Raw genomic sequence first — 469,193 nt, 5'->3', positions numbered from 1 at the left:
CACCTACAATCATCTCACGCCTGCACCGAATTTCCAAGAGAACTCAACAGGATTATCATGACCTCCCCGCACACCCCGCCCTCCCCACCCCTCCGCCAGCTAAAAGTCACTTTCTCTTTTTTCTCTCTAGCTATCTCTTCTTGTGCATGTGTGTGTGTGAGCGAGCGAATGCATGAGTGGATGCAGTTGCAACAATTTCGGGAGAAGGCGTATTGATCAATAAACAATTGATTTTTCTGCTTTTAAACATGCAAGAAAACCTCTCACTGTCTGTTTATTTGAAAAATAAAACCCCAAGGGGTTAAACCCTAATAACAAAACACACTTGCTGCAGTCAGGTGGGGAGTTGAACAGTGGCAACTACCCACATCACACCACATGGCCGTAACAATGCCAATAGTCAACAAACTGCGTGAAGCTGTGATTTTATTTGTGTGGGAAATATCACCAATAATCAATGCAAGGTACTGAAAACCTGGTGACAAATAATTAAAAAGCACCTTGGTCAAATCTTTTCCTCAGTTAATTAGCCTCCATCACATTCAACAACAGCATCTTGCATTTATATTGCCCCCTTAATACAGTAAAATGGCCCAAAGTGTTTCACAGGCATGTTATCAGACAAAACTTTACACTGTGCCACATAAGAGGATATTAAGACAGGTGACCAAAAGTCTGGTCAAAGAGGTAGGTTTTAAGGAGCATCTTAAAGGAAGAGGCAGACAGGTTCACTGCCACATCTTAATTCTCCATCATTGGATTTGTCTTAATCTGTCATCCCATTGGCAAATTTCATTGGCAGTAACAAGAGAAGTAGCAGGTGCACTTGATTTGTAATTAGGAATATAGGAAATAGGAGCAGGAGTAGGCCATTCAGCCCCTCGAGCCTGCTCCATCATTCAACCAGATCATGGCAGATCTTTGACCTCATGCCATTTTCCTGCATTATCCTCATATCCCTTGATATCTTTCATATCTATCGATCTCTGCCTTGAACATACTCAATGACTGAGCCTGCACAGTCCTCTGGGATAGAGAATTCCATAGATCCACAAGCATCTGAGTGAAGAAATTCTATTTAGTTAACAATAAAGCTTTATGAAATTCAAAATAAAATACAGTAACTCAGCAGCACAGTGAGTTAGCAGGTCAGTTTATTATGTAACCTGACTTCAAAAGCAGTCTAGATTGAGGAGTCGGTATTTCTCTTGCCAACTCCAAGGGTTCTATGTAAGTTTGAGGCAAAAGATAGGAGACCGCAATAAAAAATTGACCAGGAATTTCTAGGTGCTGTGGATGGGATGGAAAGCAGACTGAATGGATCCAGTGATACGTGATGGGAGAGACAGCAGATTCATGTGGCAATGATGGGATTGAGGACCATAGAGGCAGTGAAAATTAGCAATTGGGTGTAACTGGAGCAGATGGAGGGTTCAAGATGAGCTTTGCACAGGGTGACAGTAGATTTGAAGGGTGAGGAAGAATATCTGAGAAAAGGGAACAATTAACACCCACTTATCAGGTCATTGCTGGATGTTGTCTAGGTCTTCTCCTTAGCCTAACAACCCAATGACTCCAAAGGCTATGCCCGATTAAGTAAATGTTCAAATCAGTTGTCAAGAATTAAAGGTAAATTTGCAAACAAGCTTTGCAATGAACATGGCCTTGCCCCTAACAGTGGGGGTGACAACAGTATTCCCCTTCAAAGCTTTGTGTATTTCAAGGCTCATTAGATGATATTGCAGACAATAGTAAAAATAATTGGGAAATTGAGTAGAACATGCATTGGTTTAATTGCCTTTAAATTAATGACTCATTACAAATGATGGGTGGTGCAGTGGTTAGCACCGCAGCCTCACAGCTCCAGCGATCTGGGTTCAGTTCTGGGTACTGCCTGTGCGGAGTTTGCAAGTTCTCCCTGTGACTGTGTGGGTTTCTGCTGGGTGCTCCAGTTTCCTGCCAAAGACTTGCAGGTTGATAGGTAAATTGGCCATTGTAAATTTCCCCTAATGTAGGTAGTTGGTAGGAGAATGGTGGGGATGTGGTAGGGAACATGGGATTAATGTAGGATTAGTATAAATGGGTGGTTGTTGGTTAGCACAGAGTTGGTGGGCCGAAGGGCCTGTCTCAGTGCTGTATCTCTAAATAAATAAATACAAATGTTCAAACTGCATTGCCACCTTGCATTTACATATCAAATGACGTTCCTGTCAGTAAGTGGTGCAGAGATAAGAATAGAGGGAAATCTAATGGAAACCCCCTCACCATTATTCACGTGCAGTGGTGCGGTTGGCTGTTTTCATAAGAAGATGGGACAGAGAAAAGTTTGGTGGCTGATTTTAGGGGCTGGAACTTGGTCCCTAAAGGCCACTCAGCCTCATTCTCCTTGATTCTCTGCTCCAGAACTATACCACTGGCCTCCATGGCAACGCCTCTACCAATCAGAGTTCACTTGCCAACCAATCAGTACTCTTTTCACATATAATATAAAGTTGTTGTTTTCCCTTACATTGGTGTTCGTGCGGATTGCCCTGATGAGTGCAAGATGAAAAGCTTCGACAACAGTGGCGCAGTGGTTAGCACCGCCGCCTCACAGCTCCAGCAACCCGGGTTCAATTCTGGGTACTGCCTGTGTGGAGTTTGCAAGTTCTACCTGTGGCTGTGTGGGTTTCCTCCGGGTGCTCCGGTTTCCTCCCTCATGCCAAAGACTTGCAGATTGATAGGTAAATTGGCCATTATAAATTGCCCCTAGTATAGGTAGGTGGTAGGGAATTATAGGGACAGGTGGGGATGTGGTAGGAATATGGGATTAGTGTAGGATTAGTATAAATGGGTGGTTGATGGTCGGCACAGACTCGGTGGGCCGAAGGGCCTGTTTCAGTGCTGTATCTCTAAATCAAAAAAATCAAACATGTCTCTATTTTCAGCAATACTCAAGTTCTGTACTACCAAATGACTAAATAAATATATAGTAATTTTCTACTGAATAACTGGAGTTTTCTGTTTATGGATGGCCATCTGAATATAAAAATACTTTTTTTTAATGCACAGAATTGTTAGTTTTTAATTTTTAGCCATGGCAAGCATAGCTACACAGCTTTATCTGGGAAATGATCAATAGTTGCTACTATGCTGGAAAATCTAATGCATAGTTCTCACCTTCACATAAATATCTGTGGTTTTTATTTCATTGTGTGGCATTGTCACCAGCTTTTATTGTTGCTGCAACTTGCCGTGCTACAATGGTAGGACAGGAGTTCACAACCTTATATCCACAAAGTTAGCCTGTAGTTCAAGACAGTATATAGTATATGGGAGTATATGGCCAACACTCCCTGAAATATAGCTCTCAGCAGACATCCTGCTGCATACAAAAGTGGAATACTACGGATACTGGAAATCTGAAATAAAAGTAGAAATTGCTGGAAACACTCAGCAGGTCTGACAGCACCTGGTTCTGATGAAAGGTGACAGACCTGAAATGTTAACTCTGTTTCTCTCTCCAGACCTGCTGAGTGTATCTTGCTGCATGTCTTTCCGTTGCTCCTTCCATAGCCTACCAGCTCAGGAATGTTGCTGGAGCCAGGGCATATATGGGTCAACATACTCAGGTAGGCATTGGAAATATATCCATTGACAAGAGGTTGGCGAGTAGCGATGTGAAATGGTAACAGCTTTTAAACTGGTTTTGTTGTAACAAGTTACTATGGATGTAATATGAGGTAAACTGACACTTGCCAAATATATATCTACAACAATATATTAATCTTGTGTCTTCCTATCAAATATTTCCATTATAGATTCTTACATCCACATTTATAATGGAACCCTACTACATAAATTTGCCACGCTGTAATTACAACCTCTCTTTCCCGCACAAGAGTGGTACAACAGCACCACTTCTGGTAGGGGGCATAATTGCAGTGTGACAGTTGACATGTGTAGTTTCCATTATAAGTAGGGACATAGGGATTGATAATGGAAATATGAAAAAAGAGGAATAAATGTATGACTTTGAAATGGGAACTGAACTACATTGGTAGCTCCTGGTCCTATTATCCCCTCTAACCTCACTTGTTCTTGACTCCCCATGAGTAACTGCTTGGGAGATCAACTAGTGGTAATAATAAATAAGGAACTTTTCCAAGGAAAGTATAATCAAAATTGACAACAAGCATAAGCAGAATTCACTCTTTGTTTAACCTTACTTCGCAAGTGTCCTGGAATTAAAATATTGGAGTTGGTGTTTTGTAATGCCTCACTGTTTTATTTCCTGAAATCAGTTACTTAGAATTACAAAGAAGATACAATATAGAAACATGCCATTCGATCCTGATGTTTATACTCCACATGAGCCTCCTCCCACTCCTTTCCAATTAACCCTATCAGTATAACCTTCTGTTTCTTTCTCCCTCATGTGTTTATCTGGCTTCCTCTTAAATGTTTACTATGCTGTTCACTTTAACTACTTCTTGTGGTAGCACATTCCACGTTCTCATCACTCTCTGGGTAAACAGGTTTCTCATGAATTCCTTCATGGAATTATTAGTCACCATCTTATATTTATGTTCCTTAGTTATGGTCTTCCCCACAAGTATAAACACCTTCTCTACATCTACCCTATTCAATACTTTCATTATCCTAAAGATCTCTGTCAAGCCACCCCTCAGCCTTTTCTTTTCTAGAGTAAATTCATGGAAATCCTTGTTGTTGCTTAACAAAATAGGATATTTTATGACTTAGTTTCTATCGAGTATGATATTTCGCTCACAGACTAAATAAACAATGTTACCATACCAAAAGTCACACAGAGTATTTCCATTACTTAACTTTGTACTTACTGCTGTTAATGTGTAAATCATTTTAAATAATGTAACTTCTTAAAGTACAAATCTGTCGTACAGTAATTTTCTTTTGTACAAGTTATTTATAAATTAGCTTATTTAGACCAGAAAATTGTCTAATTCAGAAAAGCGACCTTATACTTTCAATGCCAAACAATAGCCTGAAAGAAAGAACATCTCATCCAAAAGACAATACCTCCAACAGTGCACTGCTTCCTCAGCACTGAACTGGGGTGCCGGTCTGGATTTTGTGCTGAAGTCCTTGAGGTGTTATGACCAAGGTGGGATTAACGCACTGTTAGTTCAGTCCCACTACTCCACAGGTCACAACATATCAAGAAAGTTTTCCACCTACCAAAGAATAGCCAAATTAGACACTCTATTTGTCCCCCAGAATAAAGCACACCAAACTAGGTTTCTTTAAACAATGACAACATTAATTATTTATTAGAAAAGAAATAATAAGTCTTAACTACTAACGAGATAAATCTATATATTTGAAAAATTCCTTATTTCCTTAACCCTCATGCACACACATGTAGATTTTTAAAAATGGTTAACTGAGGAAAAAGGATTTTTTGGTTGACGGCTGTTTCCCAGGAATAAATAGGAAAAGAATAAAATGATTGGGTTTATCAAGTTCTGGTAGGATGTTTTTGGTATGGTGAGGTGTCCCAGAGTCGAATAGTTGGATGCCACTCTAAGTCTCTCCAGGCAAGGTTGTTGAACAGTCTGTGATGGGTAGGTGTTCAAGGCAATTTGTCTGCAGCAGGCGTCACGGAGGTCTTTCAGCAAAGGTGTAGCAACAGGTCTGCTTGGGTTTTGAAACAGCAGCCTAGCGGTAGAAACTTTCTTGAGCTTTCAGGATCTCCCAAAACACAGGAGGCAGCAGGAACCACACTGGATGTAAGGATTCTTCAAAGACTGGAGGCAATTGGAATCTGCTACCTTTGACATATAGAGGCTTCTTCTCTGAAAAGCAGTCTTCCTCTGCAGAGAGAAGTAACTCTTTTTTTCCTGGATCTTTTTTTACTCTCTCCAGGCAGATCACAGCCACATTTCAAATGCAGGATTTCTTTTCAAGAGATGCAAGTCTTCCTTTACAGAGAGACATCTTTTTTTCCAGTCTCCAGGTAGGTCACAGCCAGATTTCAACTGCCTTCTCCTTGTCCAACTCACTGGTCTTTTCAAAATCCAAAGTGAAATTAACTTCAACAATCAAGTCACATGACAATCATAAATCTTGACCTGTCATTCCACTGCTGAGTTGTTTGGAAACAGGTGCCTTGCAGTCTGTGTAATTCACTCAGTTCAAACACCAAATTTCAGCAATCAACGTCCACAGAGAAAAATCCTTTCCTCAGTTTTTAGAACACACAGAATTCTAAGCTTTCAATACAAAAACAAAACTCTTGTAACAGAAGTCACAGAGACATTACGGCACAGGAAGAAGCCATTCAGCCCATCGAGTCCATGCCAGCTTTCTGCAGAGCAATCCAATCAGTTCCATTCCCCGCTCGATCCCCTTAGCCCTGCAAGTTTATTTCCCTCAAGTGCTCACCCATTTTCCTTTTGTAATCATTCATCATCTCCGCTTTCACAATCCCCATAAGCAGCAATTTCCAGGTCATTACCACTCGCTGCATAAAAAAGTTCTTCCTCACATGCCCCCTGCATCTCTTGCCCAAAACTGTAAATCTCTGTCCCCTTGTCCTTGTCCCATCAACTAATAGGAACAGCTTTTCTTTGTCTATTTGATCCAAACCTGTCAAAATCTTGTACACCTCTATCAAATCTCCCTTGCTCCATGGAGAACAACCCCAGTTTCTCCAACCGAAACTTGTAGCTAAAATCCCTCATCCCAGAACCATTCTGGTAAATCTTCTCTGCACCTTCTTTCCATTCTTCCTAAATTGTGTTGACCAGAACTGGATGCAATACTCTAAATGTGGCCTAACCAGAGCTTTATAAAGGTTCAGCACAACCCCTGCTTTTGTACTCAATACCCCTATTTATGAAGCCCAAGATCCCATGTGCTTTGCTAATTACTCTCTTAATGTGTCCTGCCCCTTCAAAGATCCACGCACATGAACCCCCAGGTCTCACCGTCCATGTACACACTTTAGCCTATATTTCCTCACCCTATCCCTTCTATCAAAATGCATCACCTCACACTTCTCTGTATTAAATTCCACCTGTCACTTGTCTGCCCATTCTGCTAGCCTATGTCCTATTGCACTTTGGGACTGGAACCCACAACTTTCCTGACTCAGAGGCAAGAGTGGTACCCACTGAGCCACTGCTGATACAATGTTCAAATAATATGTTCAGAATAAATTGTCACCACAGGAGATCCTGTTTATTCTGAACATATTTTTATTACCAAACATCAGGGCTGAGTGAAAATAAATGGGGAATATGAGTGATAAACCCATTCATCAGATGTATTTTCTACAGTGAGTAGTCCCACGATCTGTAAAGGGAAATGCAGATTGGTTCATATGGACAGGCAAATACCTGAACTCCTGAGAGTGTCATTTATTTTTAGACTTCAAAAAAAAACACTGAAAATGTGGAAATATAAAATAAAAACAAAGAATGCTGGAAATACACAACAGGTCTGTCTGCACCTGTACAGAGAAAAGGCGGGTTAATGTCTTGGATACAGTCTGTCAGAATCTGTTCTGATGCATAGTCCCTGTATGGAATGTTCACTTGTATTTTCTTTTTTCAGATACCAAAGGACCAGATTGACTTCTGTTTTTAGCTGATTTCAATTTCCAATAAGTTTCTTAAATTTCAGTTGTTTAATTGGAATCACTTCAAGAGTTCAACATTGTTTTATCTGCAGAGTGATAAGTCCTTTGTTATTATCATAGTTGTAGATTTTTTGACCATTTGTTTATGGGAAGCCCGGGTATGTATGAGCTATCTTAAAATGTGCTTTTAAGTTAAAGTTTTAAGGGGATTAAATTCACAGGACAGCAGAGTTTGTAGGTATGTATTAGTATTCAGACAGCGTATCTGAAGCCAGCATCCTGGAGACAACAAAAGATAATTTGATGTTCTTGTGACCATTTAAACTCATCGCTATTGAATTCATCTGAACTAAGCAGAGCCCATAACTAAATTAGGCTGGTGGACTCACTGCTCTGAAGGATCGGGATACTCAGTTTTGACACTGGAGTAAGTTTTTTTTAATGAAACCAGGCACCAAAAGGTCAGGCAGTGAAATGATACAAGAAGGGCATAAAAGGACAGGAGACTGCAGGCTGAAAGGTTCTCCTCTGGATTGTGCGACAGGATGCAGTGTGATTATTTCATTTAAGTTAGGTAAAACATAGCTATTTGAGAGGAGTGAAGCATGTTTGCGTTGTATAATTGTACAAATGTAAAATTGTACTGAATGAAGAAGTGACTGAGCACATACATTGCTCTGTACATTTTACTTTACGGTGGAGTACAGCAGCTTACGATTCAAACCGAGTGTTGCCTCATTTTAGCTCAGCCTGCTTTCAGGGAGAAACACACTTGCAAAAGACACTAGTATCCAGCAAGTATCGTAAGGGAACACTATTGTTCCATACCTGGGCTATGCTTTGATACAAGTAGGTGTGAGGCAGTGTGAGTCAGCTCCTATAAACATAAAGACTACTTATGGGAGGAGAGAAAAGTCTGAGGCAAATTAAAACATTCTCCAGCTTCTCTTATTGTTAAATCAAGAGCAGCTTTGATAGACACTGAGGACAGGGTACTAGAAGAGCAATGGGGCACAAAACTTTAAAAAAGGAGATAATTAAAATAGAAATTAAAAATGGGTATTAAAAGAAATATTGGGCTGGACTTTATATTCCCGTGGGCGAAAACAATGAAAGAGCCACCGCGATCCTAAGCGCGGCAGCTCATTTAAGTAGCCAGGGCGGACTGCACCCCCCCCTCCACCGATGGCATGGAGGGGGCGGGATGTCCTTCCCCGGCAATGGGTGTCAGCTGCCTGTGTGCAGGTGTTGACGCCATTTTTAAAGAGCTTCAAGCCCTACAGTTTAATTTAAATATTTAAAGAAATAGTTAATAAAAAAATTAAATACATTTATTTTGCCCCTCTCCTACCCCCCCCAATAACCATAAAATTATTTACTTGCCCTCTCCAAAACACTTACCTTGACCACCTGACCTTTCACCCCCCCCCAAAAGTGCATAAATATTAATCTAAAACCGTTCCCACCATCCCCTACACCAATGATGTTTCTTTGACCCTGTTCCACCCTACCTCCCCATACCACCCCCAGCACTGAGAAATTTACCTCCTCTCCCCTCCCAACCAGTAGTCCACCTCTTTTCCCCAGACGGGATCCGAAGGCGCGGGAATGCTGGCCAGCAGCATGACAATCGCACAGGAACAGACGGCGGGAACTTGAGTCTAATTAACTCATTGATTTTAATTTATTTAAATATTTAAATGGTGGTCCCAATGCCAAGCGGTGGGGGTGGGGGGGGAGGTGGGGAGCACCATGAAGCCTCGCCGCTGCCAGCAATGTCGGGCCAGGCCCTCCTGGTGATGGGGTGCATGGAAGCCCTATCTCGGAAGCATTTTCTGGCCCCCCCCCCCCCCGGCCACAACCCCTGACATCGGTGGGGGGGGGGGGGGGGGTGGTCTGTAAAATTCAGCCCATTGTTTTCTGTACCAGATTAGTGAGTTTCTTAACAAGCAAGATTCTGGAAAGAATTGTATTATCAGTGTCTAGCCTATTTTGTGTGCCCACTTTATTTTTCCCTCAAAGTTTATAATCTCCAGTAAAACTTTTAGGGTATAACTTCACAACTTGCCACTAAAGTTTACTTACACAGAAACTTACTAAATAAATACGCCTATGGTTCTTACAAAGTTATTTCTTATCTACTCAAGCACACTGACCGCCAAGTGTACTATGTTTCTTGCAAAAATGGCCTTCATTGTGTTGCCATCTAGGAAAGGTATTCCAGCAAATTCTTAGCTGATATTTTCGTACACAACTGTTTCATTTTACTTCCATTGCTGTTCTGGATTTAAAACATTCCTTTCTACTTGCAAATAAAGCCCATTGTACTGGAATTATTGAGCAGGAATCTGTCAATGCTGTGTGAAAATGTTTCAAATTTTTTTGCATTGAATGTCAACAATGTCTTCTCTTACTGTTTCCTTTTCTCAGCTTTGGCTTTGACTCTTACCTCTGAATAAGATGGTCGTGGATTCGAAGCCCAATCCGGAGACTTGACCACATAATACAGGTTGACACATTAGTACTGATATGGGAAGGCGGTAGTGTAGTGGTACTGTCACTGGACTGGTAGCCCAGAGGCCCAGGCTAATGCTCTGGGGACGTGGGTTCGAATCCCACATCAGCAGATGGTGAAATTTAAATTCAATTAATAAAATCTGGAATTAAAAAGCTAGTCTAGTGTGACCATGAAGCCATTGTCGATGGTTGTAAAAACCCATCTGGTTCACTAATGTCCTTTAGGGAAGGAAATCTGCTGTCCTTACCTGGTCTGGCCTACATGTGACTCCAGATCCACAGCAATGTGGTTGACTCTTAAAATGCCCTCTGAAATGGCCACTCAGTTCAAGGGAAATTAGGGATGGGCAATAAATGTTGGCCTAGCCAGCGACGCCCACATCCCATGAATGAATTTTTAAAAAACTGAAGCAGTCCTGCACTGTCGGAGGTGCCATCTTTTGGATAAGACTTTAAACTGAATCCCCGTCTGCCCTCTCAGCTGGACAAAAATATCCCACAACACTTTTCAAACGCAGCAATGCTCTCCCTGGTGTCCTGCCCAATATTTAACACTCAACCAACATCACTAGCATCTCTGGTCATTATCTCATTGTTGTTTGTGGGAGATTGCTGTGTACAAATTGGCAACTGCGCTTCCTTACATTGCAATGGTAACTAACTTCAAACGTACATCATTGGCTGTAAAATGCCTTGAAACACCTGAGGTTATGAAAGGCGCTATATAAATTCAAGTTCATATTTCATAGAGCAAAAATACATGAAAGAGCAATGATTGAGGAGCCAATTATACTGCTGGTTTCAGTCAAAGACTCCCCACCAAGCAGATGAGTTAATATTTCTGGCTCCTGCATCACACTAGCCCAGGAATAATGGAGTTCTTTATTTGCATTCTTTCACCCATTAATGAAATTCTGCTCATGAGCCTCTGAACACTGGTTACATTTTAAATTTATTGGAAAGTCAATGGGAGTGATGATTCTCTGGAAACAATATAAAAAATTAGCATAAACTAAAGTCCAGTGGGCCATCTGGGAACACTTTAAACCTAGCTATGTATCAGCTGCAGTTATACTGTACCTAATGTGAAAGCTACTTTGCGGAAGTGGCCTCACAGCCCTTGCAAAGCATTGTCTGCAGTCAGTTCTTCGCCAAATTTCCTTTGTACTAATCCACTGACCTAAAAATGCTGGAAATACTCGGCAGGTCAGGCAGCTGTTGAGAAAGAAAAACAAAGTTAACGTTTCCGGTCAATGAACTTTCATCAGAGGTTATCAGCCTGAAACATAACCTCTGTTTCTCTTTCCAGATGCTGCCAGACCTGCTGAGTATTTCCAGCATTTTCTGTTTTTATTTCAGATTTCCAGCTTCCACAGTTTTTTGCTTTTGTATTCGTCGCCAACTGTGAAACAGCCCTGACAACCAATTTTACCTGCAGCACCTGTGGAAGAGTCTGTCACTCTAGTATTGGTCTTTATAGCCACTCCAGGCGCTGCTGCACAAACCACTGACCACCTCCAGGCACTTACCCATTGTTTCCCGAGACAAGGAGGCCGAAGAAGAAGAAGATTAGTATGGCTAGCCGGCTGGGTAGTTTCACACCTGCAATTCAACACATAGTGAAATACTGATTAAACCCAAGTGCTTGTCTCTGAGCAGAAACGGAAAATTGGATGGAGAATCACTCTGAGCTACTCCCGATCACATTACAAAAAGTCAGTGCTGGAACAACAGTGTCAGAACTTTGAAAACAAGTCACATACATTGGTCCCACAGGTAAGATAGGCCAAAACAGAGAAACAGGAGAACACAAAGAAAATTACAGCCAGCAGGTGAATGGTGGTGCTTAAAGTAGCCAAGAGTTAGGGAAGGGACAATCATCCAGGGATCCCACTCCTGATCTCTATTCACTGACCATTCTGCAAAGTGTGCCGATGTTGACCTGTGTGTGAGGTCAGGCTTATGCTTCACTGTCATGCCCACCACAGAACAATCTTCCTACAGTCACTGTTTGGCCAAGGTAACAGAAGGGCTCTTGCAACCCATATAACTGAACTCATGTGCACTACGTTTAGGACAGAGCAAAGCAATGCAGAGTTTTTTTTTTAAACTAAAGCTAAATAAATATTTTTAAGTTAAAGAAGAAAACAGTGAATCTCTACAATAGTGAAATAGGGTGATAGAGGTTTGGAACTCTCTCCCACAAACAGCAGTTGAAGCTAGAACAGTTGTTAATTTTAAATCTGAGATAGATAGATTTTTATTAAGCAAAGATATTAAGGGATATGGGCCAAAGGCAGGTATATGGAGTTAGGCCGCGGATCAGCCATGATCTCATTGAATGGCAGGACAGGCTCAAGGGGCTGAATGGCCTACTCCTGTTCCTATCTTCCTATGTTCCTATGTGGTGAAGTTATCAAATCTGTGCATTTTTTTAGTACCTTTGAGTAAATATGGTTGAGGTAAAGTCGAGGGCAGATAACTAACGAGTATTACACTGGCATTATAATGGCGAAGTTTTTGATTACATCTCAGTAGAACAAAGAACAAAGAACAGTACAGCACAAGAACAGGCCATTCGGCCCTCCAAGCCTGCGCCGATCTTGATGCCTGCCTAAACTAAAACCTTCTGCACTTCCGGGGACCGTATCCCTCTATTCCCATCCTCCCTGTATTTGTCAAGATGCCTCTTAAACGTTGCTATCGTACCTGTTTCCACTATCTCCCCTGGCAACAAGTTCCAGGCACTCACCACCCTCTGTGTAAAGAACTTGCCACGCACATCCCCTTTAAACTTTGCCCCTCGCACCTTAAATCTATGTCCCCTAGTAACTGACTCTTCCACCCTGGGAAAAAGCTTCTGACTATCCACTCTGTCCATGCCGCTCATAACTTTGTAAACCTCTATCATGTCGCCCCTCCACCTCCGTCGTTCCAGTGAAAACAATCCGAGTTTATCTAACCTCTCCTCATAGCTAATGCCCTCCAGACCAGGCAACATCCTGGTAAACCTCTTCTGTACCCTCTCCAAAGCCTCCACGTCCTTCTGGTAGTGTGGCGACCAGAATTGCACGCAATATTCTAAGCGCGGCCTAAGGTTCTGTACAGCTGCAGCATGACTTGCCAATTTTTATACTCTATGCCCCGACTGATGAAGGCAAGTATGCCATATGCCTTCTTGACTATCTTATCCACCTGCGTTGCCACTTTCAGTGACCTGTGGACCTGTACGCCCAGATCTCTCTGCCTGTCAATACTCCCAAGGGTTCTGCCATTTACTGTATACCTCCCACCTGCATTAGACCTTCCAAAATGCATTACCTCACATTTGTCCGGATTAAACTCCATCTGCCATTTCTCCGCCCAAGTCTCCAACCGATCTATATCCTGCTGTAACCTCTGACAATCCTCATCATTATCCGCAACTCCACCAACCTTCGTGTTGTCCGCAAACTTACTAATCAGACCAGCTACATTTTCCTCCAAATCATTTATATATACTACAAACAGCAAAGGTCCCAGCACTGATCCCTGCGGAACACCACTAGTCACATCCCTCCATTCAGAAAAGCACCCTTCCACTGCTACCCTCTGTCTTCTATGACTGAGCCAGTTCTGTATCCATCTTGCCAGCTCACCTCTGATCCCGTGTGACTTCACCTTTTGTATCAGTCTGCCATGAGGGACCTTGTCAAAGGCTTTACTGAAGTCCATATAGACAACATCCACTGCCCTTCCTTCATCAATCATCTTCGTCACTGCCTCAAAAAACTCGATCAAGTCAAAGAAGTCAAAGATCAAGATCAGTCTCTTGGTTAAACAATGTACTGTATCTCTATTATTTGTGAAATGACTTTTTTGTGTTTTTCTATAACAAGAACATTGAATAAATTACTACTAGTAAGGCATCACTCTTGCCCAACACTGACTTTTCTCTTTTTTCTAAACACTGACAATGCAATTTGCCTGATCGTTGACCTTTGTAATGTATTAGAAATCTTTGTGAAGCCCTGACTTTTATTTGTAATTCTGTGGGTTGTGTAATTTAGAATTCTCAGTGGTAGCTCTCCTGTTTCTGAGTCAGAAGTCCACGAGTTCAAGACCAACTTCAGAGACTTGAGCACAATATCCGTGCTGACACTTCAGTGCAGTACTGAGGGAAATGCTGCACTGCAGGCAGTGCCATCTTTCAGATGAAATGTTAGACCTTGTTTTATCTCTCAGGTGGACGTAAAAAATCCGACAGAATTATTCATAGAAGAGCAGGTGGGTTATAGCATTCTGAACATTATTTATCACTCAACCAACCAATAGATAATCTGCTCATTTATTTCATTGCTGCCTGCGGGAGCTTGCAAGACGCAATATAACTACTCTGCTTTGTACTTCAAAAGCACTTTATTGCTTTACAGCAGCTGGTGTGCTTCCAGAGTAAACAATCAGTGCTTATATGCTTTTGTTATTATGAGATAACCAGGATAAGGTTACAAAATCTGTTAAAAATGTTCATTGTAGACCAGTCTATTGGCTCAGTAGAATTCTATACACTGGATCTACAATGGGCTATGCACAGGAATGGTAGACTGTAGGTTCCTTTCCCTCGCCACCATATATAAAATGTATGGCTTCAGCATTTTGTCAAAGGGAATGTGCCAAATAAGATCAGACAATGTTCCAAAGGTAGAGATTAAAAGAAAAGTTGTGCAAGTATATAGCACCTTTTCAAACGTAGGACATCCCAAAGTGTTTTATAGCCAATGAAGTACTTTTGAATTATAACCATTGTTATAATTTCAGAAACACAGCAGCCAACTTGCACACAGCAAAGTTTCACAAACAACAATGTGATAATGGCCAGATAATCTGTTCTTTATTGTTGTTGGTTGAAGGATATTTAATTCACTCATGGGATGTGGGTGTCGCTGGTAAGGCCAGCACTTACTGCCCATTCCCAATAGCTTTCAGAAGATGTTGCTGAGCTGGTTTGTTCAACTACTGCAGTCTGTGTGGTGAAGGTACTTCCACAGTGCAAGACCCGGACAACATTCAAGCTTGGGCTGATATGTGGCAAGTAACATTTGTGCCACACAAGTGCCAGGCAATGCCCAAATCCAATAAGAAAAAGTCTAACAACCTCCCTTTGACGTTCAATTGCATTACCATTGCTGAATAACCCACCATCAACATTCTGGGATTCACCATAGACCAGAAACCTAAGTGACCAGCCACATATATACTGTGGCTTCAAGAGCAGGTCTGAGGCTGGGTATTCTGTGGTGAGTGACTCACCTCCTGAATCCCCAAAGCCTTCCTACCATCTGCAAGGCACAAGTCAGGAGTGTGATGGAATACTTTCCACTTCCCTGGATGAGTGCAGCTCCAGCAACGCTCAAAGCTCGACACCATCCTGGACAAAGTAGCCTGCTTGATTAGCACCCCATCCACCACCTTCAACATTCGCTCCATGTATACCATCTACAAAATGCACTGCAGCAACTCACCAAGGCTACTTCAACAACACCTTCTAAACCCGTGGCCTCTACCATCTAGAATGACAAGAGCAGCAGGCTCATGGGAACACCACCACTTCCAAGTGACCCTCCAAGTCAGACACCAACATGACTTGGAAATATATTGCCACTTCTTATTGCTGAGTCAAAATCCTAGAACTCCACACCTAACACCACAGAATACCCAGCCTCAAAACTGCTCTTGAAGCCACAGTATATATGTGGCTGGTCACTTAGGTTTCTGGTCCATGGTGAATCCCAGAATGTTGATGGTGGGTTATTCAGCAATGGTAATGCTGTTGAATGTCAAAGGGAGGTTGTTAGACTTTTTCTTATTGGATTTGGGCATTGCCTGGCACTTATGTGGCACAAATGTTACTTGCCACATATCAGCCCAAGCTTGAATGTTGTCCAGGCCTTGCTGCATGTAGGCACAGACTGCTTTGTTGTCTGAGGAGTTTTGAATGGTACTGAACACTGCAATCATCGGCGAACCTCCCCACTTCTAACCTTATGATGGAGAGGTGGTCATTGATGAAACAGCTGAAGATGTTTGGACCTTGCACACTGCCTGAGGAAGACCTGCGGCTGAAATGATTGATCTCTAACAACCACAACCATCTTCCTTTGTGCTAGGTATGATGCCAGCCAGTAGAGAGAGTTTTCCCATTGACTACAATTTTCTTTAATACCACATTCAGTCAAATGCTGTCTTGATGTCACTCTCACCACCTCCAGAATTCAGTTCTTTCATCCATGCTTAGAAGAAAGCTTTAATGAGGTTTGGAGCCATGTGACCTGACAGAACTCAAGCTGAGCATCGGTGGGCAAGTTATTGGTAGTAAGCCCTGCTTGACAGCGCTGTCAACAATACTTTTCATCGCTTTGCTGATGATTAAGAGTAGACTGAAGGGGCAGTAATTGGCTAGATTGGACTTGACCTGCTTTTTGGGGTCAGGATATACTTGGGCAATTTTCCACTTTGTCAGGTAGAGCCAGTGTTCCAGCTATATTGGAATAGGCGTATCTGGTTTTGGAGTGCAAGTCTTCAGCACTACAGCTGGGATGTTGTCAGGGTCCATATCCTTTGCAATATTCGGTGAACTCAGATCTTTCTTGATATCACATGGAGTGAATTGGTTGAAGACTGGCTACTGTGATGATGTGGACCTGAGGTTGAGGCCGAGACGGATCTTTCAGCTGAAGATGGGCGAAAACGCATTAGCCTTGTCTTTTGCACTCGCATGCTGGGCTCTGCCATCATTGATAATTATTGGCCTAGGGAGAAATAGTGCCATGGGATCTTTTACTTTCAGCTGAGAGGGCTTACAAGATCTCAGTCTAATTCAAATGGCAGCATCTCCAACAGTGCAGCACTCCCTCATGAGTGTCAACCTGTGCTTAAGATCCTGCAGTGGGGTTTGAACCCATAACCTTCTGACTCAAATGTGAGAATGTGATCAGCTGAGCCACGGCTGACACCTATTAATAGTTGATAATCAACAGGTAAAGTACCCAGGCCATTCTCATATGCCTCTGAGTGTTCAAATACCTAGGAGCCAAATGTTTGCCTTCTTCACAAGAGGACAGTGTGGCATAGCAAGGTCTAAGGTGAGCATGGAAAGAAAACATTAAATAACTTAAGCAACAAAAAAAAATCATGTGTATTGTACTTTACTTTCTGAAATGTTGATTGAGGTTTATAAAAATGATTAATAGCTTGACTTTATTTTCTCCATATTACGTGTTCAAACTGTCCTTCTAAAATATGCCAACTTTTATAGCTTTGGGAATAGTGCATTTTTGGCTCAAAATTAATCTTTGTATATTAGAGCCAACCTACTAACCAGACATGTTACACAACATTCTGTTAAATAAGAATGGAATTGCTCATAACCCAACACTAACCTTTCCATTCCTGCATTTTCTGTTTTTAATTTCAATTTGCAATATACTTTTACCTTACAAGAATAACTTGACAGTATTTGAGGCTGGGCTGATCAGTGGCAAGTGACATTCAGAATGGCCAAGTGCAAGGTACCTGCATATTGGAAGTAAGAATAGGAGGCCTCTGTACTCCATGGATAGGACAGAACTTACTGAGAAGATACTGAACAAGGCTGAATTGTGCCAATTGATGCACTATGTCCAAACAGTGTAAAGTGGTAATAGAGAAATCAAATATCAGATCAGTTACTTTCTTAACCCCACAGGTCACACTGAGGCTATACAATCCCTTCAGGTCACACATGGAATATTACAAACAGATCAAGGCACTCCGACATAAAGTGATGTAGATAACTTGGAAATAGGGGGAAAAAAGAAACCTAAGTTTGCAGATGACACTAAACTGGAAGGGACTGCAAAGATTGGGGACAAGGCTGATCAAATACAAAAGGGCCTGTATAGATTGAGGAGCTGATGAGTGGCAGATGTCATTATAATTTGGACAAATTCAAAGTCTATAACATTGGGAAAGGATACCGATCACAGGCAATGGAAGCTCAATCGTATTATCATGCAGGACACAACACAGGAAGAGGACTTGGAGGCAGTGCGTGGTGGGGGTGGGGGGTGGTGTATTGGTGGAAAGATTGATAAGAAAGGAAAAGAGAAAAGGAAGAAATTAATAAATGAAGAGATTCACATTCATGAAGGGCAAATTTAGGACTGATATACGAAATTATTTCTTTACAAAGCAGTTGACGAACAGCTATAACAGGAAGGGGATTGAGGCCAAGGCCAAATTCATGTAATAAACACATAGATGGTTTAATGGCTAAATGATAGGGTTGGTTATTTTGGAAGGATGAGAGCAAATGGGTTGAAAGACCTTCTTCATCTGAACCTATCTTGTGACAAGGTGCAATATTTATAATGCAGAAAAGCTATATGTGTAGGGAACACAAATGTATTTAGATTCAACTCTGAAGCTCTGATACAACTTGTATCAAGGAAACCCTAATTATGTTCAGAACCATCTGTATTGCCCAGCACGTCATCATATCACCAGTTACTGATATGAAATTCGCATTAATGAAAAAAACAATTTCCAAGAACTGAACGTGACCATTACAAACCCTTCAGCTTAGTAACATGGATACAAAGCCTCTTCTCAAGTCCTGTTAATAAATAATCATAGCTGGTTTGCCTACTCATTGGGAGCTGCTAATTCTTAGCTGCTAGCAATGATGAATATATTGGTAAATTATTCTTCCCCTGTTCAAATATGTTTTCATTTTGAGATGGCAATTAGCACTCAAAGAGGTAATTATTTCTATTATGTTGAATATTAATAACCCTGTATAGAATAGCCAGCAAAGCTTAGTTTACAAACGAATGAAGCACCGACTGACTGTACAAGTGGCTCAAAAGTTAAATGAATTACAGAGATCCAATACATTTGGTGATTTAATTTTTCACTTGATCCCATTGGTTGTCATGTTTATAGCAAATGATGAGTAAAACTTGGTGTCGTACTTTGGAAATATGAAAATGCTGACATAAGATTTATAAACAGCATTTATCATCACAGAAAAGTTATATTTTCCTATGTTGTAATAGTGTTGCTGTTCTGTGCTGCAGCAATGTAGCAGCTAGTGAGCTCAATGTATCAGCCAGTCAGCGGATGTGTGCACCTTGCAATACTGTACGTGGTGCTGCTATTGTAATTTTTGATATGAACTGGAGAATAAAAGAGCACTGAGGATAAAAATTAGCCCCAGGCGGCAGTGTAAAACTGACAATAGCCAATCAACAGTATTAAATGGGCTACTGATTTGCTATTGCCCATGACAGATTTCTAGCCCACCATGCCCAAGCTGGAGTTTAATATTGGGAGGAAGGCTGACAACAGTTTTACAGGTATAGCAATGATGCGGCGTGAGATTTTGGCAGATTGAAATAAACCATCACTTTGAGTTCAGTCGCCTGATGTAAAGTACATTAGGTCATTACAGAATTAATATCAATGCTGGGATTCAATAGCCCAGTGTTATTGAAAATGACTACCAACTATAAGCCAAATGACAGAGATTTCTAGTTCCAAGCCAACTGCAACCCAGAACCAGCTAAAATGGAGTATTCTCTAGAGCCACCTTGTGACCAATACATGTATTGTAGGGCATCAGGCATCTGGTAACTGTATGGTATTCACCTTGGGAAATTCCATCCATAAGCATGTAATCTGGTGTTTAGGAAAAGTTAATTTAAATAGCTGGAAGGCCATGTGCTGTGCATGCCCAACAGGGAGCACAAAAGCAGAAATTTACCCCATATGCCTGTCTTGCCAAAATTCAAGCTCAGATCTGCGGCAGAGTACTCTGCAGAGATCCCAAACACATTTGTAAGCTGTATTATTGATGTGTTAGAAAAATAAAAGATTTATGGCACAGAATGAGGCCATTCAGCCCAATATGTCTGTGCCAGCTGAAAAAAGACCAATTTTCCAGCTCTTGGTCCACAGCCCTGTAGATTACAGCACAGCAGGTTCTATCCAAATATCTTTTTAAATGTGATGAGGGATTCTGCCTCTAGTACCCTTTCAGTCAGTGAGTTCCAGACCACCACCACCCTCTGGGTGAAAACCCCAGCCTATCCAATCTTTCCTCATAGCGAAAATTTTCTATTCCTGACATCATCCTTGAAATCTCCTCTGCATCCTCTCTGGTGCGAGCACATCCTTCCAGCACTTTACACAGTACTCAAATTGTGGCCCAACTAGTGCTTTATACAGTTCTAGCATAACCTCCCTGCTCTTACATTCTATGTCTCAGCTAATAAAGGAAAGTGTTCCTTATGGCTTCTTAAACACCATATCTACCTGTCCTGCTACCTTCAGGGGTCAGTGGACATGCATCCCAAGGTCCCTCTGTTCCTCTACATTTTTCAGTATCTTACTATTGTGTATTCCCTTGCCTTGTTTGCCCTCCCCGAATGTATTACCTGGCACTTCTCTGGAATGAATTCCATTTGCCACTTTTCTGCCCACCTGACCATCTTCCTGCAGGCAACAGCTCTCTTCATCACTATCAACCACGCGTCTATTTTTTTGTATCATCTGCAAAATTCTTAACCATGTCCCCTACATTTAAATATAAATCACTGATATATATATCACTAACAGCAAGGGCCTCAGTACAATGCCCTGCAGGATGCTACTGGAAACAGCCTTCCAGTCACAAAAACACCTGCCAACCATTACACTTTGCTTCCTGCCCCTGAGCCAATTTTGGATCCAACTTGCCACTTTTCCTTTGATTCCATGGGCTTATAGGCTTTAACTTTACTGAATCATCTGTCATATGGCATCTTGTCAAAAGCCTTGCTTAAATCCATGTAGGCTACAACAAATGTGCTATTGCTGATCAATCCCCCTTGTTACCTCCTCAAAAAATTCAATCAAGTTAGTCAGACATGCTCTTCCCTTAACAAATCCATGCTGACTGTCCTTGATTAATACATACCTTTCTAAATTTTGATTTATACTGTCACTAAATTTGTTTTACAATAATTTGCCCACCAAAGGTTAGGCTGACTGACCTGTTATCCCTTCCTTTTTAAACAACAGTACAATGTTAGCAGTCCTCTAGTTCTCCAGAATGTAGACATGTAGCCAGAGAGATTTTGAAAATGATGGTCAGAGCCTGAGTTATTTCCTCCCTTCCTTCTGTCAGCAGCCTGGGATACATTTCATCCAGGCCTGGTAGTTTATCCACTTTCAAAGATGGTAAAACCCTTTAAATCCGTTCTTGGGATATGAGCGTTGCTGGCAAGGCCAGCATTTATTGGCCATCCCTAATTGCCCTCGAGTAGGTGGTGGTGAGCTGCCTTCTTGAACTGTTGCAGTCCACGTGGTGTAGGTACAAGGACGATGCTGTTAGGGAGGGAGCAGCTTTTAGGGAGCTCCAGGACTTTGGCCCAGCGGTAGTGAAGGAACGGCAATATAGTTCCAAGTCAGGATGGTGTGTGATTTGGAGGGGAACCTGCAGGTAGTGGTGTTCCCATTCACCCTTGTCCTTCTAGGAGGTAAAGGTTGCAAGTTTGGAAGAGGCTGTCAAAGGATCCTCGGCAAGTTGCTGCAGTGCATCTTGTAGCTGGTACACACTGCTGCCATTGTGCGCCAGGGAGGGAGTGCTGATTAAGCGGACTGCTTTGTCTTGGTGTTGAACGTCTTGAGTGTTGTTGGAGCTGCACTCATCCAGGCAAATGATGAGTATTCCATCACTCATGACTTGTGCCTTATAGATGGGGACAGATTTTGGGTAGTCAGGAGGCAAGTTACTCGCCACAGAATACTTAGCCTCTGACCTGCTCTTGTAGCCACAGTATTAATATGGCTGGTCCAGTTGGGTTTCTGGTCAATGGTAACCCCCCAGGATGTTGATGGTTGGGGATTCAGTGATAGTAATGATGTTGAATGTTAAGGGGAGATGGTCATTGCCTGGCACTTGTGTGGTGCAAATGTTACTTCCCACTTAGCAGCCCAAATCTGAATGTTGTCCATGTCTTGCTGCATGCGGGCCAGACTGTTTCAAATTGCAAATGGTACTGATCAATGTGCAATCATTAGTGAATATCTCCACTCCTCGCTTTATATTGGAGGGAAGGTCATTGATGAAGCAGCTGAAGATGGTTGGGCCCAGGATACTACCTGGAGGAACTTCTGCAGCAGTGTTCTGGGGCTCAGATGATTTTCCTCCAACAACCACAGCCATCTATCTTTATATTAGGTATGATTCCAACCAGTGGAAAGTTTACCCCCTTATCCCATTGACTTCAGTTTTGCTAGGGCTCCTTGATGCCGAACTCAGTCAAATGCTGTCTTAATGTCAAGGGCAGTCACTCTCACCTCACCTCTGGAATTTAGCTCTTTTGTCCACGATTGGACCAAGGATGTAGGTGTGTGCCCCTGTCAGAACCAAACTGAGCATCTGTGAATAGGTTATTACAGTAAGTGCCAATTGATAGCACTGTTGACGACACCTCCCATCACTTCGCTGATGATTGAGAGCAGACTGAAGGGGTAGTAATTGGCCTGATTGGATTTGTCCTTTTTTTTTGTGGACAGGACATAACAGAACAATTTCCCACATTGTCTAGTATATGCCAGTGTTGTAGCTACACTGGAACAGCTTGATTTATCCTTGTCCTTTTCTATAAGTATGCTAAATCTAACAATACATATTTAGATACAAACATTATCACGAAAATGCTCTCCCACTGATGTCCCTCCCACCTGCCCAGCTTCATTGCCTAAAACTAAGTACGGAACTGCCCCTTTCTCTTATTGGGCTTGCTACGTACTGGAAAAATAAAGTTCTCCTGAATGGATTTTTAAGTGTTCTGCACCGTCTATACCTTTTATGCTGATTTCATCCCAGTTAACATTAGGGTAGTAGAAATTCCCTATTACTGCCCTATTGTTTCTGCACTTCTCAGCAATTTTACAGCATATTTGCTCTTCTATCTCCCTCTGTTTAGGGGTCTACAGTATACTTCCAGGAGTGTGATTACCCCTTGTTAGTTTCTCAGTTCAACCTATATGGCCTCATTTGATGATCCTTCTAGCATATCATCCCTCCTCACAGCTGTGATTGTTTCTTTAACCAGTATGCTACAGCACATCCAGTAGATAGTATATACACTGTCGCCATGGTATGTCAATGATCGAAGGAGCAGATGTATAAACCAGTGGTGGGGTGCCAATCAAGCAGACAGCTTTGCCTGGATAGTTGAGCTTCTCAAGTTTTGTTGGAGTTTCCATCACACACCGGACTTGTGCTTTGTAAGTGGCGGAGAAGCTTTGGGGAGTCAGGAGGTGAGCCATTCACTGCAGAGTACCCAGCCTTTGACCTGCTCAAGTACCAAAGGCATTTAATGACGAGTTGAGTTCAGTTTCTGGGCAGTGGTGAGCTTCATACCATTATGGGCAAATACAAAGCAGAAGTCTGACATTTTCTCAAGCGGCGAAAAAATAAAATGATTGGACTAATAGTTATGATCAATAATTTGATTTTAATGGGGCTCTCTTACTTGCTGGCTGGGCTGGTTCTGCCTTCCATGAGCATTTACTTATTATCTTTTGCTGAAGGGCATAGGAAATTGCCCTGAATTGCATCTTAATTAAAACCCCATAAATGTGTCGACCATGATAGAAGATCAAAAGCCCTGTGGTGAACATATCTGCATAAAGATAAAGGGAAGAGGAGACAAACATCACATCACCAGAGAGGCATCATCACCCAGAACTCTTACGGTTAGCCTTCAGTTACTGAAGAAGGGTTAGAGGAGTGAGCTTGAAGCACAGTAACAAGAAACTCTTCTGATTGCCTCAAACCTCTCTACTTTATTTTTCTTCTGCTTTTCTCTGTCTCTATTTGCATGTGCGTATCACATATGCATGCTAGCACGGGGCACCGCTTGTAGTCGTAGGCGTTAACTGAATTAGAGTTTGTTATAATAAATTTCACTTTTTTTCTTTAAACCTGAGAAAACCTAGTTATGCTCATTTCTTTGCCTTATAATTGGAAAGTGGTGAACAAGGATTCACCAAGGGGGAGCTCAAAACACAGTGTATTTAAAAATTAAACCCCTATTACAATAAGATCAGGTGAAGGCTGAGAAAGACCCCTAGACACCTTTCTTACCTGGTTGTAACAAAAATTTGGGTGCTCGCATCCAGAATTTTACCCACAAACGAGAGAAATTGTTCTCAATAAAAAAGAGCAAGATTAATACAGGTTTTCTTATGGTTGTGTGTGATTGAATACTAACATGTCTGCAACTGAGGCGACTAGCTCTCCAAGCCAAGGTGAAGTAACTTGGGTTAAGTTAAAAGCACTGTCTATGGAGGAGTGAAGAAAACGGCTGAACAGCGTTGGATCACTGTACATGGCAAGGCTAGGAAGTCTGAACACCTAACACTAGTGGCCAACCATTTTTCCCTTGAATCTGAAGCAGAAGCAGTGTTAGAAGTCGACCCAGACAGGATACTGCTAGCAAAGATACAACTGGAACAAAAGAAACTTGAATTAGAAGACAGGGAAAGAGAAAGGGAGAGACAGGAAAAAGAGAGGCAGGAGAGAGAGAAAGACAGAGCCTTCCAGAAGGAACGGGAAGAGAAAAAAAGAGCCTTCGAGAAGGAACGTGAAGAAACAGAAAGACAGGAGAGAAAGAATATTCCACAAAGAATGTGAAGCGAGAGTTGAGGCGGCTTGAGTTAACTAGGGGCGACAGAGTAACCCCAGTGAAAGCATGGCCAATATGTTGGAGCAGAACACAAGGCTGGGTACAAAATTGTTAAAACTCGCTCAATTAATTCCAAAATTCAATGAGGAAGATGTGGAAGCATTTTTTGTGTCTTTTGAAAAACTGGCAAGGCAGCTAAAATGGCCAGCTGAGACCTGGTCTCTTAATACAAAGCAAGCTGACTGGAAAAGTCCATGAGGTTTATTCCTTGCTGCCAGATGAGAGTTCATTAAATTATGAACTGACCAAAAATGCCATCCTCGGGGCATATGAATAAGTAACCAAAGCCGACCACCAAAAGTTTAGAATCCTCAAGAAGCAAGCTAATCAAACTTACCTGGCTGAGGGCTTTAAAAATACAGCTCAGCTATGAGACTCGCAGAGAAGTAATTCTGTTAGAGGAATTTAAAAACTCTCTCCCACTCTCAATAAAGACCAACTTAGAGCAGTAGTGGGTTCAGGGATCCCAGCTAGTGGCCGTTCTGACCAATGAGTTTGCATTACTTTATAAGTTGTTTTCTCGGGGAGAACCTTTCCTAATCACCCCCACAAATCCGAAAAGGACAAAGGGTGGGAAGGTGATCTCTGCCCAGGCAGTCCTGTGGGGAGAAAGGAAAGCAGGAGACACAGGGGGCCTTCCTCCAGCCAAAAAGGAAGGTGATGTGAGCAAGGGTGAGTCCCGGAGACCTGTGTACTTCCATTATAATAAGGCAGGGCATTTAAAAGCTGACTGTTGGAAACTGAAGGGAAAACCAGTAGGGTTAATCAGGGCACACCCGCTCAGTGAAGACAGGATCCTGATGGAAAGCCCAGCAGAACTAGCTGTGGCTTTAATGGCAGTAAGAGTGCAACCCAGGAAACTTACTATGGCCAGTGCAGGAAGAGTTAATAGGATTCCTGAAAGTTATCAGGGTTTTGTGTCTGAAGGGAAAGTAACCCCATGCCCCTTGAGTGGGGCAAGCAAGCCCAGAGTGATTCTCAGGGACATAGGGGCCACTAGATGGGAAAAACTGGGAAAAGGCCTGACCTTTCCCCCCCAAAGAGTGCAGTGAACACCAAAATGGTGGTAAATGGTATTGGAGGGTAATGTATGACTGTACCTGCACACCGGATGCACCTGGAGTACGACCTAGTTTCAGGACCAGTGACCGTAGGGATTGTCTCTAGTTTGCCTGTAGATGGGGTTGTCCTGCTCCTAGGTAATGATCTGGCAGGGTGAAGGTGGTAGCCCCACAATAGTGAAAGACCGCAGGAGATCAGAGAGACAGGGCCGTAGCAGGAGACGGTTCCCAGCAGTTTCCCTGAATGTGTAGTGGATCAAGCCATGATCAAACCAGCTCCCCCAGAGGAGACTGCATTGGCAATGCAGGCACATGATCACGAAGTCTGCCTGTCTGAAACTTTCTTTGGAAAGTTAGGAGACGCAGGGAATGAATTAAATGGATTTTCCCTAGCTGAGGCTCAGCCAGCCAACGCAGTATTGCGAGAGTTAGCACAGGCTGCCCAGGAAGTGAAGCAGAGCGAGTCCCTGATTGCTACTATTTAAAGAATGAGGTACTGATGAGGAAATGGAGTTCTCCTCACAGACCCGAGAGCAAGGAGCGGACAGTAGTTCACCAGTTCATGGTGCCACAGAGGTACCGGGGAAATATTAAGAAGGCACAAGAAAATAGAGTTCTGAAGAAAGGTCACTGACCTGAAATGTTAACTCTGCTTCTCTCCACAGATGCTGCCAGTCCTGCTGAGTATTTCCAGTATTTCTTGTTTTTATTTCAGATTTCCAGCATCCGCAGTATTTTGCTTTTATTTTACAAGAGAATAGAGTGGCTGTATACAAAAGACCAAAGCCCACATAAGACAGCAGTTTGACTCGCCAAAACTGCACAAAGATGTGGTGGAGTACTGCAGGAATTGCCACATGTGCCAGGTTGAGGGGAAACACCAACCTAAAGTGAAACCTGCACCCCTAAGTCCTGAACTGGTGTTAGAAGGACCCTCCAGCCGAAAGCTGGTGAATCGTAAAAGACCCCTGCCGCTAACAAAAGGGGACAGGCAGGCACATGGCTGGCAAATGTTTGGAAAGAAAAGGGGAAAAAGTGACCAAGAGGGCAGGTTAAGGGCAGTCCAGGAGGAATCCCGGATGTAAACCCCTACTGTCTGTCAACTCCGAAAAATTTGAAAAGTTAGACCCCAAATCCTCCTATGCAAATGCAGATTCTAGAAGCACCCCACTAGAGTTGCTAACAGTATTTACAGGACCTGCAGAGACAGAGAGACACGTCTCGGGGGCACAGAAACCGTGAGGGTGATGCCTCACCTAGTCAAAGTGCCACAGGAGACTGCAGTCAAGTCTGCACAAATACCTGCAGGTAGGAGTGTCTCAGAGAACAAAGGGAAGATTAACAAAGAATCCTCCCCCACAGTCAGAGGAAAAGGGAACCCCCCCCCCCCCCCCAATTCCCTGAAGCCAAAAGCTTTTGCATGACTCACCAAAGCACTGAAAGTGTGTTCAGGATAGACCTGCCCACTACTAACTCTCCTGGAAAAAACATTACCTCAAAAGGAACAAAACCCTGGGCAGTCATGGTAATGGGCAAACTGAAGAAAAGCTTCCCCAAAGAACCACATGGCTACTAGGATGCCCAAAAAGGGGAAGTTAAAGCAGCACTGGCAACCAGAAAAGACAATTTTAATAAACTTTAAGATTGATGAATGAATGGAAATGAATGAGAGAAGTGCATGATTTTTCTTTCTGTATCTTATATTTCTCTCAAACCTTTTAATGAAATGCGTCGTTTCTTTTCAAATCGCATTTCATTCCCCTGGGTGTGGAGGTGTCATGCAAGCCCTCACCTGCCAAGAATGAGGTACTCATATTTCGCCACATGAACATTAATTTTTAAACTGTTATTGGAGTAAAGAAAGAACTTGTTTAAAAAAAAAACAGACCCTTGACTGGAAAGACATTTGCATAGTAACCGACGGTCCTTGGAAAGGACAAAGGGGCTACACTCCCTGCTCCAATTTAATCCACAAGGGATTTTTGATTACCAGATGTTAAGGTGGAGAGGCTAGCATGCCAGGTTAACGGTTAAGATGGCCGAATACACAAACAGACATGGTCAAACCAGTTTAGACTAACTGGCTGTTGGAGTTTTTAATTTGAACTTGCCCCAGAGTTTTAAAACACAGAAAGCTGTTTGCTCCTGGATTGAAACGACCTCTCTCCTCTCTGCTCATCTCTTTCGCACCAGCTGTGGAATCCACTGAAGGCACAGGAACCCCAAGAGAGAAAAGTCTCCTACAGTGAACAAGGTTTAAGAATAATACTGGGCCCCAACAAAAAGCAAGAACCACCTACAGTAAGAACTACCTACAAAAGGACTACAGTGAGCTCGAAGCACAGTAACAAGAAGCTCTTCTGACTGCCTCAAACCTCTCTACTTTATTTTTCTTCTGCTCTTTTCTGTCTCTATTTGCATGTGCTTATTGCATATGCATACTAGCGTGGGGCGTGGTGTGTATTCGTAGGTGTTAACCGAATTAGAGTTTAAGTCCTAATAAATTTCACTGTTCTTTAAACCTGAGAAAATTTGGTTGTACTCATTTCTTTGCCTTGTAATTGGAAAGTGGTGAACAAGGATTCACCATGGGGGAGCTCAAAACACAGTTTGAAGGCTGAGAGAAACCCCTCGACACCTTTCTCACCTGGTCGTAACTCCATCTCTTTTAGTGCTTCCAGCGATCACCACAATCAATGTCAAGGACATTTGCTGATGGTTACTTTTGTCTCCAACTCCACCCTATTACACCTACGAAGAAAACCTCTACATCTCAGGAAAGACGGTAGTTCTTTCAAGTAGAGAATCCATGCACCAGGAGTCTCTTCTCATTTGTTAGCAAAGTGATCCAGTGGTGCATTGCCAGCATATTTTCTATTCCAACCCTGTTTCAGCCAGGCAAAACAATGATTAAACCACCAACAGTGTGTGTTTGTAACCTAAAAGGCACATATGCACACATGTACAATGGAGCCTGTTATCCTGGCAAACGATAGGACATCATTTTTAAGTGGGTTGAAATATATTGGGTGGCACAGTGGCGCAGTGGTTAGCACTGCAGCCTCACAGCTCCAGGGACCCGGGTTCGATTCTGGGTACTGCCTGTGTGGAGTTTGCAAGTTCTCCCTGTGTCTGCGTGGGTTTTCTCCGGGTGCTCCGGTTTCCTCCCACAAGCCAAAAGACTTGCAGGTTGATAGGTAAATTGGCCATTATAAATTGTCACTAGTATAGGTAGGTGGTAGGGAAATATAGGGACAGGTGGGGATGTTTGGTAGGAATATGGGATTAGTGTAGGATTAGTATAAATGGGTGGTTGATGGTCGGCACAGACTCGGTGGGCCGAAGGGCCTGTTTCAGTGCGGTATCTCTAATCTAATCATCATACTGGTACAACACATTACAAACTGAAAAAAAAAAGCTTATAAACCAGTAATGGTTTAAATTCAAAATTTTACATAATTTACAAATACAGTACAGAAATATTTCAAAGATGCCTGATGCCTATTTAAAAATGTTACTTTATTAAAACAAAAGATAGCAAATGTCAGAAGAGTTTCTAAAACCTCTAATAGTGTACACTTTATAAAAGTGAAATAGATGAGGAAAGATGAAGAACTTCCTAAAATTCCAATCTGGCATCATGTTGCACAATAATTTTGTTTGCGTTTTTTTTTTTAAATCGCAAGCGTACGAGATCCTTCATTTTAACTCCTGTTCTCTCTGGTCTCCTTCGGCTGCGCTGGAAGTGTTGGCAAATAACCTTCTACTATTTTTCAAATTAGTGCTGCTCCGGGTTAGCTGCTAAGAAACCCATGAGAGCAGCCATGGAGTTCCTCTCGCTCTCAACTTTCCTTCACCTGTGTGGGGAGACACTGACACTCTGCTTTGCAACCCATACACAGGCAGCAGCACAACTGAGATCACCAATTCATTCCTGGCTCCTGCTGCAGACTTCCACGACACCATTCACAGCACAGCATTGGCACAGGGCTAGGGGTAGGTTACTCTGCCTGCTCTCTCAGAACACTATGCATTGCAAGGCGATCTAGAGGGTAATGTCAAAACAGTATATCTTATTTTAAGAAGAGCAGCAGTATCAGTTCAACGGATTAAATATATTCTGTTTCTCTTGACTTCTTAAACTTGCATTGAAGAAAAACTCTTGGAACACAGAGACCTTCTTTCTTATTAACAGTTTCACGGAACACATATTCATTGACCAGCACCTCATACCCAGCAGCCGTCAGGAGTTGTGCCACGTACTCTAGAGTGAAAATATAAAAAATGAACAAAGGTTTTTGAATGTGGACAGAAATGAACTTCCAGAGTGATGAGAATTTCTTACAGGCATTACGACCTAACTCCAGCATAGAATGATTTGTAATTCCTGAGATCATTGACATATCTATTATTGTATGCATCTCCCTATAATATATATTTGCTACATGTGACAGATGCATTTCAATTTAGCACAGAGATGATCGTCCAACCTACCAGAATGGTAGCCTCTTATCATCGGAAAGTTTAATTTCCAGTCAATCACAGCAAGGCCACCATTTTAGGAAACTGCCCTGCAATCACATGGTTTTTCTGATAGACTAGCCAGACCTCTTGTAATTTTTTTGAGAAAATTCACAACTTTATCTCAGTACAAATGGAAATGGAATATAGTTCAGAAAATATACTTCCTGATTAAGCCTCAAAACAACAACTCTTACTGGGGGTGAATGCACCCTGTGGTAATCTGTTTTAGTGTTGTTGGTTAAGGATAAAAATTGGCCAGGACACCAGTAAGAATTCACTCCCTCTTTTTTACCATAGGGTCTTTTACTTGCACCTGAGAGAGCAGATGGAGCTCCAGTTTAACATCTCAGCTGGCCAGATAGTCAGGGCTGCAGTGGTGGCATCACAACTAACTTCAACCATGCTGGGAAGAAGATCGTGATATCATGTAGAAGCCCTGCTACTGACTGCCATTTGTTGAAACCTGAGTGAGAGGGAGAGAGGTAGAGACAAGGGGGTGAGGGGGAAGAGTGGGGGGGGGGGGGGGGAAAGAGAGGGAAGTGGGGGGTGAGAGCATTAAAGGTCAGCTTAGCAACAAGATGAAAATAATGCTGTCAGCTATTGTGTTCAAGGTCAACCAAGGTTGCAGCAACAGAAATGTTGCTGAGGTATGCCAGACAGACAGATTATCGTCAGCGTGGATGAACATGTCCTGAAGTTTACTCAGAATTAAGCAAGGGATTACCATATAAGACAAAGTGCAGGTGCAGGAAAAGGAACAATCAGGAGAGAGAGAAGGAAAATATTCTCGCTTGTTAAGGAAAATTAGTGTACAAGTATTTCCTTTTAATAGGTGGTACAAGATGAATGCCTATCTATGTTCAATTGTGTTCTGCTTGCTTGTAAATTGCTTTTTATGCTGGAGTAAAGAATAATTGTAAAAGAACAAAGAATGACTGTTACTACTCAAGCAAGTTTTTCATAACATCCGAATTCATGGCTTTTTGAAAATTGGGCCGTATCAACAATGGACTATGCTGCAAGATGCAGGATAAAGAACACAGACGTGCGTGAGTAGTATTCAATTTGTTAAGGGAGTAAAGCAGATATTAAGTTGCAGGATGTATAAACATGACAGTGGCTGGGGAACTACTGTACTAGTCATACAGTCCTGAACCTCTATAGGCATATTGAAAGAGGAGATTATTGTAAGGGAGAGAATATTAGAGACTGATCACCTCCAACAAAGGCAGAGTCCAAGGAGAGTGCCAAACATAGAACACCTGCAAAAATAATAAAATTAGATAACTATGATAAAGGAGTGCTATTGTGGACAGTGTAGGCCAAAAGTTATGCCTAGCAGCATTGTAAGGACCTTTAAAGGAGAAAACATCAATGACCTTTATGGAGAACTTATAACGACATGCAATAATCATAATGTAAATTTAAAAAATCTAAAAATAAAACAGGCCAACCTGTGTGATGGCAATGGTGCAAATGGCAGATAACAAAAAAAAACCCTGGGTTGAACATTTGATGTGTAACAAAAGGGTTAGGAAAAAGAAAAACAAGTTGAAAAGCCCACAGCAAAAGTAGGGAAATAAAATGCTGTGAGAAAGAAATAGGATAAGTGGTTGAGCATGTTCTGTTTTTATTTTGAAAGGGAAATGTTTCCAAGAGTGTGTGAATGTTTCTTCGGCTCATGACCAAGGAATATCATAAAGTTTGGCACTTTGTATTCATGTCTCAATACAGGGATCTATATTTCTAAGATGCGTGATAGTGCCAATATAGTTGATTGAATAAGTTAATTTCAATTTAAGATTGTGCACCCAATTTGGGGAAATTTTTGAATTACATTGTTAAGTTAAAGATGTCAGTGTAGATTTACTTTGACTAAAATTTACTTATCCAACTCTAAAAAGCACCAAATAGCTTGTTTTACAAAAGATGAGCTTCAACCTTGCAGTTACATTTGCTATGGTATCTGGTAGAAAATCAATTTGAATTCTTTAATCCAATTAAAACAAAATGTTTTGGAGTTTTAAAAAATGCTACTGCTTTATGCAGTTTAAATTAAAGATGCGTGGTCTTATTTGAACATTTACAGAGCACTGTATCTGCCGATGACACAAAGATAAGAGATGACAAAAGCAGCGTAGATGGAAGCATAAAATTACAAACAGATATTAATAGATTAAGCGAATGGGCAAAATGTGGCAAATGGATTTCAATGTAGACAAATGTGAGGTCATTCACATTGGACCTAAAGGATAGAACAGAGTACTTTCCAAATGTTGAAAAGCAAGAAACAGTGGATGTCCAAAGAGACCTGGGGGGTCCATGTATACAGATCGTTAATAATGTGACTAATCAATTGGCCAAAGGAACAGCAATAAAAGGGGTTCCCTAGGAACCACTTACCTCACAACCACCGGCATTCAGTGCGAGAGAGTCCGGTCATAACTGATTTGAAAACCTATCAGGATACTGATCCCAATGTGGTAATGGAAAAAGAAGTTATATACCACAGGATCTGTGCCCTCCTTCACACTGAGTAAGTACTCACTTGTCCTATCTGAAAAAGTTTTGCACCGCAAGGATGGTCCCAACTTGATGTGGACCACTCCTCTGTCTCAGAAAAAAATGCTTCTGGAGATACATCAAATTGGGGGACATGCCTCCATTTCTCAGGTTATGGATATGTTACACAGTTGTTATTCGCGGCCAATATGTGCCAGGATATTCAGCATCACCTAGCCTTGTGTCTCATTTGTGCTTAAATGAATCCGGCCTCAGCCAAGCTAACAGTTTCAAAAGGTACCTCCCACCTGTATAACGGTTCATGGGAAACATTGCAGATTGATTATGCAGGCCCATTACGCACAACAAAAGCAGGGGAGGGGGGGAGGGGGTTGTTATCAGTTTATCATTGTTGTTATTGATATGTTTATCCGGCAGATCTGACCTTTCCCAGCCTATAAAAACGATGTGGCTACCACAGCTAAGATTTTGCGGCAGCGCATTTTTAATCAGATGGGGTTTTCTGATAAAAGAGAGGAAGTGATAATGGCTTACATTTTACAGCAAAAGTGATGCAACACCTGTTCCCCCTAGTTGTTGTGGAACAACATTTCCACAATTCCTACCACCTGCAGTCTAATGGGAGAGTGGACACTTTAATCTAAAGACAGGACTAAAGAAAACTGTCATATATGGAATCAATGATCTGATTGAGACCAACTACTGATTGGGTTACTGCTTTGCCAGGTGTTTTGATGGCCATCCATGTCACACCAGTGAGCTCTACGGGTCATGGCCCGTTTGCATCAGTTGGCCTGTCATGAGTTCAAACTGCACATCCAATAGGGGTCCCACTCTCAACTGTGACAAGCAGGCACATGAGCAGCTTCTCCAGAAATTTCTAGAGTCTAATCTGCTCCTTGCAGTGGAGAAGATGGGTGCTACCCTCTTAACGTCACTGAGGATACTCACCATATTTGTTGTATCACCCACTTAAATTGGTGATCCAAGTGATGCTAAACAAAAAGCGTATTTTTGGTGGATGTGGGTCCTGGGAGACTTACTGGGAAGCTTCATATGAAATCGTGAACAGGCACAGAAAATAATCAAAAAAGCTAATGGAATGCTGGCCAGAACATCTCTACAGGACTAGAATACAAGGGAGTAGAAGTTATGCCACAGCTATACGAAGCCCTATTTAGACCACACCTGAAGTAGCGTGATCAGTTCCATGCATCACATCTTAGGAGCAAGTGTAACGTAGATTTACCAGAAGGATACCTGGACTCCAAGAGTTAAAATTATGAGGTGAGAATACACTAAATGGGTAGTATTTCCTGAAATTTAGAAGGTTAAGCAGTGATTTGATTGAAGTTTTCAAGATATTAAGGGGAACAGATAGAATAAAGAGAAATTATATCAGCTATTTGGAAAGTTTAGGATTGAGGTCGCAGTCTAAAAATTAGAGCTAGACCATTCAGGAGTGAAATTAGGAAACACTCTTACATGCAAAGGGTAGCAGAAGTTTAGAACACTCTTCTGCAAAAGGCATCTGACATCAGGTTAATTGTTAATTTTAAATCTGAGATTGATAGATTTTTGGTCAACTAAAGGTATGGGATAAAAGTAGGTATATGGAGTTAGGTCAGAGATCAGCATAATCTCATTGAAAAGCAGAACAGGCTCAAGGAGCTAAATAGCCAACTCCTGTTCCTATGTAAGCCTGAAGCCTGCTATTGTGATTGACTCCTCCGCAAACCCCTAAGATTTTGACAAGTAAGAAGTAATCAGAAGTTGTAAATTTGTTTGAGAGAAGGAGCATTAAATTAGTCTATGATGGAATTAAGGAAAACGATTCAGTCCCTTTTCGACCATCACACGCTGCAGGAATTCTTTTGTTTTCAATCAATGTCTCTTCAAAAAAAAAATTATGTAAATGCTTGGGAGCACACAAGCTGTGGGAAGCTTCACCCTCCTTTTTCATTTTGTCTATGTGTGAAAGATATTGTTTCAGTGAAAACAAATGTTTTCTTCAGTTATATTCAAAAATTTTTGTCACTTGGAAAGACCTCAAGAAAAGGAAAGATGACCAAATTTACTGGAAGCACGTTATTCTATTTTATCTGTTCTGTATTATGTTCAGTTAATAAAACATTGGTATGAATTAAATTGGAATTATTGAAATAACACGTACTCCCAGTAAATTTGGTCATCTTTCCTTTTCTTGAGGTCTTTCCAAATGACTAAGAATTTTGAATATAACTAAAGAAAACATTAAAATAAAAGCAAAATATTGCAAATGCTAGAAATCTGAAATAAAAACAAGAAATGCTGGAAATACTCAGCAAGTCTGGCAGCATCTGTGGAGAGAAAAGCAGAATTAACGTTTCAGGTTGGTGGCCTTTCATCGGAACTGGCAAAGGTTAGAAATGTAATAGGTTTTAAGCAAGTAAAGCGGGGTAGGGGTGGAGGGGAGGGGGGGGGGGAAAGAGAACAAAAGGGAAGGTGTATGATAGGACAGAGGGCTGGAGAGATTATCTGACAAGGTGGTCATGGGGCAAAGGCAAAAAGAGTGTGCTATGGTGTGGTGAAAGACAAAGCATTAGTGCAGAGAAAGGGTTAATGACAGAATAATGAACAGCCCTAGCCAAAAGCACAAAGATGAAAAACCCAGTTTAAGGCAGGCACATGGTTAAAAAAAGATAAAATAATAAGAAAGGGCCAGTCATGCTCTGAAATTCCATTAATATTCATTATAGGCCCACCGACTCTCACAGCTACCTCGAATAAACTTCCTCACACCCTGCTTCCTGTAAGGACTCCACTCCATTCTCCCAATTTCTTCATCTCCATGCATCTGTTGATGATGCAGCCTTCCACAACAGCGCTTTTGATATGTCTATATGCTATCGAGCAGTAAGATAACGATCTGAAGTAAGGTATTTGGATTGCCCTACAGAATTGTTTCACAGATGGCTTACAGTTCTGAGGAAGGGTCACTGACTTGAAACATTGGCTCTGCTTCTCTCTCCACAGATGCTGCCAGACCTGCTGGGTGTTTCCAGCATTTCTTGTTTTTGTTTCACATTTCCAGCATCTGCCATATTTTGCTTTCATTTTTGTGACTTAAAGTTATGCTGGTGCTGCTAATGATTTCTGCTGTTTTTAACTGATCTTTAATTCGTGAGAATGGATAAAAATTTGGTAACATTTTTGTGCCCTTGTGGCTCATGTTTAGAGAATTCAAAGTAAAGAAGCAGCTAAAATTTAATTCTGAATTTAATTGCATCAGAAAATTGTGCAAATCTTAAAGCTACAAAGATGGTGGGGTGGGGGTAGGAAAATAAAATGGCATTTGTTCTTTCTCAATTGGGAAAGTTTTCTTAAATTTACGTGAAGTGACACAATGGCGCCTGAATTTTTCACTCCATCTTCTTAGAAACTTAGTTCATGTAATCTCAAAAGTTATCTCTTGGAGACCAGGAATCATTCTGGTAAACCTAGTGTCATGCAGGCCCCCACCTGCCAAGGATGAGGCATATTAATTTCGCCACATGGACATTAAATTTCAAATTGTTGCTGGGAAGAAGAAGGCCTGTTACAAGGACTGCCAGACCTTGGCTGGAAAGAGACATTTACATACTAACAGACATTGAAGGCCAGGGAGCGCATTCCATTCCCTGCTAAGATGATACAATACACAGAGCCAAGACGTGGTCAGACCAGTTAGTCACATGACGAACCTGCTTAGCAATCTGGGGCTTTCTGAATTGTACAGTTTGAACTGAGAGCCTGCAGAAAGCAGAATTCTCCTGGACTGAAGACCACCTCCTGTCTGTCTGCTCCCATCTCTTTCTCTCAAGCCTCTGAATCCACTGAAGTCACACGAACCCCAAGAGAGAAAAGTCTCCTGCAGCGAACAAGATTTAAGAAGAATACTGGGCCCCAATGAAAAGCAAGATCTACCTACAATCAGTCCACAGTGAGCTCGAAGAACCATAACAACAACTCTTCAGATATTGCCTCAAACTTTTCCACTTTATTTTTCTTCTGCTCTTTTCTGTCTCTATTTGCATGTGTGTATCTGGTATGCATGCTAGCGTGGGGTGCGCTGTGTATCCATGGGCATTAACCGAATTAGAATTTAAGCTTAGTAAATTTCAACTTTCCTTCTTTAAACCTAAGAAAGCCAGTTTGTGCTGGTTTCTTTGCCATATAATTGGAAAACGGTGAACAAGGATTCACCGAGGGGGAGCTAAAAACATGATGTGTTTAAAATTAAACCCTGTTACAGTAAGACCAGGTGAAGGCTGAAAGGCAACCCTAGACCTCTTTCTCACCTAGCAACAGTGGAGGAATTGAGAAAGGTGGTGGTGAGGTAGAGCTGGGTGTCATCAGCTTTCATGTGAAAACTTAAGTGTTTTTGGAGAATATCGCCAAAGGGTGACATATGGATGAGAAATAGGAGGGGGCCAAGAATAGATCCTTGACGACACCAAAGGTCATGGCGTGGGAGTGGGAAGAGAAGGAGTTGCAAGTGATTCTCTGGCTACGATTAGTTAGATGAGAATGGAACAAGGCAAGTGCAGTCCCACACAGCTTGATGACATTGGAGAGGCATTGGGAGAAGGATGGTGTGGTCAAAAGTGTCAAAGACTGCAGACAGGTTGAGAAGAATGAGGAGGGATTGTTTACCTTTGTCACAGTCAGGTAGGATGTCATTTGCGACTTTGATAAGAGTCGTTTCAACTCTGAGAAGAGGGACGGACTAATATAGCCTACAAAAGCAAGAGAAGGTACTGTGTGACAACTACAGTTGCTTTTATGATTGTTGTATTAACGAGATGCGCCATACCGGATCCACTGAAGACACATGAACCCCAAGAGAGAAAAGTCTCCTACAGCGAACAAGGTTTAAGAAGAATACTGGGCCCCAATGAAAAGCAAGATCTACCTACAATCAGTCTACAGTGAGCTCAAAGAACCGTAACAACTCTTCTGATATTGCCTCAAACTTTTCCACTTTATTTTTCTTCTGCTCTTTTCTGTCTCTATTTGCACGTGTGTATCGCGTATGCAGGCTAGCGTGGGGCTTCCCTGCCTTCAATGTCTGTTAGTATGTAAATGTTTTTATGTCTGTCTTCAACTGAAAAGAACCCAAATCGGTGATACTGCAGTTACACCATCATAATGTGACCCCACTCCAAGTGAAGCTGCCCTTGGCGAATGAGGGGATTCAAGCAATCTCACACTGTCTATCACCTTTATCACTTAGTGTGAAATCCATAAACTACAGAAAAAGAACCTCGCAAAAACATCGCAAGTGCATGCTACAAGATAATGTTATTACGGTGCTTCTATATTTTTAAAGTTTTTTTTTTTGAGGACTCGTATTCTAAAATTATGGACATTTCTTTATTTCGGGAAAACTGAAAAGGATTCCATGGATGTTTTTTCCACTGGGGTCAATGAAAGGACATTGAGAGGACTTGGTTTGTAAACAACCCTTACTGGAAGTCGCCTGTCTTCAGATAAATACCCAGCAGGGGCTTTTTGACTCAGAGATGTTTACAGTGAAGTGATAGGTCAAGATTTATAGGGGTCAGGAGGCCTGACTCTTGAGATATTGTTTTTGGTTTCGCTTTGGACAGTGTGCTGGAGTGTAAACTGTTTTGAAGGCAGTTGGAGAGAACCAGCCAAGAGAGCAGTCACCATCAGCATCCTCTTCCATCTCTTTGAAAAGCCTGCCAGCTTTTCCATCTCTGAGAACTTCCAGAGAATCAAATGTAAGAAATAGAGAAACTAATGCTGCATTCCTCCTGAAAGACCTGCTAGAAACCCGCTGCTGTATTTCTCCCGAAAAACCTGTCAAACTGATCTTCAATATCGCCTGAAAAGAAACGTTCTAGAAAGATCCCAGTGACAGCCATCTATGCATATTTGGGACGCCAAACCTAAAAGGGACAGCTGACATCTTTCCATATTTTCTCTTTTTTCTTCAAGAATTAGCATGTATTTGGCCAAAGTATTCTTTTTTTGTCTTTTTTTTGTAACAGAGCTCGAAAGAAAAAAATCTCTATTTTCGGTGTGTGTGAGTGTGAGAAAGAGAGAGAGAGAGAGAGAGAGAGAGAGAGAGAGAGATGCCAAGGTAAAAGGGAACGTTCATATTTCACTGTGTGTTAATGTTTTGCTTCGTTACTGGTTAAGCCTGGGTTTATAATAAACTGATAATTTTGTTATTTATTAAAGAAACCTGGTTGGTGTATTTTATTCTGGGATAGAAATAAAGTTTATGATTGACCGTATCGGTAACTGGGTCAATATTTAAATATATGTTGTGACCTATGGAGAAATGGAACTAGAAGAAACAGTGCACTCCCCTTGCCTCAATCCTAACAATAATAAGCAAATACAACAAGCAATCAAGAAACTAGGAAATCATGAATGGTGGGAGGTGGCCATTTGTATGGAATTATACCCGTGGAATAGCTTATTTCAGATGGGATTTGTCATAGCATAAGTGAAAGCACTAATAATTCAGATCATTGCGTTATACTGTTTAAGGAGGTCATTAAGAGATTATAGAAAATATAAAGGAACAGTAAAGAGAGAGCAAGGTCACAGAGAAGAAGCCAGGATCATTAATGTAAAGAAGGGCATAAATACTTTGTTAACAGGTAGCTCACCAAGAAAAAATAACTAAGGCATGTTGACACACAAGCTTGGGTGGGAGTGGGGGAAGAGAGAGAGAGCGAGAGAGAGTGAGTGAGTGTGTCTGAGAGTTAAAGCTCGGCCTAGCAACAAGAGGAAATTAGTGCTGCCAGCTGCTGCGTTCAATGTTGACCAAGGTTGCAGCAACAGAAAAGGTGCTGAGGCACATCAGATTATCAGTGCTAATAAGTACTCAAGTTTACTCAGAATTAAGGGATGACCATATAAGGAAATATGAAGTAAAATGAAGAATCAAGAGTGAGAATTAGCTTTCTAAAGAAAAACAGCGTTGAACTATAAGTATTTTCTTTTTATAGGTGATAGTAGATGAATGCTTGCATACGTTCAATTGTGCTCTAATTGTTCTGCTCGTAAATTGATTTTATGCTGAAGTAAAGAATTGTAAATTATAAATAATATTGTAAGAGAAACAAGAATGATTGTAACCACTCACTGACCTTGTTACTAGCCAAGCAAATTTTTAATAACACCATCCTGCAATACCTGCTGCAAGTATGTCTGGTGACAATAGATCAAGCTGGATGTAATGCTTGGGACTAAATAGCATGCCAAGGCTCACTGTCCAGGTTCCCAGATGAAGAGCCGCCTATACCAGAGGCCTGCTGGTACTTGAATGACATTACCCACAGTTAGAGTTACAACTTAAATAAGAAAAACTGTTCAAGAAATGTCCAAGTACAGCTTCACATGAGCACGTATTTTGTAAGTAAGTACTGTACTACTTACAGCTATTGTAACCAGTTTCTTGAAAGCAAAATAAATGTTTTAAATAACAAATCTCACCATCAGAAAAGAAGAAGGACCTTGTTCCATCTTGCCGAACATAAAAATTTGGTCCAAGTTTATGGCCAGTTTTAAATCGGAGCATGGTGTGATCATATAGTCCGTAATCTCTAAATAAGATGCATCCACCAGGTTTCAAAACCTGTCAGACACACAAGAATCAATGTCACAGTTAGTAGGTCTTTCACAATGTTGCACTGCCAAATGAGCAAAGTGGGCCTACAGGAGTAATTCTCCTGTATTAGTTTAGTGGGTCACATTCTCAGTGAATTAACAAAAGGTAGCATAACAAACCCATAAGATACAGACTGCTTAAACCTTTATAAGTAAAACTATAGAAACAAAGCGCTCAATTGTCTTTTCTAATTTTAATTTTTATCCATCTACAGGAAAAGATAACTTTTGCTATATCTTAACAGTAGTGCTCCCCTATGGGGTTCTTCAACGTCCAATTAACAAAAAATACCACAGATATCATGTTGAATTGTGTTTAAATTATAAAATGTACAACCAAGAAAAAGTAACATAACCAGTTCAATAGATACATAATTTAATTTCAAATTCACCACTTTGACAGAAAATGATTGCCAAATCCTTTTGAATGTTCCCAATTTACGCCACTATGAACACAATGGCAGCTTGCATACCATTAAATACTAACTTTATAGATATTTTCTAAGGCCAGCTGCATCTTGTCAGGATGAATGGCAGAGAGTACGAAAATCAGTGTTACAACATCCACAGAGTCCGTTGGCACATTGTCCAGCAAATTGTCTTTTGTCAGGTCACATTGAAAGGCCTTACATCGTTCAGCTTTATACAAGCGGTTTTGCTTTAAAAAAGAAACAAACATAAGAGTGGACAAGAAGGAATCTGTTCAAGATGCTCCCATCAATAGCACTCTGTCAGATACAATTAAAAAATAATTACAATTATTCTTTACAATTAAACTATGATTAGTTTTAACATGTTATTTTTAAGCTGTTTCCATTGATGTCTAAAACAGCTGATGGATTATGAGGAATTTGAAGAAGTTGCTAAGCTTGGCAATGCAAGTATTTGATATCACTAAATAGTAACCGTGCATGTTCTGGTTCATTGCTGTTTGTGGGACCTTGCTGTGTGCAAACTGGCTGCCATGTTTCCTTCATTATAACAGTAACTGCTTTTTAAAAGTACTTCATTGGCTGTAAAGAGCTTTTGGACATCCTGACGTCATGAAAGGTGCTATATAAATGCAAGTTGTTTGTTTTCCTTTTTATCTTTCAAGGTTGTTACAAGCACATTTATCTGCCACCTGGTCTGGCCTACATGTGACTCCAGACCCACAGCAATGTGGTTGACTCTTAACTGCCCTCTGAAATGACCTAGCAGGCCCCTCAGTTCAAGGGTAATTAGGGATGGGCAATAAATGCTGGCCTCACCAGCGATGCCCACATCCCACATTCAGAATCTGGCTGTATCATCTGTTTTCTGTGCAAATGGTGTTTACTACTAAGAGTATCTCTACTGTAATATCTCCCACCTTGAAAAACATCAGCACAAAAGGTGTAAAGAAAAACAAAAAAAATGAACAAAAACAATTAATTGCTGCGTATACCTTCACAAATTCTACAGCTCTGGGAGAGAAGTCACAAGCATAAATGAAGACATTCAGATCGTCCTCTAAAAGAGGGAATAAACAGTTCCCAACTCCACAGCCAGCTTCCAAGACAACCAACTTTTGATTCTCAAACTGCAAGGAGACAAAAACAAACAATAATAAGAAAAAATTGTATTTTTATAGCTCCTTTAATGTAGTAAATTGATCCATGGTGGTTCACATAAGAAATAGTGGACATTCCAACAGTAGTGGAAGACATAACCAGGAGCCTGGTTGAAAAGACAGGTTAGGGAAAACAGGCAGAATGGTGAAGGGGCTTCGTAAAGAAATTCCAGACAGTAAAGCCGAAGGGTCCATTGCTGACGGATGAGCTGCAAGGGGAGATGCACTGGAGACCAAAACCAAAAGACACAAGATGGGATACAAGGTTGGAAGGAAGGGCGGGGCATGGCTGAGAAGGCATTTTAAAAGTAATTTTGAATTCAGTGCGTTGGGTACAGGGAGCTTGTGGTGGTCAGCAAGGACAGGGATGACGAGCAAGTGGAACTCAGTGCAGGACAGGAAATGGGCAATGGAATTGTGAATGAGTTGTGCTTTGTTAGGATGGAGCACTAAGGAGTCAAGTCTTTCAGTCACAAAAACATGGACAAGGTTTTCAGTGGCAGTAGGGGCAGAGGGAGGTAATGCTCTAGAAGTTGAAGTAAGCAGAATTGGTGAATACTGTACGAAGCCTGAAGTTTAACGAAGTGGTAGAGCAGTGAGCTTGTGCACCTTTGCAGACAGTGAGTGGTTGGGAGGGTGATAGAGTTGCAGCCGAGGGTGTGTTTGTAACAGAAGCCCCATAAGGAGGATTAATTTTTCCCTAATGTACAAATATAGCGTCACTTATGGCACAGGAGGCCCTTCAGCCCATTGAGTCCATGCCAGCTTTCCACCGAGCTATCCAGTCAGTCCCACTCTCTGCTCGATCCCCACAGCCCTGCAAGTCTTCCTTCAAGTGACCATCCAACTTTCTCAAAGTCATTGATGGTCTCCACTTCCACCACCCTGGTGGGTAGCGAATTCCAGGTCATTACCATGGCTACATAAAACAAATTCTCATATTCCCCCTGCATCTCTTGCCCAAAACTTTCAATCTGTGTTCCCTAGTCCTTGTACCATTTGTTAATGGGAACAGTTTTTCCTTGTCTAACTTATCTTTGTCTGTCATAATTTTGTCCAATTCTATTAAATCTCCCCTCAATCTCCTTTGTTTGAAGGAGAACAAATCCAGCTTTTCCAACCTAACCTTGAAACTAAAAGCCTCCATTCCTGCAACCATTCTGGCAAATTTCCTTGGAACCATTCTGGTAAATCAATTGGAGAAAATACAGGCTCATTTACTCATAATTACTTGGTAGGCACTCTGGTACAAGATGCTGATGGAATTAATCGTGGTAGAGAGGTAAAGTTGGGAGTTGTAGCATATATATTGAAAATGACCCATGCCTGTGGATCACGTCTCTGGATGCAGTATAAACAAGGAAAAGGCGGTGGGAGGCAAGAATGGGACCTCAGAACATGGGGATGACTATGGGCAGGGGTGAGGCGAGAAGGCAGAAGGCATGAGAGAGGAAGCACTAGAGGGTCTGACATCCTTGAAAGTGGATAAATCACCAGGGCCAGATGAACTGCATCCCAGGTTGTTAAAGGAAGCCAGGGAGGAAATAGCAGATGTGTTGAGGATCATCTTCAAATCCTCGCTAGATACAGGAGAGGTACCAGATGATTGGAGGTCTGTGAACGTTGTACCATTGTTTAAAAAGGGTGCGAAGGATAGGCCAAATAATTATAGGGCAGTCAGTCTGACCTTGGTGGTGGGTAAATTGTTAGAATCCATTCTGAGGGACAGGATAAACTGCCACTTAGAAAGGCACGGATTAATCAGGGATAGTCAGCGTGGATTTGTTAAGGGACGGTCATGTCTTACTAATTTAATTGAGTTTTTTGAGAAAGTAACAAGAAGGATTGATAAGGGTAGTGCAGTGGATGTGGTCTACATGGATTTTAGTCAGGCATATGACAAGGTCCCGCATGGCAGACTGGTCAGTAAAATGAAAGCCCATGGAATACAGGGGAATGTGGCAGGTTGGATCCAAAATTGGCTCAGGGCCAGGAAACAAAGGGTAGTCGTCGACGGATATTGTTGTGAATGGAAAGTTGTTTCTAGTGGTGTTCCACAGGGCTCAGTGTTGGGTCCCTTGCTGTTTGTGGCATATATTAATGATTTGGACTTAAATGTGAGAGGCATGATTGGGAAATGTGCTGATGACACAAAAATTGGCTGTGTAGTTGATAGTGAAGAGGATAGCCATCGACTCCAGAAAGATATCAATGGTTTGGTTGAGCAGGCGGAAAAGTGGCAAATGGAATTCAATCCAGAAAATTGTGAGGTAATGCATTTGGGGAGGGCAAATAAAGCGAGGGAATACACAATAAATGGGAGGATATTGAGAGGGGTAGAAGAAGTGAGACACCTTAGAGTGAATGACCACAGGTCCCTGAAGGTGGCAGGACAGGTAGGTAGAGTGAAGAAGGCATATGGAATGCTTTCCTTTATTGGCTGAGGTATAGAATTCAAAAGCAAGGATGTAATGCCAGAACTGTATAAAATGCTGGTTAGGCCACAGTTGGGGTATTGCATGCAGTTCTGGTCACATTACAGAAAGGACATAATTACTCTGGAGCGAGTAGAGGAGATTTACAAGAATGTTGCCAGGGCTCGAAAATTGCAGCTATGAGGAAAGATTGCATAAGCTAGGGTTGTTTTTCTTAGAACAGAGGAGGTGGGAGGGTGACTTAATAGAAGTGTACAAAATTATGAGGGGCCTAGATAGACAGGAAGGACCGGTTTCCCCTAGCGGAAAGGTCAATTATCAGGGGGCACAGATTTAAGGTGATTGGTAGAAAGATTAGAGGGGACATGAGGAAAAACCTTTTCAACCAGAGGGTGGTGGGTGTCTGGAATTCACTGCTAGGAACTTTGGTGGAGGCAGAAACCCTCAATTCTATTAAAAGGTACGTGAAGTGCCACAACTGGCAAGGCTATGGACCAGGTGCTGGAAGGTGGGATTAGATTGGGTGGCTACTTTTTCTTTCGGCCAGCACAAACACGACGGGCTGAATGGTCTCCTTCTGTGCCATAATTTTTCTATGGTTCTAAGAAGTCATTGCTGGAGATGAGCTGGCTACAATGGGACAGACAGGAATGGTACCAAGTGGGAACAGCTTCTTGGAGGTGATAAAAGTGAGATATATGGAATGACTGGCCAGATTTACATCCTAAGTTTTTTTTAAAAACCATTGTGTTCTCTGCAGGTTTTCACTGGACTTGCCCATTGCTGAAATAGCAGCTAGGTAACTCACCATGAGTCTGGGTTTTCTTTATTCAAGATCAGTCTTGGAGTCTTTTAAGATGTATCTAGACAGATACATGAATGGGCAGGAAGAAAAGAGATACAGAACCTTAGAAAATAGGCGACATGTTTAGAGAGAGGATCTGGATCGGCGCAGGCTTGGAGGGCCGAAGGGCCTGTTCCTGTGCTGTAATTATCTTTGTTCTTTGTTCTTATCACTTACTTCTCTACATGCTTTCAGTTCTTCAAACTCCCTGGTTGTCCAATGTCTATCTTTGAAGAAGTTGGTGCTGTTCCTTTTGTAAAATAAATCCCAATTCTTTTGTGCATCTCTTTCGAGCTTCTGTTGTTTAAAATCCGACACTAAACTCTGGTCTTTTATGAGCTTTTCTGCTTCTTCAGGGGTTAGGATCCTTCCCCTGTCCCCTCTGACTTGAAAAGGCGCTTCTGATCTGGAGGGTGTTACAGTTATTACCTTATTACTTAAAGTGCAACTGTTTACCCCTTCTGTTCGGTATGTTTGAGTAGCATAACAATCATTTGCTTCCATATTATCTTCCATTATGTTTGCAATATCCCAGATGGCCTTAATGCAAGAGAAAAACAAGCTTCAGATTGCAGTTTAAAACTCAAAACAGTATAATGTAATCAAAGGATTCCTCTATGCAGGTTAGCACTGCATTTAAGGACAACATAGTAGATTTTTTTTTAAGTTGGTGAATATATAAAATGAAATCTTTGTGGTGCAAATGCTGTACATCGTTTTACCACGGGCATCTCAGAGTGTTTATCATTTTATCGGACAAGTTTGTATCTCAGAAAGAGCCAGTTGTCGCTCGAAATGACGGAGCCAGTTATCAGTCCACGTATCACAAGCATGTCAGTTATCAGCATGTGTACCTCAAGAGAGTGCCAGTTATCAGTCCCTATAGATAGGTGTACATCTGAGAGCGCCAGTTACCAGATCGTGCATCACTGAGAGCGCTAGTTACTAGTCCATGCATAGAATCATAGATTGATTACAGCACAAAAGGAGGCTATTCAGCCCATCATGTCCATGCTGTCTCTCTGCACAAGCAACTCAACTGTACCCACTCCTCCACCCTTTCCCCATAACCCTGCAAATTTTCTCTCATCAGGTCTTTATTCTTTGTGAAAGCTACAATTGAATCTGCCTCTGTCACTCTCAGGCAGTGCTTTCCAGATCCCAACCACTCACAGCATTAAAAAAAGTTTTTCCTTGTGTCACCTTTGGTTGTTTTGATCACCTTAAATGGTTATCCTCTGGTTCTCAACCCTTCCACCAATGGGAACAGTTTCCCCCTATCTACTCTGTCTGGAACCCTTGTGGTTTTGAACACCTCCATTAAATTTCCTCTCAACATTCTTTTCTCTAAGAAGAGCAACCTCAGCTTCTCCAATCTCTCCACATAACTGAAGTCTGTCATCCCTGGAAATCATTCTCGTAAATCTTTTCTGCGCTCTCACTAAAGACTTCTTCACATCCTTCCCAAAACGTCGTGCCCAGAGTTGGACACAATATTCCAGTTGAGGCCACACCAGTGTTTTATAAAAGGCTCACCATAACTTCCTTACTTTTGTACTCTATGCCTTTATTTATAAAGTCCAGGATCCCTTAACCACTTTCTCAAACTGCTCTGCCACTTTCTATGATTGTGCACACATATCCCCAGGCCTCTCTGTTCCTTCAAAATTATACCCTTTATTTGATATTGTCACTCCTTGCTCTTCCTATCAAAATGCATCACTTCATACTTCCCTGCATTAAATATTATCCATGTGTCCACCTATTCCATCAACCCATGTCCTCTTGAAATCTATCACTATTCATTCCACAATACTAAGTTTTGTATCATTTGCAAATTTTTAAATTGTGCCTTGTACATCCAAGTCTAGGTCATAAATATATATCAAGAAAAGCAGTGGTCCTAGTACCGACCCCTGGGGAACCCCACTGTTTACCCTCCTCCAGTCCAAAAAACACTGCTCTCTGTTTCCTGTCACTCAGCCAACTTCATACCTACACAGTAACTGTTCCTTTTATTCCATGGACTTCAACTTTGCTGTCAAGTCTATTCTGTGGCACTTTATCAAACGCCTTTTGGAAGTCCACGTACACCTCAGTAACTCTCTCTGTTACCAGTTCTGATGAAGGGTCACTGACCCGAAACGTTAACTCGGTTTCCCTCTCCACAGATGCGGCCAAACCTGTAGAGTAGTTCCAGCATTTCTTGTTTTTATTTATGGCTCCTTCTTTGTTCTGCCAGAAACGTACTAATCAAGAAAATTCTCCTGAACAGACTTCAGAGACTCTTGTCCCTTTCTGCCTTTTACACTATTATCCCCAGTTTATATTAAAGTCCCCCATTATTACCATTCTATATCTAATTTCCCCGTATCTCGTAAAACATCAATTTGTACTTCAGAATGGGTCAGTTACCATCTACCGGGCGGCTGGGCCTCGAGCCGTTTTACTATTTAAAGGCCCTGTACAAATGCAGATCGTTGTTGTTATCACACGCTACCTGAACGACTCACTCGCGCCGCGACAACAGACATCGAAAGAAAACACGACAAAATCCGTCCGCAGAAAAACAAAACAAAACAACCATAAAAATTAAAACCCCGAGCCGGAACATTCCTTACTTAACATTTGCCCCACCTCCCGAGGAAAAAAAAAACCAAGGAACTGTCCGCGTGCGCGCCCGAGGCTGCGCGCTCAAGCTCGAGTCGGCAACGGATATGCGCGTACCCGCCAGCTCCGAGGCTGGGCTCGCGCGCGGCATGTTTACGGTTTGAATTTAACCGCTGCCGCGCGCTCGGTCGGTCGCGTTTTTGTTTCACGAAAAACATCTCGCAGGAAAATCAACCGCTTGGTTGATGATTGAAGTGTTCGGCGATGAATGGCACCGCGCAGCCGGCGCTGGGCAAGGAAGAGCACGTGCTGAAACTGGGCGAGAGCTTCGAGAAACGGCCGAAGAGCTCGTTCCACACCATCCGCTGTGAGTGGAGGGGGAGATTGGAGAGCAGTCTGCGGCCTAGGAGCCTGAGGCTCTGCGACGCCTGGGCCTAGGCTGGAGCCGCATCCACCACCATGATATGGGAGGGAAGGGGAGGGGGTGGGTGGTAGAGAAGAAAGAGCTTCAGTACTAAAAGTAAAGCGAACCAAGCGGCGTTGAGACCCTTGGTGATGATGGTTGGCCCAGCCCGAATGGTGGGCCTGATAGTTGCCCCGTGACCGTTGAAGTGCTGCCCATCCCATCGCCTTCCTTCCGTTGCCCCGGTTACGCGCGAGACTCCCCCGCCCGGGAACACGTTGGGAGCGTTGCCTCCTCCCACTCCTAGTAGCCCACAAGGTGGCCGTAAGATAGTGTTCAAAGGGTTAAATTATGAGCCCCCCGGGTATATACATGGCTTGTATCCCTTTGAGTTTAGACGGTTGAGACATGATCGAAGGTCGGACTTGCACTTATAGAATAAAAACAGAAAGTGCTGGAAATACTCAGCAGGTCCTGCAGCATCTGTGGAGAGAGAAACAGAGTTAACATTTCAGGTCTGTGCCCTTTCACCAGAAATGGCAGAGGTTAGAAAATAGGTTTTAAGCAAGTGAAGAAAGAGGCTGTTTGTTGGGAAGAGAACAAAAGAGAAGATCTGTGACAAAAACAAGAAATGCTGGATTCACTCAGCAGGTCTGGCAGCATCTGTGGAAAGAGAAGCAGAGTTAACGTTTCGGGTCAGTGACCCTTCTTCGGAACTGGAAGATCTGTGATTGGGCAGGAGAGATTAAATAACAAAGCTGTCCTGGGGCAAAGGCAAAGAATGTGTTAATGCTTGTGGTGAAAGACAAAGCATTAGTCCATAGAATCATAGAAAGTTTAAGGCACAGAAAGAGGCCACTTGACCATCGTGTCTGTGCTGGACGAAAAATGATCCACCTATTCTAATCCCACCTTCCAGCATTTGATCTGTAGCCCTGCAGATTATGGCAGTTGAGGTTCCTATCCAGACTCCTTTTGAATGAATTGAGGGTTTCTGCCTCAACTACCCTTTCAGGCAGTGAGTTCCAGATCCTCACCACCCTCTGAGTGAAAACGTTTTTCCTCATCTCCCCTCTAATTTTTCTACCAATTACTTTAAATCTATGCCCCCTTGTCACTGACCCTTCACCTCCACTCTCTCCAGACCCCTCAAAATGTTGTACATTTCAATCAGATCTCCCCTCAGTCTTCTCTGTTCCAAGGAGCACAACCCAGCCTATCCAATCTTTCCTCATAGCTGCATTTTCCAGTCCAGAGAGAGTATTAATGGCAGAATAATGAGCAGCTCTGTTCACATGAAAAAACAGGCACATAGTTTTAAAAAAAATAAAAATATAAAAAAAGCCAGTCATGCTCTGAAATTGTTGAACTCAAGCTTGAGTCCGTGAGGCTGTAGAGTGCTTAATCGAAAGATCAGGTGCTGTGCCTCGAGCTTGCGTTGATGTCCACTGGAATACTGCAGCAGGCCAAGGACAGAAATGTGCACTTGAGAGCAGTGGGTGGGTGTGGGGGTGGCGGTGGTGTTGAAATGGCAAGCAGCTGGAAGCTCAGGTCATGCTTTTGGACTGAGCGGAGGTGTTCTGCAAAGCGGTCACCCAATCTGCATTTGGTCTCCCCAATGTAGAGACGACCGCATTGTGAGCAGTGAATATAGTATTCTAAATTGAAGGAAGTACAAGTAAATCGCTGCTTCACCTGGAAGGAGTGTTTGGGGCCTTGGATGGTGAGGAGAGAGGTGTTAAAAGGACAAGTATTACACCTCTTGCGATTATATGGGAAGGTGTCGGGGGTGATGGAGGAGTGGACCAGGGTGTCGCGGAGGGAACAATTCCTTCGGAATGCAGACAGGAGGGGAAGGGAAGATGTGTTTGGCACTTGTATAGTGTTTTCACTGCCTTGGGATGCCCCAAAGCAGCCGATAAGTGTTGGAAACATGGCAGTCAATTTTGCACACTGCAAGGTCCCACGAATCACAACGTAATAATGTCCAGATCATCTACTTTTTTGTGATGTCAGTTGAGGGATAGATATTGAGCGAACTCCCTGCTCTTCAGAAATAATGCCGGGGACCTTCCACATCCACCTGAGAAGGCAGACGGGGCCACAGTTTCAAGTCTCATCTGAAAGACAGCATCTCTGACCATGCAGCACTCCCTCGGTACTGCACTGCAGTGTTAGTCCAGATGTTGTGCTCAAGTCTCTAGTGGATTGAACCCATAACCTTCTGATGCAGAAGCATGAGTGTAACGACTGAACCAAGGCTGATGTGTTGTTTTGATTGATGTATTTAAAATGAATAAGGGACTTGATAGGGTAGATACAAGGGGGCGCAATCTTAAAATTAGTGGTAGGACATTTTGGAGTGAAATAAGGAAGTACATTTTCATTAAAAGGGTTGTGGAAATCTGGAACACTGTTTCCCCAAAAAGTATGAATTGAAATTTTCAAGACAAGGATTGATAGATTTTTTTGTTGGATGGGGGTATCTAGGGATATGGAACATAGGTAGGTAAATGGAGTTGAGATACAGATCAGCCATGATCTTTTAGAATGGTATCGTAGGCTCAAGGGGCTGAATGGTCTCCTCCTGCTTTATGTATGCACTGTTCTAAATATCTGCACCCCGAGTAGAGGAACCTTGCAGTAGCTCTCCCTCATGACTGGGACCATTCTCGTGATCTTAATTACAGGGAGTGTTCTGGAGTGGTTATATTTCAGAGTGATCTGTCAGTGCCTTCCACCTCACTGAAAACAAACCACAGTGCAGTCTGGATTTGTGGTTTGCAGTGGAGTTGTTTTGGGATGCCTAGCTTATTTTGCCTATTTTCTCCCTTCCTCTCCTATCCTGAGACATTCACTACTTGTTGAACTATAACTCCAAAGGTATTGTGCATCCTCTAGATCCTAAGTCAACCAGAGTTCTTCCCAATTGCTGTCCAATGACCCTTGATAAACAAATGTATGTTTGTGCAGAATGTTGGGCAAGGACAGGGCAGGGCTAGGTATGTTTGCGATACTATCCTGGTCAAATCACTCATGGATGCTCACTGCCCATATTCAGGCACAAAGAAGTAGGAAGAGTACAAATGTTACAAAAACACAGTTCAGGGATGGTCGATCAAAGCTTATTTCCCTAGTATTCTAACTGTCCCTTCATTTCATCCAACTGCTCTGACCAAAATTATTCCACCCCAAGTGTGCCTTGTTCTGCCAATCCCTCCTGACTGATTACTCCATACGAACATAATCATGTGAGTAAGTAGCAGAGTTCCTCTGCACGACATGTTGTCACAACTGACTGCATTTGTAATTATAATTTCCTGAAAATGGGTTTATTCCCATGAAACTCCACATCCTTAACTCACCTTGAAGACTTGAAGTGATTCAATAGTTGATGGATCCTTAAACTGTCCCAACTGTTTAATGCAAGGATATACAAAAGTACTAGTTTGAGATTTTCATCATTTTAGTTGCACCAGTTGCAATATTTTCTATAGAAGTTTAAACAGAAGTACAATCAAATTGGTTCAGGCAAGTGTTTACACCAGTTTTTCTGAAAAGAAATAGTAGCACAAAATAAGCAACCAGCTATAAAACAAGTGACGTGATTTTATTGGATAAATGCAGCCATATTTGATCCGGTAAAATGTCCATGCCTTTTTTCGTATCTGATCTGTGCATCTCTTTTCCTTCAGATGATTTTAAACCAGCATCCATCGATACCTCTTGTGAGGGTGAGCTACAGGTTGGCAAAGGTGACCAAGTCACCATAACTTTGCCACACATCCCAGTAAGTTTGCAATGTTCTCATACAATTTTTGTTCTTGTCAAATCAAAACTGTTTCCATATCAACTATGGTTTGTTCAGCAAAACCAATGTATCAGAACTTGAATAGCTCTCCGACAATCCCTCCAGCGCCTAATCCTCCCTGCTGCCATTTGTCTATACACACTTTAGGATGCTACATAAATAACTGCTAAATTCAGCATACTCAGCATCAAAAAGGATATTGTCAAGTGAGGTGTCCAAGGCAACGTTCATTTTAGTCCTAATGTATTAAATATCCTCTGAAAATAAAATTTCCCAAATTACAGGGGAAGAAATGAATGTGGAAGTGTGCTGGATTCTTGCTTTGGCTAATTAATTCAGTAGAATCCCTTTACTACCTGAAGTTGTAATGAGGCTTCCTCTAGAATTTTTTGATAGGTTATTTGGATGAAATTTGCCTCCCAAGTGGATGTCATAAAATATCCAGAGGTGTTTTTTATGGAGGAGGTGGATGCCGACCAGGAAAACAGAAATTTATGAAAGGTGAACAAAGTATGTTTGGCACTATGCTTTGGAATTGCCTCCCTAACCCTCTGCATCTCTCCTTTTAAGATCTTCCTTAAAACCCATCTTTTTGACCAAGGTATGGGTCACCCCTCCTAATACCTCCTGTGAAACATCTTGGGATATTTTCCATATTAAAAATGCTGTATAAATGCAAATACAAAGAAATGTGCAGGCTGGAGACAGTTACAGAGATAATGAGGGGAAAAGCCATGGAAGTATTTGTAAGTAAGGATGTGGATTTTGGACAACAAGGAGCCGATGGAGACTGGCAATAACAGGGTGATGAGAAAGCAGGACAGGATGTGGGCGCCAGAGTCCTAAACAGGTTGAAGTTGTGAAGAGTGAAGCTTGGTAGGTCAGTGAAGAGGTTTCTGGAGAACCTACTGATAGATGTCTCAACAGTGGTGGATAGGTAAAGCAGAAACAGACGATATCGATGGAGGTGGAATAATGTGGTCAGAGTGATCAGATGAATGGTTTAAAGCTTAGTTCTGGCCCAAAAAGGACACAAAGTTTCAGCCTGCTTTTAACTGCCAAGGAGCACAATGGAACCAACCAGTAAAAGTATGTGAATTTTTGATGAGAGCCAACTAGGATGCCTTTGTTTGTGTGATCTTCAGTTGCGGAGGTTCTGACATTGGACAAGCAATCTGACAGCAGTGACATGGGCATGAAGTCATGGATAGTGGTGAAGAGGGAGAGCTGACATTCACAGAATGTATGTGGAAACTGATCTCTTGCCCATGGATGATGCCACGAGATACTCTGGAGGCGATTGTGTTGTGTAGGAAGGAAAGAAAGAAAGACTCGCATTTATATTGTGCTTTTCATGGCTTCGGGACATCTCAAAGAGCTTTACAGCCAATTAAGTAGTTTTTGAAGTATGGTCGCTGTTACAATGTAAGAAATTGCCAGTTTGCACACAGCAAGGATCCACAAACAGCAATGTGATCATGACCAGATAACTTGTTTATAGGTGTTGCTTGAGGGATAAATATTAGCCAGGACACCTGTGAGAACTGGCCTTCTTTTCAAAATAGTGCCATAAGTTCTTTTACATCCACCTAAGAGGGCAGATGCCTCCTCCAAAAGACAGCACCTCTACAGTACTGCACTCCCTCAGTACTACACTGGAGTGTTGGCCTAGATTATATGCTTCAGTGAAGAAGCCATTGCTAGAGATGTGCTGTGTATATTGAAATAGATACTAGCAATAATGCAGGGAATGGGCTAGGGCAGTGGTACTTAATAAGCAGCTAGAAGGCAACTTGTGGGCTATGTCACTTTCACCTGTGGCCCATGGTAACCTTCCCCTGTGTACCTCTAAGCATTTATTTACTCAGCTGTGAGATGCCACCAAAGCTGGGATTCAGCATAATTCTTGCTAAAGGTAGTGTGTTGTTAGGAAGCTCGGGAATCACAGTTTCATGGAGCAACTTAAAGGGCTTTAACAAAACTATAGGGTGAGTATTTTATTGGAAACCATCAGATCCATTATTTAGTATGGGAAAATACCTAGCCTCCACTTAGCAACTGTCCAGGCTGGTATATTTGAAATTGAGAACTTAACATATGGGCAACTGTGGTCACATCACATCTTGAAGCAACATGCTGAAGCATTAGTGAAAGTGACTCTTGAGAATGAGCAAGTTACACTGGATGATCAGTGCAATTGTGTAGCAAAAATAATTGGAAGAGCGGGAAGAAAGGGGATATTTATATATGGCTGTATTATAAGTTTCTGATTCGTTACTTGTCAACTCCAAATATGTTCAATCTAGTTATAATCCCATTAACTGTTGCATTTGGTATTAGTTAGTGCTTTTCAGATAAGCTCAGTAGCATAGTGTACACCATCTACAGAATGCACTGCAGCAACTCGCCAAAGCTCCTTTGACAGCAGCTTCCAAACCCTCAAATTCTACCACCTAGAAGGCCACAGGCAGCAGACGCAAGATCCCCCCCAAGCCACACACCATCCTGACTTGGAACTATATTGCTGTTCCTTCACTGTTGCTGGGTCAAAAACCTGGAATGCCCTTCCCAACAGCATTGTGGGTGTACCTATACCATGTGGACTGCAGCATTTCGAGAAGGCGGCTCGCCACTACCTTCTCAAGGGTAATTAGGGATGGGCATTAAATGTTGGCCTTGCCAGCGATGCTAGCATCCCAAGAACGAATTTAAGAAAATTGAAGTAAATATTCTGCTTTCTGCATTCTGCTATTTGCACTGCTACTTAACTTTGCATTACAGAAATGACCTCAAAAATGCCTTTGTTAGTCATCCATAGTCCTTATGTACAGATATTTCATTTCACTGTATTTAAATATTCAAAAGATAGATATTTTTTGAATCAGTACAGTATACTCTTTATTTGGATTAAGGAACATGGAATTTTTTTTTTGCACTAAATTCCCACTTTTCTCTGTTATGGGCATTGCTTAATTGAAATGATTGGATAATTCAACAATTGTCAGAAAACAACATGAAATTATCGTAAGTAGATTAGTACACTTACTCAAATCAACTTTTAATGCACAAAGTTTTTATCTTAATATGCCTTTACCCTTCCATATAACATGCATTTACTGAAGGAGGAATTATCCAGGAGCTTTGTTACAAAATAGTAGAAAATTTGGGTACTGCAGTGGTATTATTTTGTCAATTTGAACTCTGACACGAGGCAAAGTAAAGCAAAACTACAATAATATCTGGTTTCTTGGTCACCAGGGCTCCACTCCACCAATGACTGTGTTCAAAGGAAATAAAAGACCATATCAGAAGGATTGTGTACTTATCATCAACCATGATACTGGGGAGTTCGTGCTTGAAAAACTCAGTAGCAGTATACAGGTGAAGAAAACCAGGTGAGAATACATACTTGTCTTTAAATTTATTTGAATAATAACAATTATTTGTGTGACTGATAATGTAGCATTTCTGTCAATACTGTACATAGCCTTGTTCCTTTTCTGATTTTACACTTGTATATAATTTTACAGTCCAACTAAATATAGCAATAATATAACAATGCATTGGTATTTATGGAATCTTAAAATTTTATCACACAGAAGGTCATTGAACCCATCATACCCATGCCAGCTCTCAAAGAGCTATCCCATTCCTCTACTCTGGCCCCATACCCTTTTTAATATTCTGTTAACATCGCCCTTTTGTTCTTTTAGTACTTACAGGCCCAATGGGCTGAATGATCACCTCCTGAACTATAAAATACTCAATTTCCAAGATATCTGCATTTCTTAAGAAGACCTGCAGGGTACCAGGCAGATTACCATACTTGATTTTTTTTTTAATCGGAATGCCAAGAAGCACTTGATACTCACCAGCCAGTTTTATAGTGGCATGTTAAGTTATCCAGTTGTGTTCTGCAGGTGCCAAGTCTCCCACACTATCTCTTTTTAAGCCCAGACTGAGTATAGAAAGCAGTTCAATGGACCGTGTGTCTGTAGTGAGTGTTGTCTCCTCTTTTGGTGATGTAAGTTGAAGGCTTTGTTGGAAACAGTTTGAAATGAATTCAAACTGGGCCTTCTAAGTGAGAGTCTACTGCTTTGGTATTGCAGTTAAGCTGTTTTCAGATTATTAAAAATGGAGACTTGAATTGTAAATGTGCAGTTCATAAGAATGATTTATAAGTGTCTTGAGTCTTGACAATGTTACACACTTCACACTACAAATCCTTCTTTTTTCTACCCGTTGATAATGTGGTTGCATCACGGAGTGTTTTACAGGAATGGTGCTAGAAATGCATTAAAATGACTGCTAATAGGAGGCAAGTTTTTCCCATTGTGGGTCACTACTATTGAGTGACTCCTGGAAAATGTGATTATGAATATTGGGTGAGGACACGAACAGGCTTGGTTTTGAGGCTTCCCACAATTAAATAGACTCCTTTCACTCAGTGCCTGTGCTCCGACTTGAAGAATGGCCACTTTGAGTGCAGATGGTGTCCGTGGAGCTATCCCCCTTCCAGGGTTGTTATCTTCAGGAGAACAAGCAAGAAAATGGGCATGATAAATAAGAAATGGGAACACCTTTTCCCACTAAGATCTACTTGTTCTTCTAAAGTTTTACAGAATAGTTTGGATAAATTAATTGTCTCTTCTACTAAAACTGTTTTAAAGTTGGTAATGTTAAAGGATTTCTTATTGCTATCAAGTGATTGATGTCTGAACACACCTTAATGTCCAATTACTAATGATTGTTTTAGAGCTGAAGGGAGCAGTAAAATCCAGGCTCAATTGGAGTCGCAGGCGGTGCGAAGATCTCAGCCTTCCTCACAGTTTAGAGCCCCGAATAAGCCATGTGCCGGACCAAAAACATCTCCTTCAAAGGACAACCCATCACCTGAACCACAACTTGATGACATAAAAAGAGGTATACAAACAAAAGATGTGTAGATGGGAACATGGACACTTTTAGGAGCAAGTAGAACCATTTGATGCAATAAACCCCCACAGCTTCTTTCAAAGTTTTACCATTTAGTGTATATTTCCTATCTTATTCCTCCTCCCAAAATGTATGACCATGTTTTTTTACAATTTATCTATATGCCCTGCCTACTAACCTGTTTGTCCTTTTGAAGTTATTTAGAGTTCTCAAAGCTACTTAAAGCTCCCTAGTTCTGTGCTATCTGCAGAGTCCAGAGTCCAGCTCATTCGTGTTTGATGAATTGAATTTGTTAAAGAAGTGACCAATTTGGATAGATAAAGGAATGCAGTAAATATGTTGATGAAATTTCAGAAGGCAGTTGATAAGGTATCTCATAAGTGACTTGTTACAAAAATTCAAGTCTGATATGGGGAATTGTAGCAGCATAGATGGGAAGTTGGTGGACTAACAGGAAAGAGGATGAGGGTAAATGGATGTTCTTTGGATTAGAGAAGCCTTAGAAGTTATGTTCCTCATAGGTCAGTGCAAGGAAAGGGTTTGTCAAGTAGCAGGGACTGTTAAAGACTTCAGGGTGGCTTGGACAGGCTGGAGGAATGGACAGGCAATTGGCATATTTAAATTATGGTGCATTTTTAGAGTATATTATGCATACATAGGGAAAATTATAAAAGGTATGCAGAAACAAAGATGTAGAGCTTTAAATACATAATTCCTTGAAAGTATCAATGTAGGAAAATAAAGTTATAAAAAGGTCAGTAATATTTCGGGTTTTATAAATTGGGGCATAGAAGTAATAATAAACATGTACAAGGGAATCGTTAAACTACATTTACAGCGATCTGTGTAAATTTTTGGTGCTCCGTTATGTAGAAGACATTGAAGTCATAGAGGCATCCAGCATAGATCAACCAGGATGATACAAAGAATGAGAAGTTATAGTGATGGGCAGATACTTCAGCTACAGGGACAGGTTTTGCTAGAACAGAGAGGATGAAAAAGAGATTTTAGTATTTTTAATTATGAAGAATTTTGAGTATTTACTCTAGTTGGGGGTCATCATTTTAAAATTTACAAAATGAGGAGAGACTTTACAAAACTATCTTCGTACAGAGTTGTTAAAGCTTGAAATACTTTACCACAGGAAGTAGCTGAGGCGGAGATAATTGAATCTTTTAAGAGGAAGTTGAGTGAGTTACCTGTCTCCTGGGAAAGAGAACAGGACAGTTAGGTTATTTCTAGATTGCTCATGGCAAAGAGCAGGTATAGACATGATGGGCTGGTGCACTCTGATCTCAGTAGTCTTTATGCGCACATGCACTGTCGCTGAGCCCCTGTGATATTTTTCTTGGGGGATCATTTAAATGGAGGAGGTGGAACGGCTGCCCTCGATGATGTAGAGAAGGTGGCCACTCCGGCAACAGCGTCTGGTGCCATTTTTAAAGGGCTTCAGGCCCTTCGAACTCATTTAAATTTTTAAAGGTCCAGTGTCAAAGAAAACCGCAGAATACTTTTAATTTTACTATGATTCCCCTCTCCCACCCCCCACCCCACCCTCAATGAGTCTTCATTTAATAATTTGACATATCCGCCAAAAAAACAGCTTTTCATATTCTGAACTCCCCCACCCCTCCCCCCCCGACTTTAGCACCTTTGACCCTCAAACCCTTCCCATCATCCCCACAACCAATAACAACAGTTCTCCTCGCTTCCCCCCCCACCCCGCCCTGAGAATTACACTCCTCGCCCCACCCCACCCCACCAGTGTCTTGCCTCAGTTCCCCAAATGGGGTTCTGAAGGCGCGGGACATCCGGCCACTGGCTGGAATATCGTCGTGGGTAGACTGCTGGTCCAGGTAAGTTATCTAACATTCATTGTATTCATTATAATACACAAATGAAGGCTCCGCTGCTGTGCAGTGGGAGGGCAGCACTGAGGCCTCGCCATCGCCGGTAAAATCTGGTGGAGCCTTCCCAGCATCGGGGATCATGGCGGGCCTCTCCTGGAAGAATTTTCGGGGGGCTCCTCGCCAGGATCCCCCACATCAGAGGGCCTGTAAAATTCAGCCCGATGAGTCTCTTTCTGTTCCTGTAAACTTTGATGGTTTGACCACTGTATTTGGTGGGATACTACCATTTACATCTCTCTAGTTCAAAAAGCATCTATTATCCACTACTGTTTCTGTCCTTTAGCAAACTTGCTATTCCTTTTTTCACTTTTCCTAATAATGTAAATTTCTGAGGCATAGGAGCAAAGGAACAGGAGTAGACTGTTCAGCCCCTCGGTCCTATTCCACGTTTCAACTAGTTCGTGGCAGATCTCTATCTTAACTCCATTTGCCCACCTTGGTTCCACATCACTTAATACCCTTGCCCATCAGAAACCTTACAATAGAAGTTTTGAAATTTTCAATTGACCTAACTCCAACAGCTCTTTGGGAGGGATAGTTCCAGATTTCTACTACTCTTTATGTGAATCTGGTATTACTTTGTTTGCACTACAATGCAATCTTTTACGATCAGTAATATCCTTCTCAAAGAATGATAAGCATGGAGTCTAACCACTTCTTTATACAAAACCTAGCTTTTTTTTTACTTGTATTATTTCTCCTTGCTTGTGCAACTCAGTAGTTTGTTTTGCCTTTTTTGCCATCTTTTACCACAACCATGCACTACTTGATTTTACTATTTCCACCAAAACCTCAAATCTCTTCTGTATTCTCCAACACGATTCCATTTAATACACATTTTAGTTTCTTTGTACATGCTAATTTTTATAATTGTCAGTGTTCAACATCTTTTTGCCCAGTTTCCCAAAAGACGCAACTCTTTCTAAATTTACTTGTACTGGTCTTCGTTATGCTTCCATCACTTTAGTGTCATCTATAAATGAAGTCTTGATTTTGATTCAATTGTGGAGCTTCGTGTGTCTGATTACAATTCCTCTATTAGTAGAAGTAATGAATCCCTTTATTTTCAACAAGAAGGTAATGAAATAGATCTGCATGCTAGAATCTGAATTTGTTTTCACAAAGGGAGTTCATTATTTTTTTCCTCCCACTGATAGCTGTAACTACCACAGGCAATTTTTTAGGAAGTACGGCTTTGTTCTATTTACACAATACGCGATCAGAATTACACAGCGATGATAAGGTTACTGTCCAAGTATTTCAGCAGCATGGTGCTTTATGGTGTGAGGCATTAAAGGGAAAAGAGTGCAAATTTTAAATTAACTTGATCATTAATATAGTTTTAAATTGTTGCCTTTATTTTCTTTTACTGTATTCCATCCTTCCCTACTGGAAAATTTGAATTTTATTGCAAAAACAAGGGGGCGAAGGATTGTAAGAGAATCACAGTTTTCACACAAAATCTGAGAAAGATTGAGCTATATTTCTTTAAAGAAAACCATTGAATTTACAGCTGTTATCCTAGGTTAATAGTTTTTTCCCCTTCCTTCTAGAACTGAGAGCTGAAGTTGATATTATTGAACAGATGAGCAGCAGCAGTAGTTCCTCAGATTCAGGAAGTTCTTCTGGCAGTGATGACAGCTCTAGCAGTGATATGGAAAACGAAGCTCAACCCTCCTCTACACCACCACAGATGCAACCCCAACAGCAACCCTGTTCCCAATCCCAACCCCAGGCCCAACAACAGCAGCAGCCACAACAGCAGTACAGCAACAGAAATGCTGCTACAAATGGCACCAGCAGACCAGGAAGCAATCAGCTTATGAGCACACTGAGTAAGTATGCAATGCCTATCTGCATTCTTTATTACTTGCAGTTGTGCAAAATACCAAATTTATGTTCCATTTTCCTTCTGCGCAATACATCTTTGCAATTAGTTGCAAGGCATGAATTATTCAATACCAACTAAAAGCTTCCAGTGTGAAAGTGAGCATGTTTGTTTATGGCAAGGATGCCCCAAACCTGTTGGTTATTGCTCAGAGCATTACCCCTGTCTGCTGTGATTACATAGTTTTCAACAATGTCTTGAAGGGCTACAGGTATTCTCAATTCCTATCCAAAGGCAACTTTTTCACTCCTGTTTGAGAATATCAACAGTGAAAGTGAACTTGTAGTGAGGTGAGAGTGGTTGACCTTGACATTAAAGCAGTACTTGAACGAGTTGTTGAGTAATCAGTTCAGCCATGAACTTATTGCATGGCAGAGCAGGCTCGAAGGGCCGAGTGGCCTATTCCTGCTCCTGATTCGTATGTTTGTATGAGTATAGCCTCAAGGAGCCCTAGCAAAACTGGAGTCAATGGGAATTGGGGAGAACTCTCCACTGGTTGGAGTCGTACCTAGCGCAAAGGAAGATGTTTGTGGTTGTTGGAGGTCAGTCATCTCAGCTCCAAGATATCACTGCAGGAGTTCCTCAGGGTAATGTTCTAGACCCAACCATCTTCAGCTCCTTCATCAATCCTTCAACGATAAGGCCAGAAGTGGGGATGTTCCCTGATGATTGCACAATGTTCATACCATTCGCGACTCCTCAGATACTGAAGCAGTCCGTGTAGAAATGCAGCAAGACCTGGACAATATCCAGGCTTGGTCTGATAAATGGCAAGTGACATTTGCGCCACACAAGTGCCAACCAATGACTATCTCAAAGAGAGAATCTAACTATCTCCCCTTGATATTCAAAGGCATTACAATTGCTGAATTCCTCCACTATCAACATCCTGGGGGTTACCATTGACCAGAAACTGAACTGGAGTAGCCTTATAAATACCGTGACTACAAGAGCAGGTCAGAGGCTAGGAATCCTGTGGCGAATAACTCACCTCCTGATTCCCCAAAGCCTGTCCACCATCTACAAGGCACAAGTCAGGAGTGTGATGGAATTCACTCCACTTGCCTGGATGGGTACAGCTCCAACAGCACTCAAGAAGCTCGACCATCCAGGACAAAGCAGTCTGCTTGATTGGCACCCCATCACCGTCGCACAGTGACAGCAGTGTGTACCATCTACAAGATGCACTGCAGCAATGCACCAAGGCTGCTTAGACAGCACCTTCCAAACCTGCGAGCTCTACCACCTAGAAGGACAAGAGCAGCAGATGCATGGGAACACCACCTCCTGCAAGTTCCCCTCCAAGCCACACACCATCCTGCCTTGGGACTATATTGCCATTCCTTCGCTGTCACCAGGTCAAAATCCTGGAACTCCCTTCCTAACAGCACTGTGGGTGTACCTACCCCACATGGACTGCAGCAGTTCAAGAACACGACTCACGACCTTCTCAAGGGAAATTAGGGATGGGCAATAAATGCTGGCTTAGCCAGCGACGCCCACATCCCATGAACGAATAAAAGAAATGCCTTTTGTTCTCACTTTTTTGCTTCTGACGTCCCCCTTCCTGCGTCTTATAAAAATTCCACTGAACCCATTTACACCAAGTATTTTTTCTGCATAAAAATTAGCTATACATTTAGACATGTATATTTATTATTTTTGTTTTACTTAGTTAAAGGGAAACTTGGATGGTTGACTTAAGGTGGACTGAATGGCCCTCCTCATCTGTAATCATCATGGGGCTGACTTTTACCAGCCCCTTGACGCCATGTGTCACGGCGGGGGCAGAGGGCAGTAAAATTCTGAGGGGAGAGGCTGCCTTGATCCCCGACGTTGAGAAGGGCCCGCTGCATATTACATGTGGCGGAGGGACCTCGTGCGGCACGCCCCCCCCCCCACCCCGCCACTCAATGGCGGCACCCTAATTATCATATGCAAAACGGTACTTCCCTCTCCTGATAATGCAGCCCGCCGCCTCTTGCTCCACACTTCCACATTTTACGTTGAATGGGCGGCCGTCACGTGTCGTCCCGTTCACGAATAGAAAAGCCGACGGGTCATCAGAAGCAGAAGTACTCAACAGTGAAGGTAAGTCCAGATATACAGGGGTCTCACTCTGTATACTGGAAGGGAAGAGGGGAGGGGATTACAGGGGTCTCATTCTGCATACTGCAAGGGAGGGGGGAACGATAGGGGTTTCATCTGCAGACGTGTAGGGAGCCACTGTGATTCTGCCCTTCGTAATGGTTGTCAGCTCTGTGCCATTGATTGCCTCTGTCAGTGAAGGAGCAATGACACTCGAGTCACCCTGTATGTGGGGAGAGTGCCAGAACAGTAGGCGTGTGAAGCTTATATGTCTGATGGGCCAATCGTTGCAGCTTGTACAATCTTTATGTGGTGGTGCGGTGCCGTTCCTAGTGGGAGCTAAGGTGGGCAATGCCATGCCATGCCACATAGCTGCTGCATGAAAGCACCTGATGTACCACAACATCAATCACTGCCCTGTCAGGACCCTTCGAAGAATTGAAGGAACCGAGTTGAATTGCAATTTGGAGATGGGGATGGTTCACCCTATATTCATTAATGCGCTTCTTGAGAGGATCCATATGCGTCGCAGGTAAAACCAACTGGCAGTTGCAGCCCACATAGAGGTCCCCAGTCGTGAGCAGCAGCACCCAGGGTGAGCTCGCCACTACAGATCGCTGCGCATCGACAGGTCCTGCATGACACACCTGCAGATGTCAGAGTGCCAGTGTCCGAGGCGACTGCAGATGTCAAGAGAGGCAGTGACACATCTCTGTGTCCTGCTGAATGCTGATTTGCAGCCCAGGGGCTTCGGGGGACATCCTATGCTTGTGGCCCTCAAAGTGACAGCGGCTCTTAATTTCTACGCCTCTGCATCATTTCAGGGGCTCACCGGAGACCTTTGTGGGGTCACACAGTCAGCATTGCACCGCTGCATCAGGGAGGTCACCGATGCCCTGTACCGGAGGGATGGTGACTATATCCGTTTCACGACAGACCCTGAAAGCCAGGCCCAGAGGGCCACCGGTTTCGGCTCCATCTTGGGATTCCCACAGGTGCAAGGGGTCATAGATTGCACCCATGCGGCCATCAAGGCTCCCACCAGGCGACCAGCTGAATATGTAAACCGTAAGGGCTTCCACTGAATCAATGTGCAGCTCGTATGTGATCACCAGCAATGATTCATGCAAATCTGTGCCCGCTTTCCAGGCGGCTGCCATGATGTCTTCATCCTGCGCCAGTCCCAGCTGCCGTTGCTGTTCACTGAAATGCCTCAGATGGAGGGGTGGCTTCTTGGAGACGAGGGCTATCCCTTGCATACATGGCTCCTGACACCAGTGAGACACCCCACCTCAGGCACTGCTGCAGAAGAGCAATACAAGGCCAGCCACAGAGCTACAAGAGCTGCCATTGAACAGGCGATCGGCATGCTGAAAATGAGATTCCGCTGCCTGGATAGATCGGGTGGTGCCCTGCAGCATGAACCGGAAAGGATAGCATGCATCGTTGCAGTCTGCTGTGCTCTGCAGAACTACACACTCAATAGGGGGGAGGCCTTGCAGGATGAGAAGAGACATGAGAAGGACTCATCCTCGGACGATGAGGATGCTGAGGACTTACTGCAGAAAAGGCACATATGAGGACAGAGAGCATCCAAGCACCGCATGCAAGGTGAGCAGTGAGCTAGGGATGGACGGCAGCGCCTCATTGATCAAAGGTTCTCCACGCCATAGGAACCACTGTGGGCACTGCAAGCCACACAGCACCCTTGTTCACCTGTTGTGCAGCAGTCTGCATCTGCAACATCTTTGCGTCCAGCATTACTGGCTGCAGAAGATTGAGCCATTGTCCATGTTACTGCACCGGTGGAGACACACAAGTGACACTGGCATGGCAATGATGTTATTCCATACATTGGCAGTTCTGAAAGGCCAGTGTTGTAATGGGAGGAGCCACGATCGGTACATGCTGGCACACTTCATTCACACAGTAAAAGCAACGCACGTTTGTGAAGATAATTTTGATTTCGGCTTTCTACATTGTTGTGTCACCATGCAGACCCATTTGTGTCACAGTGCTTTTTGGAATTGCTGGCGGGTGCTCCTATGCAGTCGGTGCCACTTCTGCGCTAGCAGCCTGACTGTAGGAAGGCTGCTGATATGATTGCCCTTTGACTGTGGATGACTTTGGCGGTCGTACCCTGTGCACACGAGGACTAGAGGGCCCCAGCTGGCTGGGGGAGTGATCATTCATCCTCTTAGGCATTGGACCCTTTAATGGCGGATGGCCCCATGGCTACTCACCTCCCCTGCCACCTCCAGCCAGGCTGCCTTGGTCAGGCGACAGGGCCTCTTCTTACCATCGCTGGGGAAAAGGACCTCCCGCCCTGCCCCTACAGCCTGGAGGAGAGAGACCAGGGAGGCTTTGCTGAACTGTGGGGCCACCCTAGAGAACCCTTCTGCCATCGGTTTTTGGTGTGGTCCTTTAAATGCAAAGGTGACTCCACCTTGTACCTGCTCTAACTTCTGGATGCAAGGTTTGTCTTTTTGAAAACCAATGCAGGTCTAGTGAGGAAATCTGTGCTGTTGTCATAATTTGTGAACTTATTCACAGACCTGAAAGTTAACTCTGCTTCTCTCCACAGAAGCTGCCTGACCTGCTGAGTTTCTCCAGCACTTTCTGCTTTGCTGCCAGATTGACAGCAGCCCCACTCTTCAACAGTGAGGTAAGTATTTCTTTGGCAGCTGTCAGGAAGCAGGTGCAGGGGCCCTTTAAGAAGGGCCCCAGCACCTGCTACACAGCTGACAAAAGGTTCCTCACTGCGCCAGATGTCCCGCCTCTTCCCGCGTAATATTGGGGGGGGGCACATCGCAGTGATGCTAATGAGCCCCCATGCGTAATATCACAGTGGCTCGGCATTGGCCGCTCAGTGCGGGCTTGCCGCCAAGTTCAAAGGGTGCCGCCGCGGAGCGTGGCTTGCTAATAAAATCCAGCCCATGATCTTGTGGAAAGCCCCTAGGACAACATTTTATTGGCACTATATCAGTTTTGTCAGATTTGTAAGTGGTAGTCCCAGGATATTCAATGGATGGGCTGCAGAGCAATTCTGGCACACTACAACCAGTAAATTTCTGAGGTTGTGGCGTGGTGGGAAGATATCCTGAGGAATTTGCCCCAGCTTTCATCATAAATTGATCAATAACATATCCTATAAAGAAGTGCATATTTCTAAACCTACCCAGAACACATCAGTGGAGATGTGTATAAAAATATTAATAAATACATGTCATTTCTTAAAAGTTAGGGAAAAGTATCAAAAAGGGTTTTGTTAGTTTTTAATTGATGGAAAGTTTGCAGTCTTTCCAGTGGAATCATGCAGGAGGCACAGAAATGGTATGAGAAGATGGCAGCCATCTTTGCAGCAGCAAAATAAATGCAGCTTTGACTGCAATCACTTAAAAAATTACTTCAGTTTTTATTCAATTTTTCCAATAGTTATTACAATAAAATCTAGTTTTAATGATAACAGAAGCCAAAAACAGCAGACATCTAGTCCAGTGTTAAGGTCAGCCTGATAGTGGCCTATCCCTCCATCTCGCCTGTTGGTATTATTAATTTCCAGCAGCTGGATTGATAGCATGCTGCAGGTTCTGTAACAGCTCCTCTGTGTTCGACTCTCAGCTGCAGTCAATATCTTGGTTGGGTTCAGAACTTAACCCAGTACTTCTGCGTCTGCATACCTAAATTTATCGCAGAAGGGCTGCACCACCTTTTTGTCCACCTCGGTTAGGGTGAGAGGTCCTGATCACTCGTTCAAGTTTACGGACATGTTGCGGCTGCATTGCGGACAAACTGGGCTCAGGCTGTGCGAACTGGCATATGAGCAACATTGTGGCAGATTGAGATACTCCCGACTTCTGATGGGCACTGCAGTCAACCTCAATCCTTACTGGTTGCACTGAGCTGTTTTTTCACTGCTCCACCCTCCCACTATAAATAAGGGCGCAAAGGGCATTACTCTCAGGCAGTGATATTAGTTGGTGTTGTAGGGAGGGCAGTATCAGCTGGAATTTTATTTTTGACCGATGCCTTGAAAACTTCTAGCCAACCCCGAACGCTCTGGTTGAGAACCTTGTCCTGTAACAAGCATGAACAATAGGACACTGACAGTTTGTGATGGGTACATTAGATTCTAACTAATTCTTAGGTAGCATTGTCCATTAAATGCATAAGATAATGAATAGTCAGTTATCTTAAGCTTCTCTTGTAATTATGTAATTGCTTATTACGGGAGTACCCCTGTGAATCTCTTGTAGAAGATTTGGCCTTCTGCTGTCCCGGGCTCCTCTCTCCATTTACAAAACCCTCCCAGGCACTCCATGACTTGACAGGTGGCCTCTGGGCTGCCTGATCTTCCTAGGCCCAAATCCAGTGAACTGTCTTCTAGATGTCCATTTCAGGTGGGCAGCTGGCTGTCAGGATCCTAATAAGGCCTGGCTAGTAAAATGGACCTGGTCTCCTACTGCAGATGGCCCAGCCAGGACTTAATATTCCCCCTATAGAAGAAGATTGGTTACAAAGTGAAAATAGATGTGAATAGCAATATAAAGGTTGCTGCTGTATATAATACCATGAATCTTTATTTTCAGGAAATGACTTGCAATTGAGTGAATCGGGAAGTGACAGTGATGACTGAAGTTTTAAGAAAATGGACCACTACCTCCATGATGACCTAACACGGAGATGACATTGGTGTAAAAGTTTGCTGATGCATTAGCTACATTAGTGATTTTCTGTAAAAACTCATTTATTGTGTGTCATTACTGTAGATTTAATATCAGATGTGTGTTGGGTGATTGATACTGTGCATTTTATTTTAAAAATATATTTAACTGCTTTTTTAAAGTTAAACTAGAAAAAGTTGGTTTACTTGTATATTTTGTCAGGCTTCTAATTAATTTTCTGAAGGCTTATTGATAGGCACTCGAGGGAAATGAACTTGCAGGGCAACGGGGATAGAGCGGGGGCATGGGACTGACTGGATTGCTCTACAGAGAGCTGGCATGCAGTTGATGGGCTGAATGGCTTCCTACTGTGCTGTAATGACTGAGTGATCAAATATATTTTAAATGGACCGAATGTCAGGCTTACGTATTCAGAATTGAACTGAAAGCCAAGTAGAAATAGACTTCGATCATGTATAAAGGCAATGTTTACTTTGCATATTAATGTGAATCATACAGCAAGTTTATATATCAGAACAGATTCACACAATATAGAAATCAAACACTTCTCTAGGAGAGCTAGTGACCTGCAAATACTGAGGTGTTAGTGCAGTGACCGATATTGAGGTGGGTGGTTTGATGGTTAATGGTATGAATCTTTAGCGGATATCAACCTGAATTCTGTCACTTAAGTCTTTAGTAAGCACTACAGATGTGCGCTGAAGACTCTTTATGTATCAACAGCAGGATTGTTCCCTAAATTTTTGAATTTTCTTTTTGAAACAAGGTGCTAGACTGGGTTTTAATTTCCAAAAAAGCATTTTGGGGCACAGTGACTTGAACATACAAAAACAATGTGAATGAATTACATCTTAAACAGCAATAGCATTTTTTCTTTAAAAGAAAAACATGTTTGAGACTGGATGCTATGTTTTCTGAGTCCCCCCATAATGCAATGTTAGTGTTTCCATAGAAAATGGGCATTTCTTACTGTTTAAGCAGTTCAGTGAAAAATGCTGTAATCGATGTCCAGAATTTTTTTTCTGAATTTCTCTCATTTGATTCATGATATTTTTGACTTTTGTGTGTATAAAATATAGAACACTATATTGATTATGTCTGGTGCAATTCTGTCTTCTCCCTACTCAAAGTCACTGCACATCATTCCTAGCCCTAATGAAGAGGCTAGTGATCTGCTCCCAGACCTCTGTCAGTAGCATTCAGTATCAAGTCATTGGAAGATGTGTGATTGCAGCTTAGGGTGACTCTTCTTTCTACTTTTGCATAACTTACTTCCTAGCAACTCATCTAACGTAAGGACCTCATCATGTAGGGTTTATGATTTGTATCTACATTTGTCTGTGGAATGTTACTCAGAATTTCCAATTGAAGCAGAAATTAGGTGCTATTGTGCTGCTGTAACAGTCTCCATTGCCTTCCAAACTATGGCAACTAAGCCATTAAATATGGAAGGATGATTTCCATGTCAAAATAAAGCATGCAGCAAGATCTTTGTACATTTAGGGAATTAATATTTAATGTGTTCTAACAGGATTGATGTGTAAGACTGTAAGCCAGATACTAAATGCATCAACCTGTCAAACCAAGAAGCTGTGAATTGAATAGTATACATGTTAATGTGAAATGTCACTTGATCCTTTAATAATTTGCTATACTCTGCTAAACAGTAAATTGAGAAATAAAATGACTATTTGAGAGGTATAACCTGATTTCCCCATAACGGAAGAGGTTGGGAGCAGGTTTCTTGTTTCTCTCCATTCACTTTTCTTTCTTTTCCCCTCTTTATCTTTCCTCTCTTTTTACATCTTTTTGTCCCTTTATACCTATTTACAGTGATGGTTTCATAGCCATTTTTCTGGTAACTTATTCCACAATTCTATTACTCTTTGAGGGGAAAATTTTGCCTCACTTCCTCTGTGTCCCAGGCATTTGCAGTCTTCCTTTTTCCAAAGAAATTAAACACAACTTCATTTATCAACACATTTATTTTAACCAGTGTCTCTGTACTGTCTCAAGGGTGGTAATATACTTCTTAGAGGACTATAGAGGACTGTGGACAGTATGGCTGATGGCTCTGATCAACATCTTAAGATTTACACATCCTTCTAGCCATGTAACCCGGCACCATCTTTGCCACAGTAACACGCTGGCCAGATGGATACATAAATTTATCCAGTTACTCCAGATCTCTTTCATGATCACAGAACTGTTACAGCACAGAAGGAGGCGATTCCATCCATCGTATCTGCGCTGGCTCTCTGAAAGAGCAGTTTACCTAGTGCCACTCCCCCGCCTTCTCGCCGTATTCATCCTTTTCCCTCTTGAATGCTTCAGTTGAACCTGCCTACACCACACTCACGGGTAATGCATTCCAGATCCTAACCACTCACTGTGTGAAAAAATTTTTCCTCATGTCGCCCTTGCTTTTTTTGCCAATTACCTTAAATGGGTGTCCTCTTGTTTTCGATCCTTCCATCAATGGGAACAGTTTTTCCCTATCTGTTCTGTCCAGATCATGATTTTGAAGGCCTCTATCAAATCTCATCTCAACCTTCTCTTCAACGAAAACAGTCCCAATCAGCATGCTGTAATGTTCCATTTTAATGTTTACATTCCTTATCCCTCTACTGCCTTTTTGTGTGTCAGTGTAGCTTGATACAGCAGCTTGATGTATGTATTTTGTTCATCACAAATGTATAGCTAGTACCAATGATCAATGTTAAAGAACTTCAGATACTCAGGACAAGTATTATTTTTTCAAAATGAGATCAAATGAGCTAAAAAGGATTCTTCGTCCAAGTCTATCCTGTTTCTTAGTGCTACCTATCATAGTGGGGGTTACAATAAAAAGGAGGAAATGCTTGTGTAAGTTTGAAAACTTAATGATTTAATAGGTCTATATTGCTAATCCCAAGTTAGAACTTAGAAAAAATACAGCACAGAAGGAGGCCATTCATCTCATTGTGTCTGCGCCTGCCGAATCAGCTATCCACCCAAACTAATCCCACCTTCTAGCACCTCGTCCATAGCCCTGCAGGTTACAGCACCTTAGGTGCATGTCCAGGTACCTGTTAAAAGAATTGAGGGTCTCTGCCTCCACCGATTCTGGCGGTGAATTCCAGACACCCACCACCCTCTCGGTGAAAAAGTTCCTCCTCATGTCTCCTCTAATCCTTCTACCAATCACCTTAAATCTGTGTCCCCTGGTAACCGACATCCCTGCTAGGGAAAACAGGTCCTTTCTGTCTACTCTATCTAGGCCCCTCATAATTTTGTACACCTCAATCAAGTCACCCCTCCGCCTTCTCAATTCTAGGGAAAACAACACCAGCCTATCCAATCTTTCCTCATAGCTGCAACCCGCAAGCCCTGGCAACATTCTTGTAAATCTCCTCTGCACACTCTCCAGAGCAATTATGTCCTTTCTGTAATGTGACCAAAACTGCACGCAGTACTCCAGCTGTGGCCTAACCAGCGCTCTATACAGCTCCAGCATCGCATCCCTGCTTTTGTACTCTATACCTCGGCCAATAAAGAAAAGCAATCCATATGCCTTCTTCGCCACTCTATCTACCTGTCAGAGGTCTAAGAGCAGATCACAAACCACCTTCAGGGACCTGTGGACATGCACTTCAAAGTCTCTCATTTCTTCTACCCCTTTCAATATCCTCCCATTTATTGTACATGCCCTCGCTTTATTTGTCCTGCCCTAATGCATCACCTAACACTTCTCAGGATTGAATTCCATTTCCCACTTTTCCGCCCTCTCAACCAAACTATTGATATCATTCCAGAGTCCTCGAATCTCCTCCTCACTATTAACTACACAGCCAATTTTTGTGTCATCAGCAAATTTCCCAATCATGCCTCCCACATTTAAGTCCAAATCATTCATATATACCACAAACATCAAGGGATCCAACACTGAACCCTGTGGAACACCACTGGAAACCGCTTTCCATTCACAAAAACATCCGTCAACTACTACCCTTTGTTTCCTGTCACTGAGCCAATTCTGGATCCAACCTGCCACATTCCCCTGTATCCCGTGGGCTTTCATTTTATTGACCAGTCTGCCATGCGGGACCTTGTCAAATGCCTTACTAAAATCCATGTAAACCACATCCACTGCACTACCCTCATCAATCCTTGTTACTTCCTCAAAAAACTCAATCAAGTTAGTAAGACATGACCTTCCCTCAACAAATCCACGTTAACTATCCCTGATTAATCCGTGCCTTTCTAAGTGACAGTTTATCCTGTCCCTCAGAATAGATTGTAACAATTTACCCGCCACTGAGGTGAGACTGACTGGCCTATAATTACCTAGCTTATCCCTCACAACCTTTTTAAACAATGGTACAAGGTTCGCAGACCTCCAATCATCTGGTACCTCGCCTGTATCTCATGAGGATTTGAAGATGATCCTCAGTGCATCCGCTATTTCCTCCCTGGCTTCATTTAGTAGTCTGGGATGCAAAACATCCAGTCCTGGCGATTTATCCACTTTCAGGGATGCCAGACTCTCAAGCACTTCCTCTCTCATTATGCTTATCTTATCTAATAGTTCACACTCCTCTTTAACTACAGTGTCTGCATCAACTCTCTCCTTTGTGAAGACAGAGACAAAAAAACTCATTAAGAACCCTGCCCACATCTTCTGCATCCACGCATAAGTTCCTCTGTACATCTGATAGTCCCTACCCTTTCCTTAATTATCCTTTTACTCTTAATGTACTGATAAAGGATAGTCATGTGTCCTGGCTCTTAGACCCTCTTTGGGCTGAAGGTAAACTCAGGAGCTGTCCTTCAGTAAATTTTGTTTCAACTTTTAATATTCAAATCTGCAAATAAACTCCATCATTGTTTCGGAAAGTTGCATAAATCTAAAATGGATATTTGGTTCGCCTCTTTGAATAAGATTGCGTTTTGTATCCAGAATATACACTCAGTGGTAATGATGGTTGAGTTTATGCCACTCAGTTGAGACTTGTGATCTTTTTTCACCTATTTAAGTAAGCAGATGGAAAAAAGATTACGGTAAGTGTACAAATTTTAATCATCTGATGCAGTAGCTCACGACATTTGTTGTTAGTAAAATATATCACTTATTTTAGTAGTTTGGGGTGCAAAACATCTTGTCCTGACGATTTATCCACTTTCAGGAATGTCAGACTGTCAAGCACTTCCTCTCTCATTATGCTTATCTTATCTAATATTCCACACTCCTCTTTAACTACAATGTCTGCATCAATCTCACTTTGAAGAGCTGGAACCTGTCATAGCCGCTACGCGCATTGCACTGTTGAACTACAAGAAAGCCCCCAGCGAGTTAACATCCGTAGCACTTAAAGCAGCCAGATGCGCTGCACAAAGAACAGCCAGGCGCTGCGCAAATGACTACTGGCAACACCTATGCAATCGTATTCAGCTGGCTTCTGACACTGGAAACATCAGAGGAATGTATGTTGGCATTAAGAGAGCTTTTGGGCCAACCATCAGGAAGATCGCCTCCCTCAAGTCTAAATCAGGGGACACGATCACTGACCAACAAGCAAATGGACCGCTGGGTGGAGCACTACCTAGAACTCTACTCCAGGGAAAATGTTGTCACTGAGACCACCCTCAATTCTGCCAGTCATGAATGAGCTGGACGAACAGCCAACAAAATCGGAACTCAGTGATGCCATTGATTCTCTAGCCAGTGGAAAAGCCCCTGGGAAGGACGGCAATACCCCTGAAATAATCAAGAGTGCCAAGCCTGCTATACTCTCAGCACTCCATGAACTACTTTGCCTGTGCTGGGATGAGGGAGCAGTACCACAGGACATGCAAGATGCCAATATCATCACCCTTTATAAGAACAAGGGTGATCGCAGTGACTGCAACAACGACCGTGGAATCTTCCTGCTCAGCATAGTGGGTAAAGTCTTCGCTCGAGTCGTTTTAAACAGGCTCCAGAAGCTGGCTGAGCGCGTCTACCCTGAGGCACAGTGTGGCTTTCGAGCAGAGAGATCCACCATTGACATGCTGTTCTCCCTTCACCAGCTACAGGAGAAATGCTGCGAACAACAGATGCCCCTCTATATAAAAGCAAAATACTGCGGATGCTGGAAATCTGAAACAAAAACAAGAAATGCTGGATTCACTCAGCAGGTCTGGCAGCATCTGTAGAAAGAGAAGCAGAGTTAACGTTTCGGATGCCCCTCTATGTTGCTTTCATAGATCTCACCAAAGCCTTTGACCTCGTCAGCAGACGTGGTCTCTTCAAACTACTAGCAAAGATCGGATGCCCACCAAAGCTACTAAGTATCATCACCTCATTCCATGACAATATGAAAGGCACAATTCAGCATAGCGGTGCCTCATCAGACCCCTTTCATATCCTGAGTGGCGTGAAACAGGGCTGTGTTCTCGCACCTACACTGTTTGGGATCTCCCTGCTGCTCTCACATGCGTTTAAGTCTTCAGAAGAAGGAACTTTCCTCCACACAAGATCAGATGGCAGGTTGTTCAACCTTGCCCGTCTAGGAGCAAAGACCAAAATACGGAAGGTCCTCATCAGGGAACTCCTCTTTGCTGACGATGATGCAGTAACATCCCACACAGAAGAGTGTCTGCAGAGACTCATCGACAGGACTGCGGCTGCCTGCAACGAATTTGGCCTAACCATCAGCCTCAAGAAAATGAACATCATGGGACAGGATGTCAGAAATGCTCCATCCATCAATATCGGCGACCACGCTCTGGAAGTGGTTCAAGAGTTCACCTACCTAGGCTCAACTATCACTAGTAACCTGTCTCTCGATGCAGAAATCAACAAGTGCATGGGAAAGGCGTCCACTGCTATGTCCAGACTGGCCAAGAGAGTGTGGGAAAATGGCGCGTTGACACGGAACACAAAAGTCCGTGTGTATCAAACCTGTGTCCTCAGTACTCAACACAGCGAAGCCTGGACAACGTATGTCAGCCAAGAGCGACATCTCAATTCATTCCATCTTCTGTGCCTCCGGAGAATCCTTGGCATCAGGTGGCAGGACCATATCTCCAAAGCAGAAGTCCTCGTGGCGGCCAACATCCCCAGCATATACACCCTACTGAGCCAGCGGCTTGAGATGGCTTGGCCATGTGAGCCGCATGGAGGATGGCAGGATCCGCAAGGACACATTGTACAGTGAGCTCGTCAGTGGTATCAGACCCACCGGCCGTCCATGTCTCCGCTTTAAAGACGTCTGCAAACGCGACATGAAGTCCTGTGACATTGATCACAAGTCATGGGAGTCAGTTGTAAGTGATCGCCAGAGCTGGCGGACAGCCATAAAGGTGGGGCTAAAGAGTGGCAGGTCGAATAGACTTCGCTGTTAGCAGGAAAAAAGACAGAAGCGCAAGGGGAGAACCAACTGTGTAACAGCCCCGACAACCAATTTTATCTGCAGCACCTGTGGAAGAGTCTGTCACTCTAGAATTGGCCTTTATAGCCACTACAGGCGCTGCTTCACAAACCACTGACCACCTCCAAGCACTTACCCATTGTCTCTCGAGACAAGGAGGCCAAAGAAGAAGATCACTGAGTAAATTGAATAGCATACATAACTATATAACAGGTTGGCACTCTGGTTGGTGAGGAACTGGAATTACACATAGGCCAGATTGGGTGGCACGCTTCCTGTTGGGGAGACTGGCATAGGGAACCATGGGATACTTGGCGTAATTTACGTCCCTGTAACTTGAAAAAGCTTGCCTGCTAGACACACGAATTAGATGAATATCTAATCAGAAGGTAATGTGGCTAGGAGGGAGATGCCTGAATCCTATGAATAGGGTAATCAAGAGGTTGACAAGGTGAGTAATATAAACCAAGGCAGGGTGAGATTCGGGAAGGCAATAGATGGGAGATGATGTAATGAAGAAACAGTTTATTAAGTAAACCTCCTGTAAAACTGTATAAAATGACTACTGGAACAATGTATGAGCAGAACCCCAACAATCATTCGTGAGAGTAGCACTTCTTGCATGCTCGTAAATAAAGATCGCTCGTTTGTATAAGACAGCCGACTCTCGAGGCGTTTTTGAGTACCGGGGCATGCCCTCACCCTTACACTTCCCAACGATTTTCATGGATATCAGCTTTTTATATTTTAAACAATTCCTTCTCAAGTTGTAATGGTGGGATTTGGATTATTAGGTCAGTGACAACCACATTTCTTATGTCACAACATTGCAGTTTTAAGATTTTAATTGGCTGTAAAGCGTCCCGGAATGGCTTGAGGTTGTGAAGGTGCTATAGAAATCCAAGGTTTTTTAACTTTAAACAAAAAGTAAACGGCAAATTTAAGAAAAGTAACCCAGGGTAACAGCGAGTGATTTGCCCATGGAATGGACGTTCAGGGGAAGCAAAACCGCAGCTGCAATCGGATGCGGAAACGAAAGGATCTGAGACTGCTGATGGAGAAGCCTTTGCAACATTACTGGTGCTGAAAGCTCTCTGGCGCGCGGAGCTGCAGTGGGGCGCGCGCCGCTTGCCTCCTGCCTCCGCCCACTCACCGCGGCGGCCATCCGGATTGGTCAGCGTGCTGTATGCGGTGTCGGCTTGGAGGAGTGCCTGGACGCCGGAGTGAGGGAGAGCGCGGCAGTGGTTGTTCACAGTCAGCTGAGCTGCACCAGTGCGCCACAAGGGGAGAGAGAAAAAAAAAACACAAAGCGGCGCGTGCCATGGGCTGCGTTCTCCACTAGGCCGATGCGGCGGGAGCGATCGTGGCTGAGATAACGGACGACACGCACCCGCACCGGAGAGTCGGCGGCCATGGAATTCCAGCAGTTCGTCGACATCGCGGACAAATGGTGCTACAACACTCCGTTCGAGCTGATCGCCACCGAGGAGGCCGAGAGCCGCCTGGATTTCTACGCGGACCCCGGCGTCTCCTTCTACGTCCTGTGCCCCGACAGCGACTTCAGGGATAATTTCGTGAGTGAAGGAACGGGCGAACGGGCCTGGGGGATTTCCCCACCCGTGTTTGACCCTGCTCGGCCTTGCTGCGTCACGGTGGTCGCTCGCTATGGCCACCCGAGCTGCAGTCGTCGGTTGTCCGGGGTCTGGGGCCCGCCACCACCTGTACCCCCCCGCCACTCCGCATCAATTTAACGCGCCTTCCGGATGGAAACAGCCACTTCTTGCCCGAGTCCTCCAGATAATGGCAGAATCCCACCCAGGGCGTCTCCACCCATTGAGTCTAACACCTTCCGTTTGCCCAAACAATAACTCCTTTCGCCCCCGCCCTGTTAATGAGAGAAACCCACCCAGGGGATCTCCAATTCATGCCCACAACGGAGAAGGGGGAGGTTCAGCTCATTGCCCTTGCTCCTCGGCATTGCTGCGAAGCAAAAGATCCAAGCGGCGGACTTCACTGCATTTTTCTTGTCAGTAATGTCACTTTGTAAATTTCTGATAAGTGAATGCGGTCATCTGTTTATTGAATTACATGTTCGAGGTTTATATCTGAGGGACCGGGGGCTGAGTCCACTTTGAGAGTACAGGCGCAGTTATATAATGCTGCAGCTGATGTCCCTCCCTAAGCTCCCGCTTTGCGCGTTTCCAGTATGCAGAGCAGGTTGTTTAGACAGATTTTCTACCAAACCTTGTTTGGAAAGTTATAAAATCTTTAAAAAAATTATAATGTTCACAGCTAATTATTTTTATGTTACAAGTTTCTCATGTCAAACGTAGCAGCCAACTGGAGAACTGATTTGAAAATCTGAATTCTTGTCCAATTCCTATTTCCTCCTCCTTCCTCTTGCCAGTGTTGAAAGAGCTGATTTTTTTTCCTCCTGGAAAACTGAGAATCCTATACAATATTCTGTTGCGGTATAATTGTTGCCCACATCAAATTATTTAATTACCATGTCCTTGTTGGTATGACAAATTAGATGACTTGCCTCATCGGTGTATTGCCTCCATAAGCATACTCGTCGCAAGTAGGCATTTGTTATTTAGGGCTATTTGTTGCTTCTAACATTTCTGTAGGAAACCTTTTGGGGGGGAGGGGAAAAAAGAATTTTGATCTTGAAGACATATAGCTCTGAAGTTTTAATGTCATTATTTTACATGACATTAGAAGGAGTTTTTGTCCTTAATAAAACAAAAAAGGTGCATGAAAGATTTCCCCCACCTCCTCCATCCCTTACGGTCCAGCAAGGAACTGAGCTGTACACATCAATAATATCCCAGGTTTAGATTTTGGTAGGGCAGCAGTAGAGCGTTCTGAAGTTGGCGTCTGCACCTCCTTGATTAGGGAGGGGTTCCCTATTCCTGTTGGAAAGTGAACATGGGGGATGTTGAGCTAAGCTTTAATACCCTCCACGGCTGGACAGCCCATCAGTGCTCACTGAGTTCAAGTAAAGAATGGCACTTGGATAAGATGTCTGAGGACACCTGGAGCATTGTTCCCCAGGAAAAGTCAGTGGGGAGAAATGGTGTATAAATTTGATCACAAAGATGTGAACAGTCACAAAAGGACTTGTAGTAAAACAATGTTTTTAAATATCTAACCTTGCTTGCCATTTGTTCAGTTTTGGTGATTGGCTATAAAGTCATAGGATTGGTCTGTACCTGAAGAAGGATAACATTTGTTTAATTTTGTTCTTCAAAGAGCTATCTATTGTCTTTTTAAATATTTTAATTTTTAAATGTTTATCCATGTCACTTTTTAAAAGTTGTAATTATAGATTCTGATTCCTTCACTCTTTATAATAGGCCATTCCATGTTCGTACAATCCTCTGCATAAAAAATATTTTGCTAATCCCTCCCACCATCCTGATTTCTGGCAACCATGTGCATAGTTCATGATGAAATATTAGGTTGCACTAGAATATGGAATTTTCATTATTCACATAAGGTAATATTTACTATCTACATCTTAGGATGCAGCAAACTATTGATGCCACTGTAGAAAACATACTGGAGATGTATTGAGAGCAAATTAGCTAAAGAATACTTTTTTTGAAGGAATTGTATGTTATAACTATGCCTAAATGAAGTCATTGGTATAGATGCTGTGATGATTTTCTTAACAGCAGGACTTTTCCCTCCAGTAAATTTAAAAAAAATCAAGATCACCAAATGATATTGGGGTAGCCTAGCTCTCTCTGTTCTTGCTTACAGATAAGGGGTGTTACACGCAGTGTTGCTGTAATTTTTTTTAAAATTCTGATTAGATCTGGCTGTACATTATGGTTTTGAAGAAAATCCCTACTCCTGTTAACCATTAATGTTTAACAGAACACTATGCTAGACTTTGAAATACAAAATCAGTGATTGACAGGTTTAAATTTACTGCGGATTGTTTGCTTGGTCAATTCTCTCATAAAAATGTACCTCCTTATTTTTGTTTCCTTCTGTTGTGTTCCTGTTTGTGCAGAGGTGGAAGATTGCATAGGCACATGTTTGAACCTTAGATTTCTGGGAGGTGGGCTGTTGGCATTTGCCTATTAGACTTGTAGAATAATTGAAGTACTGCATTGTCTGAGCTGAGCTTCAACTTCAAATCATCTCCATCCCCAAGACCACTTGCATCCACTGTTGCAATGTCTGTTGTTTCAGCACCACTGCTGCTTGAAACAGTTGTATGTCTTTGTCATCTCCAGACTTGACAACTCCAGTGCTTTCGTTGGCCTCCATCTTCTAACTTTGTAAATTTGCAGTAACCCTAAGTCCCAAATGCTCATGGACCTACATTAGCTCCCTGACCCTCAGTACCTCAACTTTAAAATCATCTTCACATCCCTCCACGTCCTCACCCCATCATACCTTTGCTCCCACTTCCGTCCCTATAACTCCTCCAAATTTTCTGTTCCTCTGACTCTTGCTGCCCTCGTGTCCCTATAATTGGTGGCAGATACTTTGGTTGTCTTGGTCCTACTCTACAGTATCCCCTCCCTAAACTTCCCTACACTGTTCTCCTTAAAAATCCTTCTCAAAATCCATTTCTTCGACCAAGATTTTGGTCAACACTACTAATTTTCCTTTCCTGGCTCGGTGACTGTCTTTCATAAGCTGTCTGTAAAGCACCTCAGGGTATTTTACGTTGAAGTAAATGTAAATGGCTGGTTTGTTTCTTTGTGTTAGAAACAGCTTTAATGTTTGCATAGATGAGCCCACAGAAGACAGTGCAGTAAGATATCAAGTTCTTTATTTGGTTTCTCTCCTTTCTCTCTCATTTCTCTCCTTGGTCAAGCCCTAGAAAGCAGAATCAAAATTCTGTTCTGAATCGGGATTCTCACTAGTTCTCTCAGTGATGCGGGAGAGGGACAAGTATCATTAATTAGTTCTGTCCATTCAGTGGAAGCACCTGCTACCTGCTGAAGTCCTCAGTGAGTCATTCAAACTGAAGGAAAACAACTGACTGACAAAGCTTTATTGAATATGTTTAGAGAAAACATCCGAGTGGGATTAATGGCTTTTATTTTATTCGTTCATGGGATGTGGACATCGCTGGCTAGGACAGCATTTATTGCCCCATCCCTAATTGCCCTTGAGAAGCTGGTGGTGAGCTGCCTTCTTGAACTGCTGCAGTCCATGTGGGGTAGGTACACCCACAGTGCTGTTAGGAAGGGAGTTCCAGAATTTTGACCCAGTAACAGTGAAGGAACGGTGATATAGTTCCAAGTCAGGATGGTGTGTGGCTTGGAGGGGAACTTGCGGGTGGTGGTTGCCCCATGTATCTCCTGCCCTTGTCCTTTTTAGATGGTAGAGGTCGTGGGTTTGGAAGGTGCTGTCTAAGGAGCCTTGGTGCATTGCTGCAGTGCATCTTGCACACACTGCCACTGTGTGTCAGTGGTGGAAGGAGTGAATGTTTGTGCATGGCGTGCCAGTCAAGCAGGCTGCTTTGTCCTGGATGGTGTCGGGTTTCTTGAGTGTTGTTGAAGCTGCACCCATCCAGGCAAGTGGAGAGTATTCCATCACACTCCTGACTTGTGCCTTGTAGATGGTGGACAGCTTTGAGGAGTCAGGAGGGGAGTTACTCGCCGCAAGATTCCGAGCCTCTGCCATGCTATTGTAGCCACAGTATTAATATGGCTACTCCAGTTCAGTTTCTGGTCTTTGTTTAAAGAGCCTAGTTGTAATACAAATGTTCTTACTTGCTCTAGTTATCTGTTCCATTTATACAATGACTGAAGGGCACTTCAACAGCATACACTTGATGCTTACTACCACGAAGGGTAGGTAGTTAGTTTGATCTTAGAGTAGGTTAAAGGTTCGGCACAACATCGTGGGCCGAAGGGCCTGTCCTGTGCTGTACTGTTCTGTGTTCTAACATCATGCCACACCGTGCAGTGGGGAACTGAAACCTGTGTGTGTATTGGTAATGGGAGTTGCTGAAAAGATTGAGCCAAGGCCCATGTAGCACAGCTGTATGGGTCACAGAATCATACAGCAAAAATTAATCATCCAAAAATTTGTTGGCAAGTGCAAAGGTGATCGTGGAAGGGGGCCATTAGTTCCACTGTGTTGATGCCAACTCCAGAATTAATCCCATAGCTCTGTATCTTCCTCTGCTTTAAATATTTATCCAATTTTCCATTTAAAGGTGGAATTATCTGGCTCAACCCCCCACCCCACCCAATGGCAAAATGTTTCTGTTGAGTGTTTATGGTGGCACTCTGTCTAGGTCAATGTTGTCCAATAGGATTTTGATGCTCGCCAAACTTGTGGCAATCAGGTCACCATATTTGCCACATGATACAAAATCACAGAATTGTTACAGTGCAGAAGGAGGCCAGTCGGCCCATTGTGTCCGCAATAGCTCTCCAAAAGAGCAGTGCACTTGGTGCTATTCCTCTGCTTTCTCCCCATAACCCTGCACGTTCTTCCTTTTCATATAACAGTCTAATTCCCTTTTGAATGCTTCAATTGAACTTATATGTTTTATATTTATATATATATATAATATTAATAAAACAAATGTGCATTATTTTGAAAAGAGGTTTGAAGTTTTAAATTGTCAGCAATCAAGGCTGATCGTCACTGCCAGAGCCAGGAGAACAGCTTCAAAAGGGTTTTGCAATCCAGCAGTTTCGCAAAGCAAGCTTGACGTATACACTCTCAAAGGGTGGTGACAATCTGTTAACTGAAATGTTCACTTTCTAACAGTGTGCTTCAGTTTATTTCAAAGAAAACACATTTCTTCAAGTGTAAACTTTGTGTTTTATCAGAATTGATAGATTAGGAAACTTGGGAAGGAAGAAGAATCGAGAGATCTCTACATATTCGCTTACGTTCTCTGACTGTTGCTTGCTTACGCTCTGTCGCTGACCATTTCCGAACACAGAGGCCGGACATTTAATAGACCTTTGGCTCATGGCCAACCTCCTGTAATCTCTCCTTTTACGTCAATAGTGCCCTATTCCTTTCAATCGCTCGTTTTCAACAGATCAATTAAGATGAAGGCTTGAACACATTTGGATGTTGCTGCACTGTTAAAAGTGCACATTTCAACCCTCATCGGTAGCCATTCAGTGCTGTCCGTCACTCATGCGCCTTAGCTGTTTTGCAAAAACTGCCAACTACCAGATAAACATCCCCTGCGACGGCTGGCCCTGCTTTCACCGAGCGGTCCCACTGATCTAAAAGTATCATTTAGAGGCACCCAGAGAACAGGAACAGAAGGTAACAAACAGCAAACTATTTTTCTTGTTTCATTAAGCAAGTGGCCCTTCAGCTTCCAGGTTTCTGGAAACCCAACAACTGAACTACATTCTGATAAACATAGTCATGGTCTGACCGATATGTGACTCCTGTCTAACAGTAATGTGGTTGATGCTTCCTTGCTCAATTCGGGACAGATGACGAATAGCGGACTAGCCAGTGATGCCCTTACTCATACTGCAACTTTAACACAACTCCGTATCATGTGAAGAGCATCAATTTGCCATACGTCTGGCCGATTTGCCACCTGTGGCGAGCTTATAGGACAACACTGGTCTAGGTCCATATTTGTTATATTTTCCATGTCCAGTCTGACCAATGAAGATATAAAACAACACTAAAGTAGCTTAATCTCCCATTTTAAATACGCAAGTCTGGTTTTATGGGCCCTTTCTCTCTCGTCACCTGGGATTGGTGATTCTAGAAAGATCAGAAGAAATTTGATTGATGTGATCATTTTCTGCTCTTGGAAAGAATTGTGTGTGGGTGAGGAGAAAAGTGATAATTTGTCCATCTGTTGTAGGTGTTTACTAGTTCAAGGCACTGAGTATCTGCAAATGCTGAGTATAACCTGGCAATGCTTTAACATTAATGGTGCACAAACCAGGAACTGAGCGACTAGATTCTGATCCCGGAACTTAAAAAAAGCCTTTGAAAGGTGGCTAGGCAAGCTCTCTCTTCTGAATGAGAAGGTGATGTAATGAAATTTGAATTTTGGGTGCATTGTTGTGGCAAATGATAATCGCCACAACCCTTCTCAGTTTCAGGAACATACTGGATGGTACAAGTAACACTAAGGAAAGACTTTGATTTGTTCAACACTCTCTGTTGATGACTTCTAAATGGGGTGATTGAACTACATCTGTGTGCCTAGTCCAATTATCCATGACCCTCTAACTTGCTGCATCCTGGTTCATCTCCATGTGTGCAATGCCATAGGAGATTGAGTAGTAAAACAAAATCATACTTTCATCACAATGACATACTGGAGAATGGGGAAAGAGATCACTTGACAAAGAAGGTTGATCTTCTGTTTTCTAACATATTTAATATTATGTCTCTGTATTGTTGAATAATATGATGCAACATTTTCTACACTCCAAATTATATATTAAATGCACCCACCCACTCTACCTTGATGGCTCTTTTGCTCCTGTGGCAGATGCACAAAGCTGGATTTTTTGTTTTAATCTGGGGAATGAAATTTGCGATATGCTCTTCAAAATACTGCTACTTTTTGATGAGAAAGCATATCATTATCCACAACTTGCCATTGAATGTGTCTATTGTAAATAGGATGCATTCCAAGTGTCCTTTCACTATTCTGTAATTACTTAGAATCACCTCCCGCAAAGTCTCTGAATTATTGGATTTTACTTCATTTATAAACTGTAGGCCTGATTTTCAGATTTAAGTTTCCACTTCTGCTTTTATACTTTAATTCTGATTTGCAAATAGTTTAAATCTATGCACAATCCAGGACAAGTTTACTCTGCAAGAATGAACTGTGAAAGGCCCATAAATCTATTACAGGATTGAGCTTAAAAGAAAGAAGGTGCAGAGTTTAAACTGAAATACTTGATGGTAATGAATATGCAAAACAAACTGCCCAGGAAAAGAAAAATTAAAGAGAGAATGTAATCGTATTCTGGGAGTGCTTGATTTGAGAGACTAAGTTTTTGTGGTCACCGTATTGGTCCTGAGGATCTTCCTGGCTGTGAACTTCATGTTTAGTGTATTCAGAGCTTTGGAAGCTGGACAGTGTATTCTTTGCTAATTAATATTCTGACCAGATGGATTACAATGTTTGTTGGGTCGATATGCGCAGGGAAGTTAGTAAGGTTGAATAGTTCATTAATGTGTTGCTGGCATTGAGCTCATAGAATCTTAGAAAGTTAATGGCACAGAAAGAAACCACTTGGCCCATTGTGCTGGGTGAAAAATGATCCACCCAGTCTAATCCCACCTTCCAGCATTTGGTCCATAGCCCTGCATATTATGGCACTTGAGGTGCATATCCAGACTCCTTTTGAATGAGTTGAGGGTTACTGCCTCAACTACCCTTTCAGGTAGTGAGTCTCAGACCCCACCACCCTCTTGGTGAAAAAATGTTTCCTCATCTCCCCTCTAATCTTTCTACAAATCACTTTAAATCTATGTCCCCTAGTCACTGAACTCTCTGCTAAGGTAAATAGGCCCTTCACCTCCACTCTATGCAGGCCCCTCACAATTTTGTACATTTCAGTCAGATCTCCTCTCAGCCTTCTCTGTTCTGGTGAGACATGAGTGAACCAACAAGACATATATAAGCAAATAGTAGAGGACTAGTGAGCTCTATGTAGTAGGTAGGACTGAGGGTGTGGCTGAGGAGAATGAGGGTAAAAGAGTAGAGTGCTCGGGGAACAGATCAGATCATCTGAACTTTGACAGTGGGTGGAACTGAAATAGAGGGAAGGGGTTTGCTGTAATTGACACTGACTGTGGCTTAGTCTGAGCAACTAATACATTTGCAGAATAAATGGGCAACAAAACCCAATTCAGTAATTTGAGCTGGGACCTCATATTCCAGTTGAGCCTCAGGCTTCCAACACTGGAATAATTTGTTCCAGGAAAATGTCCAGGAATTTACAACACCTCTAAGTGAGAATAACTCTTTTATTCTGGATTATTTAAATTTTTATGGGACAGTAAATCAACACGAATTTACAATTTTTAGATCAGTACAATTTGGTGCTTCCTGGTGTTTGTCAGTTTGGGATTGGTGGCTTCCAAAACAAAATTGAGCAATTTGATTTGTTTCTCACTTGATTTCTCTTTCCCCCCCCCCCCCCCTCCACCCGCCAGCTAAATTGGACAGTTTTATCTGTTCACGTTTAGTCAGTTGGATATTTGATCTATATTCTTGGTCCTGTCCCAGTGTTCATGCAACACTGGGACACCCTACTACCCCCCCATGATTTCCTGAAAGAAATACTGCTAGGCCCCTTTCCAGTTCTGGCAGACTTCCCAGTGCTCTGAAATCCCAGTGTTACCCCATGCTGGTAACTCAGTCTCCCAGCTAATAACTACATGGCGTAACTCCTATTCAGATCAAACCTGCAACTCATCGTGAGCCATACCATGGGAAATTTGTTAATTTATATTTATTCAACTGTGCTATTCATTTACCTTGAGGAAATCGGTATCTATTTTCTATGAATCATGCACAAAACACACAACCTGAGATCCCCAAAGCTGACACATTCAGAAATCTACCAATGAACTAAAATGCATGTTTCCCTGCCATGGTGTTACTAAACCAAAGTGTTGCTGAATTCCAAAACATACTCTTTGGTGCTGCTAAATACAAAGTGCCAAGTGCCAATCTCCAACCTAATTATCTTGCTGGGTATACTGCACATTAAAAGAAATGTGATAAAATATAATACATTGATAAAGGGACATCAAGGCCTTGGAGAGGGTGCAGAAGAGCTTTATTTGAATAGTATCAGGGATGAGGAACTTCATATATGTGTGGAGACTGGAAAAACTGGTAGTGTTCTCAGAGCAGAAAAGGTTAAGAAATTTGGCAGAGGTGTTCAAAATCATGAACAGTTTTGATACAGTAAATCAGGAGAAACTGTTTCCGATGACACAACGGTTGGTATAACATAGAACAGCACAGTACAGGCCTTTCGGCCCACGATGTTGTGCCGAACCTTTAACCTACTCTAATATCAAACTAACTCGAGGGCCTCCTTATCTTTAACCTACTCTAATATCAAACTAACTACCTACCCTTCAATCTACTATCATCCATGTACCTATCCAAGAGTCGCTTAAATACCCCTAATGTATCTGCTTCTACTACCACCGCTGGCAGCGCATTCCACGCACCCACCACTCTCTGTGTAAAGAACCTACCTCTGACATCTCCCCGAAACCTTCCTCCAATCACCTTAAAATTATGCCCCCTGGTGATAGCCCTTTCCACCCTGGGAAAAAGTCTCTGGCTATCCACTCTATCTATGCCTCTCATTATCTTGTACCCCTCTATCAAGTCACCTCTCATCCTTCTTCGCTCCAATGAGAAAAGCCCTAGCTCCCTCAATCTTTCTTCGTAGGACATGCCCTCCAGTCCAGGCAGCATTCTGGTAAATCTCCTCTGCACCCTCTCTAAAGCTTCCACATCCTTCCTATAATGAGGCGACCAGAACTGAACGCACTATTCCAAGTGTGGTCGAACCAGGGCCTTGTAGAGCTGCAGCATAACCTCTCGGCTCTTAAACTCAGTCTCCCTGTTAATGAAAGCCAACACGCCATACGCCTTCTTAACAACCCTATCAACTTGGGTGACAACTTTGAGCGATCTATGGACATGGACCCCAAGATCTCTCTGTTCCTCCACACTACCAAGAATCCTGTCTTTAAGCCTGTATTCCGCATTCAAATTCGACCTTCCAAAAGGTGATTGGCAAAATAACATGAGGAAATATTTTTTTCACAGTGAGTTTTTGTAATCTGCAATACAATGCCTGAAAGAATTGTGAAAGTAGATTTATTAGTAACATTCAGAAGATAATTGGATAAATGCTTGGAAGGAAAAAAGTTACAGGGCAATGGGGAAACATCAGGGGAGTGGGATTAATTGGATTTCCCGATAAAAGTCTCAGCACAGGCACAATGGGCCAAATGGCCACCTCCTGTTCTACATCATTCTATGATTGAGTGACCAGATAATCTGTTTTTGATGGTGTTGTCTTAAATATTGGCCAAGACAACCCCCTGCTCCTCTTTGACTAGTGTCAGGTGAAGGTAAAAAAAATCCCATGAGACAGCAGAGAGAGCTTGGGGTTACAGTCTCATCAGAAAGATGGCACCCGTGACAGTGCAACACTGCCTCAGTACAACCCAAGTGTTAGCCTTCATTATATGTGCACGCTTCTGGAGCGGGGCTTGAACTAACGACTTTCAATTTCAGAGGTGTGAGTGCTACCACTGAGCCTATTATAAAATACTATTTTTTCCAGCTTGGCATTAGCAATGCCATAGGAGATGTGAAAAAATATGAATGTTGTATGTAATAAATGGGATTTTGTAGAGGGAAACATTGAAAGTAATAAATCTGCTAGGTCCTTTCAGCACCCAGGCAATGTGGCAAAGCTATTTCTTTTAATTGCCAAGAATATATAGCCAGAACAGGAGTATACAGGTCTTTGGAGATTATGCTGGGCTCTGCAATTCACTGATGCCACACTTATGGGACCATGTTCAATTCTGCTAATATATCAACAAAATGTAAACATTGAGGAAGCTGCAAAGAGGGTGCAATCTGAGAAAAGATCACAGGAACCTGAGGGGGAAACTAATCACAGTAATTCCAGGTCATGGAGCCTGACCCCAATGTTTCCAGACTCTGGTTCCCTCCTTGTACTTGCACACCCCAGCCTCAATCTTTTTTGCCCCACATCTCGGCATCTCTCAAAACGTTGATTGCAAAAGGATATTTATTTGAAATTTTCCATTTGATTTAAATACTTTCAATAACACTTATAATGAAATGTCCCATTCTCCTTAGTGAGAGCACTAGTACATTTACCATTATATTTACGATATTCATCAGACTGTTGAAATGAGCTTTGAAAAGTTAGCTACACCTGTTGAATCGTCTTATTGATTTACATAGGAAGAGGAGTAGGTCATTTAGCCCCTTAAGCCTGTTCTGCCATTCAATGAGATCATGGCTGATCTGCAATATAACTGCCTATACTTGAAGATAGGTGCGGCGGCTGGCAGACCTGGGCGGAAGCTGATCCGGAGCGGGAGCTGTAAAAGAGAGTGCAGGGCTCGAGGCCCACACTTACCTGAAGACAGGAGCGGCGGCTGGCGAACCTGCTCTCTCTCGGCGCGCGCTGAGACTCAAAAAAAAACTTAGTGACATCATGGGAAATCTGATTGGTTGGGTGAGTAGCAGCTGTTAGTGCATTTAAATAGCTTTAAAAAAGGGGAATGTTTTTTTCTGTTGGAAAAAAAAAGCCTCTAGTGATACGGTGAGTGCTACTAAAATGTTTTTTTTTAATTCAGTGTAACTTATTAGGGACTTTAGATTGTAGTGGGTAGAACAAGGCCCCTAGTGTGATTAGTATTTTTTAATTAAGGGTGTAACTAATTAATCTAAGGGTAAGTCATGGCAGGAGAGCTCAGCCCTGTGATATGCTCCTCCTGCGCTATGTGGGAAATCAGGGCGCTTCCGGTGTCTCTGACGACCATGTGTGCAGGAAGTGTATCCATTTGCAGTTGCTGGCTACCCGCATTACGGAGCTGGAGCTGTGGGTGGATTCACTGGAGCATCCGCGATGCTGAAAACATAGTGGATAGCACGTTTAGCAAGGTGGTCACACCATAGGTAATGGCTGCACAGGCAGAAAAGGGATGGATGACCAGGTGGAGTAGTAGGCGCAGGCAGGTAGTGCAGGAGTCCACTGTGGCCATCCCCATCTCAAACAGATATACTGCTTTAGATACAGTTTGGGGGGATGACCTCCCAGGGGAAAGCAACAACAGCCAAGTTCGTGGCACCATGGAGGGCTCTGCTGCACAACAGGGGAGGAAAAGGGGTGTAAGAGCTATAGCGATGGGGGATTTTATCGTAAAGTGTGCAGATAGGCGTTTCTGTGGCCGCAAACAAGACTCCAGGATGGTATGTTGCCTCCCTGGTGTTAGGGTCAAGGATGTCATGGAGCGGCTGCAGGACATTCTGAAGGGGGAGGGTGAGCAGTCAGAGGTCGTGATGTACATTGGTACCAATGACCTAGGTAGAAAGAGGGATGCGGTCCTGCAACAAGAATTTAGGGAACTAGGTAGCAGATTAAAAAGCAGGACCTCAAAGGTTGTAATCTCTGGATTACTCCCTGTGCCATGTGCTAGCGAGTATAGGAATAGGAGGATAGAGCAGATTTATGTGTGGCTGAGGAGATGGTGCAGGATGGAGTGCTTTAGGTTCCTGGATCACTGGGTCTGTTTCTGGCAAAGGTGGGACCTGTACAAGTTGGACGGGTTGAACCGGAACGGGGCCAACATCCTTGCTGGGAGGTTTGCTAGTGCTGTTGGGAGCTGGTTTAAATTAATTTGGCAGGGGGATGCGATACAGAGTGGAGGTACAATAGGGGATTGAGGCACAGCCAAATATAGAGAAACTGAGTCAGTCTGGAAGGCAGAGCAAATATAGACCTGTTAAGGCACAAGTGAAAGATGCAAGGCTGGACTGCATTTACTTTAATGCAAGGAGTCTTGCTAATAAGGCAGATGAATTGAGGGCTTTGATTAGCACATGGGATTATGATATTGCTAACACAGAGACATGGCTGAGGGAGGGGCAGCACTGGCAACTCAATATTCCAGGGTATAGAATCTTCAGGCATGCTAGGGGAGGGGATAAAAGAGGAGGTGGCATTGCACTGTTGATCAAGGAGTCAATTACTGCAGTAAGGAGGGATGATATCTTAGAAGGTTCCTCAAATGAGGCCATATGGGTAGAACTTAAAAACAAAAAGGGGGCAATCACTTGGCTGGGTATGTACTACAGGCCTCCAAACAGTCAGGGAGAGATAGAGGAGCAGATATGTAGGCAAATCTCAGAGCTGTAAAAATAATAGGGTAATAATAGTAGGGGATTTCAACTTCCCCAATATCAACTGGGATAGTCTTAGTGCAAAAGGCTTAAAGGGGGAGGAATTCATAAAATGCATACAGGAGAGCTTTTTGAGCCAGTACGTAGAAAGTCCTACAAGAGAAGGGGCAGTACTGGACCTAATCCTAGGGAATGAAGCTGGACAAGTGGTAGAAGTATCAGTGGGGGAGCATTTATTTCGGGGATAGTGACCATAATTCTGTAAGATTTAAGGTAGTTCTGGAAAAGGACAAAGACAGGCCAGAAATAAAGGTACTGAATTGGACGACGGCCAATTTCAATTTGATAAAACAGGAATAAAAACAAGAAATGCTGGAACCACTCAGCAGGTCTGGCAGCATCTGTGAAAAGAGAAGCAGAGTTAACGTTTCGGGTCAGTGACCCTTCTTCGGAACTGACAAATATTAGAAAAGTCACAGGTTATAAGCAAGTGAGGTGGGGGCGGGGCAAGAGATAACAAAGGAGATCTAGATTGGACCAGGCCACATAGCTGACCAAAAGGTCACGGAGCAAAGGCAAACAATATGTTAATGGTGTGTTGAAAGACAAAGCATTAGTACAGATTAGGTGTTAATACACTGAATATTGAACAGCAGCAAGTGCAAACCTGAAAAAAAAACAGTGGGTAAGCAAACTGAACAAACTAAGATGAAATGAAATAAATGCAAACAAAGATTGCAAAAAATGTAAAAACAAGGAAGAAAAAATAACTAAAAATGAAAGTAAAATGGGGGGCTGTCATGCTCTGAAATTATTGAACTCAATGTTCAGTCCGGCAGGCTGTAGTGTGCCTAATTGGTAGATGAGATGCTGTTCCTCGAGCTTGCGTTGATGTTCACTGGAACACTGCAGCAATCCCAGGAGAGAGATGTGAGCATGAGAGCAGGGGGGAGTGTTGAAATGGCAAGCAACCGGAAGCTCGGTCCTGCTTGCGGACTGAGCGGAGATGTTCCGCAAAGCGGTCTCCCAGTCTGCGCTTGGTCTCCCCAATGTAGAGGAGACCACACTGTGAGCAGCGAATACAGTATACTACATTGAAAGAAGTACAAGTAAATCGCTGCTTCACCTGAAAGGAGTGTTTGGGGCCTGGGATAGTGAGGAGAGAGGAGGTAAATGGGCAGGTATTACACCTGCGATTGCAGGGGAAGGTGCCATGGGACGGGGATGAGGTGGTGGGGGAAATGGAGGAGTGGACCAGGGTATCGTGGAGGGAACGATCCCTTCGGAATGCTGACAGGGGAAGGGAGGGGAAGATGCGACTGGTAGTGGCATCACGCTGGAGGTGGCGGAAATGGCGGAGGATGATTCTTTGGATATGGAGGCTGATGGGGTGAAAAGTGAGGACAAGGGGAACCCTGTCACGGTTCTGGGAGGGAGGGGTAAGGGTAGAGGTGCGGGGAATGGGCCGGACACAGTTGAGGGCCCTTTCAACCGCAGTGGGGGGAAATCCTCGGTTGAGGAAAAAGGAGGTCATATCAGAAGCACCGTCATGGAAGGTAGCATCATCAGAGCAGATGCGTCGGAGACGGAGAAACTGGGAGAATGGAATGGAGTCCTTACAGGAGGCAGGGTGTGAAGAAGTGTAGTCGAGGTAGCTGTGGGAGTCGGTGGGCTTATAACGGATATTAGTAGACAACCTATCCCCAGAGATGGAGACAGAGAAGTCGAGGAAGGGAAGTGTCCGAGATGGACCATGTAAAGGTGAGAGAAGGGTGGAAATTGGAAGCAAAGTTGATAAAGTTTTCCAGTTTGGGGCGGGAGCAGGAAACGGCACTGATACAGTCATCAATGTACCGGAAAAAGAGTTGAGGGGGCCTGAGTAGGACTGGAACAAAGAATGCTCGACATATCCCACAAAAAGACAGGCATAACTAGGACCCATGTGGGTACCCATAGCGACAACTTTTACTTGAAGGAAGTGCATGGAGTTGAAGGAGAAGTTGTTCAATGTGAGAACAAGTTCAGCCAGGCGGAGGAGGGTGGTGGTGGATGGGGACTGGTTGGGCCTCTGTTCCAGGAAGAAGTGGAGAGCCCTCAAACCATCCTGGTGGGGGATGGAGGTGTAGAGCAATTGGACGTCCATAGTGAAGAGGAGGCGGTTGGGACCAGGAAACTGGAAATTGTCAAAATGACGTAGGGCGTCAGAAGAGTCACGGATGTCGGTGGGAAGAGACTGAACCAGCGGAGAAAAGATAGAGTCTAGATAGGAAGAAATAAGTTCAGTGGGGCAGGAGCCGGCTGACACAATGGGTCTGCTGGGACAGTCCTGTTTGTGGATTTTGGGAAGGAGGTAGAAGCGGGCTGTCCGGGGTTGTGGGACTATGAGGTTGGAAGCTGTAGAGGGAAGATCTCCAGAGGAGACGAGGTTAGTGACAGTCCTTTGGACGGTGGCTTGATGTTCGGTGGTGGGGTCATGGTCCAGAGGGAGGTAGGAAGAAGTGTCCGTGAGTTGGCGTTGAGCTTCTGCAAGGTAGATAAAACAGGATGTGGCCAAAGTCGACTGGGAGCAGCTACTTGTAGGAAAGTCTACATCAGGCCAGTGGGAGTCATTCAAAGAGGAAATAGTGAGGGTTCAGAGCCAACATGTACCCATTAAGGTGAAGGGTAGGACCATCAAGTCCAGGGAACCCTGGATGTCAAGGGATAAAGAGTATTGGATCAGGAATAAAAGGAGGCTTATGGCAGATTTGGAGTGCTGAAAACAGCAGAGGCAGTAAAGGAGGATAGAAAGTGGGGGGGGGGGGGGTGGTATTTAAAAAGTAATTAGGAGAGCGAAGAGGGGACATGAAAAAACATTGGCGGGCAAGATAAAGGAAAATCCTAAGGCGTTTTATATGTAAAGGGCAAGAGGATCACCAGGGAAAGAGTAGGGCCCATTAGGGACCAAAGTGGCAATCTGTGTGTGGAGCCAGAGGACATAGGTGAGGTTTTAAATGATTACTTTTCATCTGTATTCACTGTGGTGAACGATGATATAGGTGTAGAGATCAGGTAGGGGGATTGTGATATACTTGAACATATTAACATTGAGAGGGAGGAAGTATTAGATGTTTTAGTGGGCTTAAAATTGGATAAATCCCCAGGCCCAGATGAGATGTATCCCAGGCTGTTATGTGAGGCAAGGGAGGTGATAGCTGGGGCTCTAACACAAATTTTCAGATCCTGTCTGGCCATGGGAGAGGTGCCAGAGGACTGGAGGACAGAGAATGTGGTACCATTATTCAAGAAGGGTAGCAGGGATAGTCCAGGTAATTACAGGCCGGTGAGTCTAACATCAGTGGTTGGGAAACTATTGGAATAAAAATAGGGCGGCGCAGTGGTTAGCACTACAGCCTCACAGCTCCAGCAACCTGGGTTCAGTTCTGGGTACTGTCTGTGCGGAGTTTGCAAGTTCTCCCTGTGACCACGTGGGTTTCCGCCGGGTGCTCCGGTTTCCTCCCACAGCCAAAGACTTGCAGGTTGATAGGTAAATTGGCCATTGTAAATTGCCCCTAGTGTAGGTAGGAGAATGGTGGGGATGTGGTAGGGAATATGGGATTAATGGAGGAGTAGTATAAATGGGTGGTTGTTGGTGGGCCGAAGGGCCTGTTTCAGTGCTGTATCTATAAATAAAAAAATAAATTGAGGGACAGAATTAATCTCCATTTAGAGAGGCAGGGATAGTCAGCATGGCTTTGTCAGGGAGCGATCGTGTCTAACTAACTTGATTTGAATTTTTTGAGGAGGTGACTAAATGTGTAGATGAGGGTAAAGCAGTTGATGTAGTCTACATGGACTTCAGTAAGGCTTTTGATTAGGTCCTGCATGGGAGACTGGTTCAGGTGGTAAGAGCTCATGGGATCCAGGGCAATTTGGCAAATTGGATCCAAAATTGGCTTAGTGGCAGGAGGCAGAGGGGATGGTCGAGGGTTGTTATTGCGAGTGGAAGCCTGTGACCAGTGGTGTACCACAGGAATCGGTGCCAGGACCCTTGCTGTTTGTAGTGTACATTAATGATTTAGCCATGAATGTAGGAGGTATGATAAGTAAGTTTGCAGATGACACGAAAATTGGTGGTGTCGCAATTAGTGAGAAAAGTCTTAGATTACAGGACGATATAGATGGGCGGAGCTGTGGCAAATGGAATTTAATCCTGAGAAGTCTGAGGTGATGCATTTTGGGAGGACTAACAAGGCAAGGGAATATACAATGGATGGTAGGACCCAAGGAAGTACAGAAGGTCAGAGGGACCTTGGTGTACTTGTCCATAGATCGCTGAAGGCAGCAGCACAGATAGATAAGGTGGTTAGGAAGGCATACGGGATACTTGCCTTTATTAGCTGAGGCATAGAATACAAGAGCAGGGAGGTTATGATGAAGCTGTATAAAACGCTAGTTAGGCCACAGTTGGAGTATTGTGTATAGTTCTGGGCACCACACTATAGGAAAGATGTGATTGCACTGGAGAGAGCGCAGAGGAGATTCACCGGGATGTTGCCTGGGCTGGAGCATTTCAGCTATGAAGAGAGACTGGATAGGCTAGGCTTGTTTTCCTTAGAACAGAGAAGGATGAGGGGGGACATGATTGAGGTATACAAAATTATGAGGGGCATTGATGGGTTAGATAGGAAGAGACTTTTTCCCTTAGTGGAGGGGTCAGTAACCAGGAGGCCTAGATTTAAGGTAAGGGGCAGGAGTTTAGAGGGTATTTGAGGAAAAAAAATTTCACCCAGAGGATGGTTGGAATCTGGAATACACTGCCTGAAGGGGTGGTAGAGGCAGGAACCCTCACAACATTTCATAAGTACGTAGACAAGCACTTGGTCAAGTGCAGGAAAATGGGACTAGAATAGTTAGGTGTTTGATGGCCGGCACGGACACAATGGGCTGAAGGGCCTGTTTCTATGCTGTATAACTCTATGACTATACCGGCCATTGCCCCATATCAACAACTTACAACAACTACTTATATTTAGAAGGTGCTTTTAACGTAAGAAAACATCCCAAGGTGCTTCACTGGAGCATTATAAAACAGAATATGACAGCAAGCCACATGAGGTATTAGGTCAGATGACCAAAAGCTCGGTCAAAGAGGTAGGTTGTAAGGTGTGTCTTAAAGGAGGAAAGTGAGATAGAAGGGCAGACAGCTGTAGAGAGGGTATTCCAGAGCTTAGGACTAGACAACTGAAAGCACAGTCACTAATAGTTAATTATCCCTTAATGTCTTTGGATAAGCAAAAGCTATCAATCAATCTCAGATTTAAAATTAACAATTGATCTAGCATAAATTGCCATTTGTGGAGGAGAGTTCCAAACTTCTACCACCCTTTGCATGTAGAATTGTTTCCTAATTTCATGCCTGAAAGGTCTAGCTCTTAAGTTTTAGACTACGTCCCCTAGTGCTGGGCTCTCCAACCAGCAGAAATAGTTTCCCCCTCCCTCTTTACTCTGTCCGTTCCCCTTAATATCTTGAAAGCATCGATCAAATCACACCTTAATCTAAATTCCAGGAAATACAACTTTAGTTTGTGTGTAATCGCCTCATAATTTAACCCTTGGAGTCCAGATATCATTCTGGTTGGCTGCACTCCCACCAAGCCCAATATATTCTTCCGAAGATGTGGTGCCCAGAATTGCTCACAGTACTGCAGGGCTTTGTATAGCTCAAGCATGACGTCCACCCCCTTGTATTTTGTTCCTTGCGATATGAGGCCAGAATTCCTTTAACCTTGTTTGATTATTTTCTGTACATGTTGATGGCATTTGAATCTGTTTACCAGGGCCCTCAAGTCTCTCTGACCTCCTTTTTAGGTCCAAAGTAGTTGACCTCACGTTTGCTTCTATCGAAATTGTTTGCCACAGTTTTGCCCATTCACTTAATCTATCAATATCTCTTCATAATTTTAAGCTTAGGTCTCGGGTAGAAAGAATTAGTATTTACCAACCGAGGCAATTGATAGTTTTGCTTTGCAAACAAGTAGCTCGCTGAAACCATTAGTAGGTAGCAGTTACAAGTTCAGAGGAGGTTCACTCGACTGATTCCTGGGATGAAGGAGTTATCTTGGGAAAGGTTGGGCCTGTATCCATTGGAGTTTAGAAGAATGAGAAGTGATCTTATTGAAACCTAAGATCCTGAGGGGACTTGACAAGGTGGATGCTGAAAGGATGTTTCCCTTGAGGGAGAGACTAGAACTAGGGGACACTGTTTAAAAATTAAGGGTCTCCCATTTAAGATGGAGATGAGAAATGTTTTTCTTCTGAGGGTCGTTAGTCTGTGGAATTCTGTTACCCCAGAGAGCAGTGGAGGCAGGATCGAGTATTTTTCAGGCTGCGTTGGATAGATTCTTGATTGACTAGGGAGTCAAAGGTTATAGCAGGTAGACAGGAAAGTAAAGTTGAGGCCACAATCCGATCAGCCATGATCTTATCAAATGGCGGAACAGGCCTAAATGGCCTACTCCTGCTGCTAATTCATATGTTCGTATGTAAACTGAATAGTTGAAAATCTTGAATTATGTTGTGCCTTTTTAAAAATAGATTTCCATTTAGTTGGTGCCTTTCACAACCAGAGGATGTTCCAAAGCTCATTGCAGGCAAGGAAGTACTTTTTAAAGTGTAGATACTGTTGTAATGTAGGAAACACAGCAGCCAATTTGAGCAGTGCAAGCTTCTACAAACAGCAATTTGATAATGACCAGATAATATGTTTTTCTAATGTTGATTGAGGGATAAACATTGGCCAGGAAACCAGGGATAACTTCCCTGCTCTTTGAAACATCTACTTTAGAGAGCAGACAGGGCCTTGGTTTAACATCTTATCTGAAAGGCAGCATCTCCAGCAGTGCAGTGCTCTTTGCTGGCCAGGGAAAATGGAGACTATGCTATTTATGATATGGAAATCACGCAGGTCAGTAAACAGAGGATCTTGTTCAATGCTGTCCGTAGCGGAGCTGTTTGGAGTAATTTTACATGCTTTTAGAACTCTGCCCTGTTGAACTGATCATGATTGTTTGTGCTTCAACCTGGCCTGTTCACTTAAGTTCACAAATTTCCACTTCCAGATTTAGCACTGCTTTGTTATAGTCCTATTAGTATGTGAAGGAAGGATGTTGGATTTTCTGGCCTGAGCGTGATCCTAACTCAGCAATTGTCCAGAGAAACTGAACAGTCATTAGCTTCAAAGTGAGCCGGTGGCTGGAGAAGAAGATGGAATCATGGCAAGGGTGGTCCGCCTGAGCCAGTAGCTGGGGAGGAAAATGGAATCATGGCGAGGGTGTAGGGTTTGTGGTGGCTGCCAAAGTTGGTGACTTCAGCTTTATCAGTGTTTAACTGAACAAAATTACAGCTTACTCACAACCGGATATTGGGCAAGCAGTCTGACAGCAGAGGTCATGGAAAGGTAAATCTAGATCTCATCATACATGTGGAAGCTGACCAGGATATAGTATGTAGACAAAGAGGAAGAACGGGGTGTGACTTAAAGGCCTGCAAACCGACCTGAACCCGACATGTGTTGGGTTTGGGTCGGGTCAGGTTGCACTTACGGGTCTGGCGTTCGGGCCAGGTCGAACACGCTCTATCTCAGGTAAGTGGCTCCAATGTAATTTAATTTAAAGGCAATTTTGTTAGTTATTTTAAGCTTGTGCGGATCAGCAACAAAGTGAAAAATGGAAGGGAAGTTAACTGATGGTCGGGTCGGACAAGGGAAGAAATGGAAGGACTCGGGTCAGGGTTTTTTTTCTTTGCAGACTCGAGCAGGTCTTTAGTGTGACTGCACAAAGCTGCCTCTGTGGGTGAGAATAGGGGTAGTAGTAAGGGTAGAGTTAAGGTTGTTCAAGACACTATAACTTCATAAGTGTTTACCGAAAGCTAGATCCTTGTGAAGTGACCATTTGCTATCTACCAACCTGTAAAGCATACAGTGAGTGCTATAGAAATGTAAGTTGTTGTTGGAGTTCAGTTGTCTCCTTGTTTAATGTAATTTCACTGTGTAACCAGCCTCTGGGTTAAATGCATCTCAACTTTATAAAACTTGTCGTGCTTTATTTCTGGCTCAGTTCTAGAAATTGATAGGCAGCTCAATTTTACTTGGCTGATTATGTAATACTGCCATTTCTAGTGCATAGTTTGCTGAGCCTCCGTGAATTCACTATTGCAAGGGGCCACCTAGAATGTTTGTATTGCTTTAAGTAAATACCAAACTTTTACTGATATTTTGATCTCCCTCCAGCAGCACTAAACTCATTCTCTCTGACCCAAAGTAACAGTTAGTCGAACGGATCAGGGAAGTCAATGGAACGGAAAGTTGGGTGGGGTGTATCGCAGGTGGTTGATTTACTGCTGCCTGGTTTGCATCCTAATCAAAACTGAATCTTACGCCCACAGCTCTGTATTGAGATAGTAATGCAATCTGAAAGATTATAGATTTAAAAGAAAAAGTAGCCAAGGTTCTGAATGAAGCTGCAAACAATCTCTTGATTCATTTGGGTAAAACACTGCATATGTGGGAGCAAACCATACCAACCACTTGGTACATTCCAGGTGAGATGTTGGCTGGTTCAGTGATCAGGAGATACAATAAGCCCTGTAAGTGATCCTTGCTGGAAATCTATATATTGGGTGAGGACAAGAGAAGGCTCTACAAAGACCCTTTCTGCAGTCAAATAGCTCACTGACTGACTTTCTGAGCTCATGAAGAATGCCTACTTAGAGGAGGTGCTGGATGGCTGCAAGTACCACTTGAACCCTACACAAGCATGAATCATTGTTTCTGAAGTTAAACAATGATAGATTGAGGAAGGGAAGAAGTGTATGCTCATTTCAGGGGTTTTGTTCATCTGAAGTGCTAGTGTCTGTGCAGCTATAGTGAGTAATTTTAAAACCTGTGAAATTATTGAGTTTTCAGAAAATTCCATAAAATTTACCAATTTCCAAATTTCTTAAATAATCCTTACACTTAGTTGTCTAGCACCCCCGTCCCCAGAAAGAACCTCATTAAGTATGCTTTCCAAACTCTTGAAATGACTCCTCTTCTGAAAACAGGATCCATTTTGTTCTCATTCAGTCCACCTGCCATGCACCAAGGTGTGCTCGTAGTGCCAAGCAGTGGACTGCAATCAAGCTTGGGCATGTTTTTTGTTCAGTCTTTCCTTTCTCCATAACTTGTAGAAGTTGCAGCAGTCTAATAAGACAGACTATGGGATTTTCTTGGTCAATACTACAGCACATTTACCCACTGAACTATGGTTTGAAAGACTTGAGTATTTTTCTCTTTTACAGCCCTTCTCCAGTAATAGGTCTTCAACAGCTGAAAGACCAGGGTTAAAAAAAGTAATCTTACCTCTGCCATTATGTAGGTAAGAGTGGGGAAGAAGGAGGGGAAGAGAAAGAGAGGGAAAAAAACTCCCCTAGAAATACAAAGTATCTTTTGGAACAGGATTCCAAATGGCTATAGCCTCTAATTGATAGTAATCATTCTGGCTTCTAATTAGCCTGATTATCGATTAAGATTAATTGATTTCAAGAATGCAGAGCAACTTCACCTTGTAGCCTTAAAATGACATGCACCTGCACTTCAGCAATAAAATAATGTATTGTGCATTCCATAGTTTTAATAGCTGATGTCCTTTATAAAATAGGGCATCCACTGATTATTGTGACTCGTGCAGCAGGGGACCTTCAGCGATTTTTTTTTTTTTAAAAGCACCTGTTACAATTGCAGTTTGTTCCAAATGGAGAAACTTTTTTTTAAAGAAAGGAATGCATTTCATCCTGTGCTGTGATATGGAGCCCAAAACTTACAGGGGCAATACACTGACTCCTGATGCACCATAGGAATTTACAAGCAGCTGCAATTACCTGGATTCCCCCATTGAGGACTTGAGCAGTGGCCTTAACAGAACAGTCCAGGCTAGCAGTTAAACATTACTCACGTTCCAGATTATACGTGAGCCACATCGTGCGGAGATCCACTCGTTATTTAAAAGCTTCTGTGTAGGCAGGGTAACTAGAAATGAGATGAACGTCAATGGTTATATGAAAGACTGCAGAGAAGTACATAGCTGACATTCATAAAATTCATGCTTTCAACTATCAGCTGTTAGTTTAGCATGTTTTATTGGAATTATTCGTGGTACTGTAATCTTGCATGGTCATTGGACTAAATATTCCTGACACCTTCTTTAAAAAGATGTAACTCTGGGTTGGGTTATATTATTAAACGGTTACACTGTTCACTAACATGATGCATGCTTTTCCCTCCTATCTCCTGTTCAGCATGTGTGGAGTGAAAGCGAAGACTGTCTACCGTTCCTACAGTTGGTGCAAGAATACATCTTATCATGTGGAAAGAAGACTCTCTCTGAAGTGCTGGAAAAGGTCTTTAAATCATTCAAACCTGTAAGTGCTAAATGTTACGTTTTTTTGTAAAGTATCGAATTAACTACTTGAACCAAATGCTGCATTTTATTCATCTTTTAAGTATATGTACAGACAGAAATATATTTAAAGTTTTCAGCTCCGTACCCTAATAATTGTTTAAAAGGAAATTTATTGTATTCAGGCCAATATCTCCCCTTTTCCCATCCTTGCTGTTATCAACAGTTGTTTATCAGAACCGAAGCAGTTCTTACTATAATTGATGAACTGTTGATGTTTAGAGGGGGATCCTAGATGCTGCAGTGGATTAGACAACAGCCTTTCAGCTGTGGTACTGGGGTTCAAATCCAATCCAGAAACAGAATTATCGTTTCAGGTAGTGTTAACTCTGTTTTTCTCTCTCCACAGAATCTGCCTGACCTGCTAAGTATTTGCAACATTTTCTGCTTTTATTAGTCCCTCATGAGCATGGGCCCACGCTCAGCTGTCTCTACTTCAGCACTGAACTACTGATCTCACTCTGATCACAGTATGGTTGGTTTTGGAAATGGAAAAAATGTCAGTGGTACAATGCTAGATATTTTTGAGACTCAGGCATGTTGTTGGGGCAGAAAAGGAAGAATGTTATTTTGCAATGAACCTGACTTAGTGCTCAATAATGTGAATGACTGAAATGGACATTGGTCCATTTCCTACCACTAATATTCCTCCTCAGCAATTCCTGACTGCTTTTCTTGTCTCCTGGTGTCTTGCCATTCCTCGATCTTTTTGTTGGGGATTGTCTCTGTAATAAAAGTCACCTGTGTTCTCTATTTCCCCTTGTTCTCACCATCTTTCTTTGTATTCCTGGCATTGTTGTCTAGCTGCTGGCAAAGCTAGTACTGCTGTAGTATGGTGCAAGAACCCCTACCTGGTTAAGATTTAATGAAAACTGCCTGACTCCTTTTCTAATCTCCTCCATGACTACAGTCCTGCTATCAAATACACAGCCATTTTTCGGACTCACTGTTATAGCTTCCAATCTTGTCTCTAAACATTTTCACTATCTCTTTGTAGCTCCTCATAGGATCCACAAGCAGAACTGTCTCAACAGAGGAGATTCACCAGGATGTTGCCTGGGCTGGAGCATTTCAACTATGAAGAGAGACTGGATAGGCTAGGGTTGTTTTCCTTAGAGCAGAGAAGGCTGAGCGGGGACCTGATTGAGGTATGCAAAATTATGAGGGGGGTAGTTGGGAAGAAACTTTTTCCCTTAGCAGAGGTGTCAATACCAGGGGGCATAGATTTATGGCAAGGGGCAGGAGGTTTAGATGGGATTTGAAGAAATAATTTTTCACCCAGAGCGTGGTTGGAATCTGGAACACACTGCCTGAAGGGGTGGTAGAGGCAGGAACCCTCACAACATTTAAGAAGTATTTAGCTGAGCACTTGAAACGCTGTAGCATACAAGGCTACAGGCCAAGTGCTGGAAAATGGGATTAGAATAGATAAGTGCTTGATGGCTAGCACAGACACGATGGGCCGAAGGGCCTGTTTCTGTGCTGCAAAACTCTGACTTATGGCCCATGGTTTCAGTTTGCTTCTGTCCCACAAAATTTGTTGTCTATCCTCTCTCATCTCTACTTACCTACCTGCTCATGGTCTCTACCAGTTTGATTATTTTAGGTGCTATGAATCCAATCTTTTAACCACGGGCATCCAGTGCTTCGCTGTCCTCTCCTTTCCCCAGGACAATCCCTGGGCCTCTGCTTCTTCCTTGAGTAGCATTCCTACCAGTCCATATTTACTATCAGCCTCTTCCATTTGGCTAAACCTGTTTACACCCTCAACAATTTCTCTCTGAATTCCATTGACTTTCTCCTGATAAAATGTTAATAACGTGTGCATGGTTCCCAGCTATACTTGTCTTTCCACTCACTGCACCACCTCAACCTCCCCCCCATGATCTCTTCCTCCATTACATAAATTGTAAAATTCAGGAATGCTGTCCATCAGGTAAATGGGATAGGATTAAAATTTATTGGTAAAATTAGGATACAGCACAGCAGTTGAGAGCAAGATGAAGGCTTTGGTTCTGGGTATGTTGATATTTGTTGTCGTGATGTAGTGGATGCTAACTTAAAATTATTTGGTGGAGGAATGGGGGAGCTATCAGTTTTTGGGGAGGAGCAGGAAAGAAACATCTTTTGCTGTATTACAAGCAGGTTTGATTTCGCCTGAAATGCATGATAGTGGAAAATTCCCCCCTCTCCATCCCTCCCCTCCCCTTGTATTTATAATTGTCTAGGTAATTGAAATTGTGCAGTGAACCTTGATGTATTGCCGAAAAACACTTGTAGCATGCTTATTATACTTTTTACAATAAATGCAACATTACACTTTTCAGCAATTATAAATAGGCTTAGGAATCTACATCAGGTTTATCTTTGAAATTATGAATGCTGTTTATTTTTAGGAGAGTAAGGGAGAAGTGGGAGGACGGTGGCATTGGCGCAATTGCTGTGAAATGCCCTAAGATGTCAGCAGTTCCAGTACGAGGCATGCCATTTTGTTAAATATTTCATATTTAACAGACCTAACTTGTTTGTCACAGCTCAGTTTTGTTTTTAGAAAACTATTTCTATTGTGTTGCATCATTCCTCATGAGGAATGATTTTGAAATGGATTGCTTTTTCATTAGCCATTCACCCCCAGATCTGGTTGGACCACATAAAGCACTATCAGGTCATGCGGTCATCGGCCAAAGTTGCTCACTATTCCAGGATTATCTTGGAATGTATAGATAACCACCCCCCCAGCTTTTTTCTACTGCGAACTTTCTTAAATTCCCCTCCTGTCTCCTCCACCCCCAACTCCAGCAGCAAGTGCAAGGAACTGATGGACTTCCTTTGGATAGTCTAAACCCAAGAGACAATCAGCTGCCTCCACTATTTTCTTCCCTTCCCCTAGCCTACTGAGCCAAATTTCCTCTAAACCTCCCCCTGCCCTGGCCTAGAATTCACATTGTTTTCTAGATTGTCTCCTATCTTCCCTCCTAGCTCATCTTGTACTGCTTCCGTGACACTATTCCCGCTAAACTGCTGACCATTCAACTTCCTTTCCTGGCTCCCATGTTATCTGATGATAACAGTTCGCTATCCTCAGGTTCTGTCAAATCTACTGTCATCACCCCTCTACTTAAAAACCAACCCTTGGCCTCTCCGTCCTTGCAAGCTGCAGCCCCATCTCCAACTTCGCTTTCCAAAATCCTTGACTCTGTTGCCACCTCCCAAATTCATGCCCATCTTTCCCAGAACCCAAGTTTGAATCCCTCCAATCAGGTTTCTGACTCTGTCACAGTACCAAAATTGTTCTTATCAAATTCAAAAATAGCATCCTATGTAACTGTACATAACATCAAAGAGAAAAATACAATATTTCAGTCACATCATTAGAGCAGAAGGTAGACAGATAGTTATAGGAAGGAAAGATCAAAGCGCAGGAGAGGGAAGCAGAGGAAAGAATGGATGACCGATATAATGGACTGGATGCAGTTGACCTATGCGGAATGTGTAAGGGCAGCACAGGACAAAGGTTGAAATCCATGGCAGTCAACCTTCTGGAAAGATAATGACACCAACGACCAAACTGTGACAAAGGTAAACTGTGTCTCCTCATCCTTCTCTACCTGTCTGCAGTCTGACATGGTTGACCACACCATGCTCCTTTTTGCTGTCGTGCAGATGAGTGGGACTACGCTCGTCTGGTTCCATTGTTATCTATATAATAGTAGCCTGTAATGGGTTTTCCTCTCCCTCCTGCGACGTTACCTTTGGTGTTCCCCAAAGATCTATCCTAGGCCCCCTCATATTTCTCATCTACATGCTGCCCCTCAGCAACATCATCTGAAAGCACAGCATCAATTTTCACTTGTGCATTGACAACACCCAGCTCTACCTCATCACGACCTCTCTTGATTCCTCCACTGTCTCTAAATCATCACTGCTTGTCCGACATCCGTTATTGGATGAGCAGAAATGTTCTCCAGTTAAGTATTGCGTAGACTGAAGCCATTGTCTTTCAACCCCATTACAAATTCCATTCCCTAGTCACCAACTCCATCCCTCTCCCTGGCTACTGTCTGACTAAAACCTTGGTGTCATATTTGACCCAGAGATGTGTTTTCACCACACATCTGTGTCATCACTACTAAGCTGACCTGTTTCCATCTCCATGCCCAACTCTGCACCTCTACCTTTCTTTCCTCCTTTAGGATGCTTCTTAAAACCTGCCTCTGACCAAACGTTTGGTAATTTGACTTAGTATCTCCTTATGTGGCTCAGTGTCAAATTTTGTTTTATAATGCTGCTGTGAAGCACCTTGGGACATTTTATTATGTTAATCATGCTGTATCAATACAAGTTATTGTTGCGAAAAGGTTAGTGGTAGCTCCAACTGTCTGGAAAAGTGTTCCCTAATACTAGGAACTTGTTTCAGGAAATTCAAACTCAGCTGCCCAGCTCCAGAGAACGAATTGAATGAAGAACGATCAAATGTAAACATTTTTAAACAAAAAGCATGTACAACAACACTGACTGTTGACTTCTGCATGAGTCGAAAAATACAAAAAATCCACAAAGTCAAGGAGGACCAAGCAGGTAGTGCAGGAGTCCCCTGAATGCATCTCACTTCCCAATCAGTGTTCAGTTCTAGTGAGAGTGATGGTTCCTCTGGAGAGTGCAACCAGAGCCAAGTCCATGGCACCACGGCTGGCTCAGCTGTACAAGAGGGTGCGGAAGGAAGATTGGAAAAGCAATAGTGATGGGGAATTGTATAGTTAGGGGAACAGACGGGCGTTTCAGAAGCAACAGATGCGAATCCAGGATGGTATATTGCCTCACTGGTAACAAGGGCAAGGATGTCACTGATGGGTATTACAATGTAGGTAGAAAGATGAATGAGTAGTAGTAGGGTCCAATATAGTTATGGGAGTAGATACTGTTCTCTGCACTCTAGAGCATGAGTCCTGAAGGCTGAGTTGCCTTCCCAGTGCCAAGATTAAGGACATCTCTTTGGGGCTGGAGAGGAACTTGGAGAAGGATCCAGTTGTCATGATCCAATGACATAGGTAGGACTAAGAAAGAGGTTGTGCTGAGGGAGTATGAGCAGCTCGTGGCTAAATTAAAAAGCAGAACCACTACGTAATGATCTCTGGATTACTACCTGAGTCACGAACAAACTGGCATAGGGTAAATAAGATTGAGAGTTGAATATGTGGCTCAAAGATTGGTGTGGGAGAAATGCATTTTGATTCATGGGGCATTGGCACCTGTACTGGGGAAAAAGGGAGCTGTACTGTTGGGATGGTCTTCACCTGAACCGTGCTGGCACCAGTGACTGGGCGAATCATATAACTAGGGCTGTAGAGAGGGCTTTAAACTAAATAGCGGGGGAGAGGGTTCAGGCGAGGAGAAATTTAGGAAGTTAACAAGAAAGGACAAGCCAATTGTGCAGAGTAGTGGTATAGGTAATGATAACCAGAGTGTGACAGGAAGAGACAGAGCATACAAACATTAGAGTGCACTGGCAAATAAGGTCAGAGTAGGGAAAAATGGTAAACAGACAGCATTAAAGGCTCTTTATCTGAATGCACGCAGCATTCGTAACAAGGTGGATGAATTAATAGCACAAATAGAAATAAATGGGTATGATATAGCCATTACAGAGATGTGGTTGCAAGGTGACCAAGGCTGGGAACTAGATATTCAAGAGTATTTGACATTTCGGAAGGATAGGGAGAAAGGACAAGGAGGTGGGGTAGCTCTGACAATAAAGGACAGTACAGCAGTGAGAAATGATCTTTGCTCGGAAGATCAAGATGTAGAATCAGTTTGGGTGGAGATAAGAAATAACAAAGGAAAGAAATCACTGGTGGGAGTAGTTTATAGGCTCCCTAACAATACCGACATTGTAGGACAGAATATAAATCAAGAAATTACGGGGGCTTGTAGGAAAGATACTGCAATAATAGTGGGCGATTTTAATCTTCATTTAGATTGGACTAATCAAATTGGCAAAGGTAGTCTGGAGGATGAGTTCATAAGAGTGTATTGGGGCCGTTTCTTAGAACAATGTGTTCTGGAACCAACCCAAGGGCAGGCTATTTTAGATCTGGTAATTTGTAATGAGACATGATTAATAAATGACTTCATAGTAATGGATCCAATAGGCAAGTGCGATCATAACATGATAGAATTTCGCACGCAGTATGAGGGTGAGAAGTTTGTGTCTGAATCTAGCGTCTTAAACTTAAATAAAGGCAATCACAAGGGTATGTAGACAGAGTTGACTCAAGTGGACTGGGAAAATAAGTTAAAAGGTAAGATGGTAGAGAAGCAGGAAACTATAGGCCAGTTAGCCTGACATCTGTCATTTGGAAAATGCTAGGATCCATTATTAAGGAAGTAGTAGCAGGACATTTTGAAAATCATAATGCAATGAGGCAAAGTCAGCATGGTTTTATGAAAGGGAAATTGTGGATATACCAAGCAGGGTAGATAAAGGGGAACCAGTAGATGTAGTGTATTTGAATTTCCAAAAGGCTTTTGATGAGATGCCACATAAAACATTACTGCACAAGATAAGAGCTCATGGTGTTGGGGATAATATATTAGCGTGGTTAGAGGATTGGCTAATTAACAGGAAACCGGGAGTCAGGGTAAATGTGACATTTTCAGATTGGCAAACTGGAATGCCACAGGCCGGGGCCTCAACTATTTACGATCTATATTAATTACTTGGATGAAGGGATCATGTGTATTGTAGCCAAATTTGTGGACGATTCAAAGATAGGTAGGAAAGCAAGTTGTGGGGAGATCCCGAAGTGTCTTATTATGCCGGTGTATTTTGTTGAATGATTTTCTTTAATTCACTGACTGGAGATCTGAATTTATATATTTTTTTTTAAAAAGACGTCTTAAAAAGAAAAGCTGCCAGCAAAGTCATCCTTTCAGCTTAAGATGATCACCTAATTTGCGACACTGCATCCTACACTGCTGTGAGGAGAGAGATGAAATGTCTAAGTCCCCAGCAAGAACCAAGACCCAGGAAGTTTAAAGGAACTACCTGTTCTCTTAGCCAGCAGAGAAATACTGCTAACTGCTATGTTTGAATGGCTGAGTGACTGTCATGTGACAAGTCCCTCCCATCTGTGGTTTTAAGCTGTTTTATTTCTCTGCAGCAGGGGAGAAGCAGGCTTTAAGTGGGAGTCCATGTGTCTCTGTCTCTTCTCTCCTCCACTCACCGCAGTTCCAGCTTGAAAGCTTTCAAATCCTGCTTGTTGACTAACCACCTTCACATACTCCGGCTACAATCTGAAACCCCGTTGGAGGAAATCATCCGCATAACTATCTCCAAGGCTCACCAAGCCAGTCATCTACCTCTTCAAACTAAATGCTTCAGAAAGACTGAACTCAGCTAGAAGCCAGCTGAAACACCAATCTCCACAGATTATATACCTTTTTTACTATGGACTCTAACTCGGCCAATCTATCTTCTCCACTCTGTGACCTATCTGTGTGTGTGTGTAAACCTGTAGAGTGTGTGTGAGAAAGTTGGCGCGTTGTTTATTATTATTAGTTCAGTTTAGGTATGATAAAGTTGACCTCTTTCTTTGTTGAACTCAATAAAATCTGTACAATTGGTTCTTATTATGGCCATAGTAAGTAAGTAATCAAATACCTACTGAATTGGCCAGTACTTTAAGAAGGAATTAAACCTGTTGTGGTCTAACGAGGAGAGGCAAAAGAGGAATGCCCTTCAACCCCTCCTCACTTGACCATAACAGTCAGCAAAGAGGTTAAGTGAATGGGCAAAAATTTGGCAGATGGAGTATAATGTGGGAAAATGTGAGGTTGTCCACTTTGGTAGGAAGAATAGAAAATCAGAATATTATTTACATGGAGAGAGACTGCAGAATGCTGGGGTCAGAGGGATCTGGGTGTCTTTGTACATGAATCACAAAAGGTTAGCATGCAAGTACAAGTAATTAGGAAGGCAAATGGAATGTTGGCACTTATTGCAAGGGAGTTGGAGTACAAAATTGGGGAAGTCTTGCTACAATTGTACAGGGCATTGGTGAGACTGTACCTCGAGTACTGCATACAGTTTTGGTTTCTTGACTTAAGGAGGGACGTGCTCGCATTGGAAGATGTTCAGAGAAGATTTACTAGGTTGATTCCTGGGATGAAGGGGTTGTCTTATGAGGAAAGGTTGAGCAGGTTGGGCCTATATTCATTGGAGTTTAGAATAATTCGAAGTGACCTTAGAAACACATAAGATTCTGAAGGGTTTTAACAGGGTAGATGCTGAGAGGATGTTTTCCTTCATGGAATCTAGAACTAGGGGCACAGTTTCAAAGTAAGGGCTCTCCCTTTTAAGATTGAGATGAGGAGGAATCTCCTCTCAGAGGGTTGGTAATCTTTGGAATTCCCCTCTCCAGAGAGCAGTGGAGCTGGATCATTGAATGTATTCAAGGTTGAATTAGACAGAGTTTTGATCTACAAGGGAGTCTAGGGTTATGGGGACCGACAGGAAAGTGGAGTTAAGGCCACAGTCCGATCAGCCATGATATTGAATGGCGGAACAGACTCGAGGGGCTGAATTGCCTACTCCTGCTCCTATTTATGTTCTTATGAGGTCCTGCAGGCAAACTTTTAAGGAGCTGAGGAAGAAGCGGGACCTTTAATGTGGTAGTCTCAGGATTACTTGCAGTGCCACTCGTTAATGTAGAATTTAGAAATAGGATAGAGCAGATTAATGTGTGGTGTGAGAGGTGGTGCAGGAGGGAGAGCTTCAGATTTCTGGGAGATTGGGACCAGTTCTGGGAGAGAGAGGACCTGTACAGGTCGGACAGGTTGTACCTGAGTGGAGCCGGGACCAGTGTCCTTGTGGGGTGGTTTGCTAGTGCTGTTGGAGAGAGTTTAACCTAACGTGGCAGGGGGATGGGAACCATGTGGCAACATTAGAGAGGAAAAACAGTGTGCACAAAGAATTGGGGGAGACAGATCGTACTGGAGTAAGAAATTGTAAGGCACTAAGTGGAGCCAGAGTAAGAGTGAATGCAATAGGTTTACAGTGCATGTATGTGAATGCACAGAGAGGTTTTTAAAAAAAAAAAATAGGTTGGTGAGCTGCAGGCGCAGGTAGCCACGTGGGAGTATAATGTTGTGGCAGCAACGGAGACTTGGCTCAAAAAAGAGCAGGACTGGGTACTAAATAATCCTGGATACAAGGTGGTCAGGAAAGATGGGAAGAGGGATGGCAGTATTAAGGATAATACAGTGCTGGGGAGAGAGGACATCCTAGGACGATGAAGGACAGAAACAATTTGGTTAAAGGTACTATTATACTACTGGGTGTATTCTATAGGCCTCCAACGAGTGGGTAAGAAATAGAGTAACAAATTTGAAAACAAATCAGAGGTGCAAAAACCATAGAGTTGTTATAATGGGGGACTTTAATTATTCTAATATAGACTGGGATAGTAATGGTGTAAAGGGTAGAGAGGAGGAAGAGTTCCTAAAGTGCATTCAGGAGAATTTTCTACATCAATGTTTCCAGTCTAATGAGGAAGGAGGTATTGCTGGATCTGGTTCTAGGAAATGAGGTGGATCAAGTGTCAGTAGTGGGAATATTTAGTAGACAGTGATCATAGTATCATAAGGTTTAGGTTAGCTATGGAAAAGAATAAAGAACAATCCAGAATAAAAATAATTAATTGGGGGAGGGCCAATTTTAATGGGGTGAGAATGGATTTGACCCAGATAAATTGGAATCAAAGATTACAGGCAGAACAGTGTTTGAACAATGGGCTGCCTTTAAAGAGGAGATAGTTCAGGTACAGTCAAGGTGCGTTCCCACAACTGGGGAAGGTAGGATAAACAAAGCCAGAGCTCCCTGGTTGATTACAAGAAATAGAGTAAGATGAATCAGAAAAGGGTGTGTATGACGCATGTTGGGTTGATAATACAAGTGAGAACTAGGCAGAATATAGAAGGTTCAGAGGGGAAGTGAAAATGAAATAAGAGCAGCAAAGAGAGAGTATGAGAAGATATTGGTAGCCAACATAAATAGGAATCCAAAAGGCATATAAATAGTAAAATTGTAAAAGGAGGAGAAGGGCTGATTAGGGACCAAAAAGGGGATTTACACATGGAGGCAGAGGGCATGGCTGAAGTAGTAAATGAGTACTTTGCATCTGTACCAAAAAAATGCAGCTGCCAAAGTCATAGTGAAAGAGTTGAGACACTGTATGGGTTAAAAATTGTTAGCAGAGGCATTAGAAAGGTTGGCTGTACTTAAGAGTTGATAAATCACCAGGACCAGATCAGATGCATAAGAGGATAAGGGTGGAAAGTAAGGGTGGGAACTAAGGAGGCACTGACAATAATCTTCCAATCCTCCTTAAATACAAGGGTCGTGCCAGAGGACTGGAGAATTGCAAATGTTATACCCCTGATCAAAAATGGGTGTAAGGATAAACCCAGTAACTACAGGCCTGTCAGCTCAGCCTTGGTGACAAAGCTTTAAGAAATGATAATCCAGGACAAAATTAACAGTCTCTTGGACAAATTTGGATTAATTGAGGAAAGCCAGCATGGATTTGTTAGGGGCAAATTGTGTTTAACTAATTTGATTGAATTTTTTGATGAAGTAAGAGTGTTGATGTGGTATACATGCACTTCCAGAAAGCATTTGATAAGATGCCACATAACAGGCTTTTCAGCAAAGTTGAAGTCCGTGGAATAAAAGGGACATTGGCGGTATGGATATGAAGTTGGCTAAGTAACAGGAAACAGTAGTGGTGAATGTTGCCTTTTGAACTGGAGAAAGTATATAGTGGGGTTCTCCGGCAATCAATATTAGGACCACTGCTTTTCTTGATCTATATTAATATAGACTTGGGTGTGCAGGGCACAATTTCAAAATTTGCAGCTGACACAAAACTTGGAAGTATTGTGAACTATGAGGAGGTAATGATAGACTTCAAAAGGACATAGGCAGGTGGAATGAGCAGACATGTGGCAGATGTAATTTAATACGGAGAAGTGTGAAGTAGTGCATTTTGGTAGGAAGAATGAGGAAAGGCAATATAACATAAGGGATACAATTCTAATATGGATGCAGGAGCAGAGAGACTTATGGATATATGTGCACAAATCATTGAAGGTGGCAGAGCAGGTTGAGAAAGCAGTTAATAAGGCATACAGGATCCTGGGCTTTATAAATAGAAGAATAGAGTACAAAAGCAAGAAAGTTATGGTGAATCTTTACAAAACACTGGTGCAGCCTCAACTGGAATATTGTGTCCAATTCTGGGCACCACACTTCAGAAAGGATGTGAAGGCATTGTAGAGGGTGCAGAAAAAATTTTCTAGAATGGTTCTGGAGATGAGAGACTTCAGTTACGAGGATAGATTAGCAAAGCTGGAGCTGTTGTCTTTAGAGAAGATCAGGTTGAGTGGAGATTTGATAAAAATGTTCAAAATCCTGAGGGGTCTGGGCAAAGCAGATTGACGGAAGGATCAAGAACCAGAGGACACTGACTTAAGGTGATTGGCAAAAGAACCAGAGGTGACATGAGGAAAACTTTTACGCAGTCAGTGGTTAGGATCTGGAATGCACTGCCTGAGTGCATGGTGGAGGCAGATTCAATCGTGGCTTTCAAAAGGAAATTGGATAATTATCTAAAGAAAGCAAATTTGCAGGGCTACAGTGAAAAGGCAGGTGAGTGGTGCTAGCTGAGTAGCTCTTACAAAGAGCAGGCACTGACACGATGGGCCGAATGGTTACAGCAAAGAAGGTGGCCATTCTAAGTATTTTTAGTAATTGATGTATAATTTTCCAGCAATCTGAAAACAAAATAATAGATGAGGTGTTAATTGTATATTAATTGTGCTAAATTATATGCAGGTGATGCGCATTAGCCAGGGATTCACTTGTGCTCCTGTAAAGAGGAACAGACTGAAACTTTGGTTGGGTTAGAATGTGATGTGTATCTCTAAATAAAAGCTTGTAAAAGTGTGTAAAGATTGCTCTATTTCTACCCTTCATCACCTGACTATCTGTGCTATAACAGGTAAGAAGTGGAGAAAGAAAAGCAATAGTTGTATAATTCAAGTCACAGTTCAATCCAGTTTGATTAATTGTGTCTAAAGAACACTATGTGCTTTGGAATTAGAAGAAAGGAGCATGAATGCATGCCACAATAGAAAGTTAAAATCTGATCTGGTAAATCATAATTAGAATGCATAACTGAGGCACAAATTGTAACTGGAGTATGTTTCTAAAATAGCCAACTTATTAGAGATGTGAGGTTAAAGAAAATCATTACAGTTCCAGTTGCACTGTGCATTAGGTAAGCTTGATCATATCCTTACCATCCTGTCCAAGAACTGAATGGAACAGCTATTCAAAGTCGCTCTTGATAAAATTAAACTCTCTTATATGGGCACCTACATCAATAAAGCGCGAAAGAATAAATCCTTAGCTAATATTTTTCAAAAAGAGGATTTTATAAAATGTACTTAGCCTGATGGTTGTGACTTTCCAATTGTTAAATGAAATCTTGTTTTTATCTTAAGATACGCGTGTTTTTAGCTCCCTCATGAAATATTTGATCTAAACAAGATCACAGCTCCTCTGCTGGTTCAGTGTAGTGAGCCCAGGAAAGCCTACGTTTCACCACTTGGTCAGGACTTTATCAAGACGTCTGGCAAAAGCAACACTGAGAACCTCGACTCACCTTGTCTGTGGGAGGCTCTCATTAGGCAATTAACTGGACAGTGGCGGGCCTTCCACGGGATCAAGGACCCTGGCCACAGACATTCCACCCTCAGAGCTGCCAGCCAATCAGAAGCCTCTTTCACTGAGCAGCACCACCACCACAGAGATGGTGGCTGCTGCTTGTGGAGCAGCTACCCGAGGCCCAGGAGGGGCCCTGGACCCAGGCTGCATGTAGGTCAGGGCGGGGGAGGGTCTCGCGGGGTGGAGGTAGGGGGGGAAGTAGGGGTTTAGGTGGGCTGGTAGCTAGGGCAGGGCGGTAGCTGTCAACGCTATCTCCACCCCTCATCCAGGCACTGTGCCTTTGCCTTTTAGCGAGGGGACCACCCTCCTTTCCCCCCCCCCCCCCCCCCCCCACCACACCAGAGCCAGTAAGCAGCTCGCAAAGTTTTTCCTGCTGTGCTTCCCATGCGGCAATGTGGCCAACTGCCACGCGCCTGATTGCGGCGGCAAGATGAGGCCCTTAATTGGGCATTAATTGCCCAGCTAAGGGCTTCAATTGGTGGCAGGGCAGGAAGGCCATTCACAGGCCTTCCCGCCCTGGACATTTTGCCGGAGGCAGGAGGATGGAAGGTTCCCCCCCCACCATCCCACTTGTTCGTTTTCCCTCCTCACCACGGGGGCGAGGATAAAATTCCCAATGCCTTGACTTGCTGTGCTGAGCAAGTTGATCTCAGTTGAACTTAGGAACAGAAGCCCTAGTTAATTTTCTCTCGACCCTCCTCCCCCAGTTTGGGCATGATCTTAACAAAAATTTTTTTTTTTTTAAGTTTTGGCATTTGATCCACTGTGATGGGGTTTTGTAATATGTCATTGTATCTTAAGTTGCTAAATAGCATACCTATTACAGTACTGTTGATGAGGAATCATGGAAAAGGGATACAGTGAAGGATTTATGCACATGTTAATGTAATGGGAAGGTCCGCATCATTTTAATTATTTGAGGGTTTAATAACTGGTTCAGGCGTGTTCTGGTCTGATAGGCTAAATGCTGAGATTCAGATTTGTTACATTATGTCAATATAATTTTAATGGTCACTTTTTGTTCCAAATGAGCAGTAGTGCTGAGAATACGCAGGTGGTTGTCACGGTGATGGGTAGGCCACTGAACACCAGGGTTAGTTTGCCTTTTATTTGGTTTCAGCTGTGTAGTGTGAGCATGCTTTGTTTGTGGTGCTGACACTGCAGAAAGCTTAGCAATTATGATGTGAGTTGCTACAGTTACAGCTAACTCTTGGTAGTGCCAAGAGCAGGTGCCTAGCTGCAGTTTTCCCTTCCCACCGGCGACCACTGGTTTGTGGAGAAAATCGTTCTTGTTCAGTAGGTTTTCTTGAGTAAATGGAATAAATTTCATATCTCATAATATCCATGTAGGTGTTCTCATCAAATATATCACACTCCACATACGTATGTATATTGCCTAAAGGTTAGGTGTATATCGCATGCTTTAATAAGTGCCCCTTTTGATAACTGCTCTAACCCTGGTGTTCAGTGGCCTACCCATCACCGTGACAACCACCTGCGTATTCTCATACAACCTTCAGCACTACTGCTCATTAGGCTCCATAACTCCTACCTTTTTTTTATATTGTATGTGTTTTGAGGTTGGTAGGGGCTCAACGTTTGCTCAGTTTTCTCCTTTGTTTAGTTAATTTTTGATGGTTGCGTTGACTAACTCAGCTTTTTGTTAATGCAGTTGCTGGGTCTTCCCGACGTAGATGATGATGCATTTGAAGATTACAATGCCGACGTCGAAGAGGAAGAGCCTGAAGCAGACAGTCAGCATATGAGCGTCAGTCAACAGTAAACATGCAAAGAAAAGTCAGCTTATGCGGAGTTATTTTATTGATGGATGACCCACATTCACTTTTCCCTCCCCGATACCTGAATAGTCCTTATTTGCATCAAGATTGAAACAGCATTCCTAAACCTTTATCTGGTTTGTTCTGTATGTCACTTAACTTCATCGTCAAATTGCAAACTGTAAGGAGGTGTGAAATTTTTGGTATCGGTATATGTACTAAACTCTTCTTTGAGGGCAAAAATCCATTGTTTGGACAGGCCTGTATTGGATATGTAAGGCTGCTTTAATTTTAGGGTTATTTTTGATTGGGCTTTTATTTTAAAAAAAGATGTTTTTTAAAAAACTGATTGTAAGGTGCATTTCAATTAATATGGCTTTTGTCCTACAAAAATCTTCCCACATTGCTATAAGGATTGTTCACTGGGGAACTTGCTAGTAGGTTGGTACATAGAATTACATAGATACTACAGTACAGAAATAGGCCATTTGGCCCAACTGGCCTGTGTCGATGTTTATGCTCCACACAAGCCTCCTTCCACTTCTTCTAACCGTACCTGCATAGCCTTCCATTTATTTAGGCATAATTTGTATTTCAAATACCTATCTTGATTAAATATTTTAAAGGATATTGATTGTGGATGTTAAACTAAAGACGCTCAACAGTGAAATTGTTCTTAAGCAACCAGTTATGATGAGACTGGAGAGTAGCTGTTTTTAGTACAGGTTTCACTTTTTAAGTTCTTTCAGGTAGTTTTACAGTGATTACTTCACTTAAGATATCCTTGAAGACACTAATTAAATGCAACACTGAATTAGAACTGACATCTGCTTGCATCAACTTGTTACATTGTAAAATCAAAAGAATGTGCTGTTGTGTAAAAGCTTGAGGGCATTAAATACTGTTTTCTGCTACTGTATGTACTGCGGATACTGTGTACTGTATTGCATTAATTATTGCTTGGCTTTTAATGCACTACAGTCTGTTGACTACTTTATTTCCTATGCATATTAGACAAAACATTTCCAGCGATAACATTCCCTGTTGTAGATCAGAAAAGCACAGACTTTGGCTCTCTGTTAATGTGCTACTAGAAGGAGCTAAACTTGCTTTTAGTGGGGGCAAAAAATTATTATGGAAGAATTTTAAAAGATGTAATACTCATTGAATAATTGGTGGGTTATTCAATATGTTGTAAGTGGTAAATTGTACTGTACCTGGCCTGTGGATCTCTTGTATTATATCTGTGTGTATACTGTAAAATAGAATGCCTCGTGGAATTGTCGGACATTTGAGGTTGCAGAAAATCTTAATGTTTTAAAATGCCCTTCTAATGAGCTGATGATTTGAAGCAGGTTGGAGCATTCCTTTGCCTGCAGTTGGAGAGTCTGTTTCTTTGTTGACTTGGGTAAGTTAAGCTAATGAACAAGAGTGTAAATGTAAATATTCTATTCTACAGTATATGTACTGTACAGATAATCAAAGTAAAAGCTTGGTCTGTACTTTGTGTGAACAGTACCCAGTGTTTTAAAACTTTACGTGACAGTTGAGCATCGATTTTGTTCATCCTGAAGGAGGGAGGAAGCATCCTGTTCACAGCTGTTGAATTGCCCCTCTCTTTTAAATGCATGGCTGGTTGATACACGAGGTATTATTTTAATTTTGGTGGTTTATAAAAATTACTTTATAGTTAATGTGTCATGGTCTGTTACAACATACAACATTTCATTTATAGATACCTCATTTTGTTGACCTAGCAGTCTTGATTTGAAAATGGTTTGAAAACAAATTTGACGGACAGATTTATCAACTATAAATTAACCTCACTGTTTGAAATTATATTGAATTTAATAAATGATAGTATTACAGAAATTGGTTATCTCTCCTTTTGGATTGATTTTAAGGCATTACTTTGGTGCATTTAGACTGAATGTGTAAAGCAAATCTGTATTTTGTTTTCAATAGTTATGAAAGGTAACTTGGATAGGTAAACAAAAGGAGACTGTACTTTAACTTGCTCAACACTAAACATGCTGAAAATAAATTATTTAACCATTGCTATCTCCGTACCCTTAATATGTAAAGTTTTAATTCAAATGTGACATCTCAAGGGAACAGCTGCAAAACTAGCAAAACTTAATGAGGGATTTACTTTCAGGGCATCTGTTCTAATTTTGTGTGACCTGAAGAAATCTGTTTGCCATAATGAATTGGCAACCCAAAGAAACTGATCTAGAAACAATTTAACTGAGTGCGTGTACATTAGAGACATAGACTTTGTCCAGCCCATCTGACGAGCTGTTCTGTAGTGATCTTACTTTTTTTCCAAGTACAGAAGAATGTCTCTAACCATGCACCTTAATTTTACTCACCTGATGTTCCATGGTGTACTCTATATCTATCTGTATGACCCTATTCCATTCCTAGCCAGATAGTCAGTTTTTTTAAGAGGTATAAATGGATCAATAATTGATGGTGTGAACTGCTTTTGCTCCCAAGCTGTTCCATATAGTTGCCATGAAGGCTGATGAATTTCCATCTAATGTTTCATTTTGCTAATTTTAATTTAAATACAAAAATAAATAACTTTCCTACCTCTTCCCCCCCCCCCCCCCCCCCCCCACAAACCACACACGCACACAGTTTCCCTGCTGTGAAGCCACTGGCATGCGATTGAGTCCATAGTTAGCTGCTGGTCTTCAGTGCGTTGTTTAAAATATTTCCCTCCACACTGACTTTTCCTTCCAAATAGTTATTGGGAAGAGATGGCAGTAAAAGTCAAATTCTTACCCCTGTGGAGACCTGCTGTTTCTGGTCTCCTTTACTCCAGACTGCTTTAGTGCTATAGCTAATGGCGAGGATTCACTTCCATTCCGGAGTAGTTCTATTTTAATGGGAGTGCAGACTCTGGACCAACTAAGGAGCCAATCTGGATCTGTTGCCAGAAAAATGTTTGAGCAGACAGAACATTACGAAGGACTAGTTGACCTGAATTGTCAAATCTTCATGAAATAATAAGTAGGGAGTACCCATCAGTACCAAACAAGGATGACTGGCAAAAGTTGGGAGGTACCAAGGTAAGGAAACTGGATATTAACAAACCAGCTAAATGTTCACAGCTGAAATACCAAAAATTAAGAACTTTGAAGTTAAAAAGTATCTCGCGCAACTATTCACTCTCATTATGTGGGTGTCAATGGAAGGGTGGGCATTTGTTGTCGCTGAAATGGTAATGGTTGGCCTGCTTCTTGATATAACTGAGCGGCTTGCTTGGTCACTTCAGAGGTCAGTTAAGAGTCAACCACCTTGGCGTGGGTCTGGAGTCGTACATAGGCCAGACAGAATAAGGAGAGCAGGTTTCCTTCCTTAGGGGGCATTAGTGAACCAGTTGGGTTTTTTACAACAACCCAACAGCTTCATGATCACTTCTACCGATCGCTTTTGATTTCCAAATTTATTACATTGAATTCAAATTTTTAGATTCAATGGGATTTGAACTTGCTTTCTCTAGGTTAATCAGTCCTCCAGTAAAAACATACTGCTGTACCTGTGAATGTTTTGTCGTTAATAAGGGGAGGGGGAAGTTTGGCACAGATGTCTTGCATGCGAGGATCCCCTTTAACATGCGGCTTGGCAACAGGAAAGGCCATATGGCATTGCTCTTTGAGATGACGTTGCCACAACATAATGCACTGATTTTTTTTCTGCCCCTGACAAAACAATGGCACTGCAACACTGGCGAGGATGCAAGGATGGACATGTTTTTGTCTGCTCTTGTCAATCTTGCAAATGATTATGCGTTCTCCTTGAAGAACACAGAATTTCATGGCTGTTATGGGCAAATTTGGGAGGGAGTCTTTTTAATCAAAAAGGGAATCTAAGGTACAAATAGATTGTAAAATAAATTCAAAGATTCTATAAGTAGTAGCCAACTTGAAGCAGTTTGTCTAAGTGATGATTTTTCATGAGTCTGGTCAATGAATTGGTCATTTAACACATGGGATCTTGTAGTTACTCTGCATGCAATCTTGCAATTCTGGACCTTTCTCTAAATAATTTGGCTTCTGTATTTCAGATTTATCCCTTGGTGAATCCTGGCTCCCTATGGCTTTAGAAATCTTTGATCTCTAGATCTAAATGGTATTAACAGTATTGTTGCAAGTTTAGTCTTAATGTTGAACTTTGTATTTGATTTATTGGTTCAAGAGTTGGAGGTGAGAGGTCAGGTGGGTTATGATTGGAGTACTGTGTACAGTTTTGGTCTCCTTATCCAACGAAGGATATATTTGCCTTGGAGGGAGTGCAATGAAAATTCACTGCACTGATTCCTAGAATGAGGGGATGGCCTATGAGGAGAGATTGCGTAGACTGGAACTATATTTTTTGGAATTTAGAAGAATGAGGGGTGATCTCATTGAAATATATAAAATTCTTAAACGGGGCTTAATATGCTAGTTACTGGAAGGATGTTTCCCCTGTTCCCCTGGCTGTGTAGTCTAGAACGAGGTGTCACAATCTCCGTATAAGGGGTCGGCCATTAAGGACCAAGATGAAGAGACGTTTCTTCAATCAAAGGGTTGTGGATCTTTGGAATTCCCGACCCCAAAGGGCTTTGGATGCTCAGTTGTTGAACACATTCAAGAGAGCCAATAGATTTTTGGATACTAAGGGATATGGGGATCATGCAGGAAGGTAGAACTTAAGTTTTAAAAAATCAGCCATGATCAAAATGAACGGCAGAGCAGGCTCAAAGAGCTGAATGGCTTACTCCTCAAGTTTGTATGTTAAAGGTGCTGACTGGATGCATGTTACTGATGACACTTGCAGCAACCAGTTGCACCATTTATCTGCACGTTGACCTTTCCAAAATGCAAATTAGCTGCTGCTTTAAGACGTTTCTATTCTACCACTGTTAATATTTTAGTAATACATTACCCTCACTTTACAACAATGAAAGGCTTCAAATCCACCGAAAGTTCCACATTTCTCCACTGGAGGGCACCTAAGGGTCTTTTTAAACATTGGGAGTTATTTTAGCCAAAAAAAGACACTAACTGGATTCTGTGCTGTTTTAAACACATGTATTTAGCACACAATTTTGGCCTTAATTGCTGATTACCAAAATATGAGGTTGCCTGGAGGTGCTAAACAAGATACGTGTAAGTGTCGTACTCAAGTGGTGATTAGGCACAATTTTCATGGAGCAATATACGTGGGCTCCTCGTACCCCTTTCCACTGAATGTGTAGAATATGCTGGCTGACATACAGTGGTACTTTGCAGGATGGCTCAGGGACTGAGGAAGAGGACGCACAGGTTCGCAGACACAAAATTAGAGGTCATGGTGGAGGAAGGATAGCCTGTACCCACATGGGGCAAGGAGATCACCTCACTCTCCTGCCCCTTTCTCCTATAGCATTTGGTGCTATTCTGCCTGGCCCCATGCCCCCCTCCTATTCCTCGCCCAGACCAAGGGGCTCCTCGCAAGCTGCCCATGACCAAAAACATCCATTCCGCTGGTGACTTCTAGGTGTCAACAAGATGGAGTAGCACAGCACTTGCAGGAAACGTCCTCAGAGAATATGGGGAATACTGTGGTTAGAATGCTCGTGAAGAGATCCTGCACAGCTCCAGCAGCAAGTGAAGATGAAAAGGTGAGTATCCTTTTCAGAAGTGCTAGAAATCTCCAATGACCTGTTTACTCCAAAACAGCTGGTCGCTGTTAGAAGAGGGCATTAAGACAAGCACTAGCCACCAAAATGCTGTGCAGCCTTCTAATGAGTGCTAGCAGGTGTTTTAATGAACAATCATTTCCTTAGCCTCCAGGCAGCCATTCCAAGCAGATGCTTCAACTTCTTTACCAGGATGGCATCTTGTGTTAAATGCGGGCTAGTCCGCGTTGCAGCTTAAGAGCCCATCTTGGCTACCTTGGAGCTTATTCGTGCCTGAATGTCGTGCTGGAAATCGCCCCCATAAAGTTTTGCTATTGTTACAATCAGGTGAGGAGGGTTGAACGGTTCCCCTCTTTTCCCTCTCCGTGTTTAACTGCAACAGGTTTACTTTTCTTTTGAAAAGGATATACTTGCCAATTCAGTGAGTGTTTAATGGTTTATGCACTGTGACCATAAAATAACCAATTGGACAGGTTTTCTTAAGTTTAACAAAGAAACAGATTAGCTTTATTATACTTAAACTGATCTAAGTAAAAATAATGAAATATGCTCTGACTTTCACACACATGCACACAAATAGGTTACAGCATGGAAAGGTTGGATTGGTCATATTAGAGTTGAGGAATTAAAAGGGGTATACAGTCAATGGAGGTTAGTGACTCAGCTGGTTTTAGGCTGAACTTGGTGATCGTGCAACTTTCCCTTGGTGGTCCTGATGCTTCTGGTTAAAGATGTAGATGGTTGATTTGGTTGTTCTCCTGGAGACAGCACTGCAGGGTTGATTTCCTTCAAGGAGTCTCCGCAGTAGGGGCACCTCTGGATGGTCATGGTCAGCAAACAGGGTTCGAAGCTTGCAAGATGGGGTGGAGAGAGGGAGGGAGGAGGGACTCCACTCAGGTCTACTCTCATCAGAGTCTCAGCTCCTTGTCTCTTTACTGCAGAGAAAGCAGAAGCTTAAGCACATGAATGGTGGGTCTGCCACATGACCATTACTCAGATTCAAGCATGGTCGTTACCAGTGTATTTCCCCCTTGCAACTTAATTAATCCATGTCTGGGAATTCCCTTCTCACAGCTAGAGTCCCATTGTCCACGTGATTAGGTTTAGTGGTTCGTCTCCACCAGCTGAATACCTCCGTGATTTCCTTGATGTCTTACTAATGGGAACAGGATATGTGGTTCACTCGAATTCCCTAGGTCGTTGTCCTTGATGGGTCTTTGCAGACGTCTCTCCATCTCAATAAATCGGAATGTGGAAGGTACAGTGATGCAAATTGGGGTAGCCAGCTTTAGCTGTGAGCATCAAGTCACCTTTAGTCTCTTTTTTTAAAAAAAGTTCAATTTGTGTTTCCAGCCGGTGGATTAAAAATCATCAGACATAAAGCATGTTTTCATGACACTATTTTATTGCCAGCTGAAGGGGGAGGAAATTTTCAGTTCAACAGTATCCTTACTGCTCAATATTCAGAGACTGGATTTACCAACCTTTCTCGATTGCCCTGGAATATCTAGGATTAAAATTAATCTCTTGCTTGCTTGCTGTGAGCAACCTGGGAGAAATATAAAGCGAATAAAAAAACAAAAGCCCTTTTTTTTCATTTTCTTTGAACACTTTTGTTTATCAGTTCTAAAAATATTGGATGCAGTGGGGAAAAAAGGCTGCTTGATTGGGCAGGGCAGTTTGAGGCAGGAGGTCATCTGATGAAACTCCAGGAATGTCCAACCAGAGTTCATAACCCTATTCCCCTTGTGTGTGGAGCTGATAAATATCATTTGATAAGAGTGGAGCAGATTGCTAACCTACTGAAATCTGTTTGTTTCTAAGAATGGTATGAGCTCAGGAGGTCCCTAAACAGTTTAAAGTCGATGAAGTACGTTTGAAATGCAGTCATCGTTGTAATGTAGGGAAGTGCAGAAACCAAGTTGCTCTCAGCAAGGTCCCACAAATATCCAGATCATCTGTTTTAGTGATGCTGGTTGAGAGATAAATATTGGCCAGGACACCGGGGAGAACTCCCCTGCTATTCTTTGAAATAATTCCTTGGAATCTTATACATCCACCTGAGAAGACAGGCAAGGCTTTGGTTTAACTTCTCATCTGAAGGAGCTGATACGGGTTGGAGATTGCATTCCTTTTGAGACATCATCTCTTTACACACTGGTTCTTACTGAGGTTCAGGTAAGTGACGCTCCTACACTAGTTTCAATTGTGTGATTGAGGTAGGTTCTGAATAAGTTGGCCCCAATTCTATTAATATTAAAAAGAGAACTTATACTTAGCACACAATTAGTGTTAGTTCCAAAGCTCAGAGCAAGTCAATCTTCAGTTTGAATGGACTCAGAATAGGACTTAAGCCATAAAAATCCTTTCTAAAAGGGGTGTGCTGTCCTACAAGGCATTTTACCCCCTACGTATAGAGAGGACTGTACAACAAAAGGATCAATAAAAATCAATGCCATAGCATACCTGATAGGTCTGCAACAAAATCTTTTTATTGTCCTAGTAAAATGTAAGAATACAATCTGCAAGCTCCATTTATAAAAATTCAGACGCCGTTCTCTATCTGTTCATTTCTCCTGACATTTAATCTGTTGTCCGACCCTCTGCTCCTTCAAGCACACCTTTTTAATTTATATGCCTGTAGAATATTTCGTATTCCCAAATTAAACACCACAGTTATGTCTGTCAGTCCTCTTGTCACAGTTACTTTGCTGTGTCATTAATGCACTTCATGACTATATCAGCATGCTACTTATATCAATGTAATCAACAGGCACAAGATTGCTCTATAAACCATGAGTGGTTATGAACATACCCATCAAAAAGCAGCCCTTTGAAATTATGGCTGCATTTCAATTGGTAAAGTGCTCTGAAAAAGGTTTACAATTTACATTTTCTATTCATAGGGCCACAGAAATCTTAATTTCCCCCGAAGAATTTAATAAATTGAAATTGAAACATATATATTTGAATGGTAGTTCTACACAGTCTGGTAACAATGCAAGGCTTTATCCAGGTTGCTTATCCACTCTACTGTTTCTGTTCTCATGATTCAGGTGATCTTTCCAATCAGATGACCCTTTTAAAGACGTCCCAGCAACGTTGTCCTGATCATTTACCTATAGGGTGAAAACCTGCTTTGGGTAAATCTGGCCTTTGACTAGTGTTTCCAACCCTGGTTGGACATATTCCTGGAAGTTTCATCACATGACCTCCTGCCTCCAAATCTCCCGTCCCCGCACTCTCTTCATTGGTTGCCCAACATGTCTTTTCTCATGGTGTACAACCTTCCTACGCCTTTGGAAATTGAATGGACTCTTGATTACTCGATGGGATGATTCTTGACTGTCAGTCAAACATCTTTTTTTTCCCCCATGTCCAATATTTTTATCACTAGTAAACAAAAATGTTCAAAGAAAACATTTTCGAATCACTAATTTTTAATGCCCCATGATTTTTCTCCCTGCTTGCTCGCAGCAGAGTCCTGGACATTAGACTTTTAATTCCAAGGCAATCCTGTAGGATTGACAACCCTACCCTTGGCTACATTTTTATTTTCAACAGTCTTTCCCAGTCCTGTGGCCACTACCAGCAAGGAAGACAAGAATTGCAAGGCCAAAGGAACACCATCACTATCCATTTCTCTTTAGTCTTGCACCATCCTGACTTAGATGTTCACTGCAGTTCCTTCACCATCACTTGATCAATATCCTGGAATTCCTTCCCTAGCACCATGGTGGAAGCACTATCACCACAAGGGCTGAAAAGGTTCAAAGTGAAGGTCCACCACCACCACCACTATAGGGGGGCTTGGGATGGGGAAACAAAACTTTTGCAACATCACCTACATCCTGAGAATAAAATTCTAAAAATCTGCTTTATTCTGGATATATAGCCCCTGCTTTCTTTGAAATTTGCTTTAGTTTATCATCTCTAATAAACAAAATTACTGTAATTCTTATGCAATTAGAGCAACACCAGTTGTTAGTATAAGCTTATGGAATGTGAAAACTACAGACAGTACTGTTTACTCAATCTGTATAGTGTAGACAGTGGATGGCAATTTACTTCTGTTAAAAATGTCACATACACTGATTAAAAGCCTTCTGTGTTGGAGCTTGAAAAGTCTTAAGAATAGAGGGCACAAAATGACAGCTGGGAGTCCTCTTTTGTAGGATGTCAATACTGTTCAGTGCAGCTGTCTTTACATACTCTGGCTGACACAAAAGTGCTTGCTTTGACTGGGAAATTAAAGAAAAGGACACTATTCTCTTTCTAAAAATTATCACCATTCTCCGGATGTCAATGTAGTGCTGTTGCTGCCAATCACATGGTCTCCATTATTTCTCTTTTGCACGTTTACTCGTCTATGTTTCATAGGGTTGCACACAGGGAGTCAAGACCCGAGTGCAGTCTTCAAATGAAGCAGAGGATAATTGGACCAGGGCACACCAACATAATTCAATACTTATTTTAAAAGTCATGCATTCTACCCTTATTTTGATGATTTTCCATTGTAAATTTCTCTGTCCACATTAATAACAGCAACCATCTTTGTAAACTTGTCACATTGTAATTACACCCTCTTACCAGTGGTGGTGCTGCAATGCCTCCTGTCAATGGTGAAGCTACAGAGCCTCTACTGGCAGTTGCATGTACTTACAGCCATGAAAAGTGTAGATTGGCAGTTTCCTTTTTAAATGGGGAAAAGGAATTTATGATGGAAAAATTTGTGCAGACCTAAGATTTTGAATATATTGTCAACTTTAATGAAACAGCTGTATACATACAGCATACTAGATGGTCAACTGTGACAAGGCAATAAATCAATCAAACCTTTTTCTAAAAAAAAATCTTACATTACTTACATGGAGACCAGACCAGGTAAGGATAGCAGATTTTCTTCTCTAAAGGACATTAGTGAATCAGATGGGTTTTTACGACAATCGAAGATATTTCATGGCACCATTAGTGCGACTAGTTTTCAATTCCAGATTTTTAAAAAATTATTTGATTGAATTGAAATTCCAGCAGCTGCCATGGTGGGATTTGAATACATGTCCCCAGGGTATTAGCCTGGGCCTCTGGATTACTAGTTCTGTGCCATTACCACTACATCACCATCTCCCCAGTGAGCACATTGCTGATGAGTGCAGCCATCCATTGAACAGCATGGGGAGTGCACAGAGTACATTAAAATGAGCTGGCAGCACCAAGTTCATGTGCTGCCTGCATTCCACTCAACAGGCTTGGGTGAATTGAGCATTGCGATCCACACACCGGTTTTTGGGAGCTACCCAATCTATAGCCCATTATCTTTCTCCAATTCAAAGGCCTAAATCATATCCCTTCAATCTTTTTATCAATTAAAGTAAGTTCAAGTCTACGAGAAGCACAGTTTTTATGGGTGAGGTGGGATAGATTCAGAATGGATCCAGCAGCTCAAAACTGGGCATCATATGGGCCATCAGAATTGTATTCCACCACAGTCTGTAATCTCATGACCTGCATGTTCCCCACTCAACATTACTATCAAACTCAGGGACCAGTCTTGTTCAATGAGGATTGTGGAAGAACAGACAGGAGCAGCACCTGATCCACCTAAATACGAGGTGCCAATCTAGTGAAGCCATAACACAGGACATGCATGCTATAGACAAAGTTCAGCAAGTCCACAATCAGTGGATTAGATTAAAGCTCTGCTGTCCCGCCACATCCAGTCATGATTGGTCGTTGACAATTAAACAACTAACTGGAGGAGGAGCCTCCATGAACATCCCCATCATCAATGATAAAGGAGTCCAGGAGATGAGTGTAAAAGACAAGGCTATAGTGTTTGCAAGAATCTTCAGCCAAAGTGCCAAGTGGATGTTGCATCTCGGCCTCCTTCTAAAGTCCCCACCATCACAGCTGCCAATCTTCACCCAATTCAAGTTACTCCACGTGACATCAAGAAACGGCTGAGCACACTGGATACAGCAAAGACTATGGACTCCGACAACAGCCCAGTTGTAGTGCTGAAAACTTGTGCTCCAGAACTAGCTGTGCCCCTAGACAAACTATTCCAGCACAGCTACAACACTGGCATCTACCTGACAATATGGAAAATTGGCCAGGTATATCCTGTCCACGAAATGCAGGTCTAATCCAGTCCAGCATTGGACTCTCCATCAGTCAACTCTCAAACATCAGCAAAGTGATGGAAGGTGTTGTCAACAGTGCTATCAGTGGCACTTACTAACCAATAACCTTCTCACTGTGGTTTAGTTTGGGTTCCATCAGTACTATTCAGCTCCAGTCCTCATTACAGCCTTGGCCCAAACATAGACAAAAGAACTGAATTTCAGAGGTGAGTTGAGAGTGACTACCCTTGACATCAAGCCAGCACTTGATCGCGTGACATCAAGGAGCGCTGGTAAAATTGAAGTCAACGGGAATCAGGAGGGAAAAAATTCCACTGGCTGGCGTCATACCGAGCACAAAGGAAGATGCTGTTGGAGGCCAATCATCTCACCCCAGGACATTGCTGAAGGAGTTTATCAGGATAGTGTCCTAGGTCCAACCACCTTCACCTTCTTTATCAATGACCTTCCCTCCATCATAAGATCAGAAGTGGAGATGTTCGCTGATGATTGTACAGTGATCAGTTCCATTCTCAACTCCTTAGATAATGAAGCAGTCTGTGCCTGCATGCAGTAACACCTGGAGAGCTTTCAGGCTTGGGCTGGTAAGTAGCAAGTAACATTTGCATCATACAAGTGCCAAATAATTAGGGATGGGCAACAAACGCTGGTCACGCCTGCGATTGCCACGTCTTGTGAATGAATAAAAAAAGAAAAATGGTTAATTGGCACTGTAAGGGTACGGTAGCATATTGGTATTCTTACTGGACTCGGAGTCCAAAGGCCTGGAAGGTGAGTTCAAATCCCACCATGACAGTTTATGAACTTGAATTCCATTAATTAAATAATTTTTAAAAATCATTAATGATGACCATGAAACTATCAGATTGTTGTAAAACACTAACTAGTTCACTAATGTCCTTTAGGGCAGGAAACCTGTTGTCCTTACAGTATGGTCTATATGTGACTTCAGAACCACAGAAATGTGGTTGACTCCTAACTGCTTTCTTAAATGGCTGAGCAAGCCGCTCAATCAAACCGCTACAAAAGGTTACAATAAGAATAAAAGCAGATGGACAATATAGCATTGACTAGGCATCACATTCAGACACGATAAAGGCACACCCATCCCAGTCAACCCTGCAAAGTCCTCCTCAGCCATATCTGGGAACTTGTGCCAAAGTAGAAGAACTATCCCATGGACTAGTCAATCAACAGCCTGACATAGTCATACAACATCATATCTTTCCGATGACCTCCTAGACTCCTTCATCACCATCCCTGGGTACATCCTGTCACATAGGCAAGACAGACCCACCATTAGTAGCAGCACAGTGGCCTTGGAAGTCCTCAACCTCTAGACCCCATGAAATTTCATAGTTACATGTGCAAGGAAACCTGCTGGTTACCACCTACCAACCTCCTTCAGCTGATGAATCAGTGCTCCTCCATGTTGAACACCATTTGAAAGAAGCACTGATGGTAGCATGGGCACAGAATGTACTCTAGTTGGGTGGCTTCTACATCTATCACAAAAAGTGGCTCTGAGGCACCACTACTGAACAAGCTAGTGGAGTCCTGAAGGACATAGCTGCCAGACTGGGCTTGCGGCAGGTGGTGAGAGAATCAAGGTGAGGGAAAAATCTACGTGAACTTGTCCTCACCAATCTACACATCGTAGATATCTGTGACAGTATTGTGACAACTGCACAGTCCTTGTGGAGATGAAGTCCCTTCTTCACACTGAGAAAATCCTCTCTCGTATTGTGTTTACCGTGCTAAACAGGATTGACTCAGAACAGATCTAGCAGCTCAAAACTAGGCGTCCATGAGGTGCTGTGGGGCATCAGAAATGAAAACAACAACTTGCACCTTTAACAAAATTCCCCAAGGCATTTAACAAGAGCAATGTCAATAAAAAGAAATGGACACTTGACCAAAAGCTTGGTCAAAGTGGTAGGTTTTATGGAGCAGGTAATGAAGCAGAAAGGTTTAAGGTAGGAGTTCTAGAGATTAGAGTCAAGGCAGCTGAAAGCACAGTCGCCAGTGGTGGAGTGATTAAAATTGGGGATGCACAAGCTGCCAGAATTGAAGGAACACAGAGATGGTTTGTAGGGCTGGGGGAGGTTACAGAGATGAGGAGTGCTGAGGCCATGGATGGATTTGAAAAGAAGGCTGAGGATTTTAAAATTGAGGCTTGTGGACCAGGAGCCATTATAGGTCAGCAAGAACAGCAATGATTGGTGAACAAGAATTGGCAGGAGTAAAGATACGGCAGCAGAATTTAGGATGCACACAAGTTAATTTAGGGTGGATGATGGGAGGCCGGCTAGGACTGCATTAGAATAGTCTAGTTTAAAGGTAACAAAGGCATGGGTGAGGGTTTCAGCAGCACATGAGCTGAGGCAGGATTGCAGTTAGTCAATGTTATGGAGGTAGAAGTAGGCTGTTTTGCTGATGAATCGGATATGTGGCTGGAAGTGCATCTCGGCATCAAACACAACACTAAGGTTGTGAATGGTCTGGCTCAGCTTCAGACAATTGCCAGGGAGAGGGATGGAAATGGTGGTCAGGGAATGCTGTTTGTGGTGGGGACCAAAGACAATGGCTTCATCATTTAGATGGAGGATTTGTATTTATCATCATCAGCAGAATTATATTCCACACAATCTGTAACCTCATGGCCAGGCATATTCCTCACTCTACCATTACCATCAAGCCAGGTGACCAACCATGATTCAATGAGGAGTGTAAAAGGGCAAGCCAGAAGCAGCACCTGGCATAACTGAAAATGAGTTGCCAACCTGGTGAAGCTACAACACAAGACTATGTGCATGCTAAACAGTGGAAACAGTGTGCTATAGATAGAGCCAAGCAATCCCACAACCAAAGGATCAGATCAAAGTGCTGCAGTTTGGCAACATCCAGTTGTGAACAGTGGTGGACAATTGAACAACTAATGGGAGGAGGAGGCTCCATGAACATCCCCATTCTCAACAATGGTGAAGCCCTGCACATGAGTCCAAAAGACAAGGCTGAAATGCTTGCAACCACCAGCCAAAAGTGCCTAGTGGATGATCCATCTCAGCCTCCTCCAAAGGTCCCCACCATCACAGATTCCAGTCTTCACCCAATTCAATTCACTCAATCTGATATCAAGAAATGACTGAGTGCACTGGATATAGCAAAGAGTAGAGGTCCCGGCAATATACTAACTATAATGATGAAGGCTTGTGCTCCAGAACTAGCTGCATCCCTAGTCAGGCTCTTCCAGTACAGCTACAACACTGACATTTGCCTGACAAGGTGAAAAATTGACCAGGTATGTCTTGCCAACCAAAAGCAAGACAAATTCAATTTGGCCAATTACCACCCCATAAACCTACTCAATCATCACCAAAGTGATGGAAGGTGTTGCAAACAGTGCTATCAGGCAACATTTACTCACCAATACCCTGCTCCTGGATGCCCAGTTTGGGTTTCATCAGGATTATTTGGCTCCAGAGCTCATCATACCTTTGGTCCAAACATGGACAAAAGAGCTGAATTCCAGAGGTGAGTTGACATCAAGGCAGCTTTTGATCGAGTGTGGCATCAAAGAACCCAAGTACAATTGAAGTCAATGGGAATCAGGGGGAAAATTCTCTACTGGCTGGAGTCATACCGAGTACAAAGGAAGGTGGTTGTGATTGTTGGAGGCCAATCGTCTCAGCCTGAGGACACTGCTGTAGGAGTTCTTCAGGGCAGTTTCCTAGGCCTAACTATCTTCACCTGCTTCATAAATGACCTTCCCTCCATCATAAGTGGCAATGCTCGGTGATGATTGCACAGTGATCAGTTCCACTAGTAACTCCTCAGATAATGCACTGCAGCAAGTCGCCAAGACTTCTTTGACAGCATGCCCCGAACCTGTGACCTCTACCACCTAGAATGACAAGGGCAGCAAGCATGCGGGATGTTCTCTCCAAAAAACACACCGTCTTGTCTTGAAAATAGATCGTTGTTCCTTCACTGTTCTGGAAAATCCTGGAACTCACTACCTAACAGCACTGTGGGAATATCTTCAATACTTGGACTGTAGTGGTTCAAAAAGGCAGCTCACCACCACATTCTCAAGGACAATTAGGAATGGGCAATAAATGCTAGCCTTGCCAGCGACACCCAGACCCCATGAATGAATAAAATATTGTCTATTGTATCCTGCACTAATCTTTTCAAGATAGATATCATTAGGAAGTATGGCGAATACATTGTTCCTCCACATTACAGTAGATAAACAAAGCTTCATCTTTGGTCAAGTCTCCAATTTTTCACAATTGATTGCCAAAAAGTGAAATGTTTTGGAAATGGGAACTGGATGATACAATGAATTTGATATTGTTCCTTCACTTCCTGGATCTTGGCTGAAATTTAGCCAGACTGATGGGATGAAAGTCACCTTGAGCAGCTGACTATAAGGATCTTATGTGTAAAGAATTCAGACAGTTCCAATCATGTTGCCATTGGGCATGGACTTACAGCACACTCTTGGCACTAGTTGGCAATGTCATTGAGAATGGTCAGTATTGGAAATGGCAAAAATTCTATACTGGTAGGAGGCACTTTTCTGTGGTTTGGGCCAAGCCACATTTTTGAAGCAGATAAAAAGTATCTCTATGCTTCACTTAGCATTGCTGTGCTATATCTGTCCTGGAGATGCTTCATGCTGACACTGTGCTACCTGAAATGAACAATATTCCATTTCTCAGCACTAATATACTTTTACCTAGCTCGATAAGTACAAAAATGGGATGTAATTATTTAAAGTAACATCATTGATGTACAAGGATATTTTTGATCCTTCCCGACACAATTCACTTAAGTTGTGTCAGACTGGGTGAGCAAAGCCATTGTCAAATACAAAATAATCATTTAAAACAGCAGGAGAGTGGAAAGCACCGGGGTGGTGTTTATATCATTGGTTTGATTAACACCAGGGTTGGGGCCAATCATGACTCATGGCCCTCCTGCCTTGAGCGCTATGGCTTTGGAAGGATGAATGAGAATGGACAGAGACTGCTGGAGTTGTGTACCTATCACAACATCTGCATCACCAATTCGTTCTTTCATACTAAACCCTGTCACCAGGTGTCATGGAGACACCCAAGATCACGTTGTTGGCACCAGCTGGACCTCATCGTCACAAGGCGAGCCTCTACAAACAGTGTCCAAATCACACACAGCTTCCATAGTGCAGACTGCGACACCGAGCACTCCCTGGTGTGCAGCAAAGCTAGACTCAAACCAAAGATGCTACATCACTCCAAGCAGAAGGGCCGCCTGCGTATCAACACTAACAGAATTTCTTATCCACAGCTGTTACATAAGTTTCTAAATTCACTTGAAAAAGCCCTTCAAAACACTCCTGCAGTGGATGCAGAGATGATGTGGGCCCACATCAGAGACGCCATCTATGACTCAGCAATGACTACCTTTGGCAAATGTGAGAAGCAGAATGCAGATTGGTTTCAATCTCACTTTGAAGAGCTGGAACCTGTCATAGCCGCTAAGCGCACTGCACTGTTGAACTACAAGAAAGCCCCCAGCGAGTTAACATCCGTAGCACTTAAAGTAGCCAGAGGCACTGCACAAAGAACAGCCAGGCGCTGCGCAAATGACTACTGGCGACACCTACATAATCGTATTCAGCTGGCCTCCAACACCGGAAACATCAGAGGAATGTATGATGGCAGTAAGAGAGCTTTTGGGCCAACCATCAAGAAGATCGCCCCCCCCTCAAGTGTAAATCAGGGGAAACGATCACTGACTAACGCAAGCAAATGGACCGCTGGGTGGAGCACTACCTAGAACTGTACCCCAGAGAAAATATTACCGATACCACCCTCAATGCAGCCCAGTCTCTGCCAGTCATGGATGAGCTGGACAAACAGCCAACAAAATCGGAACTCAGTGATGCCATTGATTCCCTAGCCAGTGGAAAAGCCCATGGAAAGGCCTGCATTACCCCTGAAATAATCAAGAGTGCCAAGCCTGCTATACTCTCAGCACTTCATGAATTGCTTTGCCTGTGCTGGGATGAGGGAGCAGTACCACAGGACATGCGCGATGCCAATAGCATCACCCTCTACAAGAACAAGGGTGACCGCGGTGACTGCAACAACTACCTGCTCAGCATAGTGGGGAAAGTCTTCGCTTGAGTCGTTTTAAACAGACTCCAGAAGCTGGCTGAGCGTGTCTACCCTGAGGCACAGTGCGGCTTTCGAGCAGATATACCCACCATTGACATGCTGTTCTCACTTCGCCAGATACAGGAGAAATGCTGTAAACAACAGATGCCCCTCTACATTGCTTTCATTGATCTCACCAAAGCCTTTCACCTCGTCAGCAGACGTGGTCTCTTCAGACTACTAGCAAAGATCGGATGTCCACCAAAGCTACTAAGTATCATCACCTCATTCCATGACAATATGAAAGGTACAATTCAGCATAGCGGCGCCTCATCAGACCCCTTTCCTATCCTGAGTGGCGTGAAACAGGGCTGTGTTCTCGTACCTACACTGTTTGGGATCTTCTTCTCCCTGCTGCTCTCACATGCATTCAAGTCTTCAGAAGAAGGAACTTTCCTCCACACAAGATCAAATGGCAGGTTGCTCAACCTTGCCCATCTTAGAGCGAGGACCAAAGTACAGAAAGTCCTCATCAGGGAACTCCTCTTTGTTGATGATGCTGCATTAACATCCCACACAGAAGAGTGTCTGCAGAGACTCATCGATAGGATTGCGGCTGCCTGCAACGAATTTGGCCTAACCATCAGCCCCAAGAAAACGAACATCAAGGGACAGGATGTCAGAAATGCTCCATCCATCAATATCGGCGACCACGCTCTGGAAGTGGTTCAAGAGTTCACCTACCTAGGCTCAACTATTACAAGTAACCTTTCTCTCGATGCAGAAATCAACAAGTGCATGGGAAAGGCGTCTGCTGCTATGTCCAGACTGGCCAAGAGGGTGTGGAAAAATGGCGCACTGACATGGAACACAAAAGTCCAATTGTTTCAAGCCTGTGTCCTCAGTACCTTGCTCTACCTAGACCTAGACAACGTATGTCAGCCAAGAGCGATGTCTCAACTCATTCCATCTTCTCTGCCTCCGGAGAATCCTTGGCATCAGGTGACAGGACCGTATCTCCAACACAGAAGTCCTCGAGGCGGTCAACATCCTCAGCATATACACCCTACTGAGCCAGCGGCGCTTGAAATGGCTTGGCCATGTGAACCACATGGAAGATGGCAGGATCCCCAAGGACGCACTGTACAGCGAGCTCGTCACTGGTATCAGACCCACCGGCCGTCCATGTCCCTGCTTTAAAGACGTCTGCAAACGCGACATGAAGTTCTGTGACATTGATCGCAAGTCGTGGGAGTCAGTTGCCCGTGATCGACAGAGCTGGCGGACAGCCATAAAGACGGGGCTAAAGAGTGGCGAGTCGAAGAGATTTAGCTGTTGGCAGGAAAAAAGACAGAGGCGCAAGGAGAGAGCCAACTGTGTAACAGCCCCGACAACCAATTTTATCTGCAGCACCTGTGGAAGAGTCTGTCACTCTAGAATTGGCCTTTAAAGCCACTTCAGGCACTGCTTTACAAACCACTGACCACCTCTAGGCGCTTACCCATTGTCTCTCGAGACAAGGAGGCCTAAGAAGAAGATTGACACTTGAGGCCTGGAATATAGGACAAATTTGATAAGTGGCTTACCAAACCTGAATCTCTATTATGTCGCAAATAGAAAATGCAAGCAGAAAAGGTTCAATGCCCTTTTTTGTATCTCTGGAAGTGACCCAACCAGCTCAAAGTTGTGCAATGTAGCACACAGCATCCATAAGCTACCTAATGTTATTCATTGATTGTTAATGTGGTCTGGATGGATGAGTTTGGTAGTGTCTCGCAGATCACTTCAAAGACTAAAATGAAGGGACTCTCCTCTTTCTCATTTTCCAGGTAAGAATGGTATTGGTATTTCTTTGTTAGTCTAGAAGATGCCCGGGCTGTCAAGTAATCCTTCCATAGAATTGATAGAGTAATTCCACTATAGTAGCTTTAGCTAGTTAGATTCTTGCCTCTCTACATGTTTTGTCAAGGACATTAAGCTGTGAAGGCTGCAAAGGTGTCCAGGTCAGACTCCTGCAAATAATAACACTGTAAAAAAAAAATCATTAATTCTGCACTGCAGAGCTGCCAGCTGATTGAATCTCTGCAGTACGTTAGCCAACCTACTGTTTACATAGTTGGTATGCTGAAGATCATATGATTTATTTCAGCGATTGCAGCAAAAAAAAGGACTGTTTATTGAACCTTAAAATGCCCTTTACCTTCCTATGAAACCAATCAGGTGATCTGATGAAGTAATGAAGTGATACAGAACCAAGAGACTGAAATTACTGCTACTCAGGGTCAGATATGAAGTTTTACTCCTCTCCTTCAGGAAACTGGGACCATCTGGATTCAGGAAATGATTCCAAGATAATTGAATGTGTGTTCTTTTTGTTTAAGAAATTTCTAAGTAGCCTCATGAGAATATATCAAACCTACATGTTTTATTAATTTCAAATTTAGTGCGAGTAATTAGGAACCTTTTGGTTTTTTATTCCAGCACCTTGTGTCATCACTAAGCAATCCAGCCACACCATAGCATAATTTGAATGCAGAAAGAACCTCACAGTGCTTTGAGATGTCTGCTGGTCATGAAAAGTGCTATATAAATGCAAGTCTTTCTTTCTTTCTTTCTCTGTACAATCCCAACAATGCACAATAGTCAATACCTGAAAGGGTCACTCTCTGCTTGAGCACAAAAATTTAGGCTTACATTGCAGTGCAGTACTGAGCAAGTGCTGCACTGTCAGAGGTGCTGGCATTCGGATGAAATGTTAAATCGAGGTCTCATTTACCCTCTTAGCTGACATTAAAAAAATCCTACAGCACTTTTCCCAATAGTCTTCCCAGTATAATGATAGAGTCTCCTTGTGAAGTGAACGAGATATTCATGTCTTCAATCTCTGACTGCAAACTGATGAGGTGAGCTTTGATATAAATCATTCAGCTATTTTAATATATAGTAAGGTGGACATATAGAGCAAAAGTTGTATTCAGATTCACTTAACTCAATCAGTAAACTTTTTGTAATGAACTAAAACAATGAAGATGCTACACTACCCCACTTCGGTGGATTGACTTACTTAATGTAAACAGAATAATTCCTCTGCATTCTGTCCTCAGAACAAGGCAAAATCTCATATGCTGCAGTCTCCTGCTTTTTCCTGAGCCTGTCTTTTGTTGTCAAACTTTTCAGCATATTATTACTTTCAAAAATCTAGCTCGCTCTCTCTCTCCAGATTTTACCTCCCTATTCACAGAGATCAAAGAATATTCCAACACAATGACGGTGAGCCGTTCTTCTGATTACCTAGAGAAGCAAACAAATTGCTTATGGTTTAGTCTTTGGAGAAAACAATTTCCAATTAGCTGAGGAAATTTACTACAATGGTATCAGGTATACAGGAATTCAGTTATCTGGAGAAACTAGAGAATCTATGATTGTTCTTCTTAGAGCAGAGAAGGCCAAGGGGAGACTTAATAGAGATGTTGAAAATCATAAAGGGTTTTGATAGAGTAAATAAGAAGAACTTTGCCAAGAACCAGGGGTGAGATGACGGGAAGTTTTTTTACACAGCAAATTGTTGTGATCTGGAATGCACTGCCTGAAGCAGAGTCAATAATACCATTCACAAGGGAATTGGATAAATACTTGAAGGAGTATGTTAAAAGGCAGAGGAATGGAACTGATTTGGTATCTCTTTCAAAGAGCCTATGTAGGCATGATGAGCTGAATGGCCTCCTTCTGCCCTGTACCATTCTATGGTTCTATGATTCATATTAATTGTCACAGCTCCCACCCCCTACCCAAACCTCAAGAGAATTTACTTTTGATTTAAAAATAGTAAAATGTATTTCATATCTTCAAATCCTTTCTGTAGAAAAAATGCTCGGAGCATCCTGAAATGCGATAGTGATTCAAGATCAGAATATGTGGCACATGTATATCCTTTGAGTCAGAAGGGCAAATCCCCGCTGAAGAAAAGTGAGGAAGTTACAGGAGGGAGAGGGGTTGGAAGAGAAGACTGAAGCTATTTTAACAATGGTCACCAGCTGCCAACCATGAGATGTGTCTCACACAATTGGTGGCCACACAAGATAAACCTGCCAAATTTTCAAGATCAGTAACCAGATTTTTTTTTAACCAGGTCCTACTGTAAAAAAAAGCATCAATAAATGCGTTGATCTGGCAGTGGCCAGGTCTTTTACAGTGATATCATGATGCAATTCTTTTTACAGTGATGTAATGATGTCATTATTCTGTGTCTCCTTACTGAGCAACATGTTATGGGCATGTAGGTTTGAGGTATAATGCACTTGCAGGGTACAGGAAGAATACTCTCCCATATTGCAACAGTAAATGTGGGAGAATGGGGTGGTTAGTTTGCTCTCTCAAGACCCAGGCTGTGATGTCAAGTCTGCATAATATAAACCACTATATCTTTTCCTCTAAATACCTTCTGAATGAAAAAGCAAAATATTGTGGATGTGGAAATCTGACATAAAAGCAGAAAATGCTGGAATTACTCAACAGGTCTGGCAGCAGCATCTGTGGAGAGAGAAATAGAATTAACATTGGTCGATGACCTTTCATCAGAACTAGAAAAATGTTAGAGATGTAACAGGTTTAAAGCTAGCATAGAGGCAGGGAAAGGGGGAGAGGAGGGAAAGAGCAAAAGGGAAAGTCTATGATAGGGTGGATCATAAAGTGACAAAAAGAATGATGGTGCGAGGCAAAAGAGAGTGGTAATGGGACAAGTAAAGAATCAAAAGATATGTCTAGAGACAGTATTAATGAGAAAATGCAGTATTATTATCACAGTTGCCATCCAAAAACAAACAAAAAAGGGAGCAGATTTTTAATCTGAAATTGTTGAATTCATTGTTGAGTTCAGAAGACTGAAAAATGCCTAATTGAAAGATAAAGTGCCGTGCCTCAAGCCTACATTGAGCTTCTTTGGAACAATGTAGGAAACCGAGGATAGAGAGGCCAGAGTGGGTCTGAGTGAAACAGGTTGTCAGGTCTCTGTCTGCCTGTCAGGTATCTCTCTCCCTTGCATCTGTCTTTCTCTTGTTCTGTTACTATTGCTATGCTGTGCATGGATTAAGGACTGTTAACAGGCAGAAAGCAGAGAGTAGGAATAAATGGGTCATTCTCGCATTGGCAGGCTGTGACCAGTGGGCTACCGCAGGGATCAGTGCTTGGGCCCCAGCTGTTCACAATATATATCAATGATTTGGATGTGGGGATCAAATGTAATGATGGGATTGAAGGCCGGTAAATCCTCAGGGCCTGATGGTATGCATCAGGAAGTGGCCCTAGAAATAGTGGTCATCTTCCAAGATTCTGTAGACTCTGGAACAGTTCCTACTGATTGGAGGGTAGCTAATGTAACCCCACTATTTAAAAAGGGAGGTAGAGAGAAAGCAGGGAATTATAGACCAGTCAGCCTGACGTCAGTAGTGGGGAATATTCTAGAGTCCATTATCAAAGATTTTATAGCAGAGCACTTAGAGAACAGTGATAGAATCGGGCAGAGTCAGCATGGATTTACAAAAGGGAAATCATGCTTGACAAATCTACTAGAATTTTTCGAGGATGTAACTAGTAGAGATGATGAGGGACAGCCAGTGGATGTGGTTTATTTAGACTTCCAGAAGGCTTTCGACAAAGTCCCGCATAAGAGATTAGCATGTAAAACTAAAGCGCCTGGGATTGGGGATAGTGTATTGCGATAGATAGAAAATTGGTTGGTGGACAGGAAACAAAGAGTAGGGATAAATGGGTCTTTTCCCGAACGACTAGTGGGGTACCGCAGGGATCGGTGCTAGGACCCCAGCTATTCACAACATACATTAATGATTTAGATGAGGGAACTAAATGTAATAGCTCCAAATTTGCAGATGACACAAAACTGGGTGGGAGGGTGAGTTGTGAGGAGGATGCAGAGAGGCTTCAGGGTGATTTGGACAAGTTGCGTGAGTGGGCTAATGCATGGCAGATGCAGTATAATGTGGATAATTTTTTTTATTATTCATTCATGGGATGTGGGCGTTGCTGGCCAGGCCAGCATTTTGCCCATCCCTAATTGCCCTTCAGAAGGTGGTGGTGAGCAGCTTTCTTGAACCGCTGCAGTCCATGTGGGGTACGTACACCCACTGTGCTGTTAGGAAGGGAGTTCCAGGATTTTGATCCAGCGACAGTGAAGGAACTGCGATATAGTTCCAAGTTAGGATGGTGTGTGACTTGGAGGGGAACTTGCAGGTGGTGGTGTTCCCATGCATTTGCTGCCCTTGTAGAGGTTGCGGGTTTGGAAGGTGCTGTCTAAGGAACCTTGGTGCGTTGCTGGAGTGCATCTTGTAGATGGTACACACTGCTGCCACTGTTCGTCGGTGGTGGAGGGAGTGAATGTTTGTAGATGGGGTGCCAATCAAGCGGGCTGCTTTGCCCTGGATGGTGTCGAGCTTCTTGAGTGTTGTTGGAGCTGTACCCATCCAGGCAAGTGGAGACTATTCCATCACACTCCTGACTTGTGCCTTGTAGATGGTGGACAGGTTTGGGGAGTCAGGAGGTGAGTTACTCGCCATAGGATTCCTAGCCTCTGACCTGCTCTTGTAGCCACGGTATTTATATGGGCTACTCCAGTTCAGTTTCTGGTCAATGGTAGCCCCTAGGTTGTTGATAGTGGGGATTCAGCAATGCTAATGCCTTTGAATGTCAAGGGGAGATAGTTAGATTCTCTCTTGTTGGAGATGGTCATTGCCTGGCACTTGTGTGACGCGAATGTTACTTGCCACTTATCAGCCCAAGACTGGATATTGTCCAAGTCTTGCTGCATTTCTACACGGACTGCTTCAGTATCTGAGGAGTCACAAATGGTGCTGAACATTGTGCAATGTGAGGTTATCCACTTTGGTAGAAAAAACAGGAAGGCAGATTATTATCTGAATGGCTATAAACTGAGAGAGGGGAATATGCAGCGAGACCTGGGTGTTCTCCTACACCAGTCGCTGAAGGTAAGCATGCAGGTGCCACAAGTGGTAATAAAGGCAAATGGTGCGTTGGCCTTCATAGCGAGAGGATTTGAGTACAGAAGCAGGGATGTCTTGCTGCAATTATACAGGGCCTTGGTGAGGCCACACCTGGAATATTGTGTGCAGTTTTGGTCTCCTTATCTGAGGAAGGATGTTCTTGCTATAGAGGGAGTGCAGCGAAGGTTTACCAGACTGATTCCTGGGATGGCGGGACTGACGTATGAGGAGAGATTGAATTGGTTAGGATTATATTTGCTGGAGTTCAGAAGAGTGAGGGGGGTTCTCATAGAAACCTATAAAATTCTAACAGGACTTGACAGGGTGGATGCAGGAAGGATGTTCCCGATGGTGGGGGAGTCCAAAACCAGGGGTCATAGTCTAAGGATACAGGGTAAACCTTTCAGGGCTGAGATGAGGAGAAATTTATTCACCCAGAGAGTCGTGAGCCTGTGGAATTCGCTATCATAGAAAGCAGTTGAGGCCAAAACATTGTATGTTTTCAAAAAGGAGTTAGATATTGCTCTTGGGTCTAAAGGGATCAAAGGGTATGGGGCGAAAGCCGGAACAGGCTACTGAGTTGGATGATCAGTTATGATCATAATGAATGGTGGAGCAGGCTCGAAGGGCCGAATGGCCTATTCCTGCTCCTATTTTCTATGTTTCTATGTCTATGTAATATTTCCAAGTTCGCAGATGACACAAAACTAGGTTGGAATATGTATTGTGAGGAAGATGCAAAGTGGCTTCAAGGGGATTTGGACAGACTTAGTGAGTGGGCAAGAACATGGCGGATGGAATATTATGTGGAGAAATGTGAGGTTATCCAATTTGGTAGGAGGAATAGATGTGCAGAGTATTTCTTAAATGGTGAGAGATTAGAAAGTGTAGATGTACAAAGGGACCTGGGTGTCCTTGTCAATAAGTCACTGAAAGCTAGCATGCAGGTGCAACAAGCAATTAAGAAGGCTAATGATATGTTAGCTTTTATTGCAAGAGGATTTGAGTACAGGAGTAGCGAAGTCTTGCTTCAATTGTACAGGACCTTGGTTAGACTGCACCTGGAGTATTGTGTACAGTTTAGGTCCCCTTACCTTAAGAAGGATATTATTGCCATAGAGGGAGTGCAACGAAGGTTCACCAGACTTGTTCCCTGGATGGTGGAACTGTCCTATGAAGAGAGATTGGGCCTGTATTCTCTAGAATTTCGAAGAATGAGAGGTGATCTCATTGAAACCTACAAAATACTTAGAGGGATAAACAGGGTAGATGCAGCTAAGATGTTTCCCCGGGTTGGGGAGTCTAGAATCAGGGGACACAATTTCAAAATAAGGGGAAGTTTATGAGGAGAAATTTCTTTATTCAGAGCGTTGTGAATCTTTGGAATTCTCTACCCCAGAGGGCTGTGGAAGTTCAGTCATTGAGTATGTTTAAAGCAGAGATTGACAGATTTCTAAATACAAATGACATAAGGGGATATGAGGATAATGTGGGAAAAAGGCATTGAAGTGGAAGATCAGCCATGATTGTAGTGAATGGTGGGGCAGGCTTGATGGGCTGAATGGCCTACTCCTGCCCCTATGTTCCTATCGGGTGTCTGAAACTTTACTTTCTGTTTGTAATCTTCTGTCCATCCCTCCATCTTTCCAATTCTGCCTTATGTTGTACTTATGTTTTGTCTGTCAGTTGTGGCTCAGTTGGTAGCCCTTGTACCTCTGATTGAAAGGTTGTGGGTGCATGTCCCACTCCAGGACTTGAGCAGAAAAGTCTCGGCTGTACTCTAGTGGAGTGTTGTAAGAGTACTGCATTGTCAGAGATGCTGCTTTTTGGGTGAGATGTTAAACCAAGGTTCCATCTGCTATCTCCACTGAATGTGTAAAAGATCCCACGGCACTATTTTGAAGAAGAGCAAGGGAGTTAGCCCCGGTGTTCTGGCCAATATTTATCCCTCAATCAATGTACAGAAAGCAGGTTAACTAGCCATTTTACTATTGTTGTTTGTGCAAGCTTGCTTTATGCAAATTGGCTGCCATGTTTCCTACATTACTACATTGACAACACTTCAAAATTACTACATCGATTGTAAAGCACTTTGTGATGACCTGAGGTTGTGAAAGGTGCTATATAAATGCAAGACTTTTTTAGTACTGAGATGGTGGTGTGTGTCCATCTCGGTACCTAACTCGGCTTATGACAGTCTCTGAGATTTCTTCTGCCAGATTTATCTGAACATTTCTCAGGATATCTCTCCTTGGTATGGATGCTGAGTAAATTATTTGTACCTCTACTTGTTTACTTTTTTATCTGATGTTCTTCTCAATGGCTGTTTACCTGCATTATTGTTGTTATAATGTTAATCTATCTATCACAGTCCCTGTGTCATTAATAGGATGTGATTTATGTTGTTTTATGTTGTGAAATCTCTGCACTGTAGCATGTCTTATTGTTACTATTGCTATATGATCTCTCCCTGTATTGTTGCATTTTTCCCAGTATTGTTGCCTGGATTTCTCTCGCTTACTGTTAGTATTGCAATATGATTTCTGCCTGTTTGTTGCACGTTTCTTTCATTGTTACTGTTTGATTGTTCCCTATATTGTTGTATGTCTCCTCTTTCATTGTTACTGTGCTCTCTGCCCCTATAATATTCCATGTCTTTCTCTTGTGTGTTGCTACAGTGTGATTTCCTTCTGTATTATTCCATGCCTCTCTCTCTCAATGTCAATGTGTGAACTTAATGTTGTTGCAGCTCGCTCTCATTGTTACTGTGACCTCCTTTTATTGTTCCATCTCTCACTGTTACTCTGGAATCCCTCTATTATTCCATATCTGTCTCTCTGATTGTTACTGTGTGATCTCTCGCTATATTGTTGCCTGTCAGAGGCACTCTGTTACTCTGTATACCGTTACATGTCTCGCTGTTCCATTATCACTGTAATTGTTTTCTATATTGTTGCACGTCTCTCATTGTGATATCTCTATGCATCGTTTCATTCTTTCGCTTGTTACTGTCCGATCTCGCTGTATTTTTGAATGACTTTATTATGTGATCTTGCTGTACGTTGTTCCACCTCTTTGTTAGTATGTTCTCGCCCCATATTGTTGCATGTCTCATTGTTAGTGAGACCTCGCCCTGTGCTCCATGCCTTTCTCTCTCCCCCTGTTACTGTGTGATCTCTGTGTATTGTTCCATGTCTCCCTCCCTCATTGTTACTGTGTGATCTCTTCCTGCTGTTTGTGACGTACCCTGACGCGAGAAGCGGGCTGGGGGGCAGTCAGTCATTGAGTGAGTCTCACTGGATGTTGTGACTGCCTCTTGGTGTCAGTCTGCTCGTCCTCTTGACTTTAATGATGTGTGCGAGTCGGCGTTTCCGTGTCTCCCTGCCGAGGAGAGAGCGAGGGGCTCCCCGAGCCTGAGAAAGAGGGATAGTTAAACAAAAAACAAAAAAAGGCAGCAGCTCACTTTTGTTCTGAATGCCATGCTCTTGGTTTAGTACTGCGATGGCGGAGAGAGCTGGGCAGCAGCAGCAGTCCCGAGGAACAGCGGCAGCAGCTGAATCGGGAGCCGGGCCAACACAACACTCACCCTGGCTACAGAACCCCCGTAACCGGGGCACCTTCTGAACCTTCTCCGCGCCCACCCCCCACCCCACCAGGAAAGGGGTGGGGGTACTGAATCCGCTGAGGCTGACTGTGTCTCTTTGTTGGGATCTTTCTATTCTTTACACACATACAGTTCTGTGCTCCTTTATCAATATCCACCAGCCATGGACAGCTATTGAGAGAACTCGCTGGTTGCATACACTGTGGACAAAGGGGATTCAAGAGAAAAATTGGGAACATTTTGGGAAAAAAGGGACCCAGACGTGGAAAGTGGATCAGAAGTTTGCTGGAGAACAGGGAGCGACTCCAAAGGATCATTCGAACCTCTTCCTTCACCTCCTTCTGCTCCGTCTCCCCCATGGGGGCTAAGCAGAGCAGCCCGGCTACGAATGGTCGGACCCGGGCTTACTCGGGCTCGGATCTGCCCTCCAACACGGCCAGCAGCAACGGGAGCAACCGCTCGGTCGCCGGTTCGAGTGGCTCGGGCCAGGGCTCCGGGGCTGGGGTGGCCACAGCGCTGGCAAGCGGCCGTTTCCACTACGTCCCGCCGCCTCCCGCTGGTCCCAGGTCGATGGCGACGAGCAGCCGGAACCAGTCGCTCAACATTCCCAACAGCGGAGGCACATACAGTTCGCAGGAGGAATCGGAGGGCAGCACCCCGGAGGAGAGCACGGGGGAGCGGCCAGGAGGCCACGGAGCCCCTCGGTTACTCATCGGATCCCTTCCCGCTCACCTGTCGCCTCACTTGTTCGGAGGTAAGAGACACTTTGGGCTTTGAAACATGAAGCGAGAGACTGAGAGGAAGGGGCGAGAGGCACCGCTAATGCAGTAAACAGGTAGAGGGGGAAGGAGCTAGGGATTGGAGCCAGTCAATGAGTCTCAGAGTCCTAAAGCTGTGATATGAGTCAGAGTTGCCATTGATAAGACACCTGGAAACAGCTCGGGTCAATTTCACCCCATGTAATTGACACGCGGGCCCAACTTTGACCGGGAGCCCAACCTACCACTGAACACCGTCTCCCAGCCAACGTTACATTCATAGTTGATCTCTCGCTCCTTTCTTTAAATGCAGCATCTGTCTCAATGACAGTAGAAGTTCCACAGGGTAGTGAGGACCCCCCCCCCCCCCCCGCCCGCTCTCCCTCCCTCCCCATTTCATCAGCACTGCCTGCTACCTGCCCACTAAATATATGGTGTTTTAAGTGTGAGCTGTTCTCCTCTCGTTCCGTGTACTGGAGCAGAGGATTCTTGACATTGGAGAGATCTGGGGGTTTTTTTTTTTTGGCTCTGCTCCATCCTGAGACCCTTGAAATGACATTCAGTCCCCCAGCACCATGTCCCGCAGAGATCTGATCATTCCCATCGATTTCAAAGGCAGAGAATCATCCCTCACCAGAGACTGAGCCCGATTACACATCTGTTTTTATTCTGTAACACGTCCTGCTTATTTGCATCCATGTTTTCAAAACATATCTTTATCCGCTTTGGTTGACTGTTAACAGGTTACGGAGGGAGACTCTCAGGAACAGAAAGCAACACATGAAGATTTTCATTAGCAATGTATGCAGGTGTGGCCAATGAACTCTGCACATTGTGTTTGCTCGATCGAGTATTGCGCGCGATTAGATTATAAAGCAACGCCACAGCCTTGTTCCATATTGTGTAATAACGTCACCCAAACCTAGATTAATGAACCCGCAATATAAACGCGGTGCGATGCGATTATTGAGTTCGACATCATAAAGAAGTGCACACTGCCAAACGCTCCTGAGATTTGTATAGAGCGCTGACTCTGATGTGCCTGTTGACAAATCTTCAACTCTGCTGCCTCATAAACTTGTTTCTATCTGCCCTTGTTACTCAGAGGCGTGTTGTATAATCGGTTAATCTTTCATTGCTGTAATCTAGCCCTTGCGGGGGGGAGGGGGGGGGGAAACAAACTGCAGACTGTTCTCTGGAAGGATTGCCTGTTTTGAGAGTTGACTTATTTTGAACACCTTCCATGGGTGAAATCGAGGGTTTATTTTTAATGAAGTCACTTGTTGGCTCATTGCCTTCTGACTGACCTTTACCCTCCGGTATGTGTCATTATTCTTCACTGAGGGTGAGATTTCTACACTTTTAAGGATCGAGATTTTAACTCACTCAAAAACTCATCCACCCGCACTGAGTTAAAATCGGGCCCCTTTTCCCCTTTCCCACAGGTCTCTGGGCCATTCCCAGCGAAAGTGCAGGAGGGTAACATTTCCAGCCCAAAGTTCAGGGTAGCATGCTCAGCCCAGAATGGAGGGTAACATGCCCAGGCAACTTGCTTCTGGCTCTTGCCTGTGTCGAGCTGAGAAACTGGCTGCTGGGAGATGTGTTTCTACGTCTATTGTTATGCTTTCTGTGGGGAATTGCATGACCTCTGATTAACACCTCCTCACAGTGGAATATCCAAGATCAATTAAACAATATTATGAATTATTTCAGGCACCACTCTGTGTCCTGAGGAGATGGTAGTTCTTGAATGTATTCTGCTCATTACATAGCTTTCCACTGAAGTGTCTGAAGTATTTTTACTTTTATTGTCTTACCATGTGATATAGTCAGTGGTTAGGATGAGTTCCTGGTTTACACATCCACATGTAAGAAGGGTGAATGAGAAATAATACTTTTAAGACCTGCTTATGCGCACACTACTGAAACTATATCAATTCTGTGATTGTCACAAAATACTTTTTCTTTGCGTTTCCCTCTGAATTTCCCCCCATCCCCATTGTTCTCTCTGGTGAGTGTGATGCATCTTGTGTTACTGTCACACTCTCCTTTTATCACAAGTTAGGAAGTGGGTAAGGGATGCTAGGCTGGACTTGCTTCTGCCAGACTTTTCTCCCTACCCTTCTGCAGGGAGTCTCCACTCAGCTCCTCCTACATCCCCCCCCCCGCCATCCCCCTCCTCCCAATGTGGCAGGTGGCTGCATTGAGAACTCCAACATTGAGAGGATTTGAAAGTGCTCCCTGCCACTATGTGCTGCTACACGCTGATGCCCTAACACACTGTGCCAGTGTGCACCAAACATTCAGATCTCTTCACACCCTTTTTTGTGCTATATGTGAGGGACTAATTTTTACACTTAAATAATTTAATTTACTTCCAATTTCTAAATAGAGGTCTTTAAATACAATAGTGTAGTGGTTATGTTACTGGACTAGTAAGAGCCCTGGACCAATAATCCAGAGAACTTGAACCAAACCCCATCATGGCAGTTTGAATATTTGACTTCAGTTTAAAAACAAATGTGGAAGTAAAAAACTGAAATTAGTAAAAGTGATCATTAAGTTCCTTATCCTCCCTTCGTTGAGCCAGGTCTCTGTTATTGCTTATCATTGTTGCAAAAACCCAATTGGCTCACTAATGCCCTTTAAGAAAGAAAATCTGCCATCCTCACCTGGTCTGGCCGCGATGTGACTCCAGGGCCACACCAATGTAGTTGATTCTTAACTGCCCTCTGAAATGACCTAGCCAGTCGCTTATTCTGGGAAATAAATGACGACTTTGCCAGTGACGCTCACATCTTGAGAATTAATTTAAAGAAAAGTCATTCAAATTTCCAAGTTAGATTAAAAAAAGAAAATGATCAGTTTTGTGCTTTACCTCATGTTGAAAACTGATACAAGGACTGATGTCCTTGTATCAGGCTGGTCATTATCCTGCAAGTTCTATATATTTGCTTGGGTTTTAATATATACAGCTGCAGCTGTTTGTCTATTCTCTAACTTCATAATTTATTTGCAAAGATTTTTTTTTAACAGATTTCACTTCTTTGTTTTGCTAATGTAAAGGGTTGCCTGCTCAAAAGACAGGAATGGATTTATTCAGCTATTACATGCCCAGCAGTCCCCTCATGGGAGAGGCTATCAGTACAATCCAATATTTCAACCAGTTCAGCTGCTCTCTCTAGAGATCAGAAAGGAATTATGAACACATTAGTTTCTTAGTTGGACTGACTTTGAGAATCAAACTATTTTGGGAACTGGTCTAAGGGCAGGGGAATTCCACCACTCTGTTCTAAACTAGGGGACTGTTTGATGAGGAAATTACAGCTCTACAAGTGATGAGAACTTAGTTTTTAAAAAGAGCAACGTCTGCACAAAGACAGTCTTCTTGCAAAGTCTTTCTATTTGGAAGAACTGTAATAGTTTCCACCATTTCATCATTTTCAAGTATGAAATGATACACTTTGATTTGCTTTATTTCCAGTGCATCACACATTCTTAAACTAACAAAAATAAACTTTGTAGAGCACTTTGAGTGAAGGTACACTTTAATAAAGTGCAAAATGTTTTTCTCTTATCAGAGTTACTATAATAGATATAAACTAACCTGAAGTTCAAAAATGTGATAATAAAACACAGTGCTATATAGTGTCTTCAGCTTTTTAACCCTCACTTTCCAAAATCAGAATTTTTTGTGATGATTAGAACCCAAGTTCCTAGTACTGCTGGGTGAGCTTGAGCTGATGATACAGAAAGCTATTGCTTATGTAAAAAAAAACACTCTAGCAACTTTAATGTAATTGTCCTACCAAATAAGAGGATTCTAATTTGAGTTAGATGACTTTTACATTTTGTCTGTGCATTACAGTATTTCAGATAATTTTCAGATTTGTAACTATCTTGTGACATGGTACTGTCTATTAATATATATGGTGACTAATTCTCAATACAAGAATCTATTGTGGTTCTCTACATATTCTCTAATAGTTGTTTTACAGCTGTTGAAAATGATAAGCAACCCCTTGTGTACTAACACATGCCCTGTGGCAATGGGATAGGGGGTCAGTCATGAGTTGTTGCCAGCTTTCAGTTGGCCTGTCTGCTGGTAAACACTGAAATGAGGCTGGCGCTTCAAAAGGGAATTGCTTATGTTTTGCTATACTTAAGTATTTACAGGCGGCTTGCTTTTCCCCCCAGTATTCATTCTCAGGATTTGAGCATTGCTGGCAAAACTGGCATTTATTGCCCATCCCCAGTTGTCCTCAGAAAGGGCGTGCTGGTATATAAATATCATTGGTAGTGGCATGGTTATAGAGTAATGAATAGTGCAAGGGAACAGAAAGGGAGAATATTGGGACTGTGATATAATGACAATAACAGAGACCTGGCTCAAAGAAGGGATGATAGGGAACAATGTTCCTGATAATAAAGTATCCAGGAAAGATTGTGAAGGAAAATATGGAGGGGAGAGGTGGCAATATTAGTGAAATAAACTATTGCAGCACTGGAGAGGAATGATGTAATTGAGAAGCCAAAGACAGAATCTATTTGGTTAGAATTAAGGAAAAATAGAGGAGTTATTGTATCAAAAACAAGAAATGCTGGATTCACTCAGCAGGTCTGGCAGCATCTGTGGAAAGAGAAGCAGAGTTAACGTTTCGGGTCAGTGACCCTTCTTCGGAACTGACAAATATTAGAAAAGTCACAGATTATAAACAAGTGAGGTGGGGGTTGGGCAAGAGATAACAAAGGAGAAGGTGCAGATTGGACCAGGCCACATAGCTGACCAAAAGGTCACGGAGCAAAGGCAAACAATATGTTAATGGTGTGTTGAAAGACAAAGCATTAGTACAGATTAGGTGTGAATATACTGAATATTGAACAGCAGCAAGTGCAAACCTGAAGAAAAACAACCTGAAAAAAATAGTGGGTAAGCAAACTGAACAAACTAAGATGAAATGAAATAAATGCAAAAAAAGATTGTAAAAACTGTAAAAAGGAATATTAAAAAAAAAGGAAGAAAAAATAACTAAAAATGACTAAAAATGAAGGTAAAGTGGGGGGCTGTCATGCTCTGAAATTATTGAACTCAATGTTCAGTCCGGCAGGCTGTAGTGTGCCTAATCGGTAGATGAGATGCTGTTCCTCGAGCTTGCGTTGATGTTCACTGGAACACTGCAGCAATCCCAGGACAGAGATGTGAGCATGAGAGCAGGGGGGAGTGTTGAAATGGCAAGCAACCGGAAGCTCAGGGTCCTGCTTGCGGACTGAGCGGAGTTATTGTATCACTGGGTATATACTATAGGACACCAAATAGTTGGAAAGAGATTGTAGGGCAATTTTCAGGAAAATTACAGAACAATACAAAAACTACACAGTACTGAGAATGCGTTCTCTAGCCAGCGGAAAAGCCCCTGGGAAGGACAGCATTATCCCTGAAATAATCAAGAGTGCCAAGCCTGCTATACTCTCAGCACTACATGAACTGCTATGCCTGTGCTGGGACGAGGGAGCAGTACCTCAGGACATGCGCGATGCCAATATCATCACCCTCTATAAAAACAAAGGTGACCGCGGTGACTGCAACAACTACCGTGGAATCTCCCTGCTCAGCATAGTGGGGAAAGTCTTTGCTTGAGTCGCTCTAAACAGGCTCCAGAAGCTAGCCGAGCGCGTCTACCCGGAGGCACAGTGTGGCTTTCATGCAGAGAGATCGACCGTTGACATGCTGTTCTCCCTTCGTCAGATACAGGAGAAATGCCGCGAACAACAGATGCCCCTTTACATTGCTTTCATTGATCTCACCAAAGCCTTTGACCTCGTCAGCAGACGTGGTCTCTTCAGACTACTAGAAAAGATTGGATGTCCACCAAAGCTACTAAGTATCATCACCTCATTCCATGACAATATGAAAGGCACAATTCAACATGGCGGCTCCTCATCAGACCCCTTTCCTATCCTGAGTGGCGTGAAACAGGGCTGTGTTCTCGCACCCACACTTTTTGGGATCTTCTTCTCCCTGCTGCTTTCACATGCGTTCAGTCTTCTGAAGAAGGAATTTTCCTCCACACAAGATCAGGAGGCGGGTTGTTCAACTTTGCCCGTCTAAGAGCGAAGTCCAAAGTACAGAAAGTCCCCATCAGGGAACTCCTCTTTGCTGATGATGCTGCTTTAACATCTCACACTGAAGAGTGCCTGCAGAGTCTCATCAACAGGTTTGCGGCTGCCTGCAATGAATTTGGCCTAACCATCAGCCTCAAGGAAATGAACATCATGGGGCAGGACGTCAGAAATGCTCCATCCATCAATATTGGCGACCACGCTCTGGAAGTGGTTCAAGAGTTCACCTACCTAGGCTCAACTATCACCAGTAACCTGTCTCTAAATGCAGAAATCAACAAGCGCATGGGAAAGGCTTCCACTGCTATGTCCAGACTGGCCAAGAGAGTTGTGGGAAAATGGCGCACTGACACGGAACACAAAAGTCCGAGTGTATCAAGCCTGTGTCCTCAGTACCTTGCTCTATGGCAGCGAGGCCTGGACAACGTATGTCAGCCAAGAGCGATGTCTCAACTCATTCCATCTTCGCTGCCTCCGGAGAATACTTGGCATCAGGTGGCAGGATCGTATCTCCAACACAGAAGGCCTCCTTATCTCGAGAGACAATGGGTAAGTGCCTGGAGGTGGTCAGTGATGTATGGAGCAGCGCCTGGAGTGGCTATAAAGGCCAATTCTAGAGTGACAGGCTCTTCCACAGGTGCTGCAGAAAAATTTGTTTGTCGGGGCTGTTACACAGTTGGCGCTCCCCTTGCGCTTTTGTCTTTTTTCCTGCCAACCGCTAAGTCTCTTCGACGCGCCACACTTTAGCCCCGCCTTTATGACTGCCCGCCAGCTCTGGCGAACGCTGGCAACTGACTCCCACGACTTGTGATCAATGTCACAGGACTTCATGTCGCGTTTGCAGACGTCTTTGGAGCGAAGACATGGACGGCCGGTGGGTCTGATACTAGTGGCGAGCTCACAGTACAATGTGTCTTTGGGGATCCTGCCATCTTCCATGCGGCTCACATGGCCAAGCCATCTCAAGCGCTGCTGACTCAGTAGTGTGTATAAGCTGGGGATGTTGGCCGCCTCGAGGACTTCTGTGTTGGAGATACGGTCCTGCCACCTGATGCCAAGTATTCTCTGGAGACAAGTTCAAGTCCTACTCCAGGACTTAAGCACAAAAATTAAGGTTGACACTCCAGTGCAAATCTAAGGGAGCATTGTTAGATGTATTTTGGATGAGAAATTAAACTGAGGTCCCATATGCCCTTTCAGGTGGATGTAAAAGAATCCTTGGCAATATTTTAAAGAAGAGCCAGGGGAGTTATCTCTGGTGTCAAGGTCAATATCAATCAACATCACAAAAAAAAATTATTAGGTCATTACCACATTGCTGTTTGTGAAAGTTTGCTGTGTGCAAATTGGCTGCCACATTTCCTACATTACAACAGTGACTAGACTTCAAAAGTACTTAATTGGCTGTAAGGTGCTTTGGCACATCCAGTGGTCATGAAAGGTGCTATATGAATGCAAGTCTTTCTGTTCTTTTTAAACTGGTATATAACAGTGTAATTGGCAAAGAGGGGGAGGAATTCCTAAAATGTGTACAAGATAACTTTCTTGATCACTCTTTGCAGCCCAATGAGGAAGGAAACTGTGCGGAATCTAGTTCTGTGGATTGAAGTGGGGCGAATGGAGCATGCTTCTTTGGGAGAGCATTTGAGGAACAGGGATCATAGTATCATCAGGTTTAGAATATTTATGGAAAAGGACACAATACAATCAAGCTTAAAACACTGAACTGGAGGAGGGCTCATTTTAGTGAGTTCGAAAGGGATTTGACTGAGATACATTGGAATCAATAATTAGTAAGCAAACAATGGGAGGCCTTCAAAGAGGGCTTGAATACAGAGTAGGCACGTTCCTATGATGGGAAACGGAAGGGCATTCAAAGCTAGAGTTTGCTGGATGGCTAAAAATATTGAGGTTAAAATGAGATAGAAAAGGAGGTTTATAACATGTGTAAGGTTCATAATGTAGTAGAGAACCAAGCTGAATATAGAAAGTACACAGGCGATCTAAAAGAAGGGAATCTGAGGAGCAAAGAAAGAGTATGAGAATAGATTCGCAGCTAACATAAAAGGGAACCTAAAAGTCTTTTATAAACATATACATAGTAAAAAGGTAATCAAAAGAAGGGTAGGGGTGATTTAACAACCAAAAAGGAGATCATATTGTGGAAGCAGAGGGCATGACTAAATGAGCACTTTGCATTTGTCTTCACTAGAGAAGAGGATGCAACATAGTGTAAAGGAAGAGGCAGTAGTGATACTGGATAGGACAACAATAAAGAATATGTACTGAAAAGGTTGGCAATCCTCAAAGTAAAAAGGTCACCTGGTCCAGCATGGAAGCACCTCAAGTTACTGAGGGAAGCAAGGGTGTGAATTGCAGAGGCTCTGGACACAATCTTCCAGTTCTCCTTGGATTTGGAGGTGTAGTGCCGGAGGATTGCAAATTTTACACCCCTGTTTAGAAAAAGGGAGATAGATAAACTCGATAACGACAGACCAGTCAACCTACTTTGGTGATGGGAAATGTTTAAGAGACGATAATTTGGGGCAAAATTAATTGACATTTGGAAAGGTATGGGTTAATAAATGAAAATCAGGGTTCATTTGTTAAAGGCAAATTGTGTTTGACTAACTTGATTTCTTTGATAAAGTAATGGAGAGGGTTACTGAGGGTCTTGTGGTTGAGGGTGCCTATTTAGACTATCAAACAGGTGTTTGACAAAGTAACACATAATAGACTTGTTAACAAAGTTATAATCCATGGGGTTAAAGTGACAGTGCCAGCATGGAGATTCAATTGACTAATGGACAGAAAGCAGAGAGAAGTGGCGAATTGTTGTTTTTCAGACTGGAGGTAAGTATACAGTGGTGATCCCTAGGGGTTGGTAATGGGAGCAATGCTCTGTTTGAGATATATAAATATTAATGATCTGGTTTTGGATGTACAAGACATAATTTCAAAGTTTTCAGATGATACGAAACTTGGAAATGTAGTAAACAATGAGGAGGATAACAACAAATTTCAGGAGAACATAGACTGGTAAAATGGGCAGAGGAAATTTAATGCAGGTAAGCATGAAGTGATGCATTTTGGTGGGAAGAATGAAGAGAGGCAAAATGAGCTAAACAATCTTAAAGGGGATGCAGGAACAGAGAAACCTGGGTTGCAGCTACACAAATTTTTGAAGGTGGTAGAACAAGTTGAGAAAGCTGTTTAAAAAAGCATGTGGAATCTATAGTTTTACTAATAGAGGCATAGAGTACAAAAGCAAGGAAGTTATGCTAAATCTTTACACATCACTGGTTAGGCTTCAGCTGGAGCATTGTGTTCAATTCTGGGCACCACACCTTAGGAAGGATGTCATGTCTTTAGAGAGGGAGTGGAAGAGATTCACTGGAATGGAACCACAGATGAGGTACTTTAGTTATGTGGAATGACTGGAGTACTGGGATTGTTTTCCTTGGAGCAGAGAAGGAGATTTAATAGAGGTGTTCAAAATAATGAATGGTTTTGTTAATAAATAAGGAAAAACTGTTTCCAGTGGCAAAAGGGTTGGGTTCCAGAGGATACAGATTTAAAGTGATTGGCAAAAGAACCAGAGGCAACATGAGGAAATTTTTTTTTTTACATGGTGAGTTATGATCTGGAATGCATTGTTTGAAAGGGAAGTGGAAGCAGATTCAGGAGTAACATTCAAAAGGGAATTGGATAAAAACTTGAAGGGATAAACATTACAGGCCTATGGGGAAAGAACAAGGGAGTGGAATTAATTGAATAGCACTGTCAAAGAGTTGGCACAGGCGCGATAGACCAATATCCTTCTTCTATGCTGCATCATTCTATAATTCCATGATTGGTTTAAAATAACACAGGAAGTTTTCATTAATAGATTGAGCACGTGATACTTCCTGCCCAGGTCAAGTGTTCCAACCACTACTAATTCTGCAGCACATTGGTCATTTGTTTTTATTATGATTAATTTTCTTTTACTTTCCCAAAGACGTGAATGTTGATAGGCTGTGCAATCACAGTGGCGTCACTGCCACGCTCAGTTCTGTCCTCTGTTATGTCCAGATGTCTTCACTTGCAACAGGGGTCAACTGCATTGTGATCAGGGTTTGGGGCCCTGATTAATTTGCCCCTACTTCCTTTATTCTTTCCCCAAAGCTGTTAACTGGTAAAACACCTATCATTATTCCACCCATGGTCAACCAACTTGGCATGGGTCATTGAAACATAGTAACAGGAGCAGACCATTCAGCCCCTCGAATCTGTTTCACCAATCAATTAGATCATGGCTGATTCATATTTTAACTCCATTCGCCCACCTTGGTTCCATATTCCTTAATGCCCTTGCCTAACAAAAATCTATCAATCTCAGTTTTGAAATTTTCAACATCTTTTTGAGGGTGAGTTGTTTGGATTTCCCCAACTCTTTGCATGCAGAAGTGCTTTCTGACATCACCCTTGGGGTTAGGCCCCCCCCTGTTCTGGATTATCTACCCTATCAAATCCTTTAATCATCATAAAGAGCTCAATTAGATCACCCCATTCATTGTCTATATTCAAGGGAATACAAGGCCTGGCCTATGCAACTTGTCCTCATAATTTATCTCTTTTAGCCCAGTGTCATTCTGATGAATTTGCACTGCACCCGCTCTCAGGAGTCGCCTGAGGCGTGGTGCCCAGAATTAACTGCCGTCATTCACATGGGGTGTAACCAAAGCTTTTTAGCAAGGATTTTAATAAATACACTTAAATGGCAAAACTTTCCTAACCAAATCACTTAAGCCCCGATTAAAAATAATTTTTAACGCATGCTGTTTGTACTGTGCACTAGTGAGTTGACCAGATAGGCAAGGCATGGAAATGAACTGCTTAGTATTTCCAGCTCTGCGAACAACATGGGAGTGTTGTGCTGTGTTTTGGATTTGACATTTAGTAGTTAGACATATTTGAAACGGACAGTATGGCAGCGGCTGTCTTGGGAGTAACTTGCTTAGCGACATTGAGTGACTCAGTTAACTACAACAGGACTGATTACACTGCGGGCAGGAAACAAAACGCCTGCCTCCTTGCAGCAATGAAAACATGATCGAAGATATGTTCTCTCAGTGTTTTCTGTCGTGACTTGAGGTTTTTCCCTAGATCGTTTTTGCGCATGTCTGAGTCCATGCCCTTCACTAGTTTCAGTTTGGCTGGGTGCAGTCGTCTGGCAGGTGTTTTGCATGTTCATAGGTTCGATGCACGCCTTTGTTTTCTGGGCAATGTAGCACAAAGCATTCTTAAAACCCGGCTGCCTTGTATAGCTGTGTGCTGCGTGTTTAGTAAACTTAATGCATCTTGTCAGTTGTCCCAGACACTATTAATCTGTGGTATAGTGGAATATATAACCCTATGCAATACACGATAATTAAAATTTTAAATGAGTGTTTCCATAAAAGTGCATTACACTGTTCGATACTGTTTTAATATATAAAACTTCAAAACGCTGTTAAAATTGCTTCAAAGTCTGAATATTAAGAAGAATATTTATCTTGTTATGGATGGTAGTGTTTTATAACAAATGTAAGATAGTGGCTGGGCAATATTCAGTCAACTATTGGGCTGAAAATATACAATTTTTCCAAGGTTTCTTCAAGTCTGATTAAGGCCAGAGAGAAACGGCCAACTGTACAAACAGTAGCTCGAGAGTTTCAATTGATAGTAAAGAGCAGAATATCCTGGATTGTGTCCTCATACATTTTTCTAATTTGAATTTTATCCTCCAGTTTCCCCCCTCCCGAAAACATTGATTTATGATGCAGGTCCTCACTGTTAACAAATTTCAGGTCTGCACTAGCTTTTCCCACCAATTCAACATCATTGATTTCTTCTTTAAGTGGATCTCATGATCCTTATGATCAGGAGTTTCCCCTTAGCGGTCCAATACTCTGGCATGACCTATGGAGGGTAGCAATTCAACCCCTTGTGTGTGCTGGATACTGTAAACCTGCATGTGCCTTTCTCTTACCTTCCAAAATAAGCACATGAGATGAGGTCGATCATGCACATGTAATTATAAGAATAAAGAATAAGTTTTCAGCAAAATTCAATTCAATATCTATTGCTCCTCATAACATCAAAAGCAACAAATTGTGCAAACGTGATCATTGAACTGACTGGCAGTAACCTTAGGAAGGGAGATCTCATCCTCTGTGACTATTTCCCAGACTGACCTTGTTTCAGCTCAACAGAAAGGCAAAGACTTGACCTCTGATCTTCCACAGCTCTCCATGTCAGAGGATTGGCCAGTTGAGGTGACAATCGAACTTGCTACCAACCTCCTAATGTGTGTCCCCAGGCAGTTAACCCCTGTTGTGCTCGAATGAATGAATGAATCTAACCCAGCTTTGTTTGTGTGAATGACCCTAGAATGTATTAAGGAACCTCACTGTCTCAACTCACACAGTATATGGGGAACACCTAGCTATACTGGGTTAAACTTATTTTCCCAGAGAGCTTGTGTTGAGTGTGCATTTGGCCTCTTATTTACTAAATTGAACTTGATAGTAGCTTGATGTAAGTTATCCAAGATCCTGCTGGGCCAAAACCCTCAAATGTGAACATTCACATTCTTTATATATGAGCTGATAGAGAGTGATAGGTTATTCAACTCTAGGGTCATCGCAACAAAGTCCAATAATGTCTTCAAGTGATATCCACATGCGTGCGAAGATCACAGGAATTGCTTACTCGTGATAATGGGTGGGAACCCTGCTGACTTTTGGTTCTGAGTTGGGGTGGGTTTAGAGAAGAGTGTGTAGTGCTGAGGTGATTGTAGCATGCAAATGTCACCCAAACAATCACCTCAACTGTTGTTCTAACCATTGAATCTGCAGTGTTCCTTGTCTGCATGGTCCCCAGTGGACCGAATTTAACACCTCAATTTTTTGTTTAGCTTTTTGTTAAGCTTTATTTAAGCAATGTGTGTTTTTTTGGGTTTTCATGGTACTATTCCAAGTACAGCAGAAGAGTTCATCTGATAAACTGGCCAATATTCATCCCTCAACCAACATCACTGAAACAAATAATCTGGTCATTAATCTCATTGCGGTGTGTGAGAACTCGCTGTGGTCAAATTAGCAACTGTATTTCCTATATTACAATCTTCTTTCTTTTGGGCCTCCTTATCTCGAGAGACAATGGATACGCGCCTGGAGGTGGTCAGTGGTTTGTGAAGCAGCGCCTGGAGTGGCTATAAAGGCCAATTCTGGAGTGACAGGCTCTTCCACAGGTGCTGCAGAGAAATTTGTTTGTTGGGGCTGTTGCACAGTTGGCTCTCCCCTTGCGCCTCTGTCTTTTTTCCTGCCAACTACTAAGTCTCTTCGACTCGCCACAATTTAGCCCTGTCTTTATGACTGCCCGCCAGCTCTGGCGAATGCTGGCAACTGACTCCCACGACTTGTGATCAATGTCACACGATTTCATGTCGCGTTTGCAGACGTCTTTATAACGGAGACATGGACGGCCGGTGGGTCTGATACCAGTGGCGAGCTCACTGTACAATGTGTCTTTGGGGATCCTGCCATCTTACAATATTACAATGGTGACTACATTTCCAAAGAAAAATTCATTTGTTGTAAAGTGTCTTGGATTGTCCTATGGTCATGAAAGATGCTGTAGAAATTCAAGTTATTTCTTTCGATTTAATTGTGTGCTGTCAAGTTTGTAAATAGTGAATGCATTATGGAGATTCATGGGATGGCATTCATAATCCCACAAGAGGCATATCTGAAAACTTAGGGGAACAAACACATGATTAAATCATGCTCTTGATTGGCATGTATATCCCATGGGCTTCTTAACATGTTCTGTTTATGCTATGCTTCTAATAATTTAATAATTAGTAGGAATGTAGTGGTTGTGTTTCTGTGATGAACCAATGTTGGGGTTTAATGGTGTAACTATATATTCCTCTGTTATGCATGGGATGCAACTGAAGGCACTGCTTTTGAGTTTATTTTTGTGGTTTTAGAATGCTTATACACCTTTGGTATTCATTGTACGATGTCAGTTTAGAATGCTTGTGCTCTGAATATTCTTAATGTAATATGTGTTTGGACTGCTTACACTCTGAACATTCTTTTAGTTTGTTGTTGAGCCCATCTCTTTGACCTTGGCGGTAGAATCATCTGACTTTGTAAGGGATCTGGATTCAGTAGTGTGAGCACTTGGAGCTGGCTCAGGAGCACACCTCTCAGAATTCAAACTAAATAGCTACAGTGTAGATGTGGTTTCAGTATACAGATATGCAATGTGGATTTAGAACTTCTGTCATTCAAAATGTAATCTCTGAATCAAATTTTCATAGGAAAAATAGCTAAATTGATGCCATCTCCATGAACTATAAAAACTATCATTGAAATGACATGAAGTACAGAACAAAATGAATTTGGGTATAACCAAAAATAAAAATACCAGTTAATGCAATATTGTGTATGCTCCAATACTGTCTACAGACTTTCATGCCCTATGCACACATGTAATCAACTGATGGGCCATTCAGTAGGTATTGTATGTTGCACAGTAATTTACACTCTATACTATGATTGTATTTTGTGCTGCATTTGAAGCCACTCATATGGATAATGATGTTTGCAAATTGTCTCATTCATTCCATTCTTAATCATACAAAATAATCAACAAATCCAAACTGAAATGTATAAAGGTTTGAAGCATTATTTTGTAAGTCAGCAACAACCTGTAGCTATATTGTGGGGACATATTGGTAAAACGATGAAGGAGCTATTTTAGAAAACCTTTGTTGTGTTTTTATCCTGACTCAATTGAGGCCACGACTTGTGATCAATGTCACAGGACTTCATGTCGCGTTTGCAGACATCTTTAAAGCAGAGACATGGACGGCCGGTGGGTCTGATACCAGTGACGAGCTCGCTATACAATGTGTCTTTTCGCCAGAGCTGGCGGGCAGCCATAAAGGCGGGGCTAAAGTGTGGCGAGTCGAAGAGACTTAGCAGTTGGCAGGAAAAAAGACAGAAGCGCAAGGGGAGAGCCAACTGTGTAACAGCCCCGACAAACAAATTTTTCTGCAGCAGCCTGTCACTCTAGAATTGGCCTGTATAGCCACTCCAGGCACTGCGCCATACACCACTGACCACCTCCAGGCACTTACCCATTGTCTCTCGAGATAAGGAGGCCAAAGAGAGAAGAGAGAATTGAGGCCAGTTGTCTACTTGACAGGTTTTAATTCCAAACCATCTGACGCTTCTCTCGTGATCTGGTCCATTGGCGTCCCATATTGCCCTTGCACTCTATGTACTTCCAGTGAACTTGGAGCATTAACATTGGATCGCAGGGTGTGATACCTGTATCCATTGAAGTGTAACTACATCTCTGTGGAAGGTATAAATATGACTGTGTGTGCTTTTTGAAGTGTTTATTTCACCACTGACAGAATAACTTCATTCAGTTGAATGGTGGTTTACCCATGCTAGTTATAACCACTGGGGAATGTAGGAACAGGAATAGACTATTCAGCCCCTTAAACCTGTTTGACCATTCAGTTAGATCATGGTTGATCTGTAGCTCATCCTTTGATACTCTTACCTAACAAAAATCTATCGATCTCTATCTTGATGTTTTCAATTTTCTCAGCATCCACAGCCTTTTGGGGAAAGAATTCCAGTTTTCCACTACACTTTGTATGAAGAAGTACTTCCTGATTACACTCCAGTATAGCCTAACTCTAACTTTAAGATAATGCTTCTGGTTCTGAATTCTCTGACCAGAGGAAATAGTTTCTCTGTTTCTAGTCTTTTGAATCCCTGAATTATTGTAAAATCCTCGATTCGATCACCCCTTCAAATGTTTAAACTCAAGGGAATGCACACAAAGTTTATGCAACATATTCTCATAATCTAACCCTTTTATGGCCGGGTATCATTCTGGCGAATCTGTGCTGTACCCTGTAGGTCAATGTATCTTTCCTGAAGTTTGATGTCCAGAATTGAAGCATCACTTCCCCTGTTTTGAATTCTAATTCTCTTTTGAAGTAAAGCCCAATATTTCATGAGCCTTTTTTGAATATTTTTTGTACCTGTGAGCTAGCTTTTAGTGATTTGTGTACATGGATATCCAAATTTCATTGCTCATCCAACATTAAGAAAATATTCTAATTTGTCTTCCTCTGATCCAAAGTGGATGTCCTCACACTTCTCTGCATTGAACTTCATCTGTCACAAGTTTGTCCACCCACTTAACCTGTCAAACCTCCTCCTCCCATCAGCCAACTTATTGTGCCTCCTAACTTAGTGCCAACTGCAAACTTGGATATACAAATCTTTATTCCTTCATCTAAGACAATAAATATGGTGAAAAGCTAAGGCCCCAGTACAGATTCCTAGGGAACACCACTTGGCACATCCCACCAATCAGGGAATATTCCCTTTATCTTTACTCTCTGTCTCCTACTTCCCATCCAATTACCAATAATCAGGTTGAAAGATAATCTCCAATTTTGTCTACTTTAATTTTTGCTACTAAACTTGGTGCAGAAATTTATCAAATGTCTTCAGTCTGGACCAAATTCATGGCATCATGGAGCAAAGAACTGCACAGAAGAACACAACGAAGTGTAGAAATGCAGCTGTCCCAGGAGATTCAATAGTCAAGAGGTAGACAAGTGTTTCTGCAACTGCCGACATGATGGTGTGTTGCCTGAGCGGGAAGGGGAACAGCCAGAATTTGTAGCCCAATAAGGTTGGTGAACAGCAGACTCAAATTACCACATAGGATTATGATATAGAGGCAATAACAGAGATCTGGCTCAAAGAAGGGGAGAGTAGGGAGCTTAATATTCCCGGCTACAAAGTATTCAGGAAATATAGGGAAGGAGAAAAAAGGAGGGAAATGGTAGTATTGATCAAAAGTACTGTTACAGGATTGAAGAGGGATAATGTACTTGAGGCTTTAAAGACAGAATCTGGTTAGAAATAAAGAACAATAGAAGAGCTATTACATTCTTGAGTCTATACTATATAGGCCACCAAATAGTGGGAAGGAGATAGAGGAGCAAATTTCAGAAAGCTGCAAGAACTATAGAATAATGATAATGGGAGACATCAATTATTTTCATTTAGACTGGGATAGTAGCAGTGTAAAGGATAAAGAGGGAAAGGAACACCTGAAATTTCTAGCCCAAAGAGAAAGGAAGCAGTGCTGGATCTAATTCTGAGGCATGAAGTCAGACAAGTGGATCAATTTCAGTGGGGGGGGGGGGGCATTTGGGAAACAGTGATCACAATATCATTAGGTTTAGAATAGTTTTGGAAAAGGACAACAATCACACATGAAGGTACTCATTTGGAGGAGGGCTAATTTCAGTAAGTTGAATGGGGATCTAGCCCTAGTGGATTTGAATCAAAGATTAACAGCTAAAACAGTAATGATCAATGGGAGACCTTCAAAGAGGAGACAGTTTGGGTACAAATGTATTCTAATGAGTGGGAAAAGAAGGGCATCCAAAGCGTGTGCTCCCTGGATGATTAAAGATGGAGATGAAATGAAGCTGAAAAAGAATGTTTATGATAAATGTCAGGTTCATAGAGGACAATGCTGAATATACAGAATACAGAAGAGAACTGAAAAAGGAAATGAGAGGCAAAGAATAGATTAATGGCTAACATAAAAGGGAATGCAAAAGTCTTTTATAAACATATAAATAGTAAATGCTAGTTAAAAGAAAGCTGGGGTCGATTAGGAACCAAAAAGATATTCTTGTGGAGGCAGAGGGCATGGCTGAGGTACTAAATGAGTACTTTGCATTTGTCTTACTGGAGAAAAGGATGCTGCCAATGTAGCAACAAAGAAGGTAGCAGTAGAAGAATTAGATAAGGAAGAGATAAGATTGCGAATGTTAAAGCTCTGTTCAAAAATCGGGAGAGGAATAAACCCAGCACCTACAGGCCATTCAGCCTAATGGTCGTGGGGAAACTTTGAGAGACACTAATCCAAGACAAAATTAATTGTCACTTGGAAAACATACGAACATATGAATTAGTAGGCCACTAGGCCCTTCGAGCCTGCTCCGCCATTCAACAAGATCATGGCTGATCTGATTGTAACCTCAAGTCCACATTCCCTCCTACCCCCAATAACCTTTCACCCCCTTGCTTATCAAGAATCTATCTACCTCTGCCTTAAAAATATTCAAAGACTCTGCTTCCACTGCCTTTTGAGGGAGTTCCAAAGACTCATGGCCCTCTGAGAGAAAAAATTTCACCTCACCTCTGGCTTAAATGGGCGACCCCATTTTTAAACAGTGACCCCTAGTTCTATATTCTCCCATAAGAGGAAGTATCCTTTTCACATCCACCCTGTCAAGACCCCTCAGGATCTTATGTGTTTCAATCAAGTCATCTCTTACTCTTCTAAACTCCAGTGGATACAAGCCTAGCCTGACCAACCTTTCCTCAAAAGACAACCCGCTCATTCCAGGTATTAGTCTAGTAAACTTTCTCTGAACTGCCTCCAATGCATTTACATCAAAGAACAAAGAACAAAGAAGAATACAGCACAGGAACAGGCCGTTTGTTCCAAGCCTGCGCCAATCTTGATGGCTGTCTAAACTAAAACCTTCTGCACTTCTGGGGTCCATATCTCTCTATTCCCATCCTATTCATGTATTTGTCAAGATGTCTCTTAAATCCTTCCTTAAATAAGGAGACCAATACTGTACGCAGTACTCCAGATGTGGTCTCACCAATGCCCTGTATTACTGAAGCATAACCTCCCTACTTTTGTATTCCATTCCCCTCGCAATAAACAATAATGTTCTCTTAGCTTTCCTAATTACTTGCTGTACCCGCATACTAACCTTGTGTGATTCATGCACTAGGACACCCAGATCCCTCTGCATCTCAGGGCTCTGCAATCTCTCACCATTTAGATAATATGCTTCTTTTTTATTCTTCCTGCCAAAATGGACAATTTCACATTTTCCCACATTATACTCCATTTGCCAGGTCTTTCCCCACTCACTTAACCTACCTATATCCCTTTGTAGTCTCCTTATGTCCTCTTCACAAGTTACTTTCCTACCTATCTTTGTGTCATTAGCAAATTTAGCAACCATACCTTCAGTCCCTTCATCCAAGTCATTTATATAAATTGTTAAAAGTTGAGGCCCCAGCAGTGATCCCCGTGGCACACCATTCATTACATCTTGCCAACCAGAAAATGAAAAATATGGGTTAATAAATGACAGCCAGCAGGAACTTGTTAAAAGAAAATCGTGTTTGACTAACTTGAGTTCTTTGAAGTAACGCAAAGGGTTGATGTTGTTTATACGGGCTTTCAAAAGACTTTTGATAAATTACCACATAATAGAATTATTAGCAAAACAGAAGCCTTGGGATAAAAGGGGGCACTGGCAGCATGGAAATGAAATTGAACGAAGGACAGAAAGCGTAGCGTAGTGATGAACGATTGTTTTTTCAGACTGAAATACACAGTGATATTCCCCAGGGGTCGATATTGGGACCACTGATGTGTTTGATATATCTATTAATGACCTAGATTTGGGTATACAGAGCATAATTGCAAAGTTTGTAGATGACACAAAACTTATTAAAGTAATAAACAATGAGGTGGATAGTAACAGACTTTAGGAGGACATAGAGCACAAAATGGGCAGACACATGGCAGATTAAATTTAATGCAGAGAAGTGTAAATTGATGCATATTGGTAGGGAGAATGAGAAGAAGCAACAGAAATTAAATGGTACAATTTTAAAGGTGGGGGGGGGGGGTGCAGGAACAGAGAAACCTGGGAACATACATGCACAAATCTTTAAAGATGGCAGGACAAGTCGAGAAGGCTGTTAAAAAGGCATACTGGATGCTGACTTTTAGAGTACAAAAGCAAGAAAGTTATGCTAAACCTTTCCAAATCACTTGCTGGGCCTCGGTTGGAGTATTGTGTCCAATCTTCCATGCGGCGGCTCACTAAAATGGCTGGGAGGGGGCAGCCCTCCCCACCCAAACACGTGGAGAGACAGGCTGTCTATTGCTGGCAATGGTGTCAGCTGCCTGTGTGCAGGCGCTGACCCCATTTTTAAAGGGCAGCCAGCCGTGCCGGCACAGTTACATTTTTAAGGAAGAAACCTCCCCAAAATTAAATAAATAAATTTATAACGCCCCTTTCCCAACCCCCCCCAATAACAATTACAATAACTATTTTCCCTTTCCCCCCAAAACATTTAAGTGTTACATCTGACCTTTCCCCCACAAACTGTACAAAGTTCAAAGGTCAACCCTTCCCACAATTCCCTACACCCATTACGTTTATTTGTCCCCGTGCCCCCCACTGCACTGAAAATCGTACCTTCTTCCCCCTCCCCACCAGTGTGACACCACGTTTCCCCGGACGGGATTTGAAGGTGTGGGAGAGCTGGCCGCCGTGCCTAAGATCACGCCCGGCCCTCAAGATTGCAAGTAAGTCTACTTAACTGTATTCATTTTACTGATTTGATTATTTTAATTGTGGTCCCATCACCCAGCGGTAGGGGTGGGGCTGCCTCGGAGCCTTGCCAAAGCCGTGAGGATCGGGCCGGACCCTCACGGCGTCGAGGTCCGTGGCAAGCCTCATCTGGAGTCATCACGAGGCCGTGACCCCCGCCACGGAACCCGACACCTGGGGGAGAACAAAATCCAGCCCTTTGTGGTCAAATCTGTCCACGGCCTCACCCATCCTTATTTCTCTATAATCCTCCAGCCCTACCTCCCACTGCGAAATCTATATTCCTCCAACTCTAGCCTCTTGTGAACCCTTGATTTCCTTAGCCCTACCATTGGCAGCCATGCCTTCAGTTGTCTAGGCCCTAAGCTCTGGAATTTTCTCCTTAACCTGTCCAACTTTCTCACTTTCTATCCTCCTTTAAGAATCCACTTGAAACTACACCATTGACATAGCTTTTGGTCACCTGTCCTAATGCCGTCTCCTTTGGCTCCATTTCGATTTTTGTCTGTTTATGCTCCAATGAAGTGCCTTGCAATGTTTTACGATGTTAATGGCGCTATATAAATGCAAGTTGTTGTTGATTATAATTTGGCGTGTGTTGACAGCCATTCATTGCATCTCATAAGCAGCCATTCTTCATGTATCAACAGGGGATTGTTGGCAGGCCATTTGACCATGTGGTGCATTGCAACCAGACCTGAGTCAGTCTGTGCACATGTACTTTCTAACAAAGGTTGCTGGATTGCAATTGTAAACAGTAACCCAGTCAGATCTGTTCCTCCCCACTTTTCCCTTCCTCTCTGTCCTTTTCCCTCCACTCTCCTCCTGCCCATTTTCCTGCCCCCTCTCCCCTCCTCCTCCCCTAACTAAAGATAATTTTCAGCAGAAATGGATGTGCATTTTAAAACACCAGTGTGTACACAACAATGCTTTGTATTGTGTTGCTAGATGGGGCCCCACTGAGGAAACCTTTCACTTTGGAGAGAGTTGAGGGAATGGAACTCCTTAAAAGACTGCTATGTTCATGTTGAACCCACTTTGAGTTGACAAGTAAATGTTGTATACAAGTGCAAACAAAGGTGACTGCTGTCATTGGCTGTTTTGCACTCTCTTCATTGAATTCGTCAGCAATGTTGGTGACATTATGATTGAACATGCAGATAGACCAGCCAAGCGTCGTGTGCTGTAGATAAGATCTATGGCAGCGATTACTGTCTACAGAAGCTCTTCTGTGTGTCTATGTGCAGACATGTAGAACATGTCATCATACCTTTTTAAGAAAAAGATCTCTTAGATCTGGGCAGGAATTTTTAAGCTGCTCTCTTTTGCTAGGTATATATTAGGATAAACAGGAGAATCTTAACGCACTGTAAAAGAAGTCTGATTTTGTGAGTGTGTTTTGCATTGTTTTGAGGCTCAGTTAATAGAGTTAAACTCGCAACAGGTGAGGGCATTCATACAAGTCTATTGGTATGTTTTAATTCTTGCCATCATTGATATTGTTTCACCTACAGACCTTTGCACTTTAGATTTACTGGGCTGGAATTTTAATGAGAAAAAGTATTGCAAGCAATGTTACATTTTAACAAGAACTTGCTTTTCATAATCAACGTTTTACCTCATTAACCCCTTTTGCAGACAGTGGAACTTAATTGATTTTGAGAGAAGCAATTAAAAGAATAAAGAAAGCATTACATTTTCCAGTATTATGGATAATACATTACCCGTACACAGCTGACAAGAGAAATACATTTTTCTTCCTAAATTTCTATTTCTCCGTCTGTCCTTGAACCTCCTTTTGGCTGTCTGGTTCAATGGCATGAAAAATCAAGTGTCTCTAGGATCCCACCAGCACTGTTCAGACACCAGCTGACTAGGTGCGAACCTTTGGCTCAATGGTCGCATTCCTTCAATTGAGTCAGGAGATGTAGGGTTTGACTCCCACTCCAGACAGTCCTGGTGAGTGGAGGCTGGAGCTCCAGCTCTGAATTCTCAGTTAATATCCAACAAGATTCTCCTGTCTGGTGGGTGTATGAGGTATCTCCACCCTTCATCGTATGGGTTCTCGGAGCCCTTAAGCCCTTCTGTTTAGGACTAACTGCCCTATCTGCTTTGATAAAGATGGTAACTGCCATGAAAGGAGCATTCACATTGCAGCCTGTCAGATGTGTTAGCTAGCCTGTGAATCCTTCCACTACTTTACACTGTTCTCCAAGGAAACAGTGTGAAGGTTTGAAAACAACAATAATGCCACCCTGTCAGATAGTTAATCAATCAGTGAATCCTTCCACTATTTCACACTATTCTCTTTTGTAGATAGAAAAACAACAACCATCTGACTAATAGAAGGTGAAAATGACCCCAGTTTTTTTTTCTGTTCCTCTGGAAAACCCTTCTGGCCTTGGTGCTACTCTCTTTTCGTGCTGCTGAGACTGTGAACTCAATGTACTTGCCCTATATCTCTTTATTCGCTGCTGAATGTTTGGTATTACTCTTTTTAAAGCCCAATACTTTTTCCTATGGGCACTCTGTATTGTACCCTAACTAATAAAGTAAGTGTGCAATCTAATGACACAATATGAGAAGAAAGAGCAGCACCAACCTTTTCTTCCCAACCTTGCAGGCAAATAGAACACCTTGAGATTCCATATGCTCTGCCCACCAGCTGAGCTTTGAATTGGCCCAGCAGAGATGAGCTTGTCTGAGTCACCAGTAGTGCTGGACTCAATGTTTTACCTTTCTGATGGGCAGTCTAGTGCTGAGTAGGCTGACTGAGCAGCATCAGCTGACCTGGGGAATGCAGATCCTGTCAATCATGCTTGGAAAGCAAGCTGTGGGCTTTCACTAGACTACGATGCAAATGTTATGACAAGCAGTGGATCAGGCAAGACCTTTTCCATTTTCTGCTCATTCCTTGTAGTGTTGACTACAGTTGGGCTTCCCCCCTTCCTTTTAGAACAATTGCAAGCTCCTAGATACCTTTGTGATTGAGAATGTCAGCTGGTAGCTTCACTGTCTTAACCATTATTTCCAAGGCCATTCCAGTTACGGATCTTCCACCCTTCTTGTCAGGTGAGTGGGATTGACAACTGACTGTCAAATCCGCTCCTTTTAGAATAGTAGTATTGATCGCTGTGTATAAAGCAAAGTACAAACTGCCGTGGTCTGGTTTGGGCTGTCTCTCTGTGTTTCTAATATTGTTAGCTCATATCAGGAGCAACTAATTAAAACTCTTAGCAATCTCCCCTAATGTACTGCAGCCTTTAATTCCACTCAGGGTGTTATTTACCAAACCAAAGTTGACCCAACTAAAATTACTGTTGAAAATCTGATAAAGTTGTAGTGCTTTAATTGGTTTTTAATTAATTAAACAGCATCAGATGATTTAATTATTGTGAAGACTGATTTCAGTAAAGATCAGCTCTTTGCATAAATACAGAAAATGCTGGAAGTACTTAGCAAAGAGGGGGAAGGCGGCGGGGTGGGGAGAGGAGGGCGTAAAATGGAGTGGGATGCTTTTGGGTCCCTTCCCGACCCGCTCCCGCCTCTGCCTCCACTTTACACAAGGCGGTGGCGGTGAACAATGGCCCGCCCACCCCAGGCCAATCAAGGCCCTCAAGTTAATGGCCACTTAAGGGACTCCGCCCGCCGCCACGGGGATTTTACCCCTGGCTGATGGGCGGCCCACGCCCGAGAAAAGCCGCCTGTTAAAAGTAGGCGACTTTCTGACGGCCTGGGGGATGTCCTCCTGATCAGGCACCCTGTACTGATGGAGGGCTGTACCCGATGCCCCAACTACCTCCAATGCCCAATACGCCCCCTATCCCCCTACCACCCTTGTCTCACCAGGGCCCGATTGATTCCCCCTGGCGAGGCCCCAAAAACTTACCCGTTTTCCAGGGCTCCCCGACATCTTCTGTCTTCAGCTAGGTTGCAGTCCCAGCAGTGGCCACCGCTCCCGGTGGCGCTGCTAGGACAGAGAGCTGCTGGCCTGCTGATTGGCTGGCAGCTCCATTAGGCGGGACTTCCTGCCTCAACAAATTGGCAGTCCTGCCTCAGACCAGTTAAGGGCCTGGGAACCGCAAAATGCAGTCTGGATCCCCAGGCCAGGCGGAGGCGGAATCACCACTGACTTTTCGGTCAGTTGTCAGCTCCCGTCTGCCGAGGGTAAAATTCTGGCCAACATTTCAGGTCTGTGACCTTTCTCCAGGGCTTGGTGTTAGGACCCCTGCTTTTCTTGATATACATTAATGACCCAGACTAGGGCACAATTTCAAAATTTGCAGATGGCACAAAACTTTGAAGTGTTCTGAGCAGTTAGGAGGATAGTGATAAACCTCAAGAGGGCATAGGCTGATGCAATGGGTGGACAAGTGGCAGATGAAAATTAATATAGAGAAGTGTAAAGTGATTCATTTTGGTAGGAAGAATAAGGAGAGGCAATATAAAATAAAGGGAGCAATTTCAAAGGGGATGCAGGAATATATGTGCGCACATCATTGAAAGTTGCAGGGCAGGTTGAGAAAATGGCTATAAAGCATGAGGGATCCTAGGCTTTTTAAACAGAGACATAGAGTACAAGAACAAGGAAGTTATGGTAAACCCGTATAGAACACCTCAACTGGAGTATTTTATCCAGTTCTTGACATCATATTTTAGAAAGGATGTTAAGGCATTAGAGCGGGTGCTGAAAAGATTCACTAGAATGGTTGCAGGGATAAGGAACTTCAGTTATGTGGATAATTTGGAGAAGTTGGGGCTGTTCTCCTTGGAGAAGAGAAGATTAGGAGTAGATGTGATGGAGGTGTTGAAAATCATAGGGAGAAACTATTTCCTTTGGCAGAAGGATCCCGAACCAGAGGACACTGATTTAAGGTGATTGGCAAAAGAAGCAACAGCGACATGAAAAACCTTTTTATACAGCGAGTGTTTAAGATCTGGAATGCACTGCCTGACTGTGGTGGAGGCAGATTAAATAGAGGCCTTCAAAAGAGAACTGGATAATTATCTGAAGAGAAAAAATTTGCAGGGCTATGGGGAAAAGGTGGGGGAATGGGACTAGGTATGTTGCTGTTGTAGAGAGCTGGCACAGACACGATTGGCTAAATGGCCTCATCTGTGTTGTAACCATTCTATGATTCTTTCAGCAGAACTGAGAAAAGTTAGAAATGTAATAGGTTTTGAGCGTGAAAATGTGTGTGGGTGGGGCGGTGGGTAGAGGGTGGGAAGTAGAACAAAAGGGAAGCCTATGATGAGGTGGAAGGCAGGAGAGATTATCCAATGAAGTTCAACGCAGGGTCAAGGAACAGCACCCCATCTTTCGATCGGGTACTTTAAAGCCTTCTGGATTCAACACTGAGTTCAACAATTTTAGACTGTAACCTTTGTGCCCATTTTGTCCCCTTTCACCTTGCTCATTTTGATATTTTTCTCTCTTTTTTCCCCCATTTTTAGCTTTTGGATGGCAATTATTCACGATCCTGCCATTCACACCTTCCCTAGGCATGCATTTGCTTCTTTACTTGTTCCATTACCACTCCCTTTGGCCTTACATCATGAACTTTTTTGTCATTTCAATTCTCCTACCCTCCACCCTATCACAGACCTTCCCTTTTGTTCTTTTTCCCACCCTGCCCCAACCCTTTCACTTGCCCAAAACCTATTACATTTCTAACTTTTCTCAGCCCTGGTGAGAGGTCACAGACCTGAAACGTTAACTCTGTTTCTCTCTCCACAGATGCTGCCAGACCTGCTGAGTATTTCCAGCATTTCCTGTTTTGATTTTCCAATTTCCAGCATCCACAGCATTTTGCTTTTGTATCAGTATTTTGCATAATTGTGTTCCCAGGTTTTAATGTGTTGCATTTAAGTAAACAAATCTTTTTCTTTCAAAGTGGTGATTATTCAATAATGTATAATTTGGGCAATTAGGTAGAATTCATATTATACAGAACTGCATAAAAAGATCGTCATGGTTGATTTAAAAACCTAGGGGCCATAAATATAAGATTATCATTAATAAATTCAAGAAGGAAATCAGGAGAAACTCCTTAGCATTAAATGTGGTTTCAAATTTGAAACTTGCTAGCAAATGGAATAGTTCAGGCAAATAGCATAGATGCATTTATGGAGAAGCTAGCTAAGTATATAAGGGAGAAAGGTATAGAGGGATATGTTGATAGGGTTAAATGAAGTATGGTGGGAGGAGGCTTCTGGGAGCAGAAACACCAGCACAGACCTGTTGGGCCAAATAACCTGTTTCTGAACTGAAAGTTTAATGTAGTTCTAGTTTTTTTTTTAATGGCTAATGGCTAGCACCAATGTGAGCTGACTGCTTGAAAGATCACTCAAAGCACAGGTTCAATGCGGGGAAGAGCTTCTGTCCCACCACCCAATAGTGCAGTGCATTAGTGAACTAGTAAGCTACATCACACCCGGAACTCTCCTGCTCATATATTCTCCTTCCTGTCTCAGTATCTCACTCACTTAAATAATAAATATTTCCATTTTTCTGTTATCTCATCATGTCAAGAAGTCTCAAAGCTCTACACACAATTATTTATTTTATGAAGTGCAGCAGACTGTTATTGGAGTAAATCAGCTCCCCTTTACCAGGAAAAATATGCACTTTGTTACTGCAAATTATATTTACACTAACCCACTGTTACTGCTGTCACAACATATGGTAATGTCAGTAGAACAATTCCTTCTACTACAGACTGGATCAGTTAGGTACTGGAACTGAATATTCTATATAATATTCAGATGAGCAAAGAGAATAAACAACTCCTTGACATTTTATAAAATTGGGGACAGCAGCAGAAAGGAAATGTAATGTCCTGGATATAATTTGCTGGGAATTTTTGTTCCAACTGAAATGCATAGTGGGATTTGTCTGTTTTTGGGAGCCAATGAATGTTCAACTTACGTAGAATGTAGAGCACAGAACCTGGTCATTTGTCTCAACCAGTTAGGTATGTAACGTTTATGTTTATGCTCTACTCAAGCCTCCTCCCATCCTTCCTCATCCAACTGTATCAGCATAACCCTCTATTCCCTTTTCACTTGTATGCTTATCTTGCTTCCCTTTAAATGAATCTATATTGTTTGCTTCAACTACTCCTTGGTAGCAAGTTCCACATTCACACCACTCTCTGCATTAAAAAAATTCTTTTGAGTTCCCTATTTGATTTCTTGGTGACTATCTTATATTGCTGGCCTCTAGTTTTGCTCTTCCCCACAAATAAAACACGATCTCTGTGTCTACTCTCATCAAAATCTTTCATAATTTTAAACACCTCTCTTAGGTCACCTCTCAGCCTTCTCTTTTCAAGGGAAAAGCAATCCTGCCTGTTCATCCTCTCCTGATAGGTACAACCTCACATAAAAGTATGCTAACTGCATCCAAAAAAATGAAACATCAACTTGAATTTGTATAGCACCTTTAATAGAGAAAAATGTTTCAGACACATCACAGAGTCATAAGGAAAAATAGGCACAAAGCCAAAGAAGGAAGGATTAGAAGGAGTGACTGAAAGCTTGGTCAAAGAGGTAGATTTTAAAGAAGGTCTTAAGTTAAGATGCAAGTGAAGGGATGGGGGAAATTCCAGAGACTGGAACCTAGGTGGCTGAAGGTACCGCGTGTGATGGGAGGGTGGATGTACAAGACATTGGAGTCAGAGGAATGAAGAGTTTGGGAGAATGGGAGGGAAGGATTTGTTGGCTGGACGAGCCTGTAATGAGAAGATTTTTATGTTGTCTGATGCAACATAAATGAAATGCGTGGAGTCCAGGTTGTTGAAGATCTCAAACAGGTTTATTAAACAACTAACAAGTATATACAGTGGAGAGCTAACTATTTACAGGACTTGCCTCTTGGTGTTACAGTTAGAGTGACTCTGGCTCTGAGTCACATGACTGTGTCCTTGCTCATTGGCATACTAAGTTCTTAAAGATACATTACTCTTAAACAGAGGCTATAGAGATGGGAGGGGTGAGAGATCATGAAAGGATTAAAATATGAGTTTTCAATTTGATGTACTGGGGACAGGGATCCAACGAAGGCCATAGAGAGGGGTGAGCAAGACTTGCAGGTGGGATGGAGTCCAACCAGCAGATGTTTGGATGAGCTGAAGTTTGCAGAGAGTGGAAGATGGGATGTCCACCAGGCTGACATCCTTTTGGTGGTTGATTCCAGCATTACTGTTCATGAGACAGACTTTATAAGGAATCCTTAATCTGGGACCATGTCCTCTTGAATTTATTTTATGGAGTTGAGAACGAAGATGTGCAAAAATGAGGGGCTTTTTTTGTAATTGCATTGGAGATTCTTCTGCAACTTGCCCTTTATTCAAAAAGCGAAGGAGACAGAAAGCAGGAAACTACAGGCGAGTCAGCTTAACATCTGTCTTAGGGAAAATGTTAGAAGCTATTATTAAAGACATTATAGCAGGGCATTTAGAAAAATTCAAGGTAATCAGGCACAGTCAACATGGTTTTGTGAAAGGGAAATCATGTTTGACCAATTTATTGGAGTTCTTTGAGGGAGTTACATGTGCTGCGGATAAAGGGGAACCGGTGGATGTATTGTACTTAGATTTCCAGAAGGCATTTTATAAGGTGCCACATCAGAGGTTATTGCAGAAAATAAAAGCTCACGGTGTAGTGGGTGACATATTGGCATGGATAGAAGATTAGCTAGATAACAGGAAACAGAGAGTAGGCATAAATGGGTCATTTTCTGGTTGCAAAATGTAATGAGTGTTGTGCCACGGGGATCTGTGCTGGGGCCTCAACTTTTAACAATTTATATAAATGACTTAGATAAAAGGACCGAAGGTATGGTTGCTAAATTTGCTGATGACACAAAGATAGGTAGGAAGGTAAGTTGTGAAGAGGACATGAGTGGGCTACAAAGGGATATAGACAGATTAAGTGAGTGGGCAAAGACCTGGCAAATGGAGTATAATGTGGGAAAGTGCCATTTTGGCAGGAAGAATAAAAAAGAAGCATATTATCTAAATGGTGAGAGATTGCAGAGCACTGAGATACAGAGTGATCTGGGTGTCCTAGTGCATGAATCGCAAAAGGTTATTATGCAGGTGCAGAGCGTAATTAGGAAAGCTAAGAGAATATTATTGTTTATTGTGAAGGGAATTGAATACAAAAGTAGGGAGGTTATGCTTCAGCTACACAGGGCATTGGTGAGTCCACAACTGGAGTACTGTGTACAGTAGTGGTCTCCTTATTTAAGGAATGATGTAAATACGTTGGAGGCAGTACAGAGAAGGTTTACTAGACTAATACCTGGAATGGGCAGCCTGTCTTACGAGGAAAGATTGGACAGGCTAGGCTTGTATCCGCTGGAATTTAGAAGAGTAAAAGGCGGCTTGATTGAAACATACAAGATCCTGAGGGATCTTGAGAGGCTGGATGTGGAAAGGATGTTTCCCCGTATGGGAGAATCTAGAACTAGGGGTCACTGTTTAAAAATAAGGGGTCGCCCATTTAAGACAGAGACGAGGAGAAATTTTTTCTCTCAGAGGGTCATGAATCTTTGGAATTCTCTTCCTCAAAAGGCGGTGGAAGCAGAGTCTTTGAATATTTTAAGGCAGAGGTAGATAGATTTTTGATAAGCAAGGAGGCGGAAGGTTATCGGGAGTAAAAAAGCAAAGAAACAGAGAAAAATAGGAGCAGGAGTAGGCCATTCGGCTCTTCGAGCCTGCTCTGCCATTCATTATGATCATGGCTGATCGTCCAACTCAGTAACCTGTTCCCGCTTTCGCCCCATACCCTTTTATCCCTTTCACTCCAAGAGCTATACCTAACTCCTTCTTGAAAACATACAATGTTTTGGCCTCAACTGCTTTCTGTCGTAGTGAATTCCACAGGCTCATCACTCTCTGGGTGAAGAAATTTCTCTCATCTCAGTCCTGAAAGGTTTACCCCGTATCCTTAGACTAGGACCCATGGTTCTGGACTCCCCCACCATCGGGAACATCCTTCCTGCATCTACCCTGTCAAGTCCTGTCAGAATTTTATAAGTTTCTATGAGATCCCCCCTCGTTCTTCTGAACCCCAGCGAATATAAACCTAACCGACTCAATCTCTCCTCATACATCAGTCCCGCCATCCCAGGAATCAGTCTGATAAACTTTCGCTGCTCTCCCTCTATAGCAAGAACATCCTTCCTCAGATAAGGAGACCAAAACTGCACACAGTATTCCAGGTGTGGCCTCACCAAGGCCCTGTATAGTTGCAGCAAGACATCCCTGCTCCTGTACTCGAATCCTCTCGCTATGAAGGCCAACATACCATTTGCATTTTTTACCACCTGTTGCACCTGCATGCTTACCTTCAGCGATTGGTGTATGAGAAATGTAGGTGGAAATGTGGAGTATTCAGTTTAGCCATGATCTTATTGAATGGTGGAGCAGGCTCAAGGGGCTGAGTGGACAACACCTGCTCCTAATTCGTATGTTCATAAGTATGTTTGTATGGTAAAGAGACCCAGGCTGAGAAAACCTGATTCATGGCAGGTTCTTTAGGATGACAGCTTTGTTTTTCTCTCCAGTCTCTCCCACAACTTCTTCTCCCGAAGGCAGCGACTCGTGCCAGGGTATTTTCTAAATTTTTAAACTTAAAGGGTTGTCACAGACACTGATCCCGCCTTGATTGGGCTCCACAAACATGAGTCACTGGATGCAACAGAGTCAGGAACATAAAAGCTGTCCAATTTTTAATCTCCTTTTTACCATGGGATACTAAATTAGAAGGTTGTGGTTTCAAGTTCCACTCTAAAGACGTAAGCACCTAATCCAGGCTGACACTTCAGCACAGCATTCTGCTGCTGCACTGTCAGAGGTGCTGTCTGTTGGATGAGCCGTTAAACAGAGGCCTCATCTTCCCTCTCAGGTGGGTGTAAAATATTCCTGGCTTATATTTATCCATCAACCAATATCACTAAAACGGATGATCGAGTCACTTATCTCTGCTGTTTGTGGGACCTTGCTGTGTGAAAATTGGCTGCCATCTTTCCTACACTACAACAGTGATTACACTTCAAAAGTACACTTCATTGGCTGTAAAGTACTTTGGGATGTCCTGAGGTCATGAAGGCACTACATAAATTCAAGTTCTTTCTTTTTATCTTTCTTTACTGAGTCCAGTTGTAGCATGCAAGCCACTGGCCTGACTAAGATTAGTTTAAAACAGACCAGCAATCACCCCGGTACTGTTGTATTATATGCCCCTCCCTATCTTCGTACCCGCCTCCTTCTTTACAACCCTCTGATCTTTGTGCACCTCCAATTTTGGCCTCCTGATTTTCTTTGCTCCACCATTAGCTTTCCTTCAGCTACCTAGGTCCTAAACTCTGGAATTTCCTTCCAAACCTTGCCGTCACTCCCTCCTCCTTGTAAGATGCACATTAAAACCCAGCTCTCTGAGCAACCTTTCAGTCCCATGTCCTAATATCTTTTTATGTGGCTCAGTGTGAAGCTTTATTTGATAGTCACTCCTGTGAATCACCTTGAGACATTTTACAACATTAAAAGATCTGTAGAATTGCAAGTTGTGTTGTTCTGATTCTATATGTCTCGGTATCTCTGCGAGCACTTTTCCGCTTGGGGTAAAACTAGATTTTTAAAAGAGTTGGATTAATGGAGTTCTATGCCAAGAATATGGATAGTAATATAGACCATTGGTGCCCTAGTTGGGTTGGATTGAGTGGCTGAAGAATGAGACTGTTAATCCATTGAGCACCTCATCCTTCTCTGCTGATCAATGAGTGCTGTTCATCCCCTGATGAAGATGGAAGCAAATACATCATTGTACTTACACTTGAAAACATATAGAAATATTCTACTTAACAGTGCAGCCGTTTCACTCCAGGCTGGTCACACAAGGAGATGAGGCATTGGACCAGTCTTGAGAAGGAATCCTCAGGCAAACATGAGAAGGATTCTTAGAATGTGGTTCAAGTATAGCATTTTGCACATATTTCAATATTTTATGAATTGAAATAATATTCTTGCATGTGACCAAATCCAAATGAAATGATGAAAACAGGTTTCATAGAATTATAGAATACAGCGCAGAGGAGGCCATTCAGACCATCGTGCTTGTGCTGGCCCTTTGAAAGAGCTATCCAGTTGAACCCATTCCACCATTCTTTCCCCTTAGCCCTGCCAATTTTTCCCTTTCAAGTATTTATCCAATTCCCTTTTGAAATTTATTGTTAAATCTGCTTTCACCAGCCCTTCAGGCAGTGCATTCCAGATCGTACCAACTAGCTGCATAAAATAAATTCACCTCATCTTCCATCTCATTCTTTGGCTAATTATCTTAAATCTGTGTCCTCTGGTTACCGACCCTTCTACTAGTTTTTTTCCCTAACTACTCTATCAAAACAATTTTGGATACCTGTACTGAATCTCTCCTTAGCCTTCTCTGCTGTAAGGATAACAGTCCCAGCTTCTCTAGTGTCTCCACATAGCTTGGTATCATTCCATTAAATCTCCTCTGCACCCTCTCTAAGGCCTAGACATCCTATCATGTCAGAATTAATTGATCATGTGTGCAGTTCTCGTGGATTGATGCTGTGTTTCTGGTTCACTGGTTAATTAGGCTGAGCACAGTTACTGGGGGGAATTTGCCACGCTGCCATACCACCCAAGGGTTACGAGTCAGCTTTCCTGACTACGAAGAACATTCAGCGAGCGAGTACAGAGCCTTATCCATTGCGTGAGTGGACAGAAGTTACCCTCAATGCACCAAGAGTAAGGTGAGGGTCTGTTGCATGAGTGCCCTTTGATGTGCATGGTAGAGCATGTCATGGGACTGAGATAGCGACTGCACAGAATGTCTAGGGTATCAAGCCCAGAGGACTGAGAAAAAGGAAAACTTGCTTTTATATATCTTTCATGACCTCAGGACTTTACAATCAATTAAGTACTTTTGAAGTGTGGTCATTATTGTAGTGTAGGAAACCAGGCAGCTAATTTGTGCACAGCAAGCTCCCACAAGTAGCAATGTGATAATGATCAGAAAATCTGTTTTACTGATGATGATTGAGGGATAGATAGATATTAGCCAGGACATTGGGGCAAATTCCCCTGTCCCTCTTTGAAATAATGCTCTGGGATTTTTTGCATCCACTTGAGAAGAGTTGGGACCTCAGTTTAATGTCTTGTCTGAAGGACTGCTCCTCCGACTGTGTAGTACTTCCTCAGCATTGCAGTTGAAAGTCATTATAAATTTTTATGCACAAATCTCTAGAGTGGGTCTCAAACCCACAAATGTCTGACACTCTAGTTACGAAAAGCTAAAAGGTTCATTTAGTCAATGACAGTGCAGCCTGTGCCAATCTGCTTTATTTAACTACTTGTTAAATATTTTCGCTCACATTTTAGTTGAAATCAACAAGTGCTTACTAAGTGATGATTCTGATGTTTTCCAGCATTGAGACAGCTCATGAAACATTGAGTTAGTTTAACCAATGTGGTGGTGGGGCAAAGTGACATGTGGTACCACTTCCAATAACACATGACTCCATGAGCAACCAGACAGAGCACCAACTTACATTTTTATGTGGATTGACTTGCAACCTGCTCTTGGCTGTTTGACTAAAGTGTGCAGGGACCATAGATCATGTGTGCTCTGCCAGTGGCCTCTCATTGTACCCAAAGTACTCAAGTGCATTGACTTCCTGATGGGGCAGCAGGGATTGAGAACTTCCAGCTTTCTATGTGGGGATCTATGAATCAGCCACTGTAGAGCTGAGAGTTTAATTCTGTTACAAAGTAGTTGCTCTTGTTACACTGTGATATTAGCACTCAGCTTGTGCCCATAGCAGCATAAATGTAGCACGAAGATTGCAGTATAGAGCAGCTGACTCAATCTGCTCTGGCTGTGCAGCTTCTACTCAAGTTGGTAGTGGAGTGATATTGGCACCAGTGAATGGCTGGACTGCCCCAGAATCAATTGTATGCCATGATGTGCATTAGAGGTAACTTAAAACTACCTACTGGTGCCAAACCTTCAGGAATGGGAAGTGGCTCCTATGATTTATAACGCAATATATTTATAGAAAGATTTTATCTGATTCTCGCAAGCATCAGTCAAAACTCACATCCATGCCTTTGTTACCACTAGACTGAACTATTACAATGCTCCTGTCCCATTCTCCACTGTCCACAAACTTCAGCTCATCCAAAACTCTCCTGCCAATATCCCAACCCACACTAAGTCCTGCTCACCCATCAATCACCCCATGTCCTTACTGGCCTACATTGGCTCTCAGTCCCTCAATGTCTCTAATTTAAAAGTCTTATCCTTATGTTCAAATCCCTTCATGGCCTCACCCCTCCCCATCTCTGAAACTTCCTCCAGCCTTACAACCATCCCCCAAATTCTCTGTTCCTCCAATTTCAGCCTCTTTGTACATCCCTCTTTCTTTGCCCCACCATTGCTGGCCAAAACTTCACAGCTGCTGAGGTTCCACATTCTATAATTCCTTCCCTAAAACTCCTTTGCCTCTCCACCTGCCTTTTCTCCTTTAAAACCCATCTCTTTGGTCCCCCCACCCCCGCACCCCCCCACCCCCTCCTCCGTCCCTCCATCTTTGGCTTAATGTTTATTATTTATGTGATGCACTGAGACATTTTTCTACATGAAGGGAGCTACATAACTCCATGTTATTGGTTATTCTCATTTTCATTCAGGATGTTGATTAAGATTCACGATGGTAATAATTCCACATGGACTTCGGTATGAAGCAGTTGTGTTAGGCCTACACTGTATTCACATCAATATACACCAACATTCCTGTCATATTACTGCATAACTGTCGATAGTTATAATTCCATAACTTTGAATGTTATCTAGCAAGATACACAAGTAAGAGGATCTGTAGAAACTGTATGAAGTTTAAAGCCTACTGTGTGAATTCTTTTCATGGTTTTTCTCTCTGGTTTGGTGTGGGGCTCTGTTGGTTCAGTCATGCAGTGCGTGATGATAAATATTGTTGACAATCAGCATAATAGTTATTTGAGGTGCTTGTGGCACACACTCACAGCTGGAGGTCACCTGGCAAAACTCGACGATAGTACTGATGCATTGTGAGGGTAAAATGGATAAAGCAAGTGACATTATGATAGGAACACGAGTAGGCCTTTCAGCCCCATGAACCTATTCCACTACACAATCAGGTCATGGCTAATCTGTACTATCAATTTCATTTACCTGGCATTGCTCTTGATACCTGACTAATTAAAAATCTATCAATGTCACTATTCAACATTTTAGTTGACCCTGCATCCATAGGCTTTTGGAGGAGAAAGTTCCAGATTTCCACTGCCCTTTCTGTGAAAATAATGCTTCCTGGTTTCACTCCTAAATGGCCTAGCTCTAAATTTAAGATCACGTCCCCTTGTTCTTGACTCCTCCAACAGAGGAAATAGTTTCTTTGAATCTAACGTATCATGTTAAATACCTCGATTAGATTACCCCTCAATCTTCTATATTCAGGGAATACAAGCCATGCATATGCAACCCTTCCTCATAATTTAACATTTTTAACCCTGGTATCATTCTGGTGAACCTGCGCTGTATCCATTCCAAGGCCAATCTATCCTTCCTGAGGTACAATGCCCAGAACTGCAGTACTCAAGACACGCTTTGGCCAAGGCTCCGTACAACTGAAGCATCATTTCCTCACTTTTATATTCCAGCTCCCTTGAGGTAAAAGCCAACATTCCATTTGCATTTTTGTTTATGCTGTCCTGTATTTTATTTAGTGAGGCATCCCCTACGCACCACACTGATCAGCAGATTTATCTTCTACGCAAGACATTGTGTGAGCAAGGCAAATAGCCTTGCAGTATCCTTTGCAGTGAATTTTAGAATAACTGGATGCCTGAAAGCATTACAAGCCAGTCATTGAGATAGCATCATGCACAGCTCAAAAGCAACACTGAACTTTCAAATTTTTGTCACACCATCAGAAGGTGAATGAACTATGAGTCAGTGGTAAAATGCATGAAAGAGGCTGGAAAATCTTGTGAAGTCCCTCTGCATTCTCTCACCCAACCCAATAGCCGATCGTTGAATTATGTTGCTGCAGGGGAGGCGGTGGTGTAGTGGCATTATCATTGGACTAGTACCCAGAGATCCAGGGTATTGCTCTGGGGACATGAGTTCAAATCCCACCATAGCAGAAGGGGGAATTTGAATTCAATTAATAAATCTGGAATTAAAAGCTAGTCTAATGATGGCCATGAAACCATTGTCAATTGTTGTAAAACCCATCTGGTTCACTAATGTCCTTTAGGGAAGGAAATCTGCTGTCCTTACCTGGTCTGGCCTACATGTGACTCCAGACCCACAGCAATGTGGTTGACTCTTACATGCCCTCTAAAATGGGCAAGCCACTCAGTTGTACCTAACCGCTACAAAGTCAATAAAAAGGACCCCAAATGGACTGCAGCGGTTCAAGAAGGCAGCTTACCACCACCTTCTCAAGGGCAATTAGGGATGGGCAATAAATGCTGGCCTGGCCAGCGACGCCCACATCCCATGAATGAATTTTTTAAAAATGAATGCCTCCCTTCCACAAATCTGAATCATTTTCCTTTGTAAATTGTACCTGTTATTTTCAGGGGAGGAGCCAAATGGTTGCTGCATTAACTTGCCTGTTGTAATGTACAGTGCAGAGTACTATGTGTTACACTGATGAAGACTCAAACTGGGAGGTAACCTAGACCTGCAGGACATTAAATAAGCAGGAAACCATGGCAAACCATGTCTAAATTCTCAACAGGTGCTCCAATTGGTGAGAGGCACCTGCCTAAATTGAGATCTCATTTTATACCCAGGTGGCAAGTTCAAAATCTACCCCTGTATTTGCTTCTGTGCTGGAAACAGTGGCAGTGTAATCCATTTGATCCCTTAAATACCACAATCTGCTCGGAGATATCATACTCGTGAGCTACAAAGATCACTGGAAGAAACCGCCTATTCTTAAAGTCCTCAGTGTGATAGCGATTGCTCAATGGGTAGCATTCTTGCCTCTGAGACACAAGGTTGTGGACTCGAGTCCCGATCTAGAGATTTGAACACATAATCTAGGTTGACACTCCAGTGCAGTACTGAGGGATGCTGCACTGTCAGAGGTGCTATCTTTCAGATGAGATGTTTAAACCAAGGCTCCATCTTCCCTCTCAGGTGGTTGTAAAAGATTCCATGATGCTATTTGAAGATGAGTTTTCCCTGGTGTCCTGGTCAATATTTATCTATCAATCAACGTCACTAAAACAGATTATCTGATCATTATGTGAAGGACCATGCTGTGCACAAATTATCTGCTGTCTTTCCAACATTCCAACAATAACTACATCTCAAACTACTTTGAGATGTTCCTGAGGTAGTGAAAGCCACTATATAAATGCAAGTCTGTCATTTTCCTTGACAGACACTAGAGAGAATACATACTTGTATCTCAGGATGGCAGTACACAATAGAACAGATATGTTTGGCATAGAAATATAGGTTTGGTCCACTAACTACAAATGTTGTCAAGTATCGAGTGTTGCTGCCAATGCTGATTTTGATACTTCGACATTAAACATTTTACTTGTTGCAGATGCAAAATCTGTTGACTATAGCTAATTGTTTAATTTTTTTTTGAGTAATGCATTTTTTCTGCTGGTACTTTGTAGCATTCGTCCATCAACAGTATTACTTTCAGAATTTGGCGGCTAAAAATCATGGCTATCGCTTTTTTTTTGTTTTGATTTTTTTCTGATGATTAAATGAAGAGATCAGTCTTGGTCATGCTACCTCTCAATCTTAATGGGACACTCACTACCTGACAACTGAGGTTCCTCGTACACCTGAATTAGTCGCTGACAGGGAAGCAGGGAAGAGTAAAGGATGAAAACGTGAGGATAGGGGGAGCATTTCTATTAAAAGTGAACTAATGGTTAGATGGTTAGTTTTACTGGAGGTAGAAGTTATTGTGCCTAACCTTGTGTTAATATGCTGCTGTTGATCTTGCAAAGGCTATGCTTCATCTTACCGAACTCTGCATCTTTGAATATGGTGGTGTCACAGAGCTTGGTTCAAATGATCCTCAAGGATTTGACCCTTCCCACAGTTGTAAGACTGGAGGAGGCACCAGAGATGGGGAGGCATGAGGACATGGAGTGATTCGAAAACAGGGATGAGAATTTTAAAAGTGAGGCGTTGCCCAACCTGGAGCCAATGTACGTGTGACATAATCACTAAGTTTATCTGCATATTTGCTGTACGACATAGTATGTTTTTTATTTGTTTGTAAGATGTGGCTGTCACTGGCAAGGCCAGCATTTGTTGCCCATCTCTAATTGCGATTGAGAAGGTGGTGGTCAGCTGCCTTCTTGAACTGCTGCAGTTCATGTGATGCAGGGTACATCCACAGTGCTGCGAAGGAAAGAGTTCCAGGTTTTTGACCCAGCAACAGTGAAGGAAATGCGATATAGTTCCAATTCAGGATGGTGTGTGGCTTGGAGGGGAACTTGCAGGTGGCGGTGTTCTCATGCGTCTGCTAACCTCGCTCTTCAAGATGGTAGAGGTTGCGGGTTTGGAAGGTGCTGTCAAAGGAGCCTTGGTGAGTTGCTGCAGTGCATCTTGTAGATGGTACACACTGCTGTCATGGTGTGCCAGTGGTAGAGAGAGTGAATATTTAAGGTGCTGACCATTGATTATAGAGAAAACTAATGCATTCATGATTTTTAAAACAAGATTTGAAAACAAATCCAATGGCAGATGTCATTTGCCTATCAGCTTAGAAACCCCATCGACTATAGTGTCCTTGCGCACTTAGCTGTGTCAGGAGACATATAAAGTGCTTTATGTAGTGGCAGCAGCAGAGATTAATTGGAACAACTTCTCCTTGGATTTTTTTTTAAATAGGTTTTAATTAACTGACTATTTGCATGAGTATTGATGTCTGATGCATCTGGTTTGATTCACTAACAGAGACAGACAGAACTCAAATAGAAATGATAGATACGCTGGTATCAGTAAAAGTTACCACAAAGCTGTTGGTTTATTGTAAAAACCCAACTGGTTCGCTCATGTGCTTTAGGGAAAGGAAACATACTGCCGTTATCTGCTCTGGGCTCCGTGTGACTCCAGTCCTCCACCAATGCGGCTGACTCTTAACTGTCCTCTGAAGTGGTCTAGCAGACCATATATCAAACCACTACAGATATTAACACCTTCACTACATGAACTACAACAGTCCAGAAGGAGGTCCACCACCACCACCTTCTCAAGGGTAACTAGCAATGGGCAATAAATACTGGCCTTGCCAGTGACATCCACAATATGAATGAATTTAAAAATGCCATACAATTTAATGCTCAGAGCTTGGGCAATGTAACCTGATGGGTTTTAGTTTTGATATAGCACCAGTCAGAAAGACATAGCTAGTCTATATGAAAATTGGGTGATTTTCTGCCTGAAGCAGATGGCAAACCCACAAGCCAATTGATGCACTGTATCTTGCTATAAACCTTAAAAAGGTTCTCAGGTTGGAGATAATTATCAAAAGAAGCATTAGAATGGATTACCTATGGCCAGCTGCCAGATTATTTGCTAAAGCAAATAGCTCGGGCAGAAAAAGATGGAAGTATAGAACAGGTAGGAGTTAATCTTCACTCTTCTAGCTAGTGTTTTCAAAAGTAATTTTAAAAAAGGCAAGCTGTTAAATACAGCAAAAGCTGAACTGTTGAAACAACAGGAAACAACAGGTGCAATTGTTGACAAATTAATGAAATCCCTTTTAAGTCAGAAAGCAACCAGTCGACTCAAAAACCGTTAAGCTGCTGCCTAGGTTACTCAAAATACCACAAATATCACTAATCAAATCCAACTTTGGAATGAATATCAAAATTATCTTTTAGATCATATTCTTCACTGTCTCTCACTATTTCCACTACTAATTTAATGACATCAGTCAACTTAAAGTTTGACATAATAAGGCTGTCAGGCTGCTAAGTTTGCACAGTTCGATTGAGCTTCAGTAGTCTTGGTCACAACTGAAGATCCTATCAGTTAAGTGGATGAACCGTCAATTATCATTTTCCGATCTGCTGACTTTCATCTGCATTCCCCCACCCCCCCCACCTCCCCCAAACACCACCCATCCCCTTTTAAATTTATACTTCATGGTGTGTTTTAAAGTCAAAAAGAACAAAGAACAGTACAGCACAGGAACAGGCCATCGACCCTCCAAGCCTGCGCCGATCTTGATGCCTGCCTAAACTAAAACCTTCTGCACTTCCGGGGTCCGTATCCCTTTATTCCCATCCTATTCATGTATTTGTCAAGATGCCTCTTAAACATCTCTATGGTACCTGCTTCCACTACCTCCCCTGGCAACAAGTTCCAGGCACTCACCACCCTCTGTGTAAAGAACTTGCCTCTCATATCCCCTCTAAACTTTGCCCCTCTCACCTTAAACCTATGTCCCCTAGTAACTGACTCTTCCACCCTGGGAAAAAGCTTCTGACTATCCACTCTGTCCATGCCGCTTATAACTTTGTAAACCTATATCATGTCGCCCCTCCACCTCCGTCATTCCAGTGAAAACAATCCGAGTTTATCCAACCTCTCCTCATAGCTAATGCCCTCCAGACCAGGCAACATCCTGGTAAACCTCTTCTGTACCCTCTCCAAAGCCTCCACGTCCTTCTGGTAGTGTGGCGACCAGAATTGCACGCAATATTCTAAGTGTGGACTAACTAAAGTTCTGTACAGCTGCAGCATGACTTGCCTATTTTTATACTCTATGCCCGACCGATGAAGGCAAGCATGCCGTATGCCTTCTTGACTACCTTATCCACCTGCGTTGCCACTTTCAGTGACCTGTGGACCTGTACGCCCAGATCTCTCTGCCTGTCAATACTCCTAAGGGTTCTGCCATTTACTGTATACTTCCCACCTGCATTAGACCTTCCAAAATGCATTACCTCACATTTGTCCGAATTAAACTCCATCTGCCATTTCTCCACCCAAGTCTCCAACCAATCTATATCCTGCTGTATCCTCTGACAATCCTCATCACTGTCCGCAACTCCACCAACCTTTGTGTCATCCGCAAACTTACTAATCAGACCAGCTACATTTTCCTCCAAATCATTTATATATACTACAAACAGCAAAGGTCCCAGCACTGATCCCTGCGGAACACCACTAGTCACATACCTCCATTCAGAAAAGCACCCTTCCACTGCTACCCTCTGTCTTCTATGACAGAGCCAGTTCTGTATCCATCTTGCCAGCTCCCCTCTGATCCCATGTGACTTCACCCTTTGTATCAGTCTGCCATGAGGGACCTTGTCAAAGGCCTTACTAAAGTCCATATAGATAACATCCACTGCCCTTCCTTCATCAATCATCTTCGTCACTTCCTCAAAAATCTCAATCAAATTAGTAAGACACGACCTCCCCTTCACAAAACCATGCTGTCTCTCGCTAATAAGTCCATTTGTTTCCAAATGGGAGTAAATCCTGTCCCGAATAATCCTCTCTAATAGTTTCCCTACCACTGACGTAAGGCTCACCGGCCTATAATTTCCTGGATTATCCTTGCTACCCTTCTTAAACAAAGGAACAACATTGGCTATTCTCCAGTCCTCTGGGACCTCACCTGCAGCCAATGAGGATGCAAAGATTTCTGTCAAGGCCCCAGCAATTTCTTCCCTTGCCTCCCTCAGTATTCTGGGGTAGATCCCATCAGGCCCTGGGGACTTATCTACCTTAATGCTTTGCAAGACACCCAACACCTCCTCCTTTTTGATAATGAGATGACTGAGACTATCTACACTCCCTTCCCTTGGCTCATCATCCACCAAGTCCTTCTCCTTGGTGAATACTGATGCAAAGTACTCATTTAGTACCTCACCCATTTCCTCTGGCTCCACACATAGATTCCCTTCTCTGTCCTTGAGTAGGCCAACCCTTTCCCTGGTTACCCTCTTGCTCTTTATATACATATAAAAAGCCTTGGGATTTTCCTTAATCCTATTTGCCAATGACTTCTCATAACCCCTTTTAGCCCTCCTGACTCCTTGCTTATGTTCCTTCCTACTGTCTTTATATTCCTCAAGGGATTCGTCTGTTCCTAGCCTTCCAGCCCTTACGAATGCTTCCTTTTTCTTTTTGACGAGGCTCATAATATCCCGCGTTATCCAAGGTTCCTGAAACTTGCCAAACCTATCCTTCTTCCTTACAGGAGCATGCTGGTCCTGGATTCTATTCACCTGATGTTTGAAAGACTCCCACATGTCAGATGTTGATTTACCCTCAAACAGCCACCCCCAATCTAAATTCTTCAGTTCCTGCCTAATATTGTTATAATTAGCCTTCCCCCAATTTAGCACCTTTACCCGAGGACTACTCTTATCCTTATCCACAAGTACCTTAAAACTTATGGAATTATGGTCACTGTTCCCGAAATGCTCCCCTACTGAAACTTCGACCACCTGGCCGGGCTCATTCCCCAATACCTGGTCCAGTACGGCCCCATGCCTAGTTGGACTATCTACGTATTGTTTTAAGAAGCCCTCCTGGATGCTCCTTACAAATTCTGCCGCATCCAAGCCCCTAGCACTAAGTGAGTCCCAGTCAATATAGGGGAAGTTAAAATCACCCACCACTACAACCCTGTTACCTTTATATCTTTCCAAAATCTGTCTCCATATCTGCTCCTCTACCTCCCGCTGGCTGTTGGGAGGCCTGTAGTAAACCCCCAACATCGTGACTGCACCCTTCCTATTCCTGAGCCCCACCCATATTGCCTCGCTGCATGACTCCTCCAAGGTGTCCTCCCGTTGTACAGCTGTGATATTCTCCTTAACCAGTAATGAAACTCCCCCACCCCTTTTACATCCCCCTCTATCCCGCCTGAAGCTTCTAAATCCTGGAACATTTAGCTGCCAATCCTGTCCTTCCCTCAACCAAGTCTCTGTAATAGCAACAACATCATAGTTCCAAGTACTAATCCAAGCTCTAAGTTCATCTGCCTTACCTGTTATACTTCTTGCATTGAAACAAATGCAGTTCAGACCACCAGTCCCGCTGTTCTCCGCAACATCTCCCTGCCTGCTCTTCCTCTTAGTCTTACTGGCCTTATTTACTAGTTCCCCTTCATTTATTTCACTTGCTGTCCTACTGCTCTGGTTCCCACCCCCCTGCCACACTAGTTTAAACCCTCCCGAGTGACACTAGTAAACCTCGCAGCCTGGATATTTGTGCCCCTCCAGTTTAGATGCAACCCGTCCTTCTTGTACAGGTGCCATCTGTCCCTGAAGAGATCCCAATGGTCCAGATATCTGAAACCCTCCCTTCTACACCAGCTGTTCAGCCACGTGTTTAGCTGCACTATCTTCCTATTTCTAGCCTCACTGGCACGTGGCACAGGGAGTAATCCCGAGATTACAACCCTAGAGGTCCTGTCTTTTAACTTTCTACCTAACTCCCTAAACTCCCCCTGCAGGACCTCATCACCCTTCCTGCCTATGTCGTTGGTACCGATGTGTACCACAACCTCTGGCTGTTCACCCTCCCCCTTCAGAATGCCCCCTGTCCGTTCAGAGACATCCTTGACCCTGGCACCAGGGAGGCAACATACCATCCTGGAGTCTCATTCACGTCCGCAGAAGCGCCTAGCTGTGCCCCTGACTATAGAGTCCCCTATAAATATTGCTCTTCTGCGCTTTGTCCCTCCCTGCTGAACAACAGTGCCAGCCGTGGTGCCACTGCTCTGACTGCTGCTGTTTTCCCCTGATAGGCCATCCCCCCCAACAGTATCCAAAACGGTATACTTGTTAGAGAGGGGGATAGCCACAGGGGATTCCTGCACTGACTGCCTGCCCCTTCTAGCGGTCACCCATCTATCTGCTTGCACCTTGGGTGTAACCACTTCTCTAAAACTCCTGTCTATGACGCTCTCTTAAAAAGTAGATGGCTATGTTGTAACTGGAAGAATTTCTTGGGACATTATCTGAATCCATAAGATAACCATCACCTTTGGGTGATTGCACTGCTACTCCTTCCCCCTTCCCAAGCTGCAGTACATATTTTATGTAAACTGCTACAATCTTGATAAACTTACTGCACTTGATAAAGACTGCAGAGGTTGGGGTGAGAGATTGTGTGCTTTGGCCTATGCGTATGGGAATCTCGAATAACAGCAATACAAATTAGTGTTTTTTTTAATGCCTTTATCAGGAAGATAAAGCTTTCATAAAGTTGAGTATTTTATTCTCTGCCTTTTTTGTGGGTGAACTGGAATCTTAAAGTGTTGAGAACATTTTAATTAGGGACTGATTCCATTAAGGTGCACGTTTAGAGCTAATGCACTTCACCTAAAAAAAACATTATGTGAAAATAACTCAACAACAAAACATACCTAATGTGTCACCTCCAGACTCGACTATTCCAATGCTCTGCTGGCCGGCTTCCTATCTTCCACCGTCCATAAACTTCAGCTCATCCAAAACTCTGCTTTTCGTATCTTAAGTTGAATCAAGTCCCCTTTACTCATCATTCCTGTGCTTGCTGACCTATGTTGACTCCTGGTCCACCAACACCTCAACTTTGGAATTCTCATCCTCGTTTTCAAATCCCTCCATGGCCTCGCTCTGCCCTATCTCTGTAACCTCGTCCCACCCTCCTAGAACTCTGCGTTCCTCCAACACTGGCCTCTTGCGCATCCCCCACTTCCTTTACCCCTCGCTGTTGGCCATAGATTCAGCTGTCTTGGTCCTAAGCTCTGGAACTCACACCCCAAACCTCTTCATCTCTCCACCTCTCCCTTCTTTAAGACACTCTTTAAAACCTACTTCTCTGACTACCTGTCCGAAAGTTTCCTTCTTTGGCTCAGTGACAAAGTTTGTCTGATTACACTCCTGGAAGTGCCTTGGGTTGATTTCTTATGTTAAAAGCACTATATCAATGCAAGTTGTTGTTGTGCACCACATATTCATGAAAGGCGAGCAATTTAAAGTCCACTGTTCCCTTATCCCGTGCTCCTTCCTTAAATCAGTGCTGATTTTACTTTATGGAGCAGGGGATTACTGAACTCAATTATTTAAGGAAGAGCCAGAGTTCCAGATCAAGGTGTGCATTGCAAAGGCACTGCAGGTCAGTTTTCACTGTTAACTGATCAGTCAGTGTAATATGATTATCTGTGAAGCAAGTGGCCCTCTTCTCTGGTTATAATCCCAGCAGCTGTTAAAACAGAAGTTTTCAACATTCTCCATCTCTTCCACCAGTGCTTTTAACATGGTTTGCTCAGAGATTCCTAATATTTCACAAATGGAAAGATTTTATAACCCACAAGTACTTCCATTTCCTGCCCATGTTTTTTTCCACCCAGCCTCTAAAGGGTCATTTCTCTGCCATGCTTCCCCCTCCTCCCTTTCCATCTGAGGATTGCAATGTGTTTGAAAGTTTCAGATAATTTGTGCCTGAATTAAGGAATCGCTTGATAGCTCATCTCAATATGAATAATCCACATAGCTATTAAATGGATAATCCACATAGCTATTATGTGGTAGTGTCAGCCTTGGCTCAATGTTCATCCTCTTGCCTCTGGATCAGGATGTTGTGGTTGGAGACTCGAGGGAGTACTGCACTGTTGGTGATGCTATCTTTTTGGGTGTGACATTATACCTCTGTAGTGGGTGTAAAAGATCACACGGCACTATTCGAAGAAGAGCAGGGGAATTCATCCCAGAGTCCCAGGTGACATTTATCCCACAACAAGCACTTAAGAGATGATTTAGTCATTTACTTCATTGTGTTTGTGACATCTTGCTGTGTGTAAATTGACTGCTGCGTTTCCACATTGCAACAGTTTAAAAGTACTTAATCAGCTGTAAAGTGCTTTGGGATGAACTAAGTTCATGAAAGACACTTTATAAGTGCAATTTCTTTCTTTCTAATCCAAATGAAAGATGCTGAGTTACTAACGTCAATGCTGGTAGTTTTGGAATGAGCTTTGGAGTAAAGCTGATATCTGTGTGAACAGACACACCCAGGGGTCAACTTGTTAGCACAGCTGCTCTTGGGCAAGTTGAATCATGGGTGCCTCAGTCATGGCAAAGGAGGAGGAGATTGAAAAGGACTGAGAGATCAAGGGAGAGAATGAAAGATCACCCTCAGAGAGACTTGCTGTCAATTAATGAATGAAAGCTTGCCACATTTTACTATTGATGTTATCAATGTAAGTTTTGTTTTTATTCAGTGCCTGTTTCGCACAATAGTACAGCAGCTGATTTAAATTCTCCTGCAGTCTTAGTGGTGGGGTTACTTGGATGAAAGTGTTTCCACGTTTTCCAATTGGTATCATTCCACTGTGGTGTTTATTATTATTATTACACTGTTTAAGTAAGACTCCTTCACCCTGCTGAAAACACCCTTCCCATGACAGCGAGCATTATTTTTCCTGTTACTTGCTATATACAATGATAACTGCTTGTGAGTTGCAGTTTGGTTGGCTCTGCCTGCCTTTTTGTATCATTCCCAAGTGGCCTTTAATCATGTGTATCTGTGCAGTGAAGGTTGGTATGCTGTTGACCACAGAAAGCATCATTGCTATGACCATCTTTGCCCACACATACCCACCGTCCAGCAGCGCCATTGGAACAGGATGCAACATGTGGCTGATTTTTTTTTCTCCCTCCTCTTCCCTCTCATCTCCTTCTCTCCCCTCCTCTCATCCTCTCCTGAATGTTCAAGGTGGTGATGGCGTGCCAATCAAACGGGCTGCTTTGTCCTGGATGGTGTCGAGCTTGAGAGTCGCTGTAGCTGCACTGATCCGGGCAAGTGGAGAGTATTCCATCATACTCCTGATTTGTGCCTTGTAGATGGTGGACAGGCTTTGGGGAGTCAGGAGGTGAGTTATTTGTTGCAGAATTCCCAGTTTAGTTTCTGGTCATTGATAACTCCCCAGGATGTTGATAGTGGGGGATTCAGCGATGGTAATGCCATTGAACATCAAGGGGAAATGGTTAGATTTTCTCTTGTTTGAGATGGTCACTACCTGGTACTTGTACAGCACAAATGCAACTTGCTACTTATCAGCTCAAGACTGAACGTTTTTCAGGTCTTGCTGCATGTGGGCATGGACTGCTTCAGTATCTGAGGAGTCTCGAATGGTACTGAACACAGTGCAATCATCAGCGAACATCCCCACTTCTGACCTTATGAATGAGGGAAGGTCATTGATGAAGCAGCTGAAGATGTCTGGGCCAAGGACACTACCCTGAAGAACTCCTGCAGTGATGTTCTGGGACTGAGATGATTGGCTTCCAACAACCACAACCATCTGCCTTTGTGCTAGGTATAACTCCAGCCAGTGGAGAGTTTTCCCCCAATTCCCATTGACTTCAATTTTGTCAGGGCTCCTTGATACCACACTCGGTCAAATGCTGCCTTGACGTCAAGGGTAGTCACTCTCACCTCACCTTTTGAATTCAGCTCTCTAGTCCATGTTTGGACCAAGGCTATAGTGAGGTCTGTAACTGGATTGCTCCGACTGAACCCAAACTCAGTATCGGTGAGCAGGTTATTGCTGAATAAGTGCCGCTTGATAGCATTGCCAACAGCATCTTCCATCACTTTGCTAATGACTGAGAGTAGACTGATGGGCCAGTCATTGACTGGATTGGATTTGTCCTGCTTTTTGCTGACAGGACATACCTGGGCAATGTTCCACATTGTCGGGTAGATGTCAGTGTTGTAGCTGTACTGGAGCAGCTTGGCTAGGGGCACGGCAAGTTCTGGAACACAAGTCTTCAGTACTACAGCAGAATATTGTCAGGGCCCATAGCCTTGGCTGGATCCAATGTGTTCAAATGCTCCTGACATCGTGTGGAGTGAACTGAATTTGCTGGAGACTGGCATCTGTGATGATGGGGACCTCATGGGGTGCTGGATGTTTATATGTGTTACGGTGTTTATATATGAGTGTTGTTGTGAGTGGGTGTGTGAGCTTTTGTGCTCTGAGATCGCACACTCCAGTGAACCCTTATACCTGGGCCTGCACCAGTGTTTGCTGAACCCTAGGGCCCCCAACTGCACACCACCACCTCCCCTTGCACCCCTGACCCCACCAAAACAAAAATACTCGTAGGCCCCTAAACCCCATCTCAGTGCTGCCAACTATGGGCTCCTTTCCCAGTGCTCTCAAATCCCAGGGTTACCTCATGCTGATAATTCAGTCTCCCAGCTAATACTATATGGCATAGCACCCCTATTTATAACAAAGCTGCAACTCATTGTGAGCCATACTATGGGAGATTTGTTCATTTATATTTATTCAGTTGTGGTATTTATTTATGTTAAGGAAATCTGTATCGATTTCCGACGAACAATTCACAAAACACAAATCAAATTTTTATAGAAAACATAGCTGCCAAATCCAGGGGTCTACTAATAAGCTAAAATGCACGTTCCACTGCCACTGTTATTAACCCCCAGTGTTGCTGAATTCCAAAACACTCTCTCTATCCAGTGCTTCTAAACACAAGACGCTAATTTTCAACCTATTTGTCTTCTTGTGTATACTGGATGTTAAATGAAGTAAGACAGAAATAAAATACATTGATAATAACCAAGGCACTCCTTTATGGTTTTCATAGAATAATGGGCAGAGTCACAGAATTTAATCCCCAAAACACCAGTAAAAATCTCAACAATGCTGTGCAATAAAACTGGAATTTGACTTATTCACTCACTGTAAGTAAGTGCCTGAATGCATTGTGCAGTACATGGTATAAAAATTCAATGTTAGAATGTGGAAAAATGAGACAGCCAATTTGCATGCAGCAACTTCCCACGAACTGCAAAGATGTTCCCCAGGGTCAGTATTCGGACCACTGCTCTTTTTGATATGTATTAATGATCTGGACTTGGGTATCCAGGCATGATCTCAAAGTTCTCAAATGATACGAAACTTTTGAAAGGTAGTAAATAAAGTGGCAAATAGTAACAGACTTCAGGAAAACACAGACTGATGAAATGGGCATACACATGGCAGGTAAAATTTAACATACGCAAATGTGAAGTGATACATTTTGGTAGGAAGACTGTGAGGCAATATGAAATAAATGGTACAATTTTAAAGTGGGTGCAAGAACAGAGAGTCACGGGTGTGTATGTACATAAATCCTTAAAGGTTGTAAGACAAGTTGAGAAGTCTGTATATAAGAAAAGCATAATATGGGATCCTTGGTTTTATTAATACAGGAATAGAGTACAAAAGCAAGGATGCTATGCTAAATCTTTATAAAACATTGGTTAGGCCTCAACTGGAATATTGTATTCAATTCTGGGCCCCATACTTTAGGAGGGACCTCAAGGCCTTGAAGAGGGTGCAGAAAACTTGAATGGTGCCAGGGATACAAGACTTCAGACTGGAGAAGCTAGGATTGCTTCCCTTGGATAGAGAAGGTTAAAAGGGGGTTTGATAGAGGTGTTCAAAAGCATGGATAGTTTTGATATAGTAAATAAGGATAAACTGTTTAGTGGCAGAAGGGTTGGTAGCCAGAGATTTAAGGTGGTTGACAAAAGAACCAGAGGAAACATGTTTTTACACAGCAAGTTGTTGTGATCTGGAATGCACTGCCTGAAAGAATGGTGGAAGCAGATTCAGTAGTAACATTCAAAAGAATTAGATAATTACTTAAGAGAAAAATATTACAAGGTGATGTGGAAAGAGTTGGATAGCTCTATAATAGAGCTGGCACAGGCACGATGGACCAAAAGGCCTCCTTCTGTGTTGTGTCATTCTAAATGGAATGGAGCCAGGTTTTCTGAGGTTCTTTGTACAACAGTGGCAGTCTTTCCATCACCTCAGTTCTCGAACTACGAGCTGACCTATAATTACAGCTGCAGGCTCAGTTCACACAAGGCACCTACAATATTTTTCTCATGCAGTGGCCTGGGAACTGCGTTGGTTATTCGAAGGTGTAAATGGTTGTGTGACAAAGAGAGAAGATAGGAGGGTGTGACAAGAGGCAAAAAAGTGTGAAAACTAAAGGAAACAAGGTTCAACAATTCGGAAAAAATTAAACAGATACTGTAACAAATATTCTTTTTCTCAAATTCAGTTCCAAGTGATCTGGACAGGATTATGGGCATTCTTTAAAAAAAAAAGCATGCTGTGCAAATTGCAGCTCATGTATATTGTTGCCAGTCAGGAAAACTTTACCATATGGTATTTTAAAAATGTAGTTAATCACGTTGCTCAATAACATAACCAGTTGCCAATAAACTGTAGTAAGTCATCCAAAAACAGCTATGTTCCAAAAGGCAGTCTAGCTGTGATTTTCTACTATAGTTTTAAAACCAGAAGATGGTATATTTACAATCTCTAAATCTGGAGCAAAAAGAAATAATTTATATGGTGCCTTTCATGACCTCAGGATGTTCCAAAGCATTTCTCAGCCAATTAAGTACTTTTAAAAGTGTAGTCATTGTTATAATGTAGGAAATTCACAGCTAAGTTGTACACAGCAAGCTCCCACAAACAGCAATGTGATATTGACCAGATAATCCATTTTAGTGGTGTTGTTTGAGTACTAAATATTGGCCAGGATACTGGGGAGGACTCCCCTTCTCTACTTTGAAGACTGCCATGGAATCTGTTACAACCACCTGAGTGGGCAAATGGGACCTCAGTTTAATATCTCACCTGAAAGATGGCATCTTTCACAATGCAGCACTCCCTCAGTACTGCACTTTTGTCAGCTTAGATTATGTCCCTGGTGGGATTTGTACCCACAATCTTCTGATGTAGAGGTGAGAGTGACACCATTGAGCCACGACAGACACAGTCATTGTAAGTATAGAATAGATAGAATAGATGATAAACGAACCTTCTCCATATTCTACCTCTGTGGCAGCATCTTTAGCCTGAAGGATAAGCAGATGCTCAAGCCATTTATCAGTGCTGATCTTTAACTGGCACATTGGTGGTAGCGTAACAGCGAACTGGGCTGCCCTTTGTTCCCCATTTTTAAAAAATCATCCATTTATTTGTCCTCCCTTTTGAGATGCACTGGCTTTTGCTCACCTGGAATTGAATTCAGCATCTACGCTAAGAATCAGATGGGAGTGGAGGCAGGGGGAAGTAAAATGTAAGTAATGCCTGCCATGCTAGGCCCCCACCTGCCAAGAATGAGGCACATTAATTTTGTCATGAACATTGATTTTAAACTGTTACTGAAGAAAGGACTTGTTAAACAGATCAACTGTGGCTGGAAAAGATATTTGCATATTAACAGATGGTGATTGGAATGACAAAGGACCATTCCCTGACACATTCAACGCTCAATGGACCTTGATCACCAGGTATTGTGTGTAAGAGCAGCATTCCAGAGACTGCTAAGGTGATACAATCCAAGACATTGTCAGACCATTTAGTCACATGACTAACCTGCTTGTCAACCTGGGGTTTTCTGAATTGGACAAACAGTTTGAACTGAGAAATTCTTTTTGCTCCTGGACTGACAAGATCTCTCCTGTCTGCTCCCATCTCTTTCTCACAAGCCTCTGAATCCACTGAAGATGCAAGAACCCCAAAAGAGATAATTCTCCTACAGCGAACAAGGTTTAAGAAGAATATTGGGCCCCAACGAAAAGCACGATCTACCTACAATCAAGGACTCTACAGTGAGCTCAAAGAACTGTAACGAAAACTCCTCAGATATAGCCTCAAACTTTTCCACTTTATTTTTCTTCTGCTCTTTTCTGTCTCTATTTGCAGGCTCGCGTGGACGCGTCGTGTATCTGTACGCATCAACCGAATTAGAGTTTAAGTTCAAGTTTAATAAATTTCAACTTTTCTTCTTTAAATCTAAGAAAGCCTGTTTGTGCTGGTTTCTTTGTCATAATTGGAAAGCATTGAACAAGGATTCACCAAGGGGGAGCTAAAAACATGGTGTGTTTAAAATTAAACTCTGTCACGGTAAGACCAGGTGAAGGCTGAAAGGCAACCCTAGACCTCTTCCTTACCTGGTCGTAACAATGCCAAATGAGTGTATGTAATTGGGTGGGATGGGTGGGGGTGGAAGAATGATGGTTATGATACCAAATGTACATTTAATTGGGAGCAGTTTAATATAGGTTGATTGCATACATAGTTGAAATAGTAACAATTGTTGCTTGTCCCAATTACAGATCCATGGACACACCTCTCACTTCAACCAGACAGATGGTTTGACTTTGCAAAGGCTTCAGTTGTTAAAATGGCTTTTCCAGTTTGGCCTGCTCTCCCCTCCCAAACCCCCCACCCCACCCAATCCCCACCCCCAGTAAAGTATGAAGATGCCCCAGCAGTTGAAGCATTTTACTTTTAATCCATCTGTAAGGAATAAGCAACAACAACTTGCATTTATATAGTACCTTTAACAGAGTAAAATGTCCTAAGGAACTTCACAGGAGTGCTATGGAACAAAATTTGACACTGAGCCTCATAAGGAGATATTGGGGCAGATGTTGAAGATGTAGACCTGGCATTGTGCAATGAGATAGGATTAATTGATAACCTCATAGAGAAGGTGCCCCTAGGTAGCAGTGATCATAATATTTACATTCATTTTGAGGGAGAGAAGAGTGGGTCCAAGACTAGTACTTTAAACTTAAATATGGATAATTATGAGGGCATGAAAGCAGAGTTAGCAAAAGTGAATTGGCAAATTAGGTTAAGGGATAGGTCAATACAGATGCAGTGGCAGACATTAAAAAGGATATTTCAGAATACACAGAATAGATACGTTCCAACGAGAAAGAAAAATTCCAAGAGAAGGACCCACTATCCATAGTTAACTAAAAAAGTTAAAGATAGCATTAAAGTTAAGGAAAAAGCATATAATTGCAGAAAGGTAGGTGGCAGGTCAGAAGATTGGACAGAATTTAAAAAAACAGCAAAGAATGACTAAAAGATTGATAAGGAGGGAAAAATTAGAGTATGAGAGAAAGCTTACTAAAAATATAATAACAGATAGTAAGAGTTTCTATAGATATTTCAAACAGAAATGAGTTAAAGTGAGCATTGGTCCTATAGAAAGTGAGTCTGGGGAACTAATAAGGGAAAATAAGGAGATGGCAGATGAATTGAACAGGTATTTTGCAATCGTCTCCACTACAGAGGATGCAAGTAACATCCCAGAAATAGCTGTAAATTAGGAAATGGAAGGAAGGAAAGAACTCAAGAAAATTACAATCACCAAGGAAGTGGTACTGAGTAAGTTGTTGGAACTGCGGGCTGACAAGTCCTCGGGTCCTGATGGACTTCTTCCTAGGGTCCTAAAAGAAGTGGCTAGTGAGATAGTTGATGCGATGGTTTTAATTTTCCAAAATTTCCTAGATTTGGGGGAAGCTTCCATTCGATTGGAAATAGCGAATGTAACACCTTTATTCAAAAAGGGAGGGAGACAGAAAGCAGGAAACTACAGGCCAGTTAGCTTAATATCTGTCTTGGGGAAAATGTTAGAAGCTATTATTAAAGATATTATAGCCAGGCACTTAGAAAAATTAATCAAGCAGAGTTAACATGCTTTTGTGAAAGATAAATCATGTTTAACCAATTTATTGGAGTTCTTTGAAGAAGTAACATGTGCTATGGATAAAGGGGAACCTGTGGATGAACTGTACTTAGATTTCCAGAAGGCATTTGATAAGGTGCCACATCAACGGTTATTGCAGAAAATAAAAGCTCATGGTGTAGGGGGTAACATATTGGCATGGATAGAAGATTGATAGCTAACAGGAAACAGACAGTAAGCATAAATGGGTCATTTTCTAGTTGGCAAGATGTAATGAGTGGTGTGCCGCAGGGGTCAGTGCTGGGGCCTCAACTTTTAACAATTTATATAAATGACTTGGATGAAGGGACTGAGGTATGGTTGCTAAATTTTCTGATGACACAAAGATAGGTAGGAAAGTAGTGAAGAGGACATAAGGAGGCTACAAAGTGATATAGATGGACTAAGTGAGTGGCAAAGACCTGGCAAATGGAGTATAATGTGGAAAAATGTGAAATTGTCCATTTTATCAGGAAGAATAAAAAAGAAGCATATGACCTAATGGTGAGAGATTGCAGAGCTCTGAGATGCAGAGGGATCTGGATGTCCTAGTGCATGAATCGCAAAAGGTGAGTATGCAGGTTCAACAAGTAATTATGAAAGCTAATAGAATGTTATTGTTTATTGCGAGGGGAATTGAATACAAAAGTAGGGAGTTTATGCTTCAGTTATACAGGTCGTTGGTGAGACCACATCTGGAATACTGCATACAGTATTGGTCTCCTTATTTAAGGAAGGATGTAAATGCTTTGGAAGCAGTTCAGAGAAGGTTTACTAGACTAATACCTGGAATGGGTGGGTTGTCTTATGAGGAAAGGTTGGACAGGCTATACTTGTATCTGCTGGAGTTTAGAAGAGTAAGAGGCAACTTCATTGAAACATATAAGATCCTGAGGGATCTTGACAGGGTGGAGGTGAAAAGGATGTTTCCCTTTGTGGGAGAATCTAGTTTTAGTTTTAGTTTTAGAGATACAGCACTGAAACAGGCCCTTCGGCCCACCGAGTCTGTGCCGACCATCAACCACCCATTCATACTAATCCTACACTAATCCCATATTCCTACCACATCCCCACCTGTCCCTATATTTCCCTACCATCTACCTATACTAGGGGCAATTTATAATGGCCAATTTACCTACCAACCTGCAAGTCTTTTGGCTTGTGGGAGGAAACCGGAGCACCCGGAGAAAACCCACGCAGACACAGGGAGAACTTGCAAACTCCACACAGGCAGTACCCAGAATTGAACCCGGGTCACTGGAGCTGTGAGGCTGCGGTGCTAACCACAGCGCCACTAGAACTAGGGGTCACTATTTAAAAATGTGGGGTTGCCCATTTAGGACAGAGATGGTTGTGGTTGTTGGCAGCCAATCATCTCAGCCCCAAGAGATTGCTGCAAGAGTTCCTCAGGGTAGTGTCCTAGGTCCAACCATCTTCAGCTGCTTCATCAATGACCTTCCCTCCACCATAAGGTCAGAAGTGGGGATGTTCGCTGATGATAGTACGATGTTCAGTACCATTCACAACTCCTCAAATACTGAAGCAGTCCATGTCATGTGCAGCAAGACCTGGACAATATTCAGGCTTGGGCTGATGTGTGGCAAGTACCATTTGTACCACACATGTGCCAGGCAATGACCATCTCCAACAACAGAGAGTCTAACCATCTCCCCTTGACATTCATTACCATCGCTGAATCACCCCACTATCAACATCCTGGGGATTTTACCATTGACCAGAAACTGAACTGGACAAGCCATATAAATACTGTGGCTACAGAAGCAGGTTAGAGGCTGGGAATTATGCGTCGAGTAATCCACCTCCTGACTCTCCAAAGCCTGTCCACCATCTACAAAGCACAAGCCAGGAGTGTGATGGAATACTCTCCTCTTGCCTGGATGAGTGTGGCTCCAACAACACTCAGGATGCTCGATGCCATCCAGGGCAAAGCAGCCCGTTTGATTAGCATCCCATCCATCACCTTAAACATTCACCCCCTCCACCACCGATGCATAGTGGCAGCAGTGTGTAACCACTGCAGCAACTCACCATGCCTCCTTCGACACCTTCCAAACCTGCGACCTCTTCCACCTAGAAGGACAAGGGCAGCAGATGCATGAGAACACCACCGCTTACAAGTTCCCCTCCAAGTCACACACCATCCTGACTTGGAAATATATTGCCATTCTTTCATTGTCTCTGGATCAAAATCCTGGAACTCCTTCCCTAACAGCACTGTGGGAGTACCCACACCAGCTGGACTGAAGCAGTTCAAGAAGACAGCTCACCACTAACTTCTCAAGAGCAATTAGGGATGGACAACAAATACTGGCCTTGCCATTGACACCTACATTCCCTGAAACGGATAAAAAAAATGTAAGTTTGAAGGAGCATCTTAAAGGAGGAAAGAGAGGTAGAGAGGTGGAGAGGTTTAGGGAGGGATTGCTGGAGCTTATGACTTAGGCAACTGACACTTATTACTGACGGCTCCCCTTATGCAAGTGTCTTCTGGAGTCAAGTTGACCTAAGATGAGATCCTGGTGATGGGAGATTGGCAACCATTTTAACCTCTGTGGTAGAGTCGAGAATCCTGTACCAATGGTGGATGGGTCTGCAGTATTCCAGTATTTACGACTGATTAGGCAGTTTGAGTCTCTGATGGGACTTTCAGGATAGACCTACCAATCGGGATTGGGGTGGTCAATGTTCTCCTCGGCTCCAGGTCACCCTGCAGACCAATGCCATAGCCTACTTGGGTAATCTTAATTCATCAAGGAATGGTTAGCTTATTAGTGTTCTGTGCTGTGTGGCAGTATGTTTTTAACTGTTTTAGCACCTGAAGAACCTCTACACACACTTTGGTTGGTGAGGAGAGGGGGTCAATTTTGACTTTCCCAATCTGCACTTAAGCTCTCTAGGCTTGGACATGGGTGCGTCCTTCATATCGAGCAGAAGGAAATCTGCATTCTGTGTGTTTCTCAGTAGAATGATTTGAAAACTTTTGAACACGCTGATGGATGTCCGCACATGTTAGACACATAGATCCCCAAAAAATAAAGTTTGTGGGCTGAGGGTATATGCTTTAATTAGAAGGGATTCTACAGTTATAATTCCAATATGGATAGGAATGGATATAAATGTCACCATCTATACAGACCACTAATTACCACGTAGAAGTGGAAGAATTGGTGTGTTTGACTTCCATAACCTCACCTGTCTCTGTCCCTGCCTCAGCTCAGCTGTTACTGACATTCTCATCCATGCCCTTGTCACCTCCAGACTCTTTATTAATACTCTCCTGATTCATACTCAGCTTATCTGAAACTCTGCTGCGCATATCCTTTTCTGCACTGACCTGCTCACCCGTGAGTCACCTCTGTCCTTGCTGTCCCACATTAACTCCTGGGTCCCCAATGACTCCAATTTGAAATTCTCATTGTTGTATTTAATTTCCTTCATGGTCTTGTCCCTCCCTATTTCTGTAACATTGCTCCCCCCTTGCGCTCTCCATTCCTCTAACTCTGGCCCCTTGTGCTTTCCCCCACTTTGCTCCACTATTGGTGGCCGTGTCTTCAGTAACCTAGGCTTCATGCAGTGGTATTCCTCCCTAAGCTCCTCCGCCACCCTTTCTGCCTTTATAACCTCACTTAAAATGCACCTCTTTGACTAAGCTTTTGGTCATTCTTCTTAATATCTCTTTTTTTCATTTTGGGATTTATTTTTGTCTGATTACACCTCTGTGAAGTGTATTGAGATGCTTTTCTATGAAGAAAGGTGCTATACAAATGCAAGCTGATGTAATAAATTGTGTGATCAGTTGCTTTTTGGAGAATTTTCAAAGATCCAAATAATTTTGAAAGAATCGCCCTCTCTTTCTGCCTTAATAAAAATAACATTAGATTCCCCTCTCCTCCTTTCACTGATCCTTCCACAAAGGGACCAGACTGCAGATTGTGGTCAGAGGTCACTGCTTCTCCTTTATATATCTTAAAAGAGGTGCCTAGCTATAAAGAAAAAAGAAAGACTTGCATTTAAACCGCGCCTTTCACAACCTCAAAAGTGTTTTACAGCCAATGAAGTACTTCTGAAATGTAGTCACTGTTGTAATGTGGGCAACAGATTTGCACACAACAAGGTCCAAAAACAGTAGTGAGATCATGATAATCTGTTTTTTGTGATGTTAATTGAGGGATAAATATTGGCCAGGACATTTGGGAAAACTCCCCTGCTCTTCTTCAAAATAGTGGGATCTCTTATGCCCACCTGAGAGGCAGTGGGACATCAATTTAATGTGTCATCTGAAAGACGGTACTTCCAACCCTACAACACTCCCTCAGTACTGCAGTGGAGCAACTGCCTAGCTTTTGAACACGAGTCTCTGGATGGGAATGACACCACCGAGCCATAGCTGACACTTTAAGATGGGTCACTGAGCATAGCACAGAGTAGCCTCCTATGAACAGAATAGACTTTTGGTTCCTTCTTTAATCCCCCTTCTGGTAAGCCTCGATGACTTGTGTTGCTGGAATCTGAGCTTGTGATCCAGGTTCTGGTCTTGACAATCTACTGCCTGAACTGCATGACTGTCCTGAAAAGAGGACTTTCAATGAAATGCATAAGAAGAAAAATACTAAAGGAAAGTAGTTTATGCCACACAAAAATACAAAAAGCTGAAAGGGTAATTTAAAAATTTCTGTCAATCCAGCCCCTAGAGTGAGGAAAAATTAGTAAGCTTAAACCACCTACCCCAGAGGGAACACTATTAAGGGGAGTACCGTCACCACATGGATGACAGCATTTCAAGAAGGCGACCCACCATCACCTTCACAAAGCATCTAAAGATAGGCATAAAATCCCACAGATTATCTGGTCATTATTGCATTGCTGTGTGGGATCTTGCTGTGTATAAAATAGGCTGCTGCGTTTCCCTACATTACAATGGTGACTACACTTCAAAAGTACTTCATTGGCTGTAAAGCACTTTGGGACATCTTGAGATCGCAAAAGACACCATATAAAGGAAAGTCCTTATTTTTCTTTCCTTTTATTCTTGGTTGGCCTAGCCATTAACACCCCCATCCTAATATTGAAGAGAAACTTTGGTCTGTAATTCAATGTTTTGAACTTACCCACTCCATCTCTGCAAATATAGGCCTGCCTGCATCTGAGCTGCAACCGGTCTGCAGTGTGTTACCTCATAAAGGTAGCACTTTGGCCATTAAACAGTCACTATGCTTGTGTGGGGTGGCACCCAGTTAAAGGTATGGGCATCTCAATGATCTTTTGCCAACTATGTTTTTATGGAAATAGTAGTAACCTCAGTTTGTGAAGTTAATTGGCTGACTATGGCTGAAAGATTCAAACCTTCTGCCTTCTTGTTTCATTGTCTGTTTGAGCAATAGCACAAATTTCTTGTTTAAAAAACAGTGAACTGTGTCAACCACAACAGTATCGTAATCAACATCCTCTCAACGGATTTATTGCATGTACAATACAGCAAAGCCTGCACTTAACAGCAGCTAGTTTGCAGTCCTTACCATCTCCTTCTCTTCCAGTCTTCTGATTGGTTAGTGTGCATCAGAAAGGCAGCTCCTTTAGATATGCAGGGTCTAAGTAGCAAAGTAGGGCAGTAGCTGCACCTACCCCTCATAATTTTTTTATTTTCATTGTTGTTTTGGGGAATCACAAGTGATTTGCTGATGAAACGTTTTAATATGTTAAAGGCACCATATAAATGGCAGTTGTGGCTGTAGAATTAATTATATATTGGGTTGATCAAGTCTATTGGTGTGACTGATTCAGCCATATTACAGATAACTTTCAATAAGATATTTGGCCCATAGATAGATCTCTGCTCCCTATTAGTCAGTCTGGAATAGATTAATATTGTGTCTGCACTTGTGCATTTCAATGCTTTTGCGTTATAAATTCCTACGTTCCTCCTTATAATGGAAATTGCCTACGTAAATGTGTCAGGTTGTAACCATGTACTCAACCCCCTAGTTTACATGAGCAATTTCCATTGTAATTATGGACATAAATATTCATTATAGAAATACAAAGGTAATTGCAGAATTAATCAGCTTCAAAATGGGGACTGAATTCCATCTCTGCTCCCAGTCTGATTAACTGTTGAAGAGTGCACTTTATTTTGATTCCCCACTGGATGGCGATGAGTAATATATTAGAAAATGCAGGCAGATGTAAGATTTCCAGCAACTCTTTCCATTGTAAATGGTTATATTCACATTAATAATGGGTACTACCCTTGTAAACCTGTCACATTGTAAATTAACTCACACTCCACCCCTGCCCCTCTTTTACTGGACACACTGCAGCACCACCTCTGGCAGCAGGTTGTAATTGCAGTGTGATATGTTTACATAGGCAATTTAAATTTTAAATGTGGACCATAACTACTTATAATGCAAGTGTGAAAACACAAACAGAAGGACCTTAAATTGGGAACAAAATCATGTTTGTATGTGCTATACTCCTGGCTTTGACCCAAAAATCAGACCTGGTCTTGACTCCCCATATGCAACACCATGAAAGATCATCTTGTAATTAAAAGTTCCTTGCCTGCCAAATAGTGAACATCTTTTTATTTTTAGTTAATTATTTTAATGACTGCTCCTGACATAAACAAAAAGTATACTTTTCCTTCAACTCTAACTACTAAGTCCACAGTTTCACCTGACATTCACACAAGTTTGCCTCATGACGAGGAATGTGTGGTTAGGAGTTGGAAAGCTGCTTCACATTTCTTTTTCTGCTGTCTAGAATGGGGATGTCACAATTAGTTGCTGACCACTTACATGTGATAGGCAGTGTCAAGCTCTTAGGGTAATCTGTTTTCTGATGATTGGCTGCCCAAGAAGGCCATTCAGCCCATCGTGCTTTTGAAACAAAAATAGAAAATTCTGGAAAGCTGCAGCAGGTCAACTTGAGTGCACAGAGAGAGCTGACCAACTTCACTTCTGAGGACCCATCACAACTGAAATCCTGAAGAAGGGTCCACACCTGAAACATGAAATCTGCTGTCTGCACCAGTTCACTGTTACAAAGGATGAATCAAAATTATTGTGTAATCTGCCCCATCACCAAACCAGATAAAAAAAAACAAACCTTGCTAAGGAATGTCTTCAGCTAGTGAGTAATGACCCCCAAACATACAGATTGTGCAAGACTTTTCATGCAAGTGCTATGCAACTTGGAATGTAGCAGGAACTCTGTATTGTACAATGAGCTGAGATACACAAACCTTGAACACCTCAATTAAAATTTGAAAAGGGAATAAAATCCTGTCTTTTTACAATGTAATCTTGCTTTTTTGTAAATTCCCAGACCTGGGAAATTGTCTGATATACTTTCATCATGATTTAGGGTTTCAAAGTCCTGTGCTGTAGAGAATTGAGGCATGAGTCTATGCCCATGGTAGCCCATGTAGTGGACTCCTGATCTCAACTGTCTTCAGGGGCAGCTGGCTAATGATAGGGTAGAAAGTTCACCAGGAGACAGGGAGAGATGAGAACTTGGCATTTTAAAAATTCTTTCAGGGGTTGTGAGTGTCTCTGTCAAGGTCAAAATTTGTTGCCCAAACCCCATTGCCCTTGAGAAGGTGGTGGTGAGCTGCCTGCTTGAACTTCTGCAGTCCATCTGCTGTAGGTACACCCACAGTGCAGTTAGGAAGAGAGTTACAGGTTTTTGACCCAGCGTCAGTGAAGTAACAGCGATATATTTTCAAGTCAGGATGGTGTATCATTCCTAGGTGAGGCCTTTGTATCTCTCATGTTCCAGGAACAGGTGTAGATCATTCAGCCTCTTCAACCCTTTCCACCATTCAGTTAGATCGAGGCTGATCTGTATCTTAACTCCATTTAGCTACCTTTGCTCCAAACCCTTTCGTACCCTTGTCCAATAAAAATATTATTGATCTCAGTCTTGAAAATTTCAAGTGATCCAGCATCTACTGCCTCTTGGAGGAGAGAGTTCCAAATTTCTACTACCTTTGTGTGAAGAAGTACTTCCTGATTTCACTCTTGAATGGCCTAGCTCTAATTTTAAAATTACATCCTTTTGTTCTTGATACCCCCACCAGAGGAAATAGCTTCTCTACATCTGTCCTATCAAATCAATTTACCATTTTAAACTACTCAATTAGATGACCCTTCAATCTTCTATACTCCAAGGAACACAAGCCAAGTTTTTACAACCTGTCCTCATAGTTTAACTCTTTAAACTCTGGTATCATTCTGGTGAAACGATGCTGCACCCCTTCCAAGGCAGATATATCCTTCCTCAGAATGGAGTGCAGTACTCCAGATGAGATCTGATCTGATAGCATATAATGTAGTAAATATGAGCAGAAAATGCAGAGAGATGCAAAAAGATGAGAAGATAAAGGGCTTTTGTCTCACTGGGAGGGAAAGATATGTGATTTCTGATGGGTGCAGAGCAAGATGTGCCGTAATAAACTGCAGAAACCAGCACAGCCGTGGGACCTCAAGCTTGTTTTTGTTTAATTGAACTTTCTCATCTAAGAGCTTGTTGGCTTCTGCAGTCTGATGATGAGCACTCCTGCAACTTGTAGTTTCGGTTGGAGGCCTAATCTAGCCTGTTTAAACCAGTTCTGTGATTCGTCCCGAGGGTGTTGACTTGTCTGTTTGGGAAGCTGAAAGTCACACCTTGAATTACTATAAATACATTTCAGAAATTTGAATACAACTAAAGCCCAATCACCTGAACTTAATACTGCACAGGAATTTTAAATATCTTTAGAAATGTTCCCTTGGTAGTTTATGGATGAATTGAGCCACACAGACTATGAAAGGCCCAGGCTTAGACAATGGCCTATGCTAAATTAGCTAATCTGAGGTGGCAGGAAGTGAGGTACTCCAGTGCTCCTGAGCTAGAAAAAGGCAGGTGTGGATGGGGGAAATCAGCCAGTGTTCCCACTCCTGATTGCTATTCAATGGGTTCTGATGGGAAGTGCATCTGTTTTGATATCAGTAGCAAACAGGGTTACATACTGAGCAGAAGAAAAGGCCTTCAAGGCCCATTTGCACTTGCTCCATTTTGTTTTTGGATGTCTTGGCAATGAAGCCCCCCCATGGTCCAATATTCTGATGATGTCTAGGGGAAGAGGTGATGATGGGTGGAAGGGGAGCCTGGAATATGTCCTGCCATTTTGTCTACAATTTGGAAAGAAAACCTGTACCAATGGAAACTTTAGCCAACTATCAACGGACTACTATAATGGACGGACCTACACCATTTGAGGGAGTCAAAGAGTTTCAAGTGATCCGAGTGAAAGTAGTTGTTGGTCCTTCAATGCGAAACAAGTGGAAACTTAAGCGCTGTAAAGCCCCTCAATTTAATAGTTAAATGACTTTTAAGTTTTATTTTCCTATGAATTGGAAGTTTTTATTAGATTTCAACCTCAACACCACAGTCTGCTTTAAATTCTACTGCTCATGGAAATTTTCAGTAAGCATGATTGTCAGTCATGGCTCAGCAGAAAGCATTCTTGTCTCTGAGTCAGAAGGTCACAGGTTCATAGGCACGTAAGGTCAGGAGTAGGCATTTAGCTCCTTGAGCCTGTTCTGCAATTTAATGAGATCATGACTGATCTGTGACCTAACTCCACATGTCCCTTAATACCTTTGGTTAACAAAATCTATCAATCTCTGATTTAAAATTAACATTTGCCATTTGCAGAAAAAAATCCAAACTTCTACCACCCTTTGCATGTCGATGCTTTTCCTGACTTCCACATGAAAGACATGGGTCTAATTTTTAGGCTGTCCCCTAGAGACTTAGCACATAATCTAGGCTGATGCTGCACTATTGGAGCTGCCATATTTCTTATGAGATGTTAAATGGAGGCCGCACCTACGGTAATATTCGAAGGAGATTTGGGGAGATTTCCCCAGTGTCCTGGCCAATATTTATCCCTCAATTGACATCACAAAAATAGATTATGTGGTCAATAAGATCAACTCTCATTCTTCTAAACTCCAATGAGTATAGGCCCAATCTGCTCAACCTTTCCTCATGAGACAATCCCTAGCATCATCCCAGGAGTCAGCCGAGTGAACCTTGTCTGAACTGCTTCAAATGAAAGCAAGTATATCCCTCCTTAAAGCCAAAACTGTACACAGTACTCTAGGTGCAGTCTCAACAATGCCCCGTATAGTTGTAGCAAGACTTCCCTACTTATATACTCCATGCCCGTTGCAGTTTATGCCAACATTCCATTTGCCTTTCTAATTACTTGCTGTACCTGCATGCTAACCTTTTGTGAGTCATGTACAAGGACACCCAGATCCCTCTGTACCACAGCATTCCCAGTCTCTCTCCATGTAAATAATATTCTGCTTTTTTATTCTTCCTGCCAAAGTGGACAACTTCACATTTTCCCACATCATACTCCATCTGCCAAATTTTTGCCCACTCACTTAACCTATCTATAATCTCTTTGCAGACAATTTGTGCCTTCCTTGCAAATTACTTTCCTACCTATCTTTGTATCGTCCTCAAATTTGGCTACAATACACTCAGTGCCTTCATCCAAGTCATTAATACAGATTGTAAATAGTTGAGGCCCAGCACTGATCCCTGTGGCACTCCACTAGTTACAGTTTGCCAACCTGAAAATGCCTCATTTAACCCAACTCTCTGTTTCCTGTTAGTTAGCCAATCCTCTATTCATGCTAATATATCACCCCCAACACCATGAGCACTTATCTTATGTAGTAACCTTTTATGTAACACCTAATCGTTTTTAGGTGATTATTTCACAATTTGTGCACAGTGGTTTTGGAATGGATGGGGAAATGGGGCAAGATGATTCATGAGGCAGTTTGCTATTGTCAAGATTGCATCTAATAATTTAAAATCGAATGCCAGCTGTCAAATGCTCCTACTATCTGTAATGGTGATGAGCTATGAATTTGATCTGTGGGTCTATGGAGTTGAAACCATATTTGTTGAATATTTTTGAAAGAATCGTTTGTACATTTTTGTTTTATCCTGCATTACCAATGACTGCACTTCAAAAGTAATTCATTGGCTGTCAAGGGCTTTGGGACGTCCTGAGGATGTGAAAGGTGCTATATAAATGCAGGTTCTTTTTTCTCCCTATCTTTTTCTTTTCTTTTATCAGGACCTCGAGATCCGATGACAGTAAATGGGTGATGGTATAAAACGAAGCTCAACTCTGTTGAGATGCTTTGTCTGTTTTCATACTGCTGTTAGAAACATACAGAGCTACAATGGGCCCCAACCTCTGAGCTAAAGAGGATGTTAAGAAGTGGGAGGGCAGAGGCGGTGGTGGGGGGTGGGGGTGGAGGGTACGGCGCGGGGTGGGGAAACAAATCAGCAAAAGTTTTCACTCCCAATCACTCTCCTGCTAAATGTGAACAAATGTCAAGGGAGGATTTGGCTTCCCTGTGAAGCCACACATGGTCAAATGGCTTGTTGATGCTCAAGCAGGAAGAGTGTAGACTTGAGCTGCTGGTTCCCAGGATCCAACACCCAATATGTCTACAAGAGAAGACAGGGAAGTTGGGGGGTGGGGGGCGGCGGGGGGAAGCAATATCTTGCATTGTAAACACAGAGTGCCTTACTATGTATGAGACAATCAGGACCAGACAGAATTCATTGAAGTACTTAAAGGAATGAGGGAAACTGGCTAAAATGTTTTGCAGCTAATTAGTCCTTCAGAAGCCTAAACACTCAGAAGGAAGATGCTGGGAACTATTGACCTGTTAGCCTGGGTTTCTTATAATTGGTTCAAGAGCATCCAACAAAAGTAAATGCAAATTATTCCAAATAGATCATCGATAGCAAATGTATTTGCATTGTTTGGGGTATTAGCAGTGCTATATATTTTATTGTTTAGAAGGTGTTTTTGTTGAAGTTCCATTATTAGGTGATGGAAGAGGAAATTATAAACAGCTTTTTTAATGTGTGTATATATAACAAAGCAAAGAGCCAGGGTCAATTTGTGTAGTTACACTGGACAGCAGTGAGTAGCAGAAATATTATACGGGGTTTGTCCTAGTACCTGTGATGTTCACGTTTTGATTGCACAATGTTTTAGCACAGAAATAGGCCATTTGGCCCATTAAGTCTGTCTTTGGTGTCTTTTCTCCACATGAGCTTCCACTCTCCTGCTCCATCTCCAGACCCTTCAATATTTGTTCAAGCAGCTAATTCCTTTATGAAAGAATCCACAGGTTGTAGCAGAAAATTCCAATCTCTGTGTAAACAAACTGTTTCTAATCCCAACAATCAATGATTGGTTGATTAACTTTGACCACTACACATGGTACATGTCCATTTAAAATAAGTACTTTTTTGTAGTTGATCTCTCTTTTACATGTCCAGAATGTCCAAGCTTTGAGCTTACTTATTGCTTTTATTTGGAAGAATGTGAAGGATTCAGTTACCTGAAGCAATGCCGCAGTAAATATCATTTGTGTCTCCCAGCAACAAGTAAAAATTTCCAACTGGAAACTGATGCTAAGACTGAAAATGTTCTCCTGAGGGATTCTTCTCTTTCACAGCTGGTATATTGGAGTAAACTCCTCGACTTGCACGCTCGTCATCTGTCATGTTATTCTATTATAGAAGCATTTTCCTAAATACTTGTATTTCTATAGTTCCTTGTCACATTAAATTGTCCACAGATACTTCATGTGGTGAATTATGTTTAATTTGCAGTGATTGTAGATATATCACAAGAGCTAATCTGTGTTTTTATTATTATTCATCCTTGGAATGTGGGTGTTGTTGGCAAGGCTGGCATTTATTGCCCCATTCCTGATTGCCCTGAGAAGTTGGTGGTGGGCCTTATTCTTCAGCTGCTGCAGTGTAGCCATTTGATACAACTGAGTGGCTTGCAAGAGGGCAGTTAAGTTGTGGGGGACTGGAGTCACACATAGGTCAAACCAGGTAAGGATGGCAGGTTTCCTTCCCTAAAGGTCATTAGTGAACCATTTGGGTTGTTACAATCTGACAGCCTCATGGTCACTTTTACCTGCATCAACTTTTTATTGTATAAGAAAAACAGAAAATACTGTAAACATTCAGCAGGTATGGTAGCATCTATGGAGAGAGAAATAGAGTTCACGTTTCAGGTCGATGACCTTTCATCAGTATTTACAACATTTTCTGTTTTTATTTCGGATTTCCAGCATCCACAGTATTTTGCTTTTGTACCAGTTTTTTATTTGCAAATTATTTAAAACTGCATTAAAATTCTCAAAATGCCCTATTGGGATTTGAACTCATGCTCTCTCAATTAGTTATCCCAGGCCTCTGGATTATTAGTCCAATAATAAATCACTACACTAGTGTACCTCAATGACCAATGAATCATTTTATTTTGGTAGTATTTTGTTGAGGGAGACTGGGATACTGACAATTCCTGCTCTTTTTTAAGAGCTTTCGAATCTTTTGCATCCACTTGATCCATGAGAGTAGGCCGAACCCTTGGGTGAGGGGCATTTCTGTGCTGCCTACCTAACCTGTATTATTCCAAAAAGGGACTTTCATTTCTGTACAGAAAGAACAGAAGTATTAGTGTCCACGGAAACTGAACTTGACACATTTTCTGTGGCGGTTTAGTTGGTGATTTATTGAAACATCTGACACATGACTGGTCTGTCCATGTGATCTCCTGGACTAGTTCTGAATGTCTTGAGGGGGGGTCGGAGCAGAATTTCCCAGGAAATTTTATGGAGTGGGTGGATAATTAGGAAGTGTCAGGTTGTGATGCTGCAGCTATAATGCTGTGGGGCAGTCTTGATGGACCAGCTGAACATTAACTAGGAGGAATTCGACTGTGAAATTGTGCAGGAAATATTGTACAAACCTGCCATTGTACACTGCGTGCAATCGTGAACTTTCTATTCCCTGTCTTGAAATATTGCCGTACTTCATTTTGAGGATTGTAGTGCTCAGCAGTATCATTCTGTTATAGGATTAGCTTCCGTACAATATGCCTGCCTGTAAAAACAAGTGATACGGTCACATAATTATTAAATCTAGAATATAACGGCAATATGTGGCTGCTCAATGATCTTTTGGATCAGGACAAAATCCAAGTGCACAGAGCCCAGAGGAAGTGCTCTCATTTCGATCAGATCAGCAGTGATCGATATTGCACAACTTCTGTTTTACACATTGCTTTTGAATGTCAGATGTTTCCTCCTCTGGGCTCATGCCCCTCCTTCTGTTTTCAGTAGCTTTCACGCATGACACTACACGACTCCATTTCACGGGTAAGACAAGAAACTCATTGGGTCTTCATGAGTTCCCGGGCATGTGAATGGCATTCCGTTCTCTTTGCTAGAAGACAGTAAAGTCACCAACCCTCCATGAATTAAAGGCTAATTTCAAATACACTGTTGCAACCTACCCTGGAGAAAAATCAGTGACATTAAAAAAAGTTGTGTTTTAAACCCATTTGCTTTGAAAGCTTTTGTTTACTACTTACAAAATTATTGGACGTGGGGAAGAAATCAGTCTGACTGTCAAAAATCATCCCATGGGGTAACAAAGAAACTTTTTGGTTCCTGGTTGGTATGTGAGGATGTTGGGCAGCTACTGGCGGGAGAGTGGAGGCAAATCAATAGGAGGTGGGTAGTCATGTGATGTCAGTTCTGGGAATATGATCAACCAGAGTTGGCAACCCTACAAGAGGAACAATGCTCGTATTTGACTGCACCTCAATATAAACATTCCCCCTTATGTAAGACTTTGAGTATATGCACCCTCTGTTCATTATTGCATGAGTCACTTATTGTGCCTTCGTTTAATGATCTGGACACAAGGAGACAAAATTCTCTGCCTTTTCCTTGCCAGACTGTAAAACTGAACATGATCAGTGTTTACTGCTGCATGAACCTTAATATAAAACACAAGGGTCACTAGAATAAGTAAGCTATTCAACACTAAACAAATACACAAATGAAAGACTGGCCAGTTTCTCCTATGGCTGGGTCCCAGTTCATGTTGGCACCATCCTGTACAGGTGTTAGCCTTGGCTCAGTGGGTAGTACTTTCACCTCTAAATCAGAAGGTTATGGGTTTAAATCCTACTCCAGAAACTTGAGTGTGTAATCTGGGCTGACACTCCCAATGCAACACTAAGGGAGTGCTGCAGTCTGAGAGATGATGTCTTTCAGATGAGATGTTAAACCAAGGTCATGCCTGCTCTCTTGGGTGGATGTAAAAGATTCCATGGCACTATCCAAAGGACAGCAGTGCATGTTTTGCCCAGTGTCATGGCCAATATTTATTCTTCAACCAATATCACTAAAAAAACAAAATGATCTTATTGCTGTTAGTGGGATTTTGCAGTGCAAAAATTGGTTGCTATATTTCATACATTACAACAGTGACTACAATTCAAAAGTATTTAATTTGCTGTAAAGTGCTTTTGGATGTCCTGAGGTCATGAATGGTGTCATATAAAGTGGCTCAGCTTGCATTTATGAGAAAGTGTTTGGTCCATGCAGTCCCGTACTACACTAGAATAAGTTCACACTTTACTTGGAGCACTCAAATCTTTTGGAATAGAATCTTGTTGCACAAACATGACTTGTATTCCTTTGAGTTTAGAGGTTGAGTGATTAAAATGATGAAAGGAGTTGATGGGGTGGATGCAGAGAAACGATTTCCTCTGGTGGTGAAATCCAGAACAAGGGGGCATCATCTTAAAATTGGAGCTCAGCCATTAAGGAGTGAAATCAGGAAGTAATTTTTCACACAAAAGGATGGAAATCTGGAACACCCTCTCTTAAAAGGCAGTGGTGCTGGGATAATTTAAAATTTCAAGACTGAGATCAATAGAGTTTTGTTGGGCAAGGGTATTAAGATATATGGAGCAAAGGTGGGCAAATGGAGTTGAGATATCGATCAGCTGTGATCTAACTGGCATAACAGACTTGAGGGGCTGAGTGGCATACTCCTGTTCCTATGCTCAGCTCATCACAGCCTGAACTACTTTAATTTCTGCTCCTTAAGTTTGCCACCAGCCACCTCTCTGGTCAGTGTTGGCTCAGCACCAGAAATTCCCCGGAGCAGTCTTCAATTGTCATAACAACTTGCATTTAACGTAGTGAAACATCCCAAGGTACTTCACAGGAGTGCTATCAAACAAAATTTCACACTGAGCCAAATAAGGAGATATTGGGGCAGGTGAGCAAAAGCTAGGTCAAAGAGGTAGGTTTTAAGGAGCATCTCAAAGGGGAGAGGTTTAGGGAGGGAATTCCAGAGCTTTGAATATAGAAATCTGAAGGCATGGTCACCAATAGTGGAGCGATGAAAATCGGGATTGCCCAAGAACCCCAGAATTGGAAGAATGTAGACATCCTGGAGGGTTGTAGGACTGAAGGAGGTTTCAGAGATAGGGAGTGGTGAGGGCATTGAGGGATTTGAAGACGACGAAGTGAATTTTAAAATTGAGATGTCGCCGGGCCTACATAAGAACACAAGAAATAGGAGCAGGAGTAGGCCATTCAGCCCCTCAAACCTGCCCCGCCATTCAATAAGATCATGGATGATCTGTCCCAGGTCTCAACTCCTCTTTCAGGCCTGCTCCACATACCCCTTGACTCCCCGAGATTTCAAAAATCTATCTACTTCCTCCTTAAATACATTTAGTGACCTAGCCTCCACAACTCTCTGAGGTAGAGAATTCCAGAGATTCACCACCATCTGAGAGAAGAAGTTCCTTCGCATCTCAGTTTTAAATGTGTGCCCCCATATTCTGTAATTATGTCCCCTAGTTCGAGATTCCCCCACCAGTGGAAACATATTCTCAACATTCACCCAGTCAAGCCCCCTTAGGATCATATGTTTCAATAAGATCACCTCTCATTCTTCTAAAGTCTAATGAATAAAGGTCTAACCTGTTTAGCCGTTCTTGATAAGACAACCCCTTCATCCCAGGAATCAGACTAGTGAACCTTTTCTGAACTGCCTCCAATGCTAGTATATCCTTCCTTAAATACGGGGACCAAAATTGTACGCAGTACTCCAGGTGTGGCCTCACCAACACCCTGTACAGTTGTAACAAGACTTCCCTATTTTTAAACTAACCCCCTATAAAGCAATAAAGGCCAAAATTCCATTTGCTTTCCTAATTACTTGCTGTACCTGCATGCTAACTTTTTGTGTTTCATGTACAAGAACACCCAGATCCCTCTGTACTGCAGTATTTTGTAGTCTTTGTCCATCTAAATAATAATCTGCCTTTTTATTCTTCCTACCAAAGTGGACGACCTCACACTTTCTCATGTTGAACTCCGTCTGCCAAGTTTTTGCCCACTCAATTAACCTATCTATATCTCTTTGCAGATTCTTTGTGGTCCTCATACAACATGCCTTCCCACCTATTTTTGTATCATAGCAAATTTGGATGCACTACACTCTGTGCCTTCCTCCAAGCCATTGATATAGATAGTAAATAGTTGAGGCCCTAGGACCAAATCTTGTGGCACCCCGCTAGTTACGGCTTTCCGACCTGAAAATGATCCATTGATTCCAACTCTCTGTCTTCTGTGTGTTAGCCAATCCTCAATCCATGCCAACACATTACCCCCAATACCCTGAGCTCTTATTTTGTGCAATAACCTTTTATGTGGCACCTTATCGAACGCCTTCTGAAAATCCAAATACACTACATCTACCGGTTCCCCTTTATCCACTCTGCTTGTTATATCCTCAAAGAACTCTAACAAATTTATCAAACATGATTTCCCTTTCATAAAACCATGTTGACTCTGTTTGATTGCATTATGTTTTTCTAAATGTCCTGCTATTTCTTCCTTCATAATCAACACTAGCATTTCCCCAATGACAGATGTTAAGCTAACTGGTCTATAGTTTCCTGCTTTCTGTTTCCCTCCTTTCTTGAATAGGGGCATCACATTAGCGGTTTTCCAATCCGCTGGTACCCTTCCAGAATCCAGTGAGTTTTGGTATATTACGACCAATGCCTCCACTATCTCTGCAGCCACTTCTTTTAAAACCCTTGGATGCAGGCCATCAGGTCCTGGCGACCTGCTTGCCTTTAGTCCCATCAGCTTGTCCAGCACCTTTTCCCTTGTGATAGAGATTGTTACAAGTGCCTCCCTCCCATTTACACCTTGCTCATCTATTATTGTTGGGATGTTTATAGTGTCCTCCACCGTGAAGACCGATGCAAAATAGTGGTTTAAATTATCTGCCATTTCCCTGTTCCCTGTTATTAATTTCCCAGTCTCATCCTCTAAGGGTTCCACACTTACTTTCGCTACTCTCTTCCTTTTTATATACCCGTAGAAGCTCTTACTGTTTGTTTTTAAAGTTCTTGCCAATTTACTCTCATAATCAATTTTCTCCCTCTTTATTAGCTTTTTAGTCATCCGCTGCTGGTTTCTAAATAATTCCCAATCCTCGGGCCTACCACTAGCTTTTGCCGATTTGTACGCCTTTGTTTTTGATTTGATACTCTCCTTAACTTCCTTTGTTATCCACGGGTCGTTCATCGTTCTCATCGAGTCCTTCCTTCTGACCGGAATAAATGTTTGCGGAGTGTTATGAAATATCTGCTTAAAAGTCTGCCACTGCTCCTCTACTGACTTCCCCTGTAGTCTATTTTTCCAGCCCACTTTAGACAACTCTTTCTTCATACCTCTGTAATTGTCCTTGTTTAAGTTGAAGACACTGGGTTGAGACCAGAGTTGCTCACCCACAAACTGAAATTCTACCAGGTTATGATTGCTTCCCCCTAGAGGATCCTTAACGACGAGATCTGTTATTAATCCTACCTCATTACCAAATCTAAAATAGCCTGTTCCCGGGTAGGTTCTGCAACGTATTTGTTCTATGAAACAATCCCTGATGCACTCTACAAATTCGTCTTCCATGCTACCCTTGCCAATTTGATTTGTCCAGTCTATATGCAGGTTAAAATCACCCATGATAATTGCAGTGCCCTTCTTACACGCCTCCATTATTTCCTGATAAATATTTTGTCCTACAGAGAGGCAACTCTTTGGGGGCCTATAGACCACTCCCACCCTTGATTTCTTTCCCTTGCTATTCCTTATTTCCACCCAAACTGATTCTACGTCACGATCTAGTACACCTATATCATTACTCACAACTGCACTGATCTCTTCCTTTAATAACAAAGTTACCCCACCTCCTTATCCTTTCTGCCTCTTCTTCCGGAACTTAGTATATCCTTGAACATTGAATTTCCAGTCCTGGTCATCTGCAACCACGTCTCTGTGATAGCTATCAAATCATATTCATTTGTTTCTCTCTGTGCAGTCAGCTCATCTATCTTGTTACAATTGCTATGTGCATTCAGATAAAGAATTGGCCTGGTGCCAATGTAGGTTAGTGAGCACAGGTTTGCTGGGTGAACAGGACTTGAAGCAAGTTAGACCCATAGGCACCAGTGTTTTGGATGTTACCTGAATATTTTTACTCATTGCAGACTTGTGTATTACAAGATTACACCTTTCAAGTTGCTCCAAGCGATTTATTCCTTTAATTAAAAGTAATTGACATTGGGGAATTTGTGAGGAGAGCTTTATTGTGTTCAATTTGGTTGTCTTTGCTGGCTGATGTTATGATGGACTCCAGTGTGGGTCATCTGTATCTAACATTCACACAAGAGGATTAATGACCCGTAATGTGATCAACGGCACTTTGTTTGAATCAGTCTTTTTTGCAAGTCTGGATAGACGAGAATTGCAATACATTGACCAGAATTAGTCTGCAGAGGCTACATAATAGGTCTGTTTAAGAGGCAAATTCATTTTTGAATCAAATTGGTTTTGTTGGGGGATGCTGCATGTGATGGACAAAAGATTGTGGTGCAGGACAGCTGAAATTTTCTGGACAGCTGCCATTTTTCCACAACACTAAATATAAAACTGGATCTGGGCTTTGCGCTCCTGTGACAGAATCGAAGACCATTGTCAAACACTCTTTAATGATCAGCTGCACATTGCTTTATTGACTTAAATGACTTCTTACAAAATTGCACCCAAAAACTTTGTATGCTTTGTGCTCCTGATTTCCATCCTCTCATTCTCTGTTCTGGACAAGAGAACAAATTGTTTTCCCTCCCAAATTTTAAATATTTGAATGGAGATTAACATTTGGAAACCCTTTACTTTTCTCAATTTAATTTGTTTGCTGTTTTGAAAGGAGGCAGGGCATTTGTTTGTGTCTGAAATCAATAGTTTCTGTAGGTAAGGGTAATTAAAGGATTTGAAGCCAAGGCAGGCAAGTGAAGCTGAGGTGCATATCAGCCATGATCTAATTGAATGGCAGAACAGGCTCAAGGGGCTGAATGGCCTACTCCTGTTCCCATGTTCCTAATCTTATTGATCTTATTGTGCAGTGAAAGTAAGTTGCTGCAATCTTATTTCCATGTCTCAAGGGTCCCCCCAAAAATTGTACCAATGGAAATGTTTGACTTCAGCCCTGGATGAGGGTTCTCCTTTCTTCTAAGATTATAGTCTACTCTTTTTCTGCACAAATGTACATGAGGAAGCTAATCAAAAACAAACATTTGTTAGCACTTCCATTATAGGAAATTCAATACCCCAAGGGTACAAAGGATAGGTTAGTTGATGTTGACCTATAATGGAGTCAATCAATGTGTTACGTATCTATCTTTAAAAAAAAACTGGTGTTGCTTTTCAGCCAACTTATTGGCTAATATTCATCACATGACAGGTGTTCTTTCCAGCAATCTCATTAGCCAAGAGTAAGCATGTGATCATTTAGTGAGTGTTTCAGTCCAGGAATCTGACTCTTATACAATTCAAAGTCCTGGCTCAGTGCCAGAAATTCCCTGGAGCAATCTTCAATTGTCATAACAACTTGCATTCAACGCAGCGAAACATCCCAAGGTACTTCACAGGAGTGTTATCAAACAAAATTTCACACTGAGCCGCATAAGGAGATATTGGGGCAGGTGAGCAAAAGCTAGGTCAAAGAGGTAGGTTTTAAGGAGCATTTCAAAGGGGAGAGAAAGGAGGGAGGTTTAGAGAGGGAATTCCAGAGCTTTGAATCTAGAAAGCTGAAGGCATGGTCGCCAATGAGGAATGTGGAAATTTCTTTTGAGTGCAGTGACCTTTATGTGATTATGTAGCTTTAACATGACCATTCTGTGTTTTGTGTCTGATCAACAAGGTCTAGTTTAGTGTCAGGAAAGACAGGATAGGCTGGTTCTGGGGCCTGCATATTTAATAAATCCAAAGATCATTGTCGGCTGCATGTAAAAGTCTGTAAAATAGTATGGCTATGGGGAAAGAGCGGGGAATGGGTTTAATTGGATAACTCTTTCAAAGAGCCGCCACAGGGATGATGGGCTGAATGGTCTCCTTCTCCGTGATAAAATTCTGATAATAAACATCAGTGTTTAATGTTCCAAGTTCTCCTCCCCTCTCCTACCTGTTAGGAATCCCTACAAGTTGGACCTTCACTGTTTCAGAGGAACCAACTGTTGTAACTGCATCATCGCTGGTCTCTTTTTTTATTCATTTCATGGGATGTGGGCATCGCTGGCAAGGCCAGCATTTTTTATGCATCCCTAATTGCCCTTGATAAGGTGGTGAACCGCTGCAGTCCATCTGGGGTTTGGGTGCTCCCACAGTGCTGTTAGGGGGAATTTCCAGGATTTTGATCCAGCGACAGTGAAGGAATGGCAATATATGTCCACGTCAGAATACTGTGTGGCATGGTGGGCTACTTGCAGATGGTGGTGCTTCCATGCACCTGCTGCCCTTGTCCTTCTAGGTGGAAGACGTCGCAGGTTTGGAAGATGTTGCTGTGGTGAGTGAGTTGCTGCAGTACATGTTGTATATGGTAGACACACTGGTGCCATTGTGTGTCAGTGTAGAAGGGAGTGAATATTTAAGGTTATGGATGGGGTGCCGACCAAGCGGGCTGCTTTGTCCTAGATGGTGTTGAGCTTCCTGAGTGTTGTTAGAGCCGCATTCATCCAGGCAAGTGGAGAATATTCTATCACACTCGAGACTTGTGCCTTGTAGATGGTGGATAGTCTTTGGGGAGTCAGGAGGTGAGTTACTTGCCTCAGAATTCCCAGCCTCTGACCTGCTCTTGTAGCCACAGTATTTATGTGGCTGCACCAGTTTATTTTCTGGTCAACGGTAACCCTAGGATTTTGATAGTGGGGGATTCAGTGATGGTAATACCGTTGAATGTCAAGGGGAGTTGGTTAGATCCTCTCTTGATGGAGATGATCATTGCCTGGCACTTGTGTGGTGTGAATGTTACTTGCCACTATCAGCCCAAGCCTGAATGTTGTCCAGGTCTTGCTGCATGTAGGCATGAACTGCTTCAGTATCTGAGGAGTCTCAAATGATACTGAACACTGTGCAATTATCAGTGAACATCCCACTTCTTACCTTATGATGGAGGGAAGGACATTGATGAAGCAGCTGAAAATGGTTGGGCCTAGGACAGTAACCTGAGGAACTCCTGCAGCAATGTCCTGGAGCTGACATGATTGACCTCCAACAACCACAACCATCTTCCTTTGTGCTAGTTATTACTCCAACCAATGGAGTCTGACTCCCATTAACTTCAATTTGGCTAGGGCTCCTTGATGCCACACTCGGTCAAATGCTGCCTTGATGTCAAGGGCAGTCAATCTCACCTCACTCTTGAGTTCAGCTATTTTATCCATGTTTGGACCAAGGCTGTTATAAGGTCAGGAGCTGAGTGACCCTGGCAGAACCCAAACTAAGAATCAGTGAGCAGGTCGTTGTTGTTTAAATGGCGTTGATAGCACTGTCGATGACACCTTCCATCACTTTGCTGATGATCGAGAGCAGACTGATGGGGCGGTAATTGGCCGGAATCGATTTGTCCTGTTTTTTATTGACAGGACATACCTGGACAATTTTCCACATTGTCGAGTAGATGCCAGTGTTGTAGGTGCCAATGTACTGGAGCAGCTTGGCTGGGGCGCGGCTAGTTCTGCAGCACAAGTCTTCAGTACTACAGCTGGCATGTTGTCAGGGCCCATAGCCTTTTCAGTATCCAGTGCCTTCAGCCATTTCTTGATATCACATGGAGTGAATCGAATTAACTGAAGACTGGCACCTGTGATTCTGGGGACCTCAGGAGGAGGCTGAGATGGATCATCCACTTGACACTTCTTGCTGAAGATGGTTACAAATCCTTCAGCCTTTTCTTTTGCACTGATGTGCTGGGCTCCTCCATCATTTAATATGGGGATATTTGTGGAGACTCCTCTTCTGGTTAGTTGTTTAATTGTCCACCACCATTCATAACTGGATGTGGCAGGACAGCAGAACTTTGATCTGATCCGTTGGCTGTGGGATCGCTTAGCTATATCTATTACATGCTGCTTCCGCTGTTTGACATACAAGCAGTCCTGTCCTGTAGCTTCACTAGGTTGACGCTCCATTTTTAGATATGCCTGGTGCTGCTCTTGGCATGCTCCTCTGCACTCTTTATTGAACCAGTCCGGTTTCATAACTTTTCAATTTGTTAGTAATGGTACAGCGGGGAATATGCTGGGTCATGAGGTTACAGATTATGGTTGAATATAATTCTGCTGCTGCTGCTGATGGTCCAGAGCGCCTCATGGATGCCCAATTTTGAGTTGCCAGAGCTGTTTTGAATCTGTCCTATTTAGCATGGTGGTCGTGCCACACAACACGATGGTGGGTATCCTCCGTGTGAAGATGCCAGATCAGTTTCACAAGGATTGTACGGCGTTCACTCCTACCAATACTGTCATGGACAGATGCATCTGCAACAGCTAGATTGGTGAAGACAATGTCCAGTTAGTTTTTCCCTCGTTGGTTCCCTCACCACCTGCTATGTTCTTTAGGACTCAGCCAGCTCTCTCAATAGAGGTGCTACCAAGCCACTTCTGGTGATGGACATGACATCCCCCACCCAGAGAACATTCTGTGTCCTTGCCACCCTCATTGCTTCTTCCGGTTGGTGTTCAACATGGACGAATACTGATTCACCAGCTGAGGGGAGGGCGGTAGGTAATCAGCAGGAGATTTCCTTACCCATGTTTGACCTGATGCCATGAGAATTCATGGGGTCTGGAATCAATGTTGAGGATTCCCAGGGTAACTCCCTCCCAACTCTATATCACTGTGCTGCCACCTCTGGTGAGTTTGTCCTGTCGGTGAGACAGGGCGTACCCAGGAATAGTGATGGTGATGTCTGGGACATTGGATGTAAGGTATGTTTCCATGAGTATGACTATGTCAGGCTGTTGCTTGACTAGTTTGTGGGACAGCTCTTCCATTTTGCCACAAGCCCCCCAGATGTTAATAAAGAGGGCTTTGCAGGGTTGACAGGGCTGGGTTTACTGTTGTTGTTTCCAGTGCCGAGGTCGATGCCTGGTGGTCCGTCCGGTTTCATAACTTTTCAACTTTTGTGTAGTGGTTTTATATAACTGAGTGGCTTGCCAGGCCATTTCAGAGGGCAGTTAAGAGTCAACCACATTGCTTTGGGTCTGGAGTCACATGGAGGCCAGACCAGGTAAGGATGGCAAATTTCCTTCCCTAAAGGACACTTTTGATCCAGATGGATTTTTATGACAATCGATGATAGTTTCATGGTGACCATTTCTGAGACTAGATTTCAATTCCAGATTTTTTATTAATTAATTGAATTCATTAAATAATTGAATGTTAAATTTCACCAGCTGCCGTGGTAGGATTTGAACCCATGACCCCAGAATATTAGCCCGGGTCTCTGTTATGGAACCCTCAATCAAGGGGAGTAGTGCTTCCTATCCACTCAATCTAGACCCCTCATAATTTTATACCCTTCAATTGTGTCTCCCCTCACATTATACCCACAACTACAATTGTTTGCTGTACTACTGGGCCAAACCATCCCTCGTGCAGCTCTGTGCATACACCTTGTTTCATCTGGGCTCTATCTATAGTCCTGAGCTTTGGACTGTTGCTGAAGCTGGGAGACTGACACATAACAGATGCTAGGATTATGATTCCCTTAACACACGTGAGTAACCATTGACGTAGTGCTTGTCATGTGTATAGAACTGTGCATGTTGACATTTAACACTGTGAAGCAAGAGATATTTGAAAGCAGTCACTGGTTATGTTTGTGATAGAAGGGGCCAATACTAACTTGATCTGACTGGCACTTCTGATGGTTTTACTGGCTGCTTTAAGTTGTGTTTTTTTGTTATACGGATGTACATCCCCTGGAATTCACTTCTCACTTGATTATATTTAAAAGCTGTGCAGCGATGAGAGCTATTAGTGAGAGGGGTAGTCACATCCTAGCACTTTCTTTGTTGTGGAAAGCCTTTCTTAACGATTCACATCGCTGTGCCTTTTAAATTCTAATCCTGACCCCGGCTGTTTGCCAGTTGGCTCTGTCGCATTCATATTAATATCCCACACATCCAACTTGTTTTTCATCCAGTGACGGTCATTGCTTTTTGTACCTCAATAAAAACTGCGTCACTGTGGGCTGGTGTTGCGATGCAGATGGCATGCCAGATCACAAAGGTCTGCATGGATTGTAGTTCACTCAATCACTTATGTCAAAAAGCTCGGCTCAATCTCCACAAGTGCTAGCTGTTGGAGAATGTTTAATGCTACAGCTGCTTCATTGCAAATACATCCAAATTGTTTCTCTAAAATTATTTTCCCCACTCTTTACTTTCTTGGGCCTTCCTGTGTCCCTGGGAGTGGATGTCCATCACTACTACTCTGATACTGACCTCATTTTTCCTCTGCCTTCCCTCTCTGAAGGATCAAGCTAGATTATGGGCTCAAAACCTGGAGTGGGGCTTCAACCAACTACATTTTTACTTCGAGGTGCGAGTGTTGCCAACTGACACATAGGGACATGCTCAATTCAATACCCACCAGATTGAAGTGGTACAAGATTGCCTTTAATTGAGTATTAATTGGGGGTAAATTGTGAGAGATCAGAAGGAACTTCTCTTCTATGTTTGGATAGTCTAGCTAGGAGAAATTCCTGAGTTTTTGGTAAGTTTAACATTAGTTTATTACATATTAACTATATACAGCTTTTCACAAGTCTATCTGATGCCATGCTACTACTACCTCTTCAAGTCTCTCTCACATGTGATCTCTTACATCATCATAGTAGGAAGTATTACTCACACTGTCCCACATTGTTGGGGTGAAGTAGCCGGAGCTTTACTCGACATCTAGATGTTATCAAGTTGAAATTTGACATGCAAAGCATGTCAGTGGAGGCCAGGGGAAGCTTTAGTGTGTTGTGCTGTAGTCCAGATACATTTCATGCCTAGCAGATCCTCATGGCAGCTATTGCACCAGCGATGGCTAAGAGCACAAGAGTGGACAACTTGATTTCAGGCCCTTGGCAATGCCATGCTGAATCCAGTTGCTCAGATATGCACAAAAGTGGATTTAATTCCAACTTTCCCTGCTTTCTTACTTGGTACCATCGTTATGGCAGGATGCTTGAGATAGAGTATGGGGCTCGCATAGGGTTGCTAACTTTGGTTGGTCTATTCCTGGACATTTTCTCTCATGACCTCCTGTCTCCACCCAACCCCTGACTCCAGCTATTGATCACCTAACACATCCAACCTCATGGTGCCCCGCCTTCCACTGCCAATTGGAAAGCAAAAAGACTCTTCATCATCTGATAAGATGAATCTCAGGTGTCACAAAACAGTCCTTTTTCCCATCTCCAGTATTTTTATAAAAGTGGGGTTCATAGAAGGTAAAAAAAATAATCTTTTTTTAATGCCCCAGGGATTTGCTGCTGGTTTATTTACAGTTGTCTCTGTTGTCAATTTAGTGCAGAGGGGATGGAAGCTAGGGCAGTTGCATGCTCCTCTTGCAGGATGTGGGAGGTAAGGGTCACCACTTGTGTCCCTGCTGACTTCACCTGTGAGAAGTGCACCCAACTCAAGCTCCTCGCAGACCGCGTTAGGGAACTGGAGCTGGAGCTGGATGAACTTCGGATCATTCAGGATGCAGAGGGGGTGATAGCGAGTAGTTATAGGGAAGTAGTGACACCTAAGTTACAGGATAAAGGTAGCTGGGTGACCGTCAGGGGAGGGAAAGGGAATAGGCGCACAGTGCAGGGATCCCCTGTGGCCGTTCCCCTCAATAATACGTATACCGTTTTGGATACGGTTGCGGGGGGGGGACCTACCAGAGGAAAGCCACAGTGACCAGGTCTCTGGCACTGAGCCTGGCTCACTGGCTCAGAAGGGAAGGGGGGAGAATAGGAGAGCGATAGTGATAGGAGATTCAATGGTTAGAGGAACAGACAGGAGATTCTGTGGTCGCGAACGAGACTCCCGGATGGTATGTTGCCTCCCGGGTGCCAGGGTCAGGGATGTCTCGGATCGAGTCTATAGGATTCTTAAGGGGGAGGGGGAGCAGCCAGAGGTCATGGTACATATCGGTACCAATGACATAGCTAGGAAAAGGGATGAGGACCTGAAAAGCGAATATAGGGAGTTAGGTTGGAAGCTGAAAGGCATGACGAGCAGAGTAGTAATCTCAGGATTGTTACCGGTGCCACGTGTTAGTGAGGCTAGAAACAGGGAGCGAGTGCAGCTGAACACGTGGCTACAGAACTGGTGTAGGAGGGAGGGATTCAGATATGTGGATCATTGGGGTACCTTCTGGGGAAGGTGGGACCTGTACAAGAAGGATGGGTTGCATCTGAACTGGAGGGGCACCAATATCCTGGGCGGGAGGTTTGCTAGAGCTCTTCGGGAGGGTTTAAACTAGTTTGGCAGGGGGATGGGAACCGGAGCCATGGATCAGTGGATGGGGTAGCTGTTTAACAGGCAGATACAGAGTGCAGAGAGTCTGTGAGGAAGGTTAGTCAGTTGACAGGGCAAAGTTGCAGCCAGTATGATGGGTTGAAGTGTGTCTATTTTAACGCAAGAAGTGTCAGGAATAAGGGTGATGAACTTAGAGCATGGATCAGTACTTGGAGCGACGATGTTGTGGCCATTACGGAGACGTGGCTATCTCAGGGGCAGGAATGGATGTTGGATGTTCCGGGGTTTAGATGTTTCAAAAGGAATAGGGAGGGAGGTAAAAGAGGTGGGGGAGTGGCACTGTTAATCAGGGATAGTATCACAGCTGCAGAAAGGGAGGTTGTCGAGGAGGGTTTGTCTACTGAGTCATTATGGGTGGAAGTCAGAAACAGAAAAGGGGCAGTCACTTTGTTGGGAGTTTTCTATAGACCCCCCAATAGCAACAGAGACATGGAGGAACAGATTGGGAGGCAGATTTTGGAAAGGTGCAGAAGTAACAGAGTTGTTGTCATGGATGACTTCAACTTCCCTAATATTGATTGGAACCTCCTTAGTGCAAATAGTTTGGATGGAGGAGTTTTTGTCAGGTGTGTCCAGGAAGATTTCCTGACTCAATATGTAGATAGGCCGATTAGAGGAGAGACTATGTTGGACTTGGTGCTTGGCAACGAACCAGGCCAGGTGGCAGATCTCTCGGTGGGAGAGCATTTCAGTGATCGTGATCACAACTCCCTGACCTTTACTATAGTCATGGAGAGGGACAAGAGCAGACGGGATGGGAAAATATTTAATTGGGGGAGGGGGAATTACAATGCTATTAGGCAGGAACTGGGGAGCATAAATTGGGAACAGATGTTCTCAGGGAAATGCACGACAGAAATGTGGAGGTTGTTTAGGGAGCACTTGCTGCGACTGCTGGATAGGTTTGTCCCGATGAGGCAGGGAAGGGATGGTAGGGTGAAGGAACCTTGGATGACAAGAGATGTGGAACAGCTAGTCAAGAGGAAGAAGGAAGCTTACTTAAGGTTGAGGAAGCAAGGATCAGACAGGGCTCTAGAGGGTTACAAGGTAGCCAGGAAGGAACTGAAGAATGGACTTAGGAAAGCTAGAAGGGGACATGAAAAAGTCTTGGCGGGTAGGATTAAGGAAAATCCCAAGGCGTCCTACACTTATGTGAGGAACAAGAGGATGGCCAGAGTGAGGGTAGGGCCGATCAGGGATAGTGGAGGGAACTTGTGCCTGGAGTCGGAGGAGGTAGGGGAGGTCCTAAATGAATACTTTGCTTCAGTATTCACTAGTGAGAGGGACCTGGTCGTTTGTGAGGACAGCGTGGAACAGGCTGATATGCTCGAACAGGTTGAGGTTAAGAGGGAGGATGTGCTGGAAATTTTGAATGATATGAGGACAGATAAGTCCCCGGGGCCAGACGGGATATACCCAAGGATATTACGGGAAGCGAGGGAAGAGATTGCTGCGCCTTTGGCGATGATCTTTGCGTCTTCACTGTCCACTGGAGTAGTACCGGATGATTGGAGGATGGCAAATGTTGTTCCCTTGTTCAAGAAAGGGAATAGGGATAACCCTGGGAATTACGTCGGTAGTGGGCAAATTATTGGAGAGGATTCTGAGAGACAGGATTTATGATTATTTGGAAAGGCATGGTTTGATTAGAGACAGTCAACATGGCTTTGTGAGGGGCAGGTCATGCCTCACAAGCCTTATTGAATTCTTTGAAGATGTGACAAAACACATTGATGAAGGAAGAGCAGTGGATGTGGTGTATATGGATTTTAGCAAGGCGTTTGATAAGGTTCCCCGTGGTAGGCTCATTCAGAAAGTAAGGAGGCATGGGATTCAGGGAAAGCTGGCTGTCTGGATACAAAATTGGCTGGCCCATAGAAGTCAGAGTGTGGTAGTAGATGGAAAGTATTCAGCATGGAGCTCGGTGACCAGTGGTGTTCCACAAGGATCTGTTCTGGGACCTCTGCTCTTTGTGATTTTTATAAATGACTTGGATGAGGATGTGGAAGGCTGGGTTAGCAAGTTTGCCGATGACACAAAGGTTGCTGGAGTTGTGGATAGTGTGGAAGGCTGTTCTAGGTTGCAACGGGACATTGACAGGATGCAGAGTTGGGCTGAGAAGTGGCAGATGGAGTTCAACCTGGAAAAGTGTGAAGTGATTCATTTTGGAAGGTCGAATTTGAATGCAGAATACAGGCTTAAAGACAGGATTCTTGGTAGTGTGGAGGAACAGAGGGATCTTGGGGGTCCATGTCCATAGATCGCTCAAAGTTGCCACCCAAGTTGATAGGGTTGTTAAGAAGGCGTATGGTGTGTTGGCTTTCATTAACAGGGGGATTGAGTTTAAGAGCTGCGAGGTTATGCTGCAGCTCTATAAGGCCCTGGTTCAACCACACTTGGAATATTGTGTTCAGTTCTGGTCGCCTCATTATAGGAAGGATGTGGAAGCTTTAGAGAGGGTGCAGAGGAGATTTACCAGGATGCTGCCTGGACTGGAGGGCATGTCCTACGAAGAAAGATTGAGGGAGCTAGGACGTTTCTCTTTGGAGCGTAGAAGGATGAGAGGTGACTTGATAGAGGGGTACAAGATGATGAGAGGAATAGATAGAGTGGATAGTCAGAGACTTTTTCCCAGGGTGGAAAGGGCTATCACCAGGGGGCATAATTTTAAGGTGATTGGAGGAAGGTTTCGGGGAGATGTCAGAGGTAGGTTCTTTACACAGAGAGAGGTGGGTGCGTGGAATGCGCTGCCAGCGGTGGTAGTAGAAGCAGGTACATTAGGGGTATTTAAGCGACTCTTGGATAGGTACATGGATGATAGTAGAATGAAGGGTAGGTAGTTAGTTTGATATTAGAGTAGGTTAAATGTTCGGCACAACATTGTGGGCCGAAGGGCCTGTACTGTGCTGTACTGTTCTATATTCTATGTTCTAGTGGTGTCCTGGAGATTATCCTTAATCCCTAGAGACTCCAAATCAAGCCTGGAGAGTTGGCAACACTAGGCTTACAACATCAACTTGTGACACTGCTTTAATGTCTAACATGCTGCACCACCAAGTACCTTTTGTAATTCTGCAGTCTACATTGAGAAGGAGTCATACAATAAAATTGGTGTCTGTACCTACTATGAAATTTCCAATGTGACATAATTTACGGGGCTGGAGGAAATTCAATACCCCTGCAGTCCACATACCCTGAACTGCATCGCAGGATTGCCCGATGCCATTCACCTCCTGCAGAAACAGAAATCCACATTAATAATCCATTTAAAAAAATCAAATCTTTTATTCAAACTGTACATTTCATGACATGCCAACTTTGGGGTGTGGCTCACGCAAGAGTTTGATCTACACGTGTCAGATATTTTTTAGATTAGATTTGAGATACAGCACTGAAACAGGCCCTTCGGCCCACCGAGTCTGTGCCGACCATCAACCACCCATTTATACTAATCCTACACTAATCCCATATTCCTACCATACATCCCCACCTGTCCCTGTATTTCCCTACCACCTACCTATACTAGTGACAATTTATAATGGCAAATTTACATACCAACCTGCAAGTCTTTTGGCTTGTGGGAGGAAACCGGAGCACCCGGAGAAAACCCACGCAGACACAGGGAGAACTTGCAAACTCCACACAGGCAACTCCACATATGTTAAGGGTTTTACACAGCGAAAGTTCTGATGTACTTGCAAAATTTATCTCAAAACCGGTATGTTGCATACTGAGTAATCAATTCCACTTCTAAAGCCAATCTGGTGCATCAGACATCCTATATCTTTGATTACTTTCTGAAGAGCAAACTCTGTCACCAGGGCTGAAAGAGTTACAATATGAAGACAGGTTACGTAGACTAGGCTTGTATTCCCTTGAGTCTGGAAGATTAAAGGGTTACCTAATTGAGGTCTATCAATGAAGTTGATAGGGTCGGTAGAGAGAAACTATTTCTTCTGGTGGGCGAGTCCAGGAGAAGGGGGCAAAATCTTAAAATTAGAGCTAGGCCGTTGAGGGGTGAAATCAGGCTGCACTTCTCACAAGGGGTCGCGGAATTCTGGAATTTTCTCCCCCAAAAATCTTAACCTCCTGTCCCACCGCCCCCAATTAAGTCATTGAAAAATTCAAAAATTCAGATTGATAGTTTTTTTTTGTTAGGGCATTAGGGGTTACAGAACCAAAGCAGGGGATGGGGTTAAGATACAGATCAGTCATGATCTAATAAATGACGGATCATGCTTGAGGGGCTGAATGGCCTAATGCTGCTCCCATCAGTCAGTTTTTGTACTTGTGGTGTATGCATGAGATGGTCGATGGCTAAGTGCTAACTTTTTTGACACGTAATGCTCCATTTCTAGTGTTTTCTTATTTCTAGGTTTGGTTTTAGATGCAGAGCAAATACCTGACCTTGATGTGACCCCGACCCCAACCCTGAACTCAACCTGAATTTGTTTCCTTGTCCAAAACTGTGCTTCAATAAAATAAAAATGGTCCTGGGATCTGGAACTCACTGGATTGAGTAACCTTCCCTTATTCTCACAGTCTTGTGGGGGAGAGGGGAGTAACAGCAGTGGGCAAAACATTTTCTGATGCACAAGGTGTTAGTGTTGGCTCAGTGGGAGAACTCTTGTCTCTGAGTCAGAGGGTTGTAGTTTCAAGCTCTACTCTGGAGACTTACACACATAATCTAGACAGAAACTTCAGTGTGGTACTGAGGGAGTGCTGCACTGTCAGAATTGCTCTTTTTTGGATGAGACGTTAAACTGAGGCCCCAGTTAAAGACCTGCTCGGGTCTGCAATTGAAACCCGACCCGAGCCTGGCAGAACCACATCCGATCCGAGCCCGACCCAGCCCGAATCCTTTGTTTTTTTCCCCCCGTGCCCAACCCGACCCGACCACCGGAATTAAGTTGATTATGTTAAAGAGGTTGTACTCTACCTTGGATGGAAGCGCTCACTGCAGACTAGTGCGGAGTTCGGATATACTTTTCCCGCCTTGATGTACTGGCTGTCACTGCGTCTGACCTGGCCTGACCCGAGCCCGAATGCCAGACTCAGACAGGTGGCCCAACCCGGCCCAATCCCGACACATGTCATCGGGCCCGGTTGGGTTCGGGTTGGGTGGCCATGCTCTAGCCCCAGCTGCCCTCTTAGATAAACGTAAAAAATCCCTTGCTACTGTTCTGAAGAAAAGGCAGAGGGGTTCTTCCCAGTCCCTTGACAAATATTTATCTCTCAACCAATATCACTAAAACAGATTATCTGGTCATTCATCTCATTGTTGTTTGTGGAGCTTGCTGTGTACAAATTGGCTTCTGTGTTTTCTACATTACAACAGTGACTTCACTACTAAAGTACTTCACTGACAGTAAGGTGCTTTGGATGTCCTGAGGTCATGAAAGGTGCTCTATGAATACAAGTTCTTTGTTTCATGACAATCAAAACCCTTCTGATTCCAGGGTCAGGTGCTCCACAGGTACAAGGCAGTACTAGGCGCTGTAAGTTCTACATCACATAATACTCATGCAATCCTAAGTGAATGGAAAGCATGTTGTTGCACATTGCATTGTAAACAAGAGTGGCAGGCTGTGTGTAACGTTGGTGACAGGAAGTGTGAGCTGCATGGCCATCTGTCACTTCCAACCATTTGGTTTTCAGTTTTGGGTTAGTTTTGTTCATGGGAGGATCGCGCGTCAGGCTAGGTATAAATCTCCTTGGCAACGGGAGTACAAACTGATGAAATTTAAGTGGGTGAAACCTGTCAGATCCCAGAGCATCACTGACAGTGACTGTAGAGAGGTTGTCAGCTCAGACAGTCCAGGCATCCTTGAATAATGAGAATGGGTGATGAAAGAAAGAACTTGCATTTATATAGTACCATTCACAACCTCTGTCTTTAGAACCATTGAAGTATTTTTGAACTATAGCCACTATTGTGCTGTAGGAAATGCGGCAATTAATAAGTGCGCAGCAACAAATAGCAATGAGATAATGAACAGAAAATCTGTTCTAGTGATGGTTTAAGGATAAATGTTGGACAGGACACTGGGGGAACTCCCCTTCTGTTCTTTGTAATAGTGAGATCAGTGCAGCACTCCCTGAGTGACTCTTTAACTGCCGGGAGGTAAAATTTGGCCCTTTGAGGAGAGGTAGGCAAGATATGTCAGAGGAAAGAAAAGTGCATTTATGTGTGTGTATGTGTAAAGCCTCTAAAGGAACAACTTGCATCTGTTTGTCAAAGTAATAGTATTCATGAGCAAGTAAAGCATGACTGAGGGTTGGATTTCAGAGTCCTTTTTAACACTGTGGCAAGAGCAGCTGTTTGCAAATTAAATATGACAGCCTTGGTGGGAATGTGAACTCGCTACATTAATTCAGTACATTGTCACACATACATGGACCCATCATCCATGAAGGAAACCTCCTACTGATTACCACATACCGCCCTCCCTCAGCTGATGAATCAGTGTTCCTCCATGTTGAACACCACTTGGAAGAGGCACTGAGGGTGGCAAGGACACGGAATGTATTCTTGCTGGGGGACATCACTGCCCATCACCAAGAATGGCTCGATAGCACCACTACTGACTAAGCTGGCTCAATCCTGAAGGAAAAATCTGCCAGACTGGGCCTGCGGCAGTTGGTGAGTGAACCAACAAGAGGGAAAAACCTACTTGATCTCGCCCTCTCCAAACTACATGTTGCAGATGCGTGGTAGGAGTGATCACTGCACAGTTCTTGTGGAAACGAAGTTCCATCTTCACGCTGAGGCGCCCCTCCATTGTATTATGCGGTACTACCACCATGTTAAATGGGATAGATTCAGTACAGATCTGGCAGCTCAAAACTGGGCATCCATGAAGCTCTGTAGGCCATCATCAGCAGCAGAATTGTATTCAACCACAATCTGTAACCCCATGGCATGGCCTGGCATATCCCTCACTCTACCATTACCGTCAAGCCAGGGGATCAACCCTGGTTAAATGAGGAGTGCAGGAGAGAAAGCCGGGAGCAGTAACAGGCATACTTAAAAATGAGATGCCAACTTAGTGAAGCTACAACACAGGACTACACTGGGGCGGCACAGCGGCGCAGTGGTTAGCACCGCAGCCTCACAGCTCCAGCGACACAGGTTCAATTCTGGGTACTGCCTGTGTGGAGTTTGCAAGTTCTCCCTGTGTCTGCGTGGGTTTCCTCCGGGTACTCCGGTTTCCTCTCACAGCCAAAAGACTTGCAGGTTGATAGGTAAATTGGCCATTATAAATTTCCCCTAGTTTAGGTAGGTGGTAGGGGAATATAGGGACAGGTGAGGATGTGGTAGGAATATGGGATTAGTGTAGGATTAGTATAAATGGGTGGTTAATGGTCGGCACAGACTCGGTGGGCCGAAGGGCCTGTTTCAGTGCTGTATCTCTAAATCTAAAAATCTAAATCTACATGTATGCTAAACAGCAGAAGCAGCATGCAATAGACAGAGCTAAGTGATCCCACAACCGACGGACCTTTGCCATCCTGGGACATCCAGTCATAAGTAGTGGACAATTAAACAACTAACCAGAGGAGGAGTCTCCACAAACATCCCCATCCTCAGTAATGGAGGAGCCCAACATGTCAGTGCAGAAGACAAGGCTGAAGCATTTGCAACCATATTTAGTCAGCAGTGCTCAGTGCAGGATCATCTCGGCCTTCTCCTGAGGTCACCCACATCACAGATGCCAGTCTTCAGCTAATTCGATTTACTCCATGTGATATCAAGAAATGGCTGAAGGCACTGGATACTGAAAAGGCTATGGGCCCTGACAACATCCCAGCTCTAGTACTGAAGACTTGTGCTCCAGAACTAGCCGCACCCCTAGCCAAGCTGTTCCAGTATAACTACAACACTGGCATTTACCCGATAATGTAGAAAATTGCCCAGGTATGTCCTGCCCACAAAAAGCAGGACAAATCCATGCCAGCCAATTACTGCCCAATGAGTCTACTCTTAACCATCAGCAAAGTGATAGAAGGTGTCATTGACAGTCCTATCAAGCGCCACTTACTCAGCAATATCTTGCTCTGTGATGCTCAGTTTGGGTTCCACCAGGGGCACTCAGTTCCAGACCTCATTACAGCCTTGGTCCAAACATGGACAAAAGAGCTGAATTTCAGTGATGAGGTGAGAGTGACTGCGTTTGGCATCAAGGAGCCCTAGCAAAATTGAAGTCAATGGGAATCAGGAGGAAAGCTCTCCCCTACTTGGAGTCATACCTAGCACAAAAGAAGATGTTTGTGGTTGTTGGAGGCCAATCATCACAGTCCTAGGACATTACAGCAGGAGTTCCTCAGGGTAGTGTCCTAGGCCCAACCATCTTCAGCTGATTCATCAATGACTTTCTCTCCATCATAAGGTCTAAAGTGGTGATGTTCAGTGATGATTGCACAATGTTCAGTACCATTTGAAACTGCTCAGATACAGAAGCAGTCCGTGGCCGCATGCAGCAAGACCTGGGCAACATTCAAGCTTGGGCTGATAAGTGGCAAGTAGCATTTGTGCTACACAAGTGCCAGGCAATGACTATCACCAACAGGAAAGAATCTAACCATCTCCCCTTGACATTCAACGGCATTATCATTGCTGAATCCCCCACTATCAACATCCTGGGGGATTGCCACTGACCAGAAACTTAACTGGACAAGCTATATAAATACTCTGGCTGCAAAATCAGGCCAGAGACTCGGGATTCTGTGACCAGTAACTCACCTCCTGAGTCCCCAAAGCTTGTCCATCATATACAAGGCACAAGTCAGAAGCATTATGGAATACTCCTCACTTGCCTGAATGATTGCAACTACAACAACATTCAAGAAGCTCAACACCATCCAGGACAAAGCAGCCCGCTTGATCAGCACCCCAAGCATCAGCTTCAACATTCACTCCCTCAAGCACCGGCACATTGTGGCCGCAGTGTCTACCATCTACAAGGTGCACAACGGCAACTCGCCAAGCCTCCTTCATCAGCACCTTCCAAACCTGTGATGTCTACCACCTGGAAGGACAAGGGTAGCTGATGCAGGTGAACACCACCATCTGCAAGATCCCCTCCAAGCCACACACCATCCTGACTTGGAACTATATCGCTGTTCCTTCACTGTTTCTGGGTCAAAATCCTGAAACTCCCTAACAGCACTGTGGGTGTACCTACCCCACATGGACTGCAGTGGTTCAAGGCAGCTCACCACCTTCTCAAGGGCAATTAGGAATGGGCAATAAATGCTGGCCTTGCCAGCGATGCCCACATCCCATGAAAGAATTAAAAAAAATAAGAATGCATATTTCCCTTAGGAAGTACGTGTTATTTGTTCTGCGTTAATCCTATGTTTCTTTTAAACTTAACCTTATTTAAAGAAAAGTAAATACATTGAAGCAGCCCATGGCAATGTTTCCAGGAATGATTGTACACCTGTGCTTGGTGATGCTAATGCTACAAGAAGGAATCAATTCAAGTGCTGGAAATATTAATAGAATGCCAGGTTATCACCAAAACTTTCCAATTGGAAATGTGACAATATTTGCAGGCTGTCCTCAGGAGTGTGTTAATATTTGTAGGAGGGCCCCGGGAGTGTGTCATATTTGCAGGCCGTCCCCGGGAGTGTGTCAGTATTTGCAGGCGGTCCCCGGGAGTGTGTCAGTGTTTACAGGTGGTCCCCGGGAGTGTGCCAGTATTTACAGGCCGTTCCTGACAGGGTGTCAGTATTTGCAGGTGGTCCCCGGGAGTGTGTCAGTATTTGCAGTCAGACCCCGGAAGTGTGTCAGTATTTGCAGGCGGTCCCCGAGAGTGTGTCAGTATTTGCAGTCAGACCCCGGAAGTGTGTCAGTATTTGCAGTCAGTCCCCGGAAGTGTGTCAGTATTTGCAGGCGGTCCCCGGGAGTGTGTCAGCATTTGCAGGCGGTCCCCAGGAGTGTGTCAGTATTTGCAGTCAGACCCCGGAAGTGTGTCAGTATTTGTAAGCGATCCCCGGGAGTGTGTCAGTATTTGCAGGCGGTCCCCGGGTGTGTGTCAGTATTTGCAAGCGATGCCCGGGAGTGTGTCAGTATTTGCAAGCGATGCCCGGGAGTGTGTCAGTATTTGCAGGCGGTCCCCGGGTGTGTGTCAGTATTTGCAAGCGATGCCCGGGAGTGTGTCAGTATTTGCAGGCCATCCCCGCGAGTGTGTCAGTATTTGCAGGCGGTCCCCGGGAGTGTGTCAGCATTTGCAGGCGGTCCCCGGGAGTGTGTCAGTATTTGCAGGCGGTCCCCAGGAGTGTGTCAGTATTTGTAAGCGATCCCCGGGAGTGTGTCAGTATTTGCAGTCAGTCCCCGGAAGTGTGTCAGTATTTGTAAGCGATCCCCGGGAGTGTGTCAGTATTTGCAGGCGGTCCCCGGGTATGTGTCAGTATTTGCAGGCGGTCCCCGGGAGTGTGTCAGCATTTGCAGGCGGTCCCCGGGAGTGTGTCAGTATTTGCAGGCGGTCCCCAGGAGTGTGTCAGTATTTGTAAGCGATCCCCGGGAGTGTGTCAGTATTTGCAGTCAGTCCCCGGAAGTGTGTCAGTATTTGTAAGCGATCCCCGGGAGTGTGTCAGTATTTGCAGGCGGTCCCCGGGTGTGTGTCAGTATTTGCAAGCGATCCCCGGGAGTGTGTCAGTATTTGCAGGCGGTCTCCGGATGTGTGTCAGTATTTGCAAGCGATGCCCGGGAGTGTGTCAGTATTTGCAGGCCATCCCCGCGAGTGTGTCAGCATTTGCAGGCGGTCCCCGGGAGTGTGTCAGTATTTGCAGGCGGTCCCCGGGAGTGTGTCAGTATTTGCAGGCGGTCCCCGGGAGTGTGTCAGTATTTGCAGGCAGTCCCCGGGAGTGTGTCAGCATTTGCAGGCGGTCCCCAGGAGTGTGTTAGTATTTGCAGGCGGTCCCCGGGAGTGTGTCAGTATTTGCAGGCAGTCCCCGCGAGTGTGTCAGCATTTGCAGGCGGTCCCCAGGAGTGTGTTAGTTTTTGCAGGTGGTCCCTGGGCGTGTGTCAGTATTTAAAGGAAGTTCCATGGAGTGAGTCAATATTTGAGGAGAGTGCTTGGGTGAATGTTGATATTTACAAGGAATCCCTGCGGGTGAGTCAGTAGTTAAAGAAAGTTTCCTGGAGTGAGTCAGTATTTGAGGTGGACGCTTGGGTATATATTGATATTCACAGGGAATCCCCAGGAGTGTGTTAGTATTTAAAGGAAGTTCCAGGGAGTGAGTCAGTCTTTGCAGTGGGTGCTTGGGTGAATGCTGATATTTACAGGGAATCCTTGGAAGTGTGTCATTATTTTCAGCAAGATAGTGGGAGTGAGCCAGTGTTTGCAGGAGGTCTCTGCAGGTTGATATTTGCACAGTGTCCCCAGGCGTGTGTTAATATTTACAACGGGTTCTCAAGAGTATGTTGCTATTTGCAGAGTCCCTGGAGTGTGTCAGAATTTATCAAGCATCCCTATTGTTGATATAGGAGCAGGAGACTATACACAATGCCACCTCACTGCAAAGTCATGATGACTTTGGCACTTGTCCAGAATCACTTAGACTAGGCTTTTACTGTGGTGGTGTGTAGAAGATTTTTATCTTACGATGAATAAAGAATACCTTACAAGATAATCAACATGCTCTCTAACAGTTTAAGATTTTTTTTAAACAGTGTAATGAAATGCAAGTTCAATTCTATTCACAGCATTCTCCATTTTCTTGTATCTTTGGCCCTCAACATCACTTTAATAAAATTGACTGTTGCTTACAAATGTTTTCTCACAGTGAATATTTGAGGGTCATAGTTTTGTACTCAGTAACTAGAAGCTCATTAAAAAAAGAAAGAATAAATCCTGATTTGTTTCCTTGCTGACTTCTTCCTGCCAGAGAAAGGAAGAAATGGTTTGGTTAGAAGCTTTACAAATATTGTTGATACTTTCATATTTATGAAAAACACATTTCATACATAGCAAATGGTTCTGCTGTTTAGGGTCTTTTCCTATCTGACAATTGCTAGTAGGAACTGGGTTAAATGGATGATAAACTCTTAATTTTGCTGATAAGAGTAAAGTACTAAACCATCCCAGATATTCGGACTTCTCACCGTGAAACAAAGACTCCTGTCGCAAGTCCTTCTATTCCTATCTACTGTTTTCATTTAAAATTTAGGCAAGATATTGATACTTTCCTGCCCATTCCCCTCAGTAACAATGATGTAAGCTGGCCAAGTGGGATGGGAGGTGTAGTATAAGGGTCTGAATGGGTTAATCTTGGGATTGTGTAAAGAATCCCTCCTACTATGATGATGTAAGAGATCACATGTGAGAGAGTCTTGAAGTTAGATGCAGTGTGGCTTTGGAGGAGTCACACAGACTAGTTTAAAGATGTACATAGTTGTACTGTAATAAATGTTCTAACAACTCCTGACTAAAGAATCTCTCTGCTAGACTAACTAAGGTGGCAGCGTACCAAACAGCCATTCAACAGGAGGCAACTGGCTGTGAGAAAACACGAGAAGTGTTCCTCCAGTCCTTCTGCTCATTGATGCCCACTGAGGTCACAATCTCACCGTGTGATGTATTGCAAGAATTGATGGGAGCCACTGCTGATCAACGCACCACTGCTTAATATTTTACCAGTTTTGCTTTTTCATTTCTCTAGTGTGAAATGTCAGTGTAGCAGCCTGAGTATCCATGGAGCAAATTACCTCTCTCTCCTCTTTTGCCCGACAGTGCTGACTGCCCCTAGTTTTCCTCACAATGTTTACAAACTCTGTACAGAGCAGTGCAGTGGCTACATTGCACTTAAGTGACCATCAGATAATGGTTCTGACACCAGCTCTCATGTTCCCTTTTGCTCTCAGTTCTCTTTCGCTCTCATTCCCTCACACTGTCTCCCTGTCTCTGTTTATTGTTTCGTCGTTCTCTCGCCTGTTCCTGGTTCTCTTTGTTTTGCTTATTTGCTCTCTTACCTGTGCATGCTCTCTATTGTGCTTATTCTCCTTTTTACGCACACATACACCCACACGTACACCTTAATCAGCTAAAGATATTAGTAATCCAAATCTCAATACTGTTTTATTAATTGAATACTATAAAACAAATATTGGATGTAGGAAGTGGCCTGTGGTATAAATAGAATTTCTCTCAGATCCATTGAAAACAACAATAAAAAAAATCTGTCTCATCACTCCTGGGTCTTGATGTCAGGTTACAAGTTATTTTTCATGCTCACTCTATCCTTTGGGACGTCCTTTATCGTTCCCTGGTCTCTGTTGTGGTCCGTATTTTTTTCCAACTCGCTTGTTTGATTAGTTGTGTTTATGTGTGCTTAACTTTTTCAAAAAGATCTTTGTTCCTTACTGATTTCTGTAATTTCTTTGAGATGGAAACGAGGCCTTGCAGCATTCCATGAAAAGTCCGTCAGAATCTGATCATGCGACAGAGCACGATTGTACACCTCTTTAACATTTTGCTTCATACCGTCCATTTTAAAAACACATTTTCAGGTTCTGTTGAGAGGTGGATGTGTTTCAGAGGGCTGGTTAGTACTTATTTTCAGAAGGTAGAACATACTAGCTTGTTTAACATTTGTGATGGGGAAATTTTTGGAATCTGACTAGATAGTTAGATGAAGAAAAAATAATTAGAAGCGACCAACACGGATTTCAGAAAGGAAGATTGTGCTTGACAAAACCAGATTGAGTTCCTTGAGAAGGGGACAGATATGAATGATGTGGGAAATGCAGTGAATGTGGTGTATATGAACTTTCACTACCACAATGGAGATCTTTGGAGAACGTCAGTGACTGCATTTCAAAAGTATTTAATTGCACTTTAGGGGATCCAGAGGTCATGAAGAGCACTATATAAATGGAAGTTCTATGTTTACGCTAAAATGAGCTCAGGTGTGAACCCATAAGACGTCTGCATCATCTTGTTGGTAATTGGCTTATACGTATCAGAAAAAAAGCAAGGTTATGTTAATTAAGAACACAATCCAAAGTTGGTATCTGACAGAAAGAGCACAGATGTGAGCTGCTGCCCGAGTTGTTTTTAGTTTGCTAGTTATAAAAGTTTGCAGGAGAAAGAAAATGGAGCAAGTGATGACTACTGATGTTTGGACTATGATGTTTGGAGCTTGGAGAGGTGGACGTTGCTACTGCAGTGGGCAACCGTGAGAGCACCTCAAGATGGAGGAGGAACTCCTCCGCAAGATGGCCTGTACCCGCGGCTGCGGCCTTTGCAGTCATGAGGGTCCATGCTGGACTGCTTTGCGGGATGTGCTTCTGGCCCCCTGGCCTGCTGCCGGGAGACTGCCACCATTCCATCTATGGGCTCCAGCCAAACTGGCAGGCCCGTCTGCCATCTTGAAAATCCAGACAATGTGTGAAGAATGCCTTCAATTGGCACTTTAATTGGTCTAGTCGACTACCTGCCATTGGTGTAAATAGGCTGGTGACGGGAAAATGACAGCAGACTGCTGGTGGCAAGGAATTGCAAGTTCCGATGAAGGGTCCCTGACCCGAAACGTTAACTCTGCTTCTCTTTCCACAGATGCTGCCAGACCTGCTGAGTGGTTCCAGCATTTCTTTTATTTTATTTTATTCTTTTATTATTTATTATTTTTATTTTATTATTGCAAGCACAACTGCCTCCAACCCCCCCTCCACCTTGGGATTAAAATTCAACCCAAAGTGTCTGAAAGATTAAGTGATCCATTAAGACTGCAGCGCTATGTCTGTATTCTGCATTTGGTAAGAAAATCGGAGCTTAAATATGGAATTACCCAGCTATCAATGGTAGTGTTCTGTTGGGCACAGAGCTGTGATTTTCTTTTTGGAACTGGGTCAAATATTAAAGGACCGATCAGCCTACGCTCAATCATCAGCAAAGTGATAGAAGCTATTGTCAACAGTGATATCAAGTGACACTTGCTTGCCCAATAGCCTGCCCACTGATGCTTAATTTGGATTCTGACAGGACCATTTGGCTCCAGACCTCCTTATAGCCTTGGTCCAAAGATGGACAAAAGAGCTGAATTCCAGAGGTGAGGTGAGAGTGATTGCCCTTGACATCACCACAACCATTGATTGAATGTGGGGATCAGGGGGAAACCTCTCCACTGGCTGGAGTCATACCTTGCACAAAGGTAGATGTTTGTGGTTGTTGGAGGCCAATCATCTCAGCCCAGGACATAGCTGCAGGAATTCCTCAGGGCAGTGTCCTAGGCCCAGCTACCTGCTTCATCAATGACCTTTCCTCCATCATAAGGTCAGAAATGAGGATGTTCACTATTGCACAATGTTCAATTTCATTTGCAACTCCTCAGATAATGAAGCAGTCTGTGCCTGCATGCAGCAGGTCCTGGACGGCATTCAGGCTTGGGCTGATAAGTGGCAAGTAACTTTTTCACCCCATGAGTGCCAGGTAATAACCATCTCCAACAAGTGAGAGTCTTCCCCTTGTCATTCAATGGCATTGCCATAATCAAATACCCCACCATCAATGTCCTGTGGGCCCTCCATTGACCAGCAAGTGAACTGGGCCAGCCAGTTAGATACTGCAGCTATAAGAGTGAGCAGAAGGGTAGATGTTCTGCAGTGGGTAATCAACCTGCTGACACCCCAGAGCCTTTCTACCAGCTAGAGGGCACAAATTGGGAGTGTGGTGGTGTGCTCTTCACTTGCCCCACTGAACACTCGAGGCTCAGCGCCATCCAGGAGGGAGTGGCCTGCTTGAGCAGCACCCCGTTCACCACCTTAAAAATTCACTCCCTCTATCACCAGCACAATGTGACTGCAGTGTATATCATCTACAAGATGCTTTGCAGCAACTCACCAAGGCTTCTTTGACCACACCTCTCAAACATGTGACCTCTACCACCTAGTTGAACAAGGCCAACAGATGCATGGGAATATCACCACCTCCAAGTTCCCCTACAAGTCTCACATCATGCTGACTTTTGAAGTATATCGACGTTCCTTCATTGTCGCTGAGTCAAGATCCTGTAACTCCCTGCTTAACAACACTGTGAGAATACTTTCACTCCAGGAACATAAGGGGTTCAGGAAGGTGGGTCAGCACCATCCCAAGGGATGGGAAATAAATGCTAGCATTGCCAGCGCAACCACGTTATGTGAATAAATTTTTTAAAACTTGATATAATCGAGCAAGTGCATAGAAAATGTAAGGTTTCTAGAATCAAGAACAAACGTATTGGTTTTGAGGCCTGAGGAGGATATATCAGCCTGATTCATTCATATAGAATCCCTTATGAGTTTTTTGTTCTCTTTAGTGGTGAGATCACCATGTATCAACTTGCTAGGATGTCCCTATGGGTAAAATTTAAAAAAAAATGATCAGCATTATGTTGACTTGTGTTTTTTAACTAAATGATTGCAAAGTTGCCCTGACTTTCCTCCCCTTTGGCTTCTCCCTTCCTGAAGATCAGGATTTGGACTGACCATGGTCCCATACGTGCTGAAGGACTCCTTCTCAGCCATTCTTCATGGTGTACCTGGACAGGAGGTGTCATCAGCCTTACCCTCTCCTCGTGTACCATTTGCATCTCGCTGGGAATGGGAAGTATATTAACACTCCCTGGATTGTTGAGACAAGTTGTCATACTTCCCACTGCTCTGCTGACTAAGACCAGCCCCCCAACCATAAATGAACAGAAAAGAAAGTACTTGAATTTATGCAACACCTTTCATCGCCTCAGGTTGTCCAAAGCACCTTACAGCCAATGAAACACTTTTTGAAGTGCAGACACTGGTGTAATGTAGGAAACACAGAAGCCAATTTTTGCCCACAGCAAGGTCCAACAAACAGCAATATGATAATGACCAGATAATCTGTTTTATTGAGTTGGATAAAGGACAAATATTGCCCAAGGGACTGGAGAGAACTCACCTTCAAACAGGAACTTTAATCCAACATAGAGGGGGCTTTGGTTTAACACCTCATTCGAAAGATGGCACCTGACATTGCAGCATTTTCTCAGAACAACAGTGGGAATGCCAGCCTGGATTATGGGCTCAAGTCTTTGGAGTCAGATTTGAACTCATGACCTTTTAACTCTGAGGCAAGATACCAACAGCTGACATCTCACAAGAAACCTTCTTGGTGTATGGCTCAGTTCCTTACCAAGATGTGCATTTACCTACTGAGTCAGAAGGAAAACATTTCTAAACTGTATAGTACTTGATACCCCCCCACTGTTGCGTATGTTTGACAAGATAAGATACCAGTGTGGGAATCTAGTATTGGGGTGAATGGGATGTTGGGTATGGATCCTTGCTAGCTATTTCATATTAGAAGCAGAGTGTAATAGTTATAATTCATGCTCTTCTCCCTCCTTCCCCCTCCCCTGCCAACATCACTTTAGAGAACGCTCCTTAATTTCAATTGGTGACATCTCATTGGTTGGAGGAGGAGGAGGTCCAGTAATCTAAAAGCTTGCCGTGGGGCGTCTGGACTTTATTTCAGTGGCTTTTACTGTAGGAGAAATTTTAAACAGGAGAGTTTTTGCTAAATTCATCTGTTTTCTGATGTCAGACATGCTCTCTCTTCTCTTCTCTTCTTTGGCCTCCTTGTCTCGAGAGACAATGGGTAAGCGCCTGGAGGTGGTCAGTGGTTTGTGAAACAGTGCCTGGAGTGGCTATAAAGGCCAATTCTAGAGTGACAGACTCTTCCACAGGTGCTGCAGGTAAAATTGGTTGTCAGGGCTGTTTCGCAGTTGGCTCTCCCCTTGCGCTTTTGTCTTTTTTCCTGCCAATTGCTAAGCCTCTTCCACTCGCCAAACTTTAGCCCCACCTTTATGGCTGCCCGCCAGCTCTGGCGATCATTGGCAACCGACTCCCATGACTTGTGATCAATGTCACAGGACTTCATGTCGCGTTTGCAGACATCTTTAAAGCGGAGACATGGACAGCCGGTGGGTCTGATACCAGTTACGAGCTCACTGTACAATGTGTCCTTGGGGATCCTGCCATCTTCCATGTGGCTCACATGGCCAAGCCATCTCAAGCACCGCTGGCTCAGTAGGGTGTTTATGCTGGGGATGTTGGCTGCCTCAAGGACGTCTGTGTTGGAGATACGGTCCTGCCACCTGATGCCAAGGATTCTCTGGAGGCAGCAAAGATGGAATGAATTGAGACGGCGCTCTTGGCTGACATATGTTGTCCAGGCTGCCGTAGAGCAAGGTACTGAGGACACGGGCTTGATACACTCGGACTTTTGTGTTCCGTGTCAGTGCACCAGTGTGTCAGACGTGCTAGTATTAAATTAAGCATTGAAATTAAAGGCGATTAAGGAGAAAGAATTGAAAGGGTGGTGGTGAATAATGAATGAAAGAGAAATGTAATATTTTATTCAGTTAGACAGTTACGAAAGAGAGAATATTAAGCAAAGACCATTGACTGAGGAGTGAAATAAAAAAGACTTTGGGCATGTTATAGCTTCAACCAAATCTACTTTGAACAAAGGTGTGTGAGACATCAGGTCATCTTTAAACCCCATTAAAGTTTCATGTCAACCTAATAGAAATCAGAAGAAAATCACAAGTTCAACAAGGAAACTACTGAATAAATTATGTTGTGTAACTATAGTGTTCGGAGTATGGTAGGCCAGTGATTTTTGTGCCGGACTAGCAATTGAAGGGATGTGTTCAAATCCCACATTGGCAAGTTGTGAAATTGAAATTTATTAATTTGTGGGCTGGCACTACTTAAAATGACCATGAAAGCTGCTGAATTCTTATTAAAAAAACTGCTTCACTAATGTTGTTAAGGAAGGGAAACCGCCATTCTTCCCAGCTCTGGGCCTACATGTGGCTCCAGTCCCACACTTTGTGGTTGATTCCTAATGCATTCAAGGCAATTTGGGTTTGGCTATAAATGTGACCTTGCCAGAATGTGTATATAAAAGTAGCCAACGATTAGGAGAATAGGTTTAGGGAATTCCATTTCATATATTTCTCAGTGTTTAAAGTCCATCTTTTTCTTCTTTTACCTTGAATTATGATTTATTTTGATTCTGACTGTGCCTTAGTTGGTGACTTTTTTTGATTCGTTTATCTGGGTGTTGCTGGCAAGGCCAGTATTTAATGCCTCTCCCTTTCCAACTAAATGGCTTGCAAGGCCATTTCAAGCGGTAGTTAAGAGTCAACCGCATTGCTGTGAATCTGGAGTCAGATATAGTCGCAGACTGCAAAAAGATGGCAGATTTCCTTCCCTCTAGGACATTAGTGAACCAGCTGGGTTTTTATGAAAATCTGGTAGTTTCGTGGTCACCAATGCTAACACTAGCTTTTCATTCTAGATTTATTTAGTAAACTGAATTTAAATTCCCCTGCTGGTGTGATGGGATTTGAACTCACATCTTAGAATCAGTAGTCCAGCAACATAAACACTATGCTACCATACCCTTTGAAGGCCAACCTATGGTGTCATACTAGCTTTCATTACATTGCTTAATTTCATGTAAAAGCATTTAGAGTTTTCTTATTTATTTAGACAATGCCCAGGCAGGGTGTGCTGTTGATGATCTTCTCCCAGTCACCGAATAACCTACTCCAAGTTGGTAGGCCAAATAATCTTGAACTTGATTTGATTTTACCATTCAGAGCTCCTTGATCCAGGCAGTTATTTTTCCCCTATGTCCATTCCCAGAATAATAGAATACTAGAATGCATTATGGTGCATTGTATAGGAAGAGGCTAATGGGACACCTGTGCCCATTTTAGAGGTTTTCCCCTGGGGATTTCAAAAGCACAGAAGGTGATTGCAGTTAGTATCTATCACCAAGGAATAGACCTTCTCAAAACCATAATCCGATGCAAAAGGCTTCCAGTTTTGTGACCTCTCCAATATATTGTATATTGCGGGATTACATTAGTGAAGTATATTGGAGTAGTAAGCATTGTGCGTGGCATTTAGTTGACCCTTGTGTTACTGATGGGAGCTTTTGTATCAGTCATTGGTAAACCCAGCCACACCTACCACCACCAAGCTGACCAGTGCTCAACGAGCAAAGTGGTGAAGAAGATTGAGACTAAATTAGTCTTTGAAGTGAAATATATTGGTCAAAAGGCATTTGAGTAGTACCAGTCTGAGCTTGTAATGGGACCTCAGAATAGACATGTGATATCACAGAAATACGGCAGTAACTCATCTGCAAATAACAAATATAAAATGCTTTTAACACAGCACTGAACTTCCATGACTGTCCTTGTTGTGCTGTCTGCTGAGTGACTGGTTGATCATTAGTCATTACTTCTGGTCACTTCCTTGATACGAATGCCAATCAATGGAAACCACTATCTCCTGCAGATCCATCTGTATTGGTCAGCCTTCAGCTGTCTAGGCTCTGGAATTCCCCCCCTTAACCTCTCCATTTCTCTGCCTCTCTTTCCTCCTTTAAGCCACTCCTTAAAACCTACCTCTTTGACCAAGTTGTTAGTCATCAGTCCTAATATCTCCTTACGTGGCTTGGTGTCAAATTTTCTTTGATAATACTCTTGTGAAATGCCTTGGGATGTTGTACTATGTTAAAGGCACTATATAAATACACATTGTTATTGCAGTGCTAAATTCAAAGCAAGTGGAACTTTACCAAGGCTGTGTTTGTTTTATTTTTATTTTTATGGTTGAGGATTAGACTTGAAAAGCTGCTTTGAATACATACACGGGATGGGTACTGCACAATCCCAGTGATGTGTGTAATGCAGTCATTCATGGCAGAATGGATAGACACATCACAGTGACTGTCACTCGGAGGCGGTTACCATGTTGTGTGAGAGACTATGAATGACTAGAAGATTAATCAGAGCCTTGTCACGATGTGGCTTCAGCCCTACTTGCTTTGCTGAGGAGATGAAATTGATAATAATTGAAGGTATCTGCCCATTGACCTAATGCAAGAGATAGAAAGCAGATTTCCACCAGATCTTGTTTAAATTCAAAGGATGAATACTTTGACCATGTTTGATATAATTCCTGATCCATAGTTTCTTTGCATCTTCTGCAGTTATTTATTTTCTTACCCTATTTTAATTGAGTCTCATTCTATAAACATTTTTTAAGCTCAATGAGGGTTTGTAAGACACTAAAATGGCAGGCAGGAAGCACGAGCACACTTCTGACCGGGAAGGTGGCGCCCTCCATATCAGTACAGGACAAATAAGTGGCATCCTTTACCCACACCTGAAGGAGGCATTGGGCCATTAGCATATGCAAGTATGGTGCCTAATGCTTGCCTCAGGTCCCTGATCCAACATTGGTTTGTCCTGAGCAGCCATGTGGAACTCAAAACATCACTAAGTAAAAGATAAAAGGTAAGTGCTTGCTATAATCACCACTACTTCCAGTCCTGACAGCCTTGGTCTTAACTTCTGATCACCCTCTCCGAACCCACAACAATATATATGAGATCAACCATCTTCCTCTCTGTCCTCCCGATCACAAACTCTGAGACTACCCCAACTCCCATGATCCGATCCAACCATTTACCTGTGCAGTTGCCCAAACTTGGGGCATTTATCTATGGGGTCTCTTACTGCAGCACATTATTGATGAAGTCCAAGGCCTAAACTCCAGGCTGCTCAAGCCTCACCTTTAAGCACGGGATAATAACACTGCAGGGTGGGTGGAAGGATTGTGAATTTAAGCACCTTTAATTATTGCATTCATATTTGCTGAATTTGATTCACAACGTATGAATCATATCGCTTAGAGTTTCAATATTAGATTGCATTGTATGTTTTTTTTTCTTGTTTTTAGCGGTTTGGAGTAATTTTCTTTTATTCATGCACTTTCAGCTGAGGTCTGTGCAGAAAATAGAATTTTCTAATTATTAGCTCCCTATCGTGTCCACATGAGGTTGAATTTCCATAAATGTTTAGGGGAAGGAGTATTGGCAGCCTTGTCTCAAAGTTTGTAGGTGACGCCAAAATAGCAGGAACTGTTAATATGTGGTGGAAGAGAGGTTTTAGACTGTTTTGGGAGGTGGGCAGAAGATTGACTGATGCAGTTTAATCTGGATAAATGTAAAGCCATGGATTAAGTGAGATGAAGGAGCAGAGGGATTATATGGTTATGAGAAAATATTGGCAAATAAGAAAGGGATCTGGGACTCAAAAGCGATGGATCCCTCCAGCCAATGTCTGCCTAGTGTCAGGAAAATAAATGGGATGCTATGTTGTATAAAAAGAGGAATAGAGCCTAGATTGAAGGACATTGTTTAGCGCATTGGTCAGGCCACAATTAGAATATTGTGTGCTGTTTCGGACCTCTCACTACAAGGAAGGATGTAGCTGAGTTGGAAAAAGGTATAGAGGAGAGGTACTGGAGTAATTAGATGACTAGGGAGTACAACATATGAGGATAGACTCCCATTGGAGAGGCAATTGAAATTTTCAGATTAATAAAGTATAGGGATGTAGAAGATCAGTTGGGGATATTTGATTTGGTGCAAAACAGCAGAAAAAGGAGAATTTAATATAAATTGAAGTGAGTTGGAATCAGGCAGGGAGTAAGAAAGCATTATTTCTCCAAAAGGACAGATGGTTTTTAAAGCACCTTACCGAAGAATACTGTAGAGGCATCTAGTTCGGATCTTTAAGGACTCTACTTTCTTACATCCCTACTGAATTGGCCAGTATCATGGAGAAACACATGATGGGTTACAACTGTGAGGAAGGCAGTCTACATGGACAGTTGATTCTTTTCATCCTCAAGATCCTCCTATATTTACAATTGCCTCAGCATTTGCTTTAATTCCAGCCTGAGAAAAGCACCTTGAGTGCAGTGTAGTCTAGTGAGGGTGGAGGAAGGGGTGACCTCTGCACTTTGAACAGTTGGCAGGGGAGAGGTCAAATCATCAATGTAAGTGTTTTGGTGGGGGGGGAGAGGGCAACTATTTTACGTAAGTGTTTTTTTGGGGGGAGGGGCGACATTTTATTTGTAGTGCACAGGGGGGGGGGGGGCGGTGGTATGGGTTTAAATATTCAAATTTAGTGGCAGGTCTGGCAGCCCTTTAAAAATGGCGCCAGCACCTGCGTAGAGGCAGCTGACGTCGTTGCTGTCTCCACAGAGTCTGTCCCCGCCACGTGATTGTGGGGGTGGGTGCGGCCGGACCGGCATATTATCATGAGCTACCACCCGCTGAATGGCAGTGTGCGGCCCGCACATGCGGACTGCCATTTGCGGGAACGTTAAATCCAGCCCCTAGAATGAACTGGGTTTTGGACCTCCATCTTCCATTTGCTAATGCTGTATTGTCGTTTCCTGATGAAAGGGAACTGAGGACATTCTTCACGCATGGGATCCATGTAGAAATTCATCTCACCATGAAGACCAGTTTGTCAGTCTGCTCACAGTGCACTCTCGGTAATTTGTGCAGATTGACCTTAATGAGTTAACCACTCATCCTCACTAAACCACAGCATCCTACTCCAACATCGCATCTACAATGACCAGCTCTGGGGTCTGCCATCATTGCATTCCACACTGACCTATCTAATTGTAATCCAGCATCTCCAGCAGTTGCTTCTCTCCCTGGCTCTGTGCTGTTAAATTCATATACCTCCAAGTAATGATCTTTGGCCCCCTTCTTCTTCCTTGTTTACATGCTGCCGACATGATTTGTAGATATGGGTTCAGCTTCCAGTTTAAGGCTGAATCAGAGTTTTTTCAACATTTTGTCTCCCATACAGCCCCAAACTGAGCTTCTGACCCCATATTTGCTCCATCACAAAGAACTCCTATGTATAATAAAAGCAAAATACTGCGGATGCTTGAAATCTGAAATAAAAACAAGAAATGCTGGAACCACTCAGCAGGTCTGGCAGCATCTGTGAAAAGAGAAGCAGAGTTAACGTTTTGGGTCAATGACCCTTCTTCGGAACAAAGAACTCCTACTTCTGTTTCCATAGCTTATTTGCTGTTGAAACGTACATGCATGATTTTGTCACTTCCAATCGCAGCAACTCTTCCATTGCTCCCCTGGTTGGCCTCTCATCCTCTACCTTCCACAATTTTAAGCTTGTCTAAAACTCTGCTGCCCGTGTCCTGCTGTCACCGACCTACATTGGCTGTCAGACCCACAATGCCTCCAATTTAAAAATTAATATTCCCATCCTTGTGTTTAAATCCCTTCAAGCTTTGCTCTTTCATATGGGGTGGCACAGTGGCGCAGTGGTTAGCACTGCAGCCTCACAGCTCCAGGGACCCGGGTTCGAATATGGGTACTGCCTGTGCGGAGTTTGCAAGTTCTCCCTGTGACCGTGTGGGTTTTCGTCGGGTGCTCTGGTTTCCTCCCACAGCCAAAGACTTGCAGGTTGATAGGTAAATTGGCCATTGTAAATTGCCCCTAGTGTAGGTAGGTGATAGGGAATATGGGATTACTGCAGGGTTAGTATAAATGGGTGGTTGTTGGTCAGTACAGACTCGGTGGGCCGAAAGGCCTGTTTCAGTGCTGTATCTCTAAATAAATAAAATGAAATCTCTGTGACCTTCCTTACTTTCCTCCAAACTCCCTGTTCCATTGACTGGCCTCTTCTGCATCCCCTCTCACTTTATCTCACACCTGGTTGTCTAGGTCCCTTGCTCTGAAATTCTCTCCTGAAACCCATTTGTCTCTTTCCCCTCCCTCTCTTCTGTCAAGGCCCTCCTCTCATTTTAATGAAGCTTTTGCTCATACCTTCTAATATATCCTGCTTTGGCCCACTGTCCCATTTTTATTTTCAGATTACACTCCTGTGCAGCGCCTTGGGATAGTTTTTGAGTTTAAAGGCACTATATAAATGCAAGTTGTTCAATGATCTGGAATGCACATCATGAATTTGATGTTACTGACTTTAAACAACGACCATGCTGAATATTCCAAAAGATAAAACAGGAATTGATGGCTTGCATTTCTTATGCTTTTGGGTTTTGTATCTTGGAACTGAAAAGAAAGGGCTCTAATCTTCTCAAAGGATTTTTCTCATAAAAAATTAACTTGCAGATTTATCATTAACAATGCATTGACGAGGGAATAAGCTCTGTGGTGTTAAACACATTGGTGGTTTGCTCGAGCTGATATTGTTCTTATGGATGTCAGTTCCTGGAAAGAGTATGGGGTAATGAATAGTTAAAATAGTGAACTTTTGCCTGCAGTTAGCAGCTGCTGTCAGCTGTCCAGGAGAAGCACTTGAGCAATTACTGCAAGACTCTACAGGATGCTGAAAAGCTGATTCTGATGTCGATAATGCGTTATCTGCTAGCCAAATTGATCAGGAGAACTGAGGACAGAGGACGAGGGCTGGAAAATAAAGGATGTTATTTTAATTATGATAGAAATTCAGCCAGGCCTATGAAGATTATCACCAATTTCACCGAGTGGTTTACTCCTGAGAAAACTGAATTCCGCATATGGACAGAAGTTGGCTTGTGTGAAATCTGGAAATAGATTGAAAAGGCTAACAACAAAATGGGTGAGAATTGTTTCAGGAAGAATGGTAAATTTGTGCTTGATTTTTAATTCCCTCATGGCTTGACCTGACCCTGTCAAAACTTTGATTAGATTAGATTAGAGATACAGCACTGAAACAGGCCCTTCGGCCCACCGAGTCTGTGCCGAACATCAACCACCCATTTATACTAATCCTACACTAATCCCATATTCCTACCAAACATCCCCACCTGTCCCTATATTTCCCTACCACCTACCTACACTAGTGACAATTTATAATGGCCAATTTACCTATCAACCTGCAAGTCTTTTGGCTTGTGGGAGGAAACCGGAGCACCCGGAGAAAACCCACGCAGACACAGGGAGAACTTGCAAACTCCACACAGGCAGTACCCGGAATCGAACCCGGGTCCCTGGAGCTGTGAGGCTGCGGTGCTAACCACTGCGCCACTGTGCCGCCCTTGAGTGGGGAATGTTTGGTTTAAGTGCTGACTCGCCACCTGAATCTTTTATGTGTTTTTGTTAGAGGTTCGGTTTGTTTTGCCAAGGTGACAACAGAAGAGAAACAGGGTTGTTTTGAAAATGGACTTGCTTGAATCAGCCATCCCAGTTTTTGCCTTCAGCCCTGGGGTGGTGGTTGTAGGGCTGAAGGATGTTACAGAGACAGGGAGTGGTGAGGCCATGGAGAGATTTGAACACAAGGATGAGAATATAGAATCAATGTGTTACCAGGCCGAGAGCCAATTTAGGTCAATGAGCACAGGGGTGATATAGAATATGATCAGCAGAATTTTGGATGTGCTGAAGTTAATGGAGTGTGAAAGGTGGGAAGCTGGCCAGGAGGGCATTGGAATAGTAATCTAGTAAGGCACTTTTCAGCCAATTGATAGGTGATGCTGCATCCACTAAAACAATTACTGCCTTAGCCTCAATGGGTGCCACTTAATCTTTGTCTAGATATGATCTGAAGCAAAACCCCCAACATAACCAATCATTTGGAACACGCAAGTTATTTTAATATTTTCATGTGAAATTTAAAATTTTCATCCTGTGTTCAGATCCCTCCTGAGTCTCGCTCCTCCCTGTGTAACCTCTTCCAGCCCTACAACCCTCTGAGATCTCTGCCCTCCCTAATTCTGGCCTCTTGTGCAACCCTGATTTCCTTCGCCCATCAGTCGTGCCTTCAGCTGTCTCAGCCGTGAGCTCTGGAATTCCCTCCTTAAACTTCTCCACCTCTCTCTCCTTAAGCCGATCCTTAAATCCTATCTCTTCAGCCAAGCATTTGGTTACCTGTCCTAAATCTCTTTATGTGTCTGATAATGCTTGTATGAAGCACCTTCGGACATTTTAGTACATTAAAAATGCTAGTTAAATGCATGTTATTTTTAATTGTACCATGTAAAAGGCTTGTGTGGTTGTTATGTGAAGGCTGATGGAATAGCAAGCACATCTGTTCCATTTGTGCGAGAGACCTGTATGACTCACTCACAGCAGTGTCATTTGTCAATTATAAAGAAAGAATAAACTTACATTTATACAGCACCTTTCATGCTCTCAGGACGTCTCAACGTGAATCATAGCCAATGGAGCACTTTTTCAAATGAAATCACTGTTGTAATGCAGGGAAACATGGTAAACAATTTGTAAACAAACAGCAATGAGTTAAATGAGAAGTGAGATGTATTTGGCAGTGTTGGTTGAGCAATAAATATTGGCCAGGATGTCTGGAATGATTCTCCTGCTCTTCTGCAAAAAAGTACCATGGGATATCTTGCATCCACCGGAAAAGGTAAAAGCGATCTTGGTTTAATGCTCATCCGAAAGACAGACCCTCCGAGATTGCAGTATACCCTCAGTGCTGCACTGTAGTGTAAACCTGAATTATGTGCTCAAGTTTGTCAAGTTGAACTTGAACTCACAACCTTATGGCTCAGGCAAGAGTGCTACCACTGAACGAAGAACCAGCTTGTTTCACTAGATAGTAATTGGAGGCAGGAGGCTTGCCTGATTTCCCCTTTCCAAATTGAATACTATAGGAGAGGTTGGGGAAGAAGACTCAAATCTACCTTCCCAATACCAACAACAGTTTCAGTAAACAACATGCGTGTGAAGTATATTAGAGGAATGGAAAATCTATCAATCCTCATTCAGATACAAATCTGTTCTGCTCTGCTGTTTCTCTTCTGTTGTTGCCTTGGCAAAATGACAAAGCTCTCTTGTACCGAAAAATGCATATAATAAATTACAGCATACTCGTCAATTGTCCATTGGCATCACACGCAGGGAATCGAGATCATTGTGTTGGTGGGGTTAAAGGGCAGGGGAGAATAATTGAATTGTGGTATGCAAATATAATTCAAACCCCATTTTAAAGTCATATATTCTCCCTTTTTTTATACTTCTATTCAAAATTCCTGTGCCCATATTTATAATGCCAATTGCCTATGTAAATGTGTCACCCTCCTGCTAGTGATGGCATTTCAGCCTTTCTATTACAGTATGCTAACTTTACAAAGGCAGTTTCCATTATAAATGTTGTCATAGGTATTTATAATGGGAACAAAGGATGGAAGATTTTTAATTTATTCATGAGAAATACTGGATTCATTGAAGTAAAATTGGAATTTCTTAAATCATTTGATTTAACAAGTGATGTTCATCTGTTAACTGTATGCATTGTATCACAGTTGTGTATGCATTCATGTAGCCAAATTTTGATAACTGATTTGGATTACAAGCAGATGCAAGCAGATACTTGTCAATACTCTTTAGTTTGTGAATAAATATTTGGTTGAAAAGAAGGCAACAAACCTCTTGAGTCTAAGGGGCATTGTCTGATGTAAAGTTAAGGTTTGGAAAGCCTTGTTTTGTTTGCACAAGGAAGACCTTTCAGAGACCATGCCACTTCAATCATGCTGCCCTGTACTTGTGACTCATTGGGCTGAATTTTACACCACCCCAGTGGGTAAAATAGTGGTGTGGGGGCAGATGGGGCCGGCGTAAAATTGAGTGGGAGGCTCCGGGAGGCCTTCCCGCCCCACTCCCGCCTCCGGCCAAATGTACGGTGGTCGGCGGTGGGGGGGGGGAGGGTGGGATGGGGGTGGGGTGGTAACGGCCCGCCCCAGGCCAATCGAGGCCCTTAAGTGGCTACTCATGGCCACTTTAGGGCATTCTCCCGCCTTCACGGGTATTTTACCCGTGGCAAGCGGGCGTGCTGGGAACATGAAAGGCTGCCTAGCGATAGCTCCAGGCCTTTTCGCGCGCTGTGGGTGGGGCTGGAGGGGTGTCATGGCAGTCAGGCACAGGGTGCCCGATTGAGGGCCGCTCCTGCCTCCCAACCCACCCCCGGGACCCGACACCCCTCCTACCCCCAAATGACTACCCTTGCCTCGCCGCCATGACCAACCATCCCTCCTGCGAGGCAAGCCCAACTTACCTGAGGTCCTGGCTCCATGGCGTCAGCTGGGCTGCAGTCCCAGCAGTGCCCACTGCTCCCAGTGGCACTGCTGGGTCTAAGAGCTGCCGGTCCGCTGATTGGCTGGCAGCTCACTGAGGCGGGACCTCCTCCCTCAAGCGGGTGGAAGTCCCACCTCAGGCCAATTAAAGCCCAGGGACCAGTAAAATGCAGGTCGGATCCCCGGGCTCCCGTCCGCCTATGGTAAAATCCAGCCCATTTTCTTTTAGTGCAGTTTATTGATAAATTGGGGCTGCTTTGCTAAGTGTTTTCATCGTGAAGGTGTTAAACAATCTACTACACCACTAAAATGTGGGACAGTTATTGATGGAGATGTCCAAGGTATTTGACTTCATTGGCTGCATGGCCTCTTGTCCCCCTCCGACTCCCTTCACCTCACAATTGGCAGCCATGGAATCAACTGCCTAGGCCGTAAACTGTGAAATTCCCTCCCTAAATCTCTTTGCCTCTCTACCTCTCTCTCCTCCTTTAAGACACTGCATAAAACCTACCCATTTGGTCACCTGTCCTAATGCCTCCATCTTCAGCTCAGTGCCAATTATCTTTGGAAATACTCAGCAGATTAGGCAGCATCAGTGGAGAGTAAAACAGAGTTAATGGCCAGAATTTTACAGCACCCAAACGAGTGGGCTGATGGCAGGGAGGGGCGCATAAAATTGAGTGGGAGGCTGGGGTGCCCTTCCCGACCCCCTCCCACTCCCACTGCAATTTTATGCAGGACGGTAGTGATTAGCCAGCTCCAGGCTAATCAAGGCTCTTAAGTGGCCAATTAATTATCACTTAAGCACCTCCTCCCACCACCGTGGGTATTTTACACTCGACGGCCAAATGGCAGAAGCCTCAAGAACCCCACCTGACCTTCTTGTGGGCTGTGGGGAGGGGGGAGGGGGGTGGTGGGTGGGCCCTCCTGATCGGGCACCCCATGCCCCACAGAGAGCTGCCCATAAAGTTCTAACCGCCCCCAACACACAACACTTCCCCTGCCCCCCTAACCGACCCCCCTTGCCTCGCTGGGGCCTGGCCGATTGTCCCCGCCGCGACCATAAAAACCTACCTGTCTTCCGGGGCCATCCTTCACCTTGCTTGCGATAGCTGAGTGCAGCCCCAGCAGTGGCCACTGCTCCCGGTGGCGCCGCTGGGACTAAGAGCTGCCAGCTGCTGCTTGGCTGGCAGTTCCATTAGGCGGGTCTTCCTGCCTCAAGGAAGTGGAAGTTTCGCCCAAGACCAATTAAGGGCCTGGGGTGCAAAAAATCCCAGCCTGGCCTGGTGAAGGTGGGCTCGCCACCAACTTTTTGGCTGGTGGGCGGGGCCTCCCGCCCAACGGAAAATTCCGGCCAAAGTTTCAAGCCTGTGACACAGGCCTGAAACATTAACTCTGCTTTTCTCTCCACAGATGCTGCCTGACCTCCTGAGTATTTCCAACATTTTCTGTTTTTGTTTCAGATTTCCAGCATCCGCAGTATTTTGCTTTTGTGGCAAATATTTTTGTCTGATTATGCACCCGTGTAGCACCTTGGGAGGTTTTATTACATGAAACGTGCAATATAAATACATATTGCTGTTGTGTTATTGTTTACTGCAGCAAGCTATTCAACAGACTTTGAATTATTTTTTGAATCATAGAAAAGTGTACATTCAGGTGAGAGTAGGGCCTGCTAATAGTGCAACACTAGCCCAGGGTTTGCTGAAAAAATATTATGATTTAAAAAATTATTAATGACTGCCAGTCAACCTCTTAACAATTATTGGTATGAATTCTCACTTCCTCAGGTTGTGAATCGTTGAAATATTTATAAAAGTCAAATTCAAAACGTTTACATTTTTTTCTTACTCTACCTTTCTGTCCCTACTGTCTCTCGATCGAATCTTTCTTTCCCTCATTGTTTCTCGTTTTGTACCCGATTTGACATTGAGTTCACCCACTCGAATTCACCCTCCTCCTCAGTCCTTCTGTTTATTTCTCCATCCTTTAATCTCATTGGTTAAGGAGATACACTGCTTATCCCATTATTTCCAGGTGTCCTGTTTCCCTCGTCGTGCCTTTATCAGCTCGTGTTTCTGGCAACGATGTGGGCAAAACCTATACATGCAGGAACAAGGCTAATTAACAGGACATGCTCCAGCACAGTCTGGGCCTCTCTTTTGAAAACAGTTCAATTGCCCAAGTGCTTTTGCTAAGTGATTTGATGAACGTAGTTGTCCAAATTACGAAATGGCAAAGCTCTCCATTCATGAGGGAACAAATTACTTGTGGGTTATAGCCCGTCTCTAATTGGGGAGAATGCACTCCTACTGTGTCCTATTCACTAGCATTTATGCCAAAAGAGGTGCATTTTAATGAGAGCCTCAGGAAAAGCAGTTACCAAAACTTTGTGGTGTCACTCCATCATCATAATGATAAGTGTTTGTTTCAATATATGCTTCTCTGACTGTGGTTAGAAAATAAAATTGCCATGCATGTGTAGTTCTGTTGGTAATTTACAACTTTTGAGTGGTCTATTAGGGCAGCAGTGGTTTATTGCCTCCAAGTTGCAGAGCTCATTCTCTGTTCTCTGAATCTCTCAATTACTCCTTTTTTAAAAATTAAGTTTATTTTGCAAAGCACTACTAATGTGGTACAAGCCGGCTTGTGCTGCCTTGAGCAATGGGTTACCTTTGCTCGTATGAAAGTCATACAGGCAGCTGTGCCTCAGGTTTGTCTGTGCTTTAGTGTGTCACAATTGCCTATGGACCAATATAAGAGTGTGCTGATGCATCAAATAAAAGTTTTCTATGTTGATCTAAATTTGTATCGAGTTTAATTTTTTTCTCTTTAAACCAGGTTTCAAGTGTCCTGTGTGCTCAAAGTTTGTTTCTACGGATGAAATGGATTTGCACCTTGTCATGTGTCTGACCAAACCAAGGGTGACCTACAATGGTAAGGAGCGTCATTCTACTGAATATGCTGAGCCTCGATTTGTACAGGCCATTGTAATCTTATATGGGCCACCAAAGTGCCACTTTGAGCTGACACCATCACCTATGCATGCCACAGTGAGCAGTTGTGTAGCTCATTTTGACACTGTGACACAACTTAACCTTTGATGCTCTTGTGCGGCTTTCTCGCTAGTGGAGAAACCTTGTTTGTTTTCTCCTCTGGAGTTTTGTGGACTCGGATGAGCAGCTATTAATTGCTCCTGTTTTGTGTACAAGTAGTCCAGATATACATCAGGTGAAGCAAGGACACCAATCTTGTGTGTACGGTTATCAACAAGGTATTGTGTGGAAGGTCCAGTTGGCCAGTCAGGATGGATTAAAATGCTGCTGGTTCGGAACAAATTATTCAGAAAGTACCACATATTAACAAGGTTGTGATGCTGATTCAGCTAGTGGTGATTTTTTTGGGCTCCCTGAAATAATAGGATGGTATGGACAGAGAATGACTATTGCATGTGCATATATGCCATCTGCCAGCCAGCTGTAGGTCAGAAGATAATAGCAGTTAAAACCGCTGAAATATAGGGCAATACCATCGCAGAGTATGTTTTGTTCAAATCTAAATATAGATTTGCACTGATGAAAGAATTAATCCTACCCTGAGAGAAGCTGCAATTTATTTAAGCAGTTTGTTTGGTTGTTGTTTCTGTAACGATCAAAGAACTCTCCGTTCTTAGATTCCCGTTAACTGACTTGCTGCATCAGTTGTAGTTTTGTTAATTGATAAAAGATGGTTATGCTGGGTGTTTTTTCATTCTATTTTCTTCTGAGATATTTCTTCCTTCAGCAATTAGCTAGTGCCTCTGTGGTGTTGTCCTTTGGTCAGGGAATCCCAGCGCTTGAATATCTCACTGGGTGCTATCAAAACTGGTATTTGGTCAGGCTGGTATGGATATGCTTGAGTTGTGCAGCAAGTTTGGATGGTTTCTCCTCTTGCAGGATGAGATTGTGCAGTGGGAGCCCAATGTATGTCTCCATTGAGACTAGGAATGGAGTAGTATCTAGTAGTTTAGAAGCCATTCCTCCAGTACAGGAGTGACTGATGTTTACTGGGAGGTGCTTTTCTAAAGGGATTATAGGAACTGAGTGTGCGAGGCCTAGAAAAAGTTCCCAGTTCCTTCAGTATAGCCAAATAAAGCATTGCATCAAGGTACCTTTCTGTTGGATTTGGTTGCATTTGTTTAATGGAAGGAATGGAAATGCTTACTGTATCAAATAGTACATGCAATGGTACTTGCTGAGTAGCTGGGTGCTAGCTGATCTTCCCTGGCATTGCTCGTGAATAGAAGTAAATCTGATCTGTAACCATTTCTCTGCTTTCTTCACAATCTATCTTATTGTTTGCCTTCCATTCTTTAAGTGTGCGGTGTCTTTTTCTGACATTTGTTGTCTTATTTATCTCTTTTTCAGACTCTCTCATTCTCTCTCCCTCATTCGTGCTCGATATAGTTAGAGTTAGTACAACAGCTGTCAGTATTGCTGCAAAGGTTTTTTTGGTAAATGTGCACACAAATATTGCTTTACCTGGTCTTATTCACAAATGTTTTCTCTACTGAGTCGTTTATTGAGCCCCTTGTTAAATCTGCTTTCTCATGTTCTTGGATTCTCTCTATTATGTTAATAAATTGCTACATATTTTTCCAGTTGTGTTTTTCAATTGCTGTTTTAATAGCAACAAACTTGCATTTTATGGGTTTATCACCATTTCGAGCTTTCTCCCATCAAATTCCCCTCTCAACTTGTTACTGTACCCATGATACCACACTCTAATCTAATAGTGTTGCGATGACATAAAGGAAATGGAAAATTGGACAGTGGAAGGTCTAACCCCCATAAACAATATCCAATAATGCAACATTCAGACAACTAGATTTAGAACCTCTTTTTAGACGTAGAGCTTAACTTCTGCTCCCCCTGCCTGGCAGACATCAGGAAGGGGTCTGTTTAAAATGGAGCAGGGGTCTTACTGACTCCTTTCCCAGCCTAATCTGGCTGACCACTTTTAAATTACACCCAACCCAAGATGGCAGTGTCCTATATAAAAATGCAGATTGGGATCCAGTGAGGTAACCCAGGCCTGATTCACCATATTAGCCTGTGGTCTGAATGAGGGAGCTTTCCCAGCAGATCAAAAAGGGCCAGAGGTAAGTTTAATTTTTCATTTAAGTTTGCTTTTGGGCCAGGAGGGACAGGGGTTCTCCTCTAGGCCCCACAAGAACCCTTGGGCCTTCCCTGCCCTGGGCTACTCCCTTTTCCCTTTCCCTTCCCCTCATTGGGATTTCCCAGCAGGAGCAATTGCCTTGTAAGGGGTCAGGCCCCTGGGTTGTTTGGTCGGGAGGGCAGCAAGCACCATGCAAATGAGGCCCAGCTGTTAAAATGTGTTGAGCTTGTTGTATGATCATTTTAAGAGTGATGTCTCTTTAAGAACTCAGTATGCTAATGGGCTAAGTAACAGGATGTAGTCATGTGACTAGAAGCCATAGTCACTCTGCAACTGTAACACCCTAGACAAAGGTTCTGTATATAGTTTGCTCTGCATTGTATATATTAGTTTAACTGTTAATAAATCCTCTGGAGATCTTCAACAAACAGAAATCCACGTACCTCGTTGCATCAGATAACACAAAGGACCCATGACAGAGCCTGCTTGCTGTCACTTGCATTGAAGGGACCACTCAACCCTCACTCCCCACCACCAGGAGTTAAAATTGAGCCTTTTTTTTAAACAAAGTGATGTTTGTTGATAAGCTACTTCATGAAATGGATGAAATTAATCCTGGCATAAATCAAGGTTATTGGCCAATCAGCTCCCACAGCAATGCTAAAAGGTGGTCATTTTTCTTTGAATATGCTCCTGAATAACAATTTTATCTGTTGTCTGTTGGAAAAGGCTTTGAAAAATGTTTTTTCCTCTGTTTTTTGATTCCATTTAAATGATGTCAACAAAGAAAGCACTTGTCAGATTCAGAAAGCAAACCGTTGTCACAACTGATGCAACATCAGCTGCTTTCCAATCTTAATTATATTTAAAAAGCCAGCGTTTGTTTAGCTGTTCGTGAATTGTCTTTTTACAGTGCAGTGTTTCAGTACAAGCAGTGTTCTCGGGAGATTTGTATCTAGAAGCAAATGTGGTTATAATATCCATTATCAATAGGGCCTTTGAATGTGTTAGTGCCAAGGTGCTGTAAGAACAAGCTCACTTTAGCCAATACGCTCCTGTTTTGTGCAATATGTTTCTGCTGCGCTACTCTGAATGCTCAACTTCACATTGCTCTCACCAGGGATAGATGGGTTATCAACATTGCTCTCCCTATGTTGCATGGTTCAAAATTGCCCAACCCAGACAGGCCATATTCAATGCTCGTTGGTTTTCCTGGTTCCAGCAAACAAAGGACGAGAATTTTGAATCGCCACTGGTGTGTTTTTTGCTGATAGAAAATGCTGGAAATACTCAGCAGCTCTGGCAGCATCTGTGGAGAGAGAAACAGAGTTAACGTTTCAGGACTGTGACCTTTCAAGATTTTAACTGATGATGTCTTACCTGGGGATCAAGTGTGCTTCACCCATCATCCTCATCCATGGCTTGTCAGCAGGATAGCAGGGTGTGTGCCCCACAAGCTTTTTAAAATGGCTTTCGAAAGACATGGTGGCAATTTGTTCTAATTATATGTTCATTTCAATACTTGGGGATTCTGAGTTTTGCCATTCTGTTAGATAGGAGCTGATCTTTACCTCAATCCCACTTATCCGCCTTTGCTCCATATCTCCTGTGCCCTTACCTAACAAAAATCTATCTCGTTCTTGAACATTACGATTGATCACCAGCATCAGCAGCCTTTTGGGGGAGAGAATTCCAGATTTCCACTGGCCTTTGTCTGAAGAAGTGCTGTCTTATTTCATCCTACATGATGTAGGTCAAATTATAACCTCTTGTCCTGGATTGCCCCACCAGAATAAATGATTTCTCTGTATCTACTTTATCAAATCCCTTTGAAATTTTAAGCACGCAACCTTCTAAAGTCAAGGGAATACAAGACAAGTTGATGCAATCTGTCTTCATAAGTTAACACTTTAAGTCCTGAAACTCTTTGAGGTATCCTGTGCTTATGAAAGGCACAATATTCTTTCTTTGGGTGAGCTAATGTGTCCTGAATGACATCTCTCATCTGCATTTATTTTGTGGGATCCCAACTCACATGCTTGGGTACTTAGTTGGCCAAAAAGTATACATATATACTTCATTGAAATCCTAGTAACACCAGTAAGTACCAGTTATCTTCTCTGAACATATGTGCTAATGGAAAAGGCAGACTCTTTGCTGAAAGCTTCTTTCTGCCCATGAAATGTAAGTTTGGATGTTGTGCTGCACTGTGTGCTCTCCATTGGTTGCCACTGAATGTTCTTTCACCGTGCACAAATGTTTCAGATTTCACTGAACTGACGCCCAGAGGCAAAAAGAGAAAAAAGTGAATGCTGGAAATCTGGAAGGTTTAATATAAATGGGTGCAAAGAACAGAAGAGTGAACAACTAATGATGAATTTACAAAATCAGTGGCTAGGACATTGTCCTGTTTTGGCAGCCCAATTATATTAAGGACATTTAATCCATAAAGAGCACATTGTGGATTTACCAGGATGATAACAGGGATGGGAAACTATGGTTATAAGGAGAAAGTTGAGATACTAGGACTATTTCCACCAAAGCAAGAAAGGCTAAGAGGTTTAATCGAGATTTTTAAAGTTGTGATCAATTATAATGGAGTAAAGAACATGCAAAGTCTATATCCTCTGGTTGGGGTGTCAGTGATGAGGATCATCAATTTAAAATTGTCCCTAAGGAAAGGAAGAGAGAGATTTGGAGAAATTTCTTTATGCAATGGATTGTTGAAGCATCAAATGCTTTGCCACAGGGAGTAATTGAGGCAGAGACCATTGCATCTTTTAAAGGAAATAAATGAAGCGAAGGAAATACAGGACTCTGGGGAGAGAGCAGGGCAGCAAGATTGGTTTGAGATTGGTCTAGCAAAAAGTCAGCACAGACTCAATGGATCGAATGTACGTTTGTAAACTTCAAGGGGTCTAAAAGTAAAAGAAAAAGAAATGCACAGCAAGTTGGTCAGAATCTGTTAAGAGAAGAATGGGTTTGAGTTTGGTTCTAGCCTTTCATCAGCAAACTTGGAAAGAAAGACCTGGTTCACTGTGATGCTATGGGATCACTTTGCAATTTACCCAACAGTGCAATGTATTTAAAATTGATTTTGATAATTAACTCTATTATATTCTTACTTACCTGATCATGAGATATAAAGAATTACATAGAATATACAGCGTGAAAACAGGCCATTTGGTCCAACCAGTCCATGCAGGTTTATGTTCTATTTGAATTTCCTCCCATCCTTCCTGTCTAATTCTATGTCATAACCCTTTATTCTCTTCTCCCTGATATGCTTATCTAGTCTCCCCTTAACTGCTTCTATACTATTTGCCTCAACTACTCCACATAGTAGCGAGTTCCACATTCTTACCATTCTCTGGGTCAAGATATTTCTTCCGAATTCCCTATTTCATTTCTTGGTGACTATCCTATATCGATGGCCTCTAGTTTTGCTCTTCCCCTTCAAGTGGAAACACTCTGTCTCTGTAGCCAGTATATCAAAACCTTTCATAATTTTAAAGACTTTTTTTATGTCACCCCCTCAGCCTTCTCTTTTCAAGAGAAAAGTGACCCAACCCACTCATCCTTTCCTGATGGGTATAACCTCACAGCTCTGGTATCATCCTTCGTAAATCTTTCTTACACCCTCTCCAGTGCCTCGATAGCCTTTTTATAAAATGAAACTGAAGTGATAAATCTCAGTCAAGACCATGGAGAGGTTGCAGAAAGGATACATTAAATAAGATGCTGGGGGTATTTAGAATTTAGTAAGCCAAAGGAGAACCTTGCAGTTCTTGCCTCTAGAATTTGAGGAGTGTTAAAAAGAGGATTTGATTGAGGTTAAATGTTAAAATCAACTCAGCGAGCTGAACAAAAATACATAATTTACCCTCAACATCCTACCCGATTGCTCTTCAAATGCAGTTATTTGCATATATACCTCTATTACATATTTTTGGATCAGTTTTTAAATAAAACAAATGTAAGATTAATAGAGTGCAGTCGTACCAAACATAAACCATTTGACAGGGTAATTTGCAGGTTTTGGTCTCAACACATAACTAAATTCAAATGCTCTGTAGAAGCTTTCTCTTGTGTAGAAGAATTCATCAACTGCAGTCACTATTATAACAATTTGGAAGCAAGTCAAAACACAGTTTACATTACCATAGCAACTTCACCCTTATAGCAAGAATATATCAATGTAAAAGTGGAGTACTATACTTCACCCATTTATAAAGAATGTACCTGACAGAAGGTTAACTAAAATGGGCTCAACTGAAGTGACAGAAATATAGGGCACACGTGAAAATCAAAGGAAAAAATGGAGGAAATGAGATAAATAAGATCTAAGGTGGAACAGAGGAAAGTGGTAAATCTCAGGTGGAAGCCACGATGTATGTTTGCTGTGCGGCATTTAATAAAGAACGGGCAAAAAGATGCAGAAATTGCTGGCTGACCAACAAGGTTAAACAAAGGGTTAGAGAGGCTTTAGAGAGGAAGATAGAAGAACTTAAAAAGACAGAAGTAAAGTGATTAATGAAGGCAGTTGGGTAATATTAGATTTGATAAGTGCATTAACAAAACTCAGACTATCACGTCGCTTTTGAGAACCAACCAGCAGGGAGCAGAACAAGAGACCAAGGCATTCAGAAATAGGAGTGCCATGTTTTTGTAATGAGCAGTACCTGTGTACTTTCATCCTAATTGTATTGATTTCCCTCACAACATCAGCAAATCCTTACATATTAACAGAAAAGTTCATTTGCAAGATGTTTAGGAATGAGAAGTGCCATTCGGCCCATTCTGAAATACCCTACTGCCTCTCCATTTGAGAACACCGTCGTTTTGTAAATGCATTCAATGCTTTTTACTCCCACCTCTCTTCAGCAGGTCCATCCAAGTGTTGACCTTTCTCTGAATGAAGACTTTCCGATGTCAGTCCTAAAGTTGTTTTTTTACTAATTTGAACTTGTTTCCGTTTGTCCTTTTCCCACTATTTAAAGTAATATTGTGGATTTATATTTTCGACATCGCTCACCTTTATGCTATTAAACAAAATTTGACATGGAGCCACATAAGGAGCTATTAGCATAGATGACTTAAAGCTTGGCCCAAGAGGCAGGTTTTAAGGAAGTTCGGTAGTTTTGGGTATTGATTGGACATGTTGAGTGTTAAGTCTCAGTCCTAGGTCTTTCTCATTTTCATACTTGGTTAATTCAACACCATTATGGAATACCTGTATAAACAGCAATTATGGTCTTAAAGATGCAGGCCAGTTTAAACATATATCTACTGTGGCAAAGTGCAATACATGGTATAACACTGCTGTTCTTCGAAAACAAGGTGTCCTCAAACTCCAAAAGAAGGCCTACTAGTGTTCTTTTTCCTGTTTTCCAAGCCAGGAAATCACACTAAGCAGATTCTGTCACCCAACTGATGCAACTCCCATTCTGACAAGCATACCTGTGTTATTTTTGGGTGTGTAAGATTTTTGGCACTAGCTCTGCGCTCTTGTAACTTGCTTACCAATAGTGTGCTGTAGTCAATCACATGGTGTTTGCTATGTTATTGTTTGGGTTAGCATCAATAAACGATGATATTAAAGAGATAGTTCATCTCTTGTGAACTGTAAAGGTCATTGGAGCAAGGGATTGGTTAGCCTAGCAACTGAGGGCCAATGCTTTTGTTTGTAAACAATGAGATCTAAGGGGAAAGACAATAATATGACCTTTAGCAACGAAATATAAACTCTTTTCTTTCCTTTGTATGTGAAAATAATTTCTGATTTTCTGCAATCTCCTAATCCTTCAGAATAGTGAATTTGCATTCACATCCCAAAGCACAATTACGTACCTTGTGAAGTGTACTGTAGGAAATGTGGCAGCCAGTTTGCACTCAGCAAGGACCCACAGCCATGTCATAATGACTAGATAATCAGTTTTAGTGATATTGATTGAGGGATAAATAATTGTCCAGGACACTGGGTAGAACTCGCCTGTTCTTTGATTTCTTCTCAAGATTTTATATGTCTACCTGAAATAGGGTGGTCAACCCTCCAGAATTGTCCTGAAGTCTGCTCGTTGTAGAAGCTGCCTAATTTTCATCTCCTGATCAGATCCACGGTCAGATTGCTGCTCAGGCAGTGAAAGTGAAGAATTACCCCTCTGCTTTGTCATTGTCGTGTAGGAGTGCCATACTTGTGTGTACCCACATTTGTCCATTCCCTCTCACTCTTGCACACATCCCCTGCCTTATACTCTGGGAGGGGAATTTTATAGAGGCATTGGGGGTCTCAACCGCCGGCTGGAGAGCTGGCAAGAGACCCGTGCAGCCTCCTCCTGGGAAGGTCTGCCGTTTTATGAACCAATCAGGCAATTAACAGGCCACTGGTGGGCCTTTCACAGAATCAGGACACTGGGGGCTGGAAGTCCTGCCCACTGACAGCTGACAGCCAAATCAGAGGAGGGGGCCCAGGATCGTGGAGTGACCCAGGCAAAGGTGAGTGATGGCAGGAGAGGTTTTGTGAGGCGGGAGTCACTTGGAGGAGGTGTAGGGGGTCAGCAGCAAGATCGGGGTAGCTCTTAGCTGGCTCCCCCTTCCCAATGCCAGGTCCCTCGATCAGGAACTGAGTGCCTTTGAATGAGGGTCGCCACCTGGGAGACCACAAGCAAACCCGCACAGGTTTGCAAGCTGTGCTCCCTGTGTGGCGACAGGCCCACCCACCGCTGGGTTAATACCAGTGGCGATGGGAAGAGGCCCTTAATTGGGCATTAATTACCCACTTAAGGGCCTCAATTGGCAGTGGGGTGCAAAGGTCGTCCATGGGCCTTCCCACCACATACTTAATCAGGGTGGAGGGGTCCCCATCCATCACCATCCCGCCCAATTAAATGCCCTCCCCGTCTCCAAATTCTCCACAATGAGAGCATAAAATCCAGCTCTCTGTTTTCCTATAGTGTTCCTTTCTCCTTTCTGCCCCTCCTTTGGAATGAAAATGCTATCTAGGTTTGAAAATCTGCCAAATGTAAGATTAAACCCTCACTGCCCTGCCCACTCCTCCTGTTACCCCTGTTTTCCTTGCTATTCAGTTTTGGGATTAAATCACACAGATGCTGGGACTTTTCTTTCCATCAGGCTGATGAAGATTCAGTAACCTTTAATTGCCCAATCACATGTTAGATTGACCTGGATTTTGCAGTGGTAATGACGTCAAAGCTGCCATTTTTCCACTGAAACTGCCAGCAACCTCTGGAGTCCACACATATGCAAAATAATGCAGAAATCCAGATGTTACTATCAGTGATTCTTCGCTTCTGCAGAGGGTGCAATGTTGAGGTTCAACCAGACTACAATCAATGAGAAATCTTTGAACTGATGAGAGCTTCCATTCTCACACTGTTAGTCTCGTAAAAACCCTTGAAAAGTTACACCTTGTTGAATGAGCTGTAACTGGGTTTTTAACAGCCTACTAACTTCATAATTACTGCTAAACACCCTTACTGGCCTTGGAAAACTAATTTTTTATTTGTGGAATGTAAAATTTCTCTAATATGATAAAAATTCCACATTTTAATTTTTTTAAGTATCTATTTCAGCTTCTTTCTTAATGCAATCATAACCATTTACTTGGTAATTTTAAATTAAAAGTAAAGGGATTTAGTGCTTTTAACTTCATGTTTTGTTTGTGAGAATACTTTAGTGTGATTAGCTGCTTACTCTGCTTGCTGACATCACTGCTACTGCATACCTGGAAATCCCCTTGATGTGACGCCAGAGTTAAACCGCCATTGGGATAGGGGAAATCCTCGTCACAGAGATTGTTAGATTCTTGTGGGCAGCTTGCTTCGAGATCAGCAGCAGAGTACCATTGTTTTGCTGCTGACTGCAAAACCTGGGTCATTATTCCCTGGTCCCTTTTCGTGGTGCACGCTCACAGATCCAGGCATGACACAAAGAAAACTCCAGTGGCGGAGAGCTTTGGGAATCTTAAGTATTAGTGGACAATATCTCTGATTACTGTTAGGATGAATGTGGGCAAACATACTCAGCCAAAACCAAAACACTTAGGGCGTAGCCAGCTGAAGGCATGACTGTCACTAGTGGAGTGATGAAAATCTGGGTGTGCAAAAAGCCAGAATTGGAGGAGCGCAAAGGTATCAGAGTTGTAGGGCTGGAGGAGGTTACTGGTTCTTTGTATTCGGGATTAAATACCCCAATGAACTTGAAGAAGATGTCAAAGAACAAAGAACAGTACAGGACAGGAACAGGCCATTCGGCCCTCCAAGCCTGCGCCGATCTTGATGCCTGCCTAAACTAAAACCTTCTGCACTTCCGGGGCCCATATCCCTCTATTCCCTTCCTATTCATGTATTTGTCAAGATGTCTCTTAAACGTCGCTATCGTATCTGCTTCCACCACCTCCCCTGGCAGCAAGTTCCAGGTACTCACCACCCTCTGTGTAAAAAACCTGCCTCGCACATTCCCTCTAAACTTTGCCCCTCGCACCTTAAACCTATGTCCCCTAGTAACTGACTCTTCCACCCTGGGAAAAAGCTTCTGACTATCCACTCTGTCCATGCCGTTCATAACTTTGTAAACCTCTATCATGTCGCCCCTCCACCTCCGTCATTCCAGTGAAAACAATCCAAGTTTTTCCAACCTCTCCTCATAGCTAATGCCCTCCAGACCAGGCAACATCCTGGTAAACCTCCTCTGTACCCTCTCCAAAGCCTCCACGTCCTTCTGGTAGTGTGGCGACCAGGATTGCACGCAATATTCTAAGTGTGGCCTAACTAAGGTTCTGTACAGCTGCAGAATGACTTGCCAATTTTTATACACTATGCCCCAACCGATGAAGGCAAGCATGCCGTATGCCTTCTTGACTACCTTATCCACCTGCGTTGCCACTTTCAGTGACCTGTGGACCTGTACGCCCAGATCTCTCTGCCTGTCTATACTCCTAAGGGTTCTGCCATTTACTGTATACTTCCCACCTGCATTAGACCTTCCAAAATGCATTACCTCACATTTGTCCGGATTAAACTCCATCTGCCATTTCTCCGCCCAAGTCTCCAACCGATCTATATCCTGCTGTATCCTCTGACAATCCTCATCATTATCCGCATCTCCACCAACTTTTGTGTCGTCCGCAAACTTACTAATCAGACCAGCTACATTTTCCTCCAAATCATTTATATATACTACAAACAGCAAAGGTCCCAGCACTGATCCCTGCGGAACACCACAAGTCACATCCCTCCATTCAGAAAAACACCCATCCACTGATACCCTCTGTCTTCTATGACCGAGCCAGTCCTGTATCCATCTTGCCAGCTCACCTCTGATCCCGTGTGACTTCACCTTTTGTACCAGTCTGCCATGCGGGACCTTGTCAAAGGCCTTACTAAAGTCCATATAGATAACATCCACTGCCCTTCCTTCATCAATCATCTTCGTCACTTCCTCAAAAATCTCAATCAAATTAGTAAGACACGACCTCCCCTTCACAAAACCATGCTGTCTCTCGCTAATAAGTTCGTTTGTTTCCAAATGGGAGTAAATCCTGTCCTGAATAATCCTCTCTAATAGTTTCCCTACCACTGACGTAAGGCTCACCGGCCTATAATTTCCTGGATTATCCTTGCCACCCTTCTTAAACAAAGGAACAACATTGGCTATTCTCCAGTCCTCTGGGACCTCACCTGTAGCCAATGAGGATGCAAAGATTTCTGTCACGGTCCCAGCAATTTCCTCCCTTGCCTCCCTCAGTATTCTAGGGTAGATCCCATCAGGCCCTGGGGACTTATCTACCTTAATGCTTTGCAAGACACCCAACACCACCTCCTTTTTGATAATGAGGAAGAATCTGAAGAAATGTTGACTTAACCCGTTTTATATTTTCAGTACTGTTGCTTTTAATTTGGGTTACTGGCCTTTGGCAGAAATTGTACTGCAGGGTGGTTTTGCACAGTTCTGGTGAATTGAGTATTAAAATATCATTGGCCCACTAGAAATCCAATGCTGTCTGATGGATTTATATCCTGGAGCCTTTGCTTTTTTATCTTCAGAGGTCATGGAGGAAGTGTCATCTTATTTTCTTGGAAGTTTTGCCTCTGACTATCCAGCTCCCCCAGACCTTAGAAATTCGGTTGATTGGGAATATAAATTGTATGCGCACTGTTTGAAAGTTTGGGTTTAATGCATTGAATATCTTTCTGATATTTGTGATGCCATATAATAATCAAGAATATTCCTTGCATTTATATAGCGCATTTCGCAACCTCAGGATCTTCCAAAGCGCTTTACAGCCAATGATGTACTTTTGAAGTGTCGCCACTGTTTCAATGTAGGAAATGTGGCAGCCGATTTGCACACAGCAAGGTCACATGAACAGTAATGAGATAAATGTCCAGATCATCTGCTTTTAGTACATCCATGTGCAATGATACCTTTGTTTGCAGCATTCTCTTGCTGCCATAATCAATAGTCAAGTTTATTGGCCCTCAGATTAAGGAGGTAGCAATTGGGTTGCGTTGCGAGTGTAAAGTGAGTGCAAAGTGTATCAATTTAGCACTGATTCTGCTTGTGCCCAAACAGACTTTTCTCTGCAGTGAAGTTTTAAGTGCAGACTCTGGAATGGGACTTAAACTCCAGCCCAATGTTGGGTTTCGTGGTGCGGGGGGTGGGGGGGCAGGGGGAGGGGGGGTGTCGAGAATCGGAGTGGCAGCGGCCTGCCACAGAACCCGACGGAGGATTGCTGGGCCCAATCTTCCCAGCGGCGACCCCTCCGCCGCTCTGCGACAGGACCCGAGTTAGCATATTTAAATTACATTTTTGCATTAATTAAAATGTAATCCACAGCGATCTTGCCCTCAGTTCCCGATCTTCAGTGCGATGTGCAGCACTCACGCGCCTTCACTTTCCCAACCAGGGAAAGCTGGTGCCACCGAGGTGGTGAAAGGCTCGACTCTGCATTCTGTTGTGCTGTTTGCGGGGCTGACAACATTTTAAAAATGTGCCAGCACTTGCTCCTTCATGAGGTGATGCTGTGAATGACGTCGCTGAGGCCGCCCCTGCCATAAGATTGGGGGGCGGGGGCGGCCTTAGCATATGCTAAGTAGCTGCCGGACGGAAGATCGGGCAGCCGCCATTTTCTTCACCAGCCACCGCTCCTGGCGACGGGAGAACAAGATCTAGCCCAAGAGGTGGGAGCGCCACAACTGAGCCAAGGCTAGTACCTTTCTTGTGGATATTAATGTAGGAATAGACTGTCAAAAGTGGTAAATTCATGACCTCAATGCCGCATATGAAATCTATCTTGGTGGTCCTTTATAGCACCTGGTGAATGGCGGGTGTTCCCAGTCTAACCGATGGCTTCCAGTTAATGAAATTTCTGGTATGCAAATCAGATTCATGTAAGGCTAAAGAAGGTTAAAGGACTGAATTCAGGCATGTTATTTTATTATGCAGAACAGGAGGTTTAATAGGCATTACCTGCTGTGTCAAACAGAGCTTTCATCTCCAGTGTTTTTAAGTACAGAGGGATGTTTATTTTGGTTCTGTCATTAACAATATAATAAAGGCTTCCTACCTCAGTGATAGGTTTACACAATAGCAGACTCATCCCCATTACTAATTTGATAATCTAGTAACTAAGCTTCACTGACCACCTCCAGGCGCGTATCCATTGTCTCTCGAGATAAGGAGGCCCAAAAGAAGAAGAAGAAAGCTTGAAAGAACTGTAGCTTCACAAAAGCAGATCAGCTCCAAGTGATTCAGAAAGCATTCGAGTATTTTTGACAGGAACAACTTATCCATTTGAAACACAACTCAGTTACAACAGTTTTGTGCCAATGTCAGGGAAGTGCATCGACACCTTGTACTTCAGGTCAGGTCATTCTTCCTCACGTTCAATATAAGGCATGTTCATGCTGTGTGGGCAGAAATTTGGGTGAAGAGAAATTTAGAAATGCAAAGAGAAAGGTCAGGGCATCGGAGCAGGATAGTGATGTGGGTGAAACCCAACAGAATGGGACAGGAAGGGACAGAGAGTTTAACAAAAATTGTACATTGGCAAATAAGGTCATTGCAGGGAATAGAGGTAAAAAAAATGAAATTGAAGTTCCTTTATCTGAATGCACGAAGCACCTGTAATAAGATAGATGAACTAGTGGCACGAATAGAGGTAAATGATCTAGATCTAATTGCCATTACCGAGACATGTTTACATGGAGATCAAGGTTGGGAAATAAATATTCCAGGGTACACAATATTTCGGAGAGACAGACAGAATGGCAAAGGAGGAGGGGTAACCCTGACAGTAAAGGATGGCTTAAGGACATTAATAAGACGGGATCTGGCCTCAGAAGATCATGATGTAGAATCAGTTTGGGTGGAAATTAGGAATAGCAGGACTCAAAAAACACTGGTGGGAGTAGTTTACAGGTCCCCTAACAGTAGTTATATTATTGGATAGAACATTAAATGGGAAATTATTGAAGCATGTGAAATAGGTAATGTATTAATTGTGGGAGATATCGTAACAGTTTCTTGGAGCAATACTTTGTAGAACTGACTAGGGATAAAGCTATCTTAGATCTCGTATTGTGTAATGAAGCATTGGTGAAAAAGCAATGTAATAGTTAAAGATCCACTGAGAAATAGTGATCATAATACCATTGAATTTTATGTTAAGTTTGAAAGTGACACATTTCAATCACAAACAAGAATCTTAAACTTAAACAAAGCCAATTACGAAGGTATGAGGGGAGAACTGGATAAGGTTAATTGCGTAAATAGATTGGAAGGTATGGCGGTAAATGAACAGTGGAAAACATTCAAAGAAACAATTCAAAGGGTTCAACAAAAGTACATTCCGTTCAAAAACAAAAACTCGTCCACGAAGACCCATCCATGACTCACTCAGGAAGTTAAGGAGAGTATTAGACTAACAGAAGAGGCTTACAATGTTGCAAAAAATAGCAAGTCTGAGGATTTGGAGTGTTTTAGAAACCAGCAAAGGGCCACCAAAATGTTGATAAAAAGGGAAAAAATTGAATGAGCGTAAACTAACCAGCAATATAAAAATAAATTGTAAGAACTTTGATAAGTACAGAAAAAAGAGAGTAGCTAAAGTAGACATTGGTCCCTTAGAGGCAGAGACAGGAAAAATTATCATGGAGAATGAGGAAATGGCAGAGGCATTGAACAAATATTTTGTATCTCTTCACAGTAGAAGACACAAGTTCCATACCAGAAATAGGCTGTAACCTAGGGGCTAAAAAGAGTGAGGAAATTAAGGATATTGATATCAGTCAAGAAAAAGTATTGGAGAAACTTGAGGGACTAAAATTTGACAAGTCCCCGGGACCCAATGGGCTACATCCTAGGGTTCTAAAAGAGATAGCTGCAGGGATAGTTGATGCGCTGGCTATAATTTTCCAGAATTCCTTAGATTCAGGAATGGTCCCGTCAGATTGGAAGTTACGCCGCTTTTCAAGAAAGGAGGTAGAGAGAAAACAGAGAACTACAGGCCAGTTAGCCTAACATCAGTTGTTGGGAAGATGCTGGAAACTATTATTAAAGAAGTCTTAACATTGCACTTGGAAAAGTATAGTATGATCAGAACAAGTCAGCATGGTTTTACTAATGGGAGATCCTGTTTGACAAATTTATTAGAGTTTTTTGAGGATGTAACTAGTAGGGTAGATAAAGGAGAACCACTAGATGTAGTATACCTGTATTTTCAAAAGGCATTCGATAAGGTGCCATATAAAAGATTAATAAGCGGGATAAGGGCTCATGGTTTTGGGGGTAATACATTAGCGTGGATAGAAGATTGGTTAACAGACAGGAAGCAGAGAGTGGGCATAAATGGGGCATTTTCAAGTTGGCAGGCAGTGAATAGTGGGTGCCACAAGGATCAGTGCTGGGGCCTCAGCTATTTACATTCTATATTAATGACTTGGACGAAGAAACAGAGAGTAATGTAACTAAGTTTGCTGATGATACAAAGCACAGTGGAAAGGTAAGCTGCAGGGAGGATGTAGAGAGGCTGCAAAGAGATATAGACAGGTTAAGTAAGTGGGCAATAAGATGGTAAATGGAATATAATGTAGGGAAGTGTGAAGTTGTCCACTTTGGTCGTAAAAATAGAAAAGCAGAATATTTTTTAAAAGGTGTGAAACTGGTAAATGTTGATGTTCAGAGAGACTTGGGGGTACTCATACAAGGAACAGACAAAGTTAACATGCAGGTGCAACAGGCTATTCGGAAGGCAAATGGCATGTTGGCCTTTATTGCAAAGGGATTGGAGTACAGGAATAAAGAAGTCCTACTAAAATTGTACAGGGCTTTGCTGAGACCGCACCTGGAATACTGTGTGCAGTCTTGGTCTCCACATTTAAGAAAGGATATACTTGCACTGCAGGCAGTGCAGTGAAGATTTACTAAATTGGTTCCTGGAATGAGGGGGTTGTCCTATGATGAGGCTGAGTAAATTGGGCCTGTATTCTCTGGAGTTTAGAAGAATGAGAGGCGATCTAGTTGAGACATAGAAGATTCTGAAAGGGCTTGATAGGGTAGATGCTGAGAGATTGTTCCTACTGGTCGGGGAATTGAGAACACGGAGATACAGACTCAGGATAAGGAGTCAATCATTCAGGACTGAGATGAGGAGAAATTATTACACTCAAAAGGTTGTGAATCTTTGGAATTCTCTACCCCAGAGGGTTGTGGATGCTCCATCATTGAATACATTTATGGCTGGGATAGATAGATTTTTGGTCTCGCAGGGAATCAAGGGATATGGGGAGCGGGCAGAAAGTGGAATTGAAGCCCAAGATCAGCCATGATCGTATTTAATGGCGGAGCAGGCTCGATGGGCCATATGGTCTACTCCTATTTCTAGTGTTCTTGTGTTCATAATGGAGCACTTACCTTCCGGGCGAGCAGCAGAGAGGAACGGACCCGCGGGAAGTACACGGAGTTGGGAGCTGATAAGTACAGCCCGAGGATCGCGGCCCAGAGCACTTACCTTCCGGGAGAGCAGCGGAGAGGAACGGACCTGTGGGAAGAACACGGAGCAAGGAGCTGATAAATGCAGCCAAGGATTGTGGCCTAGAGCACTTGCCTTCCAGGAGAAAAGTGGAGAGGAGTCCAGGCGCGCTGGAGTTTGAAACAAAGTGAACAGTGGCATCACGGGAAAGCTACAAGGTGATTGGTTGGTGAGAAACTGCTGTTAGGGAGTATCAGCAAATAGCTGAGTTAGTGCACTGCTGTTAGGGTGCCTGTGTAAATAGCTTAATAATAAGGAACAAGTAAGTAGCTGGTATTTTTTTGAGTAAGGTTTATTTTAACTAGTGAACTGTATTGATTTTTAGTAAGATATATTAGTACTAGTTAGGTTTTATTAATAATTCTAAGCTGTTGTAATATTGGTAAGCTTTTTTTTAGCAGTAACTAAGGGTCAGCTAATAAATAAAGGAATGGCAGGGGTGCTTCAACCTCGAGAGTGCACCTCCTGTGCTATGTGGGAGATCCAGGATGCTTCCTGGATCCTGGAGAACCATTTGTGCGGAAAGGATGGTCAACTGAAACAGGGCTTTGGAACTTGAGCAGCAGTTGGCGACACTGGGGTGCATTCATGAGGATGAGAGCTACGTGGATAGCACATTTATAGTTGTGGTCACCCCAAAGCTTAAGAGTATGCAGGGACAGAGGGAATGAGTGACCACCAGGCAGTTAAAAAGAATGAGGCAGGTAGTGCAGGAGACCCCTGAGTGCATCTCACTCTCCAGCAGGTATTCAGTTCTGAATACTGAGGAAAGTGATACTTCACCTGGGGAGTGCAGCCAGAGCCAAGTCCATGGCACCACGAGTGGTTCAGCTGCTCAGGGGGGTGCAGGAAAGACTGGAAGGGCCATAGTGATAGGTGATTCAATAGTCAGGGGAACAGACAGGCGTTTCTGTGGCTGTAGACGTGAATCCAGGATGGTGTGTTGCCTCCCTGGTGCCAGGATCAAGGGTGTCACTGAGCGGCTGCAGAGCACCCTGAAGGGGGAAGGTGAACAGCCAGCAGTCATGGTCCACATCGGAACCAATGACATAGGTAGCAAGAGGGATGTGGTCTTGCAGTCAGAATTTAGGGAGCTAGGGAAGAAATTAGCAGGACCTCAAAAGTAGTAATCTCCGGATTACTCCCGGTGCCACGCATGTGAGTATAGAAATAGAAGGATAAGACAGATGAATGCGTGGCTGGAAAGATGGTGCAGGAGGGAGGGCTTCAGATTCTTGGGACATTGGGACCGGCTCTGGGGAAGATGGGACCTGTACAGGCCGGACGGGTTACACCTGAACAGAGCTGGGATTGAGTTCCTTGGGGGACGTTTTGCTAGTGCTGTTGGGAGGGTTTAAACTAGTTTGGCGGGGGGATGGGGACCTAAGGATAGACTCAGTTGGGACAAAATCAGAAATGAAAATGGAAGGCATAAAATTAATGGATGAGTCTGGAAGACAGAGGAAACAAGGGTTAGAAAATAAAAAAGAGTTTGGCAGTGCTCAAGGGTATCTATTTCAATGCAAGGAGTATAGCAAGTAAAGCTAAGGGCACAGATAGGCACGTGGCAGTATGATATCATTGCTATTATAGAAACATGGCTTAAGGAGGGACAGGAATGGCAGCTCACCGTTCCTGGTTACAGAGTTTTTAGATGCAATCAGGAGGGAGAGAAGAAAGGAGGGAGAGTGGCAATTTTGGTTAAGGAAACTATTACAGCTGTGAGGAGGGATGATATGTTGGAAGGTTCATCAAATGAGGCCATATGGATTGTGCTAAAGAACAAAAAAGGGGCAATCACACTGCTGGGAGTGTACTATAGACACCCAAACAGTCAAAGGGAGATAGAAGAGCAGATATGTAGGCAAATCTCTGAGAAGTGCAAGAACAATAGGGCAGTAATAGTAGGGGATTTTAACTACCCCAATATTAATTGGGATAGTTTTAGTGTGAAAGGAATTGAGGGAGCAGAATTCTTGAGGTGCATCCAGAAGAACTTTTTTGCCCAGTATGTAGCAAGTCCAACAAGAGAGGGTGGAGTTTTAGACTTAGTTTTAGGAAATGAAGATGGGCAGGTGGAAGGGGTAGCAGTGGGAGAGCATTTTAGTGGTAGTAATCATAATTCAGTCATTTTTAACATAATTATGGAAAAGAACAGAGATAGAACGAGTTAGAGTTCTTAATTGGGGCAAGGCCAATTATATTAAATTGTGGAGGGCTTTAGCGAAAGTGGACTGGAAACAGCTACTTGAAGGTAAATCAGTGTCAGAACAGTGGGTGGCATTCAAATGGGAGATTCAAGGCGTTCAGAGTAAACATGTTCCTACAAAGAAAAAGGGTGAGACAGCCAGATCTAGAGCACCATTGATGTCAAAGAGCCTACAGGGTAAGATAAGGCAGAAAAGGCAAAAATGTTGGACACCGAGAACTCAATATTATAGAAAGCCGAGCGGAGTATCAAAAGTGGAGGGGTGAAATCAAAAAGGAAATTAGGAAGGAAAAGAGAGGGCATGAAAGAATATTGGCAAGCAAAATCAAGGTGAAGCGAAAGATACTTTATCAATACATTAAGAGTAAGAGGATAACTAAGGAGAGAGTAGGGCCCAGAAAAGACCAAAAAGGTAACCTATGTGTAGGGGCGGAAGATATTGGTATGATTTTTAATGAATACTTTGCGTCTGTCTTCACAAAAGAGGGAGATGTTGCAGATATTGTAGTTAAGGAGGAAGAGTGTGAAGTATTGGATGTGATAAACACAGAGAGAGAGGAAGTATTAATGGGATTAGCTTCCTTGAAAGTTGATAAATCACCAGGGCCAGATGAAATGTATCCTAGGCTGTTAAAAGAAGCAAGAGAGGAAATAGCAGAGGGTCTGACCATCAATTTCCAGTCCTCACTGCATACAGGTGTGGTGCCAGAGGATTGGAAACTGCTAATGTTGTACCTCTGTTTAAAAAGGGAGCGAAGGATAGACAAAATAATTACAGGCCAGTCAGTAGTGGGTAAATTATTGGAATTTATTCTGAGAGACAGGATAAACTGTCACTTAGAAAGGCACAGGTTAATCAAGGATAGTCAGCATGGATTTGTTAAGGGAAGATCTTGTTTGTCCAACTTGATCGAATTTTTTGAAGAAGTAACAAGGACGATAGATGAGGGTAGTGCAGTTGATGTGGTCCATATGGATTTTAGATAGACTTTTGACAAGGTCCCACATGGCAGACTGGTTAAAAAAATAAAATCCCATGGGATCCAGGAAATGCAACAAGGTGGATACAAAATTGGCTCAGTGGCAGGAAACAAAGAGTAGTTGACGACGGGTGTTTTAACGACTGGAGGGCTGTTTCCAGTGGTGTTCCGCAGGTCTCAGTACTGGGTCCCCTGCTTTTTGTTGTGTATATTAACGATTTGGACGTATGTAGGGGGCATGATCAAGAAATTTGCAGACGACACAAAGATTGGCCATGTGGTAGATAGCGAGGAGGATAGCTGTAGGCTGCAGGAAGATATTGTTGTCTGGTCAAATGGGCAGAAAAGTGGCAAATGGAATTCAACTCATTACAGAAAGGATGTAACTGCACTAGAGAGGGTACAGAGGAGATTTACGAGGATATTGCCAGGACTGGAAAAATGCAGCTATGAGGAAAGATTGGATAGGCTGGGATTGTTCTCCTTGGAACAGAGAATGCTGAGGAGAGATCTGATTGAAATGTACAGAGCTTTGAGGGGGCTGAATAGAGTGGAGGTGAAGGGTCTATTCACTTTAGCAGAGAGATCAGTGGCAAGGGGGCATAGATTTAAAGTGATTGGTAGAAAAATTAGAGGAGAGATGAGGAAAAACTTTTTCACCCAGAGGGTGGTGGGAGTCTGGAACTCACTGCCTGAAAGGGCAGTTGAGGCAGAGACTCTCAACTCATTCAAAAGGAGTCTGGATATGCACCTCAAGTAACGTAATCTGCAGGACTACGGACCAAATGCTGGAAGGTGGGATTAGAATATGTGGATTGTTTTTTGGCTGGCACAGACATGATGGGCCAAATGGCCTCTTTTTGTGCCTTAAACATTCTATGATTTTTCTATGATAATTGTTTTATTTATTTCTTTAGAGATACAGCACTGAAACAGGCCATTTGGCCCACCGAGTCTGTGCCAACCAACAACCACTAATCCTTCATTAATCTCATATTCCCTACCACATCCCCACCATTCTCCTACCACCTACCTACACTAGGGGCAATTTACAATGGCCAATTTACCTATCAGCCTGCAAGTCTTTGGTTGTGGGAGGAAACTGGAGCACCCGGCGGAAACCCACACGGTCACAGGGAGAACTTGCAAACTCGGCACAGGCAGTACCCAGAACTGAACCCGGGTCACTGGAGCTGTGAGGCTGCGGTGCTAACCACTGCACTGCCCCATAGCTGTTGGTGAATACAGGACTGAATCCTTGTGATCCTATTGACATTAATGCATGGAGTGTCAGCATGACCCAGCAGTAACACTCTCACCTCTGGTTCAAGGGTTGGAGCACATAATCTAGGTTGAAAATTCAGTGCAGCGCTGAGGGAGTGCTGCACTGTCAGAGGTACTGTCGTTCAAATTATATTAAACTGCCCATTCAAGTGGATGGAAATGATCCCATGGCACCATTTCAAAAAACACCAGGGGAGTTCTTCCCGGTGTCCTGGCCAATATTTATCCCTCAACCAATACCATTAAAACAGATAATCTGGTCACTATCTCATTGATGCTTGTGGAACCTTGCTGTGTGCAAATTTGCTGCCGTGTTAACAACAGTGACAACGTTTCAAAAATATTTCATTCGCTGTAAAACGCTTTGGGACATCCTGACGTCATGAAAGGCGCAATGTAAATGCACATTTATCTTTCTAAAAGCCAACAATTCCAGAGCCAGCTCTTCTGGAGTAACAAAAATAATTGTGTCACTGTCTATTAATTATTCCTGTGAAAGTCGAAGTCTGTTATATACCGAAATCAAGTAGGGTTGCCCCATGGCTGGCTGATGTCAGTCTACAAATTGGAAAGTCTTTTTTTAAAGTGAAGGTCAGTTTTGTTTCTATTCATTCCTGTGCCTTACAATGTTAAGAAATTAAGTAAGATTTTCACCTGTAGTAAGATATACCTCAGAACTCCGGCAATGATTCCACCCTATCTGCTTTAAACTGAGGGGAAGGTTATGCCCTCAGCCTTGAATTGATTGCAGGTTGTTCTTCAGTTCTCCATTTCAATTGATACTTTTAAATGTGATATTATTGACCACAAGAGATGATGCAATGAAGTGACTTTTTGTATTGACATTACCTGCTAATAAAATGGAAGCACGGCATTATTGAAATTAATGTAGTAGTCCATCTGTTGCCACGAATCTGTTCCTAACATCGCTACTGAACTGTGCAGAATACTGATCAAGTGACCTTTACTATGGTGCAGATGCTTTGCCGCATTTCACCTAACCATCACTGGTGGAATGACGTCCTTTGCACAGTTTTATTGCTTATTAAATCTTGACTGCTATTTAAATTGTCTACATGGTAGATTGGGTTGGTAATAATCAAAATAGTTTCACAAAACAACAATAGCTGAGGAATTCAGTTTGAATCTTTCAACTGTTTTGCTCTTTTTTTTTTTGCAGCCTATTCATATATAATACAGAGGTTTTGAATGGTATTATGGCCCGGATTTTGCTGTCATAATGTTCGCCATCATTACTCCACTGAAGCAGACAGCAACTTCAGAAGTTCAGACATGCACAGAATAATATGGAAATCCAGAAGTTGTTGTCAGTGAGTGTACACTCCTCCATCGGGTGCTCTGCAGAGGTTCCCACAAAGTGCAATCTCCCCGGCAATCATGATTTGGCAAGAACTTCCACTTCTACTCTATTACTTTCACTGTAAAAACTCTTGAAAAAGTTGCACATTGTTGAATAAGGTGAAACTGGGTTTGTAATGGCTTACTGTTATGATCTCAGTGAGACCTTTAATGTTGAAAATGAGATATGAACCCCCAAACTAATTTAAAGAATTACATGACAGGATTTCACATTTCCAGACTTCTATTATAACAATTAACTCAAAAAAAATGCCAATTAACTGAATAGTACTTTATAAGTAGCTGTTGCCCCATATTACAAAGGTATTTTCTTTACTTATTAAAATTCTTGACAACCTCACGCCACACTTAGATGTTACATAGTCCTTTTTATTGGTGAAATCCTTTGAAATCTTAGTCTGCATGCATTTCCGGTCTGAAATAAGCCTTCTTGCTATATCATGCTTTTGTGGCAACCTTTTCCATTCTATATGCCAATGTACATGTTTATAATGGAAATGGTTTACGTAAGCTTACTTACAAACTCCTCCCAGTAACAATGGGTTGAATTTCCCAGACCTTTTCAAAAATCAATATCTTCTTCGCCTACTTCCAACCTGGATGTCTGCGATTCCCGATGATCTTGCTGGTCTTCTACTTCTCCACAAGCTTCAACTTTCAAATCAGGTTCAGGTCTTTGCAGTTTCGCTGTATCAGGCTTCCGAGAGCAGATGTTCCACACCCCTTCCCCACCTCTCTCTCTTTTTCTTTCGAGGCTTCCACCACTGGTTGTCTTCCTTCCAGCCTGCTCTAAAGGCTGCAACTGCTGGGTTCCCTTCTTACAGGCTGTCTGCCTTCAGAAAGTCTGTTAAATTTATCTGGACTCAAAAGTCAATCACTTATTGTCCTGTTCCAATATGCATTGTCAGAAGTCTGGTTTCACAGAGCCACCTGGGCCTTCCATTGGTCTCAGATGTTAACAGCTGCTTGGTACTTTTGCATCTTCAGAATCACTGACTCCTTGTTTTTTATCCGAAAGTCTGGGAGGGCGAAACCCATTGTTCTAAAGGTGTTACTCCTGCAGTCTCCTTTTTTTTCAAAAAAAGTCTTTGATCTGTCTTGTCCTTTAGCAGAGTGGATGTGAGGTCACCTGACCTTCTGAATTCCATCTTAAACTTTAAAAAAAAACACAATTTTTAAACCATAATCATGTTACAAGGTCCACCATTCACAATACGTACTAACTTCATAATTACTGCTAAACACCCTTTCTGGCCCTGAAAAGCTAATTTTATATTTGTAGAATGTCAAATTTCTCCACTATGATAAAAGAAATTCCATATATTTTTAAAAAACATCAAATTTATTATTTTTTTAATCTGTTTATTTTAGCTGCTATCTTAATACAGTCAAACATATATTTCACTATCTGAAAATGTAAGTTAAAAATAAAGGATTTAATGCTTTTAACTTCAATTTGATTGGTTGCCTACATGCTTGCTGACATCACTGTTTCTGCATGCCAAGGCATCCCCTTGACTTGGCGCAAGATTTAAACTGCTGGCGGGCAAGGCGAAACTCCCTGCACAGAGATGGCTAGATCTTTGTGAATAGTTTTCTTCAATATCAATGGCGAACGTCCTTACTTCACCACTGGCTGCAAAATCTGGGTGTATGTATTTAATTGCTGTTTTTGTAAGTGTAAATAATTATTTTTTATGTTTATCCCGGTTATACACAAAAATTTACATATAAAAAAATTTCCTTTTTTCAAAGCAAATCCACCTTGAAAAAGTGCCTTTTAATCAGTCTAAATCCCTAGTGACTTTTCAAGCTCAACACTCTATGCAGGATCTATCCCAGGGGTGAGAACTCAGTGACTGCACATTGCAGGAACCAACGTTTCCTGGGCAATATAAGAATAAATGTTGAGATTACCTTCAGCAGACGATATTGATGTGCAATCGATGAATCCTGACCTTTGGAATAGATCTGGTATAGTCTGAGCAAAGGGCTAAGGACACAACTCTGGAGGGTGATGTCCATCAAAAGGACCTGGAAGAAACAGGCCTTCCTGGGTCTTGGGATAACCATACAATCATACCTTGTTCTTCATTTGATTATGCATGCTACTGTTACCTTATCGCTTTAAAATACCTAAACCCAAGACCAGTACTGGGATTTTTGAGTACCTTGAAATAAAGTTCAGAGCATATATATATATATATATATATATATATAAAATCTACATATACTTAAGCACTGTCATCAGTCAATAGTAACCACATGACCAATTCCTTTACATCTCTTTAGTAATCTGATTGCTTTAAAAAGCATTCAAACAGCTTTAACTGGATTTTAAAAAAGATAAAGAGCTAAAAAGGCGATTGCGATAAAGAATGAACCCGTTATCCAAAAGCAGAAAATGAAATGCAGAATAACAGTATGATTAAATTGGGATAAATGTCATCCATAAATGGAAGTACATGATTCAAATTTTTGTCATTTGCAGCAAAAGACAAAGAAACTAAGATGTGGCGCGAGGTTTGAGAATGATGTGAGGCTGAAACTGCAATTTGCTGTGAGAATATGTGACCAAGTGATAAAGATTAGGAAGAGCAGCAGGGAAATATTAATGGTCAAAACAGCCATGACCCAGCTTTGCACAGTTTAGGCTCTTCATCAGAACTACCTGACTGCAGTATACTATGCATTGTAATCCATCGCCCACACCTTACAGATGACCTAACTCACCCCCTGGATGTCAGGGGTCATGACGAGGGGGGGAGGGGGGGGGGGCAGGAAAATGCCTCTAGCAGAGGCCTGCCATGGGCCTCGACACTGGGAAGGCCCAGCCCGATATCGCCGCTCCCGCCGTCTGATCCGGAGTGATATTGCTGCTGGTTACTGGCATTCCCGAGCCTTCGGATACCCGTCTGGGGATCTGAGGTGCGACACTGGTGGGGAGGGGGGAGCAGGTAAGTTTTTCAATGTGGTGGGGGGGAGCGGGGTCAGATTAATTTCATTAGTCTAGGGAGGGGTGGGAAGGGGTAAAGTTTAAAGTTGATGAACTTTGGTGGGGAAGGTCGTCAACACAAAGTAACTGTTTTGTGGGGGGGGGTGGGTAGAGGGCAGGTAATTACTCTATGCTTATTGGGGGTGGGGTGGGAGAGGGTCAGGATCACTTTATTTAATTTTTTACAGTCAGCATTCCTTTCAATATGTAAATTGCAATGTAGGGCTCGAAGCCCTTTATAAATAACGGCGCCTGCGCAGTGGTGCCTGATGCCATTGCCGGGGACGGACAGCCCGTTCCCTCCACTTCATCGGGGTGGGCGGTCCCCCTGGTCATTTAAATGAACCGCCACGCTGAATACCGCGGCAGCTCCGCGACATGGGGGTCCTCAAGGGCAGACAGCCATTGTTTACATCGACTGCGAATATGTAAAATACCGCCCATTGTGTACAAATTATCCCCCATTCCCACTCCTTCTCCATTTGTCTCTCCTGAAATTGACGACCTTTGTTGGGATCTTAGTTCCTTTAGTCTCCTGGCTAGCCTCTCAATTTCTACCCTCTGTAAACCTGAGATCATCCAAAACTCTGCTACCCATGTCCTAACTCACACCAAGTCCTGTTTACTCTTCACCTCTGTGGTCGCTGACCTACATGTCTCCTGGTTAAGCGATGCCTCCATTTTAGAATTCTCATCCTTGTTTCCAAATCCCTCCGTGATCTCTCTGCTCCCTTTCTGTGTAATCCCCTCCAGGCCTACAACTGTTCAAGATATCTATGTTTCTCCAATTCTGGCCCCTTGAGCAACCCCTGATTTTAATTACTCTACCATTGGCAGCTGTGCCTTCAGCTGCCAAAGTCCTAAGCACTGGAATTTCCTCTTTAAACCTTACCATCTCTCTTCCTCTTTTTTCTCCTTTAAGTTCCCCTTAAAAATGGTCACCAGACCCAATATCATCTTATGCGATTCACTGTCAAATTTTATTCAGTAACGCTCCTGTGAAGCACCTTGGGACATTTTGCTACAATAAAGGTGCAATATAAATAAAACTTTGTTGTTGGTGTTGGTGTTGACTGCTCTGAGACATCTCAGCTCTATGAGGGTATGTTAGCCTTGCAGTTATGGTACTGGACTAGCAACCCAGAGGCCATGTTGCGAAATCACACCATTCAATAAATCTGATGAGTTGTGGTCTAGCAGCAGCAAATGATCACGAAAGCTGTCGGATTGTCATAAAACCCAAAGGTTCACTAATGCCCTTTAGGGAAGCTACTATCCTTACCCAGTCTGGGCTAACATGTTGACCTGATGCTCTCAGGGCAACTAGAAATGGGCATCAAATACTTGTTTGCCACATCCTAATAAAGAAATAAAAAGAATGGGCCATTTTCATCTTTGAACCTTTCCCTAGCCCAGCTGTCCCAGCTGAGATTAACTAACTGAGCACAGACCAAAAATCAAACAAGGTGGATCCCCCAAGTGGTGTGGAACTGTAAGCTGCAGAGACAGACTTAATACCCGTTGATGACAGAATTTGTTTTGACAGCAATGCTCCTCATGATGGAACAGTCTGCCAAAACTCACTGTCTCAAAACAGCGACTACTTGGTTGAGGCACCTGTTCCCATGGAAACATACACCAGCAGCAGTTGATGTCTTCAGCGCACTTTGGGTGTGCCTACAGCACGAGGACTACAGCGGTTCAAGAAGGCAGCTCACCACCGCCTTCTCAAGGGAAATTAGAGATGGGCAATAAATGCTGGTTATGCCAACGATGCCCACATCCCATGAACGACTAGGAGAAAAGGAGCAATTGGAAGATACATGGTCTTAGATCCTCAATAAATATATTAGTAGAGGTGCACTCCATTCTGGGGAGATCAAACACAAATTGGGTGGCTCTCAGTCATTTTTTTCTTGTCCGGTTTGTTTTCTGTATGTGTGTCTAGCTCCATATCTGATGCACCTCCAGTCATCTTAATTGAGTTATCAAGGCCCAATTTTCCATACTTGTTATGCTACCCACCATATACAACGCATAAGCATTCTCCCCACTCATCACCAGCTTCACTTTGCAATTGTGCAGAAACCTGCACACTGCTTGGACACTCTTGCAGTTGTTGTCCCCCATTTAGCTAGCTTGATGCTTCATCTATTGAATGTTAGACTACCCAGTCAACACTTTTATCTATTTGTTGTATTTCTATATGGTTTGCTCAGTTTCTTGGAAGTTCTTATTTCTTCACCATTAACTCTAGCTGTTACTTTATCATGTTGTTTCAATCTATATTCCCTGACATTTAGATTCAAGAGGATATAAAAGATCCCATGACACTGTTTCGAAAAAGAGCAGGAGAGCTCTGTCCAATATTTATCTCTCAGCCAACATCAGTAAAACAGATTACCTGATCATCATCACATTGCTGTTTGTTAGAACTTGTTGTGCGCAAATTGACTTCCACGTTTCCCCATTTTACAGCAATGATTGCACTTCCAAAGTACTTCATTGGCTGTAAAGTGCTTTGGGACCTCCTGAGGTCATAAAAGGCACTATAGAAATGCAAGTAACTTTTCTTTTTGATATCCCTTCTCAAAAAACTTGATACATACCAGAATAACAGCAGATAATTTAAAAATTTCCTCATGTTTGTCATTCTGAACATGAACATGACATATTTTAACATGAAACCGGTTACTAAGCAACTTATCTTCCCACTTTCTACTTGTACTTAAACTTTTAATCTAAAGTGACCTTGATCATGTTCTAAAAAAATCAGGCTGATCCTGTTTAAAGCAGATTGCTTTTAAGCATAGCGAGTGTACTTTCAATTCTCTCAGCTACAAATTGTAACTACAGTGAAATGATTTTCCCGTGCCTGCTGTGCACAGTGGTATGTCACATCTCAAGGACTTGGCGGAGAATGAATAATTGTTTGGGTGTTTATGCATTTAGTTTTTCAGTGTGGTGAGTAAAATTCAATTCAGCTATTTATTGAATGAATTGCCATATTATTTGGGGTGGGGGGAAGAGGGAAGGAACAGATCAAAGTCATCGTTAGCAGGTCCGTGAGACAAGTAGGGACATTAAATAATTCAGTCTTCCTCTTTGAATGGTTGGATGCTTGTTAAATGATGCACACCCTGTACCATAATTAATGGAGTTGGTTCTGTCACCTAATGAAAATATAAGCAAAAATCACTGGTTTATTCTTCAGAAACAGATGGACCTAACCTTTCATCCTTTTTACCCCTTTTCCCAAAACAAAAATAATATTGTACAAGTGACTAAACTTAATCAATCTTTCAGATAACAATTGACGCATTAACTTTTTAGAAACAATTATTTCTCATTTTTTAACTGTTGCAATGAAATATTAAGGGTGAATATTTTCAGGAGGACAGTTACACTTATGGTGTAACTTCATTTCTTTTATAAATGGGCATTCATGGACTTTTGCATGGCTGTCTATTGGGCACACAGAGCTGTAGACTTTCTTTTCAAGGACAACGAGTATAACTGATCTCTGAAGATCTTGTCTCTTGACACTAACATGGGTTGCATGCTTGTAACTGAAGTAAAACACAAAAATCGACCTACATCAGGTGAGGAAGGGAATTGCAGTTGGGTTGATATGATTTTAGGCTACCTTGTATGCAAGGCCTTGCATACTTTATAATGATAAAGAATTTGCATTTTATATGGTACCTTTCATAACCTCATGAAGTCCCAAAGTTCTCTACAGTCAATGAAGTACTTTTGAAGTGTAGTCATCGTTTTAATGTAAAAAAGAAATGTGCAGCCAATTCGCACATGGTGAGATCCAACAAACAGCAATGAGATAAATGACCAGATAATATAGTGATGTTGTTGATGGATAAATGTTTTCCAGGACACCAGGGAGAACTCCCCTTCTCTTTTTTGAATAGTGATATGGCGTCTTTAACATCCACCTGCGAAGGCAGATAGGGCCTTGGTTTAAAGTATGATCCGAAAGATGGCACCTCTGACAGTGCAGCACTCCCTCAGTATTGGCATTGAAGTGTGTTTTTTTGGGTGGGTTTTTGCCTCTCCCAGGATTCCTATGGTGGGGTGGCAGGGTGTGAGAGTTTATGTGGGGTTTGGGGAGGAGCTTAGGAAGTGTCTGGCAATGATGCTGTAGCCATCATGAATGTAAGGCAGGCTTGATGGACCAGCATGTCTTTTCCTGCCGGTCATTTTCATATGTTTGTAATTTTGATTTTTTTTTCTGTGTTAAATAGGTTTTATTCCAAGGTTATTTCTAAAAAAAACTTTTCATTTCATTCCGGTTTATTGGCATTGTGGATTCTTGTTCAACAAGACAAAGGATAGAAGCATTGTACCTGTAGTTCACAACTATCTTTAAGTGATGAAGTTATAGTAATGATATGAAATGCAGCTGACTACACTAGGTGATGTAAAATATCATACAGAATGCAGTTATACATCACAACAGTGGGATCTTGCTATGTGAAAGGTGGATGCTATTTGCTCTCTTAAGTCATTGCATTTCAAAGTAATTAATTGTAAGTAGAGCACCCTGAGGGCATTTCAGCTGCTAAGGCGCTAAGCTCTAGTATTCCTGCCCTAACCCTCTCTGCCTCTCTCACTGCCTTTAAGGCACTTCTTAATACCTATTACTTAAATCAAGCATTTTGTCGCCAGTCTTAATACCTCATGGAACTTGGCGTCAGATATTTTCTGATGTTTCTGTGAAATGCCTTGGGATATTTTACTATGTTAAGGGCATTGTTACTTTTGTTATATCTGAGAATGTGATGAGATGGTATATAAATCTCTTTTATTGTTGAGCTGAATATTTCCTTGTGACTCGGTGATGGACCCAGTGATGTTTCAACTGCAATATTTTTAGGGCTGCCTCTTATATTTAAAAAAAATTACTGCTGGTTTGGTTCCTCTAGGCTCATTTATTAGATTTAGATCTGACTGCCAAGTAATATGCTCCAACTTACAGCTTCATTTCACATAATCGTAGAATCTTACAACAAAGGAAGAGGCCTTTCAGCCCATCATGCCTGTGTCGGCTCTTTACAAAAGCAAGTCCCACTTGCCCGCTCTTTCCCCATAGCCCTGAAAGCTTTTGCTGGTTAAAAATTTGCAGCTTGAAATTCGCCTTTAGTGATGTGTCCATCAATTTCATTTATTTTTGCCACTTGTTGCTATCTGTTTTAGTGAGTCATTCATTGGTGCTATGTATCTGGTCTTGGCTTTACTCTCTCACTGCCAGCTGCAAATGAACATGGAATGTTATTTAGTGGGTAGCATACTGTCAAGTTTCAGCATGTTTCACCATACCATCACTTGGTGTGATATATGTTAAAATTACTATCACTGTTAAGGTTTTTGATAAAGTAGCATATGATAAACTTGCTAGCAAAACAGAAGCCCATGAAATTTAAAGGGCAAATGACAGTGTGGGTATAAAATTGACAGAAAGACAAAAAACAGAGAATAGTGGGATAAACGGTTGTTTTTCAGGTATACAGTTGCGCCCCTCAGGGGTTGCTCTTTGTGATATATATTACTCACCTGGATTTGGCTATGTCGGGAATAGTTTGCAAAACTCAGAAATGTAGTAAACTCCCAAGAGAATATTAACAAGCAGGTGGACATAGACTGATGAAATGAGCAGATAAGTGACAGATGTAATTTAACACCAAGATGTGTGATGCATTTTGATGGAGGAATGAGGAGAGGCAATATAATATAACATTTTAAAGGGCTGCAGGAAGAGAGAGAACTGGAGGTGGCAGGATAAGTTGAGAAAGCTGTTAAAAAAGGCAAATGGAAACCTTGGCTTTATGAACAGAAGCTTAGAGTATAAAAGCAAGGAAGTTATGCTAAAACTTAATAAATTGTTGGTTAGGCCTCAGCTGGAGTATTGTATCCAATTCTGGGCAGAACATAAGGAAGGATGGCAAGGCTTTAAGGAGGGCACAGAGGAGATTTATTAGAATGGTACAAGGATGAGGAACTTCAATTCTGTGGAGAGACTGCTGAAGCTGTAGTTGATCTCCAGAGAGCAGAGAAGATTAAAGGGACATTGAATAGAGATGTTCAAAATCATGGAAGGTTTTGATAGAGTAAGTAAGGAGAAACTGTTTGCAGTGGGAAAAGGGTTGGTAACCAAATGACACAGATGCAGCGACTGGGGTATAGGGCAAGTCCAGTGCCATCAACTGCATCTACAAGTGCCATCTCAACAAGAAGGAGGTCACCACTCATGGCAGAGTTGGCAACCCTATTCGTGCCTTCATCTGAAGGTGCTGACTTCTACTGCTTCATAGGTCCAGTGGCAGGCACATGACCACTCTTCCTTTGTGGTAATGGACTTCAAGTGTCAGCAGGCTATTTGACCTTAGGCACCATCATCTCTGAGCCCACACCCGCTCACACACATTGTCCACTTGCATGCACTTTGCAGTAGGGATTGCTGCAGTAGAACCCAGGCTAGCTTTTACCATTTCTTGCCCAGGAAATGTGGAGGCCATTTGTAATGTCTGAGCTGTAACCAGGATATGGTCAGCACAGGCTTGGCATTGAGCCTGTGACTTACTGGTCTGTAGTGCACTCCACAAGGATCAGTGCTGGGCCTCAACTATTTGCAATCTATAAAAAATGACTTAGGCGGAGAGACTGTGAGTAACTGATCTAGGTTTGCTGACAGTACAAAGCTAGTGGGAATGTAAGCTGTGAGGAGGACACAAAGAGATATAGATAGGTTAAGTGAATGGGTAACCAGCAGATGGAGTATAATATGGGGAAGTATGAGGTTATTCATTTTCATCGTAAGAGCAGAAAAGTAGAATTTTTTTTAACCACATGAAACTTCAAAATGTTGATGTTCAGAGGACTTGGGTGTACTTGTACGAGGAACACGAAGATAACATGCAGATACAGTAAGCAATTAGGAAGGCAAGTGTCTTGTTGGCCTTTATTGCAAGGGGATAGGAATACAAGAATAAGGAAGTCTTGCTAAAATTGTATAGGACTTTGGTGAGACTACACCTGGAGTACTGTGTGCAGTTTTCATCTCCATATTTAAGGAAGGATATACTTGCACTAGAGGTGATACAGCGAAGGCTCACTTGATTGGTTCCTGGGATAAGAGGGTGGTCCTATGATAAGAAGCTGAGTAAATTGAGCCTATACTGTCTGGAGTTTAGAAGAATGAAAGATGATCTCATTGAAACATATAAGATTCTGAAGGGGCTTAACAGGGTAGACACTGAGGCTGTTTTCCACTGGCTGGGGAATTTAGAACAGGGGGGCATAGTCTCAGGAAGGGGGACTGATCATTTAGGACTGAGATGAGGGGAAATGTCTTCACTTAGAGTGTTGTGAATCTTTGGAATTCTCTACACCAGAAGAATTGGGGATGCTCCATTGTTGAGTATACTTAAGGCTGAGATAGACAGATTTTTCGTCTCTTAGGAAATCAAGGGATAGGGGAAGTAGGTGGGAAAGTTGAGGCAGAAGATCAGCCATGATAGTATTGAATGGCGGAGTAGCCTTGAGGGGCCATATGGTCTACTCCTCCTCTTATGTTCTTATATTTTTATGTACATCTCAGTACTACACCAGGCAGATTTGTAACTATTTCAGCTGTGCCCAGTCAAATTGCAAATTAATAAATTAAAAAAATAAACAGAGAGCAGCTTGGTTTCAACCGTTAGTTGTTTCCTGTTGTGAGCATTGTCAGGGCGATAGCAATTCATTGTGGCTCAAATTCTTCATTCCTCATGAACATCTTCTGCCTGATTGGTTGACAAGTTTTGATAATGTCTATGTGGAAATAACCACAGATTTAGACATCTTAATATAGATGGAAATTGTGGTCGGGGAGCTTGAGGTGTAAGGAGAGAAACAATCAATCTGCTGCATAATCAAACCGTTCTCCTCGCTGCTGTGACTATCAGAATTTTCAGTTCACAATGAATCCTTTGTCACACACCACCCCCCACCTCACTCGATTAGTCCAATGCTGTCTTGGCTGGCCTCCCATTATTCACCCTATGTAAACTTCAGTTCATCCAAAACTCTGCTGCCAATTCCAGTCCCTCCAAGCCCTGCCCCCGCACCAACCCTCCCCCCCCCCCCACCACTGTCCTCACCGACCTACATTGGCTCCCAGTCCCCCAGTGCCTCTAATTGAACACAACATTTCATCATCCTTGTGTTTAAATTCCCCGTCACAGCTATGCCACTCCTTTTCTCTGTAAACTATTTCAGCCCTCCAGCCCCACCCCCTTAGAACCTTCCTCGTACTCCATCCTCTTCTGGTTCCCACATCTCCAACCCTTCACCCCCATAATTGGTGACTGTCCCTTCAGCAATCTTAACCTCATGCAGTAGAAATTCCTCTCCAAACCCCTCCACCTTCCTCTCCTCCTTTAAGACCCTCCTTAAATCTCATCTCTTTGACCGAGCTTTGACCCTCCTAATATCTCCTCCTTTAGCTCAGTGTCTCTTTTTCCCTTATGCCTTCTGTGAAGCTTCTGGGGACATCTTACTATGTTTGAAGTGCCATATAAACATGCCTTGCTGCTGCTAATTAAGATGCATGTAGTCTGTAGGCAAGCTTCAACCATAGATATTGCATTTTCAAGATTTGAAGTAGCGTCATGGGAATAGGAGTAGGCCTTTCATCCCCTCGAGCCTGTTCTACCATTTGATTAGATCACGATTGATCTGTATCTTAACTCCATCTAGTCGCCTTGCTTCCATATCCCTTAATACCCTTGCCTACCAGAAACCTATCAATCTCAATTTTGAAATTTTCAATTGACCTAACTTCAACAGCTTTTTGGAAGAGAAAGTTCCAGATTTCTACAGCTATTTCTGTGAAAAATTGTTTCCTCACATCATCAGTGAATAGCCTAGCTCTGCTTTTAAGGTTCTGCCCCCTTGTTCTGGACTACCCTACCAGAGGAAATAGTTTCTCTCTATCTATTCCTTTGATTATCCTAGTGGTGGGCAAGTTTGGTTCTTGAAAGGGTGCACTGTGTGGGCCCAACTCTAGATCCATTAATAAAGTTATTGTTTTAATAAAGACAGCTATCTCAATTAAACAGTGCATAAAAGTATATTATTTACTTATTGGCTTGAAGTTTCTTGAACTGTTCATCTGACCTTTCAAATATTTTCAGAAGCATAAATCTACAGCTACCTGGAAAAATCTGGTTTGTAAGTTGCACTTCAGCAGTTTTTTTGTAACCTTGGTTTTGTGACTTGTTCACACTGGCCCATAAATCAGAAGTATTTTATGGCTGTTTAAGAGTCACACAGCATTTGTAACAATGTGACTAATGCATTGGGATTTTATCAGAGATTTTGCATTTCCAAAGTGTTTAAAAAAAACTATATGTATACAGGAACTAATTAGTCGTAGCAATCTCACCTCTGAGTCAGATGATTGTTGGTTTAAGTCCCACTCCAATGGAGTGAACACCTTCTGCGACTGATGGACACTGCAGGGGCTGGAGTGCATCATCGATGCCGAGAATGGCATTTTAATTTGAGTTTTGTTTGATTTATCTGTTTTAATAAAGTTATTTATTTAAAATGTGTATAAAGTAGGCCGGAGGAATAAAGGCCCCCTCAGCAAAATAAAAGGAGTCTGGGGTATAAAGGCCACCTTATATTAAAAAAGGTTAGAAAAAAAAGGCGTGAACACAAAATCCAGGCTGACGCTTCAGTGCAGTAATGAGGGGATGCTATACTGCTCGAGGTGCAGTCTTTTGGGTAAGATGTTAAACCAAAGCCTCGTCTGCCTTCTCTGATGGACATAAAACATCACATGGCACTATTTGAAGGAGAGGTGTGGAGTTCTCCCCAGTGTCCTGGATGGTATTTACACCTAGACCAACACCTAAAACAGATTATCTGGTCATTATCACATTGCTGTTGTGGGATCTTGCTGTGTGCAACTTTTCCTACATTACAACAGTGACTACATTCCAGAAGTGTGTCATTGGTTGTCAAGTGCTTTAGGATGTCCTGAGAGCATGTAAGATGCTATAGAAATACAAGGTCTTTCTTCTAATCTATTTCATATATTTGTCACAAAATAAACTGATATGTAAAGAACTTGAAGTTCAGAGGCTGCAGCAATGAATTTCCACAACCATTGATTTGTTTGCAAGTCAGTTTTCTACTAAAGTGAGTTGCAATGGCTTAAACATCTTGAACTACAAGTGACAAACAACAGTTCATACGTTGCAGCATAAAGGAGAAGTATGTGAAATAGTACAGAAAGAGGAAGCCAGTCTGAACATAGACATTTAAAGAGTGTGTCTGCATCTTCAGCATTTACTAGCTGTACTTTCTTGTGCTTCTAAACAGTATTTCTATCCTCGGTTGTCCTTCATTACACTTGCAAAATCTTCATTAAAGTATAAGCTGACGCCCCAGCACATTCAAATGTCAGTTACCAGGAGAGTGATGTAGTTGTGCCCTTTCAAGCTATTCATTGGCACTTTTCTTTAAAAGCAAAACTGTAGACGAGAAAAGTATCGAGTAACTTGCGTTGTGTCGAGTAATCGCGTTGAGTAGGGACAGAATGGCACTTTGCTGAGGGCTGTGGTCATTAAACAGGTTGTTATGATGGAAGGGGAAGGGTGAGGATGGGAGGTATTTTGTAAAAGGCCCTCACACAGGGCAAGTTTTGTAAACCAAACATATTTGGGAGTTGTGTGTTGAGCGAGCAGATCATTTCAGGAGAGCTCAGGGAAAGGGAGGGGGAGCCATACAGAGGCAATCTTGATTAAAATGAAAATACTCAATGAGTTATGTAATTCACTATACCTATGTAGCTGGTGCCAATGTGTGTGAAGCTTTTGATTGCATGACATGAATGTCCTGATGTGGTAACCAATTTTACCATTTTTGGTAGAATTTGAAACGTATACAAAGGCTGTGAGGGTGAAAGAAAGAAAGAACTTGCATTTCTATAGTCCCAAAGTATTTTACAGCCAATGAAGTACTTTTGAAGTGTTGTATGATATTAGAAAAGATTGGATGTCCACCAAAGCTTCTAAGTATCATCACCTCATTCCATGACAATATGAAAGGCACAATTCAGCATAGCGGCGCCTCCTCAGACTCCTTTCCTATCCTGAGCGGCGTGAAACAGGGCTGTGTTCTCGAGCCCACACTGTTTGGGATCTTCTTCTCCCTGTTGCTCTCACATGAGTTCAAGTCTTCAGACGAAGGAATTTTCCTCCACACAAGATCAGGTGGCAGGTTGTTCAACCTTGCCCGCTTAAGAGCGAAGACCAAAGTATGGAAAGTTCTCATCAGGGAACTCCTCTTTGCTGACGATGTTGCATTAACATCTCACACTGAAGAGTGTCTGCAGAGCCTCATTGACAGGTTTGCGGCTGCCTGCAACGAATTTGGGCTAACCATCAGCCTCAAGAAAACAAACATCATGGGACAGGACGTCAGAAATGCTCCATCCATCAATATCGGCGACCACGCTCTGGAAGTGGTTCAAGAGTTCACCTACCTAGGCTCAACTATCACCAGTAACCTGTCTCTCGATGCAGAAATCAACAAGCGCATGGGAAAGGCTTCCACTGCTATGTCCAGACTGGCCAAGAGAGTGTGGGAAAATGGCGCACTGACACGGAACACAAAAGTCCGAGTGTATCAAGCCTGTGTCCTCGGTACCTTGCTCTATGGCAGCGAGGCCTGGACAACGTATGTCAGCCAAGAGCGACGTTTCAATTCATTCCATCTTCGCTGCCTCCGGAGAATCCTTGAATCCTTGGCATCAGGTGGTAGGACCGTACCTCCAACACAGAAGTCCTCGAGGCGGCCAACATCCCCAGCTTATACACCCTACTGAGCCAGCGGCGCTTGAGATGGCTTGGCCATGTGAGTCACATGGAAGATGGCAGGATCCCCAAGGACACATTGTACAGCGAGCTCGCCACTGGTATCAGACCCACTGGCCGTCCATGTCTCCGCTTTAAAGACATCTGCAAACGCGACATGAAGTCCTGTGACATTGATCGCAAGTCGTGGGAGTCAGTTGCCAGTGATCGCCAGAGCTATTGGGCAGCCATAAAGGCGTGGCTAAAGTGTGGCGAGTCGAAGAGACTTAGCAGTTGGCAGGAAAAAAGACAGAAGCGCAAGGGGAGAGCCAACTGTGTAACAGCCCCGACAACCAATTTTATCTGCAGCACCTGTGGAAGAGTCTGTCACTCTAGAATTGGCCTTTATAGCCACTCCAGGCACTGCTCCACAAACCACTGACCACCTCCAGGCGCTTACCCATTGTCACTCAAGACAAGGAAGCCGAAGAAGAAGAGGAAGACTGTTGTAATATATGAAACATGGAAGCCAATTTGCACAGCAAGATACCACATATAGCAATGAGATTAATGACCAGAGAGTCTGTTTTAGGTGTTGGTTGAGGGATAAATGCTGGCCAGGACACCAGTGAGAACTCCCTTGCTGCTCTTCGAAATAATGCTATATGATCTTTTATGCCCACGTGAGAGGACAGACGAAGCCTTGGTTTAATGTCTCATCTGAAAGACCCACCTCTGACAGTCCAGCAGTCTCTCAATACTGTGCTGGAATGCTAGCCTGGATTATGGGCCTTTGGAGCAGGGCTTGAAAGGTGGGAAGGAGACAGTTAAGCAAAGGTAGCCGAATGTACAATGGGCTGCTTGGAACTGAAATGAGCAAAGCGTGTCAGAAACAGCGGCAGTCTGGACCAAACCTGTGATGAACCTGCATTTTTCGGCTTCATCAAGATGACTCAGCAGGAACTGACCTCCACAATATGCAAAACCCGTTCTCTCAAGCGCAGACATAAGCTGATGTCATTGTTCTGTAGAGGTGAAATATTATGTGCAGTAACTTGCAGAGTGAATGGGGCAAGGACTTGGTTGGGATCCTATAAAATGGACATTCTGAGATTTTAGGTGTCAGCCATGGTTCAGTTGGTAGAACTCTTGTCCCTTAGTCAGAAGGTTGTGGGCTTAAGTGTCACTTTAGAGACAGGATTCCACAAAGCTATGATCCTCCCTTCCATCTAGGAAATCCCCTCTCCTCAATGTGCTTCCAAACTCTTGCTCCAGTCACTGATGCTTCTCTACTAAGTATAGTTGGCAACCTTCCAGGATTGTCTTGGAAATTCCAGGAATTAAAGATTAATCTTTTGGATACTGTTGTGAGCAACTCCGAGGTTGTGAAAGGTGCAATATAAAAATAAATCTTTTTTTAAAAAAGCCCCTATAAATGTTTTATGCAATGATCAAAGCTTTCGAACACAATTACCTTGTTCCATGGGCAAAAGTTGCAACTACTGTTGTACCAAGGCTGTTGCCTCATGCCTGGTAACATGTAATGAGCTCTCAGTTTTATCTGTCAGCTCAAGCGCAGCATACAGTACAAACCAATGTCATTCACCTGCACAGTCATCAATTACCTAATGAAATTACCTAATGATAAATTGGGAGGATGCAGCTAAAATTTCAACCAGGAACAGCTAGGTCGCCAAAAAGGCAGCTGGGTGCACACTATGCTACATTTGCATTATATATACATTGGAATATACATTGCTTAAATAGAATACCAGTGCCCCTCTACAATGTCAGCAATCCCCGTTATTTGAAGTCAGTATCATTTCCTCCGGTGATTAGTTTGAATGTAGCTAATAAATTGAATGAAATGGTCATTCTAACCTGCGGGCATCCATTATACATGATACTTAGTCCCTGCATCCCATTGAGTGAGGCCTTCCTGATGTCTCACATTTTCTATTGCTGAATTGCCTCCTCCCAATGTGCTTCCAGACTCTTGCTCCAGTCACTTATGCATCTCTACTAAATAGGGTTGGAAACCTTCCAGGATTGTCTTGGAAGTTCCAGGAATTAAAGATTAATCTCCTGGACACTGCTGCGAGCAACACTGAGAGAAAAATCATATGAACATTAAAATTGTGGCTTTTTCCCATTTAAATGGCCACTTTCATTTATCAGTTATAAAAATATTGGTGATGGGGGATAAAAAGACTGTTTGACCAGGTAAGGCAGTTGGAGATGGGAGATTATAGGGAGAAGACTCTGGGAATCCATCCAACCAGCTGACAACCTAATATTAAAGCGTAAGGAAAGCATAGGAAGATCCCCTTCGGTTCAAAGCTCTCCATCAGTGTGTACCAAAAAAAAATGCAAGCACATTTGTTATCTATTTGGAGAGTAGCCTTGTAGAACCCATTATTCAGCGGTCAATCACTCCTCCCCTCCAGTACGTTGCATGGCATCCAATACCGGGAGGGATTGGGGGCAACCCAAAAGAGCTCCAACGTTGACCAGTGGTTTAGTCCTTCCAAGCCTTCTGATCCAGAAAGACATGACCAGCCTGTGCAGCTGCATACTTGACCAGAAGAGAGTCATCGACATTCAGACAGCTCTGGATTTGGAAATAGGTTTCGAATATTCAATAAACATGGTTAAAATGGAGGCACACCAGGGCCTCGGTTAACTTCACCACAACACAGCAGGGCCCTGAGTAAAGAGATAATCTGTTTATGTCTAGTTGGTGATTTGTCAACAAGCTCTCTGAGTAAACCACAGTTTTCTTGGACAACCTCAAAACCAGTAATTCTGGAATTGTCGCCCATCAGCTACAACTGAGCCACCGCTAACCTCTTTAATGCGAAAGATGCTAAATAAGTGCAAATATTTTAAAGTTTCTTTCTCTGTATCTTTCATGAAGCTGTTAGGGCTCTCTTATTTTGTGATCAGGTCTTGCAAGATGGACCCTTTCTATTGAGACTTGCATGAAGCGCACCTTAATTTTCAACATTCAGTTGTGAAGCATTCTGATTGAAAGGGGGAGGTGCTGCTGGCTGCAGTGCCAGAACATTGAGTTCTCCGCTGGGGAAACCCAGATTTGAAGCACATTTTTTGTTGGTATTTGTGCTTTGGTTTTCTAAGGTGAAGGGTCAGGGAGCTGGGGATGGAGATCAGAAGGAACTGGGGACTGAAGCACGGCACTGGGGGAAGCGCAAGGCTAGTGGCAAGATTTCATCTCTGGACAAACCACCTGAAGGAGGAAAATAAAAGGGAAACCAGCCCAGGTGGCAAGCTTCTTTTTCTGTATATTTGATTTTGGGATGTAGATGACATCACGTCTCTAGTTGCCCTGAGTCAATCATGTAGAGTAGGATTGGAGTCACATGTAGGCCAGACCAGGTAGGGATTGCAAATTCCCCCACTTGAAAGACATTAGTCAACTACATAGCAGACTGCTCACAAAAGTAAAATCATGGAATCTAAGGCAAAGTGGCAAGAAAGCAAAGGTTGATGGTGTTTTTGTGACTGGAAGACTGTTTCCAGTGGGGTTCCGTAGGGCTCAGTACTCGGTCTCTTGATTTTTGTGGTATATAATGAATGATTTGGACTTGAATTTAGGGGGTATGATTTAAAAAGTGTCGATAAAAAAATCGGATGTGTGTTTGATAATGAAGAAGAATTATAGAATCATAGAATCGTTACAGCACAGAAGGCGGCCATTTAACTCATCGTGTCTGCGGTGGCTCTCCTAAGGAGCAATTCACGTACTACCACTACTCCGCCCCCTCCCCACATCCACCTTTTCAGATATTTAGAATGTTTAGAATAATTTACAGCACAGAAGGAGGCCACTCTGCCCGTCATGTCTGCACTGGCTGAAAACTGAGCCACCCATCCTAGTCTCATTTTCCAGCACTTAGTCCATATCCCTGGATGTTACAGGATATCCTTTTTTTTATTTGTTCATGGGATGTGGGCATCGCTGGCTAGGCCAACATTTATTGCCCATCCCTTATTGCCCTTGAACTGAGTGACTTACTAGGCCATTTCAGAGGGCATTTAAGAGTCAACCGCATTGCTGTGGGTCTGGAGTCACATGTAGGCCAGACTCGGTAAGGACAGCAGATTTCTTTCTAGGTAAGGACAGCAGATTTCCTTCCCAAGAGGACATTAGTGAACCAGATGGGTTTTTAACAATGGTTTCATGGTCACCATTAGACTAATTCCAGATTTATTAATTGAATTCAAATTTCACCATCTGCTGTGGTGGGATTTGAACTCATGTCCCCAGAGCACTAGCCTGGGCCTCTGGAATACTAGTCCAGTGACATTACCACTATGCCACTGCCTCCCCAGACACCTAAAATGAGTTGAGTGTTTCTGCCTCTACTACCCTTTCAGGAAGTGAGTTCCAGACCCTCACCACCCTCTGGGTGAAAAAACATAGCCTCCTCTGTTCCAAGAAAAACAACCCCAGCCTATCCAATCTTCCCTCATAGATGCAATTTTCCAGTCCTGTCAACATCCTTGTAAACCTCCTCTGTATCTTCTAGTGCAGTTACACTTTCTATAATGAGGTGACCAGAACTGCATGCAGTACTCAAGAAGAATGCCGTAGACTGCAGAAAGGTATCAATCAGCGAAAGTAGCAAATGGAGCACTACAGGAAAGAAGTGGTCTTACGAGAGAGGGTACAGGGGAAATTTACAAGGATGTTACCTGGACTGGAGAATTTTAATTATGAATAAAGATTGGATAGGCTAAGGTTGTTTTCTTTGGAAGAGAACGGACTGAGGCAAGGCCTAATTGAAGTGCATAAAATTATGAGGGTCTAGATCGAGTGGATAGCAAGGGCCCTATCCACCTTGGTTGAAGGGTCTATAACCAAGGGACATAGATTTAAGGTAAGAGTTGGGAGGTTTAGAGGGGATTCAAGGGGAAAAGTTTTCACCCAGAGGGTGGTGAGGATCTGGAACTCACTGCCTGAAAGGGTGATGGAGGCAGAAACCCTCATAGCATTTAAAAAGTACTTGGATATGCACTTGAAGTGCTCTAACCGACAAGGCGACAGACCAAGAGCTGGAAAGTGGGATTAGGCTGGAGGGCTGCTCAATGGCCAGCACAAAAACGATGGGCCGAACAGCCTCCTTCCATGCTGTAAATTTCTATGATGCTATGATAACCAGTTTAGGCTTTTACAACAGTTGGGTAGCTTAATGAGGTCTCCCGATGTGCTGATGGCAAAAAGGCCCTTGAGCTGAAGCATCTCACCCTATCGCATTGTAGTGGAGAAGTTGATACAGGAGTTTAATTGTGTGGGTGATGGGAATAGGGGTGGTTAGAATTTACAACTGAAAATTTCAATAAACATTCTGGGCTATTTCAGGAACTCTGTGCCTGTCTGCAGTCAGAAGTATAGTTGATTACATTTGTTTATGCAGACAGTACGCACACATCATGTAATACTGTGCATTTGTAATTCTAACAATCTGACTTGGTTCTTACACTAAGTGAGGCTGTGGAGCAGGCTCTGTGGTGAGATAAATCTCCTCACTGGAGGATGGAAAACCTAAGTCATCATAAGGGCAGTGAGTAAAGTCATAACCCCAAGAGGTTTACGCTACTATTTATTGTGGTATAGCTTTGCATTCACATTGTGGTGCAAAGCTATTGCATTGGTTTATGCAGCAGCCATTTTGAACTGTTTGTATATGCTGATGAGATTACCCTGTCTTTGACCTCACTAAGACACTCAACATCTATCTGTATTTTGATTCTGTGCAGCATAAAGATATTCAGAGAAATATCTTCATGCAGTCGGAGCAAAGACTGCCATAGGGACCAGTTGAAGCAGAGATCATTACATCTTTCAAGGGAAATTTGGATAACTATGCATAATGAATGGATAATATCAGAACTGAGAGGTTATACTTACCAGGAAAGGCTGAACATTCTGCAACTCTGTTCTGCCAGAAAGAGAAAACCGAGGGGTCTAATGGAGGTTTTTGGAATTATGAAGGGTTTGTTAGGGTAGACGTAAAGAGGATGTTTTCACCTTTGGGGGAGGCTGCAACATGAAGCCACAAATATAAGATAGTGACCAATAAATCCAGTATGGTAATTCAGGAGAAACACTTTCACCCAGAGAGTGATTACAATGTGGAATTTAGGATATGCTGATAGATTAGATGAAGAGGCATGGGAAGAGGCTTGTGGGAGCCTAAACGCCAGCATAGATCAGTTAGGCCGAATGGTCTGTTTCTGTGCTGTAAATTCTAAGTGTTTCCTTATCCTATATTACTGTGATTAAGCACCATTGGACTGAATTGAATGCTTTCCAGGTCAGGGATAGACTTGTTTAAAGGATTACTTTATGTTACAGTGTTGAAAGAATTATATAGTACAATAAAATTCATAGCAGGTTTGGACCATGACCTCAATGGGATAGATTAGAGTCATGCAGAATGTGATTTGCATTTTACTACCACATACAGATAGTGGTTTACAACCATGATTTTACCACTTATGGGTTTATTTTTTTAATTAAGTTGGCCATGAAACAGGTTTGTTTTCTTTTAAAAAGGTGCTCTAGTGTTGGATTTAGATCACAACCAAGTCTGCTGCATTGGAGTCCAAGTTACCAGATTCCATCTGCTGGCCTGAGGATGGATCGGACTGGTCCTTTTCAGGAGAGGAGGAATTTTAGTGCTGATCAGATTAAAATGAATGCTGAGGAATGGAATATTTCTTTTTCCTATTAGTATCGTTTGGAGCCAGCCTAGGGCAGATGTAATAGAGCCTCAAGGTATTGTTTAGTCTTCAACCTTCTCCTGTACATTACTCACAACTAACGCATCTTCTATGTGATTGATAGCAACAACAACTTGCATTTATATAGCAATTTAACATCATGAAACATTCCAAGGTGTTTCACAGGACAGTAATCAGACAAAATATGACACTGCGTCACTTCAGGCAATATTGGGACTGGTCACGAGAAGCTTGGTCAAAAGGTTAGGTTTTAAGGAGCTTCTTTAGAGGAGAAAGAGAGGTTTGGGGGGAAAATTCCAGAGTTTAGGTTCTAGGCACCTGAAGGCACAGCTGCCAATGGTAGGGCAAAGGAAGTGGGGCTGGATAAGAGGTCAGAGATTTAAGGTGTTTGGCAAACAACCAGAGGCGACATGAGGAAAAACTCTTTATTGCGAGTGGTTAGAATTTGAAAAACACTGCCTGATAGGGTGATGGATGCGATTCAATAGTAGCTTTAAAAAGTGAATGGAATAAATAGTTGAAGGAGGAGAAAGAGGAGGGGAGTGGGAGTGCAGATTGTTCTTTGAAAGAACCCAACGCAGACTCAATCAGTCAAGTGATGGCCTCCTGTACTGTACTATTCTATGATTCTCTGAATTTAAAAATGATTAGTTGAGAACAGGACATGGTTAACTGCCAGAAGTGATAGTAGAGTGAGGCAAAAGGAAACATGAAAGAAATTAAAGAAATATCAGATTCAGAGAGTGTGTGAAGACTTATATCAGATTAGTTAACTTGGAAAAATGAAGTAGAAAGTATGAAAACCTGACAAAGCGGAGCAGGTTCCAGTAGCCCAGGAGTCTGGTGGAAGGAAACAGCAAGTCAGTACCCATTAGTGATGTACCAATGGGGGAATACTCAACCCAAGCATCCTCCTCCATCCCCACTCATGCTGGTGCACCGGCTCCACTTTACCAGCACTTACTGTCAGAGAGCAAATGGGAACCCCACAACGCACTGTGGAGGAGCTGACCATGGCATTGCTAAGCTAATGTGTGGAACATAGGTTCAAAGTTTTCTTTCCTTCCTCTGTATTTGATCACTTTTAGGCTTTATGCAAGCTGTTTGGCAGAAATACCAAGATTTTAAATGGAACTTTCCAGGACCTCAGTAATGGTTTCCCTAGGGACCTTTGTGCCTATCACCAAGACTTCAAGTATTGCAGCAACATTGTAAAGGCTTCCCACAGACCAAGTGACCATTACTATCATTAATTGATATTTGTTTTGGTAATTTTGGGATGTGGTTGATACTGGCAACGCAACATTTATTGCCCATCCTCAGTTGCCTTTGAGAAGATGTTGGTGGGCCTTCTTCTTGAACCCATGCAGTCTGCATGGTGAAGGTGCTCCCACAGGGCTGCTAGGTGGGAACTGCCAGGATTTTGGCCAGCAACTATGAAGGAATGGTGATGCATGCCTAAGTCAGGATGGTGTGTGACCAGGAGGGAAAGATATAGGTGATTGTTGTTCTCATTAACTTGCAGCCCTTGTTCTTCAGGTGGTGGAGGTTGCGGGTTTGGGGTAGTGCTATTGAAGAAGCCTTGGCGAGTTACTTCAGTGCATGTTGTAAGCAGTACACACTGGAGCCACAGTGCGTGGTGCAGAAAGGAGTGGATGTTTAAGCCAGTAGGGGTGCCAACCAAGCTGAATACCTTGCCTTGGGCTATTAATAACCCACATGATAGCAATGGAAATCAGTCCCCTTTTGCTTCTCTAAACACTTGGATGATTAGCATCACTTTTAAGCCTTTGAGAATCATTGTAGTGAAAGAATTTTCCAAACACTAGTATAAACCAAACACCTTTTACAGGAGTCAAGACACTTAAAAAGACTTCACCTCTCTACCACCTTCAGGTGAGCCTTAGTTCAAACAAGGATCTACATAAAGGAATCAATAAAGTAGCGTTTAGTTTGAAACCAGCTAAGAAACACATGCACTATTAATATAATAGAGTTTCCAAAGCCAATATGCAATATGCCCACTACTTCAGCCACTTCATTCTCCTATGTAAGTTGGAGCAGCGCATTGTGATCTTGTTTTTGACAATCCCACTTTGGAAGGATTTTTTTTTAAATGTCACCTCTTTGTGACCATAATGTGCTTTCCAGAAAGGAAGGAAAGGTAGGGCGGCAGTTTGGTGGTAATGTGCCATTGCCTGTGTGTCCTGCAGAGATAAGGATGCTGGTTGCAGTTCTGGGTCAAGTGCTGAGTTGGATAAAGGGGATGGAGAGGGAGGGGCCAGGTGGTCTGCTGGGAGAAATTAAAAGAAAAAAAAGAGAGAATTTATATTTATATAGCCTCTTTCACAACCGCAGGATGTCCTAAAATGTTTTACAGCTATTGAAGTACTTGTAATGTGGGAAAAGACAGCTAATTAGCATACAGCAAAGTCCCACTAACAAAAATGCAATATTGAGCAGATAATTTTTTTTTTGTGATGTTAGTTGACGGATAAATATTGATCAGGAAGGACACCAGGGAGAACGCCCCTGCTCTTCAAAATAGCACCATGGGATCTTTTACTTCGGGGTGGGGGGAGGTTTATGGAGGGAATTCCAGAGGACCAATTAGGACCAATATTCCTTTTAAAATTTAGTTGTTGTGAACAGTCAGTTTTTATCAGTGTGTGGTCCTTCAAATTTTTTTGCATGACTGCGCACACATTATTTATTAAAGAACAAGGCCTGCGCGGTATCTTTCACACTGCTGGTGGCTGCGCACCCACGGATCTTAGCAAGAACATTGTTTATGGCCTAGGCAGCTGAAACCAATACCAAAATGCACTGCTCAAAGCTACATAGGAGTTGGCTGCAGTAGTGGTCACTACATTGATTTTGGAAACTCTTACATTAATATTGTGGGTCTGTTCCCTGGTTGGTTTTGAACTAACCACTGCTGTAGTGATGCCATAATTACATGTTGTAATATGGGCACTGCACAAGAAACCTCAAATAAAACCATATAAGAACAAATTAATCTTATGATGCACTGTACTTAAAATTTCAAATTGGATTATTACATTAGAAAGTTTATTCTGTTGAATGCAGAATTTTGGATTTCCCAAAAATTAATAGTTCTTTCATCATTTTCATTTCTTTTAAAGCCTTTTCTTTAGAAAAACAACTATTTTTTTCATTAAAATGAAAGCAAAATACTGCGGATGCTGGAAATCTGAAATAAAAACAAGAAATGCTGGAACCACTCAGTTCCGATGAAGGGTCACTGACCCGAAACGTTAACTCTGCTTCTCTTTCCACAGATGCTGCCAGACCTGCTGAGTGGTTCCAGCATTTCTTGTTTTTATTTTATTTTTTCCATTTTCCTCCCCTCATGTTCTCTTCCTCTCCACCCTATCTCAATTCTCCATAAGATAATAGGCAAATGACTTCCGTTGACAGCTTGCATCAGGCTTGGTTCACTTGATAGTCTTCTCATTTGTGAGCCAAAAGATTGGGGGTTCAAGTTCCTTCTCTAGGCCAACACTACATTGCAATAAATGATGGAGTGCTGCATTGTCAGAGGTGTTGTCTTTCGGAAGAAATGTTAAACCAAGGCTACGTCCATCATTGTGTGGTGGTATTTCGAAGAGCAGGGAGTTCTCCCTGGTGTTTTGATCAATATTTATCCCTCAGCTAACATCACTTAAAAAAAAAACAGATTATCTGGTCAGTACCACATTGTTGTTTGTGGGACTTTGCTGTGTGCTAATGTGATATTATTCAGTACTACAACAACTTGCAATTATGTAGATTTAAAGTAGTAAAATCTTCCAGGGCACGTTACAGGAGTGTTATCAAACAAAGTTTAACACTGAGCCACATAGGCAATATTAGGGCAGATTTTCTTCCTTTATGACATTCCTTTGACCAAGCTTTTTTTCCAACAAAGACATCTGAGATGAAGGTTTACACATAAGGTTTGCTTGTTTTAGCTGAACTATTTGCCCTGAGCAAACACTCTCTCTTTTAATTTGTTGATTAGGCAAATTCATCTGGTGGGCATTAGATTACAAGTCAGAACAGGATATAAGGATGATGGTGTAGCTCACTGCTGCGTACAGTTCTGGACATCAAACTTAGTCACCTTTGCCTGAAAGACTATATAGTTACACTGGAAGGAGTTCAGAGTGACAAGTGACAAGGATATATCCAAGCCTTGGGGGACTAAGTTTCTGAACAAACACACGGCCACCATAGGATAATAAATTATGAAGCAGATGATCAGATAAAGTCATAGATAAGGAAGAGGGTTGAAGGTAATGGAGCCATCAGTATATCTGTTTGATTCACATTGAGACTAGGAAGAGAGTATAGAGATGAAGCTGGTTGCGAGGGAAGAGTCCACTGAGGGGAGAGGCCATGCTTGGACTGTGGAAGGAATTGGCTCTTGATGGGCTGAATGGCCTTTTCTCACACCAATTTTAAAATTTTATAATCCCACCTCATTTTGGCAGTCTTTTTAACAAGAAGATAACCTTGACTCCTAACCTTTTGACTGCTTCTCTCTTTTCAAGTCGCAGTTGTCTATTTTGAGCCAAACTCGGTTTTTAATTTTCTTCTTTTTTTATATGCAAAGCTTACAGGAAATGAACTGAAAGAGAGAAGAGAGAGTGTATCTTCCTGCTCCATTCTACTTAACACAAAGCAGAAATGAGAAGTCTTAGAAGTGAATGTTCACAGTCTAGTTCCCCTTTCATTTCTGCTCAACACAGTGTGCAATAAAAGTGACCAGATTGAAGAGGGTCGCTGCATAGAATGGCCTTCTGGTAGATGCCCCTTTCCTTTATGGCAGTGCCAAAGCTTTAATGAAATTGAGCACTGCCTCTGCAGACCTTGAGTCCCACCTAGGTTGGATGTATTCTGAGAGGTTTCATGAGAAGACTTCCCATCTCCCACACCCCTAGCCTTACATGCCCACCATTGGTCGCCCGTCACATCCATTCTTATGGTGCTCTACCTTCCTACACCAATTGAGAAGTGAAAATTGAGATTACCCAATGAGACCCCCGCTTAGTTTTCCAAACGCAAGGAAATACAAGCCAAGTTTATATAATCTATCCTCATAATTTAACCCTCTAAACCCCAGGTTCATTCTGGTGAATCTGCACTGCATTCACTCCATGGCCAATTGATGTCAAATTGTACCATGCAGGGAGACTTCTCCCAATCAGTATCTTGGCAACACATCTCCTAATGTCTGTCCCAGGCCATTACTTTCAGTAGATCAGTGGGAAATACTTGGAGCTAAGAGGACTTGTATGACCCAGAACGTAGTCAGTACAGTCACTAACCTGAGAAAGAGCCCAGGTTTGACTCCACTACCCTCCCCCACCACCGTCCCACCTCGATCTGTGCTGAGTTAGCCGACCTCACTGGGGTCTGTAGTGGGAGTGTTACAATTCATGCCAGTGACCTTGAACTATGGAGGTGAAGAGAAAATATCAGCCAACATAACATCCCGAATTCCTATTCTGTGGTGACATCGGGGACACTGATTTGTGTTAAATGACCACAACTGCATATTTAAATAGTTACCCTCACATATATATGTGTATAGATAAAATATGTACATCTACACATGTATACATATGCACACATATTTATAGATAATAGTTACACACACACACAGGTAATGTAGCAAAATTAGATCACAAAAGTGCCAAGCAATGACCATTTCCAACAAGAGAGAATCTAACCATTTCCCCTTGATGTTCAACACCATTACTATTGCTGAATTCCCCACCATCAATATCCTGGGGGTTACCATTGACCAGAAACTGAACTGGACCAGCCATATAAATACTGTGATTACGAGTAAGTCAGGGACTGGCAATTCTGAGGCAAGTAACTCACTTCTTGACTCCCAAAGCCTGTTCACCATCTACAAGGCACAAGTAAGGAGTGTGATGGAATACTCTCCACTTAGCTGGATGAGTGCAGCTTCAATAATACTCAGGAATCTCAACACAATCCAGGACAAAGCAGCCTGCTTGATCGGTACCCCATCAACCTCCTTAAACATTCACTCTCTCCACCACCAACACACTGGCAGCAGTGTACCATCGACAAGATGCACTGCAGCAACTCATCAAGGCTCCTTCGACAGCATCTTCCAAACCCATGACCTCTACCACCCACAGCAATGTGATTAACTCTTACATGCCCTCTGAAATGGCCTAGCAAGCCACTTAGTTGTACCTAACCGCTACGAAGTTAATAAAAAGGAATGAAACCGGCATAGACCTCAGCACCAGAAATGACAACGGCAAACCCAGCCCTGTCGACCCTGCAAAGTCCTCCTTACTAACAGCTGGGGACTTGTGCCAAAGTTGGGAGAGCTGTCCCACAGGCTAGTCAAGCAACAGCCTGACATAGTCAAACTCACGGAATCATACCTTACAGACAATGTCCCAGACACTGCAATAACTATCCCTGGGTATGTCCATCCCACCGGCAGGACAGACCCAACAGAGGTGGTGGCACAGTGATATACAGTAGGGAGGGAGTTGCCCTGGGAGTACTCAACGTCGACTCCGGACCCCATGAAGTCTCATGGCATCAGGTCAAACATGGGCAAGGTAACCTCCTACTGATTACCACCTACCGCCCTCCCTCAGCTGATGACTCAGTACTCCACCATGTTGAACACCACTTGAAGGAAGCACTGAGGGCGGCAAGGGCACAAAATGTACTCTGGTTGGGGATTTCAATGTCCATCACCAAGAGTGGCTCGGTAGCATCACTACTGACCGAGCTGGCCGAGTCCTAAAGGACATAGCTGCTAGACTGGGTCTGCGGCAGGTGGTGGGGGAACCAACACGAGGGAAAAACATACTTGACCTCGTCCTCACCAATCTGCTGCAGATGCTTCTGTCCATGACTCTATTGGTAGGAGTGACCACCGTACAGTCCTTGTGAAGACGAAGTCCCGCCTTCACATTGAGGATGCCGTCCATCGTGTTGTGTGGCAGTATCACCGTGCTAAATGGGATAGATTTCGAACAGATCTAGCAATGCAAAACTGGGCATCCATGAGGCGCTGTGGGCCATCAGCAGCAGCAGAATTGTACTCAACCACAATCTGTAACCTCATGGCCCGGCATATCCCCCACTCTACCATTACCATCAAACCAGGAGACCAACCCTGGTTCAATGAAGAGTGCAGGAGGGCATACCAGGAGCAGCACCAGGCATACCTCAATATGAGGTGTCAACCTGGTGAAGCTACAACACAGGACTATCTGCGTGCCAAACTGCGTAAGCAGCATGCGATAGATAGAACTAAGCGATCCCATAACCAGCAGATCAGATCTAAGCTCTGCAGTCCTGCCACATCCAGCCGTGAATGGTGGTGGACAATTAAACATTTAACTGGAGGAGTTGGTCCACAAATATCCCCATCCTCAATGATGGGGGAGCCCAGCACATCAGTACAAAAGATAAGGCTGAAGCATTTGCAACAATCTTCAGCCAGAAGTGCTGAGTTGATGATCCATCTCTGCCTCCTCCTGAAGTCCCTAGCATCACAGTTGCCAGACTTCAGCCAATTCGATTCACTCCGCGTGATATCAAGAAATGACTGAAGGCACTGGACACTGCAAAAGCTATGGACCTTGACAATATTCCGGCAATAGTACTGAAGACCTGTGTTCCAGAACTTGCCGTGCCCCGAGTCAAGCTGTTCCAGTACAGCTACAACACTGGCATTTACCCTGCAATGTGGAAAATTGCCCAGGTATGTCCTGTACACAAAAAGCAGGACAAATCAAACCTGGCCAATTACTGCCCCATCAGCCTACTCTCTATCATCAGTAAAGGGATAGAAGGTGTCATCAACAGTGCCATCAAGCAGCACTTGCTTAGCAATAATCTGCTCAGTGATGCTTAGTTTGGGTTCCGCCAGAGCCGCTCAGCTCCTGACCTCATTACAGCCTTGGTTCAAACATGGACAAAAAGGCTGAACTCAAGAGGTGAGGTGAGAGTGACTGCCCTTGACATCAAGGCAGCATTTGACTGAGTATGGCATCAAGGAGCCCTAGCAAAACTGAAGTCAATGGGAATCGGGGGAAAACCTTCCGCTGGCTGGAGTCATACCTAGCGCAAAGGAGGTCAATCATCTGAGCTCCAGGACATCACTGCAGGAGTTCCTCAGGATAGTGTCCTAGGCCCAACCATCTTCAGCTGCTTCATCAATGACCTTCCTTCAATCATAAGGTCAGAAGTGGGGATGTTCGTGGATAATTGCACAATGTTCAGCACCATTCGTGACTCCTCAGATACTGAAGCAGTCCATGTAGAAATGCAGCAAGACCTGGACAATATCCAGGCTTGGGCTGATAAGTGGCAAGTAACATTCGCGCCACACAAGTGCCAGGCAATGACCATCTCCAACAAGAGAGAATCTAACCATCTCCCCTTGTCATTCAACAGCATTACCATCGCTGAATCCCCCACTATCAACATCCTAGGGGTTACCATTGACCAGAAACTGAACTGGAGTAGCCATATAGTGGCTACAAGAGCAGGTCAGAGGCTAGGAATCCTGAGGCGAGTAACTCACCTCCTGACTCCCCAAAGCCTGTCCACCATCTACAAGGCACAAGTCAGCGGTGTGATGGAATACTCTCCACTTGCCTGGATGGGTGCAGCTCCAGCAACACTCAAGAAGCTCGACACCATCCAGGACAAAGCAGCCCGCTTGATTGGCACCCCATCTACAAACATTCACTCCCTCCACCACCGACGCACAGTGGCAGTAGTGTGTACCATCTACAAGAAACACTGCAGCAATGCACCAAGGCTCCTTAGACAGCACCTTCCAAACCTGCGACCTCTACCAACTCGAAGGACAAGGGCAGCAAATACATGGGAACACCACCACCTGCAAGTTCCCCTCCAAGTCACATCTTGACTTGGAACAATATCGCCGTTCCTTCACTGTCGCTGGGTCAAAATCCTGGAACTCCCTTCCTAACAGCACTGTGGGTATACCTACCCCCAAATGGACTGCAGCGGTTCAAGAAGGCAGCTCACCACCACCTTCTCAAGGGCAATTAGGGATGGGCAATAAATGCTGGCCTGGCCAGCATCGCCCACATCCCATGAATGAATAAAAAAAAATAGAAGGACAAGGGCAGCAGTCGCAAGGGAACACCACCTGCAAGTTCCCCTCCAAGCAACACACCATCCTGACTTGGAAACATATCACAATTCCTTCACTATCGTTGGATCAATATCCTGGAGCTCCCTCCCTAACAGCACTGTGGTTGTACTCGCACCAGCTGGACTTCAGAGGTTCATGAAGGTGGCTCACCACCGCCTTCTTAACGGTCATTAGGAATGGGCAACAAATGTTAGCCTTGCTAGCAATGCTCACATCTCATGAACAAATGAAAAAAAACTCACATATATGATGTACTCTGCACACACACACATATATATATATAATGTATAATACAGTACTCAGATTGAAATCGATATATTTTTGTTCGTTAAAGGTATCAAGGGGTGTAGATCAGAGGCTGGTAAATGGCATTGAGACACAGATCAGCCATGTTCTAACTGAATGGCAGGGAACAGACTCAAGGGGTTGAATAGCCAACTGTAATTGCTGGAATATGTCTCCACATGCTGAGGAGACGAAACACACTTGAATTGAGGGGCTTAGTCTGGGTTGTGAGCTCCAGTGATGGTAATGTACGAGGGATATGTGACTGTTATACACAGACTTTGGCCGGAATTTTACGTCCCTTTCCTAGGAGCAACGCAAAAACGTGTGGGAGGCAGGGGGTGCCATACCCGTTGCCTACCCATCCCCGCTGCTACTTTACCAGCGGCGTGGATGGTGGCAAAGGGCCTTCACACAGCAGGCCGATTGAGGCCCTTAAATGGCCAATTAAGGGCCTCCTCCCATCGTAGATGGTATTTTACCAGCAGCGGATGGACACCAGCACCTGAGGAGGCTGTCCAGTAATACCTGATGGCCTCCTTGCGGCTGGGGGTGGGGTGGGCTCTCCTGATCGGGCACCCTGTGTCCAACGGAGGACCCCCCCCCCCCCCCAGCAGTACACGCCACCCCTGCTAAAAGTAGTCCCCCCTTGCCCTGCTCTCTGATCCAATCCTCGCCAGGGCCTAGCCGATTGTCCCCAGTGATGCTCGATCCACACTTACCTGCTCCGAGGCCAGCATCTATCGTGGCTCGTTGCTGGGTGCAGTCCCAGCAGTGGCCACCACTCCTGGTGGCGCTGCTGGGACTGAAGAGCTGCCAGCCCTCTGATTGGCCAGCAGCTCTTGGAGGCGGGACCTCCTGCCTCAGAGCGGTGGAGGTCCCAAATGACGTCAATTAAGGGCCTGGGCCATGCAAAATAACAGCATGGCTTCCAGGCCTGGTGGATACAGGCTCTCCCCCAACTATTCAGCCGGTTGGTGGGGCCACCGCCTTAACATTAAATTCCAACCTTTGTCCTTGAACCCAGCATTAATTCAAAGGCCTTTCAAAGCCAGTAAATCAAAATGAGAGGCTTTAAAAAAAAGACCAAGAAGGGCAAACAGAAACTACAACTGGGTCACATAGCTGGAGGTGCCTTGCAGTATAGATGTAATGTGAAGAAGTGTTTGTAACCATACTTAATGGTTGTTGCTCATATTAAAATTTTCAGCAGCAGAATTTACAACTGGATCTCCTGGTTCATCTTATTTTAACCTGCGGCTGAGGGAAGCAGATGTGTGTGCAGAGAGATGTTTAGTTGATCTATAAGAAGTATTATAAGCTTAGCTTATAAAAATAAAAGAGGCAGATGGTATTTAAAGAATTGGAGACCGATCACATTATTGAATGTGGAGTGAGAAGCTGAACAGTTACTATAAGCTAAACACTTGCCTGTGATCTGCATGACATAAGTGAACAGTGCAACGATTCTTTCATTTTCTGATCTCCCTAGGCAGGGATTGGCACACATTTTCACATTACATCTATACTGCAAGGCACCTCCAGCTATGTGACCCAGTTGTAGTTTCTGTTTGCCCTTCTTGGCCTTTTTTTAAAGCCTCTCATTTTGATCTACTGGCTTTGAAAGGCACTAAACCTCTTCTGACCCAACCCGGCAACCCAGCTGGTGAAACAGGTAAAACACAGCCAAAATCTGCTTCACTCCTTTTGGTGGAAACAAGTAATTCCATTCTAAACCAGGCCATTGGACAGAGAGCTAAGGCCAAGACATGGCATCCCAAGTTGAAGCAAAGGAACTTGGATTCTGCCTTAATAATAAGAGCCTGAGACGGGGCCTACTGAATAGTGATAGCTCATTTCCAATGGAAGATTGTCAATAAAAATCCTTCTGGAAAGTTTCTCCTTTGGTAGGCTACGGTATTTTACTGCCTATATCCAAACTCGCACCAACTCCCATCATCCCTGTGCTGGCTGACCTTCATTGGCTCCTGTACAGCAGTGCCTCGAATTTAAAATGTTTATCCTCATTTTCAAATCATTTCATAGCTTTGCCCCTCCATATCTCTGTAATTTCTTACGACCCTCGAAGAACTCTGCATTCCTCCAATTCTGGCCTTTTGTGTGTCCCAAATTTCCTTCACACCTCCATTGGTGGCCATGCCTTTAGTGATCCAGGCCTCAAACTCTGGAATTCCCGCATAGCTCTCCGATCAAGATTTGGTCACCTGCCCTAATATCTCCTTATATGTAGCTCAGTGCCAAATATTGTCTGATAAGGCTACTGTGTAGCAACTTGGTGTTTTACAATATAAAAGGTGCTATATAAGTGTAAGATGTTGTGCGATGGCTCATTGCCAATGAAAGGTTAATAAAAATCCTTCTTTAAAGCTTCCCCTTACGTTGCGTTCCTTATGGTTTAATGATTCTGGGCCAGACATTCAGGTTATATGGTGGCTGGTTAGTCACGTCCTATTGCAGATAGGGCAGGTTTAGTGCTGAGCCTCAATGACTCCCCAAATACATTGATCTCATTTGGTTTGCTTTCCCTGTGGCTTTCAAAAACCAGCTGCTGAATGTGACCTCAGTTCATCACCACAAAAGAGAGGCAAGCAGCCCCCTCTACTGGTGCCATTTCATGAAGTCATTTAGTAAGGTTTTTTAAACAAACGCTCCAAAGCCCGTTTGTTGCCGCAATAGCTGCTTCCTGAGCTCTTTGCTCAGCCTCATGTACAATTAACATATGCTCAATTTGGGATTGTGACTTGTATTAGACCCACAGAAGAATGACATAGGCCGAACTGCTCACAAATAAACTCCACTCTTACTATGCATGTAATGAAACATTATGCCTAAACCGATCTCTCCCTCACCCACCCACACACAAGTATACATTTAGAAGTACATGCACATGTGCACACACCCACATATATGCATGCTGATGCCTAAGCCAGCTAAGTGCCGGCCAGCACCATCACCCTCTGCAGCTGCTGGTACCCTGAATCCAGGGGATGCTGAACAAGCCAATTGAACGCAGCCTTGTAATACAAAGGAGCTGTTAGGTTGTGTAAATGGGCTTGGCAGCTTTGGTTCCTGAAGAACATGTTCCTTATCTACAATCCTGTTTGTGCAATTGTGTGTTAACAGGACTGTCTCCTTACACACATGCAGTTGAGCCTCTGTTGGTGGAAGCTTGGAACGATATTAACACATTGTAGTAATGCCATTTATTTTTTTTGCTGCAGAGGATGTGCTGAGTAAAGATACTGGAGAATGTGCAATATGCCTTGAAGAACTGCAGCAGGGAGACACCATTGCACGTTTGCCTTGTCTATGCATCTACCATAAAGGGTGAGTAGGCCGAAGAGCCGAGATTATTGCTGCAGTGCATGCTTTTGAGTGCCAAGGGCTCTTGCACCCAAGGAGGAAACTTCTCATAGAAATCCTGACAACACTCTCAATACTGCAATGCCAAAATCTAATGACATGCAGTATGATGGCTTCTTAATATTATTAATATCACCATTGTACTTTGGAACATTCTGAGCAAGCCATTTCAAGAGAACACCATGTAAATGATTAAGTTCATAGATATATCAATAGCTCCCAAAGCATTGTGTCCGAGAATGTTTAGACTCGTACTTCTTCATAGAGGGTCGTTTCCAGTTGCCTTCATGCTTCCATGCTGGAATGGTTGATGGCAATTTCACAGGCAAATCACACTGGGTTAGGTTTTCCAACTCTGGTTGGACATATTCCTGGGGGGGTTTGTCGCATGAATTCCCACCTCCAAATACTCCACACAAACAGCCTTTTTACCCATTTCCAATATTTTAAAAATTAATCAATGAAAGTGTTCAAAGAAATGATAACCTTTTTAATGCTTTGATAAATTTTCTCCAGGGTTGCTCTCAAGTGTCCAGAAGATTAGAGCTCAATGCTTGCAGGTTCCAGAGCAATCTGTGAGGATTGAAAATCCTACATTGGGCCACGTTTTACTGACAGTTAACTTAGTATCATTGCCAGTGGCTTAGAAGTAGGTTTCCTTGGCCCATTTGTGGCTCAGGATTAATTCGTGGCATGAGCAGAGACCTTACAATAACTATAAGTGCATGTTGTCAGGAATTCACTACATTTTGCTCTTCACTATAACCCTCTTTCATTGATTTCCAAAAGAGAGCATCTTAATCTGGAGTTATCGTTTATTCAAGATACATTGTGAAAAATTGTTTTAAAAAAGTGTATGTTTTTTTTTCTAAGAAAGCATTAAAAGTGTCCTCCTTGAGGATTGTGAGCTCCATCCCCTCCATCTCATGTCTTCCCCACTTGCCCCCACCCCAGCCCCGACAACGCCCCCAATTTTAGCTGGAGTGTCTCTTAGGTCCTTTCACTCAGTACCTTTTGTCGCTTGTAGTTTGTATTGGTACAGGAACAGCAAAAACATAACACTCCCTGAAAATTCTACATGACAGAAAATCAACATGGGATTCAGATGGTGCCCTGTTTTTGTTTTTGAGCACAATGAATTTAATTATAGAATCATCAGCAACAACGATTTACATTTATATAGCACCTTTAACACAGAAAACCATCTTAATGCGCTTTACAGGCATGAGGGAAATGGCCACCAAGCTCATGAAGAAGAGGGAGGTGAAGGAGCTTAAGGAGGGACTTCTGGACAGTGGCAATTAACTAGAGTTAAGCACTCCTAGTGATACTTGCCACCTTTCACAAGATGGACAATGAATGTAACCCCCACATTCTCTATTTGGCCCACCACCCTGCTCCTTTCAAAGACCATGTACAACATATGAAATGAAGGAACATGCTCATAAATGCATTAAACTCCTCTCTCTATCAAAGATAATGAGGTGAGTTAACACAACACTGTGTAACAAAGTGTTAGTGTAGCATATGTGTTTGTTTTTTACTTAGGGAACCTCACATGGTGAATTAAAGTTCTCAGCTGGCCTCTCGTGCAGAATATTTTCTCCACAGGGAAAGAGGGCCATGTGCAACACTGCCAGAGGCTTTAAGAGCAGGTTATTTCACCTTGCTGTCAGGAAATAACAGGTGTCATGGGAGACACAAAGGGAGATCTGGGCCTGCACACAGTAGAAAATGAGAAAAGCAAAGAAGGGAGATAGCAAGCATGCTGGGAGGAACAGCACAAATACAACAAGAGACAGGAAAATTACTTGCTCTCAGGAGTTTTGAAATGTATAAAGCTCCTTTGAAATGGGGCATGCCTCACAAACATGGCTATATGATGTTTCCTTTGTGTTAACTGCCATCCTCCAACTGTATATATACTCTGGTGGGCCCTGTTTCATACAATCGGCTTTACTGTCCTTGAAGAAGATACTTTCTTTCTAGTAGGCAGTCCTGTGTGTATAGAGTTGGCATAATGTTGTGTCTTTTCTCTACAGATGTATAGACTCTTGGTTTGAAGTCAATAGATCATGTCCTGAGCACCCATCAGATTAACAGATGAATGGAACCGACTGTTTGCTGTTACTATAAGGTAATTCTGTTGTAAGCCTTGTCTCAACATGATGCACCAGCTCCTCAGTATTGGATTGTTATCTAGATTGGCTTTTGCCTGCTTGACTGATGCTGCACTGATTCACAAGTCACTTCCAGTTACTGAAGTCTCTGGAAGGCTTTTTAATGGAATTCATGGAATGTTTTTTGATCCTAAACACATATAGGATCACATACCTACTATATCCAATGTGTAAATAGGACTCACTCTGAAAATGTCCTTATATTGAAATGCTTCAGACTGAAAATGAGCTTACATTTATCTGACCTGGCAGATGAATCATGTAACTCCATTCGGAGAGTGTGCACAGACAAGGCATGTTAGGATTATAAAATGATTTCCTGAATCTAATTGTTCTAACTGTTACCAATTATCAGGGAAGAAATGATTTGCCTCCAGTGTTTCTGGTTGGAGCAATTTGCTCCTGTTTCAAGTTCTATTGCTGCTCATTCATTCACATTTACTGAAAGCTTTTGACTTCATTTCAACCAATGAATTTTGCTTATTTATGCACACACTTAGTTGTTGGACAAAGACCTTGTTTTCTACACTTTGTTCACTTAACTGAGGATGCTCTTTGAAATGATTCGCTTTCTATTCCATGCCTTGGGTATTTTCAAATGTAATTGAAAATATTCTGAAATATGAAATGTTTCATGTTGCTGTAAAACCTGCTGTGTTTGAGTTGTGACTGTGAAGGACGCTGTACCCATTCTGATTGATCACAAGTCTACCCGCTGCATTTTTCAGACATAATGAAATATTCTCTTACTGCAGTATACAGCTGCAAGCTATGGGAAAGATGATGGAAGTTTGACAGCCACAATAGGCTTTCATTGTGATATGACATAGCGTGATTAGCTTTATGGAATCTTACAGCACAGATGAAGGCCATTCATCCCATCATGCCTATGCCAGCTCTTCGAAAGAGCTATCCAATTAGTCCTACTCCCCTGCCCTTTCCCCATAGCCCTGCAGATTTTTACCTTTTCAAGTACATATCCTCATTCAAGTATATTTTCTTTTTCAAGTATAAGTGAGGCCAGATGAGTACACGGGGGACAAAGGAATAGAAGGTTATGCAGATAGATTAAGATGAAGGTTTGCTGGAGGAGGCTTATGTGGAGCATAAGCATCAGCATGGATCAGTTGGGCCAAATGGCTGTATCTACCTTCTATATAAGTCTATGTATTTGCTTTCCTTTTGAAAGTTGCTTTTGAATCTGCTTTCACCGCCCTGTCTGCTTGTGCATTCCAGATCATAGGAATGATTAGTTTATTTCAGCAAAGATCAAGTTGGGCAACCATACACTGATTATAGAGTAACCTCTCCCTGCAAGGTTTGAGCAGTAAATAGTTTTGTTGTTTGTGGGGTGAATCTGACATAAAACTCTACAGTCAAATGTTGGGGCATCTGGTCATTTGACAGAATAAGTTTTTTGGAAGAAAGAGCAATGGATCTATTTATCCAAATTAGCCATGAGGTCTCTATCTAATTTCTTTCATCAGGAAGGGCTGGGTTTGTGTGGGCCTTGGAGGACAGTTCTCCATCAATAACATCAATACTCATCCATGATTGGCCGGCAGGAGATGCAATTGGCCTGAGTTCAGGCTTCATGCAGTCGCCTATCCTCAACTCTCCCATTTTATAGTCACCAATCTGAAAAACAGTGAATCTCATTTAACTCAGGCAATTGGCCTTTTTTGCAGATACTGGCCTTAAACATACGAATATATGAACAATGACTGGCCCGTCCAGTCTGTCATGCACATTGTGCATCACAATGTATACACTTCCCACCCCACCCAAGTCTATGCAATCTCCTGGATGAAGCGAAATGCCAGATGAAAATAGAGGGAGGCCAATTTAAGAAAACAAAATCTTTGGCATTCCTCTCTGACTCCCCTCACCATCTTGTGAGGGAAGGGGTGCTATTCCGATGTGCTTATCCATATTAATTTGGCTCAGCTACTTGCATTCTTGCTGTTACCCTCAATCCAAGATTACATTTAGTTGCCCATCTTTACTGCCCACTTCTATGATGATTTATTTTACTACTTTAGGTAGAAATGTTTCATCAGATCTTCCTTTTTTTTACTCCTAATTTTTTACTTGTCAGTCCTGGGGCTTGACCCCATCATCATGGTCTAAGCCCCTAGAATTCTGCAGTGCCTCAAGATCAATTTTTGCTGCAAACTCAGCTCAGGTTTTGCAGCAAGTGAATGTCTATTCTGCAGAAAATTTGATGAGGGTCAATCTCGACTGAATATTTTGGCCCCACCGGGTACAATTAGACTAAGAATAACTTGTCTCTAAATTGTAACTTTACAGGGGGTTGGGCTGGTATACTGCAGTGGTATATCAATCGGACTTTGCAATAAAACACAAGGGTGCATGACAAGTATTCAATCCATGAACCCTGCTGGCTAAAGTGTAAAACAGATGGTAGAAACTCAATGGTTCATTGAGTGAGAGGAGGAGGGCAAATTCATGCAGCAAAGTATTTCAGTCCACTCTTGTGCACCTATCATTATGAAGCAGGATGTCCATTCTCATTCATTCAATCGTCCAGGGAATAAAATTGGTATGGGGGAAGGGGGTTCTGTGATGCCAAAGATCAAAAAGGATTTTTTTTTATTATAAACATACAGCCAACTACGAATGTGAAATAAGACAGATCTCTAGTCTAGTCTTATGGAGAAGTATTTGTGTAAACTTCTAACAGGTTAAACTGACCGTAAATCTGATGATTTGACAGTTTAAATTTCTGTTGTATAGCTAACATCAAGATTGTATTTTCCTACCCAAAAATGGGTGGGTTAGGGTTGGATCGGAGGTTTAAAATTTAAAATTCTCAAACTCGACCCCAACCCACCTCAAAGCCACCAACTTCTGGGTGAAACGGAGGCGAGGAGCAGGCAGCCAACCCGCTACCAGGAGGCAGATAGGCAATTTAAATATTATAATAAGGCTGGCAGCCTCTGACTTAACCTGTTTTACAAGTTTAACTGTGGCCTTTGGGCGAGGACAACTTCAAGGAGAAGGTTAAGTGCCTTCACAGTACTCTTAGTGAGCTGGCAGGAGAACAGGAGTGCTTCCCCTCAGCCCTCCAAGCTCCTCCTATACAAAAACCTGTGGGGTCGTGGATCAAACCGACCTCGTTCTGCAGCCTGCTCTGGAGTCCTCCACGCCTAACTGGAAGCCAAGACCTGTCAAGGCCAAAAGATGAACACTATGGAGTTAAAATGCCACAGCGTGGTCTAAAACTCCACCCCTGCCGCCTATGTAACCCGCCCCTGTTAAAATCTAGGCCAAAATGTCCTTGAATTGGATCGTATCAATCCAATGATGGCTCTGGGCAAGAAGTGTTGCTGGAGTTGGTCTTTATCTATCTAAATGGGAAAATCTCTTGCAGCAATTCACCAGTCAATCACTAATTGAATTGCCAATACTATGTTTTAAAGTATTTTAGAAACTAATGTACCATTTATTTTTTAATACTGACAACTCCAGAGTAAGAATGGTATTTTTGAATTGCATAAACAAATTATTGCTCAATAATGAGTTGAACTGCCTCTTGTCTCTCTCCAAAGATGATTGGATGCCTGAGAGAATGTATTAGTTCTACAGTGGCATCTCGTCCCCCAGCTGCAATCTGGTTCACTGCACAGTACTGGAATTGCTTTCCATTTCTAGCTTCATGACTTTGTGCCTGTACAAAGAATTTCAGACCATTAGCCTTGCTGTTCTACTGAAATAAGAGTTGAGTGAACCACTTCAGCTATGGCAATGGGCCAATATTTTGAGAATAAATTTGACACTGAATTGAAAGAAACTCATTAAATCTGTTAGTTTTATAACAATTTAAAACAATATATAGTTGGAGCTGAAAGAAAGAATTTGCCTTTCACAATTTCAGGATGTCCCAAAGCACTTTACAGTTACTGAAGTACTTTTGAAATGGTGTCACTGTTGGAATGTAGGAAGATCCCTGAAGACCCTTTGATGTGGTATTGTGGGCACTTTAGGATGGGGAGGGAATTGGAGTGAGTGAAGGGTTTGTAAAGGCTTTCATTGGTGAACTGAAGAATTCAGAAGAATTATACCTCTGAAGGAAGCCATTTGGTCCATTGTGCCTCTGCTAGTGCTAGCTCTTTAAATGGAGCTGTCACACTCCATCTCTCTGCCCTTGTCTTGTATCCTTTTTATTCTTTCCTTTTCATGTAATTATCCAAAATCCTTTCATGTGTTACGAGCTTTGCTTCAATAGCCACTTGTGACAAAGCTTTCCATGTTCTAATAAACCATTATGTAAAAAAACCCTTTTTATTTTCTCCCTTCATTTTTCAATTAGCCTGAGTCACTGTCTCCTTGTTACTGATTCAACTGTTTACCCTCTCACATTCTCTCATAATCTTAAAAAAAAGTCTATTCAATAAATTTTTCTGATGCAAGAGAAAAAAGTCCCAATTAATTGAGCATTTTTAACATATAAATATAACCTCTCATTCCTTCTAACTTCCTGTCCTGTGCATAATTGACCTCTAACTTCCTGTCCCATCCCGAACTGACCTCTAACTTCCTGTCCTGCCCCTTTACCCCAATTTGACATTTTCCATCCTCTAGCCCTTTAGAGGAAATCCTGTTTTTGCTGTAAACAGAAAGTGCTGGACACATTCAGCAGGTCTGGCAGCATCCATAGAGAGAGAAACAGGGTTAATGTTTCAGGTCGATGACCTTTCATCTGTTTTTGTCTTCACAGAGGATGCCAGACATGCTGAGTATTTCCAGCACTTTCTATTTGTGTTTCAGATTTACAGCATCTGCAGTATTTTGCTGTTATTTTACTGTTTTTGCTGTACCTGATCTGGGAGCGTTTAATGGGGCAGTGTAGAGGGAGATTTTCTCTGCATCTAACCTGTGCTGTACTTAATGTGGGAGTGTTTCATGGGGCAGTGCAGAGAAAGCTTTAGTCTGGATCTAAATGCTAGAATACTTGACCTCACAGTGTCAAATGTTGAAATTAGATACTAAAATGTGAAAGATGTTCTGTGGTCCAATATTGGCATCACCTTAACTGGCTGACACTGACTATGTAATTTGCTGAGTTGAGGTTATTTCATCCTGATTGTGCCTAAAACAATGAGATGAAAATGCAGGTATTTATTTTAGTTTAGAGTGACCCTTCTTGTCTAATTTGAAACCAGGTGATCAGAGCATCCATGAAATGGATACATAATGGTCTTTGCTTTCTCTACACTCTCTCCCTAATGTTTGAGACATAAATGGTGAGGAAATACATTGTGATTTTCTACATAAAATGCCAAAACTCTCTGATATATGTGTAATTCATTTTATCTTTTGTCCCTTCATTAGGTTTTCCTGTCACTTCTGTAGATGGAACAACTTGTTCAAATAAACAGGGGCTGTGACTGAATTCCTAAAAGGCGAGGAGATACTTAAAGAGTATGACGATCATTGCTGCTTCCTTAGACTGTTGAATAGGAAAACTTATCTTCTGTTCTTTATAGATGATGGCTACAGATTCAGTGATGCCACATCCCTCATCTCCTTCCTGGGTTTTGTTTTGAAATCCCCGTGGATTGGCTCTGTTGCCATTTGGACGTGGTGTGCCAAATATATATACATATATGGACACACGCAAGGATTAAAAGGTCTTTCTTTATGTATACAGCCAATGTTTAATTGTATGGTAATTAGTTTGTGCCTTTCTACCTTTTTTTTTGATTTGAAAGCACACACCGATTAATTTGTTCATGTTATTAATTGTTTTCTATACTTTTTTTGCACTGTAACTGTGCAGCTGTAGCCATTTTGTGAGAGATGTGCGAATGGCTCAGCGTTTGATCTTAAACTGGGATAGCGTTGTTGGAACCCCAGGATATAACTGGAACTTTCTGCCTGACACACACACACATGCAAATGAAGCAACTTCAACGCAGGTAGCAGCGAGCAATGGCGTTCCAATCCAGTTTTCAGATGACACATGGAAAAGAAGAGTTCATCCTGGATGGTTCAAACTAAATTTAGGACCTGCGGTTTATCGGCATTTTGTACACATACAGAGGAAGAGTTGTCAGTATGGACCATGTTCCCTCATCTTAATTATGTGGTGATTTAGGGCAACCCAGTGAACAAGTCTGTGTTTCCCTGAAGATCTGGACCTGTGTAATAATAAGTGAGCTTGCAAGGATGAGTGATGTGGTGGGTTAACATTCTTCCTTTGGGACCAGGCTTCTGATCCAGCCTAGAATGATAGATTAAATCTCCTCTCTGCTGGCATTACGAATCTGGTGCATAGACCAATCAACTTGTCGGAGTCTCAACTCGGTTCCTAACATGTGCGGGTTTGCAATATAATATTGACCGCATTCCAACACTCTTGCTCAGAGAAGAGTCATGTAGGAAATGCTAATGTCACATGAGTACAGCAAAGGAGTGCTCTTCCATGGCTGGAGTTAAAGCCATATTGTTGGAGAACCTACTTCCTGATTCGAAACGCTCGATGCTAACCATGAGTGCCAAAAGTAGGAAGATGTTCCATTGTTCTCCATCCATTAGCCAAAAAGAAAAAGGTGTGCTTGGGCATATAGCAGCACCTCTCCTTGTTATCTGGGCACTATAAAGTCTGTGCAGTAAAAAATATGAACTGAGTAATAATTGCTAGCAGCTAATAATGTTGCAAGAAATCTTGTAAACTTTGCTCTGCCTTTAGGGGTGACTATGTCTCCACCTCTGGGAGGAAGAAGAGATATTATCACAAACAAATCAACAGAAAAAAAATCAATAAATTGACTATATTTAACAAAACACTTATTCTGTGCCTGCTTTGAGAAAGTGGAAAATACAAAGTTGAAGATGAGATGCTGATACAGGAATGGGATGAAGTTTGTTGTGGTTTTTAACCTTGGGTGTGTTTACAGAAATAACAAGGTTCAAATCCAAAAGCCAACTGGTCAGAAAAGTGCACTTCAGTTCCAAGCACAGGTTTTCTGGTCGAGTTGCATATATAAAGAAAGAATTTGCATTTATATAGCGCCTTTCATAATCTCAGGACATCCCAAAGCACTTTATAGCCAATGAAGTACTTTTGAAGCATAGTCACTGTTGTTATGTAGGGAAACACAGCAGGGCGCAGAAAGGTCCCACAAACAACAAAAAGATGACGACCAGATAATCTTTTTAGTGATATTGGTTGAGGGTGAATATTAACTGGGGGAAACTCCACTGCTCTTCTGCAGAATAGTACCATGAGATATTTTACATCCAACCAGAAAGAACAGACAGGACCTTGGTTTTAACGTCTCATCTGAAAGATAGCACCTCTGACAGTGCAGCACTCATTCAGTACTGCACTGGAGTGTCAGCCTGGATTTTGTGCTCAAGTCTTTGGAGTGGGACTTGCATCCACAACCTTCTGACTCAGAGATGAGAGTGCTATATTTGAAAAGGAAAAATTTGCAGGGCTATAGGGAAAGGGCTTGGAAGTGGAACTGATCAGATAGCTCTTCCAAAGAGCTGACATGCATGATGGACCAAATGGCACCCTCCCTTTATTGTAAGAATCTGAGTTCCCAACCAACTGTTTCAGCAACTCAAGACTTCTGTCTCCAACTTCCAGGTTGGTCTTGAGTGATTGTTCCTAACATGCTTTGATCCAACAAATATTGTGCATTAGTGATGTTATATGGGCCTAAGTACAATCTATCCTTATAATCAGGCCAAGAGGAAGTGTCAGAACAACCCAGAAAAGTTCTCACCAGTAACCTTTCAAAGTAATTGCCAAGGTGACAAAATAAAAATTAATATTTCCTTCATGCACCCCAGCCCCCCACCAGGGATTAACAAAGGTCAAACATCTTGTGCTAGTTAATCCTGTCTTGCTGATGGCTATGCTAAAAACAAGCACCGCTAAATAGCGGGGCAAAAAAATGCACCAGTTTACTGTAGACATTCATTCCTTACTGTCTATGACTTTAAGTCTTTTTTGCACTCATCTGTTATTAAAGAAACAACCATGGCCTGGTTCCAGGTGTTAGGTAAGGGTGTTGGGACAAACCTTATTCTTTTTAATAACTGATGTGTGAAAGCTGGAGACAGTAAAATGATTGACAATTAACTACATGTATTATTGTTTCAAAACATTCATCTTAAGACTATATATACAGAACAGTCCTAAATCCAGAAATTCATGTGTAACTATTGACGCTACCTCCCCTTGAAGGTAGCTAAAGCTCCGAACTGAGTGAATCCTTGTATTTCTTTTTTATACCTTGATTAAAACATGCATTTGTTATCCAGTTTTTGATGAGTTTAACTTTGTTGTGTGTTTTTGACCCATAGGATGTCGGAGTAAAAAGGTGCAAAGTGATTTTATGCTTTAATTTGGGAAAATGCCTTTTATCTCCACAAACTTTAATATTACAATTAATGGGCTCATTTACCCAGAAAAACAACATGGCATTTATAAAGAAAATGATCATTTATCATACACTAGGAAAATTAACATTAGAATTTTTTTTTGCCAATGCAAAACTGGGCTTTATTGTGTAGAATTTAGGCAGGGCAAGTGAGTGGTCGACCAGCTCTTTGAAGGGTATATGTGCTATGTAAGAACAATTGAATAAATCATCAATTCCATTGGAATTTCAGTGACTCTTCATTTGCCTAATGATCATGGGAACGGTATGCAGCGTAGTATCCCCTGGAGAGCCTCGTTTCCCAAAGAGCGTGTCTTCATACAGATGGTTCACAGTGCTACACAGCTGCTCATGTGGCAGCTCTGTTCTCCTGCACATCACCACAGTGATGACCGTGCATAGCAGCAGGAAGAGCAACACCTGATGGAATGAGTGTCCTTTTTGAGATGCTGAATTGAACATCATCTTCGGTTTATGCACGACTTAGAATTGTTTTAATAACACTAAAACACCTTCTGAATTTCCAAAATGCATGACCTCTTGGAAATTAAATGTATATATTAGATTAACCCAGTAACAAAAATCCTTACTTACTCATGTTTGGCCCAAGCTTGTCGAGAAGATTCCAAATATTTTAATGGATACTGTTCTAGTGTAACATGTCTTTTTCCTTAGCCAGATCATCTGCTTCACGGGCAATCTGCAAGCCCTCATTGAGGCATGAAGCTTAGAGGTAGAAAGCAGTCATGAAGATGCCAGGTGAAGGAGTTCCACCCGGAGGTGAAAGGTGAGGTTGGATCAATCAGGGTGGAGCTGTGTTTCTCCCAACTCTAACTTCTGCTCAGCTTTCGAAGTCTAAAGCTTTGAACCACGCCTCTGAAGTTATGGCATGTCAACAATAGGTTCCTCCAAAGACAACACACAATTGATTGACACTGCATTCATTTTCGCTCAGTGCCAAGTTAAATAGGCAGGTGTTCAATCTCTAGCTATCCTGGAGACGAGTTCTTCTTACTATGGTCAAACACTTGTGGTGACCTATCCTTTTCTGTGTGGTCTTTTGCAAAGTGTAATTTAACAATCCTTTTAACTGTCCCTTTCCATCAGCATGCAGGAGCTGATTTAACATCAAGCTTTCATTAGATGATGTCTTTTTACAAGCTATCAAACAGATTTCTGGGCTCGGATCCATGGTGGGGGTGGGGTGGGGTGGGCCAGGGTGGGGGGGCAGGGGGTCATCCTGGTTCGTATCCTGTTCCATTGTCTGAAGTTTCCTGTTTCTCCAATGTTCATAGTGTCATTGTGATCAAAAGATAAGATCTGCAATCATACAGTTTAAACTTATTCTACTTACATTAGCCGCTCTGTCTTTTTTCTGTATTGAAGCAATGTAAATACATATTTATATTCTTACAAAGGGTATCAAGGAATATGGAGCAAAGGTGGGAAAACAGAGCTGAGGTGCTGCTCAGTTATGATCTGACTGAATGGTGGTCAGGCCTGAAGGGCTAAATGACCTACTCCTGTTCCTAATGTTCCTATCACCTCACACACTAGGAAATATCTATAATGGATAAGGGAAGGAGAGGATGGAAGGAATAGTATAGTGCAGTAGGACAATTCTGGAGTTAACGTTTCAGGTCAGTGACCTTTCATCAGAACTGGCAACGGTTAGAAATGTCATAGGTTTTAAATAAGTGAAGTGGGGGGGTGGGGAGCGGGGAAAGAGAACACAAGGAAAGATGTGTGATAGGACAGAGGGCCGGAGAGATTAACTGACAAGGTCATGGGACAAAGGCAAAGAGAGTGTGCTAATGGTGTGATGAAAGACAAAGCATTAGTGCAGAGGGATGCTGCCAGACCTGCTGTGTTTTTCCAGCATTTCTGTTTTTATTTCAGATTTCCAGCATCCGCAGTATTTTGCTTTTATTTTAGGACAATTCTGGAGGCTATTGACCCCATTCTCAACTTTTTTGTGACTCAACTTAGAGGCCTCCAGCTTCTGCACCAGATGGGAGCTTCAGATTTAAAGGCATTAAGTGATGCTTTTCTACATTGAATGTCATGGTCCTGGATCTGAGGTGGTTGTGTTCACAATCATTCTGAAAGACACTGCTTGACCAGCAGTTGTTGTTTGATCACTTTGAGAGTGATGTCCCTTTAAGAACTCAGTATGCTAATGAGCTAAATACCAGTATGTAGTCATGGGACAGGAAGCCATAGTGTCTCTGCACTGTAACACCTTGGACAAAGGGTCTGTATATAGTTTGCTCTGTATTGTGTGTATTAGTTTAGCTGTAAATAAACCTTCTAGAGATCGTCAAGGAACTGGAATCCACGTACCTCATTGTGTTGCTTAAGATAACACAAAGAAACTCATGACAACAGTAGAGTATTTTCGTGGGGGCGGGCGGTTGTAAGACTGCAGTTATACCGCAGTTACCAGTCCCAGACTCTCTGAAGCAAAAGGCGTAGGTGGCTGATGGGAGTTCCATTACCAATCCTTCCAGGTTGCAATAAGAATAGCCGCAAAGAACCTCCGTGCACACGTAGTTGTACACTCATCCGATTCTGCTGTCCTAGTCGGCTATTCTTTAATGTTAGTGGGGAGAAGGTGCAAGCCCCCAATTCCTAGTTAGGCTAAAAAGATTCCATCTAAAACTTGCAGAAGATTGCTTGGATTTTATCGCTGTGCAGCATACTGGATGCAAACTGCAGGTGGTGTACGCTCAAATAGATGTGAAATAGCCTCCTGGTGATGGGATCTGGCACTGCTTGGCTTTAGTGAAGATTTGGTACAAGTTAGACCATCTCTTTTACATTGATGTGTGGCCAAAACCAGCAATACGATGGCAACTCAAGACTGTTGTACCATTTTTCTGCCCTCCCCTGGTGTCTCAGGTGGTCAGTTGTGACTATACACCTCTATGGCTTTAAAATCAGATATTGGAAGGGGCATGAGAGCAACAGTAATTGTGGCAAAACATATTCATTAAAAATATCTCCAGTGTTTCCAAACTGTTTGCAATGGTAGAAGGGTCAGTATCCAGAGGACGCAAAGTTAAGGTAATTGGTACAAAATGAACCAGAGGCGACGTGAGAATTATTTTGTGCACAGTGAATTGTTACGATCTGGAATGTACTGCCTGAAAGGGTGGTGGAAGAAAATTCAATAATAGTTTTCAAAAGGGAATTGGATAAATATTTGAAGGGAAAATATTTACAGGGCTATGGGGAAAGGGAAGGTAAGTGGGACTAATTCAATAGTTCTTTCAAAGAACCAGCACTATGGGCCAAATAGCCTCCTTCTGTGCTGTATCATTCAATAATTCTATCCTAATAATTTCTCTTTGCTCTCTACAGCACGCTGCAACAACAATGCAGTCGTTCAGTCCAGTCCCATACTTGCTCCATAATGTTGCAGACACATCAATACAAACTCCAGTAATTGAACCTTGATATTACCACTGGTACCCTACAAACAGTAATATGATTTGATTTATCTCATCTTCACTTTTTCGGTCTGCTTATGTCCTCCTGCACTATGTGCATTGGCCCTTCTCTGTTTTAAAATCTAAAGGTATATGTTGGTACACTACAAACAAGCACATATTCTAGAGGTGGTTCAAAGAAGTTTCAAGGTGTTACTAAGGTATAACAGTTTTAAAATTTCGACTTTTAAACTTCTTAAACATCAGCAGGGAACCATCTCTTCAGTCGGCTCCCTCCTAATATGAGAAAATTACCCAGCACATTTTTGGCGAGCAGAGATCTATAAATGCACATGATATCTTAGTCACAGAGTTCCATTGGGCTGATTGGCGACCAATGCAGAATACAGAGTATAGTTTAGTGCAGCCTTGATATAACGCACTAAAATAAGGCCAGAAAATCATTTACTTCAGGGAATGTTTGAGGGAGAGAAGAATGGCTCCAAGACTGATATTAAAAACTTAAATAAGGGCAATTACGAGGGCGTGAAAGCAGAACCAAATAAAGTGAACTGGCAAGGTATGTTAAGGGATAGGTCAATAGTGATGCAGTGGCAGACATTTAAGGGGCTATTTCAGAATACACAAAGTAGATACATTCCAACAAGAAAGAAAAATTCCAACAGGAGGACCCACTATATGTGATTAACTAAAAAGTTAAAGATAGTATCAAACTTAAAGAAAAAGCATATAATTGCACAAAGATGGGTGGCAGGTCAGACAATTGGACAGAATATAAAGAATAGCAAAGAATGACTGAAAGATTGATCAGGAGGGAAAAATTAGTGTACAAGAGAAAGCTAGCTAGAAATATAAAACGTAGTAAGAATTTTGATAGCTATTTAAAAAAGAAAAGTTAACAAAGTGAGCGTTGGTCCTATAGTAAGTGAGTCTGGGGAATTAATAAGGGGATGGCAGATGAACTGAACAGGTATTTTGCATCTGTCTTCACTATACAGGATACAAGTAACATCCCAGAAATAGCTGTAAATCAGGAAATGGAAGGGAGGGAGGAACTCAAGAAAATTACAATAACCAGGGAAGTAGTACTAAGCAAATTGTTGGAGCTGTGGGCTGACAAGTCCCCAGGTCATGATGGACTTCATCTTAGGGTCTTAAAAGAAGTGGCTAATGATGCTTTGGTTTTAATTTTCCAAAATTCCCTAGATTCGGGGGAAGGTTCCATTAGATTGGAAAATAGCGAATGTAACTCCTTTATTCAAAAAGGGAGGGAGACAGAAAACAGGAAACTACAGGCCAGTTAGCTTAACATCTGTCTTGCTGAAAATGGAAGAAACTATTATTAAAGATGTTATAGCAGGGCATTTAGAAAAATTCAAGGTAATCAGGCAGAGTCAACATGGTTTTGTAAAAGGGAAATCATGTTTAACCTATTTATTGGAGCTTTTTGAAGAAGTAATATGTGCTGTGGATGTATTGTACTTAGATTTCCAGAAGGTGTTTGATAAGGTGCTACATCAAATGTTATTGTGGAAAATAAAAACTCATGGTGTTGGGGAGAACATTTTGGCATGGATAGAAGATTGGCTACCTAACAAGAAACAGAAAGTAGGCATAAATCTGTCAGTTTCTGGTTGGCGAGATGTAATGAGTGGTGTGCCACAGGGATCAGTGCTGGGGCCTCAACTTTTTACAATTTATATAAAGATAGGTTGGAAAGTGAAAGCAAAATACTGCGGATGCTGGAAATCTGAAATAAAAACAAAGTGCTGGAAAAACTCAGCAGGTCTGGCAGCATATGTGGAGAGAGAAGCAGAGTTAATGTTTACCTTTAGGGTCACTGATCTGAAATGTTAACTCTGCTTCTCTCTCCACAGATGCTGCCAGACCTGCTGAGTTTTCCCAGAACTTTCTGTTTTTATTTTAGGTTGGAAAGTAAGTTGTGAAGCAGACATAAGAAGGAGACAAAGGGATTATAGATACGTTAAGTGAGTGGGCAAAGATCTGGCAAATGGAGTATAATGTGGGAAAATGTGAAATTGTCCATTTTGGCAGAAAGAATAAAAAGCATGTTATCTAAATGGTGAAAGATTGCAGAGCTCTGAGATGCAGAGAGATCAGGATGCCCTAGTGCATGAATTACAGAAGGTTAGTATGCAGGTTCAGCAAGTAATTAGGAAAACTAATCGAATGTTATCGTTTATTGTGAGGGGAATTGAACACAAAAGTAAGGAGGTTATGCTTCAATTATACATAGCATTGGTGAGATCACATCTGGAGTATTGTGCACAGTATTGGTCTCCTTATTTAAGGAAGGATATAAATGCATTGGAAGCAGACAGGCTAGGCTTGTATCTGCTGGAGTTTAGGAGAGTAAGAGGTGACCTGATTGAAACATAAAAGATCCTGAGGGGTCTTGACAGGGTGGATGTGGAAAGGATGTTTCCTTTTGTGGGAGAATCTGGAACTTGGGCTCACTTTTTAAAAATAAGGGATCGGCCATTTAAGACAGGGATAAGGAGAATTTTTTTTTCTCTGAGGTTCGTAAGTCTTTGGAACTCTCTTCCTCAAAAGGCAGTGGAAGCAGAATCTTTAAATATTTTTAAGGCAGAGGTAGATAGATTTCTGATAAGCAAGGGGATGAAAGGTTATTGGGGGTAGGCAGGAATGTGGAGTCGAGATTACAATCAGATCAGCCATGATCTTGTTGAATGGCAGAGCAGGCTTGAGGGGCCAAATGGCTCACTCCTGCTCCTAATTCGTATGTTCATAAACTTGCATTACTACAGTGCTTTCATGACCTCAGGATATCCCAAAATGCTTTACAGCCAATTAAGTACTTCTGAGGTGTAGTCATTATTGTCATGTTGGAAATGCAGCAGTGAATTTACACACAGCAACGCCCCACAAATAGCAATGAAATAAATGACCATATCATCTGTTTTAGTGACATTGATTAAATTTCTTTGGGCCTCCTTATCTCGAGAGACAATGGATACGCGCCTGGAGGTGGTCAGTGGTTTGTGAAGCAGCGCCTGGAGTAGCTATAAAGGCCAATTCTGGAGTGACAGGCTCTTCCACAGGTGCTGCAGAGAAATTTGTTTGTTGGGGCTGTTGCACAGTTGGCTCTCCCCTTGCGCCTCTGTCTTTTTTCCTGCCAACTACTAAGTCTCTTCGACTCGCCACAATTTAGCCCTGTCTTTATGGCTGCCCGCCAGCTCTGGCGAATGCTGGCAACTGACTCCCACGACTTGTGATCAATGTCACATGATTTCATGTCGCGTTTGCAGACGTCTTTATAACGGAGATATGGACGGCCGGTGGGTCTGATACCAGTGGCGAGCTCGCTGTACAATGTGTCTTTGGGGATCCTGCCATCTTCCATGCGGCTCACATGGCCAAGCCATCTCAAGCGCCGCTGACTCAGTAGTGTGTATAAGCTGGGGGTGTTGGCCGCTTCAAGGACTTCTGTGTTGGAGATATAGTCCTGCCACCTGATGCCAAGTATTCTCCGAAGGCAGCGAAGATGGAATGAATTGAGACGTCGCTCTTGGCTGGCATACGTTGTCCAGGCCTCGCTGCCGTAGAGCAAGGTACTGAGGACACAGGCCTGATACACTCGGACTTTTGTGTTCCGTGTCAGTGCGCCATTTTCCCACACTCTCTTGGCCAGTCTGGACATAGCAGTGAAAGCCTTACCCATGCGCTTGTTGATTTCTGCATCTAGAGACAGGTTACTGGTGATAGTTGAGCCTAGGTAGGTGAACTCTTGAACCACTTCCAGAGCGTGGTCGCCAATATTGATGGATGGAGCATTTCTGACATCCTGCCCCATGATGTTCGTTTTCTTGAGGCTGATGGTTAGGCCAAATTCATTGCAGGCAGACGCAAACCTGTCGATGAGACTCTGCAGGCATTCTTCAGTGTGAGATGTTAAAGCAGCATCGTCAGCAAAGAGGAGTTCTCTGATGAGGACTTTCCGTACTTTGGACTTCGCTCTTAGACGGGCAGGGTTGAACAACCTGCCCCCTGATCTTGTGTGGAGGAAAATTCCTTCTTCAGAGGATTTGAACGCATGTGAAAGCAGCAGGGAGAAGAAAATCCCAAAAAGTGTGGGTGCGAGAACACAGCCCTGTTTCACACCACTCAGGATAGGAAAGGGCTCTGATGAGGAGCCACCATGTTGAATTGTGCCTTTCATATTGTCATGGAATGAGGTGATGATACTTAGTAGCTTTGGTGGACATCCGATCTTTTCTAGTAGTCTGAAGAGACCACGTCTGCTGACGAGGTCAAAGGCTTTGGTGAGATCAATGAAAGCAATGTAGAGGGGCATCTGTTGTTCACGGCATTTCTCCTGTATCTGACGAAGGGAGAACAGCATGTCAATAGTCGATCTCTCTGCACGAAAGCCACACTGTGCCTCAGGGTAGACGCGCTCGGCCAGCTTCTGGAGCCTGTTCAGAGCGACTCGAGCAAAGACTTTCCCCACTATGCTGAGCAGGGAGATTCCACGGTAGTTGTTGCAGTCACCGCGGTCACCTTTGTTTTTATAGAGGGTGATGATGTTGGCATCGCGCATGTCCTGGGGTACTGCTCCCTCGTCCCAGCACAGGCATAGCAGTTCATGTAGTGCTGAGAGTATAGCAGGCTTGGCACTCTTGATTATTTCAGGGGTAATGCTGTCCTTCCCAGGGGCTTTTCCGCTGGCTAGGGAATCAATGGCATCACTGAGTTCCGATTTGGTTGGCTGTATGTCCAGCTCATCCATGACTGGTAGAGGCTGGGCTGCATTGAGGGCAGTCTCAGTGACAGCATTCTCCCTGGAGTACAGTTCTAGGTAGTGCTCAACCCAGCGGTCCATCTGTTTGCGTTGGTCAGTGATTATGTCCCCCGATTTAGATTTGAGGGGGGTGATCTTCTTGATGGTTGGCCCAAGAGCTCTCTTCATGCCATCATACATTCCTCTGATGTTTCCGGTGTCTGAGGCCAGCTGAATATGACTGCATAGGTGTTGCCAGTAGTCGTTTGCGCAACGCCTAGCTGTTCTTTGTGCAGTACTTCTGGCTGCTTTAAGTGCTGCGGATGTTAAATCGCTGGGGGCTTTCTTGTAGTTCAAAAGTGCATTGATTAAATATAGGCATGAATTCCCCGGCTCCTCTTCTAAATAGTGCCTGAGGGGGAAGATCGGGCCATGGTTTAACATTCCATCCAAAGGATAGTACCTCTGACAATGGTGCACTCCCTCACTATGGCACAGGGAGTGTCAGTCTCAAATCTCTGGAGATGGGCTTGAACCAATGACTTTCTGATTCAGAAGTGTGAATACTACCAACCGAACCAAGCAGTAACAGTTCCGGCAATGGTCTAGATAACTATGCGTTTGTCTTTCACAAGATGGCAGGCGTCTTCTGGTGGAATGTGATTATCCTTTAGGCTGAAATGAAAACAGCAGATCATTACACAATTGCCATTTGTTACTTTTCTCATAGACCAAAAACTCCAAAGTGCTAGGAATTATATTTGGTTCTCTCATGAAGCATTTTTAAACTCTTAACAGAAGATGAAAAATGTCCTAAAAGCTTGTACTATACAATCATATGCAAGACAATTCAGTGAATGGTGTCCCTTATATTGGCTCCCAGGGCAGCTGGATCTTCAGGTTTCTGTTTCTGTACCAGATCCAACTATAGCTGATTCTGCAAACCATGGGAGATCACAGGTCTGACCAAATCCAGTCCACTATCAGTCCACACTGGTTATCCTCTCCATTGTAGACTGGTGTATGCAGGGAGACTTGTAAGTGCCATCCCATCTCCTTTGGTCTGCCTTGAAGTATCATCAATTCCTCTAATGTTCATTGACAGAACAGAAATTGTTGACTTGAATCCCATTCATTGGTGCCTCTATCATTCATCCCTCCACCTGAGTAATTTTTACATATTACTTTCAAAGGCAAAAACAGACATTTTGTTGCATTAGATTGCCTCAATAGAAATTAACATCAAGTTTCAAAGTGAAAACTATACATGTAAAAGTTGTTTCATCATGGTTTGATATAGTGAGAACTAGAAATGTATCACAGAAGAGGTGCTCACAATGCAGTATTTCTGGGCTTATACAGTGGATCAGTTAGTAAAGGCAATAGGTGATTGATCCATAGAGCAATGGTATTCCCAGGATCAATTCCCAGTCGGCACTTTTTTTTTCATAGGATCATAGAAATGAAAAAAGAACAAGGTTCATCCAATTCACCTTTTACCAGTCACATCATACAGTAATAATGGAACTACTGACTAATCACAGCAATTAACCTTTTATCAATTAGTCTACAACAGATCCAGAAATGACATATAAAAACCTTCAGAGGTGGAGATCTTTGGAGATATAGGTCCAAAGTCACCTGTTTCCTATAAAGCATGCTACACATGCCACATGTCACATCTCTAATACTTACATACTGCATTAAACGTATTATTTTCTGAAAGAAATCTGTCTAATTTCATACCTTCATACTCTTTGTGGGTATGTGATGGTGGTGTAATGGTAATGTCACTGAAATAGTAATCCAGAGGCCTGGGCTAATGTCCTGGCAACATGGGTTCAAATCCCACCACAGCAGCTGGTGGAATTTAAGGGAAAATGGTGTTGAGGTAGAAGATCAGCCATGATCTAGTTAAATGGCAGAGCAGGCTCGAGGGGCTGAATGGTCTACTCTTGCTCCTATTTCCTATGGTCGTCCCTTGGAGAACAGTGTGAAGCAGTGGTTTGGGTGTAGGAATGTCATGACTGAACCAAAGGCTTGGTCAGTCTGTATTGAATTAGCTGATCTCAGCTGGGGTGGCAAAGCAGATGCTACAGTGCCACTAAGCTGGAGAGGAGGATTCCCATCCTAATTATTATGCATTAACCAGTGTGTAGACATTTGGAGGAGGTGCGGATATCCAGGCTGATGCCTGCCCCTGATTACATAGTCTGTTAACACTTGCTAAATAGGTTGACATATGATATAAAGATTGTTGATGGGGTACTAAACAGGGCTGGTGCCTGAAGGGTCTGTAGAACTTCAAGAGAAAGGGGAACAAACCGGTTAAATAATGTAGAATGACCTTCTGATTTAACGCTTATTAAAATTCAGTATTAGCTGAGGCTCATTGATGCAAAAGAAATGCTGATTAAGATTTTTGCCTTACCAGATCTCATCTATGGTTGTGTTTCCTTTGAGTGACTGAAGGAGGTATGTAGCTCCACGGGTTGTTATCTTGTTTTCAATCAACCTGCAAAATATTCATCCCATTCTTGGTGATTTGCCTGCGACCATACACATGCTAGACACATTGGGTTGGATTTTGTGCTGGAGGTGGGGCTGCCAGCGCCAGGCTGAAAAGCCAGGGAGAACCCCACCTCTGCCTTTTCGTGAACCACGAAGCGATCCTCCAGTCTTTCCAAATCAAAGTTTCAGGAGCTAGGATCCCTGTGCCTTGAAGGATGTAGATCCCACCTCCAAGAGCTGCTGATCAATTAGAGGGCCGGCAGCTCAACAGTATCGACAGTGCCACTGGGAGTGATGGCCACTGCCAGCACTGCAGAGGCCTTGGACCCAGGCCCAGTGCTGGAACCCCAGAACAGAGATAGGTGAGGTGTCGTTGCTGGGGCCAGTCTTGAAGGCACTCGAGGACTTGAGCACAAAAATTAGGGCTGACATTCCAGTGCAGTACTGAGGGAGTACTACACTCAGAAAATGTGTCTTTCAGATGAGATTTTAAACTGAGGCCCCATCTACTCCCTCAGGTGGATGTAAAAGATCCCACAGCACTGTTTTGAAGGACAGTAAGGGAGTTATCCCCGATACCCTGGCCAATATTTATCCCTCAATCAACATGACTAAACCAGATTATCTGGTCAGTATCACATTGCTATTTGTGGAAGCTTGCTGTGCACACATTGGCTGCCACGTTTCCCCTATTACAACAGTGACTGTGCTTCAAAAAGTGCTTCATTGGCTGTAAAGATCGTTTGAGATGTCCTGTATTTGTGAATGTCGTTATATAAATGCAGATCTTTTTTTTCTTCACCCACTCATGGTTGAACTCTTGGTTCTTGGAACTTGTCACACAACAACTGCTAGTGCAAAACCGCAAGCAAAAGTATTCAATTACGGGGGACCCAAGCTTTATAAGTTAAGTGCAAGAACATTTGTAGAAGTCGTGTGAGCAAATGTTATGTGGTTGAATGTCACATGATCACATGCCATGTGGTCAGGTACCACATGGTCAGGTGGCATATGGTCAGAATGTCACAAGATCAAATCTCCAGGAATGCCTCCAAACAGAGTTGGATGGGAACATATATTTTCTTTCATTTACTCTTCTTAAGACAACCTTCCGATACTTTGGTAATAAGAGGACTAGTAAGGTTCTATTTTTTTCTACAGTTACCTTTAGGTAAAAAGTACTCTGATGTGAAAATACAGAACAAAACTTTTTGACATGGCACATCAATGCCTCCTTAAACATTCAGTATGTTTTGCATGCAAATGCCACCTGATAATGAAATTAGTTACCTCAGATTCTTCAGACTGGGGTGATCTTTCAATGCCTCGGCGAAGGCTTCAGCTCCTCTGTCTCCAATCTGATTTCCCCAGAACCTGCCGATCATTAAAACGTAAATTATTTGGTGAATTATTTGAGATTTGCAAAATTAGTAAAATGGAGAGGAATGATTAAAGGTGTTCAATACAACTGGGGTTCATGGTTTTTAAAATAAAGAGCTTGCATTTATATAGCACCTTTCATATCCTCAGGATGTCCCAAAGTATTTCACAGACTATGAGTTACTTTTTGAAGTGTTGTCATTGACATAATGTCATTTCCCTTGCTGTTAGCTCAGATTATGTGCTTAAGTCTCCCGAGTGGGACTTAGAGGCAAGATCGTTACCACAAGGCCAAACTAATACTTGTCATGAGCGCTGCTGATTCCCATTCACAAGTCTTGATTTCTGATCCTAGTCATTACTGATGTTAAAAGTCCATTACTCGCTAGCAATTTCCCCTTCAGCTGGGCCTGCCAGGTGGCAGATTCTGTGAACATAGAATGCTTCTTATAACGGGCTGGGGAAGGGAAGAAAAAAAATTAATCAACTATCAGAAGATCTATTCAACACTGTGAAGTAAAAAACTGACTGATTGAATTAATGTTGAGGTTAATTTTAGTCTATATTGTTCCTATTCTCTGACTCATGGGGGATGGTGCTGTGTGTGAAAGGTGTGTAGGAAGAAGATAAGGGAAGAGGAAAGGGAAATCAATGAGAAGACAACCGATTTTTTCCACTCACTCTGGCTTTGATAGAGCGTAAATCTGAAGAATTCAATAAGAGCAGTTTTCCATTGGTATCTCTAGTAGAAAAGCACCTATATCTCACTACCATTTCAATACATTTCTGTGCTGTAAATTATTTTCTGACTCCACAAAGTTAGTTTCAGGATTTCAAATATTAGATTTGAGGTACAAAAGTGAAGAAACGAATTGGTGGAGTAGGATGTTATGTTTAAGAGATATTTAGCATGCTTTTGAATATCAGTTGCTAAATATACCATTGTCATCTGTTGGATGACAATGAAAACTGAATTAATCTATTACTATTAGATTTGAGATGCTTTGGACAGCTATCTTCCTTTGTCCAGAGTGTAAATAGAATTGTAACTGTCAGTTGGTTATTTGCCATAGGCCCAAATCTAACACACTCAACTACCATATGGGAAAACCCATGCATTTCGAGGACAACCATTAACAAACTCGGGTTGGCTCTGTCGCACAGAAGCAGAGCTTTTGTCAGCTTAGGTAGACACTCTAGTGCAGTATTGAGGAAATACTGTGCTGACCCCTAGATGCATGTAGAAGATCCCATGGCACCATTTGAAGAAGAGCAAGGAAGTTCACCCCAATGTCCTGGCCAATATTTATCCCTCAACCAACATTAAAAATAGCAGATTGTCTTGTCATTATCTCATTGCTGTTTATGGGACCTAGCTGTGCGCAAATTGGCTGCTGCATTTCATACATTACAACAGTGGCTACATTTCAACACTATTTCATTGGCTGTAAAGTGCTTTGAGCTGTCCTGTGGTTGTGAACAGTACAGAGTAGCTTTCACAGCAATAGATGAGTTGACAGTTCAAAAGGTCCAGCTATCTGATCTTTGTCGATTAGAATCCAGGACCGGCATGTTCCTGTGAGGAAGAAGGATAAGTTTGGCAAGTTTCGGGAACCTTGGATAAAAGGGATATTGTGAGCCTAGTCAAAAAGAAAAAGGAAGCATTCATAAGGGCTAGAAGGCTGGGAACAGATGAAGCCCTTGAGGAATATAAAGAAAGTAGGAAGGAACTCAAGCAAGGAGTCAGGAGGGCTAAGAAGCATCATGAAAAGTCATTGGCAAACAGGATGAAGGAGAATCCCAAGGCTTTTTATACGTATATAAAGAGCAAGAGTGTAACCAGGGAAAGGGTTGGCCCACTCAAGGACAGAGGAGCGAATCTATGTGTGGAGCCAGAGGAAATGGGCGAGGTACTAAATGAGTACTTTGCATCAGTATTCACCAAAGAGAAGGACTTGGTGGATGATGAGTCTAGGGAAGGGAGTGGAGATAGTCTCAGTCATCTCATTATCAAAAAGGAGGAGGTGTTTGGCGTCTTGCAAAGCATTCAGGTAGATAAGTCCCCAGGGCCTGATGGGATCGACCCCAGAATACTGAGGGAGGCAAGGGAAGAAATTGCTGGGGCCTTGACAGAAATCTTTGCATCCTCATTGGCTACAGGTGAGGTCCCAGAGGACTGGAGAATAGCCAATGTTGTTCCTTTGTTTAAGAAGGATAGCAAGGATAATCCAGGAAATTATAGGCCGGTGAGCCTTACGTCAGTGGTAGGGAAACTATTAGAGAAGATTATTCAGGCCAGGATTTACAGACAGACAGTGCTTAGAAAGGCCAAAGGACTATTCCCTGACACATTCAACCCACAATGGACTTTTGATCACCAGACATTGAAGGTGTGGGAGCTCCCATTCCAGGTTGACTGCTAAGATGGCCGAATACACAAACAGACATGGTCAAACCAGCTAGTCACATGACTAAAATAAAAGCAAAATACTGCAGATGCTGGAAATCTGAAATAAAAACAAGAAATGTTGGAACCACTCAGCAGGTCTGGCAGCATCTGTGGAAACGTTAACTCTGCTTCTCTTTCCACAGATGCTGCTGGACCTGCTGAGTGGTTCCAGCATTTCTTGTTTTTATTAGTCACATGACTAACCTGCTGGGCAACCTGAGTTTTTTGAATTTGTACAAACAGTTTGGGCAGAAAGCAGAATGCTCCTGGATTGAGAAGATCTCTCCTGGCTGGCTTGCCACAGCCTCTCCTGTCTGCCCGTTCCCATCTCTTTCTCACAGAATTCCAAATCCACTGAAGACACATGAACCACAAGAGAGAAAAGTCTCCTACAGCGAACAAGGTTTAAGAAGAATACTGGGCCCCAGTGAAAAGCAAGATCTACCTGCAATAAAGGACACTACAGTGAGCTCGAAGAACCATAACACAAAAAACCTCCTCAGATATTGCCTCAACCTTTTCCACTTTATTTCTTCTGTTTTCTTTCTGTCTCAATCTGCATGTGTGTATCGCGTGTGCATGCTAGCATGGGAACGTCGTGTATCTGTAGGCGTTAACCAATTAGAGTTTAAGTTTAATAAAATTTCACTTTTCTTATTTAAACCTGAGAAACCTGTTGTGCTGGTTTCTTTGCCTTGTAATTGGAAAGCAGTGAAAAATAATTCACCAAGGGGGAACTGAAAACACAGTGTGTTTAAAATTAAACCCTGTTATGGTAAGACCAGGTGAAGGCTGAGAGGGACCCCTAGAAGCCTTTCTCACTTGGTTGTAACACTATCAACATGGAAAGACATTTGATTTCTTTTTAAATTGTGGCCAGTCAAGATCCCTATTTGTCAAGTTGGATAGGCTTCTGCAATACCCAACTGAAGTCATTAATTATATGAGTTTTAATCTTCTGTCTTTCATAGAGCTCTTCTAACAGGAGTTTCCATTGGGTAAAGCATATCACAGATGTCAACAAATGTTTACCACATGAAGATTGTGTTAGTCATTCACAGCTGTAATAGGGATCGCCTCAGGGGAAATATAATGTTTTTCCAATATGTCAGATCTAGTAGCTCTGCAGTGCTTTGGTAATAATAATATTTGGTAGCCTTGAGTTAGTATATATTTTAGCTTCTCACCACCATCCCCCCCCCCCCAACAACCCCTACAGCCCCAACATGCCAGTGTACTCTGCTATCCAACTTACCCAACGTCTTCAACAGTTTTACTTTTTTTGATTGCTTTAGCTAAATAAGTTCCTCCTTCATGGGTAATCATGTTTGCTCCCATCCTGTTTGAACATAATGGATGTGGTTAGACATAAAATGAATAATTTTTGCAATTCTCTGAAAGTGTTTTTTCAGGACGTGCAACAACTTATAACCACAATAGAGCGACTCACCTCAAACAACAAGACTGGGGCAACCTTCGATCAGCTCAGCAACATCCTTCGCACCAACATCACTTATACGATTCTTGTACAGTCTGAAATAGGCGCAATTGGAATTTAGTTGTTCAAAACAAATGTCAAACTAGCAAATTGTGAGGTAGTTATGGGCAAGGAAGACCTTTTGGCCCATCAAAGTTCATCCATCCATAAACACGCTTTAGACCCCCTCCCCCATTGCAGCATCTAATTGTTTCTTAAATGATCCTAGTGTTTTCATAGAATCTTACAGCACATAAGGAGGCCATTTGGTCCATCGTGCCTGTGCCAGCTCCTTGAAAGAGCAATCCAATTAGTCCTACTTCCCTGCTCTTTCCCCATGGCCCTCCAAATTTTTCCTTTTCAATATATTTATCTAATTCCCTTTGACTGCTACTATTCAATCTGCTTCCACCTGCACCCCCGCCCCCTTTCAGGCAGTACGTTCCAGAGCAGATTAATTCGCCGCATAAAAACATTTCTCCTCATCTCCCCTCTGGTACTTTTGACAATTATCTTAAATTTGTGTCCTCTGGTTACTGATTCTCCTGCCAATGGAAAATGTTTCTCCTTTTTGACTCTATCAAAGCCCCCACCCACCCCCCCACCACCATTTTGAACATGTTTATTAATTCTTTCCATGACCTTCTTTGATCAAAGGAGAACAATCCCAACTTCTCTAGTCTCTCCACATAGCTGATGTCCCTTAGTCCTGTGTTTGACCTTTCCCACTCCATGTAGCAGATCACTTTTTATGACAACTCTAGCTGATCACTCTTTGCATGAGGAAGAATTTTTCTGAAATATAAACAAAGTGCTGGAAATACTCAGCAGGTCAGGCAGCATCGGTGGAGAGAGAAGCACTGACCTGAAACGTTAACTCTGTTTCTCTCTCCACAGATGCTGCCTGACCTGCTGAGTATTTCCAGCACTTTCTGTTTTTATTTCAGATTTCCAGCATCTGCAGTATTTTGCTTTTATTTAAGAGTTTTTCTGACATCTGTTCAGTTCTGCTAAAAATTGCCTTCATCCGTACCGAGTTCAAATTCACCTGTTTCTCTCAAACATTTGATATTTACCATATTTCATGTCTCGCATTAGTCCTATACTATATCCCAAAATATTAATTTCTGAAAGAAATCCATCTAATTTGCATTTGAATGAATGAATGCTCTTTCCTCCCTGAATCTAATTCTGACGTCTCAAGCAAGTTGCTCCTGTTATTGGTGGATGTTTGTTCATGTCTCAGTACAGGGCAATATTAGCACCCATCAATCAACAGGTGAACCATTGCCTGCTTTCTCTTCTGATAAACTTACTTTTTTTTTCTTAATTTGGTAAATTAATCATAAAATGGTTGATGGAACACTCCTATTTTGGCAATCTACCTGCCTGGCCCTATATAAAAAAAAAGAACTTGCATTTGTATAGCCCCTTTCACAACTTCAGGACGTACCAAAGCTATTTACAGCCAATGAAGTACTTTTTGGACGTGTGGTCACAGTTGTAATGTAGGAAATTAATGTAGGATGGGGAAGGAAACTGCAGGGGATGGGCACAATCGAAATGTGGAGCTTATTCAAGGAGCAGCTACTGTGTGTCCTTGATAAGTATGTACCTGTCAGGCAGGGAGGAAGTTGTCGAGCGAGGGAGCCGTGGTTTACTAAAGAAGTTGAAGCGCTTGTCAAGAGGAAGAAGGAGGCTTATGTTAGGATGAGATGTGAAGGCTCAGTTAGGGCGCTTGAGAGTTACAAGCTAGCCAGGAAGGATCTAAAGGGAGAGCTAAGAAGAGCAAGGAGAGGACACGAGAAGTCATTGGCGGATAGGATCAAGGAAAACCCTAAGGCTTTCTATAGGTATATCAGGAATAAAAGAATGACTAGAGTTAGATTAGGGCCAATCAAGGATAGTAGTGGGAAGTTGTGTGTGGAATCAGAGGAGATAGGGGAAGCGTTAAATGAATATTTTTCGTGAGTATTTACAGCAGAGAAAGAAAATGTTGTCGAGGAGAATACTGAGATTCAGACTACTAGGCGAGATGGGATTGAGGTTCACAAGGAGGAGGTGTTAGCAATTTTGGAAAGTGTGAAAATAGATAAGTCCCCTGGGCCAGATGGGATTTATCCTAGGATTCTCTGGGAAGCCAGGGAGGAGATTGCACAGCCTTTGTCCTTGATCTTTATGTCGTCATTGTCGACAGGAATAGTGCCGGAAGACTGGAGGATAGCAAATGTTGTCCCCTTGTTCAAGAAGGGGAGTAGAGACAGCCCTGGTAATTATAGACCTGTGAGCCTTACTTCGGTTGTGGGTAAAATGTTGGAAAAGGTTATAAGAGACAGGATTTATAATCATCTTGAAAAGAATAAGTTCATTAGCGATAGTCAGCATGGTTTTGTGAAGGGTAGGTCGTGCCTCACAAACCTTATTGAGTTTTTCGAGAAGGTGACCAAACAGGTGGATGAGGGTAAAGCAGTGGATGTGGTGTATATGGATTTCAGTAAGGCGTTTGATAAGGTTCCCCACGGTAGGCTATTGCAGAAAATACGGAAGTATGGGGTTGAAGGTGATTTAGAGCTTTGGATCAGAAATTGGCCAGCTGAAAGAAGACAGAGGGTGGTGGTCGATGGCAAATGTTCATCCTGGAGTTTAGTTACTAGTGGTGTACCGCAAGGATCTGTTTTGGGGCCACTGCTGTATAAATGACCTGGAAGAGGGTGTAGAAGGGTGGGTTAGTAAATTTGCGGATGACATGAAGGTCGGTGGAGTTGTGGATAGTGCCGAAGGATGTTGTAGGGTACAGAGGGACATAGATAGGCTGCAGAGCTGTGCTGAGAGATGGCAAATGGAGTTTAATGCGGAAAAGTGTGAGGTGATTCACTTTGGAAGGAGTAACAGGAATGCAGAGCACTGGGCTAATGGGAAGATTCTTGGTAGTGTAGATGAACAGAGAGATCTTGGTGTCCAGGTACATAAATCCCTGAAAGATGCTACCCAGGTTAAAACGGCTGTTAAGAAGGCATATGGTGTGTTAGCTTTTATTAGTAGGGGGATCGCGTTTCGGAGCCACGAGGTCATGCTGCAGCTGTACAAAACTCTGGTGAGGCCGCACCTGGAGTATTGCATGCAGTTCTGGTCACCGCATTATAGGAAGGATGTGGAAGCTTTGGAAAGGGTGCAGAGGAGATTTACTAGGATGTTGCCTGGTATGGAGGGAAGATCTTACGAGGAAAGGCTGAGGGGCTTGAGGTTGTTTTCGTTGGAGAGAAGGAGGAGGAGAGGTGACTTAATAGAGACATATAAGATAATCAGAGGGTTAGATAGGGTGGATAGTGAGAGTCTTTTTCCTCGGATGGTGATGGCAAACACGAGGGGACATAGCTTTAAGTTGAGGGGTGATAGATATAGGACAGATGTTAGAGGTAGTTTCTTTACTCAGAGAGTAGTAGGGGCGTGGAACGCCCTGCCTGCAACAGTAGTAGACTCGCCAACTTTAAGGGCATTTAAGTGGTCATTGGATAGACATATGGATGAAAATGGAATAGTTTAGGTCAGATGGTTTCACAGGTCGGCGCAACATCGAGGGCTGAAGGGCCTGTACTGCGCTGTAATGTTCTAAAAACATTCTAAATTCTAAATGTGGCAGCCAATTTGTGAACTGAAGCTCCCACGAACAGCAATGAGATAAATGACCAGCTAACATGCTTTAGTGATGTTGGCAGAGGGATAACCATTGACCAGAACAGAGGGAAGAGCTCCCCTGCTCTTCTTTGAAATAGTGTCATGGGATTTTTTGCATCCAACTGAGAGGACAGAGCGGACCTCAGTTCAATGTCTCCTCTGAAAGACGGAAGTACTGTATCTTGCAGCCAAACCACAAAGCAGCTGTGCTACCAAAGGGAATGAAGGCCTTCACAGCTGCACATGTTGTGATTATCACTTTAGCAATGTAAATACTTCACACAGCATCACAAGCAGTGATGTCATTCAGCATGTGATCATGTGATCAGTTAGTTGAGGTTGAGCAAGACTCCGAGTCAGATGTGTAAGACACAGCTCTCTTGTAAAAGAACACACAGTTTATAACCACTCAACTTAAGATTGTTTGGTTCCTTATGGCTACATAAAAGCAATAAAGTTACAGCACATAACTGTGTAAGGTTGAGGAGCTCGGAAGAAGAAAAGCAAAATCAGGACAGAGAAGAAATACAATCAAGTTTGAAAAAAACATTGGAATATAGCATGCAGGCAGACTAGGATCATTTACTCTCACTCGAGTGATTTGATCAGCTGATGCTTTTTGAGTTCTACCAAGATATGGACTCCGTGGTCTGTGATCTGATTTACACTCAACCTGTTTCATTTATAAAACATGTTAGAAACAGACTAATTTATCAGTAACAATTGTTCCAAGCAAAGATCCTGGGCTGGGTTTTAAGGAGCCCTCGACGTCGGGATCTGTGGTGGGGGTCTGAAGATGGCCCCGGGTGAGGCCTGCCACGGATCTCGACGCCGGCAGGGCCTGGCCTAATATTGCCAGCAGCGGTGATGTCTCATGGCGGCTCCCCACCGCTTGATGACGGGACTGCAATTTATATATTTAAATAAATTAAAATTATTCTTCTTTGGCCTCCTTATCTCGAGAGACAATGGGTAAGCGCCTGGAGGTGGTCAGTAGTGTGTGGAGCAGCGCCTGGAGTGGCTATAAAGGCCAATACTAGAGTGACAGGCTCTTCCACAGGTGCTGCAGAAAAATTTCTTTGTCGGGGCAGTTACACAGTTGGCTCTCCCCTTGCGCTTCTGTCTTTTTTCCTGCCAACTGCTAAGTCTCTTCGACTCGCCACACTTTAGCCCCGCCTTTATGGCTGCCCGCCAGCTCTGGCGATCACCGGCAACTGACTCCCACGACTTGTGGTCAATGTCACAGGACTTCATGTCACGTTTGCAGACATCTTTAAAGCGGAGACATGGACGGCCGATAGGTCTGATACCAGTGGCGAGCTCGCTGTACAATGTGTCGTTGGGGATCCTGCCATCTTCCACGCGGCTCACATGGACAAGCCATCTCAAGCGCCGCTGACTCAGTAGTGTGTATAAGCTGGGGATGTTGGCCGCCTCGAGCACTTCTGTGTTGGAGATACAGTCCTGCCACCTGATGCCAAGTATTCTCCGGAGGCAGCGAAGATGGAATGAATTGAGACGTCGCTCTTGGCTGACATACATTGTCCAGGCCTCGCTGCCATAGAGCAAGGTACTGAGACACAGGTTTGATACACTCGGACTTTTATGTTCCGTGTCAGTGCGCCATTTTCCCATACTCTCTTGGCCAGTCTGGACATAGCAGAGGAAGCCTTTCCCTTGCGCTTGTTGATTTCTGCATCTAGAGACAGGTTACTGGTGATAGTTGAGCCTAGGTAGGTGAACTGTTGAACGACTTCCAGAGCGTGGTCGCCAATATTGATGGATGGAGCATTTCTGACGTCCTGTCCCATGATGTTCGTTTTCTTGAGGCTGATGGTTAGGCAAAATTCGTTGCAGGCAGCCGCAAACCTGTCGATGAGACTCTGCAGACACTCTTCAGTGTGAGATGTTAAAGCAGCATCGTCAGCAAAGAGGAGTTCCCTGATGAGGACTTTCCGTACTTTGGACTTCGCTCTTAGATTAAAATAGGTGAATTAAATTAAAATAGGTGAATTAATTAATCTCACGTTGCCGCCTGATGTATCGCCGCGATTGTCAGCCCGGTGGCCAGCACTGCCGTGCCTTTGGATCCCCATCCTGGGAAACGAGGCACAACACTTGTGGGGAGAGGGTGGGGAGGTAAGTTTATCAGTGCTGGGGAGTGGGAGAATGGGGTCAAATTAGCGTCATGGATATTGGGGATGGAGGGAAGGATTGTAGTTGAAAGTTTGTGCAGTTTCGGGGGGGGGGTGGTGGTCAGATGGTAAAGGTAAGTGTTTTGGGGGGGGAAAGGGCACATAATTAATTGAATTGTTATTGGGGCAAGGGAGACAGGAAAAAGAGATGTATTTATTTATTTTAATTCCATTTCCATTTAAATATATAAAGTTCTTGGTAGGGCTGACAGCCCTTTACAAATGGCATCAGTGCCTGCGCACAGGCAGCTGACGCCATTGCTGGGGCTGGACAGCTCGCCCCCTCTACGTGATCGGGGGATACGGCCTGCCCCGGCTATTTAAATGAGCTGCTGCGATTGGAATTGCGGTAACTCCTTGGCGTGTGGCTTGCCCACTGATTTCGGCGGCAGGCTTATAAAATTCAGCCCACTATTTCACGTGCCACTTTCGAAACACAGATTTGTTTGACAAATCAAGGTACAATGAGATAAATTGCCAAATGAATTGTTTTGGTGATGTTGGTTGAAGAATATCTGGGTACTGCCTGTGCGGAGTTTGCAAGTTCTCCCTGTGACCGCGTGGGTTTTCGCCAGGTGCTCCGGTTTCCTCCCACAGCCAAAGACTTGCAGGTTGATAGGTAAATTGGCCATTATAAATTGCCCCTAGTGTAGGTAGGTGGTAGGGGGATTGTGGGGATGTGGTAGGAATATGGGATTAATGTAGGATTAGTATAAATGGGTGGTTGATGGTCAGCACAGACTCGGTGGGCTGAAGTGCCTGTTTCAGTGCTGTATCTCTAAATAAAATAAATAAATAGTATGATAGAAATATATTTTTAACGTATATTAATGACATTGACTTGGGCATACAGGGCATAATTTCAAAGTTCGTATATGATACAAAACTCGATATAGTAAATAATGAGGATAGTACCAGACTGGTGAAATGGGCAGACACATGGTAGATGAAAGTTAACACAGAGAAACGGGAAGTGTTACATTTTGCTAGGAAGAGTGAATGGTGCAATTTTAAAGGGGATGCAGGAACAGAGAGACCTGGGGGTGTATGTACACAATTCTTTGAAGATGACAGGACAAGATGAGAAAGCTTTATTAATAGAGAAATATAGTACAAAAGCAAGGAATTAATGCTAAACCCTTATAAACCTCTGTTTAGACCTTGGCTGGGGTATTATGTCCAATTCTGGGCACCGCACTTTAGGAAGAATGTCAAGGCCTTGGTGAGGGTGCAGAAGAGATTTACTAAAATGGTACCAGGGATGAGGGACTTCAGTTATGTAGCGAGGTTGGAGTAGCTGGGGTTGTTCCCCTTATACCAGAGAAAGTTAAGAAGAGATTTGATCATGAAAGGTTTTGACAGAGTAAATAAGGAGAAACTGTTTCCAGTGGCAGATGGGATAGTAACAAGGACACTGATTTAAGGTGATTGGCAAAGGAACAATCTTTTTTTACACAGTGAGTTGTTGTGATCTGGAATGCACTGCCTAAAAAGGTGGTAAAAACTGATTCAATAGTAACATGCAAAAGAGAATTGGATAAATATGGGGCTATGGGGGAAAAGCAAGGGAGCAAGATTAATTGGATAGATCTATTGAAGAATTGGAACAGGCACAAAGGGCTGAATGGCCTCTTTCTGTGGTCTTTCTGTGATTAATAAATGTTGATCAGGACACCAGGAAGAACTCCCCTACTCTTCAAAATAGTACCAGTGAGTGTCATCTTTTACATCCACTTGAGAGGGCAGATAGGTCAGACTTGGTTTAATGTCTCATCCAAAAGATGGCACCTCTGACTATGCAGCACTCCCTTAGTACTGCACTGAAGTGTCAGTCTAGGTTAACTGCTCAAGTGTCTGGAGTGTGGCTTGAACCCATGACCTTCTGACTCAAGAGCGCGACCACTGAGTCAAGGCTGACACCTTAAGGTGGAGCCTAATCATGTATGACAAGGGTGAATCCCAATGTCCCAAGTAATAATAGTTCAATTGGAAACATGGCATTTCCATGGGACAGGAAACACCAAAATCTGGTCATGATGCTTACCTGAGGACTGTGAGCTGACTGAAACGGGAGACCATTTCCTCCACACCATAATCATTGATGTTGTTGTTGTCCATCTCCAGTGCAAGGGGTATCCTGATGTGGTGCAAAATAAATGCAAGAGCACCACAGTCAGCAGAAGAGACACTGCAATAGTTCAGTTTTATGTAATCGGCGCAGATACCTTTTACTGCCAGTTTGGCTGCTGTTCCATTCTGCATTTCAAATATGTACCTTATAAGCCATATGAAACGTGGTAGGACATGAACCTTGCAACCATCTTCAAGAAACTAGCGAGGAAGACTTTGCAAGTGCGTTTTGATAGAGTTAGACAGGTAGGATGTCAGTACTAACTGCTTTTCCTTAACGGTTGCAGGAGTTGCAAAGTTTAGCAAGAGATCTATATTTCTGTTGCACAGCAAGCCACAAAGGGAGAGCATGGTAAATTGCAAATGTTCACTGAATGGCTGAAGGACATTTGTGGAAGAATACCTTGTAGGTCTCAAGAAAGCTAAAACCAAATTACTTAATTTGTTGGTTGGTGGTGTTGGTACATTACCAGAGTTGAATATTGTGAGAAGGTCCCGTGAACAGATCTCATCATCTTCTTCTTTGGCCTCCTTATCTAGAGAGACAATGGGTAAGTGCCTGGAGGTGGTCAGCGGTGTGTGGAGCAGCGCCTGGAGTGGCTATAAAGGCCAATTCTAGAGTGACAGGCTCTTCCACAGGTGCTGCAGAAAAATTTCTTTGTCGGGGCTGTTACACAGTTGGCTCTCCCCTTGCGCCTCTGTCTTTTTTCCTGCCAACCGCTAAGTCTCTTCGACTCGCCACACTTTAGCCCCGCCTTTATGGCTGCCCGCCAGCTCTGGCAAACGCTGGCAACTGACTCCCACGACTTGTGATCAATGTCACAGGATTTCATGTCGCGTTTGCAGACGTCTTCAAAGCGGAGACATGGACGGCCGGTGGGTCTGATACCAGTGGCGAGCTCGCTGTACAATGTGTCTTTGGGAATCCTGCCATCTTCCATGCGGCTCACATGGCCAAGCCATCTCAAGCGCCCATGACTCAGTAGTGTGTATAAGCTGGGGATGTTGGCCGCCTCGAGGACTTCTGTGTTGGAGATACGGTCCTGCCACCTGATGCCAAGTATTCTCCTCATCATCTAGAAATAATGAAAAAGCAGTAAAAAATGATTGGAGTGTTAAGTGAATATATTCATACGTCGATTGATTCCCACATCCGTTATAATGACCTACAGTTTTGACAAAGCCCAGCTGTAAATCCTCTTCTGAAATCTTCGCTGCTGCAATTTTCTCCTGGCTGAATACAAAATTTCAATGTCTTTTAGGGCTAGTTTACCTATCCGTATTAGAGCTTCCTTTTTTGTTGTGAACAAGTTTATCTGGCTTCTGGTGTTTTTCCTATTTAGATTGGCCTGAGAAGAATGGTTAAGGAAGACCTCAATCATGACCAGGTAAATATCAGTCAGTGTAACGGAATGTGATAACTGCTGGGAGCTCCACATGGACTGCAAGTGATCGTAGCATTTAAATATAATCCAGCAAAACAATGGCACTGAACATAAACTGCAGAGGTGAGGGTTTGCTTCCAGCTGGGTCAAAACCAAAGTTTGATGGGCCTCACTTTTGAAGAACTTCTACAAATACTGCAAAAAGTGTTCCTTGAAAAAGCCTTTCAGTGTCACTCGCTTTCTCACCATTCTCATTGGTAGGTCTGTGCCAGTTCTTGCTGTCAATAATTTTTTGGAACCTTTTAATAACTTTCCATGAAGAAGGTTCATCAACAAGACCACAGGATGTGTGGGGTCAAAGGGTGAAGAGATGTCAGGGATATCATTAAGGTCACAGTCCACGTTAATTTCATCAAACCCGTCCAATGTGAAGAGAACAGAAGCTGGGTGTTGTCGGATGTAACTGAATATCTCATCAGCATCTTTGTCAGGATAATAGTTGTACTTGAACATTAGGTCTCTGAGAGAGATCTTGTCTTCCTCCTTAAAACTATTGAATATTCGGCATCTAAATTTGAAGAAGAATTTAACATCAGTGCCCAGCTTCCCTTTGGACCATAAGTTCTGCAGTCTCTGGAGCAGTATGGTCTTACCAACCCCAGCATCACCAGTTACAAACACTGTTTCTGCATCTTCGTTGATGACTCCTGTGTCACTGAACAAATCCTCCAAGTGGGAAATGCTTCCTTCTGTTTCATTGACTGCATTGATTAATTCCATAAGCGTCTCAGTATAAATATCATCAAACAGAGTATCTTCCTTTTGAACATATGATGAAGTGAATCTTGTATCCCGTCGCAATTCATCTCTGAGCTTTCCAGTATACTGGCAAACTGAAAGACATGCATGATACATTAGTGAGAGGTTTTGTGACCAGTGTATCAATGATGTAATTGTAGAAAGGTTTATTTTTGTTACTAATTTCTATAGTGTTTCTTGAGCTTAAAATAATATCGTCACAATCATGAGAGAAACAATATATTAACTGTAATCCAGTGTGTAATCATATGTTTTGCCTTAATGTACAAGAAGGGCAGAGTTTGTATTAATAATCCTCACTTGATATAAAACTTTTTTTGAATATTCTGGGGATTTCATTAGGATATAATGAACAAAATGTTATGCATTTACCTATGGCATTTCTATGTCTGCAATGAGTTTCAGGTGAGGAAAAACAGAGTAGTAAAATACCCACCAATGTATTTTGATTTTGAAACAATGGCCGGAATTTTTCGTTGGGTGGGAGGCCCTGCCCACCAGCTGAAAAGTTGGGCGTGAGCCCGCCACCACCTGCCCTGGGGAATCAGCTATAAGTCTCAGCAGCGACATTGGGAGCGGTGGCCACTGCTGGGACTCCACCCGGTCATCGGAGGTAACAGGAAGGAACTCCTTCTGAAGAAGAGTCACTGACCTGAAACTCTGGTTAACTCTGCTTCTCTCTCCACAGATGCTGCCAGACCTGCTGAGTATTTCCAGCATTTCTTGTTTTTATTTCAGATTTCCAGCATCCACAGTATTTTGCTTTTATTTTAGCTAGAGGGGAGACTGGTAGCGGTCTGGGAGCAGACTACTAACTGTCTTCTCAACAGCAAGGAATAGATCCAAGTTGTTTTTAATGATAAGGGGAAAAGTACATTTCAAAATTGATACAGATTTGTGAATTCATTATTGCTGCTATTTGTATTTCTCTCCTCATGCGCTTTTATTTTTGGGCTGTGGGCATCACTGGCAAGGCCACATTCACTGGTTCTCTCTAGTTGCTTTGAGAAGGTGGCAGTGGGCCTTCTCCTTGAACCTCTGCAGTGTCTGTGGCGCCAACATGAGTGTCAGGTAGGAAATTCCAGGATATTGACCCAGCAATGATAAAGGAACAGCAATATATGTCCAAATCAGGACAGTGTGTGTTGGAGATGATGTTGTTCCACTGCATTGCTGCTCTTGGAAGGAAAGGAGATGCTGTCAAAGTAACCTTGGTGGGTTCCTGCAGTGCATCCTGTAGATTGTACACACTACAGCCATGGTGCACCAGTGATGGAGGGAGTGGATACTGAGTTTCAGCAGTACTGGAGACACCAATCAGATAAACTGCTCTGTTCTAAAACACTACTGTTATTTTTATTGTAATTAACTTTAATTCATAATCATGAATAAAATTTGTACCTTTGATGTGACAGTCACATTGACTTGGAGGGAAATATTTATGTAGGGGGGATAATTATAAATCAAATTGTTTTCTGTGCATATTCTAGGTTTTCTAAATACTGCAATCACTAGTTACAGTATTGATAATTATCTCACCATGAGATAATGGACTAATGGCTCCCAGCCACACTCACTACCTCAACAGTCATAGCAATAGATTGCCTGCTGGCAAAAAAGGTATTTGGTCATCATTGAATTAATTCTCGGCCCTGAATTGGTTGATTAATCCGTGAGCCGAATGCATTTCTGAAATACTTACTGGCATCTGTAATCAGCACTGGTTTATTCGGCAGGTGATCTGATGGGCTGTAATGAATTTCTTTTAACCAAGGGTGAAAATCTGAGTAAACCTCTTTGGCATAATGCAGGATATATAGGAAGTACTCCACACTTTCTTCTCCTTTAGCTGATATTGTATCCAGCATTTTACGAATCTAAAATTTTTTTAAGGAAGGTTTGAGCTGGTTCGCTTTTTTTTGCTCTATATGTTGCATCAATTTAATAAAGGGTTTAGTCCCAACAAAATCCTACATGAGATACATTCATATTACTAAAGGCCCTTGTCAGCGATTTAGGACTGAAATGAGGAATTTCTTCACTCAAAAGGTTGTGAATCTTGGAATTCTCTACCCCCAAAAAACTGTGGCTGCTCAGTCGTTGAGTTTGTTCAAGACAAAGATTGATAGAATATTGGATACTAAGGGAATCATGAGATATGGGGATAGTGTGGGAAGGTAGAGTTGAGGGAGAAGATCAACCATGATCTTAATAGATGACAGAGCAGGATCAAAGGGCTGAATGGCCTACTCCTGCTCCTATTTCTTATGTTCTTATGTTCAAATGGCCTTCAACCACCCCCCCCCCCTCTCTTATTTTTAAGAACTTGCTGGATTTGCTCATTAATTGTCCATTAAACTCACCACAGAAAGTTAGGCGTATACTTAACAGTACCGTTTTAACAATATGATAATTGTTAATACAGTGCCAATCAATGGCACAGAGAGGGAACAATTTAAACTGTTCAATCTCATTCCTGTGTGTAGTCAATAGTTGTTGGAGATTTTAAGAAAGTCAAATTTAATATTTTTTTCTCTCACTTTTTCTTTCATTCTCTTTTATCTCCCTTAATCTAATCTTTATTTCCTTCTCTTTATTTCTTCTTCTGTACCTGATTTGACTCTAATTCACCCATTCTTAATTGACCCTGCTTCTCAGTTGTTCACTGTTTCTTTCCAAACACTTAAATTTCAATGGTTAAGGAGATACACTAGATGCCCTGTGGCCTTTGCCACACCGTTATCAGCTCACACTTCCAGCAAGTTAGGACACAAAGATTTTCCGAGCTGAAGAGTGCAGAGAAAAGGCTCACTAACTGGGCACGCCATGAGATGCCCCACTTTAGCAAGATCTGGCCCATAGATATCAGTTGCTTGAATCACAGTTAATTGATGGCTACCTGTGAATTATGCAACATGCAGAATTGGGAACATTGCAAAATCCAATTCCACAAGGATGGTTTACTTAAAAAAAAGGACACATACAAATTCAGACCATACGATGTGATGTAAATTGTTTTCCATGCCACTTTGTTAAGATCATTGTTTCAAAGGTTTTCAAGACAACTTGAGTGTCCTTACCTATCCTATTCCTCTATGTTCTTTCGAGGCAGCCCAATGTTTCTTACACAATGCAGCAGCTTTCATCAAGTACCCACCCTACTCTCAGCATCAACATAGCCACAAACAGCCCAAAGAATTTCAGTAGTGTGTTTGAGCAAGGTGGGCTGGATTGGATCACACGCCCTGAGGGAGGAAGTTAGGTGTTTGGTAAATCACAAGAGTGCAAAATCTCCATACTGCTTCTACCTGAACTGCAAAACATTATAGCAGTGGTTCTCAAACTAGGGTCCAACGTGATGCGCGCCTCGGCTGGTTCATTTTTAGTGATGAGTATCACATTTACTTTCGGTGGGAGTGGAGAGGAGGTGGGAAGGCCAGCTGCTACTGGGATACCAAGGTGCATTCAATTTGGACTCTTGCAGTGAACAAGTGCTATTATAATGCTAGAATAAAAGCAAAATACTGCAGATGCTGGAAGTCTGAAATAGAAACAAGAAATGCTGGAAATACTCAGCAGGTTTGGCAACATCTGTGGAGAGAGAAGCAGAGTTAACGTTTCAGGTCAGTGACCCTTCATCAGAACTCTGAGTATATCCAGCATTTCCTGTTTATATTACTTGTTTGTTGGTTTGCTTCTTGTAGTTGTGGAAAAGTTGTCAGTTTGATTTACTTAATTCTTCCACTGTGTTGCAATAATGTAAATTCCTTGCATGATTAAATAACACTGAGAAACTGGACTGGGTTTGCAAAGTGAGTACTCTGTAACCAAACTGGAGGGAAGGAAACTCATATGTTTATGTGAAATTATTTTTTTTAATTAAAATAATAACCTGCTTTGATCTTGTGTAAGGTCTAAATAGGATGTGGCTACTGTTAATACTGATTTGGCCAAAAGCTGTGCCTATTGGGTGTAATCTGTGAATTGATTGTGTATGTGCGTCTTTAACACATTTAACCACATTAAAAACAGTTCAATTGTCATGCAACAGAATGTTAGGGGAATAACACTTATCCATTATCTCTAGTTTGTCTGGTCTGCCACATTATTGTTGACATCAGTGAAATAGTCCTCACATTTCTACTCCACGTAATTACCTGTTCTCTTAAAAGCATTATTAAAACACTCTTTAAATGCAGCACTTTCATGTTATGAGTATTATATATTATTATAATTAAGATGGGTAGGTATCTGCGATTTTTAATCCATTTGAAAAGGGATCCTTCAACCAAAAAAGTTGAGAACCATTGCATTATAGATTTTATCCTTGCAAACGTGGGTTGTGCCTTGAGGGAGAATCGGAAATAGTGTAACACTAGGGTGAAGTACTGACCACTAAAGATCTATTATTGATGTTGGATGTAGTGGAAGTAACTTGGGAGTTGCCTTAGGTTTCACGTAAGAATTATATCACACACAATAAATCAAGTTGGCATAAACACCTTTTGCTACAATTAATATGCTAAATGAACCTAGTGACCACACAAATTTTGAAATCCAGGCTGTTCATTGTAGGTAAATGACCTGTAATTTCTTGGCTGACTGTACCTTTTCATGTCGAGTTGTACTCTGCTGTATGAACTCTATATCTTCTGGTCTGAAGTATCCCGAATATAGCAGGTTATCCAGGATATACTCAGTGTTTTTAATTCCATTTACTAACTCCACCCGATGTACTGTGAGGAGATCAAGGTAAGAGGCAATCCGTTGTTTAAGGACTACTGTCTGCTCCATAGTGTTGTTATGTCTTGGTGAAATTCAAAATCCATTTTCCTAAAGGAAGCAAACACTAGGATGGTCAGTAATATTAATTTAGTAAATTGATCACAGACAGTTGATAAATAAAAGGGTTTTTCTCATATACAAAATGGTGATGAAGTTAGGACAGAGACTTCAGAATCTCAATCCACAGAACCACCAAGTTAGAGCCTGCAACTACAATGTGACAGTTGATATAGAAAAATTGAATGGTAATTGCTGATGTACCAATTTACAATGGTGGAGTTTGACATATCGAAAATATCATGACAATAGGAAGTAAGGATTGTGAACAGGAAGTGTATGGTCTATATCATTTTTTATATATAACTGATTTTCAATAGGATAATCTAAGTCTGCCATTTTTGTATTGCTCTTTTAAATGCAAGTTTCAGTGGGTCTTTATAAGTGTTGAGAACAGCTTTACATCTTGTTAATCATGAATACAGACCAGTTAACATAATGGTGATCTCATTCAGTTTTCTGTAGTCTGCTCTGTCTAGTTACAGACTTCTCACAATCCACACAAACTCTTTTGTCCCTTTCTTTGTTTAAAATTGTGTTGCACTAATACAGATGTTATTCAATGACTAAGCTTTTAGTCACTTATCCTAATGTCTCTTTTTTTGGCTGGGTGTCCATTGATTATAGCTTTATGAAATATCTTGGGACATTTTTCTATATTAAAGGCAATATAAATGCAAGTTACTGTTTAAAAGAAATCACCATCTTAAAAATATTATAATTCTCAGGATGTAGACATTGCTGACAAGGTTGTCATTTATTGCCTATTCTTGGTTGGCAGTGAGAAGGTGGTAATGAGTATTCCATCACTTCAGAGGGCAGTTAAGAGTCAATTACATTGGTGTGGGACAAGAGTCAACCATGTTGTTGTGAGACTGCAGTTGCGTATCGACCAAACTGGGTAATGACAGCAGGTTATCTTCCATAAGTGACATTAGTGAACCAGTTAGATTTTTACAGCAATCCAACAACTTCATGGTCACTTTTATTGACATCTGCTTTTTATTAAAAAGTACTTCCTCTGGCAAGTGGGTCAATAACTAGAGGTCTGGGATTCAAAATCATTGGAAAAAGATCTAGACGGGAGATAAGGAGAATTTTTTTCAGACAGTTGTTGGGATCTGACACACTCTACCTGAAAGGATGGTGGAAGCTGATTCCATAAATAATTGTAGATGAGTGTTGAACAGGGACTTGAGGATGAGGAATTGAGGTTTATGAACAGGAAGTGGGGATGTGGGACTAAGCATGACTGCACTTTCAAAGAGCTAGGACAAGCAAGATGAGCTGAATGGTTGCCTTCTGTGCTGTACACTTCCATGATTCTTTGATTTCCAGATTTTAAAAAATGGAATTCAAAAACTACCAAGGTAGGATTTGAACTCAGTTTCAAATTTTTAGTCCAGGCCAGTATCACTGCACTACTGTGAACATATCTCATAATTTGGAGAATTGTTTTCTTTTGTTTGAAAAAGAAAGGCTCACATTTATAAAGTGGCATTCATGTGCTCAGGACATCCCAGAACGCTTTACAGCCAATTAAATATAAGTAGACATTGTTGTAAAGTAGGAATTGATTCTTTGATACGTTTATCAAACTTTTAATATTGATCTTACAGTATATCCGTTCTGTTGGTTACTACAGTCAGACTTCTCATTTATCTTATTGATACGCTGAGAGATCCGTGGAACTACAATGGCGGCAAGAAAAATTGGGGAGAGGAGATGGCTGAAGAAAAGATCAAAGAGTTTGGCCTTCAGAAGAATTAAAGGAGAGGAGAGAGGTGATTTCTGGTAGGGATTGGCTGTATTCTGCACACTCTCCAGCACTTACACTAATGAAAATCATAACACACTCCTGCTCACACACTAGCCCAGTACAGCCATACCCCATACATTCAAACAATTCATCTGGTGCAGACGTTAGGCAAACCAACTCTGGTTGGAAATAATTCTGGAGGTATCACCACATGACAAACCATTCCCGTCTCCACACGCCCACCATTGGTCGCCGAACACGTCCATGCTTGCAGCGCTCCGCGCTCCTCCGCCAATTGAAAAGAGAACAGAGCCTTCTTTACCTGATTGGATAACTTGCCAGTCAAACCATGATTTTTCCATTCTTCAATATTTTTATAACTAATAAATGAAAGAAAATTTACAAAAATACAATTTTTTAATGTTCCTATAATTTTCTCCTGGGTTGCTTGCAACAATGTCTTGTACACTAATCTCTAGTTCCTGAAGACTCCAGAACGATCCTCAAGGGTTGGAAACTCTTGCAGTCAGACTGGTGATGAGCCAATGAAGGATTTTTAAATTAGAGATGGATCCGTCTCAGTATCACAAATATTTGGTGTGTGTAGCAGCTTCCCCTCTGTATCACCTTAATAAATTCAAAACTTCCTCTCAGAAGTGGTTGTCACAAGAGCACAACTGGGAAGGGGAAGAGAGATCTTGCTCAGTTCTGTCTTTTTAAATTGTTGCTGTCAGCAAATAGCATCTGAAAAGAGTTCTTGTTGGATGATTCTGGGTTGTGGCTACTTTCAAAACTAGATAAGCAACAACTTAAACCAACTTTCCCATGGAACACATGGGGCCTCCTTTGTGTTGTATACTGTACAAAACTGTGCATATTCTGGGTAAGAGAAGTTTGATTTTACCTCTAAAGATTAGATAGGTTAAGTAATCTGGTCCTCTCCATTCTTCCTACACTTTTTCTCCACTTCTTCTGACTCCTGTTAAGGTTTGGCTCCCATTGGTGCCAATCTCCCCTCAGTACCACCAAATTAGTTGCCTTTTCATCTGAAAGCCTGGCCAGTTAATATCAACAGCCTATTTGACCATGGAAGGCATCACAGCAGATCCAAATCCGTGTCCTCACCTGAATTTCACACTTGCCAGTATAGGTCATGAAATAATGATTTGGGACTTGACATCTGCTTAATTTTCCTTTCTCAAGCATTACAGCTGAATTTGGTAACTTAACTGGGAACTGAACGAGGAACTTCTGGTCTGAATTGTTCACTTGCACACCAGATGATGTACAGGTCTAAAGACTAGCTAGGCCATTTATAATGACACGGATTTTGAGGGGAAAATAACGGTGATGCTATTAGCGCTTGCCATTATTAAAGGGTAAATTGGACAGCAATTTCCGACAGCCGCACATGCACTACAAAAGATGGAAATCAGGAAGTTGCTGTTTGAGGTGCCCTGCTCCTCCCGAAGCTGCTGTACACCAATATCTCACATAGAGTCTCACCATTGAAATACATGGAATGGCATGAACTTGCTGTACTTGCCCATTCGTTACCCATGAAACACACCAGAAAAGGTTAGGGCTTGTCCATTTGAGTGTGAGTGAATTTTTAACAGTGTGATAAGTCTTAATTACTGCCAAACAACATCTCTGGTACTGAAAATTAACTTTTATAAATGTGGAGTCTCATTCCTTCAGATTTTTATTACTGGAAATTTAAAAAAATTAAAACATTTAAATAATGTTTTTACTACTTTGTCTCTTTTTCCCACTCTCTCTTAATTCCATGTTTCTTTCTCTCCCTCTTTTGCTTTCTGTATATTTGACATTGAAGTAAATATTCCAAATGACAGTTCTTAGTTTAGACTCTGTCAGCAGGATTTTGCCGTGGGCCTTGGAACCCTGACATTTTTTTAAACATTTTGTTGCCCATCCCTAATTGCCCTTGAACTGTTTCAAGCCATTTCAGAGTACATTTTAAGAGTCAACACACTGCTGTGGATCTGGAGTCACATGTAAACCAGATCAGGTAAGGACAGCAGATTTCCTTCCCTAAAGGACATTAGTGAACCAGATGGTTTTTGACAGCAATTGACAATGATTTCATGGTCACCATTAGACTAGATTTTTAATTCCAGGTTTGTTAATTGAGTTCAAATTTCACCATCTGCCATGGTAGGATTCAAACTCATGTCCCCAGAGCATTAGCCTGTGTTCTGGATTACCAGTCCAGTAGCATTACCACTACACCACTGCCTCCCTAAAATCGGGACCACTTGGGGGGCCTGAGCCCGAACCTGCTGGCAGCGGGAAAGGCTCAGCAATTTTACCTGAGGCAGCCTCCTAATTGGCTGCCTCTGGGCTCACCATCCAATTAAGGATAGCAGGTGGGATGTAGATGCTGCCCGCCAATCAGAGGGACAGCAGCTCTGAAGCCTCAACAGCCCCACCAGGAAAGGTGGGCGCTACTGAGGCTGGTTGGGGACCACGAGACATCTCAACATGGAGGCGCCCTCGGAAAGGCGTTAAAAAAAATTAAATTCAGAGGGGCCGAGCAGGTGGGCCCCTCGGACGGCCCATTGGGGACGTGAGTATGGCCTTCCCTGTCCGTAGTCCCTTCTGTGGGGCATGGAGCCTCCAGGTCCGCTAGCCCGCTCCAGACAGCTGCAGGAAGGCCACCTCCATGAAGCTGGAAGCCTCCCCACGCAGCAGGGGGCCCCACCTCTGGCAACATCAGCCTTATTAGGGCTTTTCATTATTTAAATTAGCTGCCCACCTTCATTCGACAGGCAGCCCATCTGCATCCAATCCCACTGCTGGGAATCTTCCCTGGTGGTGGAACTGTGTTGAGGAACCGTCCCGCGTGCCTCCCTGCTATTTTCCTGTCCCCCACACCCCCACCCATCGCCCACCCTGCCACCCTGGGGCCAGGAAAGTCCTATCCTGCCTGTTTCAGTAAGAATTCTTCAATCTGACTGGTTCAGGAGACAGACCATTACTTGCCCTGTTCACACAGGTCTGTGACTCATTGTTTTGGCTGTCTACTAACAGCAAGTTCCAGAGTAACAGCCCGTAGAAAGTCTGTGGGCAAGTGTCAGTGTAATGAATGACTGGCGCCATTCATTCACCACTCACTGCAAAATCTGGGCCAATGTCACACAAGCAAAAGTGGCACAGTTTCATGGTGCATTGAATAACACCAATATTTATACAGTGCATTATTATGTTGAAACGTCTTGGGATCACAGACATTTACAGCACAGAAAGAAGTCATTTATCCCATTGCGTCTGTGAAGCCTCTATGCTAAAGCATTGTAAAAACTATTCCCATTGCCCTGCTCTCTCCTCCTAGCTCAGTATCTTGCTCTGCTTCCAATATTTATGACTTTTCTCTTTAAAGGTGCAATGGCCTCTGTCTCATCCACTCCTTCTGGCAAAACATCTCAAGCTTTGACAACCCTTTAGATATGATCAAACAAAATTACTGGATAGAAAAAGACCAGCTGGTCCATCAAGCTTGCCACACATCATAAAGGTCAGAGAATCATGACTAAACAATTCCTCCCATACAGCCGTACAATTTTCTGGGAGTGGTAAACAAAAGCTGTGAAAATAACCTATAAAGAAATTTCCTTTAACCTATCTCCTCATTCTCAGTGGCAGTTTTAACTTGAGACTGATTCCTCCTTAAAGCGTTAAAAGAATTACTTTTGAAGGATAGTGAGACTCGGGTAGAGGAATGGAACAGCAATCTTCCACATTCAGCAGCGAGATGACTGAGCAATTTATCTGCTTTTTTTTTCTGGTTATATTAATTAATGAAGGAATAGCAGCTCGAACAATGAGGGATTAGTGCATGAGATTTTTAACATCCACTTGAAGCAATGGAGTAGGGGAACAGAGCTAAAGTATAATACCTCACCTGAATGGCACAGTGGTTAGCACTGCAGCCTCGCAGCTCCAGTGACCCAGGTTCAGTTCTAGGTACTACCTGTGTGGGTTTCTGCCAGGTGCTCTGGTTTCCTCCCACAGCCAAAGACGTGCAGGTTTATAGGTAAAATTGGCCATTGTAAATTGCTCCTAGTGTAGGTAGGAGAATGGTGGTGTTGTGGTAGGGAATATGGGATTGATGTAGGACTAGTATAAATGGGTGGTTGTTGGTCAGCACAGACTCAGTGGGCCAAAGGGCCTGTTTCGGTGCTGTATCTCTAAATAAATGAAAGGCAGCAATACTGAATAATTCAGGGTATCACTACTGATTACAAACTCAAACCCTAGTTGAAAATTGCATGTCCTCAGATCACGTGAAGCAGCAGTTAGTAAACAAGATGTTTACAGATTTTTGTTTTAACTAACACAGCTTAACCCCCTTAAACTTTCAGCATTACTGATGGTGATTATTTCAACCAAAAAACAAAACACGTTAGTTTAGACCCTGTACTGGAGTCATTAGTACTTAAAGCTAAGAATGTCTTACTCTCACAGTTGCCAGATTTCCCCAGCAGTACTGTACACACTTAGCACTTGTATGTGTGTTCCAATTCTCCAAGGTCTTCCTTCCTTCAAGATAGTTGTTTTCACTATAAAGCTCTGGGACCTCTGGTTTTAGCCTTACGTCAGTTACATGGCATGCACCAGTACTGACTTGCTTCAAGTTTTAAACAGGAAATTCTGACATTCTTTTCCCCTCAGAGATTTTTCAATGGGTTGTTCCTTTTCCTTCCGTCTTATTCACCCGTTCCCTAAATCGACGTCACCAACAGCAGTCTGACAGGTTGTGTGAATCTGCTTTGTCATGTGCCAACCTATCTGAGATCCCAGGATTGTAGGAGAAAAATGCAGCTGATTGCTATCAAATCATAACAGCAGCTTCACAGTAATGAAAGCTAGAGATAGTTTATTTCTTTGAGAAGTATTCCTCTAAGTTACCAATAAAATGGCTTAGTTTATCTTTTCCAAAGTACCATTTTCTTTTGGTACTGAAAAGTCAGCAACAAATCATTTACCTTTCATGACAATGTTAGTTCATTTTTTGCTTTCACTATTAATTACAGCTTGGTAAACACAATGATAAAGTCTTTAGAAAAATCCTTTTACTCGATACTACAACAACAATGTGCATTTATATAGTGTCTTTAATATTGAAAAATGTCCCAAGGTTCTTCAGAGAAAAGTTATCAGACAAAAATCACCACTGAGCCAATGAAGGAGATATTAGAAGGGAAATGGAGAACTCTGCAGATTAAGGGAGCCAGATTACAATGTTAACAGGCAGTGCAGAAGAAGGGGAAGCTAGAAAGGTAGGTTACAATGTTAGGGAGGAGTATGGGGATCTTATGGAGGAGAAATGGTCGGAATTGGAAGGAGTGGAAATCGGGGGATGGAAAGCAAGAGTGGGGTTTGCAAGTAACAAAGAAGCAACAGTGAGGAGTTGATGTAAGGAATTAGGAAACAATATCGGTGCACCAGAGAAGCAAAATAAAGTAGTGCTCCGGAAGCATATGTACAATAAAGTACTGGAGCTCCAATTTCTTCACCCTCTTTAATGACTAAATCCCTCCTCTTACCCATAACCCTAAATCCTCTGCAGTCCTGGGCACATCCCTTCCAGTTCCAAAAGCCAAAAGCTAGCCTGCAGCCCATGACTGATTCCTCACCAAGACATTCAAAGCCATCTTGGAGCATTCACCCTAGTGGAGATATATGTCCAGGGGGTAAACATTGAAACAATAAGACCTGAGAGAAATTTGGGATTTTAGACTTTGGATCTTATTAAAGTGAACAAAAGAATACAATGAAAGAATCATGTGACTGTTTCCCCAGTCTGTGTGAAAACTTGGACTTTCTGTACACAGCAGACAAGCTGCCTGAAAGTTGTCCTACTACCCTGCATGGTAAAGCAAACCTACAACTTCTCCCACGACCCTCCCTCCCCATCCATGCCTATTGGCCCGTTCCCTGGCTGCATCCCTTCCTTCACACCTGTAACTCAAAATGTGCCTTATAACTCCCATGGCTCCCTCCCCTGCCCAATCAGCATTCTGCACTGTCACTGAAAAATGAGGCCATTCCCTTGGCAAGCCCCTGGCCACCTCACATCCATGCAGAAAGGTGAAGAGAGAAGAAGAACATGGCACATGAAGCACAAACACAACAAAAGATAAGGACACAGAGATGAGCAAAAATAGTACATAACCAGAGAGGCAAAAACGTGACTGTTACGATCAGGTGAGGAGGGGTCGAAAGGCTCCCCTCTTGTCCCTCTCATTGTTTGACCACAACAGGGTTTATTTTTTTTAAACAGTGAATGTGCTTACCAATTTAGTGAATGTTTAACCCTGTTTGTGCCATCATCACAAAAGAACCAATTAGACAGGTGGTCTTGAGTTTAAACAAGAAAGAGGTTAGTTTAATGTACTTAAAATCTCCCTGGGGTCTCTGTCTGTAGCAATGGTAGAGTTGGATGTTCCACAGTCACAGACGGAGTTTGAATCTTGCAATATTGTCTGGAGAGAGAGACAGAAAGCCCCGCCGGGTTCCTGCACGGATTAGTTCTCAAAGCTTGTCTGTCTCTGGAAATCAGGTAACCACATCCATAATGGTGAGAAGATACTGGTAGCCCCCTTTTGATTTCAGCAGGGGTCCCACACCATTCACCAGCACTCTGCTGAAGGGTTCCCCAAAAGCTGGTATGGGAATTAGGGAATCAGGTTTTATTGCAGGTTGGGGCTTCCCTACAACCATGTATGGCAAGTTTTACAAGACTTCAGTACATCTTTATGGAGTTTTGGCCAGTCAGAATGCTGTCTTATGCAGGCTTGGGTTTTTTGCATACTGACATATCCAGCCATTGAAAGTTCATGGGCTATTCTTAGTATTTCCTTACGGTACCTCGGCAACACCACTATCTGGTGAACCCACTGTCCACTCTTCGTCTGCAGGTCTGTGAGGAGGTCGCCACTTCTTTATCAGCAAGTCATTCATTAAAGAGAAGCACTCTGGGACCGCCCTCTGCTTCAGCTTGAGTTTGGGCTGTCTCTGCTATCTTTTTTAATACTGGGTCAGTTGCTGAGCCTCAACTGAAGAAGACCTGTTTAACACATCCTTTGGGTCCTCTAACTGTGAGATTTAGAACCTTACTTATAATTTGTTCTTGGACCAGACTATAAGAATTCAGACAAGGAGACACCTAAAGTAGAGAGATCAGGATGATTCATTAAGGCTAAAAGCAATATTTAACAAATCCAAGGCTGTCGATATGCTAGCTCAGATGGCCTTTACTCTCCACTGGCTCTAGTGGCACAGCCAGCTTGTGACTCCTCTTCTCTTGTCTCTCCCTTTGCCATCTTCAAATCTGTGGGCTGCATTTGCTGACAATGCAACCACTAGGTGGTGCTGTAATGGCACATGCGCAAATGCTGCCTGTGCCAGTAAAACATCGCAGTCTGCGACGTCAGGCAGCCGCCAGGATTAAAGATGGTGCTGCTCAAATAATCACAAGATGGCAACCTAAACACATGGCAGCACACAATGGCTGGAGAGGGGAGGGAGCGGGGAGGGGAGGGAGCGAGCGGGCCGGGGAGGGGAGGGGAGCGAGCGGGCAGGCAGTGAACGAGCGGACAGGTGGGTGTGCCAGTGGTCGGGGGTGTGGCGCGCGGGCGGGGGGCAGTGAGCGAGCGAGCGGTCAGGGCTGTGAGCGAGCGGGCGGGCGGCGGGGGTCGGGAGCGGGCGGCGGGGGGAAGGAAGAAAGCGCACCCGCCACCAGCAAGGTCTTCAGCAGCGCTCCCCCCACCCCCGCTCTCTCCCCGCTCCCCCCTCCCCCAACCCCTGCTCTCTCCGGCCCGGATCCCCCACCATCTGCCCATGTTACGCGATGACGTCTTCTGCGCATGTGCCAACCAATCCTGGCACTGCGGAATGCAGCGCATGCGCAGAGGGTAGGAACCAATTTACGCATGTGCGCATATTGGCGCAGCCGGATGACGTCAGCTGCCACGGCTGCATGTCAATAATCACTGTGAAATCTGTGCACTGAACCTCTCCAGGTCTGTTCTTTTATTCTTTGTAGTTGGTGGCTCCTTCTGTGCACTGATTGGTTGGTTCATACATATCACTGTTTCGATTGGTCCTGCCATTTTGTTTGTCAGTATTTCTGTTTGTACATTAATCATGAACACATGCGCAAAACAATGTGTACAAATAATCCATTATAACCTCGAGGTCCATTGGATCATACATTTCCGGCAAGACTCATCCTGCTTTTCTGTTACATTTTGATCACAATTTGTTACATAGTTTTTGATATCTATTCTTTTCTTTCCCTTTATCTGTTTGTTATTGGTCTGTATCACAAAGTAATTCTGGTTGACTCAAACTGTGTAAGCATTATTTTTCCAGTAAGATACACAGCTAAAGCTAATTCTTCATTTACCAAAATGTTATGCAAAACATATATATATAAAATTCATAATACAAAAAAAGGCCAGTAAAAATGACAGAATCCACATTTCCTACAAACTTCCCAAAGAAGGTTTCAGATAACCAGACAGTTGGGTTATCTGTCTGCTGTGCCAGTTCAGCCTCCTCTGACGGAACATGTTTGGCAAATGATTGGGTCACCACGCAGTCAGGGAAAATGCCAGGGACTTTCTCTTGCAACTGCTCTGTCTCTCTGACCTCTTTCGGTCTCTCTAAAACCACTGGTGAAGCAACCACCTTTGTCCCCACCAGATCATTAGCCAGGAGCAGGTCAACTCCATCCACAGGTAAACTAAGGACAATCCCCATGGTCCTAAAACAAGGTTGGCACTCCAGGTGCATCCGATATAAAGGTATGGGCATATACTTTCGTCCGATACCATTTACTAGCACTCTAGCATTCAATGCACTCTCTGGGGGAAAGGTCATGCCTTTTCCCAGCAGAAGGGATTGGGTGACTGCTCTATCTATCTGCTCTATCTACCTCACTCAAGGAGTATGAGGTCACTTCTCCTTGGGACACAACATCCTGGTAATTCTCAAGGATTTTGTTAAATTTTCCCGCACTCACCGCAATAAGTTTACTGAGTCCTACTGCTGCAGTTAAAGACACAACCTGGTCTGCTGTGCTTTCCATCAGGGCCCCTTTTTCTGCACTGGTCTGGTGTGCCCTGATTAATCCTACAGGTTTTGCCCGTAACTTCCAGCAGTAAGCTTGCAGGTGACCTGCCCTGTTAACAGTGGAAACATACAGGTCTTTGAGTCTCAATCCTGCTCTCGGCACCGTCCTTTTTGACCTAAGGAGGGCCCCTGTGTGTCCAGCTTTCCCTTCTTGCCCATGGATGTTCAGGCTTCTATCACCCTGTCACTTTTTATCCTTTTCAGGTTTTTGGGGGTGACTAGGGAAGGGTTTCCCTTGTGGTAAGGGCTTGTGGCCAAGTGCAAATTCATCAGCCAGGATTTCAGCCTGCCTGGCTCTTGGAACCTTGTGTTCCTCTATGTAGATTTTAATGGAAAGGGGGAGTGAGTTTTTGAACTCCACAAGAAAGATCACCTCTCTGAGGTTTTCATATGTGGGCTGTATCTTGAGTGCCTGTATCCATTGGTCAAAAGTGAGCTGTTCAACTCTTTCAAACTAATTTTTGGTGATCTCATAGTCTGATGAACTCTCATCAGGGAACAGTGAATAAATTTCACGGGCTTTTCCTGTTAGTTTACTTTGCAATAACAGGGTCCAGCTGTCTGCTGGCCACTTCAGTTGTTTTGCAAGCTTTTCAAAAAAGATGAAAAATGCTTCCACATCCCCCTCATTGAACTTTGGAATCAACTAGGAGAACTTTAAGAGCTCAGCGCCCGGTCCTGAGCCAGGGGTAGTTCCTTCACTAGCGGTGTCTTCACTGCTTGCATTGGCTCTTCCCTTAGTTAGTTTGAGTACCTTAATTCACTTTCCTCCTTCTCCTTATGGAAAGCTCTTTCTTTTTCCCTTTTCTGATGCTCTCTCTCTGCTTTCTCTCTCTGGAAAGTTCTTTCTTTTTCTTTTTCTTGGAATTCTAATTCGAGTCTCCTCTTTTCTAGCTGTATCTTAGCTAATCTTACCCTGTCTGTTTCTGACTCCGAAGCTGCTTCAGGCTCAAGTGCAAAATGGTTGGCCACATGTTTTAGGATTTCGGGTTTCCTAGCTTTTGCACAGGTAGTAATCCCTAACTGCCCAGCTACATTCCTCAACTCTTCAATAGATAGGACTTTTAACCTGTCTCAAGTTATTTCACACTGGGTTAGGAAGGTACTGGCTCGAATGTGGACATTTTTGTACTCTAGCAGCGATAACCACAAGAAAACCTGTATTGAAATTTTTAAATTTTTGCTAGGGATCAATTTTGGTTTCCCATTTCCAATTTCTCATTTGTCTATGTATATTGATCCCAGTTAGAGCCACTAAATTTCTGTTACAATCAGGTGAGGAGGGGTCAAAAGGCTCCCCTCTTGTTCCTCGCGTTGTTTGACCTCAACAGGGTTTATTTCTTTTGAACAGTGAATGTGCTGACTAATTCAATGAATGTTTAACCCTTTTTGTGTTATGATCATAAAAGAATAAATCAGACAGGTTTTCTTGAGTTTAAACAAGAAAGAGGTTAGTTTATTGTGCTTAAAATCAAAACCCAATCTAAGTAAAATAATAAACAATGTTCCAATTTTCACACACACACACACACACACCCTCGAGGATCACACACACACACCAATAGATTACAAAGTGATGAAGAATAGTTTGGTTGGATTAGAGTCCAGAACAATTAAAAATAATATACGGTCTGTGGGGTCTGGTAATTCAGTTGTCTTCTGGCTGAATTCCTGGTCTTGAAGCCTCTGGTTGGTAGAAGTATACTTGCAGCTGGTCTACCTGCTTTAGGATTTTCTTGGAGACAGTGATGTAACTGGTTTTCTCCCCGGGGTCTCTGTCTGTAGCAATGGTAGACTTGGATGTTCCGCAGTTGCAGACAGAGCCCAAAGCTTGCAGCATTACCTGGAGAAAGACACACACAGCCTCACTGGGGTCCTGCACATATTAGCTCTCAAAGCTTGGCTGCTGTGTGCAACAGAAACTCCAAGCTTTCACACAGACTGGCGAAACTGTCACAAGACTCTTTCAGTGTTTTTTTTTTCACTTTAATGAGATCCAAAGTCTAAGAATCCCAAACCTGTCTTGGATCTTATTGTTTCAATGTTTACCCCCTGGAGGTACATCTCCACTCGGGTGAATGCTCCAAGATGTCTTGCTAATGAGAGCGATACCAGATAATTTAGTCAACTCTTCAAGCCATTGTTCAGGATGCGAGCTATTTAGACACATGTCTCTACTTTGGAGCCTTGGAATGTGAGCTATTTCAATGCAAATTGTGGTGGCCATCTTAGCTGCCAGCTTTTTAGAAGTTGAATACAGGATTCCAGCTCTCCTTTTAAAAGTTTAATGTACGTTGCCAACCAATGGATTAAAATCACCATTCAGCAGAGCACGTTTTCATGACAGTAATACAGTTATACTCCAACAAACAGCAGTCTGAAAATAACAGCTAGAAGAAAAGGGTGAGTTGGATCCTTCAACGCCACAGGAGATCCACTAGTAATGTATATACAAAAAGCTGGAGCTTGACTTTAACTGCAACACTCGTTCAGTTTGAAGGCCAGATTTTGTTTTAAAAAAAACGCATTTTCACATTTCATGACACAAGCATTGGACAATACCATTGTTGTGGCTTATTTTTCGTCCTGTTCGATTAATTTTAAGAAGCAACTACCAAGAATGCACATAGAACTATAAATATTTAATATTGTGCTGAGGGGAGAGCACAGTAACTGGTCGCGGTAAGTCCATGATGGGAATGTGAGAATGAAACACCTTTACAGACAATGGGATAGCACTGAAATTTAAATATAGATTTATGTTTCTGTTGTAGCAATTTTGAACAGATAATGTAGATAATTGATGATGAAAATGTAACTTTTTACAAGATGGGAGTTGCTGTTCTGAGCAGCTAATTGTGCAAGTGCTATTCTAACCGAAAATAACCAACTTAACCAAAAATAAATTGCATATTGCCGTTGAGGCAATTCATCAATAATTTTGTCTAGTTCTTAGAAAAATATTTCTAAATTATAATCATTGTGAGTGGTTTGTGGGGGGTGGGGGGAATAGTACAATGTCTCCTGGTGGTCAGACTGCAATACATAGTGACAAGTTTATATAGGCAGTTTTCATTGTAAATATGAACGTAGGAATTTATAATGGAAAAAAATTGACACAAAAAATGACAAAATTGTAACAGAAAGTATAAAGTTCTGTAGACAGGAGGTATTGTAAAATTCTTATAAAAACAGCATATTTTTTAATTTCTGAAGTATTAGCTTGGCACAGTGGTCGCATTCACATACATTCCACAAGATTAAAGGTTACAGCTATTAATTTTTAATCTTTTGAGCTGTTTGATGTACATTGTACCACACAACACAGTATTTGCTAAATTTTCTTCAGATAGTGTTGCAGATGGTGTAGCTCCTCAGTTCCAGTTATCAATTCTATGTCCCAGCCCAGCAGATGCTGTTCAAAACACAACCCGTTGCTCTGCATTGAGTGCTGTGGCTTCCTCAACAGATATTTTATTGCTCTTCAGGCTAATGTGGGACAGACACAAGAAATAAAGCACCATGAAATGACCACTTGTGGAATCTTTTCAACCAATATTATTTACTTTCTCTTTCAGCCATGGTCTAGTCAATATGGAGCACAGGCCCTGTTTTCTGAACCCCCTGGCTTGCCTGTGACTGATCGCTAGGTAGTACACAAAAGTAGACCTTTTTCTTTCAATATTAACTTAAAACACTGAGTGAAAATAATGATGGGGGCTTGAGTTACTGTACAAGCACCTACGTTGCTGATCTGATTCTGGGTGCGATTAATGGAAGAGGGTGTGGGAAAATGGCACACTGACATGTAACACAAAGGTCCGAGTGTTTCAAGCCTGTGTCCTCAGGATCTTGCTCTTCAGCAGCGAGGCCTGGACAACGTATATCAGCCAAGAGCAATGTCTCAACGTATTCCATCTTTGCTGTCTCTGGAGAATCCTTGGCATCAGGTGGCAGGACCGTATCTCCAACGCAGAAGTCCTCGAGGCAGCCAACATCCCCAGCATGTACACCCTATTGAGCCAGCGTCGCTTGAGATGGCTTGGCCATGTGAGCCGCATGGAAGATGGCAGGATCCCCAAGGACATATTGTACAGCGAGCTCGTCACTGGTATCAGACCCAACAGCCGTCCATGTCTCCGCTTTAAAGACGTCTGCAAACGTGAATGAAGTCTTGCGACATTGACCACAAGTCATGGGAGCCAGTTAACAGCGATCGCCAGAGCTGGCAGACAGCTATAATGGCAGGGTTGAAGAGAGACCAGTCAAAGAGACTCAGCAGTTGGCAGGAAAAGAGACAGCAGTGTAAGGAGAGAGCCAACTGTGTAACAGCCCCGACAACCAACTTTACCTGCAGTGCTTGTGGAAGAGCCTGTCAGTCTAGAATTGGCCTTTATAGCCACTCCAGGCGCTGCTCCACAAACCACTGACCACCTCTAGGCACTTACCCATTGTCTCTCGAGTTTGCAGAAGGAGGTGGTTACATGGAATGGTGAAATAGAAAATGGGAGTGAGTATGAGCACATGGGACATAGAAAATAAGTGAGAGGAGAAATTTAAAAAACTGAAGAGAGAGAATTAGAGATATGAAATTTCTAAAATTATTTTGTGTAAAATCACTGGGCTGAATTTTATCAAGTAAAATGGCAGCCCGCATGCATGGGCTGTGTGTCGCCATGCCGCTGCGATCTAGCGTGTGGCGACTCAGTTAAATATGCAGGGCGGGCCACCCTCCCCAATCACGTAGTGGGGCTGACCTCAGCAACGCGTGACGGCATCAGCTGCCTCTGCGCAGCCGCTGGCGCCATTTTTAAAGAGCTGCCCAGCCTGCGCAGCAACTACAGAATTGAACCCCGATACCCCCCCACTAACTGTAAATAAATTTCTGACTCGTTCCCCCCCACCCCCACCCCAATACAATGAAAATAAATGGCTGCCGATTTCCACACCCCCTCCAATCAAAATACTTACATTGACGATTTGACCCCTCCCCCACTCCCAACTGCACACAGTGCAGAGGTCACCCCTTCCCCCACCCTCCCCCCTACAATAGAAATGCAGAGTTGACCCCCTCACCCCTCCTACTTCACTAAAAACCCTAACTTCCCCCCTCGGTGGTGCCAGCTTTCCTTGGAAGGGAAAGTAAAGGCGTGTGAGTGCCGCCTGTCGCAGGGAAGATCCCGGACAGCCGATAAGATCGCAGTGAATGGTATTTAAATGTATTAATTTCCTTTATTTAAATATTTAAAGTTGATCCCGCCGCCAAGCGGCGGGGAGCGGGGCCGCCACAGAGCCTCACTGCCACCGGGAAGATCAGGCCCGGCAATCCCGGCATCAGGCTCCGTGGTGGGCCACTGCGATCTTCCGCACCCTACCTCCCCCCCACCCCTTTGCCACAGAGTCTGACGCAGGACCTCAACAAAATCCTGGCCACTTTGTGTGATATAAATCGCTATCAATGTACTTATCGATGGCCAACCATGACAGAAAATGGAAATTCTCATTAACTCAAAGAACCAGTGTAACAGATAGAAATACATTTTAGAAAATGAAGAGTTATTGAGAAAACCTCAAGACATATTTGAACTTGAGGGAGCTATTGAAATAATGTGGGGGGGCGGGTATAACAGTTACAGGCAGACTTTTTTTGTTTAGGGAAGGAGAATAATTATGTTCTTTTTGCCACGATGATGTCATGCTAGCAAAGTGATGATGCGTTTGAGTCCAATTTATCTCATCACTCTATTATTGGGAACAGATGGACAGCTTGTCCAAGCAGTTGTTCTTTGAAGGTGCTGCTTACTTAACCTGAATGCCACACCTGACAACATAGTAGTGATGGTGTCACGACAGGTTTCCCAAACGAATGATTCCATGTTGAGGCCTGCAACTTGCAACAGCAGCGTCAAGACTGTCAAACTATCCAATCAGGATCTACTGTGTTTCAAAGTAGGTTGTCGTCCATGTGTTTGTAATCGGTTGTGTTGTACCAGAGGTCATTTTGTTGTAATATGAAGGTGAAATTCTGGTTGTGCATAGACTACAGACACATCATGGAGTCCATTATTGTAATTAAAGGTGGAAAGGTGTCATCTGCTTTTCAATTCCAGTCACATCAGGAATCTAGGAGAGGTGATTCTGGGTAGAATTTGCCAATCATGATACAAGTGGAGAAGTGTTTTCTGATGTCAGAAGAACAGGGAACTCTCCACAAAATGTCTGCTCCCAGGTTACCACTGACCAATCGGTCCAAATATAAACAATGGGATAGCAAAAGTAAATGAGAGTCACCAGTAACAGAAAGATTGCTAAGTTTAAAATATTTCAGATTATGGGCAATTCACTAGACCATACTTCCCCTTTTCAGCACTTCCCCCTTATCTCCTTCTCCTCCAAGTATTAGAATTTTGTACAAAAGAAAATAAGTTTTCTGCTACTGGGGGGAAACCGAAATGTGGTTTAAATAACTGCCAGCTCCTTAGAATAAATTCAGCCATGTGGCAGATCTTAGTTTAGAGAAAGGGGTAATTCAGCAATGAAACTACTAAAATGCCTTATTAGTGTATAGCACAGCTTCTCAGGGCTGTTCTTACCAGAGTTCTCGCATTGAGCTGTTTTCCCTCAGCGCTTCAATGAGACTGTTTGCTCCAAGCAATGTAATGTTGTTCTTAACCAACCTGAAAAATACCACAGTCTTTTAATTTCATTCTGCTGTTTCCTCCCATTTGATGGCCTTGTCTCCCTTTTGGTGAGCTTTACGCACCTACCCAGGACAGAGACTAGAACCTGCAGATGCTAGCACTGTGATGAACGGGCAAAAAGTATACTGGATAATGTCAGTTATTTCCTTATCTGAGACCTTCCACTTACATGGAATTAACTGCATATCTCCTTGCCTTCCACTATGTAACTTCTATGCCTCACTGATACCTATTATCTCACATTTTCATTGTGCATTTATTATGCCCTCCCCCCCCACCCCCCATTGTCTGTCCTCTACATCTCATTGTCCCCATTGTGTCTCTTCATTATCCCACTGTCCCCCATTTTGCATCCTCTATATCCCATCCTTTCCCATTGTATGTCTTCTATATCTCGCTATCCCCCATTGCGAGTCCTCTATACCTCACTGTCCCCCAATATGTGTCCTCTATATCCCAATGTTCCCCCATTGTAGGCCCTCTGTATCTCATTGTCTCCCTAATCTGTGTCCTTTTATATCTTATTGTCCACCATTATATGTCCTCTAAAATCTCATTGTCCCCCATGGTGTGTCCTCTATATCCTGCTGTTCCCTATTGCATATCCTCTAAATCCCACTGCACCCCATTATGTGTTCTCTATATCCTGCTACCCTCCATTGTGTAGTAGTAATTTACTACTGACAACCATTCTATAACCATTATATCCCACTGTCTCTGTCTCCTGTAGCCTACTGTCCGATGTCTCCCTTCTACATCCCAATGCCTTTCTACACCCACTTTATCTTCCTATCACTTAAAGTAATATGCTCCAAAGTTTTTCTCTGTTTCTTTCTCCACAGGTGCTGCCTGACTTGCTGAGGATTTCCAGCATTTTTTTTCTATTCCTTTAAAGCTTTGCCACTTTCTGTGTCTTTGTTGCATATTCCATCTATTTACATATCGTTCTGTATCTTTAATACACTATACCACATATTTCACTGGGAACTAAAAGGAGAGCTTAGTTTCAGCGAAACAATCCCATCAATCTTCTGCACTGGCAATGGCATTTCAACAATTGCAAATAATAGATTTTGTTTTGACTAATTCATTAATCTCCTATGGCACTGTGAAGAGACAAAAAGTGAAACCAGATTATGATTCAATAGTGAACAAGGATCGAGTATTTTTTTATTAATTCATATAATGTGTGAGTTGCTGGCAAGTCCAGCATTTATTGGCCATCTCTAACAGCCCTTGAGAAAGTGATGGCAAGCTGCCTTCTTGAGTACAACTGAGTGACTTGCTAGGCCATTCTAGAGGGCAGTTAAGGGTCAACCACATTGCTGTGGGTCTGGAGTCACATCTAGGCCAGACCAGATAAGGACAGCAGATTTCCTTCCCTAAAGGACATTAGTGAACAAGATTGTTTTTTATGACAATCTGGTAGTTTTTTGGTCACCATTACTAGTACTATATTTTTATTCCAGATTTTATTTAGTTAATTGAATTGTATTTAAATCCTCCAGCCGTCATAGTGAGATTTAAAATCATGTCTCCAGATCATTAATCCAGGCCTCTGGATTGCCAGTCCAGTTACATAATCTCTTTGGTACCATACCCAATATAGACATTTTATGGATTTTTGGCCATTACATTGGGTACAGTAGTGTAGTACTTATAATACTGGACTAGTAATCCAGACAACTACCATGGCAATTTTGGAATAAAAAGCTTGTACCAGCAAAAGTAACCATGAAACCACTGGATTTTCATAGGGGCCCAATGGCCATAATTCCCTTTCCAAATATCAGGTCTATCTTCTGCTTTTTACATGGCAACAGTGACTAGAATTCAAAAGTACAGTCCCGCCACTTAAAACACCCATACTTAAATTGAACAATTGCTTAAATCAGTCAAAAAGTGTCAGCCATCATCAGTTTGTATTAAAGTCAATTTTAAAAGTGCTGGTTATAGTATGTTAAGTGCTCTGTGTATTTCAGGCAGAAACAGGTGTGGTCACTCACTATATCACCTTGATAAGGTGTACTGACTGCAAGAACTAACGTAAATAAATAGCATCTCATTAAGATCCAATTACCTTTTGTATTTTTTGTACCTTTCTAATCCTCAATAAATTGGGTGGCATTACAGTTTGTACTAAACCTCCATTTCCCACAATTCAATAATGATCTACATTGACTGTGAAGTATTTTGAGATGCCCTGGGGTCATGAAAGGTGCCACACAAATTTAGTTTAGAGATACAGCACTGAAACAGGCCCTTCGGCCCACCGAGTCTGTGCCGACCATCAACCACGCATTTATACAGAAGTTGGCTTGTGTGAAATCTGGAAATAGATTGAAAAGGCTAACAACAAAATGGGTGAGAATTGTTTCAGGAAGAATGGTAAATTTGTGCTTGATTTTTAATTCCCTCATGGCTTGACCTGACCCTGTCAAAACTTTGATTAGATTAGATTAGAGATACAGCACTGAAACAGGCCCTTCGGCCCACCGAGTCTGTGCCGAACATCAACCACCCATTTATACTAATCCTACACTAATCCCATATTCCTACCAAACATCCCCACCTGTCCCTATATTTCCCTACCACCTACCTATACCAGTGGCAATTTATAATGGCCAATTTACCTACCAACCTGCAAGTCTTTTGGCTTGTGGGAGGAAACCTGAGCACCCGGAGAAAACCCACGCAGACACAGGGAGAACTTGCAAACTCCACACAGGCAGTACCCAGAATTGAACCCGGGTCGCTAATGCAAATCCTTTTCTTGGTTTTCTATTAATAAGATCTCTTTCTCTCTCATACCGTGCTTTTCACAGAATTACATAAAGATGCAAATAAATTGAACATATCTGAAACACATACCACAAAGCTTGTAGGCTCCAGTTTACTTTGAGCGCATCTGCGAAGCACCTCGCTGCTTCATCATCCAATTCATTTGCTGTAAGCCTAATTTAGAAAAGTCACATTTTCAGAATATTACAGAACTCTGCCATGGCTAGCTAAGGTTTGGCATTGAGAGTGCTTAAGGGGCTGTAAGCACAACTCTTAGGTAAAGTTGGGAAATATTATTAGGAAAGTACCATCTCTGAAAAATCAATTTTCAGTATTCTAGTGTGTTTTCTTTCAATAATATTTTTCCCTTTTTTGGCACACCTTCCAATACCAAGTATATTTGGAGAAGGGGACATTAGGAACAGGCATAGCCCATTCAACTCCTCAAGCCTGTTCTGCCATTCTATTAGATCATAGCTGGTCTGTACCTCAGCTCCATTTAGCTGCCTTTGCCCAGTGTTTCTTACTTTTACCTTATCCCTTACCTAACAAAAATCTATTGATCCCAGCTCTGAAAATTTTAATTGTCCTCCGCCCCCGCCTCCACCCCCACCTCCGCACCCCCCCCAACCCCCAGCAACCACAGCCTTGCAAGGGAACAGAGTTCCAGATTCCAATACCTTTTGTCTGAAAAAGTAATTCCTGATTTCACTCCTCAATGGCTCAACTACTGTACTTCTACATGAAAATGTACAGAACATAACACTGCAAGTTTGGAGACCTAGGATTTGGGATTTGAAAGTGTAAATATTTGATTTTTCCACTTATCTGAATGTTGGACACTTTGGGCTGGATTTTACCAGCCCTTCGACATTGGGGGTCATGGCAAGGGGGGGCCTGTAAAATTCTTCCGGAGAGGCCCGCCTCAAGCCCCGACGCTGAGAAGGCCCCACTGCATTTTACCGGCGGCGGCGAGGCCTTGGTGTAGCCTCCACACCGCACAGTGGTGGAGCCTTCATTTGCGTAATAAAATGAATGCAAATAAATGTTAGTTAACTTACCTGGACCAGGCAGCCATCCCCTGCCGATATTCTAGTCCCACACCTTCGGATCCCCATTTGGGGGGAGCAGGGAAAACTCTTTTGATTGGTTGGGGGAGGGGGGAATGATGCAAAAGTGTTATGGTTTAAAGTTGTTAAAGGTTGTGGGGGAAAGGTTGGGATCTGCATAAAAGATTTTTTGGGGGAGAATGTCTTCCTTGGTGCTGTGGGTGAGGGGAGTGTAAAATAATTCCATGTGTAACTGCACTTTTCCACAGTCTTTGACTTTAAAAATGCAAATGCATCTGAAGGGCTTGGAGCCCTTTAAAAATGGTGCCGGTGCCTGCGCGGTGGCACCAGACGCCATTGCTGGGGATGGGGCGGCCGCCCCCCTCTATGTCATTGGGGGCAGCCACTCCGCCCCCTCCAATTAAATGAGCCCCCTTGCGAAATATTGCGGGGGCTCAGCAGCGCACAAGTCACGACTTCTACAAAGCAAATTCAGCCCAAATGTTTTGTGCATCTTCCATTACGTTTTCAAGGAGAGAGTAGGCCCAAGGATGCATGCATTGCATCTGCATATGTGTGTTGTACATGCCATGATAATGTCATGCATGTGACATTCCCATATCACCAGGCGTCATTTATGGGAGGGGAACAGGGAAAATCTTTGTATTTAAACAAAAGTCAAGATGAAATTATTTTTAACCATCAAAAAGAATAATCCAGGAATTTATGGGGAATAATTTTTAACAAATGATTTTAATCCTTCTAAAAAGATACTGCAAGTCAGGTAAAGGCGAGCCAGGGATATAATAGAAATATGGGAATAAAAGCTTGTTCCGCCATTCAATTAGATCATGACTGGTCTGCATCTTAACTCCATTTACCTACCTTGGCTCCCTGGCCTTTGCCTACCAATCTTAGTTTTGAAATTTTCAATTCACTTAGTCTCGCATTTTTTTGGTGGGGGGAGAAGGGGAGGGAATTCCAGATTTCCACTAGCCTTTGTGTGAAGAAAGCTCCATCTGCTCTGCTTCAATAATAAGCTTTTGCCCAAATTTCAGAACATCACCTGCTATCGCACCAGCTTGACAATCTTCCTTTGCCCATTGAGTGAGGCTGCCAACTTTGGTGTCAATTAACGCCAAATCAGTTTGTGCTGTGCGTCCGTGTCCATTACAGTCTAAATTGACACTTGCCCAAAATCATTTTACATACCAGGAGAGACTTTCATTCCAGCTGAGCTGGAGACTTAATTCCACAAAGTACAGGATTAAAACTAATACCAGAGTATCTTCAGGGAACTGTTTTCTTCCAGTGCTGCAGCTAAACTTTTACCTCCCTCTGTGGAAATGCCATTGGCTGCAAGACTGGGGAAAAAAGATGTATTTAATTAAATGATAAATTACAGATAATTCACAAAATTACATCCCTACTTTATTACAATAAATAGGATTGCTTTCTCTTTCCACACATAAATAGTGATCATGAGTGCAGAAAAGGGCGATGGTTCTGTCCAGGCAAAGGTATAATGTGCTGTTGACCTGTTTTAACACTTTGGTGTCTAAATGCCAAATAGTTGAGACTAAAGGAGCTCTGAGAGAAAATAGGAAGCAATAGGTAATATCTGCGAGAAGGAAGTGGCTCAGGACACCAGCAGTGAGAGCTGAGGATGGTGAGCTCAGCAGTTCAAGTCAAGGAATGGGAGAACTCAGATAGGCAGCAGATTATCGTTATTTTATGCATGTCTTCACACCAATATATTTTTTGAATTATGGTTGCCTAAATAACTTGGATTTCAAAAACTGTCAGACCACTTACATATTGTAAAATTCTCTCATTTCTTTAGTTGTGACCTGAGATCCAAACTCTGTGGATGAACTGAGATTCGTGTCACTCATGTACAATGCCATACTGTGAATATTTATAAAAGACTGTTGCTCCCAAAGTCCTGTCAAACTGTACAAGAAATATGATCTATAAAAGATATTTTCACACCTTGTAGATTAATTTATTATTGTTTTTAAGTATCGTACTTTCTTGCTTGGTCCCACAGCCTCTCTATGTATTCATCAACCTGTAAATAAATCTGAGTATTAATTTTAACCTGTATGTAGTGTATGTAGTGGTTTGATGGCATGACATTTTCTGATTTTGGAAGGAGCCAGGCAAATATACAAGCATCTCATGCAGTGGACACCAAAGTTAAGCGTTAATTGTTAATGCTCGATAGACTACCTCACTCAGAGCAGTTATAATGGGAACAGTGCAGGTTCTAGATCTTAGGAGACTTGACCTCTTCACAGAAAACACCTTCTCACCATGAACACAAGACAGAACTGTTGGGAAAAAGCCCAAACAGCATCTATAGTAATATCACACAGTGCAATTTCTATGCTTAAAATGAAAACAACAGCTGTACTGCCTTTAACGTAGTAAACATCCCAAGGTGCTTCACTAAAGCATAATCATGTAAAATGTGACACTGAGCCATTTAAGGAGCTATTAGGACAGGTGACCAAAACCTTGGTCAAAGTAGTAGGTTTTAAGTGGCATCTCAAAAGGGAGGAGAGAGAGGTGGAGGGGTTTAGGGAGGGAATTCCAGAGGTTAGAGCCAAGACAGCTGAAGGCACGCCCGCTAATGGGGCCAGTGAAGGAAATCAGAGTATGAAAGTGGCCAAATTTGGAGGAAGGCAGAGTTCTGAGTGGATCAGAATTTGTTGGAAATTATCTGAAGAGCTAAGTCAGAAAGATAGCGAATATGAAAGAATAGTAGTTAAATGCAAACAAAAATTGTCTTCCAATGTTTTGAGAGCTAATATCTGTGGATATATTAGCATTCACTCATTTTGAGATTTTGTCTGTGAGGAATGTGATTACCTGAGCTCTTTTAAAGAAGGATGGTTTCTTAAAGCATCAGCAAAAGCGACAGTGCCCGAGTCTCCAATCTGATTCCCCCACATCCTGTAGTTTAATTCAAGACTGACAGTCAGCAAAGGTTGACCTGGAAAACTTTCATTAAGTAATCTGAAATGGTAGGCAATTCATTATCTGACTGTGTACATAAATGAGATACAACAAGCATTTCATTTTTTTTCTCAGTATAGCATTGGGAGTGTTTGGCACTGTTTTGTGTTCAAGCCTCTGAGGTCAGGCTTTAAATCTATGCTCTTCTGACTCAGAGGCAAAAGCATTATCACTGTGCCAAGACTGATACCATTGGAGAATGTCAGAAAAACGTGCAACAATTAATTTTTGTGATGGTACCATAGAGCCTTTCTCGGAATATCACTGCAGTTTTTAAAGGGAGGCTACAACATATGATTCCTATTTGGTGGTAGATCCTTTGGAGAATTGCGGGCAAATAACAGAATGAAAAAGACTTCTTGAGATAATTTCACTTGCTTAAAAGGCCCTGCTGTTACTGCATGATAAATGAAGTAAGTGTTAACTTTGACTCAGTGGTAGCCCTCTTGCCTCGAAATTAGAAGGTTGTGGTTTCAGGCTGACTTTTCTGTGCAGTATGAGAGAGCACCCTCTGAGGTGCTGTCTTTTAGCTTGTGGCCCAGTCTGCCTCTCAGGTGGATGTAAACAACATTTCCGCTGCATGGACTGCTCTGGAGCAGCTCTGCAGTACTTGGTAGAGCGGGCGTCAAAATTTGTGATGATCCGTTGTATGCTGCACAACCTCATCATTATAACAGCCACCAGCTAAACAGCTGAGGAGGAGATGGAGGAGGAGAAGGAAGAGGAAGGGAGGAGGCAATCTAGACAGTGCTTTTCTGGCCAGGCTGTCTGTGAACAACTCATTCAACTGCAATACCAGTAACTTCAACATCAATTCCCCATTCCCTAATAGCCCCACACCTAACCTTCCCTCTCTCACTGACTATCACTTGGATACAATGCAAAAATAAAAGCCACCAGAAAATAAATATTCCAAACCAAATTTATAAGTTGAATCATGCCACATTGCATACAAGCATCAACTAATCTCCCTTGTATATTCCCTTAGCGCCTGTCTTCCACGTGCCTTTACCTGTCCTAGCACCTACGCCGTGCTACCCCAGTGGCTGCAGCATGGCTGGTGGAAGGCTGCCGCCTTTCAGTGAAGGAGATTACAGATGGCCTTGGGGGATGTCCCCGAGAAGCTCTGGGCCTAGAAGGTACTGTAGAGTGTACTAAGTCAGCCTGGGCTGGGTGGCTGCAAGGACGCTGGCGGAGAGGCAGTGGTGGGAGGAATGATGCTGTATTCCTGAGGGAGGACAGCAGGTTTGTGCTCCATGGAGCCAATGCCACTCCTCTGGGAGGTGTGTTAGCAATCCTAGTAACCTGTTGGAGAGCAGATTGTTGGAAAGCAGTGATACACTGCAAACCCTTTAAATGCTGGCATCCACAGCTATAATGGCAGCAGTCTGAGATTGTATGGCAGTAAGCTGAGCTTTCACTGCAGCACCTCTGACTTTGGGTGGCTTTTGCTTATGCTGTGAAAGCTGAAACATCAGCCATTAGATGCTCCATCATGGTGTGGTAATGAAGTTGGCCACCGCTTCCATGCTGCAAAGGATAGGTTCCAAGCTCTGCAAAAAGCTCTGTGTGAAGTTGGTGCTGGACTACCCTATGGTCATTGATATTGCATGCAGGCTTTCTGGCAGGCCTGCCAATGCACCATGCATTTCATAGTGCATACCCATCAGCCTTCTTCTGTAGCCTGCCTCATCTAAATGCTCATCTGAGTCCTCTGCAGCAGAACTTGTGTGCAACCTCACTCTCTGAGGAGCTGGGACCTGCACTACACCTGGCCCTGCCCTGGCTGCATGCCACTCATGCCCAGTAACCCACCACTTGCATCTCCCACACCTAAGCTAGCCTCAAAAATACACAGTGTTAATATCTGAATTGGTGGCTTAAAGTGTGAGATTGACGGTGTTTCTTCATCATTACTGTCATCTTGTTCTTCTGCCTGTTACTGTTCAACCACTGCTTGATCAGGTTGCAGTTTTTGGATGTCTGAAAGGAGAAAGGCACAAGGGTGGGGTTGTGGTGAAGTGGGGGGCGGGGGGAAGTAAGAAATGCATTGCTTACACCATCTGCAGTTTGTAAATCAGATGAGATTTGAGATGAGGGTGAAGTGGAATGTGAGAAAGAGGATTAGACATGAGGATAAAGTTATCTTCAATGGTTTCAGCCCTGTTGATGGCCACAGCCTCAGCAATGACTGCTGCAATGATAGCGAACACCATCTCCTTGATGGGGGTGGGGAATGTAGCTGCAAATATCCCCCACCAGTTAGCACCTGCTGCCTTCCATTGTGCACCATCTTGTCCTGCAAGAAAGAGGGAAATGGGTCAGTGAATGTGATGCAGTCTGTTTGGGCGATGGGCTGTCACGGTTGAATAGCTAGCAATATGTGCACAGTGCTAAATGTGAGGGTGAAGTGAGGCTGTGGATGTTAGGGATGAGTCGTGCTTGATAGTGAATGTTGGTAGGTGAGTGATAAGGGTATGGTACATTGATCATTGTCAGGCTAGTGGTGCAGTTGGTGGGATATGGCATTTGAAGATGTGTTCACTGACCTTAACCATCTGTATGAGGTCATTGAACTGCATTCAGGCCCTTAGGGCCTGACTTCTCGCATTGATCACCATGGCTATCTCTACTCCCATTGCCTTCTGAGAGTTTCTCTGGAGGGTCTCCTGGCCCCATGTTGATACAGCATATCTGTCTTCCTCTAAACCTTCTCAACAAAGGCCTCCAGTACAGCTTTGGAAAATCTTGAAACCTGCTGTCTCCCACAGTATGCTATTCTTGTGTCTTTCCCAGGTCAGAATCGGTTGACTTCAGCCACATGCATGTCCCCTTTCAGTAGTGCAAGCCAGCTTTAACTGGTGCTAGCCTGTCACAGTTTTGGGCCCCTGCTGAGATGTGCATTTTTCCACTTTATATTCCATCTGCCATGTTCCTGCCCACTCACTAAGTCTTGTCCAGGTCCCCTTGAAGCCGCTTTACATCTTCCTCACAACACACATTCCCACCTAGTTTTGTGTCATCTGCGAACTTTGAAATACTACATTTGGTTCCCACATCCAAATCATTGATATGTATTGCGAACAGCTGCAGCCCAAGCACTGATCCCTGCGGTATCCCACAAGTTACATCCTGACAATGTGAGAATGACCCGCTTATTCCTACTCTCTGCTTTCTGCCTGTTAACCAATCCTTAATCCATGCCAGTATATTACCTTCTATCCCATGTGCTTTAATTTTGCTAACTAACCTCCTGTGGGGGACTTTATCAAAAGCCTTCTGAAAATCCAAGTATACCATGTCCACTGACTCCCCTTTATCAATTTAATAACATCCTCAAAAAACTCCAGCAGGTTCGTCAAACATGATTTCCCATTCATAAATCCATGTTGACTATGCCCAATCAGATCATTATTATCAAAGTGTCCATTTATCACATGCTTTAGAATAGATTCTGATTTAAGGCTAACTGGTCTGTAATTCCCTGTTTTCTCTCTCCCTCCCTTCTTAAATAGTGGGGTGACATTTGCGACCTTCTAATCTGCAGGAACTGCTCCAGAATCTATAGAATTTTGGAAGATGATCACCAATGCATCCACTATCTCCATAGCCACCTCTTCCAACACTCTCGGATGTAGAATATCAGGTCTCGGGGACTTTTCAACCTTCAGCCCCATTAATTTCTCCAATACAACCTTCTTACTATTAGTAATTTCCTTAAATTCCTCAATCCCCCTAATCCCTTGGATCTCTAATTCTGGGAGATTTCCTGTATCTTCCTCAGTGAAGACAGACACAAAGTCATCATTTAGCTTCTCTGCCATTTCTCTATTCCACATTATAAATTCTCCTGACTCTGCCTGTAATGGACCCACATTTGTCGTAGCCAAACCTTTCCTTTTTACATGCCTGTAGAACTCTTACAGCCCGTTTTTATATTTTTTGCTAACTTACATTCATATTCTATTCTCCCTTTCTTTATCAGTTTCTTCGTCCTCCTTTGCTGTATTCTAAAATCATCCCAATCCTCAGGTTTACTACTATTTCTGGCAACTTTATAGGCCCTTTTCTTTTTATCTTATACAATCCTTAACTTCCTTTGTTATCCATGGTTGACTGCCTTTACTTTTGGGGTTTTTGTGCCTTGTATAGTTCCGAATATATAGTATGTATATTGGATATTCATTCCTTTAAGCCAATCTTCAAAAGGTAATGTATTACATTTATTCATGTTTAGCAGCTTGGTATAACAGACAAGGACAACATGAGACATTTCATTCTCTATCCTTTCCCCTACTCACCAGAGTTGTTTGATTGTCTTACTTTTCTGAACTGCTTGTGCTAGCATTTTCCCTCCTTCACTTGTAATCTTGTTGTATCCGATGCTTTAAATATACAAACGAGAAAACAATCAGTTTAACATTTTTCCCCTTTCATCAACATGCCTTTTGCTACTAAAGGAATTCCTCAGGAGTTTGTATACAAGTGTTCTCATTGTAGCAGGCTCCTTCAGAGCATTGCTTGGTGAATTGTACATCTTTACCACTCACGATTTGATCTCTCCTCTCCCAAAGGCTCTCAGGCAGACATTTTCTTGCAGTGAGGGCTCAAAATAGTCATTATAAGAAATTAAATATTTTAAACTCACTGTTGTATAAGTGTTCATATTAACCCTTTCAAAGGTTAGGTTTTTGAGAACAAACTTCTGAGGTTGATTCTAGTGTACAGTAGTCTTCACTACAAGAGCTGGTAGCTAAGCAATCATAATTTTCTCAAGCAGATAAGGGGATCAGCTAACAATGGTTAATGGAGGCAGCATCTAAACAGAAGTAGATGACTTGGTGACTTTCAGGAATCCCTCCCATTGTTATGGTAGCTGCAGTGATGGGATATTTGAGCCAACAATTTGGATTAAAAGATTAGACCGGGAAAGACATATCCTCTGTCTTTACAGAAGGCCTTCTTGAAGAAAACAATAAACTTTATGTGAATTTCCAAATCATTCTACCCTCTTTCAAACACCACCTGCTGACTAAGGCATGGGCTTTCATGGGCCACTGGCTTGGGTATCAGTGAAGGATATGTTGCCCCACTCTTTCAACCTGCAATGGAGTCTAACTGTTAATCAAGGACTAATCAGTCACTACAAAAATAATTGTGGGAATGTCAAAAATACCACTTGATTGAGCAATGGCCAGAGCAGCTCCATGAAAACCCCACTGTAAAAGTAGCCATCAATGATGACTAGTGCTGAACAAGTGGTTCCTGTCATTCAGAGATTCGGCTTGAATATCTTTACCACTTTGTCTACCATCTCAATCCAGAAGTGTTAGATACCTATCGTGCTTCATATCCTGATCTAGACTTTTTCTGTAGATCACAGCTCTTTTGCAAATGCACCAATGCAAATGTACCCAGAAGCAACACAATTCTTTCCACACTTCACTGTTTCTATTTTCATAGTGTGTGAGATTCTAATCACATCAGATCATCACTAGATGGAGCTGCATTGCAAAAAGTCGTCTTCTTCTTAGGCAGTCCCTCAGGAACGAGGATGACTTTCTTCCACTCCAGGGTTGTGGGTCCTTAGGTGACTGAATTGTCCAATTCTGGATCTGCACACTCTGCCACAGGTGGGGCAGGTGGTGTTTACTGAGGCGAGTGAATGGGATGCTCAAATTTCCAAATGATCCTTCCGCTGTTTGCACTTGATTGCTGCCTGGGGTGTCAGTAGACACTTCCTGACAGCGCAAAAACTGGAAAAGCAAGTTTATCTTGCGGGCCTTCAGGCATCTGTTTGAAAAGCTGTGGTGCAGCTATTTTGACTATACTTTCGCAAGAGGGAAGCAATAATTGCATTAAGTCTATGGAAAACCTGACATTCAGATATTTATGCAGACAAGGAGGACACACAAGTCTATGGGATTCTGGTGTATTTTGGTGACCCATTTACACTTGTCTCAAGTCTTTCTGTGCTCTAGCAACCAGCACCTACTTGAAAGACACCTTTCCGTGTTACTTTAGTCTATGAAAATTGGCTGTTATACAACCTGACTTCCAAATATGTGACTAGTGTAAGCCCAGACTGTTATTTGAAACTGTGCATGAATTTACAAAGCAAATTTGCTTACGCCAATTTGATGAGACTTGGACATTCGACGATCAGTGTTGAAACATATTGGGCACCAATGTCAGTAATCTGATTTTTGTATAAGCTGGAAAAACAAATACAAATAAAAGAAGTCACACAGTAGAAACACTTTGGTCTCAGATAGAGAAAATATAGCGATGATGTGCAACTAGACCACCTGAATCAGTGATCATTTCAAGCTCTGTAACTGCAGAAAGAGCAACCTATCTCTGTCACCACTGCCAGCCCTCTGAGAAATCTGCTTTTCCTCCAATTCTGGCCTCTTGTGCATTCCCCACTTCCTTCATCCCACCTTCACCTTCCTTCAGCCATGCATTCAGCTATACAAGCCCTAAACTCTGAAATTCCCTCCCTAAACCTCTCCCCCATCTCTTCTCCTCTAAGTCGCTCTTAAAACCTTTCTTCTTGACTAAGCTTTTGGTCTTCTCTCCTCATGTCACCTTATCTGGTTCAATGTGAAAGTTTGTCTGATAATTGTCTGCGAAGTGTCATAGAGTCATAACGGCACAGAAGGAGGCCATTTGTGCCATCGAGTCCATGCTGGCTCTCTGTACAGAAATCCAATCAGCCCCATTCCCCTGTTTGATCCTCGTAGCCCTGCAAATCTATTTCCCTCAAATGCCCATCCAATTTTCTTTTGAAATCATTAATTGTCTCTAATTCCACCACCCTCATAGGCAGCTCCAGGACATTGCCACTCGCTGTTAAAAGCACTATATAAATGCAAGTTATTGTTTTTAGTTACATGGTGACTGTTTCATTTGGGCTATGTTCCACTGTGTATTCATGGCATGTGACATTGAGTTAGCAGCTGAAGGCAGACCTTCTAACAGAGTGTATGTAGAGTTGCATATTTTGTGTAGCCTTTCACACCACAGTATGTTATGGTAATAGAATAATCAACTCTAATCTAAAATAAATGCAGCTGAGGAACTATCTCATGTCAGAGTCTTAACAGCAAAACAGAGGCAAGCAGGCCTAAAAAGCAAAGTCCAGGTTAATTCAAATAGCTCTTAGAGGTGAAGAGATTATTAATTAATTTCAATGAATGAACTATCCTGTCTTGAAGTCTATGAAAAGGAAATGCCTTTGTATCCAGCAAGGAGCAGAAATGGCAGAGAACTGGAATTCAAAACAATAATGCACCATTTTAAAGACTGAAAGACACCTCTATGGAAATACAAACCATTGTAAAAATACATCTATTGCAGACATATTGTAAAGAACATAAGTTGTGTCTACTTCCTGTTGCCTCAAGAAGAATTATCACAGCTATATTCCTCCCCAAATTAGGAATAGGTTTTCCAAAAATGTTTTCATAAAGACAGTACCCTTTTAATGGTGGTTAAACAGGTAGTCAAGAACATCTGTCACATCTGCATGATTTAAACAAAAAAAAGCCTCAATTTTAAAGTTTTTCTTCATATTTAAATTTCCTCATGCCAGGCAGCCTCGCAGTGAATCTGCATGGCACCCACTCCAAAGCCTCCATATCATTTATGTAGTGTGGAGCCCAATACTGCACTCAGTACTCTAACTGAGGTCTTATTAAGGTTTTACATAGACTTATCATTGCCTATCAGCTTTTGTATTGTACAACCCTTGTGATAAAACCTGGAATTCCATAATTTGGCTTCTAGCCTTAATAACCTGAGATGGTGCCTTTAACATCCTGTGAAGTTGTACCCACAAATGCCTCTGCTCTTTCACAACACGCGCAGTGGTTAGCACCGCAGCCTCACAGCTCCAGCGACCCGGGTTCAATTCTGGGTACTGCCTGTGTGGAGTTTGCAAGCTCTCCCTGTGTCTGTGTGGGTTTCCTCCGCGTGCTCCGGTTTCCTCCCACATGCCATAGACATGCAGGTTGATAGGTAAATTGGCTATTATAAATTGCCCCTAGTATAGGTCGGTGGTAGGGAAATATAGGGACAGGTGGGGATGTGGTAGGAATATGGAATTAGTGTAGGATTAGTATAAATGGGTGGTTGATGGTTGGCACACACTCGGTGGGCCGAAGGGCCTGTTTCAGTGCTGTCTCTCTAAACTAAACACCTCGTCCACTTTCATTCAGAGTATAATTACCACCGTTTTTTAAAATAAAAATGTACAACCTCACATTTACTGACATTGAATTCCATCTCATATTTTTAGACCATTCCCTCATCTTGTCATTTATTCCTTTAGTTTTCAGAAGAATTGTTTATACCTCCGACTTAGGTATCATCTGTAAATTTCAATACCACTCTCTCTAGGTCTGCATCTAAATCATTGCTTATATGTAGTGAACAGAAATCTATATGTACAAGAAAACATCTACATCACATGCATCAATATATACTCCATTTAAGAAAACATCTTTTATTGAAACGCTTATTACACATTGAAAATATCTATACAGCGTACACAATAAGTTATCCGTCTGTCTCAGCATTTCCTAAGATTCAAGGGAAGAATCGAATCTGAAATATTTTTTTAATCTTGCTAACTTACCCCAGAAATTGAACAATTTTGTACTTTATAAGTTCTTCAGTTAGCACTTGAACTCCATCATCTGTGATTTGGTTTACATTCAGCCTGAATAATGTCACAACAGCAGATATTAGAATGACTGAAGTAAACTGAGACCCTGCTTTCTCTCTCAGTTGGACATAAGAGATCCCATGACACTATTTCGAAGAAGAGCCAGGGAACTGACCCCGATGCTGTGGTCAATATTTATTGCTCAACCGACATCATTAAAACAGATTATCCAGTTATTTATCTCATTGCTGTTTGTGACCTTGCTATGTGCAAATTGGCTGCTTCATTTCCTACAACAGTGACTACACTTCCAAAGTACTTCTTTGGCAGCAAAAAGCTTCGGGACATCCTGAGGGTGCGAAAGGCGCTTTCTAAATGCATATTTTTTCTTTTATAGAGCTAAGACAACTAATCAGATAGTTTGAGGATACTGCAACAAAGCTTTGAAGAGATACAACTTTATCTGGTGAACAGCTGTATCAGCCAATGGCAGGTTTACATTAAGTACAGAATTCAACCAAATTCTAGAATGCTTAATGGCACTTTCTGACTGCACAGGCCCCTTTCCGCTGAAAACGCACCTGCCCATTAGCTGCCAGGGGCCTGCTTGATGCGATTTTCAAGTGATTTTCAAATAGGTAGCTAGCACCCGCATCTAAAGCAGACAAGGACCTCCCTGTCTTTGCAAATCAGGGTCCTCTGCCAGTTGTAGGACCTATTTGCAACACCAGTGGGTGTGACACAAAGGTTTGGGCAGCCTAATCAGTGGTCCTTGAAGGGATCGATGGAGGCCATTCACAAAATGGCTATTAAACAGTTTTCTGTGTATTTTTGTGGGACCTTGGGAGAGCATTGTTAGCCGCAGTTAATAATCTTCAGAATATTAGGCCCGCATATCTGAAGGGGCATAAAATCTATAGATGTTTACTTTGACAGAACAGATTCCAGCATCAGAGAAAGCTTATTATCTCTTTAAAAAAAATAATTCTTGAAACGTGGATAACACAGGCAAGGCTGGCATTTATTGCCCATCTCAAGCTTGATACAATTGAAGAGCATGCTAACCCACTTCAGAAGGCAATTAAGAGTTAACCATGTTGGTGTGGGATTGGAGTCACACATAGGCCAAGGGTGACATTAATGAACCAGTTGGGTTTTTTTTTTACTGTAATCCAATTGTTTCATGATCACTTTTACTGAAAAGTAAGTTTTCAGCTTTTTATTTCCAAATTTTTTTAAAACTGAATTGAAATTCTTAAACTGCCACAGTGAGATTATAATTCACATTCTCTGGAGTATTAGTCTAGACCTCTGGAATAATAGTTCAGAAAGATAACCGCTCAGTGACTGTACCCTATTCTTGACAAAAAGAATTCAGTTAGAGATTTCCATGTGTGTCCAGCTAAATAAATCCCTCAGGAGTGGCGCAGTGGTTAGCACCGCAACCTCACAGCTCCAGCGACCCGGGTTCAATTCTGGGTACTACCTGTGTGGAGTTTGCAAGTTCTCCCTGTGTCTGCGTGGGTTTCCTCCGGGTGCTCCGGTTTCCTCCCACATGCCAAAGACTTGCGGGTTGATAGGTAAATTGGCCATTATAAATTGCCCCTAGTATAGGTAGGTGGTAGGGAAATATAGGAACAGGTGGGGATGTGGTAGGAATATGGAATTAGTGAAGGATTAGTATAAAAATGGGTGGTTGATAGTCGGCACAGGCTCAGTGGGTCAAAGGGCCTGTTTCAGTGTTGTATCTCTAAACTAAACTAAACTAAATCTCCTACCTGGTTAGCACTCTAATGTCTGTAGAGAACTAAAAGCTAACAATTACATTCCCCTTCTTCCAAGTATACATGGATGTACTCACAAATAGGTGTACACACACTGAAAGGATAGGAGGTAGGGGTTTAATGTGTTTGTAAATCTTACCCAATAAAGCGAAGCTTACTGAAACAAGGAATTAGTTCTTTCACTCCGTAGTCATTGATGTTATTATTGTCTAGTTCAAGTGCGATTGTTTTCTGAAGGTCACGTAAAATAAATGTGATTGCACTGCAGTCAGCTGAGTAGATATTGCAATAGGTGAACTTTATACAATCTTTGCAAATCCCCTTGGCTGCAAGTCTGGCTACTTCTTTGCTCTGCACTTCAAATATGCATCTGAACAGCCATTTGAAGCGCGGAACTGCACACATCTGATAGAAATCATTGATCATGTGTGTTTTCACACAGCCAACAAGGTAAGACTTCAATGCCGATCTCTTCTTTTGAACTCTTCTTTGGCAAGTCAAATGCTTCAAAAAGCCAATCTTGGTTTTGCAAAGCAAACCACAAAGGAAGAAAACAGTCAGCTGAACATGTTCTCTGAACTCAAGCAAGTATTTTCTAGAGCTCCTCTTAGAATGTCGGCATGTGACTGAAGGGCCGAGTGTCTGTTGCTGCCTTCCATGAGGAACATGTCCAGTGAAAAACTTAATAGTTTCTCTTGCACTGATTTCCTCGTCTACAACCAAGGAGAATGCAGTGAAAAATGACTGGAGGGTCAAATGAAGGAACTCATAAGTCGATTGGTTCCCACAACCGTTGTAATGACCCGCAGTTTTGATAAAGCCCAACTGTAAATCCTCCTCTGAGATTTTGGCCGCTGTGATTTGCTCCTGACTGAAGATGAAGTTGCTACTTTCAATCCCCTCTTTTGCCAATTTGCCCAGTCTCATTAGCGTACCCCTCTTTGCTTTGAATGTCTCACTTTGACTATTGTTTCTTTTGTGCAATCCCGCCTTGGAAGAACGGTTTAGGAAAACCTCTAACATCAACAGGTAGATGTCAGTCAAAGTAACATAATCTGACAAGCACTGGGAGCTACATGTGGACTGCAAGTGATCGTAACACTTAAATATAATCCAGCAAAACAATGGCACTGAGCATAAACTGCAGAGGTGAGGGTTTGCTTCCAGCTGGGTCAAAACCAAAGTTTGATGGGCCCCGTTTTTGAAGAACTTCTTCAAATACTGCAGCAAAAGCTCCTTGGAAAAGCCTTTCAGTGTCACTCGCTTTCTCACCATTCCCATCGGCAGGTCTGTGCCAGTTCTTGCTGTCAATAATTTTCTTGAGTTTTTCAATAAATTTCCACGAAGAAGGTTCATCAACAAGACCACAGGATGTGTGGGGTCAAAGGGCGAAGAGATGTCAGGGATATCATTAAGATCACAGTCAATGTTAATTTCATCAAACCCGTCCAGTGTGAAGAGAACAGAAGCTGGGTGTTGTCGGATGTAACTGAATATCTCATCAGCATCTTTGTCAGGATAACAGTTGTACTTGAACATTAGATCCCTGAGAGAGATCTTGTCTTCCTCCTTAAAGCTATTGAATATTCGGCATCTAAATTTGAAGAAGAATTTAATATCAGCGCCCAGCTCCCCTTTGGACCATAAGTTCTGTAGTCTCTGGAGCAGTATGGTCTTACCAACCCCAGCATCACCAGTTACAAACACTGTTTCTGCATCTTCATTGATGACTCCAGTGTCATTGAACAAATCCTCCAAGTGGGAAATGCTTCCTTCTGTTTCATTGACTGCATTGATTAATTCCATAAGCGTCTCAGTGTAAGTATCATCCAGCAAGATGTCTTCTTTCTGGACGTATGACGTGACAAATTTTGTTTCTCTTTTCAATTGACGTCTAAGTTTTTCGGAATACTGACAAACTGAATGTAGAAATCAGAAGTTTGAAAGAAATTTTCACAATCATAACAGAATATATATTCTTTATTTATACATACCTTATGCCACATTGTATACTTTAGGTCCCCTACTTCTGCCACAATTCCTCCCTCGAATAATAAGAATGTTGGGCCAGAGATGTCAAATTTACTTGTCTTTGCCGACGTATACATCAGTTTCATTAATAACATAATTACTTACCAGCATCTGTGAGAAGTACTGGTTTTCTCACTAAATGCTCAGATGGTTGATACTTAATTGCCTTTATCCAATCCTGGAGTTCTGGATAAACCTCCTTAGCCAGGTATATCACATGTACAAAATACTCAGCAGCTTCATGTCCTTTGCTGTATATTATGTCAAGGATTTCACGCACCTAAGAAAAATATATCAAAAAACATAATGTTACCAACAGTAAACAGAGTTTCAAGATGATGTATAATGTGCCAAGGGCTTATAATATTCTAGAAATTGCCCTGGATCTCAGCCATTCACATCCTGTTCCAGACCAGGCTCCATTTGCCCATCATTCTCATTCCTGCTGATCTACACTGCTTTGCCAACACATGAATTTCAAACACTTATCCTTACCCATATATGCCCCATGGCCTCGCTCCACCTTACCTCTTCCTCAATCTCTCATTCCCTCCTGTGTCAGCCTGTCACCTTACTCTTGCCTTCTGTACAGTCCTCTCGCCCTCTGTTCAATTCTTGGTGACAAAGTCCAGCCATCTTAACTCTAATTACTGGAAACCTTCTCTCTCTATTCTTCAGTATCTCTATCTCATTTTGCCTTTAAAAACATTCTCAAAACTTCTGTGTTTGACAAGTCTTCAGCCATCTCTCTTAACTCTCCAGCTAAAGATCAGCGTACATTTGCTTTCTCCTCCTGCCTTGGGATTTTGTTTTGTGTTTTTACACTAAAGGTTCTCCGTAAGCGCATATTGTTAAGATTTAGAGATCAGTTGATCTCTTGTGACATCGTTAGCAAGTAAGTCTGGGATTGGGAGCACAGTTGTGATGTTTAATAGTAAAGATGGAGCTGTGTTTAACCTAGTCTCCCCCTTTAAGACCACTGCTCAAATACAATCCCCTCTACTTATAGCAGGTGCATTGGCTTTAATGCAATTTGCCTGCTATACGCAGTGTCCAGTTAAACCAAGATAGGTTCAGTCTCCTCATTTTGATCTCAGTATTAAGTCTCCTCATTTTGTTGCTCTAAGAGACTGAAGCTAGCTAGCATATTTTGACAGGCTAAAATCAAACAATGTTCAGATGCTAAGGGTTAAACAGTAGCCTATAAATCCGTGACCAGTTTTGATTGTGCATTTCTATCTTTCTCTGTCCCTTCACGGTTCTATATTGGTGCCTTTGGTGAATCCAATTACCAAGACAAAGGGCAGATTTCACAAATACAAAGAATTAACAAGATGCAAGTTGATTAAAGAAACTACTGAACTGACCAAAGCAATTGGTGCATTTAATACATTACACTCAGCACCTTTGTAATTGACTCTGATAGTGATGACAAACCATTTGTTCCATTTTCCTAATTATTTTTAATCATTCACAGGAGGTGGGCATCGTTGGCAGGACCAGTATTTATTGCTTATCCCTAATTACCCTTGAGAAGGTAAGCAACCTTTTATTCCTCAAAAAAATATTTTATTCATAAAATTTGTAAAAATATATTAACATAACAGTTGAAATTTGACATTACATTAAATGCAGTTGACATCAGTTTCTTTCAATACAGTACATGAGGTGTTTCACCACACTTGCTGTTATAGGTTATATTTACAATGTTAAACATTCTCTGGTGCCTACAGCCAGAGGGGGTTTACGTCAGAAGATAAGGAACTTGTGGTAGTGGTGGGCTACCTTCTGGAATGCAACTGAGTGGCTTGCTAGGCCATTTCAGAGAGCAGTTAAGAGTTAACCGCATTGCAGTGGATCTGGAGTCATACATAGGTCAGACTGGGTGAGAATCACAGATTTCCTTCCCTAAACAACATCAATGAACCAAATAGGTTTTTAACACAATCTGGTAGTTTCACGGTTACCATTGCTGAGACTAGGGGCGAAGTTTATGGTCTTTCAAACTTTTCTGCTGCCAGGAACAGAGCAGTTCCTGACCATAATGATGTCGGCTAGCCGCAAGGCATTGTGATCTTATGGGAGGCAGCCAATTAAGAGACCACCTATGCGTTCGCCATCCAATTAGGCAGGTGGCCCAATCGGAGGGCCTGAAGCTCTGGACAGCCAGCGAACCCACCTGGAGAGGTGGATGCTGCTGAGGCAGGCAGGAAATCACGAGGGTGCCTGAAAATGGAGACGTTCTGTGCAGCATTCTGAAAATTTAAAAAATCATTCAGGGCCATAGTTGTCAGGCCATCAGTGTGGCCCATATGATGGCTTTTTGCCGTGGCTGTGGACACTCATCCCAGCGGGTCCCTGCTGGGGTCATGATGAGGTGATGATGCCCTATCCCCCGCTTGCTGGTGGGAGACTGTCTCCATTTATCTGCCGGGCTCCAGCCTCACCGGGCGGCCCATCTATCATCGGGAAGATCCTAGCAGTGTCATAACCCTGCACACAACTGGCCCCTCATTGGGTCTAATTGATTTCCTGTCGCTGCCAGCTGGGTAGCCGCTGCCCCATTGACCCCGCCTCCGGCTAGAACACTCAGAGGCAGGAATGGGTCGAATAGCCAACCCAATGCGCTATTTTTCAAGATTCTTCCAAGTCCCGCCTCCTAACCCACCTCCCCAAGGCTGGAAAGATTCCCCCTTAGATTTTTATTTAATTAATTGAATTTAAATTCCCCAGCTGACACGGTGGGAATTGAACTCCTGGGCTGGATCTTCAAATGCTGGCAGGGTCGGAGCCCGGAGCGGGCGCAATTTAAAAATCGCAGTCCCAGAGGTCGTCTCAGAATTCGGACACCGTCAGGATCAGTATACAACATTCAAAGTGCTGGTGGTGGAGGAGGGGGACAGGGAACCTGCTCACCTCCAATTAACAGCTCCTTTTGGAGCTTGTTCATAGGCTGGGGTGACCGGCACTACAATTTTTAATAGCGATTTCGGCAAACCCGAATAGTCTGCTGCACGTTAGTGCACAGCTATCAGCTTTGCCGCAGGGTGAAGGAAACATATTTTTATTGTTTAAAATTATCGGACCCTCCAGTATCCAGTGCCAGAATGTGTGCAGTACCTCGATTTTGGCCTTTCCACTCTGTCTCATCCCTTTATGCTGCTGGTCGTCTGAGGAGATGCCTGCTCTCTTTGGCAAGATGGCAGAGGCCTCATCATGGCTGCTGCTTGCCTTTGCTGCTGGCACTAGGCAGGCAGCTCCCACCTCCTGGAGGTGCTCAGCACTAACTGGGTGCTGAGCTTTCCTCTTGTCCAATCAGGGCACTAGCATTTAAAAACAGCGTTGCGTGTGCAGTGCAAGTGCAGGGCCAGGACCCAGAATTCATCTGGGCTTTGGGTCCCTGACCCTGCTTTGAAAATCCAGTCCTGTCTCCAGCTCATTAATCCAGTTCTCTGGATTACTAGTCCAGTAACATAACCACTATGCTACTCTATCTCTCAATACTAGAATATAGGGGGCTAGCTGTGATAAATGTGGGCAATGTGAGTGGTGGGAACTGTATCTCCCAGTAGGGAAGTAACCCAGACAGGCACATCCTGAAATCAATTATAAGGTAATTGTGGAGGGAAGTTGCTGTAGTTTGGCCATTCCCCAACTCTTCTCTTTGGGGAAGAGGCCAGGTTATCAAGTTCAGAAAAACCAACAGGAAATGCTGGACTTTCTTTTTAAACACTTTTAATACTGTGAAGAGTGATTTCTGCAGTGTAACAGGTGAACACTGAATTTAAGACTTCTAAGTATGGATTAAAGAATTCCCAGGAGTGATTGTCAGACAGTCTTTTATCAAGGTCAGATAACACAATAAACCAACAGAAGTTTGAATGACTTATGATGGCCATGTGAAGCTTTGGCAAGATTGCAGCCTTGAAGTCACTCTGATGTATCTTTTTATGTCTTTTTTAATATAAACACTAGCACCAAAACAGGTTAGAGTAACAATTATAATTTCTTCCACATTATCATGCCCATTAGGAATGGATTTAGATTTCCATTTAAAGGAGGATGTGATTGTTTTTTTTCCCAAAAATATACTTCATTCATAAAAATCTGCAAAAAATATATTACAAAACAGTGTTACGACCAACCGCTCAAGTCAAAGCCCCCAATCAAAATATACGATTCTGATTGAGGTTGGAGAAATGCACTGTTGATTCAGTCCTGTCCCTTCACAGATGGCCTAACCTATCATTGTAAACTTTCCAAATTAAAGACCCAGTCAAATTGTACCATCAATTAATCCCCGAAGGAGGCTAATCAACAAATTAACTGTTTAATTAGAAAAAACTAAATTCTTAAACATTACTAAGATGTAAACAACATTTAAAATAGAAAAATTAGTGTCCTTGCATATTTACACTCTAGCTGAAGTGAAATCTTCCAACGTGGAATAGTTCAATGTTGCTTGAAGTCCTCACAGCCATCCGATGGGTGAAAAAAAATCATTCTTCATCAGTAGCACAGTCCGTAGTCTAATGCAGCAGTTGAATTGATGCCCTCCTTTTCCAGCAATGAATTTCAACAATTACAGTTCAGTAGTTAAAGAAATTGGTTATTTTCTTTTAAGAAATTAATCTGACGACATCAGAATTCTGAGAGTATAATAAATAGGGTTTAAATAAACTGACAGAGCTCTCTTTCCCTTCAGTACATGCTAGCAGACAGTCTGTGTCTTGCCCTGTGAACTGTGTTTCGAAAGCCAGTTTTCAACTAGTTTCAAATGTCAATTGGCAACAATGTATCTCTCGATCCTCAGTCTTTGAGTGGCTGTATCCCAGGACACCCAGAATGCATTATTTGACTCAGTTTCCAGAGCTTGTTGCCTTAAAGCAGAACTGCTCCTTTTCCAGCCTTAAAGGCACATCGCATTCTTCCCAGAAAAAAAACTACAGGATCATAACAACACTTTCAATTTGACATTCCAGAAAGTGCAAAGAAATCAGTTTCCTTTGAGACAGAATGTGAGTTGCCTCACAACCCTTGCCATTCCATTTTACATGCAATGCACATTTGTATTACACAGCAAAACCATATTTTGGTGCATACAACCCGAGGGTTTTACACGGGTTCCAGCCCCTCTGTATACTATGGTGGGAGGACCAGGGGAGAACACTGTTCAAACAGAAAGAACTTCTATCTAAATAGCACCCGTCACATCCTCAGGACATCCCAAAGCACTTTACAGTCAGTGAAATGTTTTTGAAATGTAGTCATTTTTTTGTGACGCAGGCAGATTTGGCCAACAATTTGCGGACAGCAACTTTCCCAAACAGCAATAAGATAAATGACCAGATAATCCATTTTTGGAATGTTGATCCTTATTCTTTCCCCTGATTTTCTCGTTTATCTTCCTTTTTGATATTCCTTGCCCTTTCCACAATCTTTGTTAAATCTCTCGGTGCCTCATGGCCTCTCCCTTTCTTTAATGATAGTTCCTCACTGTTTACTTTAGCAAGTCCTTCTGCTTCTATTCCAAAAGCTTTGTTACTCATTGTCTCTGCCTAGTGGTCTCAAGACCATATTATCCCCAGCCCCTATCTGCATCTGTGGTTAATGCTACATGCAGGTTGACTGAAATTTCTTCTTTCTTCTTCTTTTGGGCCTCCTTATCTCGAGAGACAATGGATACGCGCCTGGAGGTGGTCAGTGATTATGGAGTGACCTCTCCATGGCGCATGCCTGGGCAAATTTATGGAGGTTGAGAGTTGCCCAGTCGTCAAAACCCCCCTCTCGGCCTTTCTGGTGGGGTCCAAAGGAGTGCAGGACACGACGTTTGGCACCAGTATGGCTGCAGGAACTGCCGGAAACATGCCAAAGGTGACACATGACCGCCTACGGGGTTCCGCTCCGGATTTTCTGTTAGGGTTTACTCCCTTAGCCTTGGTCTCTCCCGAGACGCCCACAAGGCAGTGGGGTTGTTGGGGCCCCTACACAGGTGTAGGATGGTGCCGGTGGGAGGAGGGGATGCAAGGGGGAGGGGTAGAGGGAGGGGGTGGGGGGGGGGTGCAGGGGAAGGGGGTGCGGGGTGAAGATGGTGCGAGGGGGGGCGGGCTGGGACGGGGTTGTGAGGGGGTGAGCTGAGAGGGTGGAGCAGGGAAGGGGACGGGGGTGGGGGGGGTGGAAGGGGGGTAAAGGGGGGGGGGAGGGGGGGTGGAATCTGGTGCAGGTAATAAGCCATTTCCTCAGTGCCCACCATCGACGTCCGGAAAGCTCATCCACGTCCTTCGGGAGGTGAAGCATCATTTGGCAGACTTAGAGGTGATTACATTTGCTAAGGGTTTTTTTTTTTTGCAGTGGTTTAAATTAGAATCATAGAAAGGTTACAGCATAGAAGGAGGCCGTTTGGCTCATCACGTCTGTACTATCTCTCTGCAAGAGCAGCTCACCTAACCCCACTCCCTTGCCTTTTCCCCATAGCCCTTCAAATTTTTTCTCTTTGGATAATTATACAATTCTCTTTTGAAGGCCTCGATGGAGTCTGCCTCCACCGCATTGTTGTCACATTGCTGTTTGTGAGGTGTTGCTGTGCACTAATTGGCTACTGCATTTCCTACAGTACAACAACTTGTATTTATATGGCACCTTTAATGTAATAAATCGTCCCAAGGCGTTTCACAGGAGTATTCTAAAGCAAATATGGCACCGAGCCAGACAAGGAGATATTGGAGATATGATCAAAAACTTGGTCAAAAAGATCGGTTTTACTAAGACCACATATTTCCACCTCTGTAACGTTGCCCAACTCCACTTCTGCCTCAGCTCTTCTGCAGTTGAAACCCTCATCCATGCCTTTGTTACCTCCAGACTTGACTATTCTAATACACTCCTGGCTGGCTTCCCACATTCTACCCTCCGTAAACTTGAAGTCATCCAAAGCTCTGCTACCCGTGTCCTAACGCACACCAAATCCCGTCCTCCCATCTTACTGGCTGACACTGGCTCCCATTTAAGCAATGCCTCGATTTTAAAATGTTCAAGTTTTTTTTCAAATCCATCCATGGCCTGGTACCTCCCTCTCTGTAATCTTCTCCAGCTCTACAACTCTCCGAGATATCTGCATTCCTCTAATTCTGGCCTCTTGAGCATCCCCAATTTTAATCGGTGTACCATCGCTTCTCTACCTCACTTTCCCTCTTTAAGACACTCCTTAAAACCTACCTCTTTGACTGAGCTTTTGGTCATCTGACCTCATATCACCTTATGTGGGTCAGTGTCATATTTTGTTCCATAATGCCTCTGTGAAGTACCTTGGGACGTTTTAGTTTAGTTTAGAGATACAGCACTGAAACAGGCCCTTTAGCCCACCGAGTCTGTGCCGACCATCAACCACCCATTTTATATTAATCCTACACTAATTCCACATTACTATCACACCCCCACCTGTCTATATTTCCCTACCACCTACCTATACTAGGGGCAATTTATAAAGGCCAATTAACCTATCAACCAGCAAGTCTTTGGCATGTGGGAGGAAACCGGAGCACCCGGAGGAGACCCATTAGATTAAAGGTGCTATATAAACATAAGTTGTTGTTATGAAGGAATGTCTTAAATGAGGAAAGAGAGGTAGAGGGGGAGAGGCATTTCAGAGCTTAGGGCCCAGGCCGCTGAAGGCACAGCCGCAAATGATGATGCAATTAAAATTGGGGATGCTGAAGAGACTAGAATTTAGAAGGGAGGAGTGAGGCCATGGAAGAAATTGAAAACAAGAAAGAGAATTTTAAAATCAAGGCGTTACTTAATTGGGAGCCAATGTAGTCAGGGAGCACAAGGGTGATGGGTGAACAAGATTTGATCTGAGTAAGGACCCAGGCAGCAGAGCTTTGGATGACCTAAAGTTTACGGAGGGTAGAATGTGGGAGGTTGGCCAGGGGTGCATTGGAATAGAGGTAACAACTGCATGGATGAGAGTGTCAGCAGTAGATGAGCTGAGGCAGGTGTGTAACGGTGCGTTATTATGGAGATGGAAATAGGTAGTCTTAGTGATGGCGCGGATATTTAGTTGGAAGCTCATCTTGGGTCAAATACAACACCAAGGTTGCCACCAGTCTGGTTCAGCCTCGAACAATTGCCAGGGATTGGGATGGGGTCAGTAGATAGGCAGCAGAGTTTGTGGTGGGGACTGAAGACAATGGCTTTGGTCTTCTCAATATTTTGTTGAAGGAAATTTCTGCTCATCCAGTATTGAATGTCGGACAAGCAGCCTGACAATTTAAAGACAGTGGAGAGGTTAAGAGATGGTGAGGTAGAGCTGGGTGTCATCAGTGTACATGTGGAAACAAATATTTTGCTTTCAAATAATGCTGTCGAGAGGCATGTAGGTAAGAAAAAGGAGGAGGCCAAGGATAGATCCTTGGGGTCACCAGAAGTAATGATGTGGAATCCATTGAACTTGATTCTTTGGCTATGATTAGATAGATACGAATGGAACAAGGCGAGTGCAGTCCCACCCAGCTGGACAACATTGGAGAAGCATCGGAGGAGGTTGGTATGGTCAGCTGTGTCAAAGGCTGCAGATAGGCTGAGATGGACAAGGAGTGATACCTTCCCTTTGTCAAAGCCACGTAGGATGTCATTTATGACTTTGATAAGAATTGTTTCTGGATTGTGGGGCAGTAACCTGATTGGATGGATTCAAACATGGAGTTCTGGGACAGATGGGTATGGATTTGGGAGGCAGAGATTTTAAGATGGAGATGAGGAGAAATTTCTTCTCACAGAGAGTTGTTAATCTTTGGAACTCTCTTCCCCAGAATGCAGCAGAGGCTGGGTCATTGAACATTCAAGGCTGAGTTAGACAGGTTTTTGATCTACCAGGGAGTCAAGGACCTTTGAGAGAGGCGCAACAGAGATCAGTGCTGGGTTCTCAACTAATTGTGATCTATTAATGATTTGGATGAAGCGATTGAGTGTATTGTAGCCAAATTTGTGGACATTACAAAGATAGGTAAGAAAGCAAGTTGTAACGAAGACACAAAATGTCTGCAGAAAGATATAGATCGGTTAGGTGAGCGGTCAAAACTTTGGCAGATGGAGTTTAATGTGGGAACGATGGACTGAATGGCCTCCTTCTGTGCTGTAACCGTTCAATGATTCTATGGCAGGGTAGATGCTGAGAGGCTGTTTCTCCTCGTGGGGGAATCGAGAATTAGGGGGCACAGTTTCAAAATAAAGTGTCTCTCATTTAAGATGGGGTTGAGGAGAAATTTCTTCTCTCAGATGGTTGTTAATCTTTGGAATTCTCTTCCTCAGAGAGCAGCTGACGCTGGGTCATTGAACATATTCAAGGTTGAGCTAAACAGACTTTTAATCTACAAGGGAGTCAAGGGTTATGGGGAGGTGATGCAGGCTAGAAAATGGAGTTATGGCCACAATCAGATCAGCCATGACCTTATTGAATGGCGGACCAGACTTGAGGGACCGAATGGCCTACTCCTGTTCCTATTTCTTATGATCGCAGAGTTGAAGGAGAGAGGGACAATCCCTGAGGAGAGCGAACTGTTAACAATATCAATTAATATGGGGACCAGAAAGGGGTGTTGGGTGGTCAGCAGTTTAATGGGAATAGGGTCGAGAGAGCGGGAGGTGGGTCTCATGGACAAGATGAGCTCAGGGACGGCATTAGGGGAGACAGGAGAAAGATACATGTTCAGGGCAGCGGGGAACCTTAGAGGAGGTTTGACCCAGTAGAATACAGGAAGAGAGGGAAATGGCAGAGGCCGCTGATTGAATGGTTTCAATCTTTGTAACAGAAGTTCATGAGCTCCTCGGCCTTGTTGTTGTACTTCAAACCTATATTTCAAAAGTACTCCATTGGCTGTAAAGTGCTTTGGGACGTCTTGTGATGTGAAAGGCACTAAATAAATGCGAGTTCTTCTTTTAACGATGTCAGGGCTGTAGTTTTTACCTAATGTGGCAAGTCTCCATAAGGAGTAGAAAAGTTAAAATAAATATCTCCTGCCAGACAAGAAATCTCTTCATAGTTTTTTAAAAATGTAAGCAATCTTCACTTCTCCTTTCAAAAACAAATTGAGCCTTAGTGACACAGGAAATGTTAAACAGACTGGGTACGACAGAGGAAAGGTTTTTCAGTACAAGCTACTTCCTCCTTTTCATGTTTCCCACATTTTGGGGGAAATTCAACTGGTGGACATGCTGGGAGATGGGGCCTCGGTGGTGTACAGGCGCACAAAAGTCAGGATGTGTGACATCACTGAGAGCTACACCGTCTGAAATCAGCCTGATTGACAGGCTTGACTTACAGTTGAATGGGGAATGCTAGAGAAGAACCTTGACCCAGGGGAAGCGGTCCAAACGCAGGGTTGGGGATGGTGGAGAAGATCTCACAGAGGGGGAATTCTGATCCTGGGTTGGGGGCCCAATCCTGGGGGTAGGAAGTTAGAGGTTGGAGGAGATCGAAGGCCTCTCTTTTGCTGGCAGCTTTCCAAATGTTCAGGAATTCCAGCCAGACATAGTTAAATTTGAGATGGTGAATAAATATGAGGTAGGCAGCTTAATTATAATATTTAAATTGCCAATGCACCTCCTGGGAGTGGGTTGGTTGTCCGTCAACCATCTCACCACCATTAAAACCTGGTGAATGGGTTGGAGGCTGGTTAGCGGGGGGCGCGCGGGAGTTTCAGCTTTTAATATTTTAACCTCCCACCCAACCCAAACCCACTGTTCCTGGGGCTAAAATTCGTCTCATTATATTACATACACATTCGTTGAAATTAAAGGGTCCGAGTTATCGGGAAGTACCCTGCTACTCAGCATCTGTTCAGGAACTCAACCATGCAGATTAATGCTACTAATTTTACTTTGACAAATAGAGGAAATAAAATACACAGTCCTCAAGTTGGGGTGGGGGGAAGCGAAGGGCTATGCGGAAACATGCCTTACAAGACAAGCATCAAGTTCTGCGCCATGTAGGGATTCGGGTTAATTGGGCTGAGCCCCATGGCTCATTAATACTGATGTGGGGAGAGACATTAACAAAAAAGAGAAAAAAAGATTGGTCATTCATTCCCTAGAGCCATTCATTTAGATCATGGCTGATCTATATCTCAATTCCATTTTCCCACCTTGCTCTAAAGGCTGGCTACCCGACCTGAACCTGATGGGACCAGACGACATGCGTCAGGTTCGGATCGGGTCGGGTTGCACTTCCGCGTCCAGCCAGGTCAGTCATGCTCGATCACAGGTAAGTGACTCCAATGTTAATTTAATTTTTGGACTAGAAAGGTGGTTTTGTTGCAGTTATTTTAAGCTTGTGCAGATCAGCAACAAAGTGAAAAATGGAAGGTAAGTTAACTGATAGTCGGGTCAGGTCAGGCGCGGGAAAAAATGGAAGGTCTCGATTCGGCTCGGGTCTAGTTTTTTATTTGCAGACCTGATCATCCCTTGATATGCTCCCCGAACAAAATTCTATAATTTTCAGCCTTGAAAGCTACAATTGACAGTCTGCATCCACAGCCTTTTGGGGGAGCGAATTCCAAATTTCCACTACCCTTTGTGTGAAAAAAGGCCCTTGATTTCACTTCTAAATAGTCCAGCTCTAACTTTACAATTATTCCTCTTTATTCTTGATTTCGCCACGAGAGCAAATAGTTTCTCTGCATCTAATCTATCAAATCCTTTTGACATTTTAAATAATCCTTTTGACATTTTAAATAACTCGATCAGAGCACTCCTCAGTCTTCTAAACTCAAGGGAAAACAAGTTTATGCAACCTGTCCTCATAATTTAAACCTCAAAACTCTAGTATCGTTCTGGTGAATCAACTTTGCATGCCCTCCAAAGCAATGGCCAAAACTAAATGCAGTACTCCGGATGGGGTCTGACCAAGGATTTAGATAATGGAAGCAGTTTCCGCAAAAGGGAGGAATGAGAAAAATTTGGCTGACTCCACTCTGTCACATGTTAAAAAAACTGCCCTGTTCTAGTGGAGACCCATTGATTTGCCAGCCTTCATACCTTGTCATGTCGAATTTTATTCTTCTGTACAAGTTCCTTATCTTCTGCTGTGAAGTAGCCAGACTGTAACAAGTTATCCAGGATGCACTCTGTGTTTCTAATTCCATTCACTAACTCCACTCGATGCACTGTAAGGAGATCAAGGTAAGAGGGAACCTGTTGTTTATGGGCTGCTGTGTCTTCCATAGTAAATGCTGATCTGTATCTTTTTCTTCTTCACTGGTATTTTCAGCAGCTATCCTCCTTTATTCTTGAAGAGCTGATTTTTGCAGGGGATTCATACCAAGCAATATCAGTGGATTGAATCCTCAAATCAAACTTCCACCAAACAGCTAACCTTCTAACAATAAAATCTTCCCATCTCGTTATATTTAATCAGAGACTTCCTCAATGGGGTTGACTCATTTCCGGCACTGTTTTACCACACTGTTTGGTAACTTACTGAGTTAAGGGACTTGAGCACATAATCTAGATTGACACTCCAGTATACTGAGGGAGCACTGCACTGTCAAATGTGCGACTTTGTGGATGAAACCTTAAATCAAGGCCGGCACTGGTGGAGGGTGCAGGGCGGGACAGTGATCCTGTCCATCTCCTGATAAGAATCCTAGAATGGTTACAGCACAGGAGGTGGTCATTTGACCCATTGTGTCCTTGCCAGCTGTCTGCAAGAGCAACTCACCTTTTCCCCGTAGCCCTGCAAATTTTTTTCTCTTCGGATGATTGTCCAATTCTCTCTTGAAGGCCTCGACTGAATCTGCTTCCACCACAATCTCAGGCAGAGCATTCCAGATCCTAACCACTCAGTGCTTAAAATGTTTTTCATCATGTCACCTCTGGCCAATTGATTGACGCCAATCAAAGTAACTAAACAGCTCATTAAGAGCTTGTTAGAGGGGGAGGTTCGAATCGTGAAGTGGGCGCATGGGTTTCATGTGCTACCCGTTGCTGACCAACTGAAGGGAGGTGGTTACAGAGTGGGGAACCAGTCATCGTTGACCTATAGAATTACCCAGCCCCATAAAAGGGTCAAAGGGAGATTCGGTCCTTGGAAAGGAGGTGCCCTTGGCACTGCGCAGGTGGTGGGGAGAATGGGCAGTCAGCGCTCAGGCATTGAACATGGTTGTCACCCACCCGGCATCGCAGGAGTAAAAGAGCAAAGGGCAAGGCTGCCAATGACAAAGGGACAGCCACCTGTCCAAAAGGAAGGCTGCAGCTGGCAAGGAGGGCCAGTGGCAATGAGGGGCAATACCCACTGCAGGAAAGGTGGAGCTCCAAGCAGCAGGAGGGCACAGGAGAGGAAAGAAGTGCAGGAAGGCAATGAAGGCCACACCCTTAACACATGATCTACCGCCAAAGATAGAGCTAACTGGAGATGACCGAGAACCAGTGCTGCAGTAGATTGCAACTCTCCAGGCAGATAGTCACAGATATTTGTTCCCTCGCTCTGGAAGACCTTGCAGCACTGGTTACTATGCCCTGCCAGCAGCTGTCAAACTCACTGTGGCCTTGAACTTCTTTGCTTCTGGCTCATTCCAAGGATCAGCTGCAGACCTAAGTTGTATCTTGCAAACAGCTGCACACCATTGCATTTCGCATGTCACTGATGCCCTCTTTGACAGAGCTGGACAGTACATTCATTTCATGACAGATGCGGCCTCACAGGGACAGAGGGCATTGGGTTTCACCATCATTGCTGGATTCCCCAAGGTGCAGGGCATCATCAATTGTACCCATGCGGCCATCAAGGCACTCTGTGACTGGCCAGTCAGATTCATCAACTGGAAAGGCTTCCACTTTCTCAAAGTCCAAATGGTCCGTAACCACAACCTCCATGTGTGCGCTCACTTTCCTGATAGCTGCCATGACTCCTTTATCCTCTGCCAGTCCAGGCTGCCTCAGATCTTCACTTCAACCCCCAAAGTGCGTGGATGGATCGTAGGGAGAAGGGATATCCCTTAAAGATATGGTTATTCACTCCTCTATGGGAGCCCCAGACAGAGTCACAGAGGCAATACAACCAATGCTCACTAGGACAACCGTTAAGCAGGCCATCAGACTTCTCGAGATGTGATTCCAGTGTCTGGACCGATTGGATGGTACCCTCCTGCAAGGGTCTCAGTAATTGTGGTGGCCTGTTGCATTCTGCATAACGATGGCCCTCCAGAGAGGTGTAGACTTTGAGGACGGTGAGGCCCTTGAAGGCAGCAGTTCATCAGAAGAGAAGCAGGAGGTGAGAGAGGAGGAAGAGTGGAGGCAGAGGGAGACGATGCTGAACAGAGAGGGCCCTGGCTGCATGAGATGGCCGGGCACGGCTTGGAGCACGAAGGACTCATGGAGGATTTTATTTATTTTTTCAGAGATACAGCACTGAAACAGGCCCTTCGGCCCACCGAGTCTGTGCTGACCAACAACCACCCATTTATGCTAACCCTGCAGTAATCCCATATTCCCTATCACCTACCTATACTAGGAGCAATTTACAATGGCCAATTTACCTATCAACCTGCAAGTCTTTGGCTGTGGGAGGAAACCAGAGCACCCAGTGGAAACCCACGCAGACACAGGGAGAACTTGCAAACTCCGCACAGGCAGTACCCAGAAATGGAGCCGGGTCCCTGGAGCTGTGAGGCTGCAGTGCTAACCACTGCGCCGCCCTAAATTAATTCAACACATTGAATTTAAATTCCACCAGCTGCCGGGGTGGGATTTGAACCCGTGTCCCCAGGGCATTAGCCTGGGCCTCTGGATTATTAGTTCAGTGACATTACCACTATGCCACTGTCTCCCCCTCATGGATGCCATGAATGTCAGGGATCTCCTGATCCAGAAACGTTTTAAGGGAGGCCCTCTGACTCAGGTTGAGGGGCATGGCATGGAAGGGAGTCTGAGACACCTGTTCTAACACATGCATGGAAGACGCAGCCCTGAACATCTAATCACTTACCACCAATGAAGGAAGCACATCTGCCCAGAGGTTTTGCCCTCACTGTGGAAGACCCCGTTATCTCTCTCACCACCTCATACCACTTTTCCTGTCATGGCAGCAATAAAAGGAGTCCTACATGTCTGGCTTCAAATATCACTTATACAGTGAAAACAGTAGAAGAACACACCCCAGTGACCCACACAGTGCTCCGCGTGACGCAGTGGCCTCCTCCTGCCACCCTCCGGCAAAAGGACCTCGCTCACGGCCTCCAACATTAGATCCAGGTTGGCATCGATGAAGCGAGGTGCAGCAATGTCCCGGGTGCTCAGGCCTCCGGCTCGCGTGACATTTTACTTCCTGCTGGTGCTGTGGAATGCTTTGGTACAATCAGCAGATTTCTCCCTTGGGACAACTAGTGGTCTCAGCGATAGCTGCCGCAGAGAGTCAGAGTCCCACACTTCATCTGACCCACCTCCGTTCCCACCCCCAATGGTTCCAATTAGACAGGGGACCCGTCTTCACATCAATTAAGGGCTCATCCCCCATGAAAATTAGGACCTTAATCAGTTTCCGCATAGGAGGCGGGTTCCTGACCTGAAAACAATCCCAACTCGTTTCCCACCTTTGTGATAAAAATTCAGCCCCGTATGTTTAAATTTCTCCTATTGGGGCGCGGGGCACAGGAAAGTGGGAAATCTTGTCTCTCCCCTGCCCCCTCACCGGGCTGGGTAGCAGGACTGCATTTCCTTTGGAAGCTAGGTGCTGGAAATGTTTCCCTCGTGAGGTCGGAGGTAGGCACAATCCTGGAGTACTTGTTAGGTTCACAACCCAAAGAATATCAGGACCAATATTCCAGAGCACTCATGTCACAAACTTCACACAGACGGTGAAGGAAGATGATTTTGGGATTATAATCACTGACAATATCCAATCAATGGGATGCTGTTAGCAACAATTTAAATATGTACAGGTTTTCAGATTGAACTGATAAGTTTAGACAGGTGATTTTAATGTAACATCTCGGTAAAATACATTGAATTGTGTGTGCAATATTGCTGTAATAATGTTAAAGTATGAAGGTCTCCATTCATGTGTTAAAAAGGAGATAAGGAATAAAAATGTAATTTTCTATATGTATATGAATATACATGTATTAAAAAATTTTACAAATTTAAGTCTATTCAATCCCACAAGTTTATTTTATTATCCACCAGTATGTCATACCATATAAATTATGATAAATATTTAGCTGCTGGCATGTCTTTGAATGACAGAAATTCCAATTTGAAAATGTTTCAGTATAAATTACTTTAATCTCTGGTGGAAGAATCATACTCAGTGATAGATATCATGGTTATGCTCAGGCCTCTGCAATGAAACCTTGGGATTGGTGTCAGCAGCTACAGGTTGCTCATATCTGATGAATCACAGACACTTTCAATATATCTTGAAAGGCCAGCAGGAAATACCATGGTTTACATGCTGGTTTTCCAGCACCATTTCAGTTCCTTTAGACTGTCCCAATTTAGATTAACACATTATGGGTATATCCTGGCAGGACAAAATCACAAATGCGGCAGTTCTCTCAAAGGCACTAATCAAACAGAGGCGGCTTCGGTGAGTTGGACATGTCCGCAGGATGGAAGATGTTCGCATACCCAAGGACCTTCTGTATGGTGAGGCAGCTGGGGCCAGATGACCAGTGGGGCGCCCAAAGCTCTGCTTCAATGATGCTTGCAGGTGTGACATGAAGGCCCTAGATGTCAACCATCGCACCTCGAAGTCACTAGCTGGCAAAAGAGGGAAATGGCGACACATCCTGTGGACTGGCATGCATTACCACGATGACCAGTGGCTACAGCAGCTTGGCAACAGGCGCCAACGTCAGAAACACCTTACAGCGTCACTTAGCAGCTTCACATGCAGCAATTGTGGCAGAACCTGGCTCTCAAGGATTGGCCTTCACAGCCATCAACAAAGGCCCACCGAGAGAAGACACCCCATCTAAGTGGATTGTTTGCTGCATGTCCATCATCTTTCGTAGATGGAAGGATGCCAACCACCAGACTGTCCCGGAACCCACATAGAAAACACTTGGCAGATTTTTTCTTTGTTCCATATGTAGTGTTACGACTGTTGAACTTTTCTGACTTCACAATGACTCCCGTACATTAATCACACAGGAAATGTCATTCATAGCACAATCCTCTTTTCTTTCTCAAACTTTTTGGCTTCTTCAGCAGAGATACTATTGCCATTCAAGCTAATTAGGAAAGAATTAGAACAGGTTAATGCCTGTCCCAGAGATCCACAATACTGCCAAGTACTGCATAACATATAACAGTTCTTATTTACAAGACACATTGAAAGAACAAACATCATATACTAATTTTACTGATACAACATTAGTTGAATCTTCACAGTCTTGGGTAACAGTATGACGTAGTGGAAAGATTCACCAATTTGATTCACAATCTGACGGGCTGCAACATGACTGATCCTTCCGTGGCAGCAACTATCTTTATACCAGCTGATAGGGTGGTTAGTCTTTATGGGGAGAGGGTTTTATGGGCTCCCACAACCCATATGATGAGGGGAAGCCTTCCACACCCACTGGACATGAATATCCCACTGGATGTCAACCCAGAATTCAAAGCCAGAGCCCCAATCTCCACAGGTTAGGACTGTCTGGAGCAGCATTTCGAACCCTACAGCTTCTGACTCATTTGGATGATTGCAGACACGGAGTTAAAGGTTCACTCTGTGCATGTGATTATGACCTATTAGAGGTGCAGCACGGATTCCAAGCACTATAAGGTTGCCTGAGACTATATCAGTGCTATGCAGATACTCCTTTCACATTGTAGGGCAGACTGCTAAACATCTGCACAACGGTAAAGCAACTGTGAAAACTGTTACCAGAATCTAAAGCTGAATTAAAGCATGTAACCTGGACATAGCCATGTGGTTCCTTGCTTATTACAACAAATTAAAGGGTTTTTACACAGAGGCCCCAATATTGACAGGGACGGGTTCAGTGAGCGGTGGGAGTAATCTTGGCCAGAAGACTGAGTTTCTAACACCACACTGTCCTTTTTTTTTTCAACAAGGGGTTCCCTGCCCAGAAGTCAGCCTGATTGACAGGCTTGGCTGTCTGTTAGGCAGGGAAGGAGGCTGCAGGAGCAGCTAAGGAACCTGCTGCTCTGTTAGTTGTACCATAGGGTGGATGGTGGGTGTTAGGGGTCCAGCTCTTGGGAGCGTCCAATCCCTGAACCTGTTCTGGGCATGGCGGGGAGGTGCAGTCTAGTCAGAGCCCCGATCTGGGCTGGGAGTCTTTGGATGGGGAGGTTCATCAAAATAATTAAAGTTTCATACCACCACCTGCGATAGGATTGACTTCCCACCCCGTCCTACCACTTTCAAATTCAGAAGTGGGCAGGTTGAGAACAGCTTTGAGATTTAAAACATTTTTACATCTCAACTGACCCCAATTCGCCCATTTCTGGGGGTTAAAGTTAACCCCAGAGTCACTGACAGCCAGTTTAAATGCCAGGAACATTTTTTTTGTCAAAACAGTTTTATCCGAGAGCAGAATCCTTTCTGGTGCACAGCACGGAGATTCACCATGGAAACAAGGACACAATGTCACAAGTTCAAAGGGAGGACAATATCAATAAGCTGGAAATTGGATATATACTTGAAAAGAAAAAATTGTAGGGCTTTGGGGAAAAGAGAAGTGGGGTGCTAACCGGTTGGCTCTTTCAAACAGCTAGCACAATGGACTGAATGGCCTCCTTTTGTGCTGAAAGATTTTATCATATTCACAAGCAATGATACTTTTCTTACCATATCTCTTTTATTGTTGTATTTTCTTTGAGTATCTCGAAGAAATGATTTGCTCCCACCTCTGTAATTTTGTTGTTTATCAGCCTGTAAATAAAATATTTAAATATTATCTCTGCATAGTATATCATTAAGTCAATTTACTATGCATTTCAATTCTATTTTGCTAAATGTGTGAGTATCAGTGGAAGTAATTACATTGGCTCATGGGTTGCCCTCCTATCTGCATCACAAAGACCAACTACTTTCACGTCCAGCAATATCACCCGTCCCTGCCCATTTCACTCAGTCTGCTGCTGAAACCCTCATCCATGCTTTTGTTACCTTTAAACTCGACTATTCCAATGCTCTCCTAACCGGCCTCTCACTTTCCACTCTCCATAAATAAACTCATCCAAAACTCCATTGTCCGTATCCTAACTAGCAAAAGACCTATTCATTCTCTGCACGCTGACCTACAATGATTCCCAGTCCAACAACACCTTGATTTTAAAATTCTCATCCCTCCATGACCTCACTCCTCCCTATCTCTGCAACCTCAGAGAACTCGGTGTTCATCCACATCTGCCCTCTTGAGCATCTCCCACTTCTTTCACCCACCATTGGCTGCTGTGCCTTCAACCTTCTTGTACCTGAGGTCTGATAGTCCTGGAGTGTCCAGGAATAAAGGATTAATCCCCTGGACACCTATGCAAGAAACTCCAAAGAAAAATTGTGTATGTTTTTCCCTCCACTGTCTTTCATTTATTAGTAATAAAAATATTGGAGATGAGAAAAAAGGCTGTTAGGGTGGGGCAATTGGAGGTGGGAAATCATACGATAAAATCTCCAGTAAAAGTCCAACTGGAGTTGGCAAACCCAACATGGGTCCAAAATCCAGTCCGGACTAACAGGGACAAAGGAAATGTATTGCACAGAATGTACATTGACACTTACCACAAATGAAGCAGGCTTTTGTTTACCCTGAGTGTTTCTGTGAATATTTTTGCTACTTCATCATTCAACAGATTTTCTGTCAACCTAATTACAAAAGAAAACATGAAAAAGCTTCTGAACTTGATTGTTGTCTAAACACAGTGAACATAAGTTAGAACCAAAATGGTGGAAATCTTTAACAAAAACAGAGTAAAGCTGGGAACACACAGCCGTCTACTAACCGTCTACTATTCGACTGTGTATGCTTCATTAGTATGTTGGATTTTTCTTTTTACAGTAAACACAAAAGTGTTTACTTTTCTTTTTACGGTATAACCATTCCATGAATTGATTAGTCTGCATCTGGGTAACTCACTGACTATGGTCCTAAATTTGCCTTTTGCTACTTTCAACCCTCGTCCTACTGGCACGGTGTCAGCTATGGCCCAGTAGTATCCCTCATGCCGCTAAAGCAAAGCTGGTGCGTTCAAGCCCCACTACAAAGACTTGAGCACATCTTCTAGGTTGACATTTCAGTGCAGTACTGAGGCTGAGCTGCACCCAACCAAGCCATTTCTGCTCTCTCAGGTGGATGTAAATGAACACATCACACTGTTTGGAAGAAGAGCAGGGGAGCTTTCCCCATTGTCCTGGCCAATATTTATCCCTCATTCAACATCATTAAAACAGATTATCTGGTCATTAACTCATTGGTGCTTGTGGGAGTTTGCATTGCACAAATTGGCTGATGTGTTTTCTACATTACAAAATTGATTACACTTCAAAGCAATGATCCCTCTTTTTCTTTTGTTGTGCGTGGCCTATTCATTTAAGTGCGCAGGACCCTTAAGTTTTATTGCGTGGCCGCACATGGGGGGCCAACCTGTGAGGAACTTCTAGGTTGCTGTATGGCTGCGCAGCTTAGAGCGAACACTGCTTCAAGGAGTATTTAATTAGCTGTAAAGCATTTCGGGATATCCTGAGGCTACATTAATGCAACTTCTTCCTTTTGAAGAGCTAAGGAGATTAATCAGAAAGTTTGGGATACTGCAATGAAGCTTTGATGAAATGCTGCTGTTCACCAGATAAAGCTGGATGTTCTGAAGCTGAGACTATTACCAAAATATCTCCAGGGATTTGTTGTCTCGCAGTGCTGTCGCCAAACTTTTCCCGCCCTCTGTGGAAATGCCATTGGCTGCCAGGCTAGATAAAGGACACAAATACTGTTAATACACATTAGACACTATTAATGACAGCTTGAAGAATCAAACATTAGACAATGTAGTAAAGGAATGGTCCAATCCCCCACACCACAGACTTACAGTGATACGGGGTTCTAAGCTGTGCTTTCAGCTGCCTAGGCCCTAAACTCTGGAATTTCCTCTCTAACCTACTAGATCTCTCTCTCTTCCTTTAAGATGTTCCTTAAAACCTACCTCTTGGAACAAGCTTTTAGTCACCCATCAGCCCTGTGTTCCCTGACCTACATTGCCCCTTGGTCCCCAAAGGCCTCAATTCTAAAATTCCCTGGATATCAGGCTCGCCAGTAGGGCGAGGCACCAAAGAAATGCCAGACATTTCCACCCAATGCAGCATGAAAAATTGGATGGGGCCTCCACCTCATCTCCACTTTCGCATATAGAGAACTGCAATGACGAAAGACTAGGAAATGGCTGGCTAAAGAAAGAAATTGCATTCATATAGTACCTTTCACAACCTGAGGATGTCCCACAGCACTTTACAGCCAATGAAGTAGTTTTGAAGGAATTCCTTCCCTATACCTTTCCATCTCTCTACCTAGCTTTCCTCCTTTCAGACACTCCTTAAAATCTACCTCTTTGACCAAGCCTTTCGTCATCGAAATATTTCACGTGGCTCAATGTCTTATTTTGTTTTATAATGCTCCTGTGAAGCACCTTGGGATATTTATTATCTTACAGGTGCTACATAAATATAAGTTGTTGTTGTTGAAGGGTAATGAAGGGAACATAAGAACAGGAGTAGGCCATTTAGTTCCTTGAGCCTGTTCTTGAGCCTGTTCCTCCATTCAATGAGATTATGGTTGATCTGTGACCGACCTCCATATACCCACCTCTGCCAGCTAATACCACCCTTTGCATGTAGAATTGTTTCCCAACTTCAATCCAGGCCAGGCTCTAATTTTTAGACTCTACCCCTCGTCCAAGATTCTCCAACCAGCGAAAATAGTTTCTATCTACCCCTAATATCTGGGAAACTTTGATCAAATCGCCTCTAGCCTTCTAAATTTCAGGGAATACACCCTAGTTTGTGTAATCTTTCCTCGCAATTTAACACTTTTCAGAAACTGAACTGGAGTAGCCATATAAATACTGTGGCTACAAGAGCAGGTCAGAGGCTAGGAATCCTGACTCCCCAGAGCCTGTCCACCATTTACAAGGCACAAGTCAGGAGTGTGATGAAATACTCTCCACTTGCCTGGATGGGTGCAGCTCCAACAATGCTCAAGAAGCTCGACACCATCCAGGACAAAGCAGCCAGCTTGATTGGCACCCCATCTACAAACTCAATAATTTCACTACTATCTTTCTCACATGAGCTGGTCTGCTTATCCCAATCTAAATGAAAGTTAGAAACACCCATTAAAACCACTCTACCTTTGCTACAACTTTGTCTAATCTCTGCATTTATATATTCTGTTACTTCACAGCTGCTACCAGGGGTGCCTATGCACAAATCCTACTGCAACCTTAAATCCTTTGCAATTTCCTAATTCTACCTATAAAGTCTCCACTGCCTGCTTACCTCCTGTTATATTCTCCCTTATCATTGAAGTGATTTCATCCTTAATCACTAAGGCTGCTCCTCCTCCTCTACCATTTTCCCTATTTTTTCTGTAGAAATGTGACAACCAATTTGCGCACAGCAAGGTCCCATAATGACCAGATAATCTGTTTTGAGGTGTTGGTTGAGGGACAAATATTGGCCAGGACACCAGGGAGAACTCCACTACTCTTTGTCAAATAGCACGATGAGACCTCCACCTGAGAGAGCAGACAGGGCTTAGGATTAACGGCTCATCCAAAAGACAACACCTCTGACAGAGCAGCACTCCCTCAGTCATCCTAGACCATGAGCTCAAGTCTCTGGAGTGGGCCTTCCGACCCAAAGGCAAGACTGCTACCATTGAGCCATGAATGGTGTTTATAAACAGCCCATGGCATGAAGTAGACCTTAGAAATGTTGGGGGAGACCCTTCCTCACCCCAGAATAGAAAGACACTCAAGTTTCTAGAGAGGAGTACAGGCAGTCTTACCCACTACAAGGCCTCCTTGTGCCAGAAAAGCTGGGAGAGAGGTCTGGGCAGCTCATCAATGTACACTCTCTAGCCAAGAGCACTGGATGGACTGGGCTGCTCTGTGACATTCTATCACCATTACAGCAAGGTAACAGTCCTCAGGGGATGAACTGTCCTTATCAAGCAAATATTTAACAGTTTATGTCATCAAAACACTGCAAGGAATGTGATTACCTGAGCTCTTTTAAAGAAAGATGGTTTCTTATAGCTTCAGCGAAGGCGATAGCACCTGCATCTCCAATCTGATTCCCCCACATCCTGTAATTAAATTCAAAATTTCTCAAACTGACAATCACTACAGATTCAAGCAAAGCAGATACACAACGTGTGAAAACAAAGTGACCTTTTTATCATTAATCAATCCGCTATATTTAAGAAACAGAACCGTTATCTTACATAAGGTTTTAAAATCCGCAGACCGAATAACATGTTCCATGACGGGTACTAGCCGTAGAGAAATACCCCTCCAAGAGTAAACAAAGAATAATGAACACAGCCACCTCTCACTAACTGCCAGGAATCAGAATCTCACTAGCAGTTTAGGAATCAACAATTGTGAAGCTGCAAAACAAGAATTTTGTTTTTAAAACTATACTTTTTCCTTCCCCTCTCTATGGTCTCCTTGTGCCATGAACTGTCTTTGTTGAAGAGGAAAGTTCGGTGAGCTGCTGCCAAACCAATGACAATGCTACTCGATGACCTGTCTCCATGAAATACACAGGGCTAGCCCTGGTGACTCTTCTGATTCTCTCTCTCTCCCCCTCAGAACAAGCCTCTGACCTCTGCTTGATGCCTTCCCACGTTGGCATGCTGAAACTGGAAGTTCACCATGTGTGCAAAACATTTTGAGGTGTAGCGTTTTTCAAGCATGGTGTTGGTTCTTCAGGGTAACAATTCTTTTTAAAAGAATCAGGAACTCTCAGAGTGGTATTTATCTACATTTGCCACTTCTCTAGCTGGTTCTTTAAGGACATTAAAACTACAGTGCAACAGGACCGTATTTCACTGTAAATCACGGGTTAGCCCTCAGCTTGAATATTGTGTCCAGTTCTAGGCAGTACACTTATGAAGGCTGTCAAAGCCTTAGAGAGGGTGCAGAGGATATTTACTAGAATGGTGCCAGTGTTGAAGGGCTTCAGTTATGCAGAGAGACTAGAGAAGCTGCAATTATTCTCCTTCGAGCTGACAAAGTTAAGGAGAGGTTTAATTGAGGTATTCAAACTTATGGAGTGTTTTGATAGAGTAAATAAGGAGAAACAATTTCCACTAGCAGCAGGCCCAGCAACCAGAAGGCACAGATTTAAGATTAATTGACAAAATAACCAAGGGGAGACGATGAGAATTTTTTTTTAAACGCAGTGAGTTTCTTTGATCTGGAATGCACTGTCTGAAAGGGTGGCAGAGGACGATTCAACAAGAAGTTTTGAAAGGGGATTGGATACGTACTTGAAAAGGAAAAATTTGAACAGCTATGGGGAAAGAGCAGGCGAGTGGAACTAATTGGATAGCTCTTTCAAAGAGCTGGCACAGATGTGATGGACCAAATGGCATTCTTCTGTGCTGTTAAGTTTCTATGATACTTCTGACAAGATTGTTTTTTTGTTGCTAAGAGCTGTTCTGGCATCTGACAGCCACACTTCGGTTGAAGAGCTCTAACTGCTATGGTGATGAGGTTACAGTGAAGCAAAAATCATTTTCAGGAGTATCAAAGATTCACTTTTGCTTTAAAGTACTGGTCGCCATTAGCAGTCTCACCCAGAGAGGTATCAGGGTTATTATTGTGGGAAACAGAAATATACCTGTGTAGTTGTCGGATTAGGTTGCCTGTTACTCAGTTGGCAGAACACTAGCCTCTGAGTCAGAAAGTCTTGGATTCAAGCTCCATTCCAGAGACTTGAGTACATAATCTAGGCTGACACTCCAGTGCAGTACTGAGGGAATGCTACACTGTCGGTGATAAAGTCTTGTGGATAAGACATTAAATCAGGTAGGACTAAAAGATCCCACAGCACTATTTCAAAGAGGAGGTGGGAGTTCTCCCCGGTGTCCTGGCCAATATTTAGTGCTCAACTAAAATCATTAAACACAGATTTATTTCATTGCTGTTTGTGGGATCTTGCTCTGTGCAAATTTCTGCAACGTGAGCTACTTTACAACAGTGACTTCAGTTGAAAAGTACTTCTTTAGCTGTAACGCACTTTGTGACACCCTGAGGTGACGAAAAATACTACATAAATGCAGTTCTTTCTTTGCTTTAGTTCTAGATCCTGCAAGTTGTGTTTAGCACAGCTCAGCAAAGTACAGTCCTGATTTGCAGGGTGGTTTACCATGACTTATTTATAATACACGCTAAAAAAATTAAGGGGGAGAAAATACTTCCATATTTCTCTTTCAAAATGGATGGCCATGCTGATTACGTGTGTTAGATTTCTGTAACCAAAAGACATTCGAGTTTCTTTTTGCATACTTTTTGATACAACAAAGGGAATTCCAGAGCTGGTTTGTTTAAGGAGCTTTTCTGCTGGAAAAAAACAGAAAACTGGTGGCAAAAATGCAACTTTAAATGGATGTTCTTTCAGATCTTGGAGAAAGTTGGTATGAAAGTTGCTGAATAGAAGTGCGTGTTGAAAGGTCCTGCCGATGATGAGGTGTAGACAGATACACACTACAAAGCTGAACGCTCTATGATCCACAAGCAGAGGGAAGAATAAAGAATAAGGTGCAGAATATAAATCCATGAAAGGATGGGAGGGGGAGATATGAAATGGAAAAATAGTTTCGCAGCAACTTCCTCCAGCATCGAGGGGTGATTTGAAATGTTAGAAAAGATTCAATAGGGTAGAAATTGTGAAACTATTTCCTCTAATGAATGAAGAACAAGGACATAATCTCATAATTACAGTATGGCCGCTCAGGAGGGAAATCAGGAAGAGCTTTCTCACACAAAGGTTAGTGGAAGCCTGGAATTCTCTTCCCTAAAAGACTGTGGATGCTGGGGGCCAACTGGAGCTTTCAATAGGAGATCGATACATTTTTGTTGGGCAAGTCTATCGAGAGATATGCAGCAAAGACAGGTAGATGGAATTGAGGAAAAGATTCTGATTAAATGGCAGAATGTGTTCCCTTGAAGACCTATTCCTATGAAAGGCAGATCTTTACGCCTGCTTTATACTCAACAAATCACAGCTGAACAGAAGATGTACTGCCAGTGAAGGTTTAACCATTGAACAAGCTAGTACTGCCAGTGAAGGTTTAACCATTGAACAAGCTAAATAAGAAGCACTACAGAAAGCCGAGAGTATAGAAAGTGGAGGGGTGAAATCAAAAAGGAAATTAGGAAAGCTAAGAGAGGGCATGAAAGAATATTGGCAAGCAAAATCAAGGTGAAGCGAAAGATGTTTCATCAATACATTAAGAATAACAGGATGACGAAGGAAAGAGTAGGGCCCATAAAAGACCAAAAAGGTAAGTGCTATACTCCTCTCGGCTTTCTGTAGTATTTCCTATTTGGCGGTCATTGCTGCCTGTAGGCCCCACTTGTGGCCCTAGATTGCCCTCAAAAGGAGGGGCCCTCCCCCCCAGCCCTGCTAGGAGGCCAGCAGGTCTCACCTGGCGGTGTCTCCACGCAGCGGTGGGCCCCTCCGTTCTCTATAAAATTGTGGTGCAGGTGGGAAGATGCCCTTAAGTGGCATTCCCTGCCCTGGACGTCATCGGGAATGGCACCCCTTGCCATTTTCTTTGCTCCGCCACCTCCGTTCCCATCTCCAAGGGCAGGATAAGGCCCTGAAGCTGCTGCCGGCTTTTCTTATATATAATTTGCTGAGCTTCCAACTCATCACTTTTAAAGAGATAAGTATCCTGCTATTGTTAAAGGCACAACAAACACTAAGCATATAAACAATTTCAGCTCTACAATCACTGAATGGCTTGTCGATTTTCCAACACTGAACATTTGCAAAATGACATAATGACAACCGTGTATGGATAAATACTGACTCTAGATCGCGATACCGCTCATCGTAGTGTCATTCTGTCAGATGATAAGAGGATAACATCTGCATCTCAGTACAGGCAGCCAATCAGAAGATATTTGACTTCTGGGCCAGGTGCTCTGCTCTGAGGGAGTCCACAGTGGTCACTTTTATTCGGAGGTGGCGATCGCATAGACTCATGACAAATGGGCGATTGGGTCTATTGTGGCAGCTCAAAGCAAAAGGGTAGGAATACAAAGTGTTTGCTGGGACAGAGCAGTAAGTCATGGAGTGTGTGTGTTCAGGAAATAACAATTTGTGGAGTTACTTATCAGGATCATGCTCAGTTTTAGCTGAGCATAGTGCTAATATTATAGATCCAACTGTCCAAATCTCCTCTAAAGTGGGACTGTTTGCGGACTTTGATGTGGGAATAATCTCATTTTACAGTGGATCAGACAGCAAGCTAAGCCTGAAATGCACATTCCAGCAGTAAACAAATTCTATTTGCTTATATGGCTTTTTGTTAAAAGGTTGGTTTGTATTGATGGGGATGGAGTGCCATTGATAGTATTTTCATATAAGCATTCCATAGTCTGGAGACCCAGTATCACTGGAGATCATGCTTATCCTGAGTCTTGATGCTGTCACCTGGTCTCCATTTATGACCAATCATGCTTTTATATTTGGTGCTTTTGCAGTTCTCGAGATGATGGAATGACATTTGTGCCTTAGCTTACTCTGTTTACATTGTAAGACTGACTACTGTATTCCAGCAATAGAGTCATGAAAATCTGAGTCTACAAATTAGCTGACAGGATAAGGGAGATAGTTTTAACAACATTGACCTAGGGAGCCAATGCACCGAGTTTACACTCCGGTGTCCAGGGCTGCGGAACTAACGAATATGGAACTCGATAACATTCCCAATAGGAAGGAAAATCAGCCTTAATTTGGAATGGAAGAAGGAAGAAAATTCAATGGGGAGAGAGGTGCATGGAGATGAAGGGTTCTTGAGCACCAAACTCTGGGTCTGCTTTTATAACCATAGGTAAACTATGGGACTAACTGTAGCTTCATATAACCTGTCAGAGATTAAATAAACCATGAATGAGGCTTTTAAACCAACGGTCAATCTATATTGGTGCATGCTTGTAAAAAAAAAATAGAAACACATGATTTTTACACAAAACCTCTTGATTTTTAGGAGATTGTCTTCTGATTTATGAGGTGGTGGGGTTAAAGTACTGCAGATAGGAAGAAAAAAAATAGGCAACCTATGCACTCCATGAATGGAGCTAAAATACTTACAGATGAAACTGAAAGAGATAGAATAATCCTGGTTGACCTGACACTCAATCTTTAGCCAAAATAGTAGAATATGAGTTAGAGGAAATCATGCTTAAACTTTATAGAGCTCTAGTTAGGCCAAACTTTGAGTACTGTTTCCAGTTCTGAGGAAGACATTCAAGCATCGGAGGCAATTCAAAGAAGCACAAGACTGATCTTTGATGATGGAGGTTTTAGATATAACAAAACGCTTCAGAAACATGGGGCTGAATTGCCAGGGCGAAAATGGAGGAGGGAGGGTGTGTAATTTCACGCCACTGGCTGGTGTACCAGTTTGCCGACACCATCCTGCCCCGAGCCATTTTCCCAGAGGCGGGATAAGGAGTTGAAGGGCTACCTGCCTGCAAGTGGCGAATAGCCAATAAAGTAAAAGGCCAATTTTGGCCAATTATCAGATACCATCTGGAAAATTCCAGTCAGCCTCTGGACCCCCTGTGGGGTTATGAACAGGCCAGCTGCAAACCAGGGGCCAGTGCTCCAGGATGCCTTTGAGCCCCTCCCTGCCTACCTGGCAATAGCTACGGCCACAGGATGCCCTGTACAGGGGATCCCCCTCTACAAGGGCAGCCCAGCAACTGTGGCCATCTCTTAATTCAAAAGTTTTAGAAGTTGCTGAGAGGTTGCCTCAGTATGGAGACACCCTCTCTCGCACTTAGCTGCAACAGCAGGCTGCAGTTCCTTCCATGCTAGAGGGCCTCCTATAGGCCCTCCAGCAACAAAAGCCCAGCTGCCATCCTTGAGTGGGCCAGAGGGTGCACCCTCTGGCCACTAATTGGTCAATTCAGGGAAAATCATTGCCGGTTGACTGCTCCCGACTCAATGTGGGGTTAGGACCCCCATGTCACTTCGACGTCAGGATCCCAAGGCAAAACTCAAAATCCTGCCCAAGGGCTTTTCAACCTCAGAAGGAGTTGATTGAGAAAAGTCTTGCAGAGGTATTTAAGATATGGAAGAGGTAGATCTACTACTCAGAGAGTAGTAGGGGCGTGGAACGCCCTGCCTGCAGCAGTAGTAGACTCGCCAACTTTAAGGGCATTTAAGTGGTCATTGGATAGACATATGGATGAAAATGGAATAGTGTAGGTCAGATGGTTTCACAGGTCGGCGCAACATCGAGGGCCGAAGGGCCTGTACTGCGCTGTAATGTTCTAATTCTAATTCTAAACTAATGTGCAAAGTTACGAAAAGAGTTTATACCTGTTAAAGGCAAACCTGGGTCCTTTGTCAAGAAGTTCTTCATTACCCAAACAGCGATCCACACGTGGCACGGACTTCCAGGGAGAATATGGAGAGGAAACCCAGAATCATTTAATAAACATTTAACTGCAATGGGGTGAATCTAGGGTCATTCTGGGTTATCAAATTAAAATGATCTAAGTGATTTTCCTCAGCCAAAAATATCTTGTTATTTTACAAACACCAAGAAGAGCATTAAAGACCACACTGTATACTTACCCTACGTCTTTGATGGCCTTGCTTTTTTGGATTGCTTGTGCTAATAATTTCCCTCCTTCGCTTGTAATTTTGTTGAGTCCAATTCTGCAATAACAGATTGATTAAAAAAAACCTTTATATTACATATTTTATAAAATATATTGTTTCAGCCCCAAATGTCAAATTTGAAGTTTCTCTTTTTCCCTTCATGGACTCTTCAGTGCCCACAAAAAGTATCCCAACAGCAGAGAGCCAGAAGGGGATTTATCTGTAAGGTTGTAGAAGTTTTGGAGCTCGCCGGCACCCAGTCGGCCTCCAGGTCCCCACAGGTGCCAGGGGCCAGTTTAACTGCTTGGAGGTTTAACTCCCAGTGGCAGACCAGGGGGCTAGTGCTTCCCCTGCCACCCACGCCCCCCACCAAATTGGTGCCTTAGCTGCAAAAGCTATTTTTTTAATAAAACTTTTAAAAAGTTGGGGAGCGGCACCTCCATTTTGAAGTGCCCTCTCCCTTAATTACCTGCCATTGCAGCCTGCTGCTTCTTTCAAGCTGGAAGGCCTCTGATTGGCCTTCCAGCTTTGAGAGCCCACCCACCGTCCTTAACTGGATGGCGAGCTTGCCCTCTCACTATTAACTGGCTGCCCCGGGGAAAAATCACAATGAGTGATTGTTTCCCACACAGTGCTGGTTTCTGACCCACATTTCAGCCTGATGGCAGGGTTCGGAAGTTGTAGGGAAAATCCAACCCATGGAGTTAGATCGCAGATCAGCCATAATATCATTGAATGGTGGAACAGGCTCGAGGAGCTAAATGCCTACTGCTGTTCCTATGATGGGCACTGACAATGATTGGGTTCTACCACCTCGACCAATTCAACCGACAAGTTGCTTCAGAAAGATTTTTCCCCTTCCCAGTTCTGCCACTTCAATTCCTCATACTCAATTAGCCCATGTTTTGAGAGGTCTGGATTTATTGGCCCTGAATATCTCAAAGAACTGTGTAAATGGTCACTTTGATCTCTGGTCTATGTTGAGTCACCACCATCACTGGGGAGAAAGATCCGATCAGTCTCTGCAATTCTCACTTTGTAACTCATTGTCTTTCTCTTGCTCAAGAAGTAGTTTTACTAGGGTAGAATTACAGTGGGGGCTTCCATTGGAAATTCAGCAGAAACTCTGGAGAAATGTCATAACTGGCTCTTTATGCCATTTATCCATGATTTCCATTTTTTTATTTTTTATTTTAGAGATACAGCACTGAAACAGGCCCTTCGGCCCACCGAGTCTGTGCCGACCAAGAACCACCCATTTATACTAACCCTACAGTAATCCCATATTCCCTACCACCTACCTACACTAGGGGCAATTTACAATGGCCAATTTACCTATCACCTGCAAGTCTTTGGCAGTGGGAGGAAACCGGAGCACCCGGCGAAAACCCACGCGGTCACAGGGAGAACTTGCAAATTCCGCACAGGTAGTACCCAGAATTGAACACGGGTCCCTGGAGCTGTGAGGCTGCGGTGCTAACCACTGCGCCACTGTGCCGTCCTTAATAAAGGCAAGTATCCCATATACCTTCCTAACCATCTTATCTTTTTTCTTTTTTTTTCTTTTAGAGATACAGCACTGAAATAGACTACTACAGACCCAGATTCCCCTGGCTTCTTGCTGGATTTGGTCTACTTCACGCTGGTCATGATCAAATACTTTGCCTCATCATTGTGAGCAGTGACAGCAAGTGCTGATGGGTGCAATAAGGATAAAAACAGTGTTAGCATCATAGCCAAGCCTGACCCTGTCCTCATCGAACAGTCACACGCGGAGCTTGCTGGAAAGCAGGTGGAAGTGGCAACCCTGACTAATTTTCCTCTTCTTAATCTAGGGGTGCTAAGCCCAATTGTTGCAATCACGCCGTCCCCCATCACCATTCCCGTGTATCCTGACTGGGGTCAGTCAGCTCATCAAAGACCAGAGATCAAATCTGTGGCCTTCCTGCTCAGAACGGCTCAGCTACTCACTGGGGAAACACACTCAACTATTGGAAAAATTCATTAAGAAGCAGATTCACGTCTCTGAAACAAAAGCCCTGTTGGATTAAAATGGATTTGAACAATTTGTCTCCCTCTTTATGTGGCTAAGAGGCAACTGCTGAATAAACTCGAGGACTTCCCATCTAGTCAACTAAAGAAAAATAACTTGCATATTATTATTATTCTGCAGCACTGATACAACTTTTATAATAATCAAACTAACCTGCTGAGTGGTAACAGTGCTTCAGTTGTAGCTCAATGGGAGCACTCTTGCCCGAGTGAGGAGGTTGTGGTTTCAAGTCCCACTCCAGAGACTTGAGCCCATAAGCCATCTTGACACTCAGTCAAGTACTGACAGAGTGCTATACTATCAGAGGTGCTTTCTTTCAGATGACCGAGGCCCGCTCTGTCTTCCTATAAAGGATTGGTCCCATGGCAGTATTCGAAGAACAGCACGGGAGGTCACTCCAGGGTTCAAGCCTATATTTATCTCTAAACTCGTGACTAAAATAGATTATTCGGTCATTATCTTGCTGCTCCCCTACATTGCAACAGGGACTACACTTCAAAAATTACCTCGTTAGCTGTAAAGCACTTTGGGAGGTCCTTGCTATATAAATGCAAATTCTTTCTTTAATGGGCTTTGCGATGACTCTGAGATTCCTTAGTGTTTATATAATAGTTTTGTAATTCCAACCTGCTATTGCTTGGCCTCAATATTGCCATTAACATTAAATATAGTATAAGTAACTTGCATAAACAAAAAATATATTTCTTACTTTAACGTTCGAAGACATGGGCATTCTTCAACAACGCGGGCTACAAACTGGGCACCAACATCAGTAATCTGATTCCTGTACAGACTGGAAAAATAACATTTTGTTTTAAGATAGGTGACTCAACAGTGGGGTGACCCCTATATTGGCAAGTAATTGCTATCTGCAATTTGTAAATCTTCCTGTTCTGGCATCATCATGCACTACCTCAAGAAGTTTGCAAAAAGGGCAATGTGATGGAATATGATCAGAAAATACGCAACTGGGCCTATTAAATTCCTTTTATATTGGCTTAATTTCATTGATTCATAGAATGGTTGCAGCACAGAAAGAGGCCATTCGGCTCATTGTGTCTGCGCTGGCTGTCTGCAAGAGCAACGCTGCTAGTCCCACTCCCCCACCTTTTCCCCATACCGCTGCAATTTTCTTTCTCTTTAGATAATTGTCCAATTCCCTTTTGAAAGCCACAATTGTATTTGTCTCCACCACACTCTCAGCTAATGCATTCCAGATCCTAACTATTTGCTGCGTAAAAAAAGTTTTCCCTCACATCGCTGTTGGTTCTTTAGCCAACCAACTTAAATTTGGTTCTCGACCCTTCCGCCATTGGGAACAGTTTCTCCCTATCTACTCTGTCTAGACCCCTAAGGATTTTGAACACCTTGATCAAATCTCCTCTCAACCTTCTCTTTTCTAAGGAGAACAAACCCAGCATCTTCAATCTATCTGCATCACTAAGGTCCCCCATCCCTGAAACCATTCTCGTAAATCTTTTCTGCACCTTCTCTAAAACCTCCACATCCTTCTTAAAGTGTGGTGTCCAGAATTGGACACGGTACTCCAGTTGAGGCTCTACCGGTGTTTTATAAAAAAAAGTTTATCATAACTTCCTTGCTTTTATACTTTATGTCTCTAGTTATAAAATCCCATGGTGTTTCCGTAAAATAAATAAAAATGTTTCCCAAATGCTTTTTCATAAACAAACTAGGGCAGATTTTCATCTCTGACCAACTGGGCATTGAGTTTTGTCTGGGGGGGAAAACTGACAGAAAGGGATCAATGTAATTGCCAGAAGGAACAGCCACTGGGTTGTGTTAGACACGCATGATTCTCACTCCCGACTCTTGCCCAATTTTTATCTCCGCGCTTGGCCAAGGCAAAACTCAATGCCTAACTGATAGAGACAAAAATCTGCCACACTAGCACTTTAAATTCTATTGATGGAGAACAGGGTTCATTCTCTGCAGAGAATAACTGTAATGATTGTCTTGGATATGCTTTTCACATAGTGTAGTGATCTGATGTGATGAAGTGCAGCACAGTGACAGGTGTAATCACGAGTAGTAATCGTACTAGTGACAATCAATGCAAATGATAGAAATAGAGTAAGTAGCGCATTCTCAATATGCTTTCCTCATACAAAAAAGACTTCCACCACATGGATTTTGTTGTCATAGAAAGACGTTCTGGCGCTGATGATGTGCTTGAATTTCAATTTTTTGCTGTTCTGTGATTTTACTTCAGGAAAAATTAAAAGAAAAACATTTTATATGGATTCATTGGTATATATTGACTGAGATCCTGTGAATGCAAGTGAAGTTAAAGGCAGACAATGAATCTGATTTTGAACAAACTGGGGCATCAAAGCAGGACACAACACGGTCAAAGTATCCAACAAGTGAGCAGCAGAGAACCCAGTGCTGAAATACAAGTTTTTTTACCACTAGAGACTGACAGTGGGCTATTAGGAACATTGGAACAGGAGTAAGCCATTAGGAACATAGGAACAGGAGTAGGCCATTCTGCCCTTCAAGTCTGTTCCGTCGTTCAGTTAAATCTGTACCTCTGTTCCATTTACCCGCCTTATCGCCATATCCCTCGATACATTTCCCCAACAAAAAACTTGAAAGTCTCAGTTGACCCAATAACCATGGGGGGGGGGGGGGGGGGGCAGTGGGGAGGTGAAGTGTTCCAGATTTCCACTGGCCATTGTGAAAAAGTGCTTTCTGATTTCACTTTAAATGGCCTAGCTCTAATTTTAAAATCATTCCCCCTTGTTCTGGATTCCCCCACTGGAGCAGTTTCTCTGTATATACCCGATCAAATTCCTTTATCATTTAAACTCCTTGATCAGATCACTCCTCAACCTTCTACATGCAAGGGAATACAAACCAAATTTATGCAACCTATCCTCACACTTTAACCCTTAATGCCCAGTATCATTCTGATGAATCTGCGTTGAACCCCTTCCAAGGTTTATATATTCTTCCTGAGGTGCAGTCCCCAACACTGAATGCAGTACTCCAGATGGGGGTTGACCAAGGCTCTATACTGAAGCATAGCCTCTTCCCTTTGTACTCCAGCTTCCTTGAGATAAAGGACATGAATTTTGATTGCCATTTTTACCTGTACATGAGCTTTTTGTGATTTATATATATGGACTCCCAAATCTCTCAGCTCCTCCAAAGTTCCTAGCTTCCCACGGTGAAGAAAATATTCTTATTTGTCTTTTTTGAATCCAAAGTGGATGACCTCACATTTCCCCACATTGTCTTGGTCATATTCAGCAAGGGTTAGCAAGGAAACACGATTGCAGTATGTTTGCCAGCAAGTTATCACCACCTCTTCTCGTCTGGTTTATTACAGCTGAAGAGATGACTGTAATCAAAGCTGCTATGAAATATATAGTGTCAGCTGTGGCTCAGTAGGTAGTACCTTTAATTGGGAAGGTCATGGGTTCAAGTTTCACTCAAGACTGGAGCAGAAAATCTAGGCGGAGATTACAGTGCAGTACTGAGAAAGTGCTGCAATGTTGGTGCTGCTGTCTTTTGGCTGAGTCTTCCCTCACAGAAAGGTGTAAAAGAACTCATAGCACTCTTTCAAAAAAGAGCAGGGGAGTTCTCCCTGGTATCCTAGCCAATAATTATCCCTCTCATTGCTGTATGTGGGACCTTGCTATGTTTGACTGCTGCATTTCCTACTTTACAACAGTGACCACACTTCAAAAGTGGCAGTAAAGCACCTTGGGACATCATGCAGTCATGAAAGGCACTGCAAGTCTTTCAAGCCTTTCGCTTTTGGTTGTGTTTGCTGACAATGCAAACACTAGGTGGTGCAGTACTAGCACATGCACAAGTGCAGCCTCATCCATTGAAACGTCACTGTCTGCGATGTCTCAAGCAGCTGCCAGTCATAAAGATGGCGCTGCTCAATTTATCACAAAACACAAATTAAACCCAAATCCCCTCAACAGTTACGACTGCCGCCCCGCTCCCTCCTGCCATCGCACTTCCCTTCGCCGCTCCCTCCTGTACCCATCTTACTGCCGCTTGCTCCCTGCATTGCTGCTGCTTTCCCTCAGCCACGCACTCCTGGCAGCACCACATCCCCCCCCTTGGCCGCTCAGTCCACGCTTCCCCCCCACCACCTCTGGCCGCTTACTTCAGGCTGCACCGCTTCTGTCCTCTCAGCCACTCGCTCCTGCGTCGCCCCGTCACCCCTTGCTCTCTGCCTTGCACTTTGGTGGCACGTTCCCCACCTCTTCGGGCAGCGCAGTGGGGAACAATCGGCCGTGGGGAGGGGGGTAGTGGCAAGGGCGGGAGTGAGTGGCCGAGGGAAGTGGCAACCAAAGGGGAGAAGCAGCGACGGCAGGAGAAAAGCGATGGTGGGAGCGAGGGGTTGGGGGGGGGGGGGGAGCGACGAGGGCAGGAGCAAGTGGCTGGGGGTGGGGGAAGTGGCCATGGGGGCGTGCGGGAGGGCAGGGGGAGTGAGTGGCTGATGGAAGGCAGCAGCGAGGTGGGAAGTGAGAGGCCGGGGGAAGAGAGCGACAATTGAAGCACAGATGGTGGGAGGGAGTAGGGTACTGTTTGGGGGAATGGAGGCAGCTATTGAGGGTGAGGATATCATTGCATGTTGGCATCGTGTGTGTGCATGCACGGATTCATACTGGCAAGCTGGCAAATGTTCGCCTGCATGGAGGACGTCTGCGATCGCTCTGCGCATGCTCTGCGTTATCAGGAACCGCTTTGTTCTTTTTTTATTTAGAGATACAGCACTGAAACAGGCCCTTCGGCCCACCGAGTCTGTGCCGACCAACAACCACCCATTTATACTAATCCTACATTAATCCCATATTCTCTACCACATCCCCACCATTCTCCTACCACCTACCTACACTAGGGGCAATTTACAATGGCCAATTTACCTGTCAACCTGCAAGTCTTTTGGAGGTGGGAGGAAACCGGAGCACCCGGCGGAAACCCACGCAGACACAGGGAGAACTTTGCAAACTCCGCACAGGCAGTACCCAGAACTGAACCCGGGTCACTGGAGCTGTGAGGCTGCGGTGCTAACCACTGCGCCACTGCGCCGCCCACTTAATTAAAACAGAATTATTACTTTCAATGATTTCAATCTGTGCTATCTGTCTCAGAAAGCAACATTTAGTCACTTATTGAAGAAAAAGATTTTTGCTACTTTCAAAAATATTCTAATTGACAGAATGTCTGTTTTTCAGACTGATACACAAAACTGTATTGAATTAAGCTTTTATAGATGGGTGCTATAAGGTGACAACTGCAGTCAAAACATCAAAGTTTGGAAATCAAAACAATTAGAAACATTTCATGCCCAGCTTAGCAACAGCATCCAATGAGAATGAATAGCACAGCATTAATGCACTGGAACTCAGGACTACAGCAATGGGATTATGTGAATTTAGAAAACTTATTGCTCGGGTTCTCCAACCGAGTACTCAGTAATCATGCTCATTCACTGAATTCTTTAAAGCAAGAGCTGGATCCTGCTCCTGCCTGAGGGCAGAGATCACCTCTTACAAGAGCTAAGCACTCTGAAATGTTAAAAAGGGCCAGAGTGACCACCTGGAATAGTTTTGATTGCCTAAGTGGGGTCAAAGAGAAATTTGTCAGAATTCACCTCATTCCCCGCCCCCCCCCCCCCCCCGACAATTCCTGGAAATTGGCCTCAGATTTTATCTGATGTTTTGCCTCCCTCAGGAGATCCCATGGTTTCAGGTGGGGTGGGGTGAACAGTGCAATACTGCGATGCTCAACACATTGCAGTTTTGCGGGAGAGGTTGGTTGGACCAGAGGGTCTTTTTATCACCATCACGGTTCATATGTTCGCATCAAAATGTATTGAGGGAGGAAGGGAAAATGAGGGTGTGGGGATGGTGCAGCACACAAGTGAACAATCACAGCCACTTTTTCAAAACTAGTGCCTATTGTACAAATGTAATGATTTTCCTCACACCAAATGGAGGGAAATTTATGCTCTTCCCCAACGGATCTGGAGGCAGGGAGAGCATTTAATCAGGTGGGACAGTGGCAGGGAGGAAACTCTGCCCCGCTGCCAACTGATGGGCAATTAATGTCAAATCCCACCTCTGCTGGTATTAGCCCAGTGGTAGGCACACCTGTTGCCACACGGGGAGCGCGCCAAGCAAAACTGTGCAGGTTGCTTTCTGCCTCACTGGGGGGGCGTCCCCTCATTAAAAGACACCTAGTGCCTGATTGGGCAACCCAGCATCGGGAAGGGGAGGGTCCGCTGAGAGACACCCCACCCCCCCCCCCACCCTGCTGTTGCTGCCGGCCCCCCCTACAGCCCCCTCTCCACAAAACCGCTCCCGTCCTGACTCACCTCTGGGCTAGGTGCCTCAGCGATCCACAGCTATCAGTGAGTTCAGTACTGGCCGCAGCCATCGCCTCCGTGGTGGCTCTGCTCAAAGAGCTGCCGGCCTCTGATCGGCTGACAGCTCTCAGCAGGTAGGACTTCCATCGCTAGGGTCCTTGAAGATGAGGAAGGCCCGCTGTCCACTTAAGTGTCTAATTAGCACGTAATGCGGCAGGCCTTCCCTAGAGGTGACGCAAGGCTCTTGCCAGCATTTTTGCCAGTGACTGAGACCCCCGTTGCGCAGATAAAATCCTGGACAATGTGTCAGATTATGTAATCAACCTGGTCTGAACTTCCTCAGAGTCTGGGCACCAGAAGGAGATAAAGCTGGAGCAAGAGGCACAGCATGGGGTTCAGGGGAAGGGGCAGGAATATCAGGTTGGACCCAGAAAAGTTTGGAAGCCAGGAAGAGAAATGGCACCCACTCCCTCCCCTCACCCCTAGATGATTTACCCCAACCCCAGTTAATCCAGCAAGGTCAGGAGCAGAGGTCAGTGGCTGAAAGGGATCCAACTCTTTGGTTGTTCAGTAGGCCTCAAGAACCTACAGCCATAATTCACAGATTGATCACGCATAATATTGTATATTTATTGTGCACAAATACATTTACTCACCACTTACCCAAGGATTTTAATAATTTTGTACTTTGTAAGTTCTTCAGCCAGTACCTTCGCTCCATCATCTGTCACCTGGTTTACACTCAACCTGAGTTTAATGACAAAGGACACATTAGAATGACCAAGAGCAAGTGTACACCACACACAAAACAGAAATGAGGGTACTATAGTTTAATAACTAGCCAACCTCCTGTGGCATTGTACATGTGGTCTGAAGATTAAGTATAGTGTTGAGGTGAAGTGGGATTAGAGGGTCGGGGACCGTTGGGCCAAAGAAACAGATACACATACTGATTATTCTCCATAATACCAACAGTATTAAGGAGAATTACTGGCCATTTCATATTAAGTGTTGGATTTGATTGTTTTGACACTTTGGATAAAGGCGAGGTGCATTTGCGAGGCTGAGAGTTTTGTGGAAAGCATGTTTCTGGATCTGGTTATCCCGCAGTTTAAGGGTGTGCAGGCAGAGAGTGAATGGGTGACCACAGACAGTCAAGGAGGACCAGACAGGTAGTGCAGGAGTCCCCCGAGTATGTCTCAATCTCCAACTGGTATTCAGTCCTGAATACTGGTGAGATTGATGGTTCGTCTGGGAAGTGCAGCCAGAGCCAAATCAACGGCAACACAGGTGGCTCAGCTGTACAGGGGTGCAGGAGGAAGATTAGGAAAGTGATAGTACTAGGGGATTCTATAGTTAAGGGAACAGACAGGCATTTCTGCAGCCGCAGACATGAATCCAAGATGGTATGATGGTGCCAGGGTCGAGGATGTTACTGAATGACTGTGGGGGGAGGGGTGGGGGGGGGGGTGGCATTAAACAGGTAGAGGTTGTAGTCCATATCGGTACCAACAACATAGTTAGAAAGGGAGATAAGGCAGATTTTTAGGGAGTTAGGAAGGAGACTAGCAAGCAGGATGTCAAAGGTAGTAACCTCCAGATTACTGCCGGGGCCATGCACTAGTGAATTTGGAAGTAGGAGGATAAAGCAGATGAATGTGTGGCTGGAGATATGGTGCAGGAGGGAGGTTTTCAGGTTCCTGGGACATTGGGACCAGTTTTGGAGGAGGTAGCACCTGTATAGGTGCACAAAGGATTGGGAGAGAAAGCACTTGAGTAAGAAATAGTAAGGTATTCGGTGGGGTCAGAGTAAGAGGGAATGCAATAAGGACTAAATTAGGTTTACTGTGCATGTATGCAAATGCACAAAGTGTGGTAAGGTGCAGATAAATAGATGAGCATATCATGTCATGGCAATAACAGAGACCTGGCTCAAAAAAAGGCAGGACTGGGTACTAAATATTCTTGGATACAAGATGTTCAGGAAAGACAGGGAAGAAAGGAAAGGAGGAGGGGAGGCAGTATTGATTAAGGAGAATATTACAGTGCTGGAGAGAGAGAGGATGTCCTAGAGGTGACAAGAACAGAATCTATTTGGTCGGTTAAGAAACAATAAAGGGACCATTACACTACTAGTTGTATTCAATAGGCCACCAAATAGTGGGAAAGATATAGAGGTGCAAATTTGCAGGAAAATTACAGAGCTGTGCAAAAACTAGAGTTGTGACAATGGGGGAGTTTAATTATCCTAATATAATAATCCAGGATAATAATATCCTGGAATCGTAATAAAATCGTAACAAAATAAAGGCCCAGCCTCCACAAGAAGCCAAGTTTGCAGTCCAATAATGTTTTAGAAATAGTTTGTGTGTCACTTCAGAGTTTCTGAACTGTGTTCAGGAGAGTTTTCTACATCAGTCTGCTGTTGGTCCAATGAGGAAGGAGGCATTACTGGATCTGGTTCTGGGGAAATGAGGTGGGACAAATGGATCAAAAGTCAGGAGGGGCATGTTTATGGAACAGTAATCATTGTAGCACAAGGCTTAGGGTAGCTATGGAAAAGGACAAGGAACAACCTGGAGTAAAAATACTTAATTGGAGGAGGGCCAATTTCAGTGGGGCGAAAATGGAGCTGGCCCAGGTAAACTGGAATCAAAAATTGGCAGGCAAAACTGTAACAGAACAATGGGATGCCTTTAAAGAGATGGTTTGGTACAGTCAAGGTACATTCCGACAAAGTGGGTGTGGGGGGTGGGGGGGAAAGGTAGGGCAAGCAAAGCCAGAGCTCCCTGGATGATGAAAGAGAGAGAAAGGTCAAGCAAAAAAAGGGTGCATATGACAGATGTCAAGTTGACAATACAAATGAGATCCAGTCTGAATATAGAAAGTTCAGCAGGGAAATGAAAAAGGAAACAAAACAGGAAATGAGAGTGTGAACTTTTTCTATTATAAATAAATTCCTATATCCATATTTGTAATGGAATTTGCCTCTAAACTTGTTGCACACTAATGACACCCTCCTGCCAGTGGTAGTGCTATAGCACCTCAACTTTGCCTCTCCCAGTACTCCATCAAAACTCCGATGCTCCAACTAATGCTACTCCCAAATTGCAGTAGTTTTTGTCAGGGTCTGAAAGGGTGTTGGATGGTTAACAAAATTATTATTAATGATTACATCATTTATGGAAGGGTGCACTGAGTGTATTCCATAAATAATTTTATGTATGAAGGATTTCTGAGCGAATATTTTATCCCGCGTGTCAGAGAAAGGCTGCAATGTTTCCTTCATGTTAACTGATCCTTAGGGATTCACCCTTCGTTGTTTCCAGTCATGAGACCTTGAATGGAATGTCATAATGTTAGAGGAGGGAGTTCTACATAAAATCAATGGACTGAATTTTACGCCACCCCAGTCAGTCGGATGGTGGTGTAGGGGCGAATTAAAATTGATTGGGAGGCCATCCCGCCCTGCTCCGGCCAACTTTACGGCAGTCGGGAAGGGGGGGGGGGTGGGGGCAGGGGGGAGAAAATGGCCCAGTGATAGCTGCCGGCCTTTCCAGGCACCGGTAAGGGGGGGGGGGGGTTGCCATGGCAGTTAGGCACAGAGTGCCTGATTGAGGGCTGCCCCCGCCTCCTAATGCACCCCCGGGACGCAAGACGCCCCCCTCCACCCAAACGACCACCCTAGCCTCACCAGGGCACGACCGATCCCCCTGGTGAGGCATGCCCAACTTACCTTCACTCCTGGCTCCATGTTGTGGGCTGGCCTGCAGTCCCAGCAGTGGGCACTGCTCCCGGCGGCGCTAAGGCAGGACTTCCTCCTTCAAGTGGATGGAAGTCCCGCCTCGGGACAATTAAAGCCTGGGACCCGTAAAATATGGTTTTACGTTGGTGGCGAATTCCCGTCCATCTTAGGTAAAATCCAGCCTTATGTTCCCAGGCAACAGAAAACAACAGAACTGCAGATGGCCGAGAAAATATGTTAAATTTACAGGCACTTCCCCTCCTGTACTGCATAGGATTACAGGCAATTCAGTGAAATCAAAAATTCTGTTTTCAATTAAGATTCTTTGTAAACATATCTATCCAATCCTCAAGCCTGGGTCCTTAGCAATTTGAACATCCTTCACATCTTTCCAATTATTTTCTATTTGAATAACAGCCACCAAAGTACTTTTCTGAAAACATCTATATGCAAAATAACAGGGTTACGGAAATGAACGGAATCGCAGGACGCTTATTTTCATATTTCCGGTTCTTTTTGTTGCTGGTCCTTCACAAAAACAACCTGCATTTATAACGCATCTTTAATGGGCTTCACAGGAGTGGAATCGGGCAAAAATTGACACTGAAGGAGAAGGTAGGACAGGTCATCAAAGTTTGGTCAAAGCGGTAAGTTCTATGGAGCGTCTTAAAGGAAGAGGGGAAGGTTGAGCGGTTTCTAGAGATAATTTCAGAGCTTAGGGCCTAGAGAGCTGAAGATGCAGCTGCCAATGGTGAGACAAATGACATCAGAGAGGCACAAGAAGCCAATATTGAAAGCAGAGATCTTGGAGAATTAGAGGGTTCAAAAGGTTGCAGAGATAGGGAGGGGTGAGGCCTCGGAGGAATTTGAACATAAGGATGAGAATTTTAAAATCAAAAGGTGGTCCAGAAGTCAATGCAGATCAGTGAGCACAAGGGTGATGGGTGAACAGGACTAGGTGCATGTTCAGATATAGTGACTAGATAGAATCCAGAAAGAGAGGATGTCCTGATGACTGCAGCAAAGGGAACATCACACAAATATATGCCACTCTTTTTATTGAAATCAGACAGCCTTTTCTGTTCAGATGGCCAACGTTCTCCTCTCTACCAAAATTGATTAACTTGATATTGATCTTACAGCTGTTTGTGGGGCCTTGCTGTGTGAAATTGAGCGTCACATTTACCTACACAAACAGAGACTACAGTTCAAAAGTAATTAATTTGCTGTGATGTACTCTGGAACATCTTAGAGGATGCAAAAGATGCTATATAAATGCAAGTTCTTTCTGGGAATGCTTCGCTGGCAAATGTGCTGTCCTTCAGATGAGACGTTGAACTGAGACCCCCAGCTGCCCTCTCAAGTGGATGTAAAAAGATACCATGGTACTATTTCGAAGACGACCGGGGGAGTTCTCCTCGATGTCCTGTTCCAATTATATCCCTCAACCAACATTACTTAAAAAACAGAGATTATCTGGTAATTTATTACATTGCTGTTTGTGGCAGCTTGCTGTGCGCAAGTTGTCTGCCATGTTTTCTCACATTACAACAGTGGCTGCACTTCAAAAGTACTTCAGAAGCACTTTGAGATGTCCCGATATCCTGAAAGGTGCTATATAAATGCAAGTCTTTTCTTCCTTTTCCTCTAAATACTTTGATACAGGACATTAGACCTTTTGATTGAAGAATGGGGAGGTGATGGTGTAGTCATCATATCGCTAGACTAGTAATCCAGAGCCCAGGCTGACGCTCTGGGAACATGGGTACGAATCCCACAATGGCAGATGGTGAAATTTGAATTCAATTAATAAATCTGGAATTAAAAGCTAGTCTAATGGTGACCATGAAACCATTGTCGATTGTCGTAAAAACCTATCTAGTTCACGAATGTCCTTTAGGGAAGGAAATCTGCTGTCCTTACCTGGTCTGGCCTACATGTGATTCCAGACCCACAGCAATGTGGTTGACTCTTAAATGCTCTCTGAAATGGCCTAGCAAGCCACTCAGTTCAAGGGCAATTAGGGATGGGCAATAAATTTTGGACTAGCAGCGATGCCCACATCCCACAAAAAAAATATCTGAAAACATACCTAACCACTGTGAGTTTATCGAAACAAGGAATCAGTTCTTTCACTCCATAGTCATTGATGTTATTGTTGTCCAGTTCAAGTGCAATTGATCTTTTGCGATGGCGCAAAATATTTGCAATTGCACTGCAGTCGGCAGAGAAGGCATTGCAATAAGTGAGTTTGATATAATCAGCGCAAATCCCCTTAGCTGCGAGACTGGCTACTGCTTCACTCTGGGTTTCAAAAATGTAGCGCATCAACCAGACAAAACGGGGCAAGGCCTGCACTCTCAAAAATTCTTCGAATGGCGCTTGAGGAAGATTTTTTAAGTGTAACTTTACACAGTCGGCAAGATAAGCCTTGAGCGCTGACCGTTTCCTTTGGACACTTCTCGTGGAAGCCAAATGTTTGAATAGGTTCCTCTTAATTTTCGACAATAGGCCACAGAGGAAAAGTGTGGTGAACTGCAAATGCTCATTTGTTTCAAATGGGTCCTTCCTGTGGTGTGGGTTATAGCCCAAGCAGCGTAACAAAAGAACATTGGCCCGGGCTCCAGTCAAATTGCTATCACATTTGGCAAAAAATTTAATGATTTCCTTCGCACTGATTTCCTCGTCCACAACCAAGAAGAATGCAGCAAAAAATGACTGGAGGGTCAAATGAAGGAACTCATGAGTTGATTGGTTCCCACATCCATCATAATGACCCGCAGTTTTGACAAAGCCCAACTGTAAATCCTCCTCTGAGATTTTGGCCGCTGTGATTTGCTCCTGACTGAAGATGAAGTTGTTATTTTCAATCCCTTCTTTTGCCAATTTGCCCAGTCTCATTAGCGTACCCCTCTTTGCTTTGAATGTCTCACTTTGACTATTGTTTTTTTTGTGCAATCCCGCCTTGGAAGAACGGTTTAGGAAAACCTCTAACATCAACAAGTAGATGTCAGTCAAAGTAACATAATTCAACAAGCGGGGAGAGCTACATGTGGACTGAAAGTGTTCGTAACATTTAAATATAATCCAGCAAAACAACGGCACTGAGCATAAACTGCAGAGGTGAGGGTTCGCCTCTAGCTGGGTCAAAACCAAAGTTTGATGGGTCTTGTTTTTGAAGAACTTCTTCAAATACTGCAGCAAATGCTCCTTGGAAAAGCCTTTCAGTGTCACTCGCTTTCTCACCATTCTCAACGGTAGATTTGTGCCAGTTCTTGCTGTCAATAATTTTTTGGAACCTTTTAATAACTTTCCTCGGAGTAGATTCATCAGCAAGGCCACAGGATGTGTGGGGTCAAAGGGTGAAGAGATGTCAGGGATATCATTAAGATCACAGTCAATGTTAATTTCATCAAACCCGTCCAGTGTGAAGAGAACAGAAGCTGGGTGTTGTCGGATGTAACTGAATATCTCATCAGCATCTTTGTCAGGATAACAGTTGTACTTGAACATTAGATCTCTGAGAGAGATCTTGTCTTCCTCCTTAAAACTATTGAATATTCGGCATCTAAATTTGAAGAAGAATTTAATATCAGCGCCCAGCTCCCCTTTGGACCATAAGTTCTGTAGTCTCTGGAGCAGTATGGTCTTACCAACCCCAGCATCACCAGTTACAAACACTGTTTCTGCATCTTCATTGATGACTCCAGTGTCATTGAACAAATCCTCCAAGTGGGAAATGGTTCCTTTGGTTTCATTGACTGCGTTGATTAATTCCATAAGAGTCTCAGCGTAAGTATCATCCAGCAGGATATCTTCTTTCTGGACGTACGATGTGACGAACTTTGTGTCCTGCCGTAGATCATGTTTAATCTTTTGAATGTACTGGCAAACTACAAACAGAAATACAAAGTTATTACAACTGGTTTTTAACTCTGTCAATTGTAATCATCCAAGCAGGCCTACTTGTATACCATTTTGGTCAACTGTTGAGATAGTTTGTACCTCTCAGTTCTGCAATCAGATAAGGCTGAACAGGCTGGGGCTCTTTTCTCTGGAAGAGAGAAGCCGGAAGGAAACTGATTGAGCAGATGTAGGAAAAACGTTTCCACTTGTGGGGAAAACCAAAATGAGAGGCCATAAATGTAAAATTACTAATAAATCTTTACCCAAAGAGTGGTAAGAATGTGGAACTCTATACCACAAGGAATAGTTAAGGTGAATAGCACAGATACATTTAATTGGAAGCTACATATTCACTCGAGGGAGGAGGAAATAGAAGGATATGCTGATAGGGTTAGATGAAGAGAGGTGATGGGAGCCTCATGTGGAACATAAATGGTGGCATAGACCAGTTTTGATTTTGATTTGGAGATACAGCACTGAAACAAGTCCTTCGGCCCACCGAGTCTGTGCCGACCATTAACCACCCATTTATCTAATCCTACACTAATCCCATATTCCTACCACATCCTCACCTGTCCCTATATTCCCCTACCACCTATCTCTACTAGGGGCAATTTATAATGGCCAATTTACCTATCAACCTGCAAGTCTTTTGGCTGTGGGAGGAAACCGCAGCACCCGGAGGAAACCCACGCAGACACAGGGAGAACTTGCAAACTCCACACAGGCAGTACCCAGAATTGAACCCGGGTCGCTGGAGCTGTGAGGCTGCGGTGCTAACCACTGCGCCGCCCCACCCAGTTGCAGTGAATGGCCCGTTTCTGTGCTGTAAATTCTAATAGAATTCTATGCAATACCCCCCAGATGTTATCTTCGGAGTATTGTTTTGGTAAGAATGTTGTTCAGTGAAAAAAATCCTTCTTTGTTCATCATTCTCCCTTTGTCTTACTGAGTCACTCTCCAATAGTGATCAAGAGCACAAGAGCAAGCTCACAGGGAGGAGGCACAGAGGGAATTGGAAGGAAATGTTAATAAGGCACAAGTTGTAAATTTTGTTTCTGCCTTTCTATACAGGTGTTAGCAAGAGGAAAACTATGGGGGGGGGGAAAAAGAGAAAGATGCATACAATCCATTAGATTAGAGCACCAACAGTTCAAAGTGTTATAATTAATAATAATCACATCAACCTCCCATTGTAGTGCAGAGCAAGAGTCAAGCCAAGTGTAGTCTTCAGGGAGAGGAGAATTAGAGAGCAGGGCATAATTGGACCAGGGAACACAAGTAATTAAGTTGTCATTTTAAACTCGTAAATTCTGCCCTTATTTTTAAATTTGTATTATAACTTCCTAAACCCATGTTTATAGTGAGCTGCTCAGGTAAACTTGTCAGGCTGCAATTATACTTTCCTATCAGTCATCACGATATCACCACCAAGGGAAAGATGTAATTACTGTGTGACAGGTTTACATTAGGATTTGCCATAGAAAAAGCTGAAGAAAGATTTATAATATATTAACTGGATTTGTGGAGGAAATACCTACCAGCGTCTGTAATAATTACTGATTTGCTCTGCATGCATTCTGATGGTTGATACTGAATTTCTTTCAGCCATGGGCTAAGGTCTGTGTAAACCTCATTGGCCTGGTACAGAATGTGCAGGAAATACTCTGCTGTTTCTTCTCCTTTGCTCGCAACCAGATCCAATATTTTTCGAACCTAAAAGAAAGTACGTTACAGTGTAATGGGTAATGCAGACTTTCACCAGAAATTATAAAATCAATCCGATTGTAAGCGTGCGATGCGCGGTGAGTTCGGACTACCTCAGTCCAGTTTCTAGTGGACTAGAGAAAAGCAATCCCTGATCTGGTGCAACCTGCAATTTGGAATGGAAAATGTTGCACTACTGCAGGAGGGAGTGCTCTTCTGAGGTTGGGGCTGAAGCACATTGCTGAGTACAGCTGGTTTAGATCAATTAAATCAGCCAAACCACGAATCATTTAGTCCACATGGCGACATCCAATGGTGCCTCTACCCATGAGGCATTGGAGGCCTTATTGTAAAAGAAAAAGCAAATTAGTCATTCCCATTATGGGCAAGTAGAAAATCTTACTTTTCAGTGATACCAGTAGGACTGGAGACCCAAGAATATATGAGCACCACAGTGCTTCTATATATGTCAAAAATCTTCTGTTTGGCTGTTATGTCCTGTCCACAAATGTTACTTCCTGTAACACTTTTTCAGTGAACATTTACAACGGAAAAACATGTGAACATATATAATGGGAAAAAAACTCAGGACTGTGAGAAGATTTTACCTTAAACTCAAAATTCTTTCCTAAAATGTTTCCTTTGTACATCTCCGCCCCCGCCCCCGCCCCGCCTCCCCCCCCCACCAACAATTGAAATTTCAAAATGTTGTCTAACATCAAGTTTTAAACGTCTTTTAAAATGAAGAAATTACATATTTTGCAACAGCTTGATTAAGTTTACGCCCTGACTTGCCTTTACCAGATATTAATTCCTTCACCGAAGCTCTTTCTTCAAAGACACTATTTCAGAAGATCTGGGCCTCAAATGGATATTTTTACCTCTCAGCAGTTGGCCACAGCTACCAATCACATCTGTGTATTTTAAGTACATTTGGTTTAAAGAATTTCCCAGCATGCCATTTTCATACTGAAAGATAAACAAAAGTTTGTCCCCACATTCTGTGAGGATCTGAGAGGTTCTTAAGTTTGAAAGAAACCGCAGATTGAATTCTCAAAGTTTTATTGTTTTATGACTGGCATTATTGGGATAATTTTAAGCTGACCCCTCGACCAGGAATGGAAAGGATTGGGTAAGTGCAAGTATTAAGCCCACCCACTTTTGTGCTCCAGTGAAGTAAACTGCAAAGCCTCCCACTCCCCTCATTGTTCACAAATCCCTAACTTGTATTCCCAGTGCTGTCTGATTCAAGAACTATGCCCAATACTCCCAGACCTTCAGATCATCCTCCTCAGTGCTCACAGATCCCTGTACCCTCTCCCTGCAATTCCAGCACTTGCTCCTGAACCTCTCTCATCTGTGTTGCCAGAACTCTCTCCCACATTCCAAGACTCTCGGTTCCTTCTCAAAATACTGCAGGACCTTGCTGCCACCTATCCGAGCTCTCCCAAACCTGGGCCCTTTCCTGGATGCACCCAGGTCCTAAAAGCGACATTTAATACTCTCTCGTATTATGTCTTGACAAGAACAGTTCTGAAAACAGGAGTGTGTCTAAAAATAAAAATCCATTCTCAGTAAACTTAGGACAATGTCACGGGGGATCAGCAAAACAATTCAAACATTGAGGCAAAAGAAAAATACTGCAGATGCTAGAAATCTGAAATAAAATCAGAATATGCTGGAAATACTCAGCAGGTCAGGCAGTATCTGTGGAGAGAGAGAAACAGAGTTAATGTTTCAGGTCGATGACCTTTCATCAGAATCTGTTCTGATGAATCAGCTGTTCAAAAGGTCATCGACCAGCAACTTTAACTCGGTTTCTCTCTCTCCACAGTTGCTGCCTGACCTGCTGAGAGTTTCCCGCATTTGCTGTTTTTATTTCAAACATTGAGATGTAGTGCATGGAGTCTTTACCTTAGCTGCTTGTGTCGGATGTTGCTGTGACAGCTCAGCCTCTTCATTGGAAATGTATTTGTGTTTCATCAAGTTGTTCAGCACACACTCTGTGTTTTTGATACAATCAACTAAGAGCTCTCGGTGTACCTTCAGCAACTTAATGAACGAGTGTGTCAATATGAATGACACTTGTTGCTGCATTCCAGGCTGGCACAAACTATCCATACTTGCACAAGCATTCTCTGAACTGGAATCAGGGACTTCTACCATCTTCCCTTGCCAGGCTAGTCACTGAGATGCAGGAGTTGATTTCTGGATTCCACATCATGCATCTATGCAAATCATAAAATATCAAAAATACAGAAGTCAAATTATTAATACCGATCACAATGTACCTAAGTTGTGACAGGGAGAGTAATGCAAACCATTCAGATTGTACAACCACAGACATTTACAGAAGGAGGTCACATGGCTCATTGGGTCCGAGCCAGTTCTTTATTAGAGTAATCCAAAATTAATCCCCCGGCCCCACTCTTTCCTCGTAGCCCTACGTCTTCCTCGATTTTAAATGTTTATGCGCTTTTCTCTTAAGATCACCATTATCTCTTTCCTCTTGGATTCGATGCCCCTAATTATAAAATCTAAACTGCTTGGCATGTCTATTACCCCACCTACCAGCACTCATACTTTCATGGAATTAGGTAATTCATCTGCACCTATTTAGTGACTTTGCTTTAAGTGTTTACTCCATTTCTTGTTCTTTCTTCCAAAATGCATTACCTCCCACATGGCCACGAAAACTGATTGGGCTGAATGGCCTGATTCATTGTCAAAAACTTTTACAAGGACTTGTTTACAAAGATAAAAACAATTTTGTAGGCCTTCCCTGTTGACGAAGATCATTTTGACTTTTGCCATTATAAAAGGACAACAAAGTCTAAGTTGAGTAATTGTATTTAAATGAATTCAGTCAATATTGCAAAGGCTTTGCAGAGCAGTCCTGAGCTGCAATCACTCAGTGATGGAATTGTTGTTCGTCCTTTGATCTCATATAAAATAGCTGGAATATCATTTTCTGTAGTGAATTCTTTGAGAACTAATGAGACCCATTTTTTCTGGAACAAGCATCCAGAACCCGAGACACCGGTTAGGGAATCTTGATTCTTCAAGTGAGACATCCTCACCATATTCAACATCTGCCACGTAACACGAAAATTGGTGGTGTCGTAAATAATGAGGAGCAAAGCCTTAGATTACAGAACAATATAGATGGGCTGGTAAGATGGGCAGAGCAGTGGCAAATGGAATTTAATCCTGACAAGTGTGAGGTGATGCATTTTGGGAGGACTAACAAGGCAAGGGAATATGCAACGGATGGTAGGATCCTAAGAAGTACAGAAGGTTAGAGGGATCTTGGTGTACTTGTCCATTGATCACTGAAGGCGTCAGCACAGGTAGATAAGGTGGTTAGGAAGGCATATGGGATACTTGTATTCTACGCCTCGGCTAATAAAGGCAAGAGCAGGGAGGTTATGATGGAGCTGTATAAAATGCTAGTTAGGCCACAGCTGGAGTATGTGTACAGTTCTGGCCGTCACACTATAGGAAGGATGTGATTGCACTGGAGAGGGTGCAGTGGAGATTCACCAGGATATTGCCTGGGCTGGAGCATTTCAGCTATGAAGAGAGACTGGATAGGCTAGGGTTGTTTTCCTTAGAGCAGAGAAGGCTGAGGGGGGACCTGATTGAGGTATACAAAATTATGAGGGGCATTGATAGGGTGGATAGGAAGAAGCTTTTTTCCCCACAGGGGAGGTTTTTCTCTAGTCAGTTTCATGGATTGTCTCCCATGGTTTACTAAAATGGCTGGTTTTGTACCGTGCTTGCGGGTGCAAAACAAGTTTCCAGTAAAGCAAGCTTTCAGTGCCTTCCCATGGTTTACTACAGCATCTAATGTTTACAAACGGCTTCTCACAGACTTTCAAGGCTTCACAGCTGTCTTGCCATTAACCTTCTAGACAGCTCATGGAATAAGAATGTGATTAACTTTCCCAGCATGCCATCTTGAACAGTCAATTTAACCATTCTTTTAACCAAACTCAGCTCCTTTACCAGGTAATTAATCCAGACTCCAGTTAATCCTTTAGTTTCCTTAAAACTGGTATTTTAATTTTATATTGAAAAGTTCAAAATCTTTCATTACCTTGAAGCACAGTTTTGCTGTCAGAAACTTGGTGGCTCCACATTTCAAGTGTTTGTCAACAAGGAGACTGTTGTCATAGATCTACTTTATAATCATAACGGTTTTGATAGAGTAAATAAGGAGAAACTGTTTCCACTGGCAGCCCGGTCAGTAACCAGAGGACACAGATTTAAGATAACTGGCAAAAGAATCAGGGGGAGATGAGAAGGCGTTCTTTGTTATGTTATGCCCTGGAATGCACTGCATGAAAAGGTAGAAGGAGCAGAGTCAATAATAACTTTCAAAAGAGAACTGTATACTTGAAAAGGAAAATTTGATCGGCAAAGGGGAAAGAGTGGGGGATTGGGACTAATTGGATAGTACAGGGGTCGGCTACCTTAATAACAAGAAGAGCCATTTAAAAAAATGCAGTCAAAAACGCAATATCTTAAGAGCCCCAAAGCTGTTACTCAAATGCCAATAAGAATGCAAAACAAGAGAGACATATTTCAACAACATTTTAAAAGGTTTTTACAAAAAAGTTATCAATTGAATGATACTTTCTCACAAGTACAATGTCAGTAAAAGTTTCAAAATACGAAACAAGTCATTTAATTAGCGTCAAAATGGGTTTGATCGATCAATGTCAGGAGCTGCACATGAATCCTTAATGAGCCAGATGTGGCCCCAGAGCCACAGGTTCCAAACTGCTGAGATAGCACTTTCAAAGAGCCAGCACAGTCATGATGGACTGAATGACCTCCTTCTGTGCTGTGTGAGTCTATGAGTCTACAAATCAAGCTGCTTCATATAGCACGCTGAGCTCATCTCTCACATATACAAGTTCACATAGCTGTCTAACTAGACATATTCGGTTTGTTTCTCAAGAGAGAGGCTCTCATTTTGGCTTGACTTACACTGTGAATTAATAGCGGTGTCGAATCAATTTTTAAAAACTGCCGTGAAACTGTAATAAAAATCAGAGGTTGCCGGGATGACTATTCTTGTAAATAAACCTGATAGATATCCTGAGATAAATCTTTTTAAAATGCTCACTTATGAAAATATAAGGAAGTTCGGGATATGAAAGGGCCTTTACACCAGTGCATTAGAGGTCATTTAATTTCACAGCTCAATGTTCTCACAGAAAAGTCTGACCCCTGCCCATCTCCACCTTCCCAATACCAGGTTTTGTAGTGTACTGATAATGGTTGCACAAAGCAACAACAGTTAAATAAAACCCGGAACAGGGACAGACAGTACCAGAAGTAGACCCCAGAAGAATTACCCTCCACTGTCTACAGTTCAGAAAGGCTTACATGGAATAAACAGATTCAAATATCGCGATTCATACAGAGTAACACCTCCAGCTTCTAGCAGACCACTGAGGATATGAGAGATCGTATTTACCCAACACACAGCACTGTAGGTTGTCAATCAAAATCTACCAGGCAACTTGTAAAATGATTTCCTCCTCGTATAATGCCTGCAACTTCCAGAATCATAGAATGTTTCCAGCACAGAAGGCCATTCGGTCCGTTATGTCCATGCTGGCTTTCTACTAGAGCAACTCAACCTTTTTCCCTATAGCCCTGCACATCTCATCAGATAATTATCCAATTCCCTTTTGAAAGCCACAATTGAATCTGCCTCCACCACACTCTCAGGTAATGCATTCCAGATCCTAACCACTCGCTACATAAAAATGTTTTATATCTGGCTTTCAAAGCCCACTGTGGATTATAGAACTTCTGCTTTTGCCGATATCTTATTTTGAGCTTCTTTCACTCTTCAATTCATGGCCTTTCCCCACCAGTGATCAATAGTTACTCTGGAAGTTAGTTTTAAATAATCAGCAATTTGAATATTGGATTTTTTTTTTAACAATCTTAACGTTTGATTTCAACAGGATATCTATGCTGTATTTATTGCGCTTCCAATTTACCCAGGCCAGTGTTCTCCAATAGAAATTTCTGACTAGCCACAGATATGGCTGTGATGACATTGTTTTAGCCATATGCACTAATTTTAGTAGAACACGCCTTACACATAATCCCAGGTAAACATACTTCAGATGTATATATTTACTTAACAAACATCTACCACCATTTAGTAACCAAGGAAGTAAAGCAGCCACAATGATTTTAAAAAAACACACATGCTCTGCTTTTCATCATATTTTAACATGCAGAAAGTTAAAGTTCACATGCATACGCTGTCTGATATGAGAATTGAGATCACATGACCAATAGTGTCTGTTACTCATTTTTTTATTTAATGATCAGAAATGCAATTACCCACATGTGGTGTGTGGCTAAACCATTGCACAGCATTGATCTGGGCCATTATGATTGAAACCCTTTTTCAGTTCTACTTTTCTGGTTTCACCATCGAAGTTGCGAGTATCAGTCTTAAGCCAAAGCTGCACCCATTTTACAAAACCAGCTCCATAGCCTCAATACAGAGTGCTGCAACTCTCCTCCAACTTCAAACATTGTTTCCCTGCAAATCCATACAGTATACGATAGACCTCAACTGCTAGATCTTCTACTATCACCAACATGAAGAGGCAAGTATCATCTACACATGTATTCTTACATCAACAGGATGAAGGTTCAACTCCTTTATACTTTACAGATCTGTTGTACAGTCATCAGTGATATTTCTTTCACGGTTCCGTTTTTGTTCTGTCCCCATTTCTTCTGCCCTGCTACTTCCCTATTTGCTTTTAAAAGACTCCTCAAACTACCTTTATGAAACTACTTTGAACCATGTTGTCTGGGTGTAGCAGCTGGGGCTCAGCGGTAGCACTCTTGTTTCTTGAATCCAGAGTCAGAAGGTTGAGAGTTCAAATCCCCCTCCAGAGACTTGAGTATATTTCCCTTGACATTCAATGGCATTACCATCGCTGAATCCTCCACTATCAACATCCTAGGGGCTACCAATGACCATAAATTGAACTGTAGTAGCCATATAAATACCGTGGCTACAAGAGCAGGTCAGAAGCTAGGAATCCTGAGGCGAGTAACTCACCTCCTGACTCCCCAAAGCCTGTCCACCATCTACAAGGCACAAGTCAGGAGTGTGATGGAATACTCTCCACTTGCCTGGATGGGTGCAGCTCCAACAACACTCAAGAAGCTCGACACCATCCAGGACAAAGCAGCCCGCTTGATTGGCACTCCATCCACAAACATTCACTCCCTCTAACACCGACGCACAGTGGCAGCAGTGTGTACCATCTACAAGATGCACTGCAGCAATGCACCAAGGCTCCTTAGACAGCACCTTCCAAACCCGCGACCTCTACCAACTAGGAGGACAAGGGCAGCAAATTCATGGGAACACCACCACCTGCAAGTTCCCCTCCAAGTCACACACCATCCTGACTTGGAACAATATCGCCGTTCCTTCACTGTCGCTGGGTCAAAATCCTGGAACTCCCTTCCTAACAGCACTGTGGGTGTACCTACCCCACATGGACTGCAGCGGTTCAAGAAGGCAGCTCACCACCACCTTCTCAAGGGCAATTAGGGATGGGCAATAAATGTTGGCCTGGCCAGTGACGCCCACATCCCATGAATGAATAAAAAAAATAAATTTAAAAAAAAATATTTACAACATTACAACAGTGACTAAACTTCAAAAAGTATTCCAGTGTCAGTAAATGTCTGGTGGTCATGAACAGTGCTATATAAATGCAAGTTTTTAAAAAATTCACATAATCTAGAGCCGCTGCTCCCAGGGGTTTGCTGTGCTGTCACAGATACTGTGCTTTAGATGAGATGTTAAACAAAGGCACTGACTGCCCTCTCAGGAGGATGTAAAAGATCCCAGAACACTATTTGATGAAGAGCAGGAAATAGCATGTAAATTGATGTAAAAAATCTGTAGGTAAATATTTTTTCTCATATCTCCTGATGGGTTAGACTGCAAAATCTTACATTTATACAACACCTTCACCAGGGCTAACATGGGGCTGGATTTTATGGGCCCTGAGGTGGGGGGGAACATAGAATCAGAATCACAATAGGAGGCGAGCGTAATGAGAAGCTTTTTATGTTGTTTGATGCAACATATGAGATGCATGGAGTCCAGGTTGTTGCACATCTCAAAACAGGTTTATTAAACAGCTAACTAATATATACAATACAGACTATTTACATTACGTGCCTCTTGGTGTTACATTAGCGGAGTGAGACTGGAATGTAGTCACATGACTGTATCCTTGTACGCAGCTCATTAGCATACCAAGATCTTAAAGAGACATCGCTCTTAAAGGCAATCACACAACAATGAGGATCGGAGGACCCGTTGCCAAGCAATTCTTCCGGAGCAGGAGACGCCGACGACAGCCTTCCCACCCTAAGGCCAATTGAGGCCCTCAAGTGGCCTATTAACAGCTACTGAAGGGCCTCTTCCACCACCGCTGGGATCTAACCAGCAGTGAGGGGTGCCTCCACCAAGCGGGGAGGACGCCTTGTAAAACAAGGAGCCCTCCTCCGTGGGCAATCTGTGGCCCATGAAGAATCCCCACTGGCTAAACCGACACCTCCATGGAATTCCCTGCCCCTGGACTTCACGCCCAACCCCCACCCCATCCCACCTTGTCAGGGGCTTGCGGAATGGCCCCTGCGACCCCGCTTCACTTGCCTCCAGTGCTGGGCCTGGATCCAAGGCTTCTGCAGTACCAACAGCGGCCACTGCTCCTGTTGGTGCTGCTGATACTGCTGAGTAAAGGCCTGCTACCTGGCCCGAACCCGACGGGACTCAATGACATGTGTCGGGTTCGGGTTGGGTCGGACACACATGGTAAGTGCTCTGCCGGTAAGTATTAAAAATAAAAAATAAAAAAAACTTAGCTGAGCTGGGAGTCCGGGACGAAACTGAGCTGCGCAGTGAGCAAGTGACACCACTACAACGTCATCACGCATGCGTTGCAGCTTTATGGAGCTTCCCAGTTGGAAGGTAAGTAAAGGGATGGTTGGGTCAGGCTCGGGCGAAATTGGAGGGACTTGGGCCTGGTCGGGCTCGGATCCACTGTGGATCAGTAGGGTTCTTTTTCCTGACCTGAGCAGGCCTTTACTGCTGAGCTGCCGGCCCTATGATTGGCTGGCAGCTCTTGGAGGCTGAATCCCTGTCTTTAAAGGGACGGAGATTCCGGCGCCAGAAACCTCACCTCCAGAACAATGGAGGATCGCGGCGGGGGCCTCAAAAAGGCCGAGGCGAGGTTCCCCGCTTTTTTTGGCCTGGCTTCACAAAATCCAGGCAATGTCGTGCAGTGATAGGAGAGATTAGAAAGAAAGAAAGCGCAATCTTCCATTTATATTGCACCTTTCAGGATTTTAGGATGGTCCAAAGCATTTTACAGCCAATTAAATATTTTGAAGCACGGTCACTGTTGTAATGTAGGAAATGTGGCAGCAAGTTTGCATACACCAAGCTCCCACTAACAGCAATGTGATAATGACCAGATAATTTGTGGTAGGCATCTGTTGAGGCCCTCTATTGAACAGTGTAAAGTTGGGCAAGCTACTTGTAGAGGTCTGTTGGGCACCGGCAGTTCATCCAATTAATATTAATGAAGTCCGAGGCCCAATTTTAGGTTGGCCTTGGACATGCAGTGTGCGCGCACCACTGGTCCTGCACCCGAAAATGGCCAACAACCAACTTCTAAGGCACTATCTTCTACAGGTACTGAGTTTTGAAGATAAACTGAAGCAATCCTACTTCGATAAAATGTCAAGAAAGATCAAGGTATTCCACTGTTAAATATTAAACGACTAGAATTTAGCAAATGAAAATAGCCTGTGCTCAGCTGCTCTCTACATATACTGGTCCTCTTGACACCAACATTAGGGATTGGACATAATCCAAGAGTATCTTATTGCCTCAAGTCATTGCAAACCATATAAAAAATCACTCTGCAGAACAATTTGGTAACACGAGTTAGTTCAGTAAGGAATCCCAAAAACAAAAATTAACCTCTATTCCTGTGGAAGAAGTACTTACGTTTCTTCAACTGCACTGATTTGAGCTCCTGACCATGTTTTTTTTTAAGTCAGTCATGTGCTGCAAGAGAACTCACAGACAGATCTGTCAGTGCATGTGTCAGGACATGCACTTTGACAGATAGGAACAGGATGCAACTTTCTCCAAAAAGAGTGGATGCAGCTGTAGGATCAGCTGTCATTTTGACTTTCAGACAGGGAGAAGACCTTGTCCACTCAACCATAGTCACGTAGCTGTATTCAAAAGTTTTCTCTTGGCTTGTATAAACAATGTCAGTCTATCCAATGGTATTCACATTTGACTGCATTACATTACAGCCTAGTGATGACACACCCTCTAAGTATGAGAGGGCATGGAATCTGCTAGGCACCTCCTCACAGCACCGTGGCTAACACCAAGCCTCAGCATCCTGTACCCCTGGTCCACTGGGAGTAGCTGATATAAATGGCCAGTTTCAATATGCATATACTTGATGGGCAAACTAAAGGCCTGCTACCCGACCTGAATCAGATGGGACCCGACGACATGTGTCGGGTTCGGGTCGGGTTGGGTCGCTCTTCCGGGTCCGGGTCGGACACACACAGTACTACCTTTTGCTCTGCTGGGAGGAAAAGGGAAGTTGAGTAAGTAAGTGTCAAAATTTGAAAAGCCTGGCTGAGCTGGGAGTCCGGAACGTCAAGGAAGGAAACATGCAACGGACTCTCTATGGCACCCACGTGCTCATGCTGCAGTTTCCTTCCATTCCATCCATCCAAATGTGATAAGTACAGTGAGTGCACTATGGAGTTAAAACGAATGCTGTCAACTGGAGGAAGTGAACATTCTGGTGGTGGGGTCAGGCTCAGATCCAATGTGGTTCTGTCGGGTTCGGGTCGGGACTGGACTTTTTTTTCCAGACCCAAGCAGGCCTTTCGGGCAAACTGCCAAAAAAATGAACACTCGGACACTCACGTACCAGCTTTTCCTATCCAACTTATCTGAGCTCGATCTCTTTCCATCCCTCTCAAATGTGATTTTTTTTAAAAAAACACATCTTTGTGTTTCATTTGTTGTTTAGTTCTACATTTTGATGCTAAAACTAATCTTGTAATGAACAGTTTCCATCTCACCCTAGCTTCAGGTAATTGATGAGATTTAACGCCCCATTGTTCTTTGCTGAACTTTAATGTAATAATTTAGTAATGGGTCCTGAGTGCATTCTATTAACCCCTCCTCACTCTAAACATCTACAGGTGTCAGCCTTGTAGCTTGTGTACTTAATACCCTTTAGTATGCAGTTACAGTTTACACTAAGCAGTGACTGCAGTAGCTTATTCAACAGTGATCTAGTATATTCTTGTTCAATAGTACAGTTCTCTAACAGTGGTACCCTTTTAAACTGTCCAACGTGTATGGCAAGTAAATCACATTTGCATCAACAAGCCTGCGATAAGCAGTGAAGATTGTACTTCATTGACTGCAAAGTGATTTAGAACACCCCAAAGTCATGAAAGATGCTGTATAAATGCAAGTTCTTTCTTTACATATGGATAGTGAAAACAACCATTATTACAATGTTAATTCTTTACAACTTCCCTTGAATTGTCTATAAATTTCTATCTTTATTTTTTTCTCTATGTTTCACATTTCCCATTTGACAACAGCGACTACACTTCAAAAGCATTTCATTGGTTGTAGAGTGCTTTGGGGTGCCCCGAGATCTCAAAAGGTGCTGAGCAAAGAAAGATAGACTTTCATTTATAATTTGGTAGTCCATAATGAGCACCCAGAATTGTTACAGAATCCTTATTAATTCTCAGTTCAATCAAAACACAACCATCAGTAATGTATTTTCCTTCTACTTTCTCTACCTTTTTGGAAAATTTCATAGCCAGAATCCCACCTGGCTTGAAACCAAAAGTGACAGCTGCAAAGCTTCAACTCGCTTCCAATCATAGAACTGTCTTAGAACAGCTGGGCCTAGTGTAGCCAATTTAAAATTAGATTCATGTTAGCTGCTTTTCTGAAAGGAATTCTGTAGACTGAATATACACTGCACAGTGGCGCAGTGGTTAGCACTGCAGCCTCACAGCTCCAGGGACCCGGGTTCGATTCTGGGTACTGCCTGTGTGGAGTTTGCAAGTTCTCCCTGTGTCTGCGTGGGTTTTCTCCGGGTGCTCCGGTTTCCTCCCACAAGCCAAAAGACTTGCAGGTTGGTAGGTAAATTGGCCATTATAAATTGTCACTAGTATAGGTAGGTGGTAGGGAAATATAGGGACAGGTGGGGATGTTTGGTAGGAATATGGGATTAGTGTAGGATTAGTATAAATGGGTGGTTGATGGTCGGCACAGACTCGGTGGGCCGAAGGGCCTGTTTCAGTGCTGTATCTCTAATCTAATCTAATCTAATCATTGACTAAGTACATATACATCTGTGTGAAGAATCCATAGCCCACCCAGATGTTACATATCGATTAATTAGGACTACTGTCTTGTTTTTGAAAAGTGGGTTGCATGTCAACCTTACAGACTCATAAGGGCCAAAAAAAGTTGTTCTCAAGACAAAAAGCTATTTGACATGTAAAGCAAAGTTGGAAAATTGTGATTTGTTCTCTATGGTCGTGAATTTTTGCTCTGCCAAAATCCCACTGGCTTCATGCTTGCTCTATTAATCCTGCCCTGACTGATTCTCCAGGGTCAGACATGTTTACATATTGGCCTGGATTTTATGGTCACTGTTGGAGATGCCGTATTTCAGATGAGACTTTAAACTGAAATCCTGTCTACCCTTGCAATATGAGCAATGCTAACAGTGAAACAATGTATAGAAGCCCCAGGGAAAAGCCCTACATTTTATAGCATGCAACTGCCATCAAAAAACAACAATGTGTTTATATGACACTTTTAATGCAGTAAAACATTCCAATCCATCCATTTTTGGTAAATACGAGCAAAACAGGCCCACACAGGGCTGCCCAATTCTTCAGGGGGGCCTAAATCATGTGTTAGGTTCCTCATTGGCATATGCATGGAGCCTAATGCCTGTTTTAATTGTTTTCCCCAGAGGCCTGACAATCAACTAAGACCAATAGGGCGTCAGATGTTTTTTAAGCATCCCTGGGGTACAGGTGATCCCAGCCCAGCAAAATTCAATTTTGCTCCGTTTTCCATCCAAAACGTCAGGCAAAATGAGGACCAATTTCTAACCTGAATACTACAAATAAACATGTGCAAGTTGCTCACGAAATTGGAAGAAGCAACTGCTAGAGAAGTGAATATGAAAGTCATGGCTAGTCAGACATGGCTGGCAGCTCACAGGCAGGCCACTGTCCTGAATTGCACAGCAGTCCTGTTGTTCACCCGTGTGGGCTTGGGACATACATTTGGTCCCAGCGGCGGCACCCACAGCGTGAAAGTAAAATTACTGCCATGGAGTCTCATTTCCACTGAAGAGATGTCTCTCTGGCGCCAGCATTGACCCCGAGTCAGAAGGTTGTGGGTTCATTGTCACACTCCAGAGCCTTAGTACATGAAGTCTAGGCCGACACTCCAGTGCATCACTGAAGTACTGCTGCACTGTTGGAGGTGCCATTTTTCAGAGGAGATATTAAACTGAGCCTCTGTCTGCATTCTCAGTGGGCATAAAAGAATGCCATGCTGTGAATTTAAAGAAGAGCAGGGATGTTCTCCCCCAAGTCCTGCTCAATATTTATCCCTCAACCAACATCACTAAAACAGATTATCTGATCATTATCACATTGCTGTTTGTGGGACCTTGATGTGTGCAAATTGGCTGCCATGTTTGCTACGCTACAACAGTGACTACACTTCAAAAGTGCTTCAATGGCTGTAAAGTGCTTTGGGATATCCCAAGGTCACTATAATAAATGCAACTTTTTTTCTTTCTAATTCATAAGTGACTCAACAACACTTCAATCTAGATACCAGAACTTTTTTTTCCAAAAATATATTGTTTTCATAAAAATCTGTAAAAAAAACCATGACAAAACAGTTCAAACTTGACATTTTAGAAAGTGCAATGAGGATCAGATTCCTTCGATACAGAGCGCAAGTTTTCTCACAACCCTTCCATTCCATTTTACATGCAATGAACATTTTCATTACACAGCAAAAACATATTTTGGTGTATGTAGCCCAAGGGGTTTTACACAGGTTCCAGACCCTCGGTATACTATGGCGGGAGGACCTTACACAGTGGCTTTTCCCCACTGAGCTTTTGCGGCGGCTGCCCCAAGCTTTAGTGCGTCCCTCAGCACATAGTCCTGGACCTTGGAATGCGCCAGCCTGCAACACTTGGTCCTGGACAACTCTTTGCACTGGAAGAGCAGCAAGTTTTGGGCCAATCCAGTCCCACACAGTCGAATACAACTCGACCGTTAAGCTGTCACTTCCGGGAGTTTTACTCATCTCGGAGGATCTGACGGCCTTTGTCAGCTCGTCCAGTGTTCGCGGTTTGTCCAGACTCTCCCGCATACTAAGACCTCCTTGATAGATGACAAGGAGGCCTGGGAGGCCTTGCTGTCCGTGGGCTTCATTATGAATAGCCCAGCATAAAAGGATTTGCTGATCCTTAATATGTCAGACTGCAAAGATGTTATCGAGCCATCCTCTTCCTTCAGGCTGCTGATCACAGAGCTCTCTGTGTGTACCTTTTGGAAGAAGAATTGTGAGCATATCTCATCCTGCTCAACGGAGCAGACTCTGGACCTGAAGATTATCTTGGAGGCCTTTGTGGCAAACAGCGATTCCTGCTGGCTCTTCACTTCTTGGAGGTCCTCCTCGACTTCGCCCCTCCCGTCGATTGCAGCAGGAGTGGATTCTGCATGCTTTTCTGGAGTCGGGAGATTTCCCTCTGTCCCTCTCTCACCCTCTGAACAGCTTTGAGGATGAAGAACCTTTTGAATGTTCACCTTGATCGCTTCCCACCAGTGCGTCAGAGACTCAAAGAGGGGTTTCATGGTTCTCCAACCTTTGTAATCCCTTTTGAGTTTCTCAATGTTCTCTGGGGTCAGAAGTTTTATGTTCAGCTTCCATGTGCCCCTGCCAAGCCGCTGGTCATCCTGTAGGTGACAGTCGGCCAGTAGGAGGCAGTGATCAGAGAAGGACACTAGCTTGATGTCAGTGGATCTGACCATGAAAGCACCAGTTTGCTGATGTCTCTGCCAGATTGTCCAGCTGCATCGATGATGACCGGCCTGGACATCACCAGAAGCAGAAGCTGCTGGAGAACAGTCAGCCGCTCGCTGTATTGGACTGGGACATACACGTCGATTAACTGGAGCAGAGTGTTTTGGTACATTTCATCTGCTACGAGGAGGCGACCGCCCACCACCTCCTTAACTTTGGATATGGTGAAGTTGTCCCCGGAGCAGAATACCCAGGCCAGAGGAACTGCAATTATTTCCTCCAGACCAGATCGATGGCCCGTGGGGACCACCATTGTGAGCAGTGCCTGCAAGTGCTGAGGTTCGGTATTCCACACTCCTGCAGAAACAGAGGATCGGCTTTGACCTTGGCAAGGTAGCCCATGGTCGAAACATATCGTGTAGTGGATTTAATGCTACACACGTTAATGGAAGCAATCTTTAAACCCATTAAAAGCAGGATGTTGCTTACCGCACCAGCTGTCCTTACTAGTCCCAGTCCTTGGGAATGTTCCTGCATCCCCATTGTGTGTGCAAGCTGTTGCAGTTGTTGGGCTCAGGAAAATCCCCTGGTTACACACGGGGGTGGGGGAGGGGGGTATGTTCCGCCTGGGTGATATCAGGGGGTAGGGGGGGATCTTGTAGACAGCGAGGTTTAGACTGTCTTCTGTTGGTGGTGTCTTTCCCCTCTGTTCCTCCTTGAGGACGTTACTGCTCCCAGCTTCCTGGAGCTGGAGTGCACTGGACACTTCACTGCTCCGGTCTCCTGGAGCTGGGGTGTGCTAGGCCCATCGTTTCTTCCAGTGTTTCGTAGCTAGGAAGCTTTCTCTTCCAGCTCCTTTGCGTTCTGCCACTTCTTTCACAGGTGCCATCTTTCCAGCCCTTCCTCATCCAATGAGAAGCAGCTGCTGTAGTCCGTCTCAGATGGCAGCCTCCTCTTGCCACTGGTTTGGGTGGTGGACTGTTCCTTTCTCTGGGGCCTCTTTGTGGTTTGCCTTTTGACCAATTGCCACTCACCTGGTTGTCCCTCTGCTGCCTCCTCCTCTATTGATTCTGTCTATTGAGGAGGAGTTTCCGGGCACGAGGTTAGTGTTGGGTAGCTTGCTGCATCTGCCTCCCCTTTCTTCTTCTTAGAAGGATTTTCCTCACCGGGGGGAGGGTTGCTAGTCTCCTTCACAGCACCAGGCATTTCACCGTTCCTTCCTCCAGCCTTTCCTTGGACCTTGCCACCAGCACGTAACTGAGGCAGAGCTTGCACCTACTCTGCTCATAGTCCTTTGGCTGATGGCCTTCCTGTTGGCAGTTCTTGCAGACGATTGTGCTGTAGTTGGCCGCCACATGACCAGATTCGCCACAAGTCCGACAAACTCTAGGCTGCCCCGCATAGACCAAGAAGCCACGACTTCCTCCGATGGCAAAGCTGGAGGGAGGATGGATGATGGCTCCATTAGCGTCCACCTTCAAGGTCACCTTGACCTGCCGCTTGCTGGTCCAAATCCCAAACGGATCCATAACCTCAGTGCTGCTCTTGGCCACCTCGACGTACCTGGTGAGGAAAGTGAGCACATCCATGACAGGAACATGGGGGTTGTGGAGGTGGATTGTCACCACCTGATTCCGTTGTGACGGCAGCATGAAGAGCAGCTCCGCCGTGAGGATCGACAGCGGTTCCTGGTTTCCTCGCTCCTTGAATACCTTCAGGAACTTGATGCATCCCGCCACATTCTTGAACGTCACATCGAAACAGCTACTGCAGGCAGAAGATGTCCACAGCTTGGAGTCCACAGCAATCAGGATTTTCTTTGTGAAGAGGTTGTGGTCAATGGGTGCGCACCTCCTTTGCTATCTTTCACCGCCACCCTAACGGTGTTACACACCCCTAGATACACCAGAACCCATTACTTACAAAAAGTAGTTTGAAACGTAACATTGCCTCAGTCTGCCCCACCTGAGCAAAGGTCCACTAGATTATTGCCGTTAACACTCACACTTTCCTGAAAGTCTGCAGATAGGCCCACAATAAAACCACTACAGGGTAAAGCTGGACATCATTTTATCACTGCTCAAAACAAACAAACAAACAGTCAGCAAGTACAACTAACCCCATTACTCAACAAGAAATGTTGAGCATATCAATAATTTTTTTTAAATAAATAAATAAAATAAAAATAAATGACTAGGATGAATGAGAAATCAGAGTGTAATAACCCACTGAAAGGATATACTGCAAGGTCAATACTGAAGGTAAAGTCAGCATAGTAAACCTTTCAGAGAAACATTCCCTACATTGTAACAGTAACTGCACTTCAAAGTGCTTCATTAGTTGTTATGAAAAGGTGCTATATAAATGTAAATCTTTCATTCGTTTCTTTCAAACAAAATTGTATAATTCTTCATATTAAGAGCTATCGGCATAGTAATGCACTGATTTATTGGACGAGTAATTCAGAGGCCTGAATTAATAATTTAAAAATGATTTGAATAATAATTTGAACCACATGGCTGTTTTTGAATTCAGCTTTTAATAATCAGGGAAAAAACTATGAAATTGTTGGATTATTGTAAAAAAAAATACAACTGATTTACAAATATCCTTTAGGGAAGGAAACGTGCGGTCATTCTCTGGTCTGGTCCAGATATGACTCCAGTCCCACACCATGTAGTTGACTCTTAACTGCCTTCTGAAGTAGCCTAGCAAGCTACTCAGATGCATCAAATCAACCACATTGACTGCAGCAGTTCCAGGCTGTGGCCACTGCCACCTTCTCAAGGCGATTAGGAATGGGCAACAAATGTCAGCCTTGCCAGTGACACATATATTCTGAGAATTTTGTTTTGAATGAAATTTTCAACAACTTGCACTCAATAGCGCCTTTAACATTAGAATGAAATCACAGAAGTGTTATCAGATGAAAATTTTACTCCAAGCCACATAGGAGATAGCAGGACAGGTAAGCAAAGACTTAGTCAGATACGTAACTGGTAAGGAACAATGTAAGGAGGATAGGCAGAGAGGTTTAGGGAGGGAGTTCCAGAACTTAGGGTCTAGGTAGCTGAAGGCACAGCTACCAATGGTGGGGTGAAGGAAGTGATGGGGATGCGCAAGAGGCCAGAATTGGAGGAACGCAGGATTTATGGAGGGTTGTAGGCCTGGAGAAGTGTTTGGTCTCCCTGTTTCAGACCCCAGGATTGGGCACAAGCCAGGAGGCAGTTTCCGTTGCCCCTGAACCAGTTGTTAGTTTATTCACCCACTGATTTCCCTCACAACCCCCTAGGGAGGGAGGTGCCATCTTTCAGCCCCTCCCTCAATAATGCAAGCTGACATTCCCAATTCACCATGTCGGGAAACCTGCCACATTGGAGAGGCACCAGGCCCACTTTAGTAATCATTTCAAAACTTCTAGCACAAACCTTTATCCCAGAGTGACTCGGCCATATCCACTGAAATCCCCAATTAAAAATCCTAGAGAGTAAATTGTACAAACAATTTACAGTAAGCTCCTGTACTTACACAGCATTTTAAAGAAGCAGCCATGCACAAGATTCCCAGCGACATACATTTGTATCTATCTGCTGCCTTCTTCTGCCCGAGCACAGTGTGGCTCTTGCAGCTATTTACAGGAAATGAGGCTGGCTTGTAGCAATGCCTGATCAAATTTGGATGCCTGCCAGAAAAAGCGCAGGCAAAAACATGACACGTTGCCATGAGAAAAAATATATCTGCTCTATCTTACAGGGAGTCAGCAATTATTGTAGCAATCCATACCCTTCACAGACACAATATAGTTCTGTAACTGAATCCTTTATCTTTCCAGGACATCAGTGCAAACCTCTTATACAGATTGCTGTGGGGAAGGACCACATCATAGACCGATGTATGTATATATAGAATTCTTTCATTGTCACCAAACATGGAATTCCGCACAAAAGTTTAATGTTTCTCAATTCTGCAGAAAATGCCTTAAAGAAACAACAAAAAACTATTACTTAGGATATCAATTGATCTTTAAGTCTTAAAAAACATTTTTTTTCCCTTTCCTTAAAGAAACAGATATATTTATAAGAAAAGCAAGCTTCATGTCTACGACCTCATGCTTGCAGCTAAGTGCTGTTGTATTTCTCTGACAAACATTTATTTTTACCCAAGAATGCATGGGTATATTCCGTGAAATCACCAAGCAGTTTTATCATGTGGTATTTGTAGGTTTTAAAAAAAATTAATTCACAGGATATGAAAATAAAAGACTTGCATTTATATAGCACCTTTCACGACCACAGGACGTCCTAAAGCACTTTACAGCCAATTAGGTAATTCTGAAGTGTAGTCACTGTTGTAATGTAGGAATGGGTGTTGCTGGCAAGGCCAGCATTTATTGCTCATCCCTATTTGCCCTTGAGAAGGTGGTGCTGAGCCATCTTCTTGAACTGCTGCAGTCTGTATGGTGAAGGTGCTCCTATTATGCTGTTCGGGAGTTCCAGGATTTTGACCCAGCGACAATAACGGTTTGGTGATATATGCCCAAGTCAGGATGGTGTAAGACTTGGAGGGCACTGTCGAGGTGATAGTGTTCCCATGCACTTGCTGCTTTTGTTCTTGTATTGGTGAATGTCGCGAGTTTGGGAGTCAAAGTAGCCTTGCTGAGTTGCTGCAGTGCATCCTGTAATTAGTACACAATGCAGTCATGGTGCGCCAGTGGTGGAAGAACTGGATGTTTAAGATGGTGGATTGGCTGCTGATCAAGTGGGCTGCTTTGTCCTGGATGGTGTCAAGCCTCTTGACTGTTGTTGCAGTGGCAGGCTTGGAGTCATCAGTTTGATTGTACAAACTCCAGCAATAATGCACTGTTCCAGGGGATAAGATAATTTGATGACAGTTGCCTGGGGTTCTGGTTGTGTTAAATATCAGATGGCCATTGTGGGGTAATTGAACCAGATAATGCGGTCTCATTCCAGTCTCCTTGGGGGATGGTTTGGGTGCGCATTGAAAGTGTCTGGCACATGTGGCCAGACACGATCCATACATTACCTACTCTGACTGACGTATCTCCCTCAGTTCTTACATCTGTCTGTTTGCTAAGGGGTGGATTTGCTCTTTGCCACAGTGGCTGGGATTTTATCCGGGCGACGGGAGTCTCGAAGTCCAACAGAAGCAATGCCAAGAACCCCTGACACCTCCTCTGTGAGAGGCCCATCAAATCAAGTGTCAATTAGGCACTTAACTGGACAATTAGTCCCATTTCCCACCGCAGAGGTGGTGGCTGCTGTTGGTGGAGCACCCACCCGAGGCCCAGGCCACAGGTAGTTCAGGGTGAGAGGGGTCTTGCAGGGTGGGGGTTGTGGGAGAAGGGTGTGTAGAGGGGTCAGCAGCAAGGGCAGAGAGAGGCATTCAGAGCCACCCCCCCCCCCCACTTTCCAATGCTGGGTCTCCCGATCAGGAACTATTAATGAGGGGATCCCACCCCATCTCCAGAACCAACAAGCAGCCCGCAGAGTTTTACCTGCCATGCTTCCCATTTGGCAACAAGGCCACCTGCTACTAGTCTAATTGCAGCAGTGGCAGGATGAGGCCCTTAATTGGGCATTAATTGCCCACCCGATTATATGCTCTCCCCGCCTCCAAACCTGCCACGGGGGAAGAGCATAAAATTCCCTCTAGTGAGTCAGGAAGTGATGCACCTTCCTGCAGACACCAGTGACAGCTTGTATCAGTCTACTTGTTGTGGGGGTGGGCAGGGGGGAATAGGGAGACTCCTTAGTCCACAAGGCCTGGAAGTACAGGCTTGGGTCTGCATGTTCACTGGGACCTCCAAAACTGCTGTCCGGAATGGCTGAATGTACAGGCATGATCAGAATGTGTGTAGTCATGTGCCCTTCTGGTCATGGTGCCTCTGGCAGTGGAATGTGTAAATCATTTGAGGGTTTCGGTGCACTCAATACATCTTCAAGGAAGCTTGCCTTCGGCTTTTTTATAAATTAATTCTAGGAATGTGGGCATCGCTGGGAATGCCAGCTTTTATTGCTTCTCCATGCTTATAAGCCATCTTCTTGAACTGCTTTAATCCATGTGGTGAAGATGGTCTCACAGTGCTGTTAGAAAGACAGCACCTGACCCAGGTGCAGGTAGTAGTTACAAGGGCCTACTTTCATCATGCCTCTCTCCAGGGTGGAAGAGTCAGTTACTAGGGGACATAGGTTTAAGGCGCGAGGGGCAAAGTTTAGAGGGGATGTGCGAGGCAAGTTCTTTACACAGAGGGTGGAGTGTGCCTGGAACTTGCTGCCAGGGGAGGTGGTGGAAGCAGATACGATAGCGATGTTTAAGAGACATCTTGACAAATACATGAATAGGAAGGGAATAGAGGGATATGGGCCCCAGAAGTGCAGAAGGTGTTAGTTTAGGCAGGCATCAAGATCGGCGCAGGCTTGGAGGGCCGAATGGCCTGTTCCTGTGCTGTACTGTTCTTTGTTCTTTGTTCCATTATTCCGCCATTACCTATTGGTCCAGGCCCATTAAGCTTCCTGGCCTTTGGAATTTTGGATCCACTGTCTGAGTTCCAGAATTGGGGAACTCAACAAAATGATACAGGACAGAAGAAGGCCATGCAGCCCATCGTGCCTTTGCCAGCACTTTGAAAAAGCTATCCAATTAGTCCCATTCCCCCACTCTTCCCCACAGCTCTGCAAATTTTTCCTTTTCAGGTCATGTGCACAGTTGGGTCTCCTTATTACAAAAAGGATATGGAGGCACTGGATAAATTGCAAAAAAGAGATTTACAACTGTGATACCATAACAGAAATGTTATAACTATCAGGAAAGACTGGAGAGGCTGGGGTTCTTTTCTTTAGAAAAGAGAAGGCTGAGGAGTGACCTGAAACTAGCCTTCAAAATTCTGAAGATTATTTGTAGAGAAGATGTTCCACTTTTGGGGGAGTTCAAAACTAGGGGTCATAAATACAAGATAGTCACTAATAAATCCAATAAGGAATTCAGGAGAAACTTCTCTCCCCATAGAGTGGTTACAATGTGGAACTTCTGACCACAATGAAGGTTGAGGCGAATAACACGGATGTATTGAAAGGGAAGCTAGATAAGTATGAGGGAGAAAGGAATAGAAGGATATGCTGACAGGATTAGATCAATAGGCTTGTGTGAATCAAACACTGGTATAGGTCTATCTTGGGTCATTTTACTATGTTAAAGGTGTCATATAAATGCAAGTTATTGCTGAATAGCCTGTTTCTGTACTGTAATTTCAATTTAATTCTATGTGAGTAAACATCCAATATCTAAGTTGAAAAGATAAATAATGCTGAACCTCTATTATAGACATTCAATGAGTCCCATACTAATGCCCATTCCACTGATAAGTGAGTATACCTTTGCTTCCAAAAGGAATACACGAACCAACAATTTTAGTAATGTATTGGAAAACTACTTGCATCTGGAAAACAACCTCAACTCATCTGTTTAGGCACTAGCCCTTGTGAAGCAAGTATTGCATTTCCTCTGGAATTTCCTCACACAATAGCTATGTCAAGTCTTGCGAAGTTGTTTTTCTTGATAATCCTTGACTGAGTTAATTCGTAATAGACTGACTCAACCTGTAAAAAAAAACTCGACTACCAACTTTCAGTGGCTTTTCTTCAACTGTACAGTACATACAAATAGTTTAATTGTGCGCAAGTGGAAGTATAAATCTACGTTTTACATGACTTTGGTAGCTATGGGGTAATCATACAGGGCTAGTAATCTAGAGTCAAGAGTTCAAATCTCACCATAGAAAATTGTGAAACTAAATTAAATCTGTGGGCTATGCATGAAAGCTTTTAGATTGTTGCAAAACCCAATTATTTCACTAAAGTTCCCATCTGGCTTCACACGTGACTCCATTCCATACTATGTTTAACTATTAATGCCCCTGTTATTGCCACTAAGTTCAGTAACAAGATGATAATAGGACAGACCTATCAACAATGATCCAGGCATAGTATCAAAGAAAGACTTGTATTTATACCATGCCTTTCACAATCTCAGGAGGTCAACAGTTCTTTACAGCCCAAGAAGTTTAGTCACTGTCATAAGGTAGGGAATGCAGCGGCTAAATTTCCCATAGCAAGACCACACAATTCAGCAATATGATAATAAACAGATAATTTATTTTAGTGATATCCACCCTCCTCAGGGCCCTCGACCATCCACATCCCCCTCCTCTGGCTTCTCACCATTCCCCATCCACCCCCTCTCAAGCATCTGTTCCCCAATCCACCCTCATCAGGGCTGTCCCTCCATCCACCCCCTCTCAAGGCTTTCCGTGTCCCCATCCCCACCCCATCCAACCCCCTCAGGGCTCTCTCCACTGTCCATCCACCTCAGGGCTGACCCCAATCCAACTCATTATGGGCTGTCCCCCATCCTCCCCTCCCCACTGCTTCCCTCAGGGCTCTCTCCCCTCCTCCCACCCCCTCCCCCCCTTTCAGGACTCTCCCCTTCTCCCCCACCACCCCCCCCCCCCCCAGGGCTCTCTATCCTCTCACCCCCCCCTCAGGACTCTCTCTCACTTCCTCCCCCACCCCTCCTTAGGACTGTCTCTCCCCTCCTCCCCCACATCAGGGCTCTTGCTCCTCCTCCTCCTCAGGGCTCTCTTCCCTCCACCCCACCCCCATCAGGGCTCACTCTCCCTCCCCTCCCCCCTCAAGGCTCTCTCTCCCTCTCCACCCCCACCCCCTCAGGGCTCTCTCTCCTCCTCCACCCCATCAGGGCTCTCTTCCCTCCACCCCACCCCCATCAGGGCTCACTCTCCCTCCCCTCCCAAGGCTCTCTCCATCTCCACCCCCACCCCCTCAGGGCTCTCTCTCCTCCTCCACCCCATCAGGGCTCTCTTCCCTCCACCCCCACCAGGGCTCTCTCCCCCTTCCTCCCCCACCCCACTTAGGGCTCTCTCTCTCCCCTCCTCCCCCACCCCCCTCAGAGTTCTCTCTCTCTCCCCTCCTCCCCCACCCCCCTCAGAGCTCTCTCTCTCCCCCCCCCCCCCATCAGAGCTCTCTCTCTCTCCCCTCCACCCCTACCCCCCTCAGAGCTCTCTCTCTCCCCTCCTCCCCATCAGGGCTCTCTTCCCTCCACCCCCACCAGGGCTCTCTTCCTTCCTCCCCCACCCCCCTCAGGGCACTCTCTCCTCCACCCCCACCAAGGCTCTCTCTCCCCTCCTCCCCCACCCCCCTCAGGGCACTCTCTCCTCCTCCACCCCCACCAAGGCTCTCTCCCCCTTCCCAACCCCCTCAGAGCTCTCTCTCACCCATCCTCCCCCACCCCCCTCAGGGCTCTTCCCTCCACCCCCCTCAGGGCTCTCTCCCCCCTCTTCCTCCACCACCCCCACCAGGGCTCTCTCCCCCTTCCCAACCCCCTCAGAGCTCTCTCTCTCCCCTCCTCCCCCACCCCCCTCAGGGCTCTCTCCCCCCCCCCCCCCCTCCCCTCTTCCTCCACCCCCCTCAGGGCTCTCTCCCCCACCTCAGGGCTCTCTCTCTTCCCTTCTCCCCCACCCCATCAGGGCTCACTTCCCTCCACCCCTGCCAGGGCTCTCTCCCCCTTCCCAACCCCCTCAGAGCTCTCTCTCTCCCCCTCAGTCTCTCCCCCCTCCTCCCCCACCCCCCCCCCCCCTCAGGGCTCTCTCTCCCCCCTCCTCCCCCACCCCCCCCCCTCAGGGCTCTCTCTCCCCCCTCCTCCCCCACCCCCCCCTCAGGGCTCTCTCTCCCTTTGTCCCCCATCCACCCCCATGGCTCTCCCCTCCCCATCTACCCCCTCAGGGCTGCTCCCCGTCACCAGCGTGGCCCCTCTCAACTTTCCGAGGTGTTCCTGAGCTGCGACAAAGTAACGCATTCGCCACGGGGAACAACATTCGACAATCCACAACTCGCAACCAGTGGGAGAGGCAGAAACCTTCCCCCCACAGCCCGCGGCTCAGCCATGGCTAGGCGCGGATTTCCACCCCAGCCACCAGCGCCCACACTCTCGCCCTACCGCTCTGTCCCCTTCTCTCACCTCACAGTTTCTTCTTCAGAAGGGGAAGTGGCTGCTCCGGAGGATCGGGGTTTAGCGGCCGCACAGCCAGAAATAGTGAGATCACCGAGTGCCAGCAGCCAGCTCCCGGATAAAGTCTCACCCTCACTCTGCCCCTTCCACTGCAGGAAGAACAACTGCAAGTCAACAAGTAGCAACACCAAAATAATCCCTTCCTATTAATTCACTTTTATAAGAGAAACTTGCACTTTTCTAGCCATTTCCCTCTTTCTTTCTTTGTTATAGTGATGTTTAATTTCTCTTTTTTTCCTCTGCATGTGTTAAAACATTCACATTAACAGTTAAAATGTAATACAATTTATGAAAACAACAATCCTAAAATTATTTGAGTGATGATACTTTGTAACAGATTCACCCCATCTTTCCAATTAATTGATCTGAAACACCATCAGATTTAATAAAGGACGAAAAACGTGCATTTATGTATACAGCGTCTTTCATAGCCTTAAATCGCCCCAAAGTGCTTTATAAATGAATTAAGTATTTTTTGAATTGTAGCCGTCAATGTACTCTCAATTTGTGTGTGTGTGGGGGGGGGGGGGGAATGCAGTGCGTGGCCCCTTTAAAAAATTTTGCCCAATCACACACAGGCGGTAACTTCAAAGGCTCGAAAATGGGCAGGGTTGCATACTAAATATTCCTGGATACAAGGTGTTCAGAAAAGATGGGTAAGGAAAGAAAGGAGGAGGAGTGGCTGTAATGATTAAGGAGAATATTACAGTGCCAGAGAGGATGTCCTGGAGGGGTCAAGAACCAACTCTATTTGATTAGAGCTAAGAAACAGTGGAGGAATCATTACACTACTGGATGCACTTACCAATGAGTGGGAAAGTTGCAGAGGAGCAAATTTGCAAGGTAATTACACAGAGGTGCAAAAACTATAGAGAAGTGATAATGGAGGACTTTATCCTAATATACACTGGGATAGTAATAGTGTAAAGGGCAGAGAAGGGGAAGTGTTTCAGAAGTGTATTCAAGAGAATTTTCTTCATCTTTTTAGAACATTACAGCGCAGTACAGGCCCTTCGGCCCTCGATGTTGCGCCAGTCCAATGTGGAAGAAGGCATTGCTGGATCTGGTTCCAGGGAATGAGGTGGGTCAAGTGGATCAAGTGTCAGTCGGGAAACTTTTAGGGAACAGTGATTATAGTATCATAAGATTTAGATTAGATATGGAAAAGGACAAGGAGCAATCTAAAGCAAAAATGTTACATTGGAAGAGGGCCAGTTTCAGAGGGGTGAGGATAGATCTATCCGGGTAAATTGGAGTCCTAGATTAGCAGACAAAACCATAACGGAACAATGGGCTGCCTTTAAAGAGGAGATAGCTCGGGTATAATCAAGTTTTTTTTGATTCATTCATGGGATGTGAGTGTCGCTGGCCAGGTCAGCATTTATTGCCCATCCCTAATTGCCCTTGAGAAAGTTACATTCCCACGAAGGGGAAA

At 43.1% G+C, this 469,193-nt stretch overlaps 6 protein-coding genes and 1 pseudogene across 24 annotated transcripts; 3 read left to right on the top strand and 4 right to left on the bottom strand.

Annotated features, from left to right (window-relative positions):
• Positions 1 to 29,373: 29,373 nt before the first annotated feature.
• Positions 29,374 to 48,786, bottom strand: mettl6 (methyltransferase 6, methylcytidine). Of its 10 annotated transcripts, none has more exons than XM_068055848.1 (6): positions 48,667 to 48,786; positions 45,703 to 46,065; positions 42,082 to 42,216; positions 41,143 to 41,313; positions 40,482 to 40,623; positions 29,374 to 30,204 (listed from the first exon to the last, which is right to left on the bottom strand). In XM_068055848.1, exons 1-6 carry the CDS (start codon positions 48,760 to 48,762, stop codon positions 30,050 to 30,052), a joined length of 1,062 nt encoding a protein of 353 aa, XP_067911949.1. In that variant the 5' UTR covers positions 48,763 to 48,786; the 3' UTR covers positions 29,374 to 30,049. The 10 variants fall into 10 exon arrangements, with proteins under 10 accessions (XP_067911949.1, XP_067911958.1, XP_067911994.1 ...); XM_068055857.1 differs by having other exon boundaries at positions 48,683 to 48,772; XM_068055893.1 differs by having other exon boundaries at positions 48,651 to 48,752.
• eaf1 (ELL associated factor 1) lies at positions 48,248 to 72,730 on the top strand. Its single transcript, XM_068055947.1, has 6 exons — positions 48,248 to 48,502; positions 52,234 to 52,328; positions 55,608 to 55,744; positions 57,106 to 57,272; positions 60,748 to 61,029; positions 67,760 to 72,730. The coding sequence occupies exons 1-6, from the start codon at positions 48,400 to 48,402 to the stop codon at positions 67,804 to 67,806; spliced, it is 831 nt and encodes a 276-aa protein (XP_067912048.1). The 5' UTR covers positions 48,248 to 48,399; the 3' UTR covers positions 67,807 to 72,730.
• Positions 72,731 to 76,460: 3,730 nt separating this feature from the next.
• mturn (maturin, neural progenitor differentiation regulator homolog (Xenopus)) lies at positions 76,461 to 117,263 on the top strand. The gene is made up of 3 exons (XM_068055961.1): positions 76,461 to 76,820; positions 100,481 to 100,603; positions 115,101 to 117,263. The coding sequence occupies exons 1-3, from the start codon at positions 76,659 to 76,661 to the stop codon at positions 115,209 to 115,211; spliced, it is 396 nt and encodes a 131-aa protein (XP_067912062.1). The 5' UTR covers positions 76,461 to 76,658; the 3' UTR covers positions 115,212 to 117,263.
• A 26,152-nt stretch (positions 117,264 to 143,415) lies between these two features.
• znrf2b (zinc and ring finger 2b) lies at positions 143,416 to 326,658 on the top strand. 3 transcript variants are annotated; one of them, XM_068055804.1, is made up of 5 exons: positions 143,434 to 144,537; positions 258,463 to 258,558; positions 316,037 to 316,142; positions 318,221 to 318,315; positions 323,714 to 326,658. In XM_068055804.1, exons 1-4 carry the CDS (start codon positions 144,141 to 144,143, stop codon positions 318,276 to 318,278), a joined length of 657 nt encoding a protein of 218 aa, XP_067911905.1. In that variant the 5' UTR covers positions 143,434 to 144,140; the 3' UTR covers positions 318,279 to 318,315; positions 323,714 to 326,658. The 3 variants fall into 3 exon arrangements, with proteins under 3 accessions (XP_067911921.1, XP_067911912.1, XP_067911905.1); XM_068055811.1 differs by lacking the exon at positions 258,463 to 258,558 and having other exon boundaries at positions 143,424 to 144,537; XM_068055820.1 differs by lacking the exons at positions 258,463 to 258,558; positions 316,037 to 316,142; positions 318,221 to 318,315; positions 323,714 to 326,658 and adding an exon at positions 196,788 to 196,981 and having other exon boundaries at positions 143,416 to 144,537.
• An 8,859-nt stretch (positions 326,659 to 335,517) lies between these two features.
• LOC137383276 (nucleotide-binding oligomerization domain-containing protein 1-like) lies at positions 335,518 to 364,204 on the bottom strand (annotated as a pseudogene).
• Positions 364,205 to 370,282: 6,078 nt separating this feature from the next.
• On the bottom strand, positions 370,283 to 407,199 carry LOC137383250 (nucleotide-binding oligomerization domain-containing protein 1-like). Of its 4 annotated transcripts, none has more exons than XM_068055781.1 (11): positions 406,848 to 407,199; positions 394,920 to 395,094; positions 392,923 to 394,702; positions 390,970 to 391,053; positions 388,460 to 388,543; positions 386,630 to 386,713; positions 382,182 to 382,265; positions 380,588 to 380,671; positions 378,349 to 378,432; positions 375,370 to 375,453; positions 370,283 to 370,619 (listed from the first exon to the last, which is right to left on the bottom strand). In XM_068055781.1, the coding sequence occupies exons 1-11, from the start codon at positions 407,031 to 407,033 to the stop codon at positions 370,616 to 370,618; spliced, it is 2,733 nt and encodes a 910-aa protein (XP_067911882.1). In that variant the 5' UTR covers positions 407,034 to 407,199; the 3' UTR covers positions 370,283 to 370,615. The 4 variants fall into 4 exon arrangements, with proteins under 4 accessions (XP_067911882.1, XP_067911893.1, XP_067911874.1 ...); XM_068055773.1 differs by lacking the exon at positions 370,283 to 370,619 and adding an exon at positions 370,783 to 372,265; XM_068055792.1 differs by lacking the exons at positions 370,283 to 370,619; positions 406,848 to 407,199 and adding an exon at positions 370,782 to 372,265 and having other exon boundaries at positions 394,778 to 395,005.
• A 3,581-nt stretch (positions 407,200 to 410,780) lies between these two features.
• nod1 (nucleotide-binding oligomerization domain containing 1) lies at positions 410,781 to 467,857 on the bottom strand. Of its 5 annotated transcripts, none has more exons than XM_068055742.1 (12): positions 467,708 to 467,857; positions 444,355 to 444,668; positions 442,275 to 442,449; positions 438,920 to 440,720; positions 433,746 to 433,829; positions 427,437 to 427,520; positions 424,648 to 424,731; positions 418,046 to 418,129; positions 415,654 to 415,737; positions 414,556 to 414,639; positions 413,623 to 413,706; positions 410,781 to 412,039 (listed from the first exon to the last, which is right to left on the bottom strand). In XM_068055742.1, the coding sequence occupies exons 2-12, from the start codon at positions 444,604 to 444,606 to the stop codon at positions 411,970 to 411,972; spliced, it is 2,886 nt and encodes a 961-aa protein (XP_067911843.1). In that variant the 5' UTR covers positions 444,607 to 444,668; positions 467,708 to 467,857; the 3' UTR covers positions 410,781 to 411,969. The 5 variants fall into 5 exon arrangements, 4 of the variants coding, with proteins under 4 accessions (XP_067911843.1, XP_067911837.1, XP_067911863.1 ...); XM_068055736.1 differs by lacking the exon at positions 467,708 to 467,857 and adding an exon at positions 461,186 to 461,274; XM_068055762.1 differs by lacking the exons at positions 410,781 to 412,039; positions 413,623 to 413,706; positions 414,556 to 414,639; positions 467,708 to 467,857 and adding exons at positions 424,390 to 424,463; positions 461,186 to 461,274.
• Between the last annotated feature and the right edge of the window lie 1,336 nt (positions 467,858 to 469,193).

Source organism: Heterodontus francisci, chromosome 2, assembly GCF_036365525.1.
Source record: "Heterodontus francisci isolate sHetFra1 chromosome 2, sHetFra1.hap1, whole genome shotgun sequence".
NCBI classification, from domain to species: Eukaryota; Metazoa; Chordata; class Chondrichthyes; order Heterodontiformes; family Heterodontidae; genus Heterodontus; species Heterodontus francisci.
The sequence above is the reverse complement of the archived record's forward strand: the minus strand, read 5'-3'. Positions and strand labels throughout refer to the sequence as shown.

Excerpts from the sequence above, each read along its gene's own strand:
- eaf1 (XM_068055947.1), top strand. The coding sequence starts at position 48,400 with ATGAATGGCACCGCGCAGCCGGCGCTGGGCAAGGAAGAGCACGTGCTG. Across the intron at positions 52,329-55,607 it reads TAACTTTGCCACACATCCCA|GGCTCCACTCCACCAATGAC; the intron begins GTAAGTTTGCAA and ends CTTGGTCACCAG. Across the intron at positions 55,745-57,105 it reads ATACAGGTGAAGAAAACCAG|AGCTGAAGGGAGCAGTAAAA; the intron begins GTGAGAATACAT and ends TGATTGTTTTAG.
- mettl6 (XM_068055848.1), bottom strand. The coding sequence starts at position 48,762 with ATGGGATGGGCAGCACTTCAACGGTCACGGGGCAACTATCAGGCCCAC. Across the intron at positions 46,066-48,666 it reads AAGGGTCTCAACGCCGCTTG|GCCATCTGGGATATTGCAAA; the intron begins GTTCGCTTTACT and ends TCTTGCATTAAG. Across the intron at positions 42,217-45,702 it reads AACTGAAAGCATGTAGAGAA|TTTGAGAATCAAAAGTTGGT; the intron begins GTAAGTGATAAG and ends GTCTCCTTGCAG.
- mturn (XM_068055961.1), top strand. The coding sequence starts at position 76,659 with ATGGAATTCCAGCAGTTCGTCGACATCGCGGACAAATGGTGCTACAAC. Across the intron at positions 76,821-100,480 it reads GCGACTTCAGGGATAATTTC|CATGTGTGGAGTGAAAGCGA; the intron begins GTGAGTGAAGGA and ends TCTCCTGTTCAG. Across the intron at positions 100,604-115,100 it reads TCTTTAAATCATTCAAACCT|TTGCTGGGTCTTCCCGACGT; the intron begins GTAAGTGCTAAA and ends TTGTTAATGCAG.
- znrf2b (XM_068055804.1), top strand. The coding sequence starts at position 144,141 with ATGGGGGCTAAGCAGAGCAGCCCGGCTACGAATGGTCGGACCCGGGCT. Across the intron at positions 258,559-316,036 it reads ACCAAGGGTGACCTACAATG|AGGATGTGCTGAGTAAAGAT; the intron begins GTAAGGAGCGTC and ends TTTTTGCTGCAG. Across the intron at positions 316,143-318,220 it reads CTATGCATCTACCATAAAGG|ATGTATAGACTCTTGGTTTG; the intron begins GTGAGTAGGCCG and ends TTTTCTCTACAG.
- LOC137383250 (XM_068055773.1), bottom strand. The coding sequence starts at position 407,033 with ATGGAAGACACAGCAGCCCATAAACAACAGGTTCCCTCTTACCTTGAT. Across the intron at positions 394,703-394,919 it reads AGTACTTCTCACAGATGCTG|TTTGTCAGTATTCCGAAAAA; the intron begins GTAAGTAATTAT and ends TTCTACATTCAG. Across the intron at positions 386,714-388,459 it reads CCAAGTCTCATCAAATTGGC|CATCGGATACAACAAGATTA; the intron begins GTAAGCAAATTT and ends GTATATTTAAAG.
- nod1 (XM_068055742.1), bottom strand. The coding sequence starts at position 444,606 with ATGGTAGAAGTCCCTGATTCCAGTTCAGAGAATGCTTGTGCAAGTATG. Across the intron at positions 440,721-442,274 it reads AGTAATTATTACAGACGCTG|TTTGCCAGTACATTCAAAAG; the intron begins GTAGGTATTTCC and ends TTCTGTTTGTAG. Across the intron at positions 413,707-414,555 it reads AAAAGCCTGCTTCATTTGTG|GCTGATAAACAACAAAATTA; the intron begins GTAAGTGTCAAT and ends TTTTATTTACAG.